This window comes from Dunckerocampus dactyliophorus, chromosome 20, assembly GCF_027744805.1.
Source record: "Dunckerocampus dactyliophorus isolate RoL2022-P2 chromosome 20, RoL_Ddac_1.1, whole genome shotgun sequence".
Lineage (NCBI taxonomy): Eukaryota > Metazoa > Chordata > Actinopteri > Syngnathiformes > Syngnathidae > Dunckerocampus > Dunckerocampus dactyliophorus.
Window position 1 is genome coordinate 17231108 of NC_072838.1, and position 477783 is coordinate 17708890.

At 42.4% G+C, this 477783-nt stretch overlaps 2 protein-coding genes and 1 long non-coding RNA gene across 14 annotated transcripts; 2 read left to right on the forward strand and 1 right to left on the reverse strand.

The window, feature by feature from the left end:
- The first annotated feature begins 19535 nt into the window (after positions 1-19535).
- On the forward strand, positions 19536-304573 carry csmd3b (CUB and Sushi multiple domains 3b). Of its 6 annotated transcripts, XM_054763455.1 has the most exons (73): positions 19536-20552; positions 82073-82295; positions 107432-107544; positions 133191-133388; positions 159237-159311; positions 159381-159444; positions 172440-172552; positions 184093-184170; positions 194101-194188; positions 195470-195594; positions 208449-208570; positions 217225-217328; positions 217471-217583; positions 224788-224970; positions 225186-225512; positions 226420-226614; positions 228232-228370; positions 228759-228946; positions 229023-229211; positions 232326-232442; positions 232514-232729; positions 235321-235509; positions 240236-240336; positions 241364-241432; positions 241510-241666; positions 242709-242900; positions 245810-245936; positions 246005-246207; positions 246288-246479; positions 246562-246700; positions 247352-247539; positions 247615-247733; positions 247880-247955; positions 248040-248156; positions 250568-250681; positions 250777-250872; positions 250952-251155; positions 251215-251339; positions 253338-253434; positions 254353-254457; positions 256371-256489; positions 256771-256840; positions 258649-258765; positions 259479-259688; positions 262857-263045; positions 263975-264152; positions 267479-267624; positions 269218-269298; positions 270834-270947; positions 271034-271222; positions 271459-271617; positions 274360-274548; positions 275333-275518; positions 275600-275794; positions 275866-276039; positions 279783-279956; positions 283810-283995; positions 285801-285986; positions 286074-286247; positions 289540-289722; positions 289813-289989; positions 292362-292541; positions 292615-292788; positions 292869-293042; positions 297205-297278; positions 298085-298196; positions 298271-298450; positions 298686-298745; positions 299860-300018; positions 300125-300261; positions 301596-301683; positions 301764-301899; positions 302437-304572. In XM_054763455.1, exons 1-73 carry the CDS (start codon positions 20333-20335, stop codon positions 302594-302596), a joined length of 10830 nt encoding a protein of 3609 aa, XP_054619430.1. In that variant the 5' UTR covers positions 19536-20332; the 3' UTR covers positions 302597-304572. The 6 variants fall into 6 exon arrangements, with proteins under 6 accessions (XP_054619430.1, XP_054619428.1, XP_054619426.1 ...); XM_054763453.1 differs by having other exon boundaries at positions 159237-159444; positions 271459-271605; positions 302437-304573; XM_054763451.1 differs by having other exon boundaries at positions 159237-159444.
- Positions 304574-305840: 1267 nt separating this feature from the next.
- LOC129172790 (teashirt homolog 1-like) lies at positions 305841-456237 on the forward strand. Of its 6 annotated transcripts, XM_054762841.1 has the most exons (8): positions 305841-305974; positions 306937-306994; positions 346736-346785; positions 411897-411969; positions 412679-412787; positions 413740-413815; positions 427586-428062; positions 452144-456237. In XM_054762841.1, the coding sequence occupies exons 7-8, from the start codon at positions 428023-428025 to the stop codon at positions 455278-455280; spliced, it is 3177 nt and encodes a 1058-aa protein (XP_054618816.1). In that variant the 5' UTR covers positions 305841-305974; positions 306937-306994; positions 346736-346785; positions 411897-411969; positions 412679-412787; positions 413740-413815; positions 427586-428022; the 3' UTR covers positions 455281-456237. The 6 variants fall into 6 exon arrangements, with proteins under 6 accessions (XP_054618816.1, XP_054618814.1, XP_054618815.1 ...); XM_054762839.1 differs by lacking the exon at positions 346736-346785; XM_054762840.1 differs by lacking the exon at positions 346736-346785 and having other exon boundaries at positions 412683-412787.
- Positions 456238-457058: 821 nt separating this feature from the next.
- Positions 457059-464387, reverse strand: LOC129172792 (uncharacterized). 2 transcript variants are annotated; one of them, XR_008567096.1, is made up of 3 exons: positions 464232-464387; positions 464083-464150; positions 457059-463625 (listed from the first exon to the last, which is right to left on the reverse strand). It is a non-coding gene; the product is annotated as an uncharacterized LOC129172792 (long non-coding RNA). The 2 variants fall into 2 exon arrangements; XR_008567095.1 differs by having other exon boundaries at positions 464069-464150.
- Positions 464388-477783: the final 13396 nt, after the last annotated feature.

The window sequence follows — 477783 nt, forward strand, 5'->3', positions numbered from 1 at the left end:
CAAAACACCATCTGGTGTCAAATTCAGCCCGTTTGCGCATCGTAATTTTTGCGACATGAAAAGGTTTGTGACAAGACATTTAAATAAATGATACAAAAGGGTGGATCTTATGTTTCAGCTTCCATGATTCCCAAAGTATAACACTTCATTGTGCACCAAACACATTTTGCTGAATCCAAAACATGTACTTTGACCAAACTCCGACAAAATGTTACACCTCATGAAAGGTAAAGGCTGTATTCCACACACAATGTTGCTCGAAGTGAATCTACGAGGTGTATATGCAAATGAGCTGACGTATGCTGTTATAAATTGAATATTTTCGTAGTTCGAGCATAGACAACCCATTTACGACCTTCTAAATACAGTTTTAACATTATTAGAGACCTCTTGACATGAAATACCACCCCTATAGTCACCTTTACACTCGTATTACGCAATATAATACACATAATAAGAGAAAATAAGACATACATACAACATGTGCCTGTGTGTGTTGCTATGAATTTGTTCCCTAGGGGAACAGAATGACTGGCAGACAGGAAGTGATGTCAGGGGTTCAGAGTTGAGTCAAAAAACCCCCAACAAAATAACTAAAATTACACACTTTTTTTTTTTTTTCCCCCCCCATCACCCTTACATCACCCTTCCCATCACCCTTACCTAAGTAGCAAGGCACTCTTGCGGAAAATGGTAAAAGCTCTGAAATGTTGCTGCATGCCTTAAATGGGAAAAAGTAGCACTTATTATTATTATTATTATTATTATTATTTTTAATTATTATTCTTAAAAAAAAAAAAGACCTATATTCATTCAACACAGTCAACATGTCTTGGGGAAAAAAACAAACTGAGTGGTACAAAATGTCCTTAGACTCTCTTAAGGGTTAATATTCCCAACACCATGTGGTGACGTAAACATTGCTGAGCAAAAACATCTTGATCAAGCGGCAGTACACATTGAGCGTAATAATCGTCTTTGTGTTTTATGCTATTCGCCACCAAAACAAAGAAGCACTGTCTCCATTTTAGTTTAGACTTTTTGATTCAGTCCTTTGTTAAAGGATGAGCCGCCAAATATGGGTTAATTGAGGAGGCGAACGCTACAGCACATTAGAAAAGTGACTGGAATAACATCTAAAGGGGGTTTTAATGGTGCAAATTATCACTGTCAATCTGGAGAATAATGAGGCATGAATGGTGGGGGATCTGCTGATCTTTTTTTAAAATAAATGAATTGTTTCGCCGTGGCACAAATGAATATGGGAGTACTTAGCTAAATGACCCAGTTGCACAGAAAAAGGAAAAAAAAAGAAACACAGTGAAGTGTTGGTCGGATGTATGAAATGATGAAATGGCGTGTGCAGGTGAGACAATGAGGGTTGCACTTTGAAACAAATGAAAGGCTAGGAGTGGTCAGATGATGATGATGCTGCTTTTCCCCTCATCATTCTGTTCTCCTTTTCTTTTCTGAAATACCAAGCGTGACCTCATCAATGTTAATGAACATCGGGTAGAAAAGAAAAGTGTGCTGGGAAGGCCGCATCGGAGTACAGTGTATATACGCTGCCGTTCTTGTAATAATACAATATTTCAAGGAAGCATGCCCGGTCCAATGAAAACAAATTGGTGTGAACCAGTTGTGTGTTTCGTAAGCTTCAGCATGTTGTGATTGCTACCTCAGAAGACAACACAAATAGGACATGTTCTTAAACTCCCCAATGATAATCGTCATTGAGTCCACCCCGAGTACCAAAAAGTGCAAAAAGCAGCGGTGAAGAGTATTTTATTTGGGGTTCGCCCTAAGGGATGTGAGCAATGTCTTCAAGAATCCACATTTACACTTGCACACCTTTGCCTTCTGTATGAAAACAACATTTAGCTTGAGGTTAGAGAAAGATTGTGGTCATTTTGTGGATTTGTTTATGCCAGCTAATGCTCTTACTTCCGCTCCGCTGCATACAAAAGGGTTAAAATTGGTCAAAACATGCACCCCTACTGTTTTGGCTGCGCTATTTTCTGACAAATACACCACATGATGAAGTTGTTATTAAGCCCCTTAAGTTGGATTGGCTTGACATTTCTCACACAGCAAAACATGTACCACTACTGTGTTGCCTGTGCTGTTATTTTTCTGACATTCATTTTCATTCATTCATTTTCTGTGCTGCTTATCTTCACTGGGGTTGCAGGGTATGCACAGGTATGCTAGTATGTCCCAGCTGAATTCGGGTGAGAGGTGGGGTACACTTGGAACTGGTCGCCAGCCAATCACAGGGCACATTTAGACAAACAACCAATCACACTCACATTTGTACAATTTACAGTCGCTAATTAACCTAACAAGCATATTTTTTAAATGTGGGGGGATACCAGAGTACGCACGTATGGGGAGAACATGCAAACTCCACTCAGAGATACCCAAACGGAGATACAAACCCAGGAATGAGCCAACATGCTAACCACTTGGCCACCTAAGTGGAATTGACTTGGAATTTCTCACACCAGTTATGCGTTCTACAAAACACCCACTTGTAACTTGTCTTTTGCTGACTCGCTACCAAATGGACACATCCTTAGGGGACACGTCTGTAAAAATTTAGCACAATTTATTTGAAAAATATGGATGCCATCAAGAAAAGTGACTCTGCAGGTGTGCAGGAGGGACTTACTGTAACTGTAACTTACTGCAACTCACTGTCAGTAAGTCAAAACTTGAAGTATATCTGTATTACATATGTGCTAGCATGTCTCACAAAACATTTGGACCACAAGCCATATGGGGCGCCTCAAATATCATTCAGGTTGCTGAGTTTTGTTGTTGAATGCTTCCTTATGGTTTGTTGCACTTCAGGATGAAAAGCTGCAATTGCCTGCCAGAGTTTGTGTTGCACACTTTTTGCTGCATGCCATGACTCTCAACTTCTACATGGCCCATTACAGGGGATAAAAAAAAGTAAATGGGCCGCAATGACTTTTTGCACCCTCTGCATCTGTACTTTGCTGTATGTAATCTAAAACCGCTACCTGCATAGCAATGATACCATTTAAATTCAATGTGCATTGATTCAGAGCTGCAGAATTGTATGAAATAAAAAAAAATGTTCCAAAGGAGGAAATGTGAAAGCTTCGCTTGCATCTTGATGAGTAAAAAATAGTGGTGTTTGAGGTCAGGGATTCACTGAAATCCCCATGTATTAGGATGCCGTATAGAAGGCTAGAGTAGGTTTTATCTGGTGCCGTCATAATGTGCTTTGAACAAATGGGCTTACTTTGTTATATGTCGCAATAGTTGATGTTGTGGGTCAAGTTTGGTGTGCGTTGACAACCAGCCAGGAGTCAGGAGAGAGCCAATCACACTCCAGTTCAAATCATCGCACGCAACACACAACTTGTGCACAGCGATGTTTTATTCAGAACAATACAGGAGCCAACAGAAAATGCAAATGAACTGTTTCCCCCCCCCCCACTGCATACTGCGAGATGGATCGTTTTGTAATGCGAGTTTGTTTCTTGTTTTTTGGGCCCTTTTGCATGGCATTATTCAAATGGAGAGTACACTCTGTGGGTATTGAGGGCAAATATGAATGCGGGAATTTGTTTAGAAGGACTTTGGTGTTGATGCATGATGCTTAATTAGTCTGAGAAAGTCTACCACAGTGAGTTTTTGCTGCATGCGCACCAGAGTAGACTGCTTAACACTCAATCCCTCGTCACTTTCCGAACCTTGAGAGCTGGTCGAAATTGATGCCTCTGCTTGTTTTGATTGTTCACTTTGGATTTCGACCATAACGTGATTATTGATAGCTCTCTAAGAGAACAAGTTTGTACGGCGTGGACCAAATCAGCCACAAAAATCTGTCAATCGCAAAAGATAGCCAGTGCATACATGAAGAAACAAACTACATAAAAGCTTTCTCACTGGGATTGCTGAAAAAAACTCCCAGGTCATTGAGGATAATGTGGGAACAAGACAGCAAATTATGCCAACTGATACTTTTGTCACTTCCAGGCTTGCATATCCGCCAAGTGCTTTGTGTGTTGTGCACAGGAAGAAGTTGTTTTTTTCATCATTTTGGATTAGATTTAAAAGGAACTCTCAACAAGATGCTGATATTCTCATCCAATTACTTGGGTAAGACTGAATTTTTAGCGCTGACCACTACCCAAACAAGACTGTAGAAAAATGGACGTTAGAAACACCGTGCTTTGGCGTCTTCTGTCTAGAAAACAGACACCACACTGACCTGTGAGTGTTCTCATTTATCCAAATCATTGTATTCTCAGAGCATTGAATCAATTTCAACTGGATTTTTCAGGTTGTATTGGAAGACCTTTTGCCTCTCATCCAAGCAGGTTTCATCAGTTCATACTCAACGACTCAGTGGGACAACTCTTGTCTGACTAGACATAGACTACAGGTGTTCTATCTAGCTAGACGAGACGAAAGTTGTCTTCCGATCCAAGCAGTGGTTCTAAAAACCCAAACCGAGACTGCCAGAATGAGGTCTAACTAGGTGGGACAACGCTAGTAGGACTAGATATAAACTACAGCTGTTCTATCTAGCCAGACTGCAGTTGTCCCACCATCCCACGGATGCCCTACAATAGTGGTTGTCAACCTTTGTGAGCTTACGGGCCAGCTGGTATCTGCCAAAATGCAAGTCTGGAATTTTCTCAGGGCATGGAGTTGATCGCAACTGGACTGTAGGCTTCACCAATCTAGACTGGAGTTGTCTCACCTACAGCTCTAGTTTGACTAGATTTAGACTATAGCTGTTCTATCTAGTCAGACTAGATCTAGATTATAGCTGTGCCCTCTAGTCAGACTAGATCTGGACCAGGGGTCACCAAGGTGGTGCCCGCGGGCACCAGGTAGCCCCCCACGACCACATGAGGTGCCCGCAAGCCTGCTTTTCATTCAGGTTTTCAGTTAATAATGAAAGAAGAGTAGAAAGAAATGCATTGTGAAATACAACATGTGAGTTGTGGACACCAGCATTTTGTTCATGTTCTGGTAAAACAAGCATATTCGCTTTGTTTGGGTTTAAAATAAGCTCTGAAAATGTTACAAAAATGAGTAGCTCTTGGCCATTTTCATTTTGTAAAAGTAGCTCTCACAAGGGAAAACGTTGGTGACCCCTGCTCTAGACTATAGCTGTTCTATCTACAGTCATGGAAAAACCTTTTAGACCACCCTTGTTTCTTCAGTTTATTGATTCATTTAAATTACAACTAAAGGTACATTTGTTTGGACAAATATAATGAAAACAAAAATAGCTCATAAGCGTTTAATTTAAGAGCTGATATCTAGCAACTGGCAATGGTTTTCTTGATAACCAAAATAACTTGAGTTCTTACATGACGAGCTACAGCAATAGACTAAAGTTGTCCCTACGACGCTAGTCTGACTAGGTAGGGCAGCCTGCTGGCCTGTAAGCTCCTAAAGGTTGACAACCACTATTGTAGGGCGTCCATGTTTGACAGGACAACAACCTAGCACAAATCAGTCTTAGGTAGGTTACATAAACTGTTGAATAAAACCACAAACTTGCTGTTTTTATGCTCGGCTTCCACTCAGTCAACCATTTAAAAATCATTAATAGTCACAGGTTCAAAAGTACAACTAGGCAAGGAGCGTCTTTATTAGAGTTACCAATTCAAGCGCACACATTCATAAATTTGCATGCACATCAAGTTCACCCTTTTTTGAGATCTTGTGTAGTTCATGCTCCAATTTAGCTGGCCCACAAGCCTGCTCACAGCGGAGCCTCCAGCTGTGTGCCTTTTGACTTGAATGGGCCATGCTAATAGTGGCATTTCAAGCAAAGTTAAATCTTTCTTTCTCCATGCAAGGCAATGCTGCAAATACCTGGATTTCTCTGTTTTTACTGTAACTGCAGCCATTTTTTTGTGGTTCATACTATTAAACCATTACTGTCACTGTTAGACGTACTTAGATCCTCCAACGAAAAAGTTGTGGTGGCATTGGATTGTCTGTGAACACATTTGCGCTAAAGGTTTTTGATTTATCACTCTGCCATTGGTTTTAGTGGTAATTTATCTTCCTCAGATGAGGTTTTTTCTATATACTTAAAATTCGGGCAAGGTCAAAGTTATGAAATCCCTTCATCCAAACCACAGGAATCAATGGGGGCCATTAGTGCAACCGCCCACCATGGCATTATGCAGAAAATGAGCTGCCTTGTCGGAGGTTTGCTCCCTACTGGCGTACATTTGTGAATTCATTACCTCGGGAGAACTAGTCTCTACCTCGCATTGTGCAAGAGACCAGCTTTATGCTTAAAGATGACAAGCCAATCACCCACTGACATATACCGTACCAGACAACCATTCAAACAACTTCACCCCTGTGGGAAATTTGCAGCTCCCAATTAACTCCAACTCGGATGGTAAATTGAAACTCTCCCACGAGGTAACTTTTTTCCAAGCAACTGACCCAAAATAACATCAAGCATGAACTGTAGTTTAGGCGAGCCTGGAAAAGTCTGCTCACTTTCTCATGCGTCAATCACGCCACCACTTCCTGTCAGCTGTCACATGACATACTCATCACCAAGCACAGCTGCGCATGAATTTAGAGGGGATTATTTTGACTATCTTTTACCCGCTGTCCACGGTGCTCGCGGAAGTATTGCTAGAGTTAGTGTAAACTCCTAATAATGGCTGCTTGTTGTGGGATTTTCAGAAGACAGTAAATCTATGCTGCTTTCTAAACGTTACACTGACAACTCTAAACTACATCCAAGTGTCTTTTCTATAGTATTGTCTCTTGAGAAGATGCTTGCTGAAACGTGAGGGGTGTGCTTACTTTTGTGAGCTACTGTAGCTGCTACAGTATTCCTTGTGTTCAGTCCAGCTGAACTATCATTTACTGCTATAAATAACAGTTAATTTGGTCCCCAAAACACAATATCGAATGACAGAGCATGATTGATTTTTTTCAGCTATGAATTTAAATGCTTTTGGAAGGCACAGGCAAGACAAATCAACCACTCCACCCTTGAGGGTTTGCCCCTACTGGATGTGATTCAGCTTCATTTTTTAGTCATTTGTCTTTCTGATAGGAAACACTACTTTCCTTAGAAAGGGAAAAAACTTTTTGCATCTGCTCCAATTTTTCAATCATGCATCAGTAACTCTCACAACATATAGTTTGTATACTCCATATCCTGTCGCAACTGGCAAAACCGTCGAATCGAAACAGTTTTCAGTGTGTCCCAGAAGCTGAACGTGAGTCTAATACAGTTCAGTATCCGCTTAACCGAGGCCATAGTCAGTGGAAGTAATGCATTCACAAGCAACGTTGGCGGTCCGCCTCTGAAAGCGGCATGATATAATCTGTCGGGCCAACAACTGCTGTGCAAAAGAGCTGCTTGAAGACTTGGATTCAGTGTGAGCCTTCTCTGGTGTTGCAACCCCTGCCCGCTCTCAAGTCCTGGCAACTACTTGTGACTGTCGTCGGAGGCTGGCTCAGAGGTTCTCTCCATGGGCTTAGTGGCAGAATTGCGGTTCAAAAACAACTGCCCAGAGGAAAGGAACAATGCAGATAAAATCTGTTCTTTGTCGTGCAGATTTGTTCCAGACTGAGCTCAGTTTCACATTAGAGTGGTTTCCTTGAGCGTCTTAAATACAGCTCCCCAGACATACCCCTGTCTTATCTTATCATTCTAATGTTTTCAGTGATCCATATCTTGCATTATTTCACATTTGCCATATACTGTATAAAGGTCCAATCAATGGGAAGGAGCCTCATAGCAACGGGATGATACATTTGAACAGTTTTTTGTGATTACAGCATCTTAAGGATAGACAATGACTAGCATTGCATACTGTATCCAAGAACCGCCCACAATAGTTGCTTCCTCTTTATCTCAAATCCTGGAATGTTGCCAAAGAACGTGAAGACATCTGATCAAGGTCAAGATATGTTAGTTTTGGTTGAATTTAAATACTTTGCAGCCATACTTTTTTATTTCTCTTTTAAATCTGTTTTTTTTTTCCCAAAATCAGTGGGTTTTTTTTCCAAATTCAGTTTTTCTGCTTACATTTTTTTTTAATTTACTTTTTTTGCCTTTTTCACTTATTTTACCAGCATGAATGTATTCTTTTGTGAGGGTTAATTACATACAATTCCCATTGCATTATTAATGTAAGACACCTTTATTTTTTTTACACAATTAGACAGTATGTGGCCAACAGCGCTCTTATTTTGATTTGATATTAAGTGTGTTGAGAATAAACGTGCCTCTCTTGTCCTTATTTCACTCAGAACTTGCACGACGTCAGCGGGCATCGTAAAACATTAACAAGCGGTAAAACACAACACGTTGTAAACACACTCATACAGCTTGAGTCGCGCACACAAAGCCGCACTGGCATGCAAGTTTTTTCACCAACTTTTTCCGTTCTTTCAGGGACCCGTTTTGACATGTTTACCTGTGGAGGGGTTGGGTTAGTGTTTGTGATTAGATTTTGCCACGATTTCCCCACACAAATGTTCGTTCTGCTGCTGACGACGTTTCATTCACATTAGGTCAATTTCCATGAGATGCCATGTTTAAAGTAGATTCAGCGGTCAAGGTGGAAATCAAAGGGCCCTAGATATTAGTGTTAGGCTACATACTGTATGTAGCGTAAACAGCTCCAGAAGACCAGTCCAGATTGGTTTCAGACCAGCAGTAGCAGCAGTTAGTAGTAGTATCACCTCCCCCTGTCTACAACTTAGGTTCCCAAAGCGGGGTGCGCATACCCCCAGGGGTAGGCCAGTTGTCATTGGGGGTGCGTGAATAAAAATGAAAAACAAATGGCACCTAACACTCACAATCACAAGTGCACCTGAACACCTCATAGCACAGAGCGCACCGTCATAGCAGAAAGACGGAACGAGACACGGCGTGAAGTTCTTCATTGCTCTGTGATTTCTATAAGTAAGTTTGATGATTATGTTGTGTATTAAGAGTGTTTAACTTACATCGGTGTTTCAATCCCCGTACTGTGAAAACCTGTCAATGTATGTGCGGGTCAGGATGAGAGAGTGGAGATTCCCCTGAAAATGAGGCCTTATCGTTGCTTGTATGCATTGTTGTATTTTGGATACTGCTTTATCATGGTTGTTCAACTTTCCCTTTCAATTTGGTATCAAATTAATATGTGGATTGAAATCATAGCAGCTCAACACCAGCAAGACAAAGGAGATGATCATTAACTTCCAGAGAAAAACATCTCACTTCACACCGGTGAACATCCAGGGAACGGACATAGAGTTGGTAGACAGCTACAAATTCCTGGGTGTTCACCTTAACAACAAGCTGGACTGGTCCGTCAACACCCACGCCCTCTACAAGAAGGGCCAGAGTCGCCTTCACCTGCTGAGGAGACTGAGGTCCTTTGGTGTGTGCAGGACTCTTTTACGGACCTTTTATGACTCTGTGGTGGCCTCAGCCATCTTCTATGCTGTGGGCTGCTGGAGAGGGGGCAGCACGGACAGGGACAGGAGCAGGATAAATAGACTGATCAGGCGAGCTAGCTCTGTCCTGGACGGTCCTCTGGACTCCGTGGAGGAAGTGGGGGAGAGAAGGATGTTGGCTAAGCTGACATCCATCATGGACAACACCTCTCACCCGCTACATGACACTGTTGTTTCCCTGAGCAGCTCCTTCAGCAGCAGACTGTTACACCCACGGTGTAAGAAGGAGAGGTTCCGCAGGTCCTTCATACCGACCGCTGTCAGGTTCTACAACACCTGCACCACCTGAACCATTTTGTAGACACTATGCTTTCTTTACACTGTTCTCTTTACTTGTCTTGCTGCTGTAACAAGTAAATTTCCCCGCTGTGGGATAAATAAAGTACATACAATCATAGCGATTACAAGTGGACAAAAATGCAGCTCAAGTTCAACCTGTTCAAAGGGAGGGATCCCAACATCTGAAATAAAAGATGTATAGGAAGAGTACTCTTTATGCTTTATTCATCTCCAAGAGATATTCACGACTTAACTATCAGTGCTCATGTAAAACCTTTATCAAAATTTGACCATTGAAAATACACATTTTTGAACCAGAGTTACTTACTATATACTTAATTAATCAGTTGATCATGTTTAATATTTCAATTTAATGAAAATTAAAAATGGTTTATGTTCTTTAAGTGTGCAGGAGTAAGGGGTACATGGCTTCAAGTCAATGTCTGAAGGGTTGCGCGACGGTAAAAAGTTTGGGAACCACTGGTCTACAATATTACCCAAGGTTAAGTCAATTATACTGGATTACGGGCTTTTGAGATTTACTAGTGAATAGGTGATGGAAGCTGCGCTACACCAACCTGGCAGCCTTAAGCATGGGAGGCGAGGCGGAACTGTCAAGTGTTTGCTCAGTCGGCGCGGGGTGTGAAGGATTTGCGGGGTACAAAGTCTTTTCTAGCCTAAGTTAAAAAGCTTCACGCACCGGTAGAGGCCACAAGATGACGACCGGCCAGTGCTGAAAAAGAGCCGATGCAACCTACGCGCAAAGGCCAGCAACATTTTAACGAACGCAATCTGTCCGGATCAGCCTTCTAAATGAATGACTTCCCTCCTCTCTGTTCTTCTCGGCTGGACTACCACTGGCACCTTTTGTTTTTGTCAGTCCATGTTGGTCACATCTTGGCTCCCTGCACCACTGTCTTAATTCTTTTAGCTGGATTGCACCTGAGTTAACTTGTATTCAAGTATGACTCCCAAAACAGTGCCAACCCATGGTTGACAGGCTCCTAATGTCCACAAAGAAGAGAGTGGATGAAGTCCTACTTTAAGTATACAGATGCGCTGATAAGTGCTCTTAGGAAGCATGAACGTGTTGATCTTAGCCGCGTGTTGTGCTGCACCTGCCGACCTTTAGATTACTGCTCCACTAAACCTGTCGGACTGTTAAAAAACTGGAGCTTGAACGCCACAAAAACTAATTGTGGTGTGATTGCAAGAGGTATCTACAAGGAAGGTGGACCTGCTGTACGACTCCCTCAATGACACTGAAACAAAGGTGTACAATCAATAAGCCTTGCAAATGATTCATCGTCATTGTTTTTTGTGTGTTTTTTTAACGTGCCGTAGGTGGAACTGCACTGCATCCTCGTAGCATTCTCCTTCCATGCAGGCCATCCTGTCTCTTCATCATTATGGCTCTCCTTTGATGATTTTGAATAAGTGCGGCCTCGTTGTTCTCTTCATTAAATTGAAAGCAATAAATCTGACCATCCCAAACACACACACACACACACACACACACACACACACACACACACACACACACACACACAGAGCCCTGCTTAGCCTCTGTACTAACACATTCACCAACGCTTCTTATTTATGAGGCTGCGGCTGACAGCTTGTTCGTTAGAGCTGGATTAACAGCTCACTGCTACTTTAGGGTGAGATGTAGATGAAGTACATTTTGACTCCAAATTTATTTCTTGGATTAAACCCATTGCAGAGGGTCTGCTCATCTGAGAGGCTATCTCGCCGCTTGTGATAGAGGATAAAAAAAAAAAGAAATCCTTCTCTCCTGTGGGCAATGTGTGAGACTTAAAAGTAAAGTGCGATAAACAGGATTGGAAGGGACAGATGCGAATGGAGAAAGAGCAAGCAGTGGAAGTTGAGTCTGGAATGGCTGCACTAAACATGTTATCGCTGCTTTATTGGAAATTACGCACTTGCCCCCACGCACACAAATGCTTCAGTATCTAATAATATCCCAAGGATTGCTATCAAGGAGTGAATGATAACATACAAGTCTAAAACCTAGAAAGGCAATGTAGAAAGTAAAGCAAAATGGTAGGGAATGCACTTGAACAAGGCTGCATTCTCGCTAGGAATACCGCACTTACGGGGCAGCCTTGCAAATCTTTTTACAGCAGGTATTTGTCAGGCTTCTCATCGAGACCTTCAAGGTCCTCCATTACATCACTGTTTGTCAGTGAGGAAATGTACATTTGGCAAAAAAGAAAGCAGTCGTGTCGGGTGAGTTTTTTTTTTTTTTTTTTTTAGGGGTTTGGTACAAAAAATGTTAGTTAAATATAAAAAAGGGACATTTGTTTTATGTTCCAAGTCATGTGGAGGGCGACTTGTTCAAACCTTCAGGAGTGGCGGTTCTGCCCGCTAACATAAGCGTGTCAAATAAGTAGGTCAGTGTTTTGCAAGTCTCAAGTCTTTAACCTCAAGTCTTGAGTCAGGTCTCAAGTAACAGGTCAAGCCAAGTCCTAAGTTGGAGGCTTGGAGGCAAGTCATAAACACATCCATCTTTTTTCTATGTCGCTTATCCTCACTAGGGTTGCGGGGGTACGCTGGAGCCTAACCCAGCTGACTTCGGGCGAGAGGCGGTGTACACCCTGGACTGGTCGCCAGCCAATCGCAGAAGCGCTGTTTAGTGTCTCCCAAATAAAATGTCATTTTAATAATGTGACAATCTGTTGAATTTAAAAAATACAAGGAATGCATTTTGAATTGTTTTACTTTTTAAAATAAGAGCAGTGGCACAAGACTTAGTCACAGAAAAAGAGTGCCGACGTAGCATTCAGGATTTAGTAAGTGCACAGAAATGTAAGCCACATGTTCGTTGTTTGTTCTTAAACCTGATTGGATGTTAATAGATGCATTCAATAAGGCAGAGCAACAGGTAGAATATGTTGGTTTGCTGGAACTTAATCAACTCCTGCTTTTACACATCTCAATCTCGTGGGATCTTGTGACACCCCGAGTAACTATTGGAATTTGAGCTACAGCCATGCAGACCACAACTTGTCCTGGCTTTGAAACAGGAGTTCAGAACGTCAACTATTTCATGGCATCATAGTCAAATCTTGAGCGCTAAATTTTGCATTTCATGCCCAGATATTCAGAGTAGAGCTTTGATGGCTTTCTGATTAGGGCTATTTGGGGCTTTTTCATGGAAAGTCATTATGTTGTTTTGTGCTGCGCGTCTGCCATGCTTTCCTGGAATAATGCTCATGTTGCTGGAAATGAGTACAATTTCAAATGTGATGTTGTAATTTTCATATATTATTGTGACAACACGTCATGGAGTTACTGATTGTGTTCCCATAGCATCCATCCATATGTGCATTTGTACATTAAGGATATTGAGGGTAATCACATCCCTCCTTTTCTTCCTCATCAGATGATCTTTTATTGCCGGGGTGATATTGTCTCTCGATGTGAAAGCAATCAGTCAAACCTGTCTTTGTGTGTAAGTGTTGACTCTCGCCTCTAGCGTCTTGTTGAAAAGTCAATGACGTTGCCTCTCTTTGTGCAATGAGCCTCTCCTCAGTGACACACACACACCCACACACACACTTCAACAATCTGTCTCTTGACGTACCCTCCCCGCGAGCGACAACGCTTGTAAACAGGCAGCTGGGGACAAACAAACACTACAATGTGTGCATGTGTGTGTGAGCGGGGAACGTGCATGTTTACAAAATGGGAACCACACTTCCCATCGATTAGCTCATCTTATGGAGCAGCACCTTGCTTAAAAAATGATAGAAGGTCTTCCTTAGCACGGTACCGTGGGCAAACATCCTGAGAATAGGATTTCACGTACCTGGGGCCTGTTGCACAAAACTAGGACAAGGGATTGAGCTGGGATATCTTGGGACATCCTGGCTCAACTTATCCATGATCTGGTTGCACGAAAGTGGCATATGTTCTGATGTAAGTTACCATGGGGATTTATTCTGTGGAGTCAGCCTGCTCCAGACCAGGCTAAAGTCCAGGATCTATTTCATCTCATGTCTTATCTCAATCCGCAGTCCCCATTAATGGAAACCAAGAATTAATCCGCTGTCCACATTCAGCTCCACCCACTGTCATCATTCATTTCAATCACTGTAGAGAAATGATTTTAGATGATGTTGCAATCATGAGATCATTTATTACATCATTTACACATATATATAAAATACACCCATCCATCCATTTGAGGCGATCTATGCCGCTTATCCTCACTAGGGTTGCGTGGGTATGCTGGAGCCTATCCCAGCTGACTTTGGGCGAGAGGCAGGGTACACCCTGGACTGGTCGCCAGCCAATCGCAGGGCAACCGCTGTTCTTGATTTGTTAAGAAAGCAACAAACATTATATGAACTATTTGGATTTTAATCATGATGGTTTCAGCGGAGCATTGATTGTGTATTTGTGCGCTACTTACTTAAGTATTGCAGATCGCCTCTGCCACGCTTTCTTTCTCTGTTTTATGACTGTGACAGTATTGCCTTTCTTTTTTATTTGCTCTTTTGCCTCTTAAGCCTCTGAGAATTTCTGCTTCCGTTGGGGGAAAGTACACCGCTCTCGTTGCCATGGGGAATCGGTGACTCTGCGATTGAGCGGGGCCTACTTAAGGAAGCCGCATACGTGCCCTGATTCGGGATAGGTTTCACCTGGCCTGCTCATCCTGGCTTGGGCTTTGTGCAGCCAATTAAGCCTTGACGCTGTTGTTTTGGGTTGGTTGAGGTCAGCTCAGTCATTTATCCTGGTTGTCTGAATCCTACTTTTACTTCAGTTACGATGCATCAGGCCACAAGTTAAAGGAATGTTCTAGAATGGCCCAAGTTCCCCATACCAGTCTTTTTTTTGTTTGCAAGTTAATTTGCTTAGTGCAGAGCTGGCCTATGAACCAGTGAGCTGCCTTTTGTTGAAAATTCTGGCAAATGCCCAATAAGATTCATTTTATGCACTCCAACTCGTTTTCCTGGCAAAGTCTTGCATATACATACTGTAGGCTCAACGAGAGTCAACACAAAGGGTGATGTAAACCAACAAATTGCCTATTATATGAAGAAAAAGTCTTTGTATTGAAGACGTGATCCATGATCCCAGCTATCAATACTGTACAGTAAAACATATGTATGTATGTATTCTACGTAATGAAAGGTAGGTCACTAGGTCTGGATTGCCTATCAAAATTTAACTTTATTTGCCCTTAATAATTGTCCGCTGCTTAGTGGCCATGCCCTTCAAATGATGAGGTTCCAGGACCCGGACCTGTCAGCACCCTGCTGTGAACAAAGTCGATGCCTCCCTCTTTCTACCTTACCTTGTCCGTCGCAAATGTGTTTTATATTTCACACAAGTCCAAGATCCTGTCACTCAGTGGCTTTTTAAGCATTCAGCAGCACCCGGCAGAGTCTTTGTCTTTGTGTATTTAAAGCCAGGCTGCTGGGTGGGTGGATAAGCGGGATATATGGCGGTGGCGCTCACACCTGAAGCACAACCTCTCTGGCGTCGGCAAGTTCTGGAACGCCGGTTTTGCAGAACAAGAAAACAAACCTTCTGCTTGGCATCGGGTTGTCGGGAGACGGTGGCGGCATTTAAGCGCCTTCCACCAGCGCTATTTCATATTATTTTCTCCTTTTTTGTCACTGGTCCAATGCCTCCTCGCAGGGAGTGTTCCAGCATGTGTGCATGACATTCCCCCTACTCTCAGGGAGGATCACGTCTCACTACTTGTCTCCATGGTGGAAGCCTTTTCACCAAGGCTTTGGCAACCATTTCTAAGTGCATAGGGGATTAAAATCATTCGTACATTATTTTCCATCCATCCGTCTTCTATACTGCTTAACTTAGTCGTTATGGGGAGGGACTTCAGCCTATCCAGTTGATCTAAGGGGGACAACACCATGGAGTAATCGTCAGTCGCAGGGTGATTGTAAGTCAGGTGACACGAGCCATTGAAGACAGCTATGTAATCCACTCCATGACCATCATTTCATGTTGCACTAGGGTGCTTTCACACTGGCACCCTTTGGTCTGTTCTAACCAAGCTCTGGTTTATTTTCTGCTTTGGTGTAGTTCTTCTGCTTGGGTGCGTACCAAACAACCGATCCTAGACCATCTGGCAGAGGTAGTCTCAGACTTTCTGCCTGGCCGTTTCTATTGTCACTAAACGACATGGCGATGACGGAACCACAGCTAGTAACCAGTTGCAACTGGTGTCTCCCCGAAACACTGTGCCGTCGACTTACATAGACCTTCAAACAAATGCAGAGATACGGACCGTAATGGCTGGGGTTGCTTGGGTTTTACGACAGGATTTCCGGTATACAGTCGTCCCTCGCTTCATCACAGTTGGAACACCGCTCCCTCACTCTGTAGCGTTTTTTTCAAACATGGCTATGTGTTTATAACTTAGACACGCTGACTGGAAATAAGACAAATATTCTTTGTTAGATATTGACTTTTTGCAGTGTTCAAAGTAAAATGAAGACACCTTCTGTAGTGGAACACATTAGCAGCTACTGATTAGCGAGCTAAAATGTTTCTATTTTCCATCTTCTTAACTCATGGCGCTGTGTTTTTGCAGTGGAAATAAACCCTGTATGAAGTGTATGAAGTCACGTTACCATCGCAATAAACTGCCACACATTCGACGGTAGTCATACATAAGAGAAAGCTAGCCCTCCACACAGCTAGCGTTATGTTAGTAAGGTAATAAACCTTAATCTCATTGATTTGTGCTACATTAATTTAACCTTGTCTCGAATCTTCCGCTCCATTCGGGAGGAGATGATGCAACATAAGATGTGCTGTTGTGGTCTATAAGTGCCACGTAACAACGGCTTCACGTCACGGTGTTCAACTTGCTGTTTAGCCACATTTTCTGTGTTTTTTACATTTTGTTTTCCTACTCTTTCGTTGCCGTGTTGCGTTCTCTCTTCTCTTCAATCTTCCCTTGCTTTCAAAAATCCTCTTCCTTCTTCATCCTCTGCCTGGGTAACGCAAGCGTGTTGGTGACGTAAGCGCGTTGGTGACGTAAGCGATTCCTCGAGGCAAAACAACAAATCCTTGATTATTTTTTGTAATCGAGATACTCTAATTATTCGAGGAATCTTTGCACATATGCAGGCCACGTTATGTCAGTGGAGTATTGTTGGCGTTTTTGGTGTTTTTTAGAGGGCTTTATCAGCAGAATAGGTGTGTCCCATTATGTGCGGGTTAGCTGCCTATTGCTATCTGTTTTTCTGTCTTTAGAACCCACAGAAAAGGGAAAGACAAATGTGTTGATGTTTCACAAGGATTGTGGATGATGGGCAAAATTCCCCCCAAAAAGTCCAGTTTTCCTTTAACATGTCTTCCTTTCTTGCCTCCCTTCAGTCCAAAACCCTCTTCCATTCATGTGCATTCTCTTTCGCTCTCATTTTGCTTCTTTACTCTTTGTTTTAATTGCCTTCCTTCCTCCTCCCCCTCCTCATCTCATCCTATATTCTTCACTCAAGCTCTATGTACGTCTCCAACCTCCCGCCAATCCCCTTCAGCTCTCCAAGCGTCCCCCCGCTCTCCTTCCTCCTGTCTTTTCTCTCTCTCTCTCTCTCTCTCTCTCTCTCTCTCTCTCTGTGTTACTCTCCTAGGACGTAAACCTCACACATGGCTTATTGATTTCTCAAAGCAGGAACAAGCAGACGTTACAGCTGGAAAAGGGCCGGCAAATCTTCACACTTGAAGGCTTTGGAAGAAACACGTATAAGTGCTCGAGTAGGCACCATTCTTTACTTATATGCAGATCGCCTCCCGGAGAGCTAAGATTGAGGAAAGATAGAGATGGAGGCAGGCGGGCAGGCAGGCAGGGTGGAGGGAGGTGCGCCTGTAGATGGCAGAAGAGAGCTGCGAGAGCACCCACACATACACAAACGCATCCATTAACCCTCACACGTTCATTTGTGGTGCCGCTACACCTCTTTGGATATTCCAGCACCTTGATGAGATTCTCATTGGTTTCAAGCCAGTGTGCATGGATTATACTAAAGATGCAGGCATTGCTGAATAAATGAATGGATCAAAAGCTCCATCAATAATTTATCTCCCAAGATTATTACACAAGGGAGCGGAATCGGCTGTTAACTTGATTGGTTTAAGCAGTGAAGCCTGCACCTTTCCATTCTATCTCTCTGTCTATCTATTCAAAATGGTCGGTTTATCAAAAAAAAAAAAGTAGCTGTGTCAACCCCAATCGTTTGGCCTCAAGATGGAAAAAGGCATCATCATCATCATCATCATCGACTCAGTCTGTACACGCTAACCTTGGAGGAGCAAACCACACGCCATGCAGCCATGTAACGGATGGTTGGAGATGGATTCTGATGCGACGGTCGCCTTCTCCTCCTCTTACTCGGAGGGGCGAAATACAAAATTGATGTGTGCGAAAGAGAGAGATAGCGAAACAAAACGCTGGGTTGTTGCAAATCGTCCAAACAGTCCCTACGAGTCAAACCGCAAGCAGCTCGGACAACTTTGTTTTTCTGTTATAGCATGACTGTAAAGGCGTGCTTGGGTTTTCTCCTTGCAGAGCACACCTACGTTTTCAACAGGAAACTAACGTATTTTGCTCTTCTTTCCCAGTTGATAGTTTCTCATGTTTTCCCGTATTTAAAAAACAAAAATCCTTTTGCCGCAGCAGCACAGCTTCTGGTTTGCTCGGCAACACTGTGGCAACATCGCCATAACACATCCTGTAAGCGGTAAAGTCAGGCCTTCAGAATCAAACAGGAATGCCAGTAAAATAACACCATTGCACTCCAGTTGCAAAAAATGTTCTTTGGGTGCTGGGGAAGGAGGTGCTGATGGAAAATCTTGTAGAAGATTAGAAGTTCCCTTATTTTCCCTCATCTTTCTGAACATTTCCCTTATTTTATCATGCAAATGTTGACAGTTGTGCTTGAGAGGCTTAACCCTGTCAAGTGTATTAAACACCGCAGGTGTTGGAGCTGTAACCACAAATAATGACATTTTCCTGAATTGTCCCTCAATTGGTCATTTGTTTCTCATTGCTTATGCAGAATGCTGCGGAATTATGCAAAAAATGCTCAAACGATGTTGATGAATTTTTGATATTTTTTGTTGGTTTCCTCGATTAATTTCAATCGTTGAGGCTCTTGTAACGATTTTTACAAAATCCCTCGAGAGGCAGCATGGAAAAACAAAGAACTGATCAAATTTTGTTGCACATCTGTACGAGCCTTTTTTGAAACGTGAGGATCATTTTTGGCACATTCCATAGCCAATTGCCAGGATGTTCGTCTTCATTGCTACTTGTTGGCAGGATTGTGCACACACTGCTTACAAGGTTATTACGAACTTTATGAGGGGCAGGGCATGGCATTCATTTTAGCGTGGGTCGACGATATTTTTCATTATCGTCGCCAAACATGTGCTTTCATCGCTTCTAGTTTGCAGGCTTGACTGATTTGTGGCGTGGTCAAGCATGGGCCGAGGCGGAATCTTACATTCCGATTTAGTTGCTGGGTTTTTAGGAAAAAGACACAATTCTTATTGACAATTGGAAATGCATAGCTAAGTGTTGCATTGGCTATTAAATAAGTCAAGTACTATTTTTGATGAATCTGTGGACTGTTCATGCATGCATGTATCGCTGCATCGTGTCGGCGACCAATGCCCGGACCAGTAGTCCCACCCACCCATGCTCACTGCTGGGGGAGCTCAATTTGCCACCAACTCCCAAACTCCTTCTCTCTATTTGACTTCATTCCCAGAGGCGAGGAGGTAAGCGAGATCCTTGCACGCGACTGTTTTTCCGTTTTGCACCAGCGTGTTTCTTTTTAATCACACAGCCATCGGGGCAGTGCCTCGCGCGCAATCGACGCGCGTGACTTATAACGTGGGGGCTTCCGAGGAGCACTTGAAGGCATCATCTCGCACCAGTCAGTCAGTCAGTCCGCCAGCCAGGCATTCAGCCTCACATGCAGGACGAGACAGAGAGGAATGGAGGTGGTTACATCTCCTCTGCTTTCTGACTAGAGGGATTTTTTTTTCCCCATTTGACTACATGATGATGTGATTCTTTATTTTTTGATATGCAGCAAAGAAAGAGTGAGGGGAGGCTGAGCGGGATCAGGATGCAACAATTCCTGCATCTGCACTTGAGACGGGAAAAGGAGTAGAAGAGGCTTTGAGGAAGGGGGTGAAAATATAGAGAGAAAGGATATCCTTTTTTTTTTTTTTTTTTTGGAAATACCAGCGAGGGAGCCCGGATGCATCGCGGAGGAAAAGATGTGGATTTGACGCGCCAACTCTTTTGCACATTTGCACATCGACACTGATGGCCCATTTAAAAGTCACTTCTCCTCTCACGCCGGAGCGCCATATGATGGATTTATTCAGTCTATGGTAGAAGGAGGAGGAGGAAGGAGAAAACTCACGCGTCCCCCCCTTATCCTCTCTCCTTTCCTATCTCTCTCCATCCATCCATCCATCCCTCCCTTCTTTCCCTTTCCCCTCCCCTCCTCCCCTTCCTTCCTTCCCCGTGTTCTGGATGTGAAGCAGCATGCGGGAGAGCTCAGAGGGCTCGCGCTCGCCTCAACGCGGAGGATGCGCCCGCAGTAGCCTGGCACGACGCGGCACGGAACGCCGTCTAGCGCAAGGAGGAGGCGGAGGAGGAGGACAGAGGAGGCTGCACGCGAGCATGAGGGACGGCGGGATGACGGCAGCCGCACGCTGTCTCCTGTGGAGTGTCGTCCTCGGCTCCATCTGCACGCACGCGCAAGGTATGGGAGATTGGATGCATGCATGCGGGGGAGAGAGCGAGGGTCACGCCACTGGTTGCGGTGCGTGTGCGTGTGCGTGTGTGTGTGTGTGTGTGTGTGTGTGCGCGCGCATCGCAGTATGCATGGAGTGTTGCACGGCTAAATGGGGATTGAGAGGGAGAGGGATTGAACCAGCTTCTTCCTCCTCCTCCTCTTCTTCTTCTCCATCCCTCTCCTCCTCAATACAGCCATTGAGCCGGTAGCCAATAAATATTCTTGCGGTAGCTCCCGGGCTGTGGCGGCGTGAACGTGAGCTGCTTATTCCGAGAGAGAGAGAGAGAGAGAGAGAGAAAGTGTTTATGGCAATCAACTCCCGTCCTTCCTTATGCAGCATTTTTCCTCAAGATGAAGCCTAAATTTGTTATATAATGATGAAGGTGCCCCCGTCCCCCCCTACCCCCCCCCCATTCCCCCTGTCACACAAACACGTTTTATCTGCCCTTCTTGTCCCCCTTTTTCCTGCTCCTCTCCCAAGTGGATTCAAATGGTAAAATATTCAGTGTAGCACCCCCGCTTACACTCGTCCCCGCTTTCCTTTGGACACAAACTCCTCTCAAGCTACAGGATAGGACTGACACCTTGTCCCGACTTTGAGAACTTGCCAATAAAAGAGAGGAGGAGGAGCTTGTACAGGAAGTGGTAGCTAAAGGCTTAATGCCGTTTGAGCAGCATTTGTCACTGTCATGGCTGAGTGTATAGGGCGATGCTGTGGAGGCTGACGGGGCCAAAAACCCAAAATGGATCAGTGGGAAAGCTGCTTGAAAAGTCTGGGAAATGCTACAATTTTAACGTTTAGGCTAGTGTTGTTCATGTTTGCATGGGCGTCCATTTGTGTTTGTCTCTAGCATCCGTCCATCCCTGCATGTGAAATTCAATCTGAAAGGTGCTTCAAAGGGCTTAAATCTGACCTCGAACAAACTATCAACCCTGGAAACGTTGAGACTCTACCCCACCTCCAGGACAGAGCACACTTTCAAGAAAAGGTTTTCCTTGATTTCATTGATAAAGACAGATTCCATAATTTGCAACCTTACGGGGTCGTGTGGATTGTGGTCCTCACCTGTGTTTCAGTCAAAGCATTCTAAAGAAAAAGAAAAAAGCTTAGGGCACATTAAAATTGATGAATAAAATGTCAAAGGTAAATAGAGAAGTTGGGCTGAAGCAGCCAAGCAAATAAAACCCATTAAAACCGCCGAAGAAAGAAAAGGTAAATAATGAAAAGCTTTTGATACCTGATGACATTTGGCTGACATTTTGGCAACCGTGGCTTAAAAGTCGAAAAAGTTGGCTCGCAAATGACGAGGAGTTGCATTTCAGCTCAAAACTACAGTGGTGGCCCCCCATTGGGACACAGTGACAGATCCCATGGCCCAAAAAAGACCTCAAAGTGTCCTAACATTCAAGAAAGCAAAACAAAAACTTTCGTATTGCCACCAAACTTTATAGACTTCTTCCTTGACCTTTGCCCTACACCTCCACCAAGTTTTGAGGAGATCCATCATATAGTTTTTGCGTAATCCTGCTTATCAACAAACTTTGAATACCTTCAGTCCTTATGGTACCGAATTAAGGAAAGAAACATGGTAAGATTCATGGAAGTCAAATAAAAGCCTCCCTTTGGCTCTGTCCCAAATTTTAACGGTTGTTCCTTGGCCTTTGCCCGACCCCTCCACAAAGTTTTGTGGAAATCTGTTAAGCAGTTTTTGCGAAGTCCTCCACTCACAAACTAACAGTGTTGAAAACTTAACCATTCTGGATGTATCCAACTAAGGTAAAAAATATCGAAACATCAACGAAAGTCAAACACGTCTTTTTGAATCTCCACCAAACTTCAATTCTTCATCCTTAACTTTTTCCGCACCCCTCCTCATAATTTTGTGGAAATCTTTTCAATAGTGTTTGTCTAATTCAAATTGATAACGCATTTTCATTCCGGTTGGTAGTGAATTCTGGTAAAACGTATTGTAGCAGAGAGGTTCCTTCCTACCGTCATCATAATTAGAAGGGTTCTTCCTTGGCTTTTGGTCCACCCCTCTTAAAAGTTATGTGGAAATTCGTTGAGTAGTTTTTGGAGAATCTTGCTCACTAGCAAGCTAGCTGTGAAAACCCCATTTTATTGCCAATGGCGTTGGATGCACAAGATTATTTAACGGGTGATTCTCCTGTGACCCGTGTCCACACAACCTTCTGAATAAGTTTGATGTAGTTTTTGAAGAATTGTACTCACAACCACGCTAGCATAAATTAAAACCTCACCCAGGCCTTTGCACAAAATATTAGTGTCCTTCTCAGCTCCATCCTCTTTTACCTTCCTTTGTCTCACACCTCTTGGATCGCCTTCTCTTCCTCATCCTCTGTCCGATTTGTCGTGTGACTCCAGGGACTTAATTTACACACTGCTGCATTTCACAGGAAGACAACCCACGCACATTTTTCACCGTCTACAAGCCCTGAATGTATTCTCCGCCTGTCTATTGCACCCAAACCGCAGCCGAACACGCTTTCTTAGTGATCATCAGTGTGCTTACCTAGCGACGGATTAGTCTCCGACACGTGATCGGGCAATTAACCCAGGGGCAAAAAATAAGTAATTTCATTCATGATGAGGCGTGGAAATGCAGCACTTTATTCTTTTGCCACGTGCCCCGATTGAAATGTATCCGTCATCCCTGGGTAGTAATTGAACGCGGGTCGTCAGTGTTAAATTGGACGGGCTGTCAGGCGTAGTGAAGCGCTCCTCCACGCCGCCTTTTATAACCCCTCACCGGATATCAGAGATTGATTGGCGCCGCGCTTTGCTGTTGCGATGCTGATTATACGTCAATTGATTGATGTCGTCCATTAGCATGCTGCTGCTAATCATTTACCTTTTTAATGGTTTGGAGTTTAGTATCCGGGTAATAACTTTGGTCAGCAATGGATGGATATTCGCTGGAAAATGATGGCTTATTAGCGTGCAAGGAGGCAGCAAAACATGGTCGTACTTTTTGTGTCCGCACAGTTAGCATGAGCGCCATTGCAACGCACTTAATCCTGTGGTTTATGGCTGCTTTCTCAGAGAGGGAGATCATATACTGTAAATACTGACGCTGTGCCGGGATGGAGCAGAGAGGGGAATTTGGGAGCTAGTGAGGCAGCCTGCCTGAGGATGGCTGTGTAATATAGTATGAATGTAGCAGCAGCATGATATTAACACATGCTCCAAAGCTCTTGTCCTGGATACTTTTTAAAATCACCCTTTTAGTTAAGTCCTCCGAGGGCTACACTAAATTATAGAAAAAAATAGCTAACACACACCACGTTTTATGGTCGTTTTTGTGTAAATCAACTAACGACGCTATGGTGAGTCTGGCCATTTAACGGAACCATTCTGCATTTTATAGTTTTTGCGCAATCAAACAAACACCACTGTAACTCTCGTGTTACAAGATCTCGCAAGATTAAAACGTGACAAGATTTCTCGTTCAGAAAAAAACATGTCTCATCGGCACTAGGCCTGGGACAATAATGAATAAATCAGTTAGTCACACAATAACTGAAAATGAACTGGAGCATTTTTCCGGCGTCAATATATCGCCATGTGCACCCGTGCCTGTTTTCTTCCTCTTTCGCCTCCAAACAGGCAGGAAGAGTGGTCACTCTGTGCATTGGTTTCAGCACCTTGGCGCATTTGTTCCGTAGAACAACGGCATGAACGGAGTGAGCCCTTTTGTCAGTCATACAGTCTTTGTCTCAGTGGGTAGAGGCGGGGTCAGTAGCATACACACAGAGTGCAGAAGAGAGAGTGTAACCTAGTAAAAATGTAATTAGTAGATTATATATTGTCACATACAGTATTTTTTTCTATTTTTTACTGTACTTTTCATAAAAGCAATGTTAAAATCTTTTCTTGTCTTGTGGTGGTTACATTCCGGTATCACCAGCGAATCGTGAAAAAAAGCGAGTAAGATGTTTATTTTTGACACACGGCTTGAAGAGCAAAATATAAACTGTGTTAGTACTCACTACTAATGAACGATAATGTAAGATTATCTATTAACAGATGGAATAAGATCCACGATTTAACCTTTAGCCTGGTCGTCAGGCTAGCGCTAGCAGGCTAGAGAAGGCTCTCCAAGCCGCGTCTACATAATCTACGCTGCTTGCCTGTTGTAATTCCAGTGACGATATGACCACATATTACCTTGCGTTCACCACACTGCAAGTTTTGAGGCCGGATAGACTAAGCTAGTGCTTCTGTAGCCAAACGAACCTTTGCGCCTCACAGCACAAGTACAACACAGCAACGATGGTGCGTTCAGGCACTGCCGAACAAAGTGCAAAATCTCAGCGCTTGATGACAAACATTATCTGTCCTGTCACGATAATCAATAAATCAATTAATCAAACTATAAATAAAAACTAACAACCATTTTTCCAGCCTCGATATATTGACATGTGCATGCATCTTTATGGTATTTTTGCATATTAGAGCTACTGTAAGTAATACAACTATTATGTAACATTTTTAGGATAAACACTGCTATTCAACAAAGTTTTATTGAAATTTTTTTAGTATGCTACAACTAACACCCCTACTCTACAACGTTGTATTTTAACGTAAAGTTTTGCGCAATACAACTGACTAACTTACACCATGAGTCTTTTGCTCATCTAAATAACGCCACTATTATTAAAAAAATGTTGAGTAATTGTCACGTAATAAAATCATGTAAGTCACCAACAAACCTCACCTTGCGTTTTCTGCAATGATTGATAATTTTTTCAGGATTTGTGGCAACAGAAGTGGAAGTGTTGTACGATTCATGAAACCGGCTCTGGCCACTGACTGAAGCGCTGATATCACTTATCAAAGGACCTTTTTTGCAACTTACGGCCGTGAGTTAAATTGCACTCTAAGCCACCTCAGTATTAATGCTGCCTTCCTTTACGAGAATGCTACATTTCAAATAGAAGCTACAATGGAGATTAACAGCAAAAACTCTGCAGTCTTTCATAAGGTGACTTAAATTCTTTTTGATTTTCTTCACCTCACACACACACACGCACGCACACACACCCACACTCACACAAACCCTATCTGTCAGTCTTTCCTAGCCTTGTCATTATTTGAAAGATGATTGGAGGTAGACATGACACGAACATGTTATTCCTGCACACACACCCACGCGTGCACGCATGCAGACACACACACACACACACACACACACACACACACACAATAATAAATATACAAAAATATTCAGGGCACGTCAAGCTAGCACATCCCCGAGGGCGTGACCACAAACACGCACGCACATGCGTGGGGGACAGGAGACAAACACTGACTCTGTGATGAGAAATTAACGTAGACAGTTTCATCTCCAGCTGGTGCCTCCTTCCTCCTCTTCTGCGTGTGTTGGAGGTATTTTTGCTTCCTCGGTAAGCAATAAAACTCTTGAATCTTGAAACACGGCTACAGCTATGCTGGCTGGAAGCGTGAAGGAAGCAGGAGAGATGGATGGGATGGATGGATGCATGAAGGGCAGCGTGGGTCAAAGGTTCGATCCCCGCTGACAGTCGGGAGAGTGTGTCGCTGTCAGAGTGTCCTTGAGGAAGATACTCACGCCCTTAATGATGGTGCGCTCCACCACCCTCTCCTCCTCCGTCCCACTCGGGGAAAGACATGACAGGAATTTGTAGGAGACAAAGTCCAGACTGAAACTGTAGCTCAAGTGAGAGTTATGCTTGATTGTAACACGGTGACAACTCCTTGGAATGAAAATGAAGTGCAGGGCGATAACAGTGCCCGCTGCCAGACACAGCTCCATCTGCTGGACCGGGTGGGTCACTACCTCACCCCCCATAAAAAGACTAATGTAACGTGGAAATACACAACATTTTCAACACAAAAATGATTCCATGAACTAAAATACAAATGGAGCTCAAGGGATTGAAGAACATTGATAACGTTGACATTCCTCTCTAATCTACTAACGAGCTAACAAAGTAATTCAATGACTAACACCACTGTTTTATGAAGTTGTTTGGTCATTTTTCACCTTTCTACAAAGTTCCATCGCAATTTTTGCTTAATCACAACCAAGACGTGTAAATCAAAACATACACTTGTCATATACTTGCACTTGTCGCATATAAAAATGATTGGAAGCTCAATTATTGTGATTTCTTGTTGTACCTTGTGTAGTTGAAACACAAAGAAGCCAGTGCGGGTAGTTGAAACCATCACAAGGAATAAAGAATACTTGCTGCTGTCGTCTTGTTGGCTGTGATCTCACAAACTTTCCTTCTCTGTGATGATGTATTTCCTGCCTTTGGAGACATTTTGTGTTTTTATTCCGTGCGTCTGTGTGTGCACGATGCATGCGTGTGTGTGTGTGTGTGTGTGTGTGTGTGTGTGTGTCTGTGTGTGTGTGTGTGTGTGTGCGCGCGCGCTTCAATTCCAGAGCACACTCATTTCCCCAGCAGGCACTGTCAGGCTGTTTCTAGGTGCACTCAGCTCACAGCTTGGGGCTGCTGCTGTCACCTGCTTACCTAACATCTCTTCTGTCTTCCTATGACGGGACCGTTTCCTGACTTAACCCCTCCTAGTCGCTGCTGTGCTTTGAATAATTGGATTGTCTGTAGTTGAGGAAGCTTGTCGAAGGTTGTATACGTTTGTGTGGCCGCAGCATTAGGTACACCTGCACATTAGGCTTGGAATGTTTGATTTGTTTGTTCGTGTGGTTGTAGTTGATAGAAAACACTATCATACTGAAAGGTGTTCCTATTATTTTGGATACCAGGCAGAATTCAAATTGTAAGTTTATTTTTCATACTCCAGTAAAGATGAGGGGTGTCCTGATCAAAAGTATAAAAACCAAGTCTTGGATTACAGTATATCTGCTAAAGATCACAATAATGATCGTCGCAAGACCAGAGAGATAGCGACAGACACTCAGTTCAACAGACGGGACGATACACCAGATTGGGTCTACGAGAATGAGACAATGAGATTTTAATCTCACTTTTAATAAAAATACAATGACAAAATCCAAATAATATGTGACTATATTATACAATATACTGTATATGGAGACAAAGACACTGTATAACTGACAAAAGGGCTGACTCCGTTCATGTCGTTGTTCTACGGAGCAAACGTGCCAAGGTGTTGAAACCAATGCACAGAGTGAACCATCGTCCTGCCTGCTTGGAGACGAGAGACGAGGAAAACACGCATGCACGGCGAAATTATGCAGTTCATTTTTATTTATTGTGTGATTCATTCATTCATCGTTCATAGGCTTAGTGCCCACGAGACATTTTTTTTTCTGAACGAGAAATCTTGTCCCGTTTTAATCTCGCGAGATCTTGTGACGCCCTTATTGCTGACTATTGTCCTCCGTTTGAGTAGGAACACTTAATCAAGCTTTTTCTAACATGTCACACTACAAAATAACAATAAAATTACATATGATTCATGCTGATACCGGATCGGACTGATACAAGGCTGCGACATTGGTAAGTGAAATAGTTGTATGGGGACACTCGTAGTAAAGATATGGAGCTAAAGTGACATTGTCATTCTACCATCTAATGATATCCCAGGCATGAACTCTAAAAATGACATTTTTAGTTCATGTCTTGACATGGGTGACAGACAGCAGAAGGGCCAAAGCTTGCTTGACCTTGACTTTCAGTATGAGTACCGACTGTGAAAGCAGGGCCTCACAATTCTTCGGACTTTTTGGGTTTCAAGCCGGCGGTGTCAGAAAAGTTAGCACCGGGATCTTCCTGTCATTGTGGAGCCGAATTCACCAAACGTTGGCGTGTTCACCTACTGATGTGCTGGGCTTAGACCGTCGTGAGATAGGTCAGTTGTACCCTCCTGATGTGTTGTTGCAGGGTAAACCATAAAATGTTCACTCTGCCTTCGCAAAGGCAGTAAAGATATGGACTAAAAGCAGCATTTTCGTTCTACAGATGAACTTGCATTTGCACTTGATCTGTTGATATCCGATGCACGAACTGCACCAACTCTTGCTTTTATCTGGAGAATGTAATGCAATTTTTTGTTCATATCCTGACTGGAATACGCAAAGTAAAGTTAAAATGTGAATTCTGTAAAGTAAATACAGTACAGTAAATATACAGTATGGAGTAAAAATGGCACTTTCATTCTGCAGATGAACTTGCACCATCTGATATCCAATGCATGAACTCTTGCTTTGTTCTGTAGACTAAAAATGCCATTTTTAGTCCACATCTTGACCGGAGTAAGAAAAGTAAAGCTAAAATGTTAGTTCTGTCATTACAAAGACGGTACAAATGTAGAGTAAACAACATTTTCATTCTGCAGGTGAACTTGTACCATCTAATGATATCCAAGGCATGAATTGCATCAATGGTTGATTTTATCTGTCGAATAAAAATGCCATTTAGAGTCCATGTCTTGACTGGTGTGAGAAAAACAAACCTAAAATGTTAATTCTGCCATTACAAAGGCAGTAAACACATGAAGTGAACGCAGCATTTCATTCTATAGATCAACTTGCAACCTTCCATACATTTTGGGGGTATGCCGGAGCCTATCCCAGCTGGCTGACACCCTGGACTGGTGGCCAGCCAATGGCAGGTCACATATAGACAGACAACCATTCACACTCACATTCATACCTATGGACAATTTAGAGTCTCCAATGAAGCTAACATGCATATATGCATGTATTGTATAGTGTATAGTATAGTATAAACATGCATAGTATAACTGCCTGTTTTACTATGCATATGACAATAAAACTCTTGAATTGAATTGATATTTCTGGAATGTGGGAGGAATCCGGAGTACCCGGAGCAAACCCACACACGCACGGGGAGAACAAGCAAACTCCACACAGAGATGCCCAACAGAGAGTCGAACCCAGGTCTTCCCGATCTCCTGACTGTGTGGCCAACATGCTAACCATCCACTTGCACCATCAAATGATATCCAGTGCGTGAACCGCATCAACTTTTGCATTGCATTTCTTAAGCTCATGCAAGTTTATGTGTAAAATAAAAATGCCATTTTTAGTCCGTGTCTTGACTGGAGTAAGAAAAATAAACCTCCTTTGTACATGAAGAGGATGCCCAAACATAAAAGGAACAGCTGCCTAATTAAAATGAAAGTCCTGGCTAGTATTTTCTGTGTTCGTCTGAACAGGCCTTTTTCTGTGGTGGACAACGATAAACACGTTGAACTTCCCTCACCTGTCTGCTCGTAGGTGAGCAGGTCAGACGGAGAGCAGCTGCTTCACCGCATGCCTCCAATCCAATCCCCGCAGTCCACTATGACACACACACGCTACCATTTGTGTGTCACCAGTTGTACAAAGCTAATTGTTTAACCGCACATTGTGGCTTTTTTGTGTGCCTCCGGGTTTGTTGTTTCCTCGCGCACAAATAATTTGAATCATCGGAATGATGTGTTGTTGTTGTCTTTGGCAAGCTTCCTGAGATGAACTTTCTTTGTGGGTTCTGTTCACTGGCAGTGTAGCGCTTCGTTTGATGGGAATGTGCAAAGAAATAAGAAAAACAGACGTCTCTTTGGATTCAAATGCAAGACGAAGTGATTGAAAATATTCCTTCTGTTGTTAATAGAAAGTCTAATTCTCTCAGCAGTTTCCTGAAATGTATTTTCTAATGCATCCCAAATCACAATATGTTCAACTACGCTAATGCCTCACCACTTCGGATTTCGCAAATTCATTCTATCACGTTTTTTCAAAAATGCTGTTTGTGTGAGTCATATTTTATTGGAGCCCTCTAGGCATGAAATAACACCCCTATAGTCACAGCTACCCTCCTGTTATTCATCGTTTTCATCACATCAACTCCTATGCTGCAGGGACTCAAGACGGCTGCTAGCTAGCAAGCTAACCAGTTAGCCTGGAATTTATTTCTTTTAAATTTAAGAAGCCGAAAACAAGATTGGAAGAGATCTTATTTTCACTCTATCATGTGGAACATTCCACGGCTGAGTTCATGCAGTGTTAAGGTAATGTAATGTAAGCTAATGTTGTCATTACTGCCACCTATTGAGCAGAATACTTCATATCACTTGTATTTGAATATGCTTTGACTAAGAATAGAACATAGTCTACCACCAAACAGCCATCATTTATTCATTCATTCATTTTGGAAAAAGTGCGATATAGCGAGGGTGCACTAATCAAACCGTGATATTGTTTGTTTTTTTTTTTATTTTTATAAAGAGTATTTAGAGGTGTGTGAATACTTGCTAAGTATAGTGACAAAGTCGCTTATTTGGCAACACCGATCCCTCCTGCCCGGTCCTCTTATTCTCTGTGTTAATGAGCGAGGACAAACCGGTAGCTCCAAATCATTTTGTTGCGGTCCAAATGTATTCGTTGCGAGCATGAGAACCACTGGATTTATTGGCGAACCGCTTTGGTCTATGCTGGCCACACTGCAGACTACTGCTTAAATGCTTAACAGGGAAATATACATAATGCATGCTATTCTGCATACTAAGTAAGCTCATTTTTCAACGGCTCCAAGTTTTCTCACCTCTGCCTTCTGTTGGTGTAATGTGCATTTCTATTTCTATTTTATCAGTGTAAAATTGGTTAGGTTCAGTGCAGAAAGTATGTTTTTAAGCTTGTGTATCAGACAGCAAATATACCCTGGATGACTCATGAAATACTTAGAAAGTCAAAGCCACTTTGCCGCCACAATCTAGAGGAGGTAATTTACTATATATTCTCAAACGAACACAAAGGAAATAAAAGGCTGCTCAGTCTACTCGTCACAATTCCCTCACCCCCCCAAAATAAAAAAAAACAACAACCTGGTAGCGGCTCAGCTGAAATGAGTTTGCGGGATCAAAAGACGGCGAGCGATAAAAGCGGCCGGCAGATAAAAGGATTTGAGTCGGACTCGGAATCCATTCAAGCATGAGGTGCAGCGGACTGCACGTGTGTCACCAAGGTTACATCTTCTTCTACTTTGCTCACTTTATCTCCCTCCATGTCCACAAAACACTTTTCTTTATCCCCTTTTTGTCTTCTTTGCTGGAGCGGCTCTGTTTGGACTTCTATTGGAAGCATTACCTTTGTGGGTTTTTTTTTTTTTTTTTTTACCTTTTTTAAACAAACAAAAACTTCTGACAAGCACAAATATTGTATATTTCTTCAATAAAGTCCCTTAATCCCCGTGCAGCAGCCTCAGTCATAGATAATACCTCAACAACACAGTCATTTCATACTATTACACCTCGCTTCTGCGGTATAATGCAAATAGAAATAGTCGGCCCTCACAATATCGCGGTTGAATTATTGCTCCCTCGCTATATCGAGGTATTCCAGAAATGAATGAATGAATAAATGATGGCTGTTTGGTGGTAGACTGGTCTATTCTTAGTCAAAACATATTGAAATACAAGTCATACAGTATGTAGTATTCTGTTCAATGGGTGGCAGTAATGACACAAAACATTGAGACATTAGCTTACATTACATTACCTTAACACTGCATGAAGTCAGCCATGGCATGTCCCACATGATAGAGTGAAAATAAGTTCTCCTCCCATTCCATGTGGAAGTGGTAAGATTTAGATTAAGAATAGATACTTTATTCATCTCCAAGATAAATTCACATTTCACATTTTCTCGAACTAGACATGTGCAATTTTTCCCGAAATTGCATGTGAATGCTACTGATGCTGACGGCAAATTGCAATGCTGCACTCGCTGTCCAATCCCGTGCTCGAACCCCGATGAGCTGCCGCTGGACGAAAATGCTGTAGTTAACATGCTAACTGCTACATGTTAACGCATGTATGATAGCGCTAAGTGTTAATGCGAGACAATACCTGAAAAAAATGGCTAAAATGCTAACATACTAATGTTAGCGTACCAGCATTGCTAACATGCTAACATGCAAACTTAGCATGCTAACATGCAAACTTAGCATGCTAACACCTAAAATGAGGCGGCTGTCTATGTAAGTTTATACTTTTGAAAATATTTAAAATATCTAATAAATTCCAGGCTAACTGGTTAGCTCACTAGCTTGCTGGCTAGCAGCCATCTCGAGTCCCTGCAGCATAAGAGTTGCTCAGTGTGGTGCAAACAATGGGTGATAGGAGTGCAAAGGTGACTATAGGTGTGTTATTTCATGTCACAGGGATCCATCCATCCATCCATCCATTTTCTATACCGCTTCTTCCTCATAAGGGTCGCGGTGGCATGCTGGAGCCTATCCCAGCTGACTTCGGGCGACAGGCGGGGTACACCCTGGACTGGTGGCCAGCCAATGGCAGGGCACATATAGACAAACAACCATTCACACTCACATTCATACCTATGGACAATTTAGAGTCGCCAATTAACCTCACCTGCATGTTTTTGGAATGTGGGAGGAAGCCGGAGTACCCGGAGAAAACCCACGCGCACACGGGGAGAACATGCAAACTCCACACAGAAATGCCCAGGGGAGGTCACAGGGATCCAATAATGTTGAAAACTATATTTAGAAAGTCATAAACAGGTTTTCTATGCTCTGACTATGAAAACAGTCCATTTATTAACATTGAATCCTATGTCACGGAAATTCCTTCATTGTGGTAGCATCTAGAGTCAGTTAACGACTACAGTATGAACGAGGGATGACTGTCATCTGTTCCAGGGTCCAACTGTCACCACCATATAACCTTTACAGGTTGTCCTCTGGTTACATGCGAGTTCCATTCCGAGACTGTGATTTAAGTGGACATTTGGTGTACGTCCTGTAAAATACAGCAATAAAAGTATGAAGTTTGGTATTCCTACAAGTGTAAGAAGAAGTTAGGCAATTTTAGTAGGAAAGGGTCATGTGAAAAAAACTCAATCTGAACTTCAATGACAATACAAAGATTATTCATGTTTGTAATTGCGTACAAGCGTAAAAAGAAGTTAAATCCTGCTAACCTGAACTCTGCTACCTTAAAAGTGATGTCACACTCTGTTCCCTGTAGGAACATGGCGGCGTACAACCTCTCAAGGTTCGGAATGTACAACCCAAGCAGGCGAGTGGCGTTATTGTCTACTGTAAGCTAGTTTATTGCTTAGATTGTCGAACGGCGCTCTCGCTTAGATGTAATGCCAGTTAAAGGGACCTCATTCTCTACCTGCAGCATCTCATCTCGTTCCTCTCGGCAGAAGGCAATTTTCCAGGCATTTCGGTGAATGAAAAGTGCTTCCTGTGTGCGCCTCTCCTGATTGCCATAGTTGCAACTTCAATTTAGGGCTAGATGCAAGCCCTAATGTACTAGTAAAAAAAAAAATATGGATGCAGCCTCCATTGTTTTTCTCTGCTTTTCCAAGATGTGTCACTAGCAACGTCGAATATATTAGCGAGGAATGTGTTAATTGTTACTCGGGGAATTCATTTCATTCACACTACAAAACGTAGCTGTTGCCAAAACTGTGACTACTGAGGTGCCAAATGAAGAAATCAGTTTGTTATGATGATGTTATTAGAATCTTTTCATCATTTGGCCTTGACGCTTGAGGTCATATTCAGAGTGCCATGGAGGACAAGGAAGTATTTTCAGTTCGATTAGTGAGACATACTGAATATGACTGATGAATGAAAAGATGAACTATTACAGTGCTCTTATAGTCACATAGGGGTCACCCTCATAGGGGTGTCACAAAATGTATACGTGACGATTTCTTGTTTAGAAAAAATCCAATAATAAATACATGAACTAATCACACAATAAATGAATATGAGCTCAATCATTTTGCCTGCCTCAATATATTGCCATGTGCACGCGTGTCTGTTTTCCTGGTCTACTGCCTCCAAACAGGTAGGACAAGGGTTCACTCTGTGCATTGGTTTTAGCACGTTGGTGCGTTTGTTCCATAGAACAACGGCATGAATGGAGTAAGCCCTTTTGTCAGTCATACAGTCTCTTTGTCTCGGTGGGTGGAGGCGGGGCCGCTAGCATACACACACAATGCAGAAGAGTGTAGTTGAAATTAAATGAGCAGATTGTAATATATTTTCAAATATTTGTAACATATTTTTTCATTGCACTTCTTAAAAGTAATGTTAAAATCTCGTCCCGTCTTGTGACCAGTGTTGCCGCAGTTACTAAGAAAAAGTAATCTGATTACTGACTACTGATTACTGAACTAAAAAGTAACTTAGTTACTTTAGAGATTACTTTATTTAGAAAGTAATTAAATTACATTACTAGTTACTTTTTCAGTTACTTACAGCTGCTGCCTGCAACTCTACCTTTCACCACAGAACGACAACAGGTCTTATTAACACTATTTTTATTGGTGCAACATCAGCAATGTATATATAATGTTGAACTTAAATAAAAAATCGAAAATGAATGTTTTCATTTAAGAAAAAGTCTCACTTGCCATCAGCTTAACTCGGACATCTGTTTTATGAAAATGTAAAAAAAAATATAGGCTCCAGCATGCCCCCGCGACCCTAATGAGGATAAAGCGGTATAGAAAATGATGGATGGAATATATAAATGTAATAATAAGTTTTCTACCGATCCAGTGGAGCGTCACTCCCATATATCTTCTGTTGTTTCACGTCCAAATATCAACAGTAGTTGACACAAACTCGACATCATTCATCGCAGTCTTGATATTACGTTCCATTTCAGCATACTCGTGCTCCAGATAGGATGAAAATGATGTTCTGTGCGGAAGCTCGGCTGTGACAGTAGTGGGGAGCTTCTGTATAATGGCACGAAACGACGGTGTGTCAACCGTGTTCAGCGGCAACATTTCTTCCACAATGTACCGCGCAACCAACCTCTTCAACTCCCCTCCACTTACTGATTTTCAACCGAAGCCCAGTTTCTGTTGTTTGAGTGGCGTCGGACCTGCTGCACTCGTAGCTCTCCTTTTTGCTTCATCAGTAGGAACTTTGGCCGTGAGCTTGACTGTGCCGTGCTGCGAGTCCAAATGTTTCTTCAAGTTTGATGTTGTGTTATTGAAGGCAGATAACAGTTTGTCTCCAGGACAGAGCGTACAACGAACCTTAATATTCATATCTTTGTTGGACACCAACTCGAAGTAGTGACTGTATTTCCACCTAGCAAAAGCCGAGCTCCCTCCTGCTGCCGTCACAGCGGCAATGATGGCTTGCTATTTGTTGAAAAACAGTAACGCAAAGTGGCTTTGGATAAGTAACTTTAATCAGATTACTTGTTTTGAAATAGTAACGCTTTAAATTACTCGTTACTGAAAAAAGTGGTTATGCAAGAGTAACGCGTTACCAACATCACTGCTTGTGACACCCCTAGTCACTATTGATTATAAATGTGTGCCTCAGTCAACTGGTTTATTTCGGTTTTGTCCTATACTTCCAAACTGAGCAGCTTTGACTTTTTTATTAGTTTTTTTACACACTGGTCTCCCCCAGGTATGCACAAGTGTGTGTGTGTGTGTGTGTGTGTGTGTGTGTGCTGAAGGGCCTTTGTCTTCTGGGGATGAAACAGCTGGGTGCTCCTTACTAATTAACTCGAAACCTCATAATTACTGTTAACTGGCACACTCCAGCTGACAAAGAAAGGGAGGAAGAGTCAGGAAGCCCAAAGACAGGAACGCTCAGGTGGGACGCTAGATATTTTCTTTGAACGCTGATTTGTTGCCTCGTACTAGAACACAAAGAAGCTGTAGTTATATGTCGCTATACTATAGTATGCTATACTTCTTTTTAGCAGGGTCCCGAGCCGATATTGCTGATAACGGGCCAATATCAGCAAAAAAAAAAAAAGAGTATCTAAAATGTTGGTTATTGGCACTGTACTGTATATCCCACATGCATAAAGAAGTAAATGGGTGTAGCTATTGTTGTTCCTTGTTTGAGTAGTATCACTTTATCACGCCTTTTCTAACATTCCACACTACAGAATAAGTCTTCAATGAGTGATTCGTGCTCATATGGGATGGAAATTGGTATCGACTGATATTGAAGGCTGTACTATTGCTAAGTGAAATAGTTGCATCGGGACACCCTGAGTTCTTGTTCTTATTTTATCATTAGCGTAAAATGCACAGCTGCCAAACACCCCCCCCCCCGTATGTTGCCCTTCTTTCCCGTCACGCTCCTGTTGATCCACGTACGGTGAGCAACAGTCGGGTTGTTCCACCAAGCAATTGCCCTTATTTTCCCGAAAAATTCCCTCATTTTCAAATGCAAATGTTGACGGGTGTGGACGGAGGTTGTTCAATGCAGAGTTTTAACCGACTGAGGTAGCAATGGAGTGACTTCAGGCTCCTCAAATTGACATCAACACAGAGATTTGCTCACATTCATTTTTGTTGATATTCTGTAATAAAATTGTCGGAATTCTTTATGCTACTTTTTATTACGAACCGAACTTCGTCTAGGGAGTCTTTCCTCTCATTTTTTCCAAATATTTTCCAGTGGCAAAGCAGATGAATGAAACTATTAAGGGATGAAATGAGACGAAAAAACAACAGCGTCGGCTGTAATTAAAACCGGTTAAGACAAGTCTGTGTTTTTCCGCAAAAGACAATCCAATTACTTGCTACAGTTTTGTTGTGGCCATTCCTCTAAGCTTGTACATGATTGAAAATGTGTTCAACACACACACACACGAAGAAAATGACTGTGTGAAAAAAACGTGAAGCCAGTAAGAATTTGGCGATAAAGCCAGGAAGCGCTGTCGTTTCGCCGCAGGCTAAAGGCCACGGCTGCCACGTGGCTGCCTCCACGTGTGCGCTCTCTCTTGAGTGTACGACAAACATGTAAGTTCGCCTTTATCTCGCTCGCGCTCCCAGGTTGCCCTCGGAGAGCGTCTTAAACTCCAACCTTAAAAGGTCACGTAAATCAGCGGGGAAATGATCACACACAAGTACACACTTCCACACACACAGCACAGTACGTGTGTAGGGTGTCTGTAGTCCAAAGACACGAAATCACAAGCACTCTTAACAGCAGGTTTTTAAAGTTGAAATTGTCATCTCTCGTCGAGCCGCACAGCAAATGTAACGAGTTGAAGCAATTCCAGCAGGAATGCTGAAGCTGAACGGAAATGTAGGCCGAATGCTGAAATAGAAATGTGCTGAAAAAATCAAAATAAATTGTCCATTCATTTTTAAATGGCACGCAAAATATTGAATTATGGAAAATGGGGGAAGTTTTAGAAAAGTCTTGCTAGATAAAATTACGGTTAAAATCTCGTCTTGTCTCGTTCTCATAGGCCGAATCCCGTGCATCCGCTTGTCTCGAGAGTTGGGTGTCGCATATTTATTTGCTATACGCGTGTGGGGGGGGGGGGCTACTGTATCCTCTCATGAATGTCAGGCAGATCACATATTAATAATCGAGTCATAAAGCCACTAAACTGCATGCATGTTCTTCGCTTGTGATGATTGAAAGAGAATAATCATCCTTGACATGCGTATGTTTTTTTTTATTTGTCTGGAGCTGACTGTGGTCTAAGCAGCTGGCTATTTGTATATATGTGTGTGTGTGTGTGTGTGTGTGTGTGTGTGTGTGTGTAATGGTGTGGTCACGCCGCGTTGATTTTCATGTCAGACAGCAGCGTTCTTTTCTCCACTCAATTACTTCCAGTGCCCCACGGGGGGAGGGTGGGTGTCATGGGTTGTGACTGGCTGGTTGACAATCTGAAGATTGCTGGTTCGATTCCCAGGCTATCACAAAGGGAAGATATTGAACTCCCACTTGCTCCTAATGCCCAGTCATAATAGTAAATGTCTCCATGGCGGCGCTCTGTCCGTTTCCTCCAGTGATTTCTCGCCCATAACTGTTTGTAAGTCTTTTCTTTTACTTCCACTCTAAAGCTGTTTAATTGCTCCTTACCCACAACTTGACAACACGCAGTTTCTCACAATAACAATAAGGTCAAGTCAATGGAAAAAAGCCCAACACAAAAAAACTTAGCACTGCATCATTTTTCAAGACGGAGCAGTGTCACGAGAGACTTAAGAAAACTGCTGATTTACTACCGAAGCAAACAAACCACTGTGGAGAAAAGCGAAGTCATTAATATACACAAAGAGCAACCGATAGAAAAGCTTAATTAGCGCAGAAAACGTGACTGTTAGGACGCCCCATGGCGCTCTCATCTTTGTCTCAATATAAAATATGTTCCATTTACAAGCCTCTGGGTTGTGGTCAGAATGCTAGCGTTCAAAATATCCTCAAAGTTGTGTCATCATTAGATGGACAGTTAGTTGCTCAGTAAGTACGTCGTTTTGCTTGACGGCGGCCATGTTTTTCAAGTTTTACAGACGTGCTTGTCAGTCCCTGAAAGGTGTGCACCAAACTTCGTGGAGATTTGGCTGAACACCCGAAAGCAGGGCCGCATACTGAAAAACTGAAATACTGAAAGGATGCAAGGGCCACACGTGTACAGTGGATATGCGAAGACAATGTTATTTAAAATGTTATACATATTTCAAGAAAGAAACTGCATTTCATCTTTGTGATATACTGTAGGTGAAAAAGCATATTATTACTGTTTCATTATTGCTGTTTCAGCTCTCTTAATCTTAATATTCATAAATTTGCTTTTCATAATATTATGACTTTATTCCAATAATATTATAACTTTTTCCCCAACCTATTTTTAAATACAAATAAACAAAAGGCACGGCAATAAAGAATTTTCAACATAATGTCGGATCATTCGTGTATAACAAACTTTTATACGACTGAATGATGACACGAGCACAGGCAATAACCCAACACAAGCTGCTGCACCAATGTTTTATAACTCTAAAGGCTGGCAAAACCCTGTTCCCCTAATAAGAAAGCATTGCTAAATCAATAATTTTGAAGCTTTTAGTTGAAGGATAAATGACTGTATCATTGATTTAAGGAAGCAGCCTCTTCTAGTTTAATCACCGTGGGTGGCACCAGTGGGATTCGCCTCTTGGTGACATCACTCCCTTTGGGCTCTCTCGTTGTGATCTCCGATTGCCTTTCAAAAGTTCTTTTGGTCTGAAATATTGTACTTTTACTTTTATGACACTCACAGCGTCTCTGTACTGGCCTTGTCGACTCCCACTCCACTTAGCGATTGCCGACACAGAATGCCTTTCAACAGTCCCCAGACGGTAGGGGGGACCCTGAACTCATATCCAGCCGAGATTTTCCGCGTGTGGGAGGAGAGATCAGGAGTCGTCAACTGAAAGCTTTCTCCCGGCGGTCATACTTCCACAAAGCAGCATGAGACGTCGCTGATGTCAGATGTCTTGTTAAATTTGAATACAGAATAATTGATTGAACTGAGTTGACTCTTGAGTTTAATGGACGGGAATGGCACCGTGATCGCAAACACAGCAGTTCAAGGAGGCTACGCTGCAATCATTGAAATCGAAGCAAGAAATGTATTGTAATGTAATCCAACGACATGACTGATGCCTAGTGACCAGAATACTACGTATAACTTGTCTTTCAGTATTTGTTGACTAATCATAGGCCATAGCCAACCATGAAACAACAACCATTTATTTTTTTTTTTTAAAAACGCGACATAGTGAGGGAACCGCGATATAGCCAGATTTGAGTACATCAACAAATTGATCTGCTGTAGAATGTGCCTGGTTGGACGTTGACCTTGATTTCAGGTATGTAATCATGTAAGAGATCAAGTACTGTAAATGCCCAAACAAGTGAATAGTCATGTTGGTATTCCTCGGAGAATTCATTTTTTTGCGGGGGATTTACGGGTGGATACAACGTGATCATGTTGCACAAGACAAAGGAAGGGCTTCTCGAACTGTGGGAACACAGTTGGAGCACTCGTAGTAGGAACTGGATTCCTCTCTGGCAGCTGCGAGGAAGCCTCAGCATGCACCTGGACGGGTATCTTAGCACAGAGCAGCGCTAATATATAGCGATCCCTCGGCTAAGCCCTTTATCGCGGTAATTAGCAGAATGTCTCTTAACGGCCGGAGGAGAAAAAGGCTTTAGAAGTGTCCTGGGTATGAGAAGCTGGAATGAGTGACGTGCTGACTAAAGACCTGGGATTTGTCATACCGGATACTGGAAGCAAATCAGCACAGTCAGGGCAGGGCTCATCTCCGCTTTCAGTGTGGAGGTTACAAGATTATTGGGCCAACACATTATTCCTGCCGAAAGACTCCACCCCATGTCTTCAGGTGAGGATGACCTTACCTTAAGTGGACCACACGCATGGACCACGACTGGCTTTTGCACTCAACAAACCCCTCCCTTCCTGCCTGAACTCGTCAACTGTAGGGCACTGTGACTTCTGTTGCTGTGCGAAGTAAAAAGCCCACCCATCTTTTGGTTCCAGTGTAGTCATAAAGGTGCTATTGCTCCTCGGCGGAGTTGCCAAAAAGCACCCATCAGGAGTTTGGCTCAAGGTCGCTTAGATGCGGTCAAACTGGTTACTGTCTATTTGCGAGATGGCGTCTCTGCCTGGCGAGCTGTGACAGGATGACAGTTTAACTGCTCTCGCCTGTGACACCGCTGCTGCGCCGCGACTCACAGCGCCGCAGAAGCTTGGAAAAATGCATTTATTCACCTGGAAACGGGACAAGTCAGTGTGGTGTTCGGCCTGGGGGGCGCTTTTTTGTTAAATTATGGCCAGGCTGGATATAATTCTTTTAATTGTCGAGGAAATCGTAGCAGTTTTCAGGTGCCTGGTGGTCCTATTCCTGTTTAGTTTTCATACTTTTCCCTAAAAGCTCACCAAGTGCCCCCAAAACACAAAACAAGACAATGTTGTAGCTGCCATTTGCCTAAGAGACAAATAATGTTTCCTAAATGAAACATCACATTGCTGTTAGCACACATGCTAGCCTTCTGTGTGTGTCTGTATCAAAGTACATTAGTGTGTTTACTCCAACAGCTGATGTTGCAAAGCTCTAATGCGCCCTCTCCGGTCTTGACAGCATCTATGCAAATTGTCCTAAGGGACGCACTGTCTCGCTCACCCGTGCACACATAATCGCACAACTGTGTTTTTACTCCGCTTCTTGAACACGAGTCACCCTGAATGAAGCATCTGGAGGAGCACACTGGGATGAACACCACCTACTCACCCGCCGACACGCAAAAGAGTTGGTTTGAAAGACACGCCAGACGGAACGGAAGGACAGCGGCCCCTCAGAAGCCAGAGACATTCCCTTCCAGGAGGATTTCCAACCTTCATTTTGTTGTATTGCAAATTCAAGCCAACCCGTAATGGATCAAGGACAAACATAAAACCATTTCAGGGGTTTGAACTTTCACAAATACCGTCGTCCCTCGCTACATCGCGGTGCGGACATGGCTCCCTCACTCGATCGCATTTTGTTAAAAAATAAATGAATTAATAAATGACTGCTGTTTCGTGGTTGACTGTGGACTATTACTTGTAAAAAAATATTGAAAGACAAGTTATGTGTAGTATTCTGGCCACTAGGGGTCAGTGATGTCACATTGACAAGACATGGACTTCTGCAAGACAAAAAAATATCAAGAGAATGCCGACTGGGAGTCATGTCAGTGGAAATAATCAGATGTTTTTCGGCAGCAGCACACAACCGGCGTCATCAGTTTTTCCCACTCTGGAAGCCGTTAAAAAAAAAAAAAAAAGAATTTCAGGGCACCCAGAACGCCATTGCCGTTGGAATGAAAGGCTGAAACGATAAAATATGTTAGTTTCCACCTGAAAACATTCCCCGTGTGGACAGGCTTCTTTCTTAGGCCTCTTGTGTGTCGTCTCTTGTCAATGAGCTCATTTCCTTCATCTCCTTCTTGAAGCGTTAATCTTGTTTGTATTGTACTCAGTTGGCGTCTGGAGACTTTTTAAAAAAAGGCGGCCTGTCAATCAAGACAACTTCATTAAAAAAGCTTAACAAGCTTACGCACCAACCGTTCATTTCAGCTCATGGCTACATATCGAACACGCTTCCTTTGATTGACGTGAAGCTTTGAGGCAGAAGACGTTTCGTAAACAGATGCAGGACTTGGGTGTTCCTAATTGGATGTGAGGACTAGTATTAGCGTGTTAGCTTCACTCGACCTCACTCCCCTTTGAATGTACTTGTCCTGTAAGCCCGGACATTATCTCATCACCACAGTCCTTGCTCAGTTACCTCCCCTGGCTGGGGGCTTAATTGGTGTTTTAGTCCGTGGTTATAGGAAAGGAAAGTTTGGGTGAACAATAAATCAATGAAATTATGACTGGATGAAGTCATCTCTGGGTTTTTAAAAAAAAATGTATTTGCTGCGAGCTTTTCATGCGTTGTTATTGGCTTCATTGACTAGTTTGAGGTGTCTGACTTTGATTCTCCTCCAGACCACAACAGGCGCAAATCTTTTTTTGCTTTTTAGCTTGCCAAACATCTCTGTTGACTAATGCAGGACCACGTAAAATACACCTGTGCCATTTGCCCTGCACAAACGCACATGATGATGATGGTGTTGATGATGATGATGGCTCTCGCTGTGTCCGTCTCTCGGCTGGACTCTGCAGTTTTTTTCAACTTGCCCAAAGTCACTTCAATAACACACACACACACACACACACTCCCCAGTTGCATTTTTCACCTCCTGCAACACACTGATAAGAACCATTCTTTCTCCGCCTGACTCTCTCATTGTCTTTTTTTGTTGCCCCCCCCATTTTATTTAATCAATGTAGGATCACCATCTCTCCTCAGTTCTGTCTTCCCTTTTCCTCCCCTTATACAGTAGATTGAAGGTCATTTGTACAAATAGTTAAATTTTAGCTCACCATTTGTGCTTTTTATGCACGTACTGTAGCTCGGCATGGGCCGGTTCCCGGTTTCAAGGTATGCCACGCTATGAAAAAGTTGCAGTGTGAAAACTGCTAAAATTCTCTGTCATATCGTTCCTGTGGTAGAGAAAGTGGAGGTCCAGTGCGGCCGGTAAGGGGAATACTTTGAGACGTCCTCTGTTGTTCCTCGCAGTCGGAACCGGGCTTCGTTGTGTTGAAACCAGAGGCGTGGGCTTTGTTGGCAAAATGTAGATATACAGTAGATAGCACCGGCCGTGCTGTTGTCGGCTGACATATTGCTCACATCAACTGTCACCAAATGTGGAGATGTGCACTCTAAATAATTTGAGTACAGCTGGTGTACATTCTTTCTATTGAACAGCCCTCTTTGGTTCCACCAACCTTCAGGGTTTCAGCATAGTTGGCCTGCATTTTATATTTCGACAAAGCTTTTCCGAGGAGAGGTCCGTGAAGTGAGCAAGGTGCAATAATACCCCATTGTAATTGCACTTTTGTGGTCAAAAGCAGTGGGAGAGATTTAAAGGCAGCAAAAAGGGAGCTTGGGAGGAGCGAGTCTCCAAAAACATTGTAAAGGCAAACATCAATGCAACAAAATCGGTCTCTTGTAAACCTACAAATAGACATATAGACATGCTAGATGTCTCTCCTGCTGTTCCAGTATTGAGCCTTTTTGAGCTTGCTTCAGATGTTTGTTTTCCAACAGTGTAGACATTAATGAAAACAAGCCGGACATTATTAGTATTTTTTAAATTAGGACCTATCCAGACCTTGAAATCCTCATGGCTGGTGATTACTGTGACAGACGGGGATTCTTAAATGAGTAGGGGATGAGGGTTAAGGTAACCAACACCATGAAGGTGCCTTCTACGACTCTAAAGTTACATTATTTTGTAAATTTGGACCTACCCAGACCTTGAAATCGTATGAAAGCTAGCAACCACCGTGACAGACCAGGACAGTTTAATGGCTGATGGAGATTAGCAAGGCAAACCACCTTGTCAAGGGGCTGTGATGCTGTCATGTTAAACGGGTAAGGAAGGGGCATTCAACACTACTTACCTACAACTCTACAATTCAGATTTTTTTTTTATGTTAGGACCTATCCAGACCTAAAAATCCTCATAGATGGTGATGGCTGAAATTTGGACCAATAAAGACCTTATAATTCACTGCCATGACAGACATGACAGCCATGCAGTATCTTACTACATTTTTTTTCATTTAAAATTGTGTACCCATGGTCAAACTAGCGATAAAGAAATGTATGTAGTTGTGAAGCTGAGCTACATAATCCCACAAAAATGACGCCTCTTAATTAGCTGTATGTGTGCGTGTGCGTGAGTGAGGTTCTCAAAAGGCGGGTGGTGTGACTCTAGTTGTGGGTGGGTAAGTGAGTGTGAATGAACCCTGCTGTCATCAACTTCTATTTACTCTCACACACACAGTGTAGAGTCCGATTCCTTCTATTCATCTTTTGTTCATGTCAAATCAGCAAGCGCCTGACTCACCGCGCTCCCACTTCTCCCTTCTTCCGACATTGTAAACACGGCTTTAACTTTATTGGCTCGTAAGACCATTTGGAAGGAAAATTGAGCCATTGACGGCGGAACTGCAAGATTGCCTACATGAGGACCAGTGAGCGAACGCAGTGGCTCATTCACACGTGAAATTCTGTACGTCATCCTTGACATAGTTGATGTTGTTCAGCAGCTAATGCATGCTCTAAGAGTGTTATTAGGCTGACTGAATGCAAACGGAAGAAAGGCAGAAAAGGAGGTCAGGTCTATTTGTTTGCATGACTGTAGCTGAATACACAACAGCAGCAATAACAGTACAGATGCTGTAGATTTAGTCACGATAGAGCATATTTTTGGTAACAAAAAATCATTTATACAACTTTAACCTTCATTTGAAGTGAGAAGGCAAGGTTTCTAGAGCGGAATCTAATGAAATAATTACATCACTCACTTGTATTGCAAATATTGATCCGAAACCGGAAGACAACGTCAAAGTTATGATACCAGGAAAGTTTGGAGGGGGAGTTGCGGGGCGGCATAGCGGTGGTGACTCAATGTAGCAGCATAATTTGACTATTAGAGTGGTCTTGGACATAATCCCCATTAATCTACCGTATTGTAGTTGGGTCGAAATAGACTCTTAGACGATGTCATAAACCTTTAACATTGGCATGCATTTAAATAAAGTGTCATTTGTGCAAATATTATTCCTGGCAATGATATTCGAGCTTCAGACAAGCATGGTTTGCTCTCATCGTGGAAGGTTTCAGCCATAGTTTGCAAATGGTGATTAATCATGATTAATTCATTTGAAAGCTGTGATTAATTTGAATAAAACCTTTAATCATTTGACAGCCGTAATTATCACCATAACCTTCATGATCCAAGCAACCAGACAACTGGACAGCAAGTCCTATATGTGGTCAGGCTTTGGTTTATTACACAGCATTTATATTAAAAACAGTCAGTGGAGGCTTTCTTCAGCATGATTCATTGGGTTTTAAAAAGGTCCACTGTCGGTCGAAGCCTTTTAATTAACAGCACGAGTGCCGATCAACAACAGAATCAGCACTCATGTTGGAGTCATTTAGCATCATATAAGGGACCTCTGCCTGAGCCCTGTTAGACCAGCAACACTTGCCCTCACAACTGTTTGTGTGTGTGTGTGTGTGTGTGTGTGTGTGTGTGTGTGTGTGTGTGTGAGAGCCCTCAGGTATCAGCTAGCCTAGTTTTAGGTGATGCACACAAACATATACTCTTGAGATAGCATCCGCCACCTGGGGGCCAATGTTTCGCTGACCACGAGTTGTTTTCCTTTCATGTAACGAGTGCATGTTGTGTGTCGACCCGCAACAGGGGAAAAAAAAGAAAATAGAAGCCACTGCAATAAAGTTTGTTTGCATTTAGACAAAAGGACTTTTCATCTGCGAACTTCATGTTTATTCTTCTCGCCTTCTACTGCTGTGTGTGTTTGCATCCGCGGTGTTTGTGTATTTGCTTCTTTGTGTGCCTTCAAAGTAAAAAGCTGGCCTCTCTTGTTCTCATTATTTGTGAGACTGTGTGTGTGCGTGGTTTAAAAAAGAAATATGGCCAACGAGTCGATCCTGCTGACCTCATGCCGATTATGCCTCTCCTCATTTTTTTTTGGCTACAACGCACTGACGCCCACATACGCATACAACTCTTTGAGTGATAACAATAAATATTCATTCACTTTTCCTGCAGTTTTACATGGAGAGGTGGTTCATGCAACCTTTTGTAGTCTTTAGGGGGTGGAAAACAACAATTCCACACAGGAAATCAGCCCAGCAAGCAAAATCAACTTCTCATTTGTTGGTGGCAATGTGCACTCACTCGAATTTAGTAGGAAACTTTATGAAAATTAAAGTACGACTCGGTTGAAATTCAGCTATAGATTTGTTTTATACAGACGCAAAGCAGTCGCATCAAAAACGTGAACAGAAGATCCACCATTTGTCCGTTGAACAGCAATGTTGGTTTCGGGGTGTTAATATCCACTGTAAAACTTCATACCATACCATCTTCATACCATCTCTGTCCCACCTGGCTGACATTCCCTTTTACACCGACTATGATACTACCTCTGTCCAAACCACCCAAGCCGTTCATTTGTTCCTCCATCCATCTGTAATAGCCATCCAACCCATCCAGGTGTCTGTCCAAGCCGCCCAACCCATCCATTTGCCGGTCCAAGCCACTCAACCCGTCCATTTCTTCATCTGTCCGTTGGTCCAAGCCACCCAATCCATACATTTGTCTCTCCAAGCCACCCAACCCGTCAATGTCTTTATCTGTCAGTCAGTCCAAGCCACCCAACCCATCCATTTCTTCGTCTGTCCGCCGGTCCAAGCCACAAGCCATCCAGTTGTTTGTCCATCTGTCTGTTAAAGCCACCCAATCCATATGTTAGCCTGTCAAAGCCACCCAACCCGTCAATTTCTTCATCTGTCCGTCGGTACAAGACACAAGCCATCCAGCTGTGTGCCCATCTGTCTGTCAAAGCCACCCAAACCAAATGTTTGTCTGTCAAAGACACCCAACACGTCCATTTGTTCATCTGTCCGTCAGTCCAAGCCACCCAACTCCTCCATTTGTCAATCCAAGCGACCCGACCTGTCCATTTGTCCATTGGCCTGTCGGTCCAAGCCACCCAACCCATACATTTGTTCATCTGTCCATCAGTGCAAGCCACATAACCCATCTTATATGTTTGTCTGAGTCACCACCGCATCCATTTGGATTAGTGACCATGTTGTCACAAAAATATAGCTTTTTGATGTAGCAGTTTTAATGGACTCTCCAAATTTGCTGCAATCCTAAATTACAACTAGTGCAACTTGATAGGAAACCACCTTCTACTTTGTCATTGAGTTATTTTTTATTTGCATTGTTGACTTCTCTTGCAATGTGGTCCTCCTTGGTCCATCCCGACCCAAAGTTTAGTGGAAAACAGTTACAGTATGTCATTTTTGGTGCATCTGAAAACATAACCTCCTCCTGCTTCTATTTTCAAATCACTTTCACTTTCCACTCTTCCCTTCGTTCTAACCGCCTTGTCCTTTTCATTGTGTGGGCAATACGCTCCAGCTAATCGCCTTCTTTGTTCACTCATTACAAGCCAACCACAAACCGGCCTCATTCATAATACGCCGCCGAGGTTAAAAACGACACCCCCGGTGATTGGACGAGCCGACTATTTAATTAAGACACTTGCTGATTGGCCACTCTCTCTCTGTCCCTGGGCAGTGGCGGGAAAGGGTCCCTTGACGCCGGACATAATCAACGAATTACGATAAAGGTGCTCACATGTCCTTATCGAGAGTGTCAAAGTTGGACCCCTGGCTGTCTTTCCAGTGATTCTGCAAGCGAGGGGGGGTGGGGGTGCGATTGTCCCCAACAATTAAGATTACAAGCAGACACACACTCAAAGGCACACAACCGTTCCTTTTATTTTCTTTACACTTTCCCACGTTAGAGTTTTATTGTTATTGCCTTGATTGCAGTTTATTTGATTCCCCTCCTGTAGTTTTTACTACTGCAAGTAGGGCAGCCTCGCTCTACCTTCATCTCTTGCTCATACACACACACACACACTAGCTCACATTGGCCTCGAGCACCACACAAAATACACCTGGTGCGAGTGACGCACACATGGGGTAAGAAGAGACAAAGAGGAAAAAGGGGGGGGGATAGCAAATGGTTGCCTGCAAATTGAGGACACGGAGAGAAAGAGGACACACTCCAAACTTGATTCATGGAGACACACACATATAGTCGCACAGGATAACTGTTATTCAACAGACATTAGCATGAAGCTGAAAACAGCGCCACCTGGAAAACGACTGTGAAAGAAGTCGCCTGTGAATTGAGATCAGAGGCAGGTGAATGCAGGCGGGAGATGCTGGTGTAACTGCGGTAATAACGGCGGTAATTGCTGAACAAACTCAAAGAAACGCATTTAATCGGGGCGTGAGATGAGAGGACGGGGGAGTAGGTGTGTGTTTAGGTGATGGGAGGAGGGTTTTAAGAAAACAGACAAGTTGATGATGAGACTCGCCGGTGCAGTCACTGTCACACCACATCATTAACCCTCTACGTGGCTTTGCAAAGAAACGGATTTTAGTAGGGTGTCATACGGAATGTAACGCATGGAAATTTGTAGAATTTAACCCATTAAACCCATTAAATCTTCATGTGGATCCAGGATTTCTTTGACTCTTTGCTGACATTGTGAAATCTTGGGAGTCTTTTGTTTTTATATTTTCCTTCATTTCTTCGTGAATCGTGCATGGATTTTAGCGATGCCATTCAGGCGTATGCTAGAGGTTAGTATCTCTGAAGGTGTACTGATCCAAGTCGTGATTGTTTGGCCTTGGCAGAGGTGTGTCTGGAATGAATCCACTGGTGGTGATGTTGGTGTTGCCCAAGGTGCTCATGTACCTTCTCCATTTTTTTCTCCTTCTTTCATTTTTTTGCATGATGTAACCCAGAGAAATAGCAGCAGGATGGAAGAGAGAAGCTTCTGTCTCTGCGTCCCGCTCATCACATCATGTTGTGCTCCATCATCTCCACCTCATCCATTTAGCTCCTAACATAGCCCCCCGCCTCTTGTTTTTAACCTTCCCTTTTACTTCATATATCTCCGCCGTGGCTTCTGTTGCTCACCTCATAAAGCTTTTCAATTTCTCTCAGCGTCGTTACTTTCTACCACCCTGCTGCTCCTCCTCCTCCTCGTCTTCTCACCACCACTCTAGAAGATGTAGGAGAGAGATTGGAAAGAAGATGGGATTGAAAAGAGGATGAAAAGCCAAGGGAAAGAGTGGAAGGAAGGAGGGTTGGGAGGATGGCAACCTGAGAAGACGATCAAAGGAAAGGGGACTCTGGGGAGTAGCTGAATTAGATAGGAGGATTCAATGGAATTAACGTTGAATGGCAACACAGGAAAGCATCATGTGAATTGACTGGTTCATAAAAGCAAGTGTCTGCAGTCGACGCTCACTGGGCACAACAACACTGTTGCGTTATGGTTTGATAGCAAAGGCAGCTCTCGTATTAGCGTACCTAATGCTCTCCTAATCAAAATTTTAAGACCCGTTGAAATTTGCGAGAATGTACATTTTGCCATGTTGGATCTGAAGGAGGTCCTAAGTAGAGCTTCAAAATTCCAAAAGAAGCGGGAGTTGAGTAAACAATTTATTGCAAACAAGCATTAAAGGGAAATACGCTGTTCATCAGCTGATCAAACGTTTAAGACCACAGCTTTAAAAGCCCAAATCGTGGCAAAAATGTGGATTCACTGTCATTTTCTGTCAGGTATTCACACTCTCTTGATGGCAAAGGCATAATAGCTTTCTGTCTTTGAACTCGGTGGTATTGTTGCGCTGCATAAGCAAGGCCTCTCAGTGCACCACTGCTGCTGAGGTTGGACGCAGGAAGGCATTTAAAGTCATTTGAAACTTCTTCAAAGATCCTGAGGGTTATGGAACAAAAATGTCAAGTGATAGACCCAAAAAAAATGTCACCGGCCCTGAGCTGGCTGATTCCATTGGCTTTCCGTCAAGACACAGAATGATCCTCGGCTCAAATGAAGGTTGTTCCTGGTGCCAAGTGCAGTCCAACAACCATCAGGCGACATCTGCAAGACAAGGGTTTTTAAGAAGAAAAAACTCTTCAAAGGCCTCGTCTCATTCAACGCCACAAAATTGCCCTTTTGGAATTTGCACGAGAGCACCAAACATGGGAAATTGAAGGGTGGAAGAAAGTTTTATTTTCTGGTGAGAAAGAATGTAACCTTTACGGTCCTGATGGCTTCCAACGTTACTGGCACGACAAGGTGATCCCACCTGACATGTTTGCCACATGGCATGTTTTCCACAGTGGAGGGGGTGCCACCATGATCCTTCAATGGAACAATAGAGCTTCAGGTTGTTCAGGGGCATCAAACGGCAGCTGGCTATGTGGAGATGTCGCTGGGGGAATCCCTCAGGACTAAAGGCCCTCGCCTGTGTGGTAATGCCTGGCTTTTTCAACAGAACAACGCTGCACCTCACAATGCCCGCCTGACAATGGACATCTTCCAGAAGAATAACCTCACTCTTTTGGACATCCTGCATGTTGCCCTGATCTAAATCCAGTTGGTTGGGCACATTTGGGGATGAATGGCAAGGGAAATTTACAAAAATGGTCACTGGATGCCATCCGTGAAGCCATCTTCACCACCTGGAGGAACATTCCCACCAACAACCTGGAAACCCTGCCCGAGCCTATTTTTCAGGTGATTAACGAGAATTACTGACTCCTTTATTCAACATTTTATTTCTATTGGGGGGGGGGGGGTCTTGGGTTCTTTTGAGCCATGGGCTTAAACTTTTGATCATCTGATGAACAGCCAATTTTATTGCTTGTTTGCAATACATGGCTTAGTCAAAACTTTTTTTTAGTCTCTCTCCCATTTCTTTGCATTTTGAAGCTCTAGTTAGGACCTTCTGAAGATCCAACACTGCAACATGTTTCAGCTTGTCTTAAAATTTTAGTCAGGAGTGTATCTACACATATACCCAAGGTAGGTATCACTACTTAAATTTGCAGACAATATGCTGGCAACAAACGAGCCGTGTAGCTCAGACGCCACATTTTGCTCGAACCTTGTCGGCTGTCGCAATCCCAAATTTCGCTGGCAAGCGTCACGCGTTCGCCGGCCAAGATTGCATGCTGGGGTAGCTGGCAGAGCGACAGCATCAAAACTAAAAAAATACTGTCCATGTTTGCCAAGCCTTTATTTGGTGACTTCTATGAAAAATACTGACTGCTTTTCCCCGAGACACTTTTGCTGTTGACAAGTGGAGATGAATTACTGCACACTTGAAGACACTTTTTAAGACTGAACAGTAGTCTTTTATTTCAAACTCTTTAATGCAGCAAGCTAAGGTAATTATGTACCTGCTGATAAGTTGCTAAAGGGATGGCTGGGATTTTTTGACATGAAGTTGTATGACATCCCCATTAACAGTGTAGTGCATCAATGGCGACTTACCCCCCACTTGGTCCCATGAGCCCAGTTTTGGTCGGATTTCTGTAATGAGGAACGTAGTTCTGGTTAGTTGCTAGGGCCAATTAACAGTATGCATTCAAAAGAGTAACGCATTTACATCACAAAAATGCATCCTCGAAAAAAAATCAGCCCTCACAAATTGCTCGGTGTTATTTTGCTCTTTCGTCGTATCTCTGCGCACCGTCGCCTGTCCATTGTTGTGTATGTGATGAAGATGACTGCGACCCTCGCATCTTCATGCGCTGTGGAACACGTACGTAAACAAGATCATCGTATACACAACAATGGACCGGCGGCAGTGATACGACAAAGAGAAAAAAGCGATTTGTGAGGTCTGATTTAATATTGTGAATTTATTCTCGTAAAATTGACTTTTTTTTCTTCAATTGATGAGGACTTTTTTCTGTTAATATTTTGATTTTATTTTCATAAAATTACGGCTATTTTTTTTTTTTTACATTTCTGCTGCTTTTTTAAAAAGAAAATTACAACTATTTCAGCTTTACTCTTGTAAATGTTCTTCTCCTAATTCTGACTTTATTCGCATAATATTTCGATTTAATCTCGTAATATTATAACTTTTCCCCCCAAAATTTCAACTTTATTCTTTCTGTTTCTCATATTATGCCTTTTTAAAAAAAGTCTTTATTCCTTAATATTTCAACTTTATGCTACCAAAATAATTTTTTTCCTCATATTACAAGTTTATTCTCATAAAATTGCTCCTTTTTTCTTCTTAGTATACGTCTTTTTTCTCTTAAATTCTCAAATTTTTGCTACGTTTCCCATTTGTGCTTTTGCTATTTAAATATAATTTTCCAAAAATTACAACTTCATTCTTTGTTTTGTTTACAACTTTTTCCTCATTGGATTACAACACTAAATATTTTGACTTTATTCTTGTACAATTTTTGCTGATTTCCCCATTTTTGCTGCTGTTTTTTTTTTTTTTTCTTGTGCATAACACAAGCACTTTTTTCCCTTGTTGTTGATTATCTGGCAACTAGCTAGCAATCACCGGGCCACATGGTGACACCTCAGGGGGCTTCTGGCCTGACCGGAAGTCCAACTGGTAGACTAGTGACCAGGAAGCCGTCAAAGCCGAACAAAGCGAAGGCATTCATCTCCTGCGCTGAAAGGATCACGTCGCTCCTTGGCGAAGCCTCGTCGGCAGCCAAAAGAACCTTTTGTACTCACCATTTCGTGGGGGAGGGGTGCACACGTGTGCCCGTGGCTGAAAACACGTCTGTTGGTCAGATTAGTCTCCAATCTGAAGATGTCATGTACTGCATGGCAGCCCGTATCTTGTCCCCCGCCCCACTCGTCCTTCTTGATGACTTTGGGGAGCACTGGTTGCTTTGGTCACCAGATAGGCATCTCTAATCGATACATACAGTCGTGTGTGTGTGTGTGTGTGTGTGTGTGTGTGTGTGTGGGACTGCAAGGCAAATCTCTCTGGATCTGACCTGAGCTTTTTGATACCACTCCTGCTTTTCCTACCCCCTTACCCTCCTTTCCTAATTAAGCTTTTAAGACAACTTAGAAAGTACAAGAGCGCATTACTATTCATGAGAAGCAAGCGAGGAAATGGGCCAAAGAGATAGAAGGAATAGCAACGGTTCTGGGGGGGGGGACTCGAGGAGATGGGACCACAGACTGAAGAGAATGAGCCAATTGGCCTTCACACTGATTCCAAACAATGCAACACATTTGCCTAAAACTGCCTAATTAGCTGGGCAAATGTCACCGGCTGACGAAGGATCTTGCGGACATTGGAAGGAAAATCTGAAATGTCAGCAGATCACCTCTACGATAATTGGAAGAGGAGCACTTCTAGAATTGCTTCCTGGGAGAGTTTAGGTGGATTTGGTGCACACATGCACAAAATACTCAGCATATCACAACAATGACCACATGTGCCCCCTCGGGGTTGAGGGCAATATGGAGGCAGTCTGTTGAAAATGCAAAAAAAAATAATAAAAATCCAACATTTCATCATTGTAGTTGCATTGAAATATATCATAAAGGCGCTAAACCTTAAGAGGATGGGAAATTAATTGGAAGCAGGTGATAACTGAAAAGAGAACAATTTAAAAGTCATTATTCAGTAATCCCTCATTTATCGTGGTTAATTGGTTCCAGACATGACCAGTTTCCACAAAGTAGGATTCCGTATTTATTAATGGGACTTTTTTGTAGTTAGAACATAGAAAACCTGTCTACAACCTTCTAAATGCATTTTTTTAAACCATTATTAGAGCCCTGTAGACATGAAATAACACCCCTATAGTCACCTTTACGCTCCTATTACACAACACATTGGACATACAAACATAAATGAGCCATTTAAGACCTAAGACTCGTGCTCATGTGTGTTGCTATAAATGTGTTCCATAGGGGAGCAGAATGAGTGGTGGACAGCAAGTGACATCGGGGGTTCAGCTTGCCTTGGGTTACGGTTGCAAAAGTAGCCCGTGTTTTTTATTAGGGATTTTTTTGTAGGGATTATTGTGTCTGTTGTGAGATCATTCAAACCTGTAATCAAAGCCTCTTATTCCAGCAATCGACTGGTGCTTGTGTGTCTCACCCAACATCACAGTACCATTACTGACACCTAGTGACCGGTGTAGAATCCTACGTCAACATAGATGAATGCGTCTTTTGATACAAGATACAAGAGATACAAGATACAAGAGAGTTTCATTGTCATGTGCATAGTAAAACAGCAGTTATACCATGCAATGAAAATCTTATTCTGTTCATTCTCCCAAGAAAAGAAATAAAACAAATGAAAGAATAAGAACATAAGAAACATAAACACATAAACATATATACCAATAAATTAAGCAACAACAACAGAAGAGACATTAATACAAGCAAATAATACAAATAAATAAATAAATAAATAAATAAATAAAGTGCTATGAGTGTTGAATGCCTTATATTTGTATTTTAGCTCTTTTAGCCATTTGTATGCACGGAAATGCTGAATTTAGGCAGACTATATTAATATATGAATTCATATTTTGCCTGCAATATTAGTATGCATGTTTCATATTAGTATGTTTTGACTAATGATTGATCATATTCAAACACAAAACAAACTGATTTATTAATATACGATTGAGAAGCCAAGGTTGAGTGAAGTCGTGAAATCTGAAGCGTGACGTGATGAGGGACGACTGTATATAACAAGTTATTTTGAATAAAGATTGGGTGTGCATGAGAAAGTGGAAAGGAAAACGTAGCTCTCTTTGACCAAATGGTCATTAAATCACAAGCACAGCAGCAACAGAACCAATGTTGTAATAGTGGTATGAAGCATAAATAGCGTAACAGCATAGCAAGTGTAACACGCATGTAGTAGCAACACTTAAAGCGCATGTAGAGGTAGTAAAAATAAAACTACGTCAGGGGGTTGCCTACAGCCAAAACTGTTTTTTGACGGGCAGCTAAATGGAGACACAGGTTATTTGCTACCGTAGGCCACGCATCCGTTGACGAAAGGAGCCTAAGCGGTTAAGAAAGTAGAGGCGCTCATTGGAGTATTTACAGTAACATGGTGCTTAGTATTTTGTCATTTGTCAAAAATGTGTCAGCGAGCTGTCGAAATAATGCAAAGCGAGAGCAGCCATTATTTGCTTTCAAGACTTCACAGACCTTCCAATTAAAGCAACGCTGCCGATTATTAATTACCTCACCGAGTGAATTGCTAATGAAATGGAGCTTGTTTTAAATTAGCCACATGTGGTACATTTACAAAGACTTTTTTGAACAAGATGGATCGCTCACCTCAGCCTTTTGTACTACTGGAGGAGAGCTATTTTTAGTCTCCACTAGAGGCTTTAATCCATTTAGGGAAACGAAAGAAAACAAAGCTGAATTGTGAAAATGAGGCAGTTATTATAGATCTTAGATGTTCTTTCTGCTCCTGAACCTTTAATTAGGTATTTATTTATTTTTTTATTGATTTAGATTTTCGCAAATAGTGGCCTCTGCTCCTGTTGTTGCTATTTCTCTTGCTAACCAAAACAGCAGCACCTACCTGAGGCATTTGAGTGTGGTGTTGGAAATTGTAAACAAATTCTCTGGCCTAGAATATTAAGACGAGTTTATCCTGTGCTATGCTGTCATTTTCTATGTGGTAGAGGTGGTAGAGTGGTTGTCTCCCAACCTGAAGGTTGCGGGTCCGATCCTCCATCCTCCCGTGATCGTGTTGAAGTGCCTTTGGGAAAAATACAGAACCCCCATTTGCTCCTGATGCTGCGTCATCAGTAGGTAAATGTGCTAGCAGTGTCACAGCGTGCCTTGGCGTGCCTTGGAGGAGGAGAAGCGCTATACAAGTGAAAGACCACATTAGCGTCTTGTTTTCAGTTCTGTGCATTTTCTCATGATTAATCCTGCTTTTTTGTTTTAAACTATAGTTGGCTTGACATTGTAAATAAAAATAAAACCTTCCCACATCATAAACGCCCATAATAGATGCGTGGCACTCTCTGCGGTTGTGTCTGGGAGTACAGCATACCGTCGTGCCTCGTTCATCGCATTTAATTGGTTCCAGACTCAACCATGATAAGTGAATTTCCTCGAAGCAGGATTCAGTATTAATAAAAGGATTATTTTTATAGTTAGAGCATAGAAAACATGTTTAGGACTTCCTCAATGCAGGTTTTACCATTATGAGAGTCTTGTAGACATGAAATAACCCCCCAATAGCCACTTTTACACTCCTATTATTCTTTGTTTACATCACCGCCGCCGCTTGCATAGCAAGCTACCAAGCTAATTCTAAACTTAGTGTTTCAAACAAAGTGGGAAGAAGGACAAAGAAACCAAAAAACTTACCACTTCCACACATGATGCCTAGTGACCACAATACTACATACTACTACACTACCTTGCGTTTCAATATTTTGTGACGAATAATAGGCCATAGTCAACCATGCAACAGTGATCATTCCTTAATTCATTACTTCTGGAAAAAACTTGACATCGCGCAGGAGGACTGTATATTTTTTATGGCTGTATTGACCCCAACATTGCAAACAAAAAAAACCCCACAAAAGCTTTGGGCAACTCTTTAAGACGTTGACTTGACGTTGACCCTTGACATTTATATCTGAGAGTGACTCACAATGTTGTGGGACACACACACACACACACACACACACACACACACACACACACACACACACGTGGTCTTTGCAAGGCCTTGTGGTTTTAACGCGAGCTGTCAGTGCTGCCACATTGTTTTGACTCGTTAGGCGGGATAGCGCTGCAGGCGTGTCAGACGTGTGTGTGTGTGTTGGTGGAAAACTAGCGGTTTGTAGCCATACTGTTGCGTCCTATGAGTGTGTGTTATGTATATCTGACAGGATCAAACAGCACAAATGTATTTTGGCAGTATGTCAAATGTGTAAAATCAAATGCACCCAAAAAAATAGCAGTTTTGACATTGGCCTCTTACGCATAGACTATATCTCTCACACACACACACACACACACACACACACACACACACACACACACACACACACAGATGCCTGTAAGGCCGATTATATCAGATTTGTTTCAAAGAGAATTTAAGTCAGCGTGTGCAATCTCGAGAGGCAATCGCACAAACGTTCCAATAATCTGCCCCATCTTTGTCCTCCTCTGTCTTCTCGTTTCCCGCTTCCATCGCCTCTACGTCTGCATGCTCGCAATCTGATCGAGCTGCTTCTTCTTCGTACGGCCGTGACCACCGCTTCTGATCTGGTGAAGGACCATGGAGGAACAGAATAGTCGCCCCTCGGGGAGAAAACATCGAGTATGCGTGCGTTTCTGTGTTTGAAAGCGCTCGCTGGAAGGCCAGGCGGCGTGTGCAAGGTTGACATTGGTGCTTGAAATTCTTGCTTCAGTGTTTGATTTAGTTGTAAGTTTTCGAGTGTACTTACATTTAAAATGGCTTTCACCATAAAAGGCCATCTGACTGAGGACTTGTTAACTTGAAGGTCTCAGATAATAGTATTTTTCAGCAGTTTTAAATAAGCCTCCGAGGTCCCACACGAGTGTATTGGAAGCGCCACAGTCGAGCCTTGATGATGCTGGAATTTAGACAGTTGAGTAGTAAGCCCGACTGGGAATCCGCCGGTTTGTGTGTCTGTAGCTTTAATGCTAATGAGCTGTGTTTATCCACGCCTGTCTCCAACAGATTTCTCCCATTTGGTGCTCATAAACATGCTCTGAGGACACATTATTGTTAGAAAAATCACTAAAACGTCAATATTGCCTCAAAGGGGACCCTTAGGAAAGAAACTTGCATGTTTTGTCTGTGTTTGTATGTGTGCTGGTGTGTTTGCCTGCAAGCCAAGATGCTCAGCCATCCATTTTCCTGATGTAGCACCAATTACAGGAACAGAAGACCTGACCAGGGTGACCTCTATAGGTCTCAAGACCTTTGGGGACGTAAAGAAGAGGCGGCATTTAGGCTTTAATGGATGGAGACTATAAAGATGTAGGAGTCCAAATCGGTCACTGTCACCCATTTAGTTGTCCTCATGCTCTCTGTGTGCGTTCCCTAAAAGTTCACTTAAAGGTCTTTTGTGTACTTCCTGTACACTCAGCCTCTCTTTCTCTCTCTCTGACCTCCAGTCACACACTCCTTTCTCAGTCAGTTGCAGCCATTTAGCCAGTCTCGCACCTCGTGCTGCTTCAAGCGACATAGCATGTGCTACCCTGCTACTTATGTAGCTACATGTGAAGTGTGTGCGTGCGTGTGTGTGTTTGTGAGGGAGAGGAGTCTCAAATTAAAGCCGCTCGTGTGAATCCAAACTCCCCATCCGATAATTGCATTAAGTCTCTATTTGAATATACGCTCATCACGCGGTGTAATTCTGCCAGTTCCGCCGTGTCCTGGCATGTAATTGAAATGACTGCATAATGAGTGCGTATCGGAATCATAGCCACCTCACTTAGTTTGCTTCACAGCAACTCCAAAGCAAACATCCACCCTTGGAAGCTTGAAAAGCAACTTTGCTCTCATTGTGTGGGTGCACGTTCCGGGCCAGAAATGAGGTTTTCAAACAAAAAAAGTGTTTGCACAATAATATAAGTAGAAGAATTTGAATTTGTGCTGCAAATATATTATGATATAAAAACATTAAAGTAAGCCCTGGTTTATCACGCTTAACTGGCTCCAGACCCGACCGTGATAAGTGAATTCCCGCAAAGTAGGATTCCTTATTTATGAACGGAGTACTTTTATAGTTAAGAGCATAGAAAACCTGTTTACAACCTTCTAAATGTGGTTTTTAACATTATTAGAGCCCTCCAGACATTAAAATACAAACCTATAGTCACCTTTATTACCCAATATCGTGGACATAATAAGAGAGAGTAGCTTCAGTGTTTAGTTTGAGCTTGCCACTGGTTATGGCCGCAAGCATGGCTCCTGTCTTTATTAGGGATTTTTATTGGGAACTATTGTGCCTGTTGTGAGATGCTATAAAAGCCTGTTGTTCCGGCAATCAAGTCTGTGTTTCACCGAACATTGCAGTAACATTACTGACACGTAGTGACTAGTGTGGCGTACTACAAATCATCTCAACGTCTTTGAAAGCATCTTCTGAATGCCTTATATTTGTATTTTGCTTCATTTAGCCACTTCTATGCTTGAAAATGATTAATTTAGGCAGAAAATATGTAACATTTGTTAAAACTAATAATGATACGCCGTCGTCAATCACAAAACGGCATGATTTATTAATATATTTTTTAAAAACATGATAGAGTGAAGCCGAAAGGGATCAATCGCAAATAGGGCATTATTGTCTCAAATATAGCATGTAGGGGTGCCTAAAATCATCATTTAGTCAATTGATTGTCATTTTATTTTTTAACGTTATTAATGTGAGAATTATATAATTTATTGGAGCATTTACAGCAGACACATTGTGCTTAATATCATGCCAAAAATGTGTCAGCAAGTTGTCGAAATGATACATTTTCATTGTTTGTTTTTTTTTATTATCAAAGATATAAGATACGTAATTGATTTCATTATTTCATATCGTTCATTTTTGTCCTACCCCTCGATTTAACATCTGCCATGTTTTAGCATATGGGGGGGCATCATTTCCTACTAAATTCAGATCGGTACCCGTTACCCAATCATGTTTTATTTCCTAAAACTCTGCTTACATGTTCATGTTGTTGATTATCATAACAACAAAGGATCTCGTCATCTCCAAAGGCTCTGGCTAATTGGCATGAGTGGAAAGTTTTTTGCATTTAATGAGACTTTCATTAGCATTAGCTCCTCAAAGCGGGCACTTAGTGGGTGCGAGCCAGGATGTTATCTCATTCGCTTTTTTTTCTGGGGACTTTTACACCAGGCTAAATGCCGCTTTTTTTTTTTTTTTTTTGGTCTGTTGACGTTCCAGAGGAGCATTTAGGCAGCAAACAAACAGGTTGAAAGTGGGAGCTTTCATTGCCGTGTTGTTGTTTTTACCTGGAATGTCAGTGTTGTTAGTATTTGCTTCTACCTTGCTCCCTCACCCTTCATATTAACAGTAATTATTCAGAAACAAATACACCTCTTCCCTTTTTCATGTCATAAATGCCTGTGGGTTGTCATGTACACTGGAAGGGGCGTTGCAAGAGAGGGAGAGAGGGGCTTATTGGGAGGAGCCCATGACTCTGCTTAGTTATCACCTTTCATATGTTCGATAGCATCTTTATCCTTCCTGAGCAACGTGGTCCGAGCATGTTGTGGTCGTTTTCTGAGAATTTTGCGATGTTTAATTTCACTTTGCTTTTCACTTTCCTTTTTTTTGATGCACGGCCATCAGAAGACTCTTCCTCACACTTGGGGGATGCAGTATTAAGGGAGAAAAGTGTTGTCTGCTACTCTTCCATCACTAGTTCTCTTTTTCTTTTTCGACAGTAGCCTCACCACTTCACGCTTTGAATGCCACTGCTTCCCTCTGCCACGGCTTTTCCAAAATATATGAATTATTTAATCCTCGCTGTTTTGTTGTTGAATACGGTCTATTATTAGTTATTTTAAAAAGCATATTTAAGCAACTTTTATGTTTTTTTTTTGGTTAAACTAAGCATTTTCAAGAATAAAAATGGCTAAATGCAATAGCTAAAAGTAAAGGCATAAAGGCTGGGTAAACTAAAAGTAAGGCATTCAGAAGACGCATTCAAAGACGTTGTGATGATATGTAGTACTCTACACTGGTCACTAGGTGTCAGCAATGTTGCATTGATGGGATGGTAGCCACCACAGGAAGTACTGTACAGAAACCAGACGCAAAAAAGGAACAACAACAATGCTAACATTTGAGTCTATAGTATGTCTTATTTATGTCTTAAATGGCGTATTTTCTCCTATTATGTCTACCATATTGGTAGTACGATTGTAAAGGTGACTATAGGGCTACTATTTCATGCCTGGAGGGCTCTAATACTGTTAAAATCTGTACTTAGAAGGTCATAAACAGGCTTTCTATGCTCTAAATAGCTAAACATTCAATTTATAAATAAAGAGTCCTACTTTGCGGACATTGACTTAACACGTTTGAATAACTGCAATAAACGAGGGATTACCGTATCAGGAGGGCAGCATTATTCTGCTCAATACGACAATGGCATGGAAACAGGAGTTGAGAACATTCGGAAAAACAACATATTTAAGAAAATATGAGCTAATTGATTCCTTAATTGTGAAATTCTTCTTTTAGTAAGTCAAATCTTATTCGCAGTGACTTTCCGGTGTACTCTACTCGGTTAAACATGGACGAGAAGTAATCCCATTACTTCGTGTTAAACTCATCCCCCCCTTAAAGTGCTTCTTTCCAGCCGAGCAAGCAGCCTTATCTAGGCCAAGCCTCTGCAGGATGCTGGGCACACGGCAAACAGGTGTTTCCACAGGTGTGCTTTCTGACGTGATTAGGTTAAACATGCAAATTGGCTTAATGAAACAAATAATTATCCCATCAGCCCGTCCTGTAAGCCATCACGGTCAGCGCTCGCACTCGCTCCAAATTCGCATTCACGTCATTTAAAGGAATTAATGCAGAAGTATGGAGGGAAGGGAAGGAAAGGAGGGAGGGAGGTTTAGGAAGCAAAGTGGGGGGGGGGAATGATGGATGAGAGCAAGCAGGAAGGGCTTGGATGATGCTAACTTTTCTCCTTTCTACAAAAAAAAAATCCTTATTCTTGCCCAGTCCATGAGGTAACCTTTTCCCTCTTTCGTCGATGTGACATCTCGCTCTCTTCGCCATTTTTCGGTTAATTAAAATGTCACAGCGTGTGTGAACAGCAACCCCCATGATTCAACATTTAAAGGAACACCAGCTCAGGCGCGCTTTTTTACTCTGTGGATGGGAAATATGTGGTACTGATAGGATGCCTCAAGAATAATACAGTCCAGATTGTCTTCTCTGGAATTCATCTCGAATGCTTAGCTCGGTGTTAGCTCAAGTCATGTAAATGGCAAACTGTGCTTTGAATGTAATTAAAATGGCTTTGCTTTGTGGCCAAGTGTCTCCAAGATATGACGGATGAGCTTGGCGTGAAATCTATTTGCCCTCACAACTCCGAGCTGAACATTCCAGAGTGTGGTCAATACATAGAAGCAAATCCAACATGCATTTCACACACGTGCAGCATGGATGTTGTAGTCATGCAGACGGCTCGTGTCACGCCATCACTTACACGCTTACTCTCTTGTTAACCTCCCCCCCCCCATAACTTCCCAGCTCGCACGCCCACCACCGCCAGCTGGCGTGCTTGCAGCGTATACGCCGCCTCCGACGTCAGCCATGTTTGTTGTCAAGAGTTACGGCGACCAAGACCTTCACTTTGCTCAGCACGTGAAAACACAGAAGAAGGAAAAAAACAGTTTCCACGCACTTGTCACTTTCTATACATTTCTCCTCTACTCGCTTTAATACCATTATTGGAACCATCAGCCAGAGTGGTGGCATTTACTGGCCCTGATGCGCTCTCTCTCTCTCTCTCTCACTCACACACACACACACACTTATACAGTATACGGGCGGGCTGCCCACTGCATGCTAAGCTAATGAGATTGGCAAAACGCCACATTCCCAATATCAGCAGCAACCCCCTCCCCGCTCGGTCTTTTTCTATTTCTCACATGCAAAGAAAGTACAGATTTACGCCTGGAGACACCTAAAAGACACGGGTGTCATACAAGCGGTACAAGAAAAAAAGAAAACACAAACAAAATATAAAAAGAAATAAATCAGCTGCGTGCTGTTTGAAGGGGAAACTGGAAGCAGGCGTAATGAGCTGGCAGCAGTTTATAATGTGAGCAATGCATGCTGGGAGATGATTGATTGAACATGTTTATTGGATTGATGCTATGATGTGTTTACTTCATATTGTTGCAAAGTCGAGTTAATTAGGGTAGGAGGTTGTGAAAAGGCACGATGCGTTCGCATGTCATTTGCCATCACTTGAAGCAATGGAGGCGTCACGGGTTGTTTCAATGTTGGCGCAGTTAGTTGCTGCCTAAGCGGGCCGCGGTGGAAACATAGTTTCCAAATGATAAAGGTTAGGATCCCTGCTATGCTGATGTTATGTTGTCTGTTTGAAGCAACTAAGGCAGGGGCGTCCAAACTTTTTCTAGCGAGGGCCACATGCTAAACATGAAAGTTTTCAAGGGCTACTTTGATATTTTGTAAAGATGCTAAGAAGTTATATACTGTATATTTCAAGAATAACTTATTTCAAGGTTTGTGATGTAGGTAAAACACCGTATTAGTATGAACGTACTATTAGTTCCCAAATATTTCAACTTTCTTAAGTAATCAGTAATGGTACAAAGAAAACATGACATGGAATGCAGGAAGTGAACTACATGTACTGTACTAGATGTGGAATAGACGGGGGGGGTAGGATTAAATAAGCTTTGCTTCTTCCTACTCCTTTTGGACATGTGGAACTGTCAAAGAATGTTTCAAGAGATGTATTCCATTGGAACCTTCTCCAAACTAAACTAAACCAAACATTTACTTTTCAAAATATTAACTTTATTCCCAATAATATTTTGTTATTAATACAAGTATATTCAGTTTTCTTGTTCAATTATATTTTTACAATGTGCCACGGGCCAATAAAAAACAGCCACTGACCGCTTTAGACACCCCTGAACTATGGCATCAGGAAATGTATCGTTTTTTATCCTTTACTAATGTTGTATTGTGTATTCTAAGTAATGGAAGAGTAATTAATTTTTTATAGAATACATGTTGTGCCCATTAATTAGTTTGCTGCCTAAACAGCTTGCGGTAGAAATGGGAAGTAAATCTAAAAGTTTGGATCCAGACCATTTTAATGTTTACATTGTGTTTTGCTATTTTTCAAAGAAAGACATGTTTTTGAGCAAGTTAGTTGGTGCCCAGCAAGTTGCAGTAGAAACATATTAAAGTCTAAAAGATGTAAAAGTTAGGATCCAAACCATTTTAATGCTTTATGTTTCAAGTAATTAACGTGCAATGGATTTTTAAAAAGATGACATGTTGGCCCAGTTAGTTTGCTGCCTAAATGGGTTGCGGTAGAAACAAGAGGCTGTGATTGGCTGGCGACCGGTCCAGGGGGTCTGGACCATTTTAAAATAACTGCACATATACAATGTGGCTGTTCAATGAAAAGCAGAATTCTGAATTTTGTGAGTGTTTTTCTTATAAAGCAGATAAAATAAGCTAAAGACAAACACTACATTTGTAGCTGAATTATTTTCATTGGACTAATAGTTTAAAATATGCTGTGGGATGGGAATGGAGTGATGTTAAAGCAACTAAAACACCTTTTAAAAAAATCACAATTAATTCAAATGGGAAAAAAATCAATAATAATTTTGAATGATTTAATATAATTAAGTCATTTTATTCAATTTGCTTTGATCCTGATAAGTACTTACTTAAAAATACAACGCTGTTATAATGTAGTATAATAATAGTATGATAATACAGTTTCCATTATAGCAACACGTGTTTACTCCCACATGAAATATTCATGTTGTCATACATCCCACACGGATGAAGTAGTTATTCCTCCTTTTCTTGCATCTGCAAATCTGCTTGAAAACAACCTTGTGTTTTTCTTCATTGTGCTTGAGCCTTAAATTCTTCATGAAGTGGTGACCCACAAAGCGATGAAACTTTAATTGCAGGCGAAACACTTGTTAAACCAGATTCCTTCTCAACCATGGCACAAAAAGCTGCCTTTGGTTTGGCTCTCATTCCAAAAATGTGTGTCCTCCGGTGTTGTTGAGGTTGCAAAGCATGTTTGAAAAGCCACATTAGTACAGTTGGAGGCTGTTTTTAGTTGTGTGGACATGCCTCATAAATAAATCTTGCTACAGGTTTGATTTTGCGGTCCAACAAAATGTGACAGAAGCAGATAAAACCACGTTGTTTCATTGTTGCAAATGCTCTTCTTTTGCCAGCATCTTTGGTGTCTGCCGCTGCTGGGAGTCATTCATCATTTATCAGATGGCATGAATCTTTTACAGGGGACACTGCAAAAAAAAAAAAAAAAAAAAAAAAAAAAACGGGAATATTGTCCAATTTGGGCAGAGAGCTGAGCAAAAGTGTCCCGGCGTTTGAAATTTGCATGCGTTAATTTTCAGGAAGTGGAGAGTGGCGCAAGCTTTTCAAGGAAATATCAAGATGGCTGTTATTTATTTGGTTATGCTTAAATATGACATACATCATACCAGGATGGATTAGAAATAGAGCACAATAAACGACTAACATAAACATATAATCATCCTTATAAGCACTTGGCAGCCCGTCATCCTACCTGTTGCTATGGGTACCAGTGAGTGAAAAGACTTTCGAACCACAGTTGATGAGCTCACGCTTTCACTTAGACAGCAGCGACAAAATGAAAAATGCTCAAAATTGCCTGACTTCTCACTGCAGATGATCTCATAATGCAAGTAAAGCCCCAGAGAGTTTTTTTTAAAAGTGTTGTTTCATACAGAGCTTTCTGCGAGCTGTAGTTGCTGTCCAAGGTGCTGAAATATAACACCCTCTTGCAGTTCCCATTTAAGACTGAGGGGGCACTGTTGGACCAACTGGAAGCCACAATCTGGTGAAGGGCAGCTTGTTTTCTTAAACAAATAAATATTTAAGTAGTTGCCATATAGGTTTATATAAAAAGTTGAAAATGTATATATATATAATAATTAAATAAATATATATAAAGAGTCTATGTAAAACAAATAAATATAACATTTGAATTGTCCTGTACATGAAATGTTCTATACAAATAAAGCTATACAAATGTCCTGTGTCCAACCTATTAGGTTGTTCATCAAAATTCAAACGAAATTTGAACTTTGAGAGTGTTCAAACAAGAGAGAAATGTGAAAAAATGTTAGTCTGTCTGAGAAAAGTGTACAAAGTGTATGGTGTTAAAAAATATATATAATAATTGTGAAAAAATATAGTTGACTACTTTGCGGATTTCACTTATTGTGGGCTATTTTGGGAACCTATCCCCTGTGATAAATAAAGGAACACTGTATATGAAGTAGGGTTATTGACCATTTATGTTCATACATTTAAAAAGTAGTAATAATTACCACAGCACGTGATGTCGCAGAAGCGCTGTCGTAAAAAATTGCAAAAGTAGGAAGTGACATAGGTCTCGCGCACGTGCAGAACCGACTGCATTTCCGGTACGGATTGCGAAGCGACAGCAGGGTTAGTTTTTGTGATGAAAATCCGCCGCGACTGAACGGCCTGTCGGGGAAATACTTCCCCACACGAACGTTGCTTCTCCTCACGATGACAGCATTTCATTTGCATCATGTCAATATCTGCAAGTTTCTGCATTTGAACATAAATGCCTTTATTTTTCTTTCTTTTTTTTGCCAATTCCGTAGAAATCATAGTGTCCTGCGTGTGGCTAAAAAAGATGGAATCCCTTTGACGTTATAACGTGGACTTACGAGGTTTTCATCAAGTTCTCCTCCATTAAAGATTAGACAAAGCTCAAAAGAAAGACATACAAATATCATTCCTCTTTCCTTCCGGGATCAATAACATCAAAGACTTCCTCTGGTGTGTAATGAGCTTCCTGAGGTAACTTCATTTGATCCCGTCCAGCCAAATTGTTCATTTTCATTACTTCTCTCCCGACTCATCAAGCACGCCGGTGTCATAACTAATTGGTCGGACATGCTCGTCTTCAGGCTGTGCTTTTTATAGATTAATCATCACCTTGAAAGAATCCATCGGCGGGTCTAGACTTGTGATCGGTCACTGTAGCGCCGGCTTGTTCTGCACATGTCTGTATTGATAAATCAATGGCTGCCAATGGAGTCAAACCGGAGCACCAATTACGGCGAGCCACTCTGGAATCCAGTCATCACCTTCATAGCTGATTTATTATACTTTACATTTTCAAATACACTTTATCCATCGTAGTTTGTGCATAAAGCTGCTTTCCATGATTTAAACAGACCAAAGCAAGCGGTGGGATGAGATATAAACACCACGCAATCATGATGCTAGCACCAGAATGTATGTTTGTTTGTCTTTGATGGCTGTGGAGAATAGTTAAATTGTCGTAACCGTCTTTGCGTCCAATCTGGCAAGGGTGAGAGAGAACTTTGGAAAGCATCGCCGCTCTTTTTCTGAGCTCTCAGCTCCTTTGCCAGGTTTAAGACTGCACACCTAGATATTCAATCACAGGCAGGGAGGGGGGGAAAAAAGAAATATGTAGATTATGGGAAGCGTATTTCCACCTAATTATGGTTTTTGGTTGCCAAAAATGATGGGAGTGACTGAAGTGAAAGAAATTGGAGGAGATGTTTACTTCGATGAACAACTACGTGATGGAGGCAACATTTCACACTTTAGAACTCCTTGGTTTATCTTGATGTGAGCATTTGCATGCTTTGATTCCTTAGAAGGGTTTTGCCATCCACTTGCATCTGGGTTAAAGGCGGAATGACCGTTATGAGACATTTAAATCTTTTCCAGAATTGAATGCTTTGATATCTGTTGTTTTTTCCTGCCCTCAAAGTTGTATATTGATGAGAAAAATGGTCAATTCTAGGGCTGCAACTAAAGATTGTTTTCAGAGTTGATTAATCTGAAGCTTGTTTTGATTAATCGAGTAGTCGTAGTAGTAGACCAGGGGTGTCCAAACGTTTTCCAGCGAGGACCACATACTGAAAAATGAAAGGATGCAAGGACCACTTTGATATTTGGTAAAGCAACGCGTGGCGTCTGCAGGGATGCCGACTCTGCATCGGCCCGTCATGGTGAAGAGGGAGCTGAGCCCAAAGGCAAAGCTCTCAATTTACCGGTCGGTCTAGGTTCCTACCCTCACCTAAGGTCGTGAGCTTTGGGTAGTGACCCAAAGAACAAGATCGCGGGTACAAGCGGCCGAAATGAGTTTTCTCCGTAGGGTGGCTGGGCTCTCTCTTCGAGATAAGGTGAGAAGCACCATCATCCGAGATACTTGAAGTAGAAGCTCTGCTCTTCCACATTGAGAGGAGCCAGATGAGGTGGCTCGGGCATCTGGTCAGGATGCCTCCCGGACGCTTCCCTGGGGAGGTGTTTAGGGCACATCCGACCGGTAGGAGGCCTCGGGGGAAGACCCAGGACACGTTGGAGAGACTTTATACCCATAATATTTTTGACTTCATTCTCGTAACATTGTAACTATTTCCGCAAACAAATTTTCCAAAAATTGCAACTTTATTCGTTGTTTTGTTTCTTCCAATATAATAACTTTACAAAATATATACACTAGGTCCCCGACTTACGAACACAGTTGGTTCCAGACGACCGTTCTTATGTCGAATTGTTCTTAAGTAGGGGAAACGGTAATATTACCAATGATATAGGTACTACATGTACGTGTATGCATATACAGTATATGTGTATGTATGTAAATATGAGTTTGGATGCAGTAGTAATATTAAAAGAGGATAATTAATGAAAAAAACAATAATAAAAGTGATATAATAATACGTAATGATAAATGTTATTTACCTTTGAAGAGGAGTGGCCGAGCATACGTCGTGGTGGAGTTGGAGGAGGAGTTATTGAAAAAAAGGACAAATGGTCGTCGTCGTTAGACTCCTCTAAAAGAGGTAGTGTTCTGTGGGTGGTGTAGAATTAAGCAGGCCTATTAACTCTTCATAAACTTTAATCACACGCTCTGTCCGGGTTGTATAATTTAGCTTTATCTCCCCAGCGTGTAACTCTTCCTCTGTTGGTCCCATTAGCTCTAATGCTGCCTCTGTTGGTCCCATTAGCAGTGGCACAGTGCCCTCTACTGGTCAAGCATGTACAGTAGCAGTAGAAATACTGATTGAGCGACTACAAGGCAAAATAAAATAAAATATAGACCAGTCGGCTTGTGTTCGTATCCACGAATGTTCGCTAGTCGGGTGCTCGTAAGTTGGGGACCTAGTGTATATTTTTTTAGATTTCAACTTTATGCTACTTAAAAGATGTTATTTTCCTCATAATATTACGATATTTTAGTAAAATATAATTTTCTCGCTAGATTACAACTTTATTTTAATATTTTGACTTTGTTATAAAATTACTGCTGATTTCTCCATTTTTGCTGTTATTTTTTTTTAAGTTTTTATGTATTATGTTTTTACAATGTGCCACAGGCAAAAAAAACAGTCACGGTCCGCAAATAGGCCCCATCCTCAAGGTTTTCAATTCATTCGACAAATGGTCACTTCATAGACGTTTTTTTGCTTGATGTTTTTCAGCCAATCTTGCTCAACGTTTACACACAAGTGCTTGTCAGTCTCGGAAAGATGTGTACCAATTTGTTATTGATTTGGCTCACCACCCTCAAGTCACAGTGGGTGTGACAAATTCCAAGTCAATCCGCCATAAGGGGTTTAATAACGGTGCCAAAATAGTAGCACGGGCAACACAGTAGGGGTGCATGTTTGTGTGCAGCGGCTGAGGAGTAAAGGAGTTTTTTTTGAGTGCAGCAAACCTATTTCTATTTTTCAGCGCTGAGTGCTGCTCTCCTTGTTGCTGTTTAATTGACAGAAGTATATAATGTGCAGGTGCGAGGGGCACATCCATTGCACTGTTGGGGAGAAATAACTCCTCAAGGTAATGCTCGGTAGAAGGGAAGCAAAACTCATAAAGTGAAGCACTTACAGGCCTCTATTAGATCTCACCCCCTCCAGAAGAAGTTCATCTCTAACGCTTGCCTGTCACTTTAAGAATGTCTTCCAGCTTTACATTTTCTCAGGAATATGCTTTATATATGAACTTCATGGAAAGTTAATGCAATGGTATGCGTACAAGAGCAGTTACCAGGCAGTCAGCGTATCATTTAATTGCATTGTTCGGAGCCGAAAAGAAGAAATGAAGTCCAATTAACGTGGAAACATTAAACCGCACTGCTCCTCTATCATCAGGCTCATGAAAGACCTTGGCATTCATGGACAGGCTCTGCGACAGACAATAAGATCAGTCTCTGAAGCGGCCAGTGCCTGTGGATCAAGCGCAGGGACCCTTGCTGGGCTCAAAGCAGAGGGGGGCACACCTGGGATGCCAGGTGTTGCCGATGAGCCCTCTGGAGGTGTCATGGGCCTATAATGGAAACGCCAATGAAGGAGGGTGCCCACGTGATGACCCTAATGAAGTTTAAAACCCACCGCCTTCCTTCCCGCCCTTACCCAAGGACAGGGGCAGCAGTCTCAGTAGGGAAGCCCAGATTTCCTGGTCCTCGTTGTGAGGCGTTGTGAGACATAATCCCGCCAGCATGTCCTGGGTCTGGCCCGGAGCCTTCTCCCAGCTGGGCATGCCCGGGACACTTCACCAGGGAGGCGTCCGGGAGGCATCCAGACTGGATGCCCGAGCCACCTCGACTGGCTCCTCTCCATGTGAAGGAGCAGCAGCGCTACTCTGAGCCCCTCCCGGATGACCGAGCTCCTCACCCTACTACTGATGATGTGTCCCAAAATGTACATCCTTTCCAAGGCTGCGATAAAGTTCCCACGCCACTCTCAACATCCACACCTCATGTGATTACCATCTACTGGCAAAAAGGACATTTCCATCAAGTCCTGCGTATTTACCAACTATAATTAGAACAAACGCTTCTACAGCAGCACCTTCATTATCTCTAATTATGAATTGATGTCGTTCAGATGCCACACGCTTTCTCCACATGTTCAGACTGGCTGCCAGGTTCCAGTGCACACCCAATAACCCATCCAGCAGTGAGATGTACATTACTTGTTTTGGCAAAGGTTAAGCGTGAACAACGCAAGCCTGTGTGATTCACGGCAGGACGAGAACATGGTGTATCGTGTCTTTGTTCCCACCCAGGGTGTTTGCACGCTCAGCTGACATTTGTAGCGACACTAAGTCAGGCTGCTTGACATTTTTCATAGTAACGCGCGGCAACGCATGTAAAAGCACAACTCTTGACATTATTTTGATATTCAGGTTTGGGCTGAGCCAATTTTCAGTCAACAAGGATGCAAGAAAACCCACGCATTGCAATTTAAAACTACTATTAAAAACAATATTTATAGGAGTGCAAAAATACATGTATTGCTACAGTGTCCTCGATTCAATACCACAAAGAAGTGGCTGACACTGAAGTCTTTTTTTTTTCATTCGCCGTTGCTCCTCTGCAGCAAGACTGCGTCTCAAGCGGCATACAACACGCCATTTTCGGATAAAATAACTCAACAGCAAGATGCATACACACAAATAAAAGCCATTGTATTACATTTGTAGCGCTAGTTCTATGCAAACCTCAAAACAAGTCATTTGTGTCACTCCCGCCCTGAACTCCATGACAGAAATGGGTTATTATACACTTACTTGTTATTGTTGATATTATTTTATGATGAATTGAAAATAATCTTGTAATGGCTAATATGGCTGATACTTCGGCTATATTATCATTCCAGTAATTGTTTTGGTTTATAATTGTAATTCGTCTGTGTAGGCTCTCAGTCGTACAGGAGTTGTCCAACAAGGGAAAGGCTTCTTGAGACGTCATCTGTACTTCTGTGAAGAAGGTGTCGGACGTTTCGCTCCTCATCCGAAGAGCTTCGTTAGCGAACTAACAAGTGCTGGTAGTCTAGGCCTTAAATACAGTAAGAGTGGGCGGAATTGATGTGCCAATGCCCTCCTCCTATTGGTTCCTTACACTAAGACTGGGAGGAGTTGTGGTCTCATCCTCTCCTGCTATTAGCACCTCCGATAAAAGGGAAGTGTCGCTCCCTGAGTTGGGTATGAACGACTCTGATACTGGCTCGTTAGCGTCTATTGTTCTGGCTCGGCCCTGGCTCCACCTCATTTGCAAGACTAAGAGCTGTGGGTTTTGGTCTCAGTAACCTGCTGAACACAGGGTCCAAATTAAACCTCAAACCACCATTCCGATTCAATGATGGGTTCTGTTGTTTGACAAAAATAGCTTCCTTTGCTCCTTTTTCAAACCATCTGTTTTCTTTGGCCAAAATCTTTACCTCGCTGTCCTCAAGAGTGATTGGTTGCTTTAAGGTGTAGATGTACTGCTGATTGAGGACCACTAGAACAACTACAGGGAGCTACACTTCCCTTTGATCAGAGGTGCTAATGGAAGGAGAGGATTAGACCACAACTCCTCCCAGTCTTAGTGTAAGGAACCAGTAGAAGGAGGGTGTTGGCACACCAATTCCGCCCACTCTTACTGTATTTAAGGCCTAGGCTACCAGCACTTGTTAGTCGCTGACGAAGCTCTTCGGATGAGGAGTGAAACGTCCGACACCTTCTTCACAGAAGTACAGATGACGTCTCAAGAAGCCTTTCCCTCCATGTAATTGTAATGTTTACTAGCAACCTGAATTCGTACATAAAGGGTGGCTATGTAGTTTGCCACGTAGTTTGATTGAAATATTGAGTCTTTGAACAGAAATATGAAAACAGCTGTAATCTTACGAAAATAAAGTCAAAATATTAGGAGAAAAAAAGACGTATTCTAGGGAGAAAAAGTTGCAATTTTACGAGAATAGGGGAATAAATGTAATTTTTATAGCATAGAGTTTAAATATTAAAGAAAAACTACATTTTTTAAAGTGGTAATATGCCAAAAAAAATAATGGTAACATTTTTGGAAAATTAGGTAAGAGAAAAAGTTATAAAATTCTAAAGTAAAAATATTATTGGAATAAAGTGATAATTTATGAGAAGAACGTTTCATTATTTATATTCAGTTATTTCAGAAGAAAGTTGAAATATTTAAAAACAACAGAAAAAATGGGTAAAAAAAAGAGCAAAGACGGAAGTTGATGCTAATAATAGCTACTAAGCTTTTTCACCTACTGTATGTCACAAAGCTGAGGTTTTTTCTTGAACTAAGTATGACTTCTTAGCATACCTTTTGTAAAACAGCAAAGGGGCCCTTTCGAATCATCAAATTCTAAGCATCTTGAAGAATGGATATCCTCTGGCAAGTTGGCCCTATAGTCATTCAACAAAGTATGTTCCCAAGCTGCAGAAGTACTGGGTCAAGGGCACAAAAGCAGACGTTGATGTACTGTGCCTTTTCAGATGGATGATGAGCACATCATTGCTAGCCAACTACAGTGTGACGGCTGTCTTTAATCATGAAAAGAGACAAACATGAGTCATGGAATCATTAAATCCTTCCTGGTATGAAAAAAGCAGACTTGGATCCAGTATATTTAGGCCTTTGTTGTATTTCTAATGACTGTTCAGCCTCCTTTTGTCTTAAGCAAGGCTCCTTACAGCGTAATGACAGGAAGTGTGCGTGTATGCGTGTGTGTGAGTGAGAGAGTGATTAAAGCCGCTACGCCTCAGCCATGCCATCAACAGAGAAAGTCAATCAGATGTGTTCTATCACCTTTGCTTGTTTGTTTATACCACGGCATAAACAACCACCTCCTGCTAACTTGTCCTCCCGCTCCCGTCGCTTTGCAACAGATGTTGTGGATATTCCTCAAATGAAAGCAATTTAATGTTTTGATGGCATCACGCCGTCGCGCCTGGCCAGCCCACTTTGGGGCAGAACTCCTCAGCATAGGTCAAATGTTACCATGGCGACATTGGCTCGCCTCAGTTCCCCCGGTAACAAGCTCACAACATCTCACTAAGTGTCTGTGTTGGATTTTAGTTGATTTATTGTCTTTTTGGTGCCTCGTTAGCTGGATGATGACACTGGAGCCATCAACACGTCCTCCACCCCCGCCCCCAGACACCACCTATGTGCTGTGTCTCATTGTTCTTTTTTGTTTTTTTATATTTATTAGTTGATATTATTTTTCTTAATGTTATGTATAGGGATGTCCAATAATGTCGGCCCACCGATGCTATTGAGTGCTACTGGCCAGCGGCGCCATAAGACCATTCCAGGGGCCCCTGGCAAATAGGTAATTATTAAAAAAGAAACTTTTTGTTCATTTGTTTTAAAAACAAAATGTCACTGTCTTAAAGTCAGAAGACGACAAACTAGGTGTATAATTCTAGCTAGCTAGCGGGTTGCAGCCAATGTGAAGTACAGCCATTGACAGACGGGCAAAGTGTGTAAACAAAGATGCAAGAATAGTGGAACGGCGATAGCTTTGGTAAGGGAGGGATCAAACGTGCTGACATCGATTGGCATAGCCTGTGTCCAGCTCAACACGAGATGCCTCCTTGTGTTGGCAACCCTACGTGACACAGCAGACATGTAAGATTTCACGCCGCAGGCTCATCCTTTTTTGTGATCGGCTTTGAAGGGCGTTTCTTACGGAAATCGTCGAGTGTCTTCAAGTCGTCAAACTAAAGTCCGCGTCGAGTCCCGAGTCACTGATGTCAAAGCTAAGTCAGGTTGCAAGTCTTGATGATATTGTCAAGTCGTCTCCAAAGTCATCAAAATTGTAACTCGAGTCCAAGTCACGTGGTTGGAGTCTGCACCGTCGTTGTTCACTCAAATTGTCCTTAAGCTCCTCTGTGACTCCTTTCCTTCCATGCCTTTTATTTACCGCTGACCCACTTTCAAGCACATAAAAAATAAAAACCATGACTAATCATCACCGTGGCTTGGTTGAAGTTTTGCAGTGTCAAACACGTCTGTTAGACGCTCATTTAGCTCCCCGCCATTACAATTAAACAGAAATGGCACACTGCACATTTTATTGCTCATTATTGTTATTGTTCTTATTATTACTTTAATAGTCCACCATTTTGCTGTGCAAAGTGCTCATTTGGTCGAAATGTTAATTGTACCCTCTTAGGATGTCGCCTCACTGTAATGGTGTGGGATTCCACACAATGGCTGGAAAGTTCTAATACTGTTGATTTGCTTACAAAGATTTTGCTTAAATAGTTATATCATATAATTTTTACAATATTTAATAATTGTGATAGTATTTTTTTTTATAATCAGACCAAAGTCTAACCAACAAATATTATAAATGATATTAATTTTTATTTACTTTTCTCCTTCAAGATCAAACATGTGGGTCAAGTTCAGATTTGTTTGGTTACGAAAAAAAATGTAAATAAAATAATGGAAATTTAAATAATGTATTATAAATAAAATTAATATTTTGGGGTGTCATGAGACGCTCAGTTCCTGAGACGGGACAACACACAAGATTGGGTCGACGAGACGAGACAAGATTTTAACATTAACATTACTTTTAAGAGAAGTATAAGGAAAATATATATTGCAGTCGAAGCATAAGCATCATCGAAGATGGATGGATATTGCAATCCAGTAATAGAATTTCTACTATGTTACACTCTTCTGCACTCTGTGTGCGCGCTAGCGGCCCCGCCTCCACCCACCGAGACAATAAGACGGTATGACTGACAAAAGGGCTCTCTCCGTTCATGCCGTTGTTCTATGGAACAAACATGCCAAGGTGCTAAAAGCAATGCACAGAGTGAACTCTCTCTTCTGCCTGTTTGGAGGCGAGCGATGAGGAAAACAGACACGCATGCGCACGGCGATATACGGAGGCCGGCAAAATGATCCAGTTCATTTTCATGTACCGTGTGTCTAATTGATGTATTTATTACCGTGAGGCCATTTTTTTCCTGAACAAGAAATCTTGTCATTTTTTTTATCTCGCGAGATCTTGAGACATGAGATCTTGTGACATCCCTTAAAAAACATTAACAACAACAACAAAAAAAAACAGTGATTTGGGGAACGGCACAAATCACACGGCCCAAAACATCGTACGTCCGGTTGTGACCCAGGCTTTACATGAACTCTCACCAGCTGTGTGGACGTCTCGGGGTTCATCTTCCAGTAAGTATTCCCAGGAAATGTTGACTTGTACAACTTTAGAGGGTCCAGCTTTGGAAACTGTCTGCCATGTTTGTTTTTAAATAAGATGGCAGCCTTTCCTATCTCATCGGTGAATACAACCATGAGTCTTAGTTTCAACTTTTTTCCCCCTCCATTGCTTTCTCCTCATCTTTATTCACATTTGTGTCTCCGCCGGTGATTGACAGCCTTAGAAATTGATTTTCAACCCGCTGTGTTCCTTCTGTCTCTCTCTAGGCATTTCCCTTATTTAGCCTCAACCACTCCAGGGTATAGTCTAGACCACAGGCTGGCTGGAGTGGTGTAATTCTTGGCTGACGAGCGTTCCTGACAGCCCGGGCCCGATGGGACGTTTCAAACACGCTGGCGTCCTCTTGCCTGTTCTCTCTCGGTTCCTGCCTCGGACTCGTCGCTCGCTCTTTTTTCCTTGCTTTTTGCTTTGGCCCTTGACTACTTCCCTTCCTCTGCTTTTGCTCTGTCTCTCGCCCAAAACCTCCATCGAGAAGAAACGTGGATACAAAACTCCCAAGGCCACAGAGAGCTTTAAATTAAGCCCCTGGAGTTGGAGCGCTGCGCTGATCTGAATACCGATTGGGCGGTTTATGTGTCCGCCGTGATGCGATTGGTCAGTTTGCTCCATGGGGACAGCCAGTCTTTAATCATGAATGAGAGCGAGCCAGATTAGACGGAATAGCCCTTAAAGCCAGTCTGCTATCAGGGAGGTCCCCGGAGAAGAAGAAGAGGCTGATAGATGAAAGAGAGATGGACAAACAGAGAAGGAAGAAGACGTGAACGGATTTGGACCTTTTTTCTTTTTTCCAGGCTGGACCCCGTGAGGGTGACAGAGGCGTTCCAAGCCCGCTTTAAAGGGGTCCCCAGGTCCCATTCACATTAACAATAGCTGGGTTTCAGCGTTTCCAAAATGAGCCGATTGATCACGGGGTTCCCCCCGTGGAAAATGACAGGCTTGGTAATTGATTCACCCCCCCCCCAACCCTTTTCCAGTCATCATGCTTTTACGGAATGTGTGTGAAGTCAAATGATGCTTACAATGTGTGCATGGCCACTAGCTATTTGTGCCTTGTGATTGGCTTAAAGTATTTCTCCTCGCCTCACCGTAATGTTTCAGTCACGGGCGTTAAGAGCTGGAGGGGATGTGTTTGCTTGTCGCCGCATTAGCGAGGACAGCGGGGGTAGGATGTATGGTGGGTACGCACATGGGAGCTTCTGAAAAGACGGCCTTGAAAACCAAACCCAGGCTGACGTGTGCAACTTTTAACTCATTCAATCCCAGCCATTTTTCAAAAGACAACCACTTCGGTGGCGGCCATTTTAGACGATTTTGACAGATTTTTAAAGGCAGACCAAATATTGTGTTCTATGGCTAGCTACATAAACATAGCATAGAGCAAAACAACTAGATAACTTTAAATAGCTGATGGTCTCTCTGAGGCTGATTTTGTGTGTATGCGTATGTGCCACAGACCCGTGCAACCCCGCTTAGCTTGTTTTTCAGTTAACGGCGAAGCTTTACGACAAAATGTTTTCGGTTTGCATACATTTTCCGGTTAGCGTGAGTTCTTGATGTAGTTTTTAGCACAAAACGTCCTTGTTAGCAGATTGCTACTGCATGGAAACAGGAAGTGGAGGTCAGCTCCGTCGGAACAATCCCTTTAACTGAGCATTAATTGGAGCGCTGATAAAAATACATGCGTGAACGCAACCACACCCCACTCACACAGCATCTTCACAGACTTTTGTAGTGTATCGGCTCTGTTTTTATTGGTTCGACCAAAGTTGTCCCGAAAAACCAAAGTACCATCCACCAAAACAAACATTTAGAGTTCCAGTATGACTCATATGTGACGGCGTCAGTAGGAGGAATGCTTTGCAGTCAAAAGTAGAACGATATCCGAGCTGAGTCCAAGGGTAAAGTGTAGTGAAATTGAAAATCCTGGAAATAAACGTTAGTGCCGGCTCACCTGCTGATTCATTTTCTCCGGCTTCTATCTTGAGGCGACACTCTGCACTCGCTTCCTGAGCGCCAGGGACACTTTGAATCCTGGCGACAACCTACACTCACGCTTTGATATTTCAATTCAGGAAACGTGACGTGTTTTCTTCCAAGCCAGTGTGGGCAGAACGTCTTGTGTGTTTTCCTGCCTGCTACGAGACTTGGAGAACTGTATGGAATTCATTAATCCACTCCATGCGTGAAGATTTCCATCTTTATCTTCAAGCTTTCATCCGGTGGGAGGGTTTTTGCTGAGCGTGCACGCTCTTTTCCGTTCCTCATTAGCAGCGTAGCATACCTGATTCGACCCACAGATCTCTGACACTTTGCCAATTAGTGTCTTTGTGCAAGTCTTCAGGCTTGGAGCGCTACCAGCTGAAATAACGTCTCCTAAAGGCCTGTTCTATCACAATGGAGGCTGCCAAACGTTACAATGTGCTCCAGCAACGTGGAGAAGAGCTGTTCAAAGTCACTGGGACATTCTTATTTTTAGACCTACATGTCTTTGCAAGAAAACCAAACTTTACATCAGATTCTTAATTATGGAGCTGTTTGCTTCAGACATCAACCCATGCTGGCTGACCCTCATTTGCGTAAGTAGACGCCTTCCTGTTGCCCGTGTAAGGGAACACTGAGGATAAATGTGGTTGAGAATCCAAAAAAACATCAAAACACCAAAGGAAATGGACAATATTAGCTTTATTTATCGTCTTTGGGAAACACAAACAACATAAGAGATGCTGCCCACTCTTAGTGTTGTTTTGGACTGGAATGGTTTGTGTCACCTGAGTACTGTAACAATTGCGAAAATATCGGAAATTGTATTAAGCTGATGATTTGTATTTTTTGTTGTATGATTGATACCTGGCTAACAGAAGGCTGGAACGCGAGATGGACAGGTGAGTTGGTGCGGCATCTGCAGGGATGCGGACTCTGCATCGGTCCGTGGTGGTGAGGAGGGAGCTGAGCCAAAAGGCAAAGCTCTCAATTTACCGGTCGCGCTACGTTCCTACCCTCACCTATGGTCATGAGCTTTGGGTAGTGACCGAAAGGACAAGATCACAGGTACAAGCGGCCGAAATGAGTTTTCTCCGTAGGCTGGCTGGGCTCTCTCTTAGAGATAAGGTGAGAAGCGCTGTCATCCAGGAGAAGCTCGAAGTAGAACCGCTACTCTTCCGCACTGAGGAGCCAGATGCGGGATTGGAACACCGCATGGGATTGGAACACCAATATAAATAAAATCTTCACGATGAAACTCTCTTTATGCACAAAATAATCATCAACTTACTTATTTGCTAATATGATGCACACAGAGCCATGAACTTCATACTCTGGCTCCTTGCTCCGTGTGGTGTTAGGCGCTGATTGGTTGTCATTTTTATTCACGTACCCCCTATGACGATTGGTGTACCCCACTTGGGGAACCTAGGCACTCCAGCACATAATCATTTCATACCTTTAAAAATGTCTCCACTTAACCCCGTTGACATTGGAGCACACCGTGAAGACCAAACGATGCATTTAACTTCATAACCACTCAACATGTGCTATTGTTTGGGGGGTGCTTCGAGTGGGGCCAATTGAGGTTACAGATGTTGAAATTGGAAAAAATGATGCGATGAGTGAAAGGTCAGAACAGTCAAGGTGATTACGTCCTGTATACTGTATTTGGATCCATGGTTGTGCCACTTTTGTTTTGGTTTGTGCTGTTTGTGTGTGTGTGTGTGTGTGTGTGTGTGTGTGTGTTTTGAAAAGTGCTGTCAGATTCGGTCTAGCAGTCAGCATAATTAGAAATCTCTTTTACCCCCGTGTCCTCTTCATTCTCTCTCTCTCCTTTCTATCTTTCTCCGTCGTGCTTCACTCGACAACCTCCCACCCCAACGCTCCCGTCTCTCCTCCTTCCTGAGTGATGACTTTTAAATCATCTTTTCTTTTTTCCATGATGGAACGTATTGGGGGGGGGGGAGAAAAAAAATGTCCTCTTCTCTCTGTGTTTGCTCACCAGTCCATCTACGTCTTTCTGTCCCCCCCCACCCCCCACCCCCCAACACGGCAATGGGATTTAATGACTCCACTTCATCTCAGAGCGAGACATCCTCTAATCTATTAAGTTCAGATGAAGCCCTGATGGACTTGTCAGCGAATCCGCCCAAGCGTTGCTTTAAACGCGGCTCCAATAAGCCAAAAGACCAGCCAAGTCTTGATGAGGCCTGATGAAGATACTGTACTATCGCTCTCTGCCATGTTATTTTTAACTCCTTATTGACGTATTGTCCATCCCAATCATATGAAGTACAAGGAACACCTCTCAGAAGAGCAGTACGGCCTTCAAAATGACAGTCAGAGTGAATCGATACCCATTTTGCAGTAATAGTTTTAAGTATAAAGCTGGCACACGGCCGCGGTTTCTTACAAAGTTGACGGATTAAAAATGCAGCCTTTTAGATCAGACTTGATTAAAGAAACTTACTGAAACAATCGTTGGAAACTTCAAGAGGCAATTGTCATGAAAGTACTTTTTTTAACAATCAAATAACACAAATTTGGAAGATAGGTGGGCTTCTTTTCTGTACTTTTTGTAAACACTTTTTTCTTATTATTAAACGTGTTCAAACTTAATATTAAATCCTAAAATGTATTATTATTATTATTATTATTATTATTATCTATCCCAGCTGTGTCTGGGCGAGTGAAACAAAAACAGAAAAGAAAATACACACAATTGTCTTGTAGCTAATGAAAAGACTGTTTTATTTATTGATATTAAGTAGTACTTTTTGTATTTGTGAAAAAAAGAGTGAAAAATGTGTAATTTTCCTTGTCCTGTGAAAAACGTTTATCTCCATTTGTTGTTTTTTTTGGTTAATGCATGTATTTATTTTGGCTAAACCCCTCCAACAATACTTTTTGTAATCATTCTGATTTAAAAACGGATATGCTGGCTGCTTTCTTTCATCCAGTGGGATAAAAACCCGTATCTCCATATTTTGTGGTTTGATTAATTTATTAATAAAAAGCTTTAAACCCGTCTACATGTACTTTTTATTTATTGAAGTAGTATTGTTTTAAAAATAGGGGGCGAAAAGGGGGAATGCATGTTTTTACAATGAAAAACATGTACCTCCATGTGTTTTTTTTTTTATCAATACATTTATTTATTTTTGCCAAACCTCTCCAACACTACTTTTTGTAATTGTAACAATTAAAAAAATGGATAAATTGGCTTTTTTTTCAGCCAATAAAAAACCATGTCTGTCCATATGTTGTGATTTGATTAACAGATTAAAAAAGATTTAAACCATCCAAATGTACTTTTTATTTTTTTATATTGTGCACTTTTTGTATTTTGTAAGTAGAAAAGGGGGGGGGGGGGGGGGATATTGCATGGATTTTTTTTTTTAATTACTAAGTTTTTTTAAAATAAGTATTTAATTTTGCTTAACCCCTCCAACAATATTTTTCTGATGAATTAAATAAATACTTTTCTTTCATCCAGTGAAAAACATGAATCTCCATATTTTGTGATTTGATACATTCGTTTAAAAAGAAGATATATAAAAATGGACATACAGGCTTTTTTTTGTCCAATAAAAAAAAACAAAAAACATGAACATCCACATTTTGGGACTTTTCGCTTTTCTGTTCCAGTTTTCATGACGATCCAATGGATGAAAAGCCCTGCAACATGTTGATATTTGTGCTGCAATAGACCTCTGTTGGCCAAGCACATTCCTGTCATTGTAAAAAAGCAAATGTATTCCATTGGGATTCCAAATGAATGGATGCTTCCGTGCCTTCTTGCAGGTTTCATCTACACATGTGGCGGCACGCTGAAGGGCCGAAACGGCAGTGTGGAGTCACCAGGGTTCCCCTACGGCTACCCCAACGGGGCGAACTGCACCTGGGTCATCGTCGGGGAGGAAGGGAGTCGCATCCAGCTCATGTTCTTGTCCTTTGCCATCGAGGAGGAGTACGACTTTTTGTCCTTGTACGATGGACACCCGCACCCTGCCAACTTCAGGACCAGGTATACGTGTGTTCGGGATTTAAAGAGAACATTGTGACCCCTGAGGGGCGCCACAGATGTCATTTACATATCATATCTGGCCCACGACTGTATCAATGAGGTAGAAAGGGTGTGAAAAATGTTTGGATTCAATAAACTATGCAACAAAAGTAGGGCCCCGCTTGTGTGGAAGCCCCACTAAATGACAGGATGCCAGTCAGTCCCAGCAAGAAGACGTCCCCACTAGCTGCAGCTCCACGCTGGGATGTCATGAAGGCAAGCCAGGGGAAGAGCGGTGTGGATGTTGAACTTTATGCAAATGTGTCGTCTTGAATTAGCATGAAACCTGAGTGGAAGCAGCACTCGCTGCCTGTCAATCCCATGAGAGACACACACACACACACACACGCACGCGCGCGCAACTTCTCCCCATGAATACATGCATGGCTAACTTGACAGAACTTTCCTGCCGTTGGGCTGGCACAGCTAACAACTTCCACACAGTGCATTACGTTACAAGAACACAAAACTGCACGTCCTTGAATCAGGGTTTCTCATCAAATGTCGCCGATTGCGGGCCAAGTCAACATTTTGCACCGCCGGTGGCTGCTTGCTGCGCTGACTGTCGGCACGCCAACTTGGACGTGGACTGCGGAACATGGAGCAATCAAGCAAGGTGCCCTTTACACAGTTAGGAAAACTTATTAAAAAAACCCAACTGATTACAGTGGTGGGAATAGCACTGATTTAGAAACAAGGGATTGGTAAGTGTGTTGCCTAGTGTTAGTGTTAGTAATGCGAGCCAATTGTCATACAATCAGTAAATGAAACAACATTTTTTCGCAAAAATGTCCCTAAAGGTGCCCGAAACGTCAAAATACTACCAAGGATAACTTCAAAAGACCTCAGAATCTTAGGATGAACACTTCTTTAGCCTTTTTGCAACACTTTACCACCAGAATAAGAAGACAAATGTATAGTAGAACATAAGTAGTGTTCCATATTATGCAAAAGTGACTTTTTAATGATGTTCTAGCAGTAATATGTGTCCCTTGAGGTGGTTTAAGGAAAATCGACCATCTCCCTCACTTGTTTGATCCACATTAAAAGTGAACACTCTTTGAAGTTGCAGCATTTCATGATGACATGCAGGAAAATCCTCCTTCCTCATGGACACGATGCCACCTCTAACGAGCCCCTGGCTGGATGAGCACGCCCTGTGTATACAGCCACCGCTTCATGGGGACATAAATAAATATAGCAGGCTTTGCTACACATCTTAAAATAAGGCTAGTCTAGTACTATAATACAGTCGTCTCTCGCCACTTTACAGTTTCACGGTGTTCTAAAAATATATTACTTAATAATGCATGTTGTTTTGTGGTTGAATACAGCCCATTATTAGTCAAAAATGCATATTTAAGCATAGGTTATGATTTTTTTGGCTTAAATTAAGCATTTTGAAGCATAAAAACTACTAAAAGAACTAAAATACAAACACAAGGCATTCAGAAGATGCAATTAAAGATGTTGTGATGATATGTAGTACTCTACACTGGTCACTAGGAGTCAGTAATGTTGCTGTATTGTTCATTGAGACACACAAGCACCAGACTTGATGGCCAGAACAACAGGGTTTTGTTGCAGGTTTGAATTATCTCACAACAGGCAAAATAATCCCTAACATGGGCTATTGTTGAGGCCGTAACCCACGCCAGGTTTAAACTCAATTCTGAGCCCAGGACGTCACTTCCTGTTTGTCCCTAACTCAGCTCCCCCAGCACCGGAATGGGGTGTTATTCCATGTCTAGAGGGCACTAGAGGTCGTAAACAGGTCTTCTAACTACAAAAATATTCCATTTGTAAATAAGAAATCCCACTTTGCCACACAGTCGGTTGTCGAACCAATTAACCTCATCAAACGAGGGATTACCGTAGACATTAAACGTATTTATGCACATGGAAGAATGCTAAAATGTTACCTATTTGCTTTTTTTCCACTTTAAAAGTTGTAGAAATCTCCATTAAATGGCTGTTAGACTTGAAGACATTGTACATAACGCATATAAAACAGTTTTAAAACTCATACTTGCTGTGTAAAACAGCAAAAACACAAGTCAACCCAGGACGTCTAACGCTCCGTGTGTTCCTCCCTGAAGAGTTCGGCCAGTCTTTCATTTTGCGCCTTCATGCAGCATTTGAAGAAGAAGAAGCCGCTGCACTGATTGTTGTATTGCTAGATCTAACACGGTTCAAGCAACAGCGTCCCATGGTGAGAGGACTGCTTTCCAGCAAATATCAGGAGGACTCATTCCCCTCTCTTGATGACCTAAATCTCTTTGCCTTGGCTTCTTAGAAGCACGCCTCACACACGATTCATCTCATTAAATAAACGGGACCTCGGCGTGAACGCGGGCCCAGTCTCCTGACTCGTGTTGACAATGCGACTGCAGACCTATTTCCTCAGGTGCTGACGCACGCTCAGCCCTGTTGACAAAGCCAAAGGAGTCCACCATTCCAATCTAATATACATTTGTGGCGTCTTTTAAAGTTGAACGCTACCCTGCCAGTGAACTTGGTGGGTTTGTGGGACACAGTGCTTGGATGCGTATCTCCTGGGTCACCATGCTGGCATCCGTGCAACTCTTCTGGGTGGAGCTGTTCCACTTATGAATTCTCCTCCCTCCTCGCCAGATTAGACAATCCATGCGTCAATGTCTGGTTTCCCGGGGTTTGATTTTGAACGCTAGCCAAAACCCACAGTAAACTAACAATTGTATTCTCTTTGGCAAAGCAGTGTTTTTGCTTGGAACCGTAACGTAACTGCTCCAATTAACGCCTCTGTTCAGTTAACCTCAGAGTGCCCCATAGTTACCGGGTGCAAGTTCTTCAAAAGCAAAACTTCTCTAATTAGCACCGGGTCAACAAATATTGGCATTAACAACTGTGGATGCTGTGTTTTTTTTACACAAGATGGTGGTAGCTTTATCTATCTCTGCATGCGCTTTAAAATGTTGCTACGCAGCTTTTGGTGTGAAACTCATGCATGTTACACTTTCTGCACTGTTGTTTCCAATTAACTATTTTATTTATTATTAATGCTACCTGAGCATTTTGCTCCTTACCACTATGACAAAATTGGTTCTCTTGCTGGTGTGTCATGCTGTGTCCTTTTTAATAAATGACCATGTGGTCAGAGTGCCATGTTTTACTTTCCACAGAAAGGCATTAGCTGCATTTCAATGAGTGGTCAGCGTCGAGCAGCTGTATCTATCTCTGCATGCACTTTAAAATGTTGTTACTCAGCTGTTAGTGTGAAACTCATGCATGTTGCACTTTCTGCACTGTTAACATTTTTATTCATTATTAATGCTGGCTGAGCAGTTTGCTATTTACCGCTGTTACAACATTGGTTCTGTTGTGCAATGCACTTGTTTATGAATGGACATGTGATAAAAGAGAACTGTGTTTTGCTTTCCACCTTCCCATGCACTCCAAATCATTGTTACAGTCCAAAAATGATCTCATTATCTAAAATGAGTTTGAAATGTTATCTTCAATTATCACTTGCTTCCAATGAACGCTGCGTCTGCTTTGCGGGTTGGATAACGCCTCAGCTATAATACACACATACAAAAAAGTCTTGTATTTGGTTTCCCACTGTAAAAGCTGCATTCAGGTGTTTGAAAAGAGGTCTTCTACCTGTAATTATTTGTATGTTCATTAAGTTTTCGACTTTACTTACCTAAAACGTGATTAAAAAATACTCTATTATGACTTTGGTCGTAAAAAATGTGAAGCTTTTTCAGCAAATGTTGCGTTTCAATACGCCCTTTGAAAGCATAGCTGTAATCAATATCTGTGTGTGTTGAAACGCTGGTCATATTTATTTGTGTGCAGGCCCAAACACAATCTAACACAATGCGTTACAAACTAGGCTTGTGTGTTGGTGTCTGATTGCCTTCGATCCGCTGGATGTCCAGCTCAAATCTTTGGAAATGTGTTTAGACTGTCTGCTTAGTGTTGGTGCCAACACAGGTGGGCATTGCCGAGACAATAATGTCTGCTTTGAGTAAGATTGCAGTTGAAAAGGTCACAAAACGGTGAAATAGATCAAACGCTTTTTTTTCTTAAGTTGTCATGTCGCAATTTGCTGAGACGAGTTCATCATTTACTTGAGTAAGCAGCAAAACAGTAGACTTTTAAATAATTTACTCCAGGAACGCATCTAGCAAAGCATTTTTTAGCTGCTGCTCAGTCTCGAAAGTACACTTTTGTTTGTTGATGGCTCATTATGGCCGCTGTCAGCCATCTTGGCAGACGTGGTATGATAATAACGTGTATTGAGGTCACAAAGGAACCAAACCAAGCCTAGAGCCTTTTTTTTGGTTTTGTTTCTTTGCCAGCTGCTCCCTAATCAAGAACTATAAGCTGGCAGTCTCAGGGCTGCCGAGCTGAAGCCGAGGGCATCCATCTTTAGTTGGGTCAGGGTTTAAACGGCAAGGTTTTAGGGGGTAAAGACAACATTGTTGCTGAGGTGAAGGTTGAGGAGGTCGATGCACTTGTCTGTCCTCAAGTTGCTTTCCGCTGAATAAATAGAGACACTGGAACGGAGACTGCACACAAAACATTAATACTAGTTGTTACAAAGAAGGTGTGCACTGATGGTGATATATTGTGTATACCTCTAGCGCATGTAGAGGTACATGAAGCTGCTCATGAGAATTGCAGCTATGTCCCACAAGATGGCAATAGCTGTTACAAATGTAGTTATTGCCATCTGGTGGGCTATTTAACCTTTTAATTATTTGGAATGCATGAGAAAGCGTATTTCTCTGCATTAAAACAGCACAGCAGCAACAGAGCCAATGTTGTAATAGCAGAAAAGAGAAAACTGCTCAGCCAGCATTAACAGCGCTGATGAGTTCTTTGTAAAAAAAAAAAAAAAAACAAAACAGTGTAGCACGCCTGAGTTTCACACCAACAGTTGAGTAACAACATTTTAAAGCGCACACAGAGATGGATGAAGCTGCTCATGATACTTGAAATGCAGCTGTTGCCATCTTGTGGAGTTAGCTTTTTAACCTTTTGATAAAGATTTGGCGTGCATGAGAAAATACCTCTCATCATTAAAACAATACAGCAGCAACAAAACCAATGTTGTAATAGCATTAATGAGCAAACTGATTAGCTTGCATTAATAACACTAAAGATTTGGTTGTAAACAACAGGAGGGAAAGTCTAACGTGTGACTTCTATGCCAACTGCTCAGTAGCAACATTTTAAAGCACATGCAGAGATGGATAAAGCTGCTTATGATACTTCAAATGCAGCTATTACCATCTTGTGGAGTTAGCTTTTTAACCTTATAATAATGATTTGGAGTGCATAAGAAAGCATAGCTCTTATTAAAACACAGCAGCAACAGAACCAGTGTTGTAGTAGGAGCAACCCACAATTAATAGCACTGATGGGTTCATTGTAAACAACAATACAGCCAAGGTAAAACGCATGAGTTCCACACCATCAGCTGAGTAGAAACATTTTAAAGTGCACGCAGAGGTAGATAAAGCTGCTCTTGGTACTTCAAAGGCAGCTGTTGCCATCTTGTGATAACGTAATAGTAATAATGATTTGGAGTGCATGACAATGCGTAGCTCTCTTTATTAAAACAACACAGCAGCAAGAGAACCACTGTTGGAGCAGCGATAAGGAGTAACCCGCATTGAACAGCATTAATAGCACTTATGAGTTCATTGGAAACAACAGTACGGTCAGTGTAATCACACCAACAGCTGAGTAGCAACATTTTAAAGTGCCTGCAGAGGTAGATAAAGCTGCTCTTGGTGCTTCAAATGCTGACCTCCACAGCTGCCAGTGAAGACCCTGCACTATTTTTTTTTTTTAATGGCCCCTTTACAGCACAACAGAAGGCAGTTTGTGTTCCAAGGTAGTTGATCCCCCCCCGACCCAGTTTGTTAGGAGTAATCCTCTACAGCGCCCCCATTTACACCTAGATAAGTAACTCTCTCATCCTTTCACTTGGGAGGGCACGCTGAGGTCATGCTCTTGCAAGCAATGTAGGAAGAAAACACATGTTCAAAGGAATACACACACACACACACACACACACACACACACAGGGGAAGACACTGCTGCATGCAAGCACACTGGCAACACAAAGGTCATGAAAACATTGTGTGCAAACAAAAAATACACATTTGATGTCGGGATAATATAATTTGGGTAAACTTTTTGAGGGGGAGAATGCATGATTTACATAGTTGTGTGTGTGTGTGTGTGTGCGTGCGTGTGTGTGCGTGTGTTTGTGTGCATGTGTTTGTGTATGACGTCTTTGTGCGCTTGTGCGAGTTCTAATGGAGGTGTGTTTATCCCTGAGGTCTTAGTATTTCATCTCCTCCCGCATCAGTTCTGCCCTGCAGGTGGGTAAGAGGTGTGTGTTTGTGTGTTACACTTTTGTGTGAGCATGTGCGTGCGTGTGTGTGTGTGTGCGTGTGCTCCACGATCCACACAACTTTGCCGATAGGTTAAAAAGATGGAAGGGAGGAGATAAGGGGCTCTTTTTAATTATTATGATTATTATTATTTGCCTGGTTGACCGGGGTTATGGGTGCACAAAAGCTACCACTCTTTGTTGGTGAAGAAGAAGAAGAAGAAGAAGAAGAGTTGTCGTTTGTGAGGGAGGGAACCACATTTGGTAACCGTGTGATTTATCCCAAACAGCCAATCAGTGAAGAAAAGGAGTAATACAGTATACAAACAAGTTGAAATCATTTAAATAATTGTTCCTATATATATATATTTTGAAATAAGACATCTTTCGAAAGACAACCCCTTCAGTGGCGGCCATTTTAGATGATTTTTCATGGCACCCAGGATATTGTGTTCTACGGCCACACAAACATGGAACCTACCAAAAGAAAGATTAGACTCCCGTCTTTCATCAGAAAACAACAACGATATGTTTGCGCCTTTCAATATGATGCTGACACCACAATAATAAACATGTGGTTCAATGAGTGCCATTTATGCATGCAAGTGTACCTAATGTAGTGGCCGGTGCCTTATTTCCAAACTGTGTTGTTTGAAGTTGAAGTGAGGACACGCTCAGATAACGCACTGCAGTTTGTGTGTACAGTAATTGGTGAGCAGGGAGATGCTGCTGAGTTTATTTGAGGTAGAGGAAGGAGGAAAAAAGCTTTCATGGGAAGTTGCTAAGCTGCTAACAGCCATTTAGGAAATTGCTAGCATTTTTATTTGACGTGCGTGTTTTCATGTCTGTGTGCAGCGTCCTGTCAGTTTCTACATGTCTTACAGTGGGGAAGACCGAGCTTCTTCGTAAAATAACATCTTTAGGGGTGTCCTCAGCACAACATTGTGTTTTTAAACATTTGAAGCATTGTTGGTGTGTTATCGCTCGTGTCTGCATGTACTGCATGGACGCCTATTATCTATTTGCACATTCAGTCCCCTCGTCTGCACGTTTTTTTCTCTGTAATATAACCAAGTCTTTCATCTGTGTCTGTCTCCTCTCTCAATATTAATTCAGCAGCGAGTGACCCCGTCTGTTCCTCTGCCGACTCTTTTATGAACGTCATTTATTCAGCACTGATAAGCGGCTCCCTTTTCGTTTTCAGCCGCAGATTACAATTGTAATCGCTACAATAACGTGAAGGCGCGCGGGTCCACAGTCAATTCCCAGCACTTTTGAGTCTTTGTCGTCCTTTCGACATAATGTATGACGTTTATTAATAATTGATTTCAATTCCTCACTTTCTGTAAGGCTTGTGGACACTTTCACTTCATCAGGTGTAATCTCAACTGTGAATGATATTTTTCATTTATTGTTGGTACTTTTTTAGTTTCATTCTAAATTCATTTTTAGATTGTTTTTTAATGTATTTTTAATATGTGTTTAACAGCTCTTGTAACTTTTAGTACTTGTGCTGTAATTGCGATAGCCAAGAGTGTAATGCTGTTCTGTTTAATCGAGTGAGTCAAAATGAGAGTGCACTACTTGGCTTCAGCCAGCAGAGGCGCTGTTCATTCAACTACAGTCAAACTCCAGTTTTCATATGATTTGATTCGGTGGGACACACACCAGGCAGACTAGATAGGACAGGTCTAGTCTGAGAGCTTGAGAGCCAAACCCTTCCTGTCTGGACCTGCCTCCTCCTTTAGAGGATAAACACAGTCATGGAAAAAATGATGAGGCCACCCTTGTTTCTTCAGTTTATGGATCCATTTTAATGCCTGATACAACTAAATGTACCCTTGTTTGGACAAATATAATGATAACAAATATACATGTACCTCATAAGAGTTCAATTTAAGAGCTGATATCTAGCAACTTCCATGTTTGTCTCGATAATAACCAAAATCACTTCCAGTAAGTTCTTACATGAATAGCTCTAGCATTGTACTGCCAAAAAATGTACCTCTTACGAGCTATTTGTGTTGTCATTGTTATGTTTGTCCAAACAAAGGTACCTTTCGTTGTATCAGGCATTCAAATGAACAAGACACTGAAGAAACAAGGGTGCTCCCATCATTTTTTAATGACTGTATTTACCCTCTAAAGGTCCAGACAGGAATGGTTTGGCTCTTCAGTGCCGTCAAATGACAGTCATTGGAACACAATGGAGTGGGCCTCAGCCCGCCAACGATGGTGGTTTGTTAGCATCCCATTCAGATGTCATGATGGTCATGGACCCACCTGAAACCACGGTGGCTGTGCCTTCTTTATTTGTTGGAGGCTAAATGATCGACTCTTTTAGGAAGGGATGAAAGGACAGCGTTGCATGTGGGAGAAGGCTGGTGTTGTAGACCCCGCCCTCTGTTCAGGGTTGGCTTCTCAACCTTAATATAAATGGCTTCCCTCACCTCTTTCAAACCATCGGTCTTGTCTGTCCAGAATATGTACATTTTTGTACTATCTAGTCTGACTGGTCTGTGTCCCACCTAAGCTGATGAAGCCTGCTTAGATGAGAAGCAAAACGTCTTCTAAGACAACCTGAACAGTCCAGTTGCGATCTATTCAATGCCCTGTGAATTACTGACACCTAGTGACCAGTGTAGAATATTAGATATCATCACAACGTCTTTGAATGCATCTTCTGAATGCCTTATATTTGTGTTTGAGTTCATTCAGCCATTTTTATGCTTGAAAATGCTGAATTTAGGCGAAAAATATGTAAAATCTGCATATTTTGGTACTAACAGGCCGTATTAAACCACAAAATAACATGATTTATTAACGAATATATATTTTTGAAAAACGAAATTCAAAGTGCGGAGTGGAGTTAAAACGTATATATATGTATATATATATATATATATATATATATATATATATATATATATATATATATATATATATATATATTCATTGTAGTTTTCTTAGAAGTAATGTTAAAATCTTGTCTCGTCTCGTTCTCATAAACCCAATCTCGTGAATCGCCTCGTCTTGTGAAGCGCGTGTCTCGTGACATCTCAAGTCACTGTATTATAATCATAAATAACTAGTTGTGCCTACAGCTTGTGAAAAACAAATTTATCTGACAGTATTTATTTGTAGACATGATGTTAGAACACTGCGGTTTTCAAAAGTATTTTGCTTTGCAAGTTTCACTCCCTCCCCTAGCCGTTACGTTTTAATTTGGAATATTTGGCTTGTCCATGCAAGTAGTTGGCTTCCATTTCAGCTGTATTTCATACATCTACATGTCTAATATAATTGTATTTTTACTTTAATAATATATCGCTAGTGTGGCTGAGTACCAGGAGATGGAGCCCGCGTACCACCAGTGGTGCTCCTGCCACGGTTTGAGAATAGGTGTTTTTACACAAATGGGTATCACCTCACCATGATTCATTTGAAGTTACCATGTTGACCCAAATATAAGACGACCTTTCTTTCACATGATATTTGGGTCAGTATGGAAATATTGAATATTTGGACCTTATGCTGCATTTTCCATCCCTGCGTGATCTCCAGTCATTATTTGAAAGAAAATAGACAAAGGCAGGAATTAGGAATTATATTTCTCTTAACAAAGTGCACAATGTTCTCAGCGCTGAATCATAAATGTCAGTTCTTTTAAGAGTGTTTGGCAGCGCTTGTTGCACTTGGAAGGACAAAGATAAGTACCCACTGTTCCACTTTTCATAAATATTTATAGCTGACTTTACATAATGGAGTAAGGAAACACTTGTTGTACAACTTCTACCTCACTGCGGTTAATGAATATATGAATTCATAGCGCCATTGAGCTAGCTTACATTCCTTGGTAGAACCAGCCGGCTCAGATCACGGTGAGAACGTCTTAAAGTGGATTGTTTTGGATCTCAGGGCCACAGGGATCCAGCATTGTCTTCCAAGTCAGCCAATATGTCTTTCCCCGCCTGCTAAATAAGTGTGTCTTTTCATGTGTGTGTGAGACGCTCCAGTAATCCCAGCGGCTAAACTGGTAATCCCCTCAAGCTGCCCATTAGCCTCTTGACACACACACACAAGCTGCAGGCGGGTCGTCACCCAGGTGTCATGCCCACTTTTCCTGCGGGAGGGATCACTTTGATAAGCCACCTAGGAAGGGGATGAGCGCAGATGTTTGGCTTTGCCTTCAGACGAAGCAGCATGGAAGAATGTTGGCTGGAGGAACCGTCGCACCAAAGCTGAACAATCCGATATTTGGATCAGCGACTAAGTGTCCACCTTCAAGGATACTGTGCTTTTACTTTGCCGCAGTAGTTCTTCGGCGTAACAGTGTTAATAATAATAATAATAATAACAATGTCGCTCTAGCTAATATGCAGATCACATTATGTAAATGGAGCATTGTTGGCGCTTTTTGGAGGTTTTTCTGGAAGGCTCTATAGGCGGAATAGGTGCGTCCCATTACGTTCATTCTTAGCTGCCTCTTTTATCTGCTTTTATATTTTTAGAACGCACACAAAAGAGTAAGACGTGTGTTCATGTCTCATATAAGGATTGTGAATGACGGGCAAAGGTTTTCCATGAACTTGCCTTCTGTCCGACACACAGCTGCAGATATCTGCTGGAGAAGAGCGTGCACTAACCTGTCACCGCTGCAGCTCCCGTTGTGTTGCAAACAGTCCCTTTAAAGATGACACACATGAGAAGTTCGAGTTGAAAAATATCCACAATTTGGGTGGGGGGTGATCACGTCATATAATAATCACAAATAGCAATATTATCACAATATTGTTCAAATGTGTGCCTGCAATTTGACTAGGCACCAAAAACGTCTTCGCCATCAGAGACAGATTATCGACAAAAAGTGAAATGAAAGTTCTAAATGAATTTGTACGTGATGGAGGTAAATAGCTACTTGATCCCCCAGTACTCGTCCAGCAATGATTGCTTGAGGTGAATGAGTCCATGTCACTAAATGTTTGAGGAATACGTGTGAAAAATGTCCTCTTGTGAACCTGTCATGGACACCATACATTTCTTTATCTTTGCCAGGCACACTCGCTGTGTCTTTAGCGTTCAGTGTTAGGAGGTCTTTCTTTCCTTGAGCCTCACGCCCACCCGACATCCCTCCGGAGTTTAATGGTGAACTGCGTGGGCAAGGGGATGGACGCGCCTGTCTCATTATTTGAAGACAAACATGCTGAGGCCTCTGGTATGTGGAAGTTGACGTGGGACTCTGGAGGAATTGTTTTCTTCGGAGCGTGACGCAAAGCCAGATGACTCAATCGCTCTGAAGGTTTGCGGCATCCGGTTGTCCAATGTCCAACCTCTTAATTGTAAGCCATGAAAATAAGTTGTTTCTAACTATCGGAGACCATCAAAATGGTCCATTCAGGCATTCCTCCATGTTGGGGACTGTTTTTCCGCATGTCCACCATGAACAAAGTAGACAATGGTAGTGTTTGTTGCAGCATGTCGGCCATGTTTTTAGAAGGTGTTGCAACAATTTGCAATGCTTTAATGCTTTTGGAGTTTATTGAAGCATGTCCACCAGGTTGTGTTCTGCAGCATGTTGTGGAGCATTCTGCACCATGTTGTGGAGTGTTCTGCACCATGTTGTGGAGTGTTCTGCACCATGTTGTGGAGCATTCTGCACCATGTTGTGGAGCATTCTGCACCATGTTGTGGAGTGTTCTGCACCATGTTGTGGAGTGTTCTGCACCATGTTGTGGAGTGTTCTGCAGCATGTTGTGTTGTGTTCTGCACCATGTTGTGTTGTGTTCTGCACCATGTTGTGTTGTGTTCTACACCATGTTGTTGAGTGTCTGTGTAGGCTCTCAGTCGAAGAATATACCACTACTCCGCCCAGGCTTAGTGTAACGAACCAATAGGAGGAGGGTGTTGGCACACCAATTCCACCCACTCTTACTGTATTTAAGGCCTAAGCTACCAGCACTTATTAGTTCGCTGACAAAGCTCTTCGGATGAGGAGCGAAACGTCCGACACCTTCTTCACAGAAGTACAGATGACGTCTCAAGAAGCCTTTTCCTCCATGTTGTGGAGTGTTCTGCAGCATGTTGTGGAGTGTTCTGCAGCATGTTGTGGAGTGTTCTGCAGCATGTTGTGGAGTGTTCTGCACCATGTTGTGGAGTGTTCTGCAGCATGTTGTGGAGCATTCTGCACCATGTTGTGGAGTGTTCTGCACCATGTTGTGGAGTGTTCTGCACCATGTTGTGGAGTGTTCTGCAGCATGTTGTGGAGTGTTCTGCAGCATGTTGTGGTGTGTTCTGCACCATGTTGTGGTGTGTTCTGCACCATGTTGTGGTGTGTTTTGCACCATGTTGTGGTGTGTTTTGCACCACGTTGTGGTGTGTTTTGCACCAAGTTGTGGTGTGTTCTGCACCATGTTGTGGTATGTTTTGCAGCATGTTGTGGAGCATGATTCAGCACCTCTGCGGTGTTTGTAGAGCATGTTGTCTACAGCAGGATGTCCACCATTTTTGTGGAGAGTTTTATAACACATCCTCCATGTCAGTGGATTGTATTATGGCATGTCTGCCATGTTTGTGGACTGTTCTGGAGCATGCCCACCATGTTGTGGAGTGTGTTGCAGCATGTCGGCCATGTTTGTGATGTGTGCTGTCCACCATATTTGTGGAGTACGCAGCTGAAAGTCCACCAATTTCATGGAAACTGTTTTGCAACTTGTCTGTACGTTGAGAATTTTCCATCATGTTGTTTCAAACTGTTTGCTATAAAAGGCCTGGAGAGAAGAGTCTCCCTCACGCTGCCCTCATTAGCAGAGAGTTGTATTTTAGTAAAACATTGGACTCGCTCTTAAAACACCGTTAATCGCTCAGGTGTGTACACATTTACGACAGCAGCGATGTTTAAAGATTTTACGTCGGCGGACTAATGGCGTTGAAACTCTGCCACGGAGGCAACGAATGTCTACAAAAGGCCCGGACGGGAGTAGAAACGGGGAACAATGCGGGTTCGTCTCTGCTCCGTTGCGTCGCTCCATTATCCTCGCAGACACAAATACAAGAATTCAATTAAAAGAGCGTGTAGTGACCTTAACACGCATGCACGCGCACGGCCACGCACCCTTTGTTGATGTATCAATTAATCACCATCTGTCACATGACCATTATAGACTGTGTTTCCTCACTGGACCATGGGCTCCTTTTCTTGTTGTGCTTTAGAAGCACCATTGTTAGACTGACCTCTTAGATTGTTGTTAGCGCCACGCTAGTAAGTGGGTGCTTGTGCATGGTTACATAAGGTATTCAGGCAAAAGTAGCTTTTGTTTTCATAAAAGCACATTCATAGTATCATATTGTACTATTGTCCAACATTTCAGGGGTCCCACAATAGTGTATTGGATGCATGTTGTCCAAAATACATAACACATACTGTACAACAGTATAACATTAAGAAGTGGGACACTAGCATAGCCATGTGAGCTAAGCTAAGTGCTAACATTACACTCACATTTGAACAGCAACACCAGCTATTCGCTGTCGATAGCTGACTGAAAGTTGGCAGAGCTCCTGGCATTATTTTAGGATGTGCCTGTTTACATTTATTGATTTAATTTTTTACAAAACTGTACTTTGAAGTGGTGGGCATACACACAGCGGGTCAGGGGCGCTATCCCATCCACACAACAGGAGGTTTTTCTTTCATGCCATCACGAAAAGCAGGAACTTCAGAAGCGACTGAGCGCCTCCCTTCTCAAAAGTGGGGCAAACAAGTGAGGGAGAGAATAGATTTGTCTAAACAGGCTCTAGGGACACAAATTACTAGTGATCATTTTTAACCAATTAATCAATGATTAATCCAATTAATCAACAACTATTTTGGTATTTAATGAATCGTTTTTCATTTAAAAATGTAAATATCCTCTGATTTCAGCCGCTGAAATGTGAATATTTTTTTTGGAAAACACTGATAGACATTTTTGCCTTACAACCACCTGTTTGTGTTTGGTTCATATTGATTTGGTCCGTCCAGGACCTGACCAATTACTCCATTCATCCAAACAAGCTTCAGATGAATCAACTAAGCAAATAGTTGCAGCCTGGCATATTACTATTTGAACGTTTTTAAAGGGTCACTCGTGCATAGTAGGTAACCTTTAAAGAGAAAGGAATATGCTCGGTCCGATGCTATTGATGCCATGCGTCGTTATTGGGCTGGTGCTCAGTCACCCAGACGGTTGGCACTAATTTGTTGGGGAATTACCGACAATTCAAGATGTAAGAAATCTGTTTGAGAGTCAGCACCATATTGGCTCTCAAAGGCGAGAATTACGAGTATTATATGGAGATGTGTCGCTACGTTTTTTAGCATAAACCTAAGACTGATACCTTGGCATAGATGTTCCATGCTAGCCACGCTTTCCAAACACTATTTACCTCAGTGATGGCTGTGATGATAGCAGTATCCATCACATCTGCTCCCAGTGCCCTGTAGCTGTTGGATATCAGGAGACCGTTACGGCTGAAGCCTATCATCTGCTTCACTCTCATAGGATCATTCAATGACCCCTCCAGAGCACGACCGTTCGCTTTTATTCCTTTTCATTTGCCCACCTGTCTGTTCCTACATGCTGCAAAATGTCACTGGCTTTATTTGCCGTGGTATTAATGGCGTGTTCCACACAGAGAAGGCCAGCTGCATTTTACTGACGCCGTATTCCTGCTTCCAAGCTTTGCGCACAGCTTTAAAATTAAAGTGTGTTTGTATATTTAAATAATAAACTGTGTCCACAGGTGGTGTGCTGTACGGTATAATGGGAGCTGAGCTTGGCCATTAATCAAGATGGAAGTTTTAAAAAACGTCCACTCAGATTTGCTCCAATTGGCTCCTGGAAGTGGACATGGAAGGACACGCTAATGAAAATGATTCATGATGCTTAGCTACCACTGTATATAGTCACCTGCCATTTTCAAGGTTGGTTTTTACACTTCATTTTTAAGAAAAGCCTCCAACGTAACTCTCTTCTTGAGAAATGGTGCATCCGAGTGCTCGCCAGCGTCTTCATCTGTGGAAAGGGTCTTTGTCTGCGTGTGAATGCATGGGCGGTCCACTGCATCATATCGTGTCGCCAAACATGTCACAGAGGTTGTTATTACTTCGGGCCATGAGTGCATAGAGACAGACACAAAGCATTACCAAAGACCTAACATTACAAGGCTTTGCATCAAATCCATGCTGGGGCCATAATAGAGCTGGAGAGATGCTATGGTGCCAACGTACCCACATAGACATCATACCATTTACATCTTGTATATATGCCCTGTATCGGGCATAGTCGGCCCTCGTTTGTAGCAGTTCATTGGTTCCAGACCTGGCCGCATTAAACGAATGCTATTTTTTTGTATTTAGAGCATAGAAAACCTGTTTGATGTTGTAAATACAGTTTTAAACATTATTAGAGCCCTGCAGGCATGAAATAGTCAGCTTTACACTCCTATTATTCATTGTTTACGCCACATTGCACAACTCTTATGCTGCAGGGACTAGAGAGACAGCTGCTAGCTAGCATGCTAACAAGCGAGCAAGCTAGCAAGCTCACCAGTTAGGCTCAAATGTATTTCTTCTAAGCTTAAGAAGCCAAAAACCACTTCCACACGTAATGGGAGAACTTATTTTCACTCCATCGTGTCGGACTTGCCATGGCTGACTTCATGACTTCATGCAGTGGAAGGGACTGCAGCCCGTCCGGCCTTTTTGGTGAGCATGTGCTCTACCGTGTTTGTGGAGTATGCTGCAGTACGTCGGCCATGTTTGTGGAAGGTGTTCTGCAGGTTATATTTATGGAGAGTTTCGCAACACATCTTCCACGTTTGTCGAATGCACTGCAGCACGTTCGCCATATTTGTGGAGCGTGTTCTCCACCGTGTTTGTGGACTCCACAGTAGTTTTTCTGTAGTGTGCAGCAGCATGTCCACTACGTTGTGGACTGTTCTGCAGCATGTCAGCCATGTTTGTGGAAAATGTTGCAACATGTCCACCATTTATGCGGAGCGTGTTCTCCACCGTGTCTGTGGAGTATGCTGCAGCATGTCGGCCATGTTTGTGGAAGGTGTGTTGGCTATATTTGTGTTTTGTTTAGTTACACATCTTCCATGTTTGTGGCTTGTGCTGTGGCAGGTCGGCCATGTTCGTTGCATCATGTCCAGCGTCTTTGCAGTGTGTGTTGCAGCATGATCGCCACGCTTGTGGAAGGTGCTGCAACATTTCAGCCATATTTGTGGTGTGTTGCACCATGTTCCTGGGATCTCAGTCCTGTAGTATCTAATAGTGTTTTTTATTTACAATTCCCGACTAAAATCTTGTGAAGTCATGTTGTATGTGACATGAGTCGCATCTTTACTACCGCCGAGTTCGCCACCTCCCACGTGCTCCTGCTCCGGCGTGCCTTTGTGTGCGTGTTTAATCCCTTCCTGTCATATTTCTTTTTTTTATGTGCTCCCTCTTTTCTCTCAGCACCACATCTAATCTCCTCTTTCCTCCCCCGGCCCATATATCTCTCTAACGACTGTACCTTTAAGTCGCTGTCAGCCCTGACACCTCCCCTTTGAATGCCAGCAGAGGCATGCAATCTGTCTCTGCCTATCTAGCCAGTACAGGTGTGTGTGTGTGTGTGTGTGTGTGTGAACCAGCATGCACGGCCATTTGTGTTCCTCTAAACGTGTGTGTGTGTTTGTCCCTTTTAGTGCACGTGTCGCCCCATGCCCATCAACTTTAATAGTTAGTGATGGGCTAGCCAGAAGCCTAAACAAGCTTTAGCTCCTGGAAAGGTGGGGGGGTGGTCAGCAGTCACTATCTATCTAACTGTCTGAGAGGCAGGAAGGAGCGGGGGGTACACAACATTTATTATTTAATAGCACAGCCAACATCCTATTTCACCACAATGGAAGGCTGCTGTTGAAAGTCCCGCAAGGAAAATCAAGTTTTCTCATGGCAGCTTGTCACAAACACCCGGAAAACGGGTCGGTGGTGTTGTCAGCGCTGTAATGCACCTGTTGATATTTAAGATACAGCACGCCGCTGTCTCATGACGGCACAGCAAAGGGCAAATGCATAAAAGTCAATGTGAGCGTTGTCAGGACTGATGTGTTGTAGCGCAGCTGGATGGATGCATGGATGGATGGATGGACGCATGGATGGATGGATGCATGCATGCATGGATGGATGGATGGACGCATGGATGGATGGATGGACGCATGGATGGATGGATGGATGCATGCATGGATGGATGGATGGATGGACGCATGGATGGATGGATGCATGCATGGATGGATGGATGGACGCATGGATGGATGGACGCATGGATGGATGGATGCATGCATGGATGGATGGATGGACGCATGGATGGATGGATGGACGCATGGATGGATGGATGGATGCATGCATGGATGGATGGATGGACGCATGGATGGATGGATGGATGCATGCATGGATGGATGGACGCATGGATGGATGGATGGACGCATGGATGGATGGATGGATGGATGGATGAAGAGTACTTGCAATGTTGTACTCACAAGTTGTGATCGCGGACTGTATTCACCGACTTCGCAAAACTTGAAAACTCCGGTAATAGTGGACGGAGCTTTTCCGTGAGCGTCCTTTCCATACAACAGGAAGTGACGACGTCCTACAACAGGAAGTCACTAATCAAACTGACAAAAGATGCTAAAAAATAGAAATACAGTATGTGTGAATGTGCCTGCAGTGCAACATTTTCTCAATATCTTATCTATGCTGGCGTCAAAGATCTTAGCTGTACTCTAAAAAAAAATTAAAAGTGAGTTTAAAAAAAAAAAACCAACAGGCTGCCGGGGTCTTTTAGTGCACATGACGGGGCTTGTCAGTCTGAGTCTCAGCAACCTCTGGGGCTATGGCGGGGTTAATCTGCTATTCAACCCCCCCTCGTCGCCTGCTGGAATGACTGTCTTTTCCTTGGGACGAGGGCGGAGTCAGTCAATCCGCCTGGAAATCAGAAGGGGGCGGGGCTTTTCAGCCCTACAATAACAAATTGACATTAATACTGTGTGTGTGTGTGTGTGTGTGTGTGTGTGTTTGTGAGAGACTATTAATACATGGCATGTCACCATGGACAAGGACCCCCCCCCCACACACACACACACAAAGACACAGATTCCCAGTCGTGTGGCCAACCAGTGACTGATTTACTCGACACACCAGTGACTATTGACCACATGTACTGAGAAATGACCGTGCGTGCGTGCGTGCGTGCGTGCGTGCGTGCGTGCGTGCGTGTCACTCAGCCCTGTGCTGTTAATCAATCACATGACTCCAGACCCTGAACTTTGGACATGACTGGAGGACATAAATCTTGTGGACAAGCTGCAGAGAGGCAGCGAAGAGGAGGGGGAACGTGGAGAAGGATGAACGACAGGATGAGACGGGTTGGGGGGGCTGTGTTTGGTAATTATTGTGCTTGTTTTGAGCTGTGATACGAGGCAGGATTCATTTTTTTTGTTGTTTTTTTCAACGTAAATTCAAAATAAAATGCGTGTGAAGGTACTTAGACATATAAAAAATAAAAGTGTATGCTTACCCTTGACTCTCCAGCCAACCTGAACAATTATGACCTCTGTACCCTGTCTTTCTCTCTCATATATATATATATGTGTGTGTGTGTGTGTGTGTGTGTGTATGTATATATACATATATATATATATGTGTGTGTGTGTGTGTGTGTGTGTATATGTATATATATATATATATATATATATATATATATATATATATATGTGTGTGTGTGTGTGTGTGTGTGTATGTATATATATATATACATATATATATATATGTATGTGTGTGTGTGTGTGTGCATGCGCTTGTGTCAGAAAGAGTTTATCTGTATGAATGCTAACGAGATGCCGAATGATGAAAGGCCATGAAATAACAGGAGCAGACGTTTGTGAACTCGGATAAAAACACCATTAGTGGCCTTAACGAGGGGGGAAAGTGTGTGCTTGGATGGGTGCAGGGGCCGTCAGGAAAGATGTATGAATGGAAGCACTCTAGATGTATGATCATGTTAATAATAATCACATATACAGTCTAGCACAGGGGTGGGCAAACTTTTTTCACGCGCCACATTGAGTTAACCAAATTTTGCTAGGGGGGCCAGACTATATATTTGATACACGCACACTAGTTCAAGCTTATAATTCCAAAGTGTCATACAATCTGTTATGTGTTTGTGTCCCTTTTTTTCAGGAGCACTTTAACCATCAGACCACATCAAATAAGAGTCAAGATTGAAGAGTTTTATTGTCATGTGCATGGTAAAACAGCAGTTATACCATGCAATGAAAATCTTATTCTGTTCATTCTCCCAAGAAAAGAAAGAAAACAAATGAAAGAATAAGAACATAAGAAACATAAACACATAAACATATATACCAATAAATTAAGCAACAACAACAGAAGAGACATTAATACAAATAAATATACAAATAAATAAATAAAGTGCTATGAGTGTGTGCGTGTGTTGCGTGCGGCGTGTGCGAGTGCTTCGTTGAGGAGCCTGATGGCCTGTGGGTAAAAGCTGTTTGCCAGCCTTGTGGTCCTGGACTTCAAACTCCTGTAGCGTCTGCCTGACGGTAGGAGTGTGAATAATGAGTGTTGTGGATGTGTGCTGTCCTTGATGAGGTTGTGTGTTCTTCGTAGGACTCTAGTTTTATAAATGTCTTGCAGTGAGGGGAGGGCTGCCCCAACAATGTTCTGTGAGGTCTTGATCACCCGCTGGAGTGCCTTCCTATCACAACAACAACATTTTACTTTTTTTTTTTTTAACTGAAGAAGACATCCGGAATATAATAATAAAGGATGTGTGATATACAGTACAAAATGAACTATGAACGCTAAAACATGGACAGTTACAGAGTATGTGAACGTCCCTTTTTTACTTCCCAGACAGTGCAGTGTGTAGGTTCAGTTGTGCGTCACATAGTTGTTGATTTATGTTTGTTTGGCACCATGGGTGAGGTAGCTGTCTGGATCGCTGCATGTGAAAAGCTACTTACAATATCAAAAGGTTGTCTCACTTTGACTGACACTGACTACTTGCAAGTCACGTTGCTAGCTTGTATGTTATAAGTTTAAATGAATTACTTTGGAAGCAACTGGTGGGCCGGATGTGGCCCCCGGGCCTTAGTTTGCCCATACCTGGTCTAACATCATCAGCGGATCACCACTAGCGTAACCTTCATTGATAGCATTACTTTAAAAAAAAAAAAAAGTGTGTAATTATGCTGACTTGTCTGCTGCAGGGTCTCTAGACGGCTGCTAGTTAGCCTCAAATGTATTTCTTCAAAACTTAAGAAAGGGTTTCCAATGGGGTGGGGAAGAAGGACAAAGTAAGAAGCAATAAGCTTACCACTTCCACACAGAATGGGAGGAGAACCATTTTCACTCTGCTTCCATGGCTGGCAGCATGGAGTGCAAGGTAGGGTGATGCAATAAGGACGGATGTCTCATCCCGGTGACGTTACTGCTGCCTCGTGTGCCAGAATGCAGCATATCGCTTGCATTTCAGTATGTTTTGACGAATACTAGAGCATCGTCTACCAAAACAGCGATCATTCATTCATTCATTCATTCATTCACAAAATCAGCAAACTAATCAGTTAGGGTTTGGATAACTCATCAAAGCTTTCAAGGCTGTACGTAAGTCTGCATAAATGTAATCTACAGTACACTGTACCTGTACATACATTCAATTAAGTGAAAGAAAACTATTCAACTTTGACATTTTAGTTTTCTGAATTGTTGCTTACATTTTGGCGGGAACAGTTAGGGAAACGCCCTCTTTCTGCAACCCAAACCCCACAAAAAACACATCGAGCCAGAGCCCTTTCTCAGTGACCTCTGACCTTGCAAATCTTTATAGCGTCTTTTCTTCTTTTTCCTTTTCCTGGAGTGGAAATGACTGTGTCCCAATACTTTTGTGCGTCTAGTGTATCCAAACACCCACGTTTACCTCGCTCGTTAAGGACAACCCTTTGTGGCTCGGTTGCCATGGTTACACCCCGTAAAGGCGGCAGGACGTGCGAGGACGCTCACAAGCGGCCGTCAGGCCGTCCGCCACGTCAAGACGAGACAAAGTGTCTCTGTTTTCATTCCGACTGATTTACGTCCTCGACGACCGGCACGCCTCGCTCCGCGCCGTAAACCTCCCCTGATTAAACGCCGCTCTCAGCGACACTTGACGACCTGGTTGTGACTTACACGCTCTCGCGACGTCGGGGAAAGACTCGTTGCAGCGTAAACGGATCTCATTTGGGTGTCGTTTGAAGCGCAAAGATTCGTCTTATTAATATTTAATGACGTGCTACTAGCAAATAGCGCCAATGCACACATCATACGCAGAGTTTGAGCGGCGTGCCCGTCGTGCGCTCTGATTTATGTTAGTTCTGAGTGGGAGGAACATCGAACAGCCCGTCTGTGGGCAGATGGGGGATTTATTGTGGAAAGAAACCTGCCCCACGAGGAGGAGGGGAGGATGGAAGGAAAGTAAGTGGCTTGTAAATTGATACTCTTACTTCTCTCCCAGCGGGACAGACTGGATGATAGCACAGGTTCAGAGGGTTTTACGTCCGCGGGGGTCACGCCTCAGGGTCGACTCAATATATTTAAAAAAAACCACACACACACACAACAGCAAATGAAAAGAAGCGTAAACACACACTCCACTTCAGCGCTTTGGGAGTCAACATAAACGCACCATAAGGTAACAAACTTTCACTCTGAGGGCCTCTTCAGTTCATCGGCTCATTATGACAGAAAAGTTGCATTTTAGCTCTGAAAAAGACATCACAGCCCAGGCTGCTCAGACGGAAGATTAAATATGATCATGTCCAAATAAACATGGCTCTTTTTAGCCCCAATTTCAGAGCTTTTCGAAAGCTTAGCACGAGGTTGTCACCTGATTTCTCCAATTCTACAGTGCAGTAAATACCTGCTGTAATATTACTGCAAGTTATGCAACAAGGAGGCATTGTTGTGTTTAGTTCGGAGCCAATTGGAAGGCGACTGGAAGTAAGCAGGAATGAACACCGCAGTGTTAGTGGATACGTCCTTTTTGAAAGACAGTAAAAACATGTGCTGCATTCACTTTAGCTTTTTCATCACTACACAAAACATTACCTGTGCTTCGCCAATCCCATTCAGTCTGTCCCCTCTGCAGTTTTTTTGGAGCGCGTGTCCACCTTTCTTTGTAATTTCATGGCAGCACTATGATGAAAAATCTCCCCCATCACTCGCCAATAAAGTGACAATCAGATGCGAGTGAAAGAACGAGTGAAGGGAGTCTTAACAATCGCATTAGCCGCACTGCATGCTTGCGCGCGTGTGTGCGTGCGTGTGTGTGTGTGTGTGCTAGAGGAAGCACTCTACTGGTATTAGCTAGCTCGTCATTGCCTTGGTAATGTGATTTCACTCCATACACACAAACACACACAGAATACATGCACTCACGCATACTGTAGCTGCAACTCTCCCTTTATGAGAGATTTCATGTATTAATCATCAGTTAATTATCATCATTGCCGCAAACATGGGCTTTCTTCAATTTAATTGTCCAAATAAGCCCCATTCAGCACAACAGAGCAGACATTCATGTTTATTCTGGAATAAAGCAGACCACGGCTGCAGACCATAATAACACAACATAGCATAACATAAATAACGAAATATAACGTAAGATAACATTAATATAATAACGTGGTAAAACACAGCACAACAGCCTAACATTGCATAAGATCTCAACAAAACAGACTATAACTTCCCAACATAACGCAACACCCATAACATGAAATCACAATGCAACATCCTACTTAACATCACAATGTAACAGCCCTACGTAATGTAAGATTGCAGTGTATCATAAGGTAACACAACATAACATCCCACCATAACATGACATCACAATGTAACACAACATACCGTAACGTAACATAATGTCCATACATAGCACAGCATAACGTTACACTGTGTAACGTAACATCCCAACATAGCACAGTATCACAACATAGCGTGACACAATGTAACATAACATCCCAACATAGCACAGTATCACAACATAGCGTGACACAATGTAACATAACATCCCAACATAGCACAGTATCACAACATAGCGTGACACAATGTAACATAACATCCCAACATAGCACAGTATCACAACATAGCGTGACACAATGTAACGTAACATCCCAACATAGCACAGTATCACAACATAGCGTGACACAATGTAACATAACATCCCAACATAGCACAGTATCACAACATAGCGTGACACAATGTAACGTAACATCCCAACATAGCACAGTATCACAACATAGCGTGACACAATGTAACGTGACATCCCAACATAGCACAGTATCACAACATAGCGTGACACAATGTAACGTGACATCCCAACATAGCGTCCGCACGTGACACAATATAACAACCAGCAGCCAGGTCGTGTCGCAAGTTTAAAAGTACATTGTGTACATTGCCAGATCAGGGATTTTGACCTCAAAAATGTCGATGACCACCGACATGACATCCCAAGAGAGTAAATAACATAGCATCACAGCGTAATGTCACGTCATAGAAATCTACATCCCTACATAACACACCATGAAACATAACATCTCACCCGTCCCTAACACATCACAGCCTTCATGTATCCTTTCAAGCACGGCCATGACCCTGACCCTGGCGTAACGTCTCACCGTAACATAACACAACATAGCATATCACATGCGACAAGAGTGCACGCTATGATATAGAACATCACTCAGTGACATGGCATGACAATGTATCATAACATCTGTGGAGCGCACGACACAACAAGGCAATGACGTGACAATTTCCTCAACTTTCCATGCCAGCGTCTCACACCTGGGCTGGTTGAAGCGTTCCTTTTGTGAGAGTGACGAGGAGGGCTGTGCTTTGTGTTAGCGTAGCGTAGATAAGGCCTGCGCTGAGTAACAAGAGCCACTCCAGGAAGCTTTAATTACAACAATGAAATGAATGGAAACCGTGTTTGCATGCCTCCATCTTTCTTCCTCTCTTAAATAAGTAGAGCCTAAAATTTCATGTCGCATGAGGACCCGCTGAGAAAACAATCCAGGAAGACAGCCTCGCCTTTGCACTCGACTCCTTTGCTGTTTGCCTGTATGCATATCAAGCCACACAACACCTTCACGTCTCTCCTGGCTTCCTTTAATCTTGTGCTATGATTTATTTAAAAAGCCCTCCTGATCCACGGGTGGCTTTTATTGCCAACTCCCCCGTCCTCCATTTTTAAAAATTTAAATATATATGTATTTTCAAATAATGGAGAATTGTTTGTGTTGTACCACAGAGGCTGGGTGAAGCTCTGGTGTGAGTAAACACAAATAGCGGTGCAATCAAACCAGCCGAAGATGGAAGTCAATATGCCGTATGTGCGTGAAGTGCCGCCATTGTCGGTCAACACATAAAGAAGCACAAACACATGTTGTGTATTTATTGATTGTTTGCTGAACACACGGCATACACGTCATGACATACCAGAAGGAAGCACATACCGTAGCATTGCTGCTATACGAGCATGTGTGTTTACGGTGTTACGTTGTTGCAGGCAATGTGTGACCCCGTTCTGTCATGTGTTTGCTTCCTCAGGCTCACAGGCTTCCAGGTGCCTCCTCCAGTCACCAGCACTGGGAACGTCTTCTCTTTGAGGCTGACGAGTGACTTTGCCGTCTCCGCTCATGGCTTCAAACTCCTCTATGAAGGTCAGAAAATGGCAACGTGTCTATTTCAATGCAGATGTGCTCCTTTAAGGCTGGGAAACATGCAGAGGTGCAAGTTATCTCAGTGCGGTGGAATAATGGATGCAGGGACGGGAACACACTTTCATCTGTACTTCCAGGAAACTAACTCTAAAAGAACTTGAGGTCACAGTTTTAGACTTTATAGGCACATTGGACTAACATGTTCGTCCAATGTGCCTATAAAGAAGATGGTGATGATGTCACCGGACCATATGTGCGTCAAGAGGGGATAGAGAGAAGGAAAAAAAGAAGAAAGTGTAAGAGGGAGCAATGATACTTCCTACAAGTGTGGTTTGAGAGGGGACAGATGGAGAACCAGAGACTACGACAGCAAAAACAACATGTGGTGGAAACGGTTTAGAAGAGGACAGATGGAGAGAAACGACACAACAAAGGACAGCGCCTGATAGTTCTTGGTTTTGCTTAATTTAAGGGGGGACAGACAGAAAGAAAAATGTTTCGGAAGACAGCATCAGTGGTTTGGGAGGGGACCGACAAAGAACAGAAGACTACAACAGCAACAACAACACATAGTAGAACTTAGTTTAGAAGGGGGCAGACGGAGAGAATGGCTACCTGCTAGTTTTTGGTTTGAGTTAATTTAAGAGGGGTAGACAAACAAGACAGCAAAATATCAGAAGAGGGCAGCAATAACGCTTGCTGCAAGTGCGGTTTGAGAGGGGACAGATAAAAAGAATGGAACACTACAACAGCAACAATAACATAGTAGAACGTAGTTTAGAAGGGGACAGATGGAGAGAAATGCTACCAAAACAACACCTGCTAGTTCTTGGTTTGGCTTAGTTTAAGAGGAGACAGACGTAAACACGAACAAATATCAGAAGAGGGCGGCAATAACACTTACTACAAGTGTGGTTTAAGAGGGGGCAAAGAACCTGAAGACTACAGCAACATAATAACACATGGTAGAGCACTGTTTAGAAGGGGACAGACAGAGAGAACGCAACCACAAACACCTGCTAGTTCTGGGTTTAGCTTAATTTAAGAGGGGCCAGATGGAGAGAATTAAAAAGGCAACAACTGCAGCAACTAGAATATGCTTTTAGGGGCGGCGGAAAAGATCGAAGCTTGTTTAAGAGGGGAAAGAGCGAGAACAGACTAACAGAAGATGGAAATAGTAACACCTACTGGAATGTGGTTTGAGAGGGGACAGACGAGGAGAGAACAAAAAACAGTGACAGGTTGTTCAAGTTAACTTATTTTACTGTCATTGAAACTTCAGAAGCTCCACCGTATTAGTAAGAAGCCCTACTGTATAGGTTTCTGTTTCAGAAGGACTTGATGAAAGTTCTCAAGGAGTTGAGTTTTCATCTTGCCGTGGGTGACAGTTTAATTCCTTTCCAACAAAGACGGCTGTCAAGACTGTCCTGTATTGTCAGAGGGAGAGTGTGTAAGGGGAGGAGGGCCACAGTGTGACCTAGAATTGGAGCATTTTCAGATGATCCCACTTACTGAGGACTGCCTATTGGAGATGTTCACGAGCATGGTCCTGAGTGCCTGTCCTCCATTCTGTGCGTCATTATGAACTTATCTATTTCAAGACATCTGAAGCCATTTTGGTGAGAATGTCTTACTTTTGTTTGACTTCTAAAACATACAATTACCCTTTTTCACACCAAATACCTCAAAGAAAAAGTATTGTTTACCGTAGACCAGCAGTAAACAACATGAAGCCATTCTCGTGGGTAAAAAAAACTAAGAGAAAGTAAAACAAAGAACAACTGACGATAGGCTAAAATTAGTCGTCATTATGCATGCCTGCGTCATGTCCTGTGTCCCTGCAAAGATTCCAGATCAGATTTAGATTAGACAAAACTTTCATGTCCTCACTGAGGAAGAAAGCGCCGGCCGTGGGCTCAAACACGGCGACACAGCAAAGTCTCTCAGAAGAAGAAAATTGTATAAAAATGACTACATTTTCCATCACAAACGGCAAATAAGTCTGCAAAAAAATAACACTGATAAATAATTTTCATTCATAAATCATTGGCTGTTTGTATCTATTTTGTTTGGATAGAAGTGATGGACAGAGTGGTACTTCAGGGGTGAAGGGAGCTTTATTAGATTAACACGAGGTGTGCAATATGCATCGAAACAAAACTAGACAGGTTCTGTCACTTCCTTGGTTTGGATACCTCCATCTAACGAGCGCTGCTTGATTGGAGCACAAAATGGGTTTGTGAGCTCATTAAGCCTTGAGTGTCATAGACGGGTGCATCCAGTCATCTACTCAAAAGTGTTTAAGGCGCCCACTTGCTGGTTGGTTTTGTCTTTGACTCTCCTGAACATCCTGACTGTTCCACAGCTGTGTTCAACTTGCCTTTCCTGTCCAATTATTTGTCTAAGACTGGAATTTGGACACAAGTTGTTTCATTTGATATTTGACTTTTCTTGACTTTAGTATTAGATTACTGAAGCCTCGTTTACACACGCTTTGTCCCCGCAGAGGTACGCAACTTGCGTGCTAATGCGTGCTAATGCGTGCTAATGCGTACAGCGGTCGTTAACAGGTGTGAGTTATGTATGAACTCAGCTGGGCTGCCAGTGCACAAGGAACATTATTAACTCTGCAGCATTTCTGGCACGCATCATTTCTGTGAACTAGTCGTGAAAGCAACGTGATCAAACGTATCAAAGCGTGTCTCTGCGTTTCTCTGTCACCTGAATGGGTTAACTTTTGCACCACCTCTTTGGAGCAATTTGGGGGGACTTCTCAAGTAATTTCCGTAGCGTTTGGAGCTTCCTTGTGCTTTTTTTTTTTTTTTGTTAATAACTAATTCCCTCTGCCATACTCTGTGCCTCTTTTTCTCCCCTAGTTTATTACGTCCTCTGGGCGCAGCGGGACCAAATGATGCCAGGGCTGCTTCATGGAGTTGAGTAACGGTGGTGATAATGCATACCCATGTGGGAGCAATGCGTGTCAAGCGTACCTTTGTCGTGCACTCGAAGTAACCACCGCCTGACAAGTTGTAAATAAGTCGTGCGGGAGCGTGGTCTGTTCGTGCCGACGCGCACCATTTTCGGTCACAAATTGCACGCCGTATGTGTAAACAGAACGCAAACAGTGCGCACACAAGTCCTCACGCTTTTCAGGTGTGCCATAAATTAATAATGTGGCAAAAGGCCCTCCATAAATAAATGTCCTCACTTGTTATAACCACCAAATACGTGATTATAGTGAAGTAAATAAAGTTTGATGCATCTTTACAGTAAAACCATGTTAAGTAAGCGCCAAGCCTGCCCCCACTGAGATGTGTCAGAATGACTAATGTGTGTGTGCTCACAGCGAGCTTCCCGGGGAGTCATCTGTTGTTTTATACATTCATCTGTTTGACTGGTATGCAATGTACGCCATTCATCCTGGGAGCAGCCAGGCTGACGAGCTGCCATAAGCAACATCCCATAATGAGCCCAGAAGACCACAGAGGAGAGATACTGTATATACTGTATACATTCAGGCGGAGTGATGATCCGACAGGGATTTGGAATTTTTTGGCATGTCATTGTTGCGGCGTGTAATCCCTCTGTTATCTCGGACTGGATGCATTTCAGACGTTAGATTTCAGCACGTGCATTGTTTTTCTAGCCAAGACACGACCGTGAAAGATTGGCATAGGTGTTGAGGGCGGAACTGGATTTTAGCACGGTCTTCTACCAAAAAAAGGAATGCGACACTACGACTTTTCAGGGTGACTTCAAAGATTTCCTGCACTCTAATTGGAGATCATTTCGCTAGTCAATGCAAAGTAATGACCACATGTAGCGTCTTTGGGACCAAGAACAGCCGGATTTGCTGTTAATTCATGTTCATGTCTTTTTTATCACTTTATTCCCATAAAATTACTCTAAAAATTCTAAAAAAATTCTAAAAATTACAACCTTGCGCTCTGGCATGTAGTTTTGTTTCTGTCATAATATCACAAAAAAAGTATATATTTTTTATACTTCAGTTCTATGCTACTATAACTTTAATTTTCCTCATAACTTTTTCCTCAACCAACTTTGCCAAAAATAACTACAGTATTTGTTATTGCTATTCAGAATAATACACCTTTTAAAAATGAACTTTTTTTTCGTTGGATTACAACTCTTTTTTTTAACTTTGTTATGGAAAATATAAATTATATTTTTGGAATGAATGAATGAATTTTTTTTTAATTTGCCATGCTGATTAAAAAAAACAACAAAAAAAAACAGCTGCACTTTGGGCACCCCTGGTGTTGTGCATGTGATTACTAGAACATTTTTGTCAGCACACACTCCTACAGCAATGACAATGCCTGGAAATACAATACATGTGAGCTGCAACATGCTGTAGTAACATCATGGAATATTGGCACAAGCATTCTTTGTCAGGATTACGAACAAGTCGTGCACTAGTTATGATGCATTCATTCATTTTTATTGGGTTTTTTATGTCTTTTTTTTGTTGTTTTAGCTCAGGTTGGACCTAAAAATGAAGACGGCCTTTAGACGTTAGTCCGATTTTTTTGTTTGTTTTTTCCCTCCCATTTTCTTTATTTTTATTTGTCTTTCTGTGTCGTCTTTCACTACGACCGTGTGTGACATTTCCCCGGGATGCAAAGACCCGACACATACAAAGGGAGAAGTACTAAAATAATGAAGGCTAGGCTAGGATGTACAGGAAAGGTAAAGATAAAAGTCAGCATGAGAGGTGGAAACAGGAACATGGCTGACATCGATGCAACAGAAGGCTTCCAAGACACAGGTAAACATAATGTAAGGAAAAGGAATGAACACGTGACGAGCTAAACTAAATACAGGCGCGCTCCCCAGCCCCCCCAACCAGCACGAGGTGAAGCATTCAACCTAAAAACAGGAAACAGACGTGGGAAAATAAAAGCACGGAACAGGAAATAATGGCAGAAAGAGAAGCCAACAAAAGTCCAAACTGTCACGTGGAAAATGCCATTTTTGTGGAGGCATAGTGCAAAAGAGCAGCGGAAGTGAAAGTGGAAGCTGTTCAGTTTGTTCCTGTCTTGTTCAAGCCAGGACACAGAACATGCTGCCGTTCTTCTTGGCTTCATGCAGCCTCCATTTTTCATACCGCTCTTGTAATGGGTCTGATTAGACTGCAGGGGGGTGTACCTAATGATGTGGGCAGCGAGTGCACGCTAAATGGAGCGAGGAAGGTGAACAAGGGGAATTAAGAGAAACAAAAAGAAAAATGTGTGTGAGTGTGAGTGATGATCTGTGATTCCGTCTCATCAGTGCAGTATCAAAGCGCCTGTGACATGCTGCTAAATAATACATGACGCTGCCGTACAGTACGTGCACGTGCAGCTCCATGAATTAGTCATGGTCTGACAGCCTTCACGGGAACAAGAGCAGGTAGATATCCCACAATGACATCAAAGTAGGAATGATGGATTCATAATCCATCAGCAGTAACCCGCAAAGAGGCCATCCAGGACTCATCTCCACATCCACGTCGGTGGACGTTCTCCTGAGGACAGCGCCCGAGGCGTTCCCAGACCAGGTGGGATGCGGGAGCCCTCAGGTGTGTTCTGCCTCCGCCGCAGGGTTTCCTCCCAGCTTGATGCGCTCGGAATAGAGACGCCCTCTGATCAACCTCCACTGACATCGGATACGGACCTCCAACCTGCTCTTTGACCACATTCCCAAGCGCTACCGCTTCATTTTTTATGGATCGGCCTCGTGCAGAACACAGGTCGTGATGCTTTTTTTAATTTATTTTTTTTATGGCTTGAAACTGCAGGATGCCACTTGTACTTACAACCTCCCCAGGATGGATTTCCATCCATCCATCTCCTTCCAGTTCAGGGTCACAGGGCTGGAGCCTACCCCAGCAGACTACAACACATATTCTGCTTTTAAATTGATTCAGTCATCCACCACTGCCATCCACTTGAATTGACAAAACATTGCTTATTGTGCCAACTACAGTATTGTTAATCAGCTCAAATGCAAATTGTGATTAATTAGTCTCAACCCCACAATGAATTAGATTAAAACTTTGAAGTAAATAAAAGATAATAGAGGCTCACACATGTTAGTATTGGGAGAGTTCCTTGTTCCTTTCTTACTTCCTGTTTCTGTACAGTACTTCCTGCGGTCTAATCAGTGTAATGTTACTGACACCTAGTGACCAGTGTAGAATAGCACATATCATCACAATGTCTTTGAATTCATCTTTTTGAATGCCTTATATTTGTATTTTAGTTCAGCCATTTTTATGCTTGAAAATGTGTGATTTAGGCCAAAACTACATAGCATTAGCTTAAACATGCATATTTATGACATAATAGGCTGTATTCAACCACAAAATAGTGACGATTTATTAATATATTTTGAAAATTCTTAATAGACTGAAGCCGCGAAATTCGAAGTGAAATGGAACGGAATAATTAATGAAAAAACGGTTGTCTCAAAAAATGTTGGCAATAATATTGATTATCGTCAACAATTTGTATGACAAATATCGACCAGCAACATGTTATGGTGACAGGCCTATGTAGCAGTTTGTGCTGTCACAAGTGGCCTTATCAGTTCTTGTGACACGGATTTCAGTGTGCAGACGAAAACACTCCGTCATGTAATGGATGTGGCCTTTAGTTGACAGAGAAGCACCATTTAGTGTTTGGTTTGCTTTATAGACAAAAAGAAGAAAAGTTATCTGTCGGGCAAACATGACTGACGTTGGTTTATCCTTACAAGTTCGTTCCTGATGAACAACGTTTCATCTGGTTTCAAGATTCTTTTTCCACTGAAGTACACTAAAATAACCTTGATAAATGATCTTCTCGCAACATTCGGACTTTTTCCCCAACCTAAGTTTCCAAAAAGGACAACTGTTGTTCATAATATTAAGACATTTCAGACAAAAATCATAATTTTCCAATATTTCAGCTCTATGCTACTAAAATGAGATGACTTTTCTTCATAATATTAAAAATGTATTCTTGTAAAATTGTACTTTTTTTCTTGTTAGAATATGCGTTTTGTTCTCTTTTATGTTTGGACTTTATTCTGGTCAAATTCCCACAGTTTTATTTTTTTCATTTCTGCGGTGTTTTATTTCCAACTTTTTCAACTTCTTGTAATTATGACTTTATTTCTAGAATATAGTGACTTTATTCTCATAACATAATTTTTTCCACAAGCTAATTACGATTAAAAACTTCTTATTTCTTCCGTACTTCAACTTTATACGCCAAAAGTGTTTCCTCACATTAGGACGTTATTCCCGTAAAGTTAAAACTTTTTCTCGTTAGATTAAAAGGTTTTCTCTTAATATTTTGACTTTATTCTTGTAAAGTTACTGCTGATATTTCCATTTCTTTCTGTTTTTTGTTCGTTTTCTGGTTGCATTATATTGTTAGAATGTGCCGCATGCCGCAAATGGCCGCCCTTTGGGCACCCCTGGTTTATGCCATTGGACCAAAATGGGAGCCTGAGATTGCAACCTTCCTTTAACGACGCATCTTTAATTTAAAGCTGCTTCTATGCCTTCTGTTGTTTGGACTTGATGGGCGGTGGCTCCTCCATTGCGATTATCGTTGCTGTGTGCGTCCGCGGCATCTGATCTTTCCCCCAAAGACTTCTTTCTCTCTCCTTTGGTGAGCTTCATTCAACAATAGCATCCTGGTCAGTCAATAGCATCATAGGAAGGAGATGCTGACCTTAACAGGAGAGGCTAATTGAGCTAGCCGCCACTTTAATTGGATTTTTTCACTGTGTTGAGACACCGTGATTTCATGGTTAGAATAAAAAGTTGCTGTGTCTTCTATTTCTTTTAAATAACTTACTGCCTCTTTCTCAGGCCCGTGAGGCTCCACAGCAATAATAAACACCAACATTGCTGCCATTATTATGGGTAGAATCATTGTGATAAATTGAGGTCTTGCAGTGCCAGATAACAAAACAATCACCATGTCCCTCTACTCTTATTTTATTATTATCTCTTTCTTTTTAAAAAAATGGTCAAGCCAGCTAACATTTTCTGACATTTACCATGAACATGGAACAATTCTAGAACACACGCCTCCACCAAATCTGGAAATGTCTTCTGTCTTTACTGGATTTTGGTGCTTTCGCGCTAATAAATATGACTTCAATCACTCTTGGATCTACCGACCAGCAGCAATACTAGCTGCCTTCTAATCTTATTCCACACTCATGTTAGAATGAAGTTTGATGGAATATAAAGTAGTTAGTTGTTAGTAATGCTGGTAAATGCAAACATGAACGAGCTTTGACACTCCTCAAGCTTGTTGTCACCTCTCCCGAGTGCAGAAGCACAAAGCCAGGGCAATTTGTTTGTCTGCTTGATAGTTTAGTAGCAGGATGATGCAAAAACGACATCATGGATTTCCCAGAAACTTTGTACAGGGGTGGGCCAAGGAAGAACCGCATACAGTACATTTTATCCAAGCTCCGGATAAAGGTGCTACGGTGGTTAACATGTCAACGGACGTCCTTTAACTAGCAAACAACTGGACAAGCAAAACAAATGTACTGTTATACGTTTTCTTTATGGTTGCGCTTCCATCCCGTCTCCAGCATAACTGCAACTTTTTTGCATTATTTTCAGTCATTCTGCTTATATTTTGCAAGGTGGTGATTGCATAGATGAGGTGAGGCCCAGGCCCATCCCTTGGCACGGATGTCAGCACTCACAGAAGTCAAACCAATCAAACTGTAGGTGTCAAGCATCCCTAAAAGTGTTTGGGTAGTTGTTTTCCGCTAGAACAGCATGCTAGAATGTCTTCTTGTAGGAAACACATGATGATGTGATCTGCCACAAGCAAGAGTCTGACTCTTTGTCACCGCTGCAGCTTGTGTTCCCCGCAGATTTCAGCTCAAGTCTCGCCCAGGTTGCTGCGGCGGTGACATTCATATACAGGTACCACGCTAGCAGTTTTAGCACAAGTGGGGGTTTTTGGAAGCTTTCACAGCTATTTCTTTCATCTGTCCTGCATGTTGGTGATGCTACTACATGCAACACTGTGGCAGCCCGGGTCACACATTCAAAATGAGACAGGAAATGTCAGTATTATCCCTGGGGAGAAACACGCGCGCGTCTCCGTCCATGTTGGAAATGCATGTGTGCCTCGTATCCCCATGGGAATGCATCCAATGCAAAAGTATGGGATCACATGACTTTCTACAAGCATAATATTCACGTACGGAGCACCGTCTACACAGCGAATCAGCGTCTGATAATGTCATTATATGAAATGGATCTGGCCTCGACGGGACGATGATGATGATGATGTCTCACTTCAGTCCACAAAATGACAGAAATCACAGACAGAAAAAGGTGTGACACCTTTTTGTGTTTGAATGAAAATGCAGCAGCAGGCACAGGAAGGCCTTTGATGATGTATTGACTTCATGATGGATGGATTCATAACCTGACACCTTCTGGTCACATGATTGCATGACAGCCTGTGGAAGGACCGCTGATGGAAGTGATGAGGCATGATTGGATGGATGGATGATGGATGGATAAATGAACAAATTGATCATTTGTGGATAAGGGACTTGCATGAACGGGTGAGTAAGGTGATAGGGGAATGGATGGGGAAATGAATGGATGAGTCCAGTGATAGACGGATGATTGACAGATGAATGAATATGGATAATGCTTCGATGCATGGGTTGAGTATGGTGATGGATGGATGAATCAAGTAATGAGTGATAGATGAGTGACATGATGAATGCATGCGTGAACAGGTGAGTAAAATAATGATTAGCACCCAAAAAAAAAATAGTACCCAAAACAGCTGTGATAAACTATGCACATTGAACGCATCACTTGGGCCATGTGGAACCTGAGCTAGGCTAACATTAGCATGTTAGGATGTTTGTTTGTTCGAGTTTTGCATGTGGTACTGCTTGGGACACATGGAACCCCGTTACTACCGGGTTCCATAACCTCACTTTTTGTAGGCCGTGGTTTTGTAGGATTTGGTTCTGGATGAACGTGATCGCCAAAAATATTTCTCCGTTTTCATACACCGGCTAGCTTTTTGTAATACCCGGTTTTGGAGTAAAATGATTTGCCAGGAATGTGTCTGGGTTTTTGTACACGGTATGTGTTTTCGTATGACCCGCCGGTTTTGTAGGATTTGGTTTTTATTGCCAAAAATGCGTTTGTTTTCATACACTGTTGCGGTTCTGGTTTAAACAGGGTCTTGTAGGATTCAGTTTTGTATGAAGACTTTTGCCAAAAATATGTCTTGGTTTTGGTACACCGTCAAGGTTTGTGTATGCTCCACTTTTGTGGGGTTCGGTTTTGAGGGGAAATTATGTGTTTAGGTTTTTGTACACTCTGTTTTTCTATGCCCAGGTTTTGGACAAAAATGATTGCGAATAAAGCATCCATGTGTTGGTGCCTTGGTCTCTGTGAAGAATGGATCGTGCTTCTTTTACAGTTGGGACCCGATAGACGGATCCTTTATTCATCTTTATCGTGCGTTTGTGTCTTTGTTTGGAGAACACACCCAGCACGATTAACAACCTTGTGTCTGTCTCCTTTCTTCCTCCTAGTAAACACTGTACACTCTGCGCTGATGAGGCGTGCAAGCGCACTGCGTGCTTCCGAGTGTCCGTCTGTGCTTTTTTTTAACTGAATGCAAAATAAGCCAGCAGTTGCGAGTGCTAGAACTTTGATAGACAAGGTGACCAAGACCATTGAATTCAAGAAAGAACGTTGGCTGTTATGTCATGCTTACATTTTGGACTCACCCTTTCACCACTGACCGAATGAAAGCAGGCGTTCCATGCGGGAAACAGCGCCATCCAAATGTATTCAAACCCAAAAATAGCACCTTGCATTTGTGCCAGCGGGTTTTGTAGTGTGTTTCCATGTATTTGTCACTCGGCTCTCCGGGGGGGGGGGGGCTTGTTGTTGTGGCGGCGTTCACTTTAATAAGTCACACTGCAGTAAGCGTGGCTGTTAGATAGCCCGCACAGATTGACACGCTCACACTGAAGCGAGCCAAGCAACACATGCGCTCACGCTGTTAGCACATCGTCACACGTAGTTTTTGCTGAAGTCTACAGCAGCAGAGTCCTCCAGAGACACGGCTGAGGGTGTCTCTTTGGGCCCTAATGTGTACATGGCGCACTGCTTAATGATTCATACATCACTTAGCAGCATTAACCTTGCACGGGCCTTGCTGTCAGCTCGCTCGCTGTCACTTTCTTTGAGGACAAGTCAAAAGATGCGTCTGAAGTAGCGGCAAAGAGGAAAGAAAGAAGAAAACACTCTCAGGCGACCCCTAGAGGCACTGGTGTTCATGACTTCATCCAAGTTGGCGGCAGGGAAACTTCAGGAAAGGTCACGAGGAGAGGAAGCGTCCCGTAAGTGGGAGCGATGTTAAGAAGTTCCACAAGCGGCAGTGGAGTCTCTAAGGTGGAACACAATGGCCCACCTGTGGTTTGTTCAGACTTTAGATGGATTTTTTCAAACTGTCCCCATCATAACATCACTTACGCTGTGAATTGTACATTTTAACACGATTGTCATAAAAGTGCAAAAAGAAGTCGGTCACTTTTTAATATCGAAGCATAAACACTCAATTTAGAGTGTAATGACAAAGGTGTAAAGTATAACACTTCCATACAAACTTGAAAAAGGAAGCTAGCGATGAAAACAATAAAACTCTCCTAACTGTCATGATGTGGTGTAATGCAAAGCTAACTTTTAGCATTTTTACAAGCCTAGAAACATGTTCTCACTGTGAAAACAATACCACAGTCTTTAATGAGGAACGTGTACCAATGTGTTTGGAAAATGAAAAACATTCTAAGAATTATACAAAGAACTTTGCTACTTTTAAAAATATTACAACACAGCAGGGACATGTACGTTTGTTTTTCTTCATGCAAATAGGCTAACCTAGCTAGCATGAGGTTTCTGTTCAAATGCGAGCGTGATGTTAGCACCGTAGTACTATGCTACAGTTGTGAACATTTGCGTCTTTCTGTCATGTTGCGTTGTTGTATGTGATATACGGTATCTATTACATTGGAGTGTAGCATTCGCCTCAGTTAGCGTGTTTTTCAGTTCATGTCGAAAATGTACAAAACTTTGCCTTGGTTTGCGTACATTTTCCGGTTAGCGTAAAATACGGCGCACGTCTTGTGTTATTAAAACACCGCATGAGTCCAACGGTGAATGTGTTTTTATTTTTATCACAAACGTCCTTGTTAGCATAGCTTGCTAACGAAATGGCAACCAGAACTGGAAGTCATCTACAGTATGTTGGCCGTCTATGATGCCATCAGTGGTTCCCCAAATAGCCGTCCTGCACTATGCCTGCTGGTACGTAACCAGCAGCTTGTAACACGAAACTGGCGTTGAACTGTTCAAAGCAAAAGATCAGCGAGAGACGCTCTCGTCTAAAAGAAACACGTTGGTCGAGACACTCGTACGCCCAGTTAGCACTGGGTATGTGGTACTGTGTACTGGTATGGTAACACCGGCAGTGTTCCTGTACCTTTGCCAGTCGACACACTCCATGACACTCAGCTCACAGCAACAGTAGATACAAGTAACTTTGGTCTTAACTTAATTACCTTGGAGAGACTGAATATATTTATATAAATCAATCAGCCGATACAAACATCCCTTTTTGTGCCTTATTTTCAGCTTTCTCCCTCATCCCTTCCTTGCCATTCCGGCTTCTGTCCGGCCTTCCTTTTCATCCTCTCCCCAAGTTTACTGCAGACATTTCATACTTTGATTACAACGGTTTATCCGGTCGCCAGCAGCCTCGCCGGACCCTTGTCGCTGGGTTACTGCCTCGCGCCCTCAATTATTTATCCTCACCTCCTCTTCCTCCCTAATTACTAGCTTCATCTTTCCATCTCTGTCTCTGCTCGCTCTCCTCCACCCGCCTCTGGTCCGCCATAACCATGATTCCGGTCTCAGTTGCTTCATTACAAGCTGCTGCTTTTATGGCCCATCTGTAGGACGATCTGCATTCGTCTCTCTCACACACACACACACACACACACACACACAAAGATGGCGAGGATACAGTCATCTTCCCAGCACACACTCACACAAGCATTTACTGTACCTGGACTTCATGCGTCCCTGGATGAGCAATCACACTTGCAGCACAAGACGGAGTGCTTGGAAAAAGAAAGTAAAGCGAGAACGCGGCCATGCTTTGAGTTTTGAGCAAGACGGATGACGCTACACCACTTTTTTTTTTTTTTTGCACCTCCGTCAGCACCAACTTGGATAAAAGATGAGTCAACTTTTTTTTCCCCTTTTTATTTGTGTGTCCAAAAAAGCGTTACAAGAAAGCAAGAGAGATCCATTTACCACGCCAGACGGATGACTTCCGCCAAAATCCATTTAAAGGCATTTCTCAGATTTAAAAGAATATTCAAATGAGAGCTGAAGATGTTCATTCTTCCCCCCCCCACCAAAGGCTTGTGAAAAAAGTTGATAAAAGTATATGACTCTGACTGGTCCGGCAGGATAAATGGATTTCCTACCACAGTGGAAACATCATCACAACAAGCTAATTCTGATGCAGCTCGATTCAAAACAAGCATTGGGTTGATGAGGTAAGATTAGGTTCCTGAGCATCCCAGTGCTCACATTGACTGGACACCTGAAACAACCAGCATGTGCATACAGGCGGCTCGAAAGGCGCCTAAACAACTGCTCAAAAGCTCGGAAACTAACTAACACACAGTAATTCAAATATATGGAATGCTAAATACCAGTTAGTTGGCCTGGGGGTGGTTATTTCCCCATTTGAGTCAAGATTTGATGGTCTTTTCAACTCGAAATGAACATGTTGACACTGCTGGATATTCTTAGTCCAGGGGTAGGCAACCCGCGGCTCCTTCCGGTCATGACAATAGGGGGAAAAAGGTTATTTATCAGTGTAATTACTATCCAAAACAGTGTATCTCATGATATAACTGGCTACAAAAAATAAAAAAAACCTAGGTCCCAGCCAGATGTAAGATTTTTATTTTTATTTTTTTTATTTTTGTTTGCCGTTCCCCAAATTGCTGCTTTTTTTTGTTGTTGTTTTTTCTTGGAGAACATAGTTGTAGTGACGATGAAGTAACATCTTGACACGCATGGAGCACATAAGAAATATCTTAGTGTGTTGAATGTACTAAGTGTGTATTGGGGTGCACGTGTGCGCACGACACACACAGGAGTCCGCAAGTGTGACTTATGGGGAAAAAAAAAACATTTTCCCCAAACCTGACACCACTAAAACGTACGAAAAACACACATTGGCCGTACAGACGACACACAAAGACGTACGAAGTTCATAAATTCATCTTGCGACCTGAAAAAAAATCTAAGTGCTCATCGAGTTTGTTTGACTTGACAAAGAACGTCTGCGGTCGGTCCACCGTTCAAAAATCAGCACATCCTGCGTGCCCTCTTGCACGTAGACCGGCCGTAGGAACCCGTACGACCGCTTGTGACCAAGGCTTAATAGTGTGTATGTGACATGGGCCAGCACTCCTGATTGTGAAGGCCCTGGTCAGATTACAGTGATATGTCAGCACATACAATACAGCCTATGCTTTAGTTTTCATAGTTTTTACTTCCTGTGGGTGTGCTATTTCAATATCTGATGTATTTGAGGTTTCCCCCCTTGCATTGATTTAGTCTTCAACTCTAATGGAACACATTTCCACCGTATTCAATAGGCTTTGCTTTTGCTTTGATTTCCAGTGGGGGTGTTGATTGGATCAGATAATGAATACATACTGATTTCATCCACACTTGAGATAGGTGCTATTCTCATTTATTAAACATTGTTTTGTTTTTTGAGTCAAACTGGCCTCAGAAAAGAATGAAATTGCATCACTTGAGACGTGCCGTGTAAATCCTGCCTTGTTTCTGCATTTTTCACAAAATGAAACAGAAAAGACGTGCGAGTCAGTAGAAACGTCCACTGGATGCAAGTGTTATTTGGAAGCAAGTGTGGAGTTGTTGACAAAGGTCCTTTTCAACCATGAACGCATATTACCAAGTTGGGACATCAAGGAATCATCCCACCTATTTTGCATCAAGATGAAAACCAATTGAAGAATTCTGTTGGCGGAACTTTGGGCAACTTGTTCACTTTGCCCAACTTAGTTCTTCTTTGACATTTCGTGCATTCAAGTGTAATATTTGTGATATATCAGTGATATTGACGGGCGGAAGGACGGCTCCTTCCCTTCACATTTAATAAAGGATCTGCCGCGCTGTCATTCAGACACATGCTCAAAAGCAAATTCTTCAAATGCCAACAACTGCAGCTCCACACACACACACACACACACACACACACACACACACACACAGATAATGATAATGGATTTTTTAGTACGTGGCTTTTAATATGAGAAGATTAATGCAGCGATGAGTGATCTGCCATTTGACAATGTGACAAATTCCTCGACAAAAAAGAGCCTTTCCAAAGCTGTAAAGCCCGTCATTAAAGACGATCACGCTGGGAAGACGTTGAACAAAAGGATGACGGACTAGTTTCATCCACAGCGGGTGGCGAACGAGGATATAAAAATACACTTGATATCGCAAAAGTTGAGGAACGTAAGCTCCATTTAACAAGGGAAGACTTTATTGAAGCTCTGAACCAACAAACTTAAATGATTGATCCACAATCTTATTACTAGAAGGAGGCAAACAGTTCTGCATAAATTGGAACGAGTACTCTTGGTTCCAGTTTGGTAGCATTTGGACTAAATCAAATAGATTCCAGTTTTGGTTGAAAATGGCTGACTTCCAGTTGGTTTGACGTCATGGCTTCTTGAGGCTTCTCTGTGCTTTCTATCATGATAAACACGGCCCAGATTTTAAGAGCAGTTGCAAGAATTGACATTTTGCACTGTTGGATCTTCACTCAGTCTTCAATCCCATCTTTTACGTTTTTTTACGGGAGAGGCAAAAAGAGGTGATGATGCAGCTCTGCACTAAGCATGAACATTTCAGATCGCTTTGAAGCCATCGAAACAGCCACAAGGTGAACCGTCCAGTGTGCCTGACCTTAGCTCGTACGTTTAGTGCGTGACGCTCAAAGCAGTCTTCGCTTTTCATGCAGTATTTGTCATCATCCACAAGACGGGAAGCTCTTGTTGTTTCACGCACAAAACGCCCAGCGCAACATTTGGCCAAAGGTTTGTTTACACCTCACGAAAAGCGAGGACGGTGATGAACATCTCCAATAAACCGCTCGCTCCCAAACCACTTTTGATTGGCTGCCTCGGCGGTGAAGTAATTATATGCACTTATCCTTATTCATGGAAGCATTAAGAGCAGGAAGACAGGAGAATAATCAGCAACATCACACGGCAGCAAAGGCAGACCAGTTTGGAGCCATGCGAGTGTGAGTGTCGCTGACGCTGCTGGAGATCCAACATTAAGGACGCAGTGGAGAGCAAGCTTAAAGGACTCAGGGCGGCAAGAGAGCGCAAATGTCTTGCTGGGTTTTATTACACACGCAGCGGAAATGCACCTTCCCACCCGCAGCGAGGAGGTGTCTCGTGTCACAGGATCGACCAAGTTTGGTAAGCAACTTGAGGCGACGCTTGGTCCTTTCTCCTGTCATAATAGACTTAGGGCGAGCTAAAAGTCCTCTTCCAAGGCTGGAATGTCCTCAGTAGGGTCACGGGGGCATGCTGGAACCTATCCACAACCTGGACTGGTCAGCGGTGAATGGCAGGACACATACAGTATAGACAAACAACCTGTCACTCACATTCACACCTATGGACCATTTAGAGTACCAACATGCATGTTTTTGGACTGTGGGAGGAAACTGGAGTACCTGGAGAACATGCAGACTCCACACAGACATGCGCAACGGAGATTCACACTCAGATCTTCCAGACTGTGTGGCCAACATGCTAACCACTATGCCACCGTGCAGCCTTAAGCTAAGTAAAATGTAATTTTTTTTGTAGTAATAATACTATTGTAATGGTATGTAATAATTATATATTTATTAAGATTTAATATGCAACAAAAATAGTAAAACATACAAATTAATAAAAAATAAATAAACATATAGATATAAATATCATTAGCATAGAAAGTATAGAAATACCTAAAAATATATAACTGAATTGAATACGATTTGAGATTATTCTAAACATCAGCATATTTAAAAGCTCTAAATAAATGAACGTTTTCCTCGCTATACCGTAAAGGATCCCATATTTTGGAGTGAATTTGAACATTGGACTTAAATAAAGAACACAGTTGACTGAGCAGCCAATCATCCAAACACAACAGTGTTTTATTTTCAATGGTCGCTTTTGCAGTTGAAAGGTCCAAAGGTTGACATGTGAGTGTTGTCATTTTGGCACCGACACAATTACCTGAAAGCGTGTCCATTAGCCCGCTTTACGTTACTTACGTTGTATTTTCTTCTTCCTGCCTGTAATTGAATGAGGGATAATGACAGCTGTCCAGCTGCATGCTCAGCCACACCACCAGGGCCAATTAGAGCTCCTTCACCTCCACTTTGCTGCTCTGCATGTGTGCTTCACTGCATGGCGAGCGTTAGTTAGCTTGAGCGTGTGTGGCTGTACACGGCTCAAAAAACCTTACAGTGTACACACTGTAGCATACAGTATGTCTAGCATATGTCTATATGACTGTACGCATGCAATCATGCATTCCTGTGGTCCTGCGGCACCTCCACTCATCCCAGGAAGAACATTTGGAAGGACAGCTGTTGTTAATGAAGTACTATGATATTATCATCATGCCGCAAAATTAACATTATTCATCATATACAGTATATATAACACATATATATAAATATCACCAGGTTGCTCCTCAGACTGTCCAGGAACTCAGTGATGCCCTGGTCCAGATCTGGGAGGAGATCCCCCAGGACACCATCCGTAGTCTCATTAGGAGCATGCCCCCACGTGGTCAGGCATGCGTACAAGCACGTGGGGGCCACACAAACTACTGAGAATCATTTTGAGTTGCTACAATGACATTTTAGCCAAATGGACCAGTGTGCTGCATCATTTTTTCACTTTCATTTTTGGGGTGTCTTTGATTTCCCCCCTCTATAGGGTGATCATTTTCATTTCTATCAAATGATGTGGCATCATTTTGTTACTAATACATCACCCACTTATTATCAGGAAACATATTCAACATCATTTTTCCCCCAGTTTAGATCTGCTGTGTTTTCCTAGTGTTCCTTAAATTTTTTTGAGCAGTGTGTATATATATATATATATATATATATATATATATATAATGTTTTCAATATTTTTACAGACATAGTTCATTTTAATATATTTTTTAACATTTATTAAACATTTTTTGTTTTTTAATGTAATACTGATTGATAATTAAATCATGACATTAAAATATTAAAATAAGTGCACGTCTTTGGCCATCTTTTAACAAATTATAATATTTGTTTTATGACAAAATATATAAATAGAAACAGTATTACATCTACTACTTCTAATAATAATAATAATTTGGTATTTATACAAATATTTCATATGTTAAAATAGAGTATTTTCCAGTGTCTATGCACAAGAGGTTGTTTTGTTGAGTATATTTTTCAAGTCATGATGAAAGGAACGCTCTGAAAGGAAGGAGATGTGCACCAACGACAACAAGACTGACTCTTAATCTCCAATCTGATATAATTGTCTGTCATTATATTTAATTTCCTTATTACCATGACCTTTGGTCGCTGATTGGTGGGGGGAAGTGTCACATGGTTCTACCGCTTCACAGTGAGGCGTCCATGGCGTCTCCGGCCACCAGATATGGTTCCTTGCCCTTTAAAGGTCTGCGGGTTTAAAGAACTGACTCTGTTTTTCTGCAATAATCAGCGCTATCAAAGCAGATCAGAGCATTTACGAGAGGTCACGGACAAGCTCTTTTACACGGGGTGGGGGGTGGGGGGGGCTGTTTACCGGTGTCAGCTTTGAATCAAGACTGCGATGTTTTTCTTAAAGGTTAGACCCATGCATGTGCAGATCAAACACCACACTAAGCTTGTTGTTATTCCTAAAAGTGAGCTACACTATTAAGCTATGACCGACAACCCCTGCCCCCCCACCTCCCTGAACGCCTCAGCATTGATTAAAAGTAGCTGTGTGCAGCTGCGGCTGCTTCAGTATTAATTAAAGGCGTGAATGCTAATTGGCCAGATCAATAATGGGTCGTTAGGCCCGGGGAGGGGCCGGCGGCCAATAGGAAATCGTTACGTGTCCGACATCGCCACCAGTGTGCCAGAGCTGTGGCGCAGTGTGACACACGCACGCACAGGCACACACTAGCGGGTAAGACGAGTGCCATCTGGTGAAGATGGCTTCACCTCAGAGGTCGTGATGAAGAGAGTGGAGAGCGAGACGGCAGGGAGAAAGCTACAGTGTGTCCCCAAAACGAAATCAATATCCATTAGGAGACACAACATGAGAGAGATTTCCAAAAGAAGATCAGATGTTATATGTGACATTGAACAGAGCTGAGTAAATGAATGCGGCCCTTGTGAGATGATCAATACACGCACACACACGCACACACACACACACGCACACACACACGCACACACACACACACGCACACACACACACGCACACACACTTTCTACTTGTGCGTTTCAGTGCCTCTCTGTAGTGTCAGGGTTCCATCAGCCGTTGTCACTATGATGTTCAGTCCCATGAAGATGCTGGACTGCAGCCCAGCCTTGACCCAACCCAGACAAGACCGCACAGAAGCTCATTAGGCCGCCAAGTGTCCGCGTCTTACTCGGAACTCAGTGCACAACACATCCTAATCTATACTGTAGATTCAATGGTATAGAGCCCGTTTTAAAAGGTTCTGGATAATAGTACAGTGGTTCGCGTACCACCATTTTTCAGTTTAGTGTTCCTTCACTAGATCGCGGTTCACCTTTTGCGGATTTGCAGATTTTCATCAGCAGCGTATGAACGCTGCATTGTGTTCTGCGTCCTTGTGGCATATTAGCATGATCTATTGCTGCTCTGTTGTATGTGTCTGTTATTGTATTTACTCCTTCCACCAGTAGAGGGTGTTGTACACTCATGTGAGAGTTGAAGATGTGTGCAGCTCCACCTTGTCTCTGTGTGTTTGCGTGCACGAGCATATTAGCAACCCACAGAAGGCAAGGCCAGCTAAACATAGAGAAAACGCCCCACTGAGGTGAGATTACCCGTACTGTGCGGGTGAGCAAATCGAGTGCTTCTTTTTTCTCCTGCCTGAGACGTTGACGGCCTGTCGTAACTTCCCCTGAGCTCACTTGGAAACAAACATTCACTTTAAGAGAAAGACATTTGGCATGTGAGTTGGACCAAGTGCTCCACGATGACGGGAAAAGCTCATCCAGCTGTCTTGTACACGGGGACCTCATGATGTATCCCCGTTAGTTGGTGGAGCTCCAGCCTTTACTTTAAGATGTGTAGCGAAGCCTGAGGGAGGAGGTTTTTCCTTCATGACGTCATGAAAACATGAAATTGCTCCAAAGTGACACAAACAAATGAGGGAGATGATATCTTTAGACGGAGGGTCATATGCCGTACTGCTGTTAGGGTGTTTGCAAGGGGGCGCCTTTGTAGGCAATAAGGCTCAAAATGAAACAGGAATGAGAAGATTCTGACTAAGACGGTGTGTCTGCGTGTGTGCGTGTGTGGCACTAAATGCGTCACTGATAGACCCTGACTCCTCCAAAACCAATAGGTGACCAGGCGGTAACACCAACCCCCCACTGATGGATGACCCTGCGTGTGTTTCTTGAGTATTCAGATAAAGAAGAATCAGGGTGGTCGGCGAAGACTCCACAGCAACACTAAAACACAACTAATTACTGTACTTTTTTTAATAGTTTGTTTGCAGTGGAGACTCATTCTGAGGCAAATTTATCCCCGCTATTAAGTCCATTCTTTGCTTGTTATCTCATTTTTATGGAGTCTAAAAGTTTTTTGAGCGAGGCGGCCATCATTAGAGGCGTAATGGATGCTGCTCGTTCCACTTTTTTCCAGCTTGACGGCAGAGAGGAGTGTCCTGAGTGATTCACGTCGCCGTGGAAACAAAGGCGAGAGATGGCCGTTGAATGAATCACTGGGGAAGTTGTACAGCACACGTTTACAGTTTAGCGTCCCTCTGAGTATTGGTGCTGACATGCAAATGCATTTCCACTGCCAAAGAGACACTACTAGCCGCAGTCAATCATGATGGCTAATGAGGCGTTAATAGGGCTTGCTTGGCCTTGTCGAGTTCAGACAGACTGAGGTGACTATACAGTACGCGTATATTTCAGCCGGGATGTAAAACGATGTGGAATTTAAGATCAAATCCAAAATAATGTCGCCCCCAGTTTGACCACTCGTCTACAGCTGCCCGATAGGACGACCAGAAAGATGGGCCAGCATCCTCTGGTCCTCCCCCCTCCTGCACAACCCATCTGTCTCCCTCACAATCATCCCCCACGTCCGCTGAACTCTTCTCCATCCCTCCCTAAATCCTATCTGTCTGCACACTTTCATCCTCGTATCAATCAAGTTCCAACTGTAAGAGCAGAGCGGGTCCCCGTTGTCCCATCAACCTCCTGCTTTATGGCTCGCAGCGCCGCCCCCCCTTTGGTTGTATATGAGTGCGTGTGGAAGTGTATATACAAGTACACATCTGCCAGCAGCATACGCATCGAGAGGGACCAGCGTGGTTATTGATGAACTCATCATGGCTGCAGATGACAACTTGATAGCTTTTAGATAGCTTTTAGATAGCTTTTAGATAGCTTTTAGATACATTTTAGATACATTTTAGATACCTTTTAGATACCTTTTAGATAGCTTTTAGATACGTTTTAGATAGCTTTTAGATAGCTTTTAGATAGCTTTTAGATAGCTTTTAGATAGCTTTTAGATACATTTTAGATACATTTTAGATACCTTTTAGATACCTTTTAGATAGCTTTTAGATACGTTTTAGATAGCTTTTAGATAGCTTTTAGATAGCTTTTAGATACTTTTTAGATACTTTTTAGATACTTTTTAGATACCTTTTAGATAGCTTTTAGATACCTTTTAGATAGCTTTTAGATAGCTTTTAGATAGCTTTTAGATAGCTTTTAGATACATTTTAGATACATTTTATATACCTTTTAGATAGCTTTTAGATACCTTTTAGATACCTTTTAGATAGCTTTTAGATACCTTTTAGATAGCTTTTAGATAGCTTTTAGATACATTTTAGATACATTTTAGATACTTTTTAGATACCTTTTAGATACATTTTAGATACATTTTATATACCTTTTAGATACATTTTAGATAGCTTTTAGATACATTTTAGATACCTTTTAGATACATTTTAGATACTTAGATACCTTTTAGATACATTTTAGATACATTTTAGATAGCTTTTAGATACATTTTAGATACCTTTTAGATACATTTTAGATACATTTTAGATACATTTTAGATAGCTTTTAGATACATTTTAGATACATTTTAGATACATTTTAGATAGCTTTTAGATACATTTTAGATACATTTTAGATACATTTTAGATACTTTTTAGATACTTTTTAGATACCTTTTAGATACATTTTATATACATTTTAGATACATTTTAGATACATTTTAGATACTTTTTAGATACTTTTTAGATACCTTTTAGATACATTTTAGATACTTTTTAGATACTTTTTAGATACCTTTTAGATACATTTTATATACATTTTATATACATTTTAGATACATTTTAGATACCTTTTAGATAGCTTTTAGATAGCTTTTAGATAGCTTTTAGATACATTTTAGATACATTTTAGATACATTTTAGATAGCTTTTAGATAGCTTTTAGATACCTTTTAGATAGCTTTTAGATACATTTTAGATAGCTTTTAGATAGCTTTTAGATAGCTTTTAGATACATTTTAGATACATTTTAGATACATTTTAGATAGCTTTTAGATAGCTTTTAGATAGCTTTTAGATACATTTTAGATAAATTTTAGATAGCTTTTAGATAGCTTTTAGATACATTTTAGATAGCTTTTAGATAGCTTTTAGATAGCTTTTAGATACATTTTAGATACCTTTTAGATACCTTTTAGATAGCTTTTAGATACATTTTAGATAGCTTTTAGATAGCTTTTAGATAGCTTTTAGATACCTTTTAGATAGCTTTTAGATACATTTTAGATAGCTTTTAGATAGCTTTTAGATAGCTTTTAGATACCTTTTAGATAGCTTTTAGATACATTTTAGATAGCTTTTAGATAGCTTTTAGATAGCTTTTAGATAGCTTTTAGATACATTTTAGATACATTTTAGATAGCTTTTAGATACATTTTAGATAGCTTTTAGATACCTTTTAGATACATTTTAGATAGCTTTTAGATACATTTTAGATAGCTTTTAGATAGCTTTTAGATAGCTTTTAGATACATTTTAGATAGCTTTTAGATACATTTTAGATAGCTTTTAGATACATTTTAGATAGCTTTTAGATAGCTTTTAGATAGCTTACTTTTTGGGGAGGATTTGTTACTTTATTGTTGTATGTATTTATTTAGTATTTTATAATTATGATTTTATTTCATCTTTTAAAATTAAGTATAGCGCACACTTGTTTCCCATTATCATTATTTTAACTCAATAATATAATAGTAAATATATAATATTTATAATTTACAGTAATAATATCATGTTCATACTCTTTTATTGCAAAACATACTTTTGTGTTTTTTTAAATCTTTTTTTGCTTAGTAAAAACGAATTTAACGAATCAATGAATGAATTAAATTGAATATAGCGCATGCATTATTTTTGTTTTGTTTTTAATAAAACTGTACACATATGTGTAGATATTATTTTACCTAACAATTTAGGATGTTTTTTACATTTAAAAAAACAACACATACCCAAACCATAATCTAATAACTGCAACGCAATAATAAGCAGATCATTTTTTTGCCGTCTTTGCGGCGTTTATTAAATAATAAAATATGTTTAAAACATAAAGAGACTTTGGTTAAATATTAAATTTGTATCCGACATCTTTGTGTTTTTAGTGTAATTCTTTATTTATGATTATTATTTTATGCATTTATTTTACTACCTCCCCCCCAGGGGGCTCCAGGATGAAAGAGCTGCAGGATTGTGTGAAACCGGGAGCAACATATATTTGTTCTTTAATATCATATCGTGGAAATTTAAAAGAATGTATATATTTTTTCTGAATATTTCATGTAGTGTTTCTGAATGTTCGGACCTTGTTTTGGGATGTCCGTGCTGCCCACAGAGGCTGCAGTAGCAATTCATAGTCGATGTGCTTCTTTCATTGAATCACCAGCGCCCCTGCTGGTTGCAGACGAGTCGTGCACTCCATTTTGCCCTTTCAAGACACGATGAATCAATTCCACATATCTCCGTATCTTCCCACCTCCACCTGTTTTTCCGACAAGCATTTTGTCCCATCTTTGATTCACACCGTGCGGAGGGATTCCACTCTTCATAATGGCGCCTGTTCCCAGGAGAGCGTCCTGCTCCTTGACAGGACTGAAATACTTGTCAAGAAGAGTCTGTTCCGTTCCAGCGACTGCGTTTTCCCTGAATGTAAACCCCCCAAAGTTTGGCACCGAGCGGCGAGAGCACCAGTGCTTCCTTTGCTGTCGGACCCGGTCTTTCCTGGCACACGACGGCGGCACGTGAAGGCAAACATCTGCTCATCTTCACGGGCGCTTGTCTGCTCTTGGCAGACGGTTATAATAGCCTGACTTCCCAGAGGGCCTCACACTCCTTTTCAGTCATCAAGATAAATTGCAACTATTGTTGTAATGCTGTTCCATCCCACCAGGATGCACTTGATTTATAGCCGCTTGTCACACGCATCCGCCCCTGAAATATTGTTTTGCGTTCGGAACACATGTCACGCTTTAAGATGGTCCATATTGAAATGTGGCGTGTTTATGGTAAAAAATGTTTGTTGCCGGTAAGGAAACTGTAGTTTACCAACTTGTCCACTAGGTAGAGCAGCTATGCTTTCATATATTACTGCATATGTTGCCAATGAGGGGCAACACGCGTGTTCACAAAAGCAATTTCCGTTGATTTGCAACCGCTTATGGCCCTCGTTCATTGCTACCAGACCTGACCCTGATGAGTGAATTTCCTCAAAGTAGGATTCCATATTCATAAATGGGATATTTTTGTAGTTACAACATAGAAAACCCATCTTTAAATACATTCTGACATGGTTAGAGCCCTCTAGAAACAAATAACACCCCTATAGTCGCCTTTACACTCACAATATAGTAGACATAAGATCAAATAAGCCATTTAAGACATAAATAAGACATATCATGGACTCACACGTTAGCATTGACAGCGTACGTCCTGCGGTGGCTGTTGTCCCATCAATGTAAGGTTAATGACACCAGGTGGCCAGTGCAGAATGCTGCTGTTTATGGTTCAGGAGAGACTCACGATGCACTTCAGTCGCTCGATGAACATGCAGAGAACATGTAGTGAACATTGAACAAATAAAGTGATCCTCTCTCTGTTTTGTCTTTTTGTCCTGCAGAACTCCACAGTACATCGTGCGGGAACCCCGGCGTCCCGCCCAAAGCCGTGCTAAGCGGCGGCGGACGCTTCGCTGTGGGGGACAGCGTGCGCTACAGCTGCGTGTCCGGTTACGTCCTGGACGGGCACGCCACGCTCACCTGCATCCTCAATGCCGGGAACACGGCCGTGTGGGACTTCCCCGCTCCCATCTGTCGAGGTACAGACCGCTAAGCATGCTTGTGTACCTGCAATGCTGAAAGGGTTTATCCGGATATTCTAAAATACGTCAACATTGGCTTCTATTGGAGGAATTTGCGGAGAAAGCCCTTCACAGGCAGTGCATGATTTTGTCAGTGTTTAATCTGTGTGTGTCCTTGTTTGCTTGAGGTGTGTGTGTGTGTGTGTGTGTGTGTGTGTGTGTGTGTGTGTGTGTGTGTGTGTGTGTGTGTGTGTGTGTGTGTGTGTGTGTGTGTGGGCAAGACAGCCAAATAAGCACACTTTGCTTTGGTCTATTTTTGTCTTGTTGTTGTTTTTCTATGCCTTTTATGTGTTTTTGGGCTGTAAAGCTGCTGCAGCATTGTATACATTCATATCGTAAGCCACATTTACACTGCTTTTCAAATATTTGAAATGCGATGGGGGGTATCTTTCTCCAAATGTTCTGAGCCCCTGTTTCCACACCGGAGTTGTATTGAGCCAGTTAATGATACCCGGAGGAGTTGGCGTCCCTGAACGTTGCATAGCTTCTTCAGACGACGAGCAACAGCGGCCATTTTGGTCCGTCCGCTTCAAGGTGCGATGAATGAAATTCCAGCTTACGGAAAGCCAAAGAAAAAGCACGTTAATCACATACATACATACACTTTCACTTTCTCCCCCAGTACCAGAGCTCTTCTCATTATCGCCAAGCTAACCAGGGAGGCTGTAGGGCGAGTAAACTTCTTTTGTCTAACGGTTTAAACCTGCCAGGCCCTTCAACATTCATTTGTACAAAAACACCCAATACCTGCCTTTTATTTGTGAAAAATAAGTGTCAACATCGCTACCGATTATGGTCGATTTCTTGGTCGATGAATCAGAAGGTTGTTTTGATTCATCAAATGATCGGTTAGGCCACGGGGGGTGTCCAAACTTTTTCCACCGAGGGATGCATACTGAAATCTCAAAGACTGTGGGGGCCGCTTTTTACATTTTTATTTACCCCAACCCATGTGGCTATGCAAAGATGTGTTTTATTTTGAAAAGAAAAAACAGCCTGCATCAAAGCATATTACTCGTAAGAATGACCGTTTCCTGCTTGAAGTTACCCTTTTTTTTGCATGTGTTTCCATTTTTGCTATTTTTATTTGATATTTTTTTAGAAATATTTCAGCTTTTTAATTTTCTCTTAATATTATGTCTTTATGTCATATTATGTCTTCATTTCTCTACTATTAGAACTTCTACCCAACCTAAATTGCAACTTTATTGTTTGTTGTGTTTGTTTCTCATAATGACTGTAAAAAAAAAAAAAAAAACTGTCTTTAATATTTCAACTTTTATTGAACTTTTATTTAGCTATTTTTTATCTTAATATTATGACTTTATTTTCCTAATATTTTGTCTTTTTTCTTGTAAAATGAATGCTCTATTTTCCAGTTGTGCTGTTGTTGTTTTTTTGTCTTCTTATTTAATTACGTGCTTAGACTGTGCGGGGGGGGCAATAAAAAAACAGCCGTGGGCTGTCAATGGGCCCCCTGGCCGCACGTTCGACACCCCTGCCCTAGACGGATGAAATCAATAAGGACCGAGCACAAACAGTTATCTGAAAAGAGGCAAACATGTCCATCAGTGTTTCCCAACGTCAAAGCGGAAGTGTGTGAATTTTTAGTTTTGCCTCAAATGCAAAGATGATAGGTCTGCTTTCATGGATCACGAAGGAAAATGACAAATATTTGCATTTGAGAGGCTGAAATGAGAGGATATTTACATGTTTAAATCAAAAAAAGAATCAAATACCAAATCAGTTGTCAATTAATCGGATTAATCATCAATTCAATGATTAATTGTTGCAGCTGTAGTACCAATGATTCTCTAATGGCTGATTCAATTGTCTGGGTGGTTAATCGGTCGGGCCCTGGAGTTTTTTCCCCTGATTTTGAACAACTACCGAGGTGACCTGAGGGATTCCGCATTAATGTCGAGTAGAGGCATTAAAGTACGCACCCGCTAACAGATGTCTTCAATTACACGGCGCCGTCTTGTGTCGCGTATGAAACATTCATGCTCTTTTTTTGTACTTGTTGTCGAGTTCAAGCTGTTTCCCCACGAGCGACGTCTCCGAGCGCGGCTTGTGTTTTCGTTAGTTTGATCATGCCGCTGTGGCCGGGCCCCTCCTACCGTGCACCCCGCCGTCACCGACACCATGAATGTCGGTGTGAAGCCGCCGTGACTCACAGTGTGTCTCCTTCAAGCGGCGTGCCAAAAGTCAACGGAGGGGGATTGACGCCCACCGTGTTTGTCGCCGTGAATGTAAGCAACTAATTGACTGCATTCCGGGCCGGCGTGTCGCGCGTCGTTTTTAAAAGCAGAGCGTGAATGGCTCTCATGCCGCGATGCTCCGGTGGAGAATGTCATTAGGCGTGACTCATTGGCGGCTCTTCGTGAGCGCTTTTATTTTGATGCCTTCACTGGCATCGTCACCTGTCACTTTTCATCATCGTCTAATGAGCTTGTGTTCGTGTTGGGGAAACTTGGAGGGGCACAGCATGGACCCCTCAAAAACAACACAGACTGATTCATTTGATCCAAAATAGCACCTGAGACGTCCACGCTGTTTCCCGTACGGACGCTGGTCTCTATTTTATAAAGATGGCTCGTTAGGACGCTTCCGAGTGATGAGGACGAGAAGCAGAAAAGAGGCTGCTATTTCCAAAAAGGTCGTTATGTCGTCATTCATGATTTGGAGTGCATGAGAAAGTGGAAAGGAAAACTTTGCTGTCTTTGACGCTTTGAAGTATATCATTTATGCAGTCGTCTCTCGTTTATCGCGGTTAATTGGCTGCAGACCCGACTGCAAAAGGTCCATTTCAAGGTTAGATTCAATATTAATAAATGGAATCTTTTTGTAGTGAAAGCATAGAAAACCTGTTTATGACTTTCTAAATAGAGTTTTTAACATTATTAGAGCCCTATAGACATGAAATAACACCCCTATAGTCACCTTGACAACCACATTGCAACTCCTATGCTGCAGGGACTTGGGTCAGCCGCTAGTTAGCAAGCCAGCGAGCTAACCAGTTAGCCTCGAATTTATTTCTTCTAAACTTAAGAAGCCAAAAACATACCACTTCCACACCGAATGGGAGGAGAACTCTTTTTCATGTGGGACATGCCATTGCGATGTTAAGCTAATGCAATGTAAGCTAACGTCATTACCACCGCCTAGTGAACACAACACTACATGGCACTTGTATTTCAGTGTGTTTTGGCTAACAGTCGACCACCAAACGGCCATCATTTGTTAATAAATTTCTGGAAAATCACGAGGTAGCAATAATCACACCGTGATATTGCGAGGGACGACCGCATCATAAATGCTCCAATTATTGTCTCTATTCAGTGAACCAATCAGGCTCTGATAGTCGCTTGGTGATACAAAACAAATAACGGCCAGCGTCTCAAATTTTAGCACCGGGTCAGAAAATATTGGCATGAACAGCTGTGGCTGTAGGCAACCTCCTGATGATGTTTTAAATATAGATCCACAAGTTTGGACTTATATTCCTGGAATCATTTAGCCGCGACTGTAAATGTAAACGTTGGCCTTCCAGTTCCACTCGTGTCCTGTAGGTGTCAGTAATGAGCGCTGACACCTGAGTTTTCGCCACGATAGTTCAAATATACATACAGTATACAGGATACTTGTTTTTGGAATTACAATGCACTTAAAGGTTATTTGTGAGCTAGTTTGTTTACATTTTTGACAATAGTTTTCATTGTTTTAGCTGGTAAAAAAAGAAAGGAGTGAAGGGCGTGATGATCAGTTCATTGATGAGCAGATCATGGAGAATTGTCAGGTGTGGTGTCTCTGTCATCTCAAAGGGATGTTTACTTGTTAGACTGTTAAAATGACCAAATAGTTATGAAAGTGTGTATAATTTCACTAGTTTTGGCATATTGCAACACGTTAGCATTTCCCAAAATGTCTGCGGTACAACCATTTGTACGCTTTACGGCCAACTTGAAGTTGATCAAATGTGAAATCGTATAGCAGATGTCTTGCAGATGCAATATCTCGCTGTTTCATTTCTCACCATTGATTTATTGAACACAAACTAGCCGGGCCGGTCCTGAGGAATTTGCACGTAAAAGCAATCAAGGACTTTATTAAGTTGTGTGAAAATTCGGCCGTATAGGAAACGGCCTCCGGGGGAATTGACGCGTCATTCCAGGAAGCAGCAGTAGTGATGGAATGTGGGGTGGGAGGAAAAGCCACTTATCATTGCTGGATTAGGAACGTCTCTGTCATTCTGTCAGCCAGGCTAACGGGGGCAAAGCTAGCACCATCAACACAGGGCGGCAGGATGAAGGCCTTTGGCTTTTTTTTCTTTTTTTTGTCATACAATGACTTGTAGTTGTGACAAGGCCAGAGCCCAGGAGATACATTTTATTTCTTGGCGAATAAAACTGTGAGCACAGGTCAGTTTTGTTAGGATTGTGTGCAAATTTGTGTTTGGAAAAGTAGCTGAGATGTAAACATTGGCCCAAAAGGACGCATATTTGTTCTCCTTTGATGACGTGATGACATTCTTTCTTTCTTATTAGGCAGCTCCTAATCTCCCTGAGGGCACATGCTCAAGGGGTCAATAACGTTCTATTTAATGTATCTTTCATGTCTTATGGAACTTGTATGCAACATGTATTGCAAACATACCGGAAGATGCCTTGTGGGCTACGCTGTGGTTGTCTGCGACCATGTAGTTCTGTTTTTGTTCCACTTTTGTTGCATTTTTTTCAGCGATCTCTTAATAAAATCAACATATTGTTGGAGTCCGAACAGCACACACTTTTCTGTTTTATGTTTGGTGCTGTGACGCGAAAAAGCAAACAGAAATGACTTTTCTCTGTCATTTAGTTGACTTAATGAATGAATTTATTGACATCACATTGAAATCAAACTTTAGGTCAAATTCCAAATTCTTGTCGGACTTTTTACCGTAGAAAAAGCGTCCAATTTGGCATCGCTCACCCATCTACTGTTCACGAGGTGAATGTGGCACTGCTGGGATCATTCCCCACGCCAATAAATAGCTGTCAAATCACAGCTTCAAAGCAAAATGCCAACGTGTGTCTGTCCTGCTGTCATATTCATGTTGTTATGGATCACGTATCTTATTTGATTTATGAATTTTATTTTACATAATTTATTTCATTTGATTTTTTTTATTACTTTGCTATGATTGAACAAAGAAAATACTGAAACATCCTGAGATGCCATCCACACAATAGAAACATTTGATTAAATATGAAGTCTATTTTTAAACAATTTATACTATTTTCAGTCATTTCAAACGTGTTTAATAATCGTTAATATTCTATCATATATGTATTATAATATATACATTTCTCATAATGATTTTACAGATAATTTAATTATTATTTATTTTGTCACCAAAACAAAAAATCATGTCATTTACACGTGCCTAATTGGAGTGCATTATTTTATTGTACAAAACCCTGCTAAATGATTTGAGAGACACCACAGCCCCCTCCCGACGTAGCCCGGTAGGTTACGGATGACATATTTCGACAGGCTCTCATATTTGTTTCCCATTCTAATAATCCCCCAATTAATAGGAGTCTTTGGAACGGCTCGTGACCTACTAATTCTTGCCAACGCGGCACATAAATGCTGGCCAGCTCATGTGTGGCTTAAAGACAGAAAGCGTGTCGATGTGCGTGTTTCTTGCTCGCCGTGCATGTATGAGCGCCTTGTAGCTGCCGTTGGGTTGTTGTTTGTTGCATCGTAGCTGAGTTTTGGCGTACGCTCATGTATCTGTGTCGCATTAGTAGGCGACAGAAATGGGGAACAGGAGTGGAGGCGGGAAGGAGCGGAAGCAAGCAGGGGGTCATTGTTGCAAGTGTAGTAATGCACCGAAAATTATAGGGGGGCAACGGAAATGAATCAGTGTTTTATTTTAAGCAGCTGGAGGTGCCTTGTGCTCGCCGTGACGTTCTTATCATAGCAGCACCTCAGCGCTGGTGTTGCAAACACTTGGAATGTTCTCCCATCGTTGCACACAAAAACAGAGCTTCTAAATAATCATTAACTAATGATTGTTCATAAAATCAGTAAATATAATTACATGTAGCATATTAGTTTCTATCAATAACAGCTTTCTGCTTTCCTTGCTTGCAGCCGAGTGAAAGCGTACATGGCATCAGTGCCACGGAACTTTCAGATGTGTTTAGATGTGCAAACCGCACAGATTCCAAAGATTTGTATTTTTTTAGCCAGGTAAATAATAGCATTGTAGCACCTGGTACACTATTTACCCCCCTTTTCCAAGACTCACTTTTCTCATTTACCTTGAATTTTAGTAAAGAAAAAAAGCCTCGGTATGTTTCCGCTAGGGGTGCCACGGTACAGCTAACGCACGGTACCGTTTCTACCTCGGTATTTGGGCTACGCTTTTGGGGGGGTTTTCTCTCAAAATTCTCTTCAGTATTATTAATATTATTATGAAATGATTTTAAAGAATGAAGCATGAAAATGAAATGATACAGTGATATAACGAGGGAGCGATATTGGAACTGCCATATAGCGAGGGACGCCTGTATACTCTGTCCTGTCTGTCGCCGAATGCCTCGCCTTTTCGTCTGCTTTTAGGCAGACTGCCCCTCACTTGAAATATGTCCAGTGTTACGTTGCGAGGAGGGCTTTTCGCCAGCCTGGGCAGGCGCACACACACGCACTCACACACACACACGCACTCACACACACACACGCACTCACACACACACACACGCACTCACACACACACACGCACTCACACAGTGCAACATGTATTGAGAAACGTCCGGTCCGTAAGGCCGGATCGTCCCGTGCAGGCAGGCCGAACATGTGGTTTTCCCGTGTACTGTAACATCCGTGTTTCCACCAACACTACCCAGAAAAAAAGTGCCACGCCACTATGAGGTACTTTTTCAAATAGTCCTCTGTGCCGAGGGACGCTAATTGATGGAACACCCTTGGAGCATTTAGTCAAAACTTGAACGTGTTCCCGCAGCATCCATGTAAATTCTACCTGCCTGATTTGAATCGTGACCCTGAACTTTGAGTTGGGGAAACCACGCGCATCAGCAGGCATCAAGCGGATGGCTCGGAATTCCATCCATGACTGTAGGAAATGAGTCGGCCAAAAAGTGTGTTTGGATGGCTTGGACGGCCTTTGGAAGATGATTTGGACAAGATGTCACCGTATTGCGTCATGATGGCCACCAATAAAAGTTAAGAGCTTTTGAACATGTCGTTCTTTCCTGCAGCATCAAAAGGTCCTCCGGAAATAGAAAGCATTCACGCCTACTTTTTTTAAAAGCTCAATTCTCTTTTTATCCGCTATTGTGACATTTTGAAGGTATAAAAAAAAAAAGACGACGACGCAGCAGGTTGTGAGCTTGTGTTTGATGAACAGGTTGTGTGAAAGAAATCATCTCATTAGCTCCCGTTGCCATGGCAACCGCATCAGCACCGAGTCAGGCATTATAGAGCAGCTGGCCTTTATGCTACTAAATGAAGTGGCTAATGAGTAGCGTTGGCTACATTTTTATACTTGGATTCACGGCGACGTGACGCTGAAGGGATTCTAACGAGCTTATTGCAACTTTTCGGACATATTTGGATGTACGCTGGCTCTTTGCTGAACACACAGCCATGACGACAGCATTCAATTTCTGATGTTACATCTTTCTTTCTTCTCCTATGTGCAAAGTGATGTTTTGTGTAATAACGCCGTCTAACAAAGATGATTAAAAACATAAAGTCCTTAGCTAGCGGTCGGACAAGTTCTGGGCCTGCAAGTTAGATTAGTGAATGTACTCCCATGCAAACTTTGTGTCATACTGATGTTTCTCATTGACAGTATGCCTGCCTTGCCTTGTGTTTGGACGACTCGGACCGCCAACCGTCCACTATCACCAGCGGGTTTCAGAAGGCCGGACTGAATAAGGAGGGTAGCTCAGGCTAAATGGCTAATTTGCTTTGAGACAACAAAGAGCGACAAGGAAAGAGAGAGACTGACAAAGTGTGTGATGAAGGACTTATGAGGCTGTTCAGTTGTGATGCTTGTCTGCACGACTTGAGTGGTTTTAGTTCCCAGGAGGAGGAGGACGGCGATGAATGACTTTTCTGGTAGGCTACAGTTTTAGTAGCCACCTTACACTGCCTGTATGCCACTGTTTAACCACACTTGTTACAACGTATTTGCCACCGCTTATTTCCTCAAAAGTAACATCATTCTGTGTACTAAGTAACCCAAGTTACAGCATGGACACCTGCTGCCTACAGACAGGTGCAGCCTATACTGTACCTGTACACATTGTTTGTCGCTATAGTCTGGAAATGACGGTCATTTCCCCCCTCCCCAGCCTCATAATGGCTAGGCCATGCTTATGCAAGCTGGTGTCTCATCGTGTTAATCCCTACAAATAACACGGTCGTTCAGTGGATTCTTACGTCAAATCAAACATGGAGCTAGTTTGCTGCCTATCGGGAAAATATCTGCTATAGGGAAGATCTTGGAGATGACTGGATGATGCGGCAACTGGGGGGCTTACTTGCACCTGCTATGATATGCCGCAATGCATGAATCATCATGGCAGCGCGTTATGTGTGTTTGGGAATATCTCTCAGCATTCACGCGCAATTTGTGAGACAACTAAGGACATTTTTCCACGTCAATTTTCCAGAATGCGCTGCACACGGTGGGCTGTAATGTGCAGGCTTGGCTCCTGCGTGGTCCTTCAGGTGTAATGATTACATGGCTAATGGTTCCCCGTGGATGTAAAGCTCTGCTGATCCAAGCAGCTGGAGACACACGCACACACACAAGCGGGTAGATAATCCTACAATACGAAAGAAAAGCACAATAAATAAGAGCTAATAATTCTGTTATGGCGTCTAGTATGAAGGTAGACCAGCCATATATCCATCCCGTTCTTTTCTTTTGCTTCCCTGTTGTTGTTTTATTTGCAAATAGTTGTACTTATGGATCAGCGAGAACCCATTTATAACAACAGTTTTGGTGTTTAGAAGTCCATTATTCACACTAATCACACCCTCTCCCTCCCCTCCCCTCCCCGTCGTCTGCGTCTCCCGCAGATCAATGTAGTGTCTTGTAGTGACACTTGAAGTGGTCTTATCTCTCGCCTGCAGACCTGCTCGCTGCTTACAACGACTCCAGAAACACACACGCTCCACTTCCACACTTCTCAGCATATTTTATTCCTCAGCTCATCCCCTCTAATGTCCTCTCCTCTCCTCTGCTCACCTGGAGGCTGATGACGGATGCGGACTTAACGTTGCTTAGCTGCGACAGTTTTGGTTCTTCCGCTGCATCCGTACGTCCCGTGATTATGTTAGAGTCACCCAATTGGAGCGCGGTCCACACCGGGAGGCTGTTCAACCACTGGACTCATTTGACCATAAACGCTCTGATCTTTGTCATTATTGTTTTCCTCTTGGTTTAGCATCACTGATAACCTTGTGAAAATGAGTATGAACACACAGATAGCCAAAGAAAGTTCAAGGAACACAAGCCTTATGTGAGACATGAACACACGTGTTCCAAAAAGAGAAAAACAGTTAGCATGAGGGCGCTAACAGTGCACGTACCTATTTTCTCCTGCTAAAAACGTTTCATCGTTTCATAGACAGTACGTGCTGTGACCGACAACACGGACTACTTACGGTATTTTGATCATTTTTCACGGCAACTTCTTTCACCGGGCCCGTGGAATAGGACCTAACGCTACTTCCATCAACAGCAGCAGCACAGAAAGCACAGGTCTGTCTGCAGCTACTACTAATGGCGGACCGCCACCGCAGACTACTTTTGGACAAATGAGGATCCAGAACCTTATCTCTTTGAGCCTGGAAATACGCAGGATGAGCTACAGGTTTTGGAAGCTGAGCCTGCAAGACGAGTCAGGACCGGCATGACTTAGTGGTGTCAGTGTGGCGCTTCCCAGGCCGTGTCGATAGAAAGGGAGTGTTTCCGCTGCACTGAGTGGCGTTGAGTGTTAGCATGGACACAAAGGCTTGTGTGTACATGACGAGGAGGACTTTGGTCCAAGAGATTCATCGCAACAAACAAAGAATTGTTAGCAGCGGTGCTGGAAATGACGCCCCGGGCCAGCTGGACCACACGGAAAACCGTCTGTGGAGTAAGTCACCATGATATCGATTGTGATACATGGAGCACATAGTGCTTGATATCGCGGCTATCGACGCAGTGTATCTAGCCGTGTAGAAGCAAAACATGGAGTGTGGGATGATACTTACAGATGACTTGCTTGTCTACTCATAGTTGTTCGTATGCTGGTTCTTGTTTCCCAGTCGGGACACTTTGGTGTCCTGTGGCATCGTTTTGGAGTGTGCCCGTCACCTCTCGGTAGTGACGTGAGCGCTGCGTCACTGCAACGCTCTTTGCGTTAGCTTCTACAATAACAATGTTGCCGTAGCTTGGTTTATACGCGCGTCAGTGACGCAAACACAACATTGTTGGCGTTTGCAAATCAGCTGGCGTCCGCTCCGACACACACGTGAACTTCAGAATGTTTCCAGGTTTTTTTTGTTATGGGGGGTAGGATTAAATGAGCTTTGCTTCTTCCGACTCCTTCTGGACATGTGCAACTGTGAATTGAGTTGGAACTTGCGTGCATGTTCAAATAAAATGAAACCTTTACCGTTAGCAATATTCACACATTAACCAAAGTCACACTGATTCAAAAATGTGGAGTTAACCCAATCGATATCGGACGATCTCACTCACGGATGATTGGTATCGGAATCTGCAGCATAAACCCGTGATCGGAGCCTCCCTATGAGTCAATAAATTAGAGCGTTTTTCGAATGTAAACGCTACAATTGAGTGAAACTAAAGACTAATATGTGACGTTTTCTTGCAAGGTTTCCCTTCGTTTAAGATGCTAATTAGTTAGAAAATAACAACATGAATCAAAGTTTGCTACGTCACACTTTTGGTACGCGATGACCGGTAAACAAACGCAGCGTTTTGCCAGTGTCATTCACGCTACTGTCCTTCCCAACACATGATAAAACCTGTTTTGTCAAAGACCGTCCGCCTATTGCTTTTGCAGGCAAGCCTTCTGCCAATGCTCGTGCAGCCCCCCCGAGGCTGTAATGATGTAAAAATGTGAAACCCAGTAAGTAGCCTGGCTTTGCAGCTCATGTTGTCATTTCCATTTAAATGCCACCTCAAAGTACCTTGTTTGCATTCAATCAGAACACCAGTTTCACTTTGAGACTTGACTTGCTTGTCAACAGTAAACACGACAGCCGCGCTGCCTGCGACAAAGCACCAGCGGACGATACGACCGATTTGTTGGACTCGAAATGGTCATTCCGCTTAACCGTTGCTCAGTAATGGACTCCTTTATTTATTTACAAAGATGGATTGGCAAAAAAGAACATTTTCATGGAAGGAAACTTCTGTGCATTTTGGTAAAAAATAAAGCATCAAAGAATCAAGCAAGCCAACAAATGTCGTATTGCTCACAATGACGTTTCTGACCAAATCCCATGAAAATGCTGTTGACCAGCGGGGCTCACCTGGTTCGGCTGCGGGACCCCCATTGACAAGCGGTACAGATGTTCTGGGACACTACTCCTGCTGCCTGGGTGTGCCGCTCGTGGCCACCAGGCCTGGGGCGATGATGAGTTCATGAATGAATCACACAATAAATGAAAATGAGCTGGATGATTTCCTGGCCTTAATATTGCCGGACGCTTCATCTGTGCATCGATTTCAGCACCGTGGCACGTTTGTTCCATGGAACAACGGCATGAACAGAGTGAGCCCTTTTCTTCGTCATCCAGTCTTTGTCTGGGTGGGTGGAGGCGGGGCCGCTAGCATACAGAAGTGAAGTGCAGAAGAGTGTAACGTGGTACCAAATAGTAGATTGCAATATATCGTCATACATACTGTATTTTGTATTTTTTCATCATACTTTTCTTCAAAGTAATATTAAAACCTCGTCTCATCTGTTGAAGTGTGTGTCCCGTGACCCCCCCAGCTGCCACCATTCGTGCCTCTGTGCTGTCTTTTGTCGGTGGTGCATGCCATGCAGGTACAGGGCGTGTATTCGTGGAGGCCTGCTGTGTCCTCCCGGACTGCGCCTGTGACGCTCACTAGTCCTCGGCCCCCCCTCTGTTTGCCTAGCGGATAGCCTCAGGATGCTGGACTTGGGGTGGAAGCCTCCATGCATTGTAAGGTGCTGTCCTGCCTTGATATCAGTGGCTTGCATCTCTTCAATGGCCAGGTTATTATTTCCTGCCTCACCCTCTGCAGGATTGGCTGTTATTTTCCTCTGGGATCCCCCCCCCCACCCCCCCACCTCTTCAACCGTCATCATCTTCCCTCGTCTAGGTATCACGACACTGGTCCAGTGGGAATGACGGTCCGATGTCATTGCTGTAAGTCCTCGGGAGGCCAACCAGGGGGGCGGCGTCCTGCTCATTCTTGGCATACAGCTTCATCGTCATCATCATCATAAAAATTCTAAATAAGTCATGATGAGGAATACATCAAGTACGTAGAGAAGCACTCGGAGAGCACGGAGCTTCGCCAGGCGCCATAGTTCTCAGTTCTTCCATATCTCATTTGCAACAATTGCTGAACATTTCATCCAAACCCATATAGAACTTTTCGAGTTATTTTCAACGCAAACAAACAAACAGATGAACGCCGGCAAAGACATGACCTCCGCACGGCAAAAAACCATCTAAAGGTAATAAATGAAAGTTGTTTTAGAAATCCGAGTGAGGCTCTCATTGCAGCTATCAGCACTGGTGTGTCTGAATTAGTTTGAAAAGTAGGCGAATGTTACGGAAAATGTCTTCCAGTAGATGTACAGTAGCATTTAGTGCTGATTGGCTAAATAAGTGAATGCATCCTTGTTGTCAGGAGCGATCACATCATCGCCTCACCTGTGAGCTCGGCGGTTTTATTTTCGGATCAAATAAAACTTCATTTAGCCGCGCCTCCGCTTGCAAGTCTGCGTCGACTCCACGGCGTCTTTGTCTGGCAGCCACCAGGCTTATGTCAGGTGCGCTTCACTTAACTTTAATGTGATTGGATTAAAAATGTGTGTGTTTACCGTGATGGCTCTTCTTTTCTCGGGGTGCTGACACTGCAACACAAAAGTGTCTCACAGTCACACAACGTTTTCTTTCCTGCACTAACACACAAAATCACTGCCATGCAAGCACACACGGTGTATAGCACGGCTGCTGTCGTCAGCAGGGACTCATTTAGCCACTAAATGATTCAGGATCTTCACTCTCTTTGTGTATGTGTGCTGCGTGTGTAAAATGTCACGCAGCAACACTTTGCTGTAATGGAAATGGTTACATTTCATAAAGGGGGCTTTAATTTAAGCAGAAAATGAGGTTAAAGAGTAAATATAGGCACACCTGAACAGTCAAAAGAGGTTTGCATTACAAAGTGAGCCTTCATGAAGATAACAGTGCCATGTTGATTTACACTGTCACTAGTTTGTGTTTGTGTAGCAAAAACGTCACCAAATATTAGAAAAATCATTTTTGGGCTAATGTGAGAGCCTTTATGTGGCCCCCATGCTGAGGAAATTCATGCATCTTATTCAGCCTACCTGTGTTGGTTAAAAAGCCACTTTGCAGGCTACAAAACAACACTTTCCTGTCGTGAGAATGGTTGGATTTCACTCCCTGTAAGGTGAAAATGAGGTTAAAAAGTAAATATGACGCACGTCATTCACACCTGAACGATCGAAAGATGTCCAGTACGAGAGCTTCATCAAAAAAATCTGTTAATAAAGTTTTTGATGGCATTCATTGAATGTGTTTATTGTTTGGTTGTAGTTTGCATTCTGGCCACCTCGTGTGGCTCACAAGCCACCAAAAGGTGACGAAAGCCTCTCTTGTGGCCCCGACGACGAACCTCGCCTACCTGCGTCTGTGCACATTCGGGTGTGCAGACTTTGCCCCTCTGGGGGGGGGAACGCTTCTGATTGACAGCCCTATCCACGGTTGTCATGGTGATGATGATGGATGTGTGTTTTGTTGGGTGGGGGCACCGCTGAGACCGCTGTTGTTGGAGCGCTCCTATCTGCATGCATAATGAGGTTTTAGCATAAAGAAACGCCGCGACAGACGGGGAAGGAGACGCAGCGTGATGCTAACGTGACGCATGAGATGGAATACTCCATGAAGTAGGACACGCTACATGGGAGACGTGTGCTGGAGGCCCCCCGGGTGCACCGCTACATTATTAACTGGTTTCCACAACTTGTTTTAAACAGTGGAAGCTGGACCACCCGCGGGCTTTCACAGGCTTATGACGCTAACTTTGAACTCCTTCCCTTGCAGACGGAGGACTGATGTTCTTCCTCATGAAGAACAACTAATTGCATGTTCAGATATCATTCCAACAGAGAAATAGTGCATGTAGACTTTAGAATGATTTTCTACATCAAAGTCGTAGTCGCAACCCACCAAGAAGCTCAGTTTGCTTCACCGTCGTTTGTTCGCAGTATTACGCAAACACTACATTATTAGAGCCCTGTCGACATGAAGTAACACCCCTATAGTCACCTCTACGCTCCCATGGCCCAGTACAGTGGACATAATGACAGGAAATAAGACATCTCAGACATAAATAAGACATAACATAGACTCACACGGTAGCATTGGGAGAGTTTTCTGGACAGTGCACTTCCTGCGGTGGCTATTGCCTTATTAATGAAACATTACTGACACCTAGCAATGCATGGGTTTGGTTTGGTTGCCAGTAGTAGTAGTAGCAGTAGTAGTAGTAGTAGTAGTAGTATTGTGTCGGGTCAGGGGTCGGTTCTACAGTGAAGCTTTTCCCCATTTAGACCAAATAAATAGTTGAGGGAGAGCCCTGCGTGAGTGTTTAAGTGCATCATTAAACATATACTGGATCATCGCAAGTGTCCAGTAGCACGACGTATTCCGCTCGCTCTCCTGCGGGGCGATGAATATTTTAAGTACACATGTTGTGAATATTAGAAGTGCGAGTTGCATTCCTCCGCCCCGGTGGACCACTTTAGCGGCATCAATAATTCAAACCCGCAGACGTGCGGGCCGGGCTAGCCGCTAACACACGAGCATACGCACATGAACACAAAACACGCGGGGTCAAGTTGCCAACACAAACAAAGTTGCTGTGTGAAAGTGAGCTTTTTTTAACGCGTGATTGAACCAATGGAGGCAGTTTGAAACGAAAACAAAGATGAATGCAGTCAGCCTTTCCGTCATGGCGCAGGCAGAGGTGATGGTGGCAAGCAGAGAAGTTACAAGTGGGAGGAAAATGGACAGAATGAGACGTCGTACCTCCACTAAGCAATGGGTTACACTTTATTGGAAGGTTACTGATTGTTATAGATCTATATTTTTCCCTATTGAAAAAAAAAATGTTTAAAACAAATATATTTAAAAAATATATTTTCATTTAATTTTATTTATTTTTTATCATCATCATAATATTTGATTTGATTGATATATTGTTGTATTTAGGTGGAATCATGTACACATTTGTAGTCTAGTCATTTATTGAAAGCAAACACGGTGCCTTGCAAAGTGAAACATACAACATAAATGAATTCATGTCAATTATTCAATTCATTTTTAAAAATACAAAATAAATTATATACAATATCAAAACGTTAGATTCAAAATTACAAAATAAATCATATAAAACATATTAAAATGTACGAAGTCAATTAGAAAAACGTTGTCAAAGATTTCAAAATAAGTCATAAACATTAATCATATGAACAGTCACAAAATAAATCATAACATCGGTTCAAAAATGACAAAATAAATCAGATTTAAAAAAATTAAAAGGCTAAATAAAAAATTACACAATAAATCATATAAATGTCATTTTAAAATGTACAAAGTCAATGAGAAAAAAGTTGTCAAAAATTTCAGAGTAAGCCATTAAAAATAAGTCATTTAAAAAAAATAAGTCATATAAAATATTTGAAAAATCAGTCACAAAAACAGTTGTCAAAAATCTCAAAATAAGTCACATTAAAAATCACAAAATAAATCATGTAAAAACATCATTTTAAAAATGACAAAATAAATCATATTTTAAAAATTGTCATATTTAAAAATCATATAAAATGGATTTTTAAAAATAACAAAATGAATTATAGTTTAAAAAATGTTTTAAAAATTGCAAAAATAAATCATATGAAAAAGTAATAAAAAATAAACTAATCATTAAAAACCCCGAGTGTACCACTATACTGTATGTATTCCTGTTGCTTTGGAGGATGCAGTAATTTGTCCTCCAAGTCATGTGAGCTGGCTGTACAGACTCACGTACTGTTTATGTACAAGTAGATGTCAGTGATGTATGACGAACAAGCACTCTGCTTGTAAACAAGAGGCCAGCACAACAAAAGCAACACCCCCCCCCCAATCTGGGCTTGTTTATCTTTCATTTGCTCCATCAAACAATCTTCCATCATCATTGTATTCTTCTACCTCTGTCATTTATTCTCCCTGTTTCCCTTTTTGTTCCCGCTAATCCTCCCAATCGCCGTCTTGATCCATCTCTATCCAATATTCATCCGTCTTGGCTTCCTCGCTTCCTCCCCCCGAGCCTCGCTTCCATTGTGACTTCTAATTGGTTTTGCCGTGCCTTCAGCTAGCTAGCGAGCCACTTCTTTCACAAAATCATCTGTCATCATCCTGCCTTTTTTTCTTGGAACTTTGCTTTCTGTCGCTCATCAAACGTGAGCAGGTGGCGCGTGGCGCCAGGTCTGGACGGGTGCGTGCTCGTGTGGGGCGTCTCATGGATGACAGTCTGTTTCAAAAAATAAAATGAAGTGTTAGGAAGCTAAAAGAGGTTTGTTTTCTTCCCGCCTCACAGGTCAGATTAAAGGAACGCCCCCCTCCCCACCAAAAACAAAAAACAATAGGCGTGTGTGCAGCTTTAAAAAGATTTAAAAGCGACAACGTTGCTATCGTCACTTTGGTTGGCTGTCACTTCGCCTACTTTTACTTCTTGTAATTGGACAAGACGATTCAAGTTGTCTTTCTGCGACCTTGGTTTTTATTTTTTTATTTATGTTTTGCAGTAAGTCGCTTCATATCACTGATGATGAACACGCCTTCATCTCCCCATCTGCTTATTCCGACACTTCCATGACTAAGCCGAGTCGACAGGTTACGCTCGCCCTTTTGTTTGGCCGACAGCTTCTCGATCTTAGGGCCAAATTTGTCAACTGCTGGCCGACCCTTCTACTTCTGAACCGCCGTGCACAAAAGGGTGAAAATTTGTCAAAACAAGCACCCCAACTGTGTTGCCTTTGCTGTTATTTTTGTGACAAATACACCACATGGTGGCGCTGTTATTAAACAACAAAGTGTGACCCCCATACGTCGGATTGACTTGAAATTTCTTTACAAAACACCCACTGTAACTTTAGGCTGCCAAGCCTAATCACCACCAAATTGGGTACACCCCTTTGGGGGGCTGACAAGCACGTGTGTGGAAAATTTGGGCAAGATTGGTTGAAAAACATGGCCGCCACAGTCCAGAAGACATTGACCAGTAGTTTAAAGATTATACAAGGATATCTGTATTACATACTGTATACTGTATATGCTAGCTTGTCTTACAAGGCATTCTGACCACACCCCTTGGGGGTGGGGCTAGGCGGGAAAAACACCCATGGAGTGGGACCTTTTGGAATGTGGAAAATCAATGTGAAATGTTGAAGGAGAAACAGTTGCCCATTCACTTCAATGGCCGTTTTGGGCATGGAAAATGCGGAATTACAGAAAAAGGAATCCTTTTCTGGACGTGAAAGTTAATCATCGACATGTCCTGAGCTAGCTGAGCATTTTGATGTTTGAACGGCTTGAAAAATGCAGAACTAGTGACAATTCTCAAGTCATGTCCACCGAAATGTGGAACGAGTAACATTACTCCATTCCGAATTAGTGTCATGGAAAATGTGGAGTGACGAAAAAAGTAGGACCTTTTTGGAACGTGATGGTTAACTAGAATGTCCCGCATGAGATTAACAGTTTTACTTTTGAATGCTTTTAATTGCCTAAGCAAACAGCGGCTCCGATTTCGAACTTTGAGTCAAGTCGGCTTTGATGTTTCCACCGTGATTCGTCCAGTGAACGTCGCTTTGAGAAGAGCCTGGTGTGATCATGGGTGTGGCATTTATCCACGTGTCATTTGTGACAGCTCTTTATGAACGTGACAGCAAGACTTCTTACTTGGAGACACTTTATTTTTATAACGGCTTTCTTTGAACACGTCTGACCTTTTTGTGATGAGACAAAGCTTTTCTTTTTCACGCGTGCTACAAGTTAATGGCACCCTGGGGACGTTTTTTCCTAAAGACGCAGTTTTATTTTTATTTTTTCAAACTGCGTCATGCGGTGTTCTCATGATTAAGATGATCTTTTGTGCAAATTGCTCTTTTTCACAAAATATACACTCTCTTGCACCTGCACCCAAGCAGGGTGTTTGAATAGTAACGAGTAGATCTCATATTATATGTTTGAATGTACTGTAATGGATTGAAACAATAAGTAAATACCAAGTCAAACAATACAAATTAAGTAAATTATATATCAATTTCATACAAGTAGAAATAAAATACATCAAATACCTTCGAATAAAATAAATAAGAATGCAATATAAAACACTGTAAAAATACATGAAATTATTGTTGTATGTAGTAGTATTGTCATATTAATTTTCCATTCATGCATTTTATGTATCGTAAAGGAAAATAAATCTGTATATCATGTAAGACATAAATAATATAAAACAAAAAATGAATCTGAAATGATGAAAATAGACAGAAAAATAACACAACATACATAGAAACAAACAAAGTAAATATATACAATTGACATAAAATAAATATTAAAAGAGACAGACTCAAAATGAAAAGCAAACATGCCATCAAATATATTTAAAAAATACATGAAATGGATTATTGTCATTAGTAGTACTATTATGATAAATTCTACATTCATTTAGTATAATTGTTTATGTTATCATTTTTATTTTGTTTGTGTTCGTGCTGTGTAGATCTGGACCCCAAACGCAAAAGCGTGAGGCCAAAACACAGCTATGGTCTCTTTTAATGACAGTCACGCAAAGTACAACAAAGGCACACAGGAGGGGCTGGCGAGCTTTGTGTTCGTCTTGAGCCGGCCAAAGGAAAGGAGAAGGACGGGCTGGATGGCAGCGAAACAGGTGGGCACACTAGCAGAAGGCACGACAGCTACTCTATTAAATGTCCTAAAAGTACAAGTCCACAAGAACCGGCATCTCCCAGCTACAAACAATCACTTTGAAGGAGCCAGACAGCCAATCAGCAGCAGGGGCACCCAGTTGTCCCGCCTCTAGCAGAGCAAGGGCCTCCGACCTAACAGTTTAGCAGTTTTGGAATGAGTTTAAGCCTGCAGCTAGCTAGTATTAAGAACATTAACAATTTATTTATTATTAATAGTAATTTTAAAAATGTATGATGATGATAAAACAAAAGAAAATTACAATGAAAACACAGTAGCCTTGGTTTTCAGACAGTGTGCACAAGCGCCACCTGCTGGTAAGGAGTGTTACTGCACATCGCAGTTCCCTGACACGCACCCCCTCGTAATCTCATCCCCTACTTCCTGTTTTCTCTTGTGGTGATGAGACAGTTTGATAGGAAGTGCGCCCAAGCAAGCGCCACTTCGGTGAGTGCTGCAATAAAGTCCCCCTCCCGCCCTGTTTATGTGCACGACAATAACACAACAGCCTCCGCCGTGCGCCACTTCCTGTAAATATGTTGCACCCCTCTGCAGAAGTCGTTGGGTTAAACGCTATCAATACGGGTAAGCGAGCGATAGCGGCGTAATGAGATGGGGATTGTTTTTAAATCTCTGGCTGGAAATTGAATGTAATCAGTTTAGCGTGAGGTCAGTGTAGGAATTAAAAAGGTAATCAATCAATGACGTCTCACTTTGGATGATGTAGCGCTCTATCACTCTACCGGCCGTAATTGGGCTAAATGTCGACCCCCGTTAGTTGACTGGCAGACAGCAGCTGCTGCTTGATTTGTGGACAGATGGTGGGCGGTGCTGAAGGTCAGCCTGCTTACTTTCTATCTCTGCGTGCGTGTTTGTGTGTGTGTGTGTGTGTGTTTATGTGTGTTTGTGACTTTTCCAGTAATATACAAAGCTGGCAAGCAAGCGAGGGAGGGACAGTGACCAATATGCTTGTTGACATGATTAAAAGTCTGCAAAAATGCACCATCAGTGCTTTTGAGACGGTAAACATTAGAGCAGCCGCATTAAAAGTGAAGGCTCAAAGTTGAGCGGAGTTAGGTGTCATCCCTCTCGTGGCCTCAAGCATAACAACCTATTTATCCATTTAGCTCACAGAACTGTCAATGCTGCTGATGGCTGTCGAAAAGGAAGTGAGGAAACATGGAGTGCGCTACGTGGTTGCAACCAGCAGAGACGCTGCTGAGATCAGTGGGAGAGCGTGGAGGAGTGTAGCGTGCAGAAGGTTGCGCACGTGCACACACAAGCGCACACATCCTGCAGTTAAGTTCCAAATGTGAAAATTGTAAATAGTTCACGGGGTTACATTTGGAAGTAAATTGTTACTTTGATGTAAACAAAAATTTAAAAAAGTATTGTTTATGTTGTGGTATTGCATAACTTTCACTTTGACACAAAAAAGTGAAATGTATGGTTTCACAAAAAGCTGGTTTTCTTTTCTAGTTGGGAACTGATATTTTCCTGAAACTTACCTATGTTGTTCTGCTGATGACTAAAGAACGGAAAAAGGTCGAGTAAATGTGTTTCCTGATGAAAGTCTTTTGGTCGGTTCCATGTTCATATGCCGTAGAACACAGTATTCTGTGTGCCTCGAAAGGTCCGTCAAAAAGGTCTTAAGTGGCCGCGAGTGAAGGGGTTGTCTTTTGAGAAATGGCTGGGATTGAATGGTTCAAGAAACAAATCCAATTGGAGTTGATGTTCCATGTTGAGACCTCATCAAGTGCTGTTCCAAACGCACCAAAGAATTGGTGCGTCCAGTTGAGACGCTCCGCTCCTGTTTCCCAACCTCTCACATGCACTCACGGTCTTCTTAGCCTGCCCGTCCCCCCTCCCTCATTCCTGCGGTTTTGTCATGAAAGGGAATTCCTTCATGATCTGTCCCGCTGCGTGATTCTTGGAGATCTCCGCCTCTTGCTGCTGATTGGTGTAATACTTTCTTTTCCACAGCGTCCCACCTGACCCCTAAGCCATCTCTTGTTTGCGTCACTCCAATAGGACAGATGAGTATCGGCGTTCCCCGGCATTCAAACCCACATCAGCGTGCTGTCAGCATGAAGGGATTATAGGCCGTCTACATCATCTCATCCCCCCCCCCAATCCCTTCCCGGACTCCAGGGCGCATCTATGCTTCCCCCGCTGCTCTCTTATCTCCTCCATATGACTATCCATCAACCTCCCTGCCTGCGTGCGTCCACCCTGTGTGGTACCGGCTCCACGTGTAGACATCAGTCAGTCTCGGCCGTGGACTCCACGTGTGCCTGACATGGATGCGCATTCATTTGCGAGACATCTCAGCACATTCATATGTATTTCCCCCCCAATATGTTGCACTGTCACGCTGCATGGACGCACAGCAGATGTCTCATGCCAGGAATCCGAAGGTGGCAGTTCAGAATGAATCATCCCGCTTAGTTAAGAAGGTTAGGAAAGTACATGACGTGTTTAAACAGCATTCAGTTCACATGCATTTTAATTGTATGGCCACAAAAATGCATAACGGCACATAAGAAATGAATATTACAAATGTAGTCGTGTGAAATGTGTTTTGTTTTGTCATATTTTTCAGTATTTTTCCAAATTGATGAGTGTTAATAGTAATAAAAATGATAATTAAACATATGTATTTATAACATATGTTATTTAATGCATACATATAGTTTGTATTTGTAGTTTGTAAAAAGAATAATATAAAATATCATCATATTATTGTTGTAATAATAATGATAACATTATCATTATTATTAAAAAAACTAAATATATCATATTAGAACCCAACGTACTTTATAATAATGATATTTTTAATAAATAAAAAACAGACTGCTGCTGGAAAACATGAAGTAGTGGTATTAGTATTAGTAAATACTGTATACAGTATTTACTAATAATGATGTAATTATAATTATATCCAGGGTCTTGTATTTATTTGAAACTTGTGTTTAAGTACAGTTGTCCCTCACCGCAGGGTGGTTTGCATTTTGCAGCTTCCCTCTATCATGGTTTTCCAAGATGTGTAAATGAATAAATCAGGATGTGTCGTAGTTGAATGCAGGCTATTATTAGTAAAAGAAAAAAGCCTATGTTTTGCCTAACTTAAGCATTTTCAAACATAAAAATGGCTGAATGAACTACAATATAAGCCAAAATAAAATCAAATACAAGCTCTTCATGTTTGAACTCATTGTGGATGTAGTATTCTACGTTGGTCGCCAGGTGGCAGTGATTGTTTGGTGAGACAAGAACCAGACTGTCGCCGGAACATCAGGCTTTTATTGCAGGTTTAGGCACAATGATAATGACATAGTAAGAATCATCAGAATCATGTTGCGGCCATAACCCACGATAAGCTAAAACTCAACTCCTAGCGCTTGACTTCCTGACTTCCTGACTTTCTGACTTTCTGACCTCTACATGGAACACACTTACTGCGACACACACCAGCACGAGTCTTATTTATGTCTTAAATTGCTTATTTCTTCTTATTATGTCTACTATATTGGGTAACAGGAGTGACTATCGTGGTGTTATTTCATGTCTAGAGGGCTGTGATAATGTTAAAAACCCATATTTAGAAGGTCGTAAGGTTTCCTATGCTCTAACTATGAAAATAACCACTTATAACCACAATAAGGAATCCTACTTCACGGCAATTCACTTCTCACGGTCGGGTCTGGAAGCAATTAACGGCGGGGGGTTAGCGTGTATGTGTATTTCTTCCTGGTGCGATGCCAGTCGAGGATGCTGAAAGGAGCCCCAGCAGGGGAGAGAGCCGAGTGAAAGGCAGAAAAAAGGGCAAAAGTGTAGCCTGCTGATGTGATCAGAAAGGAAGGCAAAAAGGCTCATAGTGCTGCTTCCTCTCTCTCACACACACACACACACACACACACACACACACACTTCACTTCCTGGTGCGGGTCAGCGCTGGGTTGCCGAAAGACAAGTTCAGCCTCCGCAGGTTGCCGTGTGCAATAAGAGCTCGCCGCTAAAGTGCAGTCGCTCAGAAAAAACCCGACTCACGGATAGATGAACTCAGGTTGGCCCCCGCCATGCGACCCCCCTCACATGTAATACCCCGACTGGATGCCGAGGTGTTCCGTAACACAACCGCCCACTGAGGTCCTTATAGCAACATGACAGGTGCTCACCTGTGTCACTCTCTTTCTCACCTTCTGGAAATTGTGTTAGTGAACAGTGGCCCCCCACACCCCCACCGTGGTGACTTCAGGCTCGCACCTCAAGGTGTGAAAGTGGCTTTAGTGTGTGTGTGTGTGTGTGTGGCACCTCCAAAGGTGACCAATGTTGACAGTCCATCTCCACATGGACTAAAAATAAGGCCGTGATTACAGCTATGACCTTTACAGTAATCCGCTTTTGATGGACAATGGTGTCCTATAGCGGAATAACACCTCTGTCATTGCCATGGCGACCCCACATCACCTGCCTCAGTCTTCTAGAATGATCGCTGGGCCACCCCTCATGTCGCGTTGCAAATGTTTAGCACCATCAGGCTTTACCACATACTGGAGCTTGTGGTTCTTCCCAGTACGACACTGGCATGGAAACAGGAGTTCAGAACATCCCCAAGGATCCTTCATTGTCCTTATAGTCACAAAGTAAAGAGTCACAAAAACTCACAGAAGTGAGTACACGTCACACATGACAATACTAGAAAACTGCTATACCTGTATTTGAGAGTAGTCAGTGTACAGCTTGTAACTACTACATGGCATGTGCCTGTCTCTGTATTTTCTTTCTCTCTTTCACGCCTTTCTCTTTTCTGTGCATTCTCAAGACATAAAAACAGCTAAAAAGAGGCAGCTAAGAATGGGACGCACCTCTCCCACCTATAAAGCCGTCTGAAAAAACCTCCAAAAAGTTAGAACCCAGGAAGGAAGTTCCCCTAACCCAAATAGTGTAAGTGTTCATGTTGTGATGGATGTGCCTGTCACTACAGTACAAGCACGGACAGACAAGCAGAAAACCTTGTTGGGGTGTTTTAAAAGCAGGCTTTCTCGGGGAATAATGTAAATAATGTCCCATTACATGCATGAACTACCCGCCTCTTTTGATCCTTTTTATATCTTTAAAACGCACGGAGAAGTGGGCGTGTTTACGTCTCACATAAGGATTGTGGCCGTCCCCCAAAAAGTGCAGTTTTCCTTTAAAAGAATCACACAAACTAACAAAAGTGAGTACACCCCTCACATGACACATGGCGTGAATACGAGAGAAATGTAATACTTTAGAGTAGTCGGTGTACAGCTTTCCAGCAGTGTAGATTGTCTGAAATGAACAGCTTGCAAGTGGGTGTATGGTGTGACTGTGCGCTTGTGCCCTAAATGTCTTAGTGCTCTCAACACGCGTACAACATGAACGCTTTTTCCCACATCATTTAACGTATTTATAGATTGGACTTTGGCACTCGCTTCTGTTTTGTTTCATCCTGCGTCTCGCTTCCGTTTCCGCCTGCCTGCCCTCCCTCCCTACCCCGTGATCCTGGTTCTATTCCTGTCTCGAGCCGCGCTATTTGGGCTGTAATTTCCTGTCTGGAGTCTGTGATCGCTTTGTGTTTTGTTGTCCTCTTGATTCGTTTTTTGTCTGTGGGTCTTTATGTGTGTGTGGAGGGGGGGGGCACAGTCAGCCTCCAAAGTGTGTGGGTGGAGTCTGGCTCTGTCCCCACCCCCCCTTGCCCTTGTCATGTGCACATGCTCCACCCCCAAAGGCAGCCTGGCGTGTGCGCACTTGTCCAAAGTCTCATGATGCACTTTTTCAGCGTTCATTTTAACGTTTTATTCCCCAAAAAGAGTCCAAGTGCAGTCATTTTGTGTGTGCGAAGCGTGCGTCGTGGACCACCATGGCCTCCTTTATGTCCACCTACAAACGTGGTTTCTACATTGCATCTTTGCTCACTGGGGCATCCTTTTCAACACATTGGACATCATGCAACCGATGTCCCAGTGACGCACAAAAGGTCCAATGTGGTCCAATGTGTCCCCCTCCTCTGCGTATAAATTATATGTTTATAATTTATGCCGTGTGCACAGCGCAATCCATGTGTCTTTATCTGTTATGCGATCAGTCCTGGTCTCACTGCCAATTGGACAAAAAGACAACAAAACTGGTGATTGGAGGCGAGGACGGCGGCCCCTTTGGTGTCGACCGCAGGAACTGCAGCCTCACCCTCTCTGATTGTGTAGACGAGCCAATTTGGGATTGAACAACATTCAAGTGTGTTTTTTCTCAGTAAAACTAAAGCCAAGTCAGCTGATATCGGGAGAGAGAAGGCAGGGTGTTGGGCTGGCTCACCTGCCGTGTGTACTGGGAATACGTTTTCCAGTACACCTCGTACTTGACATACATTTTTACTAATTGATTGTCAAAAAACAAAACCAAAAAAGTCCGCCCCTCAGTCCCTCCTCCTCTCCCTAACCCAGGTTTTTCTATTTGTCACTCTGATTTGATTGACAGCTGAGGACACATGTGGGGGCACTGTGAGGGGCGGCAGTGGGGTGGTGACCAGTCCCGGTTACCCCGGCAACTATGGTAACCAGGCCGACTGTACTTGGATCCTATTGGCCGAACCCGGAGACACCATCTCTGTCGTCTTTACAGACTTCCACACCGAGGAGAAGTACGACTACCTGGAGGTGGAGGGGTCCGAACCACCGACCATTTGGTGAGTGATGCTCATTGCCTTACAATCTGGGGGGGGGACTAGATGATGAGATTGCAGTGTGACGTATGACTACATGGACGTTTTAAAGACTGACCCGTCCAAAGCAGTGTGGGAAGAACGTGGTCAGGTCGGCAGTGTCACGGCTGCTTATCTGTGACATACTTTATTGTAAGTGTAAAAATAAGTTCATGGCCACTGTTAGTACATGAACATGAAGTCAGTAAATGACTTGGGTCTTACTTTTCATGGCTGTGGTTGAATTTCTTTCAGACACGCTTACACTTGACATGAGTTCTTCATGTTGCACTTCACACTTCCACATGTCCGAAAAGGAGTCGGAGGAAGCAGATCTTATTCAATCCTACCTCCCATCCTTATTATATCACTATTATCATTGCTGTTTTGCTAACAAAAAACAAACAAAAAGGTAATGAGCACAGATATTTTAGAATTTGTTATAAAAAATATAACCGTGAAATATTTTGCAAAGTTGTTTTTAATCGTGTTTTTTTTAACGAGGTAACTTGCAAAAATAATCAGTTTCCGGGTCAAACTGGTGTGTTCACACATGTTCCTCATTGAGACTCAATCAGCAGCACCTCCGGCGGCGTTTGCCAAGTACTGCACCCCCCCTTCGCCTTAATTCCTTGTAGACGTGATTCATCAACACTAAAGTCCAGACAAACAACAGAACTGACCGTTGTCTTGGTGTAACGATGTGTAATTAAAATAGAACTATGCTTTATACTACGCTATGCTACATTACGCTATGCTATGCTACGTAATGCTATGCTATGCTATGCTATGCTATGTTATTGGGATTGCTGGCATTATTAGCATTACAGTCGTCCCTCGCCACTCCATCCTGTTTTTTCCAAAATATATGAATGAATAAATCATGCTGTTTCATGGTTGAATACATCCTATTGTTGGTCTGAAAATTATGCATGTTTAAGGAAATGTTACATATTTGTTGGCTGAATTCAGCCTTTTCAAGGATAAAAATGGCTAAATGAACTAAAATACAAATTTAAGGCATTCAGAAGACGTTGATGCTATGTAGTATTCTGCACTGGTCACTAGGTGTCAGTAATGTTACTGTAGCCTTTTGTGTGCGTGTTATGTTTGTAGTCTGAGTTCATGCGTACGTGCTTTTCACTCGCTTGTGCAGGAGTGCCTACTGTGGTTTCCAGGTCAAACTGGCCATCAGCCATGTTTATTTTCTTTTGATATGATTATTTTCTATTGAGTAACTGTACAGGCATGGAGGTATACTGTACAGATATACAGGTACAGCCTTTTTTCTTGCCAAACAAGTTCACGTCTAATATCAATAAAATAAAAAAATCTAACAATGTTGATTGTCCTACGAAACGTCGTGTATCTCCACTTGATGATTCTCCTGTCGAACATGACGATGCACTGTTGGAAGAATGTGGCCAAACAAGCGACGTAAACATGTTTGATAGCGCCGTGTCCCTAACGAGTCCTTCAAACATCGCTATATTCTTATTTGGAACGGAAAAAGCGCAAAGATCAAATCCGAGCAAGAAAAGTTGTGACCTATTTTGTTGCATTTTGCGTCTCCTCGGTGCATTTTGTTTTGCACAAGCACGCTAATCTGATTAGCATTCTGTCATCTAATTACACACCTTGCTTTGATTTTTCTCTTACTTGCAATTTGATTAAGCGGCATCTCGCTGCGCGTCAGAGGCCGATTTACCGGCGTCTCCGCGCCGTTGTGCATAATGTGCGTTTATTTGCATTGTTAGCCTTTGGGCAGCACGTCAGGGCCTCCTTAGAGAATGCAAATGTTGTCTGCTTTCATGTTTACACAGCTGTTAAAAAAAAAAGACTCGTAGCGGATGGTAGAATGTTGCAGGCGGGGGGGTGGTTTCATGTCTCCCAACAGCTAGCCTTTTTGGTGGCTAATTTTAATCCTGTGCAGAACCTGTGTTGAAGTCAAGCGGCGGCGGATTAACACTTAATTGCTTCCACGCTTGTAACGTAATTGCAGTATTCTCATGCTCGTGTTCGACACGTTTCCTTCAAGCGGAGGTGCTTTGCCGCCCCAGTGGTCCTTAATTCTGCTCTCACGGCCCTTCCAGAATCTTAGCCCTTACTCCTCCCTGCATTCATCCCTTCTCCCCTCGGACATTACTACGTAATAGTCTTGTACATCCCAATTTCACTTCCCGGGCAACGAGAAGGTGGATTTGGTAAATGTGAAGGTCGTGGGTCGGCCTCTCCGCAGGGAAATAGCGTGTGTTTACAATCATTTGGCCAGTAGAGCGCGCCGCTAATGGATTCCCAAGAGACGCCGCATTGACTGGTGTGTTTTCCAATGCGGACCTAGCTTTTATAAACACCACTAAAAGCTGCTGCGCCAACAAATGATGACAAACGCTCACTCCACAGCATTTGGTACTTTTGCACCTGCTTCCAATCTTTTGGTTGCGTGATGCAGCCACGTGACACACCGTGGTGTAACGCTTCTACTCCTCAACCGTTGTGCACAAAAGGGTGAAAATGTGCCAGAACATGCACCCCTGCTGTGTTGACTGTGCTATTATTTTTCCAGCAAATACAACACAAGGCGGTGCTGTTATTAAACCCCGTAGGTCGGATTGACTTGAAATTTCTTGCAGAGCTCCACAAAACACCCACTGTAACTTCAGGGTGCATAGCTGAATTACCACAAAATTTGGTACACACCTTTAGGGGACTGACAAGAACATGTGTGTCAAATTCGAGCAAGATTGGAGGAAAATTGTATGACTTGCTTAGCAACTACTTGTCCATACGTCCTTAGCAACTACTTGTCCATACGTCCTTGAGCATTTGTGGACTTGTGATGAAACATTGAAATACTCACTACAGTACATGTACCACATGTACCACATGTACCACATGTACCACATGTACCACATGGACACATTAGACTGCAAACTAGTTGAGCCTCTGTCAACAGCGCCTCTGGTGGTTTTTGCCAAGTACTGCACTCCCTCTTTGCCTCATCAACAATAAAGTCCGCACAAGCAACAGAATTGATCATTCTCTGGATGAAACGATGCAGAATGTAAATACAGCTATGCTATTATGGTTTACGCTACGCTTCGTCACGTTGGGTTACCTTTCGCCCGGTTACGTTACGCTATGTTATGCTATGCTACGCTATGCTATGTTATTAGGAATGTTAGCATTATTAGCATGACAGTCATCCCTCACCACTTTGCTCTTCAAATTTTGCAGCTTCAGTCTATCACATTTTTTTAAATACATCAACCAATAAATGCTTCATGGTTGAATGTGTCCTATTATTATCTTAAAATAATATGCATATTTATTGTATTGTATTGTATTGTACTTTATTAATCCCACAGCAGGGAAATTGACTTGTTACAGCAGCAAGCAAGATACGCAAGTAAAGAATACATAGTGACTACAACATGGTTCAGGTGGTGCAGGTGTTGTAGAGCCTGACAGCGGTCGGTATGAAGGACCTGCGGAACCTCTCCTTCTTACACCGTGGGTGTACCAGTCTGCTGCTGAAGGAGCTGCTAAGGGAACCCACAGTGTCATGTAGCGGGTGAGAGGTGTTGTCCATGATGGATGTCAGCTTAGCCAACATCCTTCTCTCCCCCACTTCCTCCACGGAGTCCAGAGGACTCATTTAAGCTTATTTTTGCCAAAATAAAAAAATGTTCAAGCATAAAAATGGCTGAAATAAACTAAAATTGAAATCTATGGCATTCAGAGCACGAAGATGTTGAATATATGTAGTATTCTACACCGGCCACTAGGTGTCAGTAATGTTACTGTCATGTTTGTTTATGTGTTGCTTGTTGGGTAAGGCGGAATAAAGTGACCAACAGTTGGTTCTTGGTGGAGTGCTGCACCACCTGTGGTATGCGTGTCGCCTGGATTCTTGCTCACGTGATATCCATGAGCTTGTGTAGGTGTACCTAATATTGTGGCCGGTGCCTGTCAGTCCGACTGGAGTACCCGGCAACACGCCTACTGATGCATCATGAAAGGACTTTTAACTTCGGCTCCCAAGCTGTCATAGCTCATTTCTACCAGTTCTAATAACAAATCCTTTTAGAAAGACGAAAGACAGGCGTCCAACATGCGCAGGCGGCGGCATCAGAGGCGAGGTGACGAGGTGACGGGCTGTCAAGTATGAGATCGCTAGACAGCGGGCTACTTCCTGGACGCCTGTGCCGCTTGACGAGACAGATAGCAGATAAACGGGACCTTCTTTCAAGGGCGACTGATTGTGAAACAACAACAAAAATGCAACACTTGCATTTGTGTGTATGTGTGTAATGTTGGGCTAGGATTACAGGCACTTAGCTCATATTGATATACTCCTGGCAGGCATCAGGACCCCTTCCTGCATACTGATGAGGACGCCTCATCAAGTGCCTGCATGGAAACAGGCCGTCTTTGCACTCCTACTGCTGTTGTCTGATAAACACCTAACAAATTTGCGTTATTAGCGCGGGCGGCCGTTAGCTGCTTGTTAATCGCCGCTGGTAAAATTAGCATTTTTTAGCAATTAGCATTCTTTTTATTTTCTTGTCTTGCGCAAATTGCCAGTGGAAATCGGTAAACAAGCACTTAAGGCCTAATTTGCGAGCGAATCGGGAAAGTGACCCAGTTTGGAGAAATCCTGCAACAGCAACAATAAAAGGTTTGAGTTAAAAACAAAAAAGGATTTATAATGGAGAAGAATATTTGTCATGACATTTGTAATTTTGTATGTATTTGCTGAAGATGCTTAAAAACAGCAGTGTTCCTGTCACATAGAGGATCTTTGACTAGCGTATTGGCAGAAGATGCTTAAAAACAACAGTGTGATCCTGGCACATAGAGGATCTTTGACTAGCGTATTGGCAGAAGATGCTTAAAAACAGCAGTGTTCCTGTCACATAGAGGATCTTTGACTAGCGTATTGGCAGAAGATGCTTAAAAACAACAGTGTGATCCTGGCACATAGAGGATCTTTGACTAGCGTATTGGCAGAAGATGCTTAAAAACAGCAGTGTGATCCTGGCACATAGAGGATCTTTGACTAGCGTATTGGCAGAAGATGCTTAAAAACAACAGTGTGATCCCGTGACATAGAGGATCTTTGACTAGCGTATTGGCAGAAGATGCTTAAAAACAGCAGTGTTCCTGTCACATACTGTAGAGGATGTTTGACTAGCGTATTGGCAGAAGATGCTTAAAAACAGCAGTGTTCCTGTCACATAGAGGATCTTTGACTAGCAGTTTTGCAGGAGATGCTTAAAAACAGCAGTGTGCTCCTGTCACATAGAGAATCTTTGACCAGTGTTTTTGCAGTAGGTGCTCAAAAACAGCAAAGCTCTCCTGTCACATAGGGGATATATGGTTTTTGCTTTTTTGTTGTTTTTGTAGTAGGGCTTGTGTGACTCACTAAATAGACATTAGCCGGTGGTGCTAACTGGTCGCTACTACATTTGTTTGTTTGCTTCTTTGGTCAGGTTGCTTCCGGATTGTCTATGGTTGCGTTCCATGTGACCATGTGACCATGTGACAATAACGCAGTCCCAGGCTCGGCTGTCCTCCGTGTTGATTTCACACATCGGGATTTTCCATCACAAATACCGAACGTTAACGTTTACGTTTTTGGAGCAAATTGGGGGAAAAAAATCTCACATCACAAATAATTGGTCAAGGTGATTTTAGTGACGTCAGATAATCGGACCTTTGCCGACTTTGCTCGAAATGAGGGAATCTGCCCCAAAGTCATCTCGATGGTCTTCATGTTGTGGCTGCCAGCGTCGGAACATCCAGCATGGCGCTGTTTCCTCCCTCGCCAGCATGGTGTGAGGCGTTCACGCAGATGCCTGATGGGGAATGCAACCACGCTTCATTCAAGAGTCAAGATTCAAGAGTTTTATTGTTATTTGCACAGTAAAACAGGTGTTCTGCTACGCAATGAAATTCTTGTTCTGTTCATTCTCCCAAGAAAGAACACAAGAAAATGAATAAGAACAGAAGAAACATTACTACCAATAAATTAAGCAACTCATAACCGAACGAACGAATGAACAGTTCATCAACATGAGGCCTCAGCACTTTTCCCAGGGACACAACAAGGCAAAGGACAAACATCAGCTAATTGTGGCGCGTGCGGGGACGACGGCCACAGAGAAGATTCATGACGTGACGGCAGCACGTGCTTCCATGCTTTATGGCTGGAACCCACACACAAGACCGCTGAATGTCACACGCGTTGCTGCAAGCAGGACATGCCCGCTTTGTTTGGTGTTTTTAACGCAGCAAATGATGTCTGTGTGCCTTTTAGAAGCCGCTCTCTTCACTCTTTCGCTTGTTCCTTTTGTGCCTTCGAATGGTTCCGCCAAAACAATATTTTGCAGCCCCCCGCTGCTCATCGATTGTTGGCAAATGATGCTATTGATCAGCCATTGCTGTAGCCAGTTTGGATGTAATCACGGCGCAGTTATTAGACTGTTGTTGGCGGGGTGGCGAGGGGCCCGTTCTGATGGCCTGGAATTAGATCTTAGGAACATATTAGCATCTCGCCCCCCTCCTGCCAGAACTACAAAACTTACTCTTCCAAATCACATTTTCTTCTTGTTTGTTGACGACGTTTCAAACCGTTAATCCAAAAGCTTCTTTTAGTTCGACGTGTTTAAGTGTGGCGTCTGCCTATTTCTGTCCCTGCTGGGTGTGTCCCCTGGGGGTGGCCACAAGTTGCGGCCTGCCAGCCTCTCACTGGCCACATTTACCGTGGAATGAGACAATCTTTGGGGGAAGAGATGCTACGGCTTTGTTGCTATGTTGTGCACAACATGCCCTCTCCAAACAGAGGAGGAGGTCTGCGCCCATCGTCGGCTTACAACAGTGTTGTAATATCTCAACCCCAAATATCGTCTCATTCCACAGGCACAGTGGCCACTCACCAGTTGTTTTTCCACCAAGGCAGGCGAACCGCCTTTCACCAGACATGCCCGACATCAACCCTATTGTGACGGCCCCCGGGGGACACACCCACCAGGGACGTCAATGGGGAGACTCCACACGTCAACATGTAGAACTGAAGACGCCTTTTAGATATAAGGTGTAATGTCTTCAGGAGTTGCCTCCATGCAGCCTTTGCGGATTTCAATGAGCTGCAACGACTGAGAAGCGGCACAGAAAACTCTCCCGTCTCTCTCGTCTGAATATGAAAAAATGAATGTATACGAAATAAAAGTCAATTCCTGAGTCATCCCTCGTTTATCGCGGTTAGCTGGTTCAACACCCGACTGCGATATCGCCTTCAATGTTAATAAACGGAACACTGTTGTAGTTGGAGCATAGACAACCTGTTTACGACTTTCCAAACACGGCTTTTAACATGATGAGAGCCTCTAGACATGAAAATTCAAAGTAATTCATCATGATTAATCACCATTTGCAACTATAAAATATGCGTGAATATGCCCATTTTTACTGCATTTTAGTGAAAGATAAGACAGGACAGGAGTACACACAGCATACTTGTGTGTATTAACAGCTCCAAACCAACTGAAAATGTCAATCCAGCTAGAAGATGCCACACGTGTGAAAGTCTACTCACCTAACACGAGTCACACTCGAGCCGTGTTATTACGAGCCAAGACGCGTTGCCTTTAAGGACACCACGCCATTTAAATTGAATTCACATTTTTTGAGTGTAGCTGTATTTTCTGGGAATTCCCAGCAGACGTAAATGCAGTAAGAGTTGAAGTAGTGAGTGATAAGAATGTCCACGTGTTGCTTTTCTTTGTCCTTCTGTTTATTTAGACCACACATGCACTCCAATAGTCACCTTGGCACGCCTATTGTTCATTGCTTACGCCACATTGCACAACTCTTATGCTGCAGGGACTGGGAAGATGGGTGCGAGCATCCATCCATCCATTTTCTATATCGCTTACCCTTGCGAGCTAACCAGTTAGCCTCAAATGTATTTCTTTTAAACTTTAAAAGCCCAAAAATGTACCACTTCCACACAGAATGGGAGAAGAGCTTATTTTCAGTCTGTCATGTCATACATGCCATGCTTGACTTCATGCAGTGTTAAGGTAATGTCACGTAAGGTAACGTCTCAGTGTTTTGTGTCATTACTGCCCCCTAGTGACCAGAATGCTACATATCACTTGTACAGTATGTCAATGTGTTTGGCCTCATAATAGAGCACACATAGTCTACCCCTAAGCAGCGGCCGTTTATTAATTACTGAATTGCGTTACCAAACTGAAAGTTGCCAGATCGTAATCCGTTAAACGTGACTTTAAAATCTCAGAGACTCATATTTCATCAGCTTCTCCAGCAAAGATGTGAGTTTTCTACGACGTGTGCTGTGTTTTTGTCGGAAGTGCTGCTAAATCCTTGCCGGTTTACTCCACCCATGGCTACCTATGGGCCGTATCCGTGCCACGACACATGCGCACGTGCAGACCCACTTGCGCGGCTGCGTTGTCACACAGCTTTATAATCACATGTGTTGTTGTGTTTTATGCCCGTGTCGTTGCGGGTAAAGCACACTCGTGGTGTTTTATGTATACGCTCGACGTCGCGCGGGTTACAACGCACTCAGGTTGCGTTTTTTTATGTGCGTGTGTGCTGGCGGCGGCGGATACACACTTGTTGTGTTTTACGTCGCTGTCTCGCTGTGTTGGCAAAGGTGAGACGGGAGGAGGAGACACATTTAGATGAGATAAAGGGGGAGAGGTGGGGGGAGGTAGCAGGGTCCTGTTGTGAGCACTGATTACCCTCTGCCCACTTGAGATTGATGGAGAGTGGCATACACACACACACACACACACACACACACACACACACACACACGCAGTCTGCTGTCTGCTGCAAACTGATTGATGATAGTTCCACCCAGACTACATCAGCCCAGCAACACTCTTGTACTCTGTGTGTATATCTGGATGGCTGTGTGTGATCTGCGTGCGTGCGTGCGTGCGTGCGTGCGTGCGTGTACATGTGTGGCAGTTCCCACCTGTCTTAATTAGAAGAGCCTATTAAGACAGATTGGCTGATTAGATAGCATTCCCCTACTGTCTAATGAGCGCTCACACACATGCACTTAATGCAGTGCAAGTCTCTCATGCAGCGTTATGAAGCGATGGCACAAGGAAAACTGTGGGAGTGGGAGTCACCCACAAGAGCTCTCCTGCCTTGTAGAGGATCTTTGACTAGAGTGTTTGCAGTAGGTCCTTAAACGCAGTCGAGCACTCCTTTTCACTAATGATTTTGCAGCACGTTCCTAAAAATAGCAGAGCACTCCTGTCATATAGAGCATCTTTGACGAGCATCTTTGCAGTGCAGTGCAGAGCGCTCCTGTCGCACATAGAAGGTCTTTGACAAATGCTCTGGAAGTACGTCCTTAAAAAGAGCGGCCGCTCTTGTCATATCTTGTCAGATCTTTGACTCGGGTGCAGCAGGTCCTAAAAAACAGCAGAGTGCTCAGTGCTCCTGGCATATAGATGATCTTTGAGGAGCATTTTTGCAGTACATTGCAGAGCACCCCTGTCATATGTAGAGGATCTTTGACTAGGGTGTTCACAGTAAGTCCTTCAAAACTAGAGAGTGTTCCTGTTTTATAGAGGATCTTTGATGAACATGTTTGCAGTTCAGTACAGAGAGCTCCTGTCATTTAGGGGATCTTTGACACATGTTTACGGTAGTTGGAGAACTCTTGCCTTCCAGAGGATCTTTGGCTAGCATTTTTCCAGTAGGTTCTTAACGGAACAGCTATCCTGTCGAATAGATGATCTTTGATGGGCATTTTTGCAGTACATCCCTTAAAATAGCTGAACACTCTTGTTACATAGAGAATCTTTGTATCACATTTTTGTAGTAGGTCCTTAATAAACAGCAGAGTTTCTGTCATGTAGAGGATCTTTGACAAACATAAGTGCAGTGAATAAAGAAAAACAGCACTCCTGACTTGACTAGTGTTTTTGCAGTAGGTCCTTTTAAAAAAGAGTGCTCCTGTCGTATAGAGGATCTATGGTGAGCATGTTTGCAGTACAGTACAGAGCCTTGCTGTCATGTGGAGAATCTTCGACTAAAGTTTTTGCAGTAGGTCCTTAAAAACAGCAGTGTTCCTGTCATGTAGAAGATCTTTGACAAGCATATTTCCATTAGATTCCTAAAAATTGCAGAGTGCTCCTGTCATATCGCAGATCTTTGATCAGCATTTTTGAAGTGCATGCTGAAAAATAGCAGAACTCACCTGTCATGTAGAGGATCTTTGACTAGCATTTTTGCAGTAGGTCCTTTAAAAACAGAGGTGCAATTCTGTCTTTTAGAGGATCTTTGATGAGCATTTTTGCAGTACAGTACAGAGCGTCGCTCTCGTGTGGAGGATCTTTGACTGAAGTTGTTGCAGTAGGTCCTTAAAAACAGCAGTGTGTTGCTGTCATTTGCAGGAACGTTGAGTAACGTTGTTGCAGTGACTGTTTAAAAAAGCCAGCAGGGCGCTCCTGTCATTATAGAGGATCTTTCCGACATGCGGTATGAAATCAGAATAACAGTTAAAGGGAGAAGTGGGTCCCCTTCCTGAATTCTCTTGAAGAGAATCTCTCCAACCTGGCTTGCAGCAGCCAGCCTCCGCCAAGTCTTCTGCATTCCTGCCAGGTGGACGAAAGCATTATTAAATCATGAATCCACGTCGGTGGCTCCAGTCCACGACGACACAGCGACGTGTTCTCCTGAGGCACAGCGTCTGCTTTCAAAGCACTTTGGACTCGTCGCACATTATGGAAGGCCGGATGATGCGTGGTGCTCCCATACTTTGAAGATATTCACAAAAGACGAGAGCAAACTAGCATGCTCATCTTGCAGCAGCTTTGTCTACCTCTGCTTGCGCTTCAAATGGTTCCTGCTGAAATCACGGGTGCCGCACAATTTGCTCCTTACTACTTTTACAACCAGGGGTGCACGGTATGAGGGAATGATGACGTCATAGCGATACGTCCGAGAAACACCCCACATACATTCACTTTCAGGGAAGACATTATACGTGCCAAATGCTCCGCAACGAGGGGAAAAAACCCACCTGGCACACAAAAAACCTTATCAGCCACCTGGAATGCCAGTGCCGCGGCATTTGAAAAGTGCAAAATGTTTGCCAGGGTTGTCCGTGGCGGCACACCGGCGTCGTGTGCCCGAATACAGCGCACCTTGCTGGGTCCCGCTCTATGCTCGGGTTCTCCTGATACTCGTGCTGTGGTAGCGTCATGATAGTTGATTAGGTACAGTTGGTCCAATCCTAATTAGTTCCAGTCCTTCCTACGCCCAGGTGTGCACAAACTACAGGTAAACCTAAATTTAAAAAGTAGATATAAAAGATCGGTTGTGGGGGTCATATCGCTCGTATGGAAATGAGGACCTGGTGCATCTCGAGTTACAACATCACTTCTGTTGCTGCTGTGTTGTGTAAAGTACTTGTTCATAATATCAACAACCTCATTTCTTCTGCTTTCTCATGCACTCCAAGTCATGATTCAAATTAGAAGCTTAAGTTAGCCTCCTTCCATCTGAATGGAGATTTTCCACTGCAGGAGATGCTCACCGCTGACCTTCGTCCACTAGCGGGCTGCTTTCTCTACCCTGATTATAATGTCATGCCATCGCTGTTCACACACACACACACACACACACACGCACACACACACTGGCCTGTATAGATTTATGCTTTAATATATGCCACACGCATGTTGCCTTTAATGAGGCACTCTGGGTAATGACGCCACCACCAGGAGTGACTGAAGCGCCGTAAACATGACGAACGCCAGCGGACAGACGGATCACGGGAGCTTCCCCGGCCAGGAAGTCCGCAGGGGAAAAAAAGATATATGAAGAGATGAGGACTTATTTGAATATAAAGTGCATTTGTTGGTGAAGTGTCACAATGATTGCGGCGGCTGGTGTGGGATGTTGCTCATCTGCAACACGCCGGGAAGTTCATCCATCACACGGGAGTCCTCGCTCGTCCTTTTTCCTTCCTTTTTTTTTTTTTTTTATTATAAATTTGCTGCCGTAATGCTTTACTGCCGGCGCATAAAAAGGATGAGCATAAAGTTTAACACACTGAAGCAGCGTGGATGCTCGCTAAAGCGTGCTATTAGTTCAAATCAAGGGAACGGTCCTTTCGTTTAGCACAAATAACACAATTAACTCAAAATGAAATATATGCTTTTGGGGGTTTTCTGCAACATTAGCAGCTTTCACAACGCAGTTTTCTGGTCTGTGCTGGTGAACAATCCAATGCAAGCCAGTCGTTGTGCAGAAATGTGTGCGAGAAATGCTAAATTTTGGGGCTAAGATGTTCTATCCATCCGTCCGTTTTCTATGCTGCTTATCCTAATTAGGTGGTGGGGGTATGCTGGAGCCTATCCCAGCTGACACCCTGGACGGGTGGCCAGCCAATGGCCAATAGTTGTGTGTGTGTGTGTGTGTTCTTATTTGGCAATTTTTGCAAGCGTTGGTGTTGTGTACATGATGTATAGTACCACTGTGCAAGTCTGTGATTGTGTTAGCATGGTGCATCACTGTGTGGAAATAATATTGAAGCATGTTATGTGTCCTAAAAATGGCCGTTCCCTGTGTTCATTCGATGAAAGGGAAGCCATAATTGCGTCTAGTGTTACCTGGACTGGAACTACGGCCCTGCAGTGAGAACTGCTGGGTCAAGTCCTCCTCATGCAAGCAGCAGGGGAAATCTGTGCAAGAAAAAGAACGATCATCTCCTACTTCATTAAGCGCCATTGAGACCCTCTAAGCATATATTAGAATCATCGTAATGATTATCCCTCTCTCACAGCAGGAGAGCTGTGCTGCTCATACCGTCCGGTGGACGGCAGGAACCTTTCATCCATTTGTGAGGGTTGTTGTTATGCTGCCATCGTGTGTTTTGCCGCATCACTTATGAATGCACCTGGTGTCGTGTGTCGCAGGTTGTCGGGCAGTAACGTGCCCTCGCCCGTCGTCAGCAACAAGAACTGGCTGAGGTTGCATTTCGTCACCGACAACAACCACCGCTACCGTGGATTCAGCGCTCATTATCAAGGTGAGTGTGCCAGCGGAAATGTACCACACTGAAACACTATCACAGGCTTATCAAGGAAGTGGACAAGTGCCTGCATTACCTGCAAGTGGCCAACAGAGGGCAGCCAGGAATTATTTACGCAAGTCTTCACAAACATTACGCTATTTCTTTACGCTTTCTCCTTGTTTTCTTTCTCTTTTGTTTTTTTGTGACTCAAAAGGAAAAAAAAAGATGAACAAAAATGTTGTGGACTGCTGCATTGGCGTTTGTTGCCCATTGCTTGTTGTCACGGAATAACGTTAAACGACGGAGCTGAAAGTCTTTTTAATGCTAGGATGCCATAAATAGTTCAGTTGAGGCTCAAACGGCAAAAAGAAACACAACATTATGCAACAAACGTTGACAAAAAATCATTTTGATGCTATATTGGTGTGAGTTTGTCCGTTCATACGCAAGCTAGCTACTTTGTTGCCACAGAATAACGTTATATGATGGAACTGCAGTTTTTTTATTCTAGGGTGGCATCAATTATTCCATATCCCATTCCATTCCGTGACCTAAACCTCAAAAATATAAATAAATGTCTCCCCAAAAGTAGAAAAAAAGAAAAAGTGTATTTGTAAAACATTTGTATTAATTGTGTTTGTTCGTATGCCAGCTAGCCACGTCCTGAGTTTGCGGATGATGATGATGTTAAACGATGAAACTGCACCATCTTTTTTTTTAATTCTCAGGTGGCATAAATGGTTCCTTGCTGACCTAAACTCCAAAAAAAAACTAAATAAAAAGTGAGAGAGCCATATTAATGTTTATTTGTTGGGTTTTGTTCATTTGCTAGTTAGCTACTTCCTGGTTTACGGACGGTAACGTTCAACAAGCAACTGTATTTTTTAAATTCCAGAAATGGATAAATGGATCCATCGTCACTCCAGCAGCCTAAAAGAAATACTTTCTTCAAAAAAGTGAAAAAAAATCTTGTTTGTCCGCTGTTATGCTAGCTAGCCACTTCCTTGTTAACTTGCAAACAAATGAATGGTTCCACTTCCCTTGTACAGTTGATCAACTGCTTTTACGGCGTGTTACTATTTTTATTTCCACGACATCGCTCTGTTTAGCTCCCTGGCGAGCTTCTTTCTGCTGCTCTTGCTGCTTTTTTTGTGTCCCACCATTCAGTTTTCACATGCTGTGTGCCAAACATTCGTTCTGTCGCCACGCATCCTCACGCCAAAGTGCACCGAGCATTTGAAGAATTGACACTTTGCCCTTGAGTATTTGTGTTTGGGAATGACGTGTGCTTGAGGCCTGCTGTCCACTCACTTTCGCGCAGCTGGAAGGTCAAAACGGCTGTTTTTATTTCATACGGAGGTAGATGCACACCTGTGGCATTTGATGGTGGGGGGGGAGATGCTATTACTGTACTATGAAATCCAATCCAATCTTCAAAGGTGAGCCTTTTTTTTATTAAAGTCATACAAGCAGTGCGTCAATGCTGTGGATAAAACGTCATAAATCTTTCTTTGATGTTTCTTTGATGTTGTTTTGTTGGCGGCCAAGATGGAACTGAAGATTCGGTGCGACTTGTATGATTTATTTCATAGCTTGTTTTGGTTTTTTTGTTTGTTTTTTAATGCTCATTTGTGCCCAGATGGTTGAAACTGACACTGAAACTAATTCAATCACTTTCATATCGACTTTTAATCATTTTAATCATCATGGCTAACTTGTCACGTGTCACTCTTTAATCAATTTGAAGCCATGCATGGATTTTCGAGCCAAACAAAACCAAAAAGATCAAAATGCAATACTTCACCATTGCGAAGGATGATGATCGAAAAACATTGTTTTATTATTGTTTTTATTATTTTTATTTTATTATCGTCATCATGTTTACTTTCTGATTGGATGACTAACTGACCAGGCCCCCACCCCCCGGGATGATTTAATTGATCCTGATGGATCCATAATCGGTTTGAAAAGGTTACTGAGGCCGGTTAATGAATCGGTCGGAGAAGGTGCTGGGTGAATTAAGCGGACTTCCTAACGAGCTCCAGATTGATCGGGCTGCTGTCTGACGGACTGGTTTCCGCCGTCAGCTGTCAGTCATCCGCCACATCCGAAAACCTCCCGAACGTGTGATTAGTTTATGTTAATGGTTTATTTACGAGGCGCAATAAGCTCACGGGACACTTGATTAGGTACGCAAACGTCTGGCGAAGACGGCAGGTAATAATCCTGCGGCCTTTTGATGCCTTGTGGCTGCCTTGAATGAAGGCAGGTGAAGGCAGACAGGAAGCTAAACAGCTTGTGGTCACGCTCAAGAAAACGCAGAGTTGCAAGCTCAGCCTCGATTCAGTTACTTTTTGGGGGAAGTAACTAGTAACTATACAGTAACTGATGACTTTTTTCAAGTCATTTGCCCAACGGTGCGGTTGTTAACCACCGTAAGTCATTCTAGACGTTGGGCACTCTTCTTGTGTCCAGCCGCACCTCGCCGTCGCACCCTGTCCACGGTGCCACGCTAATAGTCGGGGTTATTTTAGTTTAGTCACCACGGCATCAAAACAATTCCAAATTTGTCCCCGAGAGACCACATGAACAAATGTGCTTTGGCAGGCGCTTGCTTGGCTTTGTAAGACGCTGCTCCGAGACCTCCCAGGGAGTCTTTGGCTGTCCAGGCTGCCAGCTAGATGGTCAGACTTTTTCTTTTTTGCGTGACTCTCTGTCTCTGTGTGTGTGTGTGTGCGTGCGTGTGCGTGTGTGTGCGCATGTGTAGCCACAGTAGGTCAGCCAATTGGCTTGCATTACCATCTAATTGTGCCTCCACTCCCTAAATGATGAAGTGGTGAATGAGAGAATAGATAAAAAGTAGGCAGATTGGGCCAGAAAGGGGTGGACTGTGGTCATGGCTGTCGTTAACTAGCTTATAATGAACTTCTGCATGCATTTATGGCTGATTAGGTGCACGTCCGTGCAAAATTCTGCATTTACGCAACGATGATATTGCTGTTTTTGGTGTGAGCCGGCACACATGCAGTATAGCAAACAAAGTATGCTCGTAAATTAGGCCTTTAGTGTCATCAGCTGCTCTTTGAATAACAGCCGCCACATTCAGACAGCCGTCGGCCTTGACGCACGCACCCCATGCGACACGGAGGCATGAAGCCTGCAGCAGGCGACGTGGCTCGTGGCTTGTCTCAGGTGGGGTTCATGACATTGAAGTGTGTAATGGATGAATACTGGGCGATGTACATGTAAGAATTGCTGCATTTATTCATTTATTGATATATTTTTTATGTATCTTCATTTATTTGTGTCAATGTTATTTAAAGTAAGAAATAAATGACCTTTTTAAAATGTAATTTAAATTTAAACAGCATAATTGCACACATGATTGAAAAAATATGGAGTTATTTATAAAAATGTATTTTACGTATTTATTTTACAGATAACAACCAAAAGCACCATCTGTTTGTATTTTTCATTTTGTTTGACAGTAGTTGAGACAAATGAGACAGGGAGGCATCCAGGCAGGTCCACCTGTATTACATAACTCTCCGATCGGCGTTCGGTGGTCGCCACAGTAACAGCAACATTGACTCCATTGTTGTTATTACAAGGCAGCGTATCATTAAACATCCTTTTCAAGCATTTACAGTATCTTCAGGGTCAATTGTTACTTATTGTCACTTTAAAGCAATCATTTCTCCCGCTCGGCTTGGAAGTTGGCCTGTTAGCATGTTAGGCCTCGAGGCAGTTTAACAGAGAGGGAAAAAGCTATTAGGTTTGGATTAATTATGGCACAGGTTTGATCTTTTATTCATAGTTTGTGTATGAAGATGCATCGTATTTGCCGTCTGCACCAGTGGCTTTTAGAGCGGCTCTTCCTCTCCTTCCCAGCGGTACAAGGAAGAAAAGAGCATGAATTCCATTAACGCTGCCGCTGGAACATGTCAACAGCTCACAGGACTAATACGTTACGCTTTTCTTATATACAACTCTCTCAAAATAGGTCAGCTTGTGTCCTTACTGTTGGATGCATTCATTCTTACCAGACATCAACAGATATCCCAGAGCTTAAGTATAGCATGGATAAGGAAGAGCAAATAATGACATGCTACACTACATTATCATTGGTGTTCATGCACAGTGCAGTCGACAGTTACTGTACGTGCAACTCATACCTGCCTTTTATCTATAAGATGAAGAGTGAAACACTGCTGGACCTCTACAGTCATAATAATGATGATGAAGAAGAAACAAATAGCAGAAGGAAGTGAAGAAGGTGAACAGAAGAAACTAATTCTGTAGAAGGAGGTGAAGAATGAATGGTGAAGAAACAGAAGGGGACACCGACTGAAGAAGAAACAGAAGAAGAACCAAATAGAAGAACATGAAGAAGAAGAAACAGAAGAAGAACCAAATACAAGAACATGAAGAAGAAGAAACAGAACCAAATACAAGAACATGTAGAAGAAGAAACAGAAGAAGAACCAAATACAAGAACATGGAGAAGAAGAAACAGAAGAAGAACCAAATACAAGAACATGTAGAAGAAGAAACAGAAGAAGAACCAAATACAAGAACATGGAGAAGAAGAAACAGAAGAAGAACCAAATACAAGAACATGGAGAAGAAGAAACAGAACCAAATACAAGAACATGAAGAAGAAGAAACAGAAGAAGAACCAAATAGAAGAACATGAAGAAGAAGAAACAGAAGAAGAACCAAATAGAAGAACATGGAGAAGAAGAAACAGAAGAAGAACCAAATACAAGAACATGGAGAAGAAGAAACAGAACCAAATACAAGAACATGAAGAAGAAGAAACAGAAGAAGAACCAAATACAAGAACATGAAGAAGAAGAAACAGAAGAAGAACCAAATACAAGAACATGGAGAAGAAGAAACAGAAGAAGAACCAAATATAAGAACATGGAGAAGAAGAAACAGAAGAAGAACCAAATACAAGAACATGGAGAAGAAGAAACAGAACCAAATACAAGAACATGAAGAAGAAGAAACAGAAGAAGAACCAAATAGAAGAACATGAAGAAGAAGAAACAGAAGAAGAACCAAATAGAAGAACATGGAGAAGAAGAAACAGAACCAAATACAAGAACATGAAGAAGAAGAAACAGAAGAAGAACCAAATACAAGAACATGAAGAAGAAGAAACAGAAGAAGAACCAAATAGAAGAACATGGAGAAGAAGAAACGGAGAGAACAAGATGACGAAGTAAAAGACTAACAGAAGAAGAAACAGGAAGAATAAAACAAATAGAAGATGGAGAAAGGAGGAAAGAAAGCTTAAACGGGGAAGAAGAAACATTAGACAAAGAAGAAACGGAAACAAAGGATGAGTAAAACAATGGAAGAAGATGATGAAGAAAGCAGAAGAAGACGAAGAATAAGATCATCTAGAGGAGTTGGAGAAGGAATTAGAAAGAAAGAACTAGAAACAGAAGGAGCACAAGCAAAAGAAGAAGAAGAAGAAGCAGGTGACGGAACTCTCCACAAACATGTCGGCCATGTCTTCAAGTCCTTGCCATCCCAAAGCTTGCAGTGTGTTGCCATCATTCCAAGTATTGGGGGGTTCAAAATGAGTGCTTTATTACTCTTACTAGAAATACCTAGAAAGACGTTTTCTCTTATTTGACTCTTTGCCCCCAGAAACATGTCACATCACAGATGTTAGTGGTCTGACAAATACAGCAGCTGCAACAGGAATTGAAAGGGGACCATGTTAACAATGCCTCCAGAATCAGTCATAGCTGACTCAATAATGTCATGTACAAACATACCGCATGTGGGCCACACAGTCACAGTCAGGAGATCGGGAAGACAAGGGTTCCAATCACCATCGGGCATTTCAGTGTGGAGTTTGCATGTTGTCCCCGTGCGTGGGTGGGTTTCCTCCCACATGCCAAACACATGCATGTTAGGTTCCTTGATTGCCGACTGTCCATACGTGTGAATGGTCGTCTATATGTGCCCTGCCATTGGCTGGCGACCAGTCTAGGGTGTTCCCCCCTGTCGCCTAAAGTTGTCTGGGATAGGCTCCAGCGTACCCCAGCGACCCTAAGATTCAAGATTGAAGAGTTTTATTGTCATATGCGCAGTAAAACAGGCATTTATGCTACGCAATGAAATCCTTATTCTGTTCATTCTCCCAAGAAAAGAAAGAAAACACAAGAAAATGAATAAGAACAGAAGAAACATAAATACCAATAAATTCAGCAACAGGAACAGACGAGAGGGCGGATCAGCGAGGAGAAGCGGCATGGAATACTGTAATGTAAGTCTGAAGAGCTCAGTGTGATTGATATTGATCTATCTGAAGCTATCTTGTTGAGAGAAACGTGACTATTTTCTTGTAATAGTGTGACAAGTCTTCATTTTTGTACTTGCACTATTACTCCTCCACATGATAATAAAGAAAGAAAGAAGGGAACCCTGCAGAAGTAACCTGGCAGGCGTCTTGTGCATGTCTGTAAATACATGTCAACGTGTGCGTGTGCGTGTGCGTGTATTAGGCACCAGCAATTTGTTTTCCTACCCAAAGGCGAAAGCCACCAATCCCGTGCTTCCATCATGGTCGTCATCCCTGCACATTACCTATTCATGACTTTCTGTGTCTGCGGGGCTGTGATTGGCTCTTAATGAACAAGCGACGGCACTATTTGTCAGCCGCCGCCATGGCAACCTACCGCTACATCAGTCAGTCAGTCGGCGAGTGCCGCTACGGAAAATATGATTCAAGTCTGAGATGCCCTGAAGGGGGCGGGGCGGCCATCTTGGATGCTGAGGAGTGCGTGGCGTGTGCGTGGCGTGTGCGTGGCGTGTACATCGTGTACACGGAGTTCACTGAGAGTACAATGCATCTCTCGTCTTGCATGATCAAGCGTCTGCATCATCCATGACCGTGCGTGCTTTGCAATTAACTTATTTCTCAAGACATAAATCTGCAGCTTTGCCTCGTTAGTCAAGACAAGGAAGCCTCCGGGGGACGTTCATATGAGCTCATAAATCTGCAAACTAACCCTTCAGCGCCCTCGATATTATTTTGGGGACGCGTGCATTCCACCGCTGCCGCCTGGCTCGTCTGTTTGCAAACTGAAAAGAGGGTAGGAACGTGCGCCGGTCAGTTCATGTGTGCTGATTGCTGGTTTGGCTCGCACAACAGCTCATCAAAAAATGGACGACAACTCTGACAGCCAAGACAAGACGCCCCCTGCTGGTTGGGAAAGGCATTTGTTAAACATGAGCACAGCCATGCAGGACTCTCAGTTCTCACGTTTACATCACCACTGGATGTTTAAGCTACCTTTGGGGGAGGGGATATGTCTGAAAAACGTAGCATTTGCTCATGTGTGTGCTTATATTCAGTCAAAGATCCTCTCTGTGGCAGCACCACTCTGATGTTTTTCGGGACCTACTGCAAAACCACGAGTCAGAGACCCCCTAAATGACTGGAGAGTTCTGCTGTTTTCAAGCAACGACTCCAACATAAGCAGACTAAAATTGGATGACATCGCAAACACCTTCCCGTTCTCTCTCTATTTTTTCCCGCTTATCCGGGTCCGGGTCCTGGGGGCAGCAGTCTCACAAGGGAAGCCCGGTCTCCAGCCACCTGTTCCTCTTCCACCTGGGAGGCATTGAGGCGTTCCCAGGTCAGCTGCGAGACATAATCCCTGGAAACTCCTTTGGGCCGGGCATGCCCAGAACACCTCACCAGATGGGTGCCCAGGTCACCTCAACTGGCTCCTCTTGATGTGAAGGGACGGTGACTTTAGTCTGAGCCCCTCCCGGATGACCAACCTCCTCACCTTACCTCTTAGGTTGAACCCTATGGAGGAAACTCGTTTTGGCCGCTTGTATCTGCAATCTTGCTCTGTCGGTCACGACCCAAAGCTCATGAGCATGGATGAGGGCAGGAACCGGTTCAGCTCTCTTGTCATCATGACGATCTGGTACAGTGACCGCATCACTGCAGACGCTGCACCCATACACCCGTTGGTCTCACGCTCCAGCCTTACCTCACTTGTGAACAAGACCCTAAGGTACTTCAAGGTAAGGTACCTCCGCCCGGGGCATAACCTCACTCCCAACTTAAAGGGCACAATCCACTTTTTCCCAGCTGGGACCCATGGCGTCAGATTTGGAGGTGCTGAGTCCAGACGCTTCACACTAAGCTGCAAACAGCCCAAGAAAACAATGGAGCTCACATTTTTATGAGGATATCAGGACCACATCATCCCAAATTGGACACCCTCAACTTATCGGCTTCTATTAAGATGGATAAAGGGCAGCCGTGGCGGAGGCCAGCGTTCACGGGGAACAGGCTTGAACCTGCTTCGACGGTAGAAGGGCTGAATGGCACATAGTAGCGTGCCACCTACCCCGTACTACCGGAGCAGGACACTGCAAGGGACACGGTTGTATGTCTTTTCCAAGTCCACAAAGCACATGTGGACTAGTGGTGCAAACTCCCATGCACCTTCCAGTAGAACTGGTCCAGTGTTCCCCAACCACAAGAAAAAACACATTGCGTCTCCTGTAGCTAAGGTTTGACTAATGGCCGTACCCTTCTCGGCAGAACTCTGGAGACTTTCCCAGGGAGACCGAGGAGTGTGATCCCCCTGTAGTTGGAACACACCCTCCGGTCACCCTTCTAGAAAAGGGGGGCCACCTAACCTAACCAGCTAACCAGAGGTACTGGTGCCGACTTCCATGCAACGTTGAACCAAGACCGTCCCACATCATCTCCATTTCTCTGCTACCCTGTCCTACAAACCCCGCCTGTTACAATCACTACCTGGTATTAAAATGTATCATTTGTCCATGCTTTCATAAATCATGGAAAAATAGTGCATGTTTGTCTGTCTGCTTAAATAACCTCCCTACTCGTTAGGAAAAGCTCCTTGGTGTTAAAATGTGAGTTTTGCTAAAAATAAAAAGGACCTAGTTTTAGCCCCTGGGTGTCTGCTTGCTCTAATGTGTTCTATTAATAAGTAAAAAAAAAAAAAAATCACCTACATTTATTCTTAAAAAGCACTTCGCTAATATTAGACCCGCTTCTTTGCAAATATGCATAAAAGTCTGTTCCTATAAGAGACTTCTGCTCTATTTGAATGGTTTTTTTGTTAGTTTTTTTTTTTTAAAGCATTTAAGGTGATGAGTGTGGTTGAGTTGAATGCAGCTGGCCCTCCATCTGTTGTTAGCGCTGCAGCAGTTAGCGCATCACCACGGGGACGTTTAGCTTTGATGCATATTCACGCTGCTTTTAACACGCATGCTAACCAGCGTTTCATATAGCGCTATAGTCACCCAGGCAGACCCCGTTTTCCTTTTTTTTTTTTTTTATTAGCGTCGATACAAATCACAACTAGGTGATGAACGCGTAACGCTAACATATTTATTCTCGTGCTTTATTGTAATTAGTCAAAATAATCTTGCACCGTGTCAGCCACGTCATTGGCTTGATGCATCGCACGTGCAGCCATTTATTCCATCCATGCATCCATCCATGCATCCATCCATCCATCCATCCATCCATTAAACAGTACGTACAAATTAGCAGGGAGAATGTTAATGACTCATTCTCTTATTTTTTATCATACAATTAGATTTGGAATAATTATCTTGAAAAAGAAACACAACAGATCATGTAAACACGCAGAAACAGTTCTATTTTATTCTTTTTTTAACTAATTAAACTTTGCAACAACTTTAATTCACACAAGGCTTTTGTAGGAGTTTCTGAATGCTTTTTATGGTTTTATTATTGAATATTAGAAAAAAGAATGTGTGATTAAACCTAACTAACTTTTTTAGAAATGATTGCAAATTTGACATAGCACTATGAAGACAATTTTTACAGAAAAATAATCTTTTTAACTGATATTTTTATTTATTTTTGGAATGTAATAATTGATTAATAAATATATAAGATGGCATATTATATTACATTATATTATACTACTGTAGTTTTTTTTTTGTTTTGTTTTTTTGTTTTTTTGCGAAGATTGCTTATTCTTCCTGTATCCTTATGTGGGTTCTCTTCGGGACTCGAGCATTCTACTACCACTAACTTATAGTCATGGAACTGCAATGGCAGGCTTAGTGGACTTGTGGTTTGCATCTTTTTTGGTCAGTTTTAATGCAAAAACTGCTTATTCTCCCTGTATCCTTCTGTAGGTTCTCTTCCGTAGTCTAGCATCTTACTACTACACTACGATTCATAGTCTTACAATTGCAATGGCAGGCATAGTGGACTAGTGGTTCGCAACTTTATTTTTTTTTCAGTTTTAATATGAGGATTGCTTATTCTCCCTGTATCCTTCTGCAGGTTCTCTTTGGTACTCGAGCATCCAACTACTACTACTACTACTAAGTAATAGTCATAGACTGCAATGGCAGGCAGAGTGGACTAGTGTTTAGCACCTCTTTTTCTGTTTTAATATGAAGACTGTGTCCTGCTGTGGGTTCTGTTCGGTACTCGAGCATCCTGTCGCTATGCTGTTAAAAGCAATAGATTGGCAACAGCAGACGTTGTGGACTAGTTAAAGGTTGGAACCTTTTTTTTAACTTTAATGTGAAGACTCCTTGTTTTCCCTCTCTCCTCCTCTCTCCTCCTGGGTTCTATTCAGTACTGGAGCATCTGACAACTCCTACTACTAACTAGTACTCATAGATCTAGAACAGCAGACAGTTTTCAAGCTTCCTACTACTACTACTACTACTACTACTACTACTACTGATTAATACTCATACAGTATATTTCAATGTCAAGCATAGTGGACTTGTGTTAGCACCTTTTTTCCAGTTTTATTGTGGACTCTTCATGTCATCCTGCATCCTTCTGTGCCTTCTATTCGGGACTCGAGCATCCTACCACGGTCTAAAGGAGATGATTATTATGGAAGGTTCTGTGAATGGTTTTGTGTCACGTGTGATTGACAGGTGATCAGAACCCTGCCCCAGAGCAGGCTGGTGACCCTGAATGGGATGAGTGTTTTCTATGTATAAAAAAAATGTCTTGATGAATGGCTCGCAAATTAAGCATGCGTGATTAAATAGCGGGAAAGTGCACATGTATGTGAGCCTCCTTGAATGCGCTGCAATAATGTCAGCCCATTAACACATCTGCTCTTTGTCGCCACTCCATAAATTAGCCGGGTCGTTATTGAAGTGACGCCTGTCGACCGCGTTAATGATGGCCATTTTTCAGCATTTCATCAGCTTTCATTATTTGTTTAACGCTGAGGAGTGGGCTTGAGATCACACTGCTTCATGCAGGCTGCTTTTGTTGGTGCTCCACTCAGGTTTTAGTGGGAAGACCTCCACGTCCATCTTTTGCCTGGTTGTCCTTGGCAGGTGTGGTTGTATGCAAAAGTGTTTTTTACGTGGCCTCCTCTTCCCTCTCTCAGCATCAACAGGCGGAAGAACCCCCGCCACATCTTTTCCATTCCATTCTTCTTCTTATTTATTAGGATTCTCACCTTTTTATCCAGTCTGTTGTGATTTATTTCTTCTTCTCTCTGTTTTGTTCTCCTCTGCAGTGAAGCGATCGGTAGATTTTAAGTCGCGGGGCGTTAAATTGTTCCCTGGCAAAGACTCCAGCAGCAAGTTTTCAATCTGTGAGTTCATGTCTTCATGTCACTGTGGCTAATGAAATAACGTGTGATGATGGCCTTGCTTTTTTTGGTTTGATTTGCCTGCTTTTGTCTCTTAAAAATGTCTGTTTTCAATGCTTTTGTGCCACGGAGCCGTCCGGTTTACGTGGACAATACGCACAAGTCCCTTACAAAAACAACTTTTTCATATCAAAGGTCCCCTATTATGCAAAAGTGAGTTTTTAATGAGGTTCTCATGGAAATACGTGTCCTTTTATGGGAGAAAAACCCATCACCTCCCTCACTGTTTGCTCCACTTGTGAGACGCTCCGTTTCGAAGTTGCGACTTTTTATGATGTCATGAAGGAAAAGTCTTCTGCCTCATGGAAATGATACCGTCTCTGACCCACCCCCAGCTGTAAAGGCTTTGCTACACAACTTCAAATACAGCCGTCCCACATTTATAGCGGTTAATTGGTTCCAGACGCGACCACGTTCAATGAATTTCCTCAATATAGGATTCAGTGTTAACGAATGGAATATTTTTATAGTTAGAGCATAGAAAACCTGTTTGCGACGTTCTAAAAAGAGTTTTTTAGAGCCCTGTAGACATGAAATAACACCCCTATAGTCACCTTTACACTCCTGTCATTCACTCTTATGCTGCAGGGACTCGAGAGGGCCGCTAGCTAGCGAGCTAACCAGTTAGCCTCGAATTTATTTCTTCTTAACTTAAAAAACCAAAACCTTACCACTTCCACACCGGCTGGGAGGAGAACTTTTTTTTTTTACTCTATCATGTGGGACATGTCACGGCTGACTTCATGACTTCATGCAGTGTTACGGTAATGGCATGTAAGCTAATGTAAGCTCCATCTTTTGTGTCATTACTGCCACCTGGTGACCAGAATACTCCATATCATTTATATTTCAATATGTTTTAAGTAATACTAGACCACAAAACAGCAATCCTTTATTCATTTATTAATTCCAAAAAGTGCAAAAAGTGAATAATAGCGCAATAGTGCTTCTTAGAGACACACACTCAGTCGGACTGTGACAGGCGTGGACAAAGACAGCTCATGAGCATTAAAGCTGCAGACACGCAACACGGTGTGTTCCCAGGAGTGCCGACTAAAAGCACTTTTAAACGGTCTAAATTCCAACATCATGGCTACATTTTGGACAACATACTTCCAGTACTTCCAGCACTTGACTAGTAGAACCTGTGAGATTTTATCATTCAAATTCATGTAATACGGGACCTTTCATATGTTTTTTAAAGCACAAATGTTGTTGTTTGAAGTATTGCTTTTTTGTTTCTCTGTTGATTTTGGCTTCCGTTGTATGCATGTTTTCATTGCTTGCCGTGATGTAGTCCACCAGTGCTTTTGCTTTGAATGCCACCTTGCGCCCCCTGCTGCCCGCTCACCTCCTGCCTCTCTACTCTTCTACGCAACACACAGTGGCACCTCGGTTGGCGCACGTCCTGTTTAGCGTGTTACCTTCAAAAATGTACGCCACAATTTTGCGAGGGCGACTGTATTTTGCTTTACTAGCGATTTAGCTAGCTCTGCTTACCGTCACTTATGTTTGTATTTTAGTTTGTTTATCCATTTTTATGCTTGAAAAGGCTTCATTTAGGCAAAACAACAGAACAATCTACAGTATATATACTGTAATACATTTTCTAATAAAATATTTTAAATGTTTCTATAAAATGAAGTATTTTAAATAAGGCATAAATTAAGTATTCTTTCAAATGTCATTAAAATGTGTATGGAATAAATAGAAAATGATTTACTTAAATATTCAACACCAATATATCCACTTTAGCTGTTGCTCTTTTAACTATTGTTTTTCCCCCACATTTTAATGAATGATTGCGTATGATTGTCCATAAAGCAACTACGTCCTACTAAAAACAGCCTTCTTTTTCTTTGTTTTTTTTCTCTTAATAAGAATGATCCCATTTTACAATACAGTGTTCCCTCAATTATTGCGGGGCAAAGGGTCCCAAAATAGTGCAGCAATAAGTGAAATCTGCAAAGTAGCCAACTTTATTTTTGTACAATTACTGTTTAAACACTCTCAAAGTTCCGCTGACCGTGCCTCGTCATGCCGCCGTTTGGCTGCAGCCTTTTTGTATCCTTGTGAAAACATTTTGCTGCTGCCGTTGCATTTTCGTCCTCCTGGTCGTATTCCTTGAGCCCATTCATTTATTCCGCAATGGCGCCCTGAAGCCGCTTATCTTCTTCTTCTTCTTCCCTTGTTTATTGGCGGTTAGCCAGCAGCTCACACAGTTAGCTAGTTTGTTAGCGACCATTGACCACAACAGGAACAGCACGAAGGAGGTTGGTTGATTGATTGATTGACAATGCTCTACGGCCAATCAGGGCGCAGAAGACAATGGGAGGGTTCTCCCTTAGCCAATAAGGACTGTTGTAGCCTACTGTGGGTTCCTAATATGCTCGTAAAGGCACGTAAGCACGTACTGGCACGAGGTGCGTGTACAGCACCCTCTACTGGTAGCAGGAGGAAATACAATAACAGACACACACAACAGAGCACTGATAGATCGCTGTGGTACGCCACAAGGACACAGAACACAACGTGCGTTCATACACTGCTAAAAAAAAATCATAATTGAGAAACGGCGAATCCGTGAAAGGGGAACCGCGATGTAGCGAGGGAACACCGGACCAAAATATTAAACTGATCTTTTAAAAATGTACGTATACTCACCTCATGGTTTTTTTTGGTTTGTTTTGGAGGTTTTTGTTCCTGTTAGCTTAGCATTAGCCCTTCACGGCTACATAAGTGGTTTTCCATCAAGCCACTTTGTTGTTAAACGTTGCAAAGGGTTCCAAAATAACAAGAAATAATACAACATAAGCGAGTGAAGAAGACAAAAACGGGCATTGTAAAAGTGTTTACCTTGCCTAAGTGGCTCTTCCGCCACTCCAGCGGCTTTCCGCCATCACGCCACGACATTTTCCACGACACCTTACCAGACTTTTTCTCTTTCCTTTGGGATTTAGTAGGATTTGTTATGGAAGCAATGCGTTGTTACTAAAAATGAACATTTTGGGATGTTTCACGTGAATAAGCTAAGCTATAAAAATAATATGTTGTGGCTTTAAAGCATTTAAAACAGCACAAATGGAGGTTTTCCTTCCTGCTCCAAGCTTTAATGAAAGCCCCGGTGGAATTATTCACAGGCACAATGGTCACATTGCCGGGCGCTAATGGTTCACAAACCATTTGACCGTCGTTGCTAAAGTGAAAATGGACGCGCTGATATGGTTTCATTCGGGTAAAAAGCCACTTGGACGCTTAAAAGGCGCGGGTAAGAGGAAACGAGCGCTATCTTTTTTTTCTTTTTGTGTGTCAGCGAGCTTTCACTCATTGAAGCTGTCAGCGGCCACTTTAATCGCACATATTTTAGCTGCGCATTTCACACACTATTTCTTTTTCCGCTCCTCGAAAGAAGCGCTTGCGCTCACACTCCCTCAATATAACACCGCCCAAGTGTGAAAGACAGCCACACCAGAAGTCCTGTGCACATTTTAGCTCTCCTGGTCATGCGTGGACACGGGAAGCTTGCACACTTCCAAGGGCGCATTCCACATGCATGAATACATGCGTGCGCCTCACGCACCCTTCTCTCCCGCTCTTAATTGACCACCGACCACCTGTCAAACCAGTGGGGGTAAGTTACACTGCTCAGCTTTATAGTCCTGGAATGAAATAACTTATTGGACATACTGGAAGTTATACTGTAATACATCGTTTATCACAGTTAATTGGTTCCAGCCCCACAAAGTAGGATTCCTTATTTATCACGTTTAGAGCATAGAAAACCTGTTTAGGACTGGCTAAATACGGTTTTTAAGTAGTAGAGCCCTCGAGACATGAAATAACACCCCTATAGTCACCCGTACACCCGTATTACCCAATATAGTAGACATAATAAGAGAAAATAAGACATTTAAAACATAAACTTGTGTGTGTTCCCAAGGGGAGCAGAGTGAGTGGCCGACAGGAAGTGACGTCAGGGGTTCAGAGTTGAGTTTTAGCTTGGCATGGGCTACGGCCACAACAGTAGCGTGTGTTTTTATCAGGGGATTATTGTGCCTGTGCTGAGATCATTCCAACCTGCAATAAAAGCCTGTTTGCGCATCTCAGCCAACATTACAGTAACATTACTGACACCTAGTGACCAGCGTACAATACTGCGTCAACGTCTTTGAGTATGTTTAGTTCATTCATTTGTTCATTTGGCAATTTTTATGCTTGGGAATGCTTAATTTAGGCAAAAAAACCCCCCAAAACATTAGCTTAAATATGCACTAATAATGATAATATCCAGCATTCAACCACAAGCTGGATTTTACATCGTCGAAATAAAATGAACCAAAGAAAAGATCAAAAATAGAAAAAAAAGAGCAAAAAGGCAAAATGTAAAGAGAAGATGAAATGTTGATCCTAATAACTAATAGTAAAATAAAGCTTTGTCTTTAAATATATTTAAACGGTTTTTTAGCCTTTTTAGGGAAAAAGTTTGGACACCCCTGGTTTAGAGTATGAAAAATCTGCATTTTTAGTGGGTTTTTTTGCATTTTATTTTCAGTTTTTCTGTAATGGCGGGGATCTACTGAGCATCCATTTTGAGAGCCTTTTTGAAATGTTGCAGCTGCCATTTGACTAATTACCTGCCAGGCCGATGACATTCCAATCAGCTGTGCCGCGCGTCGTCATGGCGACTAGCCTGCTAATTGCCTCACGCGTGCTTCATATCATCACTACTTTTGTTGACATTTATATCGTCAGCGTTGGCATGAGCAGCAAAGACCATTTGTTTTTAGTTGTCGAGTTAATTAACAGCGTCCATTGATTCCTATTAGCTCCCCGCCACGCCCACAGTGTGGACAAGCTAGCAAGCGCGTCGGTGTATTGTACATACAGTAGCGGGTGGCGGCTACTGGCTTGTGTGTACGCGTATTGTTTGGACGAGGTAGTTTGTTGCTTTGCTGGAGCGGCTAATTTGACCATCTGGACTATTTAAAGGCGCACCGGAGGGGACGCAAACAACAAAGACGTCCCAAACAGATATGACGTATGAGCAAATACAAGACGGACACGCGTGTATGATTGCGTTTTGTGCTTGGTTAGCTTGCCAAACCAGTCAGAAAAGAGGAAGATTAACATCTGAACCAATGGCAGGCGCGCTGATTAACATGGACTCGCCTCGCATCTGCTGTCAAACGTCTGTTCTTCGTCCACAACATTAGGCACACCTGCGCAGTATGAAGCTGTGCAGCAGGCCTTCTCATTGCTTTGCTTTACTCATGCCCCCACTGGAGGACAAGAAGGTTTTTCAAATAGTATTGGGTGTACTGTACAGCCTGAACTCGAAAGCAAAAGCACCGAAATGCAGCAAAATAGAGCGCAGTGAAGAATACGCGTATTCAGAAGCCAAATTGCACGCCGAGTATAACAAATTCACACATGTTGGCAGGTCTGCACTAACATTGAAAGTCCTCCCTGCCTCTCACGCTCCCCCAGACAGTTCGCCGCGCTGCCCCCAGGGGGGCCCGCCCCACTATTTGAGAAGCACTGCTGTACAGTAACTCCTCGCCACTTTGCCCTTTGAATTTCCCCGCTTCACTCTATCACGGTTTTTCAAAAACATATTCATTCATAAAGCATGCTGTTTCGTGATTGAATACGGCCTATTATTAGTAAGGTTGTGACCAGTTTGACAAGCGAGAGGTGCGGATGCATCGGTCACAGCCTCCTGGATCCAGAAGGATCGGCCGTAAATCCTGAGATGAATCGGTTGTTGAGACGTGCACCAGGTATCGCAAGACTAGCAACCGTCTGCCAAACGACGCCAGAGCCTGGGCTGGCGGCTTCGCAGCTTAGCATGACTGAAGACGAGAATGGATGTAAATAGCGTTAGTAGCGTGCTAGCTAGTCACCAGGAAAGATTTTCAACACATCAGCAAAACATACGTACGTTATAGCCATCTAATTGATCCTATTATGTATTGTGTGAAGCTAAGACAGGAACAACATCCATTTAAAAGCACTAAATGAATACAGACCCACCAGACACCCAAAAATATTAGCCAAAAATGCATTTTATACCGTAGAGAATAATTATAGTTGTACATGCAGAAAACAGTGCAAAATAACCATAAATGAGGAACGCACGAGGCTATTGCTAATGCAGACTTTGTAAAGATCCAATTCCATCGTTTTTCCTCACCTTCTTCAGGAAATTGCTGGCACTCACAACTGTCTTTGGCCCCGTGGCGGGTTATTGAGAAGTCACACTCAGTGATGTTGAGTTAGCAGCACGTAGGGTGCCTTGCTTGGGCGCTCGGTTTGGCACCAGGATACAGTGCAGGCCAAGCGGACTAGTTTGTTACGTGCGGTATTCTACAAAAAACGAGACAATGTACAAAAAAAAAACAAGGCAAAATTGTCTTTGGCTGAATCATACCAAACCAGAGGACTGGCTGCATTTCCGAGCGGTTAGCATGTTGGCCACGCAGGCAGGAGATTGGGAAGACCTTGGTTCGAATCTCTGCGTGGTGTTTGCATGTTCTCCCGGTGCAAAAACATGCATGTTAGATTCATTGGGGACTCCAAATTGTCCAGTTTGTCTATGCGATTAGCTGGGATAGGCTCCAGCATACCCCCACGACCCTAATGACAATGAGTGGAATAGAAAATGGATGGATAGAGGAGTGTGTTTGTGTAAGCTAACGCTTTCACACAAAAGGGTGAACATGTGTCAAAACATGCACCCCCGCTGTGTTGCCTGAGCTAGTATTTTCTGACAAACGCACCACACGGCGGCGCTGTTGTTAAAGTTTGACCCCCATAAGTGAGCTTGACTTGAAAGTTTGGTAACTGTAACACAGCAGCTGTAACGGTAGCGCGCGTGGTCGAATCACTACGAAATTTGGCACGCACCTTTAAGGGACTGACGAGCACATGTGTGGAAAATTTGAGCAAGATTGGTTGAAAAATATGGCCGCCATCAAGCAAAACGTCTTACTCACCTATTGTCCATAAGTCATAAGTCACTGATCATTTGTCTAATGATCGTGAGACGTTGAGGGTATCTGTGTTCCAAGTATGCTAGCATGTCTTCCAATGCATTTTCACCACAACTTACAGGGATAAGGCAACGCAACAGGTACAGCTACGCTGCAAAGAAAAAAGTCAACACAACACCCTTAATAATTCAACAAAAATAGTCCATGTGGAGAATATTGTTCTCAGCATCAAAAGGTGGGAATGAAAGCTTAAAGTACACAGCGGCGTGAATAAGAAAGTACCCCGTGGCGTGTTGTTGTCTTTGCAGCCGTACGCCGACACGTGTTCTCCCTTCAGGAATGTCAGGAGGTAGAAGATGCTGCCCTAATTCTACACCCACTCCTGAGAACTTTGGGATTGTACAAATAATCTCAAAATGGCAATGGTTCCTAGCTAACGAAGGGCTACATGTGCTGCAATCATTGATCAATAAGTCAGGGTGTTACCGCCACGGAATCGTGATTGTTCTAAAGTTGTTTGCGTCGGATGGAAGCCTCAGGAGCGACTTCACTCGAGCTTCGTCAAAGCAAAGCCGGCAGCGATGTATCTCCTAACTTTTTTCCTAAAACTTGTAAAAAGAGCAGAGACATAGTGGAGGAAATGCAAATAAAGGCTTGAAGGCTGCGGTCACATTTGTGAACAGATAACTTTTGTTATAGATATATTGTTATAGATGCAAGCATCCTTAGTCGAGTTAGATGGAAGTTGCATTTCCGTGTGTAGCTTGAAACGCCGCGGGGGAGCAAGAGCGAATCAGGATGGGAGCTTAATGTCAGCTGACTGATGTCATATGACAACTACAAAGTGGCGTTTACGCGATCGACCCGAACTACTTTGGCGATCTACCGGTAGGTCGCGATGGACTAATCGTAATGGGCGCCTGTTGTAAAGTATGCTTGTAGAGCGCAGCAGAGGGGCAGCACTGCCAACGCATTTTCGGTCACGTCGTGCGTCATATTTGCGTGCTTTTTTGCTGTCATTTTAACACGGGTCATATAGCGTTCACATGTCACTTTCAGTGAACCGAACCACACAAGAGTTCACTTGCAAGTGGACCGAGACCCATTCTCAAGTAGGGTCGGGTGTTTACATGTTGACCAACAATGACCAATTTTTATTATTTTAATTTGGATTTTGAAAATTATTATTATTTTGGTTTATTTATAGTTCATTTTTATTTTTGTGGAATTTTGTGACATGCAAATTGAACAGATTAGTCATTTAAATACTTCAATGATATAAGTAAAATCATATCCCATTAAAAAAAGCAACCAAAAATAACCAATATTAATAAACACAACACATGGAATGTGCCAAAATGTGCAGGATTTGACTATTCTTTAAGTGCACGCATTCCACTTAATTTGGGCAGAAATCGATAGACAAATGTCCCAGCGGCGTTTGCTAGTTAACCCCACATGAGTCGTGTATTAACGCATTCCATACCAAAGACGTAGTTCTGCTTTTATAAACCCGAACGCCCGATCCCAACAACTTATTTATACGTCTTTTACGTTTTTTTGCGTGAGAGGCGTAAAGAGGTGATGATGCAACTCCCCACCAATGCATTTGACTTTCAATTGAATGCAATTTTAACGCCATAGAAGGGCCACTCTGTGGCGGAGGTGCATTTGGTAAGAGCTCGGCAGGGATCATGAGGACAGAAGAAGCACACACGGCAGGAAGGAGGAAGTCGGAGAGTGTGGAGGAGTGTAGCGTGCAGAAGGTCACGCATTGGTGGAAAATTTTAGCACATGCACACACACACACGCTGGAACGCACGCACACGCGTGCACACACATCTTCCAGTTCCAAATGTGGAAATTGTAAATAGTTCATGGTGTTATATTTGTAAATAAGTTAATCTGATGTAAAATATATATAAAACCTGTATTGTGTTGTTGCAGGTGCGGTATAGTTGTTAAGATATTTCAGCTGTCACAAAAGCAACAAATATTTGTGTCAAAGTGTCTTCAAGCACTTGTTGCAAGTGTCTGAGCCTGTTTATTTGATATATTTTGTAATTGTTCTATCTATTATTCTTACTTTTATATTATTATGAGGTATTGCACCACAATGAGGCAAGGATTCAGTTGCTAGCATTTAAGTCGGCTCCGATTGGCGAGATTGGGTACGCCTTCCTACTCTCTGCTGTTTCACACCAGCGTTGGGTTGATCACGTTCACTCTTCAACAAACGCAAGCAAACAGAGCAAACGCGCCAAAGTTCCTTGCAACCAAACCAAACATGACAGGTGTGAACGCACCGTTGGCGTCAGAAGGACGAGCAATGTTCTAGACGTATTTAAAGTCGTGTTGGAGGCCTCGGGAAGGACTTCATTCAAGAGTTGTCGAAGCAAAGCCATCAGCGACGTTCCCAACTTCTGCAAACTCCAGTGACAAAGCAAAAAAAATGTCCGAGACAGTGACGCAAACGAGACGAGGCAAAGATGTTGAGAGAAAAAAACGTTAGCAGCGTCAGAGGGCGACACAGGTGGCGTGCGTCGTGTCGGATGTGCGTTTGCTGTGTTGTCACTGTTGTGTGCGCCTTTTCTCTTTGAGGTGGCTGTCAAAAGACCCTTGTGTTGTTTTTAAAGAACTGATATCCTATCTGGTGTGTTTTTGGTTGTTTGTTTTTTGTTCCTGCGATAAATGTTTTCCTTGCAAAACTTGAAGGTCCTGCAGAATGTTTTTAAAGTAAAGCTTGTTTGCTTGCATGTCTTCTCACCAGCATGGCTGTGCTTAAACACTAAAAGAACATGAAAATATCCTTCCTGTATTTGAAGCTAGCTCCCTCTTGACTTTGTCCCTGTCCACGCCTGTCCACGTGTTGTCCTTGTAGTAAACGAAGGCGGCGTGAGACAGGCCTCAAACTCCTGCCCGGACCCGGGAGAGCCGGAGAACGGTAAACGCCACGGCAACGACTTCAGGTACGGCCTTAGCTAGAAACTGCACACACAGAACATAGCTAGCTAGCTCTTTAAAAACATAATTATCTATGAGATGCTGGTGTTGTGTCAAGGTCTTTAAGGTCATTTCTACTGTCAGTATCTGATTCTACTGCTTATTATTTTAGTAGAATTCCCTAATTTAGCGTGAAATTGGAGTGTTGAAAAATCGGCCTACGTTCACGTGATAGGGTGCCTATGGTAAATGCGTGGGAGGGGTGGGAGGGGTCTCTGTGACGTTAGATTTTTAGAAAAGAAGATATCCATATATGATGATATAAAGTACTTAAGTTAAACTGTAGTTTAATTAAAATGACTAAAGTGGAGAAATGCAGAAAAACATTGACTCACTCAACCTTGGGGGGCGAGTGCAACAAAGTCTACGCTAATCGCCGGAAAAGTCAATGTCCCCTCATCCCAAATATTATTCATACTGCCTGTGAATCTTCTCATTCATCCAGGTCATCAATATCATAATACTTGACACTGGTTACTCGGTAGGTGCTGCTGTTTTGGGTAGCAACATAGTTCCAACAGGTGTAAACTGTGGGGGTAAGAAGGGTTCCAACAAATTAGGATTTGTCCAACTGTACCTGTTGATTAGTCCTAATGAAATATGACATCACTACCATCAGGAGAACCAGAGTGTAGAGCGGTGGCCCAGCAAAGTGCACTATATGCGCATGTGCCGCTATGGCGGTCAGGAGAACAGGAGTATAGAGTGGGAGGAGCCACCCGGCGCGGCCCAGCAAGGTGCACTGTATTTGGGTTTCTGGCAAACCTTTTGCACTTTTCCAAACGTCGCGGCACAATAAGTCCCAGGCGTCGTAGCTTTGCTGGTGTTTCAGGTGGCCCCTCATTGCAGAGCATTTGGTACAACTAGACAGCGAAATGTCTTTCTCATAAAGCAAATGTTTGTTTACAAGTGAGCTCAGGGGACGTTACGACAGGACGTTAACATCACAGGCAGGAGAAAAAAGAAGTGCTTGATTTGCTCACCCACACAGTACTGCACTCCTCATTGGAGCGTTTCTTTAAATGATGGGTTATCTGAGCTATTTTAATGTTAATCGGATTTATTGGTATGATGTCATAATTCCTTCATATCGTCCCGATAATTACCGTGCACCCCTAATTGTACTTTTTTAGGAATTCTTGTGTATGTGTGGACGTGGCCACAGTAGCTCCTGTCTATCATCTATCATGCATGTCGACTGTATGTCTGCACAGCGGGAGCAAACCTTCTCACTTTTTGTTGCGCAGCATTGGCGGCGTGGTCCAGTTCAGCTGTGATGAAGACTACGTCCTCCAAGGCAGCAAAAGCATCAGCTGCCAGAGGGTAGCTGAAGTATTCGCCGCCTGGAGCGACCACAGGCCGGTCTGCAAAGGTAAGGACAACAATATTCTGGGGTTTTTTTATTTTATTTTTCTGTGCGGTGAGGCAGACATCGAGAAGTACTGCAGTGGCGCAGCTGAAGGACAATATGCTATACTACACAATACTATCAATCAGGGTCATCAACTGGCGCCCGAGGGACAAATGCGGGTCGGGAATGACATCAGACGGGCCGGCGACTTCAGAGATTGTTTTGACATACTGTAAGATATGAACTAACTTTGTTCAGCGTTTTAGCCCCGCGTTCACTCGCACTTTCTGAGCGATGACATCCTCAGGTTGTATTGAACTGTGACAAGATGGAGGAAGAACAAACAAAAGCAGATGAAGGACTCCTACCACGCCACATGTGGACTTTCTGCAAAGCAGCCAGTGTCTGGCCGTGGCCTTTTGTCCTTGGATAAGAAGAAAGCATCACACCATATCACCGCTGGCTTGCACCTCACTAACACGCCGGCAGGAATGCTGCCGTTTCCTCACAACTCTTCATCTGCTCAGAAAACTTTCAAAAGACGCTCGGTTTGGCCGAACTGGCTCCGCTTTCACACTTTCACACAGCCGCTTTTCCCACTCAAACTTGCATACCGATAGCGGAGCCAGACAAAGACGGAGGGGTCCGTCACGTTAAATGCCAAAGTCGTTTGTCAACGTCTCTCTCTCTCTTCAGGGGGCTTTGCCTTTGCTTGGCTGGAGAGACACACTCTTGAAGATAGAACTTTACAGGGTGTGTGTGCATCCCCGTGTGCACCATGAAGGGAATTATTTCGTCGGTCAGCTAATAATCAATCGGCAACGCAAATGGGAAATGTCTACATTTCATTTTAGATAAAGCAGTCCTCGTGAGTGGGGAATTTATTCTTCAATTTTGGATGATTTGAGGTTGTAATCTGAAAAAACAGAGATACGTAAAAGCCATTTCTTATCCTGAGCTTTTCTTTCTGGCTCGTGGGACCAAATTGCTATCGGAGAAATGCTCACACAATTCAAGGTTTTCAAATTGTATTGAAACAATAATTGGACTCTAAGATCGACCGAGTATGTAGCAGTCGCCACGCCCCTCTGGAAAGTCCAACGTAAGCTTGTGTGAGAGAGACTGGCTCTGTTTACAATCTTCTCCCCTCGGTGCCTTTCCACGGGTTATCTGCAGTGTGGTGCAACTCTAGTTGTGCTGCGAGGGGGGGGGGTCACAAGAGGGTTCCTTTGGAAAGCTATGAAACTGAAATACACAAAGCCAATGGACTGAATCCAAGGGTGTAGTAACAACATCTGACAGATTTACGTACGGTTTCGTACATGACTGTAAAGGACACATCTGCGGCGCCCCCTGGGGGTTGTGGTCAAAATGCTTTGGAAGACATCAGTCATGTAATGCGGATATCCTCTGAGACAAATGATCAATGGCTTACGGCGGGGTGTCCAAACTTTCTCCTGCTTGAGGTGAAAAAGCCGACTATTGCTACAAACTTCTTCTTAATAAATAATCTTTGTAAATTGCCTTTTGAAATAAACATTTTAAATTCCTTTTTTACCATAATATTTTGACTTTATTCTCATAATCAAAGTTTTTCCCCAAGCTAACTTTCTAAAAACTATTGAGTTTTTGCTCATAATATTACGACTTAAAAAAAAACTTTCATATTTCAACTCTGCGCTACTAAAATGACATTATTTTTCCCTGTAATGTTACTAGTTGGGACTTTTTTCCTCATTAGACTGACTTTTTTTTCGTAATATTTTGACATTATTCTCGTAAAATTACAGCTATTTGCTCCATTTCTGCTGTTGTTTTGTTAGTTTTTTAAAATGTTCCAACTATTTCAGCTTTGTGAGTTATGAGTTCCCAAAATATTGTGACTTTATTCTCGTAACATGGTAACTTTTTCCGCAATTTAATTTTCCAAAAATTATTTTGCTTGATGGTGGCCATGTTTTTCAAACAATCTTGCTCAAATTTCACACACGTACGCTTGTCAGGCCCCTAAAGGAGTGTATGAATTTTGGTGGTGATTAGGCTAAACACCCTAAAGTTACGGTGGGTCTTCTGTAGAGCTGTGTGAGAAATTTCAAGTCAATCCAACTTAAGGGTGCATGTGGTATTTTATTATAGCATGTGCTATGTGCTATTGATACATTTTCACCCTTTTGTGTGCAGCGGTTCAGGAGTAGAAGAGTTACTAACAAACAAATGCATGAATTCATGTGAAAAAGGCTATGTATTAGTTTTATATATATAAGGTTAAATAGGCTATGTATTAGTTTTATATATATATAAGGTTAAATAGGCTATGTATTAGTTTTATATATATATAAGGTTAAATAGGCTATGTATTAGTTTTATATATATATAAGGTTAAATAGGCTATGTATTAGTTTTATATATATAAGGTTAAATAGGCTATGTATTAGTTTTATATATATAAGGTTAAATATGAGCAAAATGCAACAAAAGGAAGAACTGGTCGGAAGGACTTGAAGTAAAATCCGTGTTACGTGTGTGACGAGTAAGAAGCGCTGATGTGACTTTTACATTCAGCCAAGCCCACCACGAGTCTACCTGCTCGTGCTGACAGTGTAATCCGCCCACAATTCCCTTTTTTTTTTTTTTTTTTTTGCACTTTCCCATGTTGTGTTTGCACCAACTTAAGCTGGTGTGGGCTAGAAATTGCCGAAAGGAATGAGGTGCCTTAGCGGTACAATAGGAGCAGGGGTAGTTTCAAAGCTTCTTGATGTTCCCCATCGCAGTGTAATCTCTCCACTCCTTGATTGGACAAGCGTGCTTGCGGGGTGTATCAGCAATACTGTACTGGATATTAAATTTTTCCACCCCAAGGGGGGGTGGGTTCTATTTTGTGACAAGCGGAGCGCTCTCAATATTCCACACTATGCTCCTTAAACTAAGCCACTGCCACCAAAACATCCCATTTCAAGCTCTGGGGCTTTGTTTGCAATGTTTGCATTTGCTGTGGAAATGATCCTGGCGCCGCCTCCAGTTCAAATAAAGTCTCAGGCTTGTTGTTGTCAAAAAAGATATGCAACACCGTTACGCTGTCCTTCACGTCACCTCAGCACGCTCGGAGATGTGGGATTTATGGACACATAGGTGTTGGATGAAGGAGATTTTATATGTTCTTGTTATTTGTAGTTAATCATAAGGCCAACAATGTTATTTTTCCCATGGTGGACAAGCACGTAATGCATTATACACCGAGCCTGTGAGCATTTCACACAATTTCTTTGAAAAATAACGCTCAAATAGTCCAATACAGTAATACCTCATTAATCGCAGTTAAACGCCTCCAGACCCAAAGTAGGATTCTTTATGTATAGTTGATATCGTTTCATCGTTTCATAGTTAGAGCAAAGAAAACCTTTTAAAAATGTTTCTAACATAGCCCTCTAGACATGAAATAACACCCCTGTAGTCATCTTTACACTCCTATTACCCAACTTAGGAGACTAAATAGTAGAAAATAAGACATCGTGCTCGTGCGTGTTGCTCTAAATGTGTTCCGGTGCCAGGGAGCTGAGTGGGAGGACGGACAGGAAGTGATGTCAGAGTTTAGCTTGGTGCTGGTGGTTTACAACTGTAACAGTGGCGTGTTAGGGATTATTGTCCCTGTTGTGAAATCATTCAAACCGGCAATAATAGCCTGTTGTTGCGGCCGTCAAGTCCGGTGCTTGTCTCACCAAAGGTTACAGTAACATTACTGACACCTAGTGGCCAGTGTAGAATACTACATATCATTACGACGCCTTTGAATGCGTCCTCTGAATGCCTTCTATTTGTGTTTTAGTTCAGTTTGGCATTTTTATGTTTGAAAATGCTTAATTTATGCTAAAAATGTTTAGTATTTGCTTAAATATGCCTTTTTTTTGCTAACAATAGGCCATATTCAACCACAAAACATGATTTATTGTGAAAACCGTGACAGAGTGATGCTGCAAAATCCAAAGCACAAAGTGGCGAGGGATTACTGTAATTGCTATTTTTTTAATGTCCTGAGCTCCTGTTTGGATGCCAGGGTGAGCCACACAACTTCCCACGTATCTGTCAACATCTGCATTACAAAATAACAGCGCAAGACAGTTTTTTGCGACAGGTGGGTTGTGCTGGTGTAAAGCCCAGACTGCCTACTGGGCTGCGACCGTGTGATTTTACTGCCGTGCTGCTTTTATTATGAAGGCCTGACATTACTGGCAACAGGATGCATTACACCGATGTTGCCAGAAGTTGTGCAAAAAAAAATGTTAATGAGAGTTAAAATATGGGAAAAATACCATAAACTATTAAACAAAGAAGAGCAAAATATGGTAGTTTCCTGGTGAAAACGGAAGGGTTGCCAGGTATCACCTAAAATGTAACACCTTTTAGACAGCAAACTGGTTGAGAGTGGCCCAACAGCGCCTCTGCTGGTTGCAGCCAAGTAGTGCACTCCATATTGCTTCAAAATGCAATGAATCGGAAATCAAATATCACGGCCTTTTTTCCCTAGCGCAGCTTACACTTTTCAACCTGCCCTTTTTGATTTTTTAAATGAAACTTTTCACATCTTGTTGTCATCACTGGTGGGTTCCTTCCAGGGCAACATCGACCGAGCCAGTCATCGCAGGCGAGACTTAACGACGGCATTTAATCGCTCATTATATCATCTTTTGTGATGATGATGATGATTCCCTAAAGAGCCATTAACGATCCTAAATTGGCAATCGGGCGGAATCAGGAAGTGTAATGTCTCTAATAATGAGTTGGATAATAAGGTTGATTGTTGTGGACCCATCCGAAACCAAGGGAGACTGCGGCATGATCATGTTTCAACCAGCCTGTAGTGACGACAGTGTTTATTGTATCTCCTTTGTGACTTGTCTGAGGAACTCTTTTACTCCTGAACCGTCGCACACGCAACCCTACTGTGTTTCCTGTGCTGCTATTTTCCAGACAAGTACTGTAATGTTTACAAGACAAATACGCTGTTACTCAAACCTGTAAGTGGGATTGACTTGGGATTGATCACACAGCTCTACAAAACACCCACTGTCACTTTCAAGCAGGAGCTTTCAAACTTGTCCCATGGAGGGCCACGGACTGAAAAACCAAAGGATGGACGGGCCACTTCCGTGATATTTTACGTTTTGCGATATTAACCGAAGTTTCCTTTCATGGCACTGTTTGTTTCTGTCGGCCGAGTAGTTCTTCACCGCAGCTACAAGCCTCAGCAGATATTGAGCAGAAATAGAGAAAGAAAGGGGCATTTTCAACCCACCATCCACCAGTACCAGCCTGGACTTGGCTTTTCAGAGAGGTTGTGTACCGAACAAATATGCACTTGAGCACTCAGTAAGGCAGTCTTACCTTTTTGCATTCCCACGCAGTATCAGCATTTGGAACCAAATGTGAGGCGGAAGAAAAAGGGTAAAAATACAGTATAGTAGTAGTAGTACGGTAGTAGTACTGTGCAATGTGGGACAAGGTTAGAAGGTGCAATCAAGGACTGTAAAACAAAGTGGGACAAAATGGCGCTTGCAAAACTGTGGGATTTGTAATTGGATATTATTTTTTAAATAAAATAAAACATAAAATTTGATGTAGTTGTGTATTGAATTGTTTACCACAATGAGATTTACATCCCTATTTATTATAGATCAACTTCTTTATCTGCGATGAGATGTTGTTAATTATGAGTTAACTGGGGACAAAATGTGATTAATCCTGATTAAATATTTCAATTGATTGACAGCCCTAATACACATATACATGTGAATATATATATATATATATATATATATATATATATATATATATACACACTGTGTATATACAGTATATGAATATATATACGAATGTATGTACTGTATCCTTAATTACACTTTTTTGCTTGTTTTTTTCATTTCAATTTTTTGTAACATTGTAACTTGAAAATGCTTCGCCAAATTACCACACAATTTGGTACACACCTTTCAGGGACTGACAAGCACGTGTGTGTCAAATTTGAGCAAGATAGGTTGAAAAACATGGCCGCCATCACTCGTGATGATAAAACTTTGAGCGTATCCGTAGCACATGTCCGCTAGCATGTCTTCCAAGGCATTTTAACCACGACCCACGGGGGGGCGCCAGAGATGTGCCGTATTGATGATGATGAACAACAGAAATGTCCACTCTGTGGACACTTTCAGACGAGGGAGACAGACGGACGTGCACACAAACATGGACGCTGCCCATGTGGCGTGTTGATAAAGGCACAGATGGCCAAATCCACCCAACCCAATGTGTGTTAGCGAGAGCGAGATGAGGACATCAGGGGTGTTGAGTCAATCTCCTTCAATCTGCAGCTTTTGAATGAAGCATCTCACCGTGCACGTACTCGTGCACGTACTCATACACGTGCTGGCGCTGTAGAAAGGAAAATTACTCCGTTTTTTTTGTTTTGTTTTGTTGAACACTCGACCAATTGGGACGCCTCGCCAGCTTAATGATGTCATCAATCATCCTGCGAGTCCATTGGTCAATCTTTCCTTGTATTGGCAGCCTGCTAAAAGTGCCCGCTTGGGAGCACCGCCCTCAAAGTTCTCCGGTCGGCCTGACCGCTTTAACTTTGTTCAAACTTCTTCTTAAAGCTCGTTTCATCGGAGGTGTGAAGTCATGAAAGTGGTTTCAAAATAAAAGATTTGCCTCCTAGATGTACTCAGGAGCATACCTGTCGACTTTACTCATCATTGTTCTGAACTCCTGTTTCAATGCCAGTGTCCTGCCGTGTGTGAGTGATACCGTGAGCTAAAACATTGCTCACAGCTCGCTCTCCCTTTGCCCCAAGGTGAAGCGCCGTCCACAACACTTTCCCTTCCCTTCTACGCCCATTTGGTCCAGGTGACCTTGCAGCACGATCCCCATGAACTTCATCCCTGAACTCCATTCAAGACGCGGCCAAGTTGAACTGACACTGGGACACAAAGATAGAAACGAGGGAGGTTATTCTTTGTTTTGGGGGTTTTGGGACCCCCAAAAGGGAGTAATTTGATTGAAAAATGAATCTTTCTGTCAACTCCAATTGCACTAAAGAAGAGGTCAACTTGACCTGAAAGCTGCCAGCTTTGGCAAATTCCTTTAGTGTTCAAGGAAAACTGCACAGCAGCAGTGGCAGCAGCAGTTGCTAGCCACCTAGCAGCTCGCCGCTGTGGTGTGGCGAGGTGTCACTACGCCAATAACGTAGTTCCTAGGCGTAATAATAATAATAACAATGTCTGGTAGCTTGGATAATATCCAGGTCACGTTATGTTAATGGAGTGACACATGAAGTTGACTTTTAGCTGCCTCTTTTTACCTGTTTTCATATCTTTAGAACACAGAAAAGAGAACGACGTGTGTTCATGTCTCACATAAGGATTGTGGATGATGTGCACTTTTCCTCAACCATTCATTCCATAGAAATATTATTATTATTATTATTATTATTATTATTATTATTATTATTATTATTATTATTATTATTATTACCATCATCATCAAAGCTTTTTTAGTAAATATTTTTCCAGCTGGTCCAGGTCTGTCCTTGAGTGTTTCCAGAAAAGAAAGCGCTTGCAGGTGTCCTTGGTGGTGTTGTGTCGCAGTTGAATACAAAGCGCATCCCTGGGGGGTTAAGTCGGGAGGCGTGACCCGCTAACCTCCAAGGCCGATCCCCTCGCCGAGACCATGTGGACCTTGAAATGGCGATGAACAACAGAACAGTCGGGAATCTTCTGCCTGTCCGTGCTGAATTATAAATAGTCCACAACAATAATATGATGTCAAAGGGACTTTTTAACGGCGCGCTAACAGTAATAATGTGTGTCTCAAGAGACGCTTTAAAAATGCAGGAAAAATCATCTTCCTTACTTGTTTGCTCCACTCGTGAGAGAAGAGGCGCTCACACGCTCGCTTTCGAGGTTGCGGCTTTTCATGACATCATGAAGGAGGGGGGGGGAAAGCAGGCTTCGCTACATAGCTTAAAATGAAGCGTGGAGCTCTGCCGACTATCCGTCAGCTTTAACTTTGATAATTTTGTTTTTATTCCGTGAATAGGCTAAGCTAGCACGATCGTGCTGTTAAAATGTAACTGTTAGTGCTGTAGCTATGCTAGGTTTGCTATTTCTGATAGACTTTACAGGCTCTGCCAGCTATCCGTCATGCAGCTACACATGTGGGAGATGTAAGTGTGATCATTTTGGTTTTCTTTAGCGGATAGGCTGAGCTAGCATGATGTTGCTGTAAGGTGGTACGAACTCAGATGTTTTGTGCATCTTAATAATGTATACAATGATGGAAATAAGACTTCGCTACACGTCATAAAGACATGGTATGCTGTAAGTTTGAGCGTTTTGGGTTTTGTTTTCCAGCGGATAGGCTAACCTAGCATGATGTTGCTGTTAAAATGTGTAATGTTAGCACCGTAGCTCACATAGCTATGCTGGTGTTGCTAACATTTGTGTCCTCCTGCCCCACTCCTTGATGTTACGTTGTTGTATTTGGTATGTGGCATCTATTATGTTGGGCAAGTGCAGAATTACAGTGAATCTGTAAAAAGTAGCGTGGACAAACACAGCTCATTAGCATTAAAGCACAACCACACAAAATGGCGTCTTCCCAGTATAGGGCTTACTTACTAAAAGCATTTTTAAACGGTGTAAATTCCACCACCAAGGCTAGATTTTGGCCAATAAACTTCCAATACACTCTTGTGGGGCCGGTGAGACTTATTTTAAAACTAGTGACAAATCCTTTAATATGGGTTTAATGAATACAAAGCTGCGGTAATCCTACACATTTTATGAGGAACGGGCGCAGTCCGCTTGTGTACAAATAACAGAAAGAGGCTATTAGTCGGACAAAGTTGTACACGGCGATAATTCTCTCCATGCAGTCTCTATGGCAACACCGTACCCAATCATCTGTTGGCACGCTGGTAGTGTGACCGTCCGTCCAGGCCGCCCTGATTGAGCTGTCAAAGTGCATACATGCACACTTTGTAACATGCAGATACACACACACACACACACACACACACACACACACACACACAGCCACACATACTGTAGTCCACACACGACATCCCTGCATGTGGCTGTGGGTGCATGGATTGCAGTGAGACGAACACCAGAGAAGGTCAAGGGAAGATGCATTGAGAATTCAAGAAACAATCAGTCAGGGGCCAGTCCACAGGAAGCCGAGGTGACGGACGACCAAAACCAGCCACGGGGGAGGTATGGATCGTCTCCAAAGGGTCTCCACCTCGTCTCCTGTCCACTTCACAGACACAATTAGCAATACAAGCCAGTGTGGGAGCTCTTTCCATCCTGTCTTCTCAGTCAACACAGCTCAACTTGCTTGGAGCACAAAGAGCAAACCTTAACTTCTTCATATCTTTTTATACTTATTTATTATACTTTCCTTTCAGTACATCAACTTATAGTATGTACTCATTCCCTGTTCTTTTTAATACACATTTTTGCTTCTTTTTTTTTTAGATGTAATTCATCTTTTTAGTTTAGTTCGGGTACAGTGACCTATTTATATATTTGTTGGGACCTTCATTTTATTCTAGCTTCCTGTCTATTTTAATACATCTAATATGATCACTTTAATCTACTTCCTGGCTTCTTTAATTCACATTTTAGCTCATAGTAGTAATGTAGAATTCCTCTTTTATCCATTTTTGTGAGGCTTAACCCATTTATGTATTTTATAATTAAGTACTTTCATTTTATCTACTTTAACCGGTCGATTTTGCACTTTTTAATCATTTTCTACCTTCGTAATTGCTTTGCCCGGGATGCTAATAGTATTTATTTAAAATTAACCTTTTTTTGTAAGCCTTAACACATTTGTATGTTTTCACTCAGTTTAACTTCCTGTTTGGTATACTTATAGTACACCGTTTAGCCCATGTATTCATTTGCTTCATTCCAAGCTGATCTATTTCTAGGAATAGGTTTGTAGCGTTTGTAGCATCATAGCTACCAAGTGCAGCATTTTTTTGGTCTTTTCCAGATTACATCACAATCACTTTTTTTTTTTTTTTTTTTTTTTTTTTTTTTTTTTTTTTTACAAAACTCTTTTTTTTTGCCCGGCAGCTTTTGCCCCATTACTTAAAAGCTAAATGCAGACATCATTATTTTTGGTTCTGTGCTACTCGGCTGCCCAACAACGCAAGGAAAGGACAGAGAGAGTCGACACACAGTCAAACTTGTCCCAAAAAAGCCTCATCATAGAACAAATGTAAGCATACATGTCATTTTAGAATGTATATTTTTAATTGTAATGCCAGCGCCATCTGCTGGAGTTGTAGGGGCACTTCCCCACATGCCCCTCATGCACAATTGTCAATGATTTAAAATTAGTGCTGTTTTTATCATTTTTTTCAAAATTTTTGCCGCTGTTGTTTTTTAGTCTCCTTGTTAAATAATATTTTTAGAATGTGGAAAAAACAGTCGCAGGCCGCACTTTGGGCACCCCTGGTGTAGACCCAAGATCGGGGTTATTCTGTTCTATTGAACTGGGGGGGTTCTTTTCCAGATTACATCACAATTTTTTTGCAAAACTCTTTTGTTGTCGGCAGATTTTGCCCCAAAAATTAAAAACTAAATCATTATTTTGTTTCCGTGCCACTCGGCTGCCCAACAAAGTAAGGAAAGGATGTGGAGGGTCGACACACACAGTCACATTTGTCCAGAAAAAGCCTGTCATGCCAGAGTCAGGGGCACTCCCCCACCTGCCCCACAACTGCCAGTGATTGTGTTGCCTTGGAAGGGTTGAAATGAATGCGTAATGCGTGTGTATTGATGTACTATGACTTATTTGGAGCGTACGCCGTGTCTCACACGAGCGTTGACGCAGATGTGTGGTTTTCTGTGTTTCCCGCCACCCGGGCGGCGCTCCGGCAGGCCCCAATCGCTGAAACAACTAATTAAGGAACAAACGCCGCTTCAAACCAAGCAGAAAATTACCTCCCGACTCGGCGCAGGACGACCCAAGGACGCGCGAGCTGGCTTCTCAGATGCGTAATGAGGGTTTATTTGCTGTGTTAAAGACTAGCATGTGTCATTTTCACTCTGGGGTTTTTGGCATATAATGCTGAGCACTTCAAGCTTTTTTGGTACAGCGCTCGCTTCGGATCTCTCAAAGTGTGCACCGTGTAGACCAGAGGTGTCCAAACCTTTTCCAGCAAGGGCCACAGTGAAAAGTGAAAGGATGCAACTTCGCCACTTTGATATTTTGTAAAGCAACACATGTGCGTACTGTATGCCATGAAGTTATTTATATTTCAACATCATCTCAGCTTTGGGATACACGTCAAATGCTACCAAAACGACGACATATTTCCCTCACATTACCATTTTATTGTCTTTAAGTGAGACTTTATTTTCATTTGATGATTTTTCTCTTTTAATATTTTGGCTTTGACTTCATTTCTGCTGTTTTTTTTCCCCAACTTGCTTTTGTGAATTTTCTTCTCGCGATTGTGACTTTATTCCCGTAACAGTTAGACTTTATTCTCATAATGTGCTACTCCAAAAAGTTAGGGATATATGCGCAACTGTTAGAGAGCAGCAAGTGTTGGACACGTGCATTCACCGTTAGAGAAGTTCACCTGTCAAGGTCATACAGTAGGTCATTTGAGGTTCATCCTGAAATGTGTCTGAAACATCCTAACTTCTTGGGAGTAGCACATTACAACTTCTTACCAGACCTAATTGTCCAAGAATGACGTTATTTGTTGTTTTGTTTCATAATATTCTTAAAAAAAAAAAAAAAAAAAAAAGTGGCGTGGGGGAGGAATGATCAGTTCATTCTACAGTGGAGCAGGGCAGTGATAGTAATCTGCCACTGAAACTGCTCTTGTGTGGGGAGATGATGCTGGGTGTCCGTGATGGAAAGGAGCCTCCTCGGTGTCCTTTGCTCTGCCACAGATGTCAGGCAGTCCGACTTCTTTTAAATATATTTTGACTTTATTCACGGAACATTTCTGCTGTTTTTTTTCCTATTTCCATTGTTTTTCCATTTGGTATTTTATTTCCATAATATTCTGACTTTATTTGCCTAATATTAATAATTAAGTTTTTTCCCCTCAAGCTAATTTTCCAAAACTGACAACTTCATTCTTAGTTTGGTTTGTTTCTCATAAAATGATGTCTTTCTTCTTTAATATTTCAACTTTATGCTGCTGATTTTTCTTACTAATAATACTTGATTCTCAGCTGTCCTTTTTCTCGCTGGAGAACAACTTTTTTCTCTTAATGTTTTGACTTTATGGTTGTAAAATTACTGCAGATTTTCCCATTTTTGCTGCTGTTGCTGTTGTTGTTTTCTAGTTTTCTTGTTCAATTATATTGTTGGGCCAATAATGGCCCCCGGGCCGCACTTTGTACACCCCTGGTCTTGACCCTGTTCTATTCAGCTGTTCTTGAGGACCTGCTGCAAAAATGTTAGTTGCTGGTGAGTTTTAAACGGAACTTGTGGGTCGCTCTGATGCCATTCATGGGACTGATTGGGCCCGGGGGCTGCCCTAATCACTTACTTCCTAATTGTCACTGAGCTAGCTGGTGTATAAGCGGGTGACTTTCCATGGATGTGCTGGAAATTGCTGCTGAGTGTCCCCATCAGTCAATAGTGCAACTCCAGCTAATCCTGTGGTATTTCACAGCCGATAGCCTCCAATTAAGTACAGCCGGGGGACATGTGGCCGTCCGTATCAATAACTCCCACCTGACCCGCTCTTCATCTTTCTGGCCTTTGCAGCATGGCGGTCGTCACCTTGGAATTGTTGCTGTTATTGTGCGTGTTTTCCCTCACCTCCATGGTTTCTGATTTCACAGTCAAGACGTGTGGCAGTAACCTTCAAGGGCCGTCAGGAACCTTTGCATCGCCCAACTTCCCAATTCAGTATGAGAGCAACGCGCAGTGTGTTTGGATCATCACTGCTTCAAACCCAAATAAGGTAGGTGGCCCTCTTTGTCCTTAAAAGATGGTTTCCCTGAACCAAGACGTACTAGAATAATAGGGCTGTCACAAGATCCTGCGCGATGAAAACGGGACAAGAATGCATGTCGGTTCTCTCGCCTCCAAACAGGCAGGAAGAGAGTTCACTCTGTGCATTGCTTTCAGCACCTTGGCGCGTTTGCTCCACAGAACAACGGCATGAACGGAGTGAGCCCTTTTGGCTGTCATACAGTCTTTTTGTCTCAGTGGGTGGAGGCGGGGCCGCTAGCATACACACAGAGTGCAGAAGAGTGTAACGTCGCAAAAATTAAATTTGTCGATTGTCGTATGATTCTTTTTTTTATTTTGTCATTGTACATGTCTTAAAAGTAAAGTGTGAACCTCGTCTCGTTCTTGCAGGCCCTGTCTCGTGTATCGTCTGACTGTCTCGTGACACCCTATTAAAGACTGTCCCAAAATTGCATTCTCAGTCTAATTTATAAACCGCAAGGCATGCTGGGAAGCCTGTATGCACACTTCTCCAACAGGAAGTTACCCAGCATACCTTGTGGGTTACAAATTAGTATAAAATTGTATTGTTTTGCATGTATCTTAGTGTGTCAGCGTTTATTTTGATGCGAATGAGGTAGATGTTGATAAGCTCATGTTGGTGGAACACCTCCTCAAGCCGGCTGAAAATTGCCTCTGGCTACTTCCTGTGCAACTCCAGCTGTACCAATGTTGGCTTTTCAGCCTAATTATGGAGATTATCAGCACAAAACGGGGTGTTTTCCCACTAATTGAAAAAAGAATAATGTTTTGATGATCAAAAGTCAGCAACTTTGCAAGCCACAAATTGTGACCTTTCACACGCAGCTCTGCAAAACACCCACTGTACCTTTAGTGTATTCAGCAGAATCACCAGCAAATTTGGTATGGGGACTGACAAGAGCATGCGTGTGAAATTTGAGCAAGATTGGTTGAAAAACATGGCCGCCATAAAGCAAAACATCTTACTTACTTAGCGGCTAAGTGTCAATAAGTTATTGAGCAGTTATGTAATAATGGTGATTTTTGTTGTTGCATGCATGCTAGCATGTCTTCCAAAGCATTGTGACCAGCGGCAGACATTAAGTTCCATTCATGTCACCATGTACACACTAACAATGCATCACCAAAGGCCTTCACAGGAAGCTCTATAAGGAAAACAGGCACAGTGTGTGTGTGTTATTGAAGCAGATATTGTTTTGAAGATGCACGCGTGCTGGCGCTGGGATGGCCGCTGACGGCAGCACGGTCACCACGGTGACCCTGAGGCGTACACTGCCTCCTGGGATGTAAAAGCGACCACGTCAATGAAATGATACACAATGACCCGCCTATCATTTGCACAACTTGCCCCATTGGTTGTTCTGGAGTGGCATTGTGAATGATTGAAAGAGAAACACCACTGATATAACAGAGTAAATGCTTGCGTTAATTAAGGTTACATCAGAGGACATGACATTGAAATGGAGCTGATTGGACACTGACTCCTTCCTGCAAATACGCTGTGTTCGATGGCAGCCATGTTTTTCAGTCATTCGTACTCAAATTTTACAAATTTCGCTGCAATTCGGTTGAGCACTTTAAAGTTGCAGTGGGTGTTTTGCTGTGTGAGACATCTCAAGTCAATCCGACCTTTGGGGTTTAATAACAACACGTGACTGAAGGCTCTGTTATTTCAAAGGGCTCCCACATGGAGCTGCACGTATAGTTTAATGTTGCCCGTTATGTCGTAAACACGCCAGGCAGCTCGCTGAATGACATGCACAGTATGTCGTCTGTCGCATTACATTAAGAGGTGGATGTGAAGAACGACATGTTGTGCAGTGATGCATGTACACACAACAGGTCTTGCATGGCACATACTGCATTCAAACCTCTCATTGTGATGCAGAAAACCATAAACATAAATAAAATGAGCCTTGTTGTCTCTGGAAAAGCAGATTTGTGGATGAAGTTCATGAATTGTGTACCTAATGTAGTGCCCTTTAACTTAATAGTGCAGTCATTGGACTTCAAAGACAAAAAAGAGCAAAAAGAGCAATACTGTATGTTCTATATGAGCTAGCACACATTTCTGGCACTTTAACTCACTTTAACCTAATAGTGCCGTCACTGTATTTAAAGACGTAGAGACAAAAAAAGAGCGACATGTGCTACAGTATATCATCTGTTACACATTTCTGGAACTATTCAAGCTTAAAACTAAACTTCTTCATTCAACACGGCGTAAGATATTCCCTTTAACTTAATAGTGCAGTTATTGGGTGTAAAAGCTGAGACAAAAAAAGAGCAAAATGTTCTATACGATCTGTCATATGTTTCTGGAACTATTCAAGCCTAAAACTAAACTTCTTCATTGAACCCGGCTGAAGAAAGTCGCTTTAACGTAATAGTGCAGTTATTGTACTCAAAGGTTGAGCCGAAAAAGAGAGACATGTGCTACAGTGTACTGTATGATCTATTACATATTTGTGGGACTATCCAAGCTTAAAACTAAACTTCGTCATTCAGCTTGCCTTAGAAAGTCACTTTAACCTAATAGTGCAGTTGCAGTATGCACTTAAAAGGTTGAGATGAAAGGAAAAAAAATAAAAATATGTATTATATGATCTATTACCAATTTATGGAAGTATTCAAGCTGAAAATAAAACATTTGCATTCAACCTGACTTATGAAAGTCACTTTAACCTAATAGTGCCGTCACTGTATTTAAAGACGTAGAGACAAAAAAAGAGCGACATGTGCTACAGTATATCATCTGTTACACATTTCTGGAACTATTCAAGCTTAAAACTAAACTTCTTCATTCAACACGGCTTAAGAAAGTCACTTTAACTTAATAGCGCAGTTATTGGACTGAAAGGTTGAGATATAAAAAAGAGAAGTATGTTTTTTATGAGCTATCATACATTTCTGGAAATGTTCAAGCTTAAAACCAAGCTTCTTCAATCAACCCGGCTTAAGAAAGTCATCGTGAAACAAAGTTTGAACACCCTCAACTTTGTAATTGTCTGAAACCCCAGGTTGTGCAAGTAAAAAGGAATGTAGGATATCTACAGTAAATGCTGTATATGAAACCATAACTTGAGTGAGGATGAGAGAGCTTCATCACCATCCGTCATCATGTTTCAGTGGGTGAATGGCAGTAAAAATGGAGACATTTTAATACAATCCCCCCCTCCTCCCTCAAAGCGGACAGCGATAAGGCGTGAGTGACAAATCCTTTAATTTCACTCGCTAATATCCTCCTTTCTTCATTTATTTTTCACATCCCGGCAAGCTTTTTATTGTGTGTTCATATTAGACGGAATTGGCACATGAATTAAAGATTGGCACTGTAAAAGCGCCGTATGTAAATCTCACATATTGCTCATGGATTTTGTATCACCGGCGGACGGGCTCGCTGGCTGGCTGCCGTCAGTTAAGTGTCATGGCTTCCTCGCGGGCTTTTTGACGGAATTCACAGAAGATTCCGGGAAGCTTTTAACGCCAGCGAGCATCAGTCAATCAAATGGGAGGGATACTTATGCCGAGTGGAATGTCTTTTGGAAGTTCAGAAACAATGCAGTCACTTTTTTATTTCTTTGAGTCGAAGTATGTAAAGTCTCTCCGACGAAGTGTGCAGTGGGGAGAAAACAGCCAGTCCTGTAAGATTTAAGCATATTGTGGACTGTATTTGTGTATTTGTTGTGGGGTGGGCATGGCCCTACCAGTGTAGCAGTGCAAAGAGGGAAAGGCAGAATTAACAGAATGTCACATACAGTAATTCATTCATTTTCATTAGTATTTTTTCAGCTATGTGAACCACTACACTCCCAATGCTCCCTAATATGAGTCCCATGTTGCTGCATTATCAGTGTACCGTATATTGACAAGTAGGGGTGCACAGTAATTACTGGATGGATAACTATATGAGGGAATTATGACATCATACCGATACATTCCATAACATTAAAAATAGCTATGACAACCGCTAAGTAAGAAAAACACGCCAACGAGGCGAAATGACCCATACTGTGTGGGTGAGCAAATCAAGCGCCCCATTTTCCTCCTGCTTGTGACATTGACGGCCTGTCATAACTTCCCCTGAGCTCACTTGTGAAGAAGCAAGTTGCTCGTTGTACCAAATGTTCTGCAATGAGGGGAAAAAAACCCATCAAGCACACAAAAAACCTTGTGAGCCACCTGAAACACCAGCACAGCCGAGTTTGAAAAGTGACCTCTGTGGCGCCACACTGGCTGCTCAGAGCGTGTGCCCGAATGCCGTGCACCTTGCTGGGGCACAGCAGGTGGCTCCTACCCCTCTGTGCTCCGGTTCTCCTGATGGTAGTGATGCGGTGGTCGTAATGTCATCATATTTCATTAGGACACATCAACAGGTACAGTTGGTCAAATCTTTTTTTGCATTTTCATTTTTCACGTTTTTTATGACATGACTGGCTGAGCACTGCAAAAAATAAGCAAGTTTTGAGTGCACCTCAACTTTAAATGTTGGCTCCCTTAAGTTTTTAGTCAGCAGGTTTGGAGAATGTGTCATATACAGTGACCAGTGCTGTGACTCGAATCGTATACCTAAATTAGACCTAAATTAATTCCCAAGTCACTCGCAAAGAACACACGAAAGACATAAAATACAGCAGTAAAACAGTAAATACAGGAATTACATGAAACATAAACAGAATCACCTGTATATACACTACAGTATGTGTATCCTATAGTAGGAATATAATATTAACACAATACAAACCCACCCAGGAAGGAAAGAACCTTTGTCACCGTGGCCTTAGCTTATAATTCAACATGGCAGCAGCGGTAGGCGCTTCCATGGCTGACGCGTCTCGGCCAGCGGAGCCTCGTTGCATTTGCAAGCAGCACCTTCCCGCCCACCACGTCCGCCATGCATCATAAACAGAGGTGAGCACGACGGCCGGCGGCGCAGATGAGGGGAGCCAATGAAAAAAGTAAATGAGGGAGAAGGCGGCGAGCGAGGGAAAAAGAAGAGGCATTACTAACGGCCTCTCTGGCCCCGCCATCCCCAAGGTTAAATGAGAAGAGGGGGAATGAATTGGCTCTAAAGGCTCATTCCGCTCCCACTAAATGAAGCAATAACGTCAGAGAGCCATAGAAGCCCATTAACGCTTAACCCCATTCAGGGTGGGGGGGTACAGGGGGGCGGTAACAAAGAAACAAAAGTGGACAGGTTGGGATGAAAATAAAAAAAACCTGCCACTCTTCATCGTAATCAGAAGCAGTGAGCATGGAGCACCTAATAGGGGAACACTAGCGCAGTTTGACCGCCTCTTTGTCTCTCGTCTTCCATCGTTTGCAGCAAAGAACACAAGTGGACAGGTCGGGATTGAGGAAAACCTGACGCTCATCATCTTCATCAGAGACGCTGAGCGTGGAGTACCTAATAGTGGAACGTTAGCAGAGTTTGACCACCTCTGCATCGCTCATCCTCCATAGCTTGCAGCAAAGAACCAAAAGTGGGCAGGTTGAGGTGGGGGAAAAACCCCTGCTGCTCTCCATACTCATCAGTGACGCGAAGTGTGGGGCACCTAATAGTGGAAGAAAAGTGTAGTTTGACCACCTCTTCATCTCTCTTCTTCCATAGCTTGCAGCAAAGAACCAAAAGTGGACAGGTTGGGATGAAAGACAGCCTGTGGAGCACCTAATAGTGGGACAACAGCAGATCTTGCATCTTGAGAAGATATGATAAAATGCTGGCTGAAATGTGAGCGCTGTACTGTAAACGTAACCCCTTCAAGTAGCGTCTCATCCCCACCTTGTTTTTTCACCACCACGAGCAAAGGAAGCGTTTTGTCATGCAGGAATCCAATTCTATCGCCTCATTGGCCAGCAGCCATAGATGGATGGAAAGCAGGCAACCAATTAGAAAGAGCGACACGGAGGCGATGACAGACGGAGCGAGAGATGGATGTTCGCGTGGACGCCGACCAATTAGAGGGGAGGAGAAATATGTACACATGCGCGACGCCAAAAGGAATTACAGGGTGGGGTGCACACTTTGGAGTCCATATTTCACGGCGGCCATTATGCCCCCCCTCCACCTCGGTGCAGTGTGGTTACGTTCCGGCTGTGTTTAATGCCGTGTGAACTGTGCTGATGTGGCTTGAGGGGTGTTGCATAAAGGAGCTTTATAGCGGCACGTCCATCATGGCCACCTCTCGCTCGTCTTCATAAAGGACACCGCTTTGCTTCCTGCTGCGGGTCAAAAAGAAGTCCTTTTTGCTTCCTTTTCATGTTAAACTTCTCCTCTTGGTTATCCTTACAATATTTTATGCTCTCATCCGACGTTCGCCATTGACTTTTAGTGTCTTCCTGGCGTGGAAAATGTCTTGGCTTTGGTCACAATAAAGTCTTTTTCGTCAGGGTGTACTCTTTTCCTAACCGCATCTTTCGCTAGGGGACAGGAAGTGTAACTGCCAGGTGATGTGGTCCCAAATACAGTGCTGCGATAATGCCAAGGAGAAGCCAGAGCTTGAAAACCCTCTTCCGTCGATACAATCTCCAGTTTGGGATCAGTGTTTCCCACACGACTGCAATCTATCTGCGGAGTCTGGTTGCCATGGTGCATGTGCGTGTCATTTTTATGGACGCTGTTTTGTGTCATGAGAAAAGTACGACTTGCGGGTGTTGGTTTCACTTCTGCAGCGGCAGACGTGCCACACGCGTACGAATAGAACATTCATGATGTTTCCTGGACTCCGTGTAAGTGTGTATTGATTTTAAAGACATGTCCTTAACATTCCTTAATAACTTAATATTATGAGGATTATAATGGATTATAATATTATAATGATGCCATTTTAGTAGGATAAAGTTGATAGTTCAAAAAATAAAATCAAATATTTAATTCAGAATATTATGAAAAACAAACAAACCAACATATAAAGTTGTCATTTTTGGAAAATTGGGTTACAAGGAGAAAGTCAACATATTAAGAGGAAAAAAGCTGCAGTTTTATGAGGAAAAACTGGTAAGCTACAATGAGGAAAAATAATGTCATTTTAGTAGCATGGATTTGTTTTTTTAAAAGTCATAACATTGTGAAAAACAAACCAACCAATGAATAAAGTTTTTGGAAAACTGGGTTGCAGAAAAAGTTACGTTACAAGAATAAAGACAGCATATCAAGAGAAAAAAGTCACATTTTAACAGGGAAAAAAAGTGACAATTTTACGAGAACAAACTTGTAAAATGACAAGGAAAAATAATCACATTTTAGTGGCATAGATTTGAAAGAAAAAGTACATTTTTTAACGGCGTAATTTTATGAGAAACAAACAAAACAAAATAAATTTGGACATTTTGGAAAATTAGGTTAGAAAATTAGAAAGTTAGAATGTTACAAGAATAAAGTCAAAATATTAAGAGAAAAAAGTTTACAATAAACTTGTAATATTATTGAGAAAAATAATGTTGTTTTAGTAGCACGATGTTAGGAAAAAAAGTTGTAATCTAACGAGAAAAAGAATAATGTTGAAATAGATTGAGGAAAAATGTCATTTTGGTAGCATAAAGTTGAAATATTAAAGAAAAAATGCATTTTTTAAAAGTCGTAATATGAGAAATAAACAAGAAGAAAATTGTAATTTTTGGGAAATGAGGTTGGGGAAAAAGTTATAATATTATGGGAATAAAATCAAAATATTTTCAGAATAAAGTCATCATATTACAAGACAAAAATTTATGAAATTTACAAAGATGATTTAAGAAAAAAAAAAAAAAACAATTGAAAACTCAGCAGTAATTTTACAACAATAAAGTGAAAATGGTGTGGCGGTCCAAACTGTATTTGTGGTGGCCCCCCATAAAAAAATGCTCAAATAATAATGAAATAAATCAAGAAATAAATAACGCAGATGAAAGCCGTGTGCCGCCATTGTTCAGTGGAGATGAGGAACGCGACTACGAGCTGGAAGTATTCAATCCGCACTTCAACCAACACGGAACTTGACTTGACTAAAAATAAAATCATCATTTGCAAAACAAAGGATGAGTTAAGCCAGGGCTGGTGTGTTTGTTCAGTGAGGTCACGTAAACATCTCCACTCTTTAAGCCTGCGAGATGTTTCTGAAGTCTACCAGCGGGATATTGAAGCGGGAAGTCTGGAAATTCCCCTCAAGCAGGAGAGGAAGACGAACTGGAGAGAGGGAGAGCGAGCTTTCAATCTCTCCCCGAGGGTGAAATCAAATTTGAAATATTCTTACACAGTACTCGGCCAGCATCAAAGATGGGGCTCATTATTATTAGCACTCCCCCCTTCCCCAGTGGCCGCCGTCTTTCTGCTGCTCGGGCTTCCTTGTTCTTCCGCTCCCTCCTCTCTCACAGGAAACAGAGAGTGTTGGTTGAATAATTCCTGATCAGAGTTTGGAGCTTTGTGCTGATTCTCAAAGGCTCCAGTGCAACGCAGGCCTTCTTTTTTATGTGATGCCGTGTGATGCGTTCAGGAACTCGCAGTGAAACCGCACCATCGGTAGAGGCTAAGTCCTGGAGGACACGGTGTGTTTTGATTCAATGCAACGAACTGACCAGCTTCACGCTTGACATCTGGATCGCATTCGATTGTTTCAGGTTTCCCAAACGTCTTTTCTCTTGCAGGTCATCCAGATCAACTTTGAAGAGTTCGACTTGGAGATAGCCTACGACACGCTCACTATAGGAGATGGAGGCGAGGTGGGAGATCCTACAACCATCCTGCAGGTGTAAGTATGACCTTTTTTTTCACACCGGTCCTGGAAACCGAAACGCTCCGGCTCGCTCGTTACGAGCGGCCATTCAGGGCGGTGCTCTAAATGACCCATTGTTCCTAATGCTCATGGTGGTTGTTATGATGATGTGTTGCAGTCTGTCGGGCAGCTTTGTACCTGACCTGATCGTCAGCATGACCCACCAGATGTGGCTCCACCTGCAGTCCGACGAGAGCGTTGGCTCCATCGGCTTTAAGATCAACTACAAAGGTAAACAATGCATCAAAAACGTGACGAAGACACACACCAGCTGGGGCATCAAAAGTGCCCTGTTATGCAAAAGTGGCTTTTTAATAAGAGTAACGGCCTGTGGGGGAAACCTCCTTCTGCAGGCTTCGCTACACATTTTAAAATAAAGCCTGTGCCAACTATCTGTCAGTCAGCTGGACGTAGGAGCTGTAACATTTGTTGTTCTACAGCAAACAGGCTAACTTAAATGTGACTGCAATGTTAGCACTTTAGCTCACATAGCTACTGTATGCTGGTGTTGCTAACCTTTGTGGCCTCCTGTGCCCCTCCTTAATGTTAGCTTGTTGTTGTAGCCTGTTGGAATTGTATTGTATGTACTTTATTTATCCCACAGCGGGGAAATTTACTTGTTACAGCAGCAAGCAAGCAAGACAAGTAAAGAGAACAGTAAAGTAAAGTAAAGTAAGGCATCGTGACTACAACATGGTTCAGGTGGTGCAGGTGTTGTAGAGCCTGACAGCGGTCGGTATGAAGGACCTGCGGAACCTCTCCTTCTTACACCGTGGGTGTAACAGTCTGCTGCTGAAGGAGCTGCTAAGGGAACCCACAGTGTCATGTAGCGGGTGAGAGGTGTTGTCCATGATGGATGTCATGGAATGTGAACAATAGTGTAAATAGTGAACCTGGGAAATGCTTATGTTCCAACAAAATGCTTTTTTTGTTGGCATTAAGCCCGATAAGCACATTTTAAATTGCTATTTTTTTATATTGTATTTTATTTATATTTTATAAGTGTAAGTATAATTTAGTCATGATAGACGAGTCTGGGGTGTCCAAAGTTTTCCCAGTGAAGGTATCATAAACAATCTTCATACATTTATTGTTTGTTTTCTTTGTTTCTTATAACATTATGACTTTAAAAGAAAGTGTATTTTTCTTTCATATTTCAACTCTTTGCTACTAAAATGACATATTTTTTCCATAGTTTATTTTGTAAAATTATGCCTTTTTTTCATTAGATATCAACTTTTTAAAAAAAAAACATTTTGACTTTATTCTTGTACAATTTTTGCTGTTTGTTTCCACTTCTGCTGTTTTTTTTTTCACCTATTTCAACTTTCTTCATGTAAATCTTCTTTTCATAATATTAGGGCTTTATTCCCATAATATATTGGCTTTTTTATTTTCCAAATATTTCTTCTTAAGGAATCTTTGTCTCATGATATTTTGACTTTATTCCCATATTATAACTTTTTCGCCAACCTAATTTTAACTTTATTTGTTTTGTTTCTTATAATATTATGACTTAAACAAATGTCTTTTTTCTTTGATATTTCAACACTATGCTACTAAAATGACATTTTTCTTCATAATATTTTGACGTTATTTTTGTAAAATTATGCCTTTTTCTCGTTAGATTACTTTTTTTCTTAATATTCTGACTTTTTTTTATTAATTCTTGTAAAATTATTGTTGCTTTTTATCCATTTTTGTTGGGTTTCTTTTTCAGTTGTCTTGTTAAATTATATTTTTAGAATTTGCTGCGGGCTGCGTTTGGGACACCCCAGGATTGGACATATCGTATCAAATAATGTCAGGGGCGTGAAAACTTGAGGCGCTATGCATAAAAGTATAAAAATGACATGTTTAAGTCAAGATTGAAGATAAGAGTGAACACAGAACAATAAACATTATGTGGCGTGATATATCTTTTCCCAGAGACAGGATCTTCCTTGTGCTGCAAAAACTCACCTTGACATCCCTCGCTCTAATAAAAATACATATTAAAAGCGCATAAAAAGAGCAGATGAAAAATGTAAAATAAAATCTTCCAAGATGTGAAATTAAGAGTGTGGGAGATGGAGGACATTACACGTAGTAATGGTGTAGTAAGATGACATTTTTATCAGTGTGAGATGGAGGCCTTGACAAAGAACTCAATGAGTGAAGTCATCACATCAAGAGAGCAGCAGGAGCTACATAGTAGAACATCTAGCGGATTTTATGACGATGACGCCGCATATTTTTAGATTCCGAACACAGCGGGTGATGGGATAATGCTGCCAGGGTGCTCTTATAAAAAGAAAAAAAAGCCAGCGCTCTGGAGAATGACTCATTGCCAGAAATTGTTTCCTGAAAACACCACATTCACGCGGAGTTCCATAAACATGGAGCAGAGGTGTGCAAAACACGGGTCTGTATTTGCCATTTGCTGAGAGTTGCCTTATTACACGTATTACTGCACGTCTTGATGACACGTTTAGACACGTATGCTGAATTTTAGACTGTACTACTGGGAACACGCCTCTAGCTTTCATGCTAACGAGCCGTGTTTGTCCACGCCTGTATCCGACAGAGAGTGCGTCTCCAAGAAGCGCTATTGTGTAGACTGGATACAACAGCGTAACACTGAGGAGTGGGACAGGAGGACACTAACGTTAGTAACACTAGCATAGCTACAGTATGTGAGCTAAAGTGCTAACATTAAAGTCACATTTTAACAGCAACATCTTGCTAGGTTAGCCTATTTGCTCGAAATGATCAAACTTGCCGCTCCTGCGTCTGTAGCCCACTGAAGGATAGTTGAGCAGAGCTCTCTTTGAAGATGTGTAGTGAAGCCTGCTTCATGCCATTGTATACATCATTGTTAAACAAGCCTCTAAAGTTGCACAACATATACATTGAACCACCCACTTGGCAAAGCTGTATTTGAAGATGTGTAGCGAAGCCTGCTTTATGTCATTCTATACATTATTGTTAAAGAAGCCTGTAAAGTTCCACAACGCATATTTCAGTTTGAAGCACCTAGTTGGCAGAGCTTTATTAGAAGGTATGTAGCGAAGCCTGCTCTACGTCATAGTTTATGATGTCATGACATGCCGCAACTTCAAAAGCGGTGCCCTCACATTTGCTACTCATAAACAGGCCTCTGGGACACGTGTCATTAAGAAGTCACCTTGCATAAAAGGGACTAAAAACTCTCTGGTACCCTTTAAGGAAGAGCATGGTAGCGCAAGAAAGTTTAAAAAAGTCCCCCTTGTAATTTTGTGTTCATTAATGAGGACATTCTGCCCGAGAGAGACAAAACGGATCTAATTTCATTTGGCACTCAGCATGATAATTTAGAGGACAACAAATCTTTTATGAGCATTGTTGAGCTCGTTAGCAAGCGACTTGTCACAGTCGTCAGGGTTGTGCCCGTGAGATTGTTTTTTTTTAGTCCTGCAGGGGGGTGCGGCCTTGCTAAGTATCTTAATATAACCGTGCAGGACTGAGTCATGGTGAAATACGACTTGATGAAATGTAGCTTGTTGTACGGTCAATAAGGCTCCCCTTATGCTTCTGTGTGTTGGAGAGGTAACTTACGTAGGCTGCATCTACACTTGTGCTTTTGTACTCTGGTCAGGTGCAGGCACTACAAAAAGATACTCAATGCACACTTTGGTACGGTTCGCTTTGCCTTCAACTGGTGTTTTTGTCATAGGACCTGTTGTAGCATAGTTATAGCATAGACAACCTGTTTACAACCTTCTAAATATGGTTTTTAACATTATTCGAGCCCTCTAGCCATGAAATAACACCCCGCTAGTCACCTTTACACTCATAAAAGTACACCATTTAGGACATAAATAAGGCTCATGCTTGCATGTGTTGTTATAAATGTGTTCCCTAGGGGAGCAGAGCAAGTGGCGGACAGGAAGTGACATGAGGGGTTCAGAGTTGAGTTTCAGCTTGCCATGGGTAACGGCCACAGTGATAGGCCGTGATTTTATTAAGGATTTTAATTAGGGATTATTGTGCCTGTTGTGAAATATTTCACGGCCGCAATAAAGGCCTGCTGATCAAGTCTGGTGCTTGTGTGTCATCACAGTAACATTACTGACACCTAGTGACTAGTGTAGACTACTTTGACTGCGTCTTTTGAATGCCTTATATTTGTATTTTGGTTCATTTAGCCGTTTTTATGCTAGAAATGGCTAATTTAGGCAGAAAATGCGTAAGATTAGCTTAAATATGCATGTTTTGACTAGGTCACATTCAACCACGAAACAGCTTGATTTATTGATGGATATATTTTTGAAAAAGTGGAAAGAATGAAGCTGTGAAATTCAAACCCCGTCCGTATCCGTGTTTGTGTGGACATCATTCAACGCAGTCGCCGAACGCGGCTTGAAAACCTCAAAAGGGGAGTCATGAATGTGATCTTGTTCATTCACGAGAGCATCCCGAGTCGTGCGTGCAGCGTGAACGCCTCAATCGTAACCCCGCCCCCCTTCCTTCCTTCCCGTCACGCTAATTGGACAGGAGATTTTTGTGTGAAAAGCACAAAGCAATCCACTCCTCCCACAGTTAAAAGTTTGATTTAATCTCTTAATGCATCACAGCTTTGTCTGCAGCACATAAAAGCAGAGAAAACAGGCAAAACAGAGAGAGGTTTATTGCATGAAGTAAAAGATTAGAGCGCACAGGTAAGCCTCCAATGCTATTAGCAGCCTCGCAAATCAATTTCACAATGGTCACAAAAGAGAAACCAGCCGATGCAGTTTTTTTTTCAGTTTTTTTCACCACCCCCAATCTCATTATCCTCCCAAAATCTATTAGGTTCTCTCTTGGATCTTTAAGTGTATTTACGTGCCATATGTGTACTCCCATGAACAATGCGGCCCGTGTGATGGAATATTATATGTGGCGCAGAGTGTGCAATCTCAGGAGTTGCGCACAAACACACATTTGTGTAGAAATGTTCCCTCCAAAGTCATTTGTTCTCCATTCTTTCTTGTGTGTGCTGCGAGGTAAGGCTGTGATTGGTTGACTCTGTGGCTCTCATAAAGACGATGTCATGATGGAAATTAATGCAATACATCACACACACACACACGTATAAACACACAAAAGTGTACATACAGCAGAACCAGTAAATAAGAGTGAAAATAGGTCAGCGCTGAAGAGGAAGAGGAAGGAGTAAAGTAAAGGTAGGGCCGAGGCCAAATAGATCCTCAGAAATGCCATCCACCAAATTTTCAAAAAGAGTGATGGCGACATGGTGGCATTTCACGCAGAATCAAAGGGGATCCGTCTAATCTTATGATCAGACGAACAACATTAATTCCTTCTAAAGGCGGCGCGGCGCTGATGGATTTGAACTCGCTCTCGGCGCGGTGAGCAAATAAGTGGAAGTCATTCTCCTGACGCTGCAAACGGCAGAGGCAATCTTCTTCACGCTAGAGTCCATCTCAGAGCTACCATTTTTCTGTTCTTCCGCGTGGGAGAGTGACACCCGAGTTAATGCAACATGTAAATACGACCGTCTTGGATTGCAGGACGGTGACGTTGGCATAAACATTTCCACCATGGAAAACCATGGAGTGTTTTAGTTCCGCGGTCATTTATTGAACCCCACCTAAAGGACGAGTATTCAACATGTTCAGGAAGCGAACAACTGGAGAACCAACCAGTAAGTCCACTGTTTCAACCTGTTTATCGCGTACTGCGTTCATATCACGGTAGAATCAAACCGTGGTGGAGGCATAGACAACAATCGTAACCATTCACTTCCGGGAACTAGAAGTTACAGGTACTTTTGACAGACAACAACAATGGGTACTTTTTATATTGTTATTTAATTCAAGAATGATCTAGAATTATATGATTTGATTCAAGGAGTGGACTGGTGTTAACGTTCAGAACCGAACAACCACAGAACCAGCGACTAAGTGTGTCGGTTCAACACGTTTCTTGGGTACTGCATTCATACGGTTGGTAATCTTCCTGAGACCTCAAACCGTGGTGAACATACTGTACGTAGACATACACTGAGTACCAGTAGTTCAGTTCCTTGAGAATTAGTTACCAGGTGCTAAAAGTTACAGGTACTTTTGATCGAAACTACTGACTCGGGGTGTGATGGTTTGTGCTGACAACAATTCCTTGCACATTTGGCTAGTCTGGAGAGACTATACGTTGGTATAGCACATTTCTGTTTTTTAAAGCACAATTATGAAACAAGAAAAGACCGTAAGACACAGCGGAACCAGCAAATAGCTCGACTGACTTTACCCTGTTTTTGATACTTTTCTTTGGGTACTGCATTATCATATCATAACTTAGGTTCTTTGAGAATGAAGTACCTGGAACTTAAAGTTACAAGTACATTTGTTGGATAGAAACTAGCTACGAGAGGTGGGGTGATTCATTTCCATGATTGGATTTGTATTGTTTTCCATTCATGAGTAGCAGAACGATACAAGTCAATTTCAGTTCTATAAATCCAGACAGTAAGATTGTTTTTCTTTGCTTTTTTCACAAAAAGTCAACCCGTGTTACTGTGACAACTAAATACTAGGATTCTGGACAGCATGCAATCGATACATCAGTTTTCATTGTCGATTGGAACATGACACCCAGTCAAAGCCTGTATGGAAGTCACGAGACTGCTAAAAGCATCTAAAACTCATCCAGTTTCAGAAGTTGTATTGTCCATGGATGACACTACTTTGTCCTCATGAAATATCAAAGAGTCAAAGCTATCACTTCCTGTATATTTTAATAGAATGCAAACAGTACTTGACTAGCGCTTCTAGCTAGCATAATAAATACACTCTTTAGTTGGAGAGTTTACAAGAAAATACGGTAATGTTTCTTTACTAGCAAAGTTTTTATGGGCACTATAATGCATTTTATTGGACTTCAAGATGTTTATGTGACTTTAGCCTACAGCATTAGCATTGCATTTATTTTTTTTACTCAGCCATTTTGCTCATGATCCTTTATAACGTCCACTTTTCTGTGGCCCCTGCACTTATTATGACTCCAAAGACACAATGGATCCTGCTAAAGGCTACAGTTCCCACACGCGCTCACACGGTTCTTAACGAGCAGCTAGGTCGCTTTTTGTGCGCGTTACGAAACACCCAAACAGTAAGTCACACTGTAAGTGATCCCCCCCACCGTGTCGAACGAATGTGCGATAGGTGCAGCACATCGTTAAAAGAAGAAGCGGCTGTGGATCGTCTGTGTTATCGTTTTTTTTTAGCAGCTCCCCGGAGAAGAGCAAAAATCCACAACGCCTCAGCCCATCTCTTCCACCCCCCCCAGTTTGTTTGTGTGCGACTCCCACAGCAATGTCCCAAAAGAGGCTTTAAAAAAAGATTTTTTTGCAAATATTAAGGCAGCAGGTTTAACTGGGGACTTATTTTTTTTGAACAAATGACCATCCTGTTCACAGAAATAGACAAAGAAAGTTGCGGCGATCCGGGAACGCCTCTCTACGGAATACGAGAGGGCGACAGCTTTTTGAACGGCGGCATCCTGAGGTTCGAGTGCCAGTTTGGGTTTGAGCTGATCGGCGAGAAAACCATCTCCTGCCAAGACAACAACCAGTGGTCGGCGAACATCCCCATATGTATCTGTGAGTATTCCCTCCAAACTCCTCCGGCAAACAAGAAAGAGTGCGGCTTGTGGCCTGCTGCGATGCTGATAACATTCAATCTCACCAGTCGCCATGGTGACCGCAACAGAGTTTACCATGGCCTGGAGCAGACGATGACCCGCGTTGATGTGCACATGAATATTTAACAGCAAAGATGCTCTGTTCCCATCACCTCCCTTCCTACTCTCCCAAAGTCCCCTGCATGTCCAACTTCACAGCTCCCTCCGGAACCGTCCTGTCGCCCGACTACCCGGAAGGCTACGGGAACAACATGAACTGCGTCTGGCTCATCCTGTCGGAGCCGGGCTCCCGGATCCACCTGGCATTCAATGACTTTGACCTGGAGGCGCCCTACGACGCCCTCACCGTGAAAGACGGCGAGACCAACGACGCCGCTGTCATTGGGAGGTTCTCGGGTGCCGAGAGCCCGTCCCACCTGACGTCCAACACAAACACGCTGAGGCTGGAGTTCCAGGCGGACCACTCCATGTCGGGAAGAGGCTTTAATATCACCTATAGTGGTACGTCACCTTATCATTTTCAAAAGATGATGTATTGAATTCCTTTGACTGATCGTCGCAGTCTAATGAAAAACATCGTCCCTCGTTTATCGCAGGTAATTGGTTCCAGACCCGAGAGGGATAAGTGAATTCAGCTAAGTAGGATTCAGTATTAATAAACGCAATATATTCATAATGTTTTTTAGGTCTATTTTTCCAGAAATGATGTGGTTGATATTTGGTGGTTCGTCAGTATCGCGGTGATAGCAGCAGTGGTCTCGCTCATGGGCGTCCACTTAATGCTGATGGCCAGATGTTTCAGTTCACTTCCTTTCTGCTCCTTTTTAGTGCCAGGGTGTTTTCCCACTAAACATAGTACTATTTCTGTGCTTGGAAAAAGGAGAAACTCATAAGTCCTATCAGCCTGAACATCAGTTTGTTGTTATATCCCAAACATATTGAGGTCCTTTGTCCACAACTCCCCTATGCTGTATCTCGCACATCCAGCTCATAACAGCGTGTAACATTTTATTATTTTTTGGGCCACTGCACCCGTCATTTTCTCCCCCTGGTGCGGATAACACCAGAGCGCCGCTGCACTGGTGAAGAACAGGAACCTTTCAAACTTGTAGACTCTTGGACCAACTTGTAATGTGATGAAGCCGACCATATCCCCTCAAGCGGGCACGCTCGCATGAATTTTATCAGTGGTCGCTTTTGCTCCAGTCCACCCGAGCGCAGTGCAAACGGATGCAACGGGGAGCGGATGTATGAGTTCATCCTAAACGGAATAGCCGGAATATATTGTAGACCTTCTGAAACGCAGTCAAAGTGATGGGAGTGTAAAATAGAGTTTTTACACTCTCTAATGACATTCTTCATGTACCCTCACTCTCTTAATAAGTTCTCTTGAACTTTCTGACCCCAGCGTTTGGCCACAACGAATGCCCAGACCCTGGGATTCCCATCAACGCCCGCCGCTTCGGAGACAGCTTCCAGCTGGGCAGCTCCATCTCGGTGGTCTGCGAAGACGGTTTTATCAAAACCCAAGGGAGTGAGACCATATCCTGCCAGCTGGAGAGAGGAAAGGTCATGTGGAGCGGGCCCATCCCTAAATGTGAAGGTACAAACTGAATGGACATAACCCAAACAATAAAGTTCCACTTTTCAACCTTGGGGCCCAAAACAGCCCTTCTCGTAAAAAGAAGAAAAAAAAAAGTCAATATTTTCAGCGTAACCACGTCAAGTCTTTTCAATAAAGAATTTGTATTACCTTTATTATGCTTCTAAGCACCTCACTCCTAGCAAACTTTTTATGTAGCTCTAAGTGACACACCTCTGGTAAACCTTTATTACGCTTCTAAGCACCTCACTCCTTGCAAACTTTTTATGTAGCTCTAAGTGCCACACCTCTGGTAAACCTTTATTACGCTTTTAAGTGCCTCACTCCTAGCAAACTTTTTATGGAGCTCTAAGTGCCACACCTCTGGTAAACCTTTATTACGTTTTAAGTGCCACACCTGTAGCAAACGTCAATATGCTTCAATGCACTGCGCCAGATGTAAAGTTCCAACGTGTTTCCAAGCACCACACCCCTAGTAATCTTTCAATGTTTCCATGTGTCGCATCCTTAGTACATTTTCACCATGCTTCTGTGCCGTCCCCCTAGTAAACTTTCAATATGCTTCTATATGTAGCAACCCTAAAAAAAACAACTTTCACTGTATCTGTAAGAACCTCACCTCTGGTTAACCTTCATTATCTTTCTAAGCGCCACACCGCTAGTAAACTGTCAGCATGCGTCTATGTGCCACACCCTGAGTGAAGTTTTGATATGTTTCTCTACGCTACACACCTAGTAGACTTTCACTGTTTTTCTGTGCGCCATGTCCCTAGTGAAAGTTGTTTTTATGCGCTGCACCCTAGTAAGGTTTGATATATTTGTACAATATGTTAGAACACACATTTTTTTACGTCAGTATGCTTCAATACGCCACTAAGTATTTCATTTATTGAAGCAACGAAAGTGTTTTGGACAGAAAATTGGCTTTTTAAAAAAATATATATGTTTGCATTAGAATTTTCCTTAGCTGCTTTATGCCGTATTAAAGTCATGCTTCTGCATAATCTGTTGTCTGATCTGTTTATAGGGCACTCAAAGAAATACTTCCAAAAATTCTATACAAGTATTCTATACAATTGAATATACAATTTAAATACATTAAATGGTCCTTTAGTTGACTTATAAGGGAGTTTCTTCTCAGCCTTTATTAATGTGTGCAGACGCTGGTGTTGCTGACTAATGTGTCTTATTTTTTAAACAAGTGCCTTTGTGTGTGCTTCTCACTTGCATGACAAATCAAAAATGCCAGACTGCAGAATGCAAGCAGTTTCAGTGGTCTTGCTTGCTGCAGGCGACGCCAAGATGGATTTTGGACTGGGGCTTTACTCAAATTGCGTCCATTCCTCACGCTCTTGAGTTAGTGTTACAAACAAAGCAACTCCAACACGATCCATCTGCTGCCGTTCTGCCATTTGGGTGGGTGGATTTGGTCGGGTCCAGAGGAGGCTGCACGGAAAATCTGCCCCAGTCCGGAGGGAACTAAATGAGCCTCTGCCCACTGCGGGGAAAGCTAGCAAGACAACAGTTGGCGGAGTCCGTAGGGAACTTGTAGAACAACCCCAACTGTGTTCCGAACTGGCCTCACTGACCTCACCCTTGTCCTTGCTTGTCTTCCAGCTCCATGTGGCGGCCACTATTCAGCACCCAATGGTGTGATTTTGTCTCCTGGTTGGCCCGGTTACTACAAGGATTCCCTCAGCTGTGAGTGGGTGATTGAGTCAGAACCCGGACGCTCCATTAAAGTCACCTTTGACAGGTAATGCTAACTTACTGGTGAATCTTTCACCATCAATCAACCAAATATTGACTTTCAGTGGTGAAAGAAAGATTGATCCAACTTGTTGCAGTTATTCTTTATCAAAGCAAGAACCCTATAGATTTTAAAGGATATGCAATAAAATGGAGTGAAAAGTCAGAATGGCAACAATGACTTCTTGCAGCTTCCCTAGACTGTGACTTGAAGCGAGCTCACAGCAAGGATATTCCAGATTTATGTTATCATGTTTTCTGTCACATCTGCTTTATTTACTGTCTTGTGAAACACTTGTTTGGAGATGCATTAACCAAGGTACCTTGACTTCTATCAATGAACCAGATTGGATTGCGATCGTTTACCATCCATCGATCAACATGTTTCCCCACAGATTTCAGACAGAGCTGGGCTACGACTTCCTTGAGATCCACGACGGACCCAACTTACTGTCCCCCCTGGTGGGATCCTTCAACGGCACCCAGGTGCCTCAGTTCCTGTTCAGCAGCAGCAATTTCCTCTACCTGCTCTTCACCACCGACAACAGCCGCTCCAACGTGGGCTTCAAGATCTTATATGAAAGTAAGCACAGGGTTTGGCTCCCCAATGCCCCCAACATGACTTTGTGAGTGTGTACTGTATGTCTTTGTTGTTGCAGGCGTCACGGTGGACAGCTACTCCTGCCTGGACCCGGGTATTCCCGTCAACGGCATCCGCTATGGACAGGATTTCTCCATTGGGTCCACGGTGTCGTTCGGCTGCGACTCCGGCTACAGGCTGAGCCACGAGGAGCCGCTGGTTTGCGAGAAGAACCACTGGTGGAGCCACGCTTTACCCACATGTGACGGTAAGTCAACGCAAAAGGCTTTCTTTTTCAACAACTGTCTTTAATCCTCTGCTGAAGGGCTCTAGTAGTGTCTTATCCATGTACGGTACGTACTTAACGTACATTTGCATTCATGCATGGAGATGCGGCACAGAGACAACTCCATGAAAGACAAACATCCGCCTTACAGTAGAAACACATACAGAGACCATCTTGTGTACACGCCGCACCCCTGGTAAGAAAAACATTGTTATTAGTGTCTGTGTCGTATTCATTGTGTCTGTGCCAAACCCCAAGTACTCTGCCTTGATGCCGCACTCCAAATAAACTTTTGGTATGTTTGTATGGGCCACACTTCAAGTAAATTTTCAGTAGTTTGTACGCGTCTCACTCCAAATACGTTTTTAATATACAATATAAATATTATCTTCTCCAGTACATGCCACACCCCTTGCAAACTCTGTGTTTCATGCCGCCCTCCTACTAAACTTTCAAGATGTTTTTATGACCCACACCCTAGTAAACTTTCAATGTGTTTCTAATACGCACCGTACCCATAGTAAAAGATTTCTATGCACCAAATACCTAGTAAATGTTCAGCTTGAGTCTATGCGCAGCACCTCTAGTTTTTATTTGTACATGCCGCGCCCTCAGTAAAGTTTCTGAATGTTAGTGTTACACCATCATTAAACTTGTCTTTAAAACCACACCCCTTGGAGACTTTCCATGTTTGTATGCACCACACCTCTCGTACACTTTCATTATGTCTCTATGTACCTCACACCTAGTAAACCTTCCGTATGTTTCTATGCGCAACACTTGGAGTACACTTTGAGTATGTTTCTATGCACCTCACCCCGAGTAAACTTTCAATGCTTGTATGCACCACACCTTTGTCAAACATTTGTGTGTACAGTACTGTATGTACCACACCCTGAATAAACTTGCAATATGTTTCTTTGACCCGCACCAGATGTCAAATTTCAATGCGATGCGTCACACTTTTATTAAACTATGAATGTGTCTACACACCGCACCATTAGTAAACGTTCAGTGTTTCTGTGAAGAGCCCAAGCAAACTGTCTGTAGGTTTTTGTGCGCCACACCCCTACTTTCATTATATTTCAATGCGTCACAAGTGTTCAGTGTATTTCTATGTGCCACATCGTTAGTGAACTTACAATTTGTTTCTATGCACCACACCCTTAGTAAACGTTCAATATTTGTATGTGCTGTACTGTAGTCATCTTTCAGTAGTTTCTCTGTGCCGCACCTCTCGTAATCTCTTTGCTGTTTGTATTTACTGAGCCTGCTGTAACTTGAGAAAAGGTCTTCCCAGCTGAGTTGCATGTTACGAGTGTGGTGACGAATGCAGTAAGACTCGTCGTCTCGCCGTGACGCTAATAAGACGTTAAGTTTTTAGCCCGAGAAAAGAACGAGAGGACAGGAATCGGAGCTGACAGCAGATATTGAAGCCAAAAAAAGAGAAGACAATCAGAATCCAAATTTCTCACCCAGCTTAACATTCAATATTCAGAGCTTCCTGGCAGCAAAGTATAAATAAATGATGGCGCTGTGCACGCAGGCGTCCCAGCTAAGCATGAGTGTCGGGTCTGTGCCTTTGTGCGGCGTGGACTTACTCTCACGACTTGCTACAACTCAACTTGTTATGTTGGTGGGGGCGGGGGGGTTTGTTGTAAAAACTATTACTGGGTGGAGTCGGAACAGGATGCGGCATTTGCAACAACTGACTGGCCCGATTCTGCGATAGCCTGTGACCCGCAGCAAGGTCCTTGGGGAGTAGAACTTTCCGACCTTGCGACGAGCGGCGGCGCCCGAACTTCTCTGCCGGCATTGCAATTTTGAGGCGCCGCTAATGGTGTTTTCGCAGCAGTTTTATTGCGGCTGCAATGACAGGCAAGTTGTCCGACTGTAAGATGAAGCAACTGGAGCGAGCCGGAATGGAGCACCGGCCCATATGCTGCATTAGTATGCATAATGTGAGCAACGCAGCTTTTCTGAGGGGCCCGGTTTCAACTCTGAACGTCTCTTAATGCATAACAATGTGTGGTGCGGTTGAACGTGGCGTGTAAGTGGCAGGGTCATCTCAGGGCCGGAAAAAAGAAAGAAACAGTTGCTGTGAATGTCTTGAAATCTATGTGACACACTTAAATGCACATTACGACCTTCTTTATACATGTACATCCAGCTTTCTATGTTTCTGTACACCACATCCCTCGTATACTTTCAGCAGATTTCTACACACTGCACCCCTAATAAGCTTGAAATGTTTTAATTTGGCACCTCCAGTAACGTTTGAATACAGGTATACTATTACATGCCATGCCCCTAATAAACGTTTGACATGTTCCTGTGCGCGACACCCTTATTAAACTTTGACTGTGTTTATACACCACACCCTCAGTAAACTTTCAATCTCTCTCTGTGTCACACCTGCACCGCACCTCTAGTACATAGTCAGTACATTTGTATGCACCTCATCCCTAGTAAACTTCCCATGCTTTTATGCACCGCACTCGTGTTAAACATTTGTGTCTCTGCACCACATCCTTGGTAAACTTGCAATACACTTCTCTACGCCACACCCCTTGTAAACTGTCACCATGTCTTTGCACCACACCTTTAGTCAACCTTGAGTGTTCAATGCGCTTCTATATGCCACACCACACCATTTTAGTAAACTTTCAGCGTTTCCACATGCTGCTGTCAATATGCTTCTATACACCACACCCCTCACAAACTGTCATGATGTCTATATACCACCCCCTAAGTAAACTTTCAATGCGTTTCTATGTGCCACACCCCATGTAACCTGTCATTATGTCAATGCGCCACACCCCCAGTAAACTTTCAATATGTTTCTATATGCCACACCCTTTATAAACTGTCATTATGTTGTTGCGCCACAACTTTAGTAAACTTTCAGCGGTTCCATAAGCTGCTTTCAATATGGTTCTATACGCCACAGCCCTTGTAAACCTTCATTATATCTTGGCGTATATGCACATATTTTATTGACCTTTTAAATGAATTCTCCACAGCAGTCAAACATTAGATGATATACTGTCGTAGCGTATATGTCTCATGTACTGTATACGGGTTGATTCTTTGCAGCATTATGTGGCGGTGATGTCCGAGGCCCCTGGGGGACTATCCTGAGTCCAGGCTATCCCGACAGTTACCCTTCATCCCTCAACTGCACCTGGACTGTGGAAGTCAGCCATGGCAAAGGCAAGAGCCATCGAGACCGCCATTTTCAAGTGCCTGGACATGAAATAACAGCACTGGCTGTCACTCCACAGGCGTCCAGTTCCAGTTCAACACTTTCCACCTGGAGGACCAGCACGACTACCTGCTGGTGACGGAGAACGGGAGTTTCCTGCAGCCCCTGGCTCGCTTGACCGGCAACGAGTTGCCTGGCAACATCAACGCCGGTCTCTATGGCAACTTCAAAGCGCAGCTGCGATTCATCTCCGACTTCTCTATTTCCTACGAGGGCTTCAACATAACGTTCACTGGTAAGCCGCTGATCTGCTGATCTCCCATAGTAGCGAACGCCGCGGAGTAGCTGACTTTGTCAAGCGCCCTACGCAAAAAGAAGAAAAAGCAACAAATACAAACTGGCAAAGCCAAAGAAAGGCAGCGCTTAGTAGTGCAAAGAAGGCATGGCGTCCGCAATGTTCCTTCCTCCGCTGAAGGCTGTGGTCCGACCTTGCACAGCCAGATCATGTAAATGCTGATGAATGCGTGCCTTTCACTGGGCTTCAATATGGATTTCAAGCTTTATATCCCATCCACATTAGTCAAAAGAAGATGGAGTGGAATGCAGAATTGAAAGCCAATGCTAAGAAGGCCTTTTGGTGCCTACTACTGGTGATCGTATCGTTTTTACAAGCAGTCCTGCAGCTCAGGGTTACAGTCATGGCAAAAAATGAGCTCACCCCATTTTTTTAAATGTGGCACCCCCTCTGGGTTGTAGTCACAATGATGCTAGCATGTAGACGCCTGATCAAAACTTTAAGACCAGTTGAAAAATTATATGAAATTTGCATTTTGGACTGTTGGGTCTTAAGGAGGGTCTAGGTAGAACTCAAAATGCGAAAAGAAGAAATGGGAGTGACGCTTTTTTATTTTTTGAGTAAGCCATTTCTTGCAAACAAGCATTAAAGTGAAATAGGCTGATCGAAATTTTAAGACCATAGCTCGAAAAATCCTTACACCCCCCTGAAATAGAAATAAAATGTTGAAAAAAGGAGTCAGTAATGAGGAGCTGCGCCATTCTTGTTAATCAGATGAAAAATGGGTTTGGGCATGCTTGATGCCAGCGTTTCCAGGAGGGTAGTGGGATTGTGGGGGGGTGAAGATGGCTTCACGGAGGGCATCCATTGGCTGGAACTGATGCCCATTTTTGTAAACTTCCCTTGCCATCCATCCCCAAATGTTGTCAATTGGCTTTGTATCAAGGGAACACAGGATGGTCCAAAAGAGTGAGCTTATTTCTCTGGAAGAAATCCTTTGTGAAGTGCAGCGCTCTCCTGTTGACAAAGCCAGGCATTACAACACAAACCTTCTGGGATGAGGGATGCCCCCCTGCAACATCTCCACATAGCCAGTTTCTGTTTGACGCCCCTGCACAACCTGAAGCTCCATTATTCCATTGAAGGATCATGATGACGCCCCCTCCACTGTGCTTTGTGGAAAACATGTCAGGTGGGATCTCCTTGTCACACCAGTAACGTTGGAAGTCATCAGGCAGAACATTCTTTTACATTTCAATGTCCCATGTTTAGTGCTCTTGTGCAAATTCCCAACTTCTCTCGCAGATGCCGTCTGATGGTTATTATTGTACTGCACTTGGCACCAGGAACAACCTTCGTTTGGGCCCAGGATGGTCCCGTGTCTTGACAGGCAGTGAGATCCTCCAGCTCAGGGCCTGTGGTCGGATCTACCACTTGACTTTTTTGTTCCAAAACCCTCCAGGTTTTTTGCCTTTGCCATCAAGAGATCATGAGAGTGACAGAAAATGACAGAATCCACATTTTTGCCAAGATTTGAGCTTTTAAAGACGGTGGTTTTCAACTTTTGATCAGCTGCAGAACTGCCTATTTCACTTTAATGCTTGTTTGCAATGAATTGCTTCGTCTATGCAAATGTTTTGTCTTGCTCCCACTTCTTCTTTTTGCATTTTGAAGCTTTACTTCCAACTTCCTTTACTTCCAACTTACTTCAACTGGTTTTAACATTTTGAGCAGGAGTGTATGCAATGTGTGAAAATTCACAGTCTGCACTGTCACCATACAATACTGTATGCTGAAAGACATTTTAACTTGGATACATGTTCACCCCCTCTGTGTGCAGCGGTACAGAAGTAGAGGAGTTAGCTTAGACAAACAAATAACACGCAGTTATGCTGTGTCCTAATTTTTTTCACTTTTTCTCTTGAAACTTTGGCTTGAAGTTGAGGAAAAAAAGGAGCTTGGAGTCCATCGACTGGATTAAAAACAAACAAGAAAACAAAAGAGACCCTGATTGAAGTGTTGGGGAGTACACACGCCCAGCTGCTGTACTAGGAAGCTTTTGCTGTTGTCCTCGAGATGTCCCTCAGAAGTCTTTTACCCAACAAAGTTTCTGTATGGACATCACCGCTGTAATATGCATGCCAGGCCACTAGATGACAGTGTCACTAAACAAAACTCTTGCAAGCACATGTCCGACGCCACTGTTTTCAGAAACGTCCACCCTGCCTGAGAGCTGTTTTCAAATATTTGCATCTTCAGGCGCCAAAAATGGAAAAGGAGCTGCATAAAAAAGTGCACTTATTTCAGTTAAACCCGTCCTGTGTAGTTGGCCTCTTCAAGGCAAGTGACAAGTTGAATTGCTGTAAACACTCAGGGACGTTTAGCTGCCGTCCAGATGGCTTGCGCTGACTCTCTGAAGTTCCCGCATTCATGTTGTCACAAGACATGTGACCGAGCATTTGCTTGCGCCAATGCGTCATATGGCAGCTACTCCGAAAATGAGTCATTCCTGAGCCAACACTTAACAGATCCTCACCAAGTCCACTTCAGGAGGAGGTGATGGACGCTTCCCTGACGTTGTTACGTTACAGAGTACACCCTGGAGCCCTGCGAGGACCCTGGGATGCCACGTTTTGGCAGGAGGAACGGCTACAGCTTCGGCATCGGAGACACGCTGTCCTTTTCCTGCAATATGGGCTACCGCCTGGAGGGGGCGCCCGAGTTGATCTGCCTGGGCGGCGGTCGCAGGATGTGGAGCGCGCCGCTGCCAAGATGTGTCGGTATGTAAACGCTGCATACACTTCTCAGTCTAGTAGTTATGCATTTAAAAAAGCTACTCAAGGCCGAGATTTACACATTTGTACCAGACTTAGAAAAAGATCTACATCTAGTACCATAACACTGACCTATTTGTACGGGACATACAGTAACAGACATTTACACACCTTGACTAGTGTTTCTGCAGCTTGTCTTAAAACATAGCCGTCATATAGAGGATCTTTGTCTAGCAGTTTTGTAGGAGATACTTAAAAATAGTGCTCCTGTCATATAGATGATCTTTTGAGCAGCATTTTGGCAGGAGATCCCTAAAAACAGAAAAGCGTTCCTTGTCAAAGATCTTTGACAAGCACTTTTTGCGGTAGATTCTTAAAAACAGCAGAGCCCTCCTGCAATATAGAGGATCTTTGACTTGTACATTTGTTCGGAAGATTCTTAAAAATAGCAAAGCATTTTGCAGTAGATGCTTAAAAACAGCATATAATAGCAATACCCACATAGTGTGGGAGTATGCCCTCTAGTGGCAGACGTCATTAAATTCATAAAGTCAGCCTTGTTGGTCTTGTAGAAAAAGTAGAGTATTTGTTGGTCAGCCATGCTGAAGGAGCCTTTGATGAGTTAGCAATGGCTCCGCTATTTAGCGTGAAAAATAAATTGGAGCGTGAGTGTGAGTGTGAATGCTTATCTTTGGGCATTCGCACAATGACTCGCCACATTCGATTGAACTGATTCGGCGATGCCATTTTTCCACAAGCGCAGCAAGTGAAAAGAAGGAACGGAAAAAACATGCTGCTCGGCCTTCAGCTTTCACGGAGCGAACAGAACTTGCAGCTTTAATGAACTCCAGCAAAAAAGTAAGACGCATTTCACAGGGCACGAGGTTAAGACTTTTTACTTTCTCTTACTCCGGCATTACCCAACATAGTTGAATGAAATAAAAGAGAGTCTTTGCAAGAGCTCCTGAACAAAAATTCAGCATGTGATCTTCTTTAACGCCTCCGCAACACTATTTGTTTTTTTTTGGCCCGATTCCGCTTTGCACACTTGTTGATGCGTTCAACCTCGGGACCCAATCAGCGAGATGTCTATTGGTAGGGATTAGCGTGTGTTCTCAGAGCAAACATCAGTAAGAGGCTGCCGATGTTGGCTGTAGATCAGTGAAGATACGCTGCCAACACACTCGGAACGCCGTGTTGGAGATGAAGGTAAGCGTGGAGAAAAAAGGAAAAAAGCCTTTGTTGCCTCTACTAGGGATCAACATAATGAGAGAGGCTGCTTTTACATAACAAGCACCTCCGACTTTGCAGAATTTGGAAGGAGGAATTAGACTTGATTAGATTGAGACGGTTGGAATGCAGAAGTGCTTCGCTTTGAATTTCATGGCTTCGCTCTATCACGGTTTGTCAAAATACCCATCCACCCATCTTCTTATCCTCACTAGGGTCGCGGGGGTATGCTGGGGCCTATCCCAGCTGCCACACCTGGGACTGGTCGCCAGTCAATGACAGGGCACATACTGTATAGACACAACCATTCACACTCATGTTCATACCTATGGACAATTTAAAGTCTCCAATTAACCTAACATGCACGTTTTCGGGATGTGGGGGGAAACCGCAGTACCTAGAGAACACCCACACACGCACGGGAAGAACATGCAAACTCCACACAGACATGCCCAACGGAGATTCGAACCCAGATCTTCATATTTAAGTCATTCAATCCCAGGCATTTTTCAAAAGACAACCGCTTCGGTACCGACCATTTTAGACGGTTTTGACCTTTCAAGGCACACAAAATATTGTGTTCTATGGCTGTAAACTACCAAAGGAAAGATTAGACTCCCATCTTTCATCCGAAAAAAGTTTGTATCTACCTTTTTGCGTTCTTTAGTAATCAGCGGTAGAACATGGGTACGTTTCAGGAAAATATCCGTTCCCGACTAGAAAGGGGAGAAAGAGGAGCTTTTTGTGAGAGGATACATTCCAAGCATAACTTTTACCTTGACACACATATTTGTTGCTTTTGTGACAGCTGAAATATCTAAGCAACTATACCACAACATAAACAACACAAAAATAATGTATTTCCAAATATAACACCATGACCTATTTACAAGTTTCACATTTGGAACTGAACTACGAGTGTGCACGCGTGTGCGCACGCGTGTGTGCATGCGTTAAAATTTCCCTACGATGCGTAACCTTCTGCACACTGCACTCCTCCACGCTCGCTCACTTCCTCCTTCCTGTCATGTGTGATTTGTTCACATGATCTCTGCCAAGCTCTTATCGAATGCACTTCTGCCACCCAGTGGTCGTTTTTATGGCTTAAAACTGCAGCGACAGTGACATCTATCAGTGTGTAGTTGCGTCATCACCTCTTTTAGCCTCTCGCGCAATAAAACGTGAAAGACGTATAATGACGTTGTTGCAATCAGGCGTTTGGGTTGATAAAAAGGGATAACTTCATCTGTGGTGTTGGGTGGGTTAATAAAACATACGACAAACAAAAGCACACGTTAGCGTGGTTTCACAGCCGTGCAGCAAGCGTAAACTTCTTGAATGCTCGCACTGTTGCTTGTGTTCCTACCATAGGGTAATTATATGTAAAAACGCTGGAAAAATCACATCTAATCACATAATTCATAAAATACACAATAGCACAGTCTCACAGCCGTGCAGCAAGAACAAACTAGAATAGATGCATGTTTGCTGGTGTTTTTGGCCACTTCTGCACGCTGCTGCCTCTTGCAGCCAGACAGAACTCATCGGGACACTCCGGTTTGCGTGCCCCAACGTTGATTTGAACAAATTTCATCGATGTTGTGCTCTCACTTTTGGGAAAGGACTGGGAAAGTCGGCATAAAGACAAAATCACAAGGGGAAAAGCGAGTGAAAAAGCGACCTAAAAGTAAAGAAGCAAGCACTATACAACACTGTACATTTGTGTGTGTGAGAATGGCCGTCATTATGAGGCTTCTTTGTGCGTCCACGTGCCGAGACTACCTGTAAAGATCACTACAATTGCCATCAAAGTTAAGCTGTTTGCAGAAAAATGGCACCAACAGCCAACACGGAAACCGTAATGCAAAGAGACGGCGATGGTAGTGTTGCGTGCCGGCGTGGCTATATTTAGTCCCTGTGCGTCGCCGCATTGCAATGCTGCTGCACGATGGCGAAGGAAGTGGCGGAGTGAAATAATCACACCTCCAATGCGGCGCTTCTAATTTGTCGTACAGCTTTTATTCTTGTTCTTCCGAGCGTTTCTTTGTTTTTATCGGCTGGAATAGAAACAACTGATGGGAGAGCCCTGCCTTGGTGGTCCGTGTTTGTTGTTCCCAAGTAGGTCAAACAGGAAGGAAGGCGCTGCTCTTAAAAAGTTGTGCACATTACTTTCCATTTAGCCACCACAAGTGGGGAAGATAAGAAAACTATGGAGGGGGAAAAAAAGCAATGATTGACGCATGAGAGGGTGAAAGAGCGCTATTCATCGAGAGAGGAAAAGAGCAAGAGTGCAGTGGCGTTAAAGAGGAAAGAGGGAGAGGTAATTTTCTAAATGGAAAGCTGTTGCCAGGTGATTTATTGATGATATGACAGCTGTAATGCGACTATTACACCGGTAGAGACACCCAGGGAGCGGAAGAGGGCCGTGGGGGGTACAACATGGGAGAAGAGGGGGTGCGTTATCACAGCACGGCCTTGGAATTTTGCCACCTTCTCGTTTTCTCACAGTTGGAATGAATGGTGGACACAGTTATAAAATCAGGCCTTCACATTAGTGGAGGAAAAGTGCTTGCTTGCATGCACTTGCATGTACAATATAACCATTGGTGCAGCATAGGGAGAAATAAATACACCTTTCATACAAACTGTCATACAACGGCCAACGTAGGGTGAGTGCCTATTTTCTGAGGAAAAAAAACATATAAATAACAAATAAATATATAAAAAAGTCTATTTCTGACACTCTGATAAAACAAAATTATGCTGCTGCATGGAGGCGCCATCGCATGCCACGTCGGCTCGCTACCCCCTCTCCAAACCGTCCTGTTAGCTTGACGTTGACGCTCTGAGGCACGGGGTTGCGTCTCACAGTGACTGTGGCACGTTCAAGGACCACAGATGAAGTACGAAATCTCAACGCTTTCTTCCAAACAAAACATGATATGTGAAGCATAAAGACGTGTAAACATGTAACAACCTTTTGAGCAGTGGCACATGTATGCTGCACATTTAACCTGTATCATCACCTCGTTATAAAGTATTACCAACTTAGGGTGAGTGAAATGTGAAATTAATGAATAAAAACGTCTACTTTTGCTACGTGGTACAGAAAATGGATGGATGCTGCTGCATGGAGGCACCGTCATGTGCCACGCTGGCTCGCTCCTCCCCCTCCAAACCGTCCTGCTAGCTTGACGTTGATGCTCTCCACTGATTTCAGATCAACATTTGCAATAAGAGCTACTGTTGTAATTATTAGGTTAGCTTCAGCTCCAGAACAAAATTGGAATTGAGCTGCAGTGTGAACATAGCCAAAGTCCCTCTGTCTTCCGTTGTCTGTGGGATCGCTGGGATCATCTCTGCTCTGCCGAGAGGGTTCTGATAACCCCCAGCTTGTGTTACCAGAAGGGACGACAGAGCAGATCCCAAATCCGCTAGGAGAAGAAGGAACTCTCCACCTGCAAATTGTAGCAAAACAGATGATTTGTGTCTTCTTCCGTAGCCGAGTGCGGCTCGTCGGTGATAAACAATGAAGGCATCCTGCTCTCCCCCAACTACCCGATGAACTACGACAACAACCACGAGTGCATCTACAGCATACAGGTAACACACATCAACTTTATTTCCAACTAAAGGAATGACCATCACTCACTTCGCAAATGTACACGTCAGCGCTTATGGAATGCAACTAATGTCTGTGGAAGCGTCAGTGTGACATGTTGCAAACATCATTAACTCTACTCCACTGTATTATCAAACGTAATTACACAGCTCAACCGTATGTTGCCACTTATTCATGGGTGCACATTTGTTGTCTATTTCCATAGCGTACAATTAGCAACCATTAGCTTTGGAAACTGGAGTGTAGACCAGCATTCGAGAAAGAGCATGTTTTTTGTCATTACATTTCTTCTTTTTCTATTTGACTTTCAAACAGTTAAATGCCACCAACTTGTTTTGGTTCAAAAACTCTGTTGTATGTGAAGAACATTTTCTGTCTTTACTAACAAGGCCTGTGCTAATTAAGGCACGAAGCTACACATGCAGACTCTGCTGATGTTATTCTTTACAGCACAAGTCGGGTGTTGTTCTTTGTTCCTTGTAAATGAGCTATAAATATAAATCATTTGACACAAATGAGTCAGGAGAGCTAACTAGCTAAGAGGATTATCTACTTCAGCGCGATGAATTCCAGAAGAATAAGTACTCCTTAATATGAAACTTAATTGGCTAGACCTATGGAATAACAAAATAAACATGGCTGTACACGTTTTGTTCGTTCACTCAGTGTAACGCGGAACAACTTAACAGACTGGCAAGAATGTCTTGTTGCTAGCAAGTTACTTTAGCTTTGAATGTTGCGAGATGCTAAGGGAAAGTCATTAAAAACCTTTTAAAAAGCATTAAAGTGAAAAAGGACTCAGTCATTAGTAGCTCTGCCATTCTTGTTAATCAGCTGAAACATGGGTTTGTGCATGCTTGATGCCAGTGTCTCCAGGGGGTTAAGATCCTTCAAATGTAAATTCTTGTCATTTTTCAACTGGTCTTAAAAATGTGATCAGGGTGTATGTGGTTCTGTGTGGTTCTATCATTACAAAGCTTACCTTCTGACATTCGATTGGCTAAACAGGTGCAGGCTGGGAAAGGCATCAACATCTCGGCTCGGACTTTTCACCTGGCCCAGGGGGACATACTGAAGGTATGGACGTGGTCTGGAGGGGCTTTACCTTCAGGAAATCATACCTCTTTCTTTTGTTTTTGTCTTTTTCAAATCAGATTCATGACGGTAAAGACAACACCGCCCACGTTTTGGGCGCGTTCACAGGCACGTCCATGCTGGGTTTGACGCTGATATCGACCTCCAACCACCTGTGGCTGGAGTTTTACAGCGATGGCGAGGTCACCGGGGAAGGATTCAAACTGGTCTACTCAAGTGAGTTTGCGTCGGTTACATAATATCGTATACCGATGATCAGTTCATCCCGAATGCGGATGGGCAGAAAATGCAATCAACTGAAGGTTTATTGTCGATGAATGGCGTCTGGAGGTAGCTGAAGCAAAAAGGACTGCACTACGTGCCGCTGTTGAATAGTCTTACAGTACCTAGTTTGCCCAGTGAAAAAACTATGGGAAGTTGCGCTTCATCCACTCAAACCTCCTTGTTAATTATTGATTAAATATGATTCATTAAAAATATTGCCATTCTTATTAATTAACAAGACCGTATGGGAGTTTCTCGGGGGAAACGGGAGGTTTTGAGCAAAGTACCATTGCAGAAAACAGTCAAATGTGTGAACCACTGCTGCATGCTTTGAATGGAAAAATGTAGCGCCCTCTGGTGGACATATAGAAAAAAATAAAAGTTGAAGGCCAGCCGTCTAAATCGAAATCTTAACTTAAAGAATTGGATTGGTTCATGTCAAGATAAATGTGGGATCAAAAATGGCATTTTCAGTATTTTTCAACGGGACAAACAGGAAGAAATGTGCCACTTTTTGTGCAACTTTGCCATTTTAGGCTAATTTAAGGAACATAGACTAAATGTTTAAAAAAAATAATAATATAATAAATAATAAAATTGTATTTTTTTTCAATTTAATTCTGGCAAAATTCACCTACAGTCACTGCACAGAGTCAAAAAATAATCATGCAAATAAAAACTGAAATGGCACAAAATGTTCATTAAGTGATTGAGATTAAGTGACTCATCATTGTGCTCTGTCGTGCCCCACTAGGGGACAGGATGTTGTTACACACCCCCCTCTGAATTGAAATACTGTTGAGAGCATGAGCATATTTACTCATTTATCTGTACAAACCAGCGTATGAGTTGCTGGCACCAACATTCAGCATGCATCTGCCTGATGATGAAAATAGATGAATAAACTGAGCTGAGATCGTGGCTAGTGGGGCTGCCCCGCTATTTGCGAAGCACCGTCTCCAATGTTTAAGCGTCTCTGTCTGTCCTCGTCAAGGTTTCGAGTTATCCCACTGCGAGGACCCCGGCGTGCCGCAGTTTGGCTTCAAAGTCAACGACCAAGGGCACTTCTCCGGGAGCAGCATCACATACAGGTGCGAGCCCGGCTACACCCTGCACGGCGCGTCCACGCTGAAGTGCATGACGGGCGAGAGGAGAGCCTGGGATAACCCCCTGCCTTCCTGTATCGGTACGTTGCCACGGCGACCTATTGCAGCCCGTAACTCATTTATTTACACTGAATATTTGCATTGTCAGCGAGGAGAAGCCTTTTATTTCCAGGTGGTTTTGTGATTTTCTCAGCACGTTATCATCATCGTCGTCCACTGGGCTACTTCTTATCTCGTCCACATTTTTCCCCCCAGCTGATCCATCACGTTATTTCCTGCAGTGTCCCCAAAAGAATGCCCTCTTGGATCATACAGATAAAGCAAATATAGATTGTTTTTAAAATTAATCTCTTTGCTGAATTGTTTCTCCAAGTAGGGCCACACATTTTAATCATGTGTGTTCCTCCGTAAAGCCCACAGGCATTTTGGAAAAACAATCCGACCTACCGGAATGTAAATGACATTTTTCATAGCATGTGTGTATTTCCACCGGGGGGGAGGATGCTTTTTGAGTAGTGTATTAAAATATAATTGCCTTTTTTAATTCATTTTCCAAGGTTTCAGGCTGTTTGGGGAGGGGCTGACTGAATAGCGACGATTCGATATGCTCACCATAGCATTATTGTGATTATTATTATTATTGATACACCTATTTATTCACATTGTTTTCATTCCAACTATTTTAAATAACTCCCACAATAGTGTATTGGAAGTGTGCTGTCCAAAATCTAGCCTTCATGCTGGAATTTAGACCGTAAGCCCTACTGAGAACACTCCCTTTTTGTGTGTCTGTAGCTTTAATGCTAATGAGCTGTGTTTGTCCAACAGTGTGTGTCTCCAAGAAGCGCTATTGTGCACTTCATACATTTTTTTCCATACATATTTTGCCATATATCACATACAGCAACGTAACATTAAGGAGTGGGACAGCAGGACGCAAACATCAGCAACACTAGCATAGCTTTGTGAGCTGAAGTGCTACCATTACACTCACATTCAGCAACATCATGCTAGTTTAGCCTGTTGACTGAAGGAAAACAAAATAATCCAATTTACAGCTGCCACGTCTGTAGCTGACTGGCAGATAGTTGGCAGAGCTCCAAGTTTGATTTTAAGAATTTTAGCGAAGCTTGTGTAAGCGCTATTGTGTACTTTATCCATTTTTTTACAAATAAAATAGAAGCCAAATGTTAAATACAACAACGTAACATTAAGGATTGGGACAGGATGACGCAAATGTTAGCAACACGAGCATAGCTTTGTGAGCTAAAGTGCTAGCATTTCACTCACGTTATAACAGCAACATCATGCTAGGTTAGCCTGTTCGCTGAAGAAAAATAAAATGATTAGAGCTGCCACGTCCGTAGCTGACTGACGGATATGTTAGTGTAGCGAAGCCTAGCTAAGGCGTTTTTTCCCCTTTGTGATGTGATGAGACGCCAGTGTTTGAGCACCAAAACAAAAGAGAGTGATGATAGATTTTTGTGATGATCACAAGCAGGCTCTAGGGACGCATATTACTGTTAGAACATCATTAAAAAGTCCCTTCCTTGCCTCTGTCGCCAGTGCACTTGCCCTCGGGAGTTCATGTGCACGTCTTGTTTGTGTTTTGGGGACCAAGTCTCATGATTCAGTCGAAGGAAAGGTAACAATTCAGGTGGTCTGCAATAAGCAAAACAGCAAAAGAACCTTTTCTTTTGTCATCTGCTGGACCCTTCTTGATTTGAAATTCAGCTTAATAAGGTCCCCCCCTCCCCGCCCCCTTCCCCCAACCCCCTTCTCACTATCAATAATGGAACACTCATAAAAACCTCAGGCTGATATTCTATGACTTTATTTTTTAGCCATGACATACTATGACCTCAGCTAACCCTCAGTCTTAATATGATATTGCTTTTTTCTTTATTATTACCCCTTTCCGTCTTTACCGCCCACCCCTGTCCATTTTCTACTTTCTATCTCTTTTACTTCTTCTTAGCTCTTAAAATTGCTCCTCACACACTAATACATTCCGGCGAGGAAGGGATGCCGCAGGGACAAGGGACACGGGCACGGAGGGGAAGCGGAGATGGGATGGAGATTGTGGAAATTATCCAATGTAGAGAGACAAAGATAGAGGCGGACGATTTATATTTTGTCATATACTGTAATGTGCGGCAGGAGCAATGTGGGCTGATTAGTATGACTATTTTCTTTTTTATCTGCGAAAGACAAAGTAGTAAGCAAGTACACATTGATAGCTTCAATCATTTTTGCCTCCTTTGTTTAGCGGTCACACAGTTTTTGGAGTATTTTGTACCAAAAGTGATGGAAAGAGTCCATTATGATCACAATCTTGTGTGCAGTTTTTTTTCCCCAAAATTGTTGTGAAATGGTTTGCATGCAAGAGAATGCAAACCGTTGTTTGAGGATTCTGCAAAATATCACGTTTCCTCCTCCTAACAGATGCTGGTGGGGCATCAAAGGGTGACAACTATTGGCTTTCACTATCAGGCTATCAAATGTAATTATTAATGATTCTTGAAAATAATTCTCAATTATAATCAAAGAAAATGATTGAATTTCGATTGGCTCACCCCGGGGCACCACCCTGAAAGAGAAAATCTACTGATTAGTCTCACCATTTCAGTTTCTTGAGCTTGGACTTCACACACTGGAAGCAAAAACCGCACAAAGCAGGGATCAAAAAGAAAAGGAAATGTATTTTAATGCTGTATTTTCCAATGTATTATTTTTACTGCTGATTTATTTGTAGAAAAATGACCAAACATCATCGGTTATTATGAAATATTGGAATAAAACTGCATTTATAGTAATAAATCTCTCTCTATTATCTCCTACATTGTCTATTACTCTATGTAGTAGAGGCAATAAACACCCATTATGAAGATGTGTAGCGAAGCCTGCAGCCACTATTTGAGGATATGTACCTCAAAATTGATCAGTTGTCTTAAAATACTGGCGTGACGTGTTTCTCCTTTGGTGATAGCCGAGTGTGGCGGCCGTTTTAAAGGCGAGTCTTCCGGAAGGATCCTCTCACCTGGATACCCATTTCCCTATGACAACAACCTGCGCTGCACCTGGACCATCGAGGTGGACTCGGGAAACATTGTTAGGTAATAGAAAGATGGCGATATGAGCCCAAGTTCAGTTCAGACCTCATGTTTCTTTATGTTTTCCTTAGCCTTCAGTTTTTGGCGTTTGACACCGAGGCCAGCCACGACATGTTGAGGGTTTGGGACGGTCCGCCCGCTAACGAAATGTCTCTGGCGGAACTCAGCGGGTCTCTGCTGCCCGAGGGGATCCACTCCACGCTGAACACCGTGACTGTTCAGTTTGAGACGGATTTTTACATCAGCAAGTCGGGATTCGCTATCCAGTTTTCAAGTAAGGGGTTTTTGAATGGGGATTCCAACAAAGCTGATCGGACCAAACAAGGTTCTAGCTTGTCTGTCTCGCCTGTTCAGGCTCAGTAGCGACAGCCTGCAGGGACCCCGGTGTGCCAATGAACGGCAGCCGCAGCGGCGACGGCCGGGAGCCTGGGGATTCGGTGTCCTTTCAGTGTGACCCGGGATACGAGCTCCAGGGGGACGACAAAATCACCTGCATACAAGTTGATAATAGATACTACTGGCAGCCCAGTCCCCCCGTCTGCATAGGTGAGAAGTCCCAAACAATACATGTGCTGCCTGCTGGTGTTAGGCTATCAGAAAAAGATGATTATCTGTGTTGGACTCGTAGCTCCATGTGGAGGAAACTTGACTGGCTCCAGTGGGTTCATACTATCCCCAAACTACCCCCATCCCTACCCCCACTCCAAGGACTGTGACTGGATCATCGCGGTCAATCCTGACTATGTTCTGTCTCTGGCCTTCATCAGGTACCTTTTGCTTGGAAAGCTCTCTGGTACTTTTTTTCCGTGGTTTTATTATCTTCGGATAGTAAATTGAAGGCCTGTGATGTATCGCTCGATTTTCTCTGTGTTTTGACCTTTTTTGGAGGTATGTTTTATAGCAGGGTTATTCAACTGAATTGTTCTAGGAACCGCATTTTCACAAAGCTACGGACCGAGATTCACTATTATTCTCCTTTTGGATATAATGTCAGTGCAACATACTGTATTAACATTTGCACTTCGCCAAATGACCAGCCATTAACTTAAACACAAGCAATATGTTTGTCCTGGTCAAAGATCATCTATATGACAGGATCACATTGTGCTTTTTAAGGTCCTACTGCAAAAAAAAGCTATCCTTTCAAGAAAGTATCCTTTCAAGAGACAAAAGATGGAAGAGCAGACGTTTTTAAAAGGGTCCACAAAAATTGCTCCCATCTAGCAACGGACGGTTCAATACCAAAATATCGATACTCGGCATCTATTTTCGTTTAAAATAAGTACTATTGGTTGATTTGACAACTGAAATCGGTCTTATCAGTCGTATTTATTTCCAAAACATTTTGCTTCACCAAAGTATTGTCAATTGTTGTTGTTTTACCTCGTGTTGATATGTAAATTTGCTCTTCTTTCTAGTTTCAACATTGAGCCAAACTACGACTTCCTGTACATCTACGACGGCCCAGACAGCAACAGTCCTCTGATCGGCAGCTTCCAAGACAGCAAACTCCCGGAGCGGATCGAGAGCAGCTCCAACACCATGCACTTAGCCTTCCGCAGCGACGGATCCGTGTCCTACGCTGGCTTTCACCTGGAATACAAAGGTAGAACCCGACTGTATTCTGTGTTTAGTTCGAAGTGAATGGTCACTTGCGCTTGTTATTTCTCTCGCTGTTCAGCCAAGTTGAGGGAATCCTGCTTTGACCCGGGTGTGGTGTTGAATGGCACCAGACTGGGATCGGATTATAAACTTGGATCAACTGTGACCTTCTACTGCGAGGCTGGATATGTTCTACAGGTACGTGAAAGGACCCTCTGTTGGTAACCCAGAATAATTGCTTTTGGTGCTGACTGAATGGGCGGTGCATAGGTTCACTGATGGCCAAGACAGCTAACCTGTTAGTTTTCTCATTTATGACTTCAAATGAAATGTTTGTTATTCAGGGTTACTCCACCCTCACCTGCAGTATGGGAGATGACGGCAGACCCGGATGGAACCGCGCATTGCCGAGCTGTCAAGGTGCGGATGGTTGCTACGTTATACACGCTAGGCTCAAACTAAGTTCTTAAGTTCACTTATTCTGGCACTGGTTTCCCTTTCCAGCTCCCTGCGGAAGTCGCTCCACAGGAGCCGAAGGAACCGTTTTGTCGCCGAACTTCCCGCGGAACTACACGACCGGACAAACTTGCGTCTACGCCATAGCTGTACCGCGAGAGTTCGGTAAGATCCCCAAAAACATTTGGTCAATTCCCGTTTGGAATATCCTAACTATTACTATCTGTGATGGGTACTGGGTGTAGTCTACCTTAGGCCCAAAGTTGCTGGGATAGGCTCTAGCTCCCAGTGACCCTGAACAGGATAAGTGGTAGAAAATGATCTGAATTAGGCCTGCAGTGGCTATTTCTTTTTAGCCTTTCTTCCCGGTTCTTTGGACCGCGTTGCTATCGGAGAAGTAGTCAATGATCACACAATTTAAAAGGTTTTCAAATGCTATTAAAAAAATAAGAGCAATATATTTGGTTTACTGCACATGACTCTACATTGACAAAGAAGATGGACAAAGAACCGAAAATGATGGGTGTCACAGTGTTTTTCATGAGTCATATCTTTGTGTTGCGCAACTCTGATTGTGCTATGTGAGTGTGTGTACCAAGAAAGCCTTCTATGAGAAGCTATGAGACTGAAATGCACTGAGCCAAGAGACTAAATGTAAAGGTGTAATAATATGATCAAACAGGCAGCGTGGATAAAAATCTGATCTGAATCGTATATCTGCCAATCCCAACAACAGAAACTGCAATCCCATGTGCACCAAAATGGAATGGGTTCTTTCTACGCACGTGTACCATCGAGCCGCAACGTTTCACGCAAATCAGTGCTGTAGTTATTACATAAATCCTACTTAATAGCAAAGAAGGACGGAAGGAAAAGCAAAAAGACTGAATTGGAAGTGGTCACGGTACGTCCGTCCAGTCTGACTCTGGTTTGTTTGAGTGATAACCTGACGTAGTGCGCTAAAATGCCACTAATTAATCGTGTGATCTTGATTCTTTTCAGGGCAGAAAAAGAGTTCTAATGAGATCATTTTAGACTCTCAAGATCAAACCTTTTTTTCAACCTGAGCCGAAAAGCCGTGGGGATTTAATCAGTGATCAAAGGGTGCTAGCGAGCCAGTCATTTCATTCCAGGTCAGGGTTAAGTGCTGGAGCGGCGCTTAAAGATGAGGCAGGTTTTCCTCTGATGTGGTCATCTTTGATTGGTTGCTTTTGTTTCATGAAACGCTAATAGTAGCAGCACTTGCTTCCACTTTGGCTCCACTTGTAGACCTTGCTAGAATACAGGATGTCTTCCTGGCAACTTGAGGTTGTTACCGTGTTTTTCTATTACATGTATCATAGCCGCCCACAATATGTTGTTCGACAGCATATTAGCTAACCGGCTCTGACTCGCCGTCAGTAATTATTTGATGTGAGCCCTAATTGTGCCTGTCGGCGCTATGTTTTAAAATAGCAGCCCGTCAACAGTCTCTGTCTCATTACATTTAGGAAGCAAACGTTAGGGTGTCAACTCCATGAAGACACACTACGAGATCCTCCTAAACATGCTAGAGAACAAGCTTCATGGTTTTTCATGTGGTTTTTGCTGTTGCTTGTTTTGCAGTTGTGTTAAAAAAAAAAAAAAGCCTTTCAAACGGTCAGTTTTTCAGTTTTCATTTTTGGTTGACAAAGTTTTTAGCAATTTAAAGATTGAATGACTTGAACGCTTTGAATGGCGTCATTCAGCCATTCAGCTCGGTGGCTTAATCAACGCCTAACTTAACGCCTACATGAATGCTCCAGGAGTACTCAGACCCCTCTGAAACGAGCGGAAAACATGACTACCTGGAGGAAGAAAGTATTAGTAGTAGTAGTATCCAAAATAAATATTTTTTCCCTGCATCTCCAAGGTTTCCATTGATGACAACAAAACATTTCTTTAGTCTAAAAATCTATCTAGTTAGCTACGTTGCTAATGCTAAAACTAGCTGAAGCCTATTTCCAGCAAAAAAAGGGAAACAATGCATTAAACGAGCTACCTATTCAGTCTATCTTTGGTTAGCAAGTTAGCTAGTGTCATCACTAGTAGACTACTAGCTGAGGTACCTTGTGGGCAGAATTAAGACGAAAGGAGTTAACCTGATGTATATATATTCTTTATGTAGTTAGCCAGCTGGCTAACAACACTGGCAGTGGCAAAGCTAGCTGGGGTATTTTTCAAGCAAAATAAAGAAATAAGTAGTTGACCAGAACAATCTATGCATGGTTATGGTTAGCTAGGTGCTGGCAACATCGCGAGTGCTAAAGCTAGCTGAGATATCTTGCAAGCAAACTAAAAGAACAAAACAGTTAAACATAGTTAAAAAATAAAAGATGTATATTGAAATGTACATTCAAGTCATTTTCGAACCCTCGGCATAGACAAGAGTCAAATACTGTGGAGCATATGCTAACATAAGTGCGTTGTGTTATATTAGCCCGGGTGATGACAAGGTTTATTTTGTTACTTTTAAGGATTTAAAGCTGGAAGCAGGACGCTAACATGGAATAACATGATTAACCTCTCTTTGTTTTTTGGTCCGTCCTTGTCCCCAGTTCTCTTCGGTCAGTTTGTACTCTTCCAGACGTCTCTGAACGACGTGGTGGAGATCTACGACGGGCCCACTCAGCAGAGCACGCTGCTGTCGTCTCTCTCGGGCTCGCACTCCGGTAAGGATTGATGGATTAGTACACTGATGGATGAAAAACGTGGCGGGCCATCTGAAATAAATGTAATTTTATCTTCATGCTCGCTTTCCTTCCAGGGGAGTCGCTCCCTCTAAGTTCGGGCAATCAGATCACCGTTAAGTTCACCACGGTTGGGCCGGAAACCGCCAAAGGCTTCCACTTTGTCTACCAAGGTCAGCCTGTCAAACGTGGCAAAGCTTATCACGTTAAGACTATGAAATCAATGAAAAGTCATGTCTTTCGTTGACACAGCCGTGCCTCGGACCAGCTCCACCCAGTGCAGCTCCGTCCCTGAGCCGCGTTTCGGGCGCCGCTTGGGCAACGACTTTGCGGCGGGCTCCCTGGTACAGTTTGAGTGCAACCCGGGTTACGTCCTGCACGGTTCCACCGCCATACGATGCGAGAGCGTGCCGGACAACCTGGCGCAATGGAACGACAGCCTACCCACATGCATCGGTAACTACACACCTTGCTTCTCTTACCTAACTTTCCTACGCTAACTTTGCGTCTTTCAGTTCCCTGTGGTGGTGCGCTAACCTCCCGTCATGGCACCATCCTATCACCTGGATACCCAGAACCGTACGACAACAACCAGAACTGTGTGTGGAAAGTCTCGGTTCCGGAAGGGGCTGGAATCCAGGTAAACAGCTCTGTCGCCTGACCTTTTTCTAACATTGACTTAAAAGCTGAGCAAGCGGGACGTCGGGAGGGGGGGAGATAAGGTATTAGGATGACGGATGGATGGTTGGAGAGCGCAGGAGCATCCAGATAGGAGAGCCTGATAGCATCTACTGCTAAGAGATCATGGATGATTGCGCTCTCTGACAAAGACAATAACCGTGACACAAGCAAGAGACATCATCACTGCTGCTTTGTGTGGCAGTTTAGGTGCAGTTTCACCTCCAGGCCAGCAGGAGTCAATCCTTTCCCAGATGCTGATTGACTTACTTCATTTTAATACGATTGTGATTTTTTTTCCTAATATGACAATTTTATTGTCGTAGTATTTCAACATGATTTTATGCCTTTATTAATTCTGGTGTCTGGTGCTTGTGTGTCTCACCTAACATTACAGTAACATTACTGACACCTAGTGACCAGTGTAGAATACTACACATCATCACAAACGTTTTTGAATGTGTCTTCCGCATGGTTCATTTAGCCATTTTTATGCTGGGAACTGCTTAATTTAGGCCACAAATATGTCAAGTTGTGTTTAAATATGCATTTTAATTCATATACTTTCCAGCAGGATAGAATGAAGCTGTGAAATTTGAAGCTGTGCGCCGCAGGACTTATTATGGTTTGACTTTATTTATGGTTTGACTATTTGGTAATAGCAGAAAGGATACGTACGACCAAATATAAATTAACGGAGTGAATATTGAAAAAGTGGAAGAATATAAATTCCTTGGGGTTGTAATAGATGAAAAAATGAGTTGGAAATCTCATATTAAATATATACAACAAAAGGTGGCGAGAAATATCTCTATATTGAATAAAGCAAAATATGTTCTTGATCAAAAATCACTCCACACTCTGTACTGTTCCTTAGTATTAGCATATCTAATGTATTGTGTGGAGATATGGGGAAATCATTACAAAACTACAAAATTACAAATCTTCACTCACTCACTGTACTGCAAAAAAGATCGGTGAGGATCATTCACAATGCCAAGAATAGACAACATACAAACCCTCTATTTTTAAAAGCACAGATATTAAAATTTGCAGATTTAGTACACTTTCAAACCGCTAGAATAATGTTTAAAGTTAATAACAACTCGTTACCCAAAAACCTAATAAAGTATTTATTACTTATTTACTTATTTTTGGGACTTACCGATATGGATTATGTATTATTCTGATTATCACAGAAAACATGACATGGAATGCAGGAAGTGAACTACATGTACTGTACTAGATGTAGAATAGATGGGGGGGGGTAGGATTAAATAAGCTCTGCTTCTTCCTACTCCTTTTGGACATGTGGAACTGTGAAAGGATGATTCATGAGATGTATTCCATTGGAACCTTCATGTTCAAATAAACTAAACCAAACCAAACCAAACTTTTAGGGTAAACAGTCGTCCCTCGTTTATCGCGGTTAATTGGTCCCAGACCCGCCTGCAATAAGTGAATTTCCACGAACTAGTATTCATTATTAATCAACTGAATACTTTTTGTAGTCATAGAAAACCCGTTTACCTGACTTTCTAAGTATGGTTTTTACTATTATTAGAGCCCTCTTGACATGAAATGTAATATTTGCTTAAATATGCATGTTTTGGACTAATAATAGACCGTAGTCAACCACAAAACAGCTGCCTGGTCCTCACAGACTCACGCGCACAATATACAATTTTTTGACGTGAACATGTGTGTCTTATAGTCTGGTGCGACTTATATATATATATACTTATACTATATACTATACTATACTATATACTATCTATATATATATATATATATATATATATATATATATATATAGATAGATAGATAGATAGATAGATAGATAGATAGATGTATGTATGTACAAATCTGTTTTTTTCCCGTAAATTTAGTGGGTGTGGCTTATATACCGGAATGTACGGTAATGATCAAGTATATTAAAGGGAAAATATTTAATTTTCAGGTCCAAGTGGTGAGTTTTGCCACGGAGCACAACTGGGACTCTTTGGACTTCTACGACGGGGCGGACAACCATGCCCCCAGGCTGGGCAGCTACTCTGGTAAGACGGCACGGGCAAATCTATTCAAGGTCTGCTTGTTTATGTGAGATTCCTGGAAAAACATATGATAGCATGGCATTACTGTATGGGGTTAAACTACAAAGACGATGCATTCTCTTTGTTACGCCAGTTCTTTTGAAGTATATCGTATGAATATTCAGCTGTGCAATGTTGTTCAGTTGTTGGGAATGTAGCACCGCTAACTTAATACACATATACCGAAATGTATTAATGAGTGCCGTTGTTGAGCTGCTAATTATTTAGCATCATCCATCATTCATTACTGGGAGAAATATATATATTTTTAATATTCTGTCGTGGTAACTAATGAGATTTCCTGTGGAACGGGGAAAGGAAGCTAATTAATGGGCTTCAGTGGAGGCAGTCAATCACATCCGTCATTGCCAGCTTTGATGCTGCCAACACAAAAAGAAAAGTAAAAAAAGAGAGCTGCCCTCACATGTAATCGTCAAACAGGTTGTAAAATATCATGAGCACGGCTACACGGCGGTGACATTTAACACAGATGAGTAGCTTAGCCAAGGTTAGCGTTCCTTAACATGAAAGAACATCACTGAGGCAGAAACACAGTTGACTGTGACAGCTTGCCTTTTTTTTTTTTGACTTTGTACTGTTGCCTTGCCACTCTCTAACTAGGTCAGGCCAACATTTTTGCTTTCAAATGAAACACACACCCTCAAAAAAAAAGAGAGATCCCCTTCCATCTCCTTTCAGAGCAGCAGCAGCAAGACAGAAAAGGCTGGAAATGGAGATTTGGGGTGAAGCCTTTGTTGTTGTTGCCTTTGCCATCAGATGGTCATCTCTTTGACAGTGTGTGTGTGCTGTGTGTGTGTGTGCGTGTCCGTGCGTGCGTGCGTGTGTGTGTGTGTGTGTGTGTGTGTGTGTGTGTGATTCCAGGCACCACCATCCCACCCCTCCTGAACAGCACATCCAACAACCTCTATCTCAGCTTCAGCTCTGACATCAGTGTCTCAGCTGCTGGATTCCACTTGGAATATACAGGTAATCTCACACATATATTTATAAATATACACATACTGTATATATATATACAGTATATATAAATATATACTGTATATGTACATATACTGTATATGTAGCAAGGAGAGGGCTATACACTATTAGGACTGCACCAAAGACGTAGTTATATGTTTTTATGAACCCAAACGCCCGATCCCAACAATGTATTTATACGTCTTTTACGTTTTTTTGCACATGAGGCAAAAAGAGGCGCTGACGCAACTCTCCACTAATGTGTTTCACTTCAGAGCATAGAAACGCCCACAAGGTGGCAGATGTGCATTTGATAAGAGCTCGGCAGGGATCATGTGAACGGAAACATCACACGTGACAGGAAGGAGGAAGTGAGAGAATGTGGAGGAGCGTAACGTGCAGAAGGTCACGCATTGTAGGGACATTTTAGCGCATAGTTCAGTTCCAAATGTAAAAGTTGTAAATAGTTCATGGTGTTATATTTGTAAATAAAATTGTAAAGTTATTTTGAGGTTAGGGTTAGGAGGGTTAGGAGGGTTAGGGTTAGGGATAAACAATCCTTTTTTGTATTGTTTATGTTGGTGTAGTTGTTTAGATATTTGACACCAAACATATTTGTGTCAAAGTGAAAGTTATGCTTGGAATGTATCTTTTCACAAAAAGCTGTTTTTCTCCCTTTTCTAATATTGATATTTACCTGAAACCTACCTATGTTCTACTGCTGATTACTAAAGAACGGAAAAAGGTAAAAACTAACTTTTTTTTTCTGATGAAAGACGGGAGTCTAATCTTTCCGTTGGCACGTTCCATGTTTATATGCTGTAGAACACAATATCCTGTGTGCCCTGAAAGATCAGTCAAAATCGTCCAAAATGGCCGCTACTGAAGGGGTTGTCTTTTGAAAAAAGGCTGGGATTGAATGAGTTCAATATATTTTCTAGGGGTGCTCCGATCGATCGGCCACCAATCAATGTTGCCCGATTTGCTTATAAAACATGATCGGCGTATGCCGATAAATGTCTTTCGAAGTTGATCACAAAACCTCATCGGCGTGCGGCAGCAGGCTTTACACGTGTGCTGTGTAAAGCAAATGTCAAAACAAATGTCACGTGTGTCACGTAGGGTTGCCAACCCCCGTATTGAGCTGACGGGACGCATTTTGTCCCGTATTGCCGCGAGATTCAACACTAGTCTGTAAAACCTCAATGACTTCAGTTTCACAACTTGACACAGCCAGCATGTTTGATCATTCTGGTTGTACCTGACATTGGCAGCAGCTAGTTAGCTTGCTAGCTGGAGTTAGCCACCTAGCTTCTGGTCTTTGGAATCCAAATGTGACTTTTTACCACAGTGATATTTTGCTTGTAAAGCAAGCAAGCAAAACCGGTTAGTTCGGAGCTCATTTTTGTGGATATCACGTTCATGTGTACGTACTAACGTTTTCAAGTGTCACTGAACAATTTTGCTGTTTTGTTGTCATGATGCTAATGATGTCTTGTCCTCCAAAGGCTATTTGTGTGTGGTTGTTTCATGAACATGAAGCCTTATGATGGTGATACTATCACAGGGGTCTCCTAGCTCGCCAGCTGATTTTGAGTTGCTCACCGGAGGTTCCAAGAATATTTGCTTCAAATCTTAGTACTTTTTTTATTGTAAGTGTTGAGTTCAGACTTTATGCCTTTACAGAATGACAAATGAGCACAAAACATCATAAAGATGATGGCTGCACTGTTTGAGTGGAGATGTGGTTAAAAAGCACCCATTCTCTTATGTTTCTGGGCGCAGTCACAAGTAAATGTGCAAGCCATGGCTATTTTCGCTTGAACCGCTTATGTCGGCCTTATGTCGGGGGTCTGGTAAATCGTGTACGTTAGTTCGTTTTGTGTTTGTAATTTGATCCAAATGTGCTGTGTTTTGCTCAGCTATCGGTCTGGAGTCATGTCCGGAGCCCCAGACTCCAAACTACGGCATCCGACAAGGAGACAGATTCATGGTGGGCGACGTGGTGCAGTTTTCCTGCGAACAAGGATACTCTCTTCAGGTAAGCGCACGCTCCGCTTGCACTTATTTCGTGCTAACAGTGTGCTAGAAGGAAAGTAGAAAAAAATAATGTGTCATGATTAAAAGTGGCTGCTGTGATGCTCTGCTATTAAGTTTTTCCTTCTGCACAAAGTGAGAAATGACTTCAAGAGTGAATCAGAGGAAAAGCTGGCTCTTTTTTACAAACATTACACATACGGTACCACTGCTGTGCTGAATAACTCCTATGAGAATGTTTAGATGTTACTAATGAGGAGGACACAAATTACTTTGTATTTGTAGGGAAACGCTCATATAACCTGCATGCCCGGACCTGTGCGAAGATGGAACTATCCGGTACCTCTATGTCTTGGTAAGTACCGCAGGAAGTGTTTAAATGCGCAATTAAAAGCATTCCATGTTATCAATAATGTGCCTTTTACTACATGCTCACAGCTTGGATAGAAAACCATACACCTTGTTGGAGGTTTTTGGAGGTGTTTTAATAGCAGGCTTTCTAGGCGGAATAGGTGCGTCCCATTACGTGCATTAATCAGCAGCCTCTTTTTAGCTGTTTTTGTAGCTTTAGAACACACAGAAAAGAGAAAGACGTGTGTTCATGTCTTACATTAAAGGATTGTGGATGATGGACAAAATTCCCCAAAAAGTGCATTTTCCTTTAAAAGCTAAGTTTTGTTCACCTCAATTTTTGTGAAATGATAATAAAAAATGTGACATTTGTTTTGTCATATTAAGCCTAGATTTTTTCTCATAAAAAGGCTTATATTCATGTTAAAAATGTGTTTTTGTTTTTTTGTCTACATCAAATTGCTAAATGATTCCCCTAAAACATACATATTTTCATCGAGTAAAAGTATGGTTATATTGCTGTTATATTGTAAAAACGTTTTCCGTTGGAACAGTGCGACTTTATGTGCATCAAATGATTAATTGATTGTGATTGTTATATTTAAAATGCATTGTTTCAGAATTCCAACCCAGTTGACAATATTTATTTTAGGAAAATGTTTTTTGTCAAAATATTTAAAATTCTTACAGTATATGTTTTTCTCAAAAGAATATATGTAAAAATATATCGATTTTTTTGATAAAATCAGAGGTTTATTATAATATTTCAGCTTTTTGTCATTGTAATATTATGTGATGTGTAAAACCATGTACAAATATTTGTATTTCATATAATTTGCATTATTATTTTTATTAGTGTTAATTGAATTGAATAGATTTTATCTTACCAATTCCAAAATTCCCATTTTATTTAACTTTTTCTTGTAATATGTCGACGTTGTTCTTTATTGATGACCCTGTTCATGTAAAATTGTGACTTTTTTCTCGTAGTGTTACAAATTGGTTCTGGTAATATTCCTTCTTCTAAATGTACGACTTAATTAAACCAAAAACATGAATTTTCCTTAACAATTATGGCTTTAATCGCATAGAATTCTGACTTTTTTTCTTACGATTTTACAGTATATCCAAGTTACTGTTATGGTCTTTATATTACAACTTTATTCTTGTGATATTTTTAGATTAGATTCAAATGTATTGTCATTACACATAAGTCTAAGGCAAGGAAATAAATGTATAGTTGTAAGTTTGTACGCAACAACAGTAAACAGCCTAGTTGTGTCCATTTGTGCGAATATTTGACCGAATATCGTGTCCTGTGAGTGTGTGCCTCTTGCGTTTTCCATGCTTGTTGTTGTGTTAGCACCTGTGTACTGTAAATCCAACACAATTACGCTCCTCTTCAGCTGGCCGTCCACAGGCGGCAAAAAGATGTGTTGAATAATGCATCGCTCATGCTGCAGTAATGCACAGGAGCCTTGATTACCTACCATGAGTGTGAGTGAATTTTACAAGCTGTGGGGGGAGGGGAAATAAGTGCTCTTGCCCATGAGCTGCCACTGATGCATCCAAATTGGATGTTTATCTTTGACCTTGTGTTGCAAATTAATTGGATCTCGCGCTCGCAGCTTTTTTTGCCGAGTGTGATAGGGAATCTATTAAAGACTTGATTTGCTATTCACCAATGATGCCAAAGCACTCCAAAGCTCCACTTTTTAAGCAGGCCAAATGTGTGTGTGTGTGTGTGTGTGTGTGTGTGTGTGTGTGTGTGTGTGTGTGTGTGTGTGCACACGTGCGTGTGCGTATCTCCAGCTCAGTGTGGGGGGGCCCTGACGGACGTAAGCGGTGTCATTCTCAGTCCCGGTTACCCCGGCAACTACCCGAGCGGATTGGACTGCACATGGAGTGTCAACCTACCTGTGGGCTTTGGTAAGGAACGCTTCAGTTCAGGAAATATGAATTTTTTTGTGGCGCATGACTCTTTTTTTTAAACACAGTTTTGACTTTATTTGTATTATCACATTATTCCTGCGAAATACAACTGTTAACCTTTACGTTCTTTAACCTCATAATGTTTCAGCTTTATTTATAGTGCATGTGTACGTAATTAAGTGTCCTGTGACCCAGCATGCGTTTGCAGTAAATGTCATGGGTTGTTGTGTTTTTTGTGGGTCACACTTTACAATAAGGTACACAAAAATACAGTAGTGATTAAGGAACTAATGAAGAACTAATGAGGAACTAATGAGTAGAGTAGATACTGAGGAACTAATGAGGAACTAATGACTAAAGCACATTCATTTAGACAAGTAACTGAGAAACTAATGAGGAACTAATGACTAAAGCACATTAATTTATACCAGTTACTGAGGAACTAATGAAGAACTAATGACTAAAGCACATTCATGTACCAGTTACTGAGGAACTAATGAGGAACTAATGACTAGAGTAGTTACTGAGGAACTAATAAAGAACTAATGAGGAACTAATCACTAAAGCACATTCATTTTGAGTAGTTACTGAGGAACTAATGAAGAACTAATGAGTAGTGGTTAGGAGTTGGGTTAGGTAGGTCCATTCCTCATTAACTACTGTCATTTTGTGTACCTTATCGTAAAGTGTTACCTTCTTGTGTTCCACAGGCATCCACCTCCAGTTTGTGAACTTCTCCACCGAGGCCATCCACGACTACCTGGAGATCCGTAGCGGCAGCCTGGACACGGGCTCGGTCATCGACCGCTTCAGTGGTCCCGTGGTCCCCAAGCCTCTGTTCAGCACCACGCACCAGACCAGCTTCTTCTTCCACAGCGATTACTCTCAGAACAAGCCCGGGTTTCACATCACGTTCCAAGGTAAACGCCACGCGACTCACTCACATAACAACAATAACCCACAAGCGGAGTTAAAAAGGCTGCCAACTTGCAAGTTGGCGTATTTCGTTTCAACAACTTATCTGTCTGTAACGTCATTTCTGACAACCAAATCATTTCACATCACATGCCAAAGTAACAAAAGTAAAGCAGTAAAAATGGGTCGTGACTTTTGAAGAGCTTGCCAGAAACCACCAGGCGAGGAAATTCAATAATGAATTTTGTGTTTATCCTCCCTGGCACTGCAGCCATTTTGGAAGCCACTTGGAGGGATCTCACAGAGAGCTAGAATTTGTTCATGCTTCCTGCATTGAGGTGCAAAGTGTTTAGGCTCCACAAAAAAAATAACATTTTTCATCCCATACTTATTTTTGATGTATAACCAAAGAAACAGTGGCGCTCTCACACTAATATTATTCAGCAACAAGAAATGAACTCCACTCTCCTTCTCACCCTAAATAAACATTTATCATGCATGAAAATGTCACTACGTAACAAGAAACGTTGTCTCTCATGGCTCTGATGTCATCACCTATTCTACTCACAACCTCTAGGGGGCGTATTTGCATGTTATGTGGCTATTGCCATGATATACTGTAATAGTTACATATGGCTTTATACAGTATACCTGTATATTGACATCATGGTTTCTTAATGGCAATACATTTTATATTATATTATATTATATTATTGTAGGGCATTCTTTTTTTTATTTCTAGAAGTTTCTATCACCGTAAAGCACCGTGTATAAACCGCACTTTTTTTCCACTGGTAAGAAGAAAAAAATTGGGGTGTGGTTTATACACGATGACAGGTCTGTGACCAGACGCAGAAATTGACGAGAAGCCGATTTTAGAATAGCCGTCTGTGGGTCAGACAGTTGCTTTGACTTTAGCGCCCTCTGCTGTACAGTTGCTGAAAATGCTTGTGTATGCAACAAACTTATCTGACGGCTGTCTGTATTTTCACACAGTGAAACCATCTCTATATACACTGAAACTAACCTAAGCTTCCAATGTCAAATACAATACAACGTTGGAGTTTATTCAAATTCACACTGAAGCAATGCAATAAAATAATAATAGAGAAAAAGAGAAGCAGTGAAAGATAAGATAGCAAACATCTCTGAAAATTGCAAATTTCTTTATTTTGATTATTATTATTATTATTATTATTATTATTATTATTATTATTATTATTATTATTATTAATCTGTGCTTAATATACCGCTCAAAAAAATTAGAGGAACACTTGGAAAACACATCAGATCTAAACTGGGTGGAAAAATGATCTTGAATATGTTTCCTGATAATAAATGGGTGATGTATTAGTAGCAAAATGATGCCACATCATTTGATAGAAATGAAAATGATCACCCTATAGAGGGGGGAAATCGTCGGGGGGCATGCTCCTAATGAGACTACGGATGGTGTCCTAGGGGATCTCCTCCCAGATCTGCACCAGGGCATCAATGAGCTCCTGGACAGTCTGAGGAGCAACCTGGCGGCACCGGATGGACCTAAACATAATGTTCCAGAGGTGTTCTATTGGGTTTAGGTCAGGTGAACGTGGGGGCCAGTCAATGGTATCAATTCCTTCATCCTCCAGGAACTACCTGCATACACTAGCCACATGAGGCCGGGCATTGTCGTGGACCAGGAGGAACCCAGGTCCCACTGCACCAGCGTAGGTTCTGACAATGGGTCCAAGGATTTCATCCAGATACCTAATAGCAGTCAGGGTGCCATTATCTAACCTGTAGAGGTCTGTGTGTCCTTCCAGGGATATGCCTCCCCAGACCATCACTGACCCACCACCAAATCGGTCATGCTGAATGATGTTGCAGGCAGCATAACGTTCTCCACGGCATCTCCAGACCCTTTCACGTCTGTCGCATGTGCTCAGGTTGAACTTGCTCTCATCAGGGAAGAGCACAGGGCACCAGTGGTGTAGTTGCCAATTCTGGTGGTCTATGGCAAATGCCAGTCGAGCTCTACGGTGCTGGGCAGTGAGCACAGGGCCCACTACACGACGTCGGGCCCTCAGGCCACCCTCATGGAGCCTGTTTCTGATTGTTTGGTCAGAAACATTCACACCAGTGGCCTGCTGGAGGTCATTTTGTAGGGCTCTGGCAGTGCTCATCCTGTTCCTCCTTGCACAAAGGAGCAGATACCGATCCTGCTGAGGGTTGAAGGACCTTCTACGGCCCTGTCCAGCTCTCCTGGAGTAACTACCTGTCTCCTGGAATCTCTTCCATGCGTCCAGGTACCGCAGTGATGCCCTGGTCCAGATCTGGGAGGAGATCCCCCAGGACACCATCCGTAGTCTCATTAGGAGCATGCCCCCACGTGGTCAGGCATGCGTACAAGCACGTGGGGGCCACACAAACTATTGAGAATCATTTTGAGTTGCTACAATGACATTTTAGCCAAATGGACCAGTGTGCTGCATCATTTTTTCACTTTCATTTTTGGGGTGTCTTTGATTTCCCCCCTCTATAGGGTGATCATTTTCATTTCTATCAAATGATGTGGCATCATTTTGTTACTAATACATCACCCACTTATTATCAGGAAACATATTCAACATCATTTTTCCCCCAGTTTAGATCTGATGTGTTTTTGAAGTGTTCCTCTCATTTTTTTGAGCAGTAGATCTAGATGTCGAAGTTCAGATTTCTTCTTTATTCTTCTTTTTGAAATTGCTTAGTACCTTTACACATGTTGATTTGAGATGAAAGAGTTGGCAAGCATTTATGAACTAAAATTTTTTTTCCCCCGCCGTGAGCCTGAAAATGAGGGTGCGGTTAATACACGGGTGCGGTTTATACACGGTGCTTTACGGTACATTTATTATCTGGCTGGCTCCATCCGATATTCTTTTGTTCACTATATATATATATATATATATATATATATATATATATATATATATATATATATATATATATATATACAGTAGTATTCATTAGAAAATTGTCATGATTATATTGTTATTATTATTTTGATTATTACTTGTAGTAGTAGTAGTAGGAGTCTTCTTTTTCATGTGAAAAATCATGTATGTATGATTGAGAGACTGTGTGGTGTTCATGTTCTAAGTTACCAAATATGGTTCCCTTGCACGCTAACTTCCCCTGCGCCCGTACAGCGTACCAACTCCAGAGTTGCCCTGACCCTCGGCCCTTCCGCAATGGCATCGTGATCGGCACCGATTTCAGCGTGGGGATGACCGTGTCCTTTGAGTGTCTGCCCGGATACTCCCTCATCGGGGACGCCTCACTGACGTGTTTGCACGGAATCAGCCGCAACTGGAACCACCCACTACCACGATGTGAAGGTACATATATCATTAATAAATTAAAGTAACATTGGTAAGATGAGCATTTTTTCCTCTGTCGTAATGGAGTAATTAATATTGACTTTGTTATCTCACTTTCAGCACTGCTGTTTAATATGCACAGTAGCTGAATTCCATCCTGACTAATTTCTATTATGACTGTTTGATATCTAACGCTGCAATAAAAGCAGAAATAATAACAAATGCAATTAAGAGAGCGTGTGACCTGTAGCTCAACAGATGATTTAAAATAAAAAAGAAGTGTTGCGATACGGCTGCAGGTGATTGTGGATGTACGTATAATATTCTCTTTATGGTTGTGAACTCCAAGGGAAGGCTGCACAATTCAAATGAAGATGAAATGCTTTGATTCTAGTCTCATTTATTACAGGTATTACTGAATTTCTCACTGGTTTGATAAACAGGTGGCTGAACAAGTTTGCTTCCTTGATGGTGGTCTTGTACACCAAAAGGGGCGTTGCAAGGGAGGGAGAGACCACCACGCTGCTTAGTTATCACCGTCCATGTCATAGGAGAAGATCCTTTCACATGTTCAAGGATAGCATCGTGATCCTTGATGGTGGTCTTGAGCGCTTGCTTGGACGGGGCATGCAGCCACTATTGATCTTGCTGAGCGTTTTACTTCACTCTTCACTTTCACTTTTCTTTACTTTGGGGCACAGCCCCCTCAGAACAGTCTGCCTCACGCTCATTGAAGTTGAAGCTCAAAAGTTAACCAAAAAGAACAAAAGTGACGTCCTTTCTCAGTGTAGCAAGCGCAACTACATATTACCCCACTTACGTATTCTTCAACCGCATGCACAGAACTAGTTTTCCTTTTCTTTTTGTACGGTGTTTTGTCCAGTGTTGATAGTTTGTGGGAGTGCACCATACTTAGCTCTCATTTGCATGTATTCCTTCTCTCACAGCTCTATGTGGTGGAAACATCACATCGTTAAACGGGACCATCTACTCACCCGGTCACCCCGAGGAGTACCCCAATTTCCAGGACTGCGTTTGGAGCGTGAGGGTTCCGCCCGGACACGGGATTTACATCAACTTCACCGTCCTCAGCACGGAGCCCATATATGACTACATCACCGTCTGGTAGGTGCCATTAACTTGACTACGCCATGCTAATGCTAGTGCTAATGCTTAACAATTTATAAGGAGGCGCATCACATGTTTACACTCACACATGCCCGAAAAGGAGGAGGAAGAAGCACCGCTCCCTTATTTCTGAACTGTGCCGGATAAAACCGGAATCGTGTCATGTGACCCATGTAGTGTGAATCCAGCTTTAGTGCCCGTGGACGATTTTTGTGGCTCGTTGTGTTTACGTTTTACGGAACACCTCAAGAAGTACATGAAACAGCTACATGGCACGGCAACCACAAAGAAGAAAACCTGTTTACAGCCTTCTAAATATGTTGCTGTAAACGGACATGAAGCGACGTCGGGCGTTCAGTGTTGACTTTTAGCTTGGCGTGGGTTACGGCCGCAACAGTAGCCTGTGTTAGGAATTATTGTGCCTGTTGTGAGGTATAATAAATCAAATCTGGTGCTACGTGTCTCACCGAACATTACAGTAACATTACTGGCACCCCGTGACCAGGATACAATACTACATATCATCACGTCTTTAAGGGCGTCTTCTGAATGCCTGATATTTGTATTTTACTCCAGTTAGCCGTTTTTATGCTTGAAAATGCTTCATTTAGGCAAAAAATATTATTATTTTTTTATTAATAATAGGCCGTATTCAACCGCTTAACAGCATGATTTATTCATTAACTCATTCAATCCCAGACATTTCTCAAAAGACAGCCCCTTCAGTACCGTTTTACACGATTTTAACTGATCTTTCAAGGCTCACAGAATATTGAGGCTATATAAACATGGAACCTACCAAAAGAAAGATTAGGCTCTCGTCTTGCATCAGAAAACAAAGTTAGTTTCTACCTTTTTCCGTTCTTTAGTAATCAGCAGTGGAACATGGGTAAGTTTTAAGAAAATATCAGTTCCCGACTAGAAAAGGGAGAAAAACAGCTTTTTATGAAAATGTACATTTTGTAACTTTCGCTTCAACATAAATATTTTTTGCTTTTGTGACAGCCCAAATATCTAAACAACAATACCAACATAACACAAATAAATGGGTTGTTTTACATCAAAACAACAATTTATTTACAAATATAACACCATGAAGTATTTACAACTTGCACATTTGGAACTAAACTGTGTGTGCACGCGGGGCGTGCGCGCATATGTGTGTGTGTGTGCGCGTACATTAAAAATTTCCCTACAATGTAACCTTCTGCACACTGCACTCCTCCGTGCACTTCCACTTCCTCCTTGCTGTCAAGTGTGTTAATGCACGCAAATGATTCATGCCAAGCTCTTATCAAATGTGCTTCTGCCACCTTGTAGCCGTTTTTACAGTGACAGTGACCTCGTTTTGCTTCTCGCGCAAAAAAACCCATAATTACATCTTTGGTATTGAATGGTTCATGGTTCATGGTTTTAATTCATCCTGAACATGCATATGAGTCAAACAGTAGCACATCACATAGTACAATTCACAATTTTGCATGTCCAAAAAGGAGTAGGAAGAAGCAAAGCTTATTTAATCCTACCCCTCATCAGTTTCACATCAGTTGCAATACATTTATTCACCTCTTGTTCTTCCAGGTATGCTTTGTAGGTCTACATGACAATGTAGTGCAATCATAACCAAGGTTTTTACTTACTAAAAGGAAGCTAGAGGCTTAATAATAACTGATAGAATGGTTGAAAGAGTGTTTGATTGATAATGAATGAGTACAGACCATGTACTCACCACAATGAGTGAATGAACGTATTGAATGATGGTTTTCTCCAAAAAACGTGATAGCGTGAAGCCACCAAGAGCGAAGTTGCGAGGGATTACTGTATCCGCGTTCAAAAGGCACCCAATTCCGATCAGTCGCATAACTACGCATTCCAGTCTACGTATCTGCAGTCCAATTTGGAAAATTCCAAACTCCGAAGATTGTCCATGACCCCTCTGCCGCGTTGTGCGCCAGTTGCTACAATCGCCCACAAATAAAAGATTCTGAGCCCAGCTGACAATCTGATCACCGCCGCTGCTACAAAGCGCCTCTCTGCAGGGAGCGTCGTTTCCATGGTGGGAGTGCCATTTTCACAGCGGGCCTCCTCGGGTCCGGCCCCAGAACCTGACAGTTTGGTTTGAATGCTAATTGGTCACATACCGGGAGGGCTACGGGGACATCGGCGGTGTAGTAGGAATGATCATATATGTCACACGTGTTTCCAAGTCTCTGCAGCGTGCACTTAAAAGCCATGGCGGCGCCGAGACCACCTAATGTGGATCGGAGGAGACCCTGATGCCTTCTCTTCCTCATCAGGTGTAATTAGCCTTATCCAAAGTCACTCAAACAGCAGGAAATGACCATTTTATTTAACTCCTCCATGATACCTTTTTAATCACGGACAGTGGGGGCTCTATTTGTAAATTCCACTCCTGCAGCTCAGTCTGACTGGGTCTGACCTGGGAGTCGACGGATAACTTCCTGTTTTTTCTTATTGGCCCACGGCACATTCTAAGAAGGTAATTTAACAACAAAACTAAAAAAAAGGTTTTTTATAAAAGAACAAAAATGGAAAAATCATCAGTAATTTTACAAGAATAAAGCCAAAATGTAAAAAAAAAAAAAAAAGTTGTAGTCTAACAAGAATATTATGAGGAAAAATAACATCATTTTAGTAGCATAAAGTTGAAATATTATTAAAGAAAAACAAGTAATAATACTATTCTATATTGTTTTGAAAGTGATAACATGTAAAACAAACAAAGCATAATAAAGTTGTATTTTTTTTTTATTAGATGAGGGGGAAAGGTTAAGCTGTGGGAATAAGGTCAAAATGTTGAAAATTTACCAGAAGAAAGTTGAAATATTTGGAAAATCTAAAAAAAAAAAAAAAAATGCAAAAATGGGAAAAACTGTAATTTTACAAGAATAAAGTCTATGTCAAAGTGGTCCTTGCACCACTTCATTTTTCAATATGTGACCCTCGCTCGGAAACGTTTGTACATCCCTGGTATACAGAGTTATACAGGGTAAGGACAACATAGTAGTGTAGGAAAGACGTAATAGTATATTGTATGTGTACTGTCTCTTTGTGCTTTTTGTATTGTTTGGCACCATTCTTCCCAAGGCACTTTATCTCCATTTAGAGGCAGTGGAGCACTTCCAGCTTTTGTCTCGTAAATATCACCAAAGCTCTATCTTTGACAACAAATGACCGCCTAATGAGAGCAGTAACTTACTTGTGTCCTCTCGGTGCATTCTTCAAACACGTAGCTTTGTCCCAACTTTGGAGGACAAGGCTGAGTTTGGTTGTTCTTTGTTTTTTTTTCCTTTTCCCCCCAGGGACGGACCAGACCAGTCATCCCCTCAGATTGGCCAATTCAGTGGGAACACAGCTCTGGAGTCCGTCTATTCAACCTCAAACATCATCCTCATCAAATTCCACTCGGACTTCTCTGGAGCTGGATTCTTTGTTTTGAGTTACCACGGTAAGGCGTGATGGACATGATGATATGTTCCTAACATGTCATTGGAAAAGTGTGGAAGCATTACAGAACAGGCTGTACTTCCTGTTCCTTTATCTCGGGCTGCCTGACTTGGCAGAAAAATAACCTGAGTTAGTTGTCGCTAGTTGTTACAAAAATCTACATTTAACTCATCACACAGCAACTTAACACTCAAAAAGTACCTAGGAAATATACACCACAAGTACCAATACGAGTTTAAAATAGCAAACAGCAGATATTTTAACATCTACCCATAATGCATTACTGCCAGAAGAGCAGTTCAATGGAGGACAAGCAGCATAGAATGAAATGAAATGAAATGCTGCCTCTGTCTACCAGAGGGAGGCTAACAGCATTGCAGCGCCCCAATGAATATGGGCAAACTTTTAAGGGTTGTTTTTCTTTCATATCAAACTCATATTGTTACATGTTTGTATATTTGTCAGGTACACCTTTTGAGTGTTAAGTTGGTGTGTGATGAATTTAGTGTTGTTAGTAAATTGTTCTTAGTAGGATGACTCTGTGAGTCAGACTGTGTTGTTATACTGATACAGTATATACTGTATGATGGCCTATTGTATTGTATGTTGGCAAGCTTGGTGTGAGAGCACTGATAGCTCGTGATTGGCTCCTGCCAAAGAAAGAGCGACCGTTTCCTCACTGACTTGCGAGCGGCACAGTATTTAAACAATCAGTAGTAGCTCTCAGGTAAAGGAGATGTCACAGGATTAGAATTTAGCCATAAATTAGCTGCACCGCAGTGCTGAATAAACCACAGTGTTTAAAGTTTAAGAAAAAAGCAGTGGCTTATACACGGGAATGTACGGTATATTTATACTTGTTATAGTGTCAACTGCCCGTTTAGGCAGCAGCGTAGGCATTGAAGCCTGGGTCATACAAAATGTTTTTGAGGCTTTTCCTTTCAGGGCTTGTTTGTTTTTAGCTGGATCAAGCACCGTAGTGGGCACATATATGGCCCATGAGCCGCATGTTGCCCCCCATCTGATTTATAAGGGTGTTGGGTGATGATGATGATGTGGAGAACATGAGATTGAGAAAGCTAACGTGATGTGGAAGTGGCTCTGAGGATGAGATTAGTGAGATCAGTGTGTGCTCTTAGGGTCCTCTCCTGCACCATCCTAGATGCACACAAACATGCAGAGCAGACCACCAGGACTTTTGGTATGCATGAGGGGCCGCGGCCACGTATCGGCGTGTCTCATTTTCATAGTCAATTTCATCTTGACTTACAGCCCTCAGCTCGCTTTCTCTCTTGCTGGGTTACTATGTGATCTACGGTCATGCGGCGTTATCGATTCCAGCCTCTCAGCCCCGGTGGCTGATGCTGTTTTATGATGCAAGACAGGCTGTGTATTTGTTAGCCGCTCTGGCTTCTGCTGACCCAACCAAGCACGCTCAAGGAGTTCAATTGCAACAAAGCGAGGTTAACTAAAAAAGAATAAAGCAGAATAAATGGTGCAATACATGCTCCGTTCTTCCTTTTACGTGTTTTTTTTTTTTAAAACATATCTCTTCTCTTCCCGACCTGCTGTGCCGTGTCATCTGTCTCCCCAGCCTACCAATTAAGGGTGTGCCAGCCCCCCGCAGAAGTGCCCAACGCTGACATGCTGATGGAGGACGGCGAGCTGGAGATAGGTGAGCTGTCTGCACGCCTCTAGACATGTCACTTTGACGGAGGCTGCAAACGAGACACGCGCACCTCCTTAGGTCGCCCTCTCTGAAGTCTACCCAAGACAATTTACTTTACAAGGAGACACCTCAGAACATTTGGTACACCTGCTCACGCGCAAGAGCTCTGACGTTTTAGGACTGCACTGCTTCACACGGAGAGCAGTGCCGTGCTCATTTAGCTAAATATTCTGGCCACACTATGGCATGCAGATAAGAACCAGGAATAAGGAGGAATGGAATAATCTATGATCAGCCATTATTATGACATTTTGTTAAGATGCAGGTTTTTTCTGTGACTTTTGAGGCAAATGTTGGTTGTCTTCCATATTGTCCAACCTTTGGGGACGTTTTTTTTTTAAAATAGTCTGAATACATGACAATTAGGGATGTCTAATATTGGCTTTATTGCCGACAACTCTCCGATATCAACCGATACCGATATGTATAACATCACATGCCTCCTGTCGTGGAAGGACTGGACAGGACTGGACTTATCACCTTATGTAGTACTATTATCTATTATTTATGATGTACTACACGTACTACACATTGTACTACACGTACCACACATTGTACTACACGTACTACACATTGTACTACACGTACTACACATTCCACCTCATCTCCTCCGTATTTATTTATTCTTATTCCATTTATGGAATTATAATTGGAGTTTATAGAGGTAGAGATTGGAGATTGGAGATTAATAAAGTATCTATCTGTCTATCTATCCATCTATCATCCATCCATCTATCCATCCATCCATCCACCCATTCATCCACCCACCCATCTACCCATCTATCTACCTACAGGATTTACCTACCCACCTACCTACCTGCCACATCTACCTGCTCGATCCCTGCTTCAGAGTAGATGTGAAGCAGGGATCGCGCATCAGCAATTATCTTCAGAGCTTGGCTGTAAACAACATTGTACTGTACGTCTGGTGCAAGCAAACATCTGAGAAATGCTTGCGATTGAGCAAAGCGTGGCCGATGAGTCTAGGCTGCCGTGTCTGACTGCCGCTATTTCTGCGTTTGTTTTTTTACATTTCCGCTACCCTCCTCACCATGAGTGGTGTTTTGACAACCCATCACGTCCTGCCACCCCGAAGACTGTTCAGGCACACGGGGCTCAAAGTCTGTAAACTCCTAAATTTGCATGAAAACGCCCACAAATGTTGCTCAGATTGGAAGTTACAGATGTCCGCCACCTCCTGGTGTAAAGTATTAACTACTAGGCAGCAAATTCAGTGTTTTGCGACGTTGGCGCTTAAAGGGCTACATGGGCTTTCATTAGAGGGAAAAAAACAATACTGATATTCACCGATATGACATTTTAATGCCAATGTCAGGTCATCCCCAATGAGAAGATATTCTTTTTATATCCTGTCATGTAAAAATGTAGGACACCACTGCAAACCACATTCTTATTCAATGAGCAGGTGTACCTAATGAAATGGCTGGTAGTTATTACTTCCTTGTGACGTGTATCACCAGGTGACATCATCAGGTACAGGTGCCATCCTGGATTCTCATTGGTTGGCAGTGAGATTCTAACCTGCCGCCTGGGAGAGAGGCTCCAGATGGATGCCCCGCCCCCGACCTGCCAAGGTCTGCTTTTGGTTATACACTTCTTTTGTTTTTGTAAAGAAGATTGAAGTGAAAGCTAGATGTGTGTTTCTCTGTGGCGTCTGCAGTCCAGTGCCCCGCCCACGACGTGCGATACGACTCATCGGGTGTGATCCTGAGCCCTGGGTGGCCTGAGAGCTATCCCAATCTCCAGATGTGTTCGTGGAGCGTTACTGTGGAGAAGGGATACAACGTGACCGTTACCTTTGAGAGTTTCCACACCGAGAGAGAGTTCGACGTCTTGGAGATTTTTGATGGTAACGCATAAAATGCATAACATGGCTGCCCTGACCTTTATGGACGAAGCTATCAGGATTTCTGTCAACTTGTGAGGTCAGAAGACCATCCTTCATTGGAAGGGCTTGACCTTGAAGTATCTTTTTGTCCATCACGGTTTAGCTTGGACGATGTGGCCTGCGTGCCACCAGTGGTGCTCGTACCACAGTTTGGGCATCTACGGCCTAGCTAACAAGTCTCTCTGGTTGCATTTCAGGCCCATCCGCCAACGACCCCACATTGGCCACGCTGAGCGGCGACCTGCCGACGCCCTTTAACCTGACAACCACCGGCCACCAGTTCCTGGTGCGCTGGGCGTCGGACCACGGCACCAACAAGAGGGGCTTCAGAATTCGCTATGTTGGTGAGTACCAAAGTATGTATCCCAACTTTATTTTACTACTCATTAGCTTTCTCTTGCATGGAAAGAGGCGGAGGCAGACAGAAGAAAGCAGGGACACTTTCACGCTCTAAAGTGGAATTAAGAAAATGTGAACTAATAAGTCGGCTCTTCTCGCTTCTGACTGCCTCTCCGGAGTTTGAATGCATTGTCTAATGGTCTTGCCGAGCACAGATGGCGGTTTATTTTTTGGAGCAAGTTGCACACTGTTGCAAGTAGGACTATTGTCCATTGAGGACCCCTCAGCCGTGCAAAGGAGGGTAGATATTCAAGGATGTTTTGACAGTTAAGGGGAACATGATGGCGGTACCTGGTTACTTTCTGCAACCTTTAAATCCCTCTTCTTCTGCTTGATTGATGGGGTTTAAAAGCACAGCAGATGCATGCGAGTTACCTCATGGGAGTCCCTTCAGCCATCTTTTATTGCAATAAAAATGGCATATTATGAGGTAAAACTATGTAAACCCTATTACTAATCTGTTTATTCAATTAGGTGCCCACAAGTGTAAAAATAATAAGAATAATAATGCTGACAAACAGCAAATAATAGTTCAACCTAATAATTCTGTGTAAAAATTTACTGTAGAAGTAAATGACAGGATGTTTTTATACTATATATGTATGTATGTATACTGTATATATAACTGTTGATGCCACATTAAGCTAGCTAGCGACTCCCAGCTAACATTAACAACGTTTTTGTTTTTTCAGTTTCGTCTTAGCTTGTTTTAAATGTTAGGTTTTTTTTTTTACTTGATTTAATTAATGATGAACGAGGAGGGTGCCAATTTTAAAAAGAAGACTACACCAATAAAACAGTCTACCTTGAACAGCAAATCATTTACACCATATCCTGTAGCTAGCTGGCGACTGACAGCTACAGTAGCATTAGTGGTCAACTACAGCTTTCTAATTTCTGTATTTTCTGGCCCCTTTGAACTTTTTAAAAATACATTTTTAAAATTGTGTAAATAAATGTAATGAATGACTAATGAGGAGGGTGCCAATTTTAAAAAGAAGACTACACCAATAAAACAGTCTACCTTGAACAGCAAATCATTTACACCAGATCCTGTAGCTAGCTGGTGACTGACAGCTAGTATTAGTGGTCAACTACAGCTTTCTAATTTCTGTATTTTCTGGCCCTTTTGAACTTTTTAAAAATACATTTTGAAAATTGTGTAAATAAATGTAATGAATGACTAACGAGGAGGGCGGCAGTTTCAAAAAGAAGTTAACCGCTGTAAAACACCACAACATTAAAGCAAGTGACATACAGCACATAGCTAGCTAGTGGAGCTTTTTTGTTAATGATAACTGTTGTTATTATTAACTTGAATGACAAACAAAGTGTAAAAAACTGATAACAAGAAACGTATACTGTAGTATATTGCTAGCTAGCGCTTTTTATTTGCTGGTTGTACACTGTATTATTATCGACATTAATGACAAACAAGGAGAACGCCTAAAAGTGTAAAGAGAAGTTAGCCACTGTAAACCACAACAACAAAACTACCTTTAAGAGTATTCCATTCAATTCAGTGTAAAATCTTTCTCAAATCCTTTCTAAGCAAGTCCCAGTGGAGCCCATTTCATGTAATAAGACTGCACAAGGCCACTTAAGATGTTATTTTTTGGGGTCTAACGTTAATAAGGCCTGACAGAGTAACATAATGAAAGTCCTGCTGGTGCTAATGCAGCTCTTGGCCTATTGGCATCATTGTGTGCTGTGTCATAATGTTAATAATACGCTGCCAGCTTGTTAGCGGCTACTGGTGGCCTTTGAAAATGGATTAACCCCAATCAGTTATTAATAATAGACTGCCTTTGCTGTATGTCCTCCAATGGTGGCCTCTTCTCTTAATAGACACAATTAATCGCAAGGTAGACATCTTGTTTTCATCCAGTCGGAGAAAAAAAACAAAAGGTGTTGTTAACCAAAACAGCAGCATCCACCGAGACACATAGGCAGTCTACCTGATGATTTTTTAAAATTTTGTTCAGTTTAGTCCTTTTTTTTACTTTTCAACTCTAATCTGACTTTGCACATATCATAAAAAAGTATATGTGTGTATTTATATTTATTTAATGTCATATTACTCTAAAAATCTATATAATAATAAATCATAAATTAAATAATAAAAGTGCCGAAAAGTAAATTAATTAAATACATAAGTTTAACAGCAAAAAAAAGCAAATAAAAAACAAATAAAGTCCGAACAACAAACTCCAAGCTAACAAATACCAAACCCCTTGTAGATGCCTAGTATTCTCTGCAGTTGAGTAAATAAACAGCCGCTGTCTAGTATGAAGACGGTAAGCGTATGAGTTTCTAACATGTAAGAACTCTTGACAATCTTACTGTGTTTGCTCGTTGTCATGTTTAAAGAGCCAAATCGACTGGAATGTTCTGGAGTACACCGAAAAAGACCCATTACCAGTAAAATACCACTTTATACCAGTGAAAGTCTGCTCTAGAACGTAGGAGACATGCATTTGTTGGTCCGTGTTTTCTTGTATTGCAGCGTAATGATGATTATAGGTTATAAAAGAGCATAATCCACAATAATGACTGCAATGGCTTCTCCGAGATGATTGAGTGCTGTTCTGTTTGACGCCAATCAGTGTTTCTCGCCTTCTCAAGTGCCCTCGTCCTCATCCTCACCCCCTCAGCGTCGCATCAACTCAAATCTCGGTGTTGGAACTTTTCTCTCGCAGCGCTGTACTGCTCCACGCCAGACTCGCCGCTCCACGGCTCCATCTCCTCGCAGAGCGGCGGCCACGTCAACAGCGTGGTGCGGTGGGCTTGCGACCGCGGCTACCGTCTCATCGGCAACGCCACGGCCACCTGCCGACGCGTGCCGCTCGGCTACCACGCCTGGGACTCGCCTGTGCCTGCCTGTCAAGGTGACGAGAAATTCCTGACACTTCAAATGAGTCAAACAATTGAATTTCATTAAACATGATTTATTATGAATATAGTATATAGTATAGTATTATTATTATTATTATTGTTATGAATTTAAATGATTTGGAGTCCATGAGAAAATTGAGCTCTTTTGGGATCAAGCACAACACAGCAGCAACAGAACCGATGTTGTAACAGCACTAAGGAGCAAACTGTGTAACACGTACAGCTGAGTAGTAACATTTTCAAGTGCATACAGAGCTAGATGAGACTTCAAATGCCGCAGAGTTCATTTTAAAAACACAACTGCATCAGGAGGTTGCCTACGGCCACAGCCGCCAAACCGATGGATGTTTTTTGAACCCGGCGGTTGGTGAGTGCCTCTGGAAGAACAATACACAAAATATGTCATAACATGTTTTAAATGAGATTACAATTACATGAGATAATAAAAAAATGAAGGAATTAAAAATGAAATGTCCAAAAATATGACTAAAACTGGATGAATAAAATCATTTTTTCTCAACTTTGATTGGCTACTGTTTATGGAGCGTAACAGCCTTTTTCCTAGCCACCGTAGCAAGCATGGATATGAGTTAGTGCACATGAAAAGCACAGCTTTTCTCCTCCCTAAACTCTCCAAAGTGTGATCTGAGAGCCTGAAAGATACAGAATGTGAACACCCGATACATTCCCATCTGTCTGACTCCCTACCAAAGTACACTTGAAAGACATCAACGCCGCATTAAGTCCAACGTGCGTCCGTCTGTGTCCTTCCCCAAGCTGTCTCGTGCGGAGCCCCCAAGGCGCCAACAAACGGCGGCGTTCTAACGGCCGACTACTCGGTCGGAACCAGAGTCTCCTACTTCTGCAATGACGGCTACCGGCTCTCCAGCAAAGAGCTGACGTCAGCCATCTGTCAGCCCGACGGGACGTGGAGCAACCACAATAAGATACCCAGATGCTCAGGTTGGCACGTCCCCCACCATGACCCAAAATGTCTTCCGGTCTGACGGTACCAAGCGTTTGTACTTTTGTCCTCCCCTGCAGTGGTGGTGTGCCCGAGCATCGGCTCCTTCTCCCTGGAGCACGGCCGCTGGAGGATCGTGAACGGCTCCCACTATGAGTACAGAACCCGCATCGTCTTCACCTGCGACCCGGGCTACTACCGACTGGGCCCCGCCCACATCCAGTGCCTGCCCAACGGCGTGTGGAGCTGGAGGAACGAGAGGCCGCACTGTCAGAGTGAGTGCGTGACCTCGTCTGCCTGTCGGCTTCCGGGCGGTCGTCGCTTACGCCCATCGTGTGTGTTTCAGTCATCTCCTGCGGCGAGCTGCCGTCTCTGCCCAATGGGAAGAAAATCGGCACTCAGACGAGCTTCGGGGCGACGGCCATCTTCACCTGTGATGCTGGCTTCATGCTGGTGGGCTCGGGCGTCAGGGAGTGCCTGTCATCCGGGCTTTGGAGCGGAACAGAGACACGATGTTTAGGTATGTGGACGCAATTAGACACGTATCAACACACGCTAAAAACATTGTAACCGAACCACTGCCCAGGGTGAAAATGTGTCAAAACATGCACCCATACTGTGTTACCTGTGCTATTATTTCCCTCACTAATACACCACATGGTGGCGCTGTTATTGCACCCCATAAGTTGGGTTGACGTGGAATGTCTCGCACAGCTCTACAAAACACCCTCTGTAACTTTGGGGTGTTTTGCCAAATAACCATGAAATTTGGTACACACCTTTAGGGGACTGACAAGCACATGTGTGTGAAATTTGAGCAAGATTAGTTGACAAACATGGCTGCCATCTTACTTGTCGTTGACGATGCTAACATTTTGTAATACACGTGCATTAGGCCACGCCTTGGGATGCACATCAAGCCGCGTTTGAAAGATGGGTTTTTTTTCAGCTGTCTAATGTGGACGGGGGTTAAAGGTCGCGGATATTACCTCCCACACTGCCCATCATCTGCCACCACAGCTGCTTCCTTCTGCACTTGACCCCTCAAGAGCGAGAAAGCTTCTGCTCGGAGCTCACTTCCTTGCAACGTACCCTTCTTTCACCTCTACAAAGAAAAGAGAAAAAGTCTCCTATCTTGTGCGAGACACTAACAGATGTTATGACACGGAGCTGTCACTTCACTGTGAAGCCCTGCTGCCTACTAAAAGCTGTTAGCTGCCACGTAAACAGCATTTAGATTCAATACAAGGTGTTTTTTATCATTCACTCAAAACAGGCTAAGCTAAAAATAAATAAATCACCCACCAAAAAAAAGAAATAGAATTTACCTGGAAGAAAAGCACTCCATTGTCCTTGATGCTTGCCTGCTCCGAGAGGCAACAACATACTTTAAAGTGTTTTACGTGAGTCGACTCTTGGATGTGATGTTTATTTGCTGAAGCAGATTATAGACTTACGTTCAAGCGAACTCAAACATTGTTGTTTATCGACTTTGGCTAACTATTCAAGGCACTTTCTGACTTTTGAGTGTTGCAAGGTGCACATTTTCCATGGATGGCTTCATGTGATGGCCTTCTGGGGCAATGTGTTACCAGCTCTTATATTTATATTCCTAACAAGATATGTGAGTTGAAATACTCTAAGCAGTCGGTGCCTCTGGTGGAAAAAAGAAGAATTAACACAATCTTTACAAACAGCTGGAAACAAATGTTTTTGTTACATGTATAAAAGCTCTAAAAGTTCAAAATGACATCAAGGCAGCGTTGTGAAACAGCACTTATAAATTACAGATGCACTATATATGTGGTTTTCAAACCGAAACTGATAACTTTATGCTTCTCAAGACCAAATTGGTACCTATCATTTTTGATTAATTTTGATTTAACTGTAGTTTGTGCACACGGTTTGTGGAACAAATTAGGATTTGACCAACTGTACCTGTTGATTCGTCCTAATGAAATATCATGACATCACTACTATCACATCCCTACTATCAGGAGAACCAGAGTACAGAGCGGAGGGAGCCACCTGCTCTGGCCTAGCAAGGTGCACTGTATTCAGACACACGCTCCAAGCAGCCGATGTGACGCCACGGAGGTCTCTGGCAAACCTTTTGCACTTTTGTGCGCTCAACGGTTGTTGTTTTTTTTTTTTTGTTGCCTCATTGCGGAGCATTGAATACATTGTCCGTCCTCTTAAAGTGAGTGTCTGTTTACAAGTGAGATCAGGGGAAGTTACAACAGGCCGTTAACGTCACAGGCAGGAGAAAAAAGGAGCGCTTCATTTGCTCACCCGCACAGTACAGGTAATCTCGCCTCATTGGAGTTTTTTTTTTGTTATGTTTTTTTTTAACCCTTTTTAATGTTATCAGATTTATCGGTATGACGTCACAATTCACTGTTGTCCGCCCCTTAATTAAGAGGTGCGCTAATTATTGTGCACCCCTAGTTAAAATGCCACAAATGGAAAAATAGCAGCAGCTTAAAAAACAAAAACGGGAGAAGTGACACCAGAAAGAAGCTGCGAGCAGGCAAGTGAAATGAAAAATCAAGTGAAATGAGAAATCCAGGAGGAATGTGATGTCTGGAGATGGAACGTAAAATATGTGAGTCTCCCAGGAAAAAAATGGGAGAAATCATGGAGGCATGTTATGCCTGGGAGGATGCTGGGAGATGGCAAGAGACATACGGGAGAAATCTCTGGAAAAATGGACGAAATCCAGAAGAAATGTGATGCTGGGAGAGGGAAACCAAATTTGCATAACAACAAAACATCAAATAAAGTCAAATAAATTCTGTATAACAGGGGAAGAGATCTTACACTTCTCCCTGGCAGAGCAAATCTGCTGAGCACGTAAGGGCATTTAGATCAACAACACTATCCGCCCTAATGGCTGGACAGGACAAAAAAACAAAAATACAGCATGTGAGTCTCCCAGGGAAAAAAACTGGAGAAATCTGTGAGAAATGTTATGCTTGTAAGTGATAATATGGGGTCTCCCTGGAAAAACAGGAGAAAAACGAGATAAAAAGTGATATAGGGTAAATGGATGGATGGATACTGTCCAGGAATCTCCTGGGAAAAATGGGCGAAATCTGGGAGAAATGGGATGCGGAGAGATGGAAAGTAAAGTAAATGAGTCTCCCTCGGGGGGTTAAAATGGGAGAAATGTGATACCGAGAGATGGCAAGCAAAATATGTGAGTCTCTCAGGGAAAAAAAAAAAAACCCTGAGAAAATGTTATCCTGAGGAGGATGCTGCGAGATGGCAAGTGACTAACAGGAGTCTTCCGGGAAAGACAGGAGAAATCCTTGAAGAAATAAAATGTCATACCGCGAGATGGAAAGTGATATAGGAGAGTCTCATCAGAAAAACGGGGGATTCCGAGATTAATGTAATAACGGGAGTTGGCAACTGACATACGGAAGGTAAAAATGGGAGAAATCAAACACGATGTAGTGGAAAGCAAAATATGTTTGTCTCTCAGGGAAAAAAAGAGAAATCTGGGAGATATTTTATGCCGGGGAGGCTGGCAAATGATATACAGGAGTCTCACAAGAAAATCAGGGGAAATCCGGGAAAAATACGAGATGGAAAGTGATATACGGCAGTCTCCCAGGAGAAACACGACAAATCTGAAGAAATGTGCTGCCGGGAGATAGCAAGAGAAGTACAAGTGTCTCAAAAGAACAACGGGGGAAATCCGGGAGAAACGTGACCCTGGAGAGGATGCCCGGAGATGGCAAGTGAAATGCATGAGTCTCCCGGGAGAAATGTGATGCTGGTAGATGTCAAGTGGTAGAATACAAATTTGTCTTTCCACATTTTTATTCCCATTTGTACCAAACTTGTATGGATTGGATGTGCCACCCATACACAGAGATTCACAGAAAGCAGCGGTGTAGTAGAACAAACAAACAGAGGAGGTAATAATAACCTAAAGCAAAACCAAATCAATCCAATTGGACTTCATTATTCATTATCTGCACGGATTGGATGCAATCAAGGGAGTTAAAAAGGACAACAATCCCATCTAATTAGGCAGCACGTCTTCAAAAGAACTAGTGTGCCTCCTTGTTTGAGATCTGGAAGCAACACAAAGGACTGCCAAGCATCTGCAGATACCGAGCCAATTGACCAGCTGAGCTGCTGTCATAAACTGGTAAATTATTCACTTTTGACAGAATCCTTGATAGTTTGCGAAGGTACAAAGCCAGGAGAGTGCATAATGAATTATGCCCAATGCCTTTGTTTGTCTTTCAGCCGGGCACTGCGGCGTCCCAGAGGGCATCGTCAATGGCCAAGTGATCGGGGAGAACTACGGCTACCGCGACACGGTGGTCTACCAGTGTCTGCCGGGCTTCCGCCTCATAGGCTCATCGGTTCGGATCTGTCTCCAGGACAACCAGTGGTCGGGGCAGCTTCCCATTTGCATACGTAAGTACCGACAAAAAAAAAAGAAATGAATACAAGCAAAATGACGAAGAAGCTCTTGTGGCGGTAGGTAGGTCGATAGGTATGCCACAGCAGACGGAGCGTCTCCATGACAACCTTTGCGCTCTTAAGACAAATGCATACATTCCACACGCCTACAGAAGGACTTCATTACCACATTTTGTGCATCTTTCACATGGCCGACATCCTCGTGTGGCCTCCAGGCACTCGCCAAACTCCATGATTCATCACATCATCCTACTTAAGACGTGTAACACACCTTCTTATTCCTGCATGGGAGTCTTAAGTGTACCTTGCTGCAGCTTTCGTTCACTCTCACTTCATGGTTTTGTAGATTTGGTTCGTTTGACACGGTAAAACATCCAAGAAAAACATTAAAAACCCCAATAGGATCATTGTCTGCTCTTATTGGCTGCAAGAATGTAAACAGAAAGATGATTTTAGTGCATTAAACAGTGTAAGTTAGCGTATACTAGTATTTACTGTTAAATATTCACAATTTACTCATGTGTTCCTATGCATTTTAACATGACTTCATGTAGCGTTCACACTTGTACTCAAGTGCAATGAATCAGAAGCGGATTGAGATGATCGCGTTCACGCTTGAGCGAATGGAACTGGATGTGGATCAAGATCACACTTGAGCTCAAGTCAAACAAGCCCGAACTGGATTGAGATGATTGCAGTCACGCTCGAGCGTAAGCGAAATGAATGGGAAGCGGATCGAGATGATCGCGTTCACACTCAAGCTCAACTGAACCGAATCGGAAGCAGATCGGGATGATTGCGTTCACACGTGAAACAAGCCCCAAGTGAATCGAGATGATTGTGTTCACACTTGAGCTCAAGCAAAACAAACCGGAAGTGGATCGAGATGATTGCCTTCACACTCAAGCTCGACTGAACCGAATGGGACGATTGCGTTCACACTTGTGCGCAATCGAAACCACCCGGAAGCGGATCGAGATGATTGTGTTCCCACTTGAGCCAAGTGAACCGCACGGGAAGTGGATCAAGATGGTTGTGTTTTGCACTTAAGCTCAAGTGAACTGAACCGGAAGAGGATCCAGATGACTGCGATCACACTTGAGCTCAAGTGAAGCAAATGTGAACATCTTGTGCAAATGCGTCCTCTTTAGTACCAGCTGTAACTTGATGTTAGCATTCAGGATCAAACTGGATTGATTCATTTGCAAGTTGGAGCCCATGGAAGTCAGCTTGCATATGCACCACAGCTGAACCGGTTTAGAACTGTATCAAGAATTGTGTGGACGCCCTTGTAGCTGGTTTCAAGACAGGCTGACTTGGTCCAAAAACAAATCACACCAACTGTGAAAAAGAACTAATCTACTCCTAAAACAAAATGGTGCTAGTGTGAAAGCACACTAAAGGTATGTCCGATATCAAGAGAAGGTAAAACCACAGGGATGCAGTATCTGAGCTGAACCAAGTATCTGAGTATCAAGCGTTTAAAGTAGTAAAGTCATGCAGCCCAATGATACTTGAGTTCTGCAGTCGCAGCGGCTGAGCTTGAGTTTAGCTCTTTGATTTGATGCTCCATGCTCACAATGTAACCACTGTGCATAACAAAATAATTATAATAATAAATGACAATTACCTCAGCTTCTCTCTTGCAACCACTCATCTCATCATTTTCTATAATTTAGTCGAAAACGTCCGCCGCACCAAAAACAGACACGATTGTTTATGCACACTGTCCTTAGCAGTGACCCCAAAGTAACACGATTTTGGTGTTAATGACTTGTTCTGCATTCAGTCTTTAACTGAGACGTTTCCGAGCTTATTTATGCGAGGAATCTTGAGGAAAAAAATCCTTTTGCAAGCAAATGAGGCTGTAATTATGGAGGTTAGAGGCACACACATAATGATGAGCCTCTGATGTGCTGACGATGTCTGCTACATTTCTACGTTAGGCCCGGCAAGCAAACTTCTTCCTGATGAATTTAAAAAAAAAAAAACAACTTCCTTCCTTCCCATTCTCTCCCTCGTCGGCCTCGCTCGCTCTCCTCTTCCTCTCCAACTGTCTCCTCGCACAAACATCAAAAAAAGCCTCGTCAGCACAGCAAACTTTGAATCAAGCTAACGGGATGAATAATCACCACGCCAGACGACGGACACTCCAAAAAGCAACATCACCCGGGGTGGCGGCCCGCAATATTTCCCCAAATGACATCGGTAAATTGCCGGGGCCTCCGCCGCTGCCTGATGAAGGAGATGAATGTCAATGAATCAGCGCTACGTGAGCTTTTTATGTGTGTAATGTGGCCGGCCTCTTCTCTCTCTTTTGTCACGGGGGAATCAATCACGTAATTGCAGCAGGAAATGGAGTAATGGTTAATGAAAAGCCCAAACATTTATGGAATATGGATGCGTCTAAATCACGGCCGCCGGCTGCTATTATGTGATGCTTTTGGAAATACTGTAGACACGCACGATAGAAGGAGTAAATCATCACCACGTTGCACTTGCAAGTTGAACACTGTTTGGATTTTGAGTGGAATTACACAAGAAACATGGAAATACACTTCATCTTTACCTGGACTCTAGTATTATGTCATAGCTCATTGATTGTCAAAGAAACACCACCGGTAGTACGCAGAATCAAGCTAGTGGTACCCAAAGACACCAACAATACAAATAAATGACATCAGAAATGCTAATAAATAATAATAATTAATAATGATATGGAGTGCATGAGAAAATGGAAAGGAAACTGGAGCCCTCTTTGACCACATGGTCATTTATGATGTTGCAAAACACAGCAGGAACACAACCAATGTTGTAATAGCAGCCAGCAACGAACTGCTCAGCCAGCATTAACAGCACTGATGACTTTCACACCAGAGTTTTCAAGCGCATGCAGAGGTAGATAAAGCCACTCACGATACCTCAAGTGCAGCTACTGCTATCTTGTAGAGTTAATAAAAAAAAAATGTGTATATATATATACTGCTCAAAAAAATTAGAGGAACACTTGGAAAACACATCAGATCTAAAGTGGTTGAACTTGCTCTCATCAGGGAAGAGCACAGGGCACCAGTGGTGTAGTTGCCAATTCTGGTGGTCTATGGCAAATGCCAATGGAGCTCTACGGTGCTGGGCAGTGAGCACAGGGCCCACTACAGGACGTCGGGCCCTCAGGCCACCCTCATGGAGCCTGTTTCTGATTGTTTGGTCAGAAACATTCACACCAGTGGCCTGCTGGAGGTCATTTTGTAGGGCTCTGGCAGTGCTCATCCTGTTCCTCCTTGCACAAAGGAGCAGATACCGATCCTGCTGAGGGTTGAAGGACCTTCTACGGCCCTGTCCAGCTCTCCTGGAGTAACTACCTGTCCCCTGGAATCTCCTCCATGCGTCCAGGTACCGCAGTGATGCCCTGGTCCAGATCTGGGAGGAGATCCCCCAGGACACCATCCGTAGTCTCATTAGGAGCATGCCCCCACGTGGTCAGGCATGCGTACAAGCACGTGGGGGCCACACAAACTACTGAGAATCATTTTGAGTTGCTACAATGACATTTTAGCCAAATGGACCAGTGTGCTGCATCATTTTTTCACTTTCATTTTTGGGGTGTCTTTGATTTCTCCCCTCTATAGGGTGATCATTTTCATTTCTATCAAACGATGTGGCATCATTTTGTTACTAATACATCACCCACTTATTATCAGGAAACATATTCAACATCATTTTTCCCCCAGTTTAGATCTGATGTGTTTTTGAAGTGTTCCTCTAATTTTTTTGAGCAGTATATATAAAATAACTACTACAACTACGCCTATTATTATTATGACCTTTGTGCCCTAATTTCCTGTAGCCATCAGCTGCGGCCACCCAGGAAGTCCCATCTACGGCCGCACAGTGGGCAACGGCTTCAACCTGAACGACGTGGTCAGCTTCGTCTGCAACCGGGGCTACGAGATGGAGGGCCCCGCCCGCGCCCACTGCCAGGCCAACCGGCAGTGGAGCCACCCGCCCCCGACGTGTAAAGGTGGGGAGAAAAGTTAAGTGTATTCACCCCTAACTGTCCTTTTATTTCCCCCCCCGCAAGCCCTTTTGACTGCGAAACCGTAGTCTCTTATGAGTAAAAGAACTCCTAGTTGTACATGGGGGGGAAAAAAGGTCATAATTTCACAAGAAAAATCTTGCGATTTACAAGAATAAAGTCAGAATTTTACAAGAAAAAAACGGGAATCACGAAAATGAAGCCATCAGATAAAAGACATGTACAGTATTTTATGAGAACACTGTAACTATGTGAAATAAGTTTCCTATAAAAGTTACGATATTTATGACAAATGGGTTGCTCTTTTATGAGATGCATTCAGAGCAAAGTTGACATTTGACCCAAAGAAAGCACAAGAACGAGGTCGGAAGTCGTAACGTAAATCAAGTCTGCGAGATAAAAGGCAGATTTTTTTTTTACCAGAAAGTATGATTTGCTCTTGTAAGACGTAGTTGTGACATATTACCCAAACTTTCTCTGAAAAAGTTGCAATGTTTTCTTTTCTAAGATGAGTTCATAATTGACGTTCAATTCATAATTTACAAAAATGAGATTGGAAAAAAGTTTAAATGTTACAGAAATAAATAAAATAAAATAAATAAATGTTACAGGGTGTACCCCGCCCCTGGCCCGAAGTCAACTGGGATAGGCTCCAGCGTACCCGCGACGCTAGTGAGGATAAGTGGCATAGAGAATGGATGGATGGCTATGGCCTATTATTAGTTTTTTAAAAATGCATATGTAGGCTAATTGTACTTATTCTCCCCTTAAATTAAAAATGGCTAAATGGACTAACTAAATGAACTAAAATACTAATACAAAGCATTCTAATTGTGAATGTAGTATTGTGTTCTACATTGGCCACGAGGTGTCAGTAATTGTCTGGTGAGACAGGCACTAGAGTTGGCACTTAAGTTCCCTGGGGAACACATTTACTGTGACACTGCTTGAGTAGGAGTTTTATTTGCGTCTTATATGGCTTTTTTACTCTTATTTTTTGCTTATTCTACTATATTGGGTAATGCAAGTGTAAAGCCAGAAAAAGTATGCTGACCAGAAAAAAACACCAAAGAACCGCTAACGTGTGAGTTTGTTATCTCGTGTATGTCTAATGTGTCTTATTTTCTCTGGTTATATCTACTATATTGGGTAATACAAATGTAAAGCTGAGTACACAGGTGCTATTTCATGTTTTGAGGTCTCTAATAATGTTAAAAAATGTAATTAGAAGGTTGTAATTTATTTTATGCCATAACTACGAAAATATTCAATTTATTCATATTGAATCTGACTTTGAGGAAATAGTGGTCGGGTCTGGAACCAATTAACCTCGATGAATGATGGGTGACTGTACTGTGAAAATAAAGTCACAATTTTACATAACAAGAAAAAGCTACAATATTACGAGGATGAATTTGTAATTTTGCGAGGCACACGTTGCTATTTTATGAGACAAATTCACACAATTGCAGGAAAGTTTTTTTTAATTTTATTTTGTGAGAAAAAAGTTGCTATGTACAGAAACATCTGTAATATTTTGAAACAAAAATTGTAATTTAGCAAGAAATGATTTGCATGTTCATAGCAAAAAAGCCTCCATGTCGACCAGTGTGGTTTGTATCCTTCATTTTATACCGCATGTTTATTTACAATGTTGCCAAAAGAGGGGGGACAGAAGTGACCCTGAAAGGTTAATGCCAAATAACACATACTGTACTCTTGTCTCTCTTTCTATGTCCCTTTGTGTGTCTGTCCATGTGTCGTGTGTGTATACGTATATACAAATATAAATTCATATATAGTGGTCAATTGCTCCGATCCCGGCATCCCGGCCAACTCCATCCGTCAGAGCAAAATCGAGCACGGGAACTTCACCTTCGGCACGGTGGTGTTCTACGACTGCAACCCCGGGTACTACCTGTTTGGCTCGCCGGTGCTCAGCTGCCAACCCACGGGACAATGGGACAAACCTCTGCCCGAATGCATTGGTCAGTTGCCACCATGAAGTCACACAGAATGATGTCAGTCTGCTTCCTGACGCGTGAAACAAACTCCGTGTGCTCTCTCCCTCTCAGTTGTCAACTGCGGCCATCCTGGCTCGCCCCCGAACGGCGCCTTGAGCGGCGATAAGTTCACGTTCGGCTCCACGGTCCGATACTCATGTCTGGGCGGCAGGCAGCTGAAAGGAGAGTCGTCCAGGACTTGTCAGCTCAACGGGATGTGGAGCGCCCCCATGCCCTTCTGCTCAGGTAACTTCTTCAAACTCTACGTGAAATGTGCACGACATCAAAATAGACGGATAGCAGTTGGGGAAGGACAGATAGAAGGTAGTGTTTGCATGAAGGACATAAAGTATAGGCTGTCTGTTAAGGAGGCTATGGTGCGTAGCCATCATGTGACACTCCCTAGCATCAGTACCATAGTCCTTACAGGGCTTTCCCATTGACACTGTCATACATGGTCGGACGATTTCTTGTTTACTGCCATGTTTAACACCAAATTAGTGTAAAAAGTGTGAAAAAAAATACTTTTAAAAAAACAATACTGAAAAAATACAAGAATATAGAAAAGTTACCAGAATAAAGTCATCGTTTATGAGAAAAGTCCAAATTTGACAAGAGAAAAGTTGTTTTGAGGAAAGTCTGGGCTTCCCTGCTAAGGCTGCTGCCCCCGCGACCCGACCTTGGATGGATGGAATATGTCAAAGTTTATGGGGAAAAAATGGGAAATGTTGAAATTCACATACAATTAAAAATAAAATATTAATAAAGTGATCATTTTATGACTCTGTTTCTAATTTATACTTCTTATAAGAAAAATCAGTCCTACAAGGCATGACTTCCTAGAATATCTTCTGAGTGAGTAGAACAATATCCCACGCCATCTTTTATGCATGCATGTAAATATATTCCACTTATTTATAGAAGTATCATAGACCTACATGAATACGCAATCAACCTAAAGCGACATGAGTGAAATTACATTTTTTGATTTGCTGCCAGACAGGAAGACCTCAGCCTCGACGGCCATGAAGTGAAGGTCATCAACCGCCACGCTGATAAGCATGAATAAATATCTCAAGCCATTACCAGTCCTGATGGAATAGATGTTTAGGGATTATGTTTCTACAGCCAACATACACTAACCTCCACCAATATTAATAGAACTGGAAAAAATGGCTTCCCTGGGTAGGAGAGTCACGCTGTAAACAGTTATGACAAGCAAAGTGACCAGCAGGCATGTTTTTCCTCCACAATGTGTGGGAGTTAATGGCATATCTGAGCTGATCTGACACAATCTTCATGGAGGAGGTGCCACCATGGATTTGCCTCATGTTGGGCTGCACGCCGGCATAGGACAGGTCAGCGTTGGCAAACACCCACAAATTACGCCTGCTGGATGGACTCTATTTGGAAACCCATGCTGAAAAGAAAAACAGTAAATTATCTTGCAAGAATAAAGCAGCAATTTTTGCAAGATAAAAATAGTTGTTCCAGGTCAAATAAAGTTGTTTTTTTTTTTACAATTGTATACAAAAAAATTGTCACATTTTCACCAAAAGTAAAAAAAATCTTACAAGAACAAAGCAGTCATTTACGAGAAAAGAGTTGCAATTTTACATAAACAAGGACAGATTTTACAAGATAAAAATAATTGTTTCACATCAAATAAAGTTGCTTTTTTATAATTTTATAATAATACGGGAAATAAAATCATCAATTTCCCCCTCAAAATTCTAATTTTATACAAAAAAGTTGTCATATTTTAGGAAAAACAAGAAAAATAAATCTTGCAAGAAGAAAACAGTAATTTACCAGAAATTAGTTGCATTTTTATATAAACAAGACCAAATTTTACAAGATAAAAATAATCGTTTCACATCAAATAAAGTTGTTTTTTTACAATTTTATACAAAAAAGTTGTAACATGTAAAAAAAAAAGTTAAACAAGAAGAAAGCAGTAATTTACAAGAAAAGAGTTGAAATTTTACAGAAACAATTTCACATTTTACAGGATAAAAATAGTAATCTCACAGGAAATAAAGTTGTCAATTTCTAAATAACAAGAAAAAGCTTTAAATGTTCTGAAAGTCAAAGTCATAATACTGCGAGACAAAAGTTTTATTTTCACAAGAGTAAAGTTGTAAAGTTGGATTACTACAAGAAAAGTTAGTGTCAGAGAAAAAAGTCATACTGTTATGACAATAAAGATGGAATTTTGCAGGAAATGTGTTGCAGTTTTATAAAGCAGTCGTAAATATTGAAAAAATTGGTAATTTTATGAAAATAACCTCTCAATGACGAAAATAGCGTTCGATTATTATGAAACGTACCACTTCCACACGGAATAGGAGGAGAACCTTTTTTTGCCCCACTCGACATAACATAATAACTATTATTTTTTGAAAAGCCGCAATATAGTGAGGGAGCGATATTCGAACCACAGTATAGCGATGGATGACTGTACATTAAAAGATTCCATTTTGCAAGAAAAAAGTTAAAACAGGTAAATTGCAATTTTATCAGCTAAAGTGATAATATTGCGTGGAAGAACATTAAGCATGTATCTGCACTTTTTTGGGGAATTTCGCCATCATCCACAATCCTTATGTGAGACATGAGTGCACGTCTTTCTCTTTTCTGTGCATTCTAAAGATGTAAAAACAGCTAAAAAGAGGAAGCTCATGTACGTAATGGGACACACCTATTCCGCCAAGAAAGCCCGCTATTAAAACACCTTCACGGTCAAATTATGGAAGTGGGGGGTTGTTGGCGTGTTTTGGAGGTATTTTCAGAAAGCTTTATGGACGGAATAGGTGCGTCCCATTGTGTGCATTCTTGGCTGCCTCTTTTTAGCTGTTTTTATATATTTAGAACGCCCAGAAAAGAGAGAGACGTGTGTTCATGTCTCACATAAGGATTGGGGATGATGAACAAAATTTTAAAAAAGTGCACTTTTCCTTTAAGATGAGGACTTCAGCCATTAAAGCAGAGACTTTAGTTTCCTTTTACAGAGTAAAATATGACTTCTTTTTAACCGGAAAAGTGATTATGATTTGTTTTCTAAACGGAGGCTACATTTTTCCAAGAGTGATGAGCAGTGTTTTCCCTTCCATGCAGTGGCGCTTAATGCACTTGCATAACTGATGAATGAACTTGGCAGTGTCACGTCCGTTTTGCACATAAAGCATACAAAAATTGCACTCAAGCAAATAAATAAATAAATAAATAAAGACTAATCATATCTTTCATATCTTTGGGCCAAAATATGAAAAATGTATGTTGGCGTGTGGAGTTGCCCGAGTGAGTGCTTTTGCTGAGTTTTCATTGGCCGGTCTGCAGGATGAGTGATGATGTTGCTGCTAAACTCCTCTTTGGGAATTTATCCAAATGAGCCCAAATCGGAATGAGGAGCAGTCGACAGACAAACAATGCCCAATTAGGATGTAAGAGGTGCCTTGGATGATTCGCCACTTTTTATCCCAGATGTATAAAAATCTACATTTAAAATGTGTATTCATTTATTTTTTTGTTTTTGCAGGCGACACGGCTGGTTCCTGCGGCGATCCCGGTGTCCCCTCGCACGGATCGAGGGAACAAACGGACTTCCGGATCCGCTCAAAGGTTTATTTCACCTGCGCCGAGGGTTACGAGCTCATCGGCTCGTCGGAACGCATGTGCTTCCCCAACGGGACGTGGTCAGGAACGCAGCCGTTCTGTAAACGTACGAAGAACCCGAACACACGGACGAAGCCCAAAGCGCCTCAGACGTGCCGGGGAGGTGACTAAAATGTTGCTTTGTGTCATCCTGCAGCGGTACAGTGCGGTAACCCTGGCACTCCCAGCAACGGGCGAGTGTTTCGCTTGGACGGAACCACCTTTTCCCACTCGGTTATCTACTCCTGTATGGAGGGCTACCTGCTCACCGGCGCCACCACCAGGCAGTGCCTGGCTAACGGGACCTGGTCGGGAGTGCAGCCCAACTGTACCAGTAAGTTTGTTTACATAAAATGCAATCAGTCAGGGGCTGTTATTTCCAAAACATAGCAAATAATTTTTTACTTTAACAATGATTTGGAGTGCGTGAGAAAGTGGAAAGAAAAGTGTAGCTATTTATGACCACATGGTCATTTAACAAGCATAAATAAGATTCGCGTTTGTGTGTGTTGCCATATATGCTGATTGGCGGGCGGACAGGAAGTGACGTCAGCAGTTCAGAGTTGAGTTTCAGGTTGTCGTTACGGCTGCAACAGTAACACGTGATTTGATTAGAGATTTTTATGAGGGATTATTATGCCCAATGTGAGATCATTCAAACCTGCAATAATAGCCTGTTGTTCTGGAGATCATGTGTGGTTACAACATTTCTGACACCTAGTGACCAATGTAGAATACTACATATCATCGCAAGTCTTTCAATGTGTCTTCTGAATGCCCTACAGTATATTTGTATTTTACTTCATGTAGCCATGTTTGTTTGAAAATGCTTCATTTGGCCAAAAAATATGTAAATTTACCTCAATATGCATATATTTTTACCAATAAGAGCCCGTATTCAACCAGGAAACAGCATGATTTATTAATTAATATATTTTTAAAAAAACGTGATGCAGGAAAAGCGCAAAGTGGCGACGGAGGACTCTAATTTTCTTAAAAAAGACATCAGGAGGTTCCCTACAGCCACTGATGCCAACGATTCTTGACCAGGCACTAATTTGGGAGACCAGGCACTCGGCGACTATAGGGGACTGTGCAGTTAAGTGAAAAGAAGTGTGAATTGGAGCGTTTACGGTAACTATTTTTTTGCCATCATGAATCTCAGGGAGGTGCTCTGAGGTCAAGCTTGATGCGTTGCTTACGGTAAATATTCACCATTAAAGCTCCGCTTTTCCATCACATGGGCCCTGCCAAGATCCTGATGTGTGATTATTAGGCCGCGTTCTTCCCAAGCCCGCTTTAAATTATACCCTTTCCTCTCTGAGTAATGGGGCGCGCCTCGGCTTCTTCGTGCCGACGTTTAAAGAATGACGCGCGTAGCCGTGATCGGTGTTTACTTTAGCTAATTGGCTTAATGAAGTCGGCCGGAAAGTGCGGGATCCATAGCCGGAGAGGCAAACGTGTTAATAAACATTGCCGGTTGCATGCATCATGTCCACACGCTAACATTCATTCAACATGCAACGCTAAGTGCAAAGGATTAAGGTTAGAAAAAAAAATGCTGATAAACCAAAAACCAAACTCAAACTCAAACCCCCGTCTTAAAGGGAAAAGATTACAGGACATCTATTAATAGTCATGTCAGCGTGCGCTGGTGGCTTTAGAGGAATTTCAAATGCCTATTAAGGCTATGAAGGACGCCGCTTTATAGGTACAGTCTGGGGAATGTTAATGTGAGAGTCCCAAGACTACCTCGGCTGCTCCCCGTATCACTTTCAACTCAAGGAAACTGGTATTTCATGTATCACTAGCAGCTTTGGCCACCTCTGCATGCACTTGAAAATGGTGCTAATCCGATGCCGGTGTGAAACTCATGCATGTTAGACTTGTGTACTGTTGTTAACAATGACGTCTTCAGTGCTGTTAACACTGGCCCTATTATTCATAAAAAAATATGCATATTGAAGCAAATGTTACGTATTTTTTGCCTAAATTAAGCATTTTCAAACATGAACATGGCTAAATGAAGTAAGCTACAAATATAAGGCATTCAGAAGATGCATTCAAAGTCGTAGTGCTGATATGTAGTATTCTACACTGATCACTAGGTGTCAGTAATGTTACTGTCATCTTGGGTGAGACACACAAGCACCAGACTCGATTGCCGGAACAACAGGCTTTTATTGCAGGGTTGAATGAGCTCACAGCTGGCACAAAAATCCCTAATAAGAACGGCCGCAGCCCACGGGAAGCTGAAACTTAACTCTGAACCCCTGACGTCACTTCCGGTCTGCCCGTAATATGATATCAATATAATATCAATATTCTGACTATATTTTAATATTTCTACTATATCCTCTCATAATGATTGCTCTTTTTTCCATTTTCTTTGTTGTTTTTGTTAGTTTGCCTGTTTGATTGTATTTTTAAAATGTGCAGAGGGCCGTTAAAAAACTCATCCACGGACAGCAAATGCACTTTGGACACCCCTGCTCTAGTTGACTATCACGCTGTGTATGTATGACAAAACAATCAGCTTACAATAAAAAGAAATAGAAGTGTTAAAAATGTCCCAACTTCATCAAAATTGAAGGTCAATATGCCATTTTTGGACCTTGTTTAGAGCACATGCAGTGTTACAAACATGCAAAATTCAACAGACTGCTATGAATCTTGCCATTTTCTGTGTCATGTGACCTCCTACAGTGATCAACTGTGGAGATCCAGGTGTGCCGGCAAACGGTCTCCGCTACGGCGAGGACTTCACCATTGGTCAGAACGTCTCCTTCCAGTGCCAGCCGGGGTACAGGATGGAGGAGGACGGCTCCCCTGTGAGGATGTGCACTCAGAACGGGACGTGGAGCGGGATTATGCCCATATGCACAGGTAGCGGGCTAGCGCTTGCTTTTTTAATATACTTTAGATGGTATAGTGGTTAAAAATGTACCTCTCCCGCCAGCGGTGACCTGCACAGCTCCCTCTGCCGTCAGCAACGGGGTACTGCAGGGCAGCGACTTCGAATGGGGCAGCAGCGTGAGCTTCAGTTGCTCGCCAGGATACGAGCTCTCCTTCCCGGCCGTGCTGACCTGTGTGGCCAACGGCAGCTGGAGCGGCATGCTGCCTCAGTGCTTACGTAAGCAGGCCAGCACACCCCACAATGCACTTCATAGATCCCCATCCTCATCTCAGTCCTGTCTATGCTTGTGCATGTAGCCAAGTTTTGCGGTGACCCCGGGACGCCAGTCGGTGGTTCCAGAGAGGGGCGGAGTTTCATCTACCAATCAGAAGTGACCTTCACCTGCGCGCCGCCTCTCATTCTGGTCGGCACGGCAACCAGGCTCTGCGAAAGTGACGGCAGCTGGAGCGGCACCCAGCCCCGCTGTATAGGTACTTATAGATTTCTATGGAAGACGCTATTTTAGGATTGGATCCGGACAACGGTACACATCCAATATTTTTTACATTTATTGATTTACTGATTTATTTTTGTTTTATTTTGCTAAATATTTTTAATCAGATTTTAAAAGGATCTCATAATATTTTTTTTTAACATTTTTGAAGTAGTTTTTCAGATATATTCAAAAAATTTATAAAATAATGTCTTTTAAATTAATGTTAATGATAAAATTAAAAAACATAGCCTCCAAAAGAAGAGCGTTCGCTCTGTGCATTGGCCAACATGCTAACCACTAGGTCACCGTGCGGCTTTTTTAATTAGTTTTTTTCATTATTTTAAAATATTTTGTGATGTATTTTTAAATTTTTTTTCAAGTAGTTTAAAAAAATATTTTAAAATAATTTGTCAGTGACTAAAGCATGAATTTTAATGATGAAATCAAAATAATGGTTATTTTTGTCATCTACTGATTGCCACTGTAGTTTGTTTGTTGTATACCACAATTGAACATCATTTTTACCCATTAGATTTTGGTGACAAGCTGGCGAAAGGTGCAAAACCAGGATTTTTGGGGGGTTATTTTTTTTTTCTTTTTGATTTATTATTTTTTTTTTTTACATTTTCCTTACTTTCTCAGTGATAATGCATAAATCTTAATGATAAAAGCAAGTGTATCTACGTATGACGGAATACTGGTCAGCCTTGGAGGGGGTAGTTGTTCATAACAACTTTGCAGTAGGGTGGATCAATGATCAACAAGTGGCCCACGAAATGTTGGTGAGAATCTGGTTACATATTATATTAACATTGTGGCCCTTTGTGGACATTTTCAGTGATCAATCTATTGGTGAAAATCAGTTGTAATTATGCACAAGGTGTGAAACTCAGTGCTTTTGAGGACTGCAGGGCCTTGGTGGAGGTCGAACGTGTCGAGATACTGGAATCAAATCTTGTAGAACATGTGAGGACACGCATATTATTATTGTTTATCTCCATTGCAGATGATGGCGTGGGCTTGTCACACATTATTTATGTCAGCTTTATTCCGACTTGTTTGTTGCTCAGCGGGGGAGCCTTCTTCGTTGCCGCTGCTCTCTGATATTCCTCCGCCTAATGATCAGGGCAATTAATGACCCACCGACGCGGCGTTTTGCAGGCGGCGCTCGCATTTCACTCCTGGTTTAGCGGCTTGAGCTCATCAAAGCCATGCGGATAATAACACGGACTGACCAGACGTTGTTGTTCTACTTTTTGGCACACTAATAATGAACCGACCCTTGTGTCCTTGTTGCGGTGCTAAAAAGCAGCTGTGACTTGACTTTACGGCATTTAGTCAAAGCTTCCCGAAACAGCCGACTTCAAACGCTGTCGTCATCCAGGGGATTAGGCCCAAGAAATTAGACGGGATATTCGCCGCGTGTTACAAACGGCCCCGGCGGGTCAGTGCTGCCGGCGCCGCGTGCGACCACCACTTTCACATGTCTGCTTTGCGAGCATGCAGGTGCTTTGGCGTCGAGTGCGCTGACTCATCATGACTGGAGTGCTGTTGTAATAAATGCACACACACACACACAGGCAACGCACACACTTTGTATTCTTTGTTAGCCTAAGGTGACTTGTGGACAACTTCGTGTTGATGGAGGCCTGCAAACATGAAACATACATGAGGGAGGCGCAGGGAAAGGAGGATGAAGAAAGCAAAGGAAGGGTGGGGGCGGTAAAGGACGAGACCGAAGATGAGGGATAGTGAAGGAGAGAAAGAATGAGGAGAAAGAAAAAAGTCAAATGGAGAGAAAGAGTGATGGAGGGAAAGGAGGTGAATGAGGAGAAAACAAACGATGGAGGGACAGAAGGAAGTGAAAGACGTAAAGGTGATTAAAAAATAGTGATGGAGGAAAAATGGAGGTTCAGGAGGAGATCAGCACAAATGGGGAAAAGGATGGAGGTGAAAGAGGAGACAGAATGATGGAGGAGAAATCAAGTAAATGAGGAAAATTGGGCTTTGAAGAAGAAGAGACTGATGGACAGAGCGGAAGAGGTAAAGAAGGAGGTGAATGAGGAGAAAATGCATGATGTTGGGAAAGAAAGAGGTGAATAAAGAGAGTGCACGGGATGAAGGTGATGGGGAGTCATGGAGGGAGGTTCAGAGGAGAAAGAAGCAGATGGAGAACAATGAAAGGAGAAACTCCAAAAGAGGGAGGTGAAGGAGGAGAAATCGTGGTCGAGCAATAGGTGACGAAGAAGACAAAAGATGAAGAATGGAGATGAAAAAGAAGAACAAACTGATGGAGAGATAGATGAGTCTTTGATGAGACCAAAGACAAGCGACCAAAGACGAGGAGATAGTGAAGGAGAGAAAGAAAGGAGAAAACAAGTACAGGAGGACAAAAGAAGAACGGAGAGAGAGTGATGGAGGGACAGCAGGTGAGTGAGGAGAAAGAAAGCAATGTGGAGAAAGAAGGAAGTGAAAGATGGAGAAAATAGGAGCAGGAGTCATGTAGGAGTAGACGACAAAGCAAGTGAATGATGTAAACAGGGAGGTGATAAAATTAGTGATGGAGAGAAAGAAGGAGGCGTGGGAGGAGTTAAGCACCAATGGGGGGAAACATGGAAAAAAAGAGTAGACAGAGTGATGGAGGAGGAGAAATCAAGTGAATGAGGAAAAGAGGGAGGTGAAGAAGGAGATGGGAAGATGAGGTGAAAGTGAGTGAATTTAGTAAAGGAGATGAATGAGATGAAAACGTGCGATGTCGAGAAAGAAGGAGGTGAATAAAGAGTGCACGGACGGAAGGAGCTGACGAGGAGTGGTTGGGGGAGGGTCAGAGGAGGAGAAAGCAAAGGAGTAAGTGAAACTCAGAAAGAGGGAGGTGAAAGAGAAGAAGTCGTGATGGAGCGATCGGTGCCAATGATGATAGAAGGAGGTGAAAGAGAAGAACAAACTGACAGGGAGGGATAGACAGGTAAATGAGGAGAATAGGAGTTGTGCAGGTAAAGAGGAAGGTGGAAGAGGTCGTGGAGATGGATGAGGAGAAAGACGGACATGAAGGAGGAGGCGACTGACTCAGAAAAGTGTTGAGAAAGAAGGAGGTGAATAAAGAGAGACTGCACGGAAGGAAGGAGGTGACGAGGACTGGAGGGGGGGGTCAGATGAGGTGAAAGCAAAGGCGTGAGGGAGAACGGTCAAAGGAGAAACTCAGAGAGGGAAGAGAAAAAGGTTAAGGATGGAGTGATAGAAGGAGGTGAAAGAGAACGAACTGAGGTAAAGAGGGAAGTGGAAGAAGACGTGGAGATGGATGAGGAGAGAGAGGGAGGTGAAAGAGGACGAGGCAGACTGAGAAAGATGTTGAGAAAGAAGCAGATGAATAAAGAGAGTGCACGGAAGGAAGGAAGTGAAGGAGGAAATAGTGTGATGGAGGAAGGAGAAGTAGAAGAGAAAGGGAGTTATAAGGAGAACCTCAGAAAGAGGGAGGAAATGTAGAATGAAGAGGGAAAATGGAAGAAGAAAAAAGAAAGTGAATGCGGCAAAGAGGGAGGTGAATGAGGAGGTAAAGAGCAATGGAGAGAAAGGAGGAGGTAAACAAAAATGGTGGGAAAGAGGAAGGCCCAAAAAAATCAATGTGTGAATGGGTAGGTGAAGGAGGAAAGGTAAAAATGATAGAGGTAAGGAGGAGACAGTGGTTGAGGAGAAAAGTGAAAGTGAATGAGGCAATGAGGGAGGTAAAGAGCCATTGAGAAAAAGAAGGGGGTGAAAAGAGGGTTGCAGCGGTGGTGGGAACGAATGAGGTAAAGAGGGAGTTGAATGAGGAGAAAAGGAGTGATGGAGGTAGAGAGGAAGGAATTGAGGTGAATAAGGAGGAAACGAGGAGGTGAAGGAGTAAGAAAGGAGGCGACTGTGTAACGTCTGTGTGCGTCACCATGTTCTCTCCATGATGATGACTGGAACACACCAGCAGCTCCTTCCCCCTTTTTCCTCTGGCTTCGTTTTCTCACGTAGCGCTGCTGCCCCCTGCTGCCGTGCTGCCCTTACGACACCCTGTGTTGCCATGACAACAGTGGAGCGGAGCGGGCTTACCATCATATCACGCGTCTGCTAATTTGTCTCTCTTTTGGATTTGACGTCTAATTACCTTGTGGCCTTGTGCTCCTTTCCAGAGCCCACCAGGACCAGCTGTGACAACCCGGGAACGCCGCGCTACGGATCCTTAAACCGGACCTTTGGCTTCAAGGTAAGCTAGCGCATAGCGGTCCCAGTGCACCCCCCGAAGGACTTTGGATGGTGTGGCTTTGATATTGTTGATGAAAAACTAAAAAAATAACTGTGAAAATGAATTGCACACGTTTTATGTTGCTGCTGTGCGATTCCCTCTAGTGATTTTATTACATTGAAGACTCATAGCGATCCCTGGATACCATGCCAGTACGCCCCCTAGGGACTACGGCTTGTGGCTTGGATTTTCCTGACAAAAAAGTCAAAATTTTCATAACAGATCCACATTTGGGTCGTCAAATGTAATATCACAAGCGCCCCAATTAAACCACACATTTTTTTACTCTGATGCTGTTCGATTCCTTTTTGGATACCACGCATGTACCGCCCCCTAGTCACCTTTGGTGAGACATTTTCCTCACGTGACTTTGATTGTCTTAGGGGTCTTGATTGTCCAAAATGTCATAACTGTCATAATTGTCATAATTGAGCCACATTTGGGTCGTCAGAGGTCATATCTCAACCACATTTTGTATGTTGACGCCGGTCAGTTCGTTCGATCCGTGCAAGCACCGCCCGCATTTTTTTTCCCGGCAAAAAAAAAATTAAATTAAAAAAGTAACTAAATATGTATAATAATATATATTTTTATTACATTTAAAAAAAATACATTTTAACAGTGTAAAATGATTTTAAAAATCAAAGTTCCAAGAATAGCCTGGTTTAACGTGAGATTAATTCACGTACCAGGGAGCAGCGCGCCCCCTCCTCCTCCTCCAATCAGGTGCTCTTATTAAGGTTGTCCATCTGTCCTTTTGGTCACAGGTGGGCAGCGTGGTGTCCTTCCAGTGCCAGCCGGGTCATCTGATCCAAGGATCCTCCTCCAGAACCTGCCAGCCGGACCTGAGATGGAGCGGAACCCAGCCCGAGTGCATACGTAAGACGTTAAAACATCCTGTCAGCCACCGTCGCCGTCTCGTCAAGCTGACCTCCTCTCGCCTCCTCTTGCAGCGCACGCCTGCAAGCAGCCCGAGAGTCCGCTCCATGTGGACGTGGTGGGCATGGATTTGGCCGGGTTCGGCTACACGCTGGTGTACAGCTGTCAGCCCGGGTACTTCCTCGCCGGGGGCTCCGAGCACAGGGTCTGCAAGAGCGACGGCACCTGGACCGGAAAGATACCGATATGTCGAGGTAAAGGAAACGGAAAATATCACATTTTTTTCTCGACTCAATAAGCAATTAGTGGTTGTAATGATGAGCAGCGCTGCATTCTAATACGTCCATTACATTACAGATATTAAGCCTTAGTGTTGCATGGAACACACTACAAAGCAGCGGAACCACATTACTCAGATTACAAAAATAATCAAACATGCTCGATGTAAAATGAAAGAAATCTGAAATTTAAATGTATGTGTTTTTCCAGCTGGCGAGAAGAAGAAGCCTGTGAAGCCTGTAACAGGAACGCCAAGCCCCAAACTGAACGGTTAGGCCTCGCACACGTTCTTCCATCATGTCCACACAGCAGGAAGCACCTTTTTAACTTCATGCTAAATGCATCACACGATAATTGGACTTGAGCCATCCTGGCCTGCAGCTGACTGTGACCGCTGCTTCTTCCTTGTTCCATCACTGCCGGCCATGTTTATGTTCATTTGTGAAAAAGGTCACTATTTGGGCGAGTACTTTAAATGCTTTTAATGCCAAGCTGCAGCTGTAACAAATGTTACCATTAGCGCCAACACTAAAGGCTCCGCCACATCATTAATTCTGCTATGTCACAGCTATATTACTTCCTTTAAATACATAAATGCATGCTCTATCAAATAAAATGTTTTTTTTCCCTTTTTTTAACACTAAGGAAAGTATGTTTTCCCAAAGCATTATTGGAATATTATTTTTTTCTGTTTAGTTTTTTCCAATAATTTGAATAGCAATATTTGTTTTGTTTATGTGTATATTTTTTGTATTATGTTTTTTTCCCACATAATATTCAGTGTAACAAATAGCATCGCTGATATTGTGGTAAAGCAGTGCTTCTCAAATAGTGGGTCCGGGCCCCCCTGGGGGGGAGGGCCGTGAGAGGCAGGGAGTACTTTCAATGTACAAATGTATCGTACTCAACATGCAATTTGACTCTGGAATACGCTTTTATACTTCACAGCTCTCCATTTTGTTGCAATTTCCTGGTTTCAGTGTGGAGTCCAGTCTGTACAGTGCAGATAAATCAATAGATATGATCGGTTTCTCAATAGCTTTTCAAATAGGGGGAGGCATGAATACATTTCTGTCCCCGGGGGGGCACAACCACTGTGTTAAAGCCAACTAATGACTTAATCAACAGTGCTGCATAACAAATCTCTTGTTCTTCAACGCAAACTAAATTAAAATGGCTCAGCCGTGCCTCTGCTGGTTTCAGTCAAGTACTGCAGCCCGTTGTGCCTCAGCGACTTCTAATCACGATGAAACCACAATCAATTTACAGGGTTTTTAATGACAAATAGATTATTATGCACATCCCTAGTAGTATCTATAGACGTTTTGACTGTTTGACTGGGTTTTATCGCATTCTAAACCGACTAAAGCATATTTTTCCCCAGTTCCCGATGACGTCTTCGCACCCAACTACATATGGAAAGGCTCCTATAATTACCGCGGGAGGAAGCAGCCCATGACGCTGGGCATCACCAGCTTCAACTCCACCACGGGAAGAGTCAACGTCACCCTTAGCAACGGCAACATGGAGCTGCTGCTATCAGGCATGTGGCTTAATTGGCCTCTTGTATTCTATAGGAAAGAGAGGACGCACTGGCAGATGTGTTTTGGATCAATTAGCAATGTGTGTGCTATGACTCCCTCCTCCAGGGCTTTATAAGGCGTCTGAAGCACGTCTGCTGCTGCTGATGTACCATGTCAACTACGTGCAGCAGGGAAATCAGCTTAAAGACGCCGCCATCTCGCCAGCCAAGATCATAGAAGACTCCTGGACCATGGACGGCTTTGTAAGTATACTGTAAAGATCCTACATTATGGTATTTTTTAACCATTTTAAATTGGTCTCAGGGGTCCCACGGTTGCGTATAGGAAACCCAAAATGCTGGAATTTAGATAAAAATGCTTTTAGGAAACCCTACTGGGAACACGCTGTTTTGTGTATCAATAGCTTTAATGCTAATGAGCTGCGTTTGTCCCTCGCCCCTCTAGAAAGTGAAAGTTAAGTCTGTGTGTCTGGAAAGTGAAAGTTAAGCATGCGTGTGAGAGACTGGCTTAAACTGGTTCTAACTATGCTGATAGTGTGGGTGAACCAAAAAGTATAATAATATCTAACAAAACGTACAGCCCCCATGTGTGTAGCTTACTAGGATTTATTTTTAAAGCTTTTTTTAGTTTGTTGTATAATGCAAAAATAGTCAAGAGGATGCATGATATGTTGCTGGGATTGGTAGCAGTTAAAGAACATACATACATACATACATACAACAAACATACAGAACATACAAAAAAAAATAAATAAATAAATAAAGTACAAATACAATACATGTAACTTTACTGGGAAAATGAGCTGTGGATGTTAAACTGTTTTGTCTTTTAAGGTTGTCATGCAATGCAAAATTGTGACGAGGATGCATGATATGCTTCTGTGATTGGCAGCAATGAAAGAACATACATGTAGTTTGCACAACTTTGCAGGAAAACTGTGGTGGGCTGTGGATTCTGAAATATTATTTCTTCGAAGATCGTCCTATAATCTAAAAATAGCCAAGAGGATGCATGATATGCTGCTGTGACTGGCAGCAATTAAAGAAAATGTTGTACATGTATTTTGCGCAAAAAAAAAAAAAGTGACTGGTGTGGATGCTGAAATAATTTTTTGCTTGAAGTTTGTGTTATAATACAAAAGTAGTCAAGAGGATGCATGATATGCTGCTGTGATTGGCAGAAGTTAAAGAACATACATGTATTTGGTGTACCTTTGCAGGAACAATGTGGCGGGGTGTGGATGCTGAAATGTTTTGTCTTTGAAGTTTGTCATATAATGTTTCATCAAGATGATGCATGATATGCTGCTGTGATTGGCAGCAATTAAAGAACATACATGTATTTTGCATAGCTGTGCAAGTTTAATATGATTGTGCTCACCCCACATGCCCATCAAAACAGCTACTTGAGGATGCTAACATGCTAATATGCCCCCTAGAGGCTGTGAGCAGCATTAGCAATGACAAGGCAATATTTTGGAATAGTGTGGTACCTCACTTGCCCCAAAGAAGCTGCATATTTTGTAAGCAGTGTCTCTTCTAAGTTGTTCAGTAGTTTCTTTGGATTTCTTCTTCAGGTGTCGGCAGAACCCGATGGTACCACTTATGTGTTCCAGGGTTTCATTCAGGGAAAAGACTATGGACAGTTTGGACTCCAGCGACTTGGTAAGCGTTCGTTCTCTGCGATGTTAACAAATAACTTTGTGCGATGCGATCCCACTGACTTCCCGCTCGCTTCCCCGCAGGTCTGAACATGTCCGAGAGTCAGAACTCCCATCCGCCTCAACTCGGTACCAACAGCAGTTCGGTGGCCATCGCTATCCTGGTGCCTTTCTTTGCGCTAATTTTCACCGGATTCGGGTTCTATCTCTATAAACAAAGGTTTGTTGGACAAATAATCCAAATTTTAATGCCCCTTTTCCATTGCACGGTCCCACTCAGCTACATGTGGCACTACTTGCTATACAGGTATATGACGCTTTTCCACTGATAAAAGCAGGTTGCTGTTTTACTCCATAGTCTCCACTTTGCTGCACCTTGCCCTCAGTCTCGAACTCCTGGCATATAACACCAACACCAAGGTGGTGGAAGGGAAGGGAGTCAGGTTTGACGTTAGCTGTGGATGCTGCGCTATTCTGCTCCATAGTCTCTACTTTGCTGCACCTTGCCTTCAGTCTCAAACTCCTGGCGTATAACACCAGGCGGTGCAGGGGAAGGAAGTCAGCTTCCAGTTTAGCTGTGGATTCTGTGGTATTACACTCCAAAGTCTCCACTTTGCTGCACCTTCCCTAATCTGAGCAGTTTGTTAGCTTTCCAGGTTGTAGAAGTCGAGAAGCCGAGTCGGTACTGATCACTGGAAATGGGACAAACTTTTTGTGCGTTTGTTGTTCATTGACTGCCATGTCTGTTGTTGCACAGGACCACCCCCAAGACCCAGTACACCGGCTGCTCCGTCCACGAGAACAACAATGGCCAGGCGGCCTTCGAGAACCCGATGTACAACACCAACGCCAAGGCGGTGGAAGGGAAGGCGGTCAGGTTTGACCCCAACCTCAACACGGTCTGCACCATGGTCTGAGACGCCACCGTCCTCACTTTCACCCTGCAAAGGGAGGGGGAGCCATGGGCAAAAGTTGGAACCTTGGGAAAACAATTCTTCTGACCCGTCTGGAATCTCGGATGGCAGAGAGTAGCAAAAAAGTTGCTTTTTTGTAACAAAAAAACTCATAAGCAAACGGATGAGGGCAGCCCTGGAGACGGCGCCCGTAATCCTGAGTGAACGGCGGATTAGAGCAAACTCAAAGGGAGCTCGGCCCCAGCGGAGCACATGAGAGGAGGCTGACTCACGGAATGCTTATTAAAGCGCTCCTTCCCATCCGGTGGACGGAGGCTAAAGGAGATGGAGACAACCCCGAACTGAACTGGAAGTAGATTAAGCGAATTAAGCGAATCGCTGCAACAAGGAGAAAAAAAAGATCTTAAAAATCCCCCAGCCAATCAGAGCCTGTCTAGTGTAAAACTCAGAGAGGTCTGGGTCTCTCCTGGTTCCTGATCCTGTGAATTTAAATGGACTCCGATTGCTACGGAGATCTTCGGAAGACTCCCAAAGACAGGGCTCTGGCACTAAAGCACATGGGACACTTTTTGTCGGATGAGTACATGGAGACAATGGCAGATGCGATTGGGACACCGGTACAGGATGGAGTCCATCCTCCGGACACAGGTGGTGGTCCCCTTAAAGACCGCCACCATCCGAACTTCAAAGAACCTGAAACAAAACGTGGATCGCAATGCGGTTCCACGGAGATCCTGCACTCCGCGAGTGCTTTCTGTTTTATTTCTTAATACTGCAGAATCTTCTGATCTGTAAATCGATTAAATATATATTGGGGAGCGTTCACCACCTATATTTTTGTGCTATATATTTGCCACGGGGGGCGGGGCCAAGGGCAAAGACAGATTTTTAGAAAAACGCTGCATAAAACTTTTTTTTCCCGTTTTAAAACTATTTTCTCATCTAATGCGAGCACTTCCTTGCTCTTGTTGTGATGTACGTATGCGAGGGTTAACAATGGTGCCGCTTCATGCATTTTTTGTCACTAGGGGGCGTTTAATTCGAGAGAGGTCACTGTTGTCATGGCAACACAGAACGTAAAAACATCACGATGTAATACTGACACCTGGTGGTAAGAGCAGAAGTGGAAGTACAGTTTTACAGAAACACTTTTCTTTTTGACACCTTGAATTCTTTAGCCCCGCCCACCGTAAAGCTAGTCTGTTTGTTAGCATCGTGCTATTGCAGGAATTTCAGATTTTGACCATTGGCTCACATGCAAAACAACCCCAACTTCAAAGGTGTATGATTGAATCCCACCGAGGGAATACGCCGGACTCATATTCGTCCTGTCCGACGTTTTTTTGTTCACGGGACACAGGTCACAGTTTTATGTGGATCGCATTCAAATTTGGCGTGTTTGTAACAGTACTTGAGATCTCAACGTGGACCAAAAACGGTATCTCTGTCTTCAATTTTGATGTAGTTATGACATTTTTTTTCCACACTGCATTGCATCTCTTGGGGTTGAATGCCATCATATGTACGTTGTCTTATTGCCACTGTTTGATTGTTTTCTTCACAATGGATCTGACACAGTGCCTACCAAAAAACAACAACACATTTTTGGGGACCCCGAACCCCCTCTTCCCACTTTCCGCACACACACACACACACACACACACACAAACACACACACACCACCAAGTCTTTAACGGTATTTTTTTCCCCACATGTACTGACCGACCGCAATAAGATCTGGTGTCAATGAGTTGGAAGACTTTTAAGCCCTTCTTTGCCCCAACGGACAGTGGAAATATTCCCCCTTACAATAAAAAAATGACAGAATTGAAAAAAAGTGTTTTGTACAGAAATCTATTTTTATGATGAGATTATTTGTAAAATGTATGAATCTATTATGTAAATTTTCAATGCAATGTAAGATTAAAAAAGGCTAATTGCTTTTGTATAATGATTGTGGTTGTTGACTCTGTGGGGTGCATGCTGGGAAAATTCCCTTTTAAAAAGATGCTTTGGGGTTTAAAGTGTGACGTATTAAAACTTAGCGGGTGCACTCCAGGGGCTAAAATTCATTAAAAAAAAACAAGAAGAAGCGTAAAAGCCTATAAAGAATGTTATCTCACCTTGAGATGAAGTCCCCAAACTTTGGCCTGTTCATATTCTCTCTGCAAGCTCTTATCTCCAAAAAAATGCCACCATATATATATATATATATATATTTTGTCGCAGCGCCTGAGACTCTCTGGAGGAGAAAAGCAGCTCAAAGGAAAAAAAAAAGAATGAGAACGTTGCGTGTACAGCCTCAGATGTGAGGCTATCAATAGTGAAAATGTGAAGCGCATGTCGTATGTACGACAATATCTTCAACATACTACAACGTGATGTACAGGAGCGGCTACCACACCTTAGCTGCAAAAGCAGTCGCTTTCTGGCCCTGGGGGTGAAAATGGAGTACCTGCTGGCGATTTGACCCTTGACCCTCAGCTCACCTTTGACCTCTTGAGTCGCAAGCTGTTCACAAGCAATAGGGTCATTGCTTTGAAATCATTTCAAAACAGACGGAAAATTGCCATTATAGCGGTGACAAAGGCAACCTATTGATTTTGACCTCAGCTTCCTTAAGCACTGTGTGCCGTAGTCCGTCCAAAATCAACATTGTTCTTGTTTTGACACGATTTAAATGTCATTTGAGGTAACGTTTGTCTGAAATGAAAGGATCGTAAACGCAGCAATGTGTGTTTCATCCTGAAAGTAGTTTCTTTAAAATACCTTTTGATTTGTTTTTTCTATATTTTGTATATTAGCTTGGCTATATTGTAAATCACCCTGCTATCTCTCTTTTTTAAATGGTTTAAAAGAAATTAATACATTACTTTAATTATAATTTATTTGAATTAATAATGTATTTAATAAAGTTATTACATAGCTTGTATTCTTTATGATATGATAATAAAATATACTACTACAACTTTACTCAGTATCGGATCGGAAACGAAATCAGTGGTATCGCACGTCACGAGCAAACAAGTGAGCGCTTCAGCGAGACTGCAAACAGGAAATGGGCGTGGCTTTCTAAGTTTTTCGAAATGAAAGCTGCATTGAAGAAAAGGTGAGTACACTTTTCACAGAAAATACTTTAAATAAAGAAGTTTTGTGACAGGGATAAGGTACCCATTCTGTTTTGTATGCATTTTTTTTTTAAAGAAGCAACAAGCTATTGAAGGGTAACTTCCGGTATAGTGCGTCACGTGATGCCACTTGCCACTCGTCAATGGCGGCCATACAAGCAGAACCTGAACTAGCTAGCTGTTGTATTTTTTGTGGAGGGTGGGGACTCTTCGGTGAGGATGAACCCCCTTTTTCATACCAGCAAGTTCTTCGGTGAGTTAAAGCTGTACGTTTGTTTATTGAGTTGTTTGCGGTCATGTTCTGTTTGCGTTCGTCTCGATGCTAATTGCTAACGGCTGCTAATTGGCGACACCTGTGTTCTTTCACGGGAGGTGTTGTTCGAACGTAATAGTACAGTGGTGGAATTGTTTCTTCATTTTGTGCCCAAAAGACAGTACATTAATGATTTCAAATGTATGGTTTTGTAGAATTGTTGTTAAAAATCACGTTGTGACATCTTTACAGCTATTTCCAGTCACATATGTAACTATTGAGTCAACACAAACCGCTAATTCGCAGGTTTAGAAGTCAAATTAAAAGTAAAGTAAAAATGTATATTACTGATTTCTAATTTTGTACAGGATGTAAGGTGATTAACACGCGTTTAGCCTTTCTAGTTATTCCCTATGAGGGCCTAAAATCTCCACATACAGGTTTGGAGGTGGGTGTGTTGCCGTATGTGGCCACCAGATGGCGACATAGGATTTATAGCACAGCTCTTAACAGCTCGCAAGCTACAAATGCATCTTCCATCAATGTTAAGCTTCCTTTTTTCCCCTTTTTGTCCTGTCCAGCCATTATGGCAGATAGTATTGTTGATCTAAATGCCCTTACGTGCTCAACAGATTTGTTCTGCCAGGGAAAAATGTGAGATACACTTCAATCAATGTTTAAGCTTAATAGAAATAGGTAAACTAAGAATTCAATTATGTAACAGAAGCTTACATTTTGCTAACATTTTTTAAATCGAATGAATGAATCAATGTAGAAAATACAAACAAATAGAATAAACTTGATGTTCTAAACTGGACCAATTGTGTCTGTGTTTACCTGTGCTCTATTTCCATTAAGTTAGTTGCTGGAATTAATGTATTTGTTCAAATGACAAATATTTCAATCAGGAAGGGCAATGAATGTGCGGGAAAAATAATTCATTTTAATTGTATTTACAACAGAAGGCCACAAGAGGGCGACAGATGTCCAACAAAGAACTCCAGCACAGCAACTGAGAAGGTAATACCATTCTTTGACACTTTCATGCTTTGTAGGACACGCAAGCCTTCTGTTTAATTGTATTGTTTTAATTCAATTATGTATTCATTTAACCCCTGAGGGGCCAAATGTGCAAATTCTGCACAATTTGTTTGGATTGTCAATATATTAGTTCGTTTTTAAGTTGGAAAAAACAGTTTTGATGCACTAAAAATGGGGCAAGACGTTTTTTTGTTAGTTTTACAAGAGGGACCGTTTTGAGACAGAAGGGTATAAAGTGTAACTTAAGGGGCATCAAGGGTTAAACTGTGAGAGCAGGAAATAGAAACGGCTCTTAAAGAGTTTTCTTCCCATCAATCCGTCGTCGTCGTCTTCTTTCCCTGACTTGCTAGCTTTTCCCAGATCTCTCCAGCTTTTCCTCGTGATCAATCCAGGATTAGGCCCGATTACACGGGCGCCCCTCTGGGACGTTTTATTCCGATAAATGAGCAGAGCGAGCAAACAGAACGATGTTTTGTAGCAGCCACATAAATTATGCATCCGCTGTGGAAATCTACCGGCCTTGATCATCCCCTTTTTTCTTTTTATTTAAAGAGTGGGAGAGCTCGTTAATTGGCAGCGTTGTCACACGAAATGCGGTCTGTGTTGATGCCCTATATGTTCCTTATTTATTCATTCATGCTGTTTGTGATGAGAAAGACCTATATATGCATAACACGCTACAGTATATGCGCTGGCTGTGAAAGTAGGATGAGCAACTAAGAATCATTAGCATGTGCACTTCATCTTAGTTTTGTGAGGAATATACAAAAAATCATCATGTGTTCAATACTCAGGCAAGTGTTGCAAATCGCAATACAAAATGATGCAAAATGTTCCTTTTCATGCAGGCTGATACAAAGTATGCACCTCTCTAATGAAATCATGCAACAATGAATCTCTTTCAGTGCTAGATGAAGACTAAAAATGCCGCTTTTAATGCTAAATTCTTCTCAGCTTCTACAAAATGTGCATCTGTTAATGCAAGGTCATGCACACTTTGCATATTTTGATACCAGTAGGTGAACAAATGTGCACCATTCAGTCCAAAATGATGCAAAATGTGAGCCTTGCTACGTGGCTAAAGGTAGAGCAATTTAAGGCTCAACTTGAAATATTATGACAGAAAAATCCCATTTTTCTAAGAATAAAGTGGGTTTACTATGAGGAATTTTAAATATTATGAGGGAAAGAGTCTCATGCCAAAAGGGAAAGGTTGCATATTATGGTAAAATGTCTTCATTTTACAAAATAAAGTATGATATGGAAATGACTAGGAAGAGAAATATTTCTGTTAGAAGGTAAAATGTCATTTTATGAAAAAGTAGAAATAATTGTAGAAAGTAATCATTTTATGGAAATAAAGTAAATGTTATGAGGATCAGGGTGGAGCTATTTGAGACTGAAGATGAAATATGACAGAAAAATGTACTTTTTCTGAGAATAAAGTTGATGTAATATGAGGGAAAAAGTACCATATATCATTTAACAGCACATTTTAAATATTACAAGGAAAACAAGCTTATATTCATGAGCGTAAAGTCATAATAGTGCGGACAAAATATCAATTCTACAAAATAAAGTTGAAGTATTACATGGAAAATGTGAAATGACTAGGAAAAGAAATGCCACTTAAGACAGAATAAACTATTAAAGTAAAAAGTAATCTCATGAAAATAAAGTTGAAATAATACTAGAAAATATCATTTTATGGAAATAAATTAATATTCCCAGGATGAGACAAAAGTTGAAATATTATGACAGAAAAATTCAAATTGTTCTGAGAATAAAGTTTGTTTACTCTGAGGGGCAAAATAGTGTACGTCATTTTACAGCAGATTTGAAATATTATGAGAGAAGCAGTCTTACACGCATAAGAGTAACGTCACAATATTATGGTAAAAATGTCTACAAAATAAAGTTGAAAATATGAAATGACGAGGAAAAGAAATACCATTCAAGACAGAAAAGTTCTACGAGAAAGTCAAAAGTCATCTTATGAAAAGAAAGTACTAGAAAATAATCACTTGACGGAAATCAAGTCACGATTACGGAGAAAATTTTTTTTTAAAATACAGGTGTATTAAGAAGGACAACATCGTCTATCAAAATAAAGTTGCAGTACAAGAATAAAGAATAAAGTTCAAATATGGCGGGGGTAGTTATTAAAATATTTCTGGAAAAAAATGGCAGTTTGACAAGAATAAAGTATTTAAATAATTGATATTAGTGAAAATCAAAGCTGCAGGACAAAACCAAGTGTGCATTTGCATGACTAAAATGCTCATAGAAATAGTGACTATTACAAGAATACTTTAGTAATATTAGTAAAGTGGAAATATTACAGAATAAATGTGTCCTATAACAGAATATTCTGCTACTGCAGCATGTGTTTATGAGGACATGTAGCTGCTGTGTCTACGTGCATGCGTGTGTGTTTTGGTTGTGACCACGACCAAAAGAGGACGCTGAGGCGTCTCGTGGGTCAACGTGGACCACGTGAGAGACATTAGTGGTCACATGACGTCATTGTGTTTCTTCTCAACTCGTTTGGAATCCTATTTGATGTGATAATGATGAGCAAAATGAAGGATGTTACATAGATTGAAGCCGCGTGTGTGCATACACACTCCTCGGCGCCTCCTCGGCCTCCAATCCCATCGCCAGCGCGACCAATCGATGAGCGAGACAAGCTAGTCCGTGTCCACCAACGTGCTGCTACCATGTTTGATTAAGTGGCCGCCACATCCTCATCAGGACACCAATCAATGCCGTCTAAGGCCGGGGGGGGGGGCTTTCAGGGGGCGCTGCTGTGCTGGCTTCATCATCCAGGCTGATGGCTCTATGGCGCCACCTTGTATTGACCCGCATTACAACACTATCTGTCAGCGTTGTTGCCTTTCAGTCTCGAGCAGGCGTCTTCATTTCCTTCAGTGGTGGAATGCACAAAACATTTTGAAAATATCATATCCAAAAAGTTTACTGACCAAAGTCAAACTTTAAAAAAAATACATAAAAATAAAAAAAAGTACACAATAAACTGAACATTTCAGTACAATGTTCGTGTTCTAGTGTAAAAAGTAGATTTTATTTTATGCACCTGTCTAAAAAGTATCATTATAACAGTATATTACATATTATTATTACAATGTGTCAGTGTTTTTTTTTTATTTTTTTATACAAAATGTTGATTGAAGTTATTTTATTTATTTATTTTTTGTGGGGAAAAAAACACATTCTATATTTTGCCCGCCCCTAATTTTCACCTCAACACAATTTAAGAATATATAATTTATGTATTAATTTATTTATTTTTAGATTTTTCTTTGCATATTTCAGTCAACAAGTGCTTGAAATGATTTTTTTAAATGCTTAAATTTATTTATTTTTTTTCTTCACATTTACATTGTATTGTTATTAAATATTATTTTAAAATGTTTTGAAAGAACACTTTTCATGACTTTGCCCCTTTCAGGTATTGCAAATAATAGTTGTGTGGAAAGGTCAGTTAAACACAGCTTAAAAGTGCCATAGAAAGTACTTTAAATATTTGATACAGGAAAGGTTAGTGGTTTACGCTTCAAATTTGTTCATTTATTCACATTTTTTTCCACATTTTTTGTGTTTTGCACGGAGTTTTGTGCTTTGCCGTGGGCCGCATGGCAAGCAGACGTGTGGCTGATGAGTGATGTTTTTGGGTGTGTTGTGGCTTAAAGTGTTGTCACTGGTCTGTTCCTGCCTGTCAAAATGTTTTGTCATGTTTTGTTTTCAACGCCAGCGTCAACGCCGCTCGCTGACGAGCGCTAATTAGGCGGCGTCAAAGCAAATACGGTAAAAACCAACAGCCGCTTTATTTTTATTAGAAACCAGATAGCAGCAAGATAGACGGCTAACCGTGGACACTTTTTTTTTTTTTTTTTTTGTAATTGTTGCCCTCGTGGTCTTGTGTTACTCACAGGCTCTGGACCCTCTCAAGGACAAACATAGAATGACTTCAGTGTTTTCTGTTGTGTTTCCGAGGCGACGGCAGACATCATTGCTGCTTACAAAGCCCCCTAGGTGGTGCTGCTGCCGATGCCACATAATTATACCTTTCATTATACACCTGCTAAGAGGACGTGACTGACAAACGCATAAAATGACACAATAGGAACAACATGCCGCCTCTTTTAAATGCATAATGTGAATTTAAGGCTGTGGAATCATAGCAGCTCCCAGGTACTATGTAAAAATGCCCCCTTGTGGCTGTAAGCAGCGTAAGGGGTGTTTCCTAGGTGCACTGGTTGATGAGCTTAACCCGTCTTGATGAGTAAAAACTAGAAATATTGATTTGTTGGCTAATTTTTGGTCATCATTTTACAAACCCCAATCAGTTTAGCTACTGAGCTAACTACTTAGCCTCGCCAATTTGCGAGGGATGTCCGATAATATCGGGCCACCGATATTATCAGCCCGATATTGGCATAAAAATTTAATATCGGCTTATATCAGTATCGGGTTTGTCACTATAATGAAATCCAATAATAAAAAACTGCTGTGTATATTTGTAGACCTGTGGGCTCTCATACTTGCTGTCATACATGGAAATACTCGGTCACGTCCTGTGTTATTCCTCGCAGTCGGAACTGGGCTGGATATGTTAAACACCCACGGCCGTGGGTGTGCTGCAGAGAGCACCGACGTTCGCTGACTCGTCAGCTTGTATCGCCGCAGCACGGTCTCGTTGTCACTGTTGTCAGTCAACATTTTTACCCACATGGAAGGTCACCAAATGTAGAGATGCGATTCACAACGAGGCAGGAGTCGAGGTAGGTGGCACCAATCAGTTTACTCTCCGCTCAGTTCAACAACAAGCAGCAACTCTTTAGCAATAGCTAAGTGGCCTAAACAACCTCGTGACCCGCAAACGGAAGTATACTTGGTTGGTAGTTACTTTATTAATCTGCCTAAAATGTGTAAAACAATATTGTGGGTCACCACAATGTGTTAATTCCATGACAGGAGATACAGTATGTGACACATATCGGTATCGGTTGATAACGGAATTGGAAATGGAGAGTTGGCCAATATCAGACATCCCTACAGTTTACTTATTCGAAACTTAATGCTTAGAATACAAACAGAGTGGGGAAGAAGGCCAAAGGAGCCAAAAACTTACCACTTCCACACGGAATGGGAGGAAAAAAATGCAATATGGTGAGGGAGCGATATTTGAAGTGCGATGTAGCGAGGGCCCACTGTCCAGTCAATGGATAGGTTCATGTTTTTATATTTACTGACAGTCATCGCCCTCCTTTTGGCGTCTTGAACCGTCCAATGTGTGCTGATGGCCTCCTGCCTTCATGTTCCAACGTCAGCTGTGAGATCAAACAGACGATTGCCACGCCGCCGCGTTGGATCACTATCGTGTTGGCGTGTGGGATTTGTTTGACGGGGGTAATTGAAAGAGTTTGAAACTATTATAGCGATCCGAGAGCTTGTTTGAGTGTCGGGCTGCCAGTCAAGCGGGCGGGCCTGTCAAAGGCTGCCACTCAAGAACGCTGAAGACGCCACCTAATGGATTTCTCCACGCTGGAGCTCTCAGACAAAAGCAATCAATGCATTGTCATACGTGAGTGCGATCCATCAAACCAGCAATGTTTGGGTTTGGTTGTACGAGCAGGTGTAAAAGGGGTCACATGACCCTCCAAACAAGCCTGTTTTTCATACCAGCAAAAAAAAAAAAAAAAAAAAAAAAAAAAAATATTCTCTGCATTTTTTTCCCATAAAAACTAAAGGAAATCACATTGTAGCATTTATTTTCAATATTTTTAAATAACATTTTAGCAATGCTATATATATATATATATATATATATATATATATATATATATATATATATAAAATTTTTTATCAGCGCTGGCATTCGCCGACATGGCCGACGCAGCTTTAACAGGAGGCAGGCTGTGCTGTCTGTCTGTCTGCGTTGAGCTAAACCAGACGACCCTCTGAAAGGCATCAAATGATTTCACCATGGTGAGAGCTAAAGTGGTAATTACTCATAATTTGGGGGGGATTTTTTTTTTTTTTTTAACTCTCACTCGTCCCCTTTTTTTTAACTAAATTGGTTGATTTCCCTTTTTTTCTTCTTCTTTTGAAGCGATGACAGATACCTCAGAACTTTTTTGAACGGGGGGTGGGGGACAAAATTGAAAACAGAGTTAGTTGAATGGTGGCTGCAATATGACGTTCTTACATTGGTTTGTAAGTACAAGTAGGCTTTTTCTCTATGATTCGTTCAACAAGACTTCTTATCGGCGTAGCGCAGTCATTACTCAAACTCATGGATTTGCTGTTAATTGGGAAAAACATGGGGGAAACCTTGAATGTCTTTCTGAATGTTCTGAGCTCCTGTTTGGATGTTGCCTGGTGCCACAGCAGAGGTCTGTGCCCTCAACTTCCATATTCGATGCCATGTTGACTCAGTCCAGTAGCGCACTCCATTTTGTGCCCGGTTGTTTCAAGACTCGGTTACAGTGGAACCTTGACTGGCGTCATTCATTCCAGAAGGTCCGATTCTAACTGAAACGGATGTTAAACAAATCCATTTTTCCCATCAGAAATAATATAGATCCAACTAGTCCCTTTTTAGAAAGCCAAAAATGTTCACACAAAATGTGTTTTTATACTTTTGCAATTATAGTTAAATGCAGTAAACAATTCCAAATGTACATGCATTAGGGGTTCACGATAATTATCAGACCAATTTGAGGGAATTATGACGTCATACCGATGTATCCGAAAACATCCAATAACCGATAAAATATATATGTTTATTCAAGATTCAAGATTCAAGAGAGTTTTATTGTCATGTGCATAGTAAAACAGCAGTTATACTATGCAATGAAAATCTTATCCTGTTCATTCTCCCAAGAAAAGAAAGAAACACAAGAAAGAATATGAACATAAGAAACATAAACACATAAACATATATACCAATAAATTAATACAAGTAAATAATGCAAATAAATAAATAAATAAATAAATAAAGTGCTATGAGTGTGTGCGTGTGTTGCGTGCGGCGTGTGCGAGTGCTTCGTTGAGGAGCCTGATGGCCTGTGGGTAAAAGCTGTTTGCCAGCCTTGTGGTCCTGGACTTCAAACTCCTGTAGCGTCTGCCTGACGGTAGGAGTGTGAATAATGAGTGTTGTGGATGTGTGCTGTCCTTGATGAGGTTGTGTGTTCTGCGTAGGACTCTAGATTTATAAATGTCTTGCAGTGAGGGGAGGGCTGCCCCAACAATGTTCTGTGAGGTCTTGATCACCCGCTGGAGTGCCTTCCTATCACGTGTTGTACAGTTACCGTACCAAACAGTGATGGAGGCGGTAAGGACACTTTCGATAGTGCATCTGTAGAAGCAACTCAGGATTGTGGTGGACATGCCAAATTTCCTCAGTCTTCTCAGGAAGTACAGTCTCCTTTGGGACTTCTTCATAATTTGTTGGGTGTTGTGAGACCAGGTCTCATCAATAAACAGGGGTCTATGCGGCTCCTTTTCCCTTGTTCTTGGGTCGATGATCATCTCTTTAGTCTTATCTGTATTGAGAAGGAGATTGTTAGCACGACACCAAGCTATGAGGTCCACCACCTCTCTTCTGTATGATGTTTCAACACCACCAGTGATCAGTCCGATGACTGTATCCGTATATAATCTGTATATAATCATATAATAAATTATATAATAAAATATAATAAATAAATAAAAAATGCTCCAATGAGGCAAGAGAACCTTTACTGTGCAGGTGATCAAATCAAGCTCTCCCTTTTTCTCCTGCCTGTGACGTTATCGGCCTGTCGTAACTTCCCCTGAGCTCACTTGGAAACAAACAAACACTTTCCGAGGAAGACATTTAGCCTGCTTCTTGTACCAAATACTCCGCGATTTACGCTAACTCGAAAATATACATCAACCTAGACAAACTTTTGATTTAAAATTTTCAAAAAACATGCTAAATGGGGCGGACGCTAACTGAAGTTCCACTGTAATTGACAGTCAGACGAGACTGAATCAGCAGTCAAGCAGTGCACTCCACTTTGCGCCCAGTCGCTTCACTGTATGATTCATGGGCAGTCAGTTCCACTGGAGTCATGTTGTTGCTCTTCGTTCAACAGTAAACTACTTGGCTCAACAGCACCTCTGCTGGTTGCATCCAGGTAGTGTAATCAATTTTGCACCCAGTGTCTTCAAAATGCTATTAATGAACACTCGATTTGACAGGAATTCTAATCGCTCAATGAATTAATGGATGTTATGAATATAGTTACTGTAATTAAGCAAAAAGTTTTTTAGAAATGACTTTAAAATGTAGAAGAAGTCAGCAGCATGTATGCTGTGTTCAATGTGTTGAAATGCAGAGGTTCTCCAAGTCTGACCTTGCCAGTTCATTGATCGCAGCGTTGAATCAACTTTATTTAAATCTTTTTTTGTCAACAATACGACCCTGCGAGAAGATCACATGACCCAATTTTCCCAGCCGACCATCGTCATTGCAGATCTGCTGTGACAGAAACAACGAAAAGGGCGTACTCGGAATGGCCTTTTTGCCTTTAGACTTGTAAAAACAGGCTTCATGTATTTGATAGCTTGTGTAGGTTCCATATGTTGAGTCCCACTTGTCCCACCCCCTCACCCTGTAGGCTCATATTGGGGAGCAGGAGGTCTGCCAGCCTTGCAGACATCAGACATGGCTGCTTGGCAGCCGTGTGCTCGTCATATAGCAGCAGCAATCGCGCTAGAGTGGGGCGAGGTGTTATTTCAACAAGGCCGAATTGGCTGGCACGGTTAATATACTGTCAGGAGGGCGGCGGGGAGGGGGTTTGGGGTCGACGCTGACACTCAAAACACGCAGACACACGAAGAAAACACAATGTTTACACATGGACTTTGGTACAAAAGGAGTGGCATCAAAGCATATGCTGCTGGCTGAGCACGGAGGACGTGCCCCTCCACCCCCCTCCCTTTCCTAATCACTTGCACCACACACACTCAGATGGAGGGAGGGGGGCGATGAGGTTGACACACACTAAATCACATGTGACACAGCCCAAACTCGACCGAGGTGCGTCTCTTGACACGGTTTGATGGGGCATGCCCCGCTGCATTAGCATCCACCAGGGCTTGTGTACATATATTGGATATATTTGTGTGTGTGCGTGCGTGCGTGTGATATGCAATAGGTCCATGTGCATGCATACGTGGGGCACTCTTTACTGCGATGTTGCGAGCAGCCAATCATTTCTTCCAGTCTAATTAACACGTGTAAGTTCATCCTGGGACCAACCACTGCGACATGGCAAGTGTGTGTGTGTGTGTGTGTGTGTGTGTGTGTGTGTGTGTGTGTGTGTGTGTGTGTGTGTGTGTGTGTGTGTGTTAACCCAACGTGCATTGGTGTGTGACTGGGGGTGTCCACCACCGATGGCCGCCAGTCTGCATAGTGGTGCTTGACCCGTCACGTCTCGTCACAGACAGCCATCATCTAGAACATTCTGCACCTTCTACCGAGTCCAACCCGTAGGAGGGCGAAAAACACGTGCGCACACACACACACACACACACACACACACACACACACACACACACACACACAAAATGACAGTCAAAGTGTGAAGGTGGACTCGGGGAACTTGATGCTAATATGGTCTTTAGGACTTGATCACAACATTACATGGCAATGATAATGACACAATGACATATATTGAAAGAAAATGAGATTATATTGCCGTAACATTATTCCAAATAAAATAAAAAAAATGAATGTCAATAAAACTGTTCTTTTAAGTGTACTACAATCATTTTGGGGATTTCAAATTTTGACTTTGAAATATTACAATGACTGCCTTTATAAAGAGCTGAAGGTAACTTTTGGTGGAAAAAAAAAGGGGGCGGGGTTTTTTGCATAAAAAAAATTCAATGTGTAAAGACTGCCACAATGATACCCTTTTACACGGACCTGCAAATAACAATTTATCGTATTTGTTTTAAAATTAAAAATGCATTTTTATTAAACGTCTTTGTTTGTTATAACAATAAAAATCTTATGAAAATAATGTAAGAAATAAATATAATGAAAGAAAATCGTATTATCTTGGTGTATCGGATCCATCCATCCATCCGTTTTCAATGCCGTTTATCCTAATTCGGGTCGCGGGGTTATGCTGGAGCCTATCCCGGCTGACTTTGGGCGAGAGGCGGGGTACACCCTGGACTGCTCGCCAGCCGATTGCAGGGAACATATAGACTGTCTTTCACACTCACATTCATTCCTATGGACAACCTAGAGTCGCCAATGAAGCTAACATGCATGTTTTTGGAATGTGGGAGGAAACCCCACACACGCACAGGAAGAACAAGCAAACTCCACACAGACATGTCCAACGGAGATGTTTGGATCTACAATTTTAAAAAGGAAAACATTACAAAGTAAAGAAAAAAGCCTTCAAAAATGAAAGTACTACAAGCTACTAATAAAAGAAACAACAAAGTAAACGCTATCACAATGATAGATTTACACAGCCCTGCGAAGAAACGTCGGACAATGCTGTAATTATAATTCGTATGCCAGGCCAGGAGGTGGTGCCGGCACGTAGTTGTTGTGTGCATATGCATGCATTTACAGTTTGGTGTATTACATTAGAACACATTTGCTGGACACATTAGCAATGACGAACGTAACATCTATAAACCCTTAACCTCGCTGTGCCATGTTTCACAAATGCTTTAGACTTGGTAAATCCAAATGAAAACGTATATATTGCCAATTTGTAACATTAACAACATGTACAGTAAATGAAAATGGTACTAAATGCACCTCTACAGGTTTTAACTGCGGTTCTGCACGGATGAAGACACCCAAAGCTTTGTTTTGAAGCTCTTGCATGGATCAACTTCTCATGTCCCATCTTTTGGTCCTGTATCGAGCAGACTCTTTAGGCTCTCGGCTGCAGCTCCAGGGCGATCGGTTTGGCAGCATCAGTGATAAGTCCTACATCGTCAATACAAACATACACTAGGCTGCCTCAGAACTCAGCCTTTGAAGTGAAGTAACCACGCAGGGGGAAGTTAATTATGTCCCATTATGCGGACCGAGCGCAACTGTGCGCTGGTAAAGGCCATGTTTTTCCCTTTAATTAACTAGAAAAGCCGAGCAGTCGCCTGTCAGAGAGCGCTTCAGAGCGACGAAGGAAGGAACCCTCGGGGTGCGAGCACCCCGGCCACATGTTAATCGCGCCTGTGTTTGCAGCCTAAACTGTGCCGTCACTTTGCCACTTTTTAGTCGTTTTGGAGAAGCGAGCAAAGGGATATCCAGGAGGGGTCTCTGGGGGAAACAAGCACAGGAAAGGCGGACTTAGAGGAGTTTTTAGACTTTAAAAACCCCGGCAGTGCGTTAGCAGGGTATCGTCTTAATTAGAAGGTCTGACTGCTTACGGATATTAAAGGCTGGGAGCGCAAACTTGGAGTTAAATTCAAACACAGTAAACTAGTTAATTATTTTAAGAAATACAGTTGCACTCCAAAATATTCAACCCTCATTGTAAAGTTCATCAACTTGCAGTAGTTTACTATAAACGAAAAACAAAACAATTTAAACAGTTCAACACGTCTGCTGATGCAAAAAGTCAATATTTATTTATTTATTTGTTTAAATGTTTTGAGTGTCACAAGAGTTGCCAAGATTAAAAAGACAAGATTTGACAAGATTTCTCATTCAATCACTAGACCTTGAACGATAAATTAATTCATCACCCAATAAATGAAAATGAACTCAAATCATTTTGCTGGCCTCAATATATCGCCATGTGCACGCATGTCTGTTTTCTTTGTCTCTCGCCTACAAACAGGCAGGAAGGATTCACTCTGCATTGGTTCCAGCCCCTTGGCACATTTGCTCCACAGAACAACGGCATGAACGGAGTGAGCCCTTTTGTCAGTCATACAGTCTCTTTGTCTCGGTGGGTAGAGGGCGGGCCGCTAGCATACACACTGAGTGCAGAAAAGTGTAATGTAGTAGAAATTTAATTTGTAGATTGCAATATATTGTCTTATATTTTTTGTATTTTTTCATTGTTCCTTTTTTTTTTATTATTGTCTCATGACACCCCAATTAAATGGCCATCTATTGGAAGTTTTTCCATTTTGAAAATATATGTAATTTACCACAGGTGTTGAATCATTTTGAGGGCGACTAATGATGTTTTTGCTGCACATTAGCATTTTTCAAACTTGTTTTCGCTATTTGTGTTTTGATAGCAACACTATCAGTTGACAATGCCCATTTTTGGGTGGTCACTTCTTTTAAATAAATGTTATTGGAAGTCTTTTTGTCTTTTCACAACTAAATATAAAAAATAAATAAACCTCAAGTCACCCTATTTAATGTTTTTTAACCCTTGAGGCCACTTTTAAAAATGAATTTATACTTTTTTTTACCCTTGGGTCCCAAAACGGTCCCTCCTGTAAAGGTGATACTGTGTGTCATTTTTGTTCACATACTTGGACCACTTCACATCTTGTCAACATCTCCAGAACGAACCATAGATTTAAAGTTGTTTGTTTTGTTTTGTCACATTTTTGATGTTCTCGTGCAAGAATAAAAGAATGTACTTCTATACAGTATCTCCTATTCTATATTCCTTGCTATAGTGGAAATAATATTCATTCTAAAAATATTCACATGATTACCCTCAAAACTGAAGGATATATTGAGAATTTAAAAAGTTAAATCGGCAGAATGTGCAACATGCCCCCTCCCCAAGGGGGTGCAATACTGTGCTCTACCAAAGGGTGTCACTAAACACAAGCAAACTTACCCTACTTTATCTGAAGTACACAATACATACAGTATATAATACTAGAATAGAATGTTTGCATGTTTTTAATGTCAAGAGAATTAATTTTCTTCCTATACACATATACAGTATTGAGTAGCCTTGTGTGTGTGGGGGGAGGGGCTGCTGCTGACAGTGTAGTTGTTATTATTGTCCGGGGTGTTGTCATATCTGCACACTGGCTGTCTGGCTCCTCCGGCAAGTAAAAAGTTTCTCTTACAAAAATAAATTAAAAAAAAAAAAAAAATCAATAGCAAAGCAGCCAACAAGTTGATAAATGTGAGGGGGGGAGGTGTTTGATTCCAAGACAAGACAACACAAGTGTCCGCAAAGCATTGTATTTATTATTACAAGCATCCAAACGCCTTATTTCCTTCAACGCATTTGTTGTTGGCTTTTTATTCTTAAATATACATAACTTGTAATTCCTCTCTTTTTTTTTTTAACCTCCCTCGAATGGCGCGACTTGTGCAGATTCCCTCCCCCAGCCACCCACTCCATTCCGACTGCTGCTTTTTCTGAATATAATGAGGCAACCTTACTTTCTAGCTTGTGACTTTAATGATGAAAGCTCAAACTTGTATCTGTTTTGTTGCCGAAGTCGATGTGTTTTTGTTTTTTTCTTTTCCCCAAGTTAGAGCGACCAATGGAGAGACAATCCTGATGTAGTGTTTTTTAGGTGTGGAAACAATACGGGGAGTCCATTATTGGCTCTCTTTTAGTATTATTTTCTTACAAAAGTCAATGCACTGTCATAAAATGTACTAACTGAAATTGATTGGGATTGTCAAACTGTGGCACGAGGGCGAGTGGTGGTACGCCGGCTCTGTCTAGCGGTATGAAGGAACACTACAGGAGTCATGAAAACACACATTTATTAAGCAACGGTTCACTGCCATTCAAGTCACATTAAATTTCCCTTTGCTAAAATGTGTACTATTAATAGTGGGGGAACCCCACATCCCCCCTCCCTGATATGGTCAAGTTGTCATTTAAGGATACATTTCTTGTGGGCCTATATTAGAACCAGTTGGCAATTCTCCAATGACTATATTTGAGCAAACATACCCGCGGGTATGTTTGCGGGTTTGACTTCATGAATTTATTTTTAAATGTGTTGATTAACTTTATCAAATGTGACGGCTGTCAAATGGCTGGGGAGGAGCGAGCGTGTTGTGGGTTTCGACTTTCTGGATTATTTTTGAGTTTTTTAATGGATTTCATATTAAACGTGACTGTTATATAGAACTGTAGAGGATCAATCATCAGAATTACATTTTATGACTTGGCTATGCAGCACGCGCCGGTTACCAGCAATTACCAGCCTCACATTCGAAGCTAAATTGCGATGGTAAGTGGAGGTAGCACCAAACGCAAATACTTGCAAAGTGAAACATATTTGCGGTTATGTGCACCTTTTTGATGTAGCGTATTTAGCGCAGCATGTCACCATCTTGGTGAGCGTATTGTAGCACAGTAATCCAATTTCAAAGTCATTTTCTTGCAAGTTCCCACGTATTTGCACATTAGTCATCCCTTGCCACTCCTTACAGGTTCCCTCTATCACGTCTTTTCAGAAATGTTGTGCTTGAATGTGGCCTATTGTCAAAAAATATGCATATTGAAGCAAATTTTACGTATTCCTTTGCCTAAATGAAGCATTTCAAGCATAAAATGGCTAAATGAAGTAAAGTATAAATATAAAGCAAGACGCTGTGGTGATATGTAGTATTCTACACTGGTCACAAGATGTCAATGTTACTGTAATGTTCGGTGAGAGTCTAAGTAGAGTTCCTTACTTATAAATGACACATTTTCATAGTTAAAGTATAGAAAACCAGTTTATGACTTTCAGAATGTTTTTTTTTTTTTTTTTACCATTATCAGATCCCTGTAGACATGAAATAACACCCCTACAGTCACCTTTACACTCCTATTATTCTTTGTTTACTAGTGAACGAATCGGCCCTTAGAGCCGGCTCTTTGAAATGAACGACAGAAGTGGGGAAGGAGGACAAAGTAAGAAGCCAAAAAACCTACCACTTCCACATGGAATGGGAGGAGACCTTCCCCCCCACCCCCACTCTATCATGTCGGACATGCCGCGGCTGACTACACGCAGTGTGACGGTGATGTGATGTAATGTCATGTCTCATAACATTACTGCCACCTAGTGACCAGAATACTACATATGACTTGTCTTTCAATATTTTTGGACTAATATGCCATAGTCAACCACAAACAGCCATCATTTATTCATTGATGTTTGAAAAACGGCGATAGGCTGATGTTGGAACTGCTATGTAGCGAGGGACCGCTGTAGTTGAAACTCAGTTCTATCCTTTTAACTGATCACCCAGTTTTGTTCCTTCTGCTGCTTCTCTCATGCGGTCACTTCCATTTAAATATATTTATTTGCCTGTTTTGGACATTTTTCAGCTTGTTTTGGGTCTCTGTACTGTCCCCACTCTACTCGTCCATCAATCCAGGCCTGCGTCAGCCAAATTTCTCCTAAACCATTCCATCTGTCTCCCTTTCCCGGTCTGCGGGATGGGTTCCGGCTGTTGAGCGGGTGGCACTGGTGGCCGGCGTGACGGCTCGGCTGTCTGGTGTCGCGTGTGATCAGGGGCGCGCAAGGCCGATCGGAGCTGAGCGCCTCCGCCTCACCGCGGGTCACCTTTCACGGGCAATTAGTGTCGGAGCACGGGGCGCGCTCGCGGCTTGTCGGTCCCGCTTATCGTGACGCTCCGCCCGGGCCCCGACGCTCCCTCTTCCTCCTGCCGCTCCTTGTTGCCTCTCCATCTCCTTGAGTTTTCCCCTGATGTGCTTTTTGCCGCTCTCTGGCTAATGGCTGCTGTCTGGCAATATGTTGTCCAACTGTTCAGCTCTGTCTTCATTACGCTCGCCTGGGCTGCAGTCATGTAGCGCTATGTATGCGCATTATTTCAATTATGTCTCCCGAACATCTTCTTCAAGACTTTTACTCGCTTTCACATTTTTACCCCCACAACAAAAACTTTTTGTAAGGGTGTACGGTGAGCTCATGACTTTCATTTCTGTTGTCCATAGCTTTGGTAAGCAAGACACTGTGGTTCATTGACTGTTTGATCTTGGACACCGTTTCTGTATTTCGCAGTGACTCATTTTGTGTCCACCGTCCAAAGAAAATGTGTTTTTAGTGTTCAGAAACAGGAGGAAGATGTGGAATTTTGTAGTGGAGTCGAATGAAGAAAACCTAGTCACCGTGGTCGTCTTACAGTTTCAAAAATGTTTTGGTCTCTAGCTATTATTACTCCTTTTAAAATATATACAGGTATATATTTTTTATCACGTTTTTTATAACCGTGAACTTGTGTGTTTCAATAAAATTCTCAACCTCCGTCTCGCCTCCATTGCTAATGGTCACATGTGTGTGATTGTCGGGGAGAAAAGCTCTGACTCACTTGGAGAATAAGTCGTTCGACACTACCACCTTGTTTGCGTGTATAAATCCCTATGCTCCAAATATAAAGCAGCCCATTTTTTTGCAGGGCTACCTTAAATTTGGGTTATTACAGTAAATTGTAATTGGTCAATTGGTTCTTATTTGTATTGTCTTTACCGTATTTGAGTTGCCACCACCAACACTTTCTTATTCATCAGCAATATGGCCAAAGCGATGTCTATACCAGGATTCTCAACTGGTGTGTCGAGACCCAAGAGTGGGTCACGGGGCTATGCTATAAACAAATAAATGAATAAATAAACAGTAATGACCCGATGTCCATGAATGCACTTTGCATTCCTGTCTGTGCTCTTTGTTGTCTATGCTGTGTTTCTGGGCAACTTTGTCAAGCTTGTGCCGTTCGTCGGACACACAGCTGCAGATGTCTGCTGGAGAACAGCACACCATAGAGAGGACAGTGTCTCACCGCTGCAGCTCACGTTGTCCCTTTTTAAATATATTTGACAAGTTTGAGTTGAAAAATAATTGCTTGCTTGTCATTGAGGTCTAGTAGTTTCTGTTACCCGGGTTTTTGGCTGAGGGATCTCATGGCTTGAATTGTCTTGGGCTGGATGATGAGAACTTGCGACAGACTAACAACTTATTGACAAAAAAAATCTTGAAATCGGGTCAATCCTTGTTGGCGTTCGTTTGAGCATCCACCCCTCACCTTATTGCATGATTACCGCCATTTGTCAGTCTTGTACATACACAAAATAACCTCACTGCACACTGCAATAGCGAGTGACATTCTTAATATAAATTGTGACCTCCACCTCCGGTGTAAGAAGAAGAGGTTCCGCAGGTCCTTCATACCGACCGCTGTCAGGCTCTGCACCACCTGAACCATGTTGTAGTCACTATGTGTTCTTTACACTGTACTCTTTACTTGCGTATCTTGCTTGCTGCTGTAACAAGTGAATTTCCCCGCTGTGGGATAAATAAAGTACAAATACGTGCATCATCGCCCAGGCGCCAATATTTACGCTTTTCCCCAAACATGGATGAAGGGAAATAAAGAAAAAGGACATTTGCATTGGGAGTAATGGGTGGTGGGGGAGGTGGCGTCATTAAAGAAAGCTAAGGACAGCGAAGAGTGCATCCTCAGCCACTGTGATGAATCGCTGCTGCATCACCAAGTCGCCTTATTGTAACCCTGATTTGCATCTGTTCTATTTTCCGGTGTATTTATTATGTACTCACTTATTAATAGAGGAACTTTACCTGTGTCCTCTTAGAATGGAAAAACAGTGATGAATATATCCTGTATGTATTCTCTTTTCTGAAATATAATATACATGGATTGTTCTACGGTTTTCACGTAATGTTTAGTGAGACCCGCTAGCACACGAGTAATAGAGATATCCTCAAAGTTTTGCACATTTCCTTCGGACTGTGGATGCCAAAGCATGCAATTATCTCCAGTGTAGAGCAGTAAAAATGGAGGAAAACGCTGCTTGTTTGAGATCTTCGTATCTTTTTACTGCCTTTGCCTCCATGGTTGGAATGCAAGAAGACGTCTGACACTACCCGTGCCGTGCTGGTTTATGGGGCGTGATGGCTAGCTGCTGAGCTGCAGGACCCACTCGGGACCGGGCCAGTCAGATCTTGTCAGGCGCCGGACGACCAGATGAAACGGCCGTCCGAGGCCCGACGGCGCAGGTTCGTCTTCAAAAAGACAACATAGCGTGAGAGGGCCTGCTGAGACGCAAACGCCCATGGGTGCGTTTATAAAAGAGAGAGAAAATGATTTATTCAGCATGTTTACTGTTTACACTGTCTTCAAGGAGCGGAGGAGTTATTTATTTTCATGAGGAAAAATACGATTGTAATCCCAAAGGTGGGAACTTCACTGTGCTGCGGAATTTGACGTCAGCACTGATCACCTGTTAGAAGACTTTGACACGTCTTGATGAAGTGCAATTTCCTCCGGTCTTCCAGTTGTAGCATCAAAGTTTACGAAAGTTAAAAGTTGAGATTTCAACTGTAGCAACACCAAATTTGATTGATTTGATTGAACCTTATGGAGATAACGTACAGTACAGGGGTATGACTGTATGCGTCTGTTTGGGTAAGCAAATTCTTCTATGCATAAGGGTGAAAATGTGTCAAGACATGCGCCCCTACTGTGTTGTATGTGCTATTACTTTTCCGTCAAATACACTACATGGTGGGGCTGTTATTAAACCTTGTAAGACGGATTGACTTGAAATGTCTAAATCAGCCCCACAAAACACTGCCTATAACTTTCGAGTGTTAAGCTGAATCCCCACAACATTCGGTACACCCCTTCAGAGGACTGACAAGCACTTGTGCGTACAATTTGAGCACGATTGCTTGAAAAACATGGCCGCCACCAAGCAGAAAGACTTACGGGCTCTACACACGGGAGACGACTTCGCCTCCAGTCCATTCATTTTCAGTGGAACCTGCACGACAGGACAGTTATCTGCTCGTCTCCGTCGTGCCAAGTGACATGCGGAATTTGTGCGTGTTAAATTTTATGCTCGTGCATGTCATCGTGTGACACCAAAAAGTTGAAAAGTGATCACCTTTTCATCGCTGTCAATCATCGAGAGTTTCATTGACCAACCAATGAGTGGGACAGGATGCCATTCAGTATTCAGTACGTGGATGACATCAAGGTGGCCATGGCGACGAAGCCGCGAATGATCCCTGAAGAATCCATGCAGAGGGATTGCATTGAAGCGGAAAACTTTGAAATATATCTTTTGTGACAACAATCCTGAAACTTTTCTGACACACCCGGTATGTAGCATTGTGGTCACTAGGCATCAGTAATGTCATGAGATGTGACGTTAGATGACATGACCTTTCACACTGCATGGAGACTGGCTACTGAGCCGACATGCCATGGCTGAGATGGAATGGAAAAAAAGGTTCTCCTCTCATTACGTGTGGAGTGGTATGTTTTTGGCCTTCTTCCCCGCTCCGTTTGAAACACTAAGTTTAGAAAAAGTAAATTGGAGAGGCAGGTGGCTTGCTAGGCTAGTGGTGGTTGTCTCTTATGTCCCTGCAGTGGTACTGTAGCCTGCACAATGTGATGTCAACAATGAATAATAGGAGCGTAAAAGTGCCTATAGGGGTGTTATTTCATGTATATAGGGCTCTAATAATGTTAAAACCTGTATTTAGAAAATCATAAACATGTTTTCTACGCTCTACTTACGAAAATGTCCCGTTTATTAATATGGAATCCTGCTTTGCGGAAATTCACTTATGGCGGTTGAGTTTGGAACCATTTAAACAAGGGATGACTGTATAATGATTTAGCTTGTATGTTTTTTGGTAGTTTGTTGAAGATGTCAGTAGAAACGCTTTTGATTGTAAGTGGATGTGCTGTTCTTGTAAATACGACCTCTGACCCCTTACAAGTGTAGCGGAAGGAGGATGAGGTTCATGTTTATTCAGCGTGCGTTTGTGGGAGCCCACACTTGGGACAAATCAGCACTCAGGAGGGGCTGTCGCCCCTGGAGAGGGTAGACGACACCTTCAGGGTGTGCGGCTATATTAGAAAATAATGTGCACTAGCTTAAAATGTAAACAGTTAAAAAAAAATTAAATAAAAAATAGATCTGCAGTCGTCCACGTAACTGCAGCTGAAGTTGTTCATGTGCGTTTGTGTTCAATCATGTTGTCACCTTCTGAGAGGCCACTGATTGACACACTGAAGACAAACTCGATGCAAGAGCGCCAGATCTCCAGCATGACGGGCGCTAGACTAGCTGCCGAGCGTTAGGCGAAAAGCCCGTCTGGTCCGGTGAATGTGCTGACAGTGATCGGCAAAGAAGTCTTGTCTCACTTTTTTTGTGTGTTTGTTTGATTTGTCTTCCTGCGGTCTCAAAGATCAAAAGTTTTTTGTTGCCGTCGAAGTGAAGGCGATTTCCCATAAGAAGCCCGCTCGGCGAGAAAACGCTGAAAGTGATATTGACATGTTGTCAAGCTCGCGACGCGATTCCCTCCGAGGACGAGCTGCGATGGTGATTCTTCTTCTCCCCTTCCTTCTCCACAAATGATTTGTTGCCCCTATTTTTACACCCCAGTCAACTTGTTCAGAGCGAAACACCTGCTGTGGGGCAGACGCCCCACCCCCCAGATCGCTTGTCCAAAATGCGGCCATTAATGTTCGTAAATGTGACAGTGATAGATTGGCAACCCTTCTATTGTGCAACAGAATCCTGTTCCAAAAGGTTCTACTCATTTGTACAATGATTAGTAAGGTTTTACCTATCCGTGTAGTGGGTGTGATATTATGTACCCCTGACAATGGATGGACTAGGGGGTCCAAGCTTGAAAGACCCACTGTGGAAATTTGGACTAGTTGTTGTTTTAAAAATGTTTGATAATTTTATAAAATTTGTGTATATTTATTTCTTTGATTTACTCTCCCCCAACAATTTTTGGCCCAATAACTTCCTTTTGTTCATTATTTATTCATCATTTATGCGTTTTATTTTACTTGTGTTGGTATCTATTTTTAATTATATGTATTGATCATCGTAGCTGATTACTCCCAACCTCTACCACTTTTTTTTAAACATTTTGTTGTATTTTTGCCATGTAACTTCTTGCTTATATGCATTATCTTAAATCATATTTCATATTTTTAATTTTTTTCTCATCTGATTTACTCCTTTTTATGTATATTTTATGTTGTATGTTTGCTCTGTGGCTATTTCTGTTCATTTCTGTGTACATATGTACAACATGTAAACACGGAAGCATTTTCTGACTTCTGTTCCCTGAAAATAACTCAATTGTATTTTTGTCTTTTTGCATTGTTGGAATGTAGCATATAGCTCAGTTGAGAGAAAGATGAGGGTTTGAATATGTTGCAGGAATTTAGCATCATAGCATACCTTCTTAACGTGGTCCCAAGATGACTTTGAGGTGGCTGCAGGCCGCCTCTTTCATCAACAAGCCTATTTGGGAATCATTTCTTATTTCTGCATTTGGGGGGGGGGACAAAGATATATGGTGATGCCCAGTCAGACCCCCGGCTGAGGTCATGAAAGTTGTCGTGATGTTCTTATTAAAGCCTTCTTGCAAAGACACAAGGCCCGGCGTGCACAGATGATTTTTGCTATGGACCATAAAACGACCATAAGGGCAATGAGCCACTAAGAAATGATGGAGGGGTGGCCGGCAGGAAGATGGGTAGGGTTCTTTTTTTTTCTTTCTTTTTTGTTGCTGTTGCTTTTTTAAGACAATTATGGTACATTTCAGAATGAGAAAATATAGTTCTACTCTACTAATATAGTTCTACTCTATGGGAATTGCTCTATGCACTGTTGCTCTATCTTCTCTACATTAAAGGTCCTGTATTATACTATTTTTCAGCCATTTTAAATAACTCTCTGAGTTATTTATTAACTGTTAGTTATTGGAAGTGTGTTGTCCAAAATCTGGCCTGGGTGCTGGAATTTAGATAGTTTAAAAATGCTTGGAGGGAACACGCGTGTCCGTAGCTTTAATGCTTACGAGGTGTTTGTCTGTGGCTCAGAAAAGTGCACTTTGTCCAATTTTTACATATACAGTGTTGCCTTGGTTAACATCATTAATCTGTTCCAGAAGGCCAGACGCAAACCAAAACGAACTCGAACCAAAGCAAATTTTCCCATAGAAAATTTATGTAGATGGAATGAGGTGTTGCACCCTTGTCTCTGTACAATCCATCGCCGTTCTCATTTGTACTGTCCGTGTTTGTTACGTTGTGTATCTCTCGACAACGCTGATATAAACAAACGCCTGTTGTCCTAAAATGGCGCCCGCGGCTCACAATGCATTGCAAGATTACAAGATTTCATTCCTTTTTGGGGGCGAGAGATGAGGAAAACCGTCACGCGTGCACATGGTAATATATCTAGGCCGGCAAAAAGATCCAGTTCATTTTCGTTTATTGCGTGATGAATTCATTCATTTCTTATGTCCCAGGTCACGTGCCCACCAGACATTTGTCTTGTCACGTCGTTGCAGCCAGATGTTATTTCAAGATGTGCAGCGAAGCCTGGGGAAGGAGGTTTTTCCTTCATGACATCAAGAAAACCCACCTTACTTTCATTGAAGTGTCAGTTTTGCATAATACATAACCTTAAACTCGTTTGGTAGCCGATCGCCTTTGTCAGCCATGTTTGTCATTGACATTCCTGTGAAAGGCTTTGTGAGCTCCAGTGGAACATCTCCTAATCCCCAGCAACCTTGAATGCAGCATGACACACCTGTACTTTGATATTTAGCAGGCCTGCTCCACATTGAGGACAACAAAATTAGTTCCCCGATGTTCTTTACGAATATGCCAATATTTCTCTTATGTGGTTGTGTGTAAAATCCTCCCCCCCACTTCACAGTTTAGCTCGGAGTGCACCCCCTAGCTGTCATGTGTGATGATCATTCCATGGCAGATGAGAGCTGCCACCCAGCGCCACGCTCCGGGAGCCCTCGGGGGCGAAACGGATGGCTTGCAACGTGGCGCCGTTTCACCCGAATTTGTCTCCGCTAACTGCGTCGTTCCTGACGTTCTCCGGCTGGGCTGGAGGTGTGTTTCAATCAGTCGGAGCAGTAAAGGAAAACCAGCATAAACATACAGCAGGGCTAGGACACGATGTCAGCAACATTCAAATCATGGAACTTTAATACTTGGCAATCATTTTGTCTGCTCCATCGCTGGGTAGTTTCTGCCTCTTCAATTAAGCGCAGTACAAAGGAGGACCTGATTTAAGGCTCAATCGGGGGAATCTCAGTGATGAGGTGCGCTTCCTGATTCCCTTGTTTTGGCTCGGACAGCTCATGATGCGTCTTGTGGAGTTTTTGATGGGTCTTTCACTGTTTTTTTTGTTTGTTCCGCTCTGTGGCCTCAGCAGGGTGCGCAGCAGTGGTTGGAAGCATGTCATCCCCTGATAAAAGCTGACCCTGATGCTTTTTAATGCATCATCAAGGCTACGGGGCTGTCCAAGTCGCTTAGGAGTTAACCAAATAAACACTGACAATGAAATTAATAATGCATATTGTTTGCGAAAGCCTCAGCTGGATGATTTGACTGATGTATGCAAGGATGGTAATTTATTGAAAGTAAATTCATGTAATTGTGCAGCGGAACTTGATGAAGCAAAAGAAGGTGTCAGCACGCCTTCCATCACCATCAGAAGAAAGAAATCATTAAAGAGCAAAAACAACATCCGGCTTCAAACGACAAACGCTGACTTTATGGATGTGTTTCATGTGGACCAAAGTTCACCGCAGCTTCTATGGTAAATATGTCACGTTTGCTGTTGCTTGTTTGTGATTGCTTTTGGCTTTATTTATTTTCCCGCCCGCTCCGCTGGGATGTAAACACTCACTCAGCGCGCGTATCAAAGTCGTCAGTGTGGATTTAATTTGAAGAACAAGAGCGAAAATGCGGTTGTCGTCGTCAAGTCGTACGTCCGCGATGAGGAGCTCAAACGCTTGGTAAAAATAGTGCGGCTGTTTTTATGCTAAGTATGATGTGTAAGTGATGGCTGACTGGTGTCAGGAAGTGACAAAGTGATTTACACTGTGGGACTGAGGCGGCGGGTGCTCACAGCCATTTTCTTCACTTCCTCTACAGTGCCTCAGCTGGAATAATTGCCCGGTGTTTATTCTAACATTTACTTCCTGTTCGCTACATTCAGTGATTTTATATTCTACTGTTGACAATTGCTGTTCCTTTTCACTCAACCTCCTCGTTAAAGCCTCCGTGTGTACGCCTACCACTTCACGGAGCACATCTTTGTTTAAAAAAATCAATAAATAAAGCCTGGAACTCTCCTATCCACCCATGAGTCAGTGACAGACATGGGAGCTATATGCTTAATCGTTTTGTTTTTCTTCTTCATAGAATAGACTAACCTAGCATGATGTTAAAGGGGCCCTATTATACCTTTTGTATTGAGTTCTGGACTCCTATAGAGCAGCTGCACAGACTCTGCCCCTCTTCCTGCAGTGTTTCCTGCCTCCCGCCCAAACGGTCTGTGTAATTTAGTCCGCCTCCCGCCGAGCCCACTCTGCTGTGATTGGTCACACTCGCTCCCGAGGACTTCCGGACAGCTGCCGACCACCCTTTTCTCTGATTACTTACACAAAATAAACCCAGTTAGGACACTAATTGTTACTTGCACATTGCTCTTCTGACTCTTCAACACGACCAAGTAACGTTGGAAAGGCGTCGGATTTCAGCAACAGTTTGGCGGATAGTCCAGCTTCGTATTGGCCCTTGTTCACAAAACAGTCCGGTGTGAAGTGTCGTTGACAGATGAGCATATTTTTCTCTTGCTGGCTGGGAATCAGCAACTCCGACCACTTGTGCCTGATGCTTGCACCCCAACTAACATTTCCTTGGAGCCATACGTGCTAACACGGTGAACAGAGCACAGCGAAGCAGAGTGGGGGGAGGGCAAGCCTACAGCGTTTGGCATATAAGGAAGACCGGGTTGCGTTGACGTCAGCGGAACTCTGTGTTAAATTAAAAAAAATTTAACTCGTGCAGAGCTGTCCAAAAACTGCTTTAGGTCTCGCTTCCAAATGCGCAAACCTCATTATATGATGCGTTGGCATCGTTTAACACAATACAGCATTGTAACAACAATTATATGCCAGAAAAGAGGAAAAGCATATTAGGTCCCTTTTTAAAATGTGAGTGCAATGTCAGCACTGTAGCTCACATAGCTAACATGTATGTCCTGCTGTCCCACTCCTTAATGTTACATTGTTGTATACGATACATGGCGTCTATTACGTTGCACGCGTGCACGGTAGGGATGTGCTGTGTGGCCTAAAATCCACATTACATTATGTTTTATTGCCACTTGTGATAAGCATATACTATACAGTATTCTTTGGCGTATAAATTATAATACAGTCGTCCCTCATTTATAGCAGTTAATCGTCTTCAGACCCTTTAGACGCGTTAATTGAATTTCTGTGATCTAGGATTCAAGTTGATAAACGGTATATTTTCGTAGTTGGAGCATAGAAAACCTGTTTGACTTTGTAAATACGGTTTTTAACGTCATTAGAGCCCTGTAGACATGGAATGACACCCCTATACTTGCACTCCTATTACTCATTGTTTACACTGCATTACAACTCTTATGCTGCAGGGACCCATCATGGCCGATAGCGAGCGAGCTAGCCAATTAGCCTCAAATGTATTTTTTTTCACTTAAAGGGATAGTTGAGATTTTTTTGACATGACGTTGTACGACATCCCCATCAGCAGTGTAGTGTATCAACAGTGACTTACCCCCTCCCTCGGGGTCACTTACTGTAAGTAAAGAGTATGGCTTCTCAAAACAATACACGTTCAAAAGAGTAAATCACAAAACCGTTTCTAACAAAACAGTCAGACCTCTCCGTTCGTATCACGACATGCTCTCGCCTGTCCATTGCTGTGTCGTCCAGTGTCTCCATGCATGCGCACATGGAGACTGCTGCCGGCTGCAATGGAATGTTTCACTGCTTTACATTCAAGCTAGCTTAGCGGTTAGCATGGCTTCTATGTGTTAGCTTAGCTATTCCTTTTTTTGTGACAGAAACTTGTAAGAAATGTAGGTTATTTGCTGCCATGGAGGCGAGGATTGTAGCTTGGAGGAGCGGCTCTATTCTTTAATCGCGCTAGCTACAGCCCTGCATTACGTTGGCCACTTGTTGCAGCTTGTTGCTAGGTTGCGTCGTCAACATGTATTATCATGATAGGGATAGAATCAAAAGCTCGATCGTATGTCATTTCTATCGTATATCGCCCATTCATAGTGTGGCGTTACAGAGTGTACTGTATGTAAGTAAGAAGTGGATAAACTACACAGGAGGGTGTGTCTTCTTGGAGACAAACATGGCTCATTTGAATTAAAGCTACAGACACACAAAACAGCGCGTTCCCAGTAGGACCCGTCTTTCTTGTCTTTGTAAAGAAGAATTTAGCTGGCAGTGCAACTATTAGGAATACGTTGCTAACGACGTAATTGATTCATTGTGAGCTGCCACTGTCTGATGGAGGATATGTCCTGTTTTACAATACATCTTCCTGTTAAATGTGGATTTACACTTTAGAAACAGTCGTGTATTATGTTCCCCCCCCTCTCCTGCCAGATGACAAACTAACGGCAAAAATAGCCGTCATTTTTTCCTCCCTCGTCTTTTCTCGTGTTAACGTGATCTCCAACCGCCAAACATGGTGTCATGCTTTTCTGACAGGGCCTTGGGAGAGAGTTTATCTCATCATTAATTAAGTATCATATTCCCCTCCATGCTGCCTGTGCTTAATTAGGAAAAGGGGATGGGGGGGGGGTCATTTGGGAAGGCTTATTAACTGGAACAAATTTGTCAAAGCAGGGAGAGACGGATAAAAGCGAGAGAGTGTCGTCGCTGACAAGGTCGGTGATTGATAACTGCACCAGTCACCATTCTGGTCCAACACGGGGGAGACGCGACGGAGGGAAGGGAAGGTGGAGGAAATGTGGGAGGAAGGACGAGGGCGGCAGGTGGGGGGCTGGGAGGAAATGATTGGAGACATATGCTAGCGCTCAAGACGGAGTTTGAGAGAGGGAGGGACGACCGTAGGGAAACAAAGATGGAGAGTCAAACCTCCCTTCTGTATTTCTGGAAGGAACCGACACAATCCTGCATGTTAGCGGATGATATTTGGAGGAAAGTGTCTGAGTAAAACAAGTTATGGGAAGCACAAATCAGCCTTTTATTGGACACGAATGGTGTATTTTTATACACACGTGTTAGCTTACTGTTTACGCATTTTAAATAACATTAGTGGCACCCTCTTGGATTGTGGTCAAAATGGTTTGGAAAACATGCTAGCATACATATACTGTATTCTCTGGACTATAGAGCACGCTGGTATACAAGCCACACCCACAAAGTTAAAGAGAAAAGATTTGTATGTATGTAGGTCGCACTGGTCCATAATCGACGGGTGTCCACATCGTACCATGGAATATTTAATATACAGAAACATGTTACACCGATTTTTGTTATCGGAACAGTGCGTGTAACACGGCTAGTTAAACAGTAGCCAACCAGCAAATGCATTCATTGCTGTCTTCATCCTCCTCCTGGAAACTACAACCACTAAAGTCGTCTTCAGCTTCAGGATTGAACAGCCTCATAATTCCTTCGTCACGCACTTTGTCAGTCTCTCTCTTTCTTTTGTTGTCATGCTCGGAGCCTCTTTCTTCCTTAGGCAAATTATCCGTTTAGCTCGAACTTTCCTCTACGTCACGCAGTAGTCTAGCCTTACCAAACCTGTTGGTGACGGTGGATTTTTTGACACACTATAAAGAAAGACACACTTTAAACCTTGCAGTCCTGCCTCCACACCTGTTCCCAGCATCACTAGTTAGCACCGATGATGAGGCGTGAGATGCTGTTTTTCATCGGAGTTCAACAGCTGCCGCGGTCCAAGCAGAAGCTGTATGACTTCTCCGCTCAAACTTACTTAAGATTTGAAAACACGGCCGCTGCATAAAACTTCAAAGCCTGAAATTAGCGTTCCCCTGAAGCAGCACTCATGGAAGCTGTAGCTCTTTTAGCCCTAAATTAGCTACATCACTGTATAAGTCAAAGCATACGTCACAGTTTCATCATGAGACAAATGGACTGACTTATGGACAAGTAGTTACAAAGACAAGGCTGTGTTTTGCAACCAATCTTGCTCACATCAGCCTCCAGTCTAAAATTTGGGGCAATTCAGCTAAACACCCTCAAATTCCAGTTTTTTGTAGAGCTGTGTGAGACTGGAGTTTAAAAACGACGCCACCATGTGGCAGAGGCAACACAGTGGGGGTGCAGGGCGTTCGCTGTGACACCATCAGATGAAACAAAGCAAGAAAAACTTGCCATGTTTGATTTGTAATGCACATTACCGCCACCTGCAGGACTGCAGTGAAAAAGTCATGCAAGTCGGTTGAAAATGTTTGGGGCCGTGATGGTTTGTGTTTGTTGTATTTTGAGTGCGGACAAGACTGTAAAGTGACGGTAAAACATGTGATTGATTTTACAAAGCGTGCAGGAAAAGAAACTTTATTAGCATGAGCCACGTCGTCGCCTCGCCATCACACACACACACACACACACACACACACACACACACACCTTCTGAGAGCTATTACATCTTTTGAAGGGGTGGGGGTGCGGTGCTTGATTGACAGGGTTGGCCTTGCCTTAATAGAAGATAATTGGGCAATTTTGAAGGGTCTCTGAAAAATGACCAAATAATAACATGCGACTTGACTTGAGACTTGTTTTCTCAGATAATTGTGCAAAAAGCATCTGGCACGCCATTAGTTCCATTTTCACATTAGAATAATAATCCTGTGCAGCTAATAGAGTCGCTCAAATGTCTGCCTCGCGCCTGGGTGGTGCTGCCGGGAAGCTTGCCGTCAAATACTGTACGGCGGCAACATGCAGCGTCCACCTTTTGTGTTTCATTCCTTGGCATTTTCTCGTCTTAGATTCCACAATGTGCCATTTGCACATCTAATGAATCATGATTACGATCAATGAAGCACTTCAGTGGCGCCTGCTTAATAAATTCAACAACAAAACGGCCCGTCAGGGCCTCGCCCGAGCTTCTCTTTCTAAATGTCACAACATTATCACAATTAACAGACAAAATGCATGCATGATGAATGTTGTTATAATATCAATTACTAATGCTAATTTGGCTGCGGGCAACGACAACAACACAAACCAGGACTTGTTCTTTGCCCTGCTATTTTTTATTTTTTTTTTTTATATGAGACAATAACAATCCCTAAGGGTAGCGGGAGCGTTATTGCTGGGCTCATCCCAATGAGAGATTACACCAATATGGCGTCCCCAATTAAAGGCTAATTAAGACATGTTGTTTCAAACTTTATTGCTGTCCATAAAAGTTTGATTATGCAAACATTAGCCCACATTAAGGCCTTAATGGCATCTGCCCCTGTGATTACCGGCGACAATTTTATGTACTGCGCCCACTCTTATGAGGAAAAATGAATAATTTAGAATGTAGCCTAGAACACATTGTTGGTTAGCTTCTTAACGCCTGTGGTTTGAAGTCCACAGCAGTACTGAAAAGGGATGAAAAACATTAAACGCAAGAAAATCTCGGACCAAAAACTAGTACAGTCGTCCCTCGTTTATCGCGGTTAACAGATTCCAGACCCGATCGTGATAAGTGAATTTCGGCCAAGTTTAGATTCAATATTAATAAACAGAATATTTTCGTAATTAGTGAATTAGAAAACCTGTTTGTGACTTTGTAAATACGGTTTTTAACATTATTAGAGCCCTGTAGACATGAAATAACACCCCTATAGTCACTTTTACACTATTCTTTGTTTACATCACATTGCACAGACTACAGAATCACTGCAGAGATATAACAGATGGCCACAGCTGGCATAGCAAGCTACCGAGCTAACTAGTTAGCCTCTCCGATTTACTTATTCTAAACTGAAGTGTTTCAAACAGAATTGAGAAGGACAAAAACTTACCACTTCCACACAGAATGAGAGGAGAACCTTTTTTACACTCAGTCAGCCATGGCGTGTCCGTCTCAGTGATGGCATGTCGGCCGGGATCTGCTGTCTCCGTAGCCAGTCTCATGCAGTGTGAAAGGTCACGTCATCTAACGTCATGTAGGCAAACAGGATTAGCGTGTCCAAGTCCAGACTGTACTTCTCACCTGAAGGACGCTGTTTGGGGAGAGAAGACCATTAATGCATCAGACATGGATCATCCAAGTATATACGGTTGGTCCCACAGTTAATTGGTTGCGACCACTTTACATCACATTACGCAGGCCACAGTAACACTGCAGGGACATAACAGACAGCTGCCGCTAGCATAGCAAGCTAGGGAGCTGTGTTTCAAACAGAGTTGGGATGAAGGACAAAGAAGCCAAAAATTTACCACTTCCACACGGAATGAGAATGCAGTAAGATGCACCTTTCCATTTGAATATTCCCATTACAGATAAACAAACTGACCGGTGAGATGCCGATATCTATAACAAAAGTTATCCGTTCAATGTTATGTGGGAAAAAAGTCAGTTGTTTGATGGCTCTGCTTCGCGTCCTGAACTCCATTTTAGAAATGCAAACTATTTCATGACGAACTGGAAAACATACCCATTGTTGAAACCTTGTTAATATGTTGCCTTGACTTCGGCAGCATTGTCTTGTGCAGAATCCTTTCATTTCTTGTATTTCTGTAATGTTTGATAGCAAATGCTAACTGGACGTAATACATGAACTGTGTGTCTAATTAACGCTACGTAGCTATTCTATATTACTGGTACACAGCTATTGAGGAATTATGCGTAATTATCAATTCAATTGTGAATTATTGAATGATATCAATTATTTTGATGACCTGGCAACTTGGAAACTGTGACCGTGAAACTGATCATTCGTGTTTCCAGTAGGAGGTAGATCTTTGGGGCTTGGCCGTTTTAAAAGCGGCTCGCGGGCTGGAAAAAGTGTGAGCACCCCCATACTAGACAGCAGTTATGTCACTGCTTGGCGATGGATAATACAGGAGTTGACAATGCCACAACACGTCTTACGCAAACATTTTCATAGAAATGATCCCTTTGGATTTTATGTCGACCAAAGCGGTCGACCAAATGTGTTTTCGTCGACATAAGTGGGCACTTTTTAGTAATAAGAAGACTGGACTGGGAGATGGGCGACGTGTTGTCAACATAAGCGAGACCAACTTAAGCGGGCTCCCCTCGACCTCCAAAGTTTTGTCTGGGAGATCAAATTGTTCGGCTAAAATCATCAAAGTTGAAGCTAGCATGAAAAAACCCTTGCCTTGTTGCCATGCTTTAGCTAAAACAGGCACTTTGCTGAGCGGAGCGACCTGCAAAGGAAGTGGAATCACCGTCTTGTGTTTTCCCGTCTTTGGAAAGGTGTTATTAATGGAGCGAGCACCTGAAAAATGAGTCCAAGGACGAGGAGAGAGGCGTGGCTGTCCGCTGTTGAGAAACGACGCAACTCGCAACGCGCGAGATTAATGGAACTCAGATGGCTTTTAATTAGCGCAGCTGCGCTCATTAATTATCTGTCCGCAACACAAATATTTTTATACTCGCTTCTGTGCTGATTTATTTGATTTTGTTTGCTGCTTGATTTAGACTAATGGGTCCTTGTTTCAGATTTTGCCAACACTGTACGGAGCAGCGGGACAGTGTCCTCACTTGCTCCTCACTCTGCTACGTTATTGATGGTCCGCGGCGGTCGCCCTCACGGATAATCGGACAAATTTGGTCCCGAGTCATCCCTCCTGAACGATCAACGAACTGTACGGTGAAGAAACAAATGATTTGATAAGCAAAAAATGTACTTGGATGACCTTTGGTCCCTGCAACCCCGGCTATCTTAGCTAGCCTATCACTCAAAATCAATAGTTTTCTTGCTCTAACATCACAAAATAAGTCCAGGAAAGTCGGAAAATGATCAAATCAAAGTTCAATTCAGCACAAAAAAAAAACAAATGAATTATTGATTTTAAATGAAATAAAATATAAAAAAGAATCTATAATAAAAATCTCAAAAAGTTTAATTAAAAATCAATATGGGGAATGCTGACTGACTTTGATCTTTGTTCAGTCGTCTTTAATCAGATAGTAGAAATTGTTTTTTTTTTTTTTTTTTTTTTTTGCAGTACAGTTGTCCCATGTTTCTTTTGATGACTTTCTAAAGTATGTTTTTTTTAACATTATTAGAGCCCTGTAAACATGAAATGACACGCCTTTTAGTCACCTTTACACTCCTGTTATTCATTGTTTAAAACATATTGCGCGACGGCCGCTAGCTAGCCAGCTAACCAGTTAGCCTCACTTCCACTTCCACACTCTGTCAGACATGGCATGGCTAACTTCATGGCTTCATGCAGTGTAAGGTCATGTAATGTAAGCTAATGTCTCAATGTGTTGTACATCACATGGTGCAGGCGACGAGATCACTGCAGGGATATACTGTAAGAGACGGCTGCCGCTAGCACAGCAAGCTACCGAGCTAACTAGTTAGCCTCTCCAATTTAATTATTCTAAACGTAGAAAGTGTTTCAAACAGAGTGGGGGAAGAAGGACAAAGAACCCAAAAACTTACCACTTCCACAAGGAATGAGAGGAAACTTTTATACCTACACAATCTCAGCCATGGCATGTCAGCTCAGCTCTGCTGGCTCAGCAGCCAGTCTTCATAACATTACTGCCACCTAGTGACCAGAATGCTACATATCGCTTGCATTTCAGTATGTTTTGACTAATAATGGACCGTAGTCCCAAGAACCAGATTTGGCCGCTGAAGACCAGGACGCCCAGGTGCCCGCCCTCAACCGCCACCCAAAACACATTGAACCGGACCCTTAAGCTCGCCCCCGCAGGTGGTGGATCTACGAGGTACAGATCCCATGTGACTTCTTCGGGCAGGGCCCGGGCCTGGCTCCAGGGTGAAGTCCCGGAAGAGAGCTGAGCCGGTCGATCTTTGTCGGTCACGAGCTTTGGGTCGTGACCGAAAGAAGGAGTTTGCAGATACAAGCGGCTGAAATGAGTTTCCTCCATAGGGTGGCTGGACTCACCCTCAGAGAGAGGGTGAGGAGGCTGCTGCCCCCGCAACCCGGACCCGGATAAGCGGAGGAAAATGGATGGATGGCTCGACCACAGTCCACCACGAAACAGCCATCCTTTATTCTTATTCATTCCTTTGTGAAAACCCGCGACACAGCGAGGGAGCGATAATCGAGCCGTGATATTGCGAGGGCCGACTGTAATATCAAACAAATATCCTGCGTGAAAGTTTGTTTTACACGGATGTCCATGTGTTATTTTATTTCTTGACATACTTAACGAGATTTTCCTTTTTTCAAGCCAATTAAAATGCTTTTCTGCCATTGCTCATGTGATGCCAGATAAATATTCCACTGTCAGGAACTCCCTCCTTCCACTTTCTCTGGTCTCAACCTCACAGCACACTCCTTTGAAAGTCTCATACGACGGCAAGGACAGAAATTAAAATTTCATTATTTACTGCAGCCGCCTTTTTTCGGGAAGGCAATTAGCATGGTGTGCGCCGCACGGCCCAGGGATATTTATTGCTGGGGCCTCTCCTCGCTTTCTTATCCTGTCGCTTTCATCCTGGTTAGCAGCGTTCGCGATGCTCATTAGAGTCGCGTTGGACAATTTAGTCCAACATGTGAACTTGAGATTGGACATTAAAGCCATAAATCACAGACTGATTGGCTTTCGGCGCATTTAAAGGGCCAGCGTGTCATTTGTCATCACATTTATGAAAACATGGGCAATGTTTGCTTTTTTAAAAGACGGTGAAAGCGTGATTAGAGTGCAGGTCATGGGAACGCCAAAGAGGTGAGCAAAAGGATTTAGAAAAAGCCGAATAGAAATATGATTTCTTAAAGAGGCTACATTTCAAGCATGTCTTTAAGATGAGTCTTATTCTGATGTATGAATATTAATATTTAATCATTTACCTTGTAATTAGGTCTTGACTGCCATGAGTGCAAAAATTAAAATATGTAATCTTTTTTTCTTTATCCCTATTTTTTATTTAAAATTAAATGTTGCTTTATGTATTTTTTTTTAAATAAAACAAATTTGGATTTAATTTCCAATATGTTTGAATGTCCCGAGTGCAAAAATGTATGTAAATAGTACCCGTCACATTTTTACATTCTTGCTGTTTTTTTTTTTTTTTAACACTATTAAAAAAAAAAAAAAAATCAATTTTTGGTTGTACTTTACTCAGTAAAGGCCCGGCATCATTGATAAATAAGATTTCTTACATGTATAATTCTGCATTAAAAGAAAAGATGCATGACTGTACTTTAAATTATTCCCTTTCATTTATTCGGAATCATGAATATTAATATTTAATCATTTATATTTTAATCCGTTTTATAATAAAATAGATTTTGGCTGGACTTGACTGCCATGAGTGCAAACAAACATTTTTTTATTCGTATTCTTTTTATTTAAAATTAAATGCTTTTTTTGGTTAAAGATATCATTAATCCAAATGTAATTTTCAGCACGTTTGCATGTCCTTGATAAAATTCAATATGTCAAAAAAAATCGTACACTACCCATCAAATTTTTACATTCTTTTTTATTTAAATGTAATTTTTTTTTTAAACGTAATGCTTCATTTAAAAATAAAAAGTCTGTTTTTGTTCTTTTTTCTCTCCAGCATCATTGATAAATAAGCTTCTCCACCTCTAAAATAGACTTCCTCCACCAAGAATCATTTAGGGGGTTTTTTCTCCCCCCCTACAATTTCCAACTTCTTGAACATTGTATGTAAATGGGAGGGGGCGGGGGCGATCTAAAGCAACCATGTGATGTCATAAAGCATCAAAGGCGCTGTGGTCATCCTAAAAGATGTTACAGATTGATCACGGAGCAGATGAATGGCTGCTTTTTGCTCCCAATAAAAGTGCAGGCTGACGGGCGGTGGCCACAGGCCCGAGATGCGCTCACGCTGGCGTTCATTAAAATTCCATGGCCGCTTTCCACAAACAAGTTAACCGCGGGGCAGAATGGGGCGAAAACAAGTGTTTGTTCATAATAGCTCTTTTGCATGCCTCCCACCAGCCCCACAACACGCTTGCTGTGTGTTCCTTTTCGGTTTCATTCTGTGAAAAGCCTGCTAAGCAGTTGGAGTATCAGTAAAAATAACATTCCTGTCAAGGTTGCAGGTTTGCCAGGTGCTGTAGGTAATACCGAGTGATTTGATTATACGCCGCCGTTTCTCCACTTTGACTAATAAGTGCTTTTCAAACCTGCCTCCCTGTTTGGCGGCGGCGGTGCTCCGGGTTCCTCCGCGAGTTAACCTTCACACGCTATCATTACTGTCACTCTGCGCAGGAACTCAGAGGAGCTCACTTTCTTACGACTTAAAATCACCGTTTTACTGTTTCTGCTGTTGAATCCAAACTTTTTCCTGACAAAAAAGCCTTAAAAAAATAGTGTGTGTGTATATATATATATATATATATATATATATATATATATATATATATATATATATATATATATATATATATATATATATATATATATATAAACCTAGAGAATAACACGGTCTCCCTCCTAGCTTAGCGGCTAGTTAAGTCCTGTAAGGAGTGTACGGAAGATGCATTAGCTCATTGTGACGTTGGATTCAAAGTCTTTAAATCAAGGTTGATGCGGTTCCACTCCACTCCTGCAGGTGGCAGTAATGTGCAATTACAGTACAAGCACAGCTCGCAAATTGTGAAGAAGAAATGTCCATATAGCTTCCAAAGCAGCCAAAAAATGTGATGGCATGATGCCTTGCTGTCATTCATGGGGCGGCATGGCTCAGGTGGTACAGTGGTCGTCTCCCCACCTGAAGGTTGTCTGTTCAATCCTCCATCCTCCTGTGATCGTCCTTGGGCAAGATACTGAACCCCCAGTTGGTCCTGATGCTGCGTCATCAGTAGGTAAATGTACTAGCAGTGCAGGAACAGAAGCGCTCTACAGGTGAAAGACTATTTACCATTTACTACTGTTCTTCGTGGCTCCTCGTATCTTACCACCACAGCTCAGGTATGGCGGCACCAATAAATGTCGTGATTTTACTTACACCACATAGATTCACAATATACCCATTTTTTTCTTCATTTTGTGGAATTTGGTTGTTTTTATTAGTAATGCTAGCCTAGGCTTGACACCAGTCTGAATGTGTTGCTTGGGTTTTCCAGAGATGTGCAACCCCCGGAGGCACAACGAAAGACAACAAAACTTTTGAAAAATGACCCCTTCAAACCAAAAGGGCTGACTCCATGTGTTTCTTGATGAGCATGTGCAGCAGGTTTTGTGTAATCGGACGCCGTGGTGGTGGGTGCTAATAGTTTATAACTCTCGGTGGTACGTGAGTTTTGTAAAAATAAATAGTGAAAAATATTGAAAGCCAAATTATACGTAGCATTGTGGTCACGGAGCATCAGTAGTCTTATGAGACGTGACGTTAGATGATATGACCTGCATGGAGACTAGCTACTGAGCCAGCAGAGCCCTGCTGAGATCGAGTGGGGGGGGGAAGGTTTTCCTATTTCGTGTAGAAGTGGTAAGTTTTTTGGCTTCTTTGTCCTTCTTCCCCACTCCGTTTGAAACACTTTCTTAAACTTAGAATAAGTAAATTGAAGAGGCTACCTAGTTAGCTTGCTATGCTAGTGACAGCCCTCTCTTATGTCCCTGCAGACATCCTGTAGGATGCGAAATGGATATAAACAAAGGGTTAATAGGAGTGTAAAGGTGGCTGTGGGGGTGTTATTTCATGTCAATAGGGCTCTAATGATGTTAAAATCCATATTTTGAAAGTCATAAACAGAAAAAAAAGTCAAACAGGTTTTCTATGCTCTAAATATGAAAACATTCAGTTTATGAATAGTGAATCCTATTTCAAGGAAATTCACTTATCGCGGTCAGGTCTGGAACAAATTAAGCGTGATAAACGAGGGACAACTGTGCCTAATGTTGGCTGGAGAAGTAGGCTGCAGCTCAACTAGCGAGCTTGTTAAGACTGACTCAACAGTGCCTCTGCTGGTTCCAGCCATGTACTGCGCTCCATTCTGACCTGAATGCTTCAAGACATTATTAATCAACAGTCAGTTGACCAAACTGAGTTAATTAATTATGACGTCCATTCCGAGTTTTCACGTAATGGAGGCAAGTTGACGTGTCCCCCTAGAATGTGTCATTACTGGTCCATTGTGACCTCGCATGTCCCACCCTGTGCTGACACCTACTGCCCTTGTTAAGTGGCCGTGCTCGCTCGCCTCGTTCACAGGTGAAATCTATCCTCTCACGCCATCCTCCAGGGCCCCGGGTGGACTGTAAGAGAATTTTTCCAGCCCCCGCCCGCCCCCCCAGACTGCTAAAGCTGAGAATAAATGGCCGAGGTGGCGAGACTGGACAGAAAAATCAATGCCTGTTTATACAGACATGACAGTGGCGGCGCCCGAGCAATTCTAAAGCTTGCTCCTCCAGACGAGCCTTTGGACCCCACCCCCACCCCCCCAACACCAGCCCCCTCGACTAGGCTGTAAAACGTGGGTGGGTGCCACCGAGGGGGTGACACTGTGCTCGTTTTTGCTCTCAATTTGTTGTGAGTGCATGTTGAGTTGTTACATTGGAGGTCAAGCCAATGCTTTCTGATGGGCCTTCTGTCACGTATGGATGAAATGCTGACACCTGGGGGAGTGGGCTTGTGTTAAGGTGGGGGGTCGTACCATCCAGACGGACCTTTTTTCTCAGCTGGCGGGTCATAACCTAAAAAGTATAAAGCTGCCGCGTGCTGACAGGGTCTCACAGAAGAGGCGTTCTTATTAAAACTCTTCACCTCACTTGGTGGGACAACCTGATGACCTGATGTTTGTTGCGACCTTCAGAAACCCCCAAAATACCGTTTTCGACACAAAGACAAGCAAAGCTTATGTGAATAACATCATCTGCAAATGTCTTGTTTTTTGTTTTGTTTGGACCAGAACAAAAGAAACTCACAAAATTTGCACGAGCATTTTTTTCATCAGTCTTCTACGATGTTAATGTATTGGTGTGTGTGTGTGTGTGTGTGTGTGTGTGTGTGTGTGTGTGTGTGTGTGTGTTTTGTTGTTTTTTTTTTTTTTTTTTTTTAATTAAATGACAAAGCAAACTTTTCACCTAAAATGTGAATATTTTAGGTAAAGTAGCCCAATGTACGATACATTTTATATAAAATTTTGTTAGTGTTACTTTTGTTCCATATTACCAATGATTATTAGTGTTTTTTTTAATGAAAAAATCTGTTTTCTGTACATTTTTTATTTGGGTTATTTACGTTAATCAACTCAATCTAATGCCAACAATATTAACATGCTAACAAAGAAGGCGCTTACTTGCTAAAACAGTTTTGTACACAACTAGCATGCCAACATCAACTAGTTAGCATAAAATACATTAATGTGTATATATATATGTCATTAAAATGAGCTAGTTGGCCTAAAGCACAAAGATATGCACATAATTAGCTCGCATTAACCTTTTGGCCTGTGGAAATAAGCTAGTTAACCTAAAGCGCAAATGTTTGTATAGCGTTAGCGTGTACTTAGCGCGCTTGCTTCAGCCAGTTTGCAGAAAAGAGAGCAATATAAACATGGTGTGTAGTTTGTAGCTTGTGGGAATTAGCTAGTTAACCTATATCTCAAAGATACGTATAGTTAGCCTGTAGTTAACACGCCAATATCAAACTTTTGGCATGAAAGACAACAAAATGTATAGGAACGGCTTTCAGTTAGATTGTGGAAATGAGCTAGCTAGCCTATAGCGCAGACCTATGTATGCAGTTAGCCTGTAGTTAATATGCTAACACTCGGCATATAAGTACAGAAAGCATGTCTTCGACAAAACCAATATTTAATCATTTCCACTTCATTCATTTACAGAAACTCCGACTGCGTTTCCCCCCAGTCTGTCGTGAAATGTGCGTAGTGCGACTGTCAAGGGGAGGTTGCGGTGTTCTTGTAACTCACGTTGATTTATGTCCGCCGTCCAAATAAAAACATAAATCACCGCACCTTCCGCGAAAGTCACTCTTGTCCCGCCGCCGCCTCCTCGCCCCCCTCTTGATGGACACACCATTGATTCTCTCATCGCATCAATTTGTCCCCTAATCTGGTGATATGCTGATACATTTTTAAGCGCTTTGTCAATTAATTTTGCTGAGAAATGGGCCTGGCAGCGGCGGTCGCATCAATAACGAGGCGCTGTGACAGAATTAAGTGATAAAATGTATCGCCGTGCGTGGTGGGGAAACATAACTAATGAGGGAGGCAATTAGAGTTGCATGCGGTCTCCTTCGGGGGGAAAAGACCTCTGTGGTAATTAGACAAGAGGGAGGGAAAAAAGCATCATGGGGGAAAACGGCCATCTAAAACATAAAAATAGCGCATGTTTGTTCCGGCTTTCAATTGCAAAGGCCAAACAAACATAAGAGTCCTTTCAAAAAGTCATTCCCGATGGTAGAAAAGCGCATTTCCACTTCCCTTACAAATGCCTTTTAAGGCGCGCTAGCTGCTCATCACGTCCCGCCTTTTGCTTTCTGCGTTCCAGCACAGACGTAAAATCGTTGTCAGTGCGTCCTCGCCTAATTAGTCGGCCGCTGACTTTGACGCATGTGGGTTTTTGTCACTCGTGGCATAAATTAAGAATAGATGCTTGTGTCATCGTTTTCCAGAAGGGAAGGGTTTGTTAGCGGCGTTATTCCCCAAAGCTGTCCTGACGTTCACATCAAAAACCTTGTTTGTGCTTTATTTTAGCATCCGCCGCTCGTCGCCGTATGGCCGATAGAAGTCGCCGAGCTGCCACGGTACGTCGTTTTGTTTGACATGTCGCACTCGCCTCCAGTCGGCGCTTAAGCGGTTGGCGTCGGGTCTAACGGAACCCGCCGTTGTCCCGGTGGGAACGCCCGTCACTGTCTAGCGGGCTGTGTGGTCAAGTGATCAAGGAGGAAATAAATAACCGTGTTGTCGCAAACATGGCAAGACAAATAATTTGTAGTCTAATAATGCTCGTCGTCACACATGACAACTGAGGTGACATCTAATGGAAGTTTTGCTTCATTTTGTCCCTTAAAACTCTAAAAGTAATGACAATTAGTCGCTGCAACTGATGATTATTTTCGCACTCGATTAACATGAAGCCAGCAGTTTGGATTAATCGAGAAACCTGTTCAGCCCGAGACAGACCAAATCAATGGAAACGGTTAGAGGTTTAGTTGAAAACGGATCAGAAAAGAGGCAGAATTGTCCATCCCGGGTTTCCAAAGTCAAAGCTGATGTGTGCATATCTTGTTATGCCTAAAACGCAAAGATAATACTGTAGGTCTGCTTTCATGGATGACGCAGGAAATGATGAAACATTCACAACTGAGAGGCAGAATTCTGAGGATATTTACATTTTGAAATCCAAAAATAATTAATCAAATACCGGAATAGTTGTTGAGTAATTGGATCATTGAATGAAGTGTTTGTGATGCACATTGTTACAATGTGTCATCAACGCTTTGAAAGATGCCATAATCGCCAATACGTGAAAGTTTGATGATGATTCGCCAAAAAACACGGCTTTACCTTTGCTCCACGGGTTTACAAAAGTCATCGTGTTTCCCTGTGCCGTTTGCTTGAAAACACTGCAGTGTCACCTAGTGGTGGACTGGAAATAGCTTTAAAATCACAAGGGTCATTCATCAAAACCTCCAGATATTTGTTGGATTATTGTCTGAATTTATTAGTCAAATGGACAATATTAAATTGCCATAATTTTAGGATTCAAACAACAAAAATGCTATTTAACCTCATTTTTGTACATGAAAGTATCTCCAGCATATCAGTGCATATTGAATGCAAACTGCTCGTAGTGTAAATGTGTGGTAGACTGTAGGCCCATGGGAAATCCTTTCATTCATTCATTTTCTATGCCGCTTGTCCTCATTAGGGTCGCGGGGGTATGCTGGAGCCTTTCCCAGCTGATTTTGGGTGAGCGGCGGGGTACACCCTGGACTGGTCGGCAGCCAATCGCAGGCCAATGTGATATCACTAATTTTAATTGATAATTTGCTGCAAAAGTTGAAGAGATTTGTTCCTTTAGGTCAGATTTTTACAAAACTTCTTTCGTATGACGGAGATCCTGTCCCGAAGACGTCAGAATGCCACTTGCCTTTGAGGCTCACGGTGTCACCTAGTGGCGACTGGAAATAACACTCGATTACATGTACAAGCATCATACATTGACCGGTTCCAAGTGCAGTCGTCCCTTGTTTGTTGCGGTGGTTCCAGACCCGACCACGATAAATGAATTTCCGCAAAATAGGAATCTTTTCGTAGTTGGAGCAAAGAAAACCTGTTCATGACTTTCTAAATACGGATTTTAACATTATTACAGCCTTTAGACATTAAATAACACCCCCTTTACACTCCTATTATTCTGTTTACATCACGTTGTGCAGGCTACGAGATCACTGCAGGGACATAACCATCGGCCGCCGCTAGCATACCAAGCTAACTAGTTATTCTCTCCAGTTTACTTATTCTAAACCTAAGAAAGTGTGTCAAACGGAGTGGGAAAGAAGGACCAAGCCAAAATTTTACCACTTCCACACAGAATGAGAAGAGAACCCTTTTTTCACTCAGTTTCAGCCATGTTGGCTCGGCTGTGCTGGCGAAACAGCCAGTCTCCATTGGATGTAATCTAACGTTATGTTTCCTAACATTGGTGATGCTTAGTGACCACAATACTACGTATAACTTGTCTTTTGATATTTTTCTGACTAATAATAGCCTGTAGTCAACCACAAAACAGCAATCATTTATTATTTTTTGAAAAACCGTGAGTGACGGGATGATATTCCGACCGCGCTATAGCGAGGGACGACTGTATTTGTTTTTTTTGTATAACTTTGCTCCACAAGGTTGTATCGCGTATGATGGTGACCCACCCGCATGTCACCTGCCTTAACTGCACACAGTGCCACTTAGTGGTGACTGGAAATAGCCCTCAGTTACAAAACATCCATTCCTTGAAACAGTCCCTTGTCAAATTGTATCTAAATGCATCCTCACAAATACCAATTTCATCATAGACCCGTGTGCTGCATAATATTGATCAAATTGTGTGAATAATTTGCTACAGCGAAACCCATTCAAGGTGTTTCAGCTATTATCGTTTCATAAAGACGCGACTAATGAACCTATTAACTCCTCCATTTCAACAATTAAAAGATGGATGCAATATGTAACACATTAGGGCTTCGTTGCTCGTGGAAACTTTGCAGGTTTTTGTCTACGGCGGCACCCCAGAGAGACATTCAAAACAAATAGTGTGTGTTTTGAAACGAGAGCTCGCATTATGACTCCGCTGGTGCTGAGGACTAGAGAGGAGGTGACTTCTCTCAGGAGTAGAGAACGTCATTAATGTGTTCATTAGGAATGCGGCTAGCCTTCGACGACTCCTTTTTTGAACGCGCTCGTCTCTTAATTCTCGACTGCATCCTTTTGTTTTAATGAGATCTCTTCATTAAACAAGCCCAGCGATTCTCCACGGGGTGCTCGTGCAGCGTGAGGGATCCTCCAAACGTTTGAGGAAATGAAGCTAAGGTCCTTTTCGTGCTTGTTTTAATAAAAGAAGAAAGCCTTATTACTGTATGATTATTTATTTCGAGTATACAAAGTGCACCCTGGGTCACTCTGCTAACTTCGTAGTATAATTGCTAAGTTAGCACTTTGTAGGACACTTGGCGTAAACTCCTTTTGTCTCACGACCTTATCGATCAATGGCTTAGAATTTTCTCTAGCATCTTTCTTTTGTTGTGATTAGCTACCCTCAATAGTCCAAAGCAGGGGTCACCAACGTGGTGCCCGCGGGCACCAGGTAGCCCCCCACGACCACATTCAAGCCTGCTTTTTATTCAGGTTTTCAGTTAATAATGAAAGAACAGTAGAAAGAAATGCATTGTGAAATACAACATGTGAGTTGTGGACACCAGCATTTTGTTCATGTTCTGGTAAAACAAGCATATTCGCTTTGTTTGGGTTTAAAATAAGCTCTGAAAATAAATGTTACAAAAATGAGTAGCTCTTGGCCATTTTCATTTTGTAAAAGTAGCTCTCACGAGGAAAAACGTTGGTGACCCCTGGTCCAAAGCATTGCTAGCATAACCTACACCTAACCTTAGTACTCGTGTTTAACATGGTAGAAAACATGTTGAGTTGTAAAATGCCATCTGTTGCCTGTTAAGGCTGCAATTAGTGACTATTTCAATGATTGTCAGGTTTACTGTAAATTCCAGAATTGAGCGCACCTGAATATAATCCGCACCGACCAAATTTGAAAAGAATTTTTTTTTTGTACATATGCAGGCCGCACTTGTCTATAAGCCACAGGTGTCCATGTTGTAACATGGCATATGTACACAGAAAGGCACACTATAAACCTTGCAATTGTATTCCTGGTGTTACTCATTATAAGATTTCCTCTTGAGTGCGTGATCCAAGATGGAGGCGTAAACCAACCGGACAGAATCTTGGAGACTAATTTCTCTTGGAGATAAAGTGTATCTATCAAACAAGCGGGCGAACGCAAGGCAAGGCAAAATTTTAGCTTCATTTTAGCAAAAATGTTGGATGTTAACTGAAAAACAGACTAACCGGGGCGGACATTAACCGAGGTTCCACTGTAATAGCACATGCATCACTGTAGGGGTGCATGCTTTGACAAAGTAGAAGTACGGGTAGAAGAGGTACAGTATATCCAAATTTTTTAATGTTTTTATGGTATATGATGTTTTTGAAATAGGCCGCAGTAGAAAGACTCGCGTACATACTTGTACACGTATACGTCAGTATGTCAAGGTTCCACAAGGATTACGCAGAAGCTGCCATTAAGAGAGTAGGTGTCTGTTTTAAATATGAATCACCCCCACTTCTGGTTCAAGTTGTTGGCTAAATAATTCAGAGGCAGCGATGCATTATCAACTTGATGTAAATGCGTTACGAGTGGAAATCAGGATGTGTGACTGTGATGATAATTGATATGATAATGGAGTTCAAAAAAAGATGGCACAATAGCAACAACTAGTAATGAAAAAGCTAAATAAAAGATGGGGCTAAAACTGCCAGCGACACGCCAGGAGATGCTCCGCCAAGAGGGAGTTAGATGAGAAGTGAAAAGCAGCAGCTGGCCGAACGGCAGCGCAGCCAGACATCTTATTACGAGCTCCGTGTCGCCAAATGAGAGAACAATCCCCCCCTCCTCCCCCACTTCCCACCCCACCTGGTGTGGATCCTGCAGTATTAAACCTTCAAGGAGATGTTGTCACCTTTTGCACCAACGCTGCTCGCAATGGAAATTCTTCTGCAGGAAGCTATTAGAAGATATTTTCAAATCATCCGCTGTGACGGCGCGGCCCATCTTCCACACAGCTGGCAGATGACCGCAACAATAACGTCAAACTGCAACGTCACCTTTGCTTTCACCGCAGCCAGGAGAGCCCATCAACACCCATATGTCGCTAAAGAGAAAATTTGAAGAAAATGACGTTTGCATTTTCACATTTTTCCACACTGTCAAAGACCTGCAAAAATACAATGCTGTTTTAGTAATCCCTCGTTAATTGCGGTTAATTGGTTCCAGACTTGACCGTGATAAATGAATTTCCGCAATGTAGGATTCAGTATTAATACTACACATATATACATTCTTGTTTTCTGGACAGCGTACTTCCCGCGGTAGCTATTGTCTCATCAGTGTATTGTAATGGCAGCTTTAAATGGCTTGACACTCGTATTACCCACTATAGCTGTCAAGGAAGACGTTTCAGCTGGCTTCAAAATAGACAAGAGACAAGACAAGTTCTCTGAGAATAATGAGACGTACAATGTACTAAAAACTTGCACGCAACAAGACAAATCATTACAACCAGAACTTACGGCTTTGAGAGAAACTGTTTAACTTGTACAGGAAAAGATGCATATGCCAGGGGAGGGGTAATCTAAACTGAGAGGCTAAAGCTATCTTAATATGCCCAGACGTCCAAGGCTGTTGGATGTGAGCAAGTGAAGGTCTTGTTCAGGAGACAAGAGGCCTGTAGCCTTGAGCAGATAATCATAGCAAGTCTGTGTGACGTGAATGCGTATCATAGCAGAAATACATATCACTGCAACTCGTGTTAGTTAGTCAAATCAAATAGAATAATGGACACAAAACATATTGAAAGCGCAATGACAAACCATCATTTCCTGACAATAGTAGACATAATAAGAGTAAATAAGCCATTTAAGATGTAAATAGAACTCCTGCTTGTGTGTCACAATAAATGTGTTCCCTATCATCACGCCTGGCTTGTCTCACCGAACACCGACACCTAGTGACCAATGTAGAATACTACATTCACAATTAGAATGCTTCTTCTGCCTTCTATTTGTATTTCACTTCATTTAGTTCATTCATTTAGCCATTTTTATGCTTGAAAATGCTTAATTTACGTCAAGAATAAATACAATTTCCTTAAATATGCTTTTTTCTTTGACTAATAATAGACCATATTCCACCATTTTTTTTTTTTTGTGTTATGAGATTGGAGAGTTTCTGCAAGCTGTGGTTCTGAACTGTACAGCATTTATGGAAAGTGTCATGTTGGTGTTTAAGTTTAAAACATTTTAATGTGGTGTGCTAGTGTATAAAGACTTAATTTTGAAAGTGAATAAAGACAATACTCATCAAATAACATTGTGATAAAATTGCAGTCTGAGTTTAAGATACTTTTGCAAAATAACTTATTTTTGTGACAGAACAAACAATAACATTTATTTTAATTTCTGTCTTGAAAGTTGAAATACTCAAAATGGCTATTCCTTCGACAACGATTTTAGGGTTAAAATACCCAAAAAGGAAGGATGACATCGAGAAGGTCTCTAAAAAGTGGACAAAACGCACTAAAAGCTTAAATCCAAGTTGGCCTGAAAGTGGAACATTTGATGTGAGTTTGTGTGATGACATGGAAGTCCGAATAAAGGACTATAAACCCAAAGACAAAAGTAACAAAAGACAACAGAAAAGAGAAAAGGAATTGGAAATTATACAGTTGTTCAGAAAGGAAGGTGAAATGTTCCGAAAAACAATGAAAAAGAATCGTGAACTGTTTAAAGCTAAAGGCGACGATGGATTTAAAATAAAAAAACAGAAATATGGACAAAAACATGCAGGATAATAGTCAGTTCGCTGCAGTGGCTCCGTCTGGCCTTTATCCTTTTATTACGGGAACTGTCGAAGTTGCAGGAGATGTTGATTTTGATGACAACAAACAAGATCCTATTTCACCAGTTGGAAGGCTGAAAAATCCACCACAATACTGCAGCACAGACAGGAAGGGTGCAAAACCAAAAAAGTCACAAGTACTGGATTGTTATGCTGAAAAAGATCAAGCGCTTAAAGAGATGACAAGAAAGGATGGACACTCATATTGGCTGAACCTGGAGCACTCGGACTTAGAAAGACAAAAGGAAAGGACTATAATTCAAGAACTTGAGGATGAGATAGATGATGTTAATGAAAAATATGTACAAAATACGGCTACAGAACAAAAACAGGAAGAGAAAAAAAAAAGGAGCAGTAGAAAGAGTAAGTAGTGCTATACCAGTAAAAAGAAGAGTAAGCTATCCAGAGGGAGTCCACGAGGCAGAAGAAAGAGAAGTCTTAGGGGGAAGTCTTACCTTTGCTGCAAATGGCAAGGAAAACAGAAAGTATGATCTCAGATACAGGCCTGGCATACACCCTCCAGAGAGGTATACCGATCCGGCTCATCAATTGCCAATATTAATAAAAGGAACACAGGGACAGTATATTCCTTGGCAAACACTTGATCTTGAGGGGTTGATCGCCAGGCTGCCTGGTATCCATGAGGGGGCCAGCAAATGGATAAGGGCGTTTGAAGAAGAAACAGTGGGTAAAATACTGGCGCTTGGAGATATCAAGGCTGTGTGGGCACGAGTGTTGGGGATACCAACAATGGAAAATGTGCTATATCTAAGTGGCCATCGATGGATGCAAAATCCTGAAGCGGATGGTATTGAGTTCAATCCTTATCGCAGAGACTTGTGGGGGACACTGCGAAGCGAGTATCCGATCAAGATTGATCCCAAGGCCCTGAAGGGACAGCCACTTACGGAAACGGAGAACCCTGCCGAGTATATCAGCCGTCAGCTCAAACGGTGGAAGCAAGAGACTGAGGAAGAAGTTGGAAATAGCCCACTGATGACCACACTATTCAGAACAGCAGTGGTTGAAGCCATGCCAACTCCAGTAAAAAGTAGACTGGAGGATGTTGTGGGACTGACGTCAAAGTCACACAGGGAGTTCTGTGAGCATGTGATACATGCTATTGAAAAATACAGACGAGATGAACAACGGCTGAAAGAGCAAGACCAAGAAGTTCAAAGAAAGGTTGCCCAGTTGCAACTTGGGGAACTGTTAAGCAAGAACAAAAAGAAAGCTCAAGCCTTAGTCGGGGATGCAAAGCCAAGTGTGGAGGCACCCGTAATGCCATCTCCAGCTCCACCTCCAGCTCCAGTGCCAACAACAGTACCACCAGTTCAAGCGCCACCTGTCATCAATGTATATGCTCAACCAAGAACAAATCAAGCGTCGCAAAGGGGAAGGCAATATCAGATGGGCCGAAAAGATGGATCAAGAAGGAGGTCGCAACAACAAGCTACCCCTCCGCAAGTACTTCCCAAAGTCTGTTGGGGATGTGGACAGCAAGGACACAATCGACAGAACTGTCCAACCAATCCATGGCCGGCGCCTAATTGGGTCAAAGGAGGCTATGGAGATCAACAACCTCAACAACCATTGAGCCAAGGTCCAAATTCAGAACAGCCATATTCGGGTCCAGTCAACCCGTGGGGAGGTCCAAATTATGGTTATTAGGGGTGCCCAGAGAATCCTGCAGGGGAAGGTCAGCTGCCAATAGTAACATCTATAACTAAAAAAGAACCAGTAGTTCAAGTTCAAATCGAAGGAAAACAAATACCAATGTTGGTCGATACTGGAGCAACCTACACTTGTGTAGGTCCAAGTTACGCCTCACACCTCCCCATGTCTGACAAATTTGTCAAAACAGTAGGATTCTCGGGAAAGCTTCAACAATACCTATGACGGCTCCAGTTCAGCTAACAATGGAGGGCGAAACAACGACATTGCCAGTTCTGGTATCTGAGCAGACACCAGTAAATTTACTAGGAAGAGATGCTCTATGCAAGCTGAATGTAAACATTTCTTGTACGCCTGAGGGAGTGAAAGTAGATAGAGTGAAGGAAAAGTTCCAAATGAATGTTCAGACAGCACGTGCAAAAGTATACTGGTTAGGAGATATATCAGAACCAGTGCTCCAGGCTTTCCAAAAGTGGGAAAAGTACATCTGTGCTCAAATTCCAAAAGCGTCAAAACCACGGTCTGAATACCATTGCACAGTCTATTTTGATCCATCATGTAGCAAAATCTTTGAAGAAAAGTGGGAAACACAAACTGAAGGCCTGACGGTGTCATTGACAACAGAGTATATCATAATTGGGCAAGAGGGTGCAGCGTTTAACGTTGAGTCAAATCCTTTCCTGGCACAATGGTATAACGTGCCCAATTCGGCACCACACATAACCTTGTTGGTTAACGAAAATTTTGCGTCAAAGGATTTGGGGCCAATGATGAAAAATGCGTCCAAAATAACTTGGAATGCGACGGAAAATCCACTAATTTTTGTGTCGCCAGATGAGACAAAGATAAAAATTTTGTGTGGTACCCATATGGTTTCAAAACCAAAAGAAGTGATCATCACTTCATTTGACGTACCACAGATGCCGCAAATCCGTGAAGGTGAGAGTGACTTAAAACAAGAAATGCTCGAACACGTCCCAGAAAATCTATGGTCAAAACATGAAACAGATGTAGGGTTAGTGAAGTCAGCAAACCCTGTTAGAGTGGAGCTTAAACCAAACATGAAACTTCCAAGACGCGCACAGTACCCTCTGAAATTAGAGGCAGAGAAAGGTATAAGCCAAACTATTGAAGGGCTTCTGAAAGCAGGAGTATTAATTGAGACACACAGTTTTTGTAATACGCCAATACTACCTGTGAAGAAAGCAGACAAATCCAAGTACCGGCTGGTACATGATTTGCGAGCAGTGAATGAGATCGTCCAGGATAGTCCAGTGGAAGTACCAAATCCGCATACTCTCTTGACAAATGTTCCACCTGAAGCTAAGTTTTTCACAGTAATAGACTTGTGCTCAGCATATTTTAGTGTTCCGTTACACGAAGACTCTCAACATTTGTTTGCGTTCACATATCGAGGAAAACAATATTGCTATACTCGAATGCCACAGGGGTTCAAACATAGTCCACATGTGTTTAATCAGGTGTTAAGAGAGGACCTTGAAGGGTTGCAACTCAATAGCACCCTGTTACAGTACGTTGACGATCTGTTAATATGCGCACCGACACTCGAGGACTGCCACAGAGACTCAATTAAGTTACTTCAGAAGTTGGCTGAGGGGGGGCATAAGACCTCCCGGGCAAAGTTACAATATTGCCAGCCCCAGGTCGAGTATCTGGGAAGAGTTATATCACACGGAACAATCTCAGTGGCACCCTCTCAGTTGGAGGGAGTGAGCAAAGTGCCACTCCCTCTTACAGTGGGACAGATGATGACTTTTCTAGGCATGACTGGTTTCAGCTCAAACTGGATAGTGGACTATGCTGTCAAAACTGCACCATTGCGAGAAATAATGAAGGAGGGTGAGACTCAGACATTGAGGTCACCGCTGAAATGGACCAATGAGTCCAGAATTGCGTTTGAAACAATCAAACAGGAAATGCAAACAGCTCCGGCGTTGGCAACACCAGACTATGGCAAACCGTTCTTTTTGTACGTGTCAAATAGACATAACATGTATGCATCTGCAGTGTTGATGCAAGAAACCTGTAGTGGTCGAAGGAAGCAACCCCTTGCATACTACAGCACGAAGCTGGACAATGTGGTCCAGGGTTGGCCACCATGTTATCAAGGGTTGGCTGCCGTTCATTATGCGTATGAGAAGGCATCAACAATCACAATGGGACATCCAGTGACAATATACACGCATCATAAAATTTCTGAGCTGATCCACCAAAATAGGTTTGTGATAACGCAGGCTCGATGTTTGCAGTACTTGCCACTGTTGACGTATCCAGATGTCACCATTAAAAGGTGTGCAACGGTAAATCCTGCAGACACAATGCCATTCAGTTTTGAAGGTGAGCCTCATGAGTGTGTGCCAGAGGCAATGAAGTACACGAAGTTAAGACCAGATTTGGAGTCTACACCTTTGTTAAATGCAGAAGTGACATACTTTGTGGATGGATCGTGTTACAGAGATCACCTTGGCAGCCATGCAGGGTTTGCGGTTATCAAACAGGAAGGAAGTGATTTTGTGACAATAAAGGCTGAGAGTTGTATACAACCATGCTCTGCACAATTAGCTGAGTTGAAGGCTTTGACTGAAGCGTGCAGAATGGCCAAAGGAAAGACAGCAAATGTGTATACGGATTCGGCGTATGCACATGGAGTGTGTCATTTGTTTGGGGCAGTGTGGAAGCAACGTGGTTATAAAAAAAGTGATGGTTCACCAATACACCACCAAAAACAGATAGTTGATCTTATTTCGGCGATGATGCAACCGACAAGGCTTGCTGTTATCAAGTGTCAAGCACACAGGAAAGGAAATGAAGATGTTGTGCAGGGAAACAATGCAGCAGATGAAGCAGCAAAATTGGCTTCTAAAAGCCAGGTGACTGTTTTGGCTCCATTGGTGTCAATAGAACCAGTCGCTACGCCAGATGACATTGTGTTGATGCAACAAAATGCAGGGCTAAGTGAGCACAGTTTGTGGCAGCAGAGAGGAGCTTCAAAAGATGAAAAAGGTCTGTGGAGATCACATGAAGGACTGCTTGTTGCGCCAGTCTCATTACTTACAGTGCTAATATCAGATGTGCACAGTCCAGATCACTGTGCAAAGGGGGAAGTTGTAAGGAAGATAAAACGGCAAGGATATTGGTCACCATATTTACAGTCAATGATAGATGAAGTCTTGGGACAATGTGAAGTTTGTGCACAGAACAATGTCAGAAAAGGCATAACTACACCCATTGGACACATACCAGTTCCAGAAGGACCATTCAAACATCTTGTGCTAGACTATGTAGACATGATTAAATCGGTGCATGGAAAGAGGTACATGTTAGTAGTTATTGACCGATTTAGTCGTTGGGTTGAAGCGATGCCGTCTAAAGATCAGAGTTCAGAAACTGTTGTTAAATTCCTGTTAAGAGAAGTAATTCCGCGGTTTGGAATACCATCAGAAATAAGTTCGGACAACGGTCCGGCGTTCGTGCAAAAAGTAGCCAAAGGAATCTTACAACAGTTGCGAATAAGACAAAGGTTGGAGTGTGTCTATCATCCTCAGTCCCAGGGAATGGTAGAGAGAGTAAATGGGACACTTAAAGCCAAACTCAATAAAATTTGTGCTAGCACAAAGTTAAATTGGGTGGATGCACTACCACTTGCACTCATGAGTTATCGCATGCAGACTAACAGAATGACACATCTAACACCGCATGAAATGCTTACGGGTCGACCCATGCCAGCACCACATTTGAGAGGGCCTTATAAAGGGCCCCCACTTGAGCAGTTGCAAAATGAACTGAAAGATTATATAAAACAGTTAACTGCCATACATAGAGCTATCTATGTGCAGGAGAAAAGCAGGGCTCCTGAGTCCACGGAGGTGTCAGACGGCCTGGTGGTGCCAGGCGATCAGGTGTACATCAAGGTGTACAGGCGAAAGTGGCACGAGCCAAGACGAGAGGGACCCTATAAGGTGGTGCGAGCAACACCGACGGCTGTCCAAGTGGAAGGGAGCACGACGTGGTACCATTTAAACCACTGCACCAAGGTGCGTCCAGCCCAATCCAAGCAAGAGGAGGAGTTGAGCAACAAAGGAAGCACACATGGAACGCCAAACGCCAAAGATTCACTTGCTGGTGATGGTGAGCTGCATGTTGTGGGCACTGATGAATGCAATACCAGTGTCTCACACCAAGGGGGAAGGGACGCTGTCCTCCAAGGAAGTCCAAAGACATGAAACAGATGAGTACGATGCAACTATACGCCACTCAGCACCAGCACAACGGAGGGACAATGTAGAGTTTGCAGAATTATGGACTGCCAAAATTAAGGTCAGTCAACTAGGGAGAGTGGAGGATGTTCGTTCACTTACAGTGTCACTATTCGGTAGGGGTATATGTGGAGTGGATTTTAAAATAGAAGATGAGCCTCCAGAATGGGGATCAGACCAATGCACTTTAATAGTACTACAAAAACCACAGCAGTGGGAAGTGGGTGTTAGACTAAAGCCGCAGTGGAGAGAACCACATTATCCTTTTTATCTAATTGTAGACAAGTCAAAAGGGGGAGCATGGCCAGATAAACAGACATACATCCTAAGTATGTACTATACGGAACCGCCAGGAGGTAAAATTGTGCAATTGCCAATAAGGCCAATAAAACGGAAAAGTAGGACCACTCCAGTAGGGGTGACCTTGCAAGTCACTGACACTACTGCAACCCAGCAGCCTCGGCCGATCCTACATGACATTGTCACAACAGCAACCACTCCACAATCTATGGATGTGGCAGCGCCGACCCCTGTTATTGCAGTACCCAATCCACAGGCAACTAGTGGAAGCACAACAATCAGCGTACAAACGACATCAGCTGTAATAACAACGTCTGCAGGGTTCACGACCATGACAACTGAACCAGTTGTATTGTATGATGAGTATTGTGACAACTGTACCTATAGCAACTATGACTCAAGAAACAACAATTCAGATTTTGTTGACTACCCAGATTTTGGTAATGGTAGACCAAGAAGTTTTGAAACAGAGGAAGAGAGTAAATGGGAACAAGCCAGATACAATGGGTGGTATAAATGGATATGGTACACAACCAGGGAAATGACAAATGTGGAATGCATAGCATGTTCAGCAGCTCCAACCGCGTTACCAATTGTAATTCCTGAAAAGAACAGTTTCAAAACATGTGCAGATGAACAAAGGCAGAAATGTAAAAAAGAGGATTCGTGTCAACTAATCATAAAATTAGGCTTTTCTCATTACCAATGTGCACCATACAATGTAGATTAATTTATGGCTCAAAAAAGACACACAATTTAATGAGTCCACTGCCTGCTCGGGCTAAGGATAATGTGTGCACTGAGTTTGGACTCACAACAGCCTTAGATGGACCCCCAACAAAGTATAAAGTAGATAGAACGGCAGAGTATGAATGTTTCGCAAGCGGTGGGTTTAAGACTGATAACCAACTTGGGAATTATGTGGGAAATACTACGGTGAAGTGTAAAGTAACTTGGGTACTATCTTGGTTTCCACACGCAAACATGATTCCGATTTTTGTCACCAGACCGGTATGGTATGAGAACCCAGGCCCAAATGATCAGTCATGTCAAAATATAACAATGACAATACCTAATAATCAATTTTTGGCTGTACAATCTACGGCAGTAGCGGACAGCTATTGGATGTGTGGAGATGACATATTGCGTAATGTTCTGCCTCAGCAATGGATTGGCCTGTGCACATTGGTAAGGATGAACGTGCCCGTTCAAGTAATGTACAAAGGTGTCCGAGAAGTACTCCAAACACAGGGTGCCATTAGATTTAAAAGATCATACATACCAGACTATCGAGTCTATCTAGACGCAATAGGGCAACCACGAGGAATTCCAGAGGAATTCAAAGCTAGGAGTGAAATTAAGGCTGGTCTGGAGTCCATATTTCTCTGGACTACGCCCAATAAAAATGCGGAATGGATTAATTACGTGTATTATAATCAACAACGCTTTATTAATTATACCAATGAAGCCCTCAGAGCGCTCGGAGAACAATTACAGGAAACAACCAAAATGTCATGGCAAAATCGTCAAGCCTTGGATTGGATGCTTGCTGAGAAGGGGGGAGTGTGCCACATGTTTGGAGAACAATGTTGTACCTACATACCCATGAACACGGCCAGAAGAGGATCTTTTACTACAGCAATGTCTAGAATTAGTGAACTAAGCAAAGAGTTGACAGGAAATGCAGGGAAAGATGTAAAGGCACTTGACTGGTTCACCACAAAGCTTGGGCATTGGGGTGCTAACCTGGCAAGAACGGGAATAACTGCAGTAATAGTTTTGACAGTGATATGTCTGTTACTTTGTTGCATCGTACCCATTCTGAAGAAAGTACTGATTAAGACTTTTGTAAGACAGATGACTGCGCTGGCGGTTACCAAAGTGGCAGAGGCTCAGCTAGCGCAACTGGTGGTCGAGCAGCCTGATCTATTTCCCAATCCGGACGATCGTGAGGACGATGACACCGACTCAGAGGACTCAATGAGCCGTGAGGTATGATTGACTGTGGGATTGGGAAAGGAGCTGGAATTTGAGCTGGACACCACCAACTGTATATCACAATGCGCTGAGGCCTCTCCACGAACTGTGCTAGTAGCGTGTGGAAAACCGCCATGCCAAGGACAGGACTGACATAAAAGGACAATGGACTTGGCGGGACTGAACAACAATGCACTCACTCACAGTTAGTCAGTGTTGGACTGCTGAGTAACACCAGTTAGTTATTATTAACAAGTGTATTATTTCAGTTATTTAGCATTAACTACCATGTCAGGATTATGTCACTCACTTACTAGGTTAGTTACTCTGTAGTCGCTGTGAGTTTACACTGACGCAGTTATTCAATGAGTTACCTGAGAAGTACATTAGATCATGAAGAATTAGACATGGAGTAAAATTTGTGATCTGTTCAATATTCACTATATCACAGCACTCAGAGTACAGTTTATGCCACACATATATACTATCTCTATAGACAGGTGTAGTTGGTAGATCATTGAGTTAACTCATAATAATAATAGTTACCAGACAGTTAGATAAGTAGTTGGCACAGGGTCAGCTATACCAACCAAGGGGACCCTCCAGCCGAGACGAGCCATCCATGAGGACCACGCCAGCCGAGACGAGTCATTCCTGAGGGCTATAATCGAGGGAGCCAGATCGTGCGGGAGGACATCCATCCAGGAGGCAGGCTATGAGGAAGGGGTGAGATGAGCGCCCTCCTCCAACATGTGAGGTGCCAAGTCACCACCTCGTTTCGGCAAAAGAAGCCCCTCATCACAAAGGGTCCCTCCAGATGACATCGTGCTGATCATCGGCGGATGATCGAAGAAGGGACTGAAGATGGCCTACACCATTCTTACAGAGGCACAATAATCCTCTGGGCGGTGATGATATGAGCAGAAACATTTCTCCCGACCTTGCCACACACCGAATCACTGCCCATAACACGTTCCCCACTTCCCCGTGCCCATTCTTCAGGACAAGCATGCATCAAAATCCCCACGAACTTAATCTTTGAACTTCTTTCGGAAAATGAAGACGGTGAAATGACGGGTCTAAGAGACATTATTATTTGGTTTGGGGGTTTGGGACCCCCAAAAGGGGGGAATATATTGTAAAATGATTCTTGTCCTGTGAACTCCAGAGTACCTTTTGTTCTGTGAAAGACAGTTGAACTCAGGCCTACGTGACTGAGGGGGAGGTCATCGTGACCGAAGTTATACAAGATATGTTCCAGATGTTATGTGATTTCAAAATGTCCTGCCAACAGGGCCAAGGAAGGATGAGGTTTGGTAATCCACGTCATTGTTATTGTTCACTGGGTCTATTTAAGGGTGAACGGAATAAACGGGGTATCCCTTTTCCCTCAACTGCATACAAGTTGTGTTGTGCCTCTTATTATTCCACAACAGAACGTAACATTTCCTTCAATATGCATGTTTTTTGCTAATAAAATGCTGTATTCAACCACGAATATCATTTTGAATAACCGTGATAGAGTGAAACTGCCAAGTTCAAAGCGCAAAGTGGCGAGGGATGACTGTATCCATGCCAGTGTGGACATAGCCTCAAGAAAGTGATTGAAGGAGATGATGTGTTCATGTTTGGACGTGGCCAGTGAATGGTGGAGAGTCATGGTCTTGTCATCCCGCCTGGAGAGATTATGTGGAAAGGGAACGCTGCCCTCTTCAACCCTTCCTCATCTTCAACTTTGTTTGATTGGCAATTCACAGTGCAGCCCAGTATCATTCATGACATCAAAGGCGTCACACGCACGCACACACACACACACACACACACACACACACACACACACATGGTGTGGCGGCTTACGACTTTGTGTGTGTGTGTGTGTGTTGAAGTCCAGATGAAGTTGTACACGATAAAGCTCATTTTTACCACTCTGACAAGTATGTAATCACGCGCCATGGTGCCTTTCACATTTGATCCCAGTCAATAAACTAGCGTGATAATTTCATTTTGTGCTGCTGACACATTCACATGGACGTATTCCATTTTTGGGAGGGGAATTACAGGCCTTGAACGCGGCTGATAGATGGCTCTTAATGATCTGTGACCCGCTGCATGTCCGTCTCCACAGAGACAGGCTTGATCTTTGAGTCTTGTAGCACGGACGGGGGAGAAGTTGATGCTCGTCTACACCATATGGACAAAAGTAATGGGACACCTGAGCTGCAGGACGTGCAAATGGAAGAAAGCAGTGAATTTTGGAGTGTATCTGTGGAGGAATTTGTGTCCATTTGATGTCAAAAGTCCCAAAGGTGTTTTAGGGGATTTGAGGTCGTGGCTCTCAAATTCAACTGCTAGAACAAAGAAACATGCTTCCTCAAGAATTAAGATTGAGTGGGTGCTAGAGGGTTTCGTCCAGGAGTGTCCACATTTTTTTCAGTGAGGGCCACAGAGTGAAAAATAAAAGGATGCAACTTTGCCACTTTGATATTTTATAAAGCAACACACGTACTGTAGATACGTATGCTAAGAACTTATATTTCAAGAAAAAACTGCATCTCAGCTTTGCGATGTCGGTGGAAAAAGCCGTTTATTAATATGAACTTCAGGCTTTACTCTTTTTTTTAATTACTATTTTTTTAATTTTCCATTGTTTCTCATGGTATTTGATATCTTTTTTCTTTAATAATTCTATGCTGCTAAAATGACCATTTTCCTCATAATATTAAGAGTTTATTCTTGTAAAATTGCACATTTTCCCATTTCTGTTGTTTTTTTTTTTCATTTTCCAAATATTTCTTTTTGTAAATTTTCTTATAATTGACTGTTACACTTTGACTTTATTTTTGTAACATTGTAGTTTTTTTTGCAACCTAATCTAAAAATGCCAACTTTATTTATTGTTTTGTTTCTCATAATATTACAAACATTTGTCTTTAATATTTCAACTTTATGCTACTAAAATGAAGTTCTTTTTCCTCATAGTATTACTACTTTATTCTTGTAAACTTACTGCTGATTTTTCCATTTTGCTGTTTTTTTGTTTTTTTATGTTTTCCAGTTAAATATCGGATCAGGCCGCATGGGCCACACTTTTGATACCCCTGGTCTAGTCCAACCCCTGAGGGCATGAATAAGTGGAAAGGACAACCATAGCTCTTTGACCACATGATCTTTTTACACAACACAGTAGCAACAGAACCAATGTTGTAGTAGCAGTAAGGAGCGAACCGCTCAGCCAGCATTCATAGCGTTAGTAACACACATGGGTTTCACACTGACAGCTAAGTAGCAGCATGCAGACTTAGACGAAGCTGCTCATCATCAGTTGCAGCTGTTGTCATCATGTGGAGTTCATTAAACCACTACATCTGGATGTTGCCTACAGCCACAGCCAATTTTTTGGATGCGATCTTAGAGCCCCCAGTGGTTATTTTAGTTTTGTAAACCACACGGCCGACGACTATAGGGGACTCGGTTGAATACAGTAAAGATGCTGGTTGGCGTGCTTATGGTAATGGTATGTTTACGCAACAACAGCCTTGTAAAAACCTTTCACTGACAGACCACATGTGCTTAGCATAGCATAACAAGTAGCTGGTGATGTCCTGGGACATTAAAAACAGGTACAAAAATAAGTGAAAGCATTTTAGTATATACCAAGTTAGTGTAAAGTTGGGAACAGTGTTGTAAAGAAATGTAACTAATTGGCTATTGTTGTATGGAAATAATAGAAAGTACGAGCTCTTTTTATTTCAGTCAAGCAAATTAAATATAAGGTATCCTGACGTTCAGATTTACACATCTGATACGACCCATCATTTCCCGGAGGCGTCTTCAAGCCTTTGACTTGAAGCGGCGGACAAGGCATTAGTACATTATCATGCAGCTTGTCAATAGTCATGAAAGAGCGTTCAAGAACAGCCATGCGCGAGGAACGCCGCGTCGTCGCTCCGATTTTTAACGCCAATCTCCATAATCAAGATGAAATCGTGCGCCGCTGAGGCCATGCGTGGCGGCGGCGCTCGCCGATGAGTGATTGATTGAATATGAAATAATGAGGGTTTGCCGGTGCTCTGCCGGTCATCTAAAATTCTGAATACAAATCACATGGAAATTTTATGCAACGAGATGGCGGATTAATGCGACTCTGGCAGCATTTTAAGGCTGCTAATGTACGGCAATGAGCAACATAGGTTGCCTCCGCCAGATGAACAGTTGTTGTTTGCTGTTGATAGGCCACTTTAGTGCATTACTGTCAAAATAATGCATGTCTGTCTGCATGCAGTCCACCGGCTTCACTTGGAACAATTACAACACTTTTTGTGTGTGCTGGGCTTCCATCTTCTATGCTGGTTCAGTGCCACTGCAAAAAAGTTTTATTCAATATTCATAGTGCCCTTTAAACCATTTTTAGGCCATGTATATATTTATGTATGACTCGGCCAACTGTTTTCCCTAGTAATATACAGAAACAACAGTGTTCAACCTGCAGATTTTTTTGGTATTTTGTTTTTAAAATGTTTTTAAAAAAATATAAAATTCTTATTGATCACAATGAGCAATGCATTTTTAAAGTAACATTTTTTGTTTTTGTTGAAATATTTTTGAATGAATTACTTTTGGAATATTTTTGAAATTACCAAATTGAGAGAAACTGTTCTAAAATATTTAAAATATTTTATTTCTTATTGTTCACATGCATAATTAATATTGAGGCATTGTTGTGTGTCTGCTTGGTTAATCACGTTGATGTTAAGTGGTATTTACAGATTGTGGCCAGCAAAATTGCATATTAGAAGCCCAATTAACATTTTTGTTGCTCAGGGCAACTGTGGAGTAGATCACAGCTGGTTTTAAGGGGGGGTGGCGGGTGGCGGTGTCCCCCATGCTGCACGGGTGCAGGAAGAAGAATTGAACTTGCCCAGGAAAGGACAAAGGAGACAAGTCTTGTGATTAGTATGCTCATTAATTTGTCTGCATTCATTTCAATCTCATTTTAAATGCCCCAAACCGTGAGCGCTTAAGCGGAATAATATTGTTGTGATTTCAAAACGGAAAGCGTGTTTTCTTCACTGGGGGCTGTCTTTCTATCTCTCTTAGAAGGCGTGGCTGCTCTACAGTAGCTAATCATCAATATGTCTTCATCTGAAACAAAGGACATTTATATTTTTCTAAGTCAATTACATGTCCATGATGGGTGGCTGAGATGTTTTTTTATCACAACAAACTGCTTTTATTGAGTGGGGTTTTTTGGAAACATTTTTGGTGGTACTTTTATTACATTCAGGTCAAAAAAATATTCTTAGAAGTTGGTCCAAATGGAATTGTGAGTACCCTAGCTATTTAAAGGGATAGTTGGGACTTTTTGACATGATGTTGTATGACATCCCCATCAGTGGTGTACTACATCAACAGTGACTTAGCTCCCCACTTGGTCCCTTGAGCCCAGTTCTGGTCAAATTTCGGTGACAGTGTTAGTTGCTGGGGCCACTTAAGCGAAGAGTTTGGCTTTTCAAAACAGTATGCGTTCAAAAGAGTAATACATTTGCATCACAAAAATGCCTCGTTGAAAAAATCAGACCTCACAATCACTCGCCATTACTTTCTCTTCCGTCGTATCACTGCGTGCTGTTGCCTATCATAAAGCGGCAAAGTCGATGTGTGTGACTAGCTTGTTTTTCCTGAAACACAAAGATAATAGGTCTGCTTTCATGGATGACTAAGGAAATGAAAAATAGTCACATTTGAGAGGCTGAAATCAGGATCTTTACAGTGCATTTTTAAATGAAACTATCGATTACCAAAATCTTTGTTGATTAATTGGATAATCGATTAATCATCGATTAATTGTTGTAGCTCTATTGGAGATTCTCACTGAAGGCATCAAAACTATGAATCCGCACGTGGAATTATGTACTTAACAAAAAAGTGTGAAACAACTGACAACCTGTCTTATATTCTAGTTTCTGCAAAGTAGGACCCCTTGCTCCCCTTGATTACTGATTGCACACTCTTGGTATTCTCTTGATGAGCTTCAAGAGGTATTCCACTCAAATGGAGTTCCCAGAGATGCTTAGCACTTGTTGGCCCATTTGCCTTCACTCTGCGGTCCAGCTCACACCAAATCATCTCAATCGGGTTCAGTTGTGGTGACTGTGGAGGCCAGGTCATCTGGCGCAGCACTCCATTACTCTCAAATAGCTCGTACACAGCCTGGAGGTGTGTTTGGGGTCATTGTCCTGTTGAAAAATAAACGCAGAGCGGATGGGATGGCATGTCGCTACAGGATGCTGTGGTACCCATCCTGGTTCAGTATGCCCCCACACCATCACACTTTCCTGGAGCGGTCCTCATGTGAGAAAGTTTCGTTGTAGCGCTTGATGGTTTTGGGGACACATTCAAAGATTTTGCAAATTTCCGGACTGACTGTCCTTTATTTCTTAAAGTAATGATGGCCTCTCGTTTCTCTTGACTTTGCTGATTGATGAATTCTAACAGTTGTCCAATAGGGCTGTGGGCTGTGTGTCAACCTGACTTCTGCACAACACAGCTGGTGGGTGGTCCCAGCCCCATTAATGAGGCAAGAAAATCCACTAAGTAACCCAGACAAGGCACACCTGTGAAGTGAAAACCATTTCAGGTGACTACCTCATGAAGCTCAATGAGAGAACACCAACGGTTTGCAGCGCTATCAAAAAAGCAAAGAGTGGCTACTTTGAGGAATGTAAAATATTAGATATATTTAGAGTTCTTTCACACGGTTTTGTTAACTCCACGTGTGTTCATTCATAGCTTTGAGAATCTCCAATGTAAATAGCCACGAAAATAAAGAAAACGCATTGAATGAAGGTGTGTCCAAACCTTTGGCTTGTACTGTGTGTACAGTGTTCCCTCGTTTAACGTTTAGCTTCCAAAAAATACCTGAGTTAATACCTGTGTAGTAATTTTTTTTCATTTTTTATACTTTTTTTTTTTTTTTGCTTACAGGATATGTTTTTTCATTTGTTTTTTTCTGGCTTATATCCCCCTTCCTCCATGATGGCTTTAAATTTGTTCACCTATGTCGTCCTTATGTTGTTTTCCTCCTCCTTTATGGTACGAACCGAAAATTCATTTATCCCGTAATGGCACCCTACAGCTGTGTAAGTTCTACCTTCCTGCAGCATGTCCAGAATTCCAACTTTTTGTGCATCTTTCTCTGCCTTTTGGGTACAACTGCAGGTGCCTTTGGCGGTGCAGAGCGTTTAATCGACATTGTGAGTTGTGTCGGAGAGGAAACTTGCAAACATGCAGCACTAAAGAGCCACACTGCCAGCGATGGAACTATGATGTAAGATAGGCAAGCTGATCGCATTCTGTACTGTACAGGACACATGGCATGGAGGACATTGATTGGTCTACAGGCCCTTAGCCAATCAGGATGCAGAACACAATGTGTTCACTCTGTTAATTAAAAAAAAGAAAAAAGAATGCTACACTGTAAAAAATTGCACCCAAAAAAAATCTGTAATAGCGAGGCCGCGTAAAGTGAACCACGTTATAGCGAGGGAACACTATATACTAATATATACTAATGCTAGTATCCTGATACGTCAATTATTCAATTATACATCATAAAAAAGTTGTCTTTAATTGAAATAGAACCATGCTTATGTGGAAAAAGGACTATATTCCTGCTCTTAGGGAAAAATGGCTAGGCTCCAGCATACCCCCGCGACCCTAATGAGGAGAAGCGGCATAGAAAATGAATGGATGGACACCACAGGACAAAAAAAAAAAAAGTCCTACGGTGACGCTTGACACCCAACTGGTTCTCCCTGGAGAACATCTGCTTCAAGTCCAGTGTTGCTTACAGGGAAAAGAAGACTGGTCCAAGCGCTTGTCAGATCCCATCTGGGCGACTGTGATCTGACCTTTACAAGGCCCCGTCGGTTTGCTGGCACCGGTCTATGTCCAGCATAAAAAAAAACGGTAGCCGTCTCAAGGCGGCTACAAACCAGATAGCAAACCTTGCTCAACTCCCATGTCTGCAACCTTTCTTGGCGCCCTTAGCAACAAAGTACAAGCACACATTTGATGTTATATTCAGAGGCAAGTTTGAAAAGATCAGACAAAGCAAAATTGAAACAAACTTGAATATGGCCTGCGTCACATGGCAGCCAACTCACTTTTGAATTCCAGCGCTGCAGCTGCTGGGAATCTTTCCATCGCCTTTCCACACGCAGGGCCGGAGGCCTGTCACTCATCTTGACTGACACGTCCCTTTTCAGGGTTAAGAAAAAGCCAACAAATAGGGTCCCCAGATGAAAGATGACAAACCAATCAAAAAAAAAGAGCGAGAGACATGAAATTAGGGCTCTTCTCCACTTGACAAGTGCCAGTCACATTGATTGACAGGTCGCTGCAGGTGACTCCTAGCCAGGCGAGCGGTGGGGAATGTCTGCTTTGGATCATACTTCCTACAGGAAATGCAATTAGATTTCTCTTGGAGATATTCAAAGACAGAAACGTGACCTACAAAGGTGTACATTTCGTTGATGGTTGGGGCTCTATTTGGACCCTGTCAGCACTGTTCTGTCTGCCAGTCATGCTAAGAGACAATACGTATAAAACAGAGGTATCACAAGATGACACCATACCAGACGACATGAAGAAAAGTACAATGAAAAAAAATATGACAATATATTATCTCCTAAAAGAATTTCTACTTTGTTACACTCTTCTGCACTCTGTGTGCATGCGAGTGGTCCCGCCTCCACCCACTGAGACAAAGACTGCATGACTGACAAAAGGGCTCGCTCCGTTCATGCCATTGTTCTGTGGAACAAATGCACCAAGGTGAGTGTGAACCCTTTTCCTGCCTGTTTGGAGGTGAGAGACTGAGGAAAACAAAATTATCAAGTTTATTTTTATTTCTTGTGTGATTCATTCATTTATTAGTGTCCCAGGACTCCCTCCTTAAAGCACACTACAGTCATGTCTTCTGAATGCCTTTTATTTGTCTTTGTGTCCATTTAGCCATTTTGATGCTTAAATGCTTAATTTAGGCCAAGAATATGTGCAATTTGCTTAAATGTGCATATATTTTACTAATAATAGTTCACCATTTTTGAAAAACCGCAATAGACTAAGGGCGTGGTGTTCGAGCCGCGATGTAGCGAGGGACGGCTGTGATTGGTAATAAATGAATTGCATTGAATTTCCTAATGGTGTGTTCTGAACTCCTGTTTCGCTGTTTGAGCTTTTTGGTAAGAAGCAACAGCACCTTTGCTGGATGCAGCCAAGTAGCGCATTCGCTTCAAGGTGCGATGAATCAACGATCATTTTGATTATTATGGACGTTCCTAATCTATATCAAAGAGCGAGGACGTTGACGGACTCAAATGAAGCTTCCGGCGACAGGATTTAGCGTCCCGTGGTAAAAAGATGTGCAGCTAATGGCGAGATAAATGTAAAAAACATCAAGTGACAAAACTTGAGACCTCTCCCCGACGACAGAGCTTTTCTCCCTAAAGCTTCACATAATGATCTGCAAATCCCATTACAGCCGTCTTGACAGAGCATGAACTCTGCTCACTTTTATGTGTTTAATCCCTGGCAAACGCGCTTGAAAGCAACGAACCATCTGATGGCGAGATGGAGCCCAATCAGCTTCTGGTCTGATTAACCATGTCAGCGTGGAGGGGGTGAACTCTACGACAGCGAAGGGAAGCGTCGTGCGTGTCTCATGTCATCCGGTCTTCAGACGGCACCAAGCGAGTGCGATGATGCCCTGAGCGTTGATGTGCTGTGCCACGCGCCCTCATTCATAACTTATGATATCGGCGGGGCTAATGGCGCAGGCGCTTTAGCCAAACATAATGAAACGTGATGAGTAAAAGGAACGGCTGTCATTTCCACCGTGCAGACGACATGAAAGAGCAAATCAAATGTTGGAATTCCTTGATGGCAAGGCTAAGTGGATGTGCGGCGCTTTAAAACATTTATCAATAAGCTTCAATTAGCATCGTTGCAAGCTGGCGTTTGTGGCAATGGCTTGATAAATTGACACTAAGTTGCTGTTGCATTCATTTCAACTCATTTATGCAGAGAAACGTGCCATTTATGCACCAAAAACACGTCAATTATATGACAAGTCAGCTTTATTAGCATGGCGGACACTAATTTGACCCGGTTGCGACGGCTGCTGCTTTACAAGCCCAGCAGCAAAACTTTACAACAAACTTTATTTACTGCGGCCACAGCAAGTTTAATGTATGCCATCCCGTAAAAACAACAATAAAAGTACTGTTAGGCTCTTCTGCTGGGCTTTTGCCAACCTGCGGCTTCATCAACAGCCGCCACACAGTATAGCTGCAGATGCAATATGTTGCATCAACAAAAACTAATCATAAATGACACACACAATCAGCCAAAACTTTTTTGATGCAACCATTTGAGCTATAAAACGCAGATAATAGAGCGGAACCTGTTGATGTCCATGCCTCTTGGCGACATAGCCGAGATCAATCCATTTACGGTGTTTTCCGGACTATAACTCAAACTTTTTTGTCATGATTTGGCTGGTCCTGCGACTTATACTCCGGAGCGACTTATAAATGTTTTTTTTCACACTGAGAGCTGCAAGAGTGCGTGCTAGTTTTGTGTTCCAGTATTTGCTACTCCTATCATTCCTGTACCACTGAAAAGTTATAATGTAAACATCAACTAATAAAGACAACTGAGAATGCATAAACTAGTTATGTTATGTCGTTTAGGCTATAGTTCTCTGAATAGCTGTTAATGTTACGTTAACATACCACCTATTCACGTCGCCTATTTAGCCTGTTGTTCTCCATTTTATTATTACTATAACTTGACTTTCAAGATAAAATGTCTGGTTTTTGGTCTCTGATTTTAGAAAATACGACTTAGATGGGTTTTTTTTTTTCATTGTACATTTTTGACTGGTGTGAGTTATACTCCGGAGCAATTTATAGTCCGGAAAATACGGTACTTGTGACTTTGGCCAGAGACATAAGGGAAATGGGCTTTGGTATGGGATTTTTTTTTAATCTACGGCATTTTGTTGACATGGTTTTCCTCCACTTCTATTTTTAGACGATATTTATCTGAAGCCTAGGTCATAGGTCGTCGTATGGATGCCACTCGTAATCTTACATGGTGATCTGATTTACTTTTACAAACACACAAAATGTGAAACTCCAGCACCGTGCATTTGACAAACATTTCCTTGACAAGCCAAGTAGTACGCCCCACTCTACCTCACTTGCTTCCACATTAATCAACAGTCACTTCCACACAATCGACAGAATTCTTCACAGGATCCATTCGGCGGTGGATGGACTGTAAATCCAGTGGATGTGTCCGGGATACAAATAGTGTGTCCCTCATGTCACATGGTTATGCCTTTTATCAGATGGACTAATGCTGACAAAATCCCCGAAGAAGACAATTGTCATCACTATTTTATCAGAGGAAAAAACCTCAGCCATCAGCAGTATTTGGAAAGTGAAAAGCTAATCATCACTTCCATGTCCTATCATTGGGGGGGCGCTGCCTAGGCAGGATAGCCTTCGCTTTCAACACAGGTGGAGGTCTTAAATGAAATTACTTTTTTTTTTTTTTCAGAAGCCAACCGACATCTGCGTGTCAATCAATCGTCCGTTGGGATGGGAAGCTTTGCTTAGACTATTTGATCCGGCTTCTTTAACAAGCGGCCATCACACATGCAAGTCACTATCTGTCCTCAACTCTGCTTTGACGAGTCACTGATGAACGACAATTCGTTCGTTACCAACTTTTTCAAAGACATTCACTTCAAGTTTAGACGGGAAAAGTTAGACTGTTTAATAAATGGAAAGATGTTTCACTAAAGTACGAGAACGCCATATTTCTGATTATGAATCTGTGTCGCTTTCGTGATTGTCTGAATATTGACCCCCCCCAAAAAATGAGAAGTAAGCCGGAAATACTCAGAAGTTGACAAAGTGTGTCAATGCAGACGTTAGCGCATTTGGATATACACTTCCTGGGTGAACTTTTAGCAACATTGTGTGTGGAATACGCTGTTTATGTTTAATGAGGTGTATCGTTTTGTGGGAGTTTGGTCAAAGTACATGTTTTGGATGCAGCAAAATGTATTTGGTGCACAATGAAGTGTTATACTTTGGCTGCTGAAACGTAAGTTCCACCATTTTGTATTATTTGTTTCATTGTCTTTGTCACAAACTTTTTTCACACACTGCTAGCATGTGTACACTTGCTAGCACCCCATCTCTCCCCATTGTGACAAAGAGACTGAATCACTGACAGGAGGGTTCCTTCACTCCGTTCATTCCACGTCCAGGTGTTGAAACAGATGCACAGAGTGAACTCTCTTGTCATCCAGCCTGTTTGGTAGAGAGAGAGAGAGGACGACAACAAACATGCATGCGCATGTCAATATATTGTTGCCTATGATATTACTTTTCTGATAAATACGCCACATGGTGGCGCAGTCCGATGTAAGTTACATTGTTTTCACATTTCTCACACAGCTCTACAAAACAGCCACTGTAACTTTGGCGTGTTTAGCCGAATCACCACCAAATTTGCTACATACCTTTACGGTACTGGCAATCTAATGTGTGTAAAATTTGAGAAATATTTGTTGACAAACATGGCCACCATCAAGCAAAACATCTTTGCCTTATTAACTAATTGTACATAACTGATTGGGCACTTGCCTAATGATGACGAAACCTGAAGGATATGTTTTACATGTATGCTAGCATGTCTTACAAAGCATTTTGAACCCAACCCATAGGGGGCGCCACATATTGGGAACCTGTGAAAATGCCCCCCCTGAGCAATGGAACTGGTGTATATCTTAGTGTGTGAATGTGGTATCAGTGTGTTGGTTTGTTAGAGTGCGGCGGTATCAGTGTAGTAGATGTGTGGTCTTATCACTGTGGGTTCTTGAGCAGCAGGCGGAGGACGTTCCACCACAGCGCGACCCGGCGCTCCACCGTGGGCTTTATCTGCGCCGGTGTTCTGTGTTATTGATGGCCGCCGCCATATTGACAGGCGACGCGGCGGCAGGAAAGGCAAAATAGGAGTTTGATATGACATATTGTAGCGCTCAGCAGGGCCCATAAATAACTCTGACACGTTTTTGTATGCATGGGAAGGCCTCTGATTCAGCCTCCCATAAAAAATAAACTTCTATTATGGAATGTATTTGTCAAGTGGCGCTGTGATGGATGGACTCGTGTTTAGCATTTGGCAGGTGGATACGAGGCGGCGTCGGGGCGGATTGTCTTCGCAAGGAGGGGGGGCTTAGGTTGTCAATGCAATTATTCAGCTTTGAAGGGGGCCGATCATCATCTCAGCACCTGCTTTCTCTTTCCCGTCATGCATTATGGTGACAGCATCCTGTCCTCCTGCTCTCGAACACAAGATGACACACAAGGACAAAAAAGACACTTTATTTATTTATTTATGTATTTATTTTTACTACTTTAGACAGCAAAGTTGTATGAACTAACAGTAAATTTGTCATGCACTCCACTTTGACGCAATTGCTTTATTGTCAATTGATTGAGTCTCAGTCGCTGGGTGCGTATGTCTACAAAAGTAAATAACCATCTGGCTCTCTAATTAGCGCCGGGTTAAAAAAAAAAAAACATGGGCGGAGATGTGGCTGTGGGCAAACTCCTGATGTAGTTAAAAAAAACAAAACAAAAAAAAAAACGACAAAATGGCAGTAGCTGCATTTGAAGACTCCCAAGCAATTTTATCTACCTCTGCATACGCTTGAAAATGTTGCTACTCAGCTGTTGGTGTGAAACCCATACGTGTTACACTGGCCGGAAACATTGAAGTAGTTTTTGTGTGATCTTTTTCTTTGGGTACTCCAGCTTCCTCTCACATTCCAAAAACATGCATGTTAGGTTCATTGGCCGCTGGGGGGGGGAGTTGTGGCCACTGTTGTAAAGGTAGTGGAGGTTGTACAGTATGCATGCGTGCATTGTGGAGTTCCTCATCACAAACATAACTAAGTCCCGTCCTTGAACACGCACAGCAATCAGATGGCAAAATAAAGAGCTAAATCTGTGCGGTGTGACCGCTTTCCTTTCCTTTCCTTTCCTTTCCTTTCCTTTCCTTTCCTTTCCTTTCCTTTCCTTTCCTTTCCTTTGAGCATTCAGTCGGCCGTGAACCTGCTGAACCAGAAAGCGTGTGATGGAGAACACTTAGACCCTCTCATCCATTTCACATTTGTTCCAATCAATTATTGAAGTGGACATCCAATTACAAAAGCAAGAGGATGTGAGCCGTCTCCAAAAGGCTGGCTGGCGTTAAAGAGTCTGCGGGCGCTGAATAACTGGTGCCGTTAATTTAGTGCTGGGCGGGAGGAGTGCGAGAGAGAGCGCCGTTTTCATCGTTTTGGTCCGTGGGCAAACAACCCGCCTCTTCTAGATTTAAAGTATTAAGCGCCAGCTGAGTGGGGGGGCTCATCAGCTTGGTGATAAGAGGTTGAAGTTTTAATTGTGTTTTGATCCATATAGCATTCTACTCTTAAAAATCTGTAATTACCGCCTCCTTTGTCCCTCTAATTGGGATGGCCGAGCATCCCTGCATGACAATGAGGATGACTGGAAAGATCTTTTGATGTATTTGGATCTTAATGAGCGAATAAGGAGGAGGTTTCCATCTTTCTGCTCAATTCCAGACATTGTTTTCTCGTTTTCATGATGGAAAAATCATTTGTCGGCCAATTTCACATTTATTAGAAGAATCTTGGACTCATTTATATTGGTTGAGGAGTGGTAGTTTGCTTTGTGCATCCCCCAGTACGAAGGAAACACAGGTGCACCACTTTCATCCCCAATATTTCCTTAAGGGCAAACGTTGCCATGATGGAATGGAGTGCTAAGGGAACAGACAGGATGACTGCAGTGGGAATGGAATGCAGCACTCCATCATTGTCCAGCTCTCCACAATAGAGCTGCGTACATGCCTGCACTTTTACAAAGAAAGCATGCCATCTGCTGCTAAAATGTGTACAGTCCCTGTCTACATCACTCCCTCACTCATCACGGTTTTTCAAAAATTCATGAATAAATGATTGCTGTTTTGTTGTTGACTACGTCCTGTTCGTAGCCCAAAAAATGCATTTTTAAGCAATTGTTACACATTCTTGGCCTAAATCAGGCATTTTCAAGCATAAAAACATTATTAATGAACTAAAACACATGCAGTTTAAGGCAATACAAGACCTTGATGAACTGTAGCCTGCACTGGCCACTTGGCCTGTGCCACCGGCATGCTTTTATTATTTTAGAATGATTTACCTCACAACAGGCACAGTAATAACTTCATAATAATTACAATAATAGTCACCATTATCATCATTAATAATAGCATGGGCTGCTGTTTTGGCCATACTCCAGCTTACCCACTCAAGTCTGAAGGCCCACCGTCACTTCCTGTCCACACCTCCAGAAGACATTTATTGAAACACCATGAGCATGAGTCTTATGTATGTCTTAAATGGCTTATTTTCTCTGTTTATGTCTACTATATTTGGTAATGTGAGTGTAAAGGTGACTGTAGGGGTGTTATTTCATGTCTACAGGGCTTTAATAATGTTAAAAATCATATTTAGAAAGCCAAACAGGTTCTCTATGCCCTCACTACAAAAATACCGTTTTATATATATATATATATATATATTTTTATATATATATATATATATATATATATATATATATATATATATATATATATATATATATATATATATATATACTGTATATATATATTGTATATATATATACACAGTCAAACTTGTCTATAGCGGCCACTAGAGGGAGTCTGCGAAAGTGGCCGCTATAGACAGGTGGCCTCTATAGACAGGTTGGCGTCCAGTTTGAATGTTGACCAGTAGAGGAAAAAAAGGGGGGGGGGGAATAATAATAATGTTGACCAGTATAGGGCACTGCGGACTGCGGATAAAAGTTGTACGGCACTACTAGGCTTGTTATTATCATGGTTCATGGTTTTAATCCTGAACATGCATATGAGTCAAACAGTAGCACATCACATAGTACAATTCACAATTTTGCATGTCCAAAAAGGAGTAGGAAGAAGCAAAGCTTATTTAATCCTACCCCTCATCAGTTTCACATCAGTTGCAATACATTTATTCACCTCTTGTTCTTCCAAGTGTACTTTGTAGGTCTACATGACAATGTAGTGCAATCATAGCCAAGGTTTTTACTTACTAAAAGGAAGCTAGAGGCTTAATAATAACTGATAGAATATATCCACCACCCACAGAACAAAGCTGTGCTAGTAATGTCTTACACTTGTTTTTAATATTTTACTTTTTATACGGCAGAGTGTCATTACAGCTTTAGTTCATCGGGAAGTGACGGTGGGCGTCTCGAGCAGGAGAGCTAGGCTCAGTGCTAGCTGTGAGTTTGGAGAGAGTTGGGAAGTGTGTTTATGTTGGCGTGGATGTAAAGTCCTGCAGTGTTCTCCGCTGTTAATAAAGCCATTAAAGTGCATCGGTGACGTGAGTCTCTCCTTCCCCACAACAAGCGGCATTACAGTATTGACCAGTGCACACCAGGAAATAAACGGTGTCATTTCTTACAGGCATTGGCTGGACACCTATGTAGTGGGGCTTGTTTAACCTTTGCCTTGTGGGCAAGCAGGAAGGAGAGACGATGCTGAGAGATGTGTGTGTGTTCTGAGCTGCTGTCTGGTGGCCGCGTTCAAGAAATAAAGTTGGCAGAAGCAACAGGAGAAGTTTCCTTCTTTGCTTCGGAGCTGAATAACACTGACAAGTTAACAGACTAGTAGCGAACGGAAAAGAAGACGGCTTTGTTTGTGTCAAATACAGAAGATGAGGACATTGATGGATTTGTGGATGAGGATTGATGAAAAATAACGTGAGTACATTCTAAAATACTTCAATTAAGTACAACCCAACTCAGGCTTTTTTATGTGGAACAACTGACAGTTTGTGTGGATCTTGTGAATGATTGTGACTGAGCTAGGACTCAGTAATTAAAGTCTACACACGACGGCTTCATTGATTGAAAAACGAAACTTTTTCGTGCATGAAGCTTTTACTTGAGTTGGTAATTTGGCCGCTATATGCGGTCAGATATTGACCAAGGGAGACCAAATGGGTGGCCGCTGGGCGCGTTGGACAGGTGACTGCTATACACAGGGTCTATAACATGTAAATTTGCTGTGGGGGATTTTTCAGTGGTTGCTATAGGCAGGTGGCCGTTCTATAAAGGTGGCCACTAAGACAGGTTTGACTGTATATATATTTTACTTATCACGGTCATGTCTGGATGGAATTAACCATGATAGACAAGGGATTACTGTACTTACTTTTTTTGTTCTAAATTGTAATCTAATGGTAATATGGAGACGCAAATACCTCTGCCAAGGCCAGACAGTCCTAATTTGGAAAATTTACAATCAAATTTTGACTTTTTAAATAATAAAAAAATACATATATTCAATTCAATTGTGTAATTTTAGCAGTTTATTTGACAAAAAAATTGTTTTAATATTATACTGTTAAAATGAACTTAAATTTTAAATGCCCAATCATTTTTAATTGGATAGAAAAATACACAAAATGTTTAAATAAGGTATAAACATTCAGTTATTTACACAAATTTCAAGAAAAATGAATTTAAACTTAAGTTTTTTCATAATTAAAAACCTTTTAAATGTACAGTATGTATTTTCTATTTTAATAATATAATAATATTATAATATAAGACAACATAATATAATAATATAAGTAAAATAACATCTACAATCACATTTTGTATTGAACCAAAAACATTAACAGAAAACTACAAAGTACTGTGGACAAATGGAGAGATAATGAAATAATTCTCACTTGATAAGGTGTTTATTCTCGATGGTGAAGCCTCTGTATAAATAAAGTTTGTAATACATAATGGGTAACAAAAAAAAAAAAGAAATCTTGTGTAATATGCTTGCCAGTGTTGTTGCACAGCAGCTGTCCTATCATCTCCGTCCGTGCTGTGCTTATTGTGGTATATCACAGCATTCTTGTCATCACAATGAATTGGATTTGTCCCCTTCAGTGCAAACAACAATGGACGAGTGCGGGGGACCTTCAGGAAAACAAATGGCCGCCTCCTGTCCCCGTTGGGGGAATGCTTGTATACATGTGCGTGTGCACATGTGCATTTGTGTTGCTGATGGGGCTGAGGGCACAGATGAGGAAGAGAGGCACCCTGGGTCGTTTATTAACATGTCAGCATCGCCTATCTGCGCGGCCGGCCAGACATCCAGACGAATGATGTTCATAATAATAAGGAGCCCCGTGGTGACGCTGTCATGTCTATACCGGACACCTCCCTTTTAGCAGCCGCCCTAAGGCTTCACAGTCCACATTTCTACTTTGTTCCAAGAAGCTGTAACACACCACAATAGTCGACACATAGCGCGCACAAAAGGCATTTTATAGTTTACAGTGCACTCATTCCTTCATCTGCTACATACAGTAGGACACTTCATTAGGTACACAACCCATTGCAGGATGACCTGACTTTTTGGTGTTTAGATGCATTTTTTACTGTTGGGAGTAATCTATTCCATCGCTCTGAGCTGCACAAGCACCTTTGAAGTAACATTCTTAACTGCCATCTATAATTAAACAAGTGGAACAACAGGTTGACCGCTAACATACAAGTCTAAAAAGATGTGAAACAGCAGTTGTCATGCAAGTGTAAAAAGAAGTCACGAGAAAATCTGTGACACTTTAGTAAACTTCTTTTCACGCTTGCATGACAGGTAAAGTTTGCTTGTGGTGAACTTCTATTTACACCTTTACAACAGTTAATCTCAGTATTCGGCTCATTTTTACACCTTCATGACAGTTAATCATACCGCTCATCTTCCTTTTACACTTTAAGACAGTTAATCTCAGTGTTCATCTTCCTTATACACTTAAATGACAGTTAATCTCAGTGTTCATCTTCCTTTTACACTTATATGACAGTTAATCTCAGTGTTCATCTTCCTTTTACACCTTAATGACAGTTAATCTCAGTGTTCATCTTCCTTATACACTTAAATGACAGTTAATCTCAGTGTTCATCTGCCTTTTACACTTAAATGACAGTTAATCTCAGTGTTCATCTTCCTTTTACACCTTAATGACAGTTAATCTCAGTGTTCATCTTCCTTTTACACTTAAATGACAGTTAATCTCAGTGTTCATCTTCCTTTTACACCTTAATGACAGTTAATCTCAGTGTTCATCTTCCTTTTACACCTTAATGACAGTTGATCTCAGTGTTCATCTTCCTTTTACACTTATATGACAGTTAATCTCAGTGTTCATCTTCCTTTTACACCTTAATGACAGTTGATCTCAGTGTTCATCTTCCTTTTACACCTTAATGACAGTTAATCTCAGTGTTCATCTTCCTTTTACACCTTAATGACAGTTAATCTCAGTGTTCATCTTCCTTATACACTTAAATGACAGTTAATGTCAGTGTTCATCTTCCTTTTACATTTAAATGACAGTTAATCTCAGTGTTAATCTTCCTTATACACTTAAATGACAGTTAATCTCAGTGTTCATCTTCCTTTTACACTTAAATGACAGTTAATCTCAGTGTTCATCTTCCTTTTACACCTTTAAAACAGTTAATCTCAGTGTTCATCTTTTTACCCCTGTGAGAACTTATTCTTACACTAGTCTGACAAGAATGTTAGTGGTTAACTTCTTTTTACACTTGTATGGCTGTTAAGTAATGTTAATTTCTTTTTACACTTCAACTTTGTTTTACACTTGTATGATGTAAAATAATCTTAATGATAAGTAGATGAATATAGATGGCTCTTAGTCTTCACCTTTTTTAATACCCATGAATGTTGGGATTAACTTCTTTTTACACTTTCATGACACTAACTTTTTCCACATGTATGACAAAGAATATGAATGGTTTACTTCTTTTTACACTCGTATAACATTTTGGTCAACTTTTTTCCACTTTTCTGACTTCTTTTTACACTTTCAAGTTAGTTATGCTTTCTAATATCTCATTTATTATCTCATGTAGCCAATTTTTTGAAACGGCACTCCTTTTTTATGACGTAAATCTCAGAGCAATTCCCACTCAGGCATCATTTATAGTGGGCGTGGTATGGCCGGCCGCTCGCCATGATTGAAGCTAATTCCTGATTATTCATTCATGCACTGAAGGTTGTAACATTTTAGATGAGATGCGCTCATGTGTGAGGGAGCGAGAGAGAGAGAGGTCCACGATGGCTTCCGTTCAAGTGTGTCCATAAATGAATGATCAGGGCTGTGAATTACGACGATGGCAGGTGGCGATCACGCTATCAGACGCTGGTTTGCACGCCATTGCTTTATAGCACACTACAGTCGTCCCTCGCTATGTCGCGGTTTTTCATAACTTAATGAATAAATGATGGCTGTTCGGCGGTGGACTATGGTCTGTTATTAGTCACAACATACTCAAATGCAAGGGATATGTATTATTCTGGTCACTAGGCGGCAGTAATGGCACAAAACATTGAGCCATTACCTTAACACTTGACATCATAGAGTGGACAAAGGTTCTCCTCCCATTCCATGCGGAAGTGGTAGGTTTTTGGTTTAAGTTTAGAAGAAATAATGAGTTGTGCAATGTGTTGTGAACAAAGAATAATAGGAGTGTAAAGGTGACCATAGGGGTGTTATTTCATGTCTAAAGGGCTCTAACAATGTTAAAAACCGTATTCAGAAAGTCCCAATTGGGTTTCCCATGAAAATATTCCATTTATGAACTGACTCCTACATCGCGGAAATTCATTTATCGCAGTCAGGACTGGAACCAAGTAGTTGCCATAAACGAGGGACAACCACATTTGTTTACGTTATCACACTAAATATAAGAAGTAAAAGGTTTCCTTGAGGCATCGCGCGTATTTCACTTGGCGAGGAAGACGCTGCTATTGTCAGCCTTTGTATCTGCAAGCAATAAAGTACACTGTACACTGATGCAAATGGGGATTATGCTAACTATGCTAATCTGGTAAACGCTGGTTTTAGCTGCGTGAAAAGAAAAACTCACCTGTTTTTCCACTTTTGCCACTGCCGGCGGCATGGAATTCAATTCTTTTTTTCCTTTGTTTTTAAAGCCGTGTTTCACACTTGGTTTTTGTTACTTTCCAGATTTGTTTGTTTGCGTTGCATTGTGGGGAGTCTGCCCGGCAACAACACGGCAATCACCGTCAAACTTTTATAGCCTCTCACTCACTAAGTTGATTTTTAATACGGCGTCAGTCAATGCTAATGAGGCGATGAAGTAACTAGTAATGCATTTAGCCATTTTCTAGCCTGCCACTTTGCAAACCTCCGTGACCTTTTTTTTCTCCCAGTAATTCAATCTGTTGTGTCAGGCGTGCAAGGACATGGCCGCCAATAACGCAGAGAGTGGCAGCTGCAGTAAATATTATTTAAGGTCTGGACGTGTCACCTGTAAACGCCATGACATCACTGCCGTAAACAAGCCTTGTAGCGGCCCCTTTAGTTTGGATTTGGGAATACAGAGCACTCCCGTCACGGCCGTTAGCCATCTTGTTATTACTTTTTCACTAAACACTCTTCCCTGATGTCATTTAGGACTGTATAAGCCAGGATAGTCAACTGGAGGCCCGTGGGACAAATGTGGCCTGTGAATGGCAGACCCGCCCACGAGTTCCGTTCAGAAGTGGGGAGGATTTTTGAGGTGTGTTTTTGCAGTAGATCCTTGTAAACGGGAAAAAAAAGTCATGTAGAGGATCTTTGACTAGTGTTTTTGCAGTCTGTGCTCAAAAACAGCAGAGCAGTCCGATCCTCACAGATCCCAGGATCCTTAAAAAAAAGTGTTCAAAAACAGCAGCGCAGTCTCACTATATAGAGGGTCTTTCAGCATTTTCCCAGTAGGTGCTCAAAAACGGGTCACCCGTCATATAGAGGATCCTTGACGAGAACAGCAGAGTGCTCTTGTCACATGGAGGATCTTTGACTGTTTTTGTAGTAGGTTCTTAAACCGCATAGTGCTTATGTCTTGTAAGAGGATCTTTGACTTTGTTTTTGCAGTAGACAACAGAGCGCTCCTGTTCTATAGAGGATCTTTGACTGGCTTTCTTAGGACGTGACCCCCAGAAGAGTTTATTTGAATATCCCTGCCATGAAAGAAGAAAAGCCAACATGATGCCAAAAATAGCAAGGTTTTGTGGTTAATTATACGGCCTAATTCAATTTAGATTAATAATGAATGTTTCCTTCCTCTGACTAAGTATCTATAATTAATCAACAAGTCCTAGCAAGAGAGCAGGCTAATTGGTTTGAAAACAGAAACCTGCATGCTTAATTCGTACGCTTGACATCGCTAATTGCGGCAGTAATCAAAGCTCCGCCCTCTGGGATTTGACGAAGGGGATTGTTAAATGGAGGTTAGCGTGATCCATCAAAGCGTTGTCGTGACGGCTCCATTTAAGGCCAACGACACGCAGCGTAAATGGCAACAGCCGCGCCGCATTAGAGCGTCTTTGACGATGAACGCCGCTGATCGGATCATCCGAGGGGTTTTCACGTGAGGGTGACTTGGACCCAACGACTGTCTTTAGATGTCGCCCCATTGTCCGCGCTAACATGCACCCGTACAACTATTTTACGTTTATAAGGCTAGCATAGCGCAATCACATGGAAAGCTGATGAACTAACACACGTTGCAGTACGTCTGATCTGTGCAAACGTTTTACCTTAAAGTAGCAGAAACCTGTCATTTTGATGTGGGAAAACAAATTCTTCAGGTAAAAATAGAAAAAATGTTTTTATTGAATGTGAAGAAAGAGAAAAGTAACATTTGAAGTTGGGGCCTCATCTTTGCGAGCCCGCCCGGCACTGTGGAAGCTGGACGAAAGAAACTGTTTGGAAAAGGATGAGTTGCACTTTTTAATTGGACATTTGTGGATTCCAGAAACCACAGGAAGTCTGAAATGTCCAACTTTCAGCCAGCATAAGTCCATCGGATCCCTGCTCCAAGTCCAAAATCCTACTTACGTACTTGGGAGAACAAATCAGACGTCACACATGAATAGTACCCACAAGTACTCAATAGGGTTTCGGTCAGGTGAGCAAGGGCGTCATGTCATTATTTTTAAGACCTTTACTAGCTCGTCACGCGGTGGAGTACTTGGATGCATGAGGTGGAGCATTGCATTGTCCTGCATGAACGTCATGGTCTTCTTGAAAGAGGCACACTTGTTCCTGCACCACTGTGCAAAAAAAAAAAAAAAAAAAAAAGTGGCTATAGGTTTGAGAGTTGAGTTTGAGTCCATCTTCAAGCTGAAAAGGCCCAACAAGCTCATCTTTTAATAATTCCAGCCCTTCCCAGTACGCCACCTCCACCTTGCTGGGGTCTGATGCAGCCACGGGCCCATCCCTCATTTCTCGTGACCCTTTTGTGCACTTGCAACAAAACATTTCATGGTTCTGTGGTCACGTCCTAACATTGTGGCAAGTTCAAGAGTGCTGCATCCCTATGAAAGATGTTTTGCGGTTCTTGACTTTTCAGTCTGTTAAATGTCTTTTCTGGCCCATTTTGCCAGAGGAAGAGAAGCTGCCTCATGAGTGTGCACACCTAATAATAAAGGCCACACCCTCCCTCAGCACACACATGCACATCACCTGTTATGCTTAGACCCAATAAGCATAAAAATATGCCTAAAAATGACAATATGGTCACATAGTGTAATGTAAAGTCTTTTTTACACAAAGTAATAAGAATGCTAACCAATTTGGAGTGCGCAGCCTTTTATGAAACCATCACAAACCACAAACCATCACATTACATTAAAGTGTTTTTACTTTTTTTCCTCTATTTTGTGTGCATTCACACCGGAGTACTCCCTACGGTATTCCTCGAGCAAAACATGCAATGCCTTCTCCAAGTCCACAAAAGACTCATGGACCGGTTGGGCAAACTCCCATGCACCCTCAGCGTCCCTGCCGAGAGTGTAGAGTTGGTCCGAATACATGAAGCATGTGACATGTCCTCAAAGTTGGGACAGTTTTTTTGGTTAACTTCCTTTTAAGCTTGTAAAATAGTTAAGAAAGCAAACTTTTGTAAGGGCGACAGATTATTTGGGTTCCATTGTAGTTGTTGTTAGTGCATCCTAACTTTGCTGCAAGTTGTTCTATCAGCAGAAGAAGATGCTGTTACAGTGGGATGCGACATGGCCGCTAATTCCCATCCCCGCCACCTATTTGACTGTCAGCTGCGGGGAGATGAGATTAGGCGAGGCCGGCGCTGGCCAACTTGGCAGGCCTGGGCAATGGGCATGGTCGGTGTCCGCTCTGATATTTCCCCTCTATCTCCCGCCAGCTGATAATGCGACCCCCCCTAATGAAGCTATTGTGCGGCTGTCTGAAGCCATTGTCTTCCAGCGGCCGCTCGCCTTTTCTCTTTGCGACACATGCTCCCCTCGGTGATGAGCGCACCTGTAATGGCCTCGTCTGCCTCCCCCCATCCCCTGTCTTATCGTCCTTCTCACTTTTGGTCTGTTTCCGCTATCTGCATAGGCAATTTGTTTTTGTTGTCTTCTTCCACCTCCATCTTATTTGGCCTTATCTTCACAGCAGACGTTGCACACGCACGTCAAGCTAGCACACCTTTTTTTCTTGTCGCATAAAACTCACACATCTAATAGTTAGCGTTGGGATAAACCTCTTTGATTTTCTCTCCAAGTAGCCATGCATCATGACCTTCTACACTCTACCTTGCCCATCCCGACTGCAAGGCTGACTACATTTTTGAAACAAAGTCGAGGCTGCATCCAAATCGTTAGCTTTCACTTTTCATTTTCTAGATTTACTGATGCAGTTTGAGTTGAGTTGGGGAAAAAAATGCTTACATACTGTAATGCTTCAGCCTTTAGCACGAGGTGTCCATTAAAAAGCATGTATCTCCAAGCTGCTATTTTTTCACACTCTTTGACCCATGCAGCTTAAACAATGATGTGGCTAATTTAAGGCTAAAGGAACTACATTTCCCATGGTGCTTCGAGTGCAGATTCACGAAGTAGGGAAGTGGACGCTAACATCACATGTTTTGAAGTCTTATGCAGCGATTGTGCTTTGATCTGACAAGTCTTAAGTAAGTTTGATCCAATGTGGGGGGGTTTCAGGTAAATAATAAAACAATTATATAATGTATATATTAACATTTTAAAAAGTACATACAGTCAAACTTGTCTATAGCGGCCACTAGCGGGAGTCTGCGAAAGTGGCCGCTATAGACAGGTGGCCTCTATAGACAGGTTAGCATCCAGTTTGAATGTTGACCAGTAGAGGGAAAAAAAGGGAAAATAATAATAATAATAATAATAATGTTGACCAGTAGAGGGCACTGCGGACTGCGGATAAAAGTTGTACGGCACTACTAGGCTTGTTATTATCATGGTTCATGGTTTTAATCCTGAACATGCATGAGTCAAACAGTAGCACATCACATAGTACAATTCACAATTTTGCATGTCCAAAAAGGAGTAGGAAGAAGCAAAGCTTATTTAATCCTACCCCTCATCAGTTTCACATCAGTTGCAATACATTTATTCACCTCTTGTTCTTCCAAGTGTACTTTGTAGGTCTACATGACAATGTAGTGCAATCATAGCCAAGGTTTTTACTTACTAAAAGGAAGCTAGAGGCTTAATAATAACTGAACAACCACCCACAGAACAAAGCTGTGCTAGTAATGTCTTACACTTGTTTTTAATATTTTACTTTTTATACGGCAGAGTGTCATTACAGCTTTAGTTCATCAGGAAGTGACGGGAAGTGACGGTGGGCGTCCCGAGCAGGAGAGCTAGGCTCAGTGCTAGCTGTGAGTTTGGAGAGAGTTGGGAAGTGTGTTTATGTTGGCGTGGATGTAAAGTCCTGCAGTGTTCTCCGCTGTTAATAAAGCCATTAAAGTGCATCGGCGACGTGAGTCTCTCCTTCCCCACAACAAGCGGCATTACAGTATTGACCAGTGCACACCAGGAAATAAACGGTGTCATTTCTTACAGGCATTGGCTGGACAGCTATGTAGTGGGGCTTGTTTAACCTTTGCCTTGTGGGCAAGCAGGAAGGAGAGATGATGCTGAGAGATGTGTGTGTGTTCTGAGCTGCTGTCTGGTGGCCGCGTTCAATAAATAAAGTTGGCAGAAGCAACAGGAAAAGTTTCCTTCTTTGCTTCGGAGCTGAATAACACTGACAAGTTAACAGACTAGTAGCGAACGGAAAAGAAGACGGCTTTGTTTGTGTCAAATACAGAAGATGAGGACTTTGATGGATTTGTGGATGAGGATTGATTTAAAGAAAATAACGTGAGTACATTCTAAAATACTTCAATTAAGTACAACCCAACTCAGTTTTGCTCCCGCTGCCGCATGCATGCCAGCGTATATATTTTTTTTTATTGTAGCGTCGCTGGGAGCACGTCCTGTTCCCAGCCTACTTTGCGATAATGTTTTGGTGCAAATGCTCTTAAAGTTACATGTTTGACCAGGAAATAGCAAGCTCAAAAGAAGACGGCTTTTTTATGTGGAACAACTCACAGTTTGTGTGGATCTTGTGAATGATTGTGACTGAGCTAGGACTCAGTAATTAAAGTTTACACACGACGGCTTCATTGATTGAAAAACAAAACTTTTTCCTGCATGAAGCTTCTACTTGAGTTGGTAATTTGGCCGCTATATGCAGGCAGATATTGACCAAGGGAGACAAGACCAAGGGTGGCCGCTGGCCGCGTTGGACAGGTGACTGCTATACACAGGGTCTATAACATGTAAATTTGCTGGGGGGGATTTTTCAGTGGCTGCTATAGGCAGGTGGCCGTTCTATAAAGGTGGCCGCTAAGACAGGTTTGACTGTACTTTTGTCTTTCTCATTTTTTTTTAATACAAAAGCAAACCTTGTTTTTACTTACTTCTACGAAAACAATCACATTTCAAAGAACAGGCTTTTCATTTCACCGCATTTGTTTGTATTTTAATGCAAAACCCAAACCCAAAATGCGCTTTTCGTAGTTTGAAGAAGCTGAAAATTTGGCATCGATGCTTTTTGTTGTACTACTTAAGACACCTGGATGTTTTGTTTTTTTTTTTGTTCTTTTTTTTCTTTTTAGAAAAAGGAGGTTGGCAAAATCATAAAATGTGTACTTTTCATTGTCTCTTAGTGTCATAATAAAATAGAGAATTTGGAGCACTTTACAATCAGTCTCCTCTTAAAAATAAAATTAGTCTCTTTTACAAGTACAAGAAATCCTTCATCGTTTCTTGCATTTGAAATGTGTTTAGGGTCTTTTTTTTTTTTTTTTTTTTTAAAGGAACACATGATGATTTCTTCTAGGATCATGTAGTGTAGTAAACATAGAAGTACATTTAGTTGCCAGGTAGCTACACTGGAGTATTTTCACCAAAGAGTTCAGAAAGGAAAAAAGCAGCGTTAGGTTGTGTTTTCTATTTCTCAGGTGTGCCTTCTGGTGATGAAGCCAGGAGAGGGCCCCCCCCCCTTTCAGGAAACAGCTGTCCAGCTCTAATCTTTTTATGAGCGATATGCTGTTTTTAATGAAAGCCCCTCGCAGCTCTCCGCAATCAGCTATCCATATCACAGCGTATATTTCATCCTGCTATTGTGATGTCACGGCCATAATACATAATTCCCCCCGTGTTATGACAAACTGTGGCCCCCAGCGCTATAGGAATGCTTCTGGGCGAGTGTCAAGTCGCTGCCGTTTGTGGCGAAATAATCGCTCGGGGGATGTTGCAGGATTGCTAGGGAATAGAAGCTGGCATCACACGACACGTACTGTAGGACACCATCTATTGGAATAAACAGTCAGGCAGTCCAAGTAATGGCTCTGTAGCGTTATACATATTCAGACATTTTGTTTTAGGGACTCGAATAACGAAGCCGGTAGTGTACTTTTTCATGCTGATAGCAAAAATAGTGTCTGAAAATACTGCTTCAACTAATAGTCTAACATTTACAACAATTACTATAGTAGCAAACACAACCATTTTGTGTTTGTTACTCCGTAAATTTGTTGTCCAGTTTGTTCATTCTTTCATTTATTTAGTAGCTAATTTTGGTACATTTTTGTTCGTCTGTTCTTTAGCAGGCAACTTTATGGTTCACCGAGGTTGACACAAGACAGTTGGACCGTACCATTGAGTGGTGATTCTGGGGCAAGGGGTTCCATTGTGACTCAAATGGCCTAATGAAAACAGCCCTAGTTTCTTCCTTTGTACATGTGCCACCTAAACGCTAAATTTGGCAAGATCAGTCCTGCTAACTAACTAACCAACCAACTAACAAGCAGGAAATAGAGGTAATCATTGGTGCTTAATTATGGACGGGAACAGCAAAACTCATGTCCTAAATCTTTATAACAGACACACAGTTGTCCCTCGTTTATAGCCGTAATTGGTTCCAGACCTGACCTTGTTAATTGAATTGCCACAATATTAATAAATAGAATGTTTTCATAGTCTGAGCATAGAAAACCGGTTTCTGACTTTCTAAATAGGGTTTTTACCATTATTAGAGCCCTGTAGATATGAAATAACACCCCTATAGTCACCTTTACACTCCTATTATTCTTTGTTTACAACATATTGCTCAACTTTAATACGCAGGCTACGGGATCACTGCAGGGAATACTGCAATACTACATATAACTTGTTTTTCAATATTTTTGACTGATAGTCCGTAGTCAACCACAAAAGAGCGGCCATTTATTAATCTATTAATTTTTGTAAAAAAACGTGAGAGTAAAGGAGCGATTTTTGAGCTGTGATGTCGCGAGGGACAACTATTGGCAGAAGAACCCCTAAAAACGCATAGAGAGCTTTGTTGCTAGTCTCGACCTCTGCTGTCTCTTACCCTCCCCTTCAAAAATCTTTATTTCCTACGTGATGCATGAAAGCACACTGTCCTCCCATTCAACTTAACCTGACCTTTGAACTCCATGTGCTCACATCTAAGGGTGTCACCATCCATCCACAGTCTATGCATTTTTATCACAGCAGTATATCTTATAGTCTTATAGTCTACTGTGTATGTGGTCCATCATATACTGTAGCATTTACGCCTTTTATTTTCCTTCTGGTGATCATCTCCAGGATGAATTTTACCAGGAACATTTCCAACCCTGCTTTTGACAATTTTGGCTGAGAATTTTTTACTCCGCATTTGGATTCCAACTGTTCCTGCCAGTGTTTTTATGGCTCAGCGTTGGACATTGAAACGATGTCTTGATTTGGATAGCATGCTAGCGCCACTGATTCATCCCATCGGGCCCTTCTGGGGTGAGCTGTCTTTCTTGGAGATGCTCATGTGCTCATCTCTATGATTTTGTGTTTTTTTTTTTTTTTTTGAAGAGCTTTTGTTACCCTCAGGAGACTCTCCAATTGTCAGCGCCGAGCAACAACTTCATGTTCCCAAGGGGGGAGCCAAAATATCCTGGGAATCAGGCGTCATTTAGCCCGAGAGAGCCTTTCTCTTTGCCTGACAATCACTGTTTTGTTTTGTTTTTTTGCCTTTGATGTTCCTGTATGCACTCCATTTTCACTCAACAGTACAATCATTCAGTCTCTTTTGTTTTAGTAGTGAACATAGTTGTTTTGTTTTTTTGTTCCTGATGTTCCTGTGTGCCCTCCAATCATTCAGTGTCTTGCGTTTTTAGGTTGTATAGTTAAATTAAGTTTTTTCTCTGTGCTGTTCCTGTATGTGCTTCATCCTGTCTGAATGGTACAATTATTCAATCTTTCTTTTTTATGATGAATATAGTTGCTGTTTCCGTATGCGCTCCGTTATCTTAACAGTAAAATCATTCATTGTCTTACATTTTCATGCTGTGTAGTTCAACTTGGGGTTTTTCCCCCGTTGGTGTTCCTGTATGCGCTCCATCCTCTAACGGTACAATCCTTCAGTCGTTCATGTTTGCCTTGGATGTTCCTGTATGCGCTCCATCCTCTAATGGTACAATCCTTCAGTCTTTCATGTTTGCCTTGGATGTTCCTGTGTGCGCTCCATCCTCGCTGAACTCTACAGTGTTTCAATCTTTCTTTCTTGTGGTGAAGATAGTTGGGGGGGTTTTCTCCTCATGTTCCTGTATGTGCTCCATTCTCTGAAAGGACAATCATTCAGTCGCTTTCATTTTTATGCTGTTCAGTTAATTTGTGGGGGATTTGCCTCTGATGTTCCTGTATGTACGCCATCCTCTCTAAATGATACAATCACTCAAGCTTTCATTTTTAATGTCAATGTAGTTCAGGTGGGGGTTTATTTGCCTCTGATGTTCCTGTATGCGTTCCATCTTCTCTGAACAATCCAGTCATTATTTAGTTTCATTATTTTCCTTTTTTTCCTCCACCTTCCTTTTTGACCTTGTGTATTGAGCTGCGTAGCTCTTGTGGTATAGGCGGTGTTTTGATATCAGCATTATTTAACATTTAGGTTTTGCACATATGATGATACGGTGTGTGTGTTTATGGCATATTTTCCTAACATTCTCTTGTCCTTGTTTCGCTTTGGTCGTTGACAAAAGTGCTGTTGTCATACTTTTCCCAAACGTGTCGCCTCTGAGTGTGACCGCAGCAGCCGTCAGGATGCGATGACTCAATCTTTTGACAAGGCTGGCAGCGAGCAGCCGGTCTGCAAAGTGAAGGAGACGCCGGCTGACGAGAAGCTGCCACCGCTCGTTAATTCACGGCGGGCGCGCGAGTTTGCTCCATCAATCCGTACTTGCCGGGTGACGAACGACAAGCGTCTCAAAGGTTAAGGGCTGGGATTGGCGTCGCATTTAGCTGATGCTTCCGCTAAAGATGACACTTTGAGGAAACTTTGCTCGTCATGCTAAACTTTCATTTGGCGGATGGCGTTTTTTTTTCCTCTGCGATGCATTGGTCGATAAGTGCCAGCATTCATTCATTGTGCTTCCCACGTGCACTGTCAGCTCTTCATCCTGGCTGACGTGATATCAAAAGGGTCGTATCAGGTGGGCGGCAGCTGTGCAGCAAAGACAGGTGTTCCATTCCCCGCATTTTTATGTCTTGTGTTGGAACCCACTCAAATGATTGCAAAACTCATATGATTGTAGTCATGACAACAGAAAACCAGCATGTTTCCTTACAAATCATACGGATGATGTCACTGACTCTTCATTACTGTCTTTGTATTTATGATCATGTGATATCACCATCGTGGTAGAAACTGGTTCTTCTTTTATTACAGATGTCATGTTGGCCTTGTGGGACTGAGCAGCCAGCCACAGAAAGGCATATAAGTTCCATTTCCGGTTCTATGGTTATCATCACACTTGCCGTCTTTGGTAATGCACTGCAATGGCGTTACGAGAAACACACAAAAAAGCCAACAAAAAGGTGAATTCAGTTGATCACATTTAATTCTTTAGATCAGCAGTCATCAGTAGGTGGACTCTGGTCCGGATCTGGACCTACACAACTTTCTTCAACGGACCCAGACCTGCTATTATATCATTTGCTACACGTGTAATTTAACCAGTGCAGTTTTTAAGGGATTTATGGTAATGTGATTCCACCCATGCTGCTGTTTTTTCCTGTATGCACACAGAAAATACTCAGATCCCAAAGTTTGGGGTAAACAGACCAAAAAAAAGCATTGAAGCTGTTTAGTTGCTAATATTAGTTTGGGTATGTATTAAAAAATGTAGTTTATCAAGAAATAACTGCTCATATTTCACATTTCTCCTTAGTTTCTTTTATATTTTTACTGCAGTGTATTTTTTCCACTTTAATGCACTTTATGATGGCTTGTGCAATTGCACTGTTTAAACTAAAAGTTATTTCACTTAAATTAATATAAATAGTCATTAGGTTTTCCAGTTCAGTGTTAAAATTCACATGAAATATTACTGGAATAGCAAAGAGTTGTATTTTTGTTGTTTTATTTCATTTTATTTGCCAGCATTACAATGCATGCTATACTACATTTTTTTTTTAATTGGACCTCCTTCGATTTTAATTGAGGACTGCAGCTTTAAATATCAAGAAAAAGTCAGAAAATGAACTTGGATCAGCTTCATAGTAGTCTGTGTACAGCTTGTATAGCTTTACTGTCCACTGAAAATGAGTCAACACACAGCCGCTTTTGTGGAAATATATGGCAACACAAGGGAGTCTTCAATGAATCATGGTGGCGGTAGCGCCATGGTCTGTGGCTACATGAGTGCTGCCGGCACTGGGCTGCTCCGGCTCACAGAGGGGAAACATTGGGAAACTGTCGGTTTTCCGCCATGATGCTGCGTGTTGAGTCATTTTGAGTGGACAGTAAATTTATCCTGCAAAACCATCTGTACACGGGCTACTCTAAAGTGGATTTATTTCTGCAGTATTGTCTCTTGACTAGATATTGTATGTGTAGTTGTTTTAGTGTTGGGACTGCCTTTACCTTTGCAAACAGACAAAAAAACGAAACGTCTACACCAGTTTCAAGGTCGTTGCGTGGACACGGGTTCGTCCTCCACGGCTTATCTGGTCCAAATCGTTGCATCGGAGGCGAGCGAGTGGCCGCATGCTGTGTCTGTAAGTACAGTGAGTGTCTATAGGAGATGGAGATAACCCCGGCAAAGCACACAGCAATCATAAGTAGTTCACTTTATCAGCAGGCAAAGGAGAGCTGGCAAGCCGTCTCCTCGCCGTTGTTAATCGCTCTCTCTCGTCTTCATCCGTCTCCCTCTGTCCTCCCTTTTCCTCGCTCACTCTTTTCCTTGAAGCCCGCAATTTAATAACCTCAAGTGCTGTCAGAGGAGGCGTTGAAAAATGGCTTCTATAAAACATAACGGCCTTAATCAGAGTGTGCTGAGGATTCTTCCTGCCGCCGCCTTACCCCACCTTCCCCCCCCTCCCCTGATGATCCCCGCCTCTAATGAATTAACGTTGAAATATGCAGGGCCTCAGTAGTCATTAGATGCGCGGATGCGAGACGTGATTTAAGATGGCGGCCTTTTGCGCGGGCCCGGCTGACCTGACTCGGGGCGGCGCTCGAGCCGCAGGCGATGGCTCACTTTTGTGTTTCTACCCGACCTATTGTTGTTTTTCTGGTTGTTTGGCCTCGTGCATCAGACGCACGTGTGGAAGCTGGCTGATAAGTTGAGATTTATGCTCTTTATCCGCCACCTCCTGTTTGGATTCATCATCATGCGCTCCCGTCGTGCCCTTTGACCCGCAGCGACTACAGAAGCCAGACTGTGGTGGGGGTGGGCGGGGCGTTTAAAACCGATGAATTCAACAGGAAGCATCTTTCTTCCAGGTATCTGCAGCCTTGGAGATGTTTGAGGGTTTTCAAGACGTGTGCAGCAGTTGATTACTTTTGAGGGATTCTCTTTTTTTTTTTTTTTTGTCAGACCAGTGAGCACTTGGCGGCTAATAAACTTGCATGGGCGGGTATTTCTGCGACAACTGATCTCAAATCAACTACAGATTTCAGAAGATTACTCATGCAGCCCCTTTAGGCAGCGAGCTGGTTGAGTTGTCTCAGATTTCTCCCATTTTGAAGGAGTTCACAGGATATTCTCTATTTATTTGACTTTAATGGAGCAAATTTGAACCGCTACAGTAGTTGTACCTCGTGTTTGGCTTCTCATGCAGCCCGTTTCGGCAGCAAGGTATTTGAGTTGACGCAGTTTTAACCAATCTTCAAGTAGTTCCGAGGAGACACTCTGCTATTTATGGGACTTCAGATACCGTCGTTAGAACCACTGTAGAAGGTGTACTTCCTGTTTGGCTTCTCAAGCAGCCCGTTTAGGCAGCAAACTCGTTGTCAGCTTTCAAACTTCATAGTACACCCTCTTTATTTGGCATTAGCATTTTTGCCCGTCTTTGTTGCTACTGCTCATTTCTCCCTTGCTTCAAAACGGCTACCCAACATAAGGCTTTTTTTTTTTTTTTTTTAAATAATCAACAAAATTTGAAGCATCAAACATGCATTCAGAGCGTCCATCCCGGGCTAATATGTTGCCATCAAACATTCCGTACACTTTTTATAAAAAAAAAAAAAAAAAAAGGCGCATCAAAGTCTTTCTGGAACTTTGTCAGAACATTTTTTTGACAATGTTTCATTACCGTCGGACAGCTCTGTAATCTTATTTCCTTTGAGACTTCCTTTCTGAAGTTGTGATCACACAATTATGAGGAGGTGGGGGGGGGCTGAAATTAAATAATTAATAAATAAACACTGCATTTCTACTGTTCATCAGCGGGCGGTAAAAATAGCTCTAATTATCACAGGTGAATTAACGCTTTCATTTTTGTGTCAGAAAATTAATTGTATCCCTTAACAGCTACTCCCAGGAGGAAGTTAAAGAAGAGAAATGTAAAAGGAGAGGGAGAGGGGGAAAAAAACATGCAGCACCGACCACCAGGAGTGCTAATTGCTGCTTTCAAAGCCTTGCGTCAGTGTTTGCGTCTTCCCGCGCCGAGCGTCCCGCGGCGAGAGTCTGCAGGTAGAATCCTCGCTACAAATTTGAGGATGTCACATCTTGATCTCGACACCCTGGCAGAGAACTCCTCTTCATCTTCGCTTAACCAGGCGGGCTGACCGGGAAGGTGCGGCGTATTAGTTTTAGCGGAGACGGCTGTGATGTGTGGCGTTTCCTCCCGCTAGCTGCCTGTCGGGTATGAACGCCGACTTCAAAGGAAGACGACAAGCGAGGCCTCTTTTACGAGTCAACAAGCGAGACGCGAGGGTGCACAGGAACAAAGACAAACTGTATCACAGTGAAAGAGTTGATTATACTCATTAATCTGTCATTTTGGTTATAATACTGGAACTATCACCGAGATTTGGGTTTTGTTAAGTACAGCATACAGTCATGGAAAAAATGATTAAACCACCCTTGTTTCTTCAGTTCATTGGAATGCCTGATACAAATATAACAATGACAACAAAAATAGCTCTTTTTGGCAGTACAATGCTATAGCTATTCATGTAAGAACTTAAGTGATTTTGGTGATCAGGAAAACCATGGAAGTTGCTAGATATCAGCTCTTAAATTCAACTCTTATGCTATATTTGTTATCATTATGTTTGTCGAAACAAATGTACCTTTAGATGTACCAGGCATGAACATGGATCAATAAACTGAAGGAACAAGGGAGGTCTCATCATTTTTTCCATGACTATATTTGTTAAAAAATACCTATTATCTCAGATTTCCCCCATGGATTATTATTTAACTACATTTTTGTTTGTTTGTTTTTTTGGGGGGGGCTGGCGTAAATCAGTTTCAACGATGCTATGTTTGGAGACACTTCTACAATGTATTGAATAAGAAAGTGGCTCCAAACTTTTGACTGGTACAGTACACACGGTAATCCCTCACCACGTCACACTTTCCATTTTTTTTCAAAAATATATTAACAAATCACGCTGTTTTGTAGTTGATTATGGCCTATTATTTATTGCAAAATATGCATATTTAAGCAAATCTTTCATATTTGTTGCCCACGTTTAGCATTTTCAAGCATAAAAATGGTTAAATAAACTAAAATAAAAATATAAGGCATTCAGAAGACTCATTCAAAGACGTTGTGATGATATGTAGTATTCTACACTGGTCGCTAGGTGTCAGTAATGTTACTGTAATGTTCGGTCAGACACACAAGCACCAGACTGGATTGCCGGGAAAACAGGCTTTTATTGCAGGTTTGAATTATCTCAACAGGCACAGTAATCTGGAACAAAAACTCAGCCTACTGTTGCCACGCCACGCTAAAACTCTCTACGTCACTTCCCACTCCTAACAGGCTCTAATAATGTTAAAATCTGTGCTTAAAAGGTTGTAAACAGGTTTTCTATGCCATGACTACAAAAATGTTCCATTTATAAATTCATCATTGTCAGGTCTGGAACCAATTAACGGCAGATTACCGTATTTAAAGAAAGTGTCTCCAAACTTTTAACTGATACAGTATATAGGAGGACTTCACAAACTATTAGAATCAGTTTAAAGTTGGCATATACTCTATACAGCTCCAGTCAAAGGAGACACTTTCACACCTTATTGAGTGAGGAAGGGTCTCCAAACCTACGATTGGTAAACTGGTGACGGTATATAAGAGGAGTTTGTATGAAAAAGAACGCACGTTATTTGTGGACTATGCAATTTGCCCATTTTCTACTAATAACCGTATGTGCCTTTTGTGTCTCATCCTACAAAATCCTCATGCTAGTTGTCCCTGAGTGTCCTAAGTGAATATAGTTTGCCGTGACTGGATGACAGGGTGAGTTAATGCATCAGCCCTGGCCAAGTCACTGATGAGTACCACTGCATTAGCTGGGCCATTAGCACATTTAGCCGCCTGAAATGCCAGAGTGTTAGTGACACCTTTGGGGTCCCTTCTCCACTTAGGCGCCGCGTCAAAGTGACGGGCCTGACATGCCAGGTGACAGGAATGCCACCGTGGCCGGGAGCGAAGAGTTTTGTAGGCCTATCGTCTCTTCAAACGAGATCAGCCAGGTTTGTCACGGATGGAGTTTTTCCCCTTGCCTCCGTCGCCTAAGTGCTTCCTGATACGGTGAATGACATTGACTTGATGATATACTGTATATATGTAACAGATGCTATATATCACCGCTAGCATAGCTACAGTATGTGAGCTACAGTGCTAACATTGCACTCGCATTTGAACAGCATATCATCATGCTAGCCTCGTTGCTGAAGAAATACACAACAATCAAACGCACGTCTGTAGTTGCCTGACGGTTGTGTAGCGAAGCCTGCTTTTTGGTGGGGGGCAGGGGTGGGTAACGGAAAGCCACAACTTCAAAGGCGAGTGTTTGAGAACCTCTTCTCTCAAAGGTTGAGGAAACAAATGAGAGAAATGGTCATTTTTCTCATGTTTGGTGCTCCTAAACAGACTCTAAGGACTTATGACTGTTTGAACGAGGGGTGCGTGATAATCATGGGACCGATGATCATCAGGGAATTATGACATCTTACCGATAAATCCGCTGACATTAGATTCAAGAGTTTTATTGTCATATGCACAGTAATAGCTCCGATAACCGATAATTAAAAGGAAAAAAACCTCCAATGAGGCGAGAGAACCCGCACTGTACAGGGGCCAAATCAAGCGTTTTCTTTTACGTTAACGGCTCCCTGAGCTCACTTGGAAACAAACAAAAAGGACCAAATGGTACGCAATGAGGGGGAAAACCCCATCGAGCACGCAAAACAATCTTACCAGCCACCTGAAATGCCAGCGCCACAGTGTTTGAAAAGAGGAAAAGGTTTTCCAGAGACCTCCGTGGCATTCCACCGGCTGCTCCGAGTGTGTGCCCAAATAAAGTGCACCTTGCTGGGCCACGCCAGGTGGCTCTTCTTGCTCTATACTCCGATTCTCTTGACCTCCATAGCGGCACACCGGCCGCTCTGGGCATGTGTCTGAATATAGTGCACTTTGCTGGGCCACCGAACAAATCAACAGCTACAGTTGATCAAATCCTAATCTGTTCAGGTTCTTCTTACCTCCAGGTGTGCACAAACAGCAGTTTAATCTAAATTTTAAAAAAGTAGATATAAAAATGTTATGGGTTATCAGTATCATATCGCTCTTGAGTCATCTCCAGTTTGAAAGTCACTTTTTAACCGGGACCTTTACCAAAGTGAGCCACAGCACAGCGGAAGAATACATGCCGACTGAGTCCAGTTTTTGTAGGACCCAAAAAGCAGAGCAGGACGTCTGGAGCTGGCGGCAGCTTAAGCATCCCTTGAGAAAAGTCCTTTGCTCTCTATCTGGGTGTGACATTATCGTCATAGACGCTATGAAGTGCTTTTTATCCTCGCCTCAATGTACTGCGTGCTCCCAGTTGGCCGTAAACGCCACCATTTGATGAGCTAAGTTTGGACACAAGAGGTCCTAATGGCCGCATTAAAGAGGAGAGCGGGCAGAATGATGGCGGCACATCAGTCACTTTAATCACCTGCTTCATTATTCAGTGCACGGCCGCCACCTGCTCATACATGAAGGCTGTCAGTGGGGATGGAGAAGGGCAGTAGAGAAGTCCAGTTTGCAGGAAGAGAGAGCATGTCTCCTCCTTTCTTTCTTTTTGAAGGTGGAATAAAAGACATTGATTGCATCCATTTTTGTCTGATTCATCTTCAGAGATGAGGTCATTTCTTTTGTAGGTGGTTACATCATGATGATGATGATGATGATGATGGAGATCTTCAGGAAGAATTATCATGGCAAACCTTTTAGATTTCGTTATGGTCCTAGTCGGGTCTGAAACTAGATTATTTCTACCATTGACCCCCGCAGGTGCTCCAATTGGGTTTAGGTCTGGAGGAGACATACTTGGCATCACTGTTAGGCGCTTGTCATCCCGGAGGTGTGAGATCCTGCAGGATCTTACAGTACACGTTGGGATCCATCTTTCTCATCGGTGAACCGCAGCTCCGCCACCACAATGCTTGACACAATTACAGTATCTTGCTACTCACTCGTGTTTCTGATGTATTGCCGTGTTCATGTGTGTCTGTTTTCCTCGTCTCTCGCCTCCAAACAGACTCGTTGTTTTGGTGTCAGCACCTTGCAGCGTTTGTCCCATAGAACGACGGCATGAACGGAGTGAGCCCTTTTGTCAGTCATGCAGTCTCTTTGTCTCGGTGGGTGGAGGCGTGGCCGCTAGCATACACACAGAGTGTAGAAGTGTGTAACATAGAAATCAAATTAATAGATTGCAACACATTGTCATCCATCCATCCATTCATTTTCTATGCCGCTTCTCCTCATTAGGGTCACGGAGGCATGCTGGAGCCTATCCCAGCTTACTATGGGCGAAATGCAGGGTACACCCTGGACTGGTGGCCAGCCAATGGCAGGGCACATATAGACAAACAAGCATTCACACTCACATTCATACCTATGGACAATTTAGAGTCTCCAATGAAGCTAACATGCATGTTTTTGGAATGTGGGAGGAAACCAGAGTACCCGGAGAAAACCCACACACGCACGGGGAGAACATGCAAACTCCACACAGATGTCCGGGTCTTCCCGATCTCCTGACTGTGACTGTGTGGCCAACATGCTAACCGCTAGACCACCGTGCGGCCCCACGTTGTCATATTTCTTTATATTTTTTTATTGTACTTGTTTTAAAAGTATTGTCAAACTCTCGTTCTTGTAGACCCAGTCTCGTGTATCGTCTGGTCTCGTCTCGTGACACCCCTATGCATACATATGCATAACGATATCTAATATTAGTCACATCAAATGGAATCATGGACACACAACATTTTCTAAGCGCAATAACCAACCATATTGTCCCAAGAGGCAGTGTATGAGCCCCAAACATGCACCAAATCGCTCAAATGCTCGCTTTTGAAGTTGCAGCTTTTCATGACGTCGTGAAGGAAAAATCTCATTCCCCAGGCTTTGCTACACATCTTAAAGTAAAGCCTGGCGATCAGACATGGGAGCTGTACATTTTGTTTTTGAGTTTTCCCCAGAGTAGAAAGTGTTTCCAAGTACCTGTCATGACCAGTCCAGGTGGCACACATCAGGGAGACGTGAATGCAGCAGCAACAATACGACATTTTTGTTCTACTTGACCCCCGACGCTGAAACGGCTGCGCTCACGCCGTGACAGATGATCGGACACGAAGGGAAACTTTGTGGCTGTGTTATACATCAGCCAAAACAAAACAAGCGTCACTGAGGGGAGTATATGGAGTAGAGGGAAAAAATGACAGGCAACAATAGCATCCACTGTCAAGCAACGCCACCTCTGTGGATGTTAAAAGCTTTAAGAGCTGATGCCTCGCTGACACTCGCAGCCTCGGGATGTCACACATGCTTGACGACTTGAGAGCGGGCTTCTGTTTTCTGTTATTATTTTTTTATTTCAACTCCGTACGTGGGCGTTTGCGCGTCTCCGGGCGGCAAAAGTGACATTTGAGGGGCACTTTACAGAAGCTGGCTTGCCTGACGGGGGAGTAAGGGGGATTCTTCCTGTATCACCTAAAGAGCCTTTGTCAGTCATCGGAAAGCTGTCACCTTTTCCAGGGGGGCCCATACGGTAAGGGGAGGGGGCTGACAGCTTGGAATTAATGAGAGGTGCATGACAGCACACCTGACTGAAGCTCTTGTGGACATCCTTTGTCTCAGGAGGACAGAGATACTTCCTTAAGATGCAGGAGGGGCGATGGACACTTGGAGGTGGTCTTTGCATTGATTGGTGTGATTTGGAGAACCTAATGAAAAGATCTGTCGGAGCACACAGGTGTTTATCTGTGTGCTCCGGCCTTCAGGAAGGAAAACCTCACTGGACTCAAAAGTCCAGTACTAAATTGCACCCCTTTCTTACCTAACGTGTGCGCATCTCCATGTCGTAATGTGTGTTGGCATCCACGTTACACAGCTCCCCGTCGCTGTAAATGACTTCTGTCAATGTTGCAGCATCTCCATTACACAAGAAGAGGAAGAAAGTCAGGACGAGGACAGGGACAGAGACACTGCAGCAGCAACTTTCTCACTCGCTCATTTTTACGCTGACTTTTAAAGGCGGGATCAAGTGGGTGGATGCTCTGCATAAATGACAGAGTAGAGTGGTGGCCATTTTGTCTTTGTCATTCCTAACAGAAGTGGGACATGTGAATTCCAAAATGGCACAAAGCAACAAAGTTGCGCAATTTGTTTGTCCTCTGTTTTACTCTTGCATATTAGCTTGGCTATGCTGTAAGTCACCCCGCTACCTCAATAAACCTGAGGGTTTAAAAGACTAAATGACTTCAATTAATGATTAACTGGTTAGCTTATTTAAATGAATAATTACATTTATTTAATTATTTAATGTATTTCAATTACTTAACATTAATGATTTAATTAATTTTTAAATTAATTCAATGTGTTGTATTCTTTCTGCTATGATATGAAATTAATTACTTTTTAAAACTGACCAGAAACATTAGGTGATTTTGCAATGTATCAATATCTGGTTGGTATCATTGATACCAGCCTGAATTTTACTAGTATCGAATTGTAAATAAAATCAGTGGTGTGGCGCGTCACTAATTCTAACAGTAACATGTTCCTACATGCTGTTTAGGAGCACCAAATGTGATCAAAATCTACCGTCTCTTCCTTGTTTGCTCCACCTTTTGAGAAAAGAGACGCTCGGTGGGAAAACTCAGCTCCCCAGGCTTCGCTACACATCTTAAAATAAAGCTTGGCGGTAACTAACAGTACATCAACAGTACACGTGGGAGGTGTAAGCTTGATTGTTTAGTTGTTCTTGAGCCAAGAGACTAGCCTAGCATAAAGGATGCTGGTAAGAAAGGAAGCGTATGAATGAAGACGTCGGCCTGCGTTTGCTTGATTTGAATAACTGACTCTGAGGACCTGACGTCAAATGTTTAACAAAAATAAAAAATAAAGTAAAATAAAAAAGCAGCCATCAGCGAGTGAGTTTATCAGCTTGGCACCTGCTACTGGAACATTCCTGATGAAGCAAAGGTTGTCTTCATTAAGCGCATTAATATTCATGACACATGCTAATTCTGACACAGAAAAGGTCTTGGTAACCTTTTCGCGTGTGAGGATTTTTTTTTTTTTTTTCTGAAACTTCTCAAGGAAATTACAGTCCGGCAATGACTTAATTAATGCTCTCTTTCTTGGCGGCGGTTTGAGGGGCCTGTCAGTTTGCTGCAGCACTTGGCTGTCAGGCACGCCGAGGGCTTCACCAAGGAAGGATTGAAGGAGAGGAAACAACAAGGAGAGGAGAGGAGAGAAGGAGGTGGATAAAAACAGACAGATGAAGTCAACATGTGCTTGCATTTTGCAGGCAGAACTTGGTAATAGGTTTGCCTTTTGCATTTCATTTACTATTCCTCACCGTTTTCATGTTTTACCCTGTAGAACTTCAGAAGTCAAATTATTACGTTACAAGTGATCTCCCTGCCAGGGACCTTTTTCCATGTCCTTTTTCCTTCACTTCAATTAGTATTGTTTTGTTATACATACTTTTTACTGATGCGCTGTATCCATCCCAAGGAAAACTTTTTTTCCACAGTTGATTATTTTTGGTATCTTTTTCATACGCAGACCCACTGCCTTGGGACCATCTGCAAATGTGTATGCAAGTTTAATAAAATCAAATTAGTGACCAAAGATAATACAAAAATAAACAGAATTGTAAGCTAATTACCAAAATAATTTCAAAAATATATAAGCATAATCCTTGTCAATTAATGAACAAAAATAATACAATAATAAACATAATGGTGACAAATTAATGACCAAAATGCATCTAAAAAAGAATTGAATGACCAAAAATAATAATGATTGTAAATTATAGACCAAAAATAATACAAAAATAAACATAATGGTGGTTTATTAATGACCAAAATGCATATAAAAATAAACATTTTTGTAGATCATTTTTCATTGTAAATGATCAAATATAATAAAAACATTAACAATTGTAAATTAATGACCAAAAATAAGTAAACATAATTGTACATTTTAAAAATTATGATAAATGAAATTTATTAACAGATTACACCTTTGAGAGAAATTAGCAATGCACACACACACACACACACACAAGGATGCGTGTGTGTGTGGTCGGTATCTCCTCCAAGCTCGGGTCCTCTACCAGAGGCCTGGGAGCTTGAGGGTCCTGTGCTGGATCTTAGCTCTTCCCATTATTGGGGCAGATATGTCAGAAGTTATTCCTGGTATTTGCTGGGAGCCATCCACCCTGCTTGGGAGGGTCTGCCCCCAGTGCCCCGATCACTACGTGTGAAGCCAACAGTCCTTCCTTCGGCCCTCGGTATTTCTCCAACTTTTCGTGTTCCTTTTTACGGTATGGCTGCCTTGATCCAATATTTTCCTTAATTTGTACCTGAATGCTGCATTGAAATAAAAAATAAAGACAGGTAAGATTTGGTTTTGGCCGTGGTGGAGGTCTGCCTCCTACCGAGTGCCATTAAAAATTGCGTCATTGCTGTAAATGAAGACGTCATTTTTCCATGAGAACATCTGCAGTCACGTCTGTGTTTGTACTCTTCCTCTGCAGCGAGCATCACAGGGTGCAAAGTGTCTTCCAGCGTTGTGAATCACGCCGTGTCCCGCTCCAACATCAGGGGCGGTAAAAAATGTGAACATAAGGAAGCATTTCCTTTATCATGTCCCATAAAAATAGCAATTTGCCCCCCAGCCCTTGTAGCACAATATGGAAGGCGGTGTGTTTGGCTGATAATGTTGAGATGACAGATCGCCTCGCGCTGGGAGCTTTCTCTTCCTCCTGCCGCAATAAATCGCACCACAAGTGAGCGACGAGGAGGGGGAGGGCTAACGCTGTTGTGGAGTGCCAGCATTCTCTCTAACGTACTGTAAGGCTGCGTTCACACTCAAAAGGAGCTCTGGTACGGTTCATTTGGGCAAGTGTCAACGCCCTCTTCCCGGAAAAAGAAGTATCTTATTTTTATCTTTCTTTATAAGGTGGTCTTAATTTGGGCAGGCAATCGCCTAATAAATAAATAAATAAAACCAATTTTTAAAAAATAGCTGAAACTGCAGTCAGCTTGTAACACGGTGAAATAAACAGGGGGGGCCACAAGACAGAACACTTGCTACAACAGATACTGTAAATAAACACACAAAGGACAGCTACGACTACTATGGGGAATAATACACAACTAATACCTAACTTTAGCACCTTTTTACAAAACTAGGCATGCTGTAGGCCGCAAGGCATGCTGGGAAGCCGGAAACACTCCCAGCTACTCTCCAGTATATTGCATTTTAATTTGTTTTACCTCCAGCGGCGGTTTGAGACACCATGGTATACCTCTCAAAGTTATTCAACACATTTTCAACTCAGTTTCACACATTAGGAAAGGATTAGAGCAGGGGTGGGCAAACTACGGCCCGGGGACCACATGTGGCCCACCAAGCGTTTGAACCCGGCCCGCCAGTTGCTTCCAAAGTATTTAAACCTTAAACATACAAGCTGACTTGCAAGTACTCAGAGTCAGTCAATCTGAGACAACCTTTTGATGGTTTAAATAGCTTTTCAAATGCAGCAATCCAAACAACTACCTCACCCACGGTGCCAAAGTCAAAAAATATGTGACACACAATTTAACCTACCCACTGCACTGTCTTGAAAAAAAAAAAGGGACGTTCACATATTTTTTAATAGTCAGTGTTTCAGCGTTCATAGTTCACATTGTGTATCACATCCTTAATTCAGTAGAAACTTTTTTTAATTCAATTGTTGTTTGATGTGATCTGATGGTTAAAGTGCTCCTGAAAAAAGGACACAAGCACATATAGCAGATTGTATGACACTGTAATTCCAGGTGGACTGTCAGAATTATAAGCGTAAAATAGTGTGCATGTATCAAATATATAGTCTGGCCCCCCAGCCAAGTTTTTTAACTCAGTGCGGCCCGCGAGTCAAAAAGTTTGCCCACCCCTGGATTAGATACATACGGTATACTGTACATAATGTGTTTGTGTCGTACTTACAAATGGTGTAGCTACATAACACGTCTTGTCAAAGCGTCTTCCTGCTGGATCCACAGCTGCAGATAGCGCCATCAAACCACTTTCTATTTAAGTTACCAAATTATTTACATTTTAGGGCCGCGGGTGGCCGTGTGGTTAGCATGTCTGCCTCACAGTCAGGTCCAAATGTCTTAGCTTTCCAGTGCAGAAATTCAGCGGGAAGCCCTGCGCCGGCGCATCACGTGAGCACGTCATGTTTGAATAAACAAACAATGATGCTTAGCGACGTTTCATTGACAAACAACAACGATTTTTCCTCCCGCCTCCTTTTAAAGCTGTTGACTTCATTGAGCCGAACATCTTCATAAATCCGCCGACACGCTGTTGTATCACATGCATTGTTTAGGTGACATGAGTATGTTGTCACGGTGTCACAATGCATACACGTTTCAAACAAGGAGCTAAGGCGCGTGTTTGCGGACGTGACAGATTGTTGTTGAATATGGAAATGATGCCGAGCGCCATCCTCGGACGGATGTCGGAGCGCGTCTCCGCCGCCGCCGCTGCTGCTTTGTTGCTTTGATCATGTTCACCGTCGAATGCACAACCTGCCTGGAGGAGTGTGTGCGTGTGTGTGTGTAAACAACTACGTACAGATTGCTGCATTCCTGCAAACTTGACTTTATTCGTGTCGGCAATGCAGACTTGCAGTGCGCCGCTCCTTCTAAACCTACGCATCCATCACACACAAAAATAAGAAATATTTATTTTTTTAAATCTCACAGATGCCAGACCTTTGACCTTAACTGCGCCTACAAAAATCACTCTTGCTTGCTTTGACACTGAATTAATCCCTTCAAGGAAAAGTGCACTTTATTTTTAATTTTGCCCATCAGCCACAATCCTTACGTGAGACATCAACACACGTCTTTCTCTTTTCTGTGCATTCTAAAGATATAAAAACAGCTAAAAAGAGGCAGCTAAGGGGACATGCCTATTCAGCGTAGAAAGCCCGCTATTAAAACACCCCCAACAAGGTTTTATGGTGTTATATCCATGTTGTGAGCTTGCAGTAACATTCATGAGGCACATTCACGATAACATGTATCACTTACACTATTTTGCCGTATTTTGATCATTTAAGCATTAGCAGAACTTCTTTCCTGGGTGCATTGATTTCACAATGCTAGCCCGTGTGATGTGGCCAGGTGTCACTACGCCAGTAACTTCTTTGGTGCTAGCTGCTACAATAACAATGTGGCTGTAGCTTGGTTATTATGCAGGTCACATTAAGTAGTAAATGGAGCGTTGTTGGCGCTTTTTGGAGGTTTTTTTCAGAAGGCTTTTTAGGTGCGGCCCATTACGTGCATTCTTTTTTTATCTGTTTTTATAACTTTAGAATGCACAGAAAATAGAAAGACGTGTGTTCATGTCTCAAAGATTGTGGATGATGGGCGAAAATGTTTAAAAAGAGCAGTTTTCCTTTCAAGTTCAAGCAAGGAAAAGTCACATGACTGTATTTGTTTCTACTCCTGAACCGCTGCACACAAAAGGGTGAAAAATGTGTTAAAACATGCACACCTACTGTGTTGCCTGTGCTGTTGTTTTTCAAACTACTACCCCACACGGTGGCGCTGTTACTAAACACCATATCTTTTCTCACACAGCTCGACAAAACACCCACTGAAACTTTAGAATGCTTAGCCTACAGCTGTCAAACTCCAAGCCCAGGCGCCAGATTCGGCCCGCCACATTTTTTTGGCTTCTGAGCCGATTTTTTTTTTTCTTGTCTTGCTGATCTGATCTGATCCGGTGCCAATCTTTTTTTTTTGTTGTTTGTTTGTTTGAATAATAATGAAATAATAATGATAATGAGCTTTTGTTACAAACAAACAATATGCTTATGAAAACAGCCCTTGAAAGCATTAAACATAATGCAATCAAAGTATTGCTGAAGTGACTTTTTGAAGTGACCAACAATATTTTTTGGCTTTTGTAACAAACATCTGTGAGTCAGGTCCCTAATCCAATAAAAGATCCATTAAAAGATCAAATTGGAAAAAATGGACCTGCAAAATACTTCTAGGTAGTGTAATGTCTATAGATCAATTGGTGGTGTGATTGAGAATAAGATTTTTTTTTTTTAACAAATTCTCTTAGGGCCTTATCAAATCCGTTTTATGTTTTCCCAAATTCCGTTTTCTCTTTTCATTTTTTAGAATTCAGTTTTTTTCCTTTTCCCCTTGTTTTACCAGCATAGAGTGTGTGCTGTTTGGGTTAGTGAATAAAATGCAAAAATCCTTCCTTATTGATGCAATACATCATTGGCCCCTTTTGCCCAGTATACAGCAGCCTAGCTAACGTTTCTAATGGGATGTCAGCTTCAGCACATTTTGCTACAAAATCTTCAACAAGCTGTAATAAAGATGGAGTCACTGACATTCCAATCGCGTTATTAATGTGAGATATTTCAATGACACCCTTATTTTGTTTACACAATTACAACAATGACAAATGTGACAAAGGGCGATCTTATTTTGAAAGCCGGAATGTGTTGTGTGTGTTGAGAATGGCCTCTCGTCTTTTTTCGACCCTGCACGTCATCAGTGGGAAATGTAAAATGTTCCTTACGTTAAAGCAGTAACACACAACACAGTCAAAATATACTCATCCAGCCTGACTCGTGCACACAGCTGCACTAGCATGCCCTTTCAACATGTTTAGTAGTTTGTAAGGTCCCTGTTATCAACCAGCGGTTAGAGCGGCACTTCCCGTGCGAATCACGGTGCACCTTTATGGGGGACTAAGAAGCACGTGTGTAAAATTTCAGCAAGATTGGTCAAAAAACATGTCCGCCATCAAGCAAAACATCTGACTTGGTGCTAAAGCTCTGTGTAGTCCTGGCCACCGTGCTGCAGTTCAGTTTCAGGGTGTTGGCAGTCTTCTTATAGCCTGTAACGTCTTTATGCAGAGCAACGTTTCCTTGTTTTCACAACCTCCGACAGTTCTTTGCCATGAGGTGCCATGTTGAACTTCCAGTGACCAGTATGAGAGCGTGGGAGAGCGATAACACCAAATTTAACACACCTGCTCCCCATTCACACCTCTTTAAACTAATGTGTGGCTAATTGGGCCCATTTAGGACAGTGTAAGTTAGGCGTGTACTCACTTGTGTTGCTGGCGATTTAGACGTGAGTGGTTGTGGGTTGAGTTTTGTTTAGAGGAAACGGTACGTTTACACTGTTATCCAAGCTGTACACAGACTACTTTACTTTGCATCAAAGTGTCCCTTGTTTAGTGTTGCCCTATGAGAAGATGTAATGAAGTATTTGCGGACATGTGCGAAGAGCAGAAGGTCCTTTAAGACAAACAACCAAGTAGCCAGGTGCAACATCTTCAGACTGTATCACGTCTAACGCTCGCTCGCTTTAGCATGCAGGAGCTGTGGTGCCGTCCCCCCCACCCCCTCCCACCAGTGCCATGGATCAAAGTGACACTTGGTCAGCATCAGCACATTATGAACTATGGCCACCTGCCACAGCAGACACATTGTTCCCTCAGTCTCTACTAATGTGAGGAATATAGGGGACGGGCACACGCAAGGCTGCTGACAGCTTATTCTCTTTTATCGTCTGTCTGTGTGTGTGTGTGTGTGTGTGTGTGTGTGTGTGTGTCAGCACTAGCTATTGGTTTTGTACATTGCCCATGCATCACCTGGATAGAGTACAATAACGGTAGGGAGGGGGCATGATAAACCAATTACTGGAGTTAAGAATTCCGTCAGTCTTGTGCAATTTGAGCTAAATTGTGTCTTGGCGCCAAAGTGGAATCACTACTTGTTAGCAACCTGCACAGACAGCCATCCAGACAGTAAATAACCTTAATAACCAAGATTAGAATAAATCCACTCATCCCTCGCAATGTTGCGGTTCGATTATCGCTGCCTCACTATATCACGCTTTTCCAGAAATCATCCATCCATCCATTTTCTCTGATGCTTAATCCTCATTGGGGTTGCGGGGGTATTCTGGAGCCTATCCCAGCTGACTTTGGGAGAAAGGCGGTGTACACCCTGGACTGGTGGCCAGCCAATGGCAGGGCACATATAGACAAACCACCATTCATACAGTCGCCAGTTAACCTAACATGCATGGTTTTGGAATGTGGGAGAAACCAGAGTATTAAAGTAAGTATTATTAGTATTAAGTATAGTAAGTATTAAGCAAAGTGTTAAAGAAAAAAAAAGATTTTTTTTAAAGTTGGAATATTATGAGAAACAAACAAAATAAAGTTGTAATTCTTGGAAAATGAAGTTAAGGGAAAGTTATATTATAGGAATAAAGTCATAATTTTCCGTTACAGAGATTATTTCAGGAGAAAGTTTAAGTACACTTTTCTCAGACAAGCATTAACATTTTCTCACATTACTCTGTTTAAACACTCAAAGTTCAAACCTTCATTGGAATTTTAATGATCAACCTGCAAGGTTGGGACACAAGAAATGATTAAAGGGATGTTTGGGATTTTTTGACATAAAGTTGTATGACATCCCCATCAACAGTGTGGTCCACCAACAGCGACTCACCCCCCCACTGGGCCTCCTAAATCCAGTTTTGGTCGGATTTGATGAAGAATGTCGTTCCAGGTAGTCGCTGGGGTTTCACAAGTAAGGAGTTTGGCTTCTGAAAACAGAATGCGTTCAAAAGATAAAATGCATTTGCGTCACAAAACCGCCTTCTCGAACAAATCAGACCTCACAAATCGCTCTGTTATATTTGTCCCCCGCCTTATCCCTGCTCACTGTCGCCTGTCCATTTGTGTATATGTGACGAAGATGCTCGTGTCTTCGTCTGCTGTGGAACACACACGTAAACAAGATGGCTGCGGTGCTCCGTCGCGGAAGTAGATGCGAGCGGGATGTCATATAACTTCATGTCAAAAAATCACAACTATCCCTTCAAGTGACTCACGCGTATTTCACTCCTCTGGCCGTGCCCTTTCGTCCTGGTGCCGTTCCGCTGCACTGCAGCGTTTTTGTATCCTTGTTAAAACATATTGTTGCAGTCCTTCTCCTCGAACCAAAGATTAATTTATTACGTAATGGCGCCTTACGGCCGTGTAACTTCTGCACGTCCAGAGGTCCAACCTTTTGTGCGATGGTTAGCATCCTCCTCTGCCTTTTGGGTGAAGAACGTTTCGTCGACATTGTGGGTTTTGTCGGGGAGAAACTTGCAGACATACAAAGACTGCAAGCTAGCAAGCAAGTAAGCTAGCGATGACACAGGAGTCACGGCAGGACGGCACTAAGGAGGTTGATTGGCAATGGTCTACAGCCAATCAGGACGCAGAAGACAAGAGTGGAAAGAGAGACACTCAACTTCCCACAATGCAATTCTTCTTAAAGGGCCAGGCTCGGCCTATAACAGCGTTCATACGTGGGGAAAAAAAGAAAAGCACTAAAATTGCACTGTAACAAATCTGCGAAACTGCGAGTCTGCGAAGAAAAAGAGCCAAAACGAAGTTTTGCATATCACAAAGCTCAGATGCAGTTTTTTCTTGAAATATCTCAAACTTCTTAGCATATCTACGTGTGTTGCTTTACAAAATACCAAAGTGCAAAGTCGCATCCTTTCATTTTTCACTATGTGGCCCTCGCTGGAAAAGGTTTGGACACCCGCTGGTGTCGATGATGCTTCAAAGACAAACACGTGTGACATTAGCAGGTAAAAAGTGTCCCAGAAAGCAATTAACACGTGAAATGGAGCAAAAATGATGCGTGCAGAGGATGTCACACATGTCACTTAACCAGATGATTTCATTATTTTGTATTTTCTGTAAACAGACAGCGTGCCCGCCCCCTAGAGCTGAATGTGTGTCCCCCACACCCACCCCCCAGCACCACTGTGCACACGAAGGTGAGCTTTATTTAAAGTCATTTTTTGAACACAATGTGAACTTTTCATCCTGTCACCTGGTGATAATAAAATAAATTCTAACATTGAAAACGGAGCGCAGTCTCCCCGCATCAGGAATTAATTCTGCAACTGCGCTTCCTTAATGGTAGCGCAGCTCCAAAGTTCACGCCGCATGAACACCTTAATATGCATGGCCTTCACCTTTTTATGGGCTCGTAAAAAGTGTTGAGTTGTGCCTAATTCTTTTATAATGCGGTGCATATGATAATTTATTAAGAGCGGCGGTGTATGTTAATGAGGGGGGGCTATGTGGGCAAGCTTAAAAAAAAAAAGCAAGAAAGAAAGGTGGACATCAAAAGGTCAATAATATTGTTTAATGCCGCTTTGATGATTTGCATGTTTTTCCATATATTTTAGCCAATAAAAGGTTATTCATCTGCTGCTGCGGCACTGAATGAGTGTGCGTATTTCACAATAAAATGTTGGCGTTCACCCACGCTTTCAGAATAGGTGTACCTAATGGAGTGTCCAGTGAGTGTATAAGCTATTTATAACACCCGTGCATGATGATGTTTAGGTCAAAATACAACAGCGATGCATCTAATTGTCGACAGCTCTTGTTCAAATTCATGTAATCAAGTTATTATTCAAAGACGTGTGCTTAAAATGTGCATATTTTCCACGTGTGTGACCTTCCTGGTGCTGGAAGGAAGAGGAGGAAGGAGGCTGCCTTGATGAAGTCCACCGGGCAGTGCAGGACGTCCCCAGCCTGGGGCAGCGCCCATCATCCCCCACCCCCCATGACAAGCATCAGCCTGGTAAGGTCGCCACCCTACACACTGTCACAAAAGTGTTGTCTATTTTCCAACTTGTGACTTTTTTCTCCAAAGAAAAAGCTCTGTAGAAAGGGGACATTATCATCCCAGTAAATGTTCATCTCGATTAACGTCCTGGAGGTGTCCCAATACTTTTGCCCTCATAGTGTAGCTCTCAGGCCCAACGTCCTCATCAGCTTCACACTTCTCCTGTTTATTTGGTCGCCATTAGGACACACGTATAGGAATATGCTGACGTTAGCGTGCTGATGCGGCACGCCCACATCCGTCCGCCGTCGATATTTCAGCTGACGCCGCTGAAGACGTGGCGGGATTCGCTGAGCTCGGGAGATCTTCACAGCTGTCGCAAAACATCGTTGTCAGTCAACATTTGTTTGAATGGCATCAATGGAACACAACCAAAACTCAACAGCGTCCACATTAGAAAGCATCCTGCTGTATCATAATGATATTATATTGATGATGATGATGATGACGTCAATATTGTCATCATCATTGATCATTAATGATCATCGTCATATAGAATTCATCTTATTTAGGGCCAATAAAAAATGAGCTGTGGGTATCATCGATGATACCTGGGGAAAGTATCCGTCAAAAGTATCTTGGTGTGTCTCATCGGGTCAGAAGAAGAAGATTCAGAATCATTGATGATGATATCAATATTGTAATTTTAATCATCAGCATCATCATCAATATAATACCAATATCATATTGATATCATTGTCATTGATGATATCAATATTGTCATAATCATCATTCATATCGTCATCATCAATGTCATATCAATTTATTGATATCATCATCGTCAATATAGGTATTAGCATCATCAAAGATATCGATATCATCTATATCTCTTCTTTATGATGATGTCAATATTGTCATCGTAATCGTCCTCCTCTTCCTCCTGCTGTCACTTCCTGTCCTCCTCCAGTCTGCCCGCTACTAAGTTGGCCTAGCCACCGCAGGAAGTACGCTGTCCAGAAAGAAGCAACAGGAAACGCTACCCTGTGAGTCTGTAATCTTTTTTATGTCTAATATGTCTTATTTTCTCTGAGCATGTCTACTGTATTGCGTAATACAAATGTCAAGGTGACTCTAGGGGTGTTAGTTCATGTCTGGAGAGCTCTGATAATGTGAAAAAACGAAGATTGCAAACAGGTTTTCTACAAAAATATTCCATTTATTAATATTAAATCCTGCAATCACTTATCGCAGTCGAGTCTGGAAGCAGTTAACCGCCATAAACAAGGAACGACTGTAATCCAATTAGTTAGTATTACAAATGTGACGTGTGGTGCGTTATTACTGTAGCGTCCCTGTACAGTCTCAGAGTCTGACGCTTTAAAAAAAAAACTTTATTCACACCATAACACGTCAACAACAGCAGTGCTCAGTTTCCAACATCTCCAACTTGCACAACGTCCCTGCGTCCTGCTTGTGTTGCCATGTTGCTGTTCAGAGTGCCGCTGTTGGTGAAAGCAGTGACTGAATCCAGCACCGCTGTTGGTGTGTTAAGGTCAGCAATGAAGTTTAAAAGGGCCGTCAGGCTCTGTGTGCGCCTTATCGACGTTACTTGCGCAATATCACCTTCAAGCACTTGTTGCAGGCGGCTGAGTCTGCTTTTTTTTTATCACCAACATTTTTTCGGTCCATTTACTCCCGTTTATGTTGGCATCGGTGCCGTTTCGGCCTGTGTCCCTAGTTTTCAGGCCGTGTCCACACACAAGTACACAGACACTGAATGTTTTGTAGCCTTTCGTCCACATGTAAACAGGGCTTTTTGATTTGTGTGTACAAATGGCAGCCAAAAAAAGAGAAACTATACTATACAATAACGTTAACTACTGTTTGCAGTGCTGATCCCGCCCCCTCCAGCCTCACCAGGCATATTCTCCCCATCAGTTGCTGTTCTGTCAACCTTAACAGCTGTCATGTTGTGTTCAATGACACGTGCTTCAAACCACGCTTCACTCCAGAGGATAACAAGTTAATCTAATTACTCTAATCAACAAAAACCCTCGCTAAAACGCCGCTTCTTAAATAGCAAATTATTTTTTAAAGATCAATTTAAGTCTATTTTTGGTCTTGGTGAATTTTTGTGCGGATATGACAGCTCTCAGAATGCGAGCGAGCGTCAACGGGTGCGCTGACAGTCAGTTGTGACAGTTGAAAAGTGTTGTTGAAGAGGCGCCCGGCGCGGACACTCCAGGCAGCCAGACGAAAGATTTGCGGGCTGTGATGTGCGCGTGTCAAACGACTTATCTCGCTAAGCGCAACGTCGGCTGGCACGCCACCATTGGAAACTTCAAACGGCGGCGAGCCTTCAAATGCGTCAAAGTAAAAAAACGGACGGACCGTGGCGCTTGAACACATCAGTCATGTAGCCGGCAGCGCAATGAGCGAGATGTCATGTGCACTCAACAGAAGACACTTTAAGACACTTCTTCATGACGCTTTCAATTTGGACTGATTGGACAGGATAACGTCGGGGGTTTTTTGTTTTGTTTTTACTTAGATGTGCGCTCGCGTATCGAAATCATCCAAATCTCAACCAATTACTGCTTTCATTCCTGACGACAATTGGCAGCAGACGTGACGATGATGCAAGTGTTCATATTTGAAGAGCAGAGCAGCCAAAACAACAACATGATGAAATGATAGTTTACTCTGTGCCCAACACGTTTGTCCTCTTGTAAGAGATGAGCCTGAAGAGCGCTTGAATGCAACACAGCTCACAGGAGAAAACAAGCAAAATCATAACAGCACACACACACACACACACACACACACGGTGCTTTCATTAGTTTGTAACCTCCCTTATACACACACACACTTGCAAAACACACACACGCACTGACATATAGCACGCACACACACTTGTAGATACACTATGTACAGACAGCTCAACACACACACACACACACAAATGACAAACACACACCGGTGCACATATACCTACACGCGGTGTGCAGATAGGTGCACACATACACGTTTAGGTGTGCACACACACATACTGTATATACAGTATATACACGTAGGTGCAAGCATACAGGCTCTGTATACAGTATGTGCATATACACATGTGGTACACACACACAAGTACACACAGGTGCATGCATGCAGGTGCTCACTCATACATGTTTAGGTGCACACACATACAAATACAGGTGCAGACATACAGGCGCTGCATATGTACATATCCACAGCGCGCGCACACACACACACACACACACACACACACACACACACACACACACTGACATGCATGCTAATGCAGACAGGTGTGCAAACATACAAACACACACAGGTGCACAGATACATACAGGTATGGTACATGTACATATACACATGTAGGTACGCACACAGGTGCACACATGCACACACATCCATAAATACAGTAGTTGTCCACACACACACACACCTACACACTAATACAGACACACACACACACACACACACACACACACACACTGTATATTTGTAGATGTATAGATGCACTCACTCATAGGTACATACATAGTGAGAAGCGCACACAAAAGTGCACAGGTAGACAGACACACACTAGTAGCACACATCTACTGTACATGTGCACAAACACACAAGCACAAACTCACACAGTTAAGGGAGCAGACACACGTATTAGTCAAAAGTGTGGACACGCACAAATTGTCGTACTGTAGGATGAGAAGGTGTGTCTCAGCTTTTGAGTAGTGCCGTACGTGCACACGCAGGTACACACGAACGTGCACAGCCACCGACACATGAAGGCAGACAGATGTACACATGCGTGCTACAAAAACACACACACCCCAATGCACAAATACAGATCCATACAGTGTGCAGCACTCTCTCCCACACACACACACACACACACACTCGAAGAAACGGAGTCAGTTTCAAGTGTTGTGCAGGTTTTTTTTGTAGCACTAATTGGATCATGTCTGTTCTCAACATAAACAGAAAAATATTGTAAATGGTACCCAATTAAACCACTGGATATACAGTATGTGTGTGTGCATTTTAGTGACAAAACCCTCCAGCCATAGAGTGCACGTACTGTATCTATTCCTCCCCAAATCCTTTTCTCTAATTGCTTTTCCCTGTGCAGTGCGTGCACACTATTGCTGTTTTTGAGGAGCATTCCCTCCACGTTGATGTCTTCTCTGTGAAATAGGACTTGTCATGAAAAGACCTGCCAATTTGTGCGCCTTTGTGCTCCTAACATTTCTCACACCCCACCCCCTCCCCTCGACCACATGTGACAGGATGTTTATGGTGCGTTGTTTGCGGTGCTGATCATCACTGTCATGGCTGCTTCCATTACAACAGCGCTGCTGATGGATGGCAGCCTCTCACGCCGGCATCCTTGACCACCAGAGGGGGGCAGCGTGGGTGGGCCTGTATAACACTTACAATGAGTGGAGCATGTTTTTACACAAGCTTTTTCGACTATATTTACCTAAAAATGCTCCTAAAACCACTTTGGAAGTGCACTATACGATCAAAACGATTTGGACACGTGCCCATGACACAGACAGGAAGTGAAAATATGGACTTCCTTTGGGGCTTCCACACTTTTGTAAGAACCTCTAAGATTTAGTTGGCATTTTGGTCCAATCCTCCGGTCGGATGTTACTCATTAGAGATCGACAGATATGGGTTTTTCAGGTGCGATACCAGAACCGATTATAAGTAGTTGAGGAGGCCGATAACTGATATCTGGAGCCAATATTCATTTGCACAAAAAGTGTCAAAATGTTCCAAACACTTGCATGTTTACTTAGCCAAACAAATAGAAAAATAGCTCCAGAAGAGCATGGAGTTCCTAGACTCAGAAGCATCTCTTAGAAGTTGAATACAAACTGAAATAAATAGCTCCCTAAAATATTTCCACAGAAAATAAAGTAACATTTATATACTTTATGCAGGATGTTTAGAGCAGGCAAGCTAATGTTATGCTAAATGCTGGTCAGCCTTCATCTTAGCCTTCTTCCCTGCAACAAAGCAAGACTGAATTGAATGTCTTACTCTCTCACAACCACACACACACAGGCTTCTACAGTTTCCACGTTGATATCAGCAACAGCATTGTTTCAAGTCGTTCACAGACATATTGGGTGGTATTACGAGCTAGCAAAGCTGCCGCTTGGGTGTTATGTTATTGTAGTAGACGTGAGTTTTTCATGTGACTTTCACACAAACACACACTATTCTCCACATGACATACATTCTTCCCATTGCTAACACATAGTCTACCAACTAATGTTATGGTAAGCTAACCAGCCTCCACCTTGGCGTGCTTCCCTCCAACGAAACAAGTGAATTGAGTTCTTTACGCACTCTCTCTCCATCACACACATGCCTTTACTACTGTTGACATTATCAGCAGCCTTCTTTCAAGTAATTCACAGACACGTCGGGAAGTACTACGAGCTAGCAGAGCTGCCGCTAATGTTTACTCGGCTCTTGCGTTATTCTGCTGCTCACTGTAACGTTAGCAGTAGTTGTGTGATGTTCATTACCATTTTGAGAGAGTTTTACCTTTTGCATTTACCTTGACGTGTGTTTGTTCTCAGTTGTCCACACAAGAAAATGTACTCTCTGCCGTGTGTGCTTGTGCGTGCGCGTGCGTGTGCGTGTGCGTGTGTGTGAGCTTCATATTAGCTCTGCCACTAACGCATGCTGTGGCTTGCTTAACCAATCAGACGGCGCCGTGGGTGGAGCCATGCTGGAAGGAGAGAGAGAGAGAGAGAGACACAGTTGCATCTGAGCCGAAATAACCCAGATTTCTTGATATCGGCCCATCGGATTTAAATAAAGGCCGATACTGATATTCAATATTCCAAATATCAGACCAGCCGATAATCTGTCAGCCACTATTACTCATGCTCCAATTTCTGTGGGCGGGACCTTTTCCAAAGTGTTCCCTCAAAGTTGGAAAACGCTGTTGTCCAAAATGTCTTCAAAAAAACTAAAGACATCAAATTGGTTCATGCTCAAAAAACACATTCTATAAATTAAATAATAATAATAATAATAATCTGTGTCACCTATAACACAAAGCTAACACAAACTTTTGTCTTTAAATACATATAAAAAGGCATTTTTTTTTTTAGCCTTTTTGCAAACTGAAACATATCAGAATGGCCCACGCATCCTCTGACTTGTACATACATGATGTTTCTCTCGCTGGAAAATGTTTGGGCACCCCTGCACTACACAAAATCATGGCGAAACACGACCCCATGTGTCCAATGTTTACTGTTGGGTGGCCATTGCGTGCCGTTGTTCCTTTTAAGACAACAATGCAGATGCACCAACATCCAGGATGTAGTAGCTGCCATTGAAAGCAACACTAATGGTGGGCCAATATGCAAAGCTATGCTAATTTTATGCGCACTGTCAAGCCGCATATAGGCTCCACTCGCAATTAGACGCCAACTGATTGAAATCAGTTTGTTTTGTGGTTTTTTTTTGGTGTGTGTTGTGACAGTCCCCCTCCAGGAAGTAGATTAACGGCCATTATTGACCCTAATGCAAAGCAACGGGTGTTGCATTTCAAGGCACGCTGGCCGCATGACGACTTAATGATGCGTGCTTTAACGCAGTGCACCCGAGATGGACGAGTGGGGTGTGCAAGCGGGGGCGCCACATGCAGAAAAGGCTTTTTTTCTTCAAGCGTAAAAAGAAGTTAACCGCTTTTCAACTCCAGAAATGCTAAATGCAAAATTCCGATTGCGTAACGGCAAAGATTTGATGAGAGAACCAGGAAATGGCCCAAAAAAATGTTGAGAAATGAATTCTCATCAATCAATACTGTAACGTCATCGTAGCGTACATTTAGTGTGATGTGTCTCAAGCATCAAACCTGACAATAACATTGGAATGACTCTTTTTAGCACATATAATAATTAAATTAAATTCTAACAGCACACGTAATAATTAAATGAAATAATACCTTGACTTTACATGAATTGTGACAAATGGTGTACTGTAGATACCCAACCCTCCCCCTTCCTCCTGGCACCGCCCTTTTGCAAGGCAGGGGTGCGCTTGGTGAATCCGTAAGCAGCAGTAATTGTATTTCATAACTGTCACAAGACCAGGGACGGTCGGGAAGCTATTTGTGTCAGCGTCTCCATCATCTTCCTCTCCCCTCCCGCTCGCCTTCAATAAAACTCCAATCAGCAGCCAGATTGTTAGCAGTCCGCCTCCGAGATTATTAAAAAATCCAAATGAGGAATTTATGGCTGACACCCGCTAACAATTAATGGGGGAGTGCTTGATTAATAAAGTTGGCTCAGCAGCAGTCCCGACACTCCCCGTCGCTAAAGTTGAGGAGGAGGAGGCGGCGCTGCGGACGTGGTTGTCACGGACGACACCCGTGTCATTCTTTCTGATTAATGGAGCGGCGTGACCCCGCCCCCTAACCCGCCTTCTTCTCGTAGCAGGTAAAAATAGATGTAGGCCAACTTAGGAGGTGGAATTAAGGAGAGGAGAAAAGATTGAGAAATGTAGAAAAAGTCACCTGGCTAACCTTGTCACCATGTCCAGTCAGCTGTGATTAATTAGTGGAGGGAGGCTGAGGAATTAGGTCAGGGCTGTGTGTGTGTGTGTGTGTGTGTGTGTGTGTGTGTGTGTGTGTGTAGCGTGCATGCACGTAAACTTTTTTGGGGGGGAGAAAATGTTAATCACCACTGCCGCATCTGACAATTATTTTCATTATCAGTTAATTTGCCGTTTAATCAGTCCGATGTCGGGCGTCGGTGAAAAATGTCAAAAGAGTCGTCAAGTGACAAATGTCGAATGTAATCAGCCATCTTTCGCTCAATTTTTTTTTTTTTTTTTGGTCTCCCAATTTTCTAAACCCATGTGAAAGGACATTTGAGCGGTTGCACTATACTGTAATCCCTCGTTTATCGCGGTAAATTGGTTCCAGACCCGATTGCGATAAGTGAATTTCCACAAAGTAGGATTCAACTAGTTTTTTTTATTACAGCCCGCTAGACATGAAATAACACCCCTATAGTCACCATTTCACTCCTATTCTTTGTTTACAACACATTGTACAACTGTAATGCACAGGCTATGGGATCACCGCAGGGACACAAACGGACGCTGCTTTAAGCACAGCATTCCACCAAGCTAACTAGTTAGCCTCCAATTTACTTATTGGGAACTTGGGATGGGCACAGTGCGGGCCTTAATCCACCCCACCGGGGCATTTCCAAATTACTTTTTTTTTTTACAACCATAGCTGTCAACATGTCTTGCTAAGGTCGCACAGGAAAGTGTTAGAAACAACACAACATGTCAACACACACATGACACACTATGTAACCCAGCTACTGCACCATGTGGGCATACAAATAAACAATAAACGCACAACACCCATGCTAAAATATATATTGCCTATATTGCATGCTGGGTAGCTTGTGGTACCCAGGTAATGTGGTAATGGTAATGGTAATGTGCTTCATGCAACATTTGCAGTTTTGTGCTCATTTTTTCCGTGCTTATCATACAAGCGTAAAAAGAAGTTAGCCGGTGTTGACAATAACACGGAAAATTTCTCTCACATGACAAAGACGTAACGTAAAACTTTGACTTCTTAAGAAGTTAATAAAAACATGAAATCACGCTACATTTGTTAGCATGCGTTGACGATGTCATGAGTGATGTCTGTTCAAAGTCCCAATTTGGCGCAACATTCTGAGAATGTCGGTCAACTTCCCAACCGTGTGACACTCGGGGCATTGGAATGAGAGGTTCTGTTTCATCTTCTTTTATCATGGAAAAAAAAAAAAAGAAGTCCTCCGTTCTGTCTTTGGGCGAGGCGTTTAAGGATGAGAGCCCCCTCAGACAAATCCTTGAACCCATAACGAGCATATTTAACAACCATGGCTATATATCCAACCCCCCCGCCTTCCTTTTTTTTGTCTGGCAATTAAAGAGTCCCCGTGTGTAATTTAATTCTTCTTTTCAAGTGCGGGGGCTCCCCCGAGACGTGGCCTGTAGCTGTGCCATCGCTCTTTTGGTGATTATCATTAATGAATGTCGCCCAGGACCATCCCTCAATGTGACTGCGCAGGAAACACAGGCCCTAATTAAAGGTTCCTATTCATAAATATACGCCTACAACCACGCGCATGCTCCTTTTAATGTCAAGAAGGGACACTTTTAAGAGCGGCGGTGACATCTTTAGAAGGAAAAAAAAAGCCTGCAAGGAGGGATCTGCTGTGCAATTTCACATTTGCGGAACGGTGGAAGATTAGGATGCTCTAATTTGACACTTAATAGGAAAAGTTGAGTCCTGGCTGTAATCGGCATGCAGAAAAAGTCGTGTTGGTTGTGTTAGTAAATAGAGGATCTTTTCTTTATTTTTTCAAGAATCTGTCCCTTTCTGTTTCCACTTAATGGCTGAAAAATGCTAATTGGGGCGCTCGTGTCAAAGCAAACAAAGGACCGAGGAGGCGCAGTTTCAAACAGGAAACGTGCCGCCGAGGAAAGTCGAAACCTGTATAATTTTCATTTTTGACGCCATTATCAGTCTTACAAAAGTTTTGAGAAACTTTTCTATGATATTGAATGGGACATTGTCTCTTTTGACTACGACTACAGTTGTTCATGTATTTATTTACCAAGAACTCCTTTTGAAGTGCTGAGAGCTGTTTGTAACGTTTTACTTACCTTATTTAGCCACTTGGGTGGTGCAAACAGCGCAGTGGGAGAGCACCACACCAAATGAATGACATGAATGACACATTGTCACATTAAAGCTTGTCTGTAGGTTAGTCAGGTGTTCCTAATGTTCTAGTCACTCATTAAAAACACTTCATTTACAGACTGGAAATGTTGCTAATATACTAATATTGTTAATATATATTGTTATTTATTTACACATATATATATATATATATAGTATATATATAGTGTTAATATTGTTAATATATTAATAATAATAAACATTGAATATATCAGTATTAATTAATGCGGCAAACATTTAAAAATAATGATTACACATTTAATAAAAAGAGATACTTAATATTACATCTAGAAATATGAATGAATCTTTAAAAAATTACAAAAAATAAGAATAAACATGAATACATTGCATAACTTTTTCAGTGTTTTGTAATTATTACATATTTTAATAATTACATGCCAATATATTTACATCTAAGAGTATTTATGTATCTTATAGTGTAAGAAAGTTGTAACATTGTTTCTTTTTATTAAATATGAGGAGCATTTTTGGTCAACATTTTGGCCCATGAGCCGCAGGTTGCCCACCCCCGGCACATCCACTACAATCCATTCTCAGGTGATAAAATAGCTGCACATGCTGTCTATCCTCTCACGATATCAACTTTCATTTGTCAACCTTGTACATCTTACCGCCCCCCACCTCGCCCGGTACCCCCAAAACTGTCCAAATTTAGAAAAGGAGGGGATTACGAGGCTTTAATTGCATTGTCAAAAGTACGGCAACACGTCTCCTCTTGAAAGTCATACGCCCAGCTGATGCTGGCGTTTTTAATTACGTGGACTTATCTGATAGATGTGTGCACATAGATAGAGCCCGTGTCAAAGTTTCTCTTCTTTATGAATTCTTTTTATCATATATATACTTATCCTTATATTCCGCCTGTCAGCCATTGATTGGAGATTACAGGCCTTATTTCAACTTCAGTCCAACTCCAAAGAACACACAACGCTGCTTCTTTTCCACAAAAAATGGGCTGATTTATTCATGACTAATGGGAGGAAGGCATGACATTTTTTTCGTCATGGACATGTGGCCCATTAGCTTCAGCATGCGCCACGATAAATACTTCATCTCCTGAGAGAAATCGAAGAAAAAGTGTTTAAACGTGTAACGTTTGTTTCCCGGAGCATTTCTGCAGGTGTTTTCCACAGTGCAGTCTTCTCTCTGTTGTTGCTGGAGACAAAAAGAAAGAAACGGGAAGTGGAGAAGTAAATAAGCACTCGCTGGACACAACGTGAAGTACACCTGCGCAGCGTGGGTACATCCAACATGACAGCTACCACAACACACTTAGCTTGTATGTTCTATGACTTGTGAGGAGATCTGGCAGCACACATTGTTATGCACCTCAGCACCTCATGACCCCCCCCTGCTGGCCCTGCTGGTACTGCTCTACTCTTTTTGTTCTGTTCCCCAACCTTCACAGCTGAAGGCAACATTTAGTTTTTCTTCTAACAGCAAAAATAATGCACGTTTGAGATTATGCTAATCATATTATTATTGTTATCATGTCTCTTGGAGACAAATAAAGTATCTATTAGTTTTGCACTTGAGCTCTGTTAAATAAACACAGGTATTTGACAATATGATTGTTATTGATATGTTTTTTCCCAATATTTTAGTCACTCGTCATAATTTTTGAAGGTCAAAATATTACAAACAAGCACCGTGGCAGATCTGCGCCACTCATTCACATACTGTCATAGATAGTTACTGTGGTGGTGCTGTTATTTTTTCTAATTAAAAGAAAAATCTTACTCAAATGTAAAAATTGTAAATTAAATTGTACTATTTTTTTCATTTAAAATAAATGGGGTAATTTTTTTAAATAAATTTTAATAAGGAGTCGTCATGATGACCCTGCTGATACTTCTCCACCTTTTGGTTTCAAAGATTATCTTCTAATATCAAAAATAAATATTAGTTTTTGTGCCGTTTAGATTATTTCTCCAATTGGATCACTTAACCTGCAATATTGACTTAGTTATGTTGTTAGCTGGGATGGTATGCTAGGGTATGTTTATTTGTTTCAGACGTGCATAACAAGTTACGTGAAGGAGCATCACATGGTTACATTTGCACAGTTCAACGTGTCTGAAAAGTAGTAGGAAGAAGCAGTATTTCTCTTGAATCCTACCTCTTCCCCACGTCTCTTACTGATCATGCATTCACACCATAACTTTTACTTGTCGACACTTGCAATATTTCTCTGACATTTGTCTTTTACATTTTGTCTGAATAAATAATAACATAACTGCACACAATTAAGAGTTCCAGATGTTTGACTCTCACGGTATATTTGTGTATGTACTCTGTTTTCTAATATTTTGGTCATACTTTTACAAATGGTCATCTGTTACCTACACCACTGCAATCTATTGTTATAGACATACAGATACTAGCTAGGAATGATCTTTTTTAATGACAAAAAATATCCTCCTCAAAAGTAAAAAAAAAAAAAAAAAAAAGTTAAAATGTTAGTATTTTTTGAAATATTAAATAAATAGTGTATTTTTTGGTAATTGAAAAAAAATGACATTGATGATAGAAGGTGCCCCCCTCCTGTCTGGCTGGTAGTGACGTCACAGCTCTCCGTCAATCAGCAGCCAATAGTGACAGACGCCGATGGACATTTTTCTTTTTTGGGGAGGGCGGTGCTCGGTTCTGCTCGGGCCTCATTATAAACCCGAGGAGCTGTCATGTGGAAGCGCGCATAGCGAGGCGAACACTCACCATGATTGTGAAGTTTGTCCTTCCACTTTGCACTCAGTGAGAAAAATAGTCCGGCGCCGGCATCGCAGCCATCCACTCTTCTCCTCGTGGAATTCATTAAATGTTCTTTATTTTCCATCTTGCATGCTGGCATTAGAGATATAACCCACATCGGTGTTTGCCCCCCCTTTATATATAAACACTTTGCAGTGTTTGGGACGCCGTGAGGGCTAATGGAGCCTCCCGTGGATGGAAGAGCCCCTCCCCTCCCCTCTGCGTGAAGCCTCCAAATAAAGGTGGAACCAATTGGTCTGCCATTGCTTTTGTCCCACTTTTTTTTTTTTTTAAACACTCCAAATTCCATGCAAACTTTCATAGCCTGAACTTGTCTGACTCATAAGAGACAAAATCCATGATGCACCCTTTCAGAACAGTCAAAGTATGCATTATTTGTCTACAAAGTGTCTAAAAACAGCCTTTTTTGTCTCTTATCTAAGATTATTTGTCTGTCGTTGGTGGCGGTTGCCCAGTCACTAGGGTGTGTATGCATTTTATTTCATTTCATGCTCAAGTTTTGTATTTTTCTCACCTTCAATTAATATGAATTTAGTATGTAGCGTGTGACATGTTCAAATCTTTCAAAGAGTGCGACTGCGTATAACGCATTGCTTAGACGGGGGCCACACTGCATGGTTGCAGCCCTATTTGTGCATGTTTGCGGTCAAATTAGTACAAAATTCATTGGATTTTTTTTGTTGTTGTTTTAGGGATGCAAAAATGTAATTTTTTTTAACATTATTTGTATATACTGGATGTATTTGTTTAATGGAAGTTTCCTAGTTAACAGGACATGTGCAATTTTTTTACTCTGATGCTTACATTTATTAAAATTTTAGCTTTTTCTTCACCCTTTATTGAGAATAATTTAGCATGGAGTGGGTGAAAACATTTTCAAATCTTGCATTGGCGTTAACGCATTGCGGGGGTGCGGGGGGGGGGGGGGGCGTCACTGTATGCTTATATTATAACTTTTCAGTATAGCCCCTTTATTTTTGGGTAGCAGCTTTCAATTGCGTTATGACTTGCTTACACTGCTAAGGTATTGTTGGCATATTTAAACGGCTGAAGGGTGCTATGTTCTAAAAAAAAAAAAAAAAAAAAAAGAAGTGGCCTTGACCTCACAACTATAGCGTAGATGTGGGTTCACACTCATTACCGCCCACCTGCAACACGTATGTGCATGTTTGTGGTGAAATGACATGGCGTGCTGCATGTTAAAACATATGGAAATTCATCTTAGGGCACAATTGCACCCCCATGGATCCATTTTGTTAAAAATACGTGACATTAAAATGTATAATTTTCACTGTAAATAATTACAAGATGTATTTTTTTTTCACCTTCATATGCGATATTGCTTTTGTAAATGGGTTACTGGAGGTGCATCTGCATATATGAAAGGTTGGAAGGCATTAAAGGTGTCCAATCAAAAGTGCCCTAAACCAGATAACACACTAGTTACAACCCACCTACAACACATTTGTGCATGTCATATGATATATCGCATGTTAAATGTATGTCAATTCACCATTGCATGCACACACACACACAAATAAAATGAAAATATAATTTTTTGGCAGTGAAAAAATGAAATTGTAGTTAATTGTTACTGTAGCTGTAAATAGTAGCACTGTACACTTGTTTTCAACGTCCACAAGGTATGTCTGTGCTCCAAAGCTGTAAAAAGTACCAAAAAGCTGTATATTTAACATACGAACTTCGTTTGCAAGACACACTCACGTGTACTTGTAACTTTTCATCTGCTCTTTTAATGTCAATATGCAAACTGGACCCTGCGAGTGTGCGTGTGAGTGTATGTATGTGAGTAAATGGGGTGTTTTGCTGGTGGGTGTGCGTGCGTATGTGTCAAAGTGACGCCTTCCAGTAGTAAAGATGAGATTGACAGACAGGTGGGCTCAGGCTGTCAGGGTGACGCGCCTTGAAGGGGTGGAGTAAAAAGCAAGCAAGAGGCCGGCCTGCCGTGCTTGCATGTGTCCGTCCATCAGTGCGAGCAGCCCCGGTCTCGCTTCGCCATCATTGCCGCGGAGCACCTCTTCTTTTTTCATTTGACGCTTTGTTTTTTTTGTGTAATTGAACATTCATACATTAGTTAGCGGGCGCGCACACGCTTAGACGAGCAGCGTGCATGTGAGTATCGAACGAGCGCACGTCAATGACTGACAAGCTGAAGCGAGCGCGAGCTTTAACGTGTCACTCTTCCTTCTTCTCCCCGCAGTGAGAGACCTCCGAGTGGGCACGGAAGGGACCCCAGCCCGGCCTACCGCCGGCCCACCACCGAGACTTCTGTGTACTTTTGAGTCCGGCTTAGAGGTAGGAAATAGTCCGACCGAGAGGGGCTGGAGGGGGGCTCTTTCTCCCTGAGCCACCTCCGGTACATCCACACGGTACCTTCTGGCACTTTCCACGCCGAGAAACAACTTCACGGACCGGGCGTATCGTCTCCCTCATTTGCGGAAATACTCTTTAAAAACAATGCCCAAAGGCGAGTAACAAGATTAAGTCCTCCATTTTTTTCAAAACACGAAGAAGGGGATCTACACAGCTCGCTCCAAGACTTCCGGACTCGTCGCTCGTCGTTGCTTTTTCCACCCAGCGGTTTGGGCGAGCAGTTCGGGGTCTCTGCATGAAAGCTCCCGGAGCAGCAGCAGCAGCATGCCCCGGAGGAAGCAGCAAGCACCGCGGCGCTCATCAGGTACGTCCCGGTACAGCAAACAAACACACCCTCGCTCACTTCATTGACTCGAATCAAACACACGAGAACGTTGAAGGGATGTTGAATTCAGGGGAAGTTTGCAAGTCAGGAAAAATGAATTTTAAGGAGAATGAAGTACGAGTTTTTGTTTTGTATTAGTTAAAAAACAAACGTACTATACTTTATTTGAGGAACATACCCTGAAAAAGGTTCAAACAGTTTGTATTAGTACACCGTTTTGGACACTATACTATTTATATAAAGGGTCTCCAAGTGGTCGTTTGTGGGCTCCCAATAGCTCGCCACAGTGTCAGAAAGTCATGTACCTTAAGTACTTTGGTGTTTTTTTGTATTGAATGACATGTAATGATGCAAATTCTGGATCGCCCCTTGCCGTTGTTTGGTTGATAACTTCGGGACCGTTTTGGAAAGTGTCCATGTTCAGCCAAAAGCGCTTTAGTTGAAAATGTTTCCATGGAAAACAGGTCACCTCGTGTACAACATGTACATGTACAACATAAGTGTCCCTTGTTTTTATTTTGGCTAAAGTCATAGTGCAAAATGTTGCAGACCCCCAGTCAATGTAGTAAACAATAGGACACCGACTGTACGCCAATTTGCTCCAGTTTAAATATTGTTGACATGCTTTCTTTTTGAAATATTTCTGTTTCATTCTCCATTTCACAAGTTCAAACAAACATAATCATCTCCCGTGTTTGTTTGTATTTGAAGAGGAAACAGAAGGGAAGCAAAAGTGACGTATTTTCAGCTTTCAGTGTTTTCCGGCTCCGGGATTTGCCATCCTCGATTTGACGCTTGATTGATCGCCTGTCACGCCCGCCGTCTTTCATCTATTCATTCCCGATAAACATCAACTAAATCATTCGCCATGGAGACACGCATGCGCCCAGCAGCTGGCTGGACTCTCCCTCAAAGGGTCACTCCTCCCTTTTTTCTTTTTTTTTCCGCCCGTGCTGAGACAAGACAAATTGAAAGAAAAGTTCTGGAGCAGGATGAATAACTTGGCGATTAAAGGAGGTGAGGAGGAGGGGTGTGAGAGGAGGAGGAGGAAGAAGAAGAAGAAGAAGAGGAGGAGGAGGAGGGTGGTGGGGCGTAGCAAGATCACAGAGAAGCACGCAGGAAAAGCAGCGTGAGCTTCTTAACGCCGTGACCTGACCTCCGTGTCAGGGAGGTGTTGAACGTTTTTTTGTGCAAGCACGAGTCGCGACCCGATACGAGACCAGATAAAGTCAGCGCCCATTTGAATTTTCAGTGTCCTGAATAAACACTGTAGCGCCGTAATTACCTCCACCAGGGACATTTTGTCACTTTTTCTTTAACATTTTACCCCCCGATGTTTTCCTTTATCTACGAGAAAGTAGTGCATGAGGAAACGAGGATTGTTTGGCATTCGGCGGGGGTCTGAGCTTGACTGAGTGACATTCTTGTTCGAGTTAGTCATTTTTGGGGTGGCTTTTGTGTTTCTGTATTGGTGTTTGTGTGTGGACGTGAGGAGCAATCTGGGAATGTGGCTCATTTCCACCCAACTAGTGCAGCCATGAGTTTGATGTCTTTTTGTGTGTTAAAATTAGGCATTTGAGGGCATTCTTCACAAAATAGTAGGGGTGTCAGGAGACACTGTGTTCACGAGACGAGAGTATACACGACATTGGGTTTACAAGACGAGATTTTAACATAACTTTAAGAAAAGTACAATGAAAAAATATAATGCATTCTACTAATGCTTTATTCAACTCTTCTGCACTCTGTGTATGCTAGCAGCTCCGTCTTCACCCACTGTGGCAAGGAGATTGTATAACTGATAAAAGGGCTCAGTCCATTCATGCCGTCGTTCTGTGGAACAAATGTGCCAATGTGCTGAAACCAATGCAAAAAAACACACGACTGCACATGGCAATATCGGAAAAATGATCCAGTTTATTTTCAGTTATTGTGTGATAAACTAATTTATTATCGTCCCAGGCCGAGTGCCCACTAGTCTTTTTTTTTTTTTTTTTTTCTGAACGAGAAATCTTGTCACGTTTTAATCTCGTGAGACCTGGTGACACCCCTACTAAATAGTGCATAAATCTTAATGACAAAATATGTGCATATGCAGGAGGTGGGTCGTCTGTAACCTTTCACACAGAGCTCCTGCAAAGTTGGTGTACGATATGAGAAGATCCAGCATACCGTTACATGTGCCTTACACGGAACAAACAAATGCAGGATATTGTCGCAACTGTGTGCCGTCACACAGGGACACACCATCCCAGTGGCTTTTTCCGACATTTTTATTTACTTAGGAGAAAGTAATGCATTGTAATAAGAAAAGTTGGATTTAAGGGGCCTTGGAGGAGGCCTGAGCTCTACTACTTGAAATTCTAGTTAGGTCATTTGTGGACAGTGTGTTTTGGTTTGACGTGCGTGCGTGCGTGCGTGTGTGTGGATGACGCCAAGCTTTGTGGAGCCATGCATTTGATTTGTGTTGAAGTGATTTTTTTTTTTTTAATTCTCACTAAATAATACATAAATTATGTAGTAGGCCATTATCTGTAATGTCTTTCACACAGAAATCTCATTTATTTTTCTATATATTTTATACAAAACTCAGCAAAGGCGATGACGAGCAACAGTTACTTCCAACACATCAGGCGGGCAAAGTGTCGCCACCACCCGGAATTCCCTTAGACACCACCTCTGTTACTGCTCTGATACTACATCCCCCCTACTGAACAGCGAAAATCAGGCTTTTCCAGGCCTTTATGGCCCTGGCGTGCATTTCTTGTGATTTACTGCTTCCTTAAAGAGTGACCACATGTGATCGCATCTTTTCAGAGTCAGTGGATCTTTGAGGGCCTCCGCAGGTTTAGCAAGAAAGTCACCCACTCTCACTCACTCTCCTGTGGTGATTGACACCACTGAAGCTGTTTGAAGTCTGCGCCATGATGACCAAAGCTGAGCCAATGAAAAGTGGCTTCAGAATGTTTAAGCAGGCGGCGGCGGCGGCTGCGGTCGGAAATGTGAGGTTAAGCAGACTTAATCAAGGTTGGGACGGCGAGACTTTGAACTGGTCGGTGCTGTAAGGTCTAATTGACGGGAGGCTTCGCTGATGGATGTGCTTGCATGTTTGAAGAGCTGGCCTGTCATGGGACGGCCTCAAGCCTCGACCGCAAAAGGAGCCTCAAAGTGAAACGTCGCCATTTGAGTCTTATGTTTTGACCAGTTTTTTTGTGCTTCTTCCTGTAATAATGCTACTGAATAAGGGACAGATACGCCTCCAAGGATGTTCCTATTCTGTCCTGATGACAGTGCATACTGTGAGTCATGAAAAATGTTCAAAAGTGTAACCAACCCTAATTTTTGCATGTGGAACGTTTGAAATGTATATCTGTTGTGTGCTATAACTTTACATCCTTTTCCTGTTAAGGCTCTAGACTGTTTCAGTGACGGACACACATCCTGCACACTGCAAGATGGGCCAGCGTCCCTCCTCAGAGTGTGTTTACCTCCCAGTCCAATATCTCCACTTGTCCCTGAGGAGTTCAAAACAAAAAGCTGCCTTGCCTCCTCGGAGGGAGAAAGACGGAAGGGAATGTTTCAATGGCTCCTTGTGTGCATATCGCTTCCAGTGGGCTCGGTTTCATCAGTCACAGGGATGCTTTTACACCCTGTAATGGCGCTGGGGCCTATCTAGTTTATGGCCAGTGACAATACATCAGTGTTCCCTCATCTGGAACCACATTAGTGCATCTGTTAGTTTTGGCAGCATGGTTCAGCACCATTTGAGCGGCACGTGTTTTTGCTGCAGTCATTCGTTGTCATTTTCGGCCGTGTTTTACTTTTGTGTGACAAGACCAGAAGTCTCTTTTTTTGGGTAATATTGTCTCTTAAGGCTTCACTACGCTACAGCGTTGTCACTACTCTGAATGCATCTTCATCCTGTTTATAGCTCTGAAGCTCTTGCAATTCTCTGCCCAAACACTAGGGGCAGTGTTTTCCTGAGCGTGAGCAGTGACCTGTGTAGTCATACCCGACCGCAATAAGTGAATTTCCACTAAGTAACCTGAATGTTTTCATATTTAGGAAAGGCTACATACTGCAAATGATGTACTAAAAGAAAGCGGACTAACTGCAGCTCTGCTGCCCATGCCGTTTCAATTTTTATTTTTTATTTTTTTTGGAGGGTTTGGAGGAGGAGAAGCAAGGCGGCGCCGTGACGCTGTGGCATAATGAAGCCTTTAGCAAGGAGTATGTTCACAAAAACAAAGGTTTTGTACAACTTTAAACTAAAGAGGTTTAACAGCAAGTACTAACAAAGTTCATATCAAGTCACTTTGAGCTTACATTAGAATTTGTGTACATTTATAGTAAGTGATGCAAAGTAATAGTTTGAGTGCCTAACAGCAAAAAGGTCATGAATCTGTTTTTGTTCAAAGTCAAAAAGGCACCACTGCGCCCCAACTCTTGCGCTGCCAGCCACAATATCTTAAATCAAAAGTGTGCCACTCTTTGTAATGAACGTGTCAACTAATCACTCAACATGGCAGAGTAATTACACAATGACACAGATTGGATTCCAGCTGCACACACGCAAAAAAAAAAGGCCAGCGCACGAGGAGGCGGTCCCCATGTACTCCAGGATGTGGCACCTCTACGGGGAGTGGCTCGTCCTTCCGCCACGTTTCTCCTAGTTCCTAATAGGGAAGTCTGCCATTGTTAACAATGTAGTTTCATTAGATTCAGCCAGTGTTTGGCATGTAGAGGGCACAATTCATCCAGGTCCAGTTAGTTTGCTGCCTAAACGGGCTGCAGATGTAGTAGCAATGGGCACATCCAAAGCTTGTAACAATGATGATGTGTTGTACCTCAGTTAACATCCGCCCCAGTTAGCGTGTTTTTTATTGTTGTTGTTGCAAAAATTTTGCCTTGGCTTGCGTTTGCCCGCTTGTTTAGCATCCAAAATACCGTCTTTTTTTTTTTTTTTTTTTTTTATCCACAAGACAAAATCTTGCAATACTTGATTGTGCAATGCATTGTGGGCCGGGGGGTGCCATTTTATGACAACAGCGTGCGTTTGAGTTGTAGAGAGATACACAACATAATCACACGGACCGCACAAAAGAGAGAGACAATGGGCCATACTGAGACAAGGATGCAAGAATTTTAGGGCTTAAAGAGAAGACCGTGGTCATTTCAGAGGTATGTAAATGTGACGGGAGTGGCTCCATCATCTACTCGTTCCTGCTTAACATCGCATCGAGGGTTTTATTTTACATCCATAACACTCGTTTCTGGTTCCAACAACAAAACATAAGCGTTCAAACTCACCGTAGCATGTTGACATCATCCCAAGTCAGACAGAGCACGCGTCAGCAGACACCTTGCTCACTGCCGCACTTCTGTGATGTCACTGCCGCTGGCAGTTTTTTTTTTTCTGTAGTGACGGCAAGGTACATGTTTATTGGTTCTAGAAGGTTGATATTTAGTTTGATACACTTTTACATTTCTGCAAATTGTGGTTGCAGCAGAAGAATGTGTTTATTTTGTGTTATTTTGTTAATTGATGGTTTTGGGGGGGTGGGTTCCAACTAAACTAGGTTAAGGTGATTTAAAATTTTCAGTTGTCATTCATTTGTCATTTGTAAGTATTTTTGTGTAGCTTATGTCGTGTCATCGACCTGGAATGAACCTGGTAGACACCAGCAGAGGGTGCGAGTCATTAGTTTGTTGCCTAGACAGGCGGCAGAAGAAGTCTAAAGTAAGCAGCAAAAAAGCAAAGGTGAATGATGAATGACTATTTTGAACCAAAAAAGGTCAATCCTGTCATGTAACACCAACAAAATGTGAGCAAACTTTGGTAAGTTTTAGCTATGACGGGGTTGAATGTCACACGTTGAGGATTTATTTAGCAGATCCACTTGGCTGGTGTGTATTTGAATGTGCAAAGGATGAGCTCTGAGCCTCAGGCAGGGGAATTGTTGATAGGTCAGTTCTTCTTGGAAGTTGACTTCAGTTGTTTGGAAACACTTATGTCAAATTGTAAAAAATGGACTTTAGGTAAAGGCTGTTCTGGCTTTCTGAACATCGTCATTTGTTCACTGGCATCCTGTTTTGTGATGTCATTGTTTGGTTGGAGCTTATTTATTCCATTATCAAGTTTAGCCCCAAAAATGCTAACTCTGCCGATTGTTCCAATCGCACAAAACCAGAAACACAATGCGTGGTCATGGTTTGTTGGTGTTTTTTGGCAGAAAGACGACAAAGTCCAGGTCCCAGCTCTACTATGAAGACACTTTGTTGTTGTTGTTGTTGCGGCACGCGTCAGGCAGCTGTCAGCCAAGGAAGCGGTGAGCATCACGCTATTAGCACCTCGCGTCGCTTCTATCTGGATGGCGTCCGATAAGGCGTTTAATGACATTTGTCAGGACCGCGACGTGCCGCGAGAGGGAATGTTTGAAGCGAGTGACTACGCAAGTGTGTGTTTGTGTGTGTGGCTGAGCCAGATGAGTTTATGATAAGGGAGCGTATGCAAAGTGTCATTAAGAGCGTGACATTGACTGAGAGAGTCGGCGCGGTGTGTTTGCAGGAAATCGCACACAGCTTACGCTTGCGTGTCCTCACCTTGCTAGAGGTGAAGTGACACATGAAGATGGATGCCTGGAGGAAAAAAGAATAACAAGGGGGTCAAATCCAAACTATTTATGAAATTTGGCCCGGTCCGCAGTGTGACGACGTAAAGGCATTCGGCTCGGTGAACGTATCCCTGACTTTAATGAGCTTGAGAGGAAACAGGAAAGCCTGGATTTCCACTCAGGCACAACAAAGGAATCCTTGACAAGGAAAGAAGGTCATTTCAGTTGTTTTTTTTTTTTTTAATGAAAACACAAACAAAACTGTGAGGCATAAATATGGCCTGCAGGAGGATTTCCTTCCTACACAATAACATTTGCTAAGAATTTGCTGTCATTTTGCTGTGTGACTACAAGAGAAGTCTTGTCAGGGCTGCAAAGGATCATGGGAGTTCACACGTGAAGTTGGGTTGGCTGTTGCACAGTTTTAACAAAAAGGAAGGAAAAGGGGCATAAAAGTGGGGAGTCATAATTTAGGGAGGAGTTTATGGGCTTGTTATGATGGTTGCTTTTTGCTGCAATTTTATACTCTGGCATATTTTTTATTTTTATGATTGTTGTCCACTTGCAGCATAGAATGTGTCCTTGCAAGTGTTATAGTTTTATTGCACCGTACCAGTAGCAAGTCATTAGCAATATCTGTTAGCATTAAATTCAAACTAACCTGTGATTAAACTTTTCTTTTTTGCATTTTTGCTTCTAATATTGACTAAGCGCCATATTTCCTTCCTTTAGCAATGAGTAGTACGCTAATATCAATGCTGCTTTTCCACTGCATAGTACCGGCTGGGTTTGACCTGGTACAATTAGTCGATTTATCGATTAGCCAATTCATTGACAACCTTTTTTTGGTATTCCATTCATGTTTTGTTTTTTTTATTTAAAATGTAAATGTTCTCTGATTTCAGCCTCACAAATATGAATATTTTTTAATTTCCTTAGTCATCCAAAAAAGCAGACCTATTATGTTTGTGTTTTAGGCAAAACAAGACACAGTTGTCTCTCTTTTATAGCACTTAACTGGTTCCAGACCCGACCGCAGTAAATGAATTTATACTATAGGATTCAGTGTTAATAAATGGAATATTTTTGTAGTTAAGAGCATGGAAAACCTGTTTATGACTTTCTAAATACTGTTTTTTAACATTATTAGAGGCCTGTAGACATGAAATAACACCCCAGAGTCACCTTTACACTCCTATTATTCATTGTTTACACAAGTTTGCACAACCATTGTGCGACAGGGACTCGAGATGGCCGCTACCTAGCAAGCTAACAAGCCAGCGAGCGTAGCAGTTGGCCTTAAATGCATTTCTTAACTTAAGGATTTCAAATGGAGTGAGGAAGAAGGAAAAAGTAAGAAGCCACAAACGTACCACTTCCACACAGAATGGGAGGAGAGCTTTTCACTCTGCATCCATGGCTGTGTTGTAGCTTGAGTTGCAGGATTAGCCACAGTAGACTGCATTGAGAACTACATTTTATTTATTTATGATTTATTTAGAAAAAAATCAGAAAATTTTTATTATTTTAAGTACATACTGTATGTTCCACTTTCATCGTGTTTCTATTATATGGTTTAAAATGAGTTTTCAATAAAGATATTTCAAAATAACACATTTTTGAGCTGTAAGTATAATGCAGTGAAAGCATCAAATCGGGATATTTTTGGCCAAAGTTGTTATGCTGTCAGAATCTCATACTGGCCCATGCCTACGTGGCAGACTCATCCAAGAGTCACCCACGCCCTCTACAAGAAGGGCCAGAGTCGCCTCCACCTGCTGAGGAGACTGAGGTCCTTTGGTGTGTGCAGGACTCTTTTACGGACCTTTTATGACTCTGTGGTGGCCTCAGCCATCTTCTATGCTGTGGGCTGCTGGAGAGGGGGCAGCACGGACAGGGACAGGAGCAGGATCAATAGGCTGATCAGGAGAGCGAGCTCTGTCCTGGACGGTCCTCTGGACTCTGTGGAGGAAGTGGGGGAGAGAAGGATGTTGGCTAAGCTGACATCCATCATGGACAACACCTCTCACCCGCTACATGACACTGTGGGTTCCCTTAGCAGCTCCTTCAGCAGCAGACTGTTACACCCACGGTGTAAGAAGGAGAGGTTCCGCAGGTCCTTCATACCGACCGCTGTCAGGTTCTACAACACCTGCACCACCTGAACCATGTTGTAGTCACTATGTATTCTTTACACTGTTCTCTTTACTTGTCTTGCTTGCTTGCTGCTGTAACAAGTAAATTTCCCCGCTGTGGGATAAATAAAGTACATACAATACAAGAGGAGGTTGAGGGGAGGGCAAGGTGCAGCTAAGTGGAGGTTGTGGAGCCTAACACTGCACCGTTCAGAGCTATAATGTTAGCGTGTGTGTTTATTTTCGTCATATTTAGCGTGTGTCCGATAACAAGTGTTTTATGTCCCCATATGGTATCAGCTAGTACCTGATAGTACCTCTGAGGTGTCATTTGTTTGTATGGAGTCCCACCAGGACATCTGAAGCGGGGACGGTTGAGGCAGCAGACATGAATGGGCTTTTTGTGTTTGTGTGTGTGTGTTTGTGTACGTGTGTGCGTGCACGATGGAAAGGTATTGAAAGTGACAGACGAACAGGACTCAAAAAGACGTACTCCCGCTGCAGCTGCGACCGCCGCCATCACCGTGACAGGTGTCAATTAAGAATTACTACCGCAGAGGCGCCTCTCTCTCGTTCCTTTTTCCCCTTCGTGCAGCTGTTGGTTCCGTGTGCCTTTTCGGAGAAACACTTTACCCTTGTCAGCGTCGTTAGCAGCCCGGCCGCCGCAGCCCTGCAGTCGCTAATCGATACCGAGCGTGTTAGCAAACAATTTTTTTGCCATTGATTTAGCAGAGGAGCAACACCCCCACCCCCACCAGCTGATGGTGTGGGGGCTCTGCTTGGCTTTGTTGTATGAATTTTACGTCTCTTCTTTCCCCAATGTCTTTCAACGCCACACAGAGTCCCCAGAAACGTGAATGTGCCAGTAAATACTGTTGGCCTATGACTGTAATTAGGGGTGTTCTATTTAAGAGGGTCATTTCATTCTTTACTTTTACTTTTTCTTTTTTTAAATATTCAAGACGTTATGTCTTACCAATATGTCAAACTAACATCATTCCAAATCTTTCATACCCTCTGCAGTTAAATTATTGGAAGTGCTTGAAATTAATTTAGATATAGTTTGTGTAATTTTTCTGTTAGCATAGTAGCAGTTTTTATTGATTGTTTTGTAGTGATATTTTACTGGCTGTGCTGTGAATGTGTCTCTATCACCTGCAAACATTTAAAAAAATATATATTTTTGCATTTCTTAGATATTTAAATATACTTTATATAGCACATTTGAGGTATATTGATATTATATAGACTTTTATTACTAAAAATGCTTTTTCTCAGTGAGAAAAGTATTTAAATCTTTTTCTTTAACAGTTTGAGCTTTCTATTTGAGCCTAATCAAATCAAGACGTGTCAGAAGGACGTGTTGGCCACGCCTGTGAGAAAACCAGGAAATGCTAATTTGCCCGAGGAGCGAAAGCCTCAATTTCCCAGCTGATTTATGTTCCGACACTCCGGTCACAAGCTTTGGGTTAGTGACTGAAAGAATGAGATCGTCTGGATGAAGTGAGCCGCCTCCTCCTGGAGGGTGACCGACCGGCCTGGGACGCCCATTACCCATCAGGCACTGCTGCTGCGTTGTCCCTCAGCTGCTGGTACAAGTCCTAACTTTGACAGGAGGCTTACTGTTCTTTAGCACTCCTTTCTAAAACGTCTTGTGAAGCCTTCCATAATGAGAAACATTGTTTTAAAAGTAGGTATGACACACAATACTTCACAGCATATAAAAGGGAAGATGTTCTCTCATCATTTTGTCATTCGTGTGATTACGTAGGGTCACTTGTTGGAACCCACCTGTAACTAAGGATTAACGCTGTAAATCAATGTGTTGTGTATGACCTCCACGTGCTAACGACACACGGCAGAATTGTCAGTTTGATTCCCCCAATCCTGAGTGGTAAATAGTCCAAAGGTCACAGACACGATGACATAATGTTATCTGAAGTCAAAAAACTCATGACTGTCACATATCTGGCCGGGCCGTAAAGCTTCTAGCTCATCAAGGGAATCAAAGCATATTTTTGTTAGCGTCGTCACATTTTTTTTTAAAAAGGGAAGCTATTGATTGCAGTTGTTGCTGGAGGTTACGACAACCCTGTCGCCTGCTTCGCTGCATGGCCGGAGGAGTAGCAGCCAGTGTTGGGCTTGTAGTTACTTTTTGGGGAAAGTAACTAGTAACCTTCAATTATGTCAAAGAATTGGGATTTAGTTTTGTAGTGCCATCGAGAGATGTTTGATGAGATTAGAGTTCCTCTAACGCAGGGGAGTCAATCTCATTGTCACTACATCGCAGTTATGGTTACCCTCATTTGGCCGCCTGTAAGTGGATCATCACCTCGTGATGTCACACGTTTCACATTATTAGCATTTTACATTGTTTGCATTTTGCTCACCGGCTGAGCGCTTTGTGATGCCAGATTCTCCACATGCCGTGTGTGTTATTGACGAGGAGGTAACCCGCCTTGCCCCAAGCCAAAAAAAATGTCAAATCTTTGTCTCAGACTTCCCAAAGGGGGGTGAGATTCTAAGCCTGGCTCTGTCCCTCTAAGTCGTCTAAAGTCGCTGCAGGATGCCTCTTTAAGACCCCAAAGATCCAACTGTTCTTCTACTTCGCCCGCCACACCTGAGAGCTGCTTCAAGTGTTCCGGGTACGATGCAGCGCAGCTCACAGTAAAATCACAGCGACAAAATTAACTCTACTTCCGTTCATTTGTTTCACACGCTTTGAACCCTGCAACGCGTACAATGATGGGTCATTTATGGCTTTAAAAGAACTACAGTTCCCATGGTGCTTAGATTCAGGAAGTAGTGAAGTGGTTTGAAAGTCTTATGCAGCGATTGTGTTTTGATTGGACAAAAAACTTAAGTTTGATCAAGTGTAGAATTCCAACAGTTTCTGCTTGCACCGCGACAGCTTCTCATGTTTCACTCATTGGAGGTCATGTGTGACTCTGGGAACACCAATCACAGGTGGGATTGCAAGGTTTATGGTGTCTTCCTGCGTAAATACCCCATGTTACAATGTGGACACCTGCAGCTTATCGATAAGTGAGGCCTATATTCCAGACATACACCCCGACTTTGCCTGTGCTATGATTTTCCTGTCAAATACACCACATGGTGGCGCTGTTATTAAATCCCCCCACACTGCTCTTCACAACACGCACTGTAACTTTAGGGTGTTGAACCAAATCACCACACAATTTGGCACACACCTTCTGGGGACTGACAAGTACATGTGTTTCAGATTTTAGCAAGATTGGTTGAAAAACACGGCCGTCGCCAAGCAAAACCTCTTACTTACCGAGCTCATGAGAACCGTAAGTCATTTGTCTGGTGATGATAGAACTTAGAATAACTGCATTGCATGGATCCTAGCCACAGCCTACATACTGTATAGTGGGCGACCATGAAGGTGCCCTACATTTTTACACGACTGTATTCAGGAGCGTGGTGTTAGGAGGAAGCCAAGCTCTCAGAACATCATTGCTAGCACACTACACCAACATGTGCCACAAATGTTTTAGATTTATTCTATCCATTCATGCAGAAAAAAAAAAGCAAAGCTACTTGTCCATAAATTGTCTGTTTTCTACAAGTTACGGCACACTTTTCCTGCAAAATCCTGCTAAAACTTGTCAGAATCCTTCTAAAAGAAAGTGCTACGTGACTGTCCGAGTACAATTTTAGTGCAGTTGTTTGGGGGTTTTTTTTACTGGAAGCCCTGAAAGTATTTCACAGCTTTATTTGTGAAAGGTGGCCATGCCAGGCACGGAGGACCTATTGATGCTGGGTAGATCTATTATGTATGGAGGATCTACAGTACACGCGCCTAGACGGGCCTGAGTCTCAGAAGGAATGGCAGGACAGGGAAGAAAGAAGGCGGGGGGAGAGTGACAAGAAAGAAGGGGGGGGGGGGGGGGGGGGGGGGCTAGTGGAAAAAGAAGCGACAGAGAAAAGTGAAAGAAAAATGACTTGAGGGATCGACGGCGTTGGAATAAAGCGAGTGGGAGAAAAGTATCAAGGCAATGGCCAGGGGGGAGGCGAGGTGGGTGGGGGGGTGAAAGCATTTGGATGTTGGAAAAAGAGAAAGAGAGAGAGGGGAGGATGTCACCCATGGCTGCCACTCATCACTCACAGCCTAATGACGCCGCTTTTTTCCCCCTCCTTCCCTCCCCGCCGTGGGAGAGGGACGCTATGAGAGGAGGGGAAAGGAGGGAGTGCAGCCCGAGTAAACGGGGGTCACTCAGAGTTCACAACCTCCAGGTGGGACTCTCCTCCACTCGGGAGGTATTTGTGCTGCTGTTGTGACGACTATCTGGACCATGTTGCGATGCTTTAGCGTACATGCTAGCATCTGGTTCAAATGTTTTGGTTTTGTTGTTTTAGGTTTCCTATAAACCTGCAACAGCAACGGAAAACATGGTCACATATGGGCCATTTGTTGGCGACGAACGAAGAAACACTCCACACTTGTCCTTGCTGCTCTTATCCAAAAGCGGATTTTGAGTTCCCTTGTCGATGAGCGCTACGGTCGGCCATTTTTGTTGTCGTGTAACGCTTGTTTTTATTGTAGGAAGACCAAAACAACAACTGAGAAGTGGTTTTAAATGTGTGCTTACGACTGCTCAAGCTTTGAATTGAAAGTGTGATAAACAAGCCCTGATTGGCACGGCCACTGTCCTCTTAGCTGCAAAGAAAACCACGCACAACAACCCGGAAAACTTGACAAATTGCGCTTTCAAGCCCGACATAACATAATAAATAAACAGACATCCAAAACGACACTTTTTTTTTACACATTTTCTATTTCCGTAAATGGCTTCGTTAACTAGTCGGGCGTATGTTTGCGTCCCTACGTATCAGTTTTCAGCGTACAGGCAAAAACGTGGAAAACAACAGATGAGACGTAAACGTGGTCAAGAGCCGGCGTCCCGCGTGGAGAAAAGACTTCCTTCTGGCTTTTCCTCTCTGCTCTTATCCACAAGATTATTTTTAATGCCATTCATCGTTGGAGAATTGGATGAGCACTTTGGGATGCCATTTGTATTGTGGTTCTGTAGGGTCGGTGCGTGCTTTTAGCCGGTAGCGGGTCACGCCAATGCAAATTGCGCTTTGAGAGGGCCTGTTTTCAAATGCTTGCACTTTCAAGCCCTAAAATATCAAAACAACACTTTTTTTACACATTACAACAGACCTTTAGTACCCGTGTTTATATTTTTTAGCCGGTAGGAGGAGGTAAAGCAACACATAAAACTTCAGCGTCTTTATGACCCGTCTTGCGTGTCACTCGGTTGTTTGTGTGTTTGCTTGCGGAGAAAACACTTCCTTCTGGGATTGGCTGGCTTCCTATCCCAATCTTTGGATTTGCGTGCGTGCGTTCGTTCGTGTGTGTGTGTGTGTGTGTGTGTGTGTGTGTGTGTGTGTGTTTCACTTGTCCTCGTAGTTTCTGGGAAGCGTCAGCCGTTTAAAACTCAAACTATTTTTTTCTCTCTCCCACCACCACCATCATCGCCACCTCCCTCACTCTCCTCCTCGCACCAAATTTGGGGAACAGCTGGGGCGGCCATGACGATGATTTGTCTCCTTCTGCCCGTCCGCTTGACAGCTTCAGAGCACGCACGCACACTCGTCCGCCATCACTAATAGACACACACACGCACGCAGTAAGACACATAGCCTTATACAGAGGCCATGTTTTTTCTGGCCGCTGCCAAAACACGGCGATTTCCTTTAAGCCGCGGCGGCCATACATCAACATGGGGCCTCCCAGCCCGGATGGCAGGGGCTGACAGAATGACACGTGTCATTTATCAAACGAGGGGGCTCCGGAGAGGGGGGCTTCAGACGGCCGCGTGACAAAGCCCCCGCAACCAAAGCAACATCTGAGGGGGGACGTGCATGAGCCGAACACAAGGAAGGTCAAGTCAGCTCCCAACGTTTCTCACAAGTTGTTTCTCCACATCGATTGGCTGGACGGTGAGAAGCTAATAATACACCTTCCCACACGTACGTGACGAGAAGAGGCAGCCAAACATTTCGCCTACAACCATCTGCACTAAAAAGAAATGTTAAAAAGTATATTTAGATTTTTGTTCATCTGCAAATACTAAAAACTGCCTGGATGGAAAAGATTTTCCAAAGCTCAGATTTGAGTAGCGTCCTGTGAAATGTGTGTTAGTGAATACAGCGTCCGTTCATTACATGCGAAATGATTACCTTCCAGTTATTGAGGAAATACGTCATTGGACGGGTTTCGGACAAGGAACTTGGAAGCGGACATAGCTTGGCCAACTTTTCTGATGGGAAGTCGGCCACTGCAAACATTGCTACAAAATCCTCAACAAGTTGGAATGGCGTACTTGTGGCTCAGGAAGACACAGTCACCCATGCAAGATGTTTTTATGACACCCTTATTTTGTTTGCGCAGGAAGACAGGATGTGGTGCTCTTATTTTGAAGGGTGGAAGTGTTTTGTGTGTGTTGGTTACGACGTGCTTCTAAAAACCTCCAAACCAGGAAGTAGCATGCTAACTACAGTAATAAACAAACTATGCATACTGTGATTTGTTAACTTAAGCTGACAAATTTGGTTTCTTTTTGTGGTTTCTGTTTGTGAAGGACCTCCTCAGCCCAGCAGTGTGACTGTGGAGGTGAAGGTGGGTGTGGGTGTGAAGGTGGGTGTGGGTGTGAAGGTGAAGGTGGATGACAGTGAACGGTGTCGTCCACTCTGTTTATTACTAGTGTCTTTGGTCAGTCGCAGCAAACTGCTACGTATCTGCTAACTAACAATCGACAAACACACTTTTTAGTTGCTTTTGAAGTCACGGTGGAACCGGTAGAATCCCATCCATGAAGCAGGAAGTTGCTAACTAACAAAACAGGTGCATCCGTCCTCAGCCACTGCGCACTTCAACTTTTGTGGCTTCAGTCTATCACGGTTTTGCCAAATGTATTCATTTAAAAAGGCATATGACAGTTCCTCGCTGTTTCACGCTTGAATATCCAGCCTATTATTCATCAAATATGTGTTTTCTATGCTCCAACTACAAAAAGATTCTATTTATAGATAAGCAATCCTATTTACTAAATGGACTAAACCATAAACAAGGGACGGCTATCACTTTTGGAACATATTCATTCATTATGTATTAATTATTTATTTATTTATTTGCCACTCGAGTCGCAATGAAACCCTTCCTTCTTCCCCAGAATCAAAATTGGTTCGGTCCGTTTGTCCTGCGTCATCCTCCGTGAACCAGGAAGTGACCTGCTAGCATAGAGCCGAAATAAACAAGCGTATGTATCGCTTTAAGAAGCAGCCTGAACTCCTTTACTTACGTCTTTTTTTTCTTCTTCTTTTGCTTGGACGCCACCACACTCCCACATCTCTTCTCCTTCATTGCGTCCTCCCTCCGGCTTCCCCCCCCCCCCCCCCCCCCCCCATGCTCCCCCTTCCCATCGTCTATTCTTTCAACCGCCCGTTCATTTGTCTTCATAAGCCTAATTTATTCACTCGCCAGATGCAAGCTGACACACATCACTCTCCCTCCCACGCTAGGGTGACGCACACTCCCAGGGCACACACCTGACCTCCTGGCACACACGCACGCCATGCACTGTATTACCTCACACCCATTGCTAAAACCCTTGGAGCCCCTCCCCTTTTAGCATGACTGAAGATGGATGGGTGCTCATAGCCAGGATACATTGTGGATATACTTCCATTGGTGTGTGTGTGTGTGTGTGTGTGTGGGAGATAGAGGGCACTTTGGGAGTGGGCTTTTTTTGTGTGTTCCAGAACCGTACAGCCGTTGGTTGTCTGTCTGCAGTCGGATATTGTGCTCTGTTGAAGGATGGCTTCCTCTCTTCCTGCCTCGCTCCAACCGGGATGCGTGTTGCGAGCCAACACACACACACACACACACACAGTCAGGCATGCATAGTCGCACACAGACACAATTAGCAGGAGATGGCTGCAGATACTAGCGCATGTTGTCATGCTAGTGTGCAGTTCCTCCTACCATTGGATCAACACAATCCAAACTTTGCCCTAACGGAACGTTTGTAGGCCTTCAACAGCACAAAAGACAGAGGAGGAAAATGAGTCCATGCATAAAGGATAATAGCTTTCACGGCGTGCAACTGTCGGAATTTCCCCCGGTGCCACACGTGCTTGAAAGCGCTCAAATATTTGGCGACGTCTTGCCGCTTGTCCCGAGTAGTCTTCCACCCCGAGGAGGCTTTCTTGCTCTTGTAATTAATTTCCCTAAAGTCCTATTATGGTTTCTCATGTGATTCTTATTTCTTTATTATTGTCTCTGATGCACGTTGGAAGGAAAAGTGATGCATCATCCACGCTACTCCTCATTTTAGACCTCATTTTAAGTGGCAAAATGAGATGAAAGGACCGTGTTGACTGGCACTTTAAAGCGCTGCATCCTCTTTCACATCAAACGTGTTAGCATGTTTGCATATTAGACAAACAACCCACGTGACAGCAATAACCTTTAAGAGTGTCGCTTATTAGCTTAGCTTCTAGTTTTATTTCCCCATCTCTGGCAAGTCAGAAAAACTGTTCGCCACAAAAAAAAATGTTGTCATGAGGCAGAAGTATGCGCTTCATGAATCATTTCTGTCTTATTATTAGCTTTGTGATGATTACCAAGCTAACAAACTAACTAGCTCAAGATGTCTTTTCTTCTGACAAAGTAGCTCTTAAGCCCACTAAATGTTATGTTACATTGTTGATCTTCTTGAGAAGAAATGTTCATTGTGCTAACACTAAGCTAACAAAACTCGCTAACCTCAACTACTTCTTTCTTATGTTATTGTTGCTAACTTTAATGTGGGTCAAACTCTATAATAGAGTAAGATGTCTCTTGTAGAAAAGCAGTAGTAGTAGTTGGAGTAAAAAAAAAAAAAAAGTTCTTGATAATCTTGAAAAGAAATGGAATGTTTGCTTCCAAAAGAAGCCGTGAGCTTAGCTTTTGCGCCAACATTCATTCTGACAAAATAATACGTTCAGTCATTGATCATCTTGAGAAGAAATATTCATTTGGGTCCAGAAGAAGTAGTTTTTATCCTTGGCTATTGCACGAACAACCAAGCTAACATTCATACTAACAAACTTGAGATCCCAAGATGTCTTTTCTTCTTTATTACACTAAATATGATAAATCATTGATCATCTTGAAATGAAATGTTCATTTGGGTCCAGAAGATGCAGTCTGTACACTTAGCATTTGCGCTAACAACCCTGATGGCCCAAGATGTCTTTTCTCTTTTCATTATCGTAAATATGTTTAAACGTTGATCATCTTCTCGAGAAATATTCATTTGGTTCCAAAAGAAGCTGTTTTGCGAGTGGCTAATGCTAGCATATCAACTAGTTATTAGCTTTGTGGCTATGAGCAGTCATGTAGTTAAAAACAGTCGCTCAACTCCCTTAATTCAATGTTGAAAGTCCATTCTAATCACACTTGGATGCTTTTATATCCGAATATTGTGTCACTCACCCCAAAAACGTGCGCGTACATCGCTGCAAATGTCTCGCACAGGCAGGCTTCGGAGGATTTATGGAGGTGTTGGCCGTGCTTGCGAGCGTTGTACAAAGCGGGCGTCCTTGTGTGAGTTGCAGGGAGGGCTGACAGCGCGGTGAAGGCTGATTGATGGCTTATTGTGCAAGCGGACTCGACTAGACCTGACTGGTTAGGTCGCGGCCCTGTTGTGGCTCTCATTTTCTTCTTTAAACACTTCCCGATGTTTCTCCCCCCCCCTCCTCTCCGTGTGAATCAAACCTTCACTCTTGTGTATTTTTATACATCCCATCATTCAGTCATGCTTTGTTTTCTTTGTCGCAGCTCCTTTTTGTCCCATGACTCATCAGGTTTCAGCCTCTTTTCATCAAGTCCAGAACCGTCACGAACGTTGGACCTGCTTACCGTACCGTCGTATCAAACCCGTTTTTTTCGCTGCAGAAAAAAAATTTACGTGAAAGGTGAAAGCTCATCTAGTGTGTCTGTCAATGATTTTCCGCTTTCTATTGTCTACACACACACACGCACGCACGCGTTAGTGATTTATGGTAATTATCCATCTTTGGGGGTCATCCGTCAACTGCTTGTTGCTAGGCGATGGCAGCAGATGTTGTTTGGTCGGGGGGGTAGGCTGTCTGGGGCAGCACAGGTGAAGTCAAACTGTGAGGGGAAAATATGAAACGTCAACGTCAAGATGCTCCATTCTTTATGTTAATTTGAAGCTTAACCTTCAGGCAGAATACTGCGCTGCAAGCAAGCTCGTCTGTAAGAAACACTTTTGCTCACTGCCCCTGTTTTTGTAGACATTTTATTTAAAAAAAAAAAAAAAAGGATATGACTTCACCTACAGTATATTATAGTTATTTCTTGCAGACACGCTTAAGGACAAATTTAAAAAATGTATAAATATGTATAATATATGTAATTACTTTGGCTGGTAAATCAAATATGGTATAATAAATGAAATGTATCTTTATTAAGCAAGGATATTTGTTAACATACATGACTGTTGTTCAAGCCAGTCAAAACATTGTAAAACAAATTTTAATAATTACAAAAATAAATGAACGAAATAATAATAATACTTTTAAATAATACTTTAACAGCCTCTCTCCAGCTTCCAAATAACTCCCCAGGTAAACAACCAGGTCATCACTATTTACAGAACCAATGGGGAGAGTGGAGCATGAGCCTCATCTAAAGGCTTTGTGTCTTGTATTGTCTTGTGTCTTGGGAGCTTGCACAGGTGTGCTCAAATAGACGTGGCACAAGATCTTGCGAGATTAAAAGGCGAGTAGATTTCTCGTTCAGAAGAAAAACGTCTCATGGGCACTCGGCCTCCTGGGACAATAATAAAGAAATTAATCACATAATAAATGAAAATGAACTCAATATGCTTGTCTGTTTGCCTTGTCTCTCGCCTCCAATCAGGCAGGAAGAGGGTTCACTCTGTGCATTGCTTTCTGCACCTTGTCACATTTGTTCCATAGAACAACGGCATGAACGGAGTGAGTCGTACTGTCTTTTTGTCTCGGTAGGTGGAGGTGGGGCCGCTAGCATACACACAGAGTGCAGAAAAGTGTAACGTAGTAGAAATGAAATATGGGTTGCAATAAATTTTCATATATTTTTTCATTGTACGTTTCTTAGAAGTAAAGTTAAAATCTTGTCTCATTACACCCTAGTATTTACAGTGCCTATTCTTTACTAAATAAATTAAGAGGTTTAAAAAAAAAAAATCCAGTATTTTACCTATTTATTTTTTTCACGCAATAATTCCGATATGATGATGAAATTCTCTGGTTTGACGAAGGGCTTTGGAAAGGCGGGTCTTCGTCTTGGATCTCATGAGCTTGCACAGGTGTGCTTAATGTTGTGTCCTGGCTAGAGAGACTGACAAGTCCTGACGTACAATAAGCATCGGCATAATTGGCTTTTTCTCCACCAATAATCATGTCATTTTATTTACATTTAACCCCCCCACACCCTGCAGGTCAGTGACACACACTGATCAGGCTTGTCCAAAGCCATCACAGGTGAGTGGCAGCGAATGGAGGGCTAGGTGACAAAGCGAAGTGGGAGGGAGGAATGAAGGTTGCCCATTGAACGGCTACTAAACTGCGTGGGGGGAGAGAGGGGTTGTCGGGTAAATCAGTAGGGCTGAAAGCTGGTGAGATTGGACATTAGTGCTGTAAATGGCTTTGGCCTCTTGGTCGAGATGACATGAATGAATGAAGATAGTGTTGGGAAAGTAAAGTTGATTGTTTTCACTGATGTGACACGGTGCTACGACATTGGAGTGCACATCCACAAGTATTTGGACAGTGACGCAGTTTTTATTATGTGTTTTTCCTTTATACAACATTTTATTGGTCCAAATACTTCTGGACCCAAATATGCCATCATGTGACATGACTGTAGATACGTTTGTGGCGCCCTCTATGGATTGTGATCAAAATGCTGTGGAAGACATGCGAGCATTAGGGGTGTCAGGAGACAGTTCACAAGAGGAGACGATGCACAAGATTAGGTCTCAGAGACATGACGATATACCTGTATTGTACTCTACTAATTTAATTTCTGTTACCTTGCATTGCTCCTGGCGAGGCCACACTTTCCTGCACACTGTGTGTACGCTACAAACCCCGCCTCCACCCACCGAGACAAACACTATGACCGACAAAAGGGCTCACTCCGTTCATGCCGTTGTTCTACGGAACAAACGTGCCATGGTGCACAGAGTGAATCCTCTTCCTGCCTGTTTGGAGGCGGGAGACAAAGAAAAAAGACACGCATGCACATGGCAATATTTTGAGGCTGGCAAAATTATCCACTTCATTTTCATTTATTGTGTGATTCATTCATTCATTTGTTATTGTCCCAGACCTAGTGCCCATGAGACTTTTTTTTCCTGAGTGAGAAATCTTGTCACATTTTAAATCCACTAGATCTTGTGACACCCCTAGCTAGCATACATGCAATGCAGATATCCTCAAGGTTTTGTCATCATTAGACAAATGGTCAACGAATTATGGACAATTGCTTGCCAAGGCCCGCCCCTGAAAAGACGTTTTCTTGTTTTCAACCAACCAACCAAATGTCAGTCCTAAAGGTGCATACCAAATTTCCTCTTTGGCCGAACACCATACAGAGTACATTGAGCTGTGTGAGAAATTTCAAGTCAGTCCAATTGACGGGGTTTAATAACAGCGCCATCGTGTCAGAAAAGCACAGGAAACACGGTGGAGGTGCATTTTTTCACGACCTTGTATGCATTGGTTCAGGAGTAAAGGAGTTGGCTGGCACATCCTTAGTGTAGCATGTAGGTGTGTGAATGGAGAGGACATTGTTTGAGGACCTCACACATGTCACTGCCCTGGGGGAGGGATGGTGGTGGCCTACTGTGGTGTCACCTGTCTGCAACAGGAAATCCTGCACTGTACACAACAATAGTGACAGGCTGCACACAGATGGCTTCTCTTCTAGGTTACACCCCCGTCACCACACACACCTATCTTACACAAAATCAGTGTTTCATTTCTTTAGGGTGTGTATGCTGTTATATTTAATACAGTCATCATGCAATTACAAGCTTGTAGGACGTGTCTGACTCTCCTGTTTCCTAGTAGGCGTGGCTAACATATGCCACCTTTTTGGTTGGCCCACAGGGCAGTTATGATTTAGCCTTTGAAATCTGCCTAGCAACAAGTGGCTAGTGAACGTGAACAAGAATCTGAGCAATTTTAGTGATCCAAGGTGCTGTGCCTGCCGGATAGCTGGCCGTTTGGACGGTTAGTAATCACTTCTCGGGGGTTTTCCTGTTGTCTGTGTTTTCAACTTGTAATATTTGTGAATAAATGGCGAGAAGTGACAAAATAAACACACTAACGTTAGATGTTGCTGTCTTACCAGCAATGGTATTGTACGCCATAGTCTCCACTTTGCTTCATTCATGCATTTTCTAGACCGCTTGTCTTCAGGATCATGGGTAAGCTGGAACCTATCCCAAATTAATTCAGGTGAGAGGTGGGGTCCACCCTGGACCAGCCACCAGTCATTTGGAGGGCAGTCCACCCTCAGTCTTGGTTTGGGTAAAATTGGCCTCCTCCATCGTTGTTACTAGCGTGTCTCCTATGTGTGTTATTGGTGTTTTCCATGCTATTATTATTAAGTGGAAACCCGATTGCGCCGAACCACAGTGAGCTGAGTCAAGGCCGTACCATGAAGTGGAGAAGCGGTGGTTGACACCCATTTTTGACTGACAACCACAACACTGTCCCGCCCTTCTCCATTTTAATCCCCCCCACCCCCAATCCTCCCTCCCTCTCCCTCTTTTGTTCTGGGTGACGCTCCAAAGCCGCCACGTCAGCATCTTTCCCATCTCTGATTGCCTTATTAGCCGGAGGTGGCACTCGCAGCTTTTTTGTACGCAGATGGTAGAAGAGAGGCGGGGGGGCTGTTTTGTTGTATGTGTTCTTGTGGGGCACAGCTCTTCTCAGGCTTGGCCTCTCTCAAAGATGGGCTGAAGTGCTGCTTGCGTGTTTGTTGTCAGCTAAGCTTTTGTCTTTAACCTCCTCCTCCATTGCGTCTTCTTTATTGTGAGGATTTTCTGCACTCGATCTTGTGAATGGTCCAAGTGAAGCCTGCTAGCCTGCTGTGTGTGTAATTATAATGGTTTATTTTTAAGACAATAAAAGCACAGGAAGGATGTGTGTTGAGTCTCACACACATAAAATGAAGGGCGGGGTTGCAACTGTTGAACCTCCAGCTTTTCCCAGGCAGCTGTGACTGGCACCTCACACACATCAGGTATTATGTCCACTCCTATTATGGGATGGAGTGCAACATGCTGTTTGAAGCTGACAGCACATCTGCCTCCTCGCTGGAGACTCATTCTGGCACCTCAGACAAGCATCTTACCCAGGATGGATTTCGGGAGGGAGAGGAGGAGGTAGGGGGTTGCCTTTTTTATATTCAACCCCCTTCCCCCCGTCCTGGAAATATTTAGTTTCTGTTGCTGACAACGTAGCCACATAAAAAGCGTCCCTCTTGATGGCGGCTGTGTCGTCAGGGAGCATGGGCAGCAGCAGCAACAACGAGGCTGTCATGTCCGCTGGCACTTTCCTCGCATCACGCTGGGAAGACTTCCACAGCCGCTGCCAAGTCCACTCCTTCCTGCCAACCGTGCCTTGGCAAGGCAGATGAAACTGGCATCCTCTTCCTCCACACGCTATCACTCACTTACTTGGAGCCTTGTTTGAATGCGTCAAATTTGGGAATCGTTACATGGCGGTATTTTTCATTTGGTGGTAAAATGGGGAAGTGCACCAACATGTTCCAAATGTTCTCCCAAAGGTGTGGAGGCTGTTGTAGCTGCAAAGGGATTTACTTCCTGTTCCTTTGAAAGTGTTCCTACACTTTTGTTCTTAGTATAGCTATCATGTCCGACATCAGTGACCATTGATTTCATAATTGTGCTAAATTCCCACATCCACTTTCCAAAAGTCTTCCCACGAGTGGACGCTGTCTTAGCTGTGTATACGCTCCATATTTTCTTCCCATTTCACTTTTTAGGTTTCATGGCCAAGTGTCCCAATACTTTCATCCTTCTACCACTCAGGTCAAACATTAGTGACCTCAAATTACACAAATGCATAAATATCCCCACAGACATACTGTGAAATCTTGACCAAATATTTACTTCACTTCCTGTTGTAGCACTGTCTTCATAATACATGACTGTAAGATATTAACATATCTGCTTCCTGTTTTCCAGCTTACGGTCCCGAAGATGATTTCAGAGGGGACAAGGCAGAAGATGAGGAACACCTTCAGGACGACGGCCTATCCCTGGACGGCCAGGACACAGACATGTTCAACAACGACGAGGACGGGCGGGATCGCTTCAGCTGCCAGAACTCGCCGCTCAGTAATGGCACCAACCCGGACGCCGGGTACGCCTCACCGCTCAGCACGGCCAGCGATCACCTGGCGGATCTCCAGGCGTCGCCCTTGGAGAAGCCAGAGGAGACAGTGGAGTCGATCAACGGCCAGTCCCTGCAGGACAGTTTGGCCAAAATGAAAGCGGTATACGCAAACTTGATCTCTGACGCCTCATGGTCTAGCATTGCTTTGGACATGCTGAAAAGTAAACAAGAGGATGACAAGACAGACAAAAGTGATCACAAAGCAAGCAATGGGCTCCTGAACAATCACAGCCAGTCTAGCATCCCATCAAAGACCAGATGTAGCTCAAGTAGCACCTCAGCTACGACAAATACGACCACCAGCAGTACCACGACATCGCGAACAGCATCCAGCAACAGTGGTGTCAACTCGGGACTGGCCTACGATTGGCACCAGGCTGCCTTGGCCAAAACATTGCAGCACACTCCGTACCAACTCCTCCCTGAGCCTAGCCTCTTCAGCACCGTGCAGCTATACAGGCAGAACAACAAGCTGTACGGACCTGTTTTTACAGGCGCTAGTAAGTTCCGGTGTAAGGACTGCAGTGCCGCATATGACACTTTGGTAGGACTCACTATCCACATGAACGAGACTGGACACTATCGCGACGACAATAAGGACACAGAGGACGATCGTGGCAAGAAGTGGTCCAAGCCTCGCAAGCGTTCTCTCCTGGAAATGGAGGGCAAGGAGGACGCCCAGAAAGTTCTTAAATGTATGTACTGCGGCCACTCCTTTGAGTCCTTGCAAGACCTTAGCGTCCACATGATCAAAACAAAACACTATCAGAAAGTGCCTCTAAAAGAACCAATGCCGGCTCTCACCTCCAAGCTCATCCCGCCCACCAAAAAGAGAGCCTTTCACGACTTGATGCTGCCGAACTCCCCTGATTCTGTCTCATCTGGCATCCCCCTCGGAGAGACAGCCAAAGACCAGAAGGCTATCAATCCTTATGTCACTCCCAACAACCGCTACGGTTATCAGAACGGCGCCAGTTACACCTGGCAGTTTGAGGCACGGAAGGCACAAATTCTCAAATGTATGGAATGTGGCAGTTCGCACGACACCTTGCAGCAACTGACAGCGCACATGATGGTCACAGGACACTTTCTGAAAGTCACCAATTCAGCGTCAAAAAAAGGGAAGCAGCTGGTTTTCGATCCGGTCAGCGAGGAGAAGATCCAGTCCATTCCTTTGCCGCCAACCACTACCAAACTTCCAGCTCCTAATGAGAAGTCGCAACCTGACTCCCCTTTGCAGCCGGAGGAGGAGGAGGAGAGTCAGGAGGGAGAGAATGATGAGGCAGAGGAAGTGAAAGCAGATAGAAAAATAAAAGAAGAAAAGGAGGATCCACTTGAGAAGCCTGAAAAGGCAAAATCCTACCAATATCTCAGAGAAGAAGACTTGGAGGAGACGCCTAAAGGGGGGCTAGACATCCTGAAGTCGTTGGCTAACACAGTCTCAAGTGCAATCAGCAAAGCCCAGACGGGTGCACCAACATGGGGGGGATACCCCAGCATCCATGCCGCCTATCAGCTCCACGGCTCCCTGAAATCTGTGTCTTCCTGTGCACAGGTTCAGCCTTTATTCAGCAGCAACACCTTAAAGGCACCGCCCTGCGACTTGGCGCCCTGTAGCCCCACATCACCTCCCAGCCACAGGAACAACAACATGCAGGCCATGGAAAAGTTAGTGGAGAAAGTTAGCGGGAAGAGTTCAGTGAAAGAGGAGAAGCCCTTAGAGAAGGTCAGGTGTGCTAAGTCGTCACTGACAAGTTCCAAAGAGAAACGGGCTTCACCTAAGCTGGGAGAAGACACCACCGAGTTTAGAAGCAAAGAATACGATCAAACGAGAACCAACATAAAGGAGGAGGTGACGTCACCAAAAAAGCTTGATGGCGATGGCTGCAATAATCTGAGCATCATCACTGACCACTCACCTGAGCAGCCGCTAGTTAACCCTCTCAGTGCCCTGCAGTCCATCATGAACAACCACTTGGGGAAAGCTGCTAAAGTGGCGACCGCCTTCAGCGACCCCTTTGCCATGCTTTACAAGATCAACAATAAATCTGCTCCAGTGAAGGAGCCTGTGAATGCGTACCAAAGTGACGATCAGCCCATGGACTTGACGAAATCAAAGGGCACCAACGGAGGAACGACGACAAACCATGGCCTCACCAACGGACAACCAGGTAACAAAAGCCCTCCTCTTCGGGAAAACGCTTTAATGGATATATCGGACATGGTGAAGAACCTGACAGGCCGCTTGACGCCGAAGTCTACAACGCCGTCATCTATCTCTGACAAGTCAGACGTAGATGCTGTAACTTTCGAGGACAGCCTTGAGGAACTGTCGCCTATCCAAAGAAGGAAAGGCCGGCAGTCTAACTGGAATCCCCAGCACCTCCTTATCCTCCAGGCCCAGTTTGCCTCCAGCCTGAGAGAAACCCCTGAGGGGAAGTTCGTCATCAGCGACCTCGGACCCCAGGAGAGGGTGCACATCTGCAAATTCACTGGTCTCTCCATGACCACCATATCGCATTGGCTGGCCAATGTCAAATACCAGTTGAAGCGGACAGGCGGCACCAAGTTCCTCAAGAACATGGACTCTGGCCAGCCATTGTTTTTGTGCGGCGACTGCGCTTCTCAGTTCAGAACTCCTTCCTCCTACATCCACCACTTGGAGTCCCACCTCGGGTTCACCCTGAAGGACCTCTCCAAGCTGTCCATAGATTTAATAGAGCAGCAGGTAGTCAGCAGGATGGACGAAAAGGCATTATCGGGGTTCAAAGAAGATGACAGCGTTGGCGGCGGGTGTGTGAATCAGTGCAAACTGTGCAATCGGACATTTGTGACTAAGCATGCCATCAAGTTGCACCTTTGCAAAACGCACGGCAAGTCGCCAGAGGACCATCTCATCTTTGTCAAAGACTTTGAAAAGCAGTGACTTGGCGAGGTTTTACTCGGAGCTTACTAGACGTGTACAAAGTATCAAAGCACGTTGTCATCAAAACATGCTAGCTTTACGCCACATCATGTAAGTAGTCATACATGCAGAACGTCCATAAAGGTGCGGGGGGGCCCGCACTGTTCCAAAGTTGAATTTGTGGTGATGTAACCACAGCACTGCGAAGTCACTGACTGTCGCTTTTTTTTTTTTTATAAACGCACTGCATCTTTTATGAGCCTTTTGGGAATTGTCCATCTGTTGTTTTTAAAAACTGGACCACGCTCCTTCCTGTCTGTCACGGACAACTTGCATATTATTTATGAGACGGTTGTGCATGTTTTCACATCAAAGCGGAAATTGCGTCCTGGTTTAAAATGAAATTTGACAGCCATTGAAATGAAGGAAAATTGGTATTTTCAGCTTAATTTAAACAAGTGTGAATGAATAAAAACATAATCAGGCATTTGTTTGTTTAATAGCAAAAAAAAAAAGTGTTTAAGTATCATTTCCTAATTGTTTGTACAGTATTTGCATTAGTTGTCAAATGAATGAAGTTATCGTATGAATAATCAGCAAGGACGTGCTTGCTCATTATGATTATTTGTACCATGTGCATTTTTCTATAATGTTATTTTCTAGACAAAGATGGCTGAAAGTGTAAAAAGCTACAGAGTAATGATCCCGTATTGGGGCTGACATAAAAAAGGAGGAACGGAGAATAAAGAACACATTCTCAAGGTTTTTTTTTGCAATGATGTTATTTTAGGTTGTAAAATAAACTCCATGGTTTCAAATGCAATGTTGTGCTGTCCTTTTATACTACTACTAATAAGGTATTCTGTCTATAAGTAGGCTTTACAAATACATTATCAAGGACCACAACGAGACGAATAACTTGGAAAATATACAAAAAACTAGGGATGCACGATATCTTTTTTCAAGCCTATACCAATAACTTTCTGCTTCTCAAGACCGATTTGGTACCGGTAACCTAAGTATATCTACTTTTTTCATTTAGATTGAACTGCAGTTTGTGTACACCTGCAGGTAAGAAGGAATTAGGATTTAACTGTACCTGTTGATTTGTCCTAATCAAACATCATGGTCTTACTACTATCACATCCCTAATATCAGGAGAACCAGAGTATAGAGCGGAGGGAGCCACCTGCTGTGGCCCAGCAAGGTGCACTATATTTGGGCACACACTCGGAGCAGCTGGTGTGATGCCACGGAGGTGTCTGGCAAACCTTTTGCAAACGCCGCAGCGCTGGCATTTTGGTGGCTGATAAGGTTTTTTGTATGCTCAATGTGAAAAACATTTTACTTCATTCAAAAGTTTCCAGGATACTTCGAAGGATATATACTAACACTAATTCTTAAGACTGCTTGGTGTCTGCATTATTCTTTTAATTTAATGTTGCAAAGATTATGAAGAACCTGATTGACTTTGTTTTGTTTTCCATGTCAGAGCCCCAAATGTGTGTTTATTTTAGAGCGACATAATCCCTTTATGGTGGAACAAGGCCAGATAAAACAGAGAAATATTAGTATTAGTATTTTGAAGTGTAGCTTGGCTTTGCAGTTCAGGCACCTGATGATAAAAAGAAGCCGTAGCACATTTCCTCCACTGAGGGCATTTAAGTCGACACAGTCCCGCCCCACGCTGCTCTTGAACGCTCGCCTCAGGCGCTTCTTTTCTACCCCCCAGCCTCCCCCCCACCCCTTTCTGGAAACAATGAAGGCTGCCGTGCCTTGAAGCGTTTGCTTTGTGGCAGGGAGGCAAAAGTGTTAACAGGCTTCAGTCACTCTAAAATAAGACGATGTTGAATGAAACAAAGGTGAAATAAACAGCCTTGTAATATTACGAAGAAAATTTATACATTTCTAATGATTTTAATATAAGGTGGATATCCAGCAATAGAGAGCAGCTGCTGGCTTCAAATATTTATAACTTAACATTTATTTTTGTCTCAAAACACTGATTTTCGTTCATTCGTTTTCTATGTGGCTTGTCCTCACTAGGGCCGCGGGGATCCCAGCTGACTTTGAGCAGGAGGTCGCCGGCCAATCGCAGGGCATATACATAGACAAACAACCATTCATACCTGAGTCTAACCTAATTAACCTAACATGCATATTTTCGGAATGTGGGAGGAAGCTCACACACCCACGGGAAGAACATGCAAACTCCACACAGAGATTTGCATTTTGCCCAAACGGAGATATGAATCCACATTTTCCAGATCTCCTGACAGCTAACCACTAGGTCACCTTGTGGCTACTTTGATTTTATTCTTGTAAAATTACAAATGTATTCTAGTCAATTTTACTTTTTCCCTCATTTTTTATTGTAGCTTTCTGTGTGGCCCTTCAGGGTTGTTCGGACAGGTGGTGTCAGAGGCAAGGTGCATAGATTAATTTTTTTTTTTTTTAGCACTGACCGAGAATAAAATGCATTGTGTGACCCTTCAGAGTTGTTCTGACTATTGGTATCAGAAGTGGGATCATTAGATGATATGGCTACAGTGCCAAAGAGCCTGCAAGTAAGTTTACCAATAAAAGTTACATTTACAAGAATAAAGTTGTAATATTACAAGCATTTTGCAGTTTAGAAAAATAGGGCTTTATTCTTGTTTTTTCTCCTTGTGGGCTTAAATGGTGTCAGAAGCAGGCTCCTTAGCAGTGACGAATAGAAAATAACGTTTTCATACAATTTGTTACTAAATTGTGGCGACATGCTGTCTGAGGAAGTGGCAGACTTCGTCATCTGACAGACAAACAATATGTCACCTTTTAAGTGTTCCACAATGCTAGAATAAAAATTTAAAAAACCACCCGAGACGTCTCATCATGGAGGGGAGGCTTCAATCCGATTGTCTTGTTGGCACCCCGCTGAGATGCGCCAAGATCTGGTAAGGTGTGTAGCTGTCAGGGACGAGCCTTGTTTTTGGAAGATACACAAGACATAATGCATCAGGGCGAAGGGAAACAAAAAGGAGGCTCAGTAGAGTAATGATAACTGCCAAAGTGTCCGATGGATGGAGTGTCCTTTTGGATCCATCACTGGCTTTTAGACGGCGCCTAGCAGTGCATCACTGTTGAAACTTGAGATGTTTTTATCGGAACATGTCATGTTTGATCCATTTTTATCATGTGACCTCCCTCCAAGTCTTTTGAATTAAAAGGACTACTACACTACTTCCTGCTAAAGACACTCATTTAGCATTTGGAAGGTGGAGGTTTTGACTCCTCCCTCGTTTGTGGCTCTCCCTCTTTACTGTGACTCCGTCCCTCTTACGTGCATGACATTTAACGATGCACAAATGCTGCATAACATTACCTGTACAGTAGGTTGTACACAAAAGTAGGGGTGTCACAAGATCTCGCGAGATTAAAACATGACGAGATTTCTCGTTCAGAAAAACATGTCTTGTGAGCACTACGCCTGGGACGATAAATTAATCAATCACACACTAAATGAAAATGAACTTGATCATTTTGCCAGCCGCAATGTGCATAAGTGTCTGTTTTCCTCGTGTCTAGCCTCCAAACAGGCAGGAAGAGGGTTCACTCTGTGCATTGGTTTGAGCACCTTGGCACGTTTGTTCCATAGAACGACGACATGAATGGAGTAAGCCCTATGGTCAGTCATACAGTCTCTTTTAGCGATGTGTGATACCAAGTAAAATCTACCAATCAGATAGTGATGACAAATTCACTTAATGTGTCTGGTAAATTTAAAAAGGTTGTGTATTTCATGTCATTACATAAAGAATACAAGACATTTCATTTATTTAAGTAATTTGATTTATTTATTAAATTAATTTTAATAAATTCCTAATTTAATTGAATTCTATAATAATTTAGTGAGTGTATTAAATTCGAAGATTGCAATAGTCTTTTTTTTATTGTACTTTCTTAAAAGTCATGTTAAAAATTTGTCTTGTTTCGTTCTCTTACACCCGCTCTGGTGTGAACTGAGCATCTCATGACACCCCTAGGAAATAGGAAAACAACTTATTTTTGCGTTTACAAGACTTGACAACACTGTATGAAAATGTTACTTAAAGTGTTGTCTGCATTTTTACAGCATGTGAAACTTCAATCCCTGCAACCAATTATCTCAAATTTTGAAAGTTTTAAAACTGAACCTTGAACTTTCTCCTGAATTGACTCGTCCACGTCGCTCTCACATCCTAGCTTGCCAGCGATGTTGGAAAAATGTGTCTAATAAGGACATGACTAGTCTTAATGTGGACATGAAAAGTATGCTTTGGACGTGTCCAGGTTGACCACAATGCAGACAGTGACATCACCCTCCCTTTGGAGACGCACTGATGGCATCTGGTGAAAAAATAAATAGGTTAGACTGTCTTACGGTGTCTCTTCCTGCCACTTCCTCATTATTCTTCTTCCCCCCCCATTCCTGGTTTGAATGTCAAATGTCGCGCGTGTTTCTTGTGGCGAGTAACTACTGTCACGCACTTGAGAGCCTCGGCCGCTGTGACGAGTCTCATTCACGTGGCGTCCAAAAAGCATTTGCATGAGAATAAGGCCCAAAGTCGGCCAAAGTGACACGTCGCAGACAAGCCATCAGGACTTGGCTGTCATATTAGGCGGCTAAATTCAGGTGACACCCATCCAGTGGCCTCACCCGGGCCGACCTGACACCGCTTCGTGTTCCCTGCTGTCTTCCTCTGAGGGGCTTTGTTAGAGAGGAGGGAGGGGGTTTGCTTTTAATCAGCATGACGAACCCTGCCCCCCCCCCCCACCCCCCACTCCACGGCTGTCCACACATACACACTAGGTGAGAGTGGGCATATGCTGAGGGCAGCGGGCTGGCCGGCGTGCCATCATTAGTCCAAACCTACACGGCGAGATCCTGACAACATGTCCAAGGAGTTTCATACGACCTCCACTCGGAGCATCCGCATTATGCAAAGACGCCGGCATAGCGGCGCTGTCAGGAGGCAGGAAATGCAGGCCTGCAGGGAGGAATAAGGTAGAATCAAGAAGAAAGTTGCAATGTTATGAGGATAACACATTGCTTTTCATCAAAAAAGTCAAAAGTTGGAGATTTCTAATTTGGCTGGTTGAAACAAATGTGTGTCCACACAGTGCGGGATTGGTAAATAGTTGCATCCAGATGGGAACGGATCATTCAGTGAAAACTATGTAATACACAAGGCACACCTACATGTGGCGCTGTGAACAGACATGCACACTGAACCACATGACACACCAAACCATAGAGGAAGAAAGAATGCATGTGCAGAAGTCTGCTGTCTCCGACTTACAAGAAGAGGAATTACTTCTGCGAGTTATTATGAAGTATAAGAGGACAAAATGTCAGGAGAATGTTGATTATGCTGACTTGTCGTCAAAGCTCACTTCTGGTCACGTGACGGCGACGAGGTGGCGGTGGGTCGGGGACGTCACAAGCCGCCGTTTTCGGATTTTTCCACTCTGGAAGCAGTTTTTTAAAAATAACGTTTCAGGGCACCTAGAATGCCGTTTCCTGAAAGAACAAAAATCCTTTTCCAATTTGACCTGAAAAACATTTCAGAGGAAAATTAGGTTGGCATCGCCATCGGACAAGCGAGGTGTCCACGGCTCCCTAAAGTCCTGGTTCTCTACAGCCACAGCTTTTTTTTTTTTTTTTACCTAATTAGAGACCCCTGTGCTTATTTGTTTTGGTAGACGCACCCGTCGACTATAAGCTGCATCAACTGGAGCATTTCGGTTTTAGCCCACATTAACCTCATTGAATGTTTTTTTACTACAGTAGTACAGTAAAAAATACCTGTTGCTGTGCTGTACAAGTTTTTTTTTTTTTTTTAGGTTTTAGCGTCCTCCCTCGTATCGTCCCTGTCCAAACTGTCCAGCCTAGCTCGCTTCATGTGTCAAACTCCACTCCTGAGCTCCCACTTTTAGCTCCACGCTGTCACTTCAGGACGGGAGTATTAACGTGTGACACCCACAACGGCCTCAGCGCCGTGATTGAGCGCCGGGTGCCGTCTTTACCTTCGCTCCAAGTTAAGCCGACCATCGGCGTCGTTACAAAGAGACGTGACAGCAGCAAGGAGGAGTGAGGATGGGGTGGGGGGTGTAAAAGTGGAAAATGAGGCCTTCCCGCCACTCAGTGAGGAGCCTTTTGACAATCATAGGCTGTCATCACTTCCTGATCACCACTGTCGGCAAGACTCGCGCTCAATCACCACACACGCGGTTATTCCGACTTGTGTTATTTATGTACGCATCACGCCGACAAACATCACACACGTCGGAAACCCTAAAAATAAAAGACACTAGCTTAGACACTTGTCTCCACGGAGACTTTGTAAACACACAGGATCAGTTGTCACAGTTGGGACTGTTGAGTTAGGAAGTTCACTACCAGGCAAAAACCACAGCAACTCCACAAATGGTCACAAAGATCCATTACTTTTTGCGTTTTTAATGTAGTTTTTTTTGTTGTATTCATTTCGAATTGAGTTTGATTTATAGGTATTTTTAATTTTAGGGGTTAGTAGGACTGTCAAATGATTATAAATTATAATCAAAATCATCACAATTTTCGAATGAATCTTGATTGATCATGTGTAACTGTGTGAAACATGCCCTTTTTATGGTGTTTTATATAGCATCTTAATAGCTTGACCTGCTATATGTTGACTTCACATTTGGAGTGTAGATACTGTATATTTTCTGGGATTTCCGAGCATACTTAAATGCAGCAAATTGTACTTCGGCACCGAGAGTTACGTTAGCGAGTGATAACGATATCCAATTGCTGTTTTTCTCTGCATTTCTGTTTATTTAGACCACACGTACACGCGTAATAAAGACGTTGTTGTGTTCCGGGGAGGACTAGAGCCGTGTTTGTCTGTTGGAGGTACGTATATGCTGTTGGAATTGCACTGCTGTTTATGTGTTCAGGTCAGAATAAAGTTATTGAAGAGCGGCAGACTCTGTGGGGACGTTATTGTGCTGCCGTCATAACAGAGTGGTAGCTTGACGTGGTGTGCATATATATAGTCTATATATTTTTACTATGTTTTTGTCTTTGTATTCAGTTCAATTCATAATTTGTTAGCCTCAAGACCCAAGTATTGCTTCTTAGTTGAAATGATTAAATAACCTAATCAATGTGACTGCAGTTTGAATTATGGAATTTTTTGGTCTGTAGTTATTCTTTTAATAAATACGTTCTTTGTTTGAGGTTTTTTTATCATCAAGTTCAGCGAAACGCTGCAGTTTTACACCAACGCAACCTAGTCATAATAGTCATAGTTGTGATATTTTAGAGAGGTATACAAAGATATTTGTCTCCAATCCAAAAAAATGGAATTTACATTTTAATATAAGCAAAAATAAATTAGCTTGAAAATAAAATATATTGTAAAAGTTTGTTGGCTCCTGCAGTCATTAAAATGACCTTTCCTCCTGCCAACTTCCATATTATTGCCAACTTCAGAGTGCGTGCGTGTGTGTGAGACAGGCTAGGAAAAGGACAATGTTGTAGAAGGAGCCTTGTCGTCTTTGTGTTATTATTGTTGTTGACACACAGTAAGACAAACAGCACCCACAACATTCTGAATGACTGTTAGCCTTTTTTTCCCCCAGCATTCCCTCCCACTCAGGCATCACTTTAGCGCAGCCTCGCTTGGCATTTTTTTCCCCGTTTTTGTCATCAACTCCGACGTTATTAATGCACCAATTAAAAAAGATTTATATAAAGAAATATGCAAATGTGTGTTTTTGGTGATAATGTGTGTCTGAGCTAAAAGTGTATTTATTTTCATCCACCGTGACAAACAAACACAATAATCCTATTATATGTGTGTGTGTGTTTTTTTTTTTTTTTTTTTTTTTGAATGGCACGCTTTTTTTTTTGCACTTGCCAGTTGTAACGTGTTGTGACGCAGTCACGTGCTCGCTCACGCCCTCTAGGGCAAAGTTTAACTACATAGCTTAGCATGTTAGCGATGTTGTGACCATGCAGTGTTTGCAATGTGGTTCCTTTGCGAGCTTGCTAGCTAGTTAAGACTACTTTCTCGTTCACAGATGATGACCAACGCTAACAACTGAAGTCCTGCATCTGCACCTTTATCCAGATACTCACCAAAAAGCTTCTTCCTCAGCCTATGGACGCCCCTTTGCAAATGTTCAGAGAAAGTGTTTGTAAAAACTGGCAACATTAACACTATGTACAACAAAATAAAATGTTCAGCTCTTAAAATAAACAAATTGGGGGGGGTTGTCTTATCTGAATCACGTGTGGAGTGAAATTGTCGTCCGATGTCCTCAGGGCCGATGCCACAGCTGCTTCAATCCCAGTCCTCAAGAAGAAAGACATAACTATTCATCATAGACTCACATGCATTTTTATATCATGAAAAGAACCTTTACAAACTAAACTATATTTTTAAACAACTTTTAAATCTCTATGTATCCTTTTTAAATACTACTTTACCTATATACCTCTTATAGCAAGTTACACGAGAGTTTTCATACCCAAAATGGAATAAGTAATTGGAATAAAGCAACCTAGCTTTGCTAGCTTCCATTGGCACCTCTGTAACACGTGTAACCTTTGTGCTAACTCAATGATTAGCATTAGCATTGTGCTAATCGCCACTTAGCATCCCCTTTACCAACTTTAACACAGTATAATAGTACAAAATATCACAGTGGTGTACTCCGATTGGTTTTAAAGAAATATCCAGCAATGTATAGCATAGCATACATATTAACAGACAACGTGAAGACTTAGCCTCTTAACCATGCTATGTTGACCTGAGCTCACACGAGGCATCCTCGATGAAATGGCTCCTCAGGTCACTACATGTGTACACTTCTTAATCCTAACAAGTAAGCAACACTCATTAGACAGTACTATGAGTGGATTAATCATATTTTTATAACTTTCATGTCGTATTTCATACCGGGTGGTTCTTCAGCTCGGTTACGGTGCTTCCTCAGACACGCCTCATTAAGAAAAGACGCAATGAAAATCAATCTCAACTGTTATACTAGCGATATCTGCCACCTATTGGCGGTTGTGCAGAATGCATCTCGATCACGTTGGTTTAGTAACCATGTTTCCCATATGGGTTGCATAGGTTGTTTGTTTTTTTAAATCCTGCTAACTGTTTTGCTGTTTTACTGTCACCTTGACTGCTGCACAGTACCATAGCGTCACCCTTTGTTGGTACCCCACAAAAAGTTCTGTGCATGAATTACTTTGGTACCCTTTCACAGTTTTGCAATGAACATTAATATTTCTGGAATGGGGATGTATTTCAGGACAAGAGTGCTCTACTGTTTTTAACAATCTACTGACAAAAAAGCCATTCAAAGATCCTCTATACGACAGGAGCGCACTGCTTCTTTTTAAGACCTACTGCAAACATGCCAGTCAGAGATCCTCCATATCAAAGATCCTCAATATGACAAAAGATGCCCTACATGGAAGGAGTTTTATTCTCTCATGTAAGATGCTCTATACGACATTATTTCTCTGGTATTTTTAAGGCTATGGCAAAACTGATCAAAGATCCTCTATATGACAGGAGCGCTCTGCTTTTTTAAGGACCGACTGCAAAAAGGCTAGTCAAACATCCTCAATACGACAGCAGTTCCCTCCTGTTTTTAAGGATCTGCCACAAAAGCACTAATCAAAGCCCCCCCTGCTGCTGCTTTTAGGACCTACTGCAAAAATGCTTGTCAAAGATCCTCTAAATGACAGAAACCCTCTGCTGTTTTGAAGAACCATCTTCGATATGACAGCCATTTTCTTCGTTTTTTAAAGACCTACTGCCAAAAAGAATGCTAGCCAAAGAGCCTCAATATGACAGCCGCTCCCTTCTGTTTTTAAGGATCTGCTGCAAAAACACTAATCAAAGATCCTCTATGTGACAGAAGCGCTCTTTTTTTTTTAAGGCCCTATTGCAAGAACGCTCGTCAAAGATCCTGGACGTGCCAGGAGCTCTCTTCTGTTTTGAAGGACCTGCTGCCAAAACGCTAGTCAACCCAAGGTTATTGTATCAGGTTCCTGTCGTATAGAGGATCTTTGACACGCTTGCTTTAGTGCTGAGTATGTGGTGTGTTTTGGTGAAGCTGTGGACTTGTGTTGAGGTTCTTTAAAGGGTGAAATGTGGCGTGGAACAATGCGGTGGATGAACGAGGCTAATTTGCTCTTCAGACGTGAGCGGAAGGGGAAAAAAGTGTTGCATAAATGAAGTTTTCCACAAAGAGAGCGTGATTAAAGTTGGACTGATGTTCCTCAGAAGTTGGTTTATTTCCTGGTGTAATGCGTGTGCCATCGCCTACGTAGGTTACGGCGGCGCTGTGACGAGACATGAAAACATTCCCGGTGAAAGGTGCGTCAGGAGAGCTTGTCGCTGCCTTAACCCCCCGAGATGAAAGAGGTCTGGGTTCAAGGATTTGGCTGCCACGCTTAAACGCGGCTAAGATTCCAACAAACACTTCTTCAATAATTACAAGTAGACTTTTCTTCATGGCTGCGAGGAAGTGAAAGTCCTCTCATTGTCACTGAACTTCCCCCGGGGCCGCTATTCCGCGATGAAAGGGCGCCGCAGGGTATTTAGTTCAGGTATTAGTCCTCGTCAAGATAGGCAGCCATGTTTAAGTTCCTTTGCTGCTCAGACGCCACGTTTGGAATGCTGCGAGGGCTTAGCAGACATTAGAAACATTCTGGAAAAGTCTCCTTCCGCTACAAGTCACCATGTTGCCTTTTATCTACCTTCCAGGAACGCGTGCAAGTTCAGTTTAAAGCTTGGTGGCAACGCATTTGCAGCTGCTTCCTACAAACAGGACACACCAGTGCAGTCAAAGATCCTCTATAAGACAGGAGCGCTCTGATTTTCAGAATCGAATGTAAAAAAAAATGCTAGCCAAAGATCATTTATATGGCAGGAGGGGTATGCTGTGTTTAAGGCTTGACTGCAAAAAAAACAAAAAAAACTGTTCTCGAAGATCCTCTATATGACAGGAGTGCGCTGCTGCTTTGAAGGATGGAATGCAAAAAACACTTTTCCCACCATATGACAAGAGCATTGTGCTGTTTTTAAGGAAAAAACACAAAATGCAAAACAAAAAAAAGCACTTGTCAAAGATCCTCTATATGACAAGAACGCTCTACTTTAAGAACTGAACGCAAAAAGATAGTCAAAGATCCTTTATATGACAGCAGTGCACTACTGTTTTTAAGGATCACATGCACAAAGGTGGTCAAAGATCATTTATATGACAGGAGCACTCTGCTGTTTTTAAGGATCTACTGCAAAAAATGCAAGTCAAACATCCTCTACGTGACAGGCGCGCTCTACTTTTTAAAAAAAAATTGAATGCAAAAAGCTAGTCAAAGATCCTTTATATAACAGAAGCACGCTAATGTTTTGTGTTTTTGAGGCTCAAACGCACAAAGCTGGTGAAAGATCATTTACGTGACAGGAAGCAGCTGCAGAAACGTCTTCAGCTGGTTGTGAAATGGAGTGGCTCTGGTTTGATGTCATTTATGGTCCAGTTTTGGCCCGCGGGTGGCCAGCTGGGTAGCACCGATGTAGCTGATGAACGTGTTAGCTTGTTGATGCTAATGACGTGTGTGCGCTTGTGAAGGCCTTCCTTCAATTAGCTAATTGGAGCATCTTACATGTCTGCTCTTTTGCAGACATCAGACTTTCTTAAGAGGATTGAAAGATTTGACACGTTAAACACGTTTAATACCAAACTAGACAGCAGCAAGACTGAAGGAGGGCTTTTGGGGGGTGACATGTCCCACCCGCCACTGGGATCACCGCAGGGGTCCCCCAGCGCTACCATATGCTTCTACTTCATGTAAACATCATGTAAAGTCCAATTCATGTTTCTCTCATAGTCTCTGACCCTTGTTCCTTTGTTCCATCATCATCACAAACAATATTTAAGAACACATACATTGTCTGTAACACAATAGCTAAAAGATACCCTTTCAAAATGAGAGTTTTTGAGTTGTTTGGAAACTACACTTACTCCTAATAAGGATACAGTCTTCCTCTGCGATATCTCGGTCCAGTTAGCGCTCCCTCACTATATTGCGTTTTTTCCAGAAATGAATGAATAAATGATGGCTGGTTTGTGGTAGGGTATAGTCTATCATTTGTCAAAACCTAATAAAATACAAGTGATGTAGTACTGTGGTCACTAGGCGGCAGTAAAGACAAACAACCTTGAGACATTAGCTTACATTACACTACCTGAACACTGCATGACATCACACATGGCATGTCCGACATGATGGAGTGGGAAAAAAGTTCCCCTCCCATTGCATGTGGAAGTGGTAAGTTTTTGGCTTCTCAAGTTTAGAGGAAATAAATGTGAGGCTAACTGGTAGCTTGTAAGCTCGCTAGCCGGTCGAGTCCCTGCAGCGTAAGAGTTGCACAATGTGGCGTAAACAATGAATAATAGGATTATAAAGGAGACTGTAGGGTTGTTATTTCATGTGTCGAGGACTCTAATAATGTTAGAAACCGTATTTAGAAAGTCATAAACAGGTTTTCTATACTCTAACTATGAAAATGTTCCATTTATTAACATTGAATCCTATATCGCAGAAATTCATTTAGTGCAGTCGGGTCTGGAACCAATGAACCGCTGCAAATGAGGGATGGCTGTAATAGCATTCTTTCTGTTGCCATGGCGACCATGGATCTCCTACTTTAGTATAATAGTGGTGGACCAGCCAGGACACCTTTGTGTTGTACTAACCTAACTGTTGTAACTTTCCATTGTCGTCCATTTGCACTGAATATAAATGACACAGTCACGGGAGCCCTGCACAATTATTCCTTACCGCTGCTTTAAAGTTGCATTGTTACTCGAGATTATTTTTTCTTTGACGACAAAATACCGACGCACACGTTTCACCCTCTTGGCAATTTCCCCCGATGACATTCCCGCTCCGTCAGGGTCAAACGACATCACAGCTCCTCTGTATCAATTATTAAATATTTTTCCCCGCCATCCTTTACCCGACACTGGCAGCCCCCCGCCTCCGAGACGGATGCCGTTATCATTTGAGTCCCTGTGGTTTTCCATCTGCATTTGTCATCCACACGCGCATTTAGCAGTTATCAATCGCCTTGTCGGGATGCAAAATAAGTCATGTTGGTGGTGGTGGTGGTGGGCGGGGGTACAGTGGGGGGGGGGGGGGGGGGGGGGGGGCTATCAGGGCCTGTCAATCAATGCACACGCTCACTATTTCCTCACAAATCCCAAAGCGTTGTGTGCTTTGTTGCTGTGTGTGCAGCATGTCTATGTGTGTGTAATGTGTGGTCCTGCCACAAGGGGGCAGCAGCCAACATTTACCGCTCTTATTGAGGTGGGGGAAATATGGTCCATGGAAATAAATCACAACTTGTCCATCACAAATGATGTGAAAAAGCTGAACAAAATTTGTAATCCCATACTGGAAATGACACAAAATGGCCGACGTGTGTGTCTTATATCTTAGGTTCTTTGGTGATTTTCACGATGAACATGCGTGCAAATTGTTTTTCCATTGTGAAAATAATTGTCGTAATTATATTAGCGTCTGTGAGTGAGTTCCAGCCAGGTGTCCCTGTCCTTTCGCTTGCTGTGTGAGCTGTTAGCAAGGAAAACAAGTCATTATTAGGATGTTGCTATACCTGCTAACTAGCTAGCTAGCTACCTACGAGAATAATTATTTGGGACATTTTTTGTCATGATTATTATATTGGTGTTTGTAGATGAGCTCCTGCCACCTCTCCATGTCCTTTCTCTTTCTGTGCGAGGCAGCGGAGCTCCAAGTGGCCAAAGAAACATGGCACAAGTGTGTTATTCTGGAAAAACTATTTATTCGGATCAATTCTGCCGAGCAACACATGGTAGATACTATTAAGCCAATTAAAAAGGTATTTCTAGTAGTTTTTCTATTTTTTTTTTTTCATTTACAAAATGCAATTGTGCTCAATTATGTTAAATAATTTGCCAATTTCCTGACTATCATTCAAAAGCCCCCGAAATGAACGCACTTGTTTGATTTGATATGAAATTTGCAATGCGGCACAATGGTTGCAGTCGATACTGCTGTCACATCGGTGCCTTGTTAGCTTCAAATAAGCAAAACCGGAAGTGTCGACCACCTCTGTCAGGCCCAACATGCCCGTCAAGAAATGGGAGTGAAACAAAAATCTTTTGGAGAAGCAATTTCTTGCAAACAAGCATTAAAGTGAAATAGGCTGATCATCAGCTGATCAAAAGATGAAGAGCACAGCCTTTAAAAGCCAAAATGTTGGCAAAAATATGGACTGAAAGTGATTTAGTGCAAGGTATTCTCACTGTTGTGATCTCTGGATGGCAAAGGCAAAAGAGCTTTCTCTCTCTGAAGGCGGTGGGATTGTTGAGCTGCGTGAGCAAGGCCTCCCGCTGGGCACCATTGCTGCTGAGGTTGGACGCAGGAAGACAGTCATTTGAAACTTCTTCAAACATCCTGAGGGATATGGAACAAAAAAGTTGAGCGGAAGACCCCAAAAAATGGAGGATCCCGTTGGCTGTCCATCAAGACACTGGACCATCCTGGGCCCAAATGAACATGAGTGCAGTCCAATAACCATCATGATCCTTCATTGGAACAGTGGAGCTTCAGGTTCTTCAGGGGCGTCAAACGGCAGATAGCGATGTAGAGAAGGGGCATCCCTCGTGACTGAAGGTCCTCATCTGTGTGATGACGACTGGCTTTTTCAACAGGACAAGGCTGCACTTCACAAAGGACGTCTTCCAGAGGAATAACCTCACTCTTTTGGACCATCCTGCGTGTTCCCCCTTATCTAAATCCAACTGAGAACATTTGTTGAACATCAGTTCCAGACAGTGGATGCCCTGCGTGAAGCCATCTTTACCACCTGGAGCAACATTCCCACCAGCTCGAATGGCGCAGCTGCTCGTTACCAAGTCCTTTTTGAACATTCTATTTCTACTTTCGAGGTTTCGGGGTTTTTCTTAGCTACGGTCTTAAACCTTTGATCAGCTGATGAACAGCCTATTTCACTTTAATGCTTGTTGGCAATAAATTGCTTACTCAAAAAAAAATATTGCCTCATTCCCATTTCTTGTTTTTGCATTTCGGAGCTCTATTTAGAACCTCCTTAAGATCTAATATTGCAAAATGTAAATTCTTGCAATTTTTCAACTGGTCCTAAAATTTCTATCATATACAGTATATGTATAAAATATATAGTGCATTATTCATTCAAGAAAAAACAGCCCAAATGGATTCCTGTGGTCCACTCCCCACCTAAGACGGAAGATTAATGAGTCACTCTTTGGCTTATAATTCAAAGTTCATCCTCACATACATCATATTTTCAAGCACATAGATTACAAAAGAGAGAACATTTATCATGTGACAGCACACACGCACACACACACACACACACACACATATACTGTGTATACATATAGACTCTTTCACATCCAGTTATTCTGATGTCTCCTCCCGTGGAGCGTTAAAGTGCTGTTTGTGCAAACAGATGAGAGATAATAGTAGGAGAAAGTGGTCATTCCGAAGAGATGATCGTCATTTATCACAATAATCAAAGTGTGAGGCGTTCACTGGCTTTTGTGCATCGTGCAGCGTTATCATACGTCTCAGTGAGAGCACAAAACAGTAGCTTCTATTTAAAAGATATTTTTTGTTCATTAATGTACACAAAAGCCTTCTCTTTTAGGCATTTGTTTAGCATTAGCAGCCTTTTATGTGTACTGTGTGTCCGTATTTAGCTAGAGAACCTCAAACGCTATCTTGAAGGAGCTTGTTAGCTAAGCTTGTAGCGTATTTGGCCGCCTAGCACCAGCACCAAAGCTTACCAACTGACTTTTTACAAAATGAAACTACATTGAAAACTATAGGTTTGACTTTTAAATGACCTGCATGTGTTAAGTAATGAAATCAGCCGCTTCAAGAACTCAACACTTGCTCGCCAATACATTTCTTCAAGTCATTTCGGCACAAAGTGTCTGGACAACTTTTTTTTAATCAAACAAATGGACACTGATAATATTAACTCGTATTTTATACAACTACAGTCTCTCATTCGAAGATTTTTGGCAAACTCAGTGATTTAATGCTGATGAGCGTATGCTAACTTCCTGTTCACTACAAAGACGTACAAGTACTCTTAAAGTGCTCGTGACACCAAAACACATGTTAATCTTTTTATTTACTCTGTGAAAAACAACACTGAAAGGCATATTTCCTGTGGTAGATGTGTGCGCGAATGTTGAAATATTTATCATTTTTTTACAATTTTTGTCACTTCTTCTGCGTCTGGAGGAGGACGAGCAAGTGACGGTTAAACCAGACGGTCCCACCTGGAACTTCCCCTTCAACGCAACGCAGTCCCGGTTTCACCCAACCTAATTTTCCAAAAATGACAACTTTATTTAGTTTTGTTTGTTTCTCTTAATATTACGACTTAAATAAAATTTAAATAAAATTTAAATAAAATAAAATTTTTCTTTACTGTTTTAACTCTGTGCTACTAAAATGACATTATTTTTCCTCATATTAAAACGTGTATATTCTCGTAAAATTGCATTTTTTTCCTCCTTAGAATTAGACTTTTTTTCTCTTAATATTTTGACTGTCCTCGTAAAATTTTAGCTGTTTTTTCCACTTCTGATGTAGTTTTTTTACCTAACTATTTTAACTTTGTTCTTGTAATTATTTTCATGTAATTTATTCCCATAATATTTTGACTTTTGAGTTTTAGCACAACCAAATTTTCTAAAAATTACAACTTTATTCTTATTTTTTAATATTTCAACTTTATGCTACTAAAACAACAATATTTGTCCTCATAATATTATGTTATTCTTGTAAAATCACAACTTTTTCTTGTTAGATGGCAACTTTTTTCTCATAATATTTAGACTTTATTCCTGTAAAATTACTGCTGACGCGTCTGTTCTGTTTTCTTGTTCAATTATAATTTTAGAATGTGCTGTGGGCCAATAAAAAAATGACTTTGGGCCGTACATTTTTGCTAAATGTACCGCTAACCGCATGATTTTAGCTAGGAGCACTTGCTAACTTCCTGGTCACTACAAAGTTGATTAACAGTGCACTACTCAGCTAAAGTATGAAAATGTCTGTGAATGGTTTCGGTACACCACCTTTGTCCCACTTACCATGCTGTCCTTTCATCCCTTCCTAAAGACACAGTCGTTTAGCCTCGAAGATCGAAGAAATAAACAAGCCATAGCCACCTTGTTTGTAGATGCGTCCATGACTACCATTACATCTGAATGGGATGCTAACGACCCAAACGACCATCGTTGGCGGGCAGAGGCCCTCTCCATTTTATCCTAACGACTGTCATTTGACACCACTAAACAACAACCGTTCCTGTGTGTGTCCCACCTCGTCTTTGAGCATCAACTAGACTAGAGCTGTCCTATCTCGTCTGACTGGTGTGTGTCCCACCTCGTCTTTGAGCTGATGAAGGCTGCTCAGGTGAGAGGCGAAACGTCTTCTAAGACAACCCGAACAGTCCGGTTGCGATGGACTGAATGCCCTGAGAATATCAAAAACATCCAGTATTTGACCCCAAACATTTAGAAACATCAGTCTTAAAAGCTAGCAAGCGATTAAAACCTGGCTACAGCGTACAAAGTTGTAGTTAAAAAAAGGGGAAAATGTCACGTTGGGTTGGTGTACGTTGGATTATCGGGCGGTCACGGCGGCGAAACCCGAGACTTGATGGAGTTTCCAGCAATTTCTGGTGACAGCTGATAACCTCTCAAACACGAGCAGCAAACATTAACCCTGCCTCTCAACATGATCGACTGTATTATGTTCTAATCTGCCAAGATAAGTAAGCCTCATTTGGCGGCAAGATACAGATATGGCGGCGCCGCCTTTTTCCAGGCAAATTGCTCTTTTCAGAGGGCCAATCAGTTGATGGCGGCCGATTGAATTCTCTCCAAATTGGCATGGCGGTGTCGCCGGCGCCACTTGAAATGAGGTTGGGACGTGACGATATTCATTGGCTTATGCTAATCCGCTCCATTTGCCTCTCGTCAGCGTCTTTTCACGTGTCACTCTTTCAATCAGGACGCCGGCTCAAAACTTTTGTCGGCCGTTAATGAGATAACAGAATGATGTCAGGGATGTTTGCCTTCTGTGGAAAACTTTAGCTAAGTATGTCCGTTTATACGACATTCTAGATAGCATCAGCAAACCGGCCATTCAGCATAATGGGGCAATTAGAGTTAGCATCAGCGAGCTGTTTTCTTTATTTCTATACGTGGTTCAAATGAATGGGAAGCCATTAAAGCAACACTATGTAACAATTCAACCTCAAAAATCATTGACTCGAAAGACGCACATATTTTTTTTACTTTACATTTACCTTCAATTACTTAAATGAATGATTTAAGTACTGTATATAAAAATTATAATTAATAAAATATTATAAATATAATTTGGAAATATAAAAATGTAATTCTCGAGAAAAAATCCATTCATAACTAACTAATAATAGTTATAAAATAAATATATTTTTAAAAAATAAATAAATGATCAAGTAAAACTCCACCCATTTCAAAGTAAATTTTGGAAGCCCAGTTCAGAAAAAAACTTCAATTTCATTTTGTCATTATTACAATCAAAATAAATAAATGAAAAATAAACGAATGCATTACAAAATAATAACGATTAAAGACTACTAAGTGTTTATTGAATTAGTCTAGAAATAATTAAAAAAAACATTATAACAAATAATGAATCACAAAAAATAGAAAAAAAGATTGTTTATTGAGTAAATCTACAAAACACTCATGAAAACGTATTCCATAACAATTATTAAATTGTTATAATTACATTATTTCACTACTAAGACATAATAATAACGATATATAAATAATTAAAGCTTCATCCGTGAAAAATAATTCCATTACTGTTAATATTGTTTTTAATATTACATGCAATAACGTAAAAAAAACAACTAAAATCAGAAATGATTGTAAAAATCCTCTTGTTACTGTTTTTTTGGGTAGTCTTTGTATAAAATGATCACATTCAAAAGCCCTGCAGCCATCCAAAAAAAGCGAGTGAGATTGTCATCCTTCCGTCGACGTTTTGCCTCTCCTCCACTTTTCCCGCCTCGGTGTACATGAGCGTCGTCCGTCTGTCAGCTGTCAGCGGTGGACAGGTGATACTGAGCGCTGTCACTTCTCGTCAGGCTGCGTGGCTGAGGCCCGTAGCAGCTGCCTGTCTGCAGGCCACAGGAAGTCAACGTAGATGACAGCACAGGGAAATAAAAGACTCAGATAGAGAGAGAGAGCAATGAAAACACACGCTTCATAATGGAAGCAGAGCAGGAAGTACAGCAGACTAACCAAATGTGCTCATTTGTCTGCTTATGTTGTCTTTATCACCCTCTACTGGTGACCTGCAGGAATTGCAGCTAGCCATACCACTTTTATGCTTCCGTCAAATGTTTTGGGGCGCTTCTTCATTAATTCTGAGACCCCTCAATCATGCCATTTTGGACAATTCTTCAAATTGCTTCGTATCTTCGAGGCATTAATCTGGTTTTAATCTTGTTTGAGCCTAATCACAAGTGTGAATCCACTCCACATCCATAACTATGCGTTACAGAAAATATGTAATACAATATGAAAATGTATATACTTTAAAATGAACAGGTTCATAATTTGATGCATAAATAAATAAGCACATACTGTACGCTTTATTATAATATACTGTAGTTGTGTTTAAACCGTAAAAATTAGATACAAATTAGACTTCTTGTTCAGAAAAAAAATGTCTCCTGGGCACCAGGCCTGGCACGATAATAAATAAATAAATTAATCACACAATAAATGAAAATGAACTGGATCATTTTGCCTGTCTCCATATATTGCCGTGTGCATGCGTGTCTGTTTTCCTCGTCTCCATACAGGCAGGAAAAGGGTTCACTCTGTGCATTGGTTTCAGCACCTTGGCACATTTGTTCCTTAGAACAACGGGATGAATGAAGTGAACCCTTGTGTCAGTCATACAGTGTCTTTGATGGGTGGAGGCGGGGCCGCTTGCATGCACAGAAGAGTGTAGCATAGTAAAAATTACATTAAAATATTTTTCATAGATTTCATGTTAAAATCTTGTCTTGGCTCGTTCTCGCAGACCCAATGTCAAGTGTCGTCTCGTGACACCCCTAATTAAAATATATAAGTAATTATAAATAATAATAAAAAAAATACATTCCCAGTCAATGTGACTGGGAATTTTTAAATTATTATTTATTGAATCATTTTTAATTTAAGTGTAAATATATAAAATGTATTTTCTATTCTAAAATGTTTCTTAGTTTAAAAAAAAACCATTCTCAGAGCAACTAATAAAAAATAAAATACAAGTTATTCAATGACTAATAAATGCATATATTTTATGTTTTTGGTCAAAACATTACAGTAAAGTGAAAATTCACAGTCTCGTTAATATTTATTCATTAAATAAATAACACGGGGGGACATAAAAACTTGGGTGCTCAGGTTAGTTTGGCTATTTAAACGACCTTTGACCTGACAAACACTGGTTTGTATGAAGGGACCACAATTCAGCGCAGACACTCCGAAACCTTGTCAAATGTCTTTCAGGAGGCATGGAAGCGCCTGGTGTTTTATTTCACTTCCTGTTGGCGTGATGAGCATGTGTCCCAATACTTTTGTCCCTCCAACATAACCCACGCATGTAAACGCCGTCATTCGAGCTCCGTGAGGTCACCGACTGTTTGCGATCCCAAGAGAAGCAACCAGCGAGAACATTGGCAGGACAAGCGTGACGAGTCCTCTGCGGTGGTCTGGAATTCTAGAACCTTCTTCTAAAGAGGGGTGGGGCGCCTCACAGCGCGGAACCTTCACTTTTGTTTTGAATCTCTCTTGGAATATGATGCAAACCATCCGATGTGTTTTTAAACAAGCTACGCTTTGTGATTGACAGCTGTGTTGGTGAGTTGACACGATAAGCCCCGCCCCTTTCAGAGCCTCCCGTGCTGTCACTTTTAAGCCGCCGCTTTCTTCTTCTTTTTTTTGTGTGTTAAATTAGGATGACTAATTTGGCAAAACGTCGTCTCTCCGTGGTGGTGAGTCCAAGAAAAATGTTCACGTTGCAGCAAAGTGCCGACTCTGCGTTTTCTCTCGCAGCTGAGCGGCGTAGCGGAAGAACACGCACGAGCACAACGCCACGTATGTCCACTTTTTGAGTTATTGCGGCGATACTTGATTTTCAGCAATGAGTTTTCCCTCTAACTGTTATTACAACATAAAAATAGCAAAGTATGCTCAAGTAATGAGTGGTTCATGCAGCTTTAAATGATGCGTTTGCGTTTGTTCGTAGTTCGTAAACACGCCATTGCGCCGTCAGGTCAAAGGTAAGTGATGTTGCTATTTTTCTTTTATTGTGTGTGTTCATTTGCATTCTTAATTATAATAAAACATTTTTGAAGCTTTAGCAGCCACCAAAATACACCAAATTTGTAAAGTGGGGGAAAGTTTACGACGTTAATTATCTCAGAAGTAAGCGTTTCGGGAGGCGAGATGATACACGAGAAAGTACAGTGACAAATATCCGACAATATACTGCAGTCTGCTAATTTAATTTCTACTACGTTACCTTGCATTGCTCCTCACGAGGTTACACTCTTCTGCACTGTGTGTGTATGCTCACCACCCCGCCTCCACCCACTGTGACAAAGAGACTGTATGACAAAAACGGCTCACTCCGCTCTTGCGTGTTCTATGGAACAAACGCGCCAAAATGCTGAAACCAATGCACAGAGTGAGCACTCTTCCTGCTTTGCCTGTTGGATGGCAGGAGACGATGACAACAGTACAGTAAACGATATACTGAGGCAAAACTATACATTTTCATTTATTACGTGATGAATGAATGACTTTATTATTGTCCCAGGCCTAGTGCCCATGAGACTTTTTTTTTTTGAGTGAGAAATGTTTTAATCTTGTGAGATCCTGTGACACCCCTACTCAGTAGCACCACCAACAATGTAAAGAAAACAAACCACAATAAATGTACAAAAATATATGTCCTCATACTATATTAATTCCCAAAGGAAAATTCATTCATTCATTCATTAGTAGCGGTGCACTATATTATCAGGCCGATATCAGGGAATTATGATGTAATACCGACAAATCCGATAACATTAAAAAATAGCTCTGATAACCGATAATTTTAAAAAACGCTCCAACGAGGCGGCATTACCCGTACCGTGCGGGTGAGCAAATCAAGCTCTCCTTTTTTCCCCTGCCTGTGACGTTAACAGCCTGCCGTAACTTCCCCTGAGCTCACTTGTAAACTTCCAATGAAGACATTTTGCCAAATAGGGGGAAAAAACCCATCGAGCACAGAAAAAACCTTATCAGCCACCTGAAACGCCAGCGCTGCGGCAT

Bases quoted from the DNA above. Each gene is read 5' to 3' on its own strand.
- csmd3b (XM_054763451.1), top strand. From the start codon at position 20,333: ATGCGGGAGAGCTCAGAGGGCTCGCGCTCGCCTCAACGCGGAGGATGC. The intron at 283,996-285,800 runs GTTAAGTGTATT...ATTCATATATAG, and splicing joins GTGTAAAGGTGGGGAGAAAA to TGGTCAATTGCTCCGATCCC. The intron at 298,451-298,685 runs GTAAAGGAAACG...GTGTTTTTCCAG, and splicing joins AAAGATACCGATATGTCGAG to CTGGCGAGAAGAAGAAGCCT.
- LOC129172790 (XM_054762841.1), top strand. From the start codon at position 428,023: ATGCCCCGGAGGAAGCAGCAAGCACCGCGGCGCTCATCAG. The intron at 428,063-452,143 runs GTACGTCCCGGT...CCTGTTTTCCAG, and splicing joins AGCACCGCGGCGCTCATCAG to CTTACGGTCCCGAAGATGAT.